The sequence below is a fragment of the Mobula birostris genome, chromosome 3, assembly GCF_030028105.1.
Source record: "Mobula birostris isolate sMobBir1 chromosome 3, sMobBir1.hap1, whole genome shotgun sequence".
Lineage (NCBI taxonomy): Eukaryota > Metazoa > Chordata > Chondrichthyes > Myliobatiformes > Myliobatidae > Mobula > Mobula birostris.
In genome coordinates, this window is record NC_092372.1 from 41192740 (window position 1) to 41769455 (window position 576716).

Below are 576716 nucleotides of genomic sequence, written 5' to 3' on the forward strand. Positions count from 1 at the left end.
CAACTTTGCCATTTCTTTAGAGTTTGTCTGTTTTATGAGGCCGAGTTGATAGCTCGACACTCAACCCAGTATGGATGGAAAGCTTGCAAGGAGCCAGCCGTATTCGAACATGGGACCACTCGCCCCGAAGCCCGGTGCGGATACCACCACACTATCAGCCAGCCAATGGAATTAGAGCCTCAATTGTTAATGAGAAAAAACATCTGCACAACAAAGGTCCTCCACCATCCTTTCCCAAGTGCCTTTTGGTTACTTTACCAGTATGTCCTACCAAACTGACACCATCAGGTCCCTTGTTCTTAATGAGTTACGCAACTTATCATAGCATGTTATAGAATATTACTGAGGATTACTTATATTGTCTATTGCAGTTTTATCACATCTGCAAGCAAGCTAATTTTATCTTTAGTTGAGGCAAAATGGGTTATATTTATCATAACCCATCTGCTAATGGCCTCATCCATGTAAGCTGCCTGTTACGGAGATACCAAAAAGCTGATTTCGGTTTTCGTTGTGTTGCTGTGTAGCCTGAAGACTGCCACATTGGATTGGTGTTGATAGTAAACCATGTGAAAGTCATCATTCAGCAACCTGCTCTTCCTTTGAGTTTTCAATCCGAATATCATTTGCAATCATATTGCTTCAGTCTTTTTTTAGATAGTTGCTTTCATTATGCAAAAAAATCTCACCCATGAACAATGTAAGGGTTGGTAGAAAAATGTACCTTCAAATGGAGAATTGCAAAAAAAAGTCACCCTCTTCAGTGTGTCATACACAAAATAAAGGAATCACGTGCAAGTAAGAAAACAAGAATGCAAAAGCAAGTAGGGGCAGCGTAGTCTCCAAGGCCCTTCAAGCCTTCCCCGCCATTCAATGTCATCATTGCCATTTTAGCTGGGCTCAATACCTCCTCTTTATTGGTTCAATATAGCCTATTTTTACTTATTTACCTTTATCTTAAATGTTTCCAATGATCTTGTCAGTACCTGCGGCCCATAAATCCAAAAATTTAACACCCTCCGAAAGAAGAAAGTTTTACCATCCGTTTTAAATGACTGGACCCTTATTGTAACTAAGATTTAAACTCAACGTCCAATTCATGGATCACATTAAGATTCACCCTAATTCCATTGTGAGGTGTGCATGTAAATGCTTAGGTTTAGTAAAACAAAACCGTGGAAGAATTTCCTTCTCGCCCGTGAAACTGATCAGTAAATCTTGAAATACCGTGCTCAGTTTCCGCGTTCTCTTGCCCAGAAGTTCTCACCCATACCTAAATGTACAAATGTGACTCAAACTATTTCAGCAATGTGTCCCAGGAACTGATGGGAGCGTTAATCTCGTTGCATACTTATTCAAATCTTTGCTTCAGAAAACGCCCTACTAACTCGCCTGTCAAACTCGTCAGAGTTTCGTTAGTTTGGCAGGGTGCGGCATCGCAGAGAGAGAAAGGGCAGATTCCAATTCGATTAGCATCAAAAGCTCGCCGCTGAACCACAGTAATGATGCCAGCCTGGAAGATATCCTGATCCCAACAGGAGGAAGTCATGGAAAAATGCTTAGCTGCCGTGCTCTGAGAAGATTGTGGCGCTTTTCAATTGAATCTCCACTTAATGGTTGTAGTTAATATACCTTGGTGTTATAACTTATCAAGTCCTGCCCAAAATAAAAATAAAGATGCAGTTATACTGCAGGTTCTGAATCAATGCGAAGCAATTTCAGATGCATGGAAACGTGAAAATGTGATATAGCCTGGAATGGGGTTTCCAATCCGATAAACATTTGGTAAAACAGCATACTCGGTAGTCAACCTGGTGCAGTGCTGCTGAAATATGGGAAGTGGCTGCTGATCATGAAGCTCTTTCCACGTAGGTCCAAATGGACGCATGCAGATCTTATCGTTACATGCTTAATTGGAATCCCGTGTAAAGTTCATTCTCACGAAGTTCCATGCGAGGTGCCGCTGGCAATACGTCTAGTCTGCCATCCAAACATTGCACGCTATAGATACCAGTCTGAGACTGATATTTACTGTATCATTGCATTACAAGTCTCTGCTCATTTAGTTCTGATATTTAATGCTAGTAATAACGTGGGAAAAATCACATTCGCAAATTTTCCCGGAGATTTGCATATTTAGTACTTGCTGTCAACAATTCATATTTCTATGAACTGAAAAAAAAGTTGACCCGACAATGATGCATATGTTGTAAAGCGGGTTATTTTCAAGGGCACATTCCTACCCCGCAGCAGTTTCGAAGAATTGTCCGAAATTGTTTCGCGTGGCCGTAACATTAAACGGTAAAAGGAAACATGTTTCAGCGTATTTCAGCCGAATATATTTACAATTTCAGTCTGTCACAAAAAGATATTTCTGTTGTCAAGCACATTTGTCTCAGTAGTGAATGATTTCCATATTTCCATCCTTTCAGCTGTTTTAATTCTCCATACCGCAACAATCTTTGCAAAAGAGATACTAACTGTCCATCTGCAAAAGTAACATTTAAGTTACTTTTTTGTTATTTGTTAATTTCGCTTGTTGCTTTCACCTGTTTACTTAATGACCAGTTTTAAAGCAACAAATTTATTTGTGTAAAGAATAATCAGTTAAGAGAACGAAAAAGCGCATCAAACCGCCCTATTATAATTACATTCGACCTTAACTTTTTCAGGTAATGATTCTTGGTGGTGTCTGTGTCTCATAATGTAACGGTCTGGAATGGTTTCCTTTAAGGGTGATTGGTGTGTGAATAAATGAATTTTCGTTTAGCAGTTTGGGTTTGAAGTGTCATTAGTCTACCTGTTAACATAAATGGCTAGAAGTGATTGTAATTTGGTCAGATTCTTGTGAAACGCGTATTGTTGAGCCGAAGAGTGGAGGTGACAGATACATAAAACCTCCAAAAAGGTTCTCACGAAGAAGAAAAAAACTAACACAAGCATGCGTGGCATGCTGCTTAATTTGAGTTCAGATCTGTTCAAAGGATCAAGGTTTTTATTTGATGGTTCGCCTTCCTCCTGTTCTCAGGGTAAATCGACCAGCAAACCCCCCTCCAGGGAGTAGAGGCATGCACTCGCTCGTTTTCCGCTACTTACGCTGTCTTGTTTTCTTTCAGTCCCACTTTATATCATTCTCCCTTTAGCCCCACACTTGTTTTAAAATATTGGTTCTGGACAATGGCTGCTGCTTGCTTAGGTTCAGCAGGCCGCGTGGTCCCCTGTGCTGTAAGACTCTGTGTGAAGCCCGCAGTTCACCTGAGACAATAAAATGCTAGGCACCCTTGTTAAAAGAACAGTAGCACTGAAAGCTAATAAAAATGAGGTGTGGGCGGATAAAATGCCGGCTTTGCGGAGAAACTCTCCGCAACTCTCCTTGACTACTTGAAGGAGATCGGACTTGGCAGAATTGAAAAGCAAGATTAATGGATTGAAGGCAAACTCTGACAGCCTTTCGCTGGTTTCAGTACTTGTTGGGTGGGCTATGTGATCTGGGATGTCACTTGCTACTTAATCTTGTGTATCTGAAACATTCTGACGTGCTTGGGAGACCCAGGCTAGGTCGGTATAGACATCAATTGATAAGACAGATAAAAGGAAACCGCGCTGAATCACCGGTTAATGCTTCTATAGTCCTCCAAAGCTACAAAATAATTAGTACCCCATCAAATTTGGCCCTCAGCTTTTTCGTTTCCTTCTTTTAAAACACAAAATGCCTTGCTTGTAACGCACATCTTTTGTGTTCCTACTCAAATACCCAAGCCATCGGCATCGACAATAAAATAACACATGAGGAGACAGGGACTTCTGGTCCGCCTCTGTAAAACAAAACTTAATGCATTGCGTTCTCTATTATAACTTGATGCTGAATAGGAGTCTCTGACCTCAGGATCCTGGAAAATCGGGCCATTAATTCTAAGTAAGATCCACTAATTAGACTTCCGTAGTCTCACTAACCGGAGGAACCTCCCTCGTTTCCCACATTTGTCCACGAAATACACAATTGTTGTACTTAATGGAGGGCCTATACCATTGTTTATTAATCCGGAAGTTTTTTTAATATAATGTTTATATCGGATTCTGCTGGACGTTAAACCTCTTGGATGGTTTCTTCGCATCATACCCAGCAGAGAAGGGTGCTGATTGTGAAAACAGGAAGCTGTCCCCGGCGTGTTGAAATTGCTCATGTTGATCCTCAGGTGTGACACTGTGAGGCAAGAAAGAAGGCTGTTTAAACCATTTAAGAAATGCAAAACCACACGAACTTCATGTTGCAGACAGATTATTATATAAACGTGTATTATAAACATATTTCAGAATGTGTCCTTTCAAAGAAATATTAAGGACAATTTCTGCGCTCATATATAAATTTCATGTGATGGAGTATTACAACTATGCGATATCAGGATGTTTCGTTTCGGAAAGTTAGGCTTGAAAGTTGTGCTCTCTTATAATATGTTTAGAATGCGCTGCTGTTCTAAATCGCCACTTCTCTCGCTAATTGATGTGAGATTAAGGCATGTTGCAATTCTCACACGCAGGGTGGCTGGTCTCCCTTCCCTAATTAATCCACAAATATGAGGCTTTGAAATGTTTATATTTTTCAGTAAAACAAAGCTTCCTAATGACGTCATTACCCCGCCTGCCCAAGACTTTCCCAAACACAGCGAGCGAAAGAAAGGTCTACTCTAAGAGCTTGGTCTCAGAGGGACTGATGCTCCGGGGAAACCTGGAGCTGGTTTCACACATCCATCCAACAGAAACATCAGAATTATACACAGAAGGATTTTTACACGACTAAATAAACATGGTTATCTCGGTCGTATTACTCGAATAAACTGTACTGTAAACATATAAACTGGTTCCGTTCAATTTAATTCAGATGGCTTACTGATGTTTTTTCACAGTAGAGCAATTGATGAAAAGCGTATGCGGGTTAAAACCGCGCCAGCTGTATATGACAGGACGCCAACATACAGGTGAGTTTTGGAAGCGACACATTGGCTGTGGCCTTTCAGGGGAATGAGAGACTTCCAAGTATCTTAAATTGAAACTACATAAAGTCAAAAGTAGTTGTTTCCTCTCCGTTTGGAAGATCTCAACTGGTCCTTTTATCTTGCATTAAAACGAACGTATTCGGGTTGAGGAAGACGCTTGGTAAAATCCCAAGGATGTAGTTGACATGCTGCCTAACAGTGTGCCCAATTGCTGGCGAACAGACCAAACAGCCGATTGTTTTGCATAAGCACATTACTCATCAGTAGCTCAGCGCTGACAAGTTATGGCTGTCTGAACCAGAGAAAGTCAAATTAATGTTGGCAGTCTGTTTGTCAGGTAAAGCTGCGGCCAGATGTAATTAGTTTCAAGATATATAGTTATCCATTTGTAGCAGGTTTTTATGGCTTTTATATGTGACACTGTAACCGAAAACCACTGGTATTCTGTTATGGGGGTTAAATTGTGTATTTAGGAACAGGAAGGAGAGCCAGATTCCAGCCCTAACATTAGAGTCTAACAAAATAGAGGTGTTAGGGCAATGAAGTCCATTTGTTTAGCAAATGTGAGCTTGTCAAGGTTATTGGAAGTTAATAGAAAATGGTCTTTTGTGTAAATTCAAACCAGATTTTACAATAAATGTAATTACAGCATTAAAAAAAACTTGTTTGAACAGTACTGAAAAACTCGCACCGAAATAAACACAGCACATATTTGACACCGTTGTAGTAAGTTGCACGCAAGGTCAGTTGGTTCAATTTTAATAGATATCGATATCTTAAGAAAGGCAGTGAAGTGTCAGGATAAGTACACAGAAAATATGGTATTACAAGTGGAGTTTAGAAGAGTGAGAATTTAGGAGGCTGACAGGAAAGATGTTTTCACTAGTGGGAGAGTCTCAAGTGGAGGGAATAAAAGGTTGGGGATGCTCATTTGAAAGTTAAACGATTAGAAACTTTTTCTGGCGGAGGTGGTGAATCTTTGTAATTTGCTAAACCAGTGGGATGTGGAGGTCAGATTACTAGAGCCATTTACAGAGGAAGTTGAAACATTTATGAAAAATCAGCAAATTGAGCACTCTGGAGAACTTGTACAGGACAGAAGAGGCCTGGGGCAGATCACCTGGTATATATGGAATGGTGGTGCAGTGAAGAACGAGAGGGGTTCTCACTGAAACCTGTTTAATATCAAAAGGCTTAGATAGACTGGATGTGGAGAGGATGATTCCTATCGTGGGAGATCTGGGGCCAGAAGCCTCAGGGCATCCCTTTAGAACAGAGGCGAGGAGGAAGTTCTTTAGCCAGAGGGTGGAGAATCTGTGCGGAATTCATTGCCACAGGTGACTGTGGAGGCCAAGTCATTGGGTATATTTAAAGCGGAGGTTGATAGGCTCTTGAGGGTGTCAAAGTACGGGAAGAAGGCAGGAGAATGGGGTTGAAAGGGATAATATATCAACCAGTGGAATAGTGGAACAGACTCAATGGGCCAAATGGCCTAATTCTGCTTCTATGCCTTATGTAGGCTTGAGATGATGTGACATATTCCTCCTCCTAACTTTGTATGCTCTTTCTTCCTTTGTACAATTTAAATGTGAAAGATAACTGGAATAGATACATAAATGGTAAAATGACAATATCTACAAGTTTTGTGCTTCAATATGTAAAAATTAAAGTTACTGCTTTCATCCTTATCTCTCACAGTTGCTCGTGTCTAGAATTGCGTCTCTAGACACGAGCCAATAGATATGACTGTTTTTCAATGTTCTTTAGAATTCCAAGGCATAAATAAATGCATTGCAAAGTGAACTGAAATCAAAAACAATAAATATGATAGAGAAGGAATGATCAGACTAGGTTTGATCTCACAGATCTGGTGAAGAGACAACCTCCAGTGATCATAAGATCATTATAAGATAGTATCATGGCACTACGTTAGTGTAGCAGTTAGCGTGACAATACTACAGCTCGCGGCTTCAGATTTCAGAGTTCAATTGCAATGCAGTCTGTAAGGAATTTGTATAATCCTTCCCATGAACGCATGGGTTTACTCCGGATGCTCCAGTTTCCTCACACATTTCAAAGACATAATGGTTGGTAGGTTAATTGGTTATTGTAAACTGTCTTGTAATTAGGATAGGGTTAAATAGGTGTGTTGCTAGGCAATGCAGCTTGTCAGGCCGGAAGGGCCTGTTGCATGCTTTATCTTCAAATAAATATTATCATTTCATTATATTGTTTTAACTCTACCCCCATTCCTGTCTGTATTCTGCAGACTCTAATCACCATTTCAAACCCTCATCTCCCACATGATCATGCTGACTTAAAATGACATTTTAAGAAGGTGTATTCAAGGTAACACTGAACCTTCTGAACCAGAAGCACAGGAGAGTCCAGGATCAACAGCAGAACCAGTACTTTGCCTCTCAAACTACACTCTGCCCAGCCCAGTCCCACCTGTGGCAGAGCCTGCATCTCTCCTATTGACCATATCAGAACCCACAGAACTGGAGTCATTCATTGATTTGAGAAGATTTAATTTCAAAATTCCTAGATGATTTGTTGATTTGAATAATTCCAAGAAACTCTGTGGTTAAAAGCAACCAGATAGACTGCAGCACTAAGAAATGGGTGTGTTACTTCGATCAAAAAAATTGTTGCGGAGTCTCTCAGTAAAATTTAGTTTACCAGCATCAATATGTGTACAGTGTACTTCTAACAGCTTCTCAGGAATCAGATTGGACTGTGCAATATCACCTGAAATATTTGCAAAGGCTTTTGGAATTTTGGACCTATATTGTACACTAGCTGATTCAATTGATGTCGCAAGTACTTTTTGAGTAGAGGTGGAATTAGAAGGCAAGTAAATAATGTGAGCAAAGACACATTAACATAGATACTTAGCAATAGTTTCATAGCAAAGAACACATAGTTCTACAATGGTGCATTAGTTTTGTTGTCTAATAGTTCCATTCACAATATAAAAACTGTTTTTGGAGAAATGGAACTTGCCTTTCCTATCTACTGACTGGTAATGAGTATTAGCCAAATGAAGTGTACAACATCCGTATGGTGGCTTGACAGAGTAGATGTGATGATTTTGTTTCCCCTGGGTGGAGTGTCTGGAAGTAGGGGTCACAGACTCGAAATAAGAGGTCAGCCTTTCAGGACAGAGAGGAAAAGAAATTCCTTTATCCCGATGAATCTCAGGAACAGCATACCAAGGAGGGCTGTGCAGGACAATGGCTGAGTTTATTTAAGTCAGTGATTGATTGATTTTCGGATATTTAGGGAATCAAAGGCACAGGATTGGTGCAGCAAAATAGCAATGAGGTAAATAATCAGCTATGAGTTATTGAATGGAGTAGGATGGCTTTCTCTGTTCCTGTTTTGTATGTCCTTGTCCTTTGTAGTAAATGGTATGTTTGGAGGGCAATTTTGTTAACAGCGTATTTGAGTGAGAGATTAATTTATTGATGTAACTCTTGAAGTAATCACCCTTTTTACTGTAAAATGGTATATGAAGGCTAAACTTTTGGACTTGATGCAACCTAATATTGTAATATAAGGGCTAAGTAGAAAGGAAACTAGAATATTCTTGAAGTAGTTTAAAAGGCTGGCACAACATCATGGGCTGAAGGTGCTGTACTGTGCTGTATTGTTCTAGGTTCTGCATTCTATGTGATATAGTTTGGCAGTAAAATATGTTCTTAGAATCGTCTCTAATCACCCTGAATGACTCCAGCGCACCATGGTCTTTAAGGAAAGTAGTGTAGCATATGTTTTTGTTGTAATGCCAACAAGAATAATTGCCAATACACTTTGTAAAGTTTGTTAGCAATTTAATTACTTAGCAAGGCTACTATTTATTGCTAGTACATCATTACAGTTTTACATGCAACCTAGTTTATATCATGATGTCTATTGAAACAATTTTGTAACATTAGCTGGATAAAGTTGAAAGTGTACGTTAACAATGAGACCACCCAAAAGTAGCTGGCTCTTCTGAAAGTGATCTTGGGAAAAACATCCTACAAACCTATTTCATATCATGATCAGATATTTTGTTATTTTCTATATCATTTCAAAATGTTTTTATATTAAATGTTGAACCATATGATTCTAATAACAGCACATATTGCTTAAAGCATGTGCTTAAATCTACCAGATGGACTAACGTGAACCAAATTAAATCCATTTAAGAAAGTACTTCTGCATATTATTGTGTTACACAACAATAGCCTAAATTGGAATAGAAATTTACTAATTTCTGTGTAACTATGGTGCTAGTCTGTCACCAATATGATTTCAAATAGATTTAAGTGAAATGGATTTAAGTATAATTTCTCTGATTCATTTAGAGTACCATGACAAAACATAGATATCGATCTTTTAAAAACTAAGTTAAGACCAAAGTTAAGGTTATTAAAACTATTCTGCTGGTGCTTGGCATCAACATAGTCTCCATTATTTTTGGCAGGCTAACTTTATGCATAAACTTTATGAAAGAGCACAAAATAACACAATCGGTGGCCATTTTATTAGATACCTCATGTACCTAGTAAAGTGGTCACTGTGTATATGTTCATGGTCTTCTGCTGCTGTAGCCCATCCACTTCAAGGTTTGACATGTGCTGTTTTCAGAGATGCTCTTCTGCATACCACTGTTGTAATGCATGGTTATTTGAGTTACTGTTGCCTTCCTGTCAGCTTGAACAATTCTGGTCATTCCTCCTCTGACCTCTCCCATTCTCCCATTAACAAGATGTTTTTGCCCACAGAACTGGCACTGGATTTGTTTTTTTTTTGGTTTGTATTTTTGCACCATTCTCTGTAAACCTGAGAGACTGTTGAATGTGTAAGTCCCAGGGGATCCGAAGTTTCAGGGATAAACAAGACACCCCGTCTGGCACCAACAATCATTCCGTGGATCACATTTCTTCCCATTTTAATGTCTGGTCTGGACAACAACTGAAGTTCTTAATCATGTCTGCCTGCTTGTATGCATTGAATGCTGCTGCATGATTGGCTGATTAGATATTCATATTAACATGGTGTACAGATGTACCTCAGAAAGTGGCCACTGAGTGTAATTCCAAATATTCTGGGTGGCATGAAGCTTCTACAGGAAAGAGAATTTAAGTATCTATATCTCAGTATTCAGATAGCATAGCAGTAACTGTAGGAGATTAAATACTTATTACAGATTCACCATAAAATTTTTCAACAACTGGATTTTGGTCAGGCTTAGAATCTGGGAAGTAGAAAGTGAAAAGGAAGATTCTGTCATGTTCCAAGATCAGATGGAGGCACAGGAAAAACGACAAGCTTGATTAGGCTTCTTATCATCCAAGCTGAAGGGAAATCCTCAGCAGAGTCAAAGGAAAACTTCACTGAAGTAATGGAGTGAAAATGCACCTTCAGGAAGATGTGACAACAAGTCATATGCCATAGGGATCATAAACCAAAAGATGTAGAGGTAATTTTCTGAGTTGGCTTCCAGGTTCTGCAATATTTGGACTCATAATTCAAATGATGGTTATCGATGACATTGGTTTTGATAATACAGAGCTCTACAATTTTAAAACAATTAAGGGGAGAGAGAAACTGACATTAAAACTATTGAAAAGAAAGAAGAGAGAGAGGAACAAACTCAGAAATCATTGTGATAGACAGAACTTGGTTGACACTGACTGAAAGTGGATTATTGAGGACAAGAAAAGGATAGTATGAATATGGCCAGGGTATGACTGGAAGGGTTTATGGGCTCATAATTGTATAAAAGCAAATAAGCTAGGAAATACTTTGACCTATAAATGTTGTGCAAACTTTCAGTTTCATTGTAAATAAAAAATAAACACAAATATTTTTGTTATGCATCAAATTAAATGTAGATCTGGAATGAGCTGGTTCCGCTGAACAGCAAGGTTTAAAGGATATGAAGAACTCTGTGTCACATAGTACAGTATAGCTCATAAAGAAGCAAGACAAGAGGATAGAATATTAACGATGATCATTTCACTAAATAGACCATGACATAGGAGCAGAACCAGGCCATTCAGCCCATTGAGTCTGTTCCACCATTCCATCATGGCTGATTTTTTTTATCCCTCTCAACCCCATTCTCCTGCCTTCTCCCCATAAACTTTGGCACTCCTAATCAAAAACCTATCAACCTTCACTTTAAATATACCTAATGACTTTACATCCACAGCCATCTGTGACAATGAATTCCACAGATTCACCACCCACTGCCTAAAGAATTTCCTCGTTTCCTCTGTTCTAAAGGGATGTCCTTATATTCTGAGGCTGGGCCTGGAAATCTTAGATTCCTCCACTATTAGAAACACTTCTCATACATTAACTGTTTCATTCCTGGGATCATTGTCGTGAACCTCTTCTGAACCCTCTCCAATGCCAGCACATCTTTTCTTAGATAAGAGGCCCAAAACTGCTCACAATACCCCAAGTGCAGTCTGACCAATGCCTTATAAAGCCTCAGCATTACATCTTTGCTCTTATATTCTAGTCCTCTCGAAATGATTGCTAACATTGCGTTTGCCTTACCACCGACTCAACCTCAGCTACAGGAATTTACCTTTGACCCTGGATAGATACGTGGATACATGGAATTTATCTTTGACCCTGGATAGATACATTGATAAACAAGTTTAAGTGCCCAGAGGAGCAGCAACATGCTAAACAATTCTGCCATTTTATCAGATCAGTGCTAACCTACTTCTCAAACTTCTTCACCACCGTTTCTCCATACCTTATGATTCTGGGAAAGCATGAAGTTAAGACACACTTAAATAAATGATTAATGTTAATACATCAAGAAGCAAACATTGAAAATGTCCTTAAAGAAGACATACAAAGATGAAAAATACAGGTTTTGGAATGTTCCTTTGAATATTACCTGCAAGGCAGAGAATAGAACCCTATCACTGAGCTGATACAGTGCCAATGTTTTCCAAATCATCCCCTACTACTACAAGAAGGAATATTTTATATTTTGAACTAGGTTGGATATAGTTGGTGAGACGAAAGATGAAGGGTAGTTGTGGTTCAACACTGAAGAATCTCAGAATGATAGAACAAGTTTATCCAGACACTAATTTCTTCCTTGATTATTAGCAGACAAAGGCAGAGTATAAAGCTTAATCCTTGCGATTCAATCAACTAAAAAACATGCATTCAAGATCAGAATAAAAGGGGCCCTGCAGCTGTGTAAAGGAGGATGGATCACTTCCTCATCAAATGGAAATCCAAATAAAGAATTCCATTAATTAAAGGTTTTGCAAAAGTATTTTTTATCAGCTTAAAAGATAATATTCAGGAAGACTCTCCAGCAGAGCAGATCCACTATTCGCAAGAGAAACAAAGCCTAAATGCAAACTACACTCATTTGATATTTAAAGGAATGTCATTATTTCCCAGATTTTAGAACTGTGGAGCTCCGTAATATCCGTACTCTTCATCACCCTTGCAATCTACAAGGATTAAAATCCCAACCTAGTGTGATTATATCCCTGTTCCTCAATTTCCTTGATCACATCTTCAACTCTTTTTAACTTTCTTGGTGACTTGTACACTGAGCTTGGACTTTTTAGAATATAAAAGCACAGTACAGGCCCTTCGGCCCACAATGTTGTGCCAACCTACTGTACCATCAATCTAACCATTCCATCCTACATAGCCCACCATTTTCTATCAGCCGTGTGCCTATCGAAGAGTTTCTTGAATACCCCTAATGTATCTGCCTTTATCATCACACCTGCCACCACCCTTGTGTAGAAAAAGGTCCTCCTATATTTTCTCCCAAGCTTGCTCAAACTATCCTCATATGCTTGTCTACAATAAAAATGCTGAAGGTATCAAGAAGAAGAGAGAAAAAATAACCTTGTGTTGAATCCTAAGATATGCATCTCCAGACTAGAGGAAGTGCTTCACCATTTCATGCCTTTCTAATAACATAAAAAGAGAGGGGATATTAGATGGCTCTGAAGAACAGAAGTGACAGCGCAATGTTGTCATAGGCTACTATGTAGTTTTATATTATGCTTATACATTAAGGAGATTGGAATTCTTATTTAAAGAAATTAAATAAGAAAATTACATTGCAGGTCATGTATGTCCTATTGGTCAAAGTTGCTGGTGAACGCAGCAGGCCAGGCAGCATCTCCAGGAAGAGGTACAGTCGACATTTCAGGCCGAGACCCTTCGTCAGGCCCTTAATCCTGACGAAGGGTCTCGGCCTGAATCGTTGACTGTACCTCTTCCTAGAGATTCTGCCTAGTCCTGACGAAAGGTCTCAGCCTGAAATGTCAACTGTACCTCTTCCTAGAGATGCTGCCTGGCCTGCTGCATTCACCAGCAACTTTGATGTGTGTTGCTTGAATTTCCAGCATCTGCAGTATTCCTGTTGTTTATGTCCTATTGGTGTAAGCTTCCTCACAAAAAGAAGATAGGAATAATCGAAAATGAAGATAAATGTAAGTTTGCGTGATAGTGTTCAATATCATCAGTTCTATTGAGTGCTTCCCCAGAGACTGGACTTGCATATCTTCTCCGGTAGTTAATTTAATGGGAGAGAAATGTCAGTGAGGACTGGGCAAGGAAGACCGACTGTTAGGGAGGATGGTGAGCAGTGATCAGAGGGGTCAGGGTTCTGAGGGAGGATTGCTAACAGTAGCCCGTGTGGTTTTAATGTTGTGCCAGGAAGAATACTCCTCTTCCTACTGACACCACTGTGAAGTCAGTACATTTTATTATCCTTATTGTAATAGATTGCAGCTGTTTCTTTCCCAGAATAAAGCTGCTATTCTAACAACACAATGCAGGCATCAAAGTAACCTAGGGCCTTTTGCATTAGTTTCCTTAATTTGCCCAGCCAGTGTAGGGAATGGCAGGAGAGGGATGTTAACGTATCTCTGGCCCACGCTAAATTTGCACGACCACCTACAGGTATCATGTTGGAAGCTTTAAACCAGGAGAGAAGCTGACCCTCATAATTACATTTCTATCCCTCAAGAAAACAAAACAAAGTTCTTAAGTCCTAATTATGTAGTAGTAGCCTATTCTTTGCATGGGTGCATTATTTTTCATAAGCGCCTGTTCCAGGACCTGCTCCTGTCCAAAAATTCCTCTAATTTTTCTCATTCCGCACACTGTGTTCTAATGGAACAACTCTGCTCCTTGAATCATCTGCGTTAGCCAAAAGACTGATAAATAGTCAACTAGAGAGAAGAAAATCCATAAATACAGAAAGTTGTATAGCAAATATTACAAAGGACATGAGGGCAATTCTATAAAGTCAGAGGTGCAAAGGAAGGCAATATTAAGATGATAACTAATGCTAGCCTAATCTAATAGATAAGAAAGTATCTCAGTGGCCCCCGAGAGAATTAAATAATTCACTCTCATAAATGTGAAATTTAATCTTATTACTCAATCTAGTTCAAGTTTAAAGTGTATTTAGACTTAAATGGATGTGGAATTTCCGCTTCATTGCCATATCATTAAATCTGACTCCAGTACAAAGAAATTTGTATTCCCTGGTATTTTCATATCACTTTGATATTACATGGGATTAGGATGAAGAGGCAAAACATGTTTAGACAGAAGGAATTTCTCTTTCTCTGCTATCTAAACATTTTAACTGCCAGAGTAAATGTACCAATTCCCTCATAGGCATGAGAATCACTAATGCGTTCAGGTCCAATATATTTGAACAATGCAGCAGACACATGATGCCACATGCTTTTTCATACACTGGACCAAAGGTTAACTTCAATCACCATGAGGATGACTTGCTTTCATTCCGTTTCTCTGGGTTCTGAGGTGACTGAGAAATCAATGTAGAACCCAAAGATTTTGTCATGGGGGAAGAGGTACTGATAGTTCAGGAGGTGGTATGTTCCTTCCACTATTTTCCATGGACTTCAATGTGTTCCTAACACATGGACTGAAGGTCTCTCACTACATTTATCAATGCTCCTTATCATTTTGAGTGGATTTGAACCAGGGGTTCCCACATCAGTGGGGGTATCGTGCTTTCTCATGGAGGCTATGAGGACATCCTTAAATCTTTTCCTCCATCCAACTGGTAATCTTTTCCTGTGACTAAACTTGGAACAGAGCATCTGCTTCAGTGCTCTACTGTTGAGCATGCAAGGAATGTGATCTGCACAGTGAAGCTGACTGAGTGGAATTATAGCCTATTTACTGGGGATGTTGGCTCCCATATCCCACCAGTGAATTAGAGGTCTTTGTAGCAACTGTGTTGGTGGTTTTTGCTGTCGTGAACTGAGATGCCAGATGCCTGAGCTTCATAGGTTCATAGAGCAGTACAGTACAGAAACAGTACCTTCAGCCCATCTAGTCAGTGCTAACCTGGACTTTTGGCTAGACCCATCTACCTACACTTGGGCCATGACCCTCAAATCCCCTCTCATCCATGTACCTATTCAAACTTCTCTTAAGTGTTGCAATTGATCCCACATCCACCACTTCTTCTGGCCGCTTGTTCCACATTCTGAGTGAAGAAGCTAACGTTCAGGTTCCCCTTAAATATTTAACCTTTCACCCTAAACCTATGACCTCTACTCTGAGAGGAAAAAGCATGCCTATAGCCCCTATAATTTTATATCCCACTGTATAATCTTCCCTCATTCTTCTGCACTCCAGACAATAAAGTTATAACTTGTTCAAGCATTCTAGTTCCTCAAGTCCTGGCAAACATCCTTGCCAGATTTGAGATCTTAATCTTTAAACACCTTTTGATCTCAGATGACCGAATCTAGTGTTGGTCCTCTGAGGACCACAGTGCATTTCATCATCAATGTCTGTATTTTCTACGTGGTAGCTGCAAGATAGAGAAGATGAGCACGTTTTCCAGTATTGTAGAAAGAAACTTTACTGTTAGAGAACAGTGTTGTGCAGTGTGAGAAGATGTGGTGAGTGCACATTGAAATTCCACAATAATGAAGTGCACTGCTGTGCAGACTATTCTCGACATCCATGACTTTCAGCACACAACCTCTCTTAGCCCCCTCCTCCTCATTAGGACTTACCTACTGAGACAGCAGCTTTATATTCAATCTCTGCCTCCGGATCTGCTGCGTGCTCACCATTAGTACTGGTGTGAATAATACACTTAACATCTGCAAGACAAATATTGTCTTCCTTGAGCGCTGTCTGTGTGGAGTTTGCATGTGTATTTCACTGCATGCCTCCTCTGAAAGCTGAGGTTTCCCTCCCACATCCCAAAGATGTATAGCTGAGTAGGTGAATTTCCCCTGTCAATTGACTGGGGAGTTACTGATGAGAATGTGAACTAAATAAAGGGAATGTCGGATTAATGCGAGTGAGTACATGGGAGACATAGAGTGAAAGGTCTGCTTTCATGCTATGAACCATGGGTACGATAGCAAGCTCCCACTAACATTAACACCTGATACCTGTATTTCTGAGTGATGTCAGCCAGGAAAGTCAAAATAAGTCTGTCCCTGCTTTTCTCTGCAACCATGTCCTGGATATTTTACTCACTTGAACAGACAAAGCCTTTGTTAAGCATCACAGTTCAGTTTCCATGTGGATTGCCAGAATTGTCTCTGAAGAGCGAGAGGCATCCAGCTGTCAGCCACACTACTAGCAAAAATCAGGTTCGGGATTTCATGCCCAGAAATAGTCTACGTTATACTAATTGTACATTATAAACATGATGAAATACAAGCCATTCTCCATCCCTTGAACAAGCCAGTGAAAACAAAGCTACTACCTAAACCTGCTGAGTAGTTGCTGCATCTTCTGATAAGATTTGAGGCTTCCAGCATCTGCAATCATTAGTTATCTCCGCTCTGGGAAAAAGTCTCTGGCTGTCCAGCCGGTCTATGCCTTTTATCATATGCAGCAAGAGTAATGGCTGGGTTGTGCTTCACCTTGCCCACAGCTGGTGTTTGACCACAGCAGTACCCCAGTGTTTTCATCAACTGCAATTGGCAACTGTGCCTAAGGACAGACACTGCCCCCAGACTTAACTGGTACAGTCCAGACAGACTACCTAGAAGGAAGACAAACTAAGCTACATGTCTTCTGATCCCAATGTTGTCTCATAATGATTTGGTATTCTAACTTGGCTTCATTACATGGGGCCAGGTAGATGTTTTTTCTGATGTCAGAATTTGCTGGATGTTTTGCCATTCACTGATGGTTCTGGACATTACAGACCTCATGGTCTGGGTGTACTTTCAACACCAACTCCTCTCAGTTTTACACCAGAACTATCTGATATACAATTGGGTTGCTAACTTCCTCCTTTTATATTAATGTGTCTGATTAATACACTCAGTGGCCACATTGTTAGGTATACTGTTCATTGATGCAAGTATCTAATCAACCAATCATGTGGCAGTGACTCAGTCCATAAAAGCATGTAGATGTGGTCAAGAGGTTCAGTTGTTGTTCAGACCAAATGTCAGAATGGTGAAGAAATGAGATCTAAGTGACTGTGGAATGATTGTTAGTGCCAGATGGGTTGGTTGGAGTAGATCAGAAACTGCTGATCTGCAAGGGTTTTCATGCTTAACGGTCTCTAGGGTTTACAGATAACGGTGAAACATCCAGAGACCAGCAGTCCTGAGGGTGAAACACCTTGTTAATGAGAGAGGTCAGAGGAGAATAGCCAGACTAGTTCAAGCTGACAGGAAGGTGACAGTAACTTAAATAAACACGCATTACAACAGTGGTGTGCAGAAGAGCAACATTGAATGAACAGCATGTTGAACCTTGAAGTGGACGGGCTAGAGGAGTAGAGGTCTGTGAATATACACTTAGTTGCCACTTTATTATGTACAGGAGGTACCTAATGAAGTGCCACTGCGTGTGTCTGGACTGTACCAGTTAAGTCTGGGGGCAGTTTCTGTCCTTAGGCACAGTTGCCAATTGCAGTTGATGAAAACACTGGGGTACTGCTGTGGTCAAACACCAGCTGTGGGCAAGGTGAAGCACAACCCAGCCATTACTCTCGCTGCATATAATAAAAGGCATAGACCGGGTGGACAGCCAGAGACTTTTTCCCAGAGCGGAGATAACTAATACAAGGGGGCATAATTTGAAGGTGATTGGAGAAAAGCACAGGAATAATTCTTTACACAGAGAGTGGCGGGTTCATGGACTGCCCTGCCAGTAGGGGTGGTGGTAGAGGCAGATACTTTAGCAACATTTGAAAGACCTAGATAGGCCAATGAATGATAGAAAAATGGAGGGGTATTTGGGAGGGGAGGGTTAGATTGATCTTAGAGTAGGTTAACAGGTTGGTAAAAGGGCTGAAGGGCCTGTACTATGCTGTAATGTTCTACGTACTATGCAAAATGTGAACTAATACGAGTGAAATTAGCTGCATACGTGAAATTAGAGTGGGGCGAGATGATGCTGTTAATTATATGTTATGGTTTTCTTACCAGGCGGTTTTCAACCCATAATTCTGTTCTACAAATTATTTAGACATGTTGAGCAAGCAAGTACACCGGAACCTGCGGGTCAAATTGTAGGTCTCTAAACCTGGTGAGAGCATCAACAGCAACGAAGGTACAAAAATCTGCAGGTGTTGGTATCTGGGATGAAAGACAAAGCACTGGTGGAACTCAGGTGGTCAGGCAGCATCGGCTGAGGCAAAGGGGTGGTCAATGTATTGGGGCTCAGAAACAAGGCGTTTCCTCACAAACACTGATGACAAATTGCTGCCATCCTGTGCGATAAGTTTTAAGGTCACTTTTCTATTGTGTCTCAAAGGAGTGAAAATTGGCTGAAGTCCAACATGACGTAAGTGATGTTCCCAGCCAGCTTATGAATGCAGGATAATTGGTGGCTTAAATAAATTCCACAGTATTTACAAAAATAAGGAGAAATACTCGATAACAAGAAATGCAACTTATAGAACACTGAACATAGAACAGTACAGCACAGTATAGGCCCTTCGACCCATAATGTTGTGTTTACCTTGTACCACACTCCAAGATCATTTCTAACCCTTCCCTCCCAAATTGTCCTCCATTTTTCTATCATCCATTTGCCTATCTAACAGCCTTTTAAAAGTCCCTAATGTATCCACCACTGGCAGTGCATTCCATGCACCCACTAATCTCTGTGTAAAATACTTACCTCTGACATCTCCTCTATAGTTTCCTCCAATCACCTTAAAATGATGCCCTGTCATATTAGCTACTGCCACCCTGGGAAAAAGGCATTGGCTGTCCACTCTATCATCCTATACACCTCTATCAAATCACCTCTCATCCTCCTTTGCACTAAAGGGAAACTGTCCCAAAAGCTTTTATTTCAGCTGCAATTTACTTCATATAATTTTGGCTTCTAGAAAACGAGTAAGTTTATTGCAAATTACAGTTTGTAACGAGATTACTTTCACTTTTGCACTCTGCAAAGCATCTTCAGAATTGCCTGTGCATGAGAAAGACGACCAATTCAGTTGCTTCTCTCTTAACCTAACCGTTATAGAACTCTTCTGGTTCATATATCACTGAAATCTACAGAATGAATATTGGACTAACTTTTTAACCGGCAGCCAAGCATCCAAATGATGAAGATTGAAACCACTCCACAATGTCACTGAAGTTCCAAAACGGAAGGAAGCTATTAGCCCTCCGAGCCTTTCAAATTATAGGGATTGACTCTGCTTTTTCCTTTCACATCTTCCAATTGTTTTCCTTCCTTGTTGCATAGACTGCTTCAACAGCTACTTTTATTGAACATAGAACAGTACAGCACAGAAGCTTCAAATAATCCCTTGTGCTGGAAATAAATCTCCATTATGATTCTGAAAATAAACTCTTGCTACTTGTTTGCCAACAAATTAAGTTAAGTAAAGCCTCACATTTATCCTCCCAAAAGGATTGATGTTTTTCAAAGAATCTTTCAGGAATTTGTTGTGTTGTAGTGTCTAAGGGAGAAAACTAGTTCGTAGTCATGGTCCATGAAGAAAATAGTTTCCCCAGGAGCATCGGCCTGCTTTTGTAATTGTGATAATCTATGGCTCAAATCTGAATTAAGTGGCTGAAAGAGTGCCGGGGAATTTAGTAAAGCATCCAAAACTAATGACTGGTTTAGTAAAGTCCTGACGAATTTAAACTTATAATTTTCGTTTCCATTTACTGTTTGGAAGCCATTATTGATGATCATAGTGGGAAAGCTCCAGCATTCCCCTGCAGTGGGCAGAGAGGGAAGAAGGCACCAAGCTTTGACCTGAAGTATTGTTGAAGCATTCATACAATGAGACCTCTGTCAGTCAGGGTCAATGATGGATGCTGCATTCTAGCTGTCTAGATATGCAAGCCTGAGAAGTACAATATGGAGAGCAAGCTGTTGCCCATGTTGCAAGCTGCCCCTCTCCGCGCATCTGAGGAAACCAAAGGTACGCCAGAGACTGATACAGTTTGGCACCAGCAGCATCACAGGAGTTGCCGGTCAGCATTGTATTCAATGTAAGACTGCCTTGGGGACTCCATCTCCAAATTTTTCCCTCAGGGTTTACTCCTGAAGCCTTCCCCATGGGTGGGTATAGTTGCTAGGTATTGGCGGTTTGAGATCAGAGTTTTCCTTCTCCTAGATGAGCTGCCAACCACAGCTAACAAGCCCCATCTACCCAAAGCAACTGGTTTTAAGGCATCAGCGTCCCACCTTTTCCCATTCCCCTGTCAGTAGAAATGGTTCTGCAGCGCTTAATAGCTAAGCCACATGTGACGGCCAGGAGCTGGTCTTGGTTGTCAAAGGCTATTTGAGTTATACGCCATTGGGAGCATTTAATAGATAGTGGGAGCTTGTCCCCATTACCACCCCTGGCTATATCAACATCAGGAACTAAGCATTCATACAAGCGTAGAATGGTTCTAGCACTGAAGGAGGACATTCACTCCATTTTGTCCCCTCCAGCTCTTCAGCAGTCAAAGTCAAGTTTATTGTCATGTACACAAGTACAGCAAGATACAGCTACAATGAAAAACTTGTATGCAACAGGCGCTTTGGTTCAGACAATCACAGAACAGACATAAATTACACAAGAGTGTGTAGAACAAAAGACTGCAAAATAAGACATTAATGCAAAAGAATAATACCAGAAGAGGTGAAAAAATCAGTATTTATCACTCTTCCTAAGAAAGCTGAAGCAATAGAATGTGAATTACATAGGACCATAAGTTTAATGAGTCATATCACCAAGATACTTCTAAGAATTTTGATGACAAGAGGTAAAAGTAAGATACAAGCTGAAATAGGCAAAGATCAATATGGTTTTGTGAAAGATAAAGGTACAAGAAACACAATATTGATGTTAAGGATACCATCAGAACAAGCTATTCAAGTGCAAAAAGATCCGTTTGTTTTATCGACTATGCAAAAGCATTTCATAAAGTGAAGCACAATAAGTTATTTGAACTCTAGATTTAGATTCGAAAGACCTCCGCCTAATCAGAAATCTGTACTGGGAACAAACTGCCGCTGTAAGAATAGATGGAGCAGTGTGTCAGTTTATGAAAATCAAGAGAGGCATTAGACAAGGGTGTGTTTTCTCCCCTGATTTGTTTAATGTGTACAGTGAAACAATATTACAAAAAATAAGAGACATCTTGGGAATCAAAGTTGGCGGTGAAAACATCAATAATTTCAGATATGCAGATGACACTGTGTTAATTGCAAGTACGGAGGAAGAACTACAAAACTTAATTGATATAATTGTTGAAGAAAGTGCAAAATTGGGTCTATCTATCAATTGCAAAAAGACAGAATGTATGGTGATATCCAAAAAGCAGGAGAATCCTATCTGCAGGCTGAGAATAAACGGGGAAGACATAAAACAAGTACAGAAATTTTGCTACTTAGGAAGCTGGGTGACATCAGATGGCAGGTGCGACTTGGACATCAAAAGAAGAATAGGGATGGCAAAAGACACTTTTACGAGAACGAAGAGTATACTGACCAATACTAAACTAGGCATGACAACCCGTCTCAAAGTATTGAAATGTTATGTTTATCCAGTTATGTTATATGGCTCAGAATGTTGGACAATATCTAGTAACATGAGGAAACGAATTGTAGCAGCAGAGATGTGGTTTTTGAGGAGGATGCAAAGAATATCATGGACAAAACAAATATCTAATGAGGATGTCATGAACAGAGCAAGCACAAAAAGAGAAATAATGTATGAGATCATGAAAAGGCAACGTAACTTCATTGGACATGTGATTAGGAAAGAGGAGTTAGAATGCACAGTAATTATGGGAAAGATTGAAGGGAAGAAAGCAAGAGGAAGACAAAGACAAATGATGATGGAGACAGCAGCCAGAGAACTGGAAATGAATACCAATGAATTGATCCACTTGACCTGAATCAGGAGTGTGTGGGCCATGGCAGTCAAAGCTCAAAATGGGCATGGCACCTGATGATGATGATGAATGCAAAAGAAATGCAGTCAGAGACAAGTTTATAGAAATGCAAGAGGTTGTGACATTCCAATACTGAAGTGGTATTAAGATTGAGCAGGTCAATTCAAGAATATGATACAGATGTTGTAGGAAAATGGCTGAACGTGGTGGTGCAGGATTTCAGGCTTTTGATCTCCTGTCTGATGGTATCTAGAGGAAGAGAATATGGCCTGAATAGTGGGGATCCTTGATGATCGATGGCACTTTCTTGAGACAATCCTCCTGTAGAAGCTGTCAATATGGTCTTGATGGAAGAGGCTTTATTCCCTATCCCCTACATTCACATACCTATGCACTGGAATTGCCCTGAGAGGCTGTGATTCAAGCAGTCAGGTAGCTAGGATTCTTTCAACAGTGCATCTGTGGAAGCTTGTTAGAGTACTTGTGACATGCCAAATTGCCTTAAGCTTCGAAAAAAGTAGAAGTGCTGGCATATCTTCATTGTGGTTTCACTCCAAGCTCTTTCTCTGCAATCTTTCAAGCTTTTCCCCCATTGTATATTGACCAAATCTAGAAGGCCATAAAGGGACCGATCTCCACAACATGTAGTGCATACACTTAAGATTCCAGCCTTATGCAGTGTCAACAATTGAGACATTAGATTCTAAAGAAGGCATTCAAATAGGGTGTATAAGTTTACAACAGGCCAAGACAGAATAGTCAAAAATAACTTTCACTCTGTAGCGGGGAGATTAATAACAAGACAATAATTTTGAGGTACTTGGTAGAAGAATTAGAAGGGAATAAAAAGAGATTGTTTTCCTTCCAGATGATAGTGAATGCCCCGAACTCATTACCTGAATGATGCAGGATCTCTTGTGTTTTAGATACATTTTGTAATGATGAGGAGTCAGGAGGCAGGATGAAGCTCATCAGCTCTTCTTTTGATGGCACAGACAGGAGAAGCAAGTTCCTGTGACTGGGTGCCAACAGTCCAGAAGCTGCGCATGCAGTGGGGTGGGAACTTCACCTCACAGCTTCTCATTTTTTGCATTACATGGTTTAGGTTTCTTTCTGGCCCGTTCCTCTTCACACTTTTCCAGCAGATGTGATTCCTTCCTTGCTGTAGCTGCTACCATGGTTCCTTCCTCTCAAGCCACACTCCAAGTAATGAACTAAACTGATCACCCACTGTCCAGCATTGAAGGAAAGGAAAGCCTTAAAAGCGTGCAGTGCTTCTCTGAGTTCAATGCAATAGCAGTCAAAAATAACCAAGATGATGTTAGGCAGCCTCTCAAGTTGAAATGGAGGCTTCTCCTACAAGAGGTGAATACTTCTTCAAAAAGGGTTTCTGCAGTGGGCTACCATATAACAAAGGTGATTTGCGCCTGGCCAAATTCAAGGCTCAGCAAATCAAATCCCACAAGCTAATTTAGAAAACATGTGAAGGTTTCTCTTTTCAATATTATACCAGTGTCATGGCCCTAACATAAATCTCAAGATTAATTGAAGTTCTGCTCCAGTGAGTGCTGTCACATTACTGTCATAAATGCATCTCTCTTACATCCGAAAATGGATGCATCCACTCAGAATTAAGACCATACATTGCACATAATTATTCCTACTTCCATAATAATTTTTTATGCTATGTTCTTGTTCATAACATTTTCTATATTACAGCAGCTATTCTAATTAAACTCTATTGCAATAACTAAACGTTTTGGTAAATGCTGAATGGAATGTGTTGCCTGCTTTATAGAAGGTTTTTTAAAAATTAACTGTTTTTTTTCTTAATTTTTGTTCAAACTTAACGTTAAACAATTGCCAATAAACCATCACATTACATATCTCATCACTTTAGTTGTGGTTACATTTTCGAAATGAAACCAGTTATCATACTGATTTATATCTTAACAACTTCTGTAATCTCAGCCTGGACTGTAAAGATATCCATTTACTTGCTATCAACATCTTGAAGGAAAATTAGAGCATATTTACTATTGCACTGTTATTAATAGCAATAACGATCTAATGAAAGAAAGCAAACTTTGATCAACTTGAAATAATACTAAAACAACATAGCACATAATAATTCATTGACTATACAATCCTAATTTACTGAATTTAACAAACATGAAACAGATGATAATCTGGAGTATATGTAAACATGTACTCATATGTACTCATTATTTCAAAAGCATTTAGCTCAAACTTGATCCAAGACATAGTTTCATGTTAAATTAAAATGAACATGATAGGTACAATCCAAGTTTGTGTTGGAACAAGATCATAAAAATAATCTGAATGGGAAAAGGAACAGTAATTATACATTTTTAATATTTGTACATTTATACTAACAGTAATTATAATTATTCTCATATAAAACCAGAAATGCTGGAAACACTGAGCTGGTCAAGCAGCATCTGTGGAAAAAGAGAGTCAACATTTTTGGTCCACAATCTTTCTTCAGGACAGTTTTGATTAATGGTCTCAGGCTTAAAATGTTATTGTGAAGGGAATTTATGGATAAAAGTGAGTTTACAGGTTAAAGAGGAAATCTATCACAATAGACAATAGACAATAGATAATAGATACAGGAGTAGGCCATTCAGCCCTTCGAGCCAGCACCGCCATTCACTGTGATCATGGCTGATCATCCACAATCAGTACTCTTTTCCTGCCTTCTCCCCATATCCCTTCACTCCGCTATCTTTAAGAGCTCTGTCTAACTCTTTCTTGAAAGAATCCAGAGAATTGGCCTCCACTGCCTTCTGAGGCAGAGCATTCAGAACCACAACCCTCTGTGTGAAAAAGTTTTTCCTCAACTCGGTTCTAAATTCTCTACCACTTATTCTTAAACTGTGGCCTCTGGTTCTGGACTCCCCCAACATCGGGAACATGTTTCCTGCCTCTAGCGTGTCCAATCCCGTAATACTAGATAGATATACTTTATTAATCCCAAGAGAAATTTGGTTTTGTTAAAGCCGCACCAACTAAGAATAGAGCGTAAATATAGCAATACAAAAATCCCCAACAATCAAACAACAAAATGCAAACTATGCCAGATGGAAAATAAGTCCAGGACCAGCCTATTGGCTCAGGGTGTCTGACCCTCCACGGGAGGAGCTGCACGTTTGATGGCCACAGGCAGGAACGACCTCCCGTGCCGCCAAGTGTTGTATCACGGTGGAATGTGGCCGAAGTCCAACAGTAAAAAGTTCAATATCCAGTCTGCAAACACGTTCATCGATCGTAATATACCCCGGATTGCACCATCTGTTGTAAACCAGATCAGTAAGCACGCAACTCCTTTACGCTTACTGCTCTCGGTGCACTTCCGGTCAGCCGGAACAGTACTACTCACCGAATTCCTCTTCTCCAAAAGTCTCTGTTGTCTTGACCCGGTCCTCTTTCCTCGGCTTTGTGATCCCCCTCTGTATCCTCTGTGTGTTTTCCTCCGGATTTCAGCAGGGGTGTCCGCCACTCTGTTAGCTAAGCCGGCCGGGATTTGCTGGTCCGTGGAATACACAATGCGACCTTGCTTCTGTCTGGCGTGTCATTTCCAGCACTAAAGAAAACCCAAATAAAACTCTCTCTACCAGCATGTTAGAGAGGGTGCAGCTTTGACGTGTTACCGTGAGAAAAAAAATACAAAAAATAATGTAAACTAAAAAGTAAGAAGAAGAAAGTAAAAGAATAGATCGGAACGGCTGTACCAGGCTGCACGCACGACCGGCGCATGTGCACTAATCTTATATGTTTCAATCAGATCCCCTCTCATCCTTCCAAATTCCAGTGTATACAAGCCCAGTCGCTCCAATCTTTCAACATATGACAGTCCCGCCATCCCGGGAATTAACCTCGTGAACCCACGCTGCACTCCCTCAATAGCTAGAATATTCTTCCTCAGATTTGAAGACCAGCACATTTGATTGGTATTTATCTGAATTCACTGGTATGAAACCTACCCTTTACTCACGATAATCTGTTGAACTTTTGAGTTTGTTGGACATGGATTGATCAATTTTCCATTTGTTCAATAGCAGGAAGGTTGCTAAAGGTGACAAGCTCCAGCAACCTTCCTGCAATTGAACAAATGGGAAATAGTGCAGGTTGCTTCAGGTAAGTCTACATCATCACCCTAAAACTTTTATTAATCTTCCTTGTGTCACCATGATTTGACCTGTTGTGAATATGTAGGTTAGGATCATAGCTCATAACCCATGAAGTGCACAGGAGATGAAGATGATTTTCAATGGTCGACAAATTTGATGATCACTCTTGATTCATGAAGTGAAAAGTTTTGCTCTGACCAAAAGGACCATGGTTAGTAGTTGGTGCAGTCTCCTACATCTCTCTTTACTGCAATATATCTAGGACCGTTTTGATGAAACAGTCCAGAAGCTAAACAATCACAAAAGCAAGGCAATCTTGGATCAAAGTCTTCATCATCCTTCAAGGGCCATGAAACAGCTCAATGGGCGTCCACAAAAACTCAAGCCCAGCAGAAAAATAAATGACCTAAAGAACAAACAGTGAGAGCAATGAGAGCAAGAGATCCAGCAACTTGTGGATGGCCAGGATGTACTCAGATCCCTCAGTGCAGCAAAGACCCAAGGCTCCACCACAGTGAGAGCCAAAAATGAACACAGAACATACGTCCAGCACAAGAATACAAAGCTATTCCAAGCTAATTTAATTAGGAATTAAAAGCCTAACTAAACTAATCTTTTCTGCCTACACACGTCCATATCTCTCCATTCTCTGCATAGTCATGTTCTTACCCAGGAGCCTCCTGAATACTTCCATCATAGTTGCCTTCAGCTCCACCCCTGGCATCAAATTCCATGCCCCTACCACTTACTGTGTAAAAAAATTACCCTGTTCATCTCCTGTGACAGCAAACTTGTCAAGAACAGGGAATCAATTAATGTCTGCTGGAAGGAAGACTACAAAGAATTCATCAACCATCACTACGTCTATGACATGGGAGATCTTAACTCCATCCCACAGCAACTGATCACATTTTGCCCTACTGCTACCTTATCCAACAAGAAGTCGGAATGGTCTTATACCAGCTGAGAAGAGACAAGATCTCAGGAGTGAATGGTGCCCCTGCAGACGTTCTAGAACTTGGTATGGTGGAACTTCAGTTACAAATGCAAAACCTTACCTCTTAGGTTTGGGAATAAGACGACAAACCAGGTTATATAGAGATGTCATGGCCATGACCAACAAGAAGGCAAATGTACTGTTGTTACAGAGCAGTTATCCTGCTGTCTATTAAAATATTCATCCTCAGCTACCTCCACTCAGTAGCTGAAATGCTCAGAGTCAGAATCAGGTTGAATATCAGTGATAAATACCATTTTTTTTTGTTTTATGGCAGCAGTATATTGCAATACATAACCATAAAAAGCTATAAATGACAATAATTTTAGATATATACACACACATATTGTATATATAAAAATTAAATAAAATAAGTATTGCAAAAAGACAGGAAAGAAAAAAACAGTGAGGTAGTGTTCATGGATTCATTGTCCACTCAGAAATCTGATAATCTGATGGTGGACAGGAAGAAGCTGTTCTTGAAATATTGAGTGTGTGCTTTCAGGCTCCTGTACCTCCTCCCGGATGGTAGTAATGAGAAGAGGGCTTGTCCTGGCTACATTTTTGAGACATCGCCTTTTGAAGGAGTCCTTGAAGCTGAGGAGGCTAGTGCCCATGATGGAGCTGGCTGAGTTTACAACTTTCTGCAGGTTTTTCTAGTCCTGTGCAATGGCCCCTCCATACCAGATGATGACACAACCAGTTAGACTGCTCTCCATGGTAAATCTGTGAAATTTGCGAATGTCTTTGGTGACATACCAGTCTCCTCAAACTCTCAATGAAGTATGACTGCTGTTGTGCCTTCTTTGTAATTGCATTAGTGTGTTGGGCTCAGGATCGATCTTCAGCTACGTTTACACCCAGAAACTTGAAACTTTCCACTGCTGATCCCTCGAGGAGGACTGGTGTGTGTTCCCTCAACTTCCCCTTCCTGAAGTCCAGAATCAGTTCCTTGGTCTGACTGACATTGAGTGCATGGTCTTTGTTGCAGCACCACTCAACCAGCTGATCTATCTTGCTCCTGTACGCCTCCTTGTCACCATCTGGAATTCTGCTAACAATAGTTGTATCATCTGCAAATTTATAATTGGCATTTGAGCTGTGCTTATCTACCCTGCCATGGGTGTGGAGAGAGTAGAGCAGTGGGCTAAGCACACATCCTTGAGGTATATCAGTGTTGATTATCAGCAAGGAACAGATGTTATTTCTGGTCTGCATAGACTGTGGTCTGGTAAAATAGAAACATAGAAATCTACAGCATATTACAGGCCCTTCAGCCCACAATGTTGTGCTGACCATGTAACCTACTCTAGAAATTGCCTAGAATTTCCCTTCCACATAGCCCTCTATTTTTCTAAGCTCCATGTACCTATCTAAGAATCTCTTAAAAGACCCTACTGTACCCACCTCTACCACCTTCCCTGGCAGTGCATTCCATGAACCCACCACACTCTGTGTGAAAAACTTACTTCTGACGTCCCCTTTGTACCTACTTCCAAGCACCTTAAATCTGTGCCCCCTTGTGTTAGCCATTTCAGCTCTGGGAAAAAGCCTCCAACTATTCAGTTAATTATTTTAATTTAAAATGGATTTTTTACCATGTGATAAAGTAAAATTTTAAATCCCTTTGGTTCACCAATAATAACATTATTCAATCCAAGTATTCAGCTGTGAGCTGATTCCAGGGAAGTGCTTCAATATATCTTTAAAGCTGCTTCAACAAGATTTAATAGTCATTCTATGAAAATCTACCCAAATATCTACAGATATTATTCTGGTTGCTTCCAAAAAAAAATCTGATCTTTTCCTTGTCCTTTCATTTCTCCTTGATCACACTGCCAGTCCAATTTCTGAAAGCTTATCAAAATGAGTATAAATATAAAACCAACCAATGGAAATACACAGTCAATTTTTCATTCTCGTTCATGACTGTTTCTGTAATAATCTGGTTCCACAGATTATCAAACTACCATTGGAGATTTTGTATCTCTAGTGGTAAGATGCATCACATCAGGCGGATATAATAGAGCCAGCACAGGAATGGCCCATTCGTCCACTACTCCCAAGGCAAGCTTTGACAGTCCATCCATACTAATCCCATTTGCCATTATTAGATAAGTATCACAAGACTATAAGGCCATAAGATATAGGAGCAGAATTAGGCTATTTGGCATTTAGAGAATCATGGTCTGATCAGGGGCAGTCAGCATAGCTTCGTGAAGGGCAGATCGTGTCTAACAAGCCTGATAGAGTTCTTTGAGGAGGTGACCAGGCATATAGATGAGGGTAGTGCAGTGGATGTGATCTATATGGATTTTAGTAAGGCATTTGACAAGGTTCCACGCGGTAGTCTTATTCAGAAAGTCAGACGGCATGGGATCCAGGGAAGTTTGGCCAGGTGGATTCAGAATTGGCTTGCCTGCAGAAAGCAGAGGGTTGTGGTGGAGGGAGTACATTCAGATTGGAGGATTGTGACTAGTGGTGTCCCACAAGGATCGGTTCGGGGACCTCTACTTTTCGTGATTTTTATCAACGACCTGGATGTGGGGGTAGAAGGGTGGGTTGGCAGGTTTGCAGATGACACAAAGATTGGTAGTGTTGTAGATAGTGTAGAGGATTGGTGGTCGCCTCACTATAGGAAGGATACGGAAGCATTGGAAAGGGTACAGAAGAGATTTACCAGGATGCTGCCTGGTTTAGAGGGTATGGATTATGATCAGAGATTAAGGGAGCTAGGGCTATACTCTTTGGAGAGAAGGAGGATGAGAGGAGACATGATAGAGGTATACAAGATATTAAGAGGAATAGATAGAGTGGATAGCCAGCGCCTCTTCCCCAGGGCACCACTGCTCAATACAAGGGGACATGGCTTTAAGGTAAGGGGTGGGAAGTTCAAGGGGGATATTAGAGGAAGATTTTTTTACTCAGAGAGTGGTTGGTGCGTGGAATGCACTGCCTGAGTCAGTGGTGGAGGCAGATACACTAATGAAGTTTAAGAGACTACTAGACAGGTATATGGAGGATTTTAAGGTGGGGAATTATATGGGAGGCAGGGTTTGAGGGTTGGCACAACAATGTGGGCTGAAGGGCCTGTACTGTGCTGTACTATTCTATGTTCTATGTTCTATCCACATGATCAATGCCTCTATCAGGTCACCTCTCATCCTTTGCCACTCCAAGGAGAAAACCTATTCTCAACCTATTCTCATAAGGCATGCTCTCCAATCCAGGCAACATCCTTGTAAATCTCCTCTGCACTCTCTCTGTAGTGGGAATGTGGCCAAGTGGTTAAGGCATTGGACTAGCGACTTAAAGGTCGTGAGTTCGAGCCCCAGCCGAGGCAATGTGTTGTGTCCTTGAGCAAAGCACTTAATCACACGTTGCTCTGCAATGACACTGGTGCCAAGGTGTATGGGTCCTAATGCCCTTCCCTTGGACAACATTGGTCCAATGTTGTCCAAGGGAAGGGCATTAGGACCCATACACCTTGGCACCAGTGTCGTGGAGAGGGGAGACTTGCAGCATGGGCAACTGCTGGTCTTCCATACAACCTTGCCCAGGCCTGCACCCTGGAGAGTGAAGACTTTCCAGGCACAGATCCATGGTCTCGTAAGACTAATGGATGCCTTTACTTACTTTACTTTACTTACTCGCTCTCTATAGTATCCACATGCTTCCCGTAATGAGGTGATCAGAACTGAACACAGTACTCCAAGTGGGGTCTAACTAAGGCCTTATATAGCTGTAACATTACCTCATGGTAGGAAGTCAAGGATCCAGTTGCAGAGGGAGGTACAGAGGCCTGGGATTTGGAGCTTGCTGATTAGAACTGAGGGTGTAATTGTGTTGAATGCTGAGCTTCAATCAATAAACAGTAGCCTGTCATAGGTAATACTATTGTCCAGGTGACCTAGGCCAAGTGGAGAGCCAATGAGTTTGGGTCTGCTGTAGACCCATTGTAGAGATAAGCAAATTGCAGCGAGTCCAGGTACTTGCTTAGGCAGGAGTTGATTTTAGCCACGGCCAAACTCTCAAAGCACTTCATCACAGATGATGTGAATGTCATTGGTTGATACTTGTTGAGGCGGCTCACTCTGCTCGTCTTGGGCATTGGGATGATTGTTGCCCTTTTGAAGTCAGTGGGAACCTCTGACTGCAGCAGGGAGAGGATTGAAGATGTCCTCGAGCACTACTGCCAGTGGATTAGCACAGGTTTTCAGAGACCTGTCAGGTACACCATCAGGATCTGATACCTCTCGAGGGTTCACCCTCTTGGAGGGTTTTCTAACATTGGCCTCCAAGACAGAGATCACAAGGTTACCCGATGCTGCGGGGATTCCCACATATGTAGTTTTATTTTCACTTTCAAAGTCTGCATAAAAGGCGTTGAGCTCATCTGTGAGTGAAGCATCACAGCTATTGATGATGTTAGGTTTTGCTTTCTAGGAAGTAATGGTCTGCAAACCCTGCCAAAGCTGAAGTGCATCCAATTCCATCTTTAACCTCAATTGGAATTGTTTTCTTACCCTTAAAATTGCCTTCCATAGGTCGCACCTGGACCTCGTGTAGTTCTGGTTAACCAGTCTTGAATGCCACAGACCTGGCCCTCAGCAGATTATGAATCTCCTAGTTCATCCTTGGCCTTTGGTTTGGGTATGTCTGGGATGTTCACAAAGGCATGCACTCATCCACACAGGTTCTGATGAAGCCACAGTGACAACTGTGGCATATTCATTCAGAATTGAAGATGAATCCCTGAACATTGTTCAGTCCACTCACTCAATGGAGTCTAGTAAGCACTTCTCCACCTGCCATGAGTATACCTTCTTGTTCCTCATGACTGGAGCTGCATTCCTTAGTCTCTGCCTATATGCTGTGAGTACAAGTACAGCCAGGTGATCAGACTTTGACACTGTAAATGTTCCTGATGGTGGTATAACAGTGTTCAAGTGTTTTGGCTCCTCTGGTTTCACAGATGATAGGTTCTTCAGAGACTACTTCAAGCTAGCCTGGTTGAAACCCCCACACAATGGCATCAGGATGTGCTGGTTCATGCCTACCGATTACGATGCTCAGCTACTCCAGTTCTTGGCTGACATTGGCCTGAGGTGGAACGTAAACCACTACTAGGATGATAGTGGAAAGTTCCCTTGGCAGATAAAAAGGATGATATTTGATTGCTAGATGTTCCAGGCCAGATAGCGGAACTGAAACAGAACTGTCATGTCTGTGCACCATGATGAATTTAATCATAAAGTACACTCCACCTCCTCTACCTAAAATTGAAGCCTTTGGACTGCAGTGCTGCATCCAAAATGGGAAAGGATAGCCATGTTTCCATGAAGCAAAGTACACAGCAGTTCCTGATGTCCCTCTCACAAATCACAGGATGGATTCCATCCACATAGAGACATAGTGGACATGGTCTTCAACTGCACCCACAGTTTTTGCAAAAGTCTGTTAAACAGTTATCTTCCTTAAGATCTTTGCATTTTGGATTTAGGCCTGTTCAGCAAATGCGGTTTTGATGGAGACTGCCCCACAGATAATTGTGACTTATTGATTTTTACATGCTTCAATCCTGTCATGTGTTTCCCAATTCTAAATTTCTAGTAATTGTAATGTATTCTAATCCTTCTCTAACTTTGGTGGATGCTTTGTGGCTCTTTCCCAAGCTTTGCATTGCCTCCTTTAATTAGATTTACATTTTTTTATGTCCTAATGGTATTGTCTCACCAAAACAAGCTTTACATATCATTTATCCACTAACAATTTCACTTATCTTGAATAGTGAACTGTTCTGGAGGTTGACTTCCAGCCAATCTCTTTTCCCTTTCCACTTCCCTCCCATTAAGAAAATCTCTCATCCCTTGGCATGCTGGCCTTCATAACAAGGGGAATTGAGTATAAGAGCAAAGAGGTCCTTCTGCAGCTGTACAGGACCCTGGTGAGACCACACCTGGAGTACTGTGTGCAGTTTTGGTCTCCAAATTTGAGGAAGGACATTCTTGCTATTGAGAGAGTGCAGCGTAGGTTCACAAGGTTAATTCCCGGGATGGCGGGACTGTCATATGTCAAAAGATTGGAGCGACTGGGCTTGTATACTCTGGAATTTAGAAGGCTGAGAGGGGATCTTATTGAAACATATAAGATTATTAAGGGATTGGACATGCTGGAGGCAGGAAGCATGTTCCCGCTGATGGGTGAGTCCAGAACCAGAGGCCACAGTTTAAGAATAAGGGGTAGGCCATTTAGAACGGAGTTGAGGAAAAACTTTTTCACCCACCCAGAGAGTGATGGATGTATGGAATGCTCTGCACGAGAAGGCTGTGGAGGCCAAGTCTCTGGATGCTTTCAAGAAAGAGATGGATAGAGCTCTTAAAGATAGCGGAATCAAAGGTTATGGGGATAAGGCAGGAACTGGATACTGATTGTGGATGATCAGCCATGATCACAGTGAATGGTGGTGCTGGCTCGAAGGGCTGAATGGCCTACTCCTGCACCTATTGTCTATTGTCTATTATCATTTAGTCTTCAGCTCCAATGAAAGTTTGGTATGCAAAATTCTAAGTAAGTTTTCTTCTTTATTAGATTTTGGCAATGTGTCATTTTAACAGCTTCTGTTTCTCCAAACCTTCAGCCAGCGCAGATAGCTTTGAATAAACCTTCTTTTTTGTACTAAACAGTCAACTCTGACAGAAAGGTTACTGCATTTGTAATATTCTCCCAGGCCATCTTTCACTGTCATGAGCTTTATTGGGAAGCACGAAGGTTACGATGATTGCTTATCATACTGTGAAATGCACTTTTACATATCCAGACATTCTATGGTGCATCATCTGTTGTAACTGACTCTATGCCATGCATGCAAGTCCTGCACATTCCACAAAATGAAGATGTCACTTCGTCTTGTTCTGTCGTGTAATGGAAATGGGAACAGGGTTTCAATGAACTGCTGACCATTGAAAAAGTATACAACCACACAAAGCTGAGCAGTGTCAGGAACATCCGTAGAATCATCTCTTGTGGGGCAGTTTATTCACACTTCCCTGGGTGTGACAGCAGCTGGCTACAACCCCGACATTTCAGGCTGATGCACAGACGGCAGCAGTTGTGAGTGCAAATGAAATACTACATTGTCTGACATTACAGTTTGACATGTTTCTGCTAGCATCTCATCATTCATGCCAGTGACTTTCTTATCACATACATTGGTGATTTTATGGGCCAAATGTTCTGACCCTTTCCCTCACGAAACTCCCAATTGCCATATTCTAAAGCTAATTAAAAGGCGCAATTTCACTGGGAGAACTTTATGGAAATGACAATGGAGACAAGCTGTGTTGGCGATTACCTTCCACACAATCAAGTAACCTTATCTCATATACTCTCACTCTGTTTCTTGTTCTTTTCCACACCTGATGCTGAAGGATGGCATTATTTCTGACCTAGTCAGTAATCCTGGATTTTTCTTCCTTTAAATCGCACTTTATAATCCCCTCATTGTGTTTGGTAATCCAAGTTGCTCTAATGATAAAACAACACATCTTTGAATTCTGACATATCTCAACATATCAGATTACATACCAATGAACATGAATATTAATACATGCTTACTCAAAAGTTTGAAGCCTAATCCTGCATAAAGTTCACGTAGAGTTTGTTTTTATTAATATTTTGATGATAAAATCGAGCTTTTTTTCATCCTTTATAAACCAATGACGTTCTCGTTAATGGCCTGTGGGTTACAACGTCTTTGTTTAGAATTATATTGGTGCCTCTCTGTTTAATGGGTAGAGAATCTCAGAGATGTGAATGGAAGCAGAGGACTATTCCTGACTTCCTGCCTTAACCTCAGCCAGTTAGCTACCAAGGATGATTGCAGGAACGAGGAGTGAGTCTAAGGTCGGACAGTGATGATACTAACTCATCAGAACTGCTGCTGCACACCTGTCTTGCCTTGGAGGAGCTTACCCAACCAGTGGTCAGGCTGTGCTGAGAGAACCCTGGACTCTGTTTCAGTCAGGAAATTGTAAACATAATCAGGATTAAACAGAGGCAGAACACTATGGATTTCTTTTCATTGCTGGAGAGAGCACAGGGAAATCAGACAACAATATCCGTAGGAGTGGAATTGCTTGGCTCTTCTACCTCAACAGGTATCAGCCTCACATTTTCATCCGACACAGAAGAACTGGGCCAGCATTTGGAAAAGTGGGTTACCAGCCAGCTTGTTCAAGAATAGCTAGTTACTGAGGGATCCTAATGGATAACTAACAGCTACAACAAATGAGAAATAGAACAGTTTAAGAAGAGGCAGAAAGCATTGCAAATTTCTGAAAAGAAACTTCATGAATTCATGTAGAGGCAAATGCAATATTGAAGTCCCAGCACATAATTTACAGCCCTTTTGTTCTGTTTTCTGAGGCATGGCAGGTCGTTGTTTTTCTTTTCCTCACATCCCTTCAATATTCTGACGCTCATAATTCTGTTCTACACCTATATATGACCTTTTTCCTTTTTTTAGCTTTTATTTAGTGTGCTCCCCGGTTCTCTACCTTTTATTGTTTATTTAACACCATTTTTTCATCTCTTTTTCAATCCTTTTACTTTTTTCTTCTAATTTTATTCTTCCTATTTTATACCTTTCACTGTTCACATTTTTAAAAATTTCCTACCTTATCTTTCGTATTGGAATGTGCTTTTTTCCAAGAAATAAAGAGAACATTAACAGAGAACTTTTTTCCTCTCTTTTCATTCAGTGTCCGAGCTAGCTCTTTTGTCTCTCTCCAAATTTTGTCTTTATTCTGTTTACAAGTTCTCCTAAGATAGAGCTATGGTGGATATAATGCCCTTTTATGTGACACTGGTCTCTGCTTCCCAGAGACTCAAAACAACTCAGTTTGCATGGGAGAAGAAAGGCAGACAGAGAACAAAGAGAGTTAATCTGAGACGTGGAGACACGGAGGACGGCAGAGATCAAACAATGAGAGTAAAGGCCTGAGATTTCAGGAATGTCAGGCAGATGTGGTTCATGTAGAACCAGTGAACAGGAGCATGGAATAGAGTTAATATGAGTGTGAGCAGCATCAGATACAAGACCCAGTCAAGTAGCAGGACAACTGGTCCAGTTATGAAACCAGGCCAGTATCATTATCTGCCCAGCCTCAGAACGCCCCAATGACGTCATTTTATTTTGAAGTCCATCACTGTGATAATAAAGTAAATGCAGCATCCAGTTTAAGTGCAGTAATGTCACATGAACAGTATTGTGATAATGGAAAATTACCTACATTGGTGATGTCTGATGAAGCATAAATATTGGAGCATTAGATGCACAGTAAACATTTAAAAGCTACTTACTCAAATGGTCAGTAAATCACACACAAAGTTCCTTCACTTCTACTCCATAGTATTGCTCTTCTTCTCCACATCTCCAGCTATTTGCCATCTAATGGCCTAGTAAATGCCCAGGACTCTGCCGGCTGGGTCCTAACACACATCATCACGTTGATTGCGCCTTCTAACCTGCCCAGCTTGGCTGTTCTTATTTTAAAATTATCATTCTATCTTTCATCTGTCCATGTCTCTGTAATCTCCTCCAGGCCCACAATCAGCAGAATTATCTGCACTCTCCATGTGTACACTTGCTTTTCGTACCGGCTGGGCCTAGAGAGATCTGAAATTCCTACGCAAACCTCTCTCCACAATTTGCTTCTGGTCATTTAAGACACGCCTTAAAACAAATCCTTTAGCTGAGATTTTGGTGCTAATACACAGTGTTCCCAGTCAATGGCAGCGTTCTGTTTTTGCAAACGTCCATGAGTTGATTTTGTCCATTAGTCGGAAAATACACAAAAATAAAGAGGTGACAATGCCCTGACAGTACTTTAATGAAATGCAACAAAAACAAATAAGGTTGATATGAACAATTACTAAAAACAGAGAAAGTGAGAGAGGAACCTAGTTCTGCTCTTCATAGGAGCAAACACATGCACATATGCCGGACTTCTGAATAATATCATGGGAGATCATACAAGTGTGCAGGTGTCCTCAAGTCAGACATTAATAATCCAGGAACTGCCTATCTCTCTTTGAGGCCGAATATCAAACCATGTTTGAATATGGACTCTGGGTATGTTAAACATGCAAAATAAATAAAAACAGCTTTTGGACAGCGGGTGAGGTTCCTTTATCAAGTGTACAGTCAAAACATTGCCTCTGGTTTTCCAGCCTGCTATACAAATGGTGTCAAAGGGTTTGATACAGACTGCATGTGGGTGATTGCCCAAGGCAATAGTCTGAAATACATTAAACCTTCGGACTCTTAAACGTACCTATTTGTATTTCCTGTTTACTAATCTGTTCATTATGAAGAGAACTTTTTTTTTAAAAGATAACTTCAAAATTATTCTAAATTTGCCTTAAAAAAACAAGAAGTAAAATCTGAATTTTTGAAGATTCCTGATGTTCTAAAGGATTACAAACACTAAATAAACAATGATTACAGTCTGGCATGTTTAATCCCTAAGAGATTATTTCCCAAAATGTGGCATCATGCTCTAAGCAAACGATAGTGTTGTCACTAAATGATCGAAAATATTGTTACTATTGATGCTAACAACAATCAAAACTCAATATAACTTCATTTCAGCCTTGTATTTTAGCATAACAGAGAAGCTTTCTGTGAGCTCAAGTATTTTATTATGTGCATAACTCCTGCATTCTTCCAAGATTTAATTAGTTGAACAAAGTCCTTCTTAAACTGTGACTCAAAATTATATATACTAGTTCATCAAAATGTCTTTATTTACAAAGTGTAAACCTATCCTGTTCCTTTAAATTATCGGAGCAGGTGTGTGGGGGCTGGGAGTGGGGGGTGGGGAAGGGAGCAAGGGGATAGTTTCTTGATCAGTGTTGAAGGCGCTGATCACCAACTAGCCAGAGCAGACAGGGCCAATTAGGATGAGAGGTCAGCCTTGGGTCAAGCAGAGAGGAGAACTGTCTGGATGGTGGTAAAATGTAGAATAGGCTGCGGCTAATGAGGAGACAGGAAGAACACTTAAAGCAAGCACCAGAAATAGACGTTTTTGTAAAAAAAGAGCATAGAGTAATGAAAGAAAAGGGGGGAAAAGTATTGAAACATTAGTGAAAAGAATGAAAAGCTGCAAATTGTGCACAATCAGACAGCGGGTCAGAGTGCTGGTGGCTCAGGGCTCACAGGCGAGAGAATGTGAAAGAGTGAAAGACTACAAGAAAGGAGAGGGATACAGGGTGCAGAGACCTGACCAGGGTAAGAGGCAGCAGGCAGCCTGTCACTGGTACCCGAGCATCTGAAATGACACGACTTACCAGCAGCAACCAGGCATGGCTGAGGCGGCTCTAAAGAGAATTGTCGTTGAATCTGGCCTCAGTCTACTGCGTGACGAAAGGCTCCGAGATAGAGATATCATATTCAATGATTACTTTCATTCCTGCCTTGGAGAAGTAGAACATGGGAGCAGACAGAAGGGCAGTCACTCTTTTCCAGCAGTTTGAAAAACTTCTTGCACACAAGGTCAAAGCCATAGGGAAGTCCATAAAGTCTGCATTCCTGGCATTTCTCCTGCAGCTGCCTGAAGGAGGTCACACTGAACGCTCTGTTCAGAAGCTGCACACTGTCTCGGAGTAGTCTCTGCAAAAACACATGCAATGTATTTGTCAGTGACAACAAGCAAAGCGAACCACAGCAGTTACTCATAAACACAAGAGATTCAGCAGATGCTGGAAATCTTGAGGAACACACACTAAGTGCTCGAGGAACCCAGCAGGTCAGGCAGCATTTGAGGAGGGGAATAAACAGTTCTGGAGAAAAAAACAGGTCCTGATGAAGGGTCTCTGCCCAAAACATCTACTGTTTATTCCTCTCCATAAATGCTGACTGACCTGCTGATCTCCCCAAGCACTCGGTGTGTCTTTCCACAGCAGTTCCTGCCGCCTTTTCAGTCACCTTTCTTTTTATATTATGTATTCAGTCAGAAGAGACAGCATCAGTACCTATTTCATGACATATTCTAAATCGAACTTGGAAGGATGTCCCAGAGCACAGATGGACCTCTAGAAGGTATAAACTGTTTGGGTCTGGATGGTTTGGACACATGCACCAGATTAACAAAGGGAAAATTCTCAGGAAATGAAAACTAGCCTTAAGGTAAGTTGTCAATTGTGTGCTTTCACCTCTAATTCAAAGATCTCAGTAAGAGGGACTTTAAAGTGATGGATATTAATATGAAAAATGAGAAACCTCAATCTCTTAGACATCCGAAGAAGCTAAAAGCAGCAAAAACTACATTCAGGGTTAAAAGCAAAACAATGCAAGGGAATTGACAGCAGGTAGAGATAGTTAAGTCCAGCTCCAGTTGCAACTCACTGTGGAGATCTTTACAACTATGTAGGTCAGAATCATTATTATCCCCGGCATGTGATGTAAAATTTGTTAACTTAGCAGCAGCAGTTCAATGCAATACATAATCTAGCAGAGAGAAAAAAATATAAAATAAAAAAAATAATAATAAATAAACAAGTAAATCAATTACGTATATTGAATAGATTTTTTAAAACGTGCAAAAACAGAAAGAATGAAAAAAAAATTAAGGTAGTGTCCAAGGATTCAATGTCCATTTAGGAATTGGATGGCAGAGAGGAAGAAGCTGTTCCTGAATCGCTGAGTCTGAGCCTTCAGGCTTCCGTACCTCCTACCTGATGGTAACAGTGAGAAAAGGGCATGCCCTGGGTGTTGGAGGTCCTTAATAATGGACACTGCCTTTCTGAGACACTGCTCCCTAAAGTTGTCCTGGGTACTTTGTAGGCTAGTACCCAAGATGGAGCTGACTAGATTTACAATCTTCTGCGGATTCTTTTGGTCCAGACAGTGATGCAGCCTGTCAGAGTGCTCTCCACGGTACAACTATAGAAGGTTTTGAGTGTATTTGTTGTCATGCCAAATCTCTTCAAACTCCTAATGAAGTATAGCCACTATCTTGTCTTCTTTATAACTACATTGATATGTTGGGACCGGGTTAGATCCTCAGCGATCTTGACACCCAGGAACTTGAAGCTGCTCACTCCCTCCACTTCTGATCCCTCTATGAGGATTGGCATGTGTTCCTTCGGCTTACCGTTCCTGAAGACCACAATCAGCTCTTTCAACTTACTGACACTGAGTGCCAGGTTGTTGCTGCGGCACCACTCCACTAGTTGGCATATCTCACTCCCGTACGCCCTCTCGTCACCAACTGAGATTCTCCCAACAATGGTTGAATGGAATGGAAGTTCAAACTATGTCAAGTCTGTACGATTCACAGTGGTGAATGTCACACAGGGTATAAGAGAGGGAATGAAAGGCAGGAAATGAGAGACTAAAATTCATGTTTCATTTTTAAATGCATTTGACTGAGTCCAGACCTGCAAATGTAAATATCCATATAGGTCATTTGACATTATGACATTATGATTGTGACTAATATTCACTGACTCATGATGGACCATTTTAAAATTATTTTGGTGGGCTTACAGTGGCATGCAAAATTTTGGGCACCCCGGACAAAATTTCTGTTACTGTGAATAGCTAAGCGAGTAAAAGATGAACTGATTTCCAAAAGGCATAAAGTTAACATTGACACATTTCTTTAATATTTTAAGCAAGATTACTTTTTTTATTTCCATCTTTTACAGTTTCAAAATAACAAAAAAGGAAAAGGGCCCAAAGCAAAAGTTTGGCACGCTGTATGGGCAGTACTTAGTAACATCCCGTTTGGCAAGTATCACAGCTTGTAAATGCTTTCTGTAGCCAGCTATCAGTCTTTCAGTTCTTGTTTGGGGGATTTTCGCCCATTCTTCCGTGCAAAAGGCTTCTTGTTCTGTGAGATTCTTGGGCCGTCTTACATGCACTGCTCTTTTGAGGTCTACCCACAGATTTTTGATGATGTTTAGGTCGGGGGACTGGAGGACCATGGCAAAACCTTCAACTTGCACCTCTTGAGGTAGTCCATTGTGGATTTTGAGGTGTATTTAGGATCATTATCCTGTTATAGAAGCCATCCTCTTTTCATCTTCAAGCTTTTTTACATGTACATGTGTGATGTTTGCTTCCAGAATTTGCTGGTATTTAATTGAATTTATTCTTCTCTCTACCAGTGAAATGTTCCCCATGCCACTGGCTGCAACACAAGCCCAAAACATGATCGATCCACCCCCGTGCTTAACAGTTGGAGAGGTGTTCTTTTCATGAAATTCTGCACCCTTTTTTCTCCCAATATACCTTTGCGTATTGCAGCCAAGAAGTTCTATTTTAACTTCATCAGTCCACAGGACTTGTTACCAAAATGCATCAGGCATGTTTAGATGTTCCTTTGCAAACTTCTGACGCTGAATTTTGTGGTGAGGATGAACGAAAGGTTTTCTTCTGATGACTCTTCCATGAAGGTCATATTTGTGCAGGTGTTGCTGCACAGTAGAACAGTGCACCACCACTCCAGAGTATGCTAAACCTTCCTGAAGGTCTCTTGCAGTCAACCGGGGATTTTGATTTGCTTTTCTAGCAATCCTACAAGCAGTTCTCTCAGAAAGTTTTCTTGGTCTTCCAGACCTCAACTTGACCTCCACTGTTCCTGTTAACTGCCATTTCTTAATTACATTATGAACTGAGGAAACGGCTACCTGAAAACACTTTGCTATCTTCTTATAGCCTTCTCCTGCTTTGTGGGCATCATTTATTTTAATTTTCAGAGTGCTAAGCAGCTGCTTAGAGGAGCCCACGGCTGCTGATTGTTGGGACAAGGTTTGAGGAGTCAGGGTATTTATAAGGCTTTGAAATTTGCATCACCTGGCCTTTCCTAACCATGACTGTGAACAAGCCATGGCCCTAACAAGCTAATTAAGGTCTGAGACCTTGGTAAAAGTTATCTGAGAGCTCAAATCTCTTGAGGTGCCCAAACTTCTGCATGGTGCTCCTTTCCTTTTTTTTTCACTCTAAAATTGTACAAAACAAAAATCATACACTAATCTTGCTTAAAATGTTGAAAAGAATGCTTCATCTTTGATTATGGTCTGATCAGGGACAGTCAGCATAGCTTTGTGAAGGGCAGATTATGTCTAACAAGCCTGATAGAGTTCTTTGAGGAGGTGACCAGGCATATAGTTGAGCATAGTGCAGTGGATGTGATATGCATGGATTTTAGTAAGGCATTTGACAAGGTTCCACACGGTAGGCCTATTCAGAAAGTCAGAAGGCATGAGATCCAGGGAAGTTTGGACAGTCGATGTTAAGATCAGAGGTGAGGGCCATGGCAAAACCTTCAGCTTGCGCCTCTTGAGGTAGTCCATTGTGGATTTTGAGGTGTGTTTAGGATCATTATCCTGTTATAGAAGCCATCCTCTTTTCATCTTTGGCTTTTTTACGGATGGTGTGATGTTTGTTTCCAGAACTTGCTGGTATTTAATTGAATTCATTCTTCCCTCTACCTATAAATACTCCCCGTGCCACTGGCTGCAACACAAGCCCAAAGTATGATCGATCCACCCCCGTGCTTAACAGTTGGAGAGGTGTTCTTTTCATGAAATTCTGCACCTTTTTTTCTCCAAACATACCTTTGCTCATTGCAGCCAGAAACTTCTATTTTAACTTCATCAGTCCGCAGGACCTGTTTCCAAAATGCACTAAGCTTGTTTAGATGTTCCTTTGAACCTTTTGAATAGAACTTTTGGCCGCTACAAGGCTTACAAGCTGTGATACTTGCCAAAGGGGGTGTTACTAAGTACTGAACAGGCAGGGTGCCCAAACTCTTGCTTCGGGCCCTTTTCCTGTTTTGTTATTTTGAAACTGTAAAAGATGGAGATAAAAAAGTTTTCTTGCTTAAAATATTAAAGAAATGTGTCAACTTTAACCTTTTGCCTTTTGGAAATCAGTTCATCTTTTACTCGCTTAGCTATTCACAGTAACAGAAATTTTGATCAGGGGTGCCCAAACTTTTGCACGCCACTGTAGTTGGTGCCCATGGCATTAAGTCCTTCAATTTCACAAACTCCTGCTTCAAAATGTATACAAAAGAAAATCCAATAAAAATTCCAAGGAATTGCATGAGGTGTTCATTTAAATAATTACACCTCTTAAATCTGAGGCCAGTGTATGGGTGTGAAATGCTACAGTTCACTAATAACCAAACTATAAATGCAGCATTGAAAGAAAATGGCGCAGAATCCCCTCTCCCAATTCCCTACTTCTCCTGCAATGGTAGTGCATCTGGCTTCCCCATAGATTTCTTTAAAATCTGATTTCAAATTCAACCCAGATTTCTAGTGTAAGAGACGTTAATCCAAAGACGCAAATCCTACTGGGTGCAAGGCCACGGCACAAACTGCCCATAATTCAGCTCTAATTGACACTAAGTTTAATGGTCACAAGTCATAAACATGTCTACAAACATTCTTGCCCGAGGACTGGGCTCTCATGTTCTGTTTTCCACAGTCCATAACTGCATAAGAAAGGCCCCAGTTGCAATCCCAATTGTATTGTGGAAAAAAAAGTCTTTTTTTTTCCAAGCAGTGAATCACTTGAATAGGCCAACAATCTTAGTCAAAATAAAAATAACCAATAAAATAGTAATATGTCTTTTTTGACCTTTCTGAGGACAAGGCATGAGAGCACCATTTAGGAGCTCTAACAAATACATACAATCAAAAATATTTAATGCATATTGTTGTTTCTCGAAACTGTTATATTCACATTTATGGAGACTTAAATGTTTTTAGAGGGAAGGTTTCATTTACTGTAAATACAAGTATATTACATTCATGTGAGAAGTTAATATCCCGAAGAATTGCAGTCATGCTCATCTGCACTCTGTACCTTTAGGACATTGATGGGTTTGTTGAATCATTGTAACATCCGTGAATGTAATAGAATCATACAAGATGGAAACAGGATCTTCAGTCATGAAGTCCGCACCAGCCATTAAGCACCCATTGACAATAACTCTATTTTAATCCCTTCATATTCCCATCAGATCCCTCTACATTCTATCATTCTCTTATATAAAAAACAATAATTTCCAGTAGTTAGTCACCTTCTAAGTCACAAGGAGATGTTAGGAGAAACCAGAGAATCTATGAGAAAGACATGTGGTCACATGGAGAATGTGTGAACTTCACAAGATAGCATCAGAGGTCAGGATTGAACATCTGTCACCAGTACTTGTCAGGCCTGCACAAGCATGCACCTCCCAGTCTCCAACCAGCTAACAGGAGTCACCTGCCACTCATTTCCAACTCAGCTCCTGCAGCCTATTTAAACCCAGTCTCATCTACAGCCCTTTGTTCACTCATACAAACCAGTCAGCTTCAACCAGTTGTTACTAGTTTTCTGTACCTTGTTGAGTTAAGCATCTGTTCTCTCTTGTTTTGTGGTCCCTTGTGGCAGTTCTGGTCTCCATACTTGAGGAAGGATATACTGGCTTTGGAGGCAATGCAGAGGAGGTTCACCAGGTTGATTCCAGGGATAAAGGGGTTAACCTATGAGGAGAGATTGAGTCACCTGTGTCTATACTCTCTGGAGTTCAGAAGAATGAGAGGGGATCTTATAGAAACATACAAAATTTAGAAAGGGATAGATAAGATAGAAGTCAGAAAATTGTTTTCATTGGTAGTTGAGACTAGAACTAGGGGACATTGCCTCAAGATTCAGGGGAGAAGATTTAGAACAGAGATGAGGAGAAACTGTTTTTCCCAGGGAGTGGTGAATCTGTGGAATTCTCTGCCCAGGGAAGCAGTTGAGGCTTCATCACTAAATATATTTTTAAAAAAAACAGTTAGATAGGTTTTTACATAGTAAAGGAATTAAGGGTTATGGGGAAAAGGCAGGTAGATGGAGCTGAGTTTACGGACAGATCAGCCATGATCTTATTGAATGGCGGGGCAGGCTCGATGGGCCGGACGGCCTACTCCTGCTCCTATTTCTTATGTTCTTATTAGTAAAATATTGCTTGTTGCTAAATTTTGTCAGCTGCACTGCTTTCCTCTGCATTACCTAACAGGATGACTGAGTCTATGATTGACTCAGCAGAGTGTGCTCACCGAAAGGACATTGTTCATTGACTGGAGCACACGATCCTGAAGCAGCAGGAAACCATTGACCCTGGGCTCAGCACTATCAACCAACTCTCTGTCTTAATATAGTAACCCCACCCTGGTCAATCGCCTCTCTCAGAGGCCTGAATTCTGGTGACTGTACACTTTGACGGATCCCAGTCCAATGCAGCAACTCCTTCCCAGTGCATCTTGCACTTTTGAGTTCCAGCCATCGCTGTATTTTATGGACTGAGACAAAATTGCTTTTGTCACCTCTCTCCCGTCTGGGAGAGTGCTGACCTGGGACAAAAAAAAAATCACCATTTGCAATGATTATGTGGAATTCACCACTGAGATGTGCCGGGTTTTCAACCATCCGGGAAACGGAAGGGGCAGCGGATCGAATATTTCACCTGCGCCAAGACTCGCACTCAGTGCTGGATTATACCCTAGAATTCAGGACCCTCACGGTGGAGTGTGGCTGGAATGCAGACATGCTGCTGGCCCATTACCATCACAGCCTCTTGGAGTGTTTGAAAGGTGAAATGATTACCCGGGAATGCCCACCGACCCCAAAAGCCTCATATTGGCCCTTAATTGACAAGTGTCTTATGGAAAAACCCTCCGGATCATCAGCCAGAACCCCAGTTCTGTTCCCAGAACCACTTCAGGCTGCAGGGGCCTCGTTAACAACACCTCCCGAAACCTTACAGCTAAGGAGAGCTCACTTAAACCCCACAACCGTGTGAGCTTTGGTGAAGGAACAACTTGTGCACTTCCGGCAGAGCCACCTACTACCCACACATCAAATGCCCCGTGTCCATGAAAACAGCAGCACCAGGGTGGATGAGGGACCTTCTATCTGGTAAGCTCCCATGGCCTATCATTCCAGCACCTTAACCTGACTCACTCTCTCAGTCTTCCGGCACACCCTGACAGCTGTATGCTCACAGGAGGCTCTGGTGGATTCTGGGCCAGCAGCTAAGTTACTGGACTGGATATTGTGTCTGCAGTTTGGACTCCCTACCGAGCCTATCTCTCACCTCTACTGTATCACAGCCATCGATGGACGTCCCTTGAGGCCTAGGATGGTCTGAGTGTGTACACGGCCTATGCACATGAGCATCGAGGAGCACTGAGTCAATCCAGTTCCTCCTTATGAACTCACCCAACACTTCCTTCTTCTTCAGTCACCCCTGACTCTCTACTAATGACCCTCACTTTGCCTGGTCATCCAGTGCACTGCTGAGTTGGGGCCCACCAGCCAGACCTCCTACCTGCAACCTCAGTTGACTTTATCCCATAAGTCCGTGGAGATGAAGGAAAGTTTCAACCTCACCAAACTCCCACAAGAATACTACAGACTTAATCCTCGCTTTCAGCAAAAACAAGGCCAGCGCCCTGCAGCCTCACAGAGCACACGACTGCGCGATCGACCTCCACCCAGGTACCACCCTTCACTGAGGTCATCTCTTCTCCCTCTCTGCTCCTGAGACCCAAGCTATGAATAACTACAATATCAAAGTGCTCTGGCACGGTTTCATTCGACCATCCCAGTCACCAGCCACTGCAGGATTCTTCTTTGTCAAGAAGGGTCTTCATCCCTCTATTGACGACTGTGAGCTCAAAAAAAAAACTGCTAGCTTCTTCCCTTGATGGGTTGTGCATTCGAAACACTCTGCAGGGTCCTGATCTTCACCAAACAGGATCTAAGGAGCTCGTACAAATTGATCCATATCCGCCATGTAGTCAAACATGTAGTTCGCCTCCACAGCTTCACCCAGGACATTGTGTCGGACTGATTCCCACTTATGCTCCCTCCTCCACACCTCAGTGAGTTTGTCATCTGTCTACCATCTGTCAATCAGAAAGAGCCAATCAGCAAGGGAAGAAGTTTCTGCAATGCCTCTAACACTTCCACATGGTGGGTGGGGTTCTATCAGAGACCCTGACCTACAGTTTCACTCAATCTTCGCTTCTTTGCGCTGGTGGGACCCGCTCCCGGGGGCTCAGGACCGGCCGTTTCTCAATATCCCAAAGATGGGGCCTAGAGGAGGACTGCGCCTTCAGGGATCCAAGGCCTCGTGACCCCATGGTCGAGCTGAATCAATGCCAGTGACGCTGACTGCAGCATTGTGGGAGAAAACGGAATATCGGGAACAACGGATCAGCTGTCAGAAAGCTCTGTACTTGGATCAGTCTCTCTCTCGTTGGTTGGGGAGAGTTTATGGGCTGATTTTCGAGTTGGAGAACTTGGGGTGGGCCGGGGGGAGGTGATGCAGCAGATCATAAATCAGTGAGTTGTTCTGTTCATGTCTCCCCTCTTGCCGTGAAAGGGTGACACCTCTTTGTCCCTTTACTGGGGAGTGAGAGAGCCTGTGGTATGTTGAATTGTTGGGGTGGATGATTAGTTTTTGTTGTACTGTAGATCACTGTTGTCCTTGGGGGCTTTGCTATTGCTTGCTTGTTGGGTGGAGGGTACTGATACCTTTTTTTGCTGACGTATTAGGGGAGGGAGAAGGTCGTTCCTTTGCACTGCTTGTGTGTGGGGGAGGGGGTAGGCGGACTTGGGGGCTTTAATGTTTTTACTGTCTCTCACTCTTTGGGGCACTCTTCTGTTTTTGTGGATGCCTGTGAAAAACAAGATTTTCAGGTTGTATATTTCTCTGATATTAAATGGAACTATTGAAACCTATTGAAACCGCGGAGATCGTGCTTGCCAGGGACCTGGTTTTGCTAATGCTGGAATACTTGAAAGAGGGCATGGAGGGCCATCCTTGCTGACAACTACACTTTCTGCCACCAAGCTAACCACCACCAGCGGCCCAGCCAGACCACTCTGGCCTGGGAACCAGGTCTGGCTGTCCACCTGAAATCTACCCCTGCGCATTGACTCTTGCAAGCTCTCATCCTGGTTCATAAGCCCCAGCTTCAGTTCCTGACTGACTCGGTCAAGGAACTGGGGCTTGAGCTGGATATACTCAGGAGGCTGAAAACTTCGCAGATGAGTCTTTTACTGAGGTGGTCACATCCAGAGTGCAGGCTGCAGAGAGTAGGTGGGTGACCAGCAGGAGAAGTAAGGGGAGTAAGGTGCAGGGTTCCCCTGTAGCCATTCCCCTCAGCAGCAGACATATCCCTTTAGATACTGCTGGGGGTTACACCTATCAGCAGCAACCATGCCAGTGGCACTGTGGCCAGCTCCCAGGCTTTGCAGGGAAGGGTGGAGCTAGGCAGAGTGGTAGAGATAGTTAGGGGGAATGGACAAGAGTTTCTGTGGCCATGAAAGAGAAGCAATGGTGGTGTGTTGCCTCCCAGGTGCTTGGGTCCAGTAAGTCTCAGAGCGGCTGCAGAGGATCCTCAAGAGGGAAGGTGAGCAGTCAGAGGTCGTAGTGCACTCTGGCACTAATGACATGGGTAGAATGGGGGAAGAGGTCCTGCACAGTGAGTACAGGGAGTTGAGAAAAAGGCTGAAGAACAGGACCTCCAGGGCAGTAATCTCTGAATTATTCCTAGTGCCTAGTGCTAGTGTGGGCAGGAATAGATGTGCTGGCATTGGAGAGGTTCCAGAGGAGGTTCACAAGAATGATTCCAAGAAAGAAAGGGTTAATTGTATGAGAAGCATTGGATGGCTCTAGTTCTGTACTCGCTGGAGCTTAGAAGAATGAGGGTGGATCTTACAGAAACCTATCGAATATTGAAAGGCCTGGATAGAGTGGATGTGGAGAGGATGATTCCTGTAGAGGGTGAGTCTAGGAGAAGGCACAACCTCAGAATAGAGGGACATCCATTTGGGACAGAGATGAAGAATTTCTTGAGCCAGAGGGTGGTGAATCTGTGAAACTCCTTCCCTTGGGCAGCTACGGAGGCCAAGTCATTGAATATATTTAACACAGGGGTTGATGGGCTCTTGGTTAGTCATGGAGTCAAAGGTTATGGGGGCAGAAGGCAGGAGAATGGAGCTGAGAGGCGTAATAAATCTGCCGTGATGGAATGGCGGAGCAGAAATGATGGGTCGAAAGGCCTGATTCTGTTCTGATGTCTTATGGTCTTAAGATTATCCATTCCATCAACGCAGTCACTTTCCATCTCCCGCTGCCAATGGATCACACCTACCTTCCACGTGTCCCACCTCCAGCCTGTTTTCACCTGAGCCTGCGGATGGTGGAAGGTGGTCCAGTTACATGGTTGATAGATTCGTGTCGCCGTGGAAGGGTTGTGCAGTACCTAGTTAAGTGGGAAGGGTACAGCCTGAAGGGGAGGTCTAGAGTGCTGCCATTTTCAATCTGGATCCATTGCTCATCAAAGCATTCCACTGGACCCATCTGAATCATCTTGGGCCATCAGGTGCCACCTGAGGGAAGGGATTCCCATCAGGCCTACACAGGCAGGCTAACAGGAGTCACCTGCCCCATGTTCCCAGCTCATCACTTGCAGCTTATTTAAACCCAGCTCCCATCCTCAGCCAAGAGAAAATCTGCAGATGCTGGAAATCAAAGAACACACACAAAACACTGGAGGAACTCAGCAAGACAGACAGCATCGAGGAAAAAGAGTAGACAGCCAACATTTTGGGCTGAAAACCCTTCATCAGGACCCAATGAAGGGTTTCGGCCTGAAACATTGACTGTTTACTGCTTTCCATTGATGCTGCCTGGCCTGCTGAGTTCTTCCAGCGTTTTGTGTGTGCTGCTCTCATCCACAGCCCTTTGATCTCTATTAAACTAGCCAGCCTCAACTAGTTGAGCCTAGCCTTCAGTTACCTTGGTGCCTTGTCATGTTAAGTATCTGTTCCCTCATTCTGTGCCCCTCATGGCCTGTTATTTAGCAGTTTATTACTAAAATATTGTTTACTGCAAAATTGTCTCTGTTTTTTAGTCAAGTCCCCTTTACATTTCCTGTTAGTACTGTGAGCAGCTCTACTAACTTCACCAATGTTCCATTCCATAAAGATATTAATTGCCAACACTGCTCAGCACGACATCAAGATTAAATGTCATATTACTCTTGTAAAACTACAGCGATCAGTAGAAACAATTACTCTGCAGGAGGCTAATTATGTAATTACAGTGCGATTCTACATACAAAACTTATCGTGAAAGTTTGGCACAAGGGTTTTCCTCCCTTAGGATTTCAATAATTATTTACAAGCACGAGTTTTCATGAGGACTTGAAGACAGCAGCCTTAATCAGTTCAGTGATTCAGAACATAATTTGTAATTTTATTTAATGATATCCTGTCCTAAAATCATTTATAGGATGGAGTAACATGGAACATTAGTGAATCTTCTTTTGTGTTAGGGAGACCAAGCATTAGAGTCAAATCTTCTTTGCTGTATTCTAGTAAGAGCAATTTCCATCCATGTTGGGAAGACTACTCATCAGGTATCACACTCATTTTTCTAACTTTTTTGTTATCAGAATGTCCTCTTAAATGTATTTATAATTTGATATAACATGTGTCCTTACAGGTAGTCTCTAGGTTATGGAAGGCTTTTGTTCTGGAGAACTGTCTGAAAACTGATTTTTCCATAAGTTATTGCAGGGCGAGTAAAGAATTGATTGGCAAATGAGAATTTGCTCTGTTGGGATTGGAGGGCAGGGTTTTGGTTTATCTCAATCCTATAGCAAATGCTGTATTTATACTATATTTAATGGTATAAAATGTCCCTGGATGTTCAGTACATACAGTGGCATGCAAAAGTTTGGGCACCCCAGTCAAAATTTCTGTTACTGTGAATAGCTAAGCGAGTAAAAGATGAACTGATTTCCAAAAGGTATGAAGTTAAAGATGACACCTTTCTTTAATATTTTAAGCACGATTACTTTTTTATTTCCATCTTTTACAGTTCCAAAATAACAAAAAAGAAAAAGGGCCTGAAGCAAAAGTTTGGGCACCCTGCATGGTCAGTACTTAGTAACACTCCCTTTGGCAAGTATCACAGCTTGTAAACGCTTTCTGTAGCCAGCTAAGAGTCTTTCAATTCTTGTTCGGGGGATTTTCACCCATTCTTCCTTGCAAAAGGCTTCTAGTTCTGTGAGATTCTTGGGCCGTCTTGCATACACTGCTCTTTTGAGGTCTACCCACAGATTTTTGATGATGTGTAGGTCGGGGGACTGTGAGGGCCATGGCAAAACCTTCAGCTTACGCCTCTTGAGGTAGTCCATTGTGGATTTTGAGGTGTATTTAGGATCATTATCCTGTTATAGAAGACATCCTCTTTTCATCTTCAAGCTTTTTTACATGTATATGTGTGATGTTTGCTTCCAGAATTTGCTGGTATTTAATTGAATTTATTCTTCCCTCTACCAGTGAAATGTTCCCCCTGCCACTGGCTGCAACACAAGCCCAAAGCATGATCGATCCACCCCTGTGCTCAACAGTTGGAGAGGTGTTCTTTTCATGAAATTCTGCACCCTTTTTTCTCCCAATATACCTTTGCGCATTGCAGCCAAAAAGTTCTATTTTTTCTTCATCAGTCCACAGGACTTGTTACCAAAATGCATCAGGCATGTTTAGATGTTCCTTTGCAAACTTCTGACGCTGAATTTTGTGGTGAGGATGAACGAAAGGTTTTCTTCTGATGACTCTTCCATGAAGGTCATATTTGTGCAGGTGTTGCTGCACAGTAGAACAGTACACCACTACTCCAGAGTCTGCTAAATCTTCCTGAAGGTCTGTTGCAGTCAACCGGGGATTTTGATTTGCTCTTCTAGCAATCTTACAAGCAGTTCTCTCAGAAAGTTTTCTTGGTCTTCCAGACCTCAACTTGACCTCCACTGTTCCTGTTAACTGCCATTTCTTAATTACATTATGAACTGAGGAAACGGCTACCTGAAAATGCTTTGCTATCTTCTTATAGCCTTCTCCTGCTTTGTGGGCATCATTTATTTTAATTTTCAGAGTGCTAAGCAGCTGCTTAGAGGAGCCCACGGCTGCTGATTGTTGGGACAAGATTTGAGGAGTCAGGGTATTTATAAGGCTTTGAAATTTGCATCACCTGGCCTTTCCTAACCATGACTGTGAACAAGCCATGGCCCTAACAAGCTAATTAAGGTCTGAGACCTTGGTAAAAGTTATCTGAGAGCTCAAATCTCTTGAGGTGCCCAAACTTTTGCATGGTGCTCCTTTCCTTTTTTTTTCACTCTAAAATTGTACAAAACAAAAATCATACACTAATCTTGCTTAAAATGTTGAAAAGAATGCTTCATCTTTGATTATGGTCTGATCAGGGACAGTCAGCATAGCTTTGTGAAGGGCAGATTATGTCTAACAAGCCTGATAGAGTTCTTTGAGGAGGTGACCAGGCATATAGTTGAGCATAGTGCAGTGGATGTGATATGCATGGATTTTAGTAAGGCATTTGACAAAGTTCCACACGGTAGGCTTATTCAGAAAGTCAGAAGGCATGGGATCCAGGGAAGTTTGGCCAGGTGGATTCAGAATTGGCTTGCCTGCAGAAGGCAGAGGGTCGTGGTGGAGGGAGTACATTCAGATTGGAGGGTTGTGACTAGTGGTGTCCCGCAAGAATCGGTTCTGGGACCTATACTTTTCGTGATTTTTATTAACGACCTGGCTGTAAGGGTAGAAGGCTGGGTTGGCAAGTTTGCAGACGACACAAAGGTTGGTGGTGTTGTAGATAGTGTAGAAGATTGTCGAAGATTGCAGAGAGACATTGATAGGATGCAGAAGTGGGCTGAGAAGTGGCAGCCGGAGTTCAACACGGAGAAGTGTGAGGTGGTACACTTTGGAAGGACAAACTCCAAGGCAGAGTACAAAGTAAATGGCAGGATACTTGGTAGTGTGGAGGAGCAGAGGGATCTTGTGGTACATGTCCACAGATCCCTGAAAGTTGCCTCACAGGTGGATAGGGTAGTTAAGAAAGCTTATGGGGTGTTAGCTTTCATAAGTCGAGGGATAGGGTTTAAGAGTCATGATGTAATGATGCAGCTGTATAAAACTCTGGTTAGGCCACACTTGGAGTACTGTGTCCAGTTCTGGTCGCCTCACTATAGGAAGGATGTGGAAGCATTGGAAAGCTTACAGAGATTTACCAGGATGCTGCCTGGTTTATGGAGTATGCATTATGATCAGAGATTAAGGGAGCTAGGGCTTTACTCTTTGGAGAGGAGGAGGATGAGAGGAGACATGATAGAGGTGCACAAGATAATAAGAGGAATAGATAGAGTGGATAGCCAGCGCCTCTTCCCCAGGGCACACCTGCTCAATACAAGAGGACATGGCTTTAAGGTAAGGGGGAAGTTCAAGGGGGATATTAGAGGAAGGTTTTTTACTCAGCGAGTGGTTGGTGCGTGGAATGCACTGCCTGAGTCAGTGGTGGAGGCAGATACACTAGTGAAGTTTAATAGACTACTAGACAGGTATATGGAGGAATTTAAGGTGGGGGGTTATATGGGAGGCAGGATTTGAGGGTCGGCACAACATTGTGGGCCGAAGGGCCTGTACTGTGCTGTACTATTCGATGTTCTATGTTCTATCTTTAACTTCATGACTTTTGGAGATCAGTTCATCTTCTACTCACTTAACTATTCACAGTAACAGAAATTTTGACCGGGGTGCCCAAACATTTGCATGTCACTGTAGCTACTGTCCTTCAATGCATTCAAAAAGGAACTGTTATGTATATTAATGAGATGGATTTCTACAAGCCCATCCAATAATTCACCCATTGTGCTGCTTGCACAGAAATCTAATTAAATAGGATTGGGAACTGGATACTATTATCAGAATAAAAGTGCTCCCTAACTGTTGAATAAAATACATAACTACCTATATTATATCATGATACATTCATTAACCATATTCTTTTATTTAATAGAATACCTTCCACATACATGCTAAACAAACAATAGTTAACTAATACAATGTATGTTGTACCCCACTATTAATGAGTATGTTTGTAACCAATTTTCTTCTAAAAAATCTTCAATTTGTTTCTTGGAAGAATTTGCACAAAGTTGCGGTTCTGAAAGTTAGGTCTACTATAGCCTGTGGAATCCTGTGTAGGTATAGTGCTCACAATGTTGCTACTTTGCTGGGAAAAAAATGCCATTGGAATAAATAAACACAAAGTATTTTTCACCATTCGATATAGTTTTTTTATCATTCGTCAACACACAAGTGTAAAGGAGAATGAAATGATTTTTACTCCCAGTCTGATGCAGCATAAGAAAACACAATAAGCATAAGAATACAATAAAAAACAATGAATACAGTTAGATAAGATTAGCTTAGATAGATCGACTGAGCGTATGTACATAAAGTGACACTAGTTACAGGAGTATCTGTACATAAGGTGACTCCGACATAAGTCAGAAGAACAATAGCTAATCTTGCAGCCAGTTGTAATGAAAATATTTTAAAGTTCATTCTGTGTCCTTTCTGATTCAGCAGGACATGGTATTTACAAATTGAGGAGGCACTGTACACATGTTAAACCACAAGAAAGCACTTTATTAGCGTTATATAAACCATACAATACAGAAGAAAAGACAAGTGATTAATGAGGTAGTAGTACAAATAAATCAAAATAATACTCATCATCCACTTAATGAGCTGATCTGTACAATGCCGGGGGGATCCACAGATCTGACAACTTTCATGCAGCCGCTTTCTCTCTCTCTCTCTTACACTCTTGACGTCCTTGGTTCTATCTCCAACTCTTAGCACTAAGCACTAATCATCACCTAGCCCAAGAGAAGATTCCCCCTTGTACAAAGAAATTACCCCTTTTTATACCCTTCAGGCCCCTCTTTATCTCTCACAACCTTCAGCCTAGACACACATAACTTAGAAATTGAGACAGCAGGTGTTTGAGCAGAAAAACATTCTTCACCAGGATCTAATCTCAACAATGTGCTTTCAAAATAGCGACAAAACACTGGTCTGTAAGGGGAAGAACAGGCCATTACCACATTCCAAGGTGACACCATTTTGTCTTTCAAACTTCCATTTTATTTTAGCACATACCAAGGAGGAACCAAATTTAACTCTTTCCTTACACTGTTGAAACTCAGACTTAAATTCAATAACTTAAGGTATAACCAGCCTTTCCTGTTGGTTTCAGAACTTGATGCAATGCCACCCATCTGTAACATTTGCTTACATTTTCTCTCTGCACAGATGCTCCCTACATTTCTTCAAAGCAGTGGCACAAGAATGCTCACATTCCCCAAAGATGTTACGCACTTTAACACTTCCCTGAAACAGTCGAAATCAGTGCTGCACTGGAATATTAGACAAGAGGTTTCTGCACAAACTTCTGGAGGAGGTTGACAAAGTATCATCTGCCATATCTGAAAAATTTCTGGCACAGAAACAAAATACATCATTTTATTCTCTTTCTTCCAAATCAAGAATACTTACAGACTGGTTACACAGAAACATGTATTTTCCTCACACTTAACATCCACAAATTCTTTCTGGTTAGCTTATCCATTATCAGTAACAATAGAAAATCTGCAGCTGAGTAAGATTTATGTGACTTCACCAAAGTGCTATCAGCCAAATCTTGAATGACTCATTCTCATATCAAATACGAGTACCTCTATTAATTAGTATTTTACTGAGGACTGTTCCTAGTATAAAATTACTTATAATTTAAGTGGAATACAGGTTATTGGATTTCCCAGATGAATTGCCATGTGAATTGTAAAGAGAAAGGCTGAATAATTTTTTCTCAGGGAGTCTCCAGTAGAGCCTATTATCAGATTCAGAATTATTCTCCAGATACAATGACTGCCCGCCTTCTGCTAGTTCTCAACTTAACCCAATATCAGTGGGACCCCTACCTATATCACACTTGATTTGGTATCTTAAAAATTTACGTTGGGGTCTGTTGTACAAATTTTAGCAATATTATTTTTTTTACTTCAATCAAATAACTTTGTGGATTGTGGTCCAAGAAATCTATTCTATAGACTATGATTCAGAGCAAATGAGCCTTAGTTTTTGAAGTACTTTTGCTCGTGTTATGAGCTATCATGTTCCTAATAGATTCCTTCAGATTTCTTAAAGTAGTGCTTTGACAGGACACGGGAATAGTAGACTCTTAGTCCTGTCTCTCAGCTCTAAACCTCTTCTTTTCAGCACCCAATTAGATGCTTTCCTTGTGTCTCTGGATATTTCCTCAGACAACCAATCACTTTCACTCTGTCATATTCTTGGATATGGACTCCGACTAGCCATTCCACAGCTCTCACGGCAGTTTAATCTTTTGACCACAACTGTTTCCCGTATCTCTCTTTTCCAATTAAGACACAATTGACACACATAGCCAGTATAGAGTGCCTCTGCTCATTAGACTAATTTCGCTAATAATACGGAAGAGGAGTGTGGATAGCTAGCATTTATATTCAGGTTTTTATTTGCAGTTAATTTGTCTAAGTAGCTGGAACAGTAATTGTGGTGTGTAAAGTTGATGAATGAGCCACTGACAGCAGGCAAGAGAACACTTGCTCACCTCCCCCAAATAGCCAGGAAGCAGATGATCGTACCAACAGTCACGCACCAGGTTCACAGACTTTGCAAAAAGCAGAAAATTCTTCATTTCATTTGTTTCTAGTTCTAGGACTCCTGGAGCATCCCTTTTAGCACAGCCCCTTTCAGATGTGACAAATACATCACCTGCTACTTGCACAGGGTATCATGGCAGCTAATCTGAGCACAGCAAGGTACTAGGAATAATAAACCAAGTAAAAATTTTAAACAATGTTCGCTGACATTGGCTAGGAAGTAAAAGATTTGGCAATGTCAATAAATGTAAATTTAAGCATTACAGCACTTGGAGTTAGTATGTTCAGTGGGATAGATACCATGTGTGCATTCTTAAGAAAGACCATAATCTAATTTATAGGTGCCCAACCAGTTCTCTGTTGTCTGTGAATTGTAAGCTTCGGGGGCCTAAGAACATAAAAACAGCTAGAACAGAAAAACAAAAATGAGAACGACGAATGGCTGCTTGTAGAACATCAAAGAAATGAAGAACAGATGCAAGGATATTATTCTGCATCCCTGTGTACCTCAGTATTGTTTAATTTTGGAAACCACACTTAATGATAGCTGCTAGGTTTTTGAGAGAATGAAGAGGAGATACAAGAGAATGATATCTGGGATGGAAGATTTAATTTTCATAGAGACTGGACAAATGGCAGTTGTTTTTCATAGAGGAGATTCAACAGTGGTATATAAATTACAAAAACTTGTGATTGAGTAAATATAGGAAAACCTTTCGGTGACATAAGAATCAGTAAAATGAAGGGCACAGAACTAAATTTAGATTAGAGACACAGAGACAGCAAGATGCTGGAAACTGGATAAACACAGAAAAAGCTGGAGTAGTACCTATGGAGGGAAATAGATATTCGACATTTCAGGTTGAGACCCTTCATCTGGGTCTAATCTGGTTAGATTCGTTTCTTCTTTTCCAATTTTTAAAATTGATTTCTATATAGAAGAATACAGAGTTCAATACATATTACAAAACAAAAGAAAAAATATAATAATACCAGATACAGTATATTGAATAACATTAATGAACTCCTTACTCTATATTCATATGGATTAGATTAAATCGTATATTAGAATACAAACAATTTTATAAAAATAAAAGGATCTACACCCACTACCAAAGTCTAAGCTGTTTGGGAAAAAAAAGGAAAAAAAAATTATCAGATAATAAAAATACCATTAACCAACTTCTGTACTTTAACAAGAAGTCAAAGATTATGAAAATAATTTAAAAACGGCCCCCACAGATTTTGAGATTGGTTTATTGCCATACACACCAGGGTGCAATGACGTTCTTTGCTTGTGTGAAGTTCAAGAGTAAACAACATAAGGTACATAGTAATAATAAATAGAATAGCAAGCACAAAACAGTGAATGGTCCAGACTATGGAAGTGCAAACAGAAGATGACTAATGTACTAAAGTGGATGATTGAGGAAAGAGGATCCAGAAGGAAACATTTTTCTGTACAGTAGTTGTTACCATCTGGAAAACATTGCCCAAAGAGGATTGAAATAATCATTGTTAGGGGAAAAATACAGAAGTATGATGAAATAAATTGGGGAATAGGATTGACTGTATGGCTCCACCAAAATGCTGGCACAGGTATAATTTGGTCTAAATAGACTCCTCCTGTGCGGAGTCACTGAATACCACAATCTTTCCAAATTTTTAGTTGATACAACTCAAACCTCATCGGCTGCATTACAGAAGTTACCGCACCCCATCAGGAACCACAATATCTAATGGTCTGGTGACTTGTAATCTCACCACCTGGTCTCACAATCAGCAAGAGCTGATGAACTAAGACCTGTCATAGCACTTCAGGTAACTAGCCCTGACGGATCCATTAAGCCCATTTTTACTATTAAACAGTGAAGGTCTTAACAAATAACCCTTAAGCACTTATCAACAGAATAATGGAATGTTTTATTTGAGCTGTGTGATAAATGAAGTTCTCATCCTCAGATTCACACATATTTATGGCACAGAAGGCCGTTACTGGGACTGGAATTCATGCTTGTTGAGGAATTGTTTTCCATCCTAATACCACTTGCTAGCTCCCAAACCCTCACTAAATTCTCATACAAACACTTTCTAGACGCACTGAGAGTTTCTGCTGCCACCACTCATTCAGGTTAGTCTGCTCCAGATCCCTCAGCTCTACCTTCCCAGAGGCTGAGCATTGTATCATTCAAAGTTTTATGATTGTCAGATGATCTGCTCCAGAGTCTGCAATAAAGACATTGTTTTTTTAAAAGATTATGTGTCATAACATGAGCAATTGGCCTTCAATCAATGTGCAGAAGTATAAAACAAGGAAAGTTCACCACACTATACTGCACCACAACTGTCAGTAAACGGAGCAATATATCAGGCTGGTCACCACAGGGTCCCAGCAGGGACTCACTACAAAGAAACTTACCTCACACAATTCTCAATTCTTACTGCTATTCACAATACACATTTCAATAAAACATGACAAATTCGCTTTGCAATGTTGAATGCTAGTAGTTTGATACAAACACGTGGTTATTGGTATGAGATTTTGCAGCGTAGCAATGCAGTGTGGTGCACATGGCACTCATTCATGCATTAGCAGAATCAGTAACAGAATGCTTCCTATCCTGCTGGAGAGAGAGAATTGTTACCAATTAACACTGATACTTCACTTGGTTCTATCTTCTGCTTCTCTCTCTATTGCCCAGGTGTCAGGCTAATTCTATTTGTTCAGGATGTGGAGATTAACACATATGAACAGAGCTGGATACTTAGTCCCTCAATTCTGGTTCTGCTACTGGAGATCATGACAAACATGTGGACCTGCTCCAGTGACTGTCTTTGCTCAATATCCCTGTGTCTCTTTAGTTAGCAAAGATCTACCACTCAGGTAACAACACAGTCAGCATCATTTGATGTTTGCAAAATTCCTAATCTCCTGCACCTTCTGCATGAAGAGTTATTTCCTAATGGCCTGATTCTAATCTTTATATATTTCCTTTCGTCTGAGATTCAGAAGCCATTAGAAGTAGCTCATATCCATCTAACCCGACAATTTCTCTTGAAAACTTTGATCAAATCATTCTATCTCCTTTTAAATCAAGGGGATGATACTCTTGTGTTATTTTCCTTCATAATTTAACCCTTGCAATTCTGATATTGTTTTTGAATATCTTAGACTATGGTACAGACTGTATCAATGAGCTCAGACCTACTGTAAATGTTAAGAGTAGTAAAAACACCCAAATTTTCTTTTCTGATAATAATTCACATACTTATTCATCTTCTATATATGCCATTTCTCAATCTATGATTTAATATTTACTGGCGCCCTATCACCCTCTTTCATCCAATTGCATCACACTTGTCATTTAATCATTCCTGACCTCGATCCACCACAGAACTTCCCTTTCGTTTTCTCTTCACTCCATTTTAAAGTTAATCTCTCTCACCTTCTGAAGAAAAATCATGAAATCTTATCTCTGTTCCTCTCCATAAGTACTGCTCAGTAGTTTCGGTATTTCTTGCTTTGTCGTAGCTCCATCGGGATATTTTGTACTGTTACAAAGTACTGAATAGTTTTTGAGAATTTTTTATGGCCAGAAGTTCAGGACAATTCTACATTTTTTATGTTGAAAGTTACCTTGGAACTTTGCTCTTATCCCCTGCATCATCCTCAGTTACTCTATTTGTAATTAGCACCTATGAAGAAATTCTTGCCATTTCTACCAAGAACCTCCAGGATAGGTTTGGCAAGAATGACAAAAGGACTAAGAGGCTAATTAAATGTAAATTTAAAGTGTAGCTGGATTGGAAGTTTCACCTCAAGGAAAAAGAATGGCAGAGTTCCATTAAAAAGACTATGACTTAAAGAGCAAGTGGAAAGCATGCAGGAATCTCACTAATTTATCCACATGCATGGCATGCATGGGTTCTTCAGTACGTCAAAGCCATTAACAGACTGAATGCCCAATACCCCACCCAGTGAGAACCAAAAACGAAGCACATTTTTCACAGACTGATGGCAGAGAGACTATGCCTCCTCAGATAATGCAGGGTAGTTTCAGAATTTCCTGATTTATTTCAGCTCCATTTGGATCTGTTCAACAGTATCAAAATAGAGAATAGTTTTAGAAAATGATTTGTGGCACAAAAATGTCAGGAGCAGTGCCTTTTTTGCGGGCTTAGTTGATATCACAAAAACTTTTGACTCCAAGTGGAAAGGTCTGTGGAGTATCCTTCCTTAAATTTAACTGTCCACAGAACCATCATGATGGTGTGCAAACCATGATCTTAATAAAGGAGCTAATCTTCAGAACAAATGGAAAGCAATTCAATCAAACTTCAGAACTAGGGGCCACTCAAAACACACAGAAATTGAGCAACAGTCAGCAGCTGGTGCCAGGGAATGAACCAGCATTAACTGTAGCATACAAGAAGATGGGTCTTACACTCACCATTAAGACAAAAGCCTCTATTCACTGCACAATACTGCCCTCCAATTCTACAGGTTCAAGCTGAGACTTTGGGACTTAAGGACCAATCTCTATATCTCAGAAGCTACATTTTAATGAAGACAGACATTGATAACAAAATTCACCATAGCCTCCAACGTGCCAGCATAACCTTTGGTCAATTGTGGAATAAAGGCTTTAAGAGCTGAAACTTGGTATAAAACCTCCCAGTCGACAAGACAAAACTGATCCCTGCCCTTTGTACATAGCTTTTTAGAGCAATTTGTCGCCGAGCCTACTAGGGGATCAGCTATTCTGGATTAGGTGTTATGTAATGAACCGGAGGTGATTAGGGAGCTTAAGGTAAAAGAACCATTAGGAACCAGTGATCACAATATGATTGTGTTCAACTTGAAACTTGATAGAGAGAAAGTAAAGTCTGATGTAGCAGTATTGGAGCAGCTGAGGGCAATACAGAGGGACCTGAAAGCCAGGATCAGGGAGGCTAAAGACAGGTACAGGAGGAAGGTTGAGTGGAAACTCCAGCAGACCAACATGAGAGAGATCTGGAGGGGGATGAGGACCATCACTGGGTTTCGGCAAACTAGCAACAGAGGAGCTGAGGGCAGTGTGGACAGGGCCAACGAACTTAACCTGTTCTTTAACAGGTTTGACATTGTGACCCCTGCCTATCCCCCACATGAGCCATCTGTTGTCAGCCCTCAACCAACACGTATTGCACACTCCCCTCCTACCCCACCTCACAGTCCCCCACCCTGCTCTCATGACTATACCCCTCCCCCACATGAAACCACCATGGTGGGCTTCACAGCTGAACAGGTGAGAAAACAGCTAAAACATCTCAACCCAAGCAAGGCTGCAGGACCGGATGGTGTCAGTACCAGGGTGCTCAAAGCCTGTGCCCCTCAGCTATGTGGAGTACTTCGCCATGTATTCAACATGAGCCTGAGGCTTTGGAGGGTTCCTGTACTGTGGAAGACGTCCTTCCTCATCCCTGTGCCGAAGACGCCGCGCCCCAGCGGCCTCAATGACCACAGACCGGTGGCATTGACCTCCCACATCATGAAGACCCTGGAGGGACTTGTTCTGGAGCTGCTCTGGCCTATGGTCAGGTCACATTTAGATCCCCTCCAGTTCGCCTACCAGCCCCGACTATGAGTTGAGGATGCCATCGTCTACCTGCTGAACCGTGTCTATGCGCACCTGGACAAGCCAGCGAGCACCGTGAGGGTCATGTTTTTTGACTTCTCCAGCGCGTTCAACACCATCCGCCCTGCTCTGCTGGGGGAGAAGCTGAAAGCGATGCATGTGGATGCTTCCCTGGTGTCATGGATTCTTGATTACCTGACTGGCAGACCACAGTACGTGTGCTTGCAACACCGTGTGTCTGACAGAGTGATCAGCAGCACTGGGGCTCCACAGGGGACTGTCTTGTCTCCCTTTCTCTTCACCATTTACACCTCGGACTTCAACTACTGCACAGAGTCTTGTCATCTTCAGAAGTTTTCGGATGATTCTGCCATAGTTGGATGCATCAGCAAGGGAGATGAGGCTGAGTACAGGGCTACGGTAGGAAACTTTGTCACATGGTGTGAGCAGAATTATCTGCAGCTTAATGTGAAAAAGACTAAGGAGCTGGTGGTAGACCTGAGGAGAGCTAAGGTACTGCTGACCCCTGTTTCCATCCAGGGGGTCAGTGTGGACATGGTGGAGGATTACAAATACCTGGGGATATGAATTGACAATAAACTGGACTGGTCAAAGAACACTGAGGCTGTCTACAAGAAGGGTCAGAGCTGTCTCTATTTCCTGAGGAGACTGAGGTCCTTTAACATCCGCCGGACGATGCTGAGGATGTTCTATGAGTCTGTGGTGGCCAGTGCTATCATGTTTGCTGTTGTGTGCTGGGGCAGCAGGCTGAGGGTAGCAGACACCAACAGAATCAACAAACTCATCCGTAAGGCCAGTGATGTTGTGGGGATGGAACTGGACTCTCTCACCGTGGTGTCTGAAAAGAGGATGCTGTCTAAGTTGCATGCCATCTTGGTCAATGTCTCCCATCCACTACAGAATGTACTGGTTGGGCACAGGAGTACATTCAGCCAGAGACTCATTCCACTGAGATGCAACACTGAGCGTCATAGGAAGTCATTCCTGCCTGTGGCCATCAAACTTTACAACTCTTCCCTTGGAGGGTCAGACACCCTGAGCCGATAGGCTGGTCCTGGACTTATTTCATAATTTACTGGCATAATTTACATATTACTATTTAACTATTTATGGTTCTATTACTATTTATTATTTATGGTGCAACTGTAACGAAAACCAATTTCCCCCGGGATCAATAAAGTATGACTATGACTATGACTATTTCAGTGGAGTAAAGGAAGTTACAGTGGTTTGAGAGAGGAGTTGGCCAAAGTAAACTGGAAGGAGCTGCTGGCAGGGATGTCCGCAGAGCAGCAATGGCGTGTGTTTCTGGGAAAAATGAAGGAAGGTGCAGGACATGTGTATTCCAAAAATGAAGAAATACTCAAATGGCAAAATAGTACAACCGTGGCTGACAAGGGAAGTCAAGGCAAATGTAAAAACAAAAGAGAGGGCATACAACAGAGCAAAAATTAATGGGAAGATAGGGGATTGGGAAGTTTTTAAACACCTACAGAGAGCAACTAAAAGAATAATTAGAAGGGAAAAGATGAAATATGAAAGCAAGCCAGCAAATAATATCAAAGTGGATAGTAAAAGCTTTTTCAAGTATGTAAAAAATAAAAGGGAAATGAGAGTGGATATAAGACCACTAGAAAATGAGGCAGGAGAAATAATAACAAGGACAAGGAGATGGCAAATGAACTAAATGAGTATTTTGCATGAGTATTCACTGTGGAGGACACTAGCTGTATGCCTGATGTTGTAGTGTGCGAAGGAAGCGAAGTGGGTACAGTTACAATTACAGGAGAGAAGGTGCTCAAAAAGCTGAAAGACCTGAAAGTACTTAAGTCACCCGGACCTGATGAACTTCACCCTAGGGTTATGAAAGAGGTAGCGTTAGAGATTATGGTGGCATTAGCAATGATCTTTCAAAAATCATTGGACTCTGGCATGGTGCCAGAGGACTGGAAAATTGCAAATGCTACTCCACTTTTCATGAAAGGAGGTAGGCGGCAGAATGAAAATTATAGACCAGTTAGCCTGACCTCAGTGGTTGGGAAGATGTTAGAGTCAATTGTTAAGGATGAGGTGATCGAGTACTTGGTGACACAGGACAAGATAGGACAAAGTCAGCATGGTTCCCTTCAGGGAAAATCCTGTCTGATGAACCTGTTGGAATTCTTTGAGGAGATTACAAGTAGGATAGAAAAAAGGGATGCAGTGGACGTTGTATATTTGTACTTTCAGAAGGCCTTTGACAAGGTGTTACACATGAGACTGCTTATCAAGTTAAGAGCCAGTGGTATTACTAGTAAGTTACTGACATGGTTAGAGCATTGGCTGATTGGAAGAAGGCTGCGAGTAGGAATAAAAGGATCCTTCTCCAGTTGGCTGCCAGTAACTAGTAGTGTTCCGCAGGTGTCGGTGTTGGGACCACTTCTTTTTATGCTGTCCATAAATGATTTAGATTATGAAATAGATGGCTTTTTTTGCCAAGTTTGCAGATGATATGAAGATTAGTGGAGGGGCAGCTAGTGTTGAGGAAACGGGTAGGATGCAGAAGGACTTAGACAGATTAGGAGAAAGGGCAAGAAAATGGCAAATGAAATATAATGTTGGAAAATGCATGGTCATGCACTTTGGTAGTAGAAATAAATGTGTGGACTATTTTCTAAATGGGGAGAAAATCCAAAAATCTGAGATGCAAAGGGACTTGGGAGTCCTTGTGCAGAACACCTTAAAGGTTAACTTGCAGGTAGAGTCAGTGGTGAGGAAGGCAAACGCAATGTTAGCATTCATTTCAAGAGGTCTAGGATATAAGAGCAAGGATGTGATGCTGAGGCTTTATAAGGCACTGGTGAGGCCTCACCTTGAGTGTTGTGTACAGTTTTGGGCTCCTCATCTTAGAAAAGATGTGCTGGCATTGGAAAGGGCCCAGAGGAGGTTAGCTAGGATGATTCTAGGAACGCTTGGTAGCTCTGGGTCTGTACTCACTGGAATTCAGAAGGATGGGGAGGGGGTGATTTCATTGAAACCTTTCAAATGTTGAAAGGCCTAGACAGAGTAGATGTGGTAAGGATATTTCCCATGGTGGGGAAGTCTAGGACAAGAGGGCACAACCTCAGGATAGAGGGACGTTCATTCAAAACAGAATTGCAGAGAAATTTCTTTAGCCAGAGAGTGGTGAATTAATGGAATTTGTTGCCACACGCAGCTGTGGAGGCCAGGTCACTGGGAGTATTTAATGTCACGTGATCGGCAACAATGAATATATCAAGTCAGGATTTATAAACAAACAAACATTTATTAAACCCTTATAAACAATAAAGAAAAATGAAAACCCTAACAGGAAGTAAATGGCTATATAGCCATTCAGTAAACCGCTACTCAGTACTAGTTCTTAAAGCGATAAATTCAAACACAGTTCTTCTTATGGTAAATTTTAAAGTCCAAGAGATTTATATGTTCAATTAGGAGACACTTCCATGAAGTAACGAATTCCTTGAAGACACGACGTCACTGCCACTCCCAGTCAGATCCTGCCTCGTCCACAGGATTCACGATCATGGAAATAAAATGGTTTTAAAAGGCACTGACCTTCCTCCTCCGTAGAATAGATCCTGCACAGCCTTTTGCACTTCCTTTTTAGCAGACGCTATCTCATGCAGATCACTTTCTGGAACGAATTCAAGAATGGTCAATCCTTTCCAAACCCGTCGAACTTCTCCTTCAGGGTCCCGTCTTCACTCTTCAATGTTACTGATAAGATACATTAACAAACCTGGCAGCGATTGGTCAAACTGCCGGCTCAGACTTCTGTACCTTACATTAGAACATAAAACTCCGTTTAAAATCAAAACTGTGTCATAATGCAAATAAGCAGCAGAGCGGAGTATCCCATTGACGTTCTAACTGGAAAACTAACTGCGTCACCGGGGGGGTCTTCCCTTTTATACCCGTGGTGAACATATCATCACGTGACCTCACATCGGTGGGAAAATTACATCAGGTGACCTCCAAAATGATTACATCATTCTCACAGCAGTCACAAGATCTCCTTGAGGTATGTAACATTAATGCAGAGATTGATAGGTTCTTGATTGGTCGTGGCATCAAAGGTTCAAAGGTTACTGGGAAAAGGCCCGGGGACTGGGGTTGAGGAGGAGATAAAATGGATCAGCCATGATTGAATGGTGGAGCAGACTCAATAGGCCTAATTCTGCTCCTATGTCTTATGGTCTTACTCTGCACAGTGATTATTAGGGGCATGAAGCTGGTGTATGAAGGATCCTATCTACAGATCTCCCCAACATCCCCTGGTTAATATTTTCCTATAGCTGCCACCCAATAGTAATGCAGTGTGGTGGGAGAGATTAATCTGTGGAAATTTGTTATATAACTTCTCAACTTTTATTTAAATAGAATCTGGGTAAATACATCAGGAAGAAAGGAACAGAAGGTTAATGTGAAATCCTGTTTGTAACAGGAAACTCACAGACTGATAACAAACTACCTCCCATCCTGGGGGCAGAAGTAACATTAACAGATGCAAAGGGAGAAATGGATGGACACATGGAAAGAAGGGAGGTTTTGGTGGAATGTGGGAAATGAGGTGGTGGGGAGCGTGAAAATATGGATAGAAATAAACAGTCTCGTGGTAGGGAGTGAGCCAGAGAGGATGGGAGAGAAAGTGAAAAAGAGAAACATGGAAAGAGTGTATCCATGACAGCTTGAGGGAATGGACATGATTTTCTATTTTCCAATTTGCACCAAATCTCATTTATCAGTCCCCTCTATGCTGAGAAGATTCTTATCTTGGTTTTCAGTCCCCTCCGTGGTCTTGTCCATCTCCTCCGTCCACTGGCTGTTATACTTAGTGTACTCTATGGATATACTTTTTCTAATTTTCCCTCTTCATCTATTCAAACGAACAGGATAAATTGGGTGACTGTAATGGGAAGTTAATGGGATGGGGCTGATAAAGAGAGGTGAATTTAGGCGGTGCAGGGTTTTGACTGAAAACATTGGCATATCATCCCAGCACTACTCCCACCACCACAGATACTGCTTGACCTGCTCATCCAGTCAGGTATTGCCTGCCCCTTGAATTAAAGAATTCAAGTGTTTCAGGACCGTGAACAATATGACCTTCTGAATGGAGCTGAGCAGACGTAATTCAGATCCCTGTGCTGATGATGTTGGCTGGGAGAGAACACTAAAATGCACTTGCTTATTCTTCCTGTGCATTTGCTGCTTCCACTTTCATCTCATTAGTCATGTCAGAATCGGAGTAGAGACAAGTTAGCTTTGATCCTGAGGGAATGCCGAAGAAGAAAGGTACACTTTTGTCAAATGCTTAAAACTTGAAATGTTGGGAAAATGAAACTCCCCACTCCTGAGCAGAACTTGCAGTCTATCAAGCTACATCATTACTAGGGCAGCCAAAACAAACAGCTGGAGGAACTCAAGGGGCCAGACAGTGTCTGGACCCGAAACGTTGACCATACTTCTGCCTCCATAGATGTTGTCTGACTCACTGAGTGCCTCCAGCAGTTTGCTTTTTGATCCAGATCTTAGCATCTGCAGTCCGTTGTGTCTAAATTACAGAGATAACCCATTTCCAGCTGACATTATCACTGCCTCAGCTCACCTGTTACTGAAACCTTCAACTCATGGATTTACTTAATTATTTCGTCACATTCCTGGCAAAATCCCGCATTTTAGCCCCCATAAAGCTTGAAATCAAGATATATTAGCTCCTTGTAAATATTCAAATTCGGAAGTGGTTTTCAATTCTGAATCCTCATTGGCTGCCATTTGCAATGATATTTAAAACCTTTGAGTAAATCTTCGAATAAACAGCTTCAATATTTTGTCAGCTATTAATGAAAGGTTAATGTGCTTGTGGTTGTCTGAGTTTACTTCATTACTTTATTTTGACTATCAAATACTTCTTTGACCACTTCAGACTACGTGACCTCGTAACTCTTCAGTAGTTATTGACTAAATACTTAATTTTTCTAACGTCATCAAGCATGACGTCACAGACATTCCCTTGAATTGCTCTGGGGTTTCACAATCTCTTATATTTTCAATTTAAAAAATGGAAACAGTACAAATGATCATTTTCCTGACTTGCTGCAGCTAAAGTGAGAAGTTAGGAAATCTCCATAGATATTCTAACAACATTTCATTTGTAGAACATACTAAAATATGCCATTATTATCCTCTACCAAATACCCAATTGGGTGTGTTAACTGTTCATTTGTGTTTGTCTACTTGGAATGAGAAGGACTTTGTAATGTAGATGTCATTGATTTATTACAAATAACAGTAAACATCCAGATATCAGCAACTGATTGTCTTTCTAACTAAGAGCACCTTTGGTGTGAATTCAAACCAATATGCTGCAAAATCTACATATAATTTACAGATTTCTCCCATAAAGGGCAGTGAACACAAAATTTATCAAATTATCTAGCAAGTTTCCATAGACACCATCTCCATTATATTCCATAATAGAAATACATTATCAACTACATATTTCCTCTATTTTAAAGGAATTAAATCACAGTAGCTGATTTGTTAAGTGCCATATCAGTTTGCAGTTGACTCAGAAAACAAATTCCTTGAAATCTTTTCAACTGTCAGGGACTTCCACTATTAGACAAAGCTTTTTATTTCAGGCTCGCCACTGTTAATAAATACTGAGTAATCAGAGTCAAAACAACGAAATTCTCATGCGTGTCCAAAGTCTTTTTTTCTTAATTTTTGCAATAACATTGCTATTTATGTACTACCAACCTAATCTTACTTGGTCTTTGTTTGGCAAATGAACTTACATACAAATAAATTTTGTTTAAAAGGAAATCATGTGCATTTTGAAGTTATGGGTGAATTTAACTGCCAGGATACCTCATATCCAATTAAAACACCTCTTTTCAAATATAAAATACTGTATAATTTTCTATACATCATTGCATATAACATTTCATATTTTTTATGAGTTTGGAAGATCATAACTGCTTTTGAAGCACACTAGTACAGGGATCCTTACGGTTGTTATAGCCAGGGCTGGTAATGGGGACAAGCTTCCACTATTAAATGCTCCCAATGGCATGCGCCCAAATAGCCTCTGACAACCAAGTCCAGCTCCTGGCTTTCACATGTGGCTTAGCTCCTAAGCCTAGTGGAATCATTTCTATCGACAGGAGAAGGGGCAAAGGTGGATTACTGGTGCCTTAAAACTAGTCGCTTCGGGCAGATGGGGCTCATTGGCTGTGGTTGACAGCTTATCTAGAAGGAAAACTCTGTTCTCAAAACTCTGCTGCCTTGTGGCAATACCCGCCCATGAGGAAGGCTTTGGGAGTAAACTCTGAGGGAAAAATCCAGAGCTGGAGTCCCTAAGGTTGTCCTACATTGAGTTCAATGCTGACCAGCAACTCCTGAGACACTGCTGGTACAAGCTGTACTGGTCTCTGCCGTTCCTTTGTGTTCATCAGATGTATGGAGAGAGGGAGCTCGCTCTCCATATTGTATTGTCTGGGCTTGCATATCTAGACAACCAGGATGCAATATCCATGGTCAAACTCTGACCGATGGAGGCCCTCAATACAGGGAGATCTTAGAAATAATTAAGATCCTTCAAACTTATCGAGAAAAGCACAATTTCAATGACCATTTCGGCAATAGCTTTGTAAACTCAGTATTATTGCCAACGACCATAATGACATCTATTATTAAATTAGATTAGTTTTATTTGTCATATGTACATCAAAACATGCAGTGAAATGCAGCATTTGTTTCAAATCAAATCAGTGAGAATTGTACTGGGCAGCCCACAAATGTTGCCACACTTCCAGCGCCAACATAGTATGCCCACATCTCAGTAACTCTAACCTACATCCTTGGAATATGGGAGGAAACTGGAGCACCTGGAGGAAACTTATGCGACCACGGGGTGAATACATAAAACCCTTACAGATAGCAGTGGGAATCAGACCCTGATCTTACAGCCGGTGGCTGTAAGGCATTGTGCTAACATTGATACTGAACTTGTAGAAATTTCCATTAAAGACATTTGGGTTATAAAGGGTGTGCACCCAAAGTCTACTCCAAGATCAATTGTTCTTCAATATTAAAGGAATTTATTCAGGAATTACTTGATCAATGACAACCTGTATGTATTCAGTCCATTTAGAGGAAGTTCTTAACAGAAGACATGCTATACCAAAGATATTTGTAACTTGCACATCAGAACCATTGTCAATTTTTTCCAGTGTGATAGTGGATGTTTTGAAAGGTCATAGATTGCGCTCATCTGCACAGGCAAGCATTTCTTGCTTAACATTGGAAGTAGTTCAGTTGCATTGAAGGATGTCATTCTAGCAAATAGTATTAAAAGACTTTTTATCCATATTTATTCTCTGAATCTGGGAAATGCCAGTAATACATCTACTATTTATTCCTGGTTTCCTCAAGAAGTAGACAAGTCTTAAGAGTTAGCCATATAACTCAAATAATATGGACCATACCATGTACACTTACTGGCTTTTGTTATCCAAGGGCTTTAATAAGCAAGTTGGGTTTTTACAACTATCACAATAATTTTCCATGAGATTACAATTCACAATCTTGTCAATGTCCGTTCAACAACATATAAACTGACCTTGATTAACCTTAGCTAGAGGACAAATTCCAACCAGAATGAGATCAAAATAAACTGCACACAATTAACAATCATGCAATAGCAGAGCAAGTGATATCAATATCCAATGTGTATTTGGATATAACCATAAAGTACTTTTGGAATCTTACATTTGGGCCTTTGCTAATGTATGGACACAAGAGCCAGTGGAAATATAACAAAGTGAGGATGGTTGGCAATGAAAGATTAAATAGGATTTTGACCTTGCATAAACTGGGATTGGAATTGGTTTTCTATTGTGACATGTACAAAGAGGAAGTCAATAGCTTTTGGTTGCGTGACATCCAGACAGACCATTTTATATTAAGTACATCAAGGTTTCTATAGGTAAATAGAATGAAGAATATAGTGTTACGTTTACAGAGAATGTGCTGTGCAGGTAGACAAAGAAAGTGAAAGGGTCATAATATATAAGAATGAAGTCTTAAGCATTATTTTTTAACCTATGTCCATTCAAAAGCTTGAGAGTGGGATAGTAATTGTCCTTGAGCTCATGGTAATAGAAATTCCTACAAAAAGTAGTGTATACAGCCCAGTCCAACATAGGTAAAGCCCTCCCCACCATTGTGCACAACTACACAGAATGCTGTCTTAGGAACATAATCTTCATGGAACCCTACCGCCCAGGCTATGCTTTCTTCTTACTGCTGCCATCAGGAAGGTACAGGAGTCTCAGGACCCACACCACCAACTGTTCAGGAAAAACTATTACCCCTGAACCATCAGGCTCTTGAACCAGAGGGATAACTTCACTTGTCCCATCATTGACCTGTTCCCTCAGCCTATGGACTCTCTTTCAAGTACTCTTCATCCCATGTTCTTAATATTTATTGCTTGTTTATTTATTATTATTTGTATTTGCGGAGTTTGCACATTGGTTGTTTGTCCATCCTGTTAGGTATGGTCTTTCATTGATTCTGTTGTGTTTCTTGGATTTACTGTGTATGCCTGCAAGAAAATGAATCTCAGGGTTTTATATGGTGACATACATGTACTCTGATAATAAATTTATTTTGAATTTGAACTTTGTGCTCTCAAGCTTTTGCATCTCCTACTTAATGGGAAGGGGAAGACAACATCTGGGGTGGTCCTTGACTACACTGACAGCTTTTCTGAGGCAGCAGAATACTTAAACCAAGTCAATGAAGAGAGGATGTTTGCATCATAGACTAGGTTGCGTTGACAACTCTTTGCAATTTCTTGTGGTCTTAGGGAAGAAATGCATACAAAGCTGTGATGCATATGTAAACACTTGTGACCATGATAGGGGACATGCTGAATTCCATAGCCTTCTGATGAAGGAGAGTGCTTTCTTGGCCAATATAAAAACTGAATTTTCTGCATTGCTAGTTAAGAACAATTGGGAAATTGAAATTAAAAGCTTATTTACATGTTAACCATCAAGAGTATTTTCCTTAAGGCACAGTAGAATAGACATGATCCAGAAAAAGACAAAGTGTACATTTCATTACCTAAAAGTGTAATCTGGGAAGTCAAATAGTGATGGAGCATACACTATACAGCCACTGGCAGGACAATGAGGAATGCTGATAGAGGGGCCTTAGGGTTTAAGTTCGTAGCTCCTTGAAAGTGGCAACATAGATAAATAGACTGCTGATGAATGCACATGGCATATGCTTGTCTTTATAGATGGAAGCATAGAAAATGGACACTATATTGCAACATTATAAAACACTGACTAGATGCCACTTAAGGTACTGTGTGTATTTCTGGTCATCACATCGTTGGAAGGATGTGGTTGCACTGGAGAGACTGCAGAGAAGATTCACTCGGATTAGAAGATTTTAGTTATAGGTAGAGACCTTGTATACGCTGGGCTAATTTTCCTTAAGACACCCCATGGGTGACCTGACGGAAGTATATAAAATTATAAAGGGGCTTACATAGAGTAGAGAGACAGAATCTTTCTCCCCACAATAGGGGTATCAAAGACAAGAGGGCATAGGTTTAGGTGAAAGGAAGAAACTTTAAATAGGAATTAAGAAGTAAGTTTTTTTAAAAAGAGTGACTTGAATCTGGCCTGAGGTGTCAATGTGATTAGGTATGAACACTAAGATTAAGAAGCATTCAAACAGGCATAAAAACAGGCTTGATGTGAGCAAATCAGATAAGCGGAGCTGGGCTAAAAGGTTGGCACAGAAGTGCTGTGCAACTCTACATTACTTTTAAAGGGACACAAATTAGAATCATGAATGGCAAACATTACACTGTTTTTTATTAAAAACTTTCTTTTAAAAATGAGGATAGAAGTAACACATCAGGCATTTATCAAGCAGGCCCTCAATGCAATATTCCTATGTTGGCATTGGGGAAAGATATTTCCTTTACAGAGTTATATAAAAGGTATAATCACAAATTATCAACAATTTCACATTGATAAGCAATAATAATCCACTATATTTTGAATACTATGAAGTTAGTATGACTTGACTCTTTTGAATAAAGATATTTACCTCTCATTCACATCTGGAAAGGCAATAAGCAGCATCTATTCAAAGCAAAATGTTTAACAACAAAGACACAACTAGTTAACTATTCAAAATAGCTGATCCCTCTCTCATCTTCTATACAACTTAAGATAACATGTTTCTTTGTCAATTCTTACAAAAGGGTCCTTTACTTGAAATGTTAACTGAAATATATACAGAGAATGAAAATTAAAATGAACTGACCTAAAATTCTGAAATAAAAATAGTAAATGCTTAAAATACTCAGCAAGTTAGGCAGTTTTTCAAAGCATTTGCTGCTTTTAATCATTGTGGAAAGCAAAACAATTGATGTTTTTAGGTGTCTGGCACACCTCATCTGAAAAGAGGAACAAGTTAGCTTAGGCGGTAGAGAAGATGGAGAAAGGAGATGAATAAACAGAAGTGAACATATCTTATTTGGGTGAAACACAATGACCTAATATAGCTGTTAAAACAGCAGGTAACCAGAAGTTCAGAGTCAAAAACTCTTTGCAGGTGAAACAGTAATTCAATTGCATTTCTTCCAATCTACTATATTGCATTGTGTTCATAATGGGGCTTTCTCTATATGGAGAAACCAAATGCAGATTGTGAGATCACTTTGCGAAGAACCTAAGCGGAGTCCATAGTAGTGACCCTGTGCTCCCAGTTGCCTGTGACTTTCATTCACCATTCCACAGCCAACCTGGACTCTGCCTGTGGGATTCTGTACTAAGTTTCAACGCAAGCCTGATGAAAAAATCCTCAAGTTCCACCTGGCTGCATTGCAACCTACAGGACTCAGTATCAAATTCTATAACTTTAGCTAATTCTCACTGTTTGTAGAACTGGCTATTTCGCCAGCTGGCCTTGTTTTTTTCTTCAAAATAGTCTGGCCTACCAAATCAACCAGACTACAAAATTACCCAGAACATACAACATTAGCAGCAAGTTACACAGACGAAGCGGTTTAATCTGATCCTAACTGCCCTTACCTGCTATGTTAGGTCACTGCACTTACACTTCCTTCCTCACCACCATCCACGGACTCAAACAGTCTTTCCAGGTGAGGTAACACTTCACTTGCAAGTCTTTTGGGGTCATCTATTGTATCCAGTGCAGCCTCTTCTACTTTGGTGAGACCTGACATAGAATGGGGGGGGGGGGGGGCTGCTTCATTGACCTTCACTCTGCCTGCTGCAAAAGGCAGGATCTCCCATTCGCTATACATTTAAATTCCACTTCCCATTCCTATTCTGACACATCTGTTCTGTTGCCTCCTTTACTGCCATAAGGCCAAACGCAGGTTGGAGAACCACCACCAGCCCTTCGAGCTTGGTAGCCTCCAACCCAATGGTATGAATCAATTTCTCTAACTTCCAGTAATTTCTCCCTCCTTCCTCATTCTTTTCCATTCCCCATTCTAGTTACCCTCTTACTCCTTTTCTCTCCTGTCCATCACTTCCATCTGGTTCCTCACCACCTTGCCCTTCTTCCATGGTCGACTGACAGCTCCTGTTATACTCCTTTTCTTCAGTCTTTTACCACTTCTATCTATCACCCCCTGACTTTCCATCCCACCTTCTCCCTCACCTATCTGCTGCCAGCAACTCCTGTCCCCACATTATTCTGGCATCTGTTCCCTTCTTTTCCAGTTGCGACGTTTTGGGCTGAGCCTCTTCATTGACTATTCCTCTCCACAGAACTGTCTGACCTGCTGTTCCTTCAGCATTGTGTGTGTGTAACATTAGGTCACTGGTCTCACATGTTAGAAAATTGCCTTTGTTCCACCCTAACCTCCTCCACCTTCTCTTCTACCTGAACTACCTTGTGTCTCTCTTTCCCAGCTCTGATAATACTCCAGGATTTGAAATACTAACTAGGACTCTTTTTACATATGCTGCTAACTTGCTGATTGTTTTGAGCATTTTCTGATTTTCTTTCTGAATTGCATCCTGAATTTCATTGATTTTCAATCAAAGGCACCCACTAACATTCAGCACCATGGAATAGCTTGTATTTTCAAAGGGTGTATATTTTCCATAGTAGCTGAGGTTAGCAGATCATCGAAAATATTCATTACTTTTAAACATGTTTTGTCATTATTTGTTTTTTAAACTCTCAAATGAAACACAAAATCCATTTGCAGTATTTGAAAATTATCAGAAATTTACAGCAAATTCAAGTGTGATAAGTACTACGTTTTTCCCCTTCAAGTAGGCCTCAAACAAATTTTTGAGGTCAAAGATGAGTGGAAACCCCTTTCTACCAGACAGGGTGGACATGAAAACTATTCCCACCAATTTTGGCCTTGTGCTACTAGTTGTTATGTACATATGTACTTTAGTGATTTTTATTTTTCCTTTCTCCCTTTATCTCAATTTTCCGACAGTGATACAATGGAAATCATGAACATGATGCTGTTGTATTAAAATGCATTCTGGGATCTCTCTCACATGTTTCAATGATCAAGATGGCAGACAATCAAGTTGTTCGCATGGCACTGTCAATTTGCACTCTTGATGGTTATGATGTGTGAAAGACAGCACATATGGACAGATCTTGGACCTTATTTTTCATTTAACCATAACCTAGGAAATTAGTGTGATAAAGTCCAAGACAAGGATCTGCTTCTAACAAAGTATTGCTGTAACTAGCACATTCAAACAGGAGACCGACCTTTATGATATTTTCTGTTCCATTTTTAAAAGAATTTTATATGTGGCAAATATTTATTAAAATTGAAAATTATTTTCAGTTAAATAAAAGCCTAGCAGTCAATGGATAATAAAAGCAAAACCATTTCATTATAAAGCTACTCTTTTTGCCACTTACATAACATTTTAATCCATGAAAATCACCTCATATAGAAAGAAACATTGTAATGGAAACACTAATGATTCATGTTGCACATTTACTATTGATTTGGAAAGTTAAACACCGTCCTTTTCTTGGAGATTAATTGAAACCAGGCAATTCCATTCAGCAGTAACCTTTATTGTTATTGATGAATAATGGATATTAGAGAATAACCTCCCATTTATTTGGCTATACTGTTCAGTTACTGGCTAAATATAGTAGCTGTATATTTGGTACAAAGATTATATGCTAGTTGAACTAGCAATACATATTGTCAATAATAAAAGGTAAAAAGTTTTAGTAATATGAATGATTTTACTCATTAAAAAAATTGCAGTGTACTGATGTATAAAAAAATACCAAAGTTTCTATAAATACAATGAATTACAGAAAGGCTACTATAAAATAGAAACATACATACCACAGAAATTGACCAGCTTTATAATATGCTCAACAAGATACTGTATATGACAAACACTGGAAAGGAGATCTGAAAATACAAATTTCAGCAGAAGAATCTGAGAACACGATCTCAAATTCTTAAACTGGAAGCAAAAAGAGAATGCAAATGTGAATGGTTGGACAGAGTATGGTGGTAGTAGACGGGGAGGGAATCATGCCGACAGTTGGAAGGCATTAGGCGTCAGACAGAGGCTTGTCAGGAACAGCTGCTGGTGAGTATTGATTGATTGTGTTTTCATTCAGCTTACTGATGAGTTGCAGACACTCTCAGGTTTGAGAAGAAGTGCAAGGCTGGTGCACACATACATTAAACACACACACATACACACAAAAAGGGTCATTTGACAGATGGTTCGAGCAACATCTACTACAGTGTCGTCAATACTGAAAATGTTTTAAAGCTAAAGCCTTGTATGATTATAATATATTAAATAATTTTGAAATTAAGACAAAATTGGTACTATTGGTTTTTTAGCTAAAACGTTGGATTTTATATTCCTCATGATATCACAAAACAAATAATTTTGATCCATAGTAAACAAACAAAAGACTTGAGACCAAAATTTTTGTCAAAAACATCCTTAATTCAATTCAAACAGTTGCTTGGTATTCTGTCAATGGATTGGATTTGTCTAACGATGCTGTGTTATCAAATCCATTCTTTTTCAAGAACAGCACAGAATGTGCAGAGCAACGTAAAAAAATATTTCTGCAAATCACATTAGTTTGTTTCCCATCTTTATACAGAATTTCTGAACCTGCCTGGCACAATTTCAAAAACCTGATAGCAGTTAACATCTCACAGCATCAATACTAATCAATAAAGATGAATAGAATATTAAAATGCTGAGATATTCCATTCTTTCAGAAAGAATTACAAGTGCACATTCACAATGCATACTGTTCAGTCACTTCACATTTTGTGAATGCTAATATACAGAAATAATTAGAAGCAAAGTGCCATATTCACGGATCAATGCAGACCAATACCAATAGTGCTTAGCTCTTCTGAACTGCTATCACTGATCATGTTCAAATTTCCAATCACTAAGGTAGTACAAATAATCACATACCAAAATATCATGCAACTACAGTAAAATGGAAGTAGTAGAAAACAGGAAGTAAACAAGTCCAGTACTGTTGGTGATTCCATCTTAAATTAAATTTGTATTTCAGTTCATTTGGGATATTTTAGTTTTGTTTAAAATCTGATTTAACAATGATGATATGCAGGAAGTGGATCATATAAAACATTTCAAATGAACATTCAGTAAAGTTATTCTATTAAAGTTTACAGTACAGTGTGTAAGATTCAGAGAAAGGTTCCATTCCAATTTTCAAATGGCAGTCAGTGCATTTGTCATAATCTTCCTGGAGTGTGCCCTTAATCAATCTCTTCAAGCAAGTTAATAAACTGATTGAAACCTTCTTTTACAGCATCCATGTTTTCTACAGAGCAAGGCTGAAGGATCCATCGTTGCCCTCTTGCAAGTGGTTCCAGTTCAAAGTATTTCTTAATCTGAAAGAAAACAACACATTTTAAGAAAATTGATAATTGCCTGGTGAAATTGTAATTGCATAGTTTTCCAATGACACAGAATGGTAGCGGAATAAAAATGGTAATCAAGCATAGATATGGATTTCACTGCAGATTCTTGGTTCATTCACTCTTCTGTATTTATTATTTACTGTACAAAGTGATACACCAGAGAAATACTCAAGGAAAGACTAACTTAAAAGACTTTCTATATTACAACTGGCCCTCTGACTCCAAAGCATACAAATGTTACCATTAACATTTCCTGTATCTTGCTTAACTGTTAAGACTAGAAACTTCAAGGCTTGTAGTTCACAGCTGTGTATTGTGTGTTATGAAGATCACTTTACAAAGTTAGTCTTCAGAACAGAGCACAACCCTGGAAGTCTTACTGACTTAAAGTAAAGCTCAGTTGCAGATGATTTGTAAAGTTTATCACATTTTAGAATTTCTGATAATGAAATTCAAAAACAACCATGAAAGGGGATAAATGCAATTAAGAACTAGGTAAATTTAAGAAAGCTTCAGCGCATCTCGAGTGTTTCAAACATTAGAAATGTCAAGTTAATCAGTTAACAGCTTAAGTTTGGCTCACTATTTCAACTAAAAGCCAATAAAATGTAAAAGAGAGTGTTCATAATTCATTGCAAACATATTCCACTGGGCCTCATGCTCCTTGAGGGTAATTTGACTTCTTCCTCATGTCTGACAATACCTTCCTTTGACTACTGAGTGACAAGATTGCATCAATGATAGATTAGTATGGGAAGGAGCTGGTTAATACATTACACAGTGAAAACTCAATTATTTTACATCTCTTTTTATAGGGGGGAAAGAAAACAAGATTCTTTAAAGGCTTCCAACCTTCATATCTTAATAAGGTTCTTGAGATTGTAGCTCCAACAAAATATTTTTTCACACCATCTTGACAAGATAGTTTTTTTAAAAAATATATTAACTGGTTGTTACCAGATAGCAACACTATATTCTCTATCTCCGTTGTTCCTACAATCATTTCCTAATTCTATCATTCATTGCTAGGTTTTGATTCATTAATTGGAACTAATAAAAATTGGAGGGTTATGGACCGTTTAGGAGGGAAGGGTTAGATTGATACTGGAATAGATTTATAACTGGTCAGCGCAACGTCGTGGGCCGAAGGGCACAGACTGTGCCGTTCTATGTTGTCTTATGCAAGTACACAGCTCTAATCTTAAAGTATCATTTATAAAGCTGCCAGATTAAAAACACTAATATTACACAGAGTGTCTGTCTTTCTTTTCTTACTAAAGCACTATCCCATTTTAAATTAAGGAAATGTAAATGTACATATCATGTTTCTGCTAGTATCAGAAGTATTAGGGTTTTCCTTTAATTCCAATGTTATACAGTACCATAAAGTCATAGAAAGAGTCCTCTTAAATTATGCAATCTGTGCCAGCTATTTTTATATCTATCCACATGACCTGCTTCTTTGCTTTTTCCCTATTTTTATCACAAGTATTTATTCAAATTTTCCTTTGAATATCTCTGAATCTGGTCACACTACCTTTGCAGACACTCTAGCTAAATTATGACCATTCACTTTTTAACATTGTTTCCTGATATGGTGCTGGCTCTCTGATCAACCGTATTACTGGTAGCATAGCAGTTAGTGCAACGCTTTATAGCACCAGCTGTACGATTGGAGTTGATTACCACTGCTGTAAGGAAATTTGTATGTTCTCCCCGTGACTGTATGGGTTTCCTTCCACATGCCAAAGATGCATGGTTCAGGTTAGTGAATTGTGGGCATGCTATGTTGGCACTGGAAGCCAGGTAACATTGGTGGACTGTCCAGCACATTCCTTGCTGATTTGATTCGACAGAATGATGCATTTCATTTTCACTTAGAGATACAGCACACAGCAGGCCCTTCTGTGCATCCCAGTACACTCATGAGAACAGTTAACCTACTAACCCAAGTCAGTTCAAAGTGGGAGGAAACCCACATGGTTACAGGGCAGAACTTAGAAATTCCTTACAGACAGAATCAGGTTTATTATCAACGGCATTTGTTAACTTAGCAGCAGCAGTTCAATGCAATACATAATATAGAAGAAAAATAAATAAATAAATTACAGTATATGTATAGTTTAAAAATAGTGCAAAAACAGAAATATATATTAAAAAAGTGAGGTAGTGTTCATGGGTTTGATGTCCATTTAGGAATCGGATGGCAGAGGGGAAGAAGGTGTCTCTGAGTCACTGAGTGTGCGTCTTCAGGCTTCTGTACCTCCTGTCTGATTCAACAGTGAGAAAAGGCCATGGCCTGGGTGCTGGGGGTCCTTAATAATGGACGCTGCCTTTCTGAGACACCATTCCCTAAAGATGTTCTGGGTACTTTGTAGGCTAGTTCCTAAGACGGAGCCAACTAAAGTTACGACCCTCTGCAGCTTCTTTTGGTCCTGTGCAGTAGCCAACCCCCTCCCCCAAACTGGTGATGCAGTCTGTCAGGATACTATCCACAGTACATCTATAGAAGTTTTTGAACGTTTTTGTTGACATACCAAATCTCTTCAAAACTCCTAATGAAGTATAGTCACTGTCTTGCCTTCTTCTTAGCTGCATTGATATGTTGGGACCAGGTTAGGTCCTCAGAGATCTTGACACCCAGGAACTTGAAACTGCTCATTCTCCACTTCTGATCCCTCTATGAGGATTGGTACGTGTTCCTTCGTCTGACCCTTCCTGAAATCCACAATCAGCTCTTTCATCTTACTGATGTTGAGTACCAGGTTGTTGCTGTGACATCACTCCACTAGTTGGTATACGTCACTCCTGTACGCCCTCTCGTCTCCATCTGAGATTCTACTAACAATGTTTGTACCATCAACAAATTTATAAATGGTATTTGAGCTAGGCCTAGCCACACAGTCACGAATATAGAGAGAGTAGAGCAGTGGGCTAAGCACACACCCCTGAGGTGCACCAGTGTTGATCGTCAGTGAGGAGGAGACATTATCACCAATCCGCACATATTGTGGTTTTCCGGTTAGGAAGTCAAGGACCCAATTGCAGAGGGAGGTATAGAGGCCCACGTTCTGTACTTTATCAATCAGGATTGTGGGAATGATGGTGTTAGTGGCGGGAATTGAACTTGGGTCACTGCTGCTGTAATAGTGTTATGCTAACAACTATGCTACCGTGTCGCCCTTTTCACTGTATCTTTCAATGTACAGTACACGAGGGAAATAAAGCATAAACACGAGGAATTCTGCAGATGCTGGAAATTCAAGCACACACATCAAAGCTGTTCGTGAACGCAGCAGGCCAGGCAGCATCGCTAAGAAGAGGTATAGTCGACGTTTCAGGCCGAGATCCTTCGTCAGGACTCAAGGGAAATAAAACTGATTTAATCTCTGTATGCTGAATTCTCAGCCCTTCTACTGCAGATAACAGTTTTTCTTTACTTACACTCATTCTACTCTGTAGAATCCAAGACAAGGGGTGTCCATCATTAAGAACCCCCACCATCTAGGCCGTGCCTTCTTCTCATTGTTACTGTTAGAAAGAAGGTACAGAAGCCTGAAAGCACACGTTCAGCGATTCAGGAACAGCTTCTTCCCCGCTGCCATCCGATTTCTAAATGGACACTGAACCCATGGACACTACCTCACTACTTCTTATTTGTTTTTGCACTACTTAATTTAACTATTTAATATATATTTACCGTAATTCAGTTTTTTCTATATTCATCATGTATTGCATTATACCGCTGTCGCAAAGTTAACAAATTTCACGACATATGCTGATGATATTAAACCTGAATATGACTCTGATTCTAATCCTAATTTAGAACATACTTTTCACATCACTCTTTATTCTTACCTGCTCTAAAGACTACATAATGAAGTTGTTTTATACCAGTGGTAACCTTCATCCAGGTACCATGACATTTAAATATTGAGCTGATAAACAGCAAAACATCTCAACCAACAAACAGATATTAATGTTATGGCTGCTGCAACAAACTTGTGCAACACGTGTTTTGTGTTATCTGCATATTTTGTTTCTAATTGAAAAATCAGAAAGGTCAGTTCACCATCTGGGAAGTATACATGGAAAATAAACAGCTGGCAGTGGGTTACAAATCTGTAACATACTTGAGGGATTTGGATGACGTCAAATAGTTTACAAAGTAATCTGATCCCAAGATTGTAGTACAGCCATGATACACCCCCAGTCATCACTTAAAACATATTCAACGAGTTTTTATTTGTTCAGCCCATTTCTATTGCAGGTATACCATTGAAGTTTGACTTTTCTGTTAGCATTGCTAACTGCAAAGTTTTCACCCAACTTTCAGTGAAAGAACAGGAAACGCACTAAGACTACAATTGGTAATGGACAAACCATGGTTCCACCTTAGACAATGTTTACAGATGTTGCAGAAGAGATCAAGATTTTTCCCAATTTACTTTACACCATTTACTCTGGGCTGAATTTTTAGTGAGCAAGCTTGCAGTGAATTGCTAGGCTATCCTCCTTAAGTGAGTACGTAAAATACAACTCATTTGCTGTCCACTTCAATAAAAATCTTTGAGATTTTGAGATGCCTAAGATGTAGATGAATACCTCCAATACAAAAAAAATCACATAGCAATTAATATGTAGTTTTATTTCATTAGCATATGAATAAAATGGGTGTGAAGTCATGGCATTTCAAAACGCTGCATTCCAATGTGATTACTAGCTATTTATGTGTTTGAAGCATGTACAGTGTAAACCTGGATATAAAGAAATCCTGTAGTCTCCCTCAGATGATCTTAATCCAAGACATCTGAGACCACCTGCTCAATGCTTCAAATTTCCTTTCTGGGCTGCCACCTTGTACTGCATTAAAGATCATAAGGTGTTGAGGTGCCAAAAAAAAAAAGCAGCCCAAAATGAATGCCTCAGTAGCAAAGCAGGCAGATAGGCAACTGCTGTGATGGTAAGTAACACTTGCAATGGGAAAGGAATCCTCAATCATCTTGGACTTTTTGGCTCTGGATACAGATGCCTATCTTGCCAAGTAGTTTGTGGCTACTTGTGTGCAATGGATTCCCCACATTAAAGTACAAGAAGACCCACACTTGCCTATTATAACTTTGGGCAGTGAAGTGAACACTTTCTGTAACTGGCAAAATTACTTATGGAACAGTCACAAGTAGAACTTCTTTCCCCCAAGTGCTCAATACAAAAGTTCAAATGAGGACCGAACTAAACAAAATGATGGGTGGACCAAAATCAGAATTAGGTTTAATATCACTGGGATATGTCATGAAATTTGTTAACTTTATATAATAGAGAAAAAACAGAATTACTGTAAATATGTATATATAAATAATGGTTAAATTAAGTAAGTAGTGCAAAAAAAGGCAGTAAAAAAAGAGGTGAGGTAGTGTTTATGGGTTCAATGTCCAATCACAAGAAATCCAAATGCTCACTGTCACTCATGAAATGCATCATCTTTTTCTGTAAAGACCAACCTTGTGTGATTCTCACAATGCAGAGAAGGAAATAGGGTGGTACCCTTCCAAACAATTATGAATCCTTTAAAGAGTAATGGAAGAAACAATTCTGAAAGTTTCTAAATATTGAATTGATTATGATCAACACCATTGTCTATTCCTTAGCATTGGGTATGAGAAACTCTTGCCAATTTAGCAAAATTTGAAGAGGTCTGACTATTCGTCTGACAAAATGAAGAAATATCAAACATTGATCTGCTCCTTATGATAGATCTGTTGAAATATTGACACCAGGACAAGGATTACTTGTATAAAAAAAATTGTATCTCCCTTAAATTTGGTGGATGGAAGAAATTCCCACAGACTTGTGCAATGCTACCAGCAATTCTTTTTTTAAAAAAGGGAAGACAATACCAAATCGTCACCTTTCTCTTCATTGCTGAGAAGGTTCTTACTAAATTATCAGCTCTCGCTTGCAGAGGTGGTATCTCAAGAGTATCAATGTGTCTTCAGACAAACACAAGACAGTTTTGACATTTTTCCACAGCCAAGTAGAACCAGGTTAATGCTCAAAAATAAGCTGTACATAGCCTTCACTGATGAAAGCCTTTGTCTCTCATTAAACTGATTTTCCTACAGAATCTCATGATTAGGTTTAGATACCCAAACAACTTTACCACTGTCATAAGACTTCTTCAAAATCAGATAACTGCTTCCAGCTATACAGTGGATGATCTCTGAACCCTTTACTATCTATATTGGTATAACACAGTAACTGTGCACTTGTTCCACTTTTTTTTAAAAAACAGCTATGAAAATGACAATTTTGAACAATGCACCAAGTTCAAAAATCAGATTGTAGCCAATTTTGTCAAACTTTTCTCATCTCTGCTAGAATGAAAGTTAACATCACAATAAATATTAAATTCCAGTTCTCAGATGATTGTGTTGTAGCTTTACATTCAGAGAAGAGCCCACAATCAGCGCTTAACCACTTCTCTTAAATTTATAAGAGTTTAGAGCTAGCTCTGAATGTCGGCAAAATATTCCCACTAATCTACTCCAGTTAGTGAAAGATCTGGCAAAATAGTTTTGCATCAATGGAAAAGAAATGCAGGAGTACCTTGCCCACCCCTGGAAAATGGTAAAGGTGTCGAGATTCAAGTACAAATCAATTGGGCTAGCTGGCCTTCCTTTTGGCAGGCAGGGTGTGAAATAAACACAAAAAATGTATCAAACAGTCTGCGAAGCCATAGTAACCGCCGTCTTTTCTGTGGCTACAGGGTTTGGATGAACTGCATAAAATATTGGAAGATCCTGTAACGCCATTGTAAGCATTTTATTCGGATGATCTTCAACATAACCTGGAAAAATTGCAACACAACCTTCAGTGCTGAGATCCTGATTATTTAGAATCAACTTAAGTGGGGAAGGCACTATGTGTAATACACATCTAACAAAGCAATTTCTTACATCAAGTCTATAAAAAGAGAACGGAAAAGTAGAAATGCTTTAAAAGAAAGCCCAAAATGATTGAAGAGAATTTGGATCAACACCACACACTGGGGCGATGCCCTAGAACAAGACTACCTGGATTTCTTTTTCCAACAATGGAGTGACGCCATTTGAGTAAATTAGTCTCACTCTTGTGCAGATAAACACAAGTACAGACAGCTCCTTCATGGCTATGCAGCCTAGCACCGCTTTTAAAGACTACCTGAAATACCTGCCAAAATTTCTTTGATCCCAAGACCAGGTTCTTTAGTCATCCACAAACCATAAGAAAATTTCTGAAACAGTTTTGAGGGATTACTTGTGATTCATTCCAAGTATGCAATCCTACTCAATATTCAGAAGGACTAACTCTCTTATTTGTCCTCAGTAAACAATGTACATCTACAGGGGAGTTGAAATGGTTCCATCTGCCAATTATCTCATTGAGATCCATCTAAAAGGTAGTGTTCATGATCTCCTAAAACATGTGAGGCTAGCAATGTCCCAATCCAAAACGCATCATAAATTGAGAATAAATTATTTATGGAAAAAAATGTTGAATGGCAGACCTATTCTGAACAAATTAAATGTGGTTTTTCTCACAGATTACAACACATCCTTCTTTGGTTATCTTTGAAGCACAAAGTTCCATTGAGCACACACAATACTTTAGTGACTGGAGGCTGCGGCAAAGAAATGCACAATTTGGCCAATGTGTATAAAGTAACATCATATACATCCCTCAAATTAATTGGGGACACACAACTGAAAAGGCACAATATAGTATGGTTATTAGCCTTCAGCTTCACTGCCAGCTTGCAAATGGTAACCAAGCATACACAAGTTACTCAATAGTTCCACAATTACTAACCAGGCAGTAATTCCACAAATGTTGCATAGGAGCATAGCAGAATTAAAATGATCAACTTTCATAGAAGATTCGCTGAAGATCACTGCAGGTTAAATTTTCGGTATTACATCAACATACCTACTAATTTCATAACAATACACTGCTAAAACAATGATCTACATGCAGAAAACCTAGTTGCAACTGTATTTTATTATTCTTCATCCCACATTAACACAAATGGCTTCATAACTTTTAAACAAGAAAACAATCATGCCTTAACAAGAATGTTATTCATGATAACATAATAGTATAAACATTTCTACTCTGCTGTTTATACAAACATAAGCCAGCAAATCATGAGATATAATTACTGACCTTTAGCAATTCACTGAACTGCTTATCAACCTTTAATTTCTAAGTACGCACCTCAGGTTTTATTTCACATGCTTGGTTCCGTTATGAGTAAGTCGCCATTTTTCAGACGGCAGTTCAACTGCAAGAACCATCACTGATTAAACTTACCTTGTTAGCACTTGGAAAACATACTTTCAGAATAAATAACAACACAAAACAAGCGCAAAGATGAAGAGATTAATTATTCTTTTGATCCTGGGGTGCATTGTCTTTGCATGCAGCACAACACCCGTTTCATTAAGATGGCGAGGATCAGTTAACTCAACACAGGCCAGAGACTGAACCCAACACTCCTGGTATAACTCTGCTACTTAATAGTTTATATAGATAAGCCTTCAGGGAGGTACAACTGGTTAAAGCTTTCAAACTGAACAAGAACCTGTCAACTCCCTGTAAAAAGTTTAAACACAAGGTTCTCAGGCAGTGCAACTGACTGTCTGGGAACTTTTCAAAATTTTCTTTGCACCAACTGCAATAATACTAATGATAACCTTGCAGTGTTTGACAGAACTTGATCTCATGACCATTTTCAAATTGTAGTATACCATCTAGGTTGAGGCAAAGCAGAAACTCCTCTGAAATATCTTGCCAAGTTGTTTGGTGACAACTTTATTTTTCACTTTGATCTTCTATTTTGTTGGTATCATTTAATCGTCATTCGAAGCTATGTCCCACAGCTATGCTATGTGCCCGATTATTAAAGTGGTTCATGATTCCAGAGCACTGCAGCAGTATCATGCTGGACACCTCAGGAAACCAAAACTGCAATGACCCAAGGGATTACTACTATCAACATGAAACCCGGGTCTCACTTTACATTCCAAAATGTGTTACGGATGTCTTTGGAATGCCTCAAGGCTGCAGTATAAAATGTTCCATATACTTCTATTTCATACAATGGCAAATAAATTACTATTATTTAAAAGATCAACCAACTTTCACTGATGCTCCAGGCATATTTTCATTCCATGTTTTAAAGATAAGAAAATAACTGTCTTCAAACATCAGATCTACATATACCTTTCATCCTTGCAATTTGCATTTCTAGTTCTTGCTTTATGCATCACAGTTCTCAATTTCCTTTTCCACTCTCGTGTTTCTACATTTCTCATATATTGACAAATTTTAGTTTCATGCCAACTGTTGCTCAACTTTATATTTTAACATAATGTACTGTTTTCCTTCAAACCCAAGAATTTACTACAAAGATGCCCTCAAAATTGTTGCATTTATTAAATTGTCAAGAAAACTATGAGTCAGCTGTTCTTTAACATGCATTTTTAAGATGTACCAGGATGCAGTAATCCTCCAAGAAGACCACAACCTTGTTGTTGGGTTTGGAGGCTTGTGTGTCTCAATGACCCAGAGAACTAAGTTGGCTGGAGTCAGGCTTTATGCTTTGGCTCTTGGTAGGATCACTCATGCCAAACAGTACAGGCTAGACTAAGAGTGGTCCACCGGTCCCCTAGACTTCAGGGTTCAGCTTAGGGCTAACAACCCTGAATGGTAAAACAAAATTGTTACGGAAACAGAATCCTTCTACATCTGAGTGTGACAGTATTCCTGAGTCTCCACCCAGGACTTGTGTGACTGACAGTAGTGAATACTGAAAGGAAGCCACTGACATGATGAAGGAAGCCCTGAATATCCTCAGAGATGGAGGACCTTCATTGCTGCAACAGGCAGTAAGTAAGGATGCAGTACTCACAAATCATAATCAAATACAAGTTACAGCAAAAGACAATATAGCAAGGCATGTAGAAAAATTCAAAGTCACCTGGCAGTCAATAGGAAATGGATCATCCTTGGGTTTGCAAGGTGCAACAAGCAGTGTGCCATGGGGATTGATGTTACTCCTCCTTTTTATGTAAATTAACTGACTTTTTAATATCTACCACCTTTTCACTGTCCATTTCCTGCTTCAAAGCCCTTTAATTTATAGTTGGTTTCTAAAATACACCACTGTGTGAAGATCAAAATGAAATACTGTGATGATGACACTCTTTTGTACATTGAAATTCTTACCATATACATAAGTACAATACTAAGCAAATTCATCTGGTGTACCTAAATTATTCCCTTTCTTTTCATATAGTGTTCCTTTCACAGAAACCACTATTTACACAAATATGGACATTTACATGCATTGTGTGAAAAATCACCCAGAAAATTATAATGTGTATTTATCAAAACCACTGGGTTTGCTACTGAAATGCATCAGTACAATGATGAACATTTTAAACTGATTACACAGATTTACTATGTGCAATAAAGGTAAGTGCTATGTACTGATTCTCAGGTTAAACAATGTGAATCCATCAACTTTGCTTGTGATCTTTAAAACAGATGAACTATTTGGCATTGCATTTTTTAAAAGCCTTGCATTATTAAGTGACTGCTTCAGGATAAAGCTCCACAGACTAATTGTCTTCAGTTTCCATCTTGTTTTTGCTTGCTTTGGATCTTCACAACTACCCAGATTACACCATCACTGTAAGTGAGAGTAAGGCTTGGCAAACTATTCTGGGGGCCACCCTCCATGTCAAAAGTTAGATGGCATATAACTTAAGTAGCTTACATTTCCACAAATTGTTGTGGAAATGTTATAAGCTTACTTTAGCCCTCAGTTCCAAACACTATTCTCCTTATCCGTCCAGCTGTTCAAGGTTTTGATACCAGTAGAGTGGACAGAGAGTAAGGTTCGTCCATCATCATCAATGAAGACCTCGACACTCAACCCGGCACAGATGGAAAGCGTGCCCGGGAGCGGCCCAACTGGATTCAACCTTGGGAACCTTCGTTCCGGAGTCCGGCGCTGATGTCACTGCGCCACCAGTCGGCTTGATGGTGCCGAGACTAGCGCTTGATTTGGATTTAAGTGAGGGAGAGTTGCACAGCATCAGCCTCACTCTCTCTTCCCAATTCCCATCTGAATCCAGTGGCAAGACAAGAGTCGAGACGGCTGGAGATGGGACTAGGCGCAATGGATGACCAGGACATCTTCTGTGTCTTGTCGTGCTTTACAAGTTCCATGACGCTTGCAGAGACCACCTTCTTGATCATTGCACATTCCACTGGTCTCGTCTGCTCAATCCGCCGGAGTCTGTCTTCACATGCTGGGAGTGTATGGAGTGTCAGGGAGGAGTAGCACCTCTGGTGGGGGACCATGTCGCATCCTTTTCAAGGCGGTTTGTCCACCTTTAGTCTCCACCTGGAACTCAGCTCTCACCTGTGGCTCCTTGTAGCTGTTTGCATGCGACAGCGGCCACACCCCGGGCAACGGCTTCAACAAGCTGGCTAAACCAAGTGAGGGTAGCCGATGGGTCTCAAACCCTCGTGAGAAAGGGAGTTGTCTATCCCAGCATGTGAAAGACAGAGAGTAATCTGCAGACAAAAACATTTGTTTTGATATTCAACCAAACAGCAACATCTACTTCACTGCAACATTTAACAAAAATTGATTTCCCCAGAATGTGGAACGTGACAATGACAGTTTGGTAGATAAACCACTGATACAACAGAAACCTGACTGGGTTCTTAGTGCGGTGCCTGCATGATTAGCTGGTTTTAGATACAGACAATGATGCAATTCCTAGCACAACACAGAGCTGAGGGTGAAGTCAGGCAACAAGTGTGGAATGAGAACTGAATTAATGTTTCAGGTTGGAGAAAACTCTCATATTTCCTGCCTCTCTGACAAATTTTGTATTGCCCAACTTGGAATTGCAAGACTCCTGTCAAAGTACTTGTACACCAGTTCTTCTGAGCCTTTGTCGAAGCTCATGACCACTTCTCAAGTTCCCAAACCTTAACAATCATACCTGACCCACTACCTCCAGTTGCTCATCTCATAACCCAGCTCTGGAGTGCCATGCTTATGCACCTCCCTCACATCAGCGATTGGCATCCAGTACACCTCCTTCATCCCAACAATCCTTCAAATCCTCACCATCAGATCTCATTCATGTGACCTAGTGGGTGCTACGTATTTGGACCTGGCACTAACTCTATCAGCTTTACAGCACAATGTCCTTTCCTGGTGGGAGATCAATTGAGCAGTGTTAGTGTCTTGATATTCAAGCACCTAGGTTTTCATGCAATAGTCTACAAACAACTAGCCAGTGGCACCAGTTAAAGCACTTTAGGAGGTGACGAATGTCTGGGCACTCACATTTCACCATCCAGAAATGCAGAAGAGAAGGCTCTTCTACTAAGGTTTGTCTTGAATAGCCCAAATGTTTTCTTCCAAGGAGAATGCAGCTGTTTAACTACAAATAACTGCTGCAAATTTATCTGGAGTGTTACTTTAATTCCAGTGGACATTGTAATAGTGTTTAGCAAAAATAACAATTAAATCAAAACCAATTAAATAGAAAACACTGAATTAGTGTAAACCATATTTTCAAACAGATTTTGCATCTGGACTCTAAGAACCTACTCTTGCTCTTTTAAATGTCAAGACTGAATTTACAGCTTTGAATTCACACAGAAAGAAAAAAGGAAATGGGAACTGTCAGCTTATGTAAAGACAGACCAGACTTTCATCTATTGTTTTGTTTTGCCGCAAGGGACAGTCCAATTTAATGTGGCTGTCTGTTAAAAATGTACTTGACCAAAAGAACTATTGTAAATACTGAATTCTTCCTCGGGGCAAGCATTAGGTTAGTACACATAACGGACCAGACTACAAGGCAATTATTCAATATATCCATTAGAAATCAGATTTTCTTTTTATTTAATCAAATTGAACTATAAGGGGAGTGTAAGCTAGAAAATTTGTATTCCCATTTATCAAGAAATTTAGAAGCAGACGTTCTTGTCTGCAACAGTTGAACCACATCAAATCAAAATGACTGCATCCATTAATCTGAATATTGCTCAATCTTGGTGTGAAGGGTCTAGACTTTAAACCATTATCTTTTTTTTCTAATTATTCAAAATCTTATTAACCAATAATTGATATATAAGATTTATATCCAAATAAAACATAATTGTCTGACCATTCTCTAAAGTAATTGAAGATTCGTCTTTATATCCGTTTACTTCATTAACTGTCTGCCATTCTCCATTTTGATTACATTTTTGTTGTAAACTCATACATATGCCTTCAGTCTAGTATCTCAATTTAAGAGCCAGGATTAACAAAACCAAGAGATATGATTATGCCCTGCAATTGGTAAATTTTACATTAAAAGTCTGCTCTTATAAAATTGACTTTGAACTTTTAATACAAATCAAATTAAACACAATTCTGAATTGCATGTATCCAGGACTAACCACTCATAATATATTTATTATTCAATATCAGGAGAGGAGCTTGGTACTTTATGGCCTTTGGATTAGTCTATAGTGAGACTTGCCAACTGTTAACTACTTTCACACGAACAGCTGATGAAAAACTTATTTCATCAATATTAAGCTTGCTATCACAGCAAAAAAAAAGATTTCAATGTGGCACACTCATCTACTATTAAACTAAGCAATTAAACAATCGTAGAAGAGAGGTTGCCTTTAGTTACATCGGATTTCAGCTAGCAACATTAAACAAATTGCAGCCACGAAGTAATGTCAAAATAGCACAGAGCAAAATTTGCAAATACTGAGATGAGCAATTGTGATGTCTGAAAATCTTGTTTAAAGTCAGCACTTGCAAAATAGTCTAGCAGAAAATTTTGAAAATTAAAATGCTTACAAAGAAAAAAAGTTACATGTAAAATAGTTTCATTAATACCTTGGGTGTCTTTACAATTCCAAATCATGCAACTACAAATTGAAAAAAACTGTCATTGTAGTCATTTGCCTTTTCATGAGCTAGAGTTCAGATGGAAAAATTAAGTGTTTAAATAAAAAATATTTTGAACACAAATTAGAGTATTTAAGAATTTAACAAAGAAGCTCACTAATCAAAAATATGCAGTGTATATCACCTTTGGATATATTAATATCCTTATGAATCAGAAAAATTCTGAGGCAGAAGGCAGCCTTTCAGTGCATTTCATTAGTACTAGTAATACCATTCTGAAGTATTTAAGGTTAAGCATCCACCTTCTAAATGTTACTTTGGATCAGTATATCATAATGCATTTTGTTAATCTAAAAATTAGAACAATGGAGCAATGCCATTTGTCTATGCATAAGAGCAGCAAAAAATAAGCTGCAGTAAATAACTGATCATTTGGTGACATCAAGTTTATCCACCACCAAAGACTCAACTCATCTAGGACATGCCCTCTTCCCATTACTATCTTTGGAGAGGAGGTACACGAATCTGAAAGCCCACACTCAATGATTTAGGACAGCGTCTTCCTCTCTGCCATCAGAGTTATGAACTGTCTATTGCTGCTTTTAAAGTGATGAGAAATTTGTAAAGTAAAAGTAATCCTCTATTTTTACAAAGTATTAACTTAAAAACCATAAGGCAGTAAGTTAAGAATAAGATAAATACAAGGAAATCTTCAAAGATTAACAAAACTGGATTCAGAGTAAGAAAGCAAAATAGACTGAAATCCAAAAAGCTGATGAGCCAAAGAACTTTGCTCAGTTCAGTCATGATGTGTCAAAACAAAAAATAGCAACAGCCAACTATTCATATGTATCTGCATGGTTTACTTGTGGTTCTGTATGGGTCAGCACATAGCTCACTCCTCTCTGAGTAAAAAGATTATAAGATTTAACGCCGTATCACACTGATATCACATGATAAGTTATGGTCCTCTGTTGAAAAGCACCATGGTTCCAATTGGCAGTTTCCTGTAAGCTTATGGATATTATATTCAAAACTAGAGCAGGTTCTTGTGGTGTTCCACTGAACATTCTTTCAGATCACCCAAATCTTCACGCTGTTAGGATGTTGCAATAACTATTTGCTTCAACAAGTTACTGTAGTTATAAAAGCATGAAATAGTTTTCACATTAAAATTGCTATATAATTGTTAGCAATACTTGAAATTGAACACAATGTAGCAATAGAAAATGATTCATCACTACAATTATATTTAACCTAACAAAAGAAAATGAAACTTCTGTTCTGCATACACAGAATCTGAAAAAAGACAATGAAGAAAGATGGGAAAGTGAATTATACCAATTGGAAGAAACTGCTTTGGCAAGAAATAGAATTGCTGCTCAACAGGCAGTAGTGGAGCAAATAATATCCATTTAAAGAAAGTTGCATTTATTACCTCAATATGGAGATTATTTACAGAAGAAAAGTTTGCAAAGATACTCTAGGCTTCATTTCATGATGCACTCAATGGCCAGTATACAATAAAACAAATATAGAAGAGATTTTGAGAGTAATTGTAGTACTGTTTGAGAGAGCAGGGAAAGGGGGAGACAATTTTGCAACAGAGTGATAACTTCTTAGTCAAAATATCCACCACCTTAACTTGTTTAAAAAAAATACCTCATCACCTCCAGAGATCTCCCTTCTACAACTTCTTACCTTATTGTTCCCCATCTCCCTCCCCGCTGCCCATTTCTACCTCCTACTCAAGGGTCACAAACCAGGCTGCCCTGGCAAGCCCATTGTTTCTGCCTGCTCCTGCATTACTAAACTTCTATCCTTGTATCTTCGACTCCCTCTTCCTTCCTTCCAGTCCTTTATCACTGATATTCATAATACCACACATGTCCTCTACCACTTCAACAACTTTCAATTCCCTGATGCCCACGGATGACCAGACCCCTGTAAAGCATCTGTCCCCCATCTGGAAGGTTTCAAGGGTTTCCATTTCTTTGTGAAAAACAGAGCCAACAAGCTCCCCCACTATTTCTGGCAGAACGGATCCTTGGTCTCAACAACTTCTCTTTCTGCTCCTCCCACTTACTCCAGACTGAAGGTGCAGCCAAGGGCACTTGTATGGCGCCCAGATATGCCTGCTTTTGCTGGCTACATGGAGTAATCTATGTTTCAAACCTATACCAACAATGCTCCCAATCATCCTTTCCATAACACCAATAACTGAATTCATGCCACTTCTTGCACACGTGCAGAGTTCATCAATTTCATCACTAACAACTTCCACTTTGCCATCAAATTCACTTGACTTGTCTCTGACATCTCTCTGTCCTTTCTTAATGTTTCCATCTCCACCTCAGGAGACAGATTATGTACTGACATCTTCTACAAACCCACTGACTCCTTCAGTACCTTGACTATATTCTTCCCACCCTATTGTTTGCAAGGACATGATTCCCTCTTCTGCGTCTGTTCTCATGATGAGGCTTAACACTCCAGAATTTTTTTTCAGAAAACTGAGTGTGCCCCCACACAGCTATCAATGTAGCTCGCTTCTACTTCTCATATGTCTGCCCTTGTTCTATCCCCAGCACCTCAACCTTAAACATAACATGGACAGAGCTCCCCTAGAATTCACCTACCATCCAGTGGGGTTATGCATCCAATATATCATTCTGCACTATTTCTGCAATCTCCAACAGGATCCCACCTCCCTCTCTCCCATCTTCCTCTAAGCACTTATCCCCACAAATGCACTAGATATTAGATTTACCCATACACCTCATACTTCACCATCCTTCAGGGCCCGAATCAGTCTTTACAAGTAAAGCAGTCCTTCACACATAATTTCATATAGTGTTATTTAATGCATCAACCCTGCCAATATGGCCTCCTCTTCATTGGTAGAGACCAAACACAGACTGGAAAATTGCTTCATTGAACATCTATGCTTGTTCAGCATACCAGCCAAGGAAATTGCATTTTCCATTTCCACGCCAACATGTTTGTCTACTGCCTCTCTCACTGCCAAAAATGCAGATTAGAGGAACAGTACCTCACATTACACCTTGGCTGTCTCCAACCTGGACACTTGAACATAAAGTTCTCTAACTTCCAGTACCTCCTTCCCCTAATTTCTTCCCGGTCACACTAGCCCCTACTAACCCCTTCCCCCTTCAGCAAGCACCCTCTTCAACTGCCCATAATCCACACATTCCTTCAGCTGGTTCCTCTCCCCACCTCCTTCCTTTCGCTCCATGATCAGATCTCCCATCAGACTCCATCTTCTTCAGCCTTTTGTCATTTTCATCTGTCACTCCCCAACATTTTACATCATTTCAACTCTCTTCTCATCCTCAGTTGCCAATCAACTCATCCCTGGATCCACCTATCACCCACCAACTTTTGTCCCCACTTTTTTATACTGGTCATCTTTCTTTCTTTCTTTCCAGTCCTAATGAAACATATTGACCCAAAACCATCAGTTTTCCTTTTCCCTCCAAAGATACTGAGTTCTTCCAGCTCTTGTGTGTTGTAAATGGTGGACAAGTTTCTTTTTCTGCCTTCAAGCATAAAGAATTATAATTGGCATTGTAAGAAAATATCATCCTTTTGAGCTCCAGGACTGAACAAAGATTTGAGCTATTAATCAGAAGAATACTGATAGACCAGAATTCTAATATTTGTTTAAACTTCCTCCTTTGACAACAGTTTGAGGGAATTCATCAAGGAAGAAATTCGAGATTTCAAAACATTTTTTTTCCAGAGCCTTAAAATGGATTGCACACATTGCATTGCTTCAAACCAGAATAATCTACCTTTGTGCACGATCTACATAAAACTGACTTGTTTCATACTAAGCCTGCTTTCGAGACAGAATCTTTTCCATGACAAGATAACAGTGGCACAAATCCACACAAAAAAAATACTTGGCACAAATTGGACAGTCCTCAGTTGATGACAATGATAACAAGTGGCACAATTCTCTCCAGAGAAAATGGACTAAAAATTGAAGTGTAAGAAAATGAAATTCTTCATGTTCTAAATCTTTAGTGGATTTGAGAATTAGCTAACTGAAATAAATTAGTCAACAGTTTAAAAACAAACTCCAAGAATGTGTGAATCAAGAGAGATCATACTGCAACCTGGAGAAAGGAGACAGACAGTCAGGCTGATAAAGATACGACATGTGCTACACAAAATTCAAGATGGTTTAATGTGATTTCCAGTACACAAATGTTAAGCAGAACAAAATAATTGCTACTCCAGATCTGGTGCAGCACAAAAAAAACACAAGAATATTAAAAAAAAACAATACAGGTGACCCCGCTTTTCGAACGTTCGCTTTACGAAACCTCACTGTTACGAAAGACCTACATTAGTACCCTGTTTTTGCTTTCAAAAGGTGTTTTCACTGTTACGAAAAAAAAATCAGCGCGCGATAAAAGGCAGAGCGTACCCCGAGCAGCCGCTCTCCCCCGGATTCGGAACGGCATTGCTTAAACACGTTGCATTGAGCAGCCGTCAGCAAGAGAAGTTCTAAGGTGTCAGAAAAGCCAGAAAGAGCTCGTAAGGGTGTTACACTTAGCGTAAAACTAGACATAATTAAGCGTTTTGATCGTGTGAACGAAGTAAGGACAACGTGAGTTTGGCTTGTGGAAGCTGACGAAGGTGATATTGAAGAGGTTTTGGCATCCCATGACCAAGAACTTACAGATGAAGAGCTGATGCAATTGGAAGAGGAAAGGATAACAATCGAAACCGAATGAGTAATGATAAAGTATGACTTTAATTTTGAAAGGGTATGTCGGTTTAGGGGATATTTGCAGGATGGTTTGAGTCCTTACAAAGAACTGTATGATAGAAAAATGCGCGAGGCTCAGCAGTCAAGCAAGCCTTCCACATCAGCCGACGAACCTCGACCTTCGACATTGGGGTGGGCAGAGATAGAAGATGAGCTGCCTGCTCTAATGGAAACACACGATGACGAGATGACACCCCAGTGTCCCACCACGCCAACTCCCAGCCACGGACAGATACCGATTTGTGGAGAATGCAACAGTAGCCAGTAGGCACACAGCACATCTTTAAGAAAAAAGCCGAAATAAACATGCGAATTAATTAGGTGCTGCCGACACGTAATTATCGGCCCAGATCAAAGACGATGCAATCAGAAATCGGCACTGATCTGGGCCGACAATTACGTGCCAGGCGGCACCTCATTAATTAGCATGTTTATTTCGGCTTTTTTCTTAAAGATGTGCTGTGTGCCTCCCGGCTACCGCTGCATTCCTGCATGCTTCGCGGCAATGTATCGCTTGGTGGCCTGGAGGGTGGGGGCCACTGCACCACCCAAACTCCGATGACTCAGTCTAACAAACCACCATCAGTGTGCTCTGCGCTTTCCCAATTCCAGTAAGTGATAATACACTGTACATACATTATTTCTACTTTATATCGGCTGTGTATTTATACGTGTTACTTGGTATGATTTGGCAGCTTCATAGCTTAAAGTTTACTGGAGAACGCTTGCGCCATGTTTTTGCCAACAGTGCTTGCGTGAGATTTTCGCTACGGAGAACAGTTCAGTAATGATTGTGGAAAAGTATTTCTACTTTATATAGGCTGTGTATTTAGCATATCATTCCTGCTTTTACTATATGTTACTGTTATTTTAGGTTTTATGTGTTATTTGGCATGATTTGGTAGGTTATCTTTGGGTCTGCGAACGCTCACAAAATTTTCCCATATAAATAAATGATAATTGCTTCTTCGCTTTACGACATTTCGGCTTACGAACCATTTCATAGGAATGCTCTACCTTCAGATGGCGGGGGAAACCTGTAAATAGAAATACATGAGATAGCTTATAAACTGTACATAAATTGATTTTATGTCCATAAAGTGATGCTAGGCACAGGAGTGTTTGTACATCAGATGGCTGCCAGGCAATGAGTGAGTATTTCTGAGATAGGTTAGCAAATGTTGTTCCATTGTTCAAAACAGTTAATAGGGATAATCCTGGGAATTGTAGACTAGTGAGTCTTACATAAGTGGTGGGCAAATTATTGGAGAGGATTCTTAGAGACAAAATTTATGAGCATCTGGAGAAGCATAGTTTGATTAAGGATGGCCAGCATGGCTTTGTGGTAGATAGGTCATACCTCAGGAGCCTGATTGAATTTTTTTCAGGAAGTAAATAGACAAATCAAGGAAGGTATAACAGTAGATATGATGCCTATGGATTTCAGTAAGGAGTTTGACAAGGTTCTCTATGATTGACTCGACCAGAAAATCATGAAACACGGGATTCAGGGAAACTTGGCTGAAGGTAGTAATAGATAGAGTGTATTCTGCCTGAAGATCTGTAACTAGTGGTGTTCCCCAGAGCTCTGTTCAGAGCCCCCTGCTCTTTGTGATTTTTTTTAACATAAATGACTTGGAGGGCAAAGGTGGGCACAGAAATGGCAGCTGGAGTTCGAAGGTCGAACTTGAAAGCAGAGTACAACATTAACAGCAGAACTCTTAGCAACGTGGAGAAACAAGTGGATCCTGGGGTCCAAGTCCATAGATCACTCAAAGCTGTTGTGCATATCCATAGGATAGTTAGAAGGCATATAGTATGTTGATCTTCAATAGTTAGGAAACTGTATTCAAGAACTGCTAAGTAAGGATACAACTCTAAACTCTGCTCTCCGTAAGATGTTTTTATGGTCTCCCCATGACAGCATACGTTTCCTCTGAAGGTTCTGGTTTCCTCCCACATTCCAATGACTTGCAGTTAGGCCTAGTGAGGTGTGGGCATACTTTTTTGGTGCTGGATGTGTGCCGATACTTGCCCAGCACAATCCTTGCTGACTTGACAAATGAAGCTAACTTTAATCCTAACTCCTGTTGGACCATCATCATCATCACGTGTCGTGCTGTTAAGACGATAGCAATCATGGTTTATTACCATGACTGTTTTTGGCAAATTTTTTGACAGAAATGGTTTGCCATTACCTTCTTTTGGGCTGTGTCTTTACAAGACAGGTGACCCCAGTCATTATCAATACTCTTTAGAGGCTTTCTAGCATCAGCTGCTCATATGACCACCAATTGCTCCCATGGTTTCATGTGACCCTGTTGGAGACTAAGCAGGTGCTACAGCTCACCCAAGGGTGACTTGTAGGCTAGCGGAGGGAAGGAGTGCCTTACACCGCCTTTGGTAGAGACATATCTCCACCCTGTCACCCACCTGTTAAACCACATACGGAGTATTGTGTTCACTTCTGGTCACCCCATTATTTGAATGATATCGAAGCTTTAGAGAGGGTGCAGAGGTAGTATACCAGGATGGTGTCCTGGATTAGAGAATTTGTCTTATGAGGAAAAGCTGAGCAAGCTTGGACATTTTTCCTACTGAGCAATGGCAGATTAGAGACAACAAAGTAGAAAAAAGTTTAGGGAAGATATCAGAGGTTGAACACTACCAAGATGGTGATAGAGGCTTATACAATAGGGACATTTAAAACCCTTAAGTAGGCACATAGATGCAAATGAAAATCAAACATTATAGGTTGGTAAAAGAGAAGGGTTAAATTGATCATGCGTTGAGTCGTAGCTCAGATTTAGTTGTGTTTTAGTTGTTTTTTTAAGTTTCATAGAAAATGGTTTTGGGTATAAGAGGTGAGTTAGAGATCAGGTTAAGGTTTAGAGACAGGGATGGGGAATTAGAAATCAGGCCCAGGTCTCAGTCAATGCTCCACTTTGAAGACCAGCAATGGATGCGGTCTGGAAGTCACCCCAGGGTCAGTGAGTTGTTGGTGGGTACCAAAGTTAGAGTTCCATTTGGGCAAGAAGAATGCGGTTCTTTGAACCCCTGGGTTTGGGAATTGGTGAGACCAGAGTTTGAGGCCTAGTGGTCAGTGATTGGTGGATCCTTGGGTTTGAGGACGAGGATTGAGACCCAGAGGTCGAATTGGAAGTTCAGACATTGTGGCCCATTGGCCAGAGTACCAAGGCTGCGAATCTCTGAGTCCATTGGGGAAGTTGAAGTCCAATGTCAGTGAGCCTGAGGCTGCTGGAGGCTGGAGGCCCACGAAGCCAGCCTCTGCTAGGGTTAGATGATTGTGAATGTGCATTGGGGAGAGGGAGGATGTTGTTATCTTTTTGCTTATTGTGTTCTGTGTTGTTCTGCCAAGCATTGTAGGTTTGCAATGCTGGCACCAGAATGTGTGGTGACGCTTGCAGGCTGCCTTGTGCACACCACTGGGTGTGTTGGTTGTTAACACAAATGATGCAGTTCACTGTATGCTTTTATGTACATGTAATAAGTAAACTTGAATTTTGAGGTCAGCACAGGATTGTAGGCTGAAGGGCCCGCACTGTGCTGTACTGTTCTAAGATCCCAATTGCCTATATATGACATCTGCCTCTCTTTCCTGATCAGAGTCTTATCAGTATCGAGGATTTCTTAATCTTAAAGGCCTTGCCCTTCTTCTAAAAAGAACATGCTAGTCGTGAAATCTTCTCTCTCTTTTAAAAACCTCCTTTTACCTGCAAACATCCTCTCCCGATCAACCTTTACTAGTTCTTATTTAATAGTATCAAAATTAATCGTGCCTCACTTAGGACTGTGGACAAGAACTATTTTTTCATATCTAATTTAAAATTAATATAATTATGGTCACTGGTCCCAAAGTACCATAACAATTTTACCTTAATTTCTCAATCAGAGGTCATGTTGTCCCCTCCCTAGTACTGCCATCCACATAATGCATAAGAAAACTTTCCTGGAGACACTTAATAAATTCCACTCCATCCAAGCTCTTAGCACTATGGCAGTACCAGGGAAGTTAAAATCATCTACTGTTTAGAATCTCATTTGAAGCACCTACCATATGAAACTAAAATGTTCAGTCAGTTAAGATACTACCTAGGTTTCATCTATAACAAGAACTGTGTGAATTATTCTGCATCAAGATTCACAATTTGGGTGGGGACACTATTCTAACATTTTTTTTTAAAAGCACTCAGAGAATGGTTTTGGGGACATAGAGTTGAGGGAGAACTATATCTACCCTTAGTGATATCCTATCCTGACTTTTTGAACACTGTCTTAAGATGATAACTTCCAAGTCCTTCCTGTAAATGGGATATTAAAGCACACTATTCCAACTTTATTTCCAAATCAAAATATTTTACAACACAAGCTAAATTGGATATTAGTCCTTATAAAAATACAAATAATCTACTTTAATATTTAACAAAAGTTTAGTTTCAATCATTTTTAACACAACAAAAAAAATGGATACCGACTTAATGGATCTTGACTATTGTGCTGTTTCTGGATTGTGATTGTGACATCAGGAAGTTATAGAAGCCAAAGCATTCATTTGTATGAACCACAATGAAAACCGGAGACCTTTTAAAATTGCACTTGTACCTTTTAAAATTAATATTACTCTGATGTATTTTAGTTCTTCTCATTTTCCTTCAGGTCCCCCACATCACTTATTATTTCACAGATGAAAGGACAGAAATACATTTCAAGGTTTCTGAATATGACATCAACCATACTTTATGCATCTGAGGCCACACATAGTTGGATCATTCAATAATCTTTCCTAGAAGATTGAAGAGGCACTTTGTTAATCATAACAGATGGAAATACACAGAAAAATATTTAACTTTGGAAAGACACAAATAGCTTTTACATGGAACATAACATCATATGATGAAGGCTCACTCCTGAAACATTAACCTTTTCAACACTGATTACTCCATAGTATGCTTGCAATAGCTGCTTTTATCTGCAGCATATGCAATTTTATTAGTTTCTACAAGAATTGGTTAAGTTCTGTGCCTTCAGAATTTTAAAAAAATTAAATTTAATTGTTGCAAAAGAGGTGTTTTGGCGTGCTCTGGTAGAATAAAAGATTTGAGGGTTTAGTTTCCTGTTAGAAACTGGTTGCTCAGTTATACGATCAAATGCACCTTAATGAAGTACTTCAAGATGAAGGAACAGATTTCACTTAATTTATGACAAGGAAGAAAATCACTATACTATCTTTAGTTAAGGTATCTGCATTATTCAACATTATCAGCTAACCAGTGCAGTTATTGAAGCAATTCTGCAGAGTTTCAGGAGATATTTGGAGCAGATGGTCCAGGGGACTTACATATGCTTAAAATTCAGTCATCATCACGATGATGCAAAACAGAGATGAGAATGCAATTTTAAGTGAATGTCAAATAAAAGTTTTAGTCTTCTTGTTTGTATGTTTTGCCAATTAAAGTCTCTTAAAATAAATAACTAAATGCAAAGCACCCTCTAGAAATAGCTTTAAAAATAACTAATGAAGTTTGTTTTTTGCCGGTGATGTTAAACCTGATTCTGATTCTCAAAATTCAAATGGCTGATTGAAACATGTCTTTGATTTATACAGCAGGGCAAGATTGTCAAGAGCAGGGGTCCCCCAACCTTTTTGCACCGTGGACCAGCTGACCGGGCGGGGGAGGGGGGGGGTGTTAATCACGACCAGATTATAGGTGATAAGTCAACAATAAGTCACTTATCAGTGGCTAATACACGCAATTTTGTTTCTAAAAGGGTTTATCTAATGAATTTAATATTAAACACAGCGCATAATTTCCTCGCATGAATATAGTGATGTCAATTATGTCAAAAGGAGGTTTCTTACGTCCAGTCTATTCTGCAATTTAGTTTTCATTGCATTCATTGCAGAAAACTCGGCTTCGCAGAGACATGATGTTGGAAATGAAAGCAACGTTTTCAGTGCTTTCATGGCTATCTCAGGATACTCAGCCTTGACATTGATCCAGAATGCCGGCAGAGATGTTATGTCAAACATACTTTTCAGCCCATTGTCATTTGCAAGCTCGAGGAGTTGATCTCCTTCCTGCGCTGATATGGATGATTCACCAGGGACATTCACAAACGGGTCACGGACCCATTCCTTTGCACGTCTTGGGTCATTTGCAGTTAGGAAGTAATGCTCAAATTCTGTCGACAGCAAAAATAGGTGATCGTTCACCAGCTGTGAGAAGGACGGTGCAGCCTCAGTCTCTCCCAAAATCCCAGCTAATGTTGGGAACATGTCAAATATGCCCCTGTCCACTCACCGTCCCCACAGTTCCAGTTTGGCTATGAAAGCAGACACTTTATCTGCCAACTTGAAGACAGTTGTCATTCTCCCCTGAAGTGACAAATTGAGTTCATTGAGCAGGTTGAAGATGTCACACAGATAAGCGAGTTTTGCTATGTACTCCTCGTCACTGAAGTGTGCTGCCAGTGGTGACTTTATTCCTGAAAGAAATCTCTGTAGCAACTCTCTTAACTCGAAAACCCTGGCCAGGGCTCTCCCCCTTGATAGCTACCTGACTTCAGTGTGTAAGAGAAGGTGTTTGTGCTCTGCATCCATTTCCTCGCAAAGCTGCTCAAACAGACGTGAGTTAAGGGCTTTTGCTTTGATGTGATCGATAACTTCAATAACATCACTCAATATACTGTTAAGATCAGGTGACATTTTTTAGGCTAGCCAGCATTTCCCTGTGTGTGACAGAGTGTGTAGACTGGCATTCAGGAGCAACTTCTTTGATTCGGGTAGTGAAATCAGACTCGTTAAGCCATTCCAACAGCTGTGCTTCGATGTCCTCCGCTATGTCATCGATTCTCCTTGAAATTGTGGTAGCTGAAAGAGAAACCTGTGCCATCTTGTTAGCTGGTGAATGCAGCAGGCCAGGCAGCATCTCTAGGAAGAGGTACAGTCGACATTTCGGGCAGAGACTAACTGAAGGAAGAGCTAGTAAGAGATTTGAAAGTGGGAGGGGGAGGGGGAGGGAGAGATCCAAAAAGATATGAGGGGGAGGGATGGAGCCAAAAGCTGGACAGGTGAATGGTAAAAGGGATATGAGAGGATCATGGGACAGGAGGCCCAGGGAGAAGGAAAAGGGGGAGGAGGGGGGAAAAACCCAGAAGATGCAGAAGATGGGCAAGGGGTATAGTGAGAGGGACAGAAGGAGAAAAAGGACAGAGAGAGAAAGAATGTGTGTATATAAATAAATAACGGATGGGGTACGAGGGGGAGGTGGGGCATTAGCGGAGGTTTGAGAAGTCAATGTTCATGCCATCAGGTTGGAAGCTACCCAGACGGAATACAAGGTGTTGTTCCTCCAGCCTCAGTGTGGCTTCATCTTTACAGTAGAGGAGGCCGTGGATAGACATATCAGAATGGGAATGGGACGTGGAATTAAAATGTGTGGCCACTGGGAGATCCTCCAGAGGCATTTGTTTTTTACTCATCCAGTAGTTGTAGGTTAATGACAACTGATGTCCTCGCGTGAGTAATGACCTCGCGTGTGTTCAAGTTCAACAGTGGGTGTGACAGGGTATGAGGAAAGGTGCAGTTGACTCATATCGTTTCCTCGTGGCCCGGTAGCACATGCTTTGCGGCCCAGTACAGGTCCGTGGCCCGGTGGTTGGGACCACAGATCAAGAGCATACTCTTGACTTCTGCTTCACATCCTGTGACAGGAGGACCGGACTTCACATTTCATGAAAAACCTACATTTCCAACATCCATCACATGACAATTCTGTTGTCGACAATCACATTAGAACTTTTCAAATACACCAGTGGGTCAATTTCATAGACAAAAAAAACCAAAAAACATTATACGCCACATTCCTCCACATTTTTTTCTACTTGTTAAGGCTTACAATCTCAAAATGTATCACTAGAGATTCCAGGAAAGACTACGCATTGCTAGTACCAAGAAAGTAAGTACCACCTGGCTAACCATAATCAAAAACAGCATCCAGAAACAGGAAAATAGCTTCCACACACCAGCTTATGAGATGGTGGATTTTTGCTTAAAGTCTACAATTCAAATGCTCAAGTGCAAGGGCATGGAAAAATTTCCACTGAAAGATGCTGCAAAATATCCCTATGCTGAACTGAAAATTTAATCAGTTACAATTGCAGGTCATCTGCTAATCAACTATCAAAGACCTGATAATTCAGCAAAACAAGGTCCTGAAATTCTCACATAAATGTATGTACTCATATAACTACTGTCAGAACTGTATGTGCAGAAGGTTGTAGATGACATGGTCCAATCACAAACAAGAGAAAATCTGCAGATGTTGTAAATACAAAAAACACACGCAAAATGCTGGAGGAACTCAGCAGGCCAGGTAGCTTCTATGGAAAAGAGTAAACAGTCAACGTTTCGGGTTGAGACGCTTCATCAGGACTGGAGAAAAAAGATGAGAAGTCAGAGTAAGAAGATGAGATGCGGGGAGGAAGGAATGAAGTAAAGAGCTGGGAAGTGGATTGGTGAAAGAGATAAAGAGCTGGAGAAGGGAGAATCTGATGATCGAAGTCCATGGAAAGGAATGGGGAATGGTGAAGGGGGGGGGGGTGTACATTACTGGAAGTTTGAGAAATCAACGTTAATGCCATCAGAGTGGAGACTACCCAGACAGAATACAAGGTGTTGCTCATCGTGGCAGTGTAGAAGGCCATGGACTAACATGTTGGAACAGAAATGGGAAGTGGGATTAAAATGGGTGGCCACTGGGATATCCTGCTTTTTCTGGTGGATGGAGCATAGGTTTTCAGTGAAGCAAAGACATGATCACAGATATCTGGATTTGGGGAATGAGTCTGGCTGGTAATCTGTGTACTAGCATTGTGCAATCAAAATATTGCTGACACTTGGTTTGAGATGAAAATAATACAATTCAAAAACTAGGAACTTTTACATGAATCGTGGAGAAAATAAGACGCAGAAAGAAAAGGCCACATTGCACAAATGTAAGGAGAAACTAATGCTCAGGTTTAAAGTGACTGAGGACCATTAAGTCACCTCTCAATGCTAAACAACACAGTTAAAACAAGGGCAGAATAGAATCTGTAGAATCAAACACAGCCATGAGATGCTGTATCAGGAGGGATCTTAATAAAATAATACACTGATATATTTTTTATTTTACTAAACTGCATTTTATGCTTTGATGGACAATAGCAATGATTTTCAATGATCTGGCTTAAAAACATTTCCATTTCAAACAAAATAACAGATGTTTAATATTTGCTTGGAAACTGTAATGGAATTATTTTTTTAAAGTAAATCTCTATTTGGAATAAAGTCAATATGTCAACCAATAAGTACTACTCCAAACATGCAGTTCTTTTTGTGACTACAGAGGAAAGTTACTATAAGATTCATTCCATGACATGTTTTGAGCTAAGGAAAAGTTCTTCATTATTTCATAGCAAAACTATGTAAATAAGCATCAATTTCCAACATTATTTAATTGTACTATTTAAAATAAATCATTAATGTGGTAACTAGTTGTTGCTAAATTGACTGATTTCTAACTAAAAAAACTTGAATCTAATGAAAAAAGCATGATACACAATCTTAATACCTATATGTAAGCAGAATTGCCTGATTCACTTGTGCTGATTGATGCTGTAGCATTAGGATAATTATTGTAAGCACATACAACTCATATTAAGAGAATCACTGCTTAGGCCAATATTTTACCAAATCGCTTCAGAATTGCTGGCTATTATTTTCGTAGCTAATACTGAAAAAAAGGCTTCACTACTAAAAAGTCACTATCATTGCAGGACTGCGATGGAAGAGATTGTGTCCCCGTTTATGAATCAAGACCCAGAGATCCTGTTGGCTGATATTAGGGGCCAGAGGTTGAGCATAAAGCACCAATCAATACAAGAGGCAAGTGCCAGGAAGATGGTGGACAAGGTGTAAAATACAGACAATAACAGAAACATGACCTAGCAAGATATGTCAAGGTGAGAGATCCAATATTTGTACCTGCTCCTCAATGGTCCTGCAATATTCAAATTCCTCAGATGTACTTACAAACATATCCCCTTATTCAAAGGTGGGCAGACTGCACATACATAATACCTCATGTAATGTTTTGTATAGTTTTAACATGACCTTTCTGGTCTTCTGTTCTATTCCGTAGCCTACTAAAAATATCCAGTATGCTTTCTTAACCATCTTAACTACCTGTTCCAGACATTCATTTTCATGAATCTCTGATCTTTTACAATTTTTGTTATCTTTCTTTTGTGTATACCTGTATTGTTATCTATCACCAAATACATTACCTCACCGCTTTGAATTTCATTTACTATTTTCTGCTCATTCAACAAGTCCCTTGAAATGTTGTTTAGTTCCATGGCTTTCCTCCTCTGAATCAACCACACAGTCAGATTGTAAGACGGAGACACAAGACAGTCCAGATGCAGGAAACCTGGTACAATACACAGCTTGAGGAACTCAAAGGGTGAGACAGCACCTATAGAGGGAAATGGACATTATTAAGACTGGAAAGAAAGAAGGAAAATGGCCAGTATACAAAGTGAGTGTGTTGGGGGTGGGGGGGGGGCGCAGGTGGTAGGAAGGCTGGCGGGTGACACGTGGATCCAGGAGAGAGGAACTGATATGAGGTTAGGGACGGGGGTTGGGGGGTTGGAAATGATGTAAGAAGCTGCAAAATGATAGCTGAAAGTGACACAAAAGCTGAGAAAATGAAATTAGATTGGAGAGGACAATAGACCATGGAATAAAGGGAAAAAGGTGAGGAGGGGAAACTGACAGGAAGACTGCATGGGCAGGTAAAAAGGGAGTGGAAAGAGAAAGGTGAAGAGGCTAATAGGATAATGGAGAAAGAGGGAGGTGGGGGAAGAGAATTGGTTCCCAGAAAATACAGAAATCAAAATCATACGCTTAGGTTGCAGACTTCAACAGGAGAATAGAATAGAGGTCCTCCTCTAATCCACGTTTAAATTCACCTCAGCTGTAGAGAAGACTGAACAGACATGTCAGTGTGGAAGTGGAAATGGAAATGGAATTAAAATACTTGGCCAATAGGACCAAAGGTGCTGAATGAAGCAAGTCCCAAATCTGCGTCAGGTTTCACCAATGTGAATCCATTGGTATCATCATTGCATCTGGTTCTCCATGGAGGTTGCATGGGAAGCACTGTATACAACAAATGGCTCTGTTGGATTTACATGTGAAGGGCTATTTCACCTGGAAGGATAGTTTAAGGTCCTGAATGGTCGTGAGGGAGGTAGTGTAGGGACAGGTGTAACATTTAGTGTGGGAGCATGATTGGTGGGGAGGAACAAGCAAATAAGGGAGTCACAGACTTTGGAAAGCAGCGAGTGAAGGAGAGGGTTAGATGTGCCTGTTGCTGGGATTGAATTTAATTGAATTCTTTATTATTGTCACATGCATTTAGATATAACAAAAAGCTCGTCTTGGATATTGTTTGTACAGACTTTTTTTTTTGCAGTGCCTAGAGGTAAAACAATAACAGAATGCAGAATAAAGTTTAACAGCTGCAAAGAAAGTATAGTGCAGCCAAACAATAAGGTGCAAAATGTATTTCCAGAACACCTTCAGTCTCACTGCCAATATATTGTTGGTTCCAATTGCCATTGTTATATCTTTTGCATATGATTAGCTCTCACAAGACTCATTACATTCCCTGCTTAAATCCCTGGCTTTTTTGTTTGACCTTTCATTGCTTTGCACCATTGACTATACCTCTGGTTATTTTGATTTGTGAAAATATTCCACATCACTTTTCTCATTTTATACTCTATCCAAATCCCTCCGCCCCATTGCTACTAAAAGATCTGTTTGGCCTGACATCCATTCTATTTTCTTCCTTGAGGTACGCTTCCATCAAAAATTCAACATTGAAATGGTAGTCTGTTGCAGTGGGTTAGGAATTATTTGCACAGAAAATTACTGTAATATGACCTGAACCATTCTGGATAAATAATTGACTCAGAAGGTGATTTCAGGACAAAACTTGGTAGTGGAATTATTCTTGGGTTGCTCTAGCCAAGAGTAAACATAGTCAGCCAAATGGCTTACCTCTTTGCTGCAAAACTCTGAAGTGCTGGTGACAACATTGCTAAGCCATATAGTTTGAAAGCTGTATCAAAATAATAAAAATTGTTTACATGGAAAGTATACGATATGTACATACAACCACTAGTCTTTTCCATGAAATTCATTTTAATTCTCATCTTTTAATTAGCATTATTGCTAGTCTGGCCAATTTTCATTTTCTCTTATTATTGAGCAACTGTATATTTCCATAAGAGTATCTGACATTCATTTCTCAATTTACCAATCAATTGTTGATGTTGAACAACCCATTTGGCAACATTTTGACAGCCTTATTCATATTATATTTTTTAATAATTGAAGCAATCATCTTAATTACTCTATATTTTAAAACCTGACAAAAGAGAGTTAAATTATAAGTAATAAGTCTGAGCTACTTAACACTGATACTTTCCTATTTGTTTGCAGTCATATTTCTGAAACTTCAATGACGTTCTAGTTCTGCACTTCAAATTAAAATTTGGAAATCACCACCAGCACGGGATCCACATGTCCAGTTATTTTAGCTGTGATTTTAGACTTGCAAGGCCAAGAACACTGTTTATTAAAAATAATATTCTGCAGTAATAATGTTAATTTTTGAAATAGTTGAGGATTTAAAACAAAATACCTCAACATCAATGACATTCAAAAGCAATCGGAAAACTTAGCAGTTTTGACAGATAGTGAAGCTGAGGTTGAAGCTTTGCCATCAAATATTTTCCAGCAATTTCTTGGGTAGGGATAATTCTGGTACCCCTATGTATAATTAAGTTGTGTTAGACACTGGTGCTATGGAAAGCTTGTTGATGATATTTGTAGGGTAATGTAATGGGTGACAGATGACACATATTATTCATAATAGAAACTGTTTCACAAAATTCCACATTGGTGACCCTGGCATTCTTGGATTATTCCAGTTAGCCAATGACATGTTGACCAACACAGTTGCTTTGAATCTGCCAGAGTCTTGGGAGCAGCAAGCTACCACGCGGTTTGCACAGACAGAAGGAAGCCCAACTTGCTTAGCAAAAATTCACCACAGACAATACCAAATTTTACTATATTGTTGCATTGCTAAGTAGCACCACTGCAGCCAGAATGATGAGTGTATTAGAGGACCTGCCTGCACATGATAAATATGTCACTGTGAACACTGACCTATTATAGACTTCTGGACTGACTGAGTTCAAGTGTGCCAAATAATTACTTTTCTAGCCTGGCCTAGGTGATGTTAACCATATAACAATTACAGCACGGAAACAGGCCATCTCGGCTCTTCTAGTCCGTGCCGAACTCTTACTCTCACCTAGTCCCACGGACCTGCACTCAGCCCATAACTCTCCATTCCTTTCCTGTCCATATAGCTATCCAATTTAACTTGAAATGACAACATCGAACCTGCCTCAACCACTTCTGCTGGAAGCTCATTCTACACAGCTACCACTCTCTGAGTAAAGAAGTTCCCCTCATGTTACCCCTAAACTTTTGCCCTTTAACTCTCAACTCATGTCCTCTTGTTTGAATCTCCCCCACTCTCAATGGAAAAAGCCTATCCACGTCAACTCTGTCTATCCCCCTCATAATTTTAAATACCTCTATCAAGTCCCCCCTCAACCTTCTACGCTCCAAAGAATAAAGACCCAACTTGTTCAACCTTTCTCTGTAACTTAGGTGATGAAGCCCAGGTAACATTCTAGTAAATCTTCTCTGTACTCTCTCAATTTTGTTGACATCTTTCCTATAGTTCGGGGACCAGAACTATATACAATACTCCAAATTTGGCCTTACCAATGCCTTGTACAATTTCAACATTACATCCCAACTCCTACACACAATACTCTGGTTTATAAAGGCCAGCATATCAAAAGCTTTCTTCACCACCCTATCCACATGAGATTCCACCTTCAGGGAACTATGAACCATTATTCCTAGATCCCTCTCTTCTACTGCATTCTTCAATGCCGTACCATTTACCATGTATGTCCTATTTTGATTAGTCCTACCAAAATGTAGCACCTCACATTTATCAGCATTAAACTCCATCTGCCATCTTCTTCTAACTGGCCTAAATCTCTCTGCAAGCTTTGAAAACCTACTTCATTATCCACAACTCCACCTAACTTAGTATCATCTGCATACTCACTAATCCAATTTACCACCCCATCATCCAGATCATTAATATACATGACAAACAACATTGGACCCAGTACAGATCCCTGAGGCACACCACTAGATACCAGCCTCCAATCTGACAAACAGTTATCCACCACTACTCTCTGGCGTCTCCCATCCAGCCACTGCTGAATCTATTTTACTACTTCAATATTAATACCTAACAATTGAACCTTCCTAACTAACCTTCCGTGTGGAACCTTGTCAAAGGCCTTATTGAAGTCCATATAGACAACATCCACCACTTTACCTCGTCAACTTTCCTAGTAACCTCTTCATAAAATTCAATAAGATTTGTCAAACATGACCATTCACGCAGAAATCCATGCTGACGGTTCCTAATCAGACTCTGTCTATCCAGATAATTATATATACCATCTCTAAGAATACTTTCCATCAATTTACCCACAACTGACATCAAAAACTCACAGGCCGATAATTGCTAAGTTTACTCTTAGAACCCTTTTTAAACAATGGAACAACATGAGCAATACACCAATCCTCTGGCACCATCCCCGTTTCTAATGACATTTGAAATATTTCTGTCAGAGCCCCTGCTATTTCCACACTAACTTCCCTCAAGGTCCGAGGGAGTATCCTATCAGGACCCGGAGACTTATCCACTTTTATATTCCTAAAAAGCACTAGTACTTCCTCTTCTTTAATCATCATAGTTTCCATAACTACCCTACTTGTTTCCCTTACCTTACACAATTCAATATCCTTCTCCTTAGTGAATACCAAAGAAAATAAATTGTTCAAAATCTCTTTTGGCTCTGCACATAGCCATCCACTCTGATTCTCTAAGGGACCAATTTTATCCCTCACTATCCTTTTGCTATTAATATAACTATAGAAACCCATTGGATTTATTTTCACCTTACTTGCCAAAGCAACCTCATATTTTCTTTTAGCTTTTCTAACTTTTTTCTTAAGATTCTTTTTACATTCTTTATATTCCTTGAGCACCTCATTTACTCCAAGCTGCCTTTATTTATTGTAGATCTCTCTCTTTTTCCGAACCAAGTTTTCAATATCCCTTGCAAACCATGGCTCTCTCAAACTTTTAACCTTTCCTTTCAATTTAACAGGACCATAAAGATCCTGTACCCTCAAAATTTCACCTTTAAATGACCCCCATTTCTCTATTACATCCTTCCTATAAAACAAATTGTTCCAATTCACTCCTTCTAAATCCTTTCGCATCTCCTCAAAGTTAGCCTTTCTCCAATCAAAAATCTCAACCCTGGGTCCAGTACTATCCTTCTCCATTATACTGAAACTAATGGCATTGTGATCACTGGACCCGAAGTGCTCCCCAACACATACCTCCGTCACCTGACCTATCTCATTCCGTAACAGGAGATCCAACACTGCCCCTTCTCTAGTTGGTACCTCTATGTATTGCTGCAAAAAACCATCTTGCACACATTTTACAAACTCCAAACCATCCAGCTCTTTTGCAGAATGGGTTTCCCAGTCTATGTGTAGAAAATTAAAATCTCCCGCAATCACAAACTTGTGCTTACTACAAATATCTGCTATCTCCTTACAAATTTGCTCCTCCAATTCTCGCTCCCCATTAGGTGGTCTATAATACACCCTATAAGCGTTACTACACCTTTCCCATTCCTCAGTTCCACCCAAATAGCCTCCCTAGACGAGTCCTCTAACCTATCCTGCCAAAGCAGTGCTGTAATATTTTCTCTGACAAGCAATGCAACACCTCCCCTTCTTGCCCCTTCAATTCTATGCCAATGCACGTAAACTGGTCTCAGCTGGCCAGCACGAAGGCTGAGTTTGCTAACATGGAAATATGCCTGGCATTGTATGCAGGGCAACTAGCCCTTGGACTCCAACCCTCCACATGGTCCGCAAGTCCAAAGGTGGTTGCTGTTCATGTGGTGATTACCACCACCTTATTGAGGCCACCAACCCCAATCATTAACTGGACCCACATATTCAAAACTTTTCTGCACATTTAGCTGGAAAGTGGTCTTAGTCAGAGGTTACCATCAGGTGCCTATGTGCATCAAGGACATTCTCAAAACTGCTATTAAAAGCCCATTAAGCCTACTTGAGTTTCTGCGCATGCTGTTGGGCTGAAAAATGCTTTCCAGTGACGAATGGACTCTGTGTTAAAAGACTTACATTTTCTTTTTGTTTATCTGGACGACATACTTATCACCAGCATATCCAAAGGCAAAAACTTATCACATCTCTGCATACTTATCAAGTGCTTAAGCCAACATGGAACAATAACTAACCCTACTAAATGCCAGCTCAGTTTGCCTACTATTGACTTTCTTCGCCACAGCATCTCCACAGAAGCTGCAATACCCCTTCCATTGAAAGTCGCTGCTATTGTGGACTTAGGGAGTTCTTTTTATTTAAAAAGGTATGGTGAAGTTCTATTATCATTTAATTTTGTGAGCTGCTGAACTTATGCTCCTCATATATTGTGCCCTTGAATGCAGTGCCCCGATTGTATTCTTGACTGGTCAGTACTTTCTTGACTTTCACCTCAGACTGTTGAGGAAGTTTGGTAGGGGCCCCTAAATCCTAAGTACTTTCTACAGGGGCCCAATTGAGAGCATCCTGACTGGCTGCATCACTGCATGGTATGGGAACTGCACGGGACTCTGCAGAGAGTGGTGGGGCCAGCTCAGGGCATCTGTAATTGTGAACTTCCCATGATCCAGGACATTTACAAGGACAGGTGTGTAGAAAGGGCCCGTAGGATCACTGGGGACCCAAGCCATCCTAACCACAATCTATTCCAGCTGCTACCATCTGGGAAGAGGTACCACAGCATAAAAGCCAGGACCAACAGGCTCCAGGACAGCTTCTTCCACTAGGCCATCAGACTGATGAATTCCCGCTGATTTGAGTGTACTCTATACTACATTGACTGTTCTATTTATTATAAATTACTGTGATTGCACATGGCACATTTAGATGGAGACGTAAAGATTTTCACTTGTGTATGTGAAGGATGTAAGAAATAAAGTCAATTCAATTCAATGCATGACCAGAGCATTTGATGACACTAAATGAGCTCTTTTGAACATGACCCTACTGGTGCCCCGCTCCCCCAACACATCTATAGCTATCACTGTTGACACCTTAGACTATCCTGTGGGTGCTGTGCACAGACAGTTGGTTGGTAGCATATGCTAGCTGCTTGCTACCTTCAGCAGGCAGCTTCGCCTCCATCCCCCTTCCCCACCCTGAGAAGAATTACTGGTTACAGCACGCTTGATCGTGAGCTTCTTGGTGTCTATCTGGCCGTCTGCCATTTTCATTTTCCACAATGGTTGATATTTCACAGTATTCATTGGCCACAAACCCTCAAGCAAGTGATAGCCAAAGCATCAGACCCTAGGTCTGCACAGCAATGCCATGTGGCCTACATTTAGGGATTCATGACCGACATACAGCACATTGAAGGGAAAAATAATGCTGTAGCTGGTTCACTCTCATGGTCCGCTGCTGATGCCATACACATCGTGGTTCGCTATGGTGTGGCAGACGACCAAGCTACTGAATTAGAGGTCCAGACTTGCAGGACAGCAATCATGGGCCTGTGATTGGCTGACATCAAGTTTGGGGACAAAGGGATTTCTCAACTGGTTGCCCTTGCCCCATAGTGCCTGTAAACTGAAAGCATATTGTTTTTAAACTCTATTCACAGCCTCTCACATCTGGGCGGGAAGGCTTCACAGAAACTGGTTGCTTTGAAGTTTGCACAGCACAGCCTTAGGAAGGACGTGGGAGACTGGAGTGCAGCCTGTGTTGTGCATCAGCTTATGAAAATTAACCATCATGTTCAAGTGCCATTGGCACCTTTTGAGATCCCTGAGCAAAGGTTTGACTACGTCAATGTGGACCTGGTTGGTCCTCTCCTCCTTCCCGCAGTAATTTTATGTGCTTAACAAAAGCCCTTTACTTCCATTACGAACAGACCAAAAGTAGTTGCCTTACACTGACTTCATTACGTCAGACATCATCTCTTAAAGTGGAGGCAACTCAATAACTGTGTTTGTGAATTATTTAGAACAGTTTACAATAGACAATAGGTGCAGCAGTAGGCCATTCGGCCCTTTGAGCCAGCACCACCATTCACTGTGATCATGGCTGATCATCCACAATCAGTATCCTGTTCCTGCCTTCTCCCCATATCCCTTGACTCCGCTATCTTTAAGAGCTCTATCTAACTCTTTCTTGAAAGCATCCAGAGAATTGGCCTCCACTGCCCTCCGAGGCAGAGCATTCCTATTATGAATAATATCCATAATCTGTTACCAATTATATTACCCTACAAGATCTTGGAACCTTTTAGCTAACAAATGCTGTCTTATAAGTATTAGTAGGTAAACATAGGAGAACTTAGAATCTAAAAGATAAGTGCCATGTGGTAAAACATAGGCCTCTGACACACCTAACTATAATTATCCTGCTTCATGCTACATGTTAACCACCGAAAGTGATCAAAGCTATCAGTTTGGCTGTCTGGTTTCCTCATTAACTGGACTTCCACATTTCTTAGCTTCTTTTCTCACAACATAACTCATATGCACTATCACTTAACCTAATTTAACATCTGTTGAAATTGAGGCTACCTGTCTATTTGTCACACTAGTTTACCAGGTGGACAATATTCGACACAAATCAAAGGATGCTGGAAGTCAATTGAAACAAAACTACTTTTGAAAGCTGCATGCTCTTGTTGATTTATTTTGGATGTGTGTATCTTAACAACCACGTATGTAGTACTTTGAGGAGTATCTGGTATCTTGTAATTTCTAATGACTTAAGAGTTATTATGGGCCCTTTTATTACATAATGCTGCCAACTGCTATTTTTCTTTGTATTGCAAAAGATTGCATTTGCCGTATTACCAGAAAGAACTTTTCTCCTCAATGTTGGACAAATATTTTGAAATAGACTACTTATAGGGGATCAGTTGATTAGATTTAAATGACAAGGCTTTGAAAAAAATATCCTATACAGTGATATTTTTTGTTGATGCACATCTCCGGCCCTGAATTCCATCTGTAGTCTGGCCTCCTCAGCTCCTTCTCAGCTTGGCCATATTCAGATGACATAACTTGCTGTCCCAAACCACTCATACCACCACCAAAGCCTGAACAATAGCAAGTAACATTTATGTATTTGGTATGCTCAGTTGTATACAATCTAATAATTTACAGGCATCATATCAAAAAAACATACAGCAAATTGTCATTTTTAAATGTCAGGACCCAAACTACCATGTTCATAACAGTTATTACCTCTCAACCATCTAGCTCTTGAACCAGAAGGGATAACTTCACTCACTCCAACACTGAACTGCTCCCACAACCTATGGACTCACTTTCAAGGACTCCATCACATATTCTCAATACTTATTGCTTATTTAATTCTTTTTCTGTAACCTTCAGGTTCGGCCAGCATGTGCTTGTCTAGGGGAGGACAGCCTCTGGCCCAGCCAAACTGAAAAATCTCATTTGTGTGGACGTTGTGTGATGTGTTGCCTGGTTACAAATCTGAACCACAAAATATCATACGGTACACTGTATGCAATTAAATGATTGAACTTTATAAATCTTAATCTGACTATAGGGTTAGTAAAGAAAATTAAAAGGGCCCAATTTAATGAAACAGTCTAACGTGCACGTTGGAGCTCACAGATTCGTCTATTCGTACCCTATCGGCCTCCTCCGAGTATCGCCGACCGTCGGACCCTCGCTCCAAGTCCACTCCATCCGGCGGTCTACCAACTCTTTCCATTTGCGCCTTCTCTCTTCATCTCTTGCCGACAAAAGACTGCGGAATCCCTGCTCCCAGCCCCACAAGAACGAACAACCACCTCTCATTGGATAACTCACATTCCAAAGCCCCCATTATCTCTAGTCAGAACCCAAACACTGCTGCTACAGAGAAGCCATTACCTTAGCAGTGAAACCTTACGGAGAGGCCATTACCTTAGCAGTGAAACCTTACGGGGAGGCCACTACATTAGCAGTGCAACCTTACAGCGCGTTACATTTATATTTACACATAAATTGTCTGTCCATATTGTGTGTGTTTTTCATTGATTTAATGGCATTTCTTTATTATATCTACAGTGAATGCCTGTTGGAAAATCAATCTCAGGGCTGTATATGGTGACATATATACACATTGATAATACATTTACTTTGAGCTTTATTGATGCTCAGCAAACTTAAGCTAAAATCCACTGACTGAAACAAGCTGACCTCAAAAAATAACTCCAAATGTTACAGATGTTCATTTCTGCAAACCCCAAGCATGAGATAGATGACAATTTAAAATATATTATTCACCAATAGTTACATTGCAAACAGGATTTCTCACAGAAAAGATTACAACTTTATAAATAAAGTATGATACAAATCACTTCAAAGCAAATTATCCATATTCCCAGGTTGCACCACATCAACCAATTTCACGAGACAATTCTTGAACCACTAATTTAGACATTCCCAAATTTCAAGCAATCTGTGGATGGACTGGGTGTGCATATAAATCACTGATGCAAGATTTTGGTTTTGAAACATGTCATAATTAGATGTTACATCAACATAAATAATAAAGTTTCCTCAAGTTTCCCACCAGAAAACTGCTCACCTATTGCTGCCAGCAATACTTTCCCAAATAATTCATCAGTATTAAAACAGCTTTCGGATTAAATATCTATAATTACTCATAACTTATAATATATTTAGGATCAATTATGAAGACAGATTTCTCAGAAAAAGCTCTTAAAAGCTGTGTACACTACTGTGTAAAAGTTTTAGGCACTCTAGGTTTTTTAAATATAAATTTTGTTTCAGATGTTTATTTTTTTATCATCTGCAATAGTGTGACACCAGAAAAAAAATTTAGATTTCCGAACATTCATTTTCCAAAAAACTAAATGTTAGAGAATCTTTTGTATTTCATTAGAGAAAGTAACAGATCACTTTTTAAATAAGAACTTGATTACTTTGTAGGTATATAGCCCTGTGCATGATTAAGCAAAGATAACAAACAGGTGCTAATAATCAATGGCATAATGATTTGAATGAACTAAAGTTATTAACTGAAACCGAAATGGGTGTAGAAGGAATTAAATTGGGCAAAGGACAACCAAACTAAAAGGTGAGAGTGTGGCAGATGTGACAGTTTAACTTTCAAATCATCAACAAGACACAAAGTGGTCATCCTGCATCAGTAAGGTCTTTGCCAAGCAGGAATCTGGTGGGCAGACAGGAACTCCAAGACTTGCTATTCAAGCTTTTCTGAAGAAATACAAAGAAATGGACAAGATTGAGGACCAGAAACAAGGTGTTTGCAGGCAAGAGATACATCAAACTGACATCTGTTCTAAATTGGAAGTCATCCAGCACAGTCATTAGCTCTGAACTCACAGAAACTATTGGAACCCAAGTATACCCCTCTACAGTCTGGAGAAGTCTGGTCAGAAGTGGTCACCTTTGTCTTGCATTCTCATGCGAGATAACAATCTGCATCATATTTGCCAGTAACAACAACAACATGATCCTGATTTCCCCATCTCTTTTCTTAAATATACTTTACGATATAAATTTTGAAATTTTTGCAAGCAACTCTTCCACACAAAAACCTAATCAGATAGCAACTCTTTCTTAATAAAAGCATCCTTTCTACATTACGGTCAGCTATGCTAATGATTACAGATACAAAAAGCTTGCAATTGTTCATCACTGAAGAATCCAGTTGGTCAATTAGAAGTATTCAGGACACGTGCAGGAGAGGGTTAGCTAGAGATTTGATGAAGGAGAAACTATATAAAGCCTGTGTTTTACCTGATATCAATACCAGAGAGGCTGATCAAAGACTACATCTGCAGCACGTTACCACCCACACCGGACCCCCTACAATTTGCCTACTGACACAATGATCGACAGATGACGCAATAGCCACAGCTCTACACACCGTCCTTACACACCTGAAGAAGAGGGATGCTTATGTGAAAATGCTGTTACATAGAAACATAGAAAACCTACAGCACAATACAGACCCTTTGGCCCACAAAGCTGTGCTGAACATATCCTTACCTTAGAAATTACCTAGGGTTACCCATAGCCCTCTATTTTTCTGAGCTCTGTGTACCTGTCCAAGGGTCTCTTAAAAGACCGTATTGTATCTGCCTCCATCACCGGCAGCCCATTCCACGCACTCACCACTCTCTGCGTAAAAAACTTAACCGACATCTCCTCTGTACCCATTTCCAAGCACCTTAAAACTATGCCCTCTTGTGCTAGCCATTTCAGCCCTGGGAAAAAGCCTCTGACTATCCACATGATCAATACCTTTCATCATCTTATATATTTCTATCAGGTCACCTCTCATCCTCCGTGGCTCCAAGGAAAAAAAGGCCAAGTTCACTCAACCTATTCTCATAAGGCATGCTCCCCAATCCAGGCAACATCCTTGTAAATCTTTGCACCCTTTCTACGGTTTCCACATCTTTCCTTTAGTGAGGGGACCAGAACTGAGCGCAGCACTCCAAGTGAGGTCTGATCAGGGTCCTATAGAGCCGCAACATTACCTCTCGGCTACTAAACTCAATCCCATGATTGATGAAGGCCAATGCACTGTATGTTTTCTTAACCACAGAGTCAACCTGCACAGTGGCTATTGACTCGGACCCCAAGATCCCTCTGATCCTCCACACTGCCAAGAGTCTTATCATTAATACTATACTCTGCCATCATATTTGAGCTACCAAAATGAACCACCTCACACTTACCTGGGTTGAACTTCATCTGCCACTTCTCAGCCCAGTTTTGCATCTTATCAATGTCCCGCTGTAACCTCAGACAACCCTCCACAGGGGTACCTTGTCAAATGCCTTGCTGAAATCCATGTACACTACATCTACTGACCTACCCTCATCAATGTGTTTGGTCACATTCTCAAAAAATTCAAAAGGCACGACCTGCCTTTGACAAAGCCATGCTGACTATTCCTAATCATATTATGCCTCTCCAAATGTTCATAAATCCTGCCTCTCAGGATTTTCCCCCACCAAGTACTGATCCATGCTCTAAGCTCATCCGCTTTGTTCATAATCCTCTTTGCATTAGAATAGGCACATCTCAAACCATTAGTCTGAGCATGTCCCTTCTCCATCACCTGCCTATCCTCCCTCTCGCACTCACTGTGTTTTCTCTATTTGTGAGCCAACCGCCTCTTCCTCCGTCTCTTTAGTTTGGTTCCCACCACCGCCCCTCCCCCCCCAGCAATCCTAGTTTAAACTCTCCCCAACAGCCTTAGCAAACCTCTCCACCAGGATATTGGTCTCCCTGGGATTCAAGTCCTTTTTGTACAGGTCACTCCTGCCCCAAAAGAGGTCCCAATGATCCAGAATTCTGAATCCCTGCCCTTGCTCCAATCCCTCAGCCATGCATTTATCCTCCACCTCACTCTATTTCCTATACAGTACTCACTGTCACGTGACACAGGCAGTAATCCCGAGATTACTACCTTTGTGGTCCTGCTTCTCAACTTCCTTCCAAACTCCCTGTAGTCTGCTTTCAGGACTTCCTTCCTTTTCCTATCTATGTTGTTGGTACCAATATGTACCACAACCTCCAGCTGTTCTTCCCGCTTCAGGATATTGTGGATGCATTCAGAAACATCCTGGACCCTGGTACCTGGGATGCAAACTACCATCAGAGCTTCTTTCCTGCGTCCACAGAATCGCCTTTCTGACCCCTTAACTGTAGAGTCCCCTATCACTGCTGCCATCCTCTTCCTTTCCCTACCCTTCTGAGCCACAGGGCCAGACTCTGTGCTAGAGGCGCGGCCACTGTTGCTTCCACCAGGTAGGCCATTTCCCCCCAACAGTACTCAAGCAGGAGTACTTATTATCAAGGGGTACAGCCACAGGAGTGCTTTCTAACCCTTCCCTCTATTGACTGTTATCCTCTAATCTGTTCTTGGACAACAGTTCAGCATTTAACACCATTATTCCCTACAGGCTCGACAAGAAGGCCTTCACCCTGCCTTGTGTAGCTGGTTCCTGGACTTCCTGTCAGATCGCCGGCAGGTGGCAAGAATGGGCTCCCTCACCTCTGCCCCTCAACACAGGTGCCCCTCAGCGCTGTGCACTAAGCCCCCTCCTTTACTCTCTATATACTCATGACTGCGTCGCCACCCACAGCTCCAATCTGCTAACTAAATTTGCTGATGACTCTACACTGATTGGCCTAATCTCAAATAATAACGAGGCAGCCTACAGAGAAAAAGTCATCACCCTGACACAGCCTCTCCCTCAATGTCGCAAAAACAAAGGAGCTAGTTGTGGACTGCAGAAGGAATGGAGACAGGCTAACCCCTATTGACATCAATGGATCTGGGGTTGAGAGGGTGAACAGCTTTAAGTTCCTTGGCATAAACATTACTGAGGATCTCATGTAGTCTGTACATACCAGCTGTGTGGTGAAAAAGGAACAACAGCACCTCTTTCACCTCAGATGGTTGAAGAAGTTTGGTGTGGGCCCCTAAATCCTAAGAACTTTCTATAAGGGCACAATTGAGAGCATCCTGACTGGCTGCATCACCGCCTGGTATGGGAACTGTACTTCCCTCAATCGCAGGACTCTGCAGAGAGTGGTGCGGACAGCCCAGCGCATCTGTAGGTGTGAATCTCCCACTATACGGGCCATTTACAAAGACAGCTGTGTAAAAAGGGCCTGAAGGATCACTGGGGACCCGAGTCACCTCAACCACAAACTGTTCCAGCTGCTACCATCCAGGAAAAGGTATCACAGCATAAAAGCCAGGACCAACAGGCTCCGGGACAGCTTCTTCCACCAGGCATTCAGACTGCTTAATTCATGCTGACACAGTTGTATTTCTATGTTATATTGACTATCTTGTTGTACATAATATTATAAATTACACAGTGAACATTTAGACGAAGATGTAACGTAAAGATTTTTACTCATGTATATGAATGACATAATGAAGTCACTTCAATACTTAATGCACCTACAAACTTACCAAAGGTTTGTTACACCAGTTGTGTAATAACTATAACTAGAAATGTAATGTAAGAGTATGAGATGAAAAAATGACCCCAAAAAACCAGCGAAACAGAACGAAAATAATACCTCTTCAAAAGAATATCATGCTAGGTGCTAAAGAAAATAGTAAAAAGAAACCCACAAGCAATTTTCTCAGCAATTGTTAACTGACTCAATGATAAAAATCAATTCCATCAGGAGAAGTTGTGGATTCAATTATTTCTTACAAATTACGCCAATATTAAATAACAATAAGTAAGGCATAACATTTTCCAGCATCTCATATACCGGATATTAAATTAAGGCTCTCACTGGCTATATAGAAAAAAGAACAAATTCCAACAGCACTATCAATCACCACCAATAGATTCATTTTACTGGTTATTCAACTCTTCCTGTGCAGAAGTTTCTACATTTCTTGACAAAAAGTGGTTATGCAAACTATTAATTATATTAAGAAATCCTGAAGTAGTAAAGATACCTGTTCTTGCTAATTATTACGATAATTTTAAGCATTGACGAACTTCAACTTTTGAATCACCAATACATTCATTTAACCCCATCATTCAAATTTCCAGAATCTACAAATGAACTTTATCAAACAATCTCAGGTTCTGGGGCCTCCTCCATGGTGGGTGTAAGAAATGAATCTGGGATTGCAGAAAGTGGTTCTGACAGCTCTGGCCACCTTTCTACTCTAGCAACTGACTCTGCTCTCCTCAACTGATTGATGTTTCACCGCCAGATGACATCAGACACAATCTCCACTGTGTAGGAGAGTATTCCAGTTCTGACCTTAATCTTTCCAAGCACCCACATTTGATCACCTCTGTAGTCCCTCGCCAGGAATTTGAATTGACTTTATTTCTTACATCCTTCCAGAAGTGAAACATTGAACCTCCTTGTTTAAGGAACCCTCAATTTGACTAAGCTGTTTGTCCTGCACGTTCCTTCTGAGATCAGGTTTGAGCAGAGCGAAGTGCGAGCACAAGGGATGACCCAGGAACAGCATAGCTGCTGAGTTGCTGGTTGTGAAGTGTGCTGCATTGCGATATGCAAGGAGGAAACTGGCGAGCTTCTGATTCAATGTTGGTATAGTGTATTCTGCTCACAGTGCATTCTTTAGACTCTGCCAAGCCATTTGTATCCGTGTGGTATGGTGCAGATGTAATATGTCTTATTCTATTCATTTTTAGGAATGATTGAAACTGTGGCCCATTGTCACTGACAAAGTGTTCTGGAACACTAGTCCTTGAGAAGAGGCTTCTCAACACATAGACAGCATGTGAGGCTGCAGTGGAGGTTATTGGCAACACTTCTGCCCACTTTGTAGCTGCATCCACTACTACCAAGACATAAATGCCCATGAAAACATTAACAGCAAAGTAAACATTAATCCTCTGCCAGGGCAAAGCTGGCTATTTCCAGGGATGGATAGGCACTGCTCTTGGCACCTTCTGGACATATTGCATGGCAAAACTGCTTGATATGTTGATCTATCCCAGGCCATTAGACAAAGCTTCAAGCCAATGCTTTCATCTTGATCACTCCTAGACGACTGGGGTGTAGCTCCTCCAACACTTCAGCTCTCAGCTTGGATGGCAAAACAACTCTCAATCCCCACACAAGGGAACCCCCATCAAGGGCAAGTTTATCCTGCTGCTGGTAAAAATAGGGGAGCTGGAATTTATGCTGCATATTTCAGCCGTTTTGGGTGGCCATGTAGACCTGAAACAGCGTGGAGTCTTTTCTGATTTCCTTTTGGATCATCTCTGCTGTAATAGGGAGAATTTTGATTTGCATTAGGGAGAATATGGCAAGATCAGTGTCCTCTTTCGTAAATTTTTTGGCTGGTTTTGTTAAAGCAGCAAGACTTCTCATCAAACTGTGTCACAAACAAGAGAAAATGTGCAGGTGTTGGAAATCCAAGCAGCACACACAAAAAGCTAGAGGAACTCAGCAGGCCAGGCAGCATCTAGGAAAAGAGTAGACAGTTGACGTCTTGGGCTGAGACCTTTCAGCAGGACTGGAGAAAAAAAAGATGAGTAGTCAGAGTAAGAAGGTAGGGGAAGGGGAGGAAGAAATACAAGGTGACAGGTGAAACCAGGAATGGGGGGTGGGGAGGAGGGGAAGTGGTGAAGTAAGAGCTGAGAAGTTGATTGGTGAAAGAGACAAAGGGCTGGAGAAAGGGAAATCTGACCGGAGAGGACAGAAGGCCATGGAAGAAAGGGAAGGGGAGGAGCACCATAAGGAGGTAATGGGGAGATAAGGAGAGAAAGGGAAATAGAGAATGGTGAAAACTGGGGGGGGGGGGGGGGGGTGGCACGGCATTAACCGAAGTTTGAGAAGTCAATGTTCATGCCATCACGCTGGAGGATACCCAGACAGAATATAAGCTGTTGCTCCTCTATCCAGAGTGTGGCTTCATCGCGGCAGTAGAGGTCACGGACCGACATGTTGGAATGGGAATGGGAAGTGGAATTAAAATTGGTTGCCACTGCTTTTTCTGGTCATAGGAGCACAGGTGCTCGGCAAAGCGGTCTCCCTATCTACATTGGGTCTCACAGATATACAGAGGGCAACACTGGGAGCACCGGTTTAGTAGATGACCCCAACAGACTCACAGGTGAAATGTCACCTCACCTGGAAGGACCAGTTGGGCCCCTGAATAGTAGTGAGTGAGGAGGTGGAAGGGCAGGTGTAAAATTTGTTCCACTTGCAAGGATAAATGCTAGGAAGAAGATCAGTGCGGAAGGATAAATGAACAAGGGATTTGCGTAGGGAGCAATCCCTGCAGAAAGCAGGAAGTTGGTGGGGGGTAGAGAAGATAAGATGTGCTTGGTCATGGGAACTTGTTGGAGATGGCGGAAGTTATGGAGAATTATGTGCTGGATGTGGAGGCTGGTGGGTGGTAGGTGAGGACAAGAGGAATCCTATTCCTAGAGGGGTGGTGGGAGGATGGGGTGAGGGCAGACATGCAGAAAATGGAAGAAATGCAGCTGAGGGCAGCGTTGATGGTGAAGGAAGGGAAGCCCCTTTCTTTGAAGGAGGAGGACATCCCTTTAGTTCTGGAATGAAAAGCCTCATCTTGACAGCTGATGCGGCGGATATGGAGGAATTGAGAGAAGGGGATAGTATTTTTACATGAAACAGGCTGGGAGGAGGTATAGTCCAGGTAGCTGTGAGAGTCAGTGGATAAAAGTCATCTGTGGATAAGCTTGTCTTCAGAAATAGAGACTGCAAGATTGAGAAAGAGGAGGGAGGTGTCAGAAATGGACCAGGTAAATTTGAGGGCAAGGTGGAAGTTGGAGGCAAAGGTAAAGTGGATGAGCTCTGCATAGATTCAAGAAGCAACACCAACGCAGTTGTCGATGTAGTGTAGAGAAACTTGGTGAGTGATACCAGTGTAGGCTTGGAACATAGACTGTCCCACATAGCTGACAAAAAGGCTGCACAATTGGGACCCATGTGAGTATACATGGCTATACTTTTTGTTTGAAGGAAATGGGAGGACTTGAAGAAGAAATTATTGAGAGTGAGGACCAATTCTGCCAGAAGGAGGAAGGTGGTGGTGGAGGGAAACTGGTTGGGTCTGGTGTCCAGCAAGAAAAAGAGAGGTCTGAGGCCTTCCTGGTGGGGTTGGAGGGGTATAGGAACTGGACATCAATAGTGAAAATAAGATTATCAGGGCCAGGGAATTTGAGATCATTGAAAAGATCAAGAGCGTTGGAAGTGTCACGGATGTAGGTAGGAAGGGACTGAACCAAAGGATAAAACTGAGTAGAGGTATGCAGATACAAGTTTAATGGGACAGGAACAAGCAGAAACAATGGGTCTACCTAGACAGGCAGATTTGTGGATCCTGTGTTGGAGGTAGATATGGGAGGTGTGAGGGTGACAGAACTATGAGGTTGGTGGCAGTGGATGGGAGATCTCCACAGTTAATAAGGTCGGTGATGGTGTGGGAGACAATGGCCTGTTGCTCCTCTGCTCTTCCACCAATTACAATCTACAAAACTGGCACTTGTTTCTCATTAGATATTCTATTTGCTTTAAAATACTGCTCAATTCATTCAGCACACATCAACTAGTCATAGTCATACTTTATTGATCCCGGGGAAGTTGGTTTTTGTTACAGTTGCACCATAAATAATAAATAGTAATATGTAAATTATGCCAGTAAATTATGAAATAAGTCCAGGACCAGCCTATAGGCTCGGGGTGTCTGACCCTCCAAGGGAGGAGTTGTAAAGTTTGATGGCCACAGGCAGGAATGACTTCCTATGATGCTCTGCGCTGCATCTCGGTGGAATGAGTCTCTGGCTGAATGTACTCCTGTGCCCACCCAGTACATTATGTAGTGGATGGGAAACATTGACCAAGATGGCATGCAACTTAGACAGCATCCTCTTTTCAGACACCACAGTGAGAGAGTCCAGTTCCATCCCCACAACATCACTGGCCTTACTGGATGAGTTTGTTGATTCTGTTGGTGTCTGCTACCCTCAGCCTGCTGCCCCAGCACACAACAGCAAACATGATAGCACTGGCCACCACAGACTCGTAGAACACCCTCAGCATCGTCCGGCAGATGTTGAAGGACCTCAGTCTCCTCAGAAAATAGAGACAGCTCTGACCCTCCTTGTAGACAGCCACAGTGTTCTTTGACCAGTCCAGTTCATTGTCAATTCGTATCCCCAGGTATTTGTAATCCTCCATGTCCACACTGACCCCCTGGATGGAAACAGGGGTCACCGGTACCTTAGCTCTCCTGAGGTCTACCACCAGCTCCTTAGTCTTTTTCACGTTAAGCTGCAGATAATTCAGCTCACACCATGTGACAAAGTTTCCTACTGTAGCCCTGTACTCAGCCTCATCTCCCTTGCTGATGCATCCAACTAGTTATCTCTTGAGCAACTGAATTTCAATGAAGCGAGCCATTTCTCCATTTTAAAGAAAATCATTATTATTGTCACCTGGTACTATTTATGAACACACAAATTTCTTCTATTCCCCCCCCCCCATTTAAAATTAAAGTTGAACGTCTCTCTTCCCTCGCGAAGAAACACGGGATGCGCGCTTTTCTTTAAAACTCTAATGTCTCTCCTCTTTCGGGAAAAAAACTTGCAGTGCTTCAACAGGTAGGTAGTCATCTCGAGTTCATTTTAATACTTCCTCATTGCCATTATCATGTTATGTGACTCCAAAACATAAAGCTACTAGAAAGAACATGGAAGCCAGGGATAACTTCTGTACATTTAGTTTTACTTTAGTGAGGCATGCATTTATGATGTGGTGGTGCCACGATGCATGCCATTTATGTATTCTTAAATACCAGTAATGAATTATGTAAACAACAAAGAATGCTTAATGAAACAAGATATTTACAATATTACTCAAATATTACTGAAATATTAAATACACTGCATTCTGGCCCTATTATGCAGCTGCTCTAATTAGCCAAAGTTACATGGAAATAGTTAAAATTATATAAAAAAGACAAAACTACCATTTTACTAAAAATTTACGTATTTAAATAAAACAAATTAGAAAACTACCAATACAGTACTATAAAACTATGTATTAGTTCCTACTAGTTATCATCGGAGGAATTCATCCAGTGTACACTGCCGTGTTCTTTTGATTGAATTTAACCATATAACAATTACAGCACGGAAACAGGTCATCTCGGTCCTTCTAGTCCGTGCCGAACTCTTACTCTCACCTAGTCCCACCGACCTGCACTCAGCCCATAACCCACCATTCCTTTCCTGTCCATATATCTATCCAATTTAACTTGAAATGACAACATTGAACCTGCCTCAACCACTTATGCTGGAAGCTCGTTCCACACAGCTACCACTCTGAGTAAAGAAGGTCCCCCTCATGTTACGCCTTAACTTTTGCCCTTTAACTCTCAACTCACGTCCTCTGTTTGAATCTCCCCCATTCTCAATGGAAAAAGCCTATCCACGTCAACTCTATCTATCCTCCTCATAATTTTAAATACCTCTATCAAGTCCCCCCTCAACCTTTTACACTCCAAAGAATAAAGACCCAACTTGTTCAACCTTTCTCTGTAACTTAGGTGATGAAACCCAGGTAACATTCTAGTAAATCTTCTCTATACTCTCTCTATTTTGTTGACATCTTTCCTATAATTCGGTGACCAAAACTGTAAACAATACTCCAAATTTGGCCTCACCAATGCCTTGTACAATTTCAACATTACATCCCAACTCCTATACTCAACGCCCTGATTTATAAAGGCCAGCATACCAAAAGCTTTCTTCACCACCCTATCCACATGAGATTCCACCTTCAGGAAACTATGCACCATTATTCCTAGATCCTCTGTTCTACTGCATTCTTCAATGCCCTACCATTTACCATGTATGTCCTACTTTGATTAGTCCTACCAAAATGTAGCATCTCACATTTATCAGCATTAAACTCCATCTGCCATCTTTCAGCCCACTCTTCTAACTGGCCTAAATCTCTCTGCAAGCTTTGAAAACCTACTTCATTGTCTACAACTCCACCTATCTTAGTATCATTTGCATACTTACTAATGCAATTTACCACCCCATCATCCAGATCTTAATGTAAATGAAATAAATCAGACATCCAGTGCACATAATGGACTGCCTTCATTCAATGTTTTCAACAATTGTATCCTCCAAATCTTTATTTTTAATTCAACTTTCAAGATGATTGTTGATAACTTCAAATTCTTTGTAGTCCCTAACTTGTTGAAATAGTTTCATTTCACTCCTGGCCATTTCTGGCATCTCCAAGCCCGATTATTTGACACCGCAGTGAACTGAACAGTTGTGAATGATCTTACTGTTATTTCTCGCCAACTATCAGTGACAAAAATCACTGCTTTTTAAACACAACCATATATGACTGACAATATTTTAAAAATGTTCACCCAAAGCTTGGTGTATTGCTCATGGCTGACCCTAGTTAGAAACTGTTTAACAAGTTTCCAGTCCCAATTAGGTGGCATAGTGTCCCAAATAAACGAACGGAATCCCTGCTATTTTCTTGATTAGTTTTTGTTCTTTAAAAGTTGTCCCAAATAAGTGCTGCCTCAATTAATCGATGGCTTAATTGACCAAAATCCACTGTACTTGCAGACAATTACAAATTCACATTTTCAATATTATGGACAACTAACATAAAAATAAATGGCATGCTTATACAATTCACATTTATGTGAAACTAACCTGAATATTCCTTTCCGGCATTTTAAAGCTCATCAATAAAGTTATTAATCCCATTTGATCCATCTGTGTGAAAAGTATATCATTTGAGCTCTTCCATTCACTTGGCACTTAGGTCAAACCTAGAAAGGCGCTCATTAAACAGGATGGTGTCAGTTCTGGTGAAGGATCCTACCCAAAAAGAATGTTCTGGATTTTGCAATTATAATGTTAATGACACCTAAAGCTCTTTCTAAAGTACGCATATGCACCAGGAGTTCCTCAAGTTGGCATCAGTAACTCCCTGCTTCTCCAAGTAATGCATTATTTTGTTAACCACTCCTCAGGAATAAATTTCAAACTAGTGATCCAACAAGGTTTTAAGGTTAAATATGGACTATTGTTGCCATTAGAAAGGAAACACAAAAGCATGGCACATGGTTGCACAAAATTTGTGCTTTTAACAGGCATGCAATATAGCTTGCAGCTTTTTTAGCTCTGAAGTAAATGAAACACCATTCCATTGTAGAAATGTTTCAAATATAAAGGCTTAACAGAGATAATTTTCAAAAACCTCACACAATGTTATTTTCTAGTTTAATTGTTGGTGTATTTGCTAAAGTTCATTTCACATTTTATAAGATATTTTAAATATTTGCTTGTAATCTTTTTGTTTAAACTTCCTGTTTAGCTGTCTAAAAATACTTTCAATCCGACAGGCTGATTAGTTTGATTATATCACTGTTATTGGTGGTCAAGGATCCCCAGCACAATGCATTATGGAAACCAGCAGTGGTAAAGAGGAAATGTTTGAATCAGAGGTCATGTTTCTTTCTGGCAGCTTTACTCGAGTATAGGAGTATCATAGCTTTCAAGGTAACCACAAAATCTTCTGCTTCAAATACTGATCAATTTCTAACATATGTTCAACATACAGTTGGTAGCACAGCTTATACAGCTGCTTCATCACATCTCTAACAACCCGTGTGTGATCCTGACCTCAAGCTATTTAAGTGGATTTTGTGGGCTCTCCATGGAATCATGTAGGTGTCCAGTGGGAGCTCTCACTTCCTTCCACAACCCAAATATGTATGGGCATTGGTAAATTGCCCTGATGTATAGACAAGTAGTAGATTTTGTGGGGAAGAGGGCAAGAGTTCATAGGAATGAGGGGAGAATAAAAAGAACAACATTAATGCAGAATTCACATGGGCGCTTGATAGTAGGCTGATGGTTCAAGCTGACACAATGGGCAATGGGCCCACTAATATTGTAGTGCTAATGACCATATATATTTTATTCTTGGTTTTCTGAACCACTCATTAATGATATTACAAAGAATAGTTCTAACTTTCCAATTATATTTTTGCAACTGATATCATGCTCACTACATACAATTTTGGTGGTTGACTCACTACCAATTGTTTGGCAATAGCATTCTGAATCAGCCAGGAGTGGTCACAACAGGAGAGCAAATTGATGAGCTCTCTCTGTGAGACAAGTTTAAGTGTTGAGAAAAGCTATACTTGGTCTTGTCTAAACTGGCCTGAAATATTTGGAGCACTGAATTCTTTAGGATGTTATTTGAACTTCTATAATGATATTCAGGTGCAACCCCTTGGGCACTATCAAATTTGACTTGTATTTAAGTGTCTGCCAAAGGTGGATTAATTAACTACACTTATTCTAAACTCTCATCAATGGATTATAGTCATAGATGTCTACAGCAAGAATTTTTATAATTAACATCCTTTGGCTAGTATCTCGAATATAAGTATCCAACAAATTAACTGAAAGGCTGATTTAAAAAGATTGCTGATCATAGGTAACATTTCCTGCTTTTACCATTTTCCCACATACAGGTGTCCACCCGCTTTTCGAACGTTCGCTTTTTAACCTCACTGTTACGAAAGACCTACATTAGTTACCTGTTTTCGCTAACAGAAGGTGTTTTCACTGTTACGAAAAAAGGCAGTGCGTGCCCCGAGCAGCCAAGCTCCTCCCCCGGAACTGCATTCTAGCCGGCACTGCTTAAACACGTGCCTGTGAGCAGCCGTTAGCAAGATGAGTTCTAAGGTATCGGAAAAGCCTGAAAGAGCTCGTAAGGGTGTTACACTTAGCGTAAAACTAGACATAATTGAGTGTTTCGATCATGGTGAATGAAGTAAGGGCAAAGTGAGTTTGGCTTGTGGAAGTTGACGAAGATGATGTTGAAGAGGTTTTGGCATCTCATGACCAAGAACTGATAGATGAAGAGCTGATGCAATTGGAAGAGGAAAGGATAACAATCGAAACGGAATGCAGTAGCAAACAGACTGCAAGTTAAGTCGTCCAGGAACTGAACGTGAAGCAACTGCGTGAGATTTTCTCTGCAATGATAGAGTACGACCTTAATTTTGAAAGGGTACGTCGGTTTAGGGCATATTTGCAAGATGGTTTGAGTGCTTACAAAGAACTGTATGATCTAAAAATGCACGAGGCTAAGCAGTCAAGCAAGCCTTCCACATCAGCCACAGCAGATGACGAACCTTGACCTTCGACATCGAGGCAGGCAGACATAGAAGAAGATGACCTGCCTGCCCTGATGGAAATAGACGACACCTCAGTGTCCCACCACCCCAACCGGGCCGCGGACAGATACCGATCCACGAAGAATGCAGCGGTAGCTGGGACGCACACAGCACATCTTTAAGAAAAAAAGCCGAAATAAACAAGCTAATAAATTAGCTTCGCCTCTGATCTGGGCCGACATTTACGTGCCGGGTGGCACCTAATTAATTAGCTTGTTTGTTTCGGCTTTTTTCTTAAAGATGTGCTGAGTGTGTTCCAGCTACCGCTGTACCCCTGCATGCTTCGCGGATCGGTATCGGTTTGCTGCCCGGAGGGTGGGGGCCACTGCGTCACCCCAACCTCCGACGACTCAGCCTAACATACCATCATCAGTGTGCTCGGCGCCGTCCCAATTCCAGTAAGTGATACTACACTGTACATACATTATTTCTACTTTATATCGGCTGTGTATTTTTACGTGTTATTTGGTATGATTTGGCAGCTTCATAGCTTGAAGGTTACTGGAGAGCACTTGCACCATGTTTCTGCCAACAGCGCTTGTGTCGTGTTTCTGCCGAGAGCGCTTGTGTGAGATTTTCACTACGGAGAACAGTGCGGCAATGATTGTGGAAAAGTATTTCTACTTTATACAGGCTGTGTATTCATCATATCATTCCTGCTTTTACTATATGTTACCATTATTTTAGGTTTTATGTTTTACTTGGCATGATTTGGTAGGTTATTTTTGGGTCTGCGAACGCTCACAAATTTTTCCCATATAAATTAATGGTAATTGCTTCTTCGCTTTACGACATTCCGGCTTACGAACCGTTTCATAGGAACGCTCTACCTTCGGATGGCGGGGGAAACCTGTAGTAAAATACTTAGCCTTAATAATTTTGATATATTTGAAGCTGTCCATTTATCACATGTTTACACCCTTAGCAGTTGACAATGTCTCAGAATTCACGGATTTGATAGGTAATTATTGATACCTAATTGGTACATTAATCCATTTACAGAGACAAAGCACTGATGCTCTCACTAGCTACCTTAAAACTCATGCTGATATACAAATCAGACTCTTACTTCAAACCACGTCTTTCAATTACTATATAAAATTTTAAAAAAAGTTCAATGTATCAGAATACAGGAAAGCCTCAATTCAGAAGGATATTTCCCAGGATCCCAAAATTCATTAATGTCTGCCTTCAAAGTTAAACTTCTTCAAAATGAAATTATTTGGGCATAAAATATGCTTATCGGCAATGAATGATTTTATCTTGAAATTTCATATGATTGTTTTCATCGAAGGAAATAAACCAAGGTTTTGATAGTTATGGAACAAATACTTTGATTGGTTGTCCCTTGGATGACAACTTAAAACTAATGATGTTGCCTACCATCAGTATTAACATGTAACATTCAGGCCACCTGGAGAATTACAGTTTTGTTTCTCACTTAGTTAAATATCTCAAGTTATAAACAAAGAATAGAATAGATTTACTGAGAATATTAAATTAAGGAGGATAGGAAGAGGTACAAAGTTGGGACAAATAACCAGTTCTATGTTCTATGTAATTTTCTGTACTCTTGCACTGATGGGCTCACCTTGGTTATTCAATATACAAAAATATCAGAGATAAGTATACTTCTGAATGTGCCTCAAAGCTGAGCCAATTATATGTCTTCTTAATTTGGAATATTTTAAGAAAAGCAACAGAACCAGACACATTTTTCTTTGCAGCCTCAACCTGAAACCAGATCACTGGGCTGAATTTAGCATTCAGATGTTCTAGTCAATCAGGTGATTCAGAGCAGCAGCATAGTGCTTTCAAAAGATCCCAATGGAATGTTGCATACAACCCACTAATTAAATTGTTACATATGTCCTCCAGAAAGTTTGTAATTTCAAAAGTCAGTTCAAATACCTTTCTTCAAATATCGCATTTAGTTAACAATATACCTTGCTTATCCATAACAATCAAAGCAGAGGTGCCCATCAACTGACTAGGGTGTCTGTGCTATGCAATTAATAGTTAATGAGTCACACTAAAAAGAATTTGCTATAAAATTGATTCATAAGACATAATCTCATCTCTAAAATAAATACAAATCCATTTTCTATTTGCGATATTAAAGCAGTTAAAATCCGCAGCTCTAAGATAGCATCTGCACAGTGGGGAGAAAAAAGAACGCTAATATCTGGGTCAGTGGCTTTTATAAGAAACTTTCTCTTTCAATGCTACCTGACAAGCTAGGACTTACAGTATTTTCTAATTATTTCAGGGTTTCCACTGTCCTGCCTCCAGAGGCAGTGTTCATTTTGAACAAACATCACTTCCTGTTCATAAGCTGTTTTCTTCTACATCATTTCCTACATGGATTAATTCAGATTTTGACTTGAAGCATACATGGTAGAAAGACATCCATCTCCATTCACTCTATTTTCCCTTGAAACAGCAATATCTGTGAGTCTTAAGGTTTCTTAATATTGGTAAACATTCAGTAGATGTACTTTGAAGGAAGTATTATGTTTATCATTCTTTACTATTAAGCTATCATCATGCTACGAGTTTGTTCTAGTCCACTTCACAGCTATAGAATGTTGCATGGGTACATTTTGTTTAACACTGATTGTGAGAATAATTGATAATATTGTATATTGAGATGCAGACATCCCACCTCTCCCGGAAGGTTCGGGAGTCTCCCACAAATTAATAGTGGCTCCTCGATGCCTGCAAATTATATACAATGTCCCAGAAATTGATTTTTTTTGAGAGCGAGCGTGAGAGAGCACGCGAGACAGCAAGCGCAAGAGCGAGAAAGCGAGTGCGAGAGCGACCATGAGACAGCGCGAGAGCGAGCGAGAAAGCAAGCGAGAGAGAGCAAGAGCGAGAGAGTACCAAAAAAGTCAGAGTGGCAGAGTGTTCCAAAAAAGAAAATATAAAACATATGTCACCCCAGACTACCCTATAGTGTACCCCTGCCTAGTAGGGGTCAAAAATAATGACACTGTTGCTCGCTGCACTGTTTGCAACAGTGACTTTTCTATTGCCCATGGTGGGTTAAAATGTAAAAGACGTGTTGAGGTCAGTTTAACAGGTCTCATTCATTCATTAGCATAGCTAACATTATTTAAACTAGCTGGCTAGCTGCTAAGGAGCTACTCTATTTCAGACATCCCACCTCTCCTGGAAATCTCCCGCAAATTGATGGTGCTACCTCCCTGAAATGAGTTTTTGCAGGGTGGGATGTCTGCAGAAGTGTGCTGATTCTGTATTGAATCGAATACAGGTTTCAGTCTCATTAAAAACCCTGAAGAAAGTTTTCAGCTTGGGTGACTTTTGAGAATGTGTTTAATTCCCTGGCAATGCACTGTGAGGACAGCAGAGTGAAAAGATAACTCATCTTCAAAAGCCATCGCCTGTGGACTGGTGACGTGCCTGAATGACGTACACTACAATGTCATCTTCTGACCCTAGCAACGTCAATCAGCAAGCCTGGCAGTCAGGTCAGAATGTGGAACATTGATTGCTTCTTTGCAATGCTCAAGCAAAACTATGATTAGCATAGCTGCAGCAAGAGCCTGCATCAGAGCTTAAGCGCCAAGAATGAGAGCAGCGTTAGCCAAGCGTGAAGTTGAACTGCTAATGCAAAAAGCTTTTATAAAACAGGGAGAAAACAGGTACAGACATGGAGAAAGCTCGTGCAGAGGCTACATTGAGAGCGCTCAAAGAGGAGCACAAAGCTCAGGCTGCTTTAACAGAGGCAAAAGTGTATGAAGCAGCAGCTGACTTAGACAGTGGTGGTCATCTCTCTAGGAAGGTGACTGAAGAGCTTAGTATTGGTGGAAGCCTTCTAATATGACATGATTGCTCAATAAAGGATGAAATCAAAGCAAACAAAGATCGGAACCCAGTTTCCTGTCATATTTCACACCAAACTTTTACCCAGTCCTCCTCCTGAATTCTACTTCAGATTCAACTAAAAGAAAGATGAATCCTCATTTAAGGTGGAAAGTGAGAAGTGTGCAAGGTCACCCAACTTGTAAACACATGGGTGCACACAACAGCAGAACAGCGCACCAAATGCATCAGTGGCTCAACGGATGCTACCGCAGAACCAGCTACACAGCCCTCACTCACTGCACCAGGCTGTGGTGACAAATCATCGGAAAATGGCTTAAGTGAGATGCTGGGTCCAGCCAGAGAAGCCCTGTGTCAGAATCAGTCTGAATGTGGACAAGACAGTCATCCAGAGAGTGATGAAGAAGGGGAGGGTAGCAAGGAGAAATGGAGAAGCTGTAATGATACATTGCAGAACACGGATGGACACACGGTGCAGCAAGCACCAGTGGTCTCCAGGAAACTGAGCCAAGAACCTCGTGACACTTTAAATTCAGGGCCAATACCTTGGGCTTCTGGTTCCAGCACACCCACAGCAAAGCACAGTAGGGAACCAGCTGAGCATCCATCAGATGTAGCTACCTCCCTGGACATTCTAAATAATGTATATGTTCTGGAACATCAGGAGTTAGAACTGGTGAATTTGTTGCAGATTCAATAGGAGGGGTCTGCTTAACCCTTCCAACTCTCATTGATTGTGACCATATTCCCAACAAAAGGGATGAAATCCCAACTCCTGAAGCTGCCCACGGTTGGTAACACCCTAAGGCCACAGCTGGCAAGATCCCCCCAACTTGACTCTTCTAAGACTCTCCTGTTCCTTGCTAGAGACACCATCTGTGCACATAAGGTATGTCTAGAGCATGGTGGTTGGCAGGATGGACCTTGTACCCAATGGCTAGTCCTGGATTGGATCACAGGGGGTGAGATCTGCCTCCATGGTGCTCATCAGCCCATTGACAGCATATTTAAGACTAATATCCCAGAGAATGGGTGCCGAAGTCTTTTCAGACTCTGTGAGAAAAGTACCTATATGAACAAGAAGATTGTAGAGGTAGCCAAAGACAGCCTTTGCAGTGGTTGGCACTTTTGTGGGCATCCTCTCAGCACACAGCAACTGAATTGGGCAAAGTTTAGAATCCTTCTTGGTGTTCAAAGGCAGTGTATGTAGAGGAAGTGAAGTCCATTACAAAGCAGGAACTTCTCCCAATTCAAAGTTACCCTAGTAGACTGTCCCTTTCTTGACCCTGACAGATTCTTGCAAGTTGCAGGATGTATTAAGACAGCACAACTCACCCAATTTTCATTGTGCGTGAGCAGCATGTTGCCACTCTGCTCATAAGACACTACCACGAGCAAGCATATCATCAAGGTTGACATTTTCAAAGGAAGAACGGTAGAAGGCTCTGCAGCAAGACTGTCTCAAGACTAGTCTCTGAGACTGTCCATTCTTTTCCCAAAGATGTAATGAAATCCTCATTTGTCTTTTAATTTCAGTAGTTAAGTTTGACATCATAGATGCCTCTAGAGACGCTACTCGTTTTGTATGCAGCTCATTTTGTACAAACATCATTTCCTGTTTGTAAGCTTTTTTTAAAAACATCATTTCCTGCACAAGTTAATTTGGATTTTGACTGAAGCACACACAGTAGAAAGACATCCATCTTCATCCACTCCATTTGCTCTTGAAGTAGCTTGGGTAATTTTCAAGGTTTTTAACTCCCTGACTCACTTTGAACACAGCGCACTGCAAGGGCAGTGGACTCACTATCATATTCATTGGCCACTCTCTGCAGTTCACAGTGAAGGCATAAATTCCTGTTACTGTAGAGTAACCACTGGCGTTCTTTGACATATTGGCACTATTGTCATTTTATTTTGACCAACGAATTCTTCATTTCTAAATTCTTCTATAAATATATTTACATGGTGTGTATATTTATGCATTATAGGTAAATCAAATTGATTTTCTCAATCCAAAGAACCTTTTTATTACACTTGAAATTAGTTAAAAATTTCACGCCAAAAGAACTAAGCCATTCATTTCATATTTCCTCCAAAGTTACAACTGGAAAATCCATCTTAAAATAACTTATTTAATTTATGGTATCCATAGACCGATTTATTGCCTGTGCCAAAACAAAATTGAGCTAATAAATCATGTCAGAATTCAAAATAATAAGCTGATGGCAACTATCTCATTTCAAATAAATAGTCAAAGTTCAAAGTAAATCTATTATCAAAGTGTATATACGGTGACATACATACACACACACATAGTATATATCTTCTTCGGTTGTCCATCGAAATCCGATGACGACGTCCACTCCTTTAACGGTGAGATCTTTGATGACTATACAGTCCTATCCTGGACCCACAAGCTCTATTGCAGGTGGGACATGTATATGTAGTAGTGGTGGCAACCATGGCTGCATTTTTCCTGGCTCTCTTCTGCTGTCTTCTGGTTGTTCTTTCCATCTCCAGAATACGAACCCCGTCCCTACACAGCTGTCACCAAGTGGTACGGTCAGCAGCAACATCCTCCAGGTCCTCGGGTCTGATCTTGCACTTCCTTAAAACATTCTTCATCTGATCCTTACAGCGCTTCTTCGGCCCTCCAGCTGAACGTCGACCATGATGTAGCTGGCCGTATAACACTCTGCAGGGTAGCTGACATGGGGTCATCCTTATCATGTACCCCAGCCACTGCAGCTGACGCTGGGTTATCATGGCCTCAATACTTCTGCAGTTGGTCTTTACAAGTATTTCAGTGTGAGGCACCCGCTCACGCCAGGTGATTCCCAGGATACGCTGGAGACAGCTTACATGGAAGTGCTCCAAGGACTTGATGTGACGGCTGTAGGTTACCCAAGCTTCACAGCTATAAAGGACGGTGGTGACACAGACCACTTGGTATACAGCAACCTTTGTGGAGGGACGAAGGCTCCTGTTCTGAAAGACTCTACGCTGAAGTCTCCCAGAGGCAGCTGATGCCTGTTTAATGTGGCTCTGGATGTCGTTGTCAATGCCGCTATCCTCAGAGAGAATGCTCCCCAGGTATTTGAAAGATGGCATTACTGACTATATATATATGTATATACACACACACACACACACATATATATATATACACACACACACATACACACACACACATATATACATACATATATATATATATATATATATACACACACACACACACATACACACACACACATATATACATATATATATATATACACACACACACATATATATATACACACACACACACATATATATACACACACACACACATATATACACACACACACATATACATATATATATATATATATATATACACACACACACACACATACATATACATACACACATATACATATACATGTCATCATATATAGTCGGTCCTCCTTATCGGCAAGGGATTGGTTCTGGGATCCCTTGCAGATACCAAAAAATGCAGATGCTCAAGTCCCTTATTCAAGCTGTCTCAATGCAGTGGACCTTAGGACCCAGTGGAACCCCGGACCTTATTTAACCTGTCACAGTGTGGTGGACATTAGGACCCAGCAGCGGAGCTCTAAATCCGCAGCGTTTCCGTTCACGAAAATAATCACGATTGAAAATAAAGTAGAAATAATAAAAGCGATCTGAAAGAGGTGAAACGCCACGTCATTGGAAAAGCGTTAGGCTACAGTCGGTCAACGATCAGAACAATTTTAAAGGATAAAGTGAGAAAGGCCCTGCCCTGATGAAAGCTACAACTATTACTAAGCAACGCAGTGATTTAATTATTGGGTTTGGGGTTTTTGATCCTCCACATCAACCCGGCACGGATGGAGAGCGCGCTCAGTAGCGATCTGTCACTGGATCAAACTCCGGAATTTCCGATCCCGAGCCCAGCGCTGAAACGTACGTTTCTTAAGTGTTTTAAATGCACAGAAAGGTAAAATATATATACTATATACTAAGACAAATGTTTGACTAACTGACGCTAAATAATATCGAATGTACCTGTTCTGACTTACATAGTAAGGGAACTTCCGGGTTTTTTTTCGATCCCGATCCATAACCTACGCACATCCACCCGTATACTTTAAATCATCTCTAGATTACTTATAATACCTAATACAATGTAAAATAGTTGTTATACTGCATTGTTTAGGGAATAATGACAAGAAAAAAAGTTGCTTGAACAACAAGTGCTGGAAGAGCACTTCCGGGTTTTCTCGATTGGCGGTTGGTTGGATTTGTGCATGCGGAACTCGCGGATAAGGAGGGCCGACTGTACAACCCTGAGATTCATTTTCTTGTGGGCATACTCAACAAATCTATAAAATAGCAACTATAACAGGCTGTATGATCAACCAGAGTGCAGCAAGCAACAAACTGTGCAAATGTAAATATAAATAAATACCAAAATTAGCTCAATTGTTTGCATGCCCATATTAATTTAAAATGAAGCCAAGTTTTGAGATTTAAAAAAATCACTAATCTTATGTTTCAGAACCTGGGTCAGCAACAACCAGCTCAGTTCTTTCCAATCCATGCAATTATCTTTGATAATAGCTATGCTGATAAATAAAATAATGTTGAAAGCCAATTGTTGCCTTCCCATTTGGAGGCCTTCCTGATATTTTAAATCTGTACAATGTCAGACATTGTTAAGCAACTTTGTGCAATTGTTCAGTTATCTTTTCACCTTTGAGTGTGCTAGTTTTTGAGCTGCATATTCCCAGGAATTTCCTCTATTTCAAGTACATAAGTATGAGCTCTTTGAAACACGGAACAGTACCATCCATCTTTGTAAACTTTAGAAACTTTATTAATGGTGCCGAATTTTAAAACTCAAGTATTTTTACTCCCTATACTGCAAAACTTTATTCAACAGATTCCTTATTGCTATTGACTATTTTGAAAAATTTGACCAACCCATATTTTGAATTATCATGCAAATTCTGAGACCAACCATTTTACACAAAGTACAAGAAAACTTTCATTCCTAATTATTACTTTTTCTCATTCATTATCAAAAACTTTAAGCCAAAATCAAAGTAAGTTTATTATCTATGTATATGTCACCATATACTGTCTAGAGATCATCTCCTTGCAGGCATTTGTAGGAAAATAAAGAAATACAATTTATGAATACATAAACAAAAACTGACTAACAACTAATGTGCAAAAGATGACAAATCATACAGGTAATAGAAAAAACTACATAAATAACACCAAGAAAATGAGATGCAGTGTCCTTGGAAGATAGTCTAAGTTGTGGAGTCAGTTCAGCATTGAGAAGAGTGAAGTTATCTATGATTCAGAAGGTTCTAGTCTAATAACTGTTCCTGAACCTGGTGTTGTGGGATGTAAGGCTCCTGTAGCTTCCTCCTGATGGTAGTAGTGGGAAGACCAATGATAGGGGCTCTTGATGATGAATGCTGCCTTTTTGTGGCAGTGCTCCATACCAATGATGGGAAGGGCTTTGCACGTGATGGATTGGGCTGTATCCACCATTTTTCATAGTCTTTTCCAGTCCTGGGCATTGGTGGTTCCATACCAGGCTGTGATGTAACCAGTCAGGGTACACTCCACGTGCATCCATAGAAGTTTGTCAAAATTTTAGATGACATGCCTAATCTACAAAAGCCTCTAAGAAATTAATGGCTCTGTCATGACTTCTTTGACACTTATGTGCTGGGCCCAGGAGGGATCGTCTGATCATGCCAAGAAATTTAAAATTACTGACCTTCTCCACTTATAATCCCCTAATGAAGACAAGTTCAAGGACTTCTGTCTTCTTCCCTTGGAAGTCAGTAAGAAGCTGTTTGATTTTGCTGTTGACATTTGGCTTGTGACAGTTCCAGTCTGTGCCTCCATCATAAACAGTGAGTGGTACAAGCCAAAAAGATTTATGAAATAGCACTTTGCTGAATGGAAGGGTTAAGACATACGACCCAAGAGCAAAATTAGGCCATTCAGCCCATTGAGTCTGCTCCGACATTTGATCACGGCTGACTTATTTTCCCTGTCAACACCAACCCACCTTCTTCCCATAACCTTTGATGCCCTTACTAATTAAGAACCTATCAACCTCCACTTTAAATATACCCAATGACTTGGCTTCCACAGCTATCTGTGGCAATGAATTCTGCAGATTCACCACCCTCTGGCTAAAGAAACTTCTCCTGATTTCTGTTCTCAAGAAACACTTTCTCTTCTGAAGTTGTGCCCTTTGGTCCGAGACGCCCTCACTACTAGAGCCATCCTCTTCAAGTCCACTCTATCCAGGCCTTTCAATATTTGGTAGTTCAATGAGATTCTTCCCCCCACCCCATCCCAGCCATTCTTCAGAACTCTGGCAGTACAAGCCCAGAGGTAGCAAATGCTTCTCATTCCTGGAATCCTTCTCATAAGCCTCCTCTGGATACTCTCGAATGTCAGCACATTCATTCTTAGATATTGAACCCAAAAGAGGTCACATTGCTCTCCTTCCACTTGCTCACTTATTTTCCTGTAAATTATTACTCAATCATACCCATTAAGTACCTTGATTCTCCCAAAGACATAATAAAGGTGTAACTTACAGCAGCCAATTCAGCTACCAACTAGTGCATTGCTTTGATGTTCACTGATGACTACCCAATATGCTGTACCGTTCACAATTCCTCAGATTTCTTTATACTTTATTGTCGCCAAACAATTGATACTAGAACGTACAATCATCACAGCGATACTTGATTCTGCGCTTCGCGCTCCCTGGAGTACAAATCGATAGTAAATATTAAAAATTTAGATTATAAATCATAAATAGAAAATGGAAAGTAAGGTAGTGCAAAAAAACCAAGAGGCAGGTCCACATATTTGGAGGGTACGGCCCAGATCTGGGTCAGGATCCGTTCAGCAGTCTTATCACAGTTGAAAAGAAGCTGTTCCCAAATCTGGCCGTACGAGCCTTCAAGCTCCTGAGCCTTCTCCCGGAGGGAAGAGGGACAAAAAGTGTGTTGGCTGGATGGGGTCGTGTCTTTGATTATCCTAGCAGCACTGCTCCGACAGTGTGCGGCGTAAAGCGAGTCCAAGGACGGAAGATTGGTTTGTGTGATTTGCTGGGCCGTGTTCACGATCTTCTGCAACTTCTTCCGGTCTTGGACAGGACAACTTCCATACCAGGTTGTGATGCACCCCAGAAGAATGCTTTCTACGGTGCATCTCTAAAAATTAGTGAGGGTTTTAGGGGACAGGCCAAATTTCTTTAGTTTTCTCAGGAAGTAAAGGCGCTAGTGGGCCTTCTTGGCAGTGGACTCTGCTTGGTTGGACTAAGTCACGTCATTTGTGATACTGACCCCGAGGAACTTAAAGCTTTTGACCTGTTCCACTTGCGCGCCACCTATGTAAATGGGGTTGTGCAGTCCACTACTCCTTCTGAAGTCAGCAACCAATTCCTTCGTCTTGCTGACGTTGAGGGATAGGTTTTACTTGGTGATACTTACCAAGATCTGGGTAATATATCCAGGCCTGGGATTATTAGTAGCAAGCAACAGTTATGGCACACATGTGCCAGGCAACATTAATATCCTACAAGAGAAAAAAAATCAGCTTTGACATTCAATGATGTTACCATCACTGAATCCTCTACTATAAATATCCTCAGGGTTATCAATGACTAGAAATGGAACTGGAGTCACCATAGGATCAGATGGGTCTATTGAGGAATATAGGGAAGCAAGAAAGGAGCTTAAGAAGGGGCTGAGAAGAGCAAGAAGAGGGCATGAGAAGGCCTTGGCGAGTAGGGTAAAGGAAAACCCCAAGGCATTCTTCAATTATGTGAAGAACAAAAGGATGACAGGAGTGAAGTTAGGACCGGTTAGAGATAAAGGTGGGAAGATGTGCCTGGAGGCTGTGGAAGTGAGCGAGGTCCTCAATGAATACTTCTCTTCGGTATTCACCAATGAGAGGGAACTTGATGATGGTGAGAACAAGATGAGTGAGGTTGATGTTCTGGAGCATGTTGATATTAAGGGAGATGAGGTGTTGGAGTTGATAAAATATATTAGGACGGATAAGTCTCCGGGGCCTGACGGAATATTCCCCAGGCTGCTCCACGAGGCGAGGGAAGAGATTGCTGAGCCTCTGGCTAGGATCTTTATGTCCTCGTTGTCCACGGGAATGGTACCGGAGGATTGGAGGGAGGCGAATGTTGTCCCCTTGTTCAAAAAAGGTAGTAGGGATAGTCCGGGTAATTATAGACCAGTGAGCCTTACGTCTGTGGTGGGAAAGCTGTTGGAAAAGATTCTTAAAGATAGGATCTATGGGCATTTAGAGATTCTTGGTCTGATCAGGGACAGTCAGCATGGCTTTGTGAAGGGCAGATCGTGTCTAACAAGCCTGATAGAGTTCTTTGAGGAGGTGACCAGGCATATAGATGAGGGTAGTGCAGTGGATGTGATCTGTATGAATTTTAGTAAGGCATTTGACAAGGTTCCACACGGTAGGCTTATTCAGAAAGTCAGAAGGCATGGGATCCAGGGAAGTTTGGTCAGGTGGATTCAGAATTGGCTTGCCTGCAGAAGGCACAGGGTCGTGGTGGAGAGAGTACATTCAGATTGGAGGATTGTGACCTGTGGTGTCCCACAAGGATCTGCTCTGGGACCTCTACTTTCCGTGATTTTTATTAACGACCTGGATGTGGGGGTAGAGGGGTGGGTTGGCAAGTTTGCAGATGACACAAAGGTTGGTGGTGTTGTAGATAGTGTAGAGGATTGTCGAAGATTGCAGAGAGACATTGATAGGATGCAGAAGTGGGCTGAGAAGTGGCAGATAGAGTTCAACCCGGAGAAGTGTGAGGTGGTACACTTTGGAAGGACAAATTCCAAGGCAGAGTACAAAGTAAATGGCAGAATACTTGGTAGTGTGGAGGAGCGGAGGGATCTGGGGTACATGTTCACAGATTCCTGAAAGTTGCCTCACAAGTGGATAGGGTAGTTAAGAAAGCTTATGGGGTGTTAGCTTTCATAAGTCGAGGGATGAAGTTGAAGAGTCGCGATGTAATGATGCAGTTGTATAAAACTCTGGTTAGGCCACACTTGGAGTACCGTGTCCAGTTCTGGTCGCCTCACTATAGGAAGGATGTGGAAGCACTGGAAAGGGTACAGAGGAGATTTACCAGGATGCTGCCTGGTTTAGAGGGTATGCATGATGATCAGAGATTAAGGGAGCTAGGGCTTTACTCTTTGGAGAGGAGGATGATGAGAGAAGACATGATAGAGGTGTACAAGGTGTATAAGAGGAATAGATAGAGTGGATAGCCAGCGCCTCTTCCCCAGGGCACCACTACTCAATACAAGAGGACATGGCTTTAAGGTAAGGGGTAGGAAGTTCAAGGGGGATATTAAAGGAAGGTTTTTTACTCAGAGAGTGGTTGGTGCGTGGAATGCACTGCCTGAGTCAGTAGTGGAGGCAGATACACTCGTGAAGTTTAAGAGGCTACTAGATAGGTATATGGAGGAATTTAAGGTGGGGGTTCATATGGGAGGCAGGGTTTGAGGGTCAGCATAACATTGTGGGCCGAAAGGCCTGTAATGCGCCGTACTATTCTATGTTTCATGTTCTACATGCACAATAGGGCTGCAGGAGCAGGTCAGAGACTAGAAATCCTACGCTGAGTAATTCCCTAAGGCTTGCTCATCATTTACAAGTTAGCAGTGTGATGGAATACTCTCCATTTGCCTGATGAGAGGAGCTTTAACAACACCCAAGAAGCTCCACACCAGATATAGCAAACCCCATTTGCAACCGTTCACTCTATCAAAATGCTTACAGTGGCGGGACTTTGCACCATGTAGAGAATGCATTGCAGCAACTCACCACGACTCTTTGGCTTGCGCCCTCCAACTCCTCAGACAAAATTCTCCACCTCAACTGACAAGGGCAGCAAAGTATGGGAACTCTATCACCTAGAAAATTCCATCATGGACAGTCCCAAGACCACCTGTGGAAGGAGGAGGGTTGGGTATCGGGCAAGCAAGCCCATCCTGTAAAATCCCACAGCTACAGAAACAACATTCTGGATATATACACACCTCAAACAGTCAGAAAGAAGGCAACTTGCCACCACCTTTTCAAAGGCATTAGGATAACCACTTAAGTGTTCGCTCAGCCACTGAAGTCCACATCTCTTGAATGGATATAAAAAAAAATGAGAACCCGTAAACTCCATAGGGACAGCACCAGATATCAAGATCAAATCCAAGTCACAGTAGCTGCGAGACCACCAGTTCTATAATTATGCCACCCTAATATTAATTTGTTTTAGGTTCACATGGTAGGGTTTTAATACTTGGTTACTTAGCTGGTTTCTCACTCAATGTATCGAAACCCTTCCCCATGGTGACCACCTTAACTTTGCTGATGCCTACAAAATCTGGGTAAATAGTATGTTTTTATTTAATAGAAACCCTCAAAATAATTTTGTAAGATATTAGGAAGAAAGCCAAGGAATTAGTTCCACATATTAGTGAATTAATTTCACCTGCACCCAGCCAGGTGATACAGTTTAAAGAGAAAAACACTGAATCTGTCAATGGCTTCTTAATTGGAGAAAAAGGTATTAATCTACACTTTGTTTCCTGTGCAGTAAACTAATCTTTGAACAGAACAAATAATTACTTGATACACATAACCCATATCAGAATACAATTAGTACTATGCATACTATACAAACCATCTGTTTGGCCTTTCTCATTATTAGCCAAGACACAATAGCTGCATCTTCTTTCAAAATCTCCAATAATATTTGGGAACAAATTTTGTGAGTTGGCACGGGAATGTGTGGCAAGATTTGTGGGTTACCCCCAGCACATCCTTTGGTTGTTACGAAAATGACATATTCATTGTATGGTTTGATGTACATGGATAAATAAATCAGAATTGAATTCTGAGTCTGGTCCAATTAATGGCAAGATTAATCGCACTCGCCAATATTTTTCCACAAATTTTAGTCATTTTAGGCCAGGATGAGTTACTCAGTTAAATTGATAAGTTGCAACTCTCTCTCATTTGCTTTGTGAACGCTAAATCTGATCGTCTTCTGTGCTATTTGCTATTTTAGTTACACGCATACTATTAAAATGAGGCATAATTACAAATAATTAACTTTTTTTGGCACTGAAAATTTACTATTTATTAATCATATTCCTTCAGATATTAACTGTTCTGAAATTTTAAATGAATATTGTTTTGTTTTTAAATGTCAGTCTTTTTCCCTCTCTATTCAAAATTTCATGTGCTGTTTATTTCCCTTTCTACACCAGGATCTGTCATTCCACATGTCTCACTGTAAGTTATAGTTCTTTTTTCACTCCTGGTGCTGTTCAATTCATGACCATTCAGTCTGAATGGCTTGAGAAACATGTACCTGCCTGCTTGGTTTATTCAGATTTCAAAAGCTTGATTCCCTTACTGATATTAACTTGAGGAAGCTATTACAAAAAAAATTACAAAACTGTAGATTTCCAAGCTAACAGTAGAGTTCATCAGATGTTCTCTTAATTGGATGTTGCTGCACTCCAGGGATCCTTTCTAGATTAAGAGATTGAAAAATCCTTTGGAAAGTACCACCTATAGTATATAATGGCAGAACAGAATTCCACTGCACTGCTCTCTTGAAGCATGCAGCATCTGAGACATCCAAGTAATTTTTATTTCATGTGACTCTACTAGATGGGATTCACTGAATGAAGGGTTTGTGCACTCTCGATTTCTATACAGTCAAATATAGCACGGATAGTGCGCCAGTGATAGAACAAAATAAAGTACAAAAACTTGAAGTGAACTAACCTGAGATTTTGTCGTGCTGACAAAAGGACCTGGGGATCAACCATAGAGCTGTATAACATGTACTACTGCAGTCATGATTGCAAACTCAACTGATGGATGTCAGTGACATCCCAAGGCTGGAATGGTGACACATAGCCAAGCATACAGAACGTGTATACTGACCAGATTTGCATCACAAAACAGTTCACTGATGAATGATCTACATCATGTTGGTGGCTCACTCAAGACAGCAAACTGCAGTTCACCATGAGGCACTCTATTTCCTCCCTGAAATATACTGCCCAAGTTGTCACCTATCCATACTATTGAAAACTTTTTGTAACATGTTTTATCTTCAATATAGAGTCCAGAACACAACAGCTTGAAGAAAGGCATCAGAATTATGCACATTTGCTTATTGTTAAAATTGGTGGACTACAGTATAAAATTGTTATTTTTCTTTTAGTTTAACTTTTATGCACGTTTCTAATTTTTTATATAATCACCTCTATGAATGTAATTGTTCAGTGTACTTTCCAGTAATTTTAATATGCGGATTCTGTATTTATCTAGAAGTTTATGTTTTTCTGCAGCAAGTGTCATGCTATTTGAATCTGGCTATTTTAAAGGTTATTTGTTATCATGAAATATTTAATTAAAAACTTAAATTAGAAAGATAGTGTAAGAAGACAACTTTTTGTTCTTCTATTTTGTTTTCTTCTTCATTCTTATATCTCTAGGAAACAATATATTCTTTTAGGATTATGTACAATTAGATCAAAAATATAAATGCACCAAAATGTGGTGTGTAGTGGTAGCAAGCTGCCTATTTCATACAAGTAGTGTGATTTTCAGGAAACAGAATAATTTGAATATTTTAGAAAGAAGACCAGATACATTTCTCCCCTCCTCTCCCTTCTTGCTCCAACTTCATTTTTTTCCAGTCCTGTTGAAGGGTCTCAGCTCGAAATGTCGACTCTCTACTCTTTTGCATAGATGCTGCTTGGATTACCAGCGTCTGCAGATTTTCTCATCAGATATTTTTCTATCTTGGTTTACATGATGCTCACTCATTCTTGAAGCAGTTCATGTCTTTTCATGCAAAGACCCATTTCTTCAAAAAATCTAATCTAAACTAGAAATTCAAAATAAAAGATGAAGATGAAGCCAAACTCAGGTTGGAGGAAAGATGAAGCTACACTCAGGTTGGAGGAAAGATGAAGCCACACTCAGGTTGGAGGAAAGATGAAGCCATACTCAGGTTGGAGGAACAACACCTTATATTCCGCCTGGGCAGCCTCCAACCTGATGGCATGAACATCGACTTCTCTAACTTCCGCTAATGCCCCACCTCCCCCTCGTACCCCATCCATTATTTATTTATATACACACATTCTTTCTCCCTCTCTCCTTTTTCTTCCTCTGTCCTTCTGACTATACCCCTTGCCCATCATCTGGGTTTTCCCCCCCATCCCTTTTCCTTCTCCCTGGGCATCCTGTCCCATGATCCTCTCATATCCCTTTTGCCAATCAACTGTCCAGCTCTTAGCTCCATCCCTCCCCCTCCTGTCTTCTCCTATCATTTTGGATCCCCCCCTCCCCCTCCCACTTTCAAATCTCTTACTAGTTCTTCCTTCAGTTAGTCCTGACGAAGGGTCTCGGCCTCAAACGTCGACTGTACCTCTTCCTACAGATGCTGCCTGGCCTGCTGCGTTCACCAGCAACTTTCATGTGTGTTGCTTGAATTTCCAGCATCTGCAGAATTCCACGTGTTTGCGTTTTTAAATTCAGAATAAAACTTCACCAATAGATTCTAACCAGGTCCCAATTAAATTAAGCAAGCAATAACTATTGGTTACTTGTATTAAGTATTCTTCAAACACTTTGGATGGGCACAATATTTGGATGAAGTAGTAAACAAAATCTGCAGCAAAATTAATGTTTAGTTTTACTGAATTGAATAACAGGATTCAATACATGCTGTAAACATTTCTTGTTGAGAAATTAGTTTACAAGTCTTAACTTTGACTGTATAATACCCTGGAGCATAATGAGGAAAGCTCTACATGAACAAATTTATACTGATTGCCCAATGGCACTGGAAAGAGGAAAAAATAAACATAAAAGTCCATGATAAAGTGGAAGACAGAAGTGATTAAATGACAAGAGAAGGCACACATCAGAAGAGAATGCAATTTGAAATGATGAGAAAAATACAGAAAGATTTATCTAATATATTTTAGAATTGAAGGACCTATGTTGAGTAACTCACCAATATACACGCATCATACTTAATGCAAGCACAGCAATAAATATGCACACAGCAAACTCCTATCTGCAAATGTGATAATGTCATTTTTTTCTTTTGTAGTTAGTGGGGTTTTTTTTTTTAAGTCAGTTGGGGTTTTCTTTTTTCTTTCTTTTTCTTCTACAATTTTTTTTCATTAGCATAAGTTTTTTTTCAGCTTTATTAATTATATACACTAATTTGTTGAACTTTTGTATTTTATAGCTGTAGAAGATTATATATCAATAAAAAGATTTTAAAAATGAAAATAAAATGTCTTGTTTAACTGTACTTAATGAAGTCAATTGATAAATTTTGGATAAGCAATGAATATAGTGTTTTCTATAAAGCTACCTCAGAAATTAGATCGTCATTTTGCAACATCTGGACAACTGGTCAGATATTGAGAGAAAAGACCTGTTTCCTGTAATCTCCTCTGGATCCACTTAGAACATCCGAAAGCAGAGAGCCAATCTTGGTGGCCTCAAAAGCAGAAAACATCAGTAGCAAAATCTGAGAGGACCAAGGATCTCCAAAAAAACAACACAAGTACCACGCTCAAAATTTTCCTGAAGCTTCAACAGCTGGCAAAAACCCACACAACATTTACCATCAGTCAAAATTAAGAGGTTTTATAGTTTACTCAGTTAATCAGCGTCAATATGATAACCTGGAATTTACCCATTTAGTCCCTGCGACAGCATTCCGTATCAATGTGCTCAACGGTGGGGAGGGTTTTACTTGTGATAAGCATATAGTTCTTGCAAAGTTTTTTTTCCTCATATATTCACTGATTACTTAATGCACCATTAATAGGTGCTGGCCTCAAGTGTTGGCACAATGACTTATGTGTTACTTGCAACTAGAATGTGACAGTTTAGTGTTCAGTTGATGTGATAGAAAGCCTATTAAGACCTATCAATGTGGTCATGGCTGATATTTTCAAAGCATGTAGAATTCACTAATTTAAAATTGTATCTGGAAAAACTCCAATCTTCTCATTTAGAAACTGCTGTTACTCTGTTCTTATCTAACCTTAATGTAAATGGAAAAATTATTACTCCACACCTAAATAATATGCCCAATGAAAAGAACTGGAGTTCAGATTACAAATATATGAATCTAAATCTGAAATATGCTTGAAGCTGGCTTAATCAACATTCCATGAGCAATGTTCCATGTGCAGGAATAGTTAATACCCTACAACCATCAGGTTTCTGAACAGACATGGACAACTTCATTCGCCACGACTCTGAAGTGATCTTACAATCTTACGGACTCACTTTCAACGACTCTTTACAACTAATATATTCTTAGTATTTTTTATTTGCAATTGTTTGCCTTTGTTTACGTATAGGTTTTTTTTCTGGGTATACAACTAACTGAAGTTGTACAAGTACCGTCAACCAGTTATAATCTTTGAGGCTTCACTGCTGTGTTTGAAATGATTTGCCCTCTAGCTCAGCCTTTTAACTTCTGTTCTGAATGATGATAAAGCTGAAGCATCTGAACATTATTGTCAAGAACCTCATTTGAACTTTTGATATTTACTTTAACATTCTTTTAGTGTTCTATTTCACAGGCTTCAATATTTTCCCCCCAAGTAAAAACTCTCATAATTACCCATACAGTTAACAGGTAATCCAGGGCACTTCTGCTCATAACTAAGTGGGTAAATCCCAAGTTAGCATATTGATGCTGATTAAAGTAATTGAGTAAAGCCATAAAGCCTCTTAATTTTGACTGATGGTTAATATTGTGTGGGTCTTTGCCAGCTGTTGAAGCTTCAGGAACATTTTGAGGGTGGTACTTGTGTTTTCTTTTGAGATCCTCAGTCCTCTCGATTTTGCTACTGATGTTTTCTGCTCTTGAGGCAACCAAGATCGGCTCTCTGCTTTCGGACGTTCTAAGTGGATCCAGAGGAGATTACAGGAAAGTTCACTTTCTTATGTTTTTAACAAAATTGCAGCTATAACTGATATAAATAAGAGGGCAATTGAAGCTTTAACAAATGTTTAACAGGCTGACAGCCAGCTGGTTTCTTCCTGCTTGTCAAGTTTGTATGATTGTAGTGGTGAAAGATGCATTGAGAAGTCCCAAATAGACTCAAACAGAGCAAGAAGTGCTGAGGGCACTAGTCAAAACACTACTGTTTTGTTGCTCCAATAGCATTATGAAGAAAATAATTTGGTTCCTGTGATTGAAAATTAAATTGTAATACGATGAAGATTTTTTAAATACACAAAAGCTCAATGAACAAGGTCTCTGAAAACCAGTGACCACCTAAAAGTAGGCAACTGTGGAGATTTTGCAGAACTCTTTTCTTAGCTCTACTGATGTCATTAGAACCTATGTGGACTGCAACAAGCACTCACTCCACATTCCTCTCCACCTTGAAGGAGATTGGGTTGAGGAAGTCTTTTTTTCTACTCCAGTCTGGCGTGCTTCTGAGGCAAATTACGTTTAGCAAATGATCCATTCTCTTACAGATGTCAGCGAGTTGTTCACGATGACATGAAACATGGCTTCTAAATCTGCACATATACAAGTGCCTTCTGTTTATTGCAATTTAATGACAAAGGATGGGGATGGTAAAATAGAACTATTCTCCTTTTGTTTTACAGATTAGTTCCATTCGAACAGGAAATACATTTGATGGAGGCCCAGTATTCTGGTAAAATCTATCCTGTATTGAGGCAGTGAAATAGCCTTGTTTGGCACAATTCTGCAATGGGATTAGATCAATTGTAAACCAGCAAATTATTCACAGTATGCACACAAACCCCATAGAAGAATTTCTGAGGGCAGCATACTGATGGAAAAGTTCAAATACTCCCCGCTTTACTCCCTCGTCATGACTTTTTTTCCAGGGGTATTTGGTGATATGCAATAAATGCTGGCCAGGCCTCACAAGTTGAATGAACTAAAAAGGTAAATGTAGCTCTCAATAAAGCGTGAACACGGATGAGTAGTGATTCATTACCTTGGCTAGTAAGAAATGTAAAAAGGCAGCAATAGCTTCTGAGAGTAAATAAGAAGGAAGAGCGTGGTTCATGTATATATTATCATGAGACTGGCACTAAAAACTAATTGAACAAAAAATGGCCTTAACTTTTATAAAGATATATTGTATTTGCCTGCTCATGTTGGATAAGGAATAATATGGGGAAATTTCAGATAAATATAGCAAAGAACATAGAGATCAATAATATACCTTCTTGATGCTTCAACATATTTTAACTACTACAGACAATATCCAAGACTTTTGGAAATTAACCTAAGTCTTGATACAATTACACAAGCTTTCACTAATATATTTGCAGTTCTTAATCCACATTTTGAAAATCTGCATAATCTCTATCATTCAATTCTGTCATTTACACCAGTGACCCAGCATCTTCAGTGAGGCTAGAAAGCTTGTGAACCCTGCCGAAATTTCTATTTCTGCATAAATATGACCTAAAATGTGTTCAGATCTTCACGCAAGTCCTAAAACTAGTTAAAGAGAACCCAATTAAATAAATAACACAAAACCCATTATTCTTGTTCATTTATTTATTGAGAAAAATGATCCAATATTACAGATATTTGTTGGGAAAAGTACGTGAAGCACAAAACGGCTTCAATTATGGGAACAACAGGAATTCTGCAGATGCTGGAAATTCAAGCAACACACATCAAAGTTGCTGGTGAACGCAGCAGGCCAGGCAGCATCTGTAGGAAGAGGTGCAGTCGACGTTTCAGGCCGAGACCCTTCGTCAGGACTAACTGACGGAAGAGTGAGTAAGGGATTTGAAAGTTAGAGGGGGAGGGGGAGATCCAAAATGATAGGAGAAGACAGGAGGGGAAGGGATAGAGCCAAGAGCTGGACAGGTGATAGGCAATTATGGGATCAATTATGGGATGTTGGTAAGCTTCCTTGCACAAACTGTTTGCACATTTGTTGTTCCACAACATTTCTATAGGATTAAGGTTAAGACTTTGACTCAGCCATTCCAAAACACAAGTTTTCTTCTTTTTAAACTCTTCTTTTGTTGATTTACTCTTGTCTTTTGGATCAATATCTCATCCAACTTGTATTAAGCTTCAGATAATAGACCACTACTCTGACATCCTCCTGTAAAATGTCTTAGCACAATTTTTAATTCATTGTTCCCTCAATGATTGAAAGCTATCCTGGCCCAGAGTCAGCAAAGCAGCCCCAAACCATGATGCTCATTCCACCTTGCTTCACAATTGGGATGAGGTTTCGGTGTTGGTGTCAGTGCCCTTTTTTCTTCAGACATAGTGATTTGCATTTCTACCAAAAAGTTCAACTCTTGTCTCATCTGTGCACAGAACATTGTCCCAGAAACATTGTAGAACATCCAGGTAGTCTTAGGCAAACTTGAGACAAGCAGCAATGTTTTTTTTGGAGAGCAGTAGTTTCCTCTGTGGTGTCCTTCCATGAACATCATTCTTGTTCAGTGTTTTTCTTATAGTGGACACAGGAACAGAGAATTGAGCAAATTCTAGAGATTTCTGCAGGTCTTTTGATGCTACTATTGAGTTCTTTTTCACCTCCTTCAGCATTGCATGTTGTGCTCTGGGTGTGATCTTTGCAGGATATCCACTCCTAGCGAGAGTAGCAACAGTACTGAGTTTCCCTCATTTGTAGACAATTTCTCTTGCTGTGGACTGATGAACACTCGGGTCTTTAGAAATGCTTTTCTAGCCTTTTCCAACTTAACGTATCTCTGTAATTTTTCTTCTAACGTCCTCTGAAAGCTGTTTTGATCAAGGCATGGTGCATATAACCAGATCTTAGTTGAGGAGAACAGGCTCTGTCAGTAACTTGACTTCTTGTGTCTTTTTTTAAAAAATAGGGTAGGGCAGCTCTACAACCCACGCCTCTAATCTCATCTCATTGATTGGAACACCCGATTCCAAATAGCTTTGGTAGAAGGCATTTCCTCAGAGGTTCATATATTTTTTTTCCAACAAATACATCTAATATTGGAGCATTTTTCTCAATAAATAAACAAACCAATATCACACACAAAATACTGGAGGAACTCAGCAGGCCAGGCGGCATCTATGGAAAAAGTACAGTTGATGTTTCGGGCTGAAACCCTTCGGCAGGATTCAAGAAAAAAAATTTGAGGAGTAAATTTGAAAGGTGGAGGGAGGGGAGAGAAAGAAGCCCCAGGTGATTGGTGAGACTTGGAGGCAGAGGGATGAAGCAAAGAGCTAGGAAGTTGATTGATGTGATTGAAAGAAACAGCAAGACCATAGAAGAAAGAAAAAAAAAGGGGGGGGGAAGGAGCACCAGAGGGAGGCGATGGCCAGGCAAGAAGGTAACATGAGAGAGGGACAGGGGATGGGAAATGGTGAAGCGGGGGGGGGGGGGGGGGGAGGGGTTAGGGAGAAGAGGCATTACTGGAAGTTTGAGAAATCGATGTTTATGCCATCAGGTTGAAGGCTACCCAAACTGAATACAAGGTGTTGTTTCTCCAACCTAAGTGTGGCCTTATCCTGACAGTGGAGGAGGCCATGGATGGACATATCAGAACAAGATTTTTTTTGTGTTATTTATTTCATTGGGTTCTCTTTATTTAGGATTTGCATGAAGATCTGATCACATTTTAGGTCATATTTATGCAGACAGCAAATTCTACAGGGCTCACAAGCTTTCTAGCACTACTGCATACACACCACAAATGTTTTTGTCAAATTCACTTGCGCAGATGTAATGGTAACCATATAGAAACTAAATTACAATCACCTGTTATTTTACACACACTCAATTATTTTTAAAGCTTTGGACTAAGAAAACTAAAATTTTAAATATTGAATGAATTCAAATTGTACAAACAAGCCCTCATGAAACATTTGACAATCACATAATCGAGTGAGTCTGACCTGAAATCAGTTTTTAAATAACTCCTTAAAGTCAAAAATCAGATGTTACTATCTTGACAGTACTATGATCTCCAGCTGCAATGACTGCTTCCATTTCTTTGAAAGCACCCTTTTTTATGCAAGATAAATCATTCATGTGGGAAAATAATGTCTGGGACTGAAGGTTTGCCTTTTAAGTTGTTTTGCAAGGAACAGAGTGTGAACTTTTTCTTTAAAAATGTTCAATACCAATTCATTGGAACACTAACAAGTTTTGATATCAAGTTACGTAAAGCAAACTGCAAGACTTCAACCAATGCGGTACATTTTAAGGAAGAAGGATAATAAAGATGCAAAGATTCAGAGAGGAATTGCTTAAGTCCTTGACAGCTGAAAACAGTTAAATTAGAGCGAAGAGAAATTTGAAAATTCAAAAATAAAGATTTGTAATATGAAGGTATGAACCTGGAACAAATGAAGACAAGAGGTAATGAGCAAATAGGATTAGATGCAAGTTAACACAAAGTAGGCCACTTGGAGTGAACATGATTAGGATACCATGAAGACACCTGAAGTTCAGCTGACTTTGCAAAGTCACTCTCAGAATTATTTGTGGAATGGTGTTTAAACAAGAAACAGTCTGACAAAGCTGTATTCAAAGAACATTAGCAAAGGGACAGAATGCTGTGTCCAGGGGAACTTCACAAATCTGTCATCAATATTGGCCTTATAGCATTCTCCATTGTTTAATCATCCCTAATAACTCTAAGCAATGATTTAGATTATGAAGACACACAGTCCTCTTTTATTGTCATTTAGTAATGCATGCATTAAGAAATGATACAATATTTCCTCCGGTGTGGTATCACAAAAACACAGGACAGACCAAGACTGAAAAAAAACTAACAAAACCACATAATTATAACATATAGTTACAACAGCGCAACAATACCATAACTTGATGAAGTCCATGAGCACAGTAAAAGTTCAGAGTCTCTCAAATGCCCCACATCTCACGCAGACGGGAGAAGGAAGAAGGAAGAAGGAAGAAAAACTCTCCCTGCCATGTCCGACCACAGTCCAACTCTGAGTTATCCAAAAACCTCGAGCCTCCGATTAGCTCTCTGACACCGAGTACTGAGCGCCATCTCTATCCGAACGATTCAACCTCAATCTCGGTCGCCAACAGCAGGCAATGCCGGGGATTTTGAGGCCTTCCCTCCGAAACATTCCCAATCGCGCAGTAACAACAGCAGTGAACTGGCGTTTCAGAAATTTCTCCAGATGTTCCTCTGTGCTTTCACGTCTGTCTCCATCAAATCAGAATTGTCCACAGCCCCTATTTAACGGATACGATATCATTTTTCACCGGAGGGCTACGCACTCGCAGCGCGCTGCTCTCTCTCCTCCTACCATTTTCACACTATTATTTCTATAACAAAGTCTGGGTCATAGTCAGCATGTTACAAGGTGAATGACAGGGATCAGGGGGTTTGAGAATACAATAAATAGGTATTCAGGTAGAAAATAGTATGATTAGAGGCATAGAAACATTCTTAACATTTAATTGCCTGATCAGCAAGCTGAAAGAAGATTCACAGACACTCTTAAGTTAGAAAAGGGATAATGCATCCTGCTCAGATGGGCTACCTTGCCTAGTAATAAAGACCTGTGTTGATCAACTGGCTGGAGTATTCACTGAGATCTTTAACCTCTAGCTTTGGCAGACTGAGGTACCCACTTGCTTCAAGCAGGCTTCAATTATCCCAGTGCCCAAGAAGAACACGGCAATCAGTCTCAATGACTATCATCCCACTGGATGATAAAGTGTTTTGAGTGGCTGGTCATGAAAGCTACTAATTCTTGCCTGAGAAGGGACTTGCAACCACTCCAATTTGCCTTCTGTCATAATAGGTCAATAGCTATTGACATTTCATTGGCTCTTCATTCAGCCCTGCAGCATCTGGGCAGTGAAGATGCACAACTCAAGGTGCTCTTCTTTGACTGCAGCTCGGCATTCAATACTATCACCACCTCAAAACTAATCAACCAAGCTTCAAGACCTAAGCCTCTATATGTCCTTGTGCAACTGGATCCTGTATTTCTTCACCTGCAAACCCCAGTCAGATCGGAATGGCAACGGCATCTCCTCCACAATCAACATCAGCAAAGGTGCACCACAAACCCTCTGCTCTACTTACTTTATACTTATTACTGTGAGGCTAAGCACAGCTCCAATGCCATGTTCAATTTGCTGACAACACCACTGTTATTGGCCGAATCAGCATAAACAATACTGTGCAATGTGCTCAAGAATTTTTTATAGTACTGTAATTTTATGTATTGCACTGTACAACTGCCACAAAAAAAATCATGATGTGACAGTTTCATGAGTGATGATAAAAATAATTCTGATATGGCTGTCTAAGGTGGACTGAGAGTAGAAAACAAGGAAGGGAGAGGGGAGGGAGCAGGAAGCACCAGAGAGACTCTGCAATGATCAATAATCCAATTTTTTTGGAATTAAATTACTTGCCTGGTGCCTCAGGGCTGCACATGTGCCAAATCCCACCCCGGCGCTTCTCCTCAACCTGTCCTACATCCTCCTGTGGTGCTCCACCCTTGCCACAACAACAACCTCTCATTCAGTGTCAGTGAGGCCAAGGGGCTAATTATTACCTTAGGAGGAGGAAACCAGAACTCCATGAGCAGGTCCTCATCAGGGATCACAGTCAGCAATTTTAAATTCCATAGTGTAATCATGTCAAGAGGATCTGTTTTGGGTCCAGCATGCAAGCGCCCTTATGAAGAAAATGCAACAGTACCTCTACTCTCCTCGAAGTTTGCAAAAATTACGCATATCATCTAAAACTTGGCAAAGTTCTACAGATGTGGGGTGGAGAATATATTGACTGGTTGCATCACAGCCTGGTATGGAAACATCAATGTCCTTGAACAGAAAAGCTTACAAATGTAGTGGATGCAGCCCAGTCCGTCATAGGTAAAGCCCTCCCCACCACTGAGTACATCTACATGGGGCACTGCCGCAGGAATGCAGCATCCACAATCAAGTACACGCCCCACCATCCAGGCCACGCTCTCTTCTTGCGGCTGCCTTCAGGAAAAAGATACAAGAGCCTTAGGGCCCACACTACTAGATTCAGAAACAGCTATTACCCTTCAACCATCAGGCTCTTGAACCAGAGGGATAACTTCACTCGCTCCATCGCTGAACTGTTCCCACAATCTATGGACTCACTTTCAAGGACTCTACATCTCACATTCTCAATATTTATTGCTTATTATTTCTTTACATATTTGCACAACTTGTTGAGGCGGAGCGGAGTGATGATGGCGCTAAACGGCAACTCCTTTGCTTGCATCTTCGGAAACAGTTCTATTTCCAACATTAATATCTGTATTTTGCCCTTTTAGGGTTCTTTTGAAGACCCTGATCTGGAATTACACACTGACTACGGTTCTTTACGAGAATGGAATCCGCGCTCTGGGTTTCATAACTGCCTGTTGCTTGGCACGCCAAGGGCTCAGCCTAAGAGTCCAGCTCGGCTTTGGAGGCCAAGGAACTTGGGGCTCTGGAATCAGGCAGATGAAAGATCGGTGCCATGGCAGGAGACCCATGTATCATCGGGGAAGTCAGAATATCTCCGGCTGTGGGCCCAGTGACTTGAGATCTTTGGACATAGAGCTTGAATACAGCGACGTAATGGACTTTTAACATCGTAAACCAGTGATCCCTGTTCGCAGTGAAAACAGAGACAGAGAGAGAGAGAGAGAGAGAGAGAGAGAGAGAGAGAGAGAGAGAGAGAGAGAGAGAGAGACAGAGAGAGAGAGAGAGACAGACAGAGAGACAGAGAGAGACAGAGACCCCGACCCTGTGGTATGTCGAATGCCAAGTGAACAATGTAGTCTTTGATGTAACTGCAAGTCTGTGTCTTTACTGTTACTTTGCTCACACGAGTGCTCGGTGACGGGTGCCAATGCCTTTTTTTTTGGCCGGGATTGTCACTTGCTGCCGCTTATATGTGTACATTGCTCATTCGATTATGGCACATTTCACTCAAAGTTGATATGTCTATGAAGATTCTCAGTCATCCAAACCACTGTACATCACACAGCAGGTTTTCATTATATTGCCAAGGCCAACAGTAGTAAATCAAGGCAACTGGACTTGCTGTATTGTCTGGATGTTTCACTACTCATCTGAGAGGTTTCTTCCAAGTCTCGGCTGTATATCTACACCTAAAGGACAAGGGACACTCCTTTGATGATAACAATGTGCACACTTTAGAAAGAGGACAGGTGGCTTGAAAGGAGGGTTAAAGGAGCCATTTTTGTCAAACTGGAAAACCCATCTCTGAGCAGAGGGGGTGGGGTACGACATCACCTAACAGCTACTTATAGCTCAGATGTAACAGCTACTTATAGCTCAGTTATAACATCTCTACCCTGACGTCTCCACAACAGTTTACACTTGCAGTCATACAAAGATAAGACTAATGACCCTCTCATTGCCTCTTGGACTCTTAACGACCCTCAGGTGATTGCTATACCTTTAAACAACTCAGATTTTAAAAGCCAGAAAACTACCCACCATATATCTGAACCGAAAAGTCTCTTGAAATGTCACCTAGACGACCAAGTCACAGAAAGCTACCGCACAGAAACAAGCCCTTCAGCCCATCAAGTCCATGCTGAACAATTTAAACTGTCTTGTCCCATCAACCTGCACCCGGACCATAGCCGTCCATCTCTCCCATCCATGTACCAACCAAACTTCTCTTACAAGTCCAGTTGCCTTGACTTACTACCGCTTGACACTCAAAATTGAGTTCATTGTCACATGCACAGCATGTATGGATGAAATGAAAAACACTTGCAGCAGCATCACAACCACATAACATCAGATAAAACTGATTTCACAAATTATCATAGAAACATAGAAAACCTACAGCACAATGCAGGCTCTTATACAGGCAACATGTACTTATCCATACTTTTTACATTAAAGCACACAATTAAAGCATTAATTTTAATGCAAAGTGACCAAAATAATCATAGTGCTGCTTTACTGTAGTGATTAGGACTGGTTCAAGAGTCAAATGGTTGAAGGGAAGTAGCTGTTACTTAAGCTGGTGGATTGCAACTTCAAGTTTTTGTAACTCCTGCCCAATGCAAGTTGCAAGAAGATGGCATAGCCAAATAATGAGAATTTTTGATGATGTATGTTTCCTTTTTGAGGCAGTGCTTCTGATGCTAGGAAGGGATGACCCATGATACAAAGTTCAAGTCTATCGAACCATCACTCGTACAGTTTATTTTGGCCAATCTTCACACGTTGACCAAGTGAAGTTGGATATATGACGCACATCATCAGCTTAATAAAAAAAAATGTGCTGAAGTGCTCAGATTCTTTTGAGCTTGAAAATAGTTTGCAGACCAACGCACATTTATTTCAGGCTGCTGGGATCCAGCAGCATTTGGAAAAAACTAGGGCTTCGAAATAAAACATGCAGATTTGGCAGAAGGAATATGCAAATCCTGTTACTTTGTCAAGAATAATAACAGCTAGATGGGACTCGACTTGTATGCCCAAAAGTAATCCTTGTCTATTTTAATTCTACACAACGGTTATGCATTCAAAAATGTCATTTTAATCCTACACTATCTTGTATATTTCCATATTAACAGTCAAATCTCTGTATTGTGATCTAAATTTCTCTTCTTCATTAAATATTTGTATCCTTCACACAGAAAAATGTGGTTTTGTTATTTTAGTTCCCACTTTCATATTATGCAAGCCAACCAAATCCAATCCTCAAGGACATAATGTAAAACATTTCTGATAAAATTTGGTCATAATCACAAGACTCATCTTCCTTTTCCATGTTTCTTTGGCAAATGTCAAATATCTTAAAAAAATTAAGACATTTAAATGCATACAATGTAAAAGAATATACACAATGTTACAGGAGATTAACTCCTGAAAAAGAATTACTAATACATCTTATTCAATAGAATGTTTAGTCATGTTTATTTCTGTTTTTTATCATTAAATATAAAAATGACGGTATGGGCAGATATTGCACAGGCCATAACACAACCTCTAGAGATGCCTGTAGTTGGATTTACTTCTGTTAACTGATTTATTTTTTCCAAATCTTTAACTCAATTGTAGCAGACAACATAAACTGCCCCTTAGCATTAAAAGGGTGTAGGTCCAGACAGTTCCACAAATCTTTCCATTTGCAGGTATGTTCTTGAGGTGGATTATTTTGCTTTTGGTTCTGGATCAACTTCAAATATGTGACAAAAGGAAATCAAATGCTTAATTGGTAAGCATATCCTCTGATGACAGTGTAATTTTATGCAGCCTAAAGCAATGTCTAGCACTCCATACAGACAAGCAATGTTTCATATATTGTCAGTGTTTTAAGAAAAGGTCGTTTCGATCAGCCATGCATACTTTTTCTTCATTTTAAGTGATATAAAAGAGACAATAAGAACAAATGACTAATTGATTCTTATGGGTTACAGCAAATAAGGAAAAGTGCATTTTTTTGTGCATCTCTAGCACTGCTCAATTTTATTTACTTGCAGGAATTATTTCAGTGCGCAGGATACAATAAATGCACAGAACTATTATGCTTTTTTTGCTCATCATAATCCAAAATTGAACTGCATTTTTCTTTCCCTTTAAAATTTGATTAAATACAAGAATGAACTGTTATTTTATAAAGAGCACAGATTCACTATAAAATTTTGAGGTGCATACATAGGATTAATGCAAACATGCTCTCCCCCCCCCCACCCCGAGCTTGAGTGAGTGAGACTATAACTAGGGGTTTGTAGATTAAGAATGAAAGGGAAGCTGAGGGGGAACTACTTCACTCAAAGGGAGGGAGGTAGGTGTGGAACCAGCTGCCAGCAGAAATGGCAGATATGGTTCAGTTGCAACATTTTACAAAAATTTAGTTAAGTTCACAAATGGGATGGGTATGGAGGGCTATGGTAGATGGGTTTAGGCAGATTAACAGTTCGACACAGACTAGATGGGATAGAGACTCTTTTTTGTGCCGTAGTGCTCTATGACTTTTTAAGAAAGTCAAATACTACAAATAAATGAAGTACAAAAATTAATTTTGAACATTTCATAACTAGACAGACTGCAGATGCTGAAATGGAACAACACACATAAAAAACGCCAGACAAACTCCAGCAGGTCAGGCAGCATCTATGCAGGGAAATGAACAGTCAAACAAGAATTAATATTAGAAATATTTATGCTGTTTGCAGGCTAAACAACTGCTTCCAAGGTCAGTTACAGTCAACGAAGATGTCTTAATGCAGTTAAATGAACTATCGCTGCTTAAAACTGACAGAAACAATACTGATTGTGGGCAGATGCATCCTCGTAGGATTTCACAGAGGAAGCATGGCTACAGATCAGTGATACAAGTGAGTTTAAGGAAATGAGGTTTAAACTCCCAATGACAACTATCTTGCTGGCAAACATGCAATCTCTGGTGAATAAAATCGATGATCTCAGAGCTAGGATGGTGAATCAGAGGGACATTAGGACTGCGTATGTCCTTTGTTTCATGGAATCTTGATAAACCCTTCTGTACTGGATGCAGCAATCAGATTGACAGGTTTACTATACATCGCCAGGATAGATCTATAGAGTCTCTCAAAAGCAGAGGTGGAGGAGTATGCCTCATGATCAACTCTTCTTGGTGCACAAATACATCAGTGCTGTTCCAACTCTGCTCACCAGACCTGGAATATCTAGCAGGTAAGTGCAGTCCCTTTTACCTACAGTGGGAGTTCTCCAGGATCATTTTAGTAGCAGTATACATTTCACCTCAGGCCAATGTCAATCAGGCTTTAGATGATCTGAGCAATGGGATCAACATGCACGAAACAGCGCATCCTAATGCCTTCACCATCGTTTTGGGAGATTTTAACCAGGCCAGTCTAAAAATAATCACTAAGCAATTACCATCAACAGATCACTTGCAATACTAGAGGAAAAAACACAATGGACCATTGTTACACCATCATCAAGAATGCCTACCGTGCTATTCCAAACCCTCACTTCAGGAAATCTGATCACCTGGCTGTACTTCTACTCCCTGAGTATAGGCACAGACTGAAGACTTCGGCAACAGTAGTGAGGACCAAGAAGGTATGGACAAGGGAAGCACACAAGCACTTACATGACTGCTTTGAATCGGTGGACTGGACCATATTCAGGGATTCATCTTGGAACCTGGATTAGTATGCTGCAGTTGTTACTGACTTCATTAAAACCTGTGTGCATGCAAAGACTTGCTGTACATTCCCAAACCAAAAGCTGTGGATGAACCAGGAGGTATACCGTCTGCTGAAGGCTAGATCTGTGGCATTCAAGTCTGCCGATCCAGCCCTGTACCAGAAAATCAGGTATGATTTGAGGACGGCTATTTCAAGGGCAAAGAGACAATTTCAAACAATGTTGGAGGTGACATCAGATGAACGACAAATCCAGCAGGGTTTGTAAGACATTACTTCCAACAAAGCAAATCCCAATAGCATGAATGGCAGTGATACTTCACTACCAGATGAACTCAAGACCTTCTATGCCCAATTCAAAAGGGAGAATATAACTACAGCTGTGAAGATCCCTGCTACACCAATGACCATGTGATCTCCATCTCAGAGGCTGATGTTAGGCTGTCTTTAAAGACAGTGAACCCTTGCAAGGTAGAACGTCCTGATGGAGTACCTGGTAAGACTCTGAAAACCTGTGCCAACCAACTGGCAGGAGTATTCAAGGCCATTTTCACCCTCTTACTGCTATGGGTGGAAGTTCCCACTTGCTTCAAAAAGGCAACAATTATACCAGTGCCTAAGAATGTGAGCTGCCTTAATGACAATCACCTGGTAGCACTCACACCTACAGTGATGAAATGCTTTGAGAGGTTGGTCATGAATATATCGAACTCCTGCAAGGACCTGGACCCATTGCAATTTGCCTATCGCTACAATAGGTCAATGGCAGATGCAATCTCAATGGCTCTTCACACGGCTTTAGACCACCTGGACAACACAAATACCAATGTCAGGATGCTGTTCATCGACTATAGCTCAGCTTTTAATACCATCACTCCCACAATCCTGACTGAGAAGTTGTAGAACCTGGTCCTCTGTACCTCCCTCTGCAATTGGATCCTCAACTTCCTAACTGGAAGATCAGAATCTGTGTGGATTGGTGATAATATCTCCTCTACACTACACTGGTACACCTCAGGGGTGTGTGTTTGGCCCACTGCTCTACTCTCTATATACCCAATAGCTCCAACACTATCTATAAATTTGCTGATGATACAACCATAGAATCTCAGGTGGTGACGAGAGGGCGTACAGGAGTGAGATATGCCAACTAGTGGAGTGGTATCGCTGCAGATACCTGGCACTCAACATCAGTAAGATGAAAGAGCTGATTGTGGATTTCCAGAAGGATGTGACGAAGGAACACATACCAATCCTCATAGAGGGATCAGAAGTGGAAAGAGTGAGCAGTTTCAAGTTCCTGGGTGGCAAGATCTCTGAGGATCTAACCTGATCCCAACATATCAATGCAGTTATAAAGAAGGCAAAACAGCGACTATACCTCATTAGGAGTTTGAAGAGATATGGTATGTCAACAAAAACATTCAAAAACTTCTACAGATGTACCTTGGAGAACATTCTGACAGGCTGCATCACTGTCTGGTATGGGGTGAAGGGCTACTGCACAGGACCGAAAGAAGCTGCAGAGGGTTGTAAATTTAGTTGGCTCCATCTTGGGTACTAGCCTACAAAGTACCCTGGACATCTTCATGGGGCAGTGGTCTCAGAAAGGCAGCGTCCATTATTAAGGACCTCCAGCACCCAGGGCATGCCCTTTCCTCACTGTTACCATCAGGTTGGAGGTACAGAAGCCAGAAGGCACACACTCAGTGATTCAGGAGCAGCCTTTTCCCCCCTCTGCCATCTGATTCCTAAACTGACATTGAACCCTTGGACACTACCTCAACCTCACTTTTTAAATATATATTATTTGTTTTTTGCACGATTTTTAATCTAGTCAATATATGTATACTGTAATTTATTTATTATTGTTTTATTTTGTTTTCTTCTTCTATATTATGTATTGTATTGTACTGCTGCTACTAAGTTAACAAATTTCGCGACACATACCGGTGATAATAAACCTGATTCTGAACATTTAAGGTTTTAAAATCGCAGAATTTTAAATTTTTGGGTCTATTTTCTGCAAATTAAGTTGGTTCCAAGTATGTGCAATTAATGACTCACACTAATTTCCAAGTTACCAATCACAGGCAGTACAACTTCCATGTTTTCCACTTATAATCCATACAAAGACTGGCCTACTATCATTCATGTCCAATCAAACAACCTCACCTCCTTCATTGGTTTCACACCAAAAAAACCTCAATGCATCTTTCTCCATTCATAGTCCCCATATATAAGGTGTCTGAACAATGAGTCCAAATGTTTGGAATCATTGTATTTTTGGACTGGAACTACAGCACACTAACACACAAGCTTTAACCTTAAATAGTTCAGACTGCACTAAGATTAATAATATTTAATGCAGGTTCATGTGATTCCCAATACAGAAATTTGTTTTTTTAAAATGCATGACATCCTCAGTTTTTAAACACATTATGTGAATGATCAAATTTATGCTCAGTATATCATATTTGCATATAGATAATTTAAATTATATCCCCAAAAGCCCAAAGAAATCATGCTTCACAGTTTTACTGGCAGATGTTAACTGGAGTCGAATTGGTTTGTCTGTACAACAAAGTGTTAATCTAAATAGGCTACAACACAAAGTGGACAAAGCTCCCATTAGCAGGCCACCTTACTGGTAGACCTTCCTGCTCCTGGGTCAGTAGACTTGATAATTACTAGCAAGGCCTTGACACTGAGTAAAACCCCTGCTTTCATCTATTACAGATGATCTCTTGAAAGCCTCATTATAACATTTACTTGTACTAATTATCAGAGATCAGAGTCAATTAGCTTTTAGCAAGCTGCCCATCACACCACATGGCACCCATTTTTAAATAATGTTCCACGACAGCATCCTAGATAAATTGACATGAATGACCCAAACAAATTTATCTCAAATTATAGCTTCAAAGATCACGTGAAGTACAAGGGAAAAATCTTAAGTACTAATTAGGCATAACAGATACAAATGTTCTTAAAAAAGAGACTTTGAACAATTAATCAACTTGCAGAACTGTCTTGTATCTACTGTTGACATTTATTAGGACAATAAAATAATTCATCAAAAAAAAGAATATTTTGAGTACCCTTTGACTTAGCAGGATAGAAAATGAATAGTAAGAACTTGGAGAATGTCTAACTAGCATTTAAAAATGTTCAGAAAACACAGAAGACAGCCAACTTAAATGCAAATGAGCTCCTAAAACTCTGCAGCTTGGTAGTTATATCATGTTCAAGCGGATGCTTGCATGTACTGGGCTTCTGCCTATACTTGTTGTTTAAAGAGTTTTTCAAATTCCAAATAATGAATGCAGAATAGCTGAAAAAAAACTAGGCCTTCTTTCTAAATATATACAATACTTAGTTAAAATATACATGGCAAATAGAACACCGTATTGAAGAGTGCTAATTTGGTTCGATATTGCCATAGCGGGAATATTAATCACCGATTCTTTTTTTTGAAGAATTTTAGTAATTACCAATGTTTAAAATCTTACCATGAGGAGCATGCAATTCATAATTTAATTTGATATTTTGTGAATAATTGCAGACTTGAGATTAAGGTGAAAGTATATTTTAACAATCTCATTATTGCCAAAAGTAAAGCAGTCAGTATAATTTCTTCTGATTCAACAGAAATTGGTAAGTACATCATTGTTGACTATTTTATATTCATTAGTGATTTGAATGTACAAGTAGGAGACATGTTTCTTCTTACCATCAACTATCGTTAACAGTAAAGAAGAAAGTTCTGGGTTATGGTTTGATATTGACCAGTCAGCAATGGAAAATGGTTAGACATTTGTGAGGACTAATAAGAGCAGGGCACATTATGAATGATTAAAAGTATTTTGGAAAGAGGAACTTTAATACCCCCCAAGGATCTACAAATTCAAGGTTCTTTGAAGATAGCAGCACAAATAGAAAAGCTAGTTATGAAGGCATCAGTGAAACTTATTTTAATTAGCCAAACTACAGAACACAAAGGCAGCAAGGTCATCGTTCTTTATGCCCACAGAATAGGAATCTCAGGGTTGTATGTGATGATATGTATGTACTCTAATAATAATAAATTTTACTTGGAGCTGTATAAAATATGGATTCCAGTTCTGAACATCACATATTGGAGAAGATGGCGAGAGACCAAGGAGTATCATTAAGGGATTAGGAAATAAAGTTTTTGTTGCTACAAATGGGGAAAGCTCAGGAGGTTCTTTTCTTTGGAGAATACAAGTTTAAATGTAAATAAGACTATTTGACTGTAGCATAGAAGCCAAGTCTGAGCAATCTAAACTTTACCCAAGGTGATGGAGGAAGGTACTCTCACAATACAGTAGCAGCATCCAGATGAACATCTGAATCAGCAAGACCCTATGTACCAAGTACTAGGAAACAGAGTTCGTATAGATAGGTAGAGACACAAGCGACTGCAGATACTAGAACATGGAGCACCATACAAAAAGCTGGACCCAAAATGACTGCCCACTTCCATCCATAGATACTGTTTGACCTGCAGCTTCCTCCTTCAAATTCTGTATGTTGCCTTGCATAGACAGGCACTTTATGATCAGAAAAGAAGTGCTGGATAGCTTTGTGACCATAATCAAACTTCGCTGTCTGTCTCCATCGTCTTTTCATTTTCTCCTCATTCTAGAAAGTTTAAAAAAAAATTTAAATCCTTCTTCGAAGTTTTCTTAGCTGTTCCCAGTGTTGGCATTCTTCCATCTCTACTGCTGTGATTAAATTATACATACTTCTTTTAGTTTAATGCCCTTTCCAGAATGGAGAAAATATAAAACCACATATGGACCTCCATCTATGGCTTGATTAATGCTTGGTACAAATTAATTACTTATTTCCCTTATTTTACTGACCACTTTCAAATATGTATCAATAAATTTCCTCAAATCTTGACCTGACTGCAGTTTGTGTTATTTTTCAAGAGTGCATCTATTTTTGGAATCCAGCAGCAAATCAAAAAGTTGTGGCAATTCACTAGTACAGGTCGACCTTCACTAATCCAGCACCATTGGGACCTGAGGAGTGCCGGATGAGTGAAAATGCCAAATTACAGAAGAATCACATTAAGCAATAGCTAACTTTCACTAATCCGGCATCATTGGGACCTGAGGAGTGTCGGATTAGTGAAAATGCCGAATTACAGAAGGATCACATTAAGCATAATCAGTGCCAGATTATCGAAGGAACCAGATTACAGGCAGTCAGATTAGTGAAGGTCGACCTGTACTTTTACTGGAGAATCTACCAGAGTATCTGTACTGTAATAGACCTGGCACTCCTGCATTTGAATGGAAAGAAATGCCTGTGAGGGACAGTTATATTTAGTTTACATTTAAAATCAATTAAATTAAGGTTTGAAGTATTTTTATTATTTTAGTTATTGTTTAGTACTTTGTACTTAAGCATTTTGTTTAAGTTTAGCAAGTTAAAATGAGATCAGTTATTAGCAATTACATTTTTGTTAAAATTCTATGTTGTAGCACACAAAGTGGTTGCAGTACATGATTCTATGCCCTTTCACATTTCCATGAATAAAAGACTGACGTCTCTTAAAAGAAAGCAGTATTAGCTTGGATTGGATTTTAATCCAGATTTTCCTTGCAGGTCCACAATCACTCTTCAGGCAACACTTGGCCTGGCATCCCATCAGCCCTGTTCACCTCTTCTCTCCAAGATCCCTTCCATAAAGCTAGATTACTGCCATTTGAACTGGCTGAAGTTAGGGTAATTAATTCAGAAAGGCCCAAATTTATTCATACCAGCTGAAGCAATCAATCAATTACTATAAGGAACCAGTCTTCGGGGACAAAATAGCCAAAATGTTTGCTCCAATTTCTCCTAATTCTGATTAAATGTCATCATCCAGAAATACTAACTCAATATCCCCCCTCCAGAAGTGCTGCCTTGTCTGGTCAGCATTTATATCCTTTCCCATTTTCGTTCCAAGAAATAATGTGCTGAATTCTTCCTCCTCTTCCTGCTTATGCAGGCTCCGGATTCAATGGTTAGCCAACGTGACCATTCATCGGCTCCCTTTGAATAATGTGTGCTTCAGTTTAAAACTGAATCATCAGGTGTTATAGTGAACTATCTAGGAAACATTCAAAACTCAATTGGACTTGGCACAAAGACCAAAGGCTTCAGACAATTTCCTTCTGTCTAACACAATTTGACTTAAGGGTCAGATTGCAGATCGAACTCTCAGGTTACAACACTGTTTTTCTGGTGCCCGTGTACAATCAAAAGAGCTTTGTATAAATGCAAACCAGCAGTGCAAAGCTAGTACAAAAGTCATATTAATTTATTATTTTAATATTAAGATAGCACACGTTTCTCAAAAAGGTTTTAAAAGTAGCTCAGGAATAGCTTCTATAATAAACTTTTATAAGTACTTTAATAAACTTATGAAAATTCACATCTCTCTCCAGTGTCTGAAGTCCTTTCTTTTCTTAACTCCACTAATCTCTATGTGGGGTTCTCAAAATAAAAATCAGTATAAAAAGCTCATGAAAGAAGCAAATCTACAATCTGGTGAATGACTTGCCATTATATTTTTCTCCATACAATTTCTTCTTGTTTCCCAAACTTAAATAAGTTTCCGTTTGAGGGGAAACATCTTGTGCCAAAGATGGCACCATGATTTCACAGTGTCACAACTTAATGAATATAGACAGCATAGAATTGGATAATTAGAATGTTTACTCATTTACAATAACCAAAGGTGTTAATTGATTACAATGTTAGTAAATAAGTCAAATAATGAGAGCCAATTCTACTTTAGGCAACTTAGCTTTGAGTTAACATAAAGGTAATGTACAAACGTTTGTACTTAGAGTTTAATAATATTCATCATCTTGTGGAATTACATAATGTGAGTAGAACATTATCTGGGAGCTCTTGCATACCCTAAGAATATTTGTTTTGAGAATACAGGAGAACAAATGTCTCATTACACAATTCGACTCTTCAAAGCTTTCTTCATAATGAGCGCCAAACAATGAACAGCAATCCAATGAAAATATTCAGGCTGAAATTTTCCCCTGCCTTTAGGAACTTTTGACTTTAGAATGAGCATATTAAAGGCATTACGCTAGATTACTTTGGACATTACACACCACTTAAAACTATTCTTGAAATCAAGAACTTTTGACACCCATAACATAAAATCTCTACCCAAAGAACTCTCCACCCAAAGAAAATTGTAAACCTTGTCCAGCAAATGCCTTTCTTCCCCCCCGCCCCCCCAGTTGTCACCTTCCACGATGCTGCTCCTTACAAATTTGGATTTGATCATTTGCCCATCAAGAGTCTCCACTGATTCATGTGATAGGCATCACTGGTGGTGGATTGAAGGAATGACTTCAAAGCTTCAGGTTTTGACAACATTACGATAGAGAATTGTTCCCATTCAAGAAGGATTCTAAAACAGACCATGAGCATTTGTGAAGATGTCAAAAACATGCATAATCTGACACGGCATTGCACCATGCAGTTAAGAACAGAAGAGTTCAAAAGTGTTCCAAACAATCATTTCCACAAATTAATATTGACCAATTCCTGATTGGCCCACCTTATTGGCGAGGAAGTTGATGCATAGCCCTCTATGACAATAGTGACTCAGATTTTCACAATAATACTTAACCATCTGTACATTTTGGATGTTGAGATTATGAAAGTTGTGCTTTTATTTTAAATTGTCAACTTGAATGGGGAGGATCAAGACATGAAAAATAATTTGGCATTTCATACTATGAGGGGTTATAAGTTTGTGGCCTAAGGTAGAAGGAGATGAGTTATTAACTTCAAACTTTCTGCATAATCACCTAACCTGCGGAACTGCACCTGCATGTAACAAGAGCTGTATAACTCACCTCCGTCTATCTTAGGCCACGAACTGATCAATCACCCCTGCTGTGGACACTTTCCGGAGGTCCAAGATCTGCATACTCCGACTGCTGGACTAAGTGTGTAAATGTAGGAGGGGACTATGTTGAAAAATAAATGTGCTAGGTTTTCTAAAATTGATTCCTTCTACCCTAGGCCACGAACTTATCAATGTGTGGTAAACTTCAATAAAAGGAGCAAAAAATTGGCATATGGCAATTATTAATACACCAGAATGTAGCTGAATTCCAGAAAGATAGATACTTTATTGATCCCAAAGGAAATTACAGTGTCACAGTAAAATTTACAAGTGCACAGATATACAAAGAGTAGAAGAGAAGTAGAAAGAATAAAAAGATAAGTTACCTCAAACAGCCTAAGAGGGGGGGATCATCACTTCCCCAGCTATAGGTTGACTCAATATAGAGCCTAATGGCCAAGGGTAAGAATGACCTCATATAGCACTCTTTGGAGAGGCACAGTTGTCTTAGTCTATTACTAAAAGTGCTCCTCTGTTCAGCCAAGGTGGCACGCAGAGGGGTGAGAAACATTGCCCAGAATTGCCAGGATTTTCTATGGGGATCTTTGTTCTACCACAGCCTCCAGTGTGTCCAGTTTGACTCCTATAACAGAGCCAGCCTTTCTAAACAGTCTACTGAGCCTGTTGGCATCACCTGTGTTGATGCCATTGCCCTGGCACACCACTGCATAGAAGATTGAGCTGGTGATAACAGACTGGTAGAACATGCAAATGAGTGGCCTGCATAATCCAAAACACCTCAAGTCTCCTCGGGAAGTAGAGGCGACTCTGGCCCTTCTTGTACACAGCCTTTGTGTTGGTACTCCATTCAGGTCTGTCAACCAGGTGCACCACCAAGTACTTGTAGGTCAGATGATTAGATCAACTGAATTTGTTGCCCAAAGAGACCACTTAGAGTAATTGGTCTTTTATCATTTCACTCACACACTTTAACTATTTCAAAGAAAATCGCATTTGCTTCTTCAATCACCATGCACATTGATTTTACTCTAAATATGTTTTATCCCTTATCAATATAGTGGTAATTTACTTTGAAACAGAACATATTGTAGTTTCTTGAAGTAATAGCAGCAAAAGCATGGTCACTAAGTCCAAGCTTCTTATTAGTTAAACTTATGGGACAATCCTAACAACAAACTTATTGCTGCAGGAATGAAGAACTGCAAATCATGCTTGGATTCGATATATAGTTCTATGTTATGCATGTCCTTTGGGAAAAAAAATAAACAAAATTTGGCTGTACATCTTCCTCAATACACTCAACCATTCAATGCGATTTGTCATTTGGAAAATGTTAAAATCCATTAGTGACAACTTTATCATGAATTTTTCTAGTTGTTCTGAGATAATCAGGCAAAGTCAAAGTACACCAGCACAGTGGTTCAGTAGCTTGCTCAACTCTCTCACAGTTCTAGGAACATGGTCCTCTAATTCTGTGCAGAGTTCGCACATGCTCCCCTGGACTGTGATTTTCCTGATTGGTCTGGTTTTCTTCTAAATATATTAGCTACTGTATATTGCCCCAAGGTATGTGAGTAGTTGAATCAGAATGGATTTGAAGGCTACTTGAGGGAAAAGTTACTAGGGAAGTAGGATTGATGTGATTCCTGACAGCTGGCATGAACTCGAGAAGTTGAAATGCCTCCAGTCATGAGAAATACAAATATTGACTTGACTTTGTAAAACAGATGTCCTGTTTGACCAACTCATTGGAGTTCTTTTAAGTGGTAATGGGCTACTGAAGGGGAACTTGTGGACATTCAGAATTAGAATAAGGTTTAATATCATCAGAATATGTCATGAAATTTATTAAATTAGCTGCAGTACAATGGAATACATGATAATATAGAAAAAATAAGTAAACCAATTTCGAACGAGGTTAGAGGCAACATCGGATAGACGGAATTCTGGCAGGGTCTGCAAGACATTACTTCCTACAGAGTGAAACTGAATAGCATGAATGGCAGTGATGCTTCAACACCAGATGAACTCAATGCTTTCTATGCACACTTTGAAAGGGAGAACACAACTACAACTGTGAAGATCCCTGCTGCACCTGATGACCCTGTGATCTCCGTCTCAGAGGCCGATGTTAGGCTATCTTTAAAGAGAGTGCACCCTCGCAAGGCGGAACGTCCCGATGGAGTACCTGGTAAGGCTCTGAAAACCTGTTCCAACCAACAGGCACGTGTATTCAAGGACATTTTCAACCTCTCACTGCCACGGGTGGAAGTTCGCACTTGCTTCAAAAAGGCAACAATTATATCAGTGCCCAAGAAGAATAATGTGGGCTGCATTAATGACCATCACCCGGTAGCACTCACATCGACAGTAATGAAACGCTTTGAGAGGTTGGTCATGACTAAACTGAACTCCTGCCTCAGCAAGGACCTGGACCTATTGTAATTTGCCTATCGCCACAACAGGTCAACGGCGGGGAGGTCACATGATGTTGTGCCATTGAACGGGCGCTTCTCTGAACAATTCCTACAAAAACCTTTTTACATCCTGTTTATAAGGCTCTCATATAACCTTAATAAAAGCAATGGTTAAAAGGAGAAATCGTGGAAATCATACTGGCGCTGTCGCTGCCAGCCTTGCACTCCCAGGACTGTCTGGAGTTGAGGGACGCGGGAGAAATAGAGATGAGGCCTGCTCGTCGGATAGCTCCTCTGAGCCTGCGGAGGGTCCAAGGACGGTGGCGGCGCGGCACGATGACGGCTTGGGTAGTGACCTCGCAGCCGTGATTCATGAGTTGGCCGATGCAGTCTGGACTTTAACCGGTAGGATGGACAAATTCGAGAGTCATTTAGATCTTATCATGCAAGAATCTAAGGAAATGAAGCAGACTTTGGAATCTTTAAATTTGCAAACTCAGGATTTAAGAAAATAATACGAGGATGTTGTGAATAGATTACAAAGCCTGGAAAAAGAAAAAGATTCCTGGAGGACTGAGAAAGTAAAAATAATGGATAAACTGAACTCCCTTGAAAACTATAGCAGAAGAAATATCAAAATAGTGGGTTTAAAAGAGGGATTAGAAGGAAGAGATGCAGTAACTTTCTTTCAAGAATGGACCCCCAAAGTTCTGGGGAAAAAGCATTTTGACAAAGAATTATAGAGAGAGCCCATAGGACTTTAATCCCCCCCAACCACCTCCAGAGCAAAGACCGTGCTCTATATTTGTATGTTTTTTTGAAGTAACAAGATAAACAAAAAGTATTACGAGCTGCTGCAATAGAGGCCAGAGAGAGTAATGGCCTACTAGAGTTTGAAAGAGGAAAGATATTCCTCTTTCCAGATATTAGTGTGGCCTTGTTAAGAAAAAGGAAAGACTTTGACTTTACAAGGAGGTTATTAAAGAATAAAGGTCTTCAATATTCTTTATGATATCCAGCAAAGCTGAGAATTACTCTGTCAGATGGAGGGAGGAAATTTTTTTTTACTAACCCCCAGGAGGCGATAAACTTTATTCAAAAAATATCTGAGACATCATGATTCAGAATGTTCTTCTGGAACAAGAGCCCTAAAAGGATGTATTTTGGACAAAATATATGAAGGAAATTATTTGATTTTCTTTATTAATATAGATTAATTTTAACAACATTATAATCTTGAACTTCAAATCTATATGATTATGGATGAAGACTATTATGACAAAATATTGATTATGGATGGTCTTTTTGAATTATACTTCTTAGGAACTATACAGTTCATCTAATTTTGTTATAACTAGTATAAATAGCTTTGATTATATAGATGACATCTCTTGATATGTTTAATTTTTGGTATGCTGGATATGTATTAAGTTGCAATATTTAGGGTTATATTTAGTAAGTTTTTTTGAATTCTCTTCTTTATTCAGATATATTGCTTTATTAATGATATTTACTTTCAATATTATAGATTATGTTAGATATTTAGTAAAAACTGGTGTGGAATATAAATTATTTTTACAGATGTTTAATTAAGGAGTTACTGGGGGAGTGGATAATTTTCTCCTCTCTTTTTTTAAAAAAAGATTAATTACGTTATATGTTAAAGAATGTCCATCTTTAGTGCGATATTTATCGGACCCCACAGTAAGAGGGATTAAGGTGCCATGGACTTGGAGCGCCAGTTGAGAGGGCTTTTCTCCCTTTCTTTTTCTTATTTTTATTTTTTTTCTTTTATTTTCTTTCCTCTTTGGTTTTCTATATTGAGAATGGCACCAAATATCTCAGAGTCGCTCAAAGAAGTGGGATTAATTTATACTCTTTTTGTGGGCAGGATTTATCAACCAATACAATCTGATAACTATGAATACAGCAATTAAATTTTTAAGTCTTAATCTTAATGGGATAAATGGACCAATAAAAAGGAAAAAGGTCCTGACATATCTTTAAAAAAATTATGTTGATATTACCTTTCTTCAAGAAACTCATCTTACAGTGACAGAACATAACAAATTAAAGAGAGGATGGGTTGGTCAAGTAATAGCGTCCTCCTTTAATTCTCAAGCCAGAGCAGTATTGATAGGGAAGAATTCGCTAGTAAAGGTGGAGGGTACTATCAGAGATCCGGCCGGGAGATTTGTTATGGTCAATTCTCAAATATATTCAGAATCCTGGACACTTTTGAATTTATATGCCCCCAATTATGATGATGAGAAATTTATCCAAAATATTTTTTTGAAAGTTGTTCAAGGACATGAAAATATCTTAATTGGAGGGGATTTCAATTTTGTCTGGATCCAATTTTAGATAGATCAGTTAAAAGTCGTGAAGGTCAGGGCAGCAAAAACCACCCTGGCCTTCATGAATATAATAGATGCTTGGAGATGGCAGCATCCAAGGGAAAGAGACTACTCTTTCTATTCAAAACAATATGATTCCTACTCTGGAATTGACTTATTTCTAATATCAGCTAAATTAGAAAGTAGGATCATTGAAGCAGAATATGCCGCTAGACTATTATCAGACCATTCACCTTTAATTTTATCAACTGAAATGCCTGGTAAACAAAAAACATTATATAGATAGCGGTTTAATCCTTTGCTGTTGAAAAGAGCAGAGTTTGGCAGTTTTATTAGAGCTCAAATAGAATTGTTCTGTGAGACGAACTCACCCTCTACTGCCAATAATTTCTTATTATGGGACACATTAAAAGCATACTTAAGAGGACAGATAATTGGATATGTTAAGGGTATAAAAATAAATATGTAACAGAATTAAATGAATTGGAGAAAGAAATAACACAATTAGAAAAAGATTGTCAGAATTTAACAATGGAGGAAAATTATAAAAAAATTAATAAATAAAAATTAGAGTATAACACAAAACAAACCTATAGAATAGAAAAAAATGATACTAAAATCAAAACAACAATATTATGAATTAGGAGAAAGAACCCATAAAGTACTATCATGGCAATTGAGGGTGGAAGAAACCTCCAGAACAATAAATGTGATTCAAACAGGGGAAGGTAAGATTTCATATAAGCCAAAAGAAGTAAATGATACTTTTAAGCAAGTTCTATTCGGAAGCATACAAATCAGAATCAGTAGGTGACTCACTGAAAACTGATGACTTCTTGTCTAATTTACAACTTCCCAAATTGAGTCAACAAGATCAGGAAGAATTGAATGCCCCTTTTTCTAGGGATGAAACTGAAAGAGCCTTAGGCATATTACAGACTAATAAATCACTGGGAGATAATGGTTTCCCCCCAGAATTTTATAGAGAATTTAAGGATCAATTAATGCCCCTTTTTATGAGGGTTGTGACTCAGGCTGAGGAGACCCATACTCTACTGGAATCCTTTTCAACAGCAATTATAACGTTAATTCTTTAGAAGGATAAGGATCCGCTAAAACCAGCATCTTATAGGCCTATCTCACTTTTAAATGCGGACTATAAAATTATAGTAAAGGCATTGGCTAATAGGTTAGCTTGATATCTGCCAAAATTGATTAAATCCGATCAAATAGGAATTATTAAAAATAGACAATTATCTGATAATATTGGCAGACTATTGACTATATTACATTTAGCTAGGATGAAGGTGGACCCGACTGTTGCAGTGGCTTTAGATGCTGAAAAGGCCTTTGATAGACTGGAATGGGATTTTTTATTTAAAACAATGGAAAAATTTGGTCTAGGCCAAATATTCATAAATTGGATAAGAGCACTTTACCATCAGTCTAAGGCCAAAATAATTAAGAACGGGTAGATCTCATCAGTTTTCTCTCTACATAGATCTAGTAGACAAAGTTCCCCACTATCTCCAGCTCTGTTTGCTCTGGCAATAGAGCCATTGGCTGAGGCTGAGGGATCCAGACATAAAGGGGTTTAAAGTGGCCCAGGAAGAATATAAAATTAATTTATTTGATGATGACATTTTAGTATGTTTGGCTGACCCGGCCGGCTCTTTGGTAACAATTATGCCTTGCTGGACAATTATGGTATAGTCTCAGGATATAAAATAAATTGGAATAAAAGTGAAATTTTACCTTTAGGTACAGGAGACTATGCCCAATATCAATATGGCACTCAGTTTAGATGGGTTAAGGTCAACATAAAATATCTGGGGATTAAGTTTAATCGTAATTTGGAAGACCTTTATAAACAATTATCTCCCCTTGCTGTGGAATGTCGAGGAGGACCTACGTAGGTGGATAAACCTTCCCATCACACTGATGGGCAGGGTAACCTGTATAAAAATGAAGATAATGCTAAGACTTCAGTATTTTTTTTTCAGTTTTTACCTATCCCATTATCCAATAATTTTTTAAAAGATTCTCAATGGACATATTCGTCTATTTTTATGGTCGGGTAAAATATCTAGTATCTCCATGGAAAAATTGACCTGGGACTATAAATTGGGAGGCTTAAAATTACCAGATTTTAAAAAATATTATTTAGCTGCACAAGAACATTTTATTGCTTCTTTTTTTGATGAGACAACTATTCCTTCTTGGGTTACGACTGGCTTACATATAGTAGGAGAAGAGATGGCAGAACAATTTGTATATAAATGGGACCCCAAATTAATTAAAATGAAAACAAACAATCCTCTACTGAGACATGTAATTTATATCTGGGAAAAAATTAAACAATTTATGGGCCTAAAGAAAGGAATATCCTCAAAGACGCCTCTATCTCAGAACAGATTAATACCCATCACTCTGGGTAATAAATTTCTAGTCACCTGGTATCAACACGGTATCAGGCACAATGAAGGTTGTTATAATCAGCGGAAGCAATTTATGTCTTTTGAAGGACTTAAAAATAAATATAATTTATCTAATAACACATTCTTCTGCTATCTCCAATTACAATCTTTCTTGAGGGACTGTTTGGGTCCATCACTGGCCCTACCAAGGTGCTCAGACATGGAGATTCTAATTCGAAAGGGGAATACAACTAAATTTATTTCTAATATGTATTCTTTATTGCAGGACCAATGCCCAAAGCTTGGTATATATAGATGCCTACTCTTCTTTTTCCTTTTCTTTTTTCTTCTCTCCTTTCTTTCCTCTGTCTTACTTTTTTTTTCTCCCTCCTTTTTTCTAAATGCAGGGAGATGGTGTTGGGATAGGTGTTCTTTTTTCCCTCTTGGACTTATTAAGGTATTTGAATTAATTTTTTTCAATATGTATTAATTGAGTCCTTATATTTCTTCTTTAAAGATTAAATAAAATATTAAAGAACAACAATAGGTCAATGGCAGATGCAATCTCAACACCCCTCCACATCACTTTAGACCACCTGGACAACGCAAACACCTCTGTCAGGATGCTGTTCATCAACAATAGCTCAGAATTCAATACCATCATTCGTACAATTTTGATTGAGAAGTTACAGAACCTGGGCCTCTGTATCTCCCTCTGCAATTGGATCCTCAACTTCCTAACCGGAAGACCACAATCTGTGCGGATTTGTGTTAACATATCCTCCTCGCTGACACTTAACACCGGCGAACCTCAGGGGTGTGTGCTTAGCCCACTGCTCTGCTCTCTATATACACATGACTGTGTGGCTAGCATAGCTCAAACACCTTCTACAAACGTTTGTATAAATTTGTTGACGATACAACCATTGTTGGTAGAATCTCAGGTGGTGATGAGAGGGTGTACAGGAGTGAGATATGCCAACTACAGCCAGATGGTCTGCATCCCAGAGTGCTTAAGGAAGTAGCCCAAGAAATAGTGGATGCATTAGTGATAATTTTTCAAAACTCTTCAGATTCTGGACTAGTTCCTGAGGATTGGAGGGTGGCTAATGTAACCCCACTTTTTAAAAAAAGGAGGGAGAGAGAAACCAGGGAATTATAGACTGGTTAGCCTAACGTTGGTGGTGGGGAAACTGCTGGAGTCAGTTATCAAAGATGTGATAACAGCACATTTGGAAAGTGGTGATATCATCGGACAAAGTCCGCATGGATTTGTGAAAGGAAAATCATGTCTGACGAATCTCATAGAATTTTTTGAGGATGTAACTAGTAGAGTGGATAGGGGAGAACCAGTGGATGTGGTATATTTGGATTTTCAAAAGGCTTTTGACAAGGTCCCACACAGGAGATTAGTGTGCAAACTTAAAGCACACGGTATTGGGGGTAAGGTATTGATGTGGATAGAGAGTTGGTTGGCAGACAGGAAGCAAAGAGTGGGAATAAACAGGACCTTTTCAGAATGGCAGGCGGTGACTAGTGGGGTACCGCAAGGCTCAGTGCTGGGACCCCAGTTGTTTACAATATATATTAATGACTTGGATGAGGGAATTAAATGCAGCATCTCCAAGTTTGCAAATGACACGAAGCTGGGCGGTGAAAAAGGCGAATGGTATGTTGGCATTTATAGCAAGAGGATTCGAGTACAGGAGCAGGGAGGTACTACTGCAGTTGTACAAGGCCTTGGTGAGACCACACCTGGAGTACTGTGTGCAGTTTTGGTCCCCTAATCTGAGGAAAGACATCCTTGCCATAGAGGGAGTACAAAGAAGGTTCACCAGATTGATTCCTGGGATGGCAGGACTTTCATCTGATGAAAGACTGTATGAACTAGGCTTATACTTGTTGGAATTTAAAAGATTGAGGGGGGATCTGATTGAAACATATAAAATCCTAAGGGGATTGGACAGGCTAGATGCAGGAAGATTGTTCCTGATGTTGGGGAAGTCCAGCACGAGGGGTCACAGTTTGAGGATAAAGGGGAAGCCTTTTAGGACCGAGATTAGGAAAAACTTCTTCACACAGAGAGTGGTGAATCTGTGGAATTCTCTGCCACAGGAAACAGTTGAGGCCAGTTCACTGGCTATATTTAAGAGGGAGTTAGATATGGCCCTTGTGGCTAAAGGGATCAGGAGGTATGGAGGGAAGGCTGGTGCAGGGTTCTGAGTTGGATGATCAGCCATGATCATACTGAATGGCAGTGCAGGCTTGAAGGGCCGAATGGCCTACTCCTGCACCTATTTTCTATGTTTCCATGTTTAACTAGTGGAGTAGTGCTGCAGCAGCAACCTGGCACTCAATGTCAGTAAGACAAAAGAACTGATTGTGGACTTCAGGAAGGGCAAAATGAAAGAACACATACCAATCCTCATTGAGGGATCAGAAGTGGAGAGAGTGAGCAGCTTCAAGTTCCTGGGTGTCAAGATCTCTGAGGATCTAACCTGGTCCCAACATATCAATGTAGTTATAAAGAAGGCAAGACAGCGGCTATACTTTATTAGGAGTTTGAAGAGATTTGGCATGTCAACAAATACACTCAACAACTTCTATAGTTGTACCGTGCAGAGCATTCTGACAGGCTGCATCACTGTCTGGTATGGAGGGGCTACTGCACAGGACCAAAAGAAGCTGAAAAAGGTTGTAAATCTAGTTAGCTCCACTTTGGGCACTAGCCTACAAAGTACCCAGGACATCTTCAGGGTGGGTGTCTCAGAAAGGTAGCATCCATTATTAAGGACCACCAGCATCCAGAGCATGCCCTTTTCTCACTGTTACCATCAGGTAGGAGATACAGAAGCCTGAAGGCACACACTCAGTTATTCAGGAACAGCTTCTTCCCCTCTGCCATCCGATTCCTAAATGGACATTGACTCTTTGGACACTACTCACCCTTTTGTTTTAAATATACAGTATTTCTGTTTTTTGCATGTTCTTTAAAAAACCTATTCAATATACATAATTGATTTACTTGTTTATATATTATTTTATTTTTTGCTCTCTGCTAGATTATGTATTGCATTGGACTGCTGCTGCTACGTTAACAAATTTCACATCACATGCCAGTGATAATAAACCTGATTCCGAAATCAGTTAAAGTATATGCATATTAAATAGTTAAATTAAAAACATTGCCAAAACAAATAATAGAAGGGAGGTAGTACTCATAGGCTGAATAAACATTTAGGAATTAGATGGCAGAGGGAAGAAGCTATTCCTGAATTGCTGAGTGTGCCTTCAGGCTTCTGTACCTCCTTCCTGAAGTTAACAATGGGAAGAGGGCAATTCCCGGGGATGGGGGTCCTTAACTATGGATGCTGCCTTTCTGAGGCACTGCTTCTTGAAGATGTCTTGGATACTATGGAGGCTAGTACCCAAAATGGAGTTGAGTAATTTTACAACTTTCTGTAGCATCTTTCGATCCTGTGCAGAAGCCCCTCCATACCAGACAGTGATGCAGCTTGTCAGAATGCCCTCCATGGTACAACTGTAGAAGTTTGAGTGATTCAGGTGACAAACCAAATTTCCTCAAACTCCTAATGAAATATAGTCACTGTCTTGTCTTCTTTATAGCCGATATCGATATGTTGGGACCAGGTTAGATCCTCCGAGATCTTAACATGGTAACTTGAAATTGCTCACTCTCTCCACTTCTGATCCCTCATCTTGAAGTCCAGAATTAGCTCTTTGGTCTTACTGACATTGAGTGAAGGTTGTTGCTGCGACACCACTGAACAAGCTGGTATATCTCGCTCCTGTACGCCCTTTTGTCTCCATCTGAGATTCTGCCAACAATGGTTGTATCATCAGCAGGTTTATAGATGGCACATTTCTAAATGGCGCTTGATAAAGCAAATCACAAACTAAAAGTTATAGGACATAATATTTTGGTGTGGGTAACATTGACTAATGAAAAGAAAAAATAAATCTAAATGAGTTTTTTTAAATCTTTAATTCAGCAATGCTCAATAAGATTGATCCTGGAGTCTCCACATTTTAATTTACATAAATATGTAGGATAAAGACACAGAAGCACTGAGCTTGTTTACAACACAAGTAGCAAGAAATTAAAATGAAAAGGGCATTAGAAAGCTACAAATATGATGACAGTAGTAAGTTATTCAAAAAAGCTAAGGGAAAGGATCAATGTACACTTGAACAGGCAGAGATTAACCAGGGTACAGTCAGAATAGATTCAGGCATGAAACCGTAGGGCTAATTTGATCAGCTTTTTAAAACATAAAACATTTCAAAGGCTGCAATATTTACATGAACTTCAGTAAGAATATGGTTGCAGGCCACGTTATTCCTTGGATGCAAAGCTGGGTTGATAATAAGAGATAGGGGATGTTGGTACATGAATGTCTTTGTGATTATGACAAGGGCTGGACACAAGAACTAGTGCTAGGACTCTTATTTGTCAGTGATAATTTGGATAGGAATGTAGGGGAAACTAGTGAGTTTGCTGATGATAAAAATGATCAAGGATATAATTAGGTTACAAAATGATATTGATCAGTTGATAAATTGGATGAAGTAATAGCAGGTGGAATGTAGTCATGATAAGAAAAAGTATATTTTGGAAAAAGTAAGGATAATACATACACTATGAACAGTAGGAGCCAAGGAAGTATTAAAGAACAGAGCTTCCTTGGTGTCCAAGCCGACAGATGTCCAAATGTGGGAACATAAATCTTTTCTTACAAATCATTGCAGGAATCAAGCTGCTGTACATTTTCTGTACTGTCCCTCCTTAAAACTATGTAGTACCCCAGATTTGGTCTCACCAAAGCCTTGCAGAAATACAAAAAAATCAAGTAGTGCCTGATCTACTTATAATTAAAACACATGACACTGAATTATCCAATAATTCAAATGTACATGAAGTTGTATAATATAATGTCATGCAAAAGCAATATATAAGGGCAGGTTTTTTTAAAAAAAACAGTTCAAGTCATATTTGAAACAAGTACCAATCACATGCTTGTAAAAAAAGCTATCAAATGTCAGTTTTCAGTTCTGCTGTAGTTCTTTTTAATTTTAGAGGTACAGTGCAGAACAGGCCCTTCTGGCCCACCAAGCCACATGAACCATCAACCTCCTGGTTTAACTGTAGCCTAATCACAGGACAATTTACAATGATCAATTAACCTCCTAACTAGTATGTCTCTGGACTGTGGGAGGAAACTACAGCACCTGGTGGAACCCCATATGTTCACAGGAAGAACGTACAAACTCCTTACAGAGGATGCTGGAACTGAATTCCCAGTGCTGATGCCCTGAGCGCTGTAACAACATTGTACTAACTGCTACATCACCATGGTGCTCCTACAAATGGACAGCTGCAATTGTATTTTAATACCAAGTGACAGAAAATAGTATCTTCACTAAATTTTTGAGACAGAATAATCAGGTCCTCTCAATCCCAGCATTAAATAATCAAGAGGATTTCATTTTACATCCAAGATATAATGTTTTCATTACTGAATTAGAGAAGGTACATGTAATTTTGAAATAAAATTGGGCCCCATTTTCACTTGGGCCAGTCAGTTGCTGGAGGAAGAAATCTATTGGCGCTTTTAAATTCACCCACTTAAGCAAAAAGTGAGTTCTTTGCTATTTTGCATTATAAATATCTGGCCCTTTTGCCAATGATCAAGGCCATCTATATTGAGCAAGTATATTGGTGTTGGACAGTGAAAATATCCAACAGACCTTCTCTTCTCTTCATGATACACATATTATTGAAAGAATAATGAGCAGTTTAATGGCAATGATATTATCTGTGTCTGATATTCATGTGCTAAATAAATCTCTGCCTGCGTTGAACAGCTGTCCTTGCCACCTGTAGTGAAAACTCCATCAAGTCAGGTGGCTGACCTGGTGGAATTTCACTAAACACCATTTTCTGACTGAAAAAATGGGTTAAAAATCTCTTTGTTTATTAAGAAAATTCCACAAGACTATCAAACACCAAAATCACTAAGACTATCCAAGAACATCTGCCATAGCCATACTGATTAAAAACACCCTGCTAAGCCAGAAATTGAGATGCAACTATTTTTACTTACATGGAGGAAGGTAATGAGAACAAGATTTGCAACTACCATGCGAAAATAAATTCTATCAATTTACCATTTAATAAAGGATTGTCCTAATATTCTGGTATGCATTTAAACAAATTATCCAACACTTATTTCATGAGAGTAGTGCTTGGTGCATTGGACTATAAAGTAAGGGTTGCAAAAAAAAATTGAAACCTTATGCTTTAGGACTTATTTACTACGTTTACATCAAGAACAAATTCATATCCTAAATTCTGCAAGACAAGTCAGACAAAATATGAACTGTGACGGCCCTTACAGATGTTTCACAGCCGGTCTGCAAGAGACGGCACAGCAGGCTTTTGTTTAATATGCAAACCTAGTTGGACAAAAAAGGCAACACAACAGCAGCTAGCACAGTCTAGTCGGAAGTAACTCACAATCCTATTGTACTCAGCTATTAACGACGAATCTGCTGTACAGCTGAAAAATTACTAACCACATATTCAACACATCATTTACTTATTGCTATCTTTAACTCTATGATTTTGTAATTTATTACAGTATGTGGTTAATTATTGCATTGTTTTTTTAACAACAGCATTTTATTTACAAATCTGTACACTTCACCAGTTTCTGTTATGTTTTATTCAGTTAAATGATTTGCAATATTACCACATTCATGTCTTACACGTATTAGGAATACACACTTTCAATTTGTTAGAAACTTAATTTGGAAGTGTGTAAACACTGTGGCTTACTTATCTCCTTTATATATAAATAATATTTGGGAACATAAATTCAGGTCTTAAAATTACAATTATTAGGAACTGTCAAAGTTTACACAGATCTCCAATATGAACTCTAAAGTAAGCAGCTTAAGAGGAGAAATTAGTAAAGATAGAAGCCCTATTAGTACAATAATTTGTTCTGCCAGCTTGTACATCACCAACTTAACAATAAGAATCTTTTCATCCACTTGGTGGCAGAACAATCAAGATTAATCTGTTAATAATGATTGCCACAATCTAGCAGATACAAGTTTTACAAGGGAATCGGAAAAAAGGGGAACAATGCAAGATCAGAGGAATGAAGAATGGCATCGTCTATCCAAGAAAACTAAAGTCCTCAGGAATTAACAATGAATTCAACGATTTCAGATAACCAGCCTTTCTAGATTTTATCAGAACAAGCCATTTCTGATAGATGCTGAAGGAATAATATTAACTGTTTTCTTCTCCTCAAATGTTGGCAATTTTCAGTATTTTCATTTCAGATTTATATCAAATCTGATGTTTTATATCCTAGTTTTATATCTTATAGTTCCAGCATTGTGTTTCTTCTCTTTGCCACCCTCATTAACTTTTCTTAGTGCTTCGCCTCCAGATAGTTGGTTCAGCTGCAATCAGTAAGACGTAATCACCATCTCTTAGCCACATTACGTGTAACTCTTGTGGTCTCCTCACCATCATATCATTGACATTCCCCTTGTTCCCTCATCCTACTCCCTTCTCTGTGACTTAAAACAGGATTTCTAACTTTTCCCTTAGCTCCATAAAGCATCAGAGTCAGATTTGTAATCACTAACAGACAAGGAATCTGTTGCTTTGTGACAGCAGCATAGTGCGAAGTCAAAAATCTCTAAATTACAAAATAAATAAATAGTGTAAAAAAACAATGAGATAGTGTTCATGTATGATTCAGAAATTAATAGCCTGGCATTAACTCAGTTTCTTTCTTCACTGATACTCTTTGACTCGCCAAGCATCTAAACCTGGCCTCTATTTACTTCTGTAACTAGATCCCAAATCTCTTCATTTGGAGACCACAGTCAGTATATTGATATCACCATCTCCTTGCAGACAACCAAAAAAAACACACCTCAATGTTGTGTGCTCAGCCCACCACCCTATTCTCTCTCTCCCCACATGACTGTTGGGTTAAGTACAGCTCAAATGTCATTTATAAATACATTTGCACATGACCCTACCATTGCTAATATCTTAGAAGACAACAAGGCTGCATATAGGATTGAGATAGACCAGCTTGTTCAGTGGCTTAGCAACAATAACCTCACTCTCAACATCAACAAGACCAAAGAATTGACTGTGAACTTAAGGAAGGGGAAAGTCAGAATAATAGGCATCAGTCCTTATTGAGAGGTCAACAGTGAAAACGGTGATCAGCTTCAGATTCCTGGATGTCAGCATCTCAGAGGATTTGTCCTGGGCCCAACATATTGAAGCAATCACAAGGAAAGAATGCCAGCTGCTCTACTTTGTTGAGAATTTGAGGAGATCTGGTGCGTCAACAAAGAGCCTTGCAAATGCCAATAGATGTAGGGTAGAGAGCACTCTGACTGGTTGCATCGCAGACTGGTATGGAAGCTCCAACACAGAGGATCGCAAAGGCTGCAGAAAGTTGTAGACTCAATTAGCTCTATCAAGGACACAACCCTGCCCACCATCAAGGATATTTTCAAGGGGCAATACTTCAAGAAGATGGCATTCATCATTAAAGACCCTCACAATCCAGAACATGCCCTCTATTAGTACTATTAGGGAGGTGGTACAGCAGCCTGAAGGCCCACATTCAACAATTCAGGAACATCTTCTCCTACATCATTCATATTTCTAAACACTTCATGATCATTACTTATTAACTGTTCTTTTGCATTATTTAGTTTTGCAAATTGTAGTAATTTTATGCCTTTGCACAGTACTGCTGCAGCAAAACAAAAAATTTACAACATACAAGCCTGATTCTGGGCACTTCTGGCATTTTCTGTTTTTATTTTAAAACTCAAGTTTTGTTATCGGTCCTGCCTTTTCCTGATGGGTAAATTAACATTCTTAAGCACAAATTAGAAAAAAAAAGGGGTAAGTTAATGAAAAACAGGATAAATCTTAAAACAAAAGCATTCTGCAATAAGCATCTAGCTTTCAAAGAGAGAGACGAGGAGTACATGAGAACTACTGGCACTGGTGAGCTGGTGAGATGGTGGTTGGGGTGTTAGAGGGTGACAGAAAAGGAAAAAGGTGAATTTTAGGTCGGTGGCTTAAAAGAAAAGCCTCATGGATTTATGGGAAATTCCAACTATGGAGACCAAGTGCCTGAACAGAATCACAAGGGCTGGAGTAGTATTCACCGGAAGTTAGGGCCAAAGGGTAGCCTGCAGATTCCAAGGCCACAAACTTCTAGTGAAGTAGAATTAAATAATCTAAGATGCAGCATTATAGGCACAGGAAGGGCTCTAGTGAAAATTACAGCCCATCCAATACTGATAAGACAAGAAGACTGGCAAAAGAAAGATAATTGAGAGGTGAAATGTCTGGCATACAAGTGAAAGGCAATTCTATGTGCTTTTTTTTGAAATGTTGAATAATTGTGAAGCACATCAGATATAGAGAGGACACACTGGAGTTAAGAAAAAAGGCAATGCTACATAGGTAAGAAGCAACAACTGAGGGACTGAAAGCAAATGTAAGCCAGAGAAAATATAGATGCTGATGAGCAGGGTTTGCTCACAACAAAGGTTAAAGAATGAAGATTTGCAGAAACTATCATCTGAAGGGGAAGGAAGTCAACTAGTAGAATTTCTTATAAATTGAACGTCTTGCAGGTTTCAGTGGAAAGAGATACAAAGCTAATTACTGACTTCAGGAGGAGGAAACCGTAGGCCCCTGAGCCAGTCCTCAGAGGTGGAGTCAGTTAGCAACTTTAAATTCCTCAGTGTTAGCACTTCAGAGGATCTGTCTTGGTCCATAAATGCAATTACGAAGAAAGCCTCAACTTACTTACAAGTTTGTAAAGATTTGGTACGATATGTAAAACTCTGTCAAACTTCTATAGGTGTGTAGTGGAGTGCATCACTGGCTGGTATGGAAACACCAAAGCGCTTGAACGGAAAATCTTATGTAAAGTAGTGGATACACCCCAGTCTATCATGGCTAGAGCTATCCTCACCACTGAGCACACGTACATGGAGTATTGTCACAGGAAAGCAGCATTCGTCAGCGGGGGACCCCCACCACGCAGGTCATGATTTCTTCTCACTGCTGCAATCAGGAAGGTGGTATAGCAGCTTCAAGACTTTCACCAACAGGTTCAGGAACAGTTATTACCACCAGGGTCTTGAAACAGAGGGGATAACCACTCAGCTTCCTATGCTCCATCACTGAACTGTTCCCACAACCTATGAACTCACTTTCAACAACTACATAATCTCATGTACTCAATATTTATTGCAAACTTGTTTATTTTTTTTCTTTTGTATTTACGCAGTTTGTTATCTTTTGCACACTTGTTGCCCACAATGTTGGGCATGATCTTCCATTGATTCCGTTGTGGTTACTGGATTTACTGAGTATACCCACAAGAAAATGAATCTCAAGGTCATACAAGGTGACATATATGTACTTTGATAATAAATTTACTTTGAAAGCAGGCAAAGATAAACGTCTGGAATGGAAAGATCATGAAATGTACATTGCGTGGAAGACCCTAGCATTAATTTCAGCTCATCTAAAACCAAGCATCAGACAAACAGCATGAAATAAAATCAGAATGTGCTGGAAGTATGCAATAAGTTGGGTAGCATCTGAGAAAAGTAAAAAGGAGCTGATATTTCAAGTCAAAGACCCTTTGCCTGATCCATCTGACAATTAACAAAGGGAATAACGCTAACCAAGTGGATAAACGAGAGACAATGGGGTGGCACCTTTTGGAATAGAAATCATGTGAGAATATGGGATAGAGGTAAGTCATCCCTGGGCAATGTGTAGCACCTGCTTAGCTATCCCCTCCCTCCATCTGCCTGATCAGGTTCACATGAAGCCATGGGAGCAGATGGTGGATGGTCAGCTGGTAAATTTCACATGTCCTGGTTATGCGACCACTGATGCCACACAGACAATCTTGGAAGAATATCGATAACAGTTAGGTCACCCTGCATGTAAGAGCACTACCCAGAAGGTGACAATGGCAAACTACTTCTATAGAATTTGCCAAGGACAATCATGTTCATAGGTGATCACCCACATCATATGACATGGCATGCAATGACTGAAGATTCAAGTATGTTTGTCATTAAACAATGTACAAATTATACAACCCTGAGATTTGCTTGCTCACAGGTAGCCGTAAAGCAAGAAACTTGGAAGAACCCAATTAAGGAACAAAGAATAAAAATAAAAGACCAACACTTGATGCACAAGAGAAAGCGGAAAAAAAAATCATGGAAACAACTGAAGCAAACAACAGCATTCCGAACCAAAAAGGAGTTCTGTGGTCCGAACCCCAAAGCAGCCCAGAGTAGGCCTAAAGTCTCGCTCATCAGATCATCATATTAACGGGCATGGAGCACAGCAGCTGGGGCAGCCTTCAAAGTCTCAGTGCCATTGAAATGACCATCGTGGAGACAAGTGAAATTGTCTCTCGTCCCGACTGATGCCCTGTTTTTTCAATCTATCTGGGCCAGCATTTAAATTGACTGATAAACATAACAGCAAAAGGCTCCGCACCCTGGAGAGAGGAGTGAAGATCACAGAACGAGTGAAATTGGCTCTCGCCTCCAATCTTGACAGGCGTTTAAATTGTCTAAGCAGCGTATTGTACCTCGCACAAGGACCCAGGCATTGCTGCTGCAAAAGGCTCCAGGACGAGACCAAGCCGCCCAGCGACTCACTACAGGTCCAGATTCCATAGCCGCTCTCAAGCTCTTCAAATCAACTCAGCGCCCAGAGCAATCCAACCTCCAAGACCAGTTGAAAGAGCATCAGAACTTCTCTGCCCGGGCCCCGACTTCTCCTTTCGGCACTCAGAGCGATTCAACCTCGCTCCTGGGCCAGCTGTATAGACTTCAAAACTCCACCTCCAACAATTCTGCAATACACCATCTCAACCCATCCCCCAAGCTCTCTTCACCACTACTTGCCCTTCACTGGTTGCAGCAAAAATTTAGCACAATTTACTTCAGAAACTGTATTTTTAGTGATGTTTTTAGTCAATTTCTTAGCTTTAACAATGATGAAGAACAATCTTTCCAACTCCTCCCCCAATTCAGATGAAGGTGTTGTTGCGTGAATGAAATCGCCTGAGAGAGTGTTACTGGTAGATACAAAACAGCTTCTTTATTCGACGAAACAAGGTACAGCAGCAGGCATCATATGGAGATGCTTTTGGTGGAAAGGTCTGCTGCCCAACCTGGGTCTCGATATTCATTTGCTACACACACACACACACACACACACACACACACACACACACACACAGGAAAATTCCATATTTACAAAGCATAGACAATGCTTTCTTTTGAAGTTACATACAAACTTCACACCTCCCGATTACATCCATACCACCGGTGCCAACAGCATCAGGACTGGTATTCAGGAATCCCTTGTTCCAAACTGAATCCACAATACTTTTATTTGGTATCTTACGTGCTTAACATGAAGGACAATCCATATTTACAAAGTATAGATAATGCTGCCTTTGAAACTGCATGCAAACCTCACACCTTCTCAACAGCAGTGTCTGGACTGGTATTCCGGTATTCACAGCTTTTAGGAAATGCATTGTCAAAACATAGAACATAGAAGAGTACAGCACAGTACAGGCCCTGCAGCCCACAATGTTGTGCTGACCCTCAAACCCTGCCTCCCATATAAGCCCCCACCTTAAATTCCTCCATATACCTGTCTAGTAGTCTCTTAGACTTCACTAGTCTATCTGCCTCCACCACTGACTCAGGCAGTGCATTCCACGCACCAACCACTCTCTGAGTCAAGGAACAGAAGACTGGTGGCTGACCTAAACCCAAAAATTACTCTAACAGAAGAATGACCTGAAAGGTCAACTGTCTATTTGCCTCTCTAAACCCACTAAATTTCTCTAGATTTTGTTTCCTGCTCTAAATTCCAATATCTGCAGTCTTTCATGTTTCTATACAGTTTATTCATTTCCTTATTTTAGAAATCTTGAGAAGACCCAAGTTTAATTTCAAACTCCACTTTCATTTAAGTGGCGTTTTCAGTGAATCATCTCAAGGAGCTGTTAACCTATTAATTAAAGATGAAAATCACCTTAGAGTTTAATTAAAGATGAAACCACTTCGAAGTTCAATAAAAATATACAAAAGCAAATAGACAATGTAGATCTTAAAGTAGATATGCAAAATACAAGAATAATCCAAATGTGAAAGAAAAAGCTACAGATCATGAAAATCTGTAACAAAGAGAGACAATGATACAAGAACTCAGCAGTTCAGACTCAGCATCTGTGGAAAGAGAAAAGGTCACTGTTCGAGATCTACAACCCTTCATCAGAATATCATTAAGCATCAAAGAAAGATTCTATACAAATTTCAAAACAACATGATGGACACTTGCATACATTTTAGCAAGCCTATGATTCTCAAACTTCATTCAATTTTACCCTGAATTTTTAGTCGGACAAAGTTACAACATGACAATTATAATTTAAGAGATCTTGTAGAACTACATCTATGAAGGTACAAACATAGTTAAGACAATGGCTAATCACCACATCTTTTAGGGTGGTGCATATGCTGCAGCACTAGAGGAGTTTGAAATTACTCCTTAAAAACAAAAATTCTGTCAATCACTACCGAGGAGGAAAAAAAAGCACAAGTAGCTAATTTAAATAAGACAGTGGTATAATTTAATGACATGCTTAGCAGGTACGTGGATGCAGAACAGGTACACAACATTGGGAAATAAGCCACAGACATATTTGACATCAAATTCCTTTTTTTCTCCCATTCTGTATAGCATATCAGCAGAGGAAAACATTCAATACATCACTGACTTTAAAGTGCGATGAAAAATATACATTTCTGAGCTATTAGTGGAACTTTAAGATCCACTTGCTTTTCATTATAATAAATTATGAAAATATTTTTGTTCAGTTTTCACTTAGTACAGATGCCACCAAATAAGTTACTCTATGCAAGTTAACATTAAAAGCAGACCATTTATTTCCCTTTCAAAACAGTGGAACATTCTCCCACACAGAAATCCTCAAACAATCAGGCTGATGGTCAGTAAAAGATCATTTCAGAATAGTATACTATACAAAAGACAAAACTGTATTGAGTTTTTGTGGGGAGTGCTTGGGGGTGGGGGGGGGGAGTGTACAGGGAAGAAGAGAACCAGAGACCACTTCAGCTGGACCATCACAGCCTGTACCTATCACATTTTCAAAGCAAATGCACATTATGATATCCTGTCCTAAGATATAAAAGATTAAAAAGTATTTTCCCAACTATGACAGCTATGGCAGGCATGCACCTTTTTATATAGGCACGGACAGTACATGATAAATCATCACTATTTTTTCATTTTGGGACCAAAATTAGCAGCCTGGATCAAACATTATTGGCAAGATATAATGAGGTCATGCAGTGAACATCCAATTTCAATGTTAGCATGAGCCTCATCATTAAGGTCTCATATTTGGAAGCCTCACTTAATCATAAGCCCAAACAAAATTAGATGCGACATCTGTTTCTCGTGTATAAATAAACACCAGAATCAGGGGTGCTACAGGCAATTTTGTGATTTTTTTTTGCAATTTTATAGAAAATGCCTTGCATCAATATCACTACAGGAACACTGGTGAAATACCTGGTAACATACAAACCTAGTCTTGTATTTTCTTTTATCCAAGTATGTTATCACATTTGATTGAGAATTGAATTTCTTGGAAGCTGCAAAGTAGCAGAAACCATGCTGTTTTCTCTTTGATTTGTGGAAAGTTGAAAGCATTTCCAATTACACTGAACTGAGGACTGCTTGGAGATTTTATTGAAAAAGGATAGACTGCTTTCCTGGCGTAAATGATATATAAACTCTTAATGGGTTTCCAGCTGGGTTCAGGTGTCGATTTTAACTGACGTTTCGAAGAACATCAAGGATGATGCCAAGGCACATCTATCCAGTGGTATATATACACTCTCAAATCCCGTTGTCCATCCCCGATTGGTTAGTCCTCAAGCCACTGAAATAAGACTAGAGAAAAAGAATCAAAGGCGAAGGTCTCACTCTAAGTAAGACCTGCAATACGATTTAAAACAAGGTGGGATAACAGAAACCTGATTGGTTGAGGACTAACCAATCAGCAGGGACGGATAACTGGCGCAGAGTACAAAAATATACCATCGGACTAGACACGCCTAGGCATTATATCCGATGAAGATGGCAGAGTTTGTCATTGAAACATCTGTTAAAATTGACACCTGGACCTGGCTGGAAACCTGAGAAGAGTTTGTGCATAGAGATTTTATTGATCCACTGAACAACAGAAGGTAATCTTCAATTAATTGTTAACTCTGAATTATTGGCTATTCAGCACACAAAGAATAGTTTGGCAAGACTCAAAAGTCAGGATGTTTATTTTTAAATGGCTATCAACTTTACAAAGAACAAAATGCCATTAGAGGGTTTTAGCACAAGTCTGCAAAGGAGGCTTTAATTTTTACACATACTATATTTCCACCCAACAATCAGTCCTGAATTGTTTTATTTTTCCTGATCGTAACTTAGGATTTTTTTTTCCTCCTTGAATGACAAAATAACACCAAAGAACTCAGTGTGAAAAGAAAACGATTACTCTCTTGATTAGTTAAATCAACATCTTGTGAAATATCAACACAAGTAGGTATAAATGAGCATAAAAGACTACATCTCAAAAAGTAGATTGTTGATATTTAAAAAGCAAAAAAAAACTGTAGATGTTGGAAATCTGAAAATCACCAATTTGAAACATTTTCCCGAAGTGTACAACCTGAGCAGCCGAATATTCCAGCACATTCCATCAAGTACTGGCTAAGCTTGTTTAGAGCTGCCTTTCACTTTCCATTCTCCAAAATGATCAGTGAGGCAAAATGCACTTCTGCTGTGCCTGTGTGCCATTCCTTCAAGATTCCACATTGTTTTGGATGGCCAAGCACTGCAGATGTTAGCATAATGCTATTATAACACCGGTGACTGGGGTTCATTTCCCCCACTGCATGCAAGGAGTTTGTAGGTTCTTCCTGTGACTGAATGTGTTTTCTCTAGGTGCTCTGGTTTTTTTTCCCCCCATGTGTTAATTGGTCACATGGGTGCAATTAGGCTGCAGACCTCTTGTATCATTACAGCCTTTAACCATTCTAAATAAATAAATAATCAGCAATGCTATGACTCATTAATATCCACCGTCTACTACTGGATAACCTCACCATTTCTAACCAAGATTCCCAACAGCATTGATAGTTTTCTATGGACATGGATAATATCCCAAAGAAACTTTTTCCAGTCACGCCAAGTCTCTGCAATATCAGACTACATCTCATATTCATGAATACACATAACACAATTTTCAGTGAATTATTACAATAATCATTTTTAGCTCGGGCAGTTAGCAGAACCTTTTATCGTTTAAGATCAGGGTTGATTTCCACTGCTATCTGTAAGGAGTTGCATGTTCTCTTTGTGACAGTGTGAATTTCCTCTGGGTGCTCCAGTTTCCTCCCACATTCCAAAGACATATGGTTAGGGTTAGTGAGTTGTGTGCATACTACGTTGGTGCTGGAAGCATTACAATTCTTGCAGGCTGCCCAGCACAATCCTCACAGATTTGATTTGATGTCAATGACACATATCACTGTATGCTTCAATGTACATGGGACAAAAAGCTAATCTTATCTTAAACTCCATCATTCAGCAATCTTATCGATTCTAGCTGCTGTTCAAAGCTAAATTTTAATGCTCCCAATCTCATAATCCTTTTCAAGACTGAGTGAAACCTACTACACATCATAAAGACACTCAGACTAATCTCTGAAGTTGTTATTCGTATCTGCTTAACTTCAGATTTAATGTTTTAATTTTTTTTTGTCTCTTACCTCAAAAGACACCCAAGATTTTCTGGCTACATTCAAATCAGTTGATATCCTAACTTTATCCCTTAAACTATGCACAAACATCTTTTACCTCTGTGACCAATATAGCATTTGGTTTCTTGACTGAACATTTGGATCCTAATTATGATTATCACAGTTCTTTGTGGTTTTTCTCATCATTATCCCTGTAATTTCTTCTGGCTCTTCTATGTTTCTTCTCCAGTTTTCAAAACTTTCTTTCCTCTGCTTGTAGCCTTGAATGAAATCAACCTACATTTAGGAACATTGTTCAAATTTAATTGTCATTGATCTGTGCATGAATACCCATGAATTCAGCCAAACAAAATAGCATTACTGCAGCGGCAAGATGCCAAATGCAGTACTAACAGTCATACACAGTACAAGGCATGTTAGCATGTACGATTACAGTAAAATAGTCACAGGAAAAAAAACTCCAAATCCCCAAGTCCATGAATGCTGCAGTAGTCTGCAGTCGACACAGCTTGACCCTCACTGAACAAATACTTAAGGCTGATTTATACTTGTGCGTCAAATGTATGCCATAGGTACGGCGTAGCCACGTACCCTACGCTGTACTCTATGCAAACCCTGTGCCGTAGCCTAATGTGCACCTCTCCCAAAATGTAACTATGCGTCGTGGCAACGCAGACCGAAACAACTGTGATTGGTCCGCCTGGTAGCATCGCATTTCCTCCTACGCTGCAATAGCTTCCCATTGGGCAACTGAAGGGCAGGGAAGGAATTCTGGCTGCAATGCTTTCCATAAAGCTTTACAGACCTCCAAAATTAAGGAGGACCCTGTGCTTGACCCCAGCTTGTAGCTAGCTGCTACAGTCTGTTGACTTCCACCTGAAGCTAAAACTTGAATGGTGATTGCCAGTCTCTGAATAGCAGGTGACCCTGCTTTCCGAACGTTCTCTTTACGACATTTCGCTTTTACGAAAGACCTACATTAGTATCTACTTTCGTAACTGAAAGAGGATTGTCACTTTTACAAAAAAGACGCTCGCTTTAAACTTGTGTTTACCCTGAGAAAGGCTACCATGACCATGAAGACTTGCGTGGGCAGGTGTGTGCGCATGTGTGACGTGCGTGTACATGCGAGTGCGTGATGGGCACATGCATGTACGTGCCAATTTTTTTCAACAAATCAATTTTGGCTCAAACTTTCCGATTCTGTTGTGAAACCACACTGTACATACAGAAAATTCACCCTCCTTCAGGTTCAGTCGCCATTGTTTGAAGTTTGAGTTTCTTCGTGTTGAGTTTCAGCATGAAGAAAGTCAACACAGCGGCACAGAAACCCCACCACCAACTAGCGTTTTGGCTGTGAATTGCAGAGCGACGCAGATACACCAACACACAAGTATACACAAGTATAAATCAGTCTTTAAGGTTGCTCTGACTCCAACATTCCACCTGCCCCCTGTCCCCTCCCCCCGCCACCAGGATGGTCACAAACAGGTGACAAGGTAGTCTGAATCCTAATCCTCGCTATGACTGAGGACCCACAGCTTATTTGCCATCCTCATCTGCCATTCGCCAGTAAAGCAGTGAACTGGACTGGGAGCAATTCAGAATCAGAATCAGATTTATTATCACCTGCATGTATTGTGAAATTTGTTAACTTAGCAGCAGCACTTCAATGCAATATATAATATAGAAGAAAGAAAGAAAAATAAGTAAATCAATTATAGGTTACATATATTGAATAGATTAAAAATAGTGCAATAAACAGAAATAATATGTATTAAAAAGTGAGATAGTGTTCAAGGGTTCAATATCCATTTAGGAATTGGATGGCAGAGGGATGATGCTGTTCCTGAATCACTGAGTGTGTGACTTCGGGCTTCTGTACCTCCTACCTGATGGTAACAGTGAGAAAAGGTACTGGTACTGGAAGTCCTTAATAATGGACACTGCCTTTCTTAGACACCGCTCTTTGAAAATGTCCTGGGGACTTTGTAGGCTAGTACCCAAGATGGAGCTGACTAAATTTACAACCTCCTGCAGCTTCTTCCAGTCCTGAGCAGTGCCCCACCCCCATACCAGACAGTGATGCAGCCTGTCAGAATGCTTTCCATGGTACATCTATAGAAGTTTTTGAGTGTAGCTGTTGACATACCAAATCTCTTCAGACTCCTAATGATGTATAGCCACTGTCTTGCCTTCTTTATAACTGCATCAATATGTTGGGACCAGGTTAGATGCTCAGAGATCTTGACACCCAGGAACTTGAAACTGTTCACTCTCTCCACTTCTGATCTCTCTATGAGGATTGGCATGTATTCCCTCATCTTACCCTTCCTGAAGTCCACAATCAACTCTTTCGTCTTACTGATGTTGAGTGCCGGATTGTTGCTGCGACACCACTCCACTAGTTGGCATATCTCGCTCCTGTACGCCCCCTTGTCACCATTTTAGATTCTACCAACAATGATTGTATGATCAAATTTAGATGGTATTTGAGCTATGCCTAGCCACACAGTCATGTGTATACAGAGAGTGAAGCAGTGGGCTAAGTACATACCCCTGAGGTGCACCAGCATTGTTCGTCAGCAAGGAGGAGATGTTATCATCAATCCACACAGACTGTGGTCTTCTGGTTAGGAAGTCAAGGATCCAATTTCAGAGGGAGGTACAGAGGCCCATGTTCTGTAACTTCGCAATCAGAATTGTGGGAATGATGGTATTAAATGCTCAGTTATAGCTGATGAACAGCAGATAATTCAGATAATCAATGTCCGACAGGGTCCTGCGATCGTGAGAAAAGCAACCAAGATCATTACTCGCTGTTTGACTGCACAGTCTTTGTGCACCCACTTCAACACCTGCAGTACTTTAAGTTCTTAATGTTCAGCAGGGTCTCGCAAACATAAAAAGAAACACCATATTTGGTTGGCCCCAAGAAGCTGTCGAGTTTGAGCAGACTGCCATCTTACCAGAAATTAAGTGCTTAGACAGCACAATATAGAAATTATACCTTTTGCTTTTTAAAAGGGTTCGCTTAAAACTCAACATCTTGCTAAAATTTTGGCTGTCCTACCCCTTACTTTGGTTATTTTTCTCACGCCTCTATAGCACTTGGATTGCATCCCTGTATCAGATGTATAAGCATTCTGTACTTCCTTGCTTATCTTCCAAATTCTCTAAATAAAAGATCAGACACACTGCATCCTCTCTTTTGAAAAGAAGACATGCCAGATGAACACTTTGGTTTAATGCAACAAAGATTTTGCAATAAATAAGATTTGTTTCCCAGTAGATCTAAAATATGAAAGCAGTGGAAACAAAACTGCTGTTTTATCACACAAAATTATGAAGGCAACACTTGAAAAACAGTTTAAGTAGAAATCTGTTCTCACCTGCATACATTAGAAGATGAAGAGAGCGCTTTACACCCTGCTTCCAAAATATGGATTCTATTAAAATAAATACACCTTAATTTTGGAACAAGGGTAGCATGCACAAATTGTTATAGAAAACATTTAGCTCATGCAGCAGAGAATGAACCCAGACCCTATTTTTCATACCTTTTGATGATTACACTAATAACAGTGAAATAATAATAATAGTGGAAAGCAATTGAGACATTGGGAAAGTTAGATGGATTAAACACACACATTCCATGACATCTTGGAACATCCCAAAGTGCTTTCAGCAAATGAACAGTACATATGTTAGTAAATGCCAAAGCCCATTAGGTTCAACTTAAGAAAAAAGGATCCTGCCTTGCTAATTGCTTTTTATATCAGTTGGGTGATAAATTGAATACAGGGAATGTCCTGCACTTTTCCAGAAAGGATAGTTTGCATGATATTACATGTTTTACATCTCTGAGTGGTGAAAACAGGGCCTTGACTTAATGTGTGATCCAAAAAGCAGCATGTTTGCCAATGCAAAAACTCCCAAGTACTGCAAGTGATCTGTCATCTCACACCTATGTCATGGAAAGCACCAGTAAGCCAAAACTAATAATTATGAACATGACCATAAATCATTCAAATTAACTGTTTTGTCACCATTTTGAATACAGCCTCAAGGCTGTTTATATTGATCTGGATGCAACCTAAAATAACCACTAAATGTAAAAACCCACACAATTAAAGCCTTGTATTTTATCCCTGCTGCTTTATGTTATCAATATTTATGTTTGGTAAAAATAAATCAATACATCATGCACAATAAAATTATAAAAGCACTGGATAATCAAACATCACACATCACTTGTACATTCTGGTAATTAGTTTCATTTTAGCAAATCTACTTTAATTTCTACACTACAATAAATGGAAATCATAAATTAATTTGTCAATAAATCAAGATTAAAATATAACAAATTAAAATACATTTAGTGGTTATTTTTGGTTGCATCCTGCCATTTCCTTTGAGTCCTCTGGCTCTGCTTCACCCACTTCCATTTCCATATTCCCATCTGCTGTCCGAGGTATTCTCCTAGCAGGTTGTCCTTCAGAGCCATCTTCCTGACATAAGGATGTTTCGAATTTCTTCCAGGACTGCAGCCTTGACACTTCCAAGTCCCCGTCCTTCTTTATTCCAGAGGGAGAACAGTCGCTCGAGGTTGGACTGTAGACGGAATCCTCCATTTACTGTTCATTGTTTCTCGGTTTTGATGTCAGTGGCTTCCAGTTTATTACTTGGCTAGCATACAATTGCAGCTGGCTATCAGATGACTGGTAGGGCAAATGTGTCGATGGCTCTAATGTTGTTCTTCCCGTTCAGCTGGCTTTTCAGGACTGGTCTCCCTCTTTGAGGTAGTTGGATGCTGCAGCCTTCCTTGTGTCCTCATAGTGGCTTCATATGTGCCTGCAGAATCCCCAGGTATATGTAGCTGCCCTGAACATCTGGTACCTGGACTTCAGGTAACTCGAGTCCTTCAGTCTTGATGAGTTTGCTTCTTTTCACTATCATCCAGCTGCATTTTTCTGTCCAAATAACACCTCAATGTCTCTGCTGTACACCCTTGTCAGGTGGATTAGTAAGTCAATGTCTCTTTCATTTCTGGCATACAGCTTGAAGTCATCCATGTTCAGGAGGTGACTGATGCCTACTCCACTCTTGAACCTGTACCCATATCCACTGTGAGATGATCTGGCTGAGGCGGGGGGGGGTTAAGCCTATGCAGAACAGCAGTGGGGATAGTGCATCACCCTGGTATATTCTATATCTGATGGTCACTTGTGAGCTTTGAGTTGATGAAGGCCCTTAGTGTCTTGTTGAGCTTGTATAGAGACTGCCATTCCAGGATCCATCTGTGGGGCACTGAGTGATATGCTTTCTGGCAGTCGATCCAGGCTGTGCTTAGGTTGGGTTGCATGGTCTTGGAGTCTCGCATGACTGCTTTGTCTATCAGTCGTTGGTGCTTGGAGCCTGGTTCCATTACCAATCCCCCTCAGGGCAGGGCTCAGGAATTTATTTGTATTTATTTAGGAACAGTTATTACCTTACAATCATCAAGCTCTTGAACTAGCTCAGATTCCAGTAACTCATGTTCTCAGTATTATTTTTATTTGCACAGTTTGTCTTTTTTTTTGGTGACTGGTGTTTGTCAGTCTTTAACCAAGTATGGTCTTCTGTAAAATTCTATTATAATATTATTTTCCTGTGAATGCCTACAAGAAAATGAATCTCAAGGTAGTATGTGGTAACATATATGTACTTTATAACAAATTTATTTTGAACTTTTGAACCCTCTTCAGGACTTTTTCCAGTGTTTCAGTCCAAAATGTTGACTGTTCATTTCCTTCCATAGATACTGACTTCCCTGCTGAGTTTCTCCAGCATTTTATGTACAGTGGTGAAGTTTTCCAGCATCTGCAAAATGTTGTGTTTAGTTTCAACAGAAGTGTCATGACAAAAGTTTAGATTCACTACATAACACCAACCAATATCTTTAGGAACAAGTTGATAGATGTGCATAATGAGGGAAAATGTGAAGTTAACTAGCAAGGATAAAAACATCAAATTTAAGATTACAAGAATTACAGTTACAGGGTTCTGACAACTTGAAGCATGTAAGAACAGCAAGTAATGGAATGTTGATGTTTCTTGCAAAGGATATGACTGGGGAAGTTTTCCTGAGTTACGAATCTTTGAAATTTTTACCCAGTGGGCTGTGAAGTTGATAGTCATTGAATATATTTAGAGACAGACTGATTTTTAGATTCCAAGACTGTGTCAAAGCTACAAGACAGCAGGAATGTTCAGGCCAAAAATTTGATTAGCTATAATCTCAGAATGATGGAATAGGTTCTAACAGGTCTATTCCTATTCGCTATGCGCTTACATATTAAAAAAAACATGCTGCAGTAAATAATTAGATCATCTTTGGAGAGAGATCTCTTGCCATCTTGAAGCAGGCTTCCTCTACAAAGGGATTTGTCTCTTAACTTATTCACCTTCAGTAATTTCAGCTTCCCTTCATACTTATGATAAGATGCTGATAAAATCATCTCCACAATTACATCTTTCCTTTGCAAACGCCTTTAGTTCTGGTGTGCAGTTCTGCTCACCTAACTATAGGAAGGATATCAGTAAGATTGAAAGAGTGCAGAGAAGATTTACTAGGATGTTGCCGGGTCTTCAGGAGTTGAGTTACAGGGTAAGATTGAACAGGTTAGGACTTTTTCCTTGGAGTGTAGAAGAATGAGGGGGGATTTGATAGAGGTCTACAAGACTATGAGGGGTATAGACAGAGTAAATACAAGTAGGCTCTTTCCACTTAGATTAGGAGAGATAAATATGACAGGACATGGCTTTAGGGTGAAAGGGGAAAGGTTTTGGGGGAACATTGGGGGAACTTCTTCACTCAGAGTGGTGGGAGTGTGGAGCAAGCTGCCATCTGACATGGTAAATGCGGGCTCACTCTTAAGTTTTAAGAATAAATTGGATAAATACATGGATGGGAGAGGTCTGGAGGGTTATGGACTGGATGCAGGTCAATGGGACTAGTGGAATAATGTTTCGGCACAGACTAGAAGGACCAAATGGCCTGTTTTCTGCACTGTAGTGTTCTATAGTTCTCACATACCCCATGTGTAATCCAACAAAAAGACCACTTCCACATTAGAACTATATTTTTAACCGTCAGAACTTTAATAACTGTTCCCACATTTGACCACCAATCTTTAAAAATACAACTTAACCACTACAAGCATCATGAAATTGCAAATGCAAAATAGACACCAACTCTTGCACTTAAACCTACGCCACATAACGTGCAGTCCTAGAAGATTATTAATGAAATTTATTCAGCAAACATTGGAGTGAAGATACATGTCTTAATCTCAATACCTTTTGTGTTGTACACAAAATACTGGGGGGAATAAAGAGTCTGTTTATTCCCTTCCGTGGATACTGCTCGACTTGTCAAGTTCCTCCAGCCTTTCTGTTTGTGCTGCTCAAGATTTCCAGCCCTGCAGAATCTCGTGTTGTGTGTTTACCTATTGTATCTTACCTGGAATTATGTACAAGTAATAACTATAAAAGCCTTGACAGAAAATTATCCCAGAAAACAACTTATTGATAGTAAATTACAGTGAACAGGCAGAGTTTCTCAAGCATACATTAAAAAAAAATCTGCAGCGGAAGTACACTGTTTCCTATACAGCACAGGAGGTATGAATGCTACCGAGCAATTTTCTCTTTTGGGAAATGCATTAAGAAAACTTTCACAATGCACTTATTAACACATAATAATTTGTGGTCATGGATCATTAATGCTTTTTCAGCACCTGTGCATGGTTTATAAAACTTTATGAAGTAACTATATATGTTATCCAATCCTTCCTGTAATCAGGATTCGATCTAAGTAGAGTTATACATGTTACAAACTAACCACATAGACTTCCGTTAGGGGTACCAGTTTTTCCATTTTCCTTCACTGGATAATATAACTAAGCAGAACCAATTACACACATCATAAAGTTTACGTTAATTTATGATAGTCTCAAGAGCAAGTGCAACAGGAAATTCAACAGCCTACACTGTATGAATACACATTCATCTGCTTTGCTAGCTTCCTGCAAAATAAATCTGAGAGAGTTTCAGGAGAACATCAATAAAAATATCACACACGGCTTTATACATTAATAGCTCGAGGCAGGCAATGGATTTATTTCTACCACAACTATCTTAAAAATGATGCCAAAAATATTGTGGGTAGCCTGCTTACATATTTTAATCAAACTCTAATCTCCAAAGCACAATAACAGCGTGCTCTTAAATTTTAAATGCAAGCAACATATTAAAAACAAAATTAAAAAATAGATGGGAAATACTTATTTGCATGCCACTCTATTTCCAAGTCTATTAAGTTCAATAGGAAATCAAGATTCCTTTTCAACAAGTGCAGGAGAGATGTCTAGGACTACCTCTAAACAACTGCCCTGTGTGAGAAAGTAATATGCTCACAATTCTGAGTTATGGTCATATGCTACCATGCATTAATACAAAGTCCTCATTTCTTCTAAATTTGTACATAAATAATGGAGTGAGACTGACAGATCAGGTCTTTCAAAGTGCTGACAGATACAACTGGCTACAGTCCAGTCTTGCATGTCAAAAGAAAACCTAACCCATAAAATAACAACAAATAACCATAGAGATACTAATTGCTTTAAACAAAAATTCTGAAAATGACCAAAAGCAAACAGCTTTGATTCCTCACATAACATTGTCTGTTCTTTAGCTTTTTTGATAAAGTAAACACAGCAGGAAAAATGACAGATTAAGGAATGAAGGCACTTGGGATGTTTAGAGTGAAGGAGGAAATGTTGCTGAAAATAGATCAGTTGTTAGAGAAGATTCTGAGCTTAAGAGTACAGGAAAATTTGAAATCTCAGCTCAGAACAAACAGAACATTAAAGAAGCCACTTTCATCATATTACTTCTTGCATTACTTTTATGCTCACGGTTTCATGTATGCAATTTTAAATATATTTAAAACCAATGGCAAAAATCGGAAACTAAAGATCATTTACCCATATTTAACAGCTTGTCATAAATTTGCACATGCTACATCAATTTTTATTGCTAAAAGTATGTGGTGTAATGGGTAAGAATAGTATGCACAGCAATACTGCGTTAAGTAGAAATCATGCATGTGATTAATACCTCCATAATCAATAAATCGTTGCCTCAATCACCTCTAGGCTATTTTTAGTGGCTGGGCTACATACAACTGTAGTAACTAACACACACACACACACACACACACACACACACACACACAAAAAACAATAATAATGTTTGTTCAGAATGGACTTTCCTACCAGGCTGAACCTATTCTGTTAACTCCTCCTGAAAATAAAATTCTATCCCAGATGCCACTTCTCTCTTTGGTTACTGATTTTATGTCAACTCATTTTCTTGATGTTTTGTTTGATCCTGATTTGAATGACAAATTACTCCATGATCCAAATCAGATTTATCTTTGTAATACCTTGGAGCCCAATGTGCTGAGCACTATTTGGCATCCTGAACCTAGGCCTGCACAGCAATTTCCCTTCCTCCAAAGTTCAAAGTAAATTTATTATGAAAGTACATGTTCAATACTAAGAATACCTTGAGATTCATTTTCTTGAAGGAACTTATAGGAAAAAATACAATTGAATTTACAAAAACTATACATACACAGACTGACAAAAGGGCAATACACAAAAGACAAGCTATGCAAATAAAAAAAAATTAACACTGAGAACAAAAGATGTAAAGCATCCTTGGAAGGGAGTCCATACTTCATAGAGTCAGTTCATAGTGGTGATTGAAGTTATTCACACCAGTTCAGAAACCTAATGGCTGTAGGATAATAACTGTTCTGGAAACTGGTGGTGTGGGACCACGGCTCATCTACTTCCTGCCCATCATTTTGTCACTGAACACCAGAGAAGCAGTTTTCTAAATTCATACTTTCAACAGAAAGCTTCCCTCAATCAGAGCTTGAAATGGAAAATACTCATGGACTATGAATAATTTCCTTTTTATTAAGGACCACAGCTGGAGTGTACACAATGAGACCCTAGTAATTCATCTGACTGCTAACAAAATTTGAGTAAATTAATGCCATTGTGCACGCCAAAAGAAGGAGCCATATCTTTGGTGGATGAACAAGAGAAGACATATAGCTCTTTCAAAAACCAAAATAATTTTACATTTGTACTTTGCAAGTCAAGTTCATTTGTGCCAGAAGAAAACGTTGCAGCTATATTTAGTTTTGGCAAAAATAGAAACAAAGGCACATTTTCATCCTTCTGGAACAGTCAATGGAATGAAACTTTAGATCAAAATGGACAATATTACAAACTGTCATACTGCTTCATGTTATCAAAAACGAGCTCTTGTTTTCCTGCATGATGATAGAATTTGATCCCAGCACAAATTCTTAGTAATATATAGCCAGCTACTAGTCTTAATGAGATAGCAACAACATTGCCAAATGTAGACATCCAGCCTCTTTCCACAAATACGAAAAAGTTAGATAATCGCACAATTGCATGGTACAAAACCATACTGATTCTGCTATTTAAAAATTGTCATGAAAAACAACTGGCATGTCTTCTGGAAAATTCTGGCCAAAATTTCATTCCTATTTTTTCACAAACAATAGATTCCAGTTAATTGGGCCATCGGCTTACTTGAGACATCTGTTAAAGAGCAAAACTAATCAAGAAAATAACCAGGATTCCCTTCATTTATTTGGGACACAGTGCTGCTTACATGGGACAGGAGACGTTTGCCGAACGGTTTCTAACTAGCGTCAGTCGCATGCAGTTGTGTGGTCATTAGACACTACACCATGCTTAAGAGTGAACAGCTTTTAAATAGCATCAGTTGTGTGTGTTTGTGCTTAAAAAAAAAAATGGTGATTTTTGTCACTGATAGTTGATGACAAACAAGCAGTACGACAATTCAGAACCGTTTTGCTCACTGTGGTTTCAAGCATTCGGGCTTGGAGATGCCAGAAACAGCCAGGAGTGAAAATGAAATGATTTCACTACTTCAAGTTACGAACTATGAACAATTTGAAGACATCAACAATTATCTTGAAAGTTACAATGGAACTTATAATGGAATTACAATTTGGAAGAATGAACCAACAAAAGCATTGTCTGAAGGCAGTTCATTATCTGCACTGATTTTGTACATTCATAAGAACATGGCAGTGAATGTGAATTCCTCTGTTGATAGCTATTAGGAACTAATACAGTTTTATAGTATTACTGTAAAATTGGTAGTGCTCCAATTTGTTTTGTGTTCCATTTAAATACATAATTTGTTACCCAGTTTGTCTTTATATACCATTATGACTACTTACATGAAACTTTGGCTGACTGGGGCAAAATCTATTAGACCTGTGTTCCAATTAACCATAATCTACTGTACTTATTTCATAATGTAAAAAAAAGGGAATAGTGCCATTTGTGCGAAGTTCTCAGGACAAATGAAAAGCAAAGTCACAGCGAGAGGCTACAATGGTCAGAATGAGTGGAGTACAGGGTAAGTTTAACAGATACATAGATCAAGAACAAAAATTTTGTCTAAAAGATATGGATGGAGGAAAAAAGATCAGTAGTACAACACTATCCTTATAAAATGAAAGCTTTAAGAAACTAAAGATTGCTGTCCTCAGACGAATTTTGTCAAAGCAATCATTTTCCATATCTGTACAATATATGTAACAAAAAAATTGCCATTTACTGTGTTCGTTGACTTGAGAATTATCATTCTGAAACCAGACAGATCCTGTCATTAATTTGAAACTCAATCATATTAGACACAAAGATACATTTTTGGAAAGTGTCACCAAGTTAGTATTTTTTTCCTCATCCCGTGATTGAACAACTTATCTGATCCGTGTTTGAGTCCACTTATAATATTGCCAAATTAATAACTCACATTTCTTATGACTATTATTGGTCATACCTCTTGTAAAGAACGAGCTGCTGGTTTGTCTTGATGATTGGCTAATATTAAAAATGGCAAAGTGCATAGTTGTGGATGTTGAAGAGCCGAATGTAGCTCATTTCTCGCCGTCTCTAGATCATCTTCAGAAGATGCGCTGTCTAGAACAAATACAACCCCTTGAGATCCTTGATAGTATCGACTCCAGTATTTTCGTATATTGTCTGCTCCTTAGGAGAATTAAAGATATATTTTATTAAAATATATTCACCCGCAAAATAAAATCATTACTGTTTCTTGAAAACAAGGTATTATGAAAATTAGGACAGACAAGAGATTGCAGATGCTGGAAAGCAGGAGCAACACAGAGCTGAAGCAACTCAGTGGGTCAGGCAGCATCTGCTGACAAAAATGGACAAAGTTGCAGGTCAAGACACTTCAACACAACTATTTCAAAATTAGGTCAATTTAAGTGAATATTGGTATTTCCACACAAAAAGGGTTTTGGAAAATGAGAAACAAAAGACACCACAGATGCTAGAAATCTAGAGCAGCAACATAAAATGCTGGAGGAACTCAGCAGGTCAGGCAACATCTATAGAGGGAAATGAACAGTAAACAATTTGGGTTAAGACCATTCATTATAACTAGTTCAAAGTTCAGTTAATTTGAATAAATATTGGCATTTCCACAAAGTAGTTTTTGGATAAAGAGAAACTATTTTGCTATTAGATTCAGAGTTAACCTTTCCCATATGATAAGCTATGTATGATCTATTATTGAATTAGATGATTTTATTTTTCATACCTTGAAAGTTCTGCCTCTTATTTCTTATGCATTTGAAATTTTCTCTTAATGCTGCATTTGGAAATTTTAACACACAATTCTTTCACTTTTAAATTTCAAAATCCTGTATCTACATGTTCAACGATTATCATAATAAGAAAAACATTGGATAACTGTTCTTTTCTCAAAGCATTTAACCTCTTGCAATGTTTCTACTTGTCTAATGTTTTCATGGCTGAGTACTAAAACAAAGTCCTTAATTTTCTACAATAATAAAATGTTTCTCCTAAGGAATCAAGGAATATTTATTCAATAAAAATTTTAGGATGTGAACATGAATTGAAACAAAACCAAGATCAAGTCAAAGCCTGTTTTCCACATTGCTTACTTCTTGATTTTGTTATTCACCAATATTATGCAAACTGTAGCTCCCTAATTAAAATTCTGCATGATATTCATTATGAAAATGTATCAACCTAGAGATTACAAACTCAGATCTCTTAATGGCAAAGGGCCATGCAATTCGGTAAGTCTTAATTAAAATAAGTGACCATGGCTGAATCTGTAGCAATACAAGAGGACACCGTCCAACGACACCTGCTATTCATACATGGAAATTAAGATTCCTAATTTTAAATGACCTCATTATTAAGTTAAGCCACATAAAGCAGTGGTTTATCAACTCAGAATAACCAATTATTAAGAAACATGCCACTATTACTCTGCATTCCAAGCAGATTTGAAAAAGCTGGATGTTTAAGTCACTTTAAAACAGAGGAAACTGAAAAAAAACCCAAGTAATATGAGATGTACTATTCGTAGGAATTCATTAGTTATAGAATTTTCCCCAATAGTGATAGTCATATTCAATAAGATTTCAATAAAACTGCTGATGTTTAGGTAGAGATACAACCTACTGGCTTGGAGCTGTATCTACAAAATGGACAAAATTTAACATGCTTTATCTTTTCAAAATAGTAACAGTGATCTGGGCAATGCTCACAGCAGATTGTTTGGTTTAGGTTTATTCCAACTGAAGACAATACAGAGAAAAATCAAACAAATTCACTGAACATTTCTTAATCAGTCTTTTGTACTTCAGGTGGCATAGAGTTCAAACTCAAGTTGTCTGTGTCACTAATTGCATTTCCTGCAAGATGGTAGTGCACTCGGATGTAGTGGATCCAGTCAAAGGGGCAGTTCCTCATCTTGTCCATTTTTTTTTAAAAAAACAACTGCCAGTCACTGCTGAACATTAAACACTGCAGGACTATCCCATCAGCGAGTAACTCGATAATGATGGAGTTTGACTTATTGTGTACCACTGTTGTGCTGTCGCCTTGATACATTATGTACTATTGGACAGTGCGGCTGATTGTCTCGGATGTTTTTATTGTGATTGCAAGACCCTGTGATAATGGGAGCCACTGCAAGTCTGGGTCACTGATTTATTGACAAGACTGACGGCAAGCCAGCTGCATTGCCTCAGTGGTGGCCAGGACTAAGTCTAGGCTGCTGAGACGCCTGCAGCAGTTGCATAGGCAAGGAGACACTGAGCATTGTGCAAGAGGCATCTGTGGGTGCATTGGAATATGTTATGGGTTGGGAGCTGCCCCCTCCAGTGCTCGCTCGGTGGAAGAGCAAGCTGGATGCTCAGGAACTTGGGCTACTCCTTTCTCGTTTGTGATTGTATGTTTTTGTGAAATTGTAACCATACGTGCTATTTGTGATATGTGCTGTGGGTAGTGTGCTGAGTGCATTTGGGGAAGTGTTTTGCACCTTGGCTCAAAAGGAATGCTGTTTCATTTGGCTGTATTCATGTATGTATGGTTGAATACTAACTAAACTTGAGCTTGATGTGCCACAACCAACAAACCAGTAATTGTTTCTTTTATTTCCCCCCCCCGAAAAAAAAGCCTCTTAACAAACGGATATCCTGTATCCTAGATGCCAGAGATCAGACACTAAAATTTATTGGTCAATTAATTGCAATTAAACTTTGCGGTAGATTATCTTGGTTGAATGTAGTTCACACTCTTACTGGAAAACAAAATACTTTTTTCCTGTATACATCTCCTCGACCCATTTTCTATTCATACATTTGTATAGACTGATAGTTAAAATTCTAAGTTTAGCAGTACAAGATGGGATTTGCACAAAAGACATTTATCTATGCAGTTTAAAATCAATTTGCTGACACATATGTACAGTATATTAGTTCATTTCAAGCAGCCAAACTAATTAGCATATACATTATATCTGAATTCTATCTGGTAATTGTCTCCAGGTGACTTTTACTTGGTAAGGTTGAAAAAGATTGGAAAGCTTGGTGAGTGATCTCATGCACTGTTAAACATGCTGGATGAGCCATGGAGCATTAGCCAATTGTGCTAAGCTTCGAGCAGCTTCATCTTTTAATTGGTTTTGACTATCACACAGTATATAGGTAAGAGGAAAAACAAAAACCATTCACGGTTCTCAATTTTAGAATTGTCAGACTCAAAATTAACGATTTCCTTGTACAACCTAACACTTCAAAGAAAGTAATCAACACAGGCGAAATATCAGAACTATTGTCTAACACAATCAAAATAAAGTGATATACAGACAGATGGGCAAGGTTTAGGTTAGCAGTGAATCCTTTCAGGTCTCATGAGAAACTGGCAGACTGGCAACCCATTGTCAAGCAATGCAGTTGTGATCTTTGTAAATTATGAAAAGAACTGCATGGAAATGTGTCAAACAGTTGATTAGCAGCATGGGGCATCATATCAAATTTGATTTATTAATTTTGACACCAGGCAGAGAATGGTAATTATAACATTATTTCTCTGGGCATGACATACACTTCCTGCCTTCTCCACCTGCATACCTTTGTATGTTTAACTTTTCAAATGCTGCAACACTAATATAATCCTCCATCCTTCTTTGTTGTTTAACAGGTTCTGACTGTTTTCACACATGTTCAAATTAAAAATATCAACTCCTTACTGCACACATTGGGACAATGCATGTGTAACATTCCAAGGTGTTTTAAATAACTAACTCTACTGTGGGTATGCATCTTTCCAAGGATAACTTATTCTCCTTGCCATGTTGCTTTCTTCCATATATCAATGGCAAGGTTAACAAATTAGTAAACTAGACATAGGAATGAATAAAAATCCAACAGTTCAAGAACATAAATTTATATTTAAGGATTAGGTTAATTTGGCATTATGCTCAGCACTGACATTGTGTGCTGAAAGGCTGTACTGTTTAATGTTCACTATAGCAGCTGTTCTAATAAATTCAGTTCAATAAACTAGAAAGTAAATAAAGTCTTAGCAAGGATGATCAAGATACTAAGGAACTGTTACTAATCTAGTTCACTAGCATCCTTCAGGGGAATCAATCTTCTATCCTTAACACAATTTGGCCTATCTGTGACTCCAGAACCACTGCAATGTGTCCCATTCTTAACTGCCTTTTGAAATGGCCAAAGCAAGCCATTCAAAACCATTACATTATAGAAGTTGCTTTTAGTTCAGCCAATACTTAAAGTCCTCATGTCTAAAGTGAAAGAGCTGCCCTGAACTGGTCAATAGTGCCTTACCTTTCAGACTTCATCACAATCCTTGGGTGACTCATCCTACAAATAAGAATCACCCATCGAAGGGGCAGCAGAGTTGTATGAGGCAAGTAGGAGTAAGCATTGGAGTGTTATTACTACCTACTCAACCTTCGTCAGCTCATAAATCTATGCTGCATGCTGAATGACACTTGGAAGCGATGGCAACAGTAGCAACTGAAAAAACTTGGGTGGGGGGAGGAGGCTTTAAAGTCCAACACCATTAGGCAGTGAGGTAGTGAAGTGGTTAGTGTAATGCGAACCAGGTTCAATTCCCGCTGCTGTCTGTAAGGAATCTGCGTTCTCCATGTGAAAGCGCTAATTTCCTCTGGGTGCTCCAGTTTCCTCCCACTTTCCAAAGACATACACATTGGTAGGTGCTGGATCTGACTGTTCAATTGTTATTTTCTTTGCATTTTAACAATTAATTGTCTGCTTCTATCTTAAGTAGCTCTTATATAAATATATCAGTTTATTATGCTTCCTAGTGGCTATAGAATGTATATGCAGGTTAAGAGTCCTCCCTAGTATTTAATGAATCTGGAAGCTTCTCTCAGTACTGCATTATTTGAATGAATTTTCTGATTGGTTGACCCTTAGTGACAAAATTGAATAAAATTTCCTTATCTTTGAGTATAAAATAGCTGAAAATAATGTTAGTTCTTAGATCGTTTGACTCTCCACTTAGTGGAGTTTTATCAGTCTGTAGGAGCCATGTACCTATTTATTGAATTGACTTTATTTCTGACATCTTTCGCATACGAGGAGTAAAAAAAATCTTTACATTACGTCTCTGTCTAAATGTGCACTGTTCAATTTATAGTAATTTGTAATAAATAGTATGTACAACAGGACAGTCAATATAGTGTAGAAATACAATTGTATCAGTGTGAGTTAATCAGTCTGATGGCGGGGTGGAAGAAGCTATCCTGGGGCCTGTCGGTCCTGGCTTTTATGCTGTGGTACCATTTCCCAGATGGTAGCAGCTGTAACAGTTTGTGGTTGGGGTGACTCGGGCCCCCAATGATCCTTTGCGCCATTTTTATGTACCTGTTGCTGTAAGTGTCCTGAATAGTGGGAAATTCATATCTACAGAAGCGCAAGGCTGTCTGCTCAACTCTCTGCAGAGTCCTGCAATTGAAGGAAGTACAGTTCCCATACCAGGCAGTGATGCAGCCAGTCAGGATGCTCTCAATTGTGCCCCTGTAGAAAGTCCTTAGGATTTGGGGATTTATGCCAAACTTCTTCAACTGTCTGAGGTGAGAGAGGCTCTGTTGTGCCTTTTCCACCACACAGCTGGTATATACAGACCACATGAGATCCTCGGTGATGTGTATGCTGAGGAACATAAAGCTGTTCACCCTTTCAACCCCAGATCCATTGATGTCAATAGGGCTTAGCCTCTCTCCATTCCTCCTGTACACAATTAGCTCCTTTGTTTTCATGACATTGGGGGAGAGGCTGTTTTCTTGATACCACTGTGTCAGGATGATGACTTCTTCTCCGTAGGCTGCCTCGTTATTATTTGAGATAAGGCCAATCAATGTATTGTCAGCAAATTTAATTAGCAGATTGGAGCTGTGGGTGGCAACACAGTCACCAGTATACAGAGAGTAAAGGAGAGGGTTTAGGACACAGCCCTGAGGGGCTCCTGTGTTAAGGGTCAGAGGGGCAGAAGTGAGGGAGCCCACTCTTACCACCTGCCAACGATCTGACAGGAAGTCCAGGATCCAGCTGCACAAGGTAGGGTGAAGGCCGAGGTCTTTGAGCTTCTTGTCGAGCCTGGAAGGAATTATGGTGTTGAATGCTGAACTGTAGTCTAAGAACAGCATTCTCACATAAGCATCCTTCTTCTCTAGATGTGCAAGGATGGTATATAGAGCTGTGGCTATCGTGTCATCTGTTGATCGGTTGTACTGGTAGGTGAGCTGTATCCTCACTTTGTGTTTGGGTGGTAGCTAGCGCTGTTGGGTGGCAGTTAAAAACAAAACCAATATAATTACCTGTTCACCTTTTTGGTGAACAGGTGAGAAGGGGTGAGTAGGGAATGCACATTTTTCGCTGACTACTTGTCCTTTTGATCAAATTACTTTTACATGAATTATGGAAGAGTTGAATAATTTTATTGTTGGTTTGTAATATAGGATTAAAATGTCCTTTTTTGACTTGGAATTCAGTTAGTTGGAAGTGCATCATACAATGCAATTATCCCTCACTTAACCTCTCAGTGACTTTTAGTTTGTTTTCAAGTAGTTGCTACAGTTTGTCAATGAATTATTTTTAATATACTAAACAAACACCAGTTTATGGGAAAGCCATCACCACAGATTATTTCGCACAACATTTCACATTCTGGACAAAAAGGATTGCTTGGACCTGTTTGCAGAAAAAGAATTCCAACACAAAGGAATGTAAAGAAAGTCCAGCCAGTTCTCTGAGATAACTATTATCACAACACTAAGAAGGCACAGTAGCAACACGAGCAGCTTAAGTGGCAGACCTACCTATGGCTGTGAGCTGATACATGCTGTGTATTTATGGACAGTTTGAGTAGTCAGAGTTGCCTATCCACTGGGGAATGTTGCTCCATTGTGTAGTGTTTGCCTGAAGTCTCATTGTTCTGTTTTATTGAAGTGCTCAAAGCACTGGTTTGTTGGATCGTGTGTGACGTTTGTGAGTGCTGAATAATTGTCCCAGTTACTGACATTGAAATTGAATACTGTTTGTTTGGTTAATGCACTGTGGATGCACAAGTAATTTGTTTGTTGCCTCAGTGGAATACCACCAGTGCATTTTGTGAACATTTGAGTGGATCAAAGGGTGGGACTGATGAAAGTGGCTCAGAAATGGAGGCTAGCAAGAAAGAGGTTACATTTACTACTAAAGCTTTGGTGAATAAAATTAAGTCTTCAAAAGAAGCATAAAACAGATGTGAACAAAATTAAACATTTAATACTAGTAGCTAAGGATTTTAAGAAAAAATAAGGAAAATGCCTCACAGGTACAATCTCAGTTTGGGAACTTGTCTAACCTTTGTGAAGCTGCCACTAAGCAACATTATACAGTGACTCCTTTAGTTCCCAAGGATGAACAGGAAAAACAAATCGAATGGTGTACAAGCACTGATAAACACAGTAGTACATTCAAAGAGGATGTGAAACAATGGTTGGCACAAACATTTCTCACTGATAGCGATGATCTATCTGATGCTGCTGCAATAAATGAAGACATGGCTCACCTTCCAACAGATGATGTTTTTCAAGTTCCAATATATGTTATGACTCCAGATACGACAGATGACTTGCAAGATTATGTAAAACCAAGTGACAGTGTGTCAAGTGTTGAAAGCAGAAGAACTAGCTTTTCTTCCTCTGCTGAAGGAAGAAAATCTTCTGTATCAACTACCTCCACTGCACGCACTAAAAAGAGGCTGATTTTACTTCATTAATGGCACGTTAACAACTATTGAATGACAAACATGCACTGGAAGAGCAAAAGGAACAGTTATGGAAAAGGCAGGAACAGCTAAAGTTGGAAGAAATTGCCGCACATATGGTTAAAGTTAGTGTGCTCATGATTTCAAGTGTGTCAAGTGGTAAAAGTACTTCAGCAGGACAATCCAACGGCATGGGTTCCTATACTGAAAAGGCACCAAGAAAAACAAAAACACACAATGTCAATGTTGATTTATTTGTTCCCCAAGTGTCTGGGAAATATGAACAAGAGGCTGTTCAGGGCGTTTTCTCTCAGTTTGCACTATTGAGGCACTCTGAATCTGTCACATCCAACAGCTCAAAATGCTCATGGGGGCATGCACTTATAGCATTGAACAATTTTTGTTTTCAGACGATACAGATCAAAACATTATTTCTGATACTATGAGGAAGAAAAGTGAAATAAAAATCTTACTGGCACAACTTCTTTCATCTTTGCCTGAAAGAGAGATTCAAATCTTCAATGGCAACCCATTACAGGATCATATATTCATGAAGGCCTTTGAAAACAGTGTTAAAAGCAAGACTGACAGCCATAGTGGCTGCCCCTATTTCCTTAAACAGTAGACTAAGGGTCGCCCTCGGAAATTTGTTAGAAGTTGCCAGCAAGCTAACCCCAACAGAGGATATGTCAAGGCCAAGGCTTTACTACAGGAACATTTTGGTTGGATAGAAAACTGTATCCACCTACATGGAAAAGGCTCTTTCAAGGGTACCCATCAAATCTGAAGATGTGAAAGCTCTTCAAGAGTACAGTCTTTTCTTACAGGCTGTTGTAATGCCATGGAAGAAGAGCAGTACATATGTGAGCTGGATATGCCTGGCAACCTCACAGGAAAAAGGACATGCATTCCCTTATGCACTGTAGGGTCAAGAGTAGGTCTTGAGTAGTTACATCGCTACAGGATTGAAAGTGGCCAGCGGAAATTATGAAAATTATTGTAAACTACCTAATATCTATACACAGGAAAGTATGCCTGTCCCTAGAGGGAACATTCCATGACAGAGGAATCTCCAGGGATGGTCTCAACTGAAATTTGTCCATTCACCAGAGATCGATTCAGAAATTGAGGCTGATGGGGACAAAATTGCCTAAAGCATCGGAGCCATTGCAAGTGATTCACAGTGCTAATGATGGACCCTATGCAATTAGAACAATGTTTAGTTGAATTATGAATGGACCACTGAAAGGAGACAATGGTGATGGACGAGACTGTGCACAACCAGAACTAATAGTTAACACGATCTCAGTTTTGAACTTGGATGAGCTTTGGCAGCAGTTTTAGACAGACTTTCCCTGAATACCGTTAGGATGAACATCTCTTGACAAACCAGGAAGACCACAAGTTCATGGAAAGTTCATTGTAAACTCTGCAAAACTGGTGGATGGCCGCGACCTCAACAATTTACCTTTAAGGAAGGAGTTGGTTAACATGTCAAATAATAGGAAGACTGCAGAACATGTCTGCATGAACTCTGCAAGCAATTTCCAGGCAGCCACTAAGTAAAGCAATTGACTGGCATGCGATTCGAATTACTTGAAAGGCATGATGATGCCAACAAGATGTATAAAGGAGTTATTACAAGATGATCCAAAAAGCACCGCAGCATGGAAGCTTAAGATTGCCATTCTCAAAGCCCAAGGGAAAGTCACTGAAGCTATCAGGGAGCTGAACAAGTATCTGGAACATTTTGTTGGAGATCTGGAAGCATGGCACAAAATAGCAGAGCTTTATATCAATGAACACGATTATGGAAAAGCAGCATTATACAGAGGTAAAATAAACTGAAGGTGGATTTGAAAACATTGAAATCTCTTGCAAATTCTTTTTCCAAGCACAACGAGTTCTGAGTATGTGGAGTACCCACAGGCACTATCTAGCCTGATAGACTTTAGCCTGTTATCTAGCCTGAGGAAGAGGGGTGCATGTACTATTTCTAGAACCAACAAGACCATAACGCCACATAGATTTCAGGAGACATTGTACTTATAGTTGAAGACACAGGACCTCACAACTGATGAATCATAGGAATAATCACTCAAACCTTTCCAGAAAGAACATGTGTGGTAGGTGCACATCAAGAACAAGACCAAGCCTATAACAAAGATCAATACAAGGGGTAGCGGTTTGAGAAGCTACAGAAGCTTTAGTTGCTTGATTTCATGGCATTAACTTGACTTGTTGAATTGACAGAGAATGGTGGTAGAGATCACTCTGTACTGAGCTCAGTTCTAGTAACCTCTTAGCCTAGGTGACTGTTACATGACTTGGTTTAAAGAAGAAAGATGACATTTGCAAGAATGTTAAAACGTGTTGATAAAATGTGAATGCTTTTCCTTGAAGATTTCATGTCTCCTATTTTGTGATATGTAATTGTAATTATTATAGTGTTAAAATAATTAGGGACTGGAATGTAGTAGCCATGTATCTACTTAGTGTCTGTATTTCATTTGTTGGGTTAAGGTAATTTGTCAGATGGATTTGGGCAACAGTTAGCAGGTGGTGCACAGTGTTAGGTGGCAGATAAAATAAAATGTATGTAGTCACCTGTTGATCTTTTTGGCAGCCCAGAGAGGGAGTGAGTAGGGAGTACATATCTTTCATGGACTGCGTGTCTTTGTTTGAATTTGATCCAATTACTTCTGTATGAATTACGGAAGAGTCAAATGATTTTATTGTTGGTTTATAATGAAGGATTAAAATGTACTTTTCCATTTGGAATTCAGTTAGTTGGAAGTGCATCATGCAGTGCAATTATCGCTCAGTTAGCCCCTCAGAGACTTTTAGTTTGTTTTCAAGTAGTTGCTACACTGTCATTTCCGATTTCTCTTTGATCTATTAGGTTCAATATAACTATTGTGAAGCAACAAGCTTTATGCCTCTTTCCTGACTGTTGATATGCCACCCCAGAACACCCTAAAGGACTGACATTCTCCTCTGTCAAAGAATTTTAAGCTATTTTTAAACTTGTGATCACTATTTTAAAATCTAATCAAACAGATAAAAATACTAAAAGAAACTTAAGATTTTAAAATTAAAACATTTAACATTAGGTAAAATTAACTAGTTTAAGTACTTATCTGTACTTCTTCACCCCACTACAGTGACACTTATATTCAAATATTTGGGGCAGCTATCAATATACCATGGATGAAGGGGCAGCACAGAAAGTACTTCAGGATTCCTCTTCTGCAGATCAGTGTTCCATCACTAACTCAATAGGCAGCCTAGCAGTGAAGTTTTGGACTTCAGCATATAGCTAAACATGAATACATCTGAAGAAGAGCTAAACCGCAAGCAGCTAGCCATGGGCCTGAAGTGTCAGTCATCCCAATTTGCCCTGTAAGGTTAGAAAGCAGTTGGAACATATCCTCCGTAAGTCAGAAAAGTTTATAGTCCATAAAAAGCAGGCCATTAAAACACACTAAATGGCTCCTGCAAATTTCAGGAGCTCCTAGGAAAAGTGCACAAAGGAAAACATCTGGAGGTGAAGAGAAGGCTGAGGTTCAATTGAGACATTCATGGGAGAAGACAGTCAGGGTGTGGGAAAGTTCAATTCAGCCAATGGAAGTAGAGTGCCAGCTGTGAGCAAAAACTCATCAACGGTAACACAAGAGATTCTGCAGATGCTGGAAATCCAGAGCAACACACAAAACACTGGAGGAATTCAGCAGGTCAAGCAGCATCTATGGAAATGAACGAACATTCAATATTTCAGGCTGAGACCCTTCATCAGAAGTGGAAAGGAGGGGGGAAGAATCCAGAATAAAAAGGTCGGGGGAGGGTAAGTAGTACAAGCTAAAAGGTGGTGGGATGGGGGAGTGGGGGATGAAGTGAGAAGCTGAAAGTGAAAGGGGAAAAAGGTAAAGTGCTGGAGAAAAGGAATCTGATAGGAAAGGAGGGTAGAAAGAGAAGGAAAAGAGGCACTGAGGGAGGTTATTTGCAGCGAGGAGATTTAAGAAAGGAGCCAGTGTGTGGAATTGAAGAGAGAAGAGGGGGAATAATTACCAGAAGCTAGAAAAATTAATACTCATCAACAGTGACTTGGGGATTGTGGCCTGTTTCACAGTTACAGTAACATACTGATTTATTCCAGATTATTTAATGAACTTAAATTAATTTCTTCAGCGGCTGTGGTGAAATTTCAAGTAGCAGCCATTATCCAGGTCATTGAATTACTAGTTCAATAACATAACAAATATTGTACAGTACTGTAAAGCATTCACTGCATCAAATCGTTTTCCTTTTTTAAAATCAGTAACTGGCGGGAATGTTCAAGGACATATTCAATCTGTCATTGCTGCAGTCAGAGCTTCCCACTTCCTTCAAAAGGACGACAATCGTACCAGTGCTCATGAAGAGCAGAGCGAGGTGACTCAACGACTATCGCCAGTTCCACTCACACTTATTGTAATGAAGTGCTTTGCGAGGTTGGTCAGGGCCAGAATCAACTTTGCCTAAGCAAGGTCCCAGACTCACTGCAAATTGCCTATCACCACAATAGGTCTGCAGTGGATGCAATCTCACTATCTCTCCACTTGGCATTGGATCACCTGGGCAAGACTGATGCCAGCCTGCTGTTAAGTGGTTACAGCTCAACATTCAACACAATCATGCCCTCAGTTCTAATTAACAAGCCCCAAAACATGGGCCTCTAATCTCCCTCTGCAACTGGATCCTTAACTTTCTCATTGGAAGACTACAGTCAGTGTGGATCTGAAATAACATCTCCTCAATGACAGTCAACACCAGCACATCTCAAGGATGTGTGCTTCATCCAATGCTCTACTCTCGCTACACCCACAACTGTGTGGCTGGTGATACAACTATAGTTGCCAGAATTTCAGATGATGACAAGGCAGCACACAGGAGCAAAATAGATCGGTTGGTTGAGTGGTTTCACAATAACTTTGCACTCAACATCAGTAAGACCAAGGAGTTGATTGCAAACTTCAGGAAGGAGATGTCGAAGGGACACTCATCGAGGGATCAGCAGTGGGAAGAGTAGGCAGTTTCAAGTTCCTGCGCGTCACCACTTCTAAAGATCTATCCTGAGCCCAACATATTGATATAAATACAACGGCGGCAAGACAGCAGCTATATTTCATTGAGAGTTTGAGAAGAATTGGTAACTTCTACAGTCGTACCGTGAAAAACATTCTAACCGTCTGGTATGGAGGGGCCATTGCACAGGATTGGAAAAAGGTGCAGAAAGTTGTACATCAGCAAGCTCCATAAATGGGCACTAACCGCCCCCCCCCAGCACTGAAGACACCTTTTAAAAGCAAGGCCTCAAGAAGGCAGCATCTATCATAAAGGACCCCCATCCTCCAGGACACACCCTCTTCTCACTGCTACCAAAGAGGAGGTACAGAAGGTGAAGTCATACATTCAACGTTTCAGAAGCAGCTTCTTCCCCTCCGCCATCGTATTTCTGAATGGACAATGAACCCATGAACTCATGATATTTTTTGCTTTTTTTTTTGCACAACTTACTTATTCTTTTTATAAATACTTTTATTTTAACTTGTAATTAAATTACTATGAATTGCTGCTACAACACAAACTTCAAGACATATGGCAACGATATTAAACCTGATTCTGATTAAGTAGTGAATACGGCAAAAACTCATTTTACCATCTCCTACTGGAACTTTATTTTTGTATTAGTCTTCAAAACAACCCGAATCATGGGTTAAGCAGAGCCTGCTATCTCATTAACATGAATCTTCATGGAACAGGACAGTACAGCACTGGACAGACCATTCCACACATGTGCCAATTTCGATACCAATTCATTATAAATGTATTCCTCCTGTGTATCATCGATATCCCTCAATTCCCATCATATTTCTGTGCCTATCTAAAAGCCTTTTAAATTTCACCAGACTACCTGATTCCACTGCTAAACTTGATAACCTATTCCAGGAACTTACCACTCAGAATAAAAGTAAAACCCCTCCTGGCAACCTTAAAACCCTGTCCTCTGGTGTTTGAAATTTCTACCCTGAGAAAAGATTCTGATTTTCAATCCTATCTCTACTTTTCACTTAAAAAAGTTATTAGATCTTCCCTTAGCCTCCAGTGCTCAAGGGAAAACTGGCCAAGTTTGTCTAATGTTTCCTTACAGCTTGTCTCCTTTAATCCATCTATGAGGTCCTGTACTATGTAGCATGGTTCATTATTATAAAATGAATTTATCATAAAATAAATCTGTCGTTAAATGATTTTGTGAAGCACTCTGCAACTAGAGGAAATGAGGGTAAATATATTTCTCACATAGAGCAAACCGATTTATTGCAACTACACCGGCTAGTTCCTCTGTTCATCACAGGATATCCCTGACAGCTTTAGTCTTCACTCGCCATGCCTCTGTAATTCCCTTTACTCCACTGTAATACTGATACATTTTGACTTTAGCTTCTCCTTCTCTCTCAAATTGCAGCGTGGAATTCTATCCTATTATGATCACTGTCTCCGAATAGTTTCTTTATCTTGAGCTTCCTAATCAAATCTGGTTTATTACACAGCACATAATCTAAAATTACCTTTCCCCCAGTGGGTTCAACCACAAACTGCTCTAAAAAGCCATCTAACAGGTATTCTACAAATTCCATCTCTTGTGATCTACCACCAACCTGATTTTTTCCAATATACCAACATATTGCAATCCCCATGACTATCATCATACTTTTCTTTTTACATGCTTTTTCTATCTCCCATTGCAATTTGTATCCCACATCCTGGCTGCTGTTGTTGAGGAGAACGGCCACAGAGGTACTTTGCACTAGCTGTCTATCCCCTTTGTATCTAATAAACAAAAAGAATGCTTGAAATGCTCAGCAGGTCAGGCAGTATTTGTGGAGAGACAACTGAAGGCCAGGTTGATGACCTTTCATCAGACCATATGTTAAATGAGGATCTAGAATGATCTTCAGGCCCAAATGGGCAATAATTTTCTTCTTTGGCGAATGTTAGTGAGCCACATGAGTCTTAAGTCAATCTGGTGGCTTCATGGGCACCAGTTCTATTAATGAGTAAAAAATTCTGTAATACAAATCAAGTTAACAAATACTCCTCTTCTATCATAAGCATTCAATGCGTAGTTCTAATACATTATGACTTCAGTATCACAATGATTACACTCCCACTTTCCAAACTGTTATTTAATAAGGACTTTTTCTTAAAAACAATTAAAATGGAGACAAATATCTATTCTTAAGGTGACTTTTCAAGATGAAAATCTCAGATACATATACTACAATACAGCTTTAAGTATATTAATTATTTTAGAAACTACACATACCTCCTAGTTCTTTCACATTGAGGATTGCATTCTGGAATGGGACAGCTTTAATTCTAAAACCTAAAGTCCAGGTGGGGAACAGGAAAGAAAACAAATATTGCAACTTATTATGACCAAAAAGCAGACAATAAAACATGACATTAGCTTCAAAGATGAGAATAATATTGCTTGCTACAAATTTGTGGTGGGAAAGTAAACCATTCTACTCTTTATACTGAGTATCAGTGGTTTGTTTAGCCTTAACTTCCTATGAGGTACGAAATTCAACACCTCAAAAAAAAAACGGCTTGCAGATCCCGAAGAGGAAACCACGAGGAAAGAAAAGTTCAACGAAAACACAAAATACTTAATTTAGTCTCAAATCAATTTCAGTCTAATTTTACAGGACATTGGCTATTTGACAAGAAAACAGACTCTCAAACTAATGGATAGTCTGAAATGCAAATACTCCCTCTTTGCTGGGCCCCCTTACACGTTGAGCTTTCCAATACAACAGTTTAAGCCATCATGTGCTTTCACATTCTGGACTCCAGCTGACATTTCTTCACTGTTAACATCCTCAAGGGGGTATGCTATGTGCTGCAAGCAAATAATAATGTGACTCCTCTAGATACGATATGTTAACGTGCATGCATTTCAGTTTCGATCCAATTCGGCTGGCACTACATGGCATGGAGAAATATTAACGCTCAGTCAGCACATGCTGCAATCAGTTGAACATATACTTCAGACTTATATCTCCAAACATCTTCCACAGTGCACAATCTCCAAAACTGAAACATTCCTAAATAATTGCCCCATTTCTATAAAACAGATTAAGTAGTCAGCCATAATCCCAGGAAGAAATTGAAGCTCAAAGAACAAGCTTACATTTATATAATATCTTTCACAGTCTTAGGACATCGCAATAAAGGTACATTGACTAGCAATAAATATAAGAAGTGTGACTATTTTATTCCTCTTTACAAATTGAAAACAAACAAGACCACAATGGCTCAGAGTTCAAAGACAAAAACATTGCAATATTTTAAATGAATAAATAATAGCATTACATATGGATATTAAGCCTAAAAAGGTCATAGAATCAGAAAGTACAGACACTGATTTTTTTGTCTTGCTATGTCCATACATTAAGTACCCACAAAATGAATTATATATTCTAGCACTTGGCCTCTGGTGCTATGTCTTAGGTGATTCAAATACTAGTTTACATACTTAAGTGTGAGAGACCCATCTCCACCATATCCTCAGTGTGCTCCAAATTCTAAAAATCCCTTTGCAGAGCTCTACTACGGGAAGATATTAATACTACCTCCCTTATCTGTGCCTATTGAATCTACATACCTCAGATTCCTTCTCTGTCTCCTCCATTGCAAGGGCAAGGAAAACAAATCCATCCTCTCCAGATTCTCCCCATAACTGAAAATGTTCAATCATGATCAACTTCCTCTGCATCCTATCCAGTGGAATCACACCTCCTATAGTACGCCAACGAGGACTGAAACAATGGTCAATTGTTTCAGCATTCACATGCCTTTATCAATGATTTGCAAACTTGTCCTACATGCTAAATGATACAAAATTATATCATTGAGTGGTATAACTATTATTTGTTGGTTTTATTTCCATGCAGTTTGACTTCCCTACCAGATGAAATTATTTCTCTATATCAAGATAATTTAACAGGTCATAATGTTGTCATTTACTATCCAAAGAATGCACACACTATCAATGCCCAGATACTGGGTTATAGCACTTCAGCAGCATGGCCACAGATTCATCAGATCTCATCTGCAACTGCAGAAAATGTGTCTGTGAATGTTTACATTTAGGGTATGGTTTCTGTTTTACTTTTGTCATTTTGGCAGTGATAATATAAACTAAATGGCAAAATTTACAAAACAGATTGACAAAGATGTTGCCCAGACTGAAAATTTGAAGCTATGAGCAATGATTGGATTACATAATGTTGTTTCCTTTGGAACAAAATAGAAGAGGACACAATTGAGATATATAGACTTAATGGATAGAATAAGTAAGAAATAATAATTTCTTGGTTCAAAAACTAAGATACATAGATTTAAAATAATGAACAGAAGAATCAAGAGATGTGAAAAGACTTTCTCATACAAATGTTAGGGGTCAAGAATTTATTCCTGGAATAGGAATAAAGGAACTTTCATAACACAGCAACTCTCAGAACACTTAATTCTTTCTGAAGAGATGTCCTCGGTGGGCCAGAGACATGGTGGAAGATGGGATTAGATTGGGGAGCTATTTATCAACCGGTACTAATACAATAGGTTGAACTCAAAGTAAAAAAAAAAATTACAATGCTGTGATTCAATTTAGTTTAAGGGCTATGACGTATGTTGCAGATAATCAAAATATCAGTCAGGCCATACTTGGCGTACTACTAGGTATGGTTCTGGTTGCTACACTACAGGAAGATTGTGGCATAATTAGGAAGAGTGTGGGAGAGATTCACCTCAACTCTGGTTGGAATGGAAGCTTAAGTAATATGGAGACGAACTGAGATGGATTGACTGGGTTTATTCTTACTGGAACATGGGGAGGCTGATGTGGTATTTTAATAAAATCTTGAGATATAAATAGGGTAAAATGGTCTCTCCCCCCCCCCCACCCCAAATGAGTCTGAAGATGGAGGTCATAGGTTTGAGGCCAGAAGGGAGAAATTTAAAACTACATTCAAGAGCAAGATTTTCCATCTTTTGAAACACTAAATTTGTCTTATACATCACCTACAGGATTAGCAGATTCAGAAAGAATTTACCTCAAAGGAAAAGTAGTAGATCATTTGGTTTTTGACACCTGATCTGTAGAGGCAATGTTTCAAGTCAAAACCTTGTACCAGGACTATTATCGCCTTTCCTTTTCACTGCTACAATGGAAACATTATGAAAGTAATGTTAACAGATAACAGGAGGAATTCAGTTGAACCCAAAAATCTGAAATAAAATTATAACATTTTGGGAACAGTGAATCTCTAATAGGATGGGGGTCAGGATTAGCTTGCTGAAAAGCTGCTGGTGAAGCTACGCGTTTCATAATAGTAATGAGGGTAGCTAGGAGGGATAAAAACAAATGAGAAGTGCACATCTATAAAATGCAGGTCAGAGTGGTAAAAAAAAATATGTCCAGCCAATAAGGCCACTTTTCTTTCCCTAATTACACAGTTAATTACACAATTAACCTAGAATTATGGTATAACAAAACTAAAATAATAATATCTCCTTTCTGCTATCTTTCCCTCCCCTATATTTTCTCTGACTTAAAAGTAATTCGTTTTCTTACTTTCCAACTTCTGAAAGACCTTCCTTCAAGGTGAAATACTAAAATGTTTTTCTTTCCACAGATGCTGCCCAAGCTGCTGAGCATTTCCAGACGCAAACACGAGGAATTCTGCAGATGCTGGAAATTCAAGCAACACACATCAAAGTTGCTGGTGAACGCAGCAGGTCAGGCAGCATCTGCATTGTTTTCATTCAGGTCTCCAATATCTCCAGTTTTGTTTTTTCATTTCTGAAGACAATGGAACTCTGTCTGGGGATCTTGACTATTCTGATTATTTTAGCCTGCACTCACCAAGATGTCATTTTTTTTGCATGATTGAAAGTGAATACTTATAAAGTTAATGAAAATGAATAACATCTTTGACTCAACAACTAAGCAAACATCACACCCTGGACATCACCTGTTCCAACTCCTTCCTTCTGGTAGGCGCTTTAGATCACTGTATGCCAGGACAAATAGGTACAGTTTATTTCCGTATGCCATCTGAACACTTGAATTTTAGTCTATTCTAAACCAAGTGCTCCTGTACATACACAGGTATACCTCATTGTATATAGTTCACAATTATTTGCACTATTGTTTTGTTTGCTTTTTGATTCTGTACAGCGAGAGCTCAGGGAAACTGGCATCAAATTCCCTGTATGTGTCCACATACTTGGCGATAATAAAGGATTCTGAGTCTGATTCTGATTCTGAAAGTAGCTGAGCCATCTTGTGTGAAGCTATAGTTAAGAATGCTGGACCTTTTCCCAATAAGAACATCTCAGAAGTTGAAAACAATCCAAACTATATGTCCACAAAAGATCAGAATTTTTTTGATAGGAGGGATCGTAAATCAAATCCTGTATCAGAAGATAAATATAAAACTCATTGGGAAATAGGAAGAAGTGCTCTTTATGACGCCCCAATAGTCCAATGCTGGACAACTGAAGGAAAGGGCAAAAGGGAGACATGGTAAAAAGCAGTACAGAAAGATAAAAGTCATGCACTGCATCAGCTATCAAAAAAAATTACTGATCTGTATTAATACTGCACTCTTGAAGGAAGCTATTTGAGGTACAGATGATTTGGTGAAGGAATCACCTCCTTAGTCATTTGCCGCCAGTATTTAAAAATGACACTATAGGCACTGCTCTCATACAATTAAAATTTATTTTTGCTCATCAGACTTCAGTTTACACATTTCTACAGCTATGTATTTTATACATAATAGAACAATTAGTGAGTTTCTTACCTGTTGTGGGTATAATACTGTCTGTACTTTCACTACAGAGCTGTGTAAGCAAACTTGACTTGCCAGATCCGGTAAGACCAACGCAAACGACATCATATTCTGTTCGTGGTGAAGGCGGCCCTTTGCAGCACAAGGTTCGAAAACACTTTGGAAAAGGAGAACATCTTTAAAAATATATTGTTTTGAAAAGCTGGATTCCAACAGATTAAATTTAGCAATCATGAAAAACTTACGATCTGGAGAGAAAATAATTCCATCATTTTTTAATCATCCTATGAATTCAACATATCCGTTTCCCTTTATGATACTTAGATTTACATCATCCGTTTTTATTGATTCCTGTACTCCAAACAAAACCATCTCCTGTTTTCCCAATTTCCTTCTGTTCTCTTGACTCAGTAAGTAAAAAGTTACACTGATGTTTTGAAGGATTTATCTGTATTTACCATATATAAATACTGCATTGTAGTCTAATTTTGCTTTAATTCTCCAGCTTAATCAACTGACTTTTGCTATTCGACTCTTTAGGTGACTATCTCCATTCTGACTTAACTGGCCTCATTTGTTTACTGTCTCAATATTGATTTGCACTAAACAAAACCTTCCTGTATTGTAAAATTATCTGTTTCAGAAGAATTAACTCAATTTGGCACCAAGCCACCAAAGTGCAGGAAGCTGAATATGTGATAAAGATGTATGAGAAAACATCTTAAAAGACAGAAGAGGAGATGTGGTCAAAATCTAAGGAATGATTCCAGAGTTTGGGGCTTTGGGGCTGAGTAACCTGAAAACATGACTACCATTGGTATTACAATTAATGGGGGGGGGGGGGGGGGGGAGAATAAGAACTGAGAAAGTACAGCAACCTAGAGGATTTATTGAGTAACATGTTAGGGATCTGTTTCTAATCCAGATTTCCAGCCTCTTTCCTAGTTCTGATGAAGGATCACAGACATGCAATATTGATAGATTCTCTTTCCACTGATGTTGCCTTCTATACTATCTTTAATTTCAGACTGCCAGCTTCCGCAGTGGTATTTTTTTTTAAATTTTCAGCCTCCAAAGAATAGTCTACATAAATTTCTGGCAGATGCGACATCAATCTGAGCCCCAAGGCAGCCAAAAGAAAGCACCTGGCAATATTTTGAAGAGAAGAGGAATTGTCCCATTTACCCACACCAATGTTACTAAAACTACATAATTACAGCAACTATACTTTATAAACTATTAGGCCACTAAGTACTGTGAAACATCCTATAGTTATGCAAGTGAGTTTTTTTTAATACTTCAATTGATTCAGCACCAATATCCATTCTTGAATACTACAAACCAGCCCACAAGAGAAATTCTCTCTCTCTCCTCCCCATGGAGTTATATAACAAAGCCAATTAAAAAATATTTTATTGGACTAAAACTGTTCTCCTGTTCCCTGGAAGAGTAGCCCAAATGTCTATAAGTGGGTTTGTCTTACCCACGGACATCGATTTAACTGTCACTTTCACATCATCAATAGAGTGTTCACTATGTTTTCTACAGGACATAAAGAACAAAATTTGATTTGAGAAAACAGGACCTTTATGCATCATCAATTTTGACATATAAATTTCAAGAGCATCTTGAAATGGATAACTTAGATTTATTAGTCCCTTTCTAGATCAAATCAAATTTTGCATAGTCATGTGGAAAAAGATAAAAGTTACTCTTTTCAACATTTTATAATACTAGTGTACAATACAAAATCATTTGGAAACGGGTAAATAACTGAAGGAGATGTCCTATTAAACTACAATAGTTAGTGCAAGTAACATAAAACTTGGAATACAGCAAACATTCCATTGGTACGAGCTCAGTCATACCATGAATTTGTTCATCCTTTTTAGCTACCAAAACTTAGGAAATCTTCCTTATTTAATGCATAGTATTCATAATTGCAATCCTTGCAGTTGCTTAGGTCCCCAACACGTTTAACCTACCAAAAGTCTGACTAGTTTGGCTGATTTGTAATCCCAACTAAATCCCAATTATATTTACCTGTGGTTGGCCCTTCACACTTCCCAAATGCAGATTCCTTGGTTTAAATAAGCCAAGAGTTCTGGTATGAGTTTAAATGTCTTGCCAAAAAAAGACAAGTCACCTCATTGTGTATGCATTCAATGAATCAGATACCTTAGTATTTTAAACTGTACATTTAGTAAGTCCCAAGTTACATTTCCATTTTCCCTTGGATAAAATGGTAGAAATCTTAGATCAAGCATTGAAGTTGATTAAAATAAAGTAGATATTTTGAATGAGACAGTTAATCTGACATCACCTGCTTTGTGAACATGATGTTTGAAGTTCTATTCGAAGTAAATTATCTGAGTATATTATGTACTTCTAAAGGATATATATGTTACCACATACTACCTTCAGATTCATTTCCCAGCAGGCAAAAAAAATAAACAATAGAATTTAATGAAAAACTACACAAGAACAGACTAAGATTGACAACCAAAGTGCAAAAGAAGGCAACTGCAAATAAAAATAATACTGAAAACACAAGTTGTAATGAGTCCTTAGGTCATAGAATCAGTTCAAGTAGTGCTGAATTAAATTATCCATGCCAGCACAGGACCCTGATGGTTGTAGGGCAATAACTGTTCCTGAACCTGGTGGTGAGGGACCAGATTCCGTAGCTCCTGCTTCATGGTAGTAGTGAGAAGATGACATGGCCTTGGATAGTGGAGGTCTTTGATGATGAATGCTACTTTCTTGTGATAAAGTTTAAGGGATTGGGGGATTCTCGGATTCCTGTAAACAATGGATTCAGTACCGACTATGTCTGTGACTGCGGTGTGTTTGAATAATGTCTCACAGCTGCTTTCTTTGGAGCAAGATAAGGGTTAAAGTTCACCCAGATCCACATAAGATGTCTCTGGGCTTCCCACACCTTTTGATTTTGACAAAAAGCAGTACCTGATGGAAATTAGACAGAACATTCAGTTCTTAATTAAAGCACAAATTTGACAGCAGTTCTCATCTTTGTCAGTAAGTTGTGGCTCCAGCAAACCAGGTAGGACATTCCTTTCTTTCATTAAGGTGGCTGGAGTGTCTGACAAATTGATTGTTCTCTGTATCAATAGTCCATTGACTTGACCCAAATAGTTATCAAACTGATTGTTCTTTTGTATCGGTGGCCTTATAACTTCTGACAATTCTGACATCAGGCAGTGAACTTGTAGGACCGCCGGGGAGATGAGAAAGGTTCTCTCCCTGATGTCGGATCCAAGTTCACTCGCCGGCTGAGCTCGAAAAAATAAACAGGTGAAAAGATAAGTAACGATCTTTTTGTGCTGTCGTTATTTGATCCAGCAAAGTTACATTTACACTTGTGCCAGCACTCCATGTAAATGTGGTTAGGGAAGAGCTTTGGCTGTGACGGACTATGTTGTATCCACCACTTTCTGTAGCTTTTTCTTGTTCCTGGGAACTGGTGTTTCCATAAAAGTCCATGATGCAACCAGTTAGGAAACTCTCTAATGTGCATCTACTGACGTTTATCAAAGTGTCTGATGACATACCAAATGCATGTAAACTTCCGGTGCATTTAACTGGCCTATCTCCTTCCAAACTAAAACAAACAATAATATGGAGTATAAGTGAATGGAATGGGCACTTAAGAAATAAATTTCACTTCAAGTCTCAACATACTGTATAATTCTCAGCACCACATTCAATGATAAATTTGAAGCTATAAAATTGCAATTACATAGACAAGCCTGAAACTGGACTATTTAAGTCAGTGAAATCATTTCCAGAGGCTGAATAGTCAATGAGTAAACATGTGATTGACAAATAAATCACCAATAATATTACAGCAAGAGATTTGGGATATATTGATAGATGGTAGATACAGTTTGAAATACAGTCTTCATAACCGAATCAAAGAAACAATAAGACATGGGAGCAGAATTAGGCCACTCAGCCCATCCGAGTCCACTCTGCCATTTCATCACAGCTGATCCTGGATCCCATTCAACCCCATTCACCTGCCTTCTCACCACATCCATTAATGCCCCAAACAATCAGGGTTCTATCAACTTCTGCTTTAAATATACCATCGGACTTGGCCTCAACCGCTGTCTGTGGCAGAGCACTCCACAGATTCACAACTCGCTGGCTAAAAAAATTCCTCCTCACCTCTGTTCTAAGAGATTGCCCCTCAATTTTGAGGCTGTGCCGTCTAGTTCTGGGTGCCTCCACCAGAGGAAACATTCTCTCCACATCCAATTTATCTAGTCCTTTCAACATTTGATGGGTTTCAATGAGATCCCCCACATTCTTTTTAATTCCAGTGAGTACAGGCACAAAGCTGCCAAACGCTCCTCATATGTTAACCCCTTCATTCCTGAAATCATCCCCGTGAGCCTCCTCTGAACTCTCTCCAATGACAATACATGCTTTCTGAGATAAGGAGCCTAAAACTGTTGACAATACTCCAACGGTATCCTAACTAGTGTCCTATAAAGCTTTAGCATTACCTCTTTGTTTTTATATTCTATTCTCCTTGAAACAAATGCTAACATTGCATTTGCCTTCTTTACCACACTCAACCTGTGAATTAACCTTTTGATGTCCTGCACAAGGACTCCCAAGTCCTTTTGCACCTCTGATGCTTGAATTTTCTCTCCACTTATACATCTTCAACACTCTATTTCATCTGCCGCTTTTTTGCCCATTCCTCCAATTTATCTAAGTCCTTTTGCAATCACATTGCTTCCTTGGAACTACCAACCCCTCTGCCTATCTTTGTATCATCTGCAAACTTTGCAACAAAGACATCAATTTCATTATCTAAATAATTGACAAACAATGTGAAAAGTAGCAGTCTCAATACTGACCCCCTGAGGAACACCACTAGTCACTGGCAGCCAATCAGAAAAGGCCCCCTTTATTGCCACTCGCTGCCTCCTGCCTATCAGCCATACCTCTATCAATGCCAGTATCTTTCCTGGAATGCCATGGTATTTTATGCTGTTTAGCAGCCTCATGTGTCGCACCTTATCAAATGCCTTCTAAAAATCCAAGTAAATAACATCCCTGCCTCTCCTTTGCCCACCTTGCTTGTTACTTCTGCGAAGAATTCCAAAAGATTTGTCAGACAAGATTTCCTTTTACTGAAACCATGCTGACCGACTTATTTTAGCACCAGTCTCCAAGTACTCTGAAACCTCATCCTTAATAATGGACTCCAACACTCTCCCAACCACTGAGGTTAGGCTAACTGACCTATAATTTCCTCACTTTTGTCTTCCTCCCTTCTCAGAGTCACAATACAGCAATATTTTGGGGTTTGAGCAAAGTGCAAGGGAGTAGTATGCATGTCCTTCAAATTGCTGGCTCGGAGTTGTTGCAGCGACTGGCCTCCAGAGCTGAACGATTGTAAATTCCAAGGTCTTGCAAAGGTTAGGTCAGTGACAAAATTAGTGGATGCGGGTTGTTTCTTAAATAATTTCCATGGACTTGATAGACTAGGTTGAGATTGAAGACAGTTTATTAAGTTGGCTAGCAAAATAGCCACTCACAGGAGATAGAAAGTAGGAGTAACTGGCAGTCACTCAAATAGGCAGGTTGGGACTAGCGGGATATGATTGCAGCCACAACTTCACATCACATTTATAAATGATTCACATTCTGGGGTAGAAAAATAATTTATCAATGGTACATTTCAGAATCTGGCCTTGGGAGCATCAAATTAATTACTCATGATTGAAAGAAATAATAAACTAGATGGCATATTGAACTTTGTATCTAGCTAGTATTTAATAACCAAAAGTCAAGGAGTTGAATTTTCCTACATGTTTCTTGATTTCCTTTTGTAAATCAATCCTAGCAATCTCCTAGTTAAGTGGAACTAAAAAGGCTGGGCAAAATGCAAAAAGGGTATTTCAGTAAATGGTAGTCCCATGGGCAAAGTTTCACATGACTGCTGCTGTAACACAAGAGTTTTATACATAGAGGATGCATACTCCTGTCAAGAATTCATAAAATAAATATCTAAATTGAGGAATAGCTGTACAGCTATATATAGCCTTGTTTAGATCACATCTACTGGTGTACCAGTTTCTTCCAGAATTAGGGGAGAATAAAACGTGGGATTAGTTTAGACGTATAACGGTTGGCATTGGCCTGGTGGACCAAAGAGTGAGTTGCCACATGACAAGTATATCCTTAAGGCGATATGAAAAAGTTAAAAGTTCAAAGTACACATTTATGGTGACAGATGGGAGAGTCACAATAGATACAAAGAAACAACAGAATCAAAAGCTACAGAGACAAATAACATGCAAAAAAAATGACAAATTGTGCAATAATAAGTAATAACTAGCATCGTGAACACAAGTTGTAGAGTCCCTGAAAATGAGTTCATAGGTTGTCACAGAATCAGTTCAGTGTTGAGGTGAGTGAAGTTATCCACCCCGGTTCAGGAGCTTGATGGCTGAAAGGCAGTAACTGTTCCTGAACTTGGTAGTGTGGGACCCAAGGCTCCAGTAACTCTTTCCCAACGGCAGCAGCGAGAAAAGAGCATGGCCTAGATGATCCATAAGACATATGGGGGGGGAGGGTCCTTGATGATGGATGCTGCTTTCCTGTGATAGTGCTCCTTGTAGATGTGCTTAATGATGAGGGAGGTCTTTTCTTACGATAAACTGCACCCACTACCTTTTGTAGACTTTCCAGTCATGGGCATTGGTGATCCATACAAGACGCAACCAGTCAGGAGAAGTTTGTCAAAGCCTCAGGTGACATACTGAATCTTCACAAACTTCTAAGTAGGGTGCTGTCATGCTTTTTCTTTGTAACAGCACTTACAGTACATTATGGTTGCAGGACAGATCCTCTGAAATAAGTACACTGAGGAACTTGAAGTTACTGACCCTGTCCAACTCTGATCACCTGATGAGGACTGGCTCATTGACCTCTGGTTTCCTCTTCCTATAGACGATCATCAGTTCATTGGTTTTGCAGCTGTTGATTGAGAGATTGAAAATCCAGCTGAATGATGCCAGAAAAGCAATCTCCCTCCTATATGCAGATTCATCACCAGTTTTAATTTGTTTAACAACAGTAGTGTTGTCAGCAAACTGCATGTGAGGAAATTGAGGATCCAGTTACACAAGGTGGAATTGAGGCCTAGGTCTCAATACCTGTACACACCAATTGTTTTTGAGCTCTCACCAGGGCTCAATTTCTTGAGTACCAATGTTGAACAATACTTTTCAACACTGGTACTCAAAACTTCCTACAAAACAAGGACATATAATTTGCCTTTCTAACTGCTTGCTGAACCTAAAAGTAACTTCAGTGATGTCTTCAAGTATAATTATGCATCTCTGAAACACAAACTACTTTCTATTTAAAAAGTACTCAGCTTCTCTATTAACATAGATGTTCACATATTTTTCCACATTATGTTAAAGTTCCAAATTTACTGATGACAGAGCTAGGTGATGAAATGCATGGGCACATCCCTAAACATTCTCTATACTTGAACCTTTTATCTCTTTCATCAATACAAATTGAGCAGCTGGACATCCATCACTAATCCATGTAGTACCTCACTAGCCACAGTTTCCCTATCCAAAAATGACCAACTCCTCTCATTTCTGATCAAGAACATAAGAAACAGGAGCAGGATAGGCCATCTGGCCCGTCGAGCCTGCTCCACCATTCAATAAGATCATGGCTGATCTGGCCACAGTCTCATCTCCACCTACCTGCCTTTTCCCCATAACCCTCAATTTCCCTACTATGCAAAAATCTATCCAACCTTGTCTTAAATATACTGAGGTAGAATCCACTGCTTCATGGGGCAGAGAATGCCACAGATTCACCGCTCTCTGGGAAAAGCAGTTCCTCACCTCCATCCTAAATCTACTCCCCTGAACCTTCAGGCTGTTAATCATTCTTCAATAACGAATATTGCTGTCAATATCGAGCACTTTAATTTTGTTAAATAATTTCATGTGGCACCTAACTGCAGCCCTTCTCAAAGCCCAAAAGCACTACCTCAACTGATTTGCCCTAACCTAGCCAAAAACTGCATCTGACCAGTCAAAAATGCTGTTTTCATCAATCCATCTTCATTGTCCTAATGAATATAGCAAAATGAAACAGTGTTCCTCTAGGGCCAAGGTGCAAAACACATTACCAACAGCACACAGCACACATGGTTACAATGGCAGAGAAACAAAATCACAAAGAAAAAAAACAACCCAAGTGCCCAAGTGGCATAACTGTAGAATGCAGACGCAAGAGGTACTGCAGATGCTGAAAATCTAGAGCAATACACACACACAATGTGCTGGAGGAACTCAGCAGATCAGACAGTATTTATGGATGGGAATAAAACAGTTGATGTTTTGGGTGGGACCCTTCATCAGGAGTGAAAAGGAAAGGGGGAGAAGTCAGAAGAAGCTGGTGGGTAGAGGTGTGAGGGGAGGAAGTAGTACAATGTGGCAGGTGACAGGTGAATCCAGGGGAGGGGGATGGAGTGAAGTAAAGAGCTGGAAGTTGATTTGTGGAAGAGATGAAGGGCTAGAGGAAAGGGAATTTGAGAGGAGAGGACAGAAGACCACGGAAGAAAGGAAATGGGAAAGAAACACTGGAGGGATAATGGGCAGGTAAGTAGAGGAAAATAAGAATGGGGAATGGAGAAAGGGGGAAAGAAGGGTTGACAGCAATTACCAGATGTTCAAGAAATCGATGTTCATGCCATCAGGTTGGTGTCTATCCAAACAGAATATAAGCTACTGCTCCTCCAACCTGAGCGTAGCCTCATCGTAGCAGTACAGGCAGCCATGGACTTCAGAATGGGAAGGGGAAGTAGAATTGAAATAGGTGGCCTCTGGAAAATCCCACTTTTTGTGATGAACATAGTGAAGATGCTCAAAATGGTTCCACAATCTAGGTCAAGTTTCTCTTATATACAGGAGCCCACATCGAGAGCACGGGATACAGTAAATGAACCAACAGATTTGCAGATGAAGTGTTGCCTCACCTGGAAGAACTGTTGGGGCCCTGAATGGTAGTGAGGGAGGTATAGGGGCAGGTGTGGCACTTGTTCTGCTTGCAAGGTTATGCGCCAGAAGGAGATCAGTGGGGAGGAATGAGTGGACAAGGGAGTCATATGCAGAGCGATCCCAGGGAAAAATGGAGTGGGGTGGGGGGAGGGAAGGATGTGCTTGGTGGTGGGATCCCATTGGAGATGGCTGAAGTTATAGAGAATTATGTGCCGACGTGGAAGTTTGTGGGATGATGGGTAAGGACAAGAGGAACCCTATCCCTGGTGGGATGGCAAGAGGATGGGGTGAGGGCAGAAGTGCGCAAAATGAAAGAGATGGGGCTGAGGGCAGCACCCCTCTTTGAAGGAGGACATCGGAAATGAAAAACCTTACCCTGAGAGCAATTGTGGCAGAGAAGGGTGGAAATAAGAAAAGGGAATGGCATTTTCATGGGTGAGAAGAGGTATAGTCCAGATAGCTGTGAAAATCAGTGGGCTTATAAAAGATAACAGTAGATACACTGTATCTGGAGATAGAAACAAGAGATCAAGAAAGGGGAGAGAAGTGTCAGAAACGGACCAAGTTTTTTGATCGAGGAACGACTGAACAGGCGCGTGGACGTCAGTGAGTTAGACTGGTGGGAAGAGTTTAAAAAAAAGTTTTATACAGCAGGCAACAGTGTAGAGGGAGACAGAGTAGGAGGGCTTTGGCGATAATGGGTGGAGGCAAGGTAGATTACCTGTGAAGAATAGAAACAGGAAGTATGTCTGTCAGGCCGGTGTTCTGTGCTAGTTTCAGATGTGGGAAGTCCAGGAGACTCCAAGCCTCCCGGAGGGCCACATGTGTGCCAGGTACGTCGAACTGCAGCTTCTTAGGGACTAGGTTAGGGAACTGGAGCTGCAGCTCGTTGACCTTCGTCTGGTCAGGGAAAGTGAGGAGGTGACAGAGAGGAGCTATAGGCAAGTAGTCACACCGGGGCATCAGGAGACAGATAAGTGGGTAACAGTCAGGAAAGGGAAGCAAAGAATCAGATACTGGAGAGTACCCCTGTGGCTGTCCCCCCAAGAATAAGTACTTTTGTTTGAGTTCTGCTGGGGGGAGGGGGGGGCAGAGAATGGCCTACCCAGGGGAAGAACAGCTGCTGCGACTCTGGCACAGGGTCTGGCCCTGTGGCTCAGAAGGGTAGGGAAAGGAAGAGGATGGCAGCAGTAATAGAGGACTCTATAGTTAAGGGGTCAGACAGGCAATTATGTGGACACAGGAAAGAAACACAGATGGTAGTTTGTCTCCCAGGTGCCAGGGTCCGGGATATTTCTGATCGCGTCCATGATATCCTGAAGTGGGAAGGAGATCAGCCAGAGGTTGTGGTACATATTGGTACCAACGACATAGGTAGGAAAAGGGAGGAGGTCCTGAAAACAGATTACAGGTAGTTGGGAAGGAAGTTGAAAAGCAGGACCTCGAAAGGTAGTAATCTCAGGATTACTGCCTGTGCCACGTGACAGTGAGTATAGGAATCCTGTAGAGTGAAGTGGAGGATAAATGTGTGGCTGAGGGATTGGAGCAGGGGGCAGGGATTCAGATTTCTGGATCATTGGGACCTCTTCTGGGGCAGGCATGACCTGTACAAAAAGGACAGGTTGCACCTGAATCCAAGGGGGACCAACATCCAGGCAGGGAGGTTTGCTAAGGCTATTGGGGAGAGTTTAAAGTAGAATTGCTGGGGGTGGGAACCGGACTGAAGACACGGAGGAAGAGGCGGTCGGTTCACAAATAGAGAAAGCTTGGAGACAGTGTGAGAGGGAGGATAGGCAGGTGATAGAGAAGGGATGCGCTCAGACTGATTGTTTGATATGTGTCCATTTTAATACAAGAAGCATCATGAGCAAAGTGGATGAGCTTAGAGTGTGGATCAGTACTTGGAGCCATGATGTTGTGGCCATTACAGAGACCTGGATGGCTCAGGGCAGGAATGGCCACTTAGAGTGCCAGGCTCCAGATGTTTTAGAAAAGGCAGGGAGGGAGGCAAGCAGGCAAAAGAAGTGGGGGCTTAGCACTGCTGTTCAAAGATAGTGTCACGGCTGCAAAAAAGGAAGAAGTCATGGACTGTCTGTGTGTGGAAGTTAGGAACAGGAAGGAGTCAATAACTCTACTTGGTGTTTTTTTTAAAATATATAGACCACCCAACAGTAACAGGGCAAATAGGGAGACAGATTCTGGAAAGGTGGATCTTTTTAAAGTTAACTTTTTACTGTTAATTGATCATGTTAAACAGCTGCTTACTAAATGGTCCCCATTGTCCTTATCATTGATTGGTCGAATTAATGCCATTAAGATGATTATTTTACCTAAATTTCTGTATCTATTTCAGGCAGTACCAATCTTCACCTCTAAAATTTCCCCCAGTGCTTAGGTCAGTGGTACGAATTTGATGGCAATCCAGCTATCTGATGGAATTGTGAAAAATAGGTTACAGATTACAGCCATTAGTGGGGAACTGGGATTGTTCTATGAGGCTTGATGGACTGAAATAAACCCCTGGCCTCCTATATGCTAAAGATAGACAAAACATTTAACTTGGGGATGAAATGGAAAAACATCAAGAAGTGAATTTGATTGAAACAAATATAAAAAATGAGATAATTCATGAATCTAAAATAGACAAATGATTGTTAAAACTCTATTCTAAAATCCGTCTACCCAAAAACCGTGTTAAGACTTCAGTTCAATATAAAGAATGCACTCCACTATCAGGATGTCAATTTTCCACATGAAATGTAAAACACATATATTCTCTGTATCCTCATTGATTTGGTCTATGGTATATTTTCTGAAGGGAATTGAAATCTTTATGGTGAACTGGTCAATATTTATTCCTCGACTCCAAACAGCAGCATCACATTTGCAGAAATTTGCTGTGTACAAACTGGCTGTTGTACTTCCAACACTGCAACAACAACTAAGCCTGTTACCCACCTTTATTCTGGAAAAATATTCAGAAACCAAATCCACGTCTAAATTACTGCACTGTCATGAAAATATGCTGGTGCAATATGTTTCACCACAAAACAAAAAATGCTTGAAGTAGTCAGCACATCACATACTTAATATTTCAAGCTGGCAACATACCTCTTAAACTTCATGCTCTACTAGCGTAATAAGAATGAACAAAACTTGATCATACGTTGAAGATTCCCATTTTAAAGTGATCAAGTCTGGCACATTTACCAGCGATTATTTAAGTGAGAACTAATTAATTTTGATAACTTACTGATAAGAAAGCTTTCAGAAAACAAAGGTGCCACATCCTTTACAATTAGTGAGCCAATGTATTGATCCAGAATCATTGAATAATGCAGTGAAGTCTTAATATTAGGACTAAATATGTCAGTGCAGGAGAGAAGAATCTGCATAAGCTATACAAATGACCTTTTACAAGATACCAGCAGTCTTTCATCAAAATAGTTCAAAGCAGTTCTTAATAGTCTACTGCAATTTATTTTATTACCAATCAATAAATCAGTTATTTTTCTAAATATATAAAGATTTTAGATACTGCAGAATGAAAACTTGAATGTAATGTCAGCACTTAAATTACTATATTAAAGGTTTCAAATACTTATACAGCCTACAATATTTCTAAAATGGTAGTTGCAGGTGTAGATGTTGTAGGAAACACTAGGTTGCTTAAAATGGCAAGTAAGCAAAACAAAGACCACTGCATCTTCTCAACCAACACTGGATTAACTATTAAGGGCCATAGTATAAAAATGCAGAATCCAAGGAAGAGTGCAGATAAATAGAATCCATTTCAGATTGTTCGAGCAAAATGCTGCCACCAAATTGATAGACCAGGTGGCAACCTCTTTTGTCGTTCATGGTAAAGAGTGAAGTCATGAGAGTCTACGTAATTTTCAAGTTATTGATATAACAGAAATAAACCTATTATGCCACATACATTAAAACCCATTTCTTTATGATGTAAAATGGACTTCTGAGAGCACCAAAACATGAAAACCTTCAGCTGAAAAATCCCAGCTACACCTCATCCCTGGTCTACATTCATGCCTTCCAATTTTTTTCCTTCACACCCTCAGATTACCTGGTGTGCAACTGAAATTTGCAGATTGGGCATGGTAGGTGGAGTCTCAGGGTAAAGATGAATGCACTGCACCCATCCTAGCTAATGGTAAATAAAAATAACTCATTCTTGTGATTTTTTTTTTTAAACATCTGGCAGAGAAATTATACAGTTTACACCTTGATTTTACATCTCAACAGCTCTTCAGCCACATCTTCAAAATATGCTTTCTGTAAACAATGGACAAAATTAATTCATTATGCTTAACTAACAGTAGAGCAATTTTAATATACTTTCATAAATTCCAGTTGGCTGTGTTTTAAAGCTTTAGAGGACAAATGTTCAGAACTAGTTTTATTTTATTATTTCTAATGGCCAGGACGTGGCCAAGAGCAAACTTGACCTTATATACCCTGTCAGTAACTGGCAATGTGCCTCCAGAACTTGATTAATAAATTCTTACTCTGGCAACTATAGCTACAGGAAACTTCCAAATATGCTTTTCACCTTTTCCAGCATTTGGAAGAAAGGCAACTAAAACATTAAAAGCCTCATCCAAAATAAATAGTCCATATGTGTAATCCATTTAGCAGACCATGTTGTGAATTATAAACATTTTTTTAAAAATGTTATTTGAAGAACACAGAATGAAGTGTTAGAAAAACATAATCACACATAGCAAGCGTAAGTTTTTAAATTGAAGATTGCTGTTATTGGTCAATTGAGGAATAGCAGCAGAGCAAAAGGTTAGAGATCCACACAGCTGACCTCCAAACCTTTTCAAATCTCCCAGTTACAGTGCATAGATGGGGAGGGGGCTGAAATGCACTGCCAGGCACTCTGCAGCTAGTTGATTTTCTTACAGGCCTACTGGGTAGTCATTAGCACGCTCCAGACCATATCAATGAAAACAACATGTAGAAACTAAAGCCAATTTGCCCAAATAGTTCCAGCAATTTGTTTTGCTTATAATGTTGTACTGATTATACCCAGGATCTCTAATCCTTAAATGAACTGATGATATCTTTTAATGTGCATCTGCAGCAAACTTAATTGTGGATCCCAGTTTATATGGCATGCTGTTTTAAAACAAATTGGCACAATACACCAGCATTTTTCTAATTCTTGACAAGTTAACTTTCAAATTTTTTTTAAAAAGGTTTATACACAAAACAGCTACTCTTTCCTCCTGATTTCTTGGAATATGTTATTCATGTGAGCAGATGTGCAGAACATGAGTTAAAAGTATTCTAAAGTAGTAAACACCAAGGAGCGCAGCAAAAGCCTCCAGGAGTATGTAGATGGGCAAAGTTAGCCAAGAAGTGCGAATCAAGATTTACTACAGCTTAATAGTCTCCAGTTCTGTTCAAGAAATATTAGAAGCATAGTAGGCAGTTACTGGAATGGTACCAGGTTGAAAGCCTTTAATTATATTTAGAAATTCAAGCAGTTCAAGTTTTGCTCAGTTTATAGCAGAGTTGTTAAGGGAAGACTTTACAGGAGGTGTGGAACAGAAATGTTTTAATAAATAAGGAGAAGCAGGACTGGCAACCAAATAAAATAGATTTACAATGACTGGCAAAAGACAGAAGTGATATGAGAAAGTTACAAATATATGAAAATGCGGCAGTATGGAATTCGCTGCTGAACAGATGGTGGAAGCTTCCAAATATAAAACTTTAAAAGGAGAAAATGCACTGGTATGAAAAAAAGAGCAGGAACTGGACAAATCCTTCAAAGTACCAGCACATGCCATCCTCTGTTGCATATTCTAATAATTCCAAACTGTTCTAATAGTTGCCAATTCAAGAACACTGGATAACTTAAAGCTCATCTGTTTCATCAGCAATATAATTAAATGGCATCTAAGTCCGGCCATTCAATCTTCAATGGAATTCAATTTCATCTACTGGCAGAATATCTCAAGAAACATTAAATAGTCTGAAATTTTGTTTTCACTCATCCTTTTCTTTTGCAGTTCAGTAGCAGCTTCAAGTGCTCACAGATGCAGGCAGAAATCTGGAAATTACTATTCCATTTTGTCTAGTTTCTCCACAATTTTCAATCGTGAAATATAGAAAAAGGAGCAAGTTATGCTATTTTTCTTTGAAAAGCTAACAAATACTTTTGAGAAATATCCATTCAAGTGACATAAAACTTAAGGTTTGGGTTACCAGTATATCTCCATTCTGACACAAAATCCATTTCTACAAGCATTCCCAACTTCAATAAATTAATGAAAGGAGCATTCATTTCTTTCAGTTTTATCTTCCCCTCTTTACTACCGCCTTGTCTTTGAATTTTTTCTTGGCATGGAAGTTTCTGACACGGCATATTTCAGCAGTTTGACTGGTTGAAGTGATGCACTTGGTTTCAAAATAGGACAAACTACAGATCCCCTGTAGAGGGCAATACACTATGACTGCAAGTTTCAGCACCAAGAATGTGGAAATAAATTTATGGATACTTGCAAGCAAAAGTGCAATATCCCATAATTCGGTCAACCAAATAATAGATGCAGTGGCCTGATAATGCATCCCACTTCTGTCAACAGCAAACCTCGAACTCTAGAACTCTAAAGAGTCCAAAGGACAGAGAAAGAAAACAGCCTTTAGCATGGTTAGATTTAAAATGCAAGAATACAGGTGATAGAAAAAAAACCTGTTTGATTGGAAGCTAATTTTGTATCAGGAATAATGCAGGAAGAAATTATAGTGGCAAATAAAATTCATATTAGTGCCTTTCTTCGTAAGTGAGTATGTTGCAATTTATTTGCTGTTGCTTGAATAACTGATGGATATGCTTAGATACCAAGCAACAGGCAACCAATGCATTACATGCTGCAATACTAGAAATCCATACTGCCCATTTGTCAAGAAATGCAAATTGAAAATACGCCCCCCCATTCCCTGAGAGCAAATTTTAATCAAATTTTATTCAGTACTCTAAATTTTGGGTATTGATTTGTGAGTTCTGTAAGGCAAATTCCCATTTCCCAAATGGCCATAACAGAGAGGTCAGCTGCATTTAGCTGCACAATTGACAAGTTGGAATAATAGCTCACTGCTGACACTTTAGGATTTCTCGCCCAACCCCCAACTCTCTACTGTCTATGCTTAAGAGCAAGATTCTTCTGGTAATAGATACTAAATATTAGTAGCATTCACTTCAAGTTTACTCCAGAAGGAAATTTCAAAACTGACAGCTAGTCTTTAGCAAAAATCAGGTTATATTGCTCAAATTTAAAAAAAAACTTTGCAAGCATTCAAGTTTCACACCATAGCATATCTAGCATCCATGGAGTGGTAGTGCTCAAAGGTCATATAAATGTAAATATATTATCATATTTAGTAGTTAGGGAACAAGTTAACAGAAATAAAAACAAAAAATAAACCTATAAAACTCAGGTCAAGCAGCAACTGTGGGGAAAAAAGGTCAACATTTCAGGTTTAAAACCCTTTGCTACAATGTTGAATGTTTCTCTTTCAATAAATGCTGCTTAACACACTTTCCCCCCAAAATTTTCCCCATTTTTCTTTCTGATTTCCAGCATCTACAGGTTTTTTCCCTCCATGATATAAACACAGGGAATGTAATAAAACATTTGCTAGAGTATATGCTGAAAAACTCACAGCACAGTACAGACAAGGGGGGCACAGCCTTTAAACATTAAGGCAATGATCATTTAAGAGTGTAATCAGGAATAACACTCCCATACAACAGTGAAGGAAATCTGGAATACCTTCCCCAAAAGACTATAGATGTTCTGTCAGTTGAAATTTTCGGAACAGACATCGATGGATGTACGCTAAATACACAGTATAAAGGCAATATTGAGCAAAAGGCAGACAAAATGAATGAAGGTGCAGAAACACCATGAACAGGGTGAATGAGCAGGCACACTACCAGGTTTACTAATGGTTCAGAGAACTTGCATCAACAATTATGCAGCTTTTAAATAAGCCTGTGCTGATTAATGGTACTTGTCTGGGAATAACTGTCAAATAATATTAAATTTCTTTTTATGAATTAACTTGAAAACAGCTTCTTAAATCAATATGAAGCTCAGCTTTGTATTTTAACTCCCTTCAGTGATTTCCAGTGGTTATTTCATTGTTTCAAATACAATGATACAATATATTTAAATGATTTACCTAAATATCAGCATTCTTGTTGGAACATATATACAGCGATCCCAGAAGTGCTGTATTTGGGACTGATTGCTTTGTTATTTAATAATCACTCATACTCCCCAGGAGCAACCATCAGCTCCTTGCCTAACTCAGTTGCTCCAACAATAAATTTGAGACTGAAGGATCAAAGAAGATCTGGGCAGACTTGGAAAAACATTTCTGCTGAGAATGGACGAACTGCCTGTCAAAAGGTGATTCCCACTGAGTAGGGGGAAAGGCTCAAATTACTTCAGTGTACCAACATGAAAGTGCAAAATTCAGCCATAGTAATCCACATACATGTTTTTCTTTCCAGAAGGGGACAAATGGGAGACAGGGACATTGTTATAACTAAACTGATCTAGTCATTATCACATTAGGGATTTGAATTGCTTTAAAAAAAAATGTATGGTTTAGCGAAGGTAATATGCCATTGTTCAAGTTCCAAGTACACTTTAAAAAATAATTAAAGTCAACTAAATAAAATGAACATTTAATGGAACATCATCTAGAAAAACTCTGGAACATAAATCTTTGTGTCAGTGACAGGAAGGCTTTTGCCAACCATTACCATAAATCTGACAAACACTAATTTGATGGGAGCCTATATCTGTCTCCTGTGAGGCCAGTCTAGACAGTCTATTGAGAAATCCTACAACACAACTGTTTGTTTCCAGTAACACCATCTGGATATAGCAATCAGAGACTAATAGTTGTTCACACATGGATCAAAGAATGCACTAATTTCACAGGGTAATACTTGTGAAATATAGTTTAATACAATTTTTATCATCTGCAAGCAAGCAAAACAGAGAAAAGGCATACCAAATGAGGCTGCTTGTTGAAAAGCATTTTGACCACCCACTGTATCAAAAATGCTTATGTCACACTAGTCAAAGGGCTCCATCAAAGTGTTTCTTTATCAACTGATCACGAGGTTTGTATAAAATTAGAAAATTATTCTGGAGAAATCATGGAACACGCATCAAGGTAGACAGGCTCTGCCTATATTCATTGTACAAAAATAGACAGAATATTGCAAGCTTAAATCCTCAGATTTGCACATGACATAAAAAGGTCCTTTTGCATATGATGTGGAAGATCAAAGCCTAGAGGGACCCCTATTGTGCTTTAATGAAGACTGCAATCTTATGTGCACAACAGAACAAAACTGGGGACATGATTGGTATGCTGCACAAAATACCAACTTCTCTTTCATTTGTAGTTTTATTTCCCTTAATCAATTGTATTCACGACTCATTTCAGCTGAAATTTTAATACCAATATTTCTAAAACTGAAAGCACCTAATGCATATTTCAAAATCAGTGGCATGAATGTTCCCTTTTCAAATTCTACTAATTTTACATAAATTGTGTATGACTATGAATGAATTTACTGCAGAAGTCCACTGATCAAACATCGGAAGGTTGATAAAGAAACCAACGTACTAGAATAACATTTAATGTAAACTGCAGGGCATTTGTGACATATTCAATTTGTAATGGGACAAATGTTTAACAAAATATGCAAAATGTCATACTGAATTTAAAAATAAGGCAAGATGGATACATGTTATATTAAACACTTTAAAGACAATTTGATACTGCTCCAAAGGAAAGCAACCATTTCATAGAAAAGAAATAACAGTAACATTATTAGGGGATGCAGTAAAGCAAGTTGACCTTGAAATATCTGAACACAAAACGAACTATTATAAACAGAATACCTAACAATACAAGTTTTTTTTAAAAATCCACTACTTACGTACAAATCCACTACTTAAACTCCATAGACCATATTTCATGTGGCAATACGTCCTATATTTCACAACACTTCTCCCATTTTCCACAACATTCAATAGATGATCACCTATTCATTCCTTGTATATTAAAAATCATCAGTTTTATCCAAGAATTTTACTTTATTGTTCTCATGAACTGGATCTCATAGTAAGTGGTTTTTAGACTATTGTTCATGATGTTAAATGAAGCAGGTAATAGGTCTCAGGGAATGGTGTCAGAGGCCAAAAGAACAATAGCTCCAATGCCACACACAAAGGTCTGTGACCTACTTTAACTTGTTAAAAATAATATTTACGCAGAACTATAATCACTCCTTTAGTTTGCAGACACAGTACTACAACAACACTTGGCCAAAGTTCTGAAAATATACAATCAATATTTTAAAATTATCACAAAATGAGTCAGAATTGCAACATCTCCATTGACTTAGGGTACAAGATCTGTCAACATCAATTCACCTCATTCTTTCCTTCTCAACTTCAACAACTAGAAGCCATCAAAAAGTACTATAAAGATCACAACCATTGGCAAGCAAATTTGACTTCCCAAAATCATGGCTACAGGTTGTGAGTGTCAAGTTAAAGTAAAAAAAAAAGCAGAAAACAATTTCAAAGGAAGAATACAAGCTAAAGTTTATGGTCAAAAGTCAGATGCTTTTTAAAAAAAAAGTTTAAAAATGTAAGTTGAAGAACATGCAGAAACCAGGAAAATGATTAAAAGGTGAAAATGCAGTCTGGCAAATCAGACTTGGAGAAAGCAACAACTAGAAAAAAAACTCATGGAAAAAAAATGGGATACCAGGCTGAAAAATGCATCAATAATGGAGTATGCTGCAAGATAATAGGTAAATGGTCTTGCCCTTACTTTCAGCAGTGAAAGATTTTCTGCAAGCAATTGATGGCTTTAGTGTTTTTACAAAACACACAATGTGCTTTTCAGAGTCACGTCTGGCATGTCTGAGACAGTTTATCTTGAATACATAAATATCTGGAAAGACAAACCCAATCGTGTGACTTATTATACAGAGGACATTTATGATTGCTGAGGCTGTTATTATCCACAGTGATTCCTAACAAGACTGTCTGGAAAGACCAGCATCAAGTGGGAAGGACGGAATTTCTACATGCCGACTTTATGTTGTGATATAAAGATGGTGTGAAAATTAACAGCTGTTTTGTACTTACCTAATAGATTAGTTTCAATTTCCTATTTAAAAAAGGGGACTTGTAAGGGATAAAGTTTAAAAAATTTAAAAAGTTAAACCACAAACCTTAAATACAAGGTAATAGCTTGTTTATGGGCAATACTCAAATCTCTCAATTAAAATATAATATTAGTATTACTACATACCCTGCCAAATAAAGCCAAAAAGTTACACAAAAATATTGCCTTTTCCCAGCATTTAATTCTTAAAATGAGAAAAATTTTCTCAAATTATCAATCAGGAACATTTGACAAAAACCAGTAGTGTCCATGTTACTGAGGCTGTGAAACTAATTTACAGAATGCATCAGCCCCTATGCAGAATGTGCAGATGTAAACAGAATCATGCATAATTTTAGAAAGAAAATATTGCCGCTAATGAGTGAATTCATCAAACCACCATTTGGTTTTCTCTTCTCCCCATTTCCCCCCCCCCCAGTACATTTCCCCAGATTAAAACCCTTTTCTCCCCCCCCCCAAGGTTTTGCCTACTCACTTAACCTGCATCTCTTTCTACAGAACTTTCATTCTACCTATATCTAGTATCACTAGCACGTATGACAATAACTTCATCCATGTCATGAATAAAAATTGGGAAAAATCAAGACTCCAAAACAGATCCATAAATTATTTGGCTAGTTAATCTTTCCAACTTGAAAATTAGTTTATCTGCACTCTTACTTGGGAATTGTCCAGTTCTCTATGCTGATATACATTACCTTAGACCACAAGTACTTCTGTAGTTACCATTTTTCTGATACTTTAATCAAATAACTTGGTGGGGGGGGGGGGGAATTAAAGACAACACAGTTATAGCCCCCCTCCTGCTTTACCTTCAATTTTCTAATACTCAAAAAACTCAAATAAACTTCCAAACTATCTCCTTTTCACAAAAAGCTCATCTCTGCTCGATGCCTCACTCCGACTTCTTTATAAACTGATACTAGCTTGTTCCCCAGTGACAGATGAAATTAGCTATAAAGGGACTTGTTAGTCTTCAGCCCTGTTATTTATCCTAATTCCTTTTCACTAGTGATGGAGTTTGCCCAGTTCCTCCCTACCAGTTGCCCTCAGAATTCCATTAAATAGCTTCCAGCTTTTACAATGCAAAGGAAGATTGTATTCTCCTTCTTAAACCTTACTAAATCTTTGCACACATTTCTAAAAATGCATACAATCCTTAACTGCTACAGTTATTCATAGATTACTCTTCTAAAATAGCATATTCCCAGATAGTTCTTAGAATAATGTAGAACCAGTCTGGAACTTGTTCTTACAGTTACCTCACTCTATCTGAGATGTCCAATCAATAAAAATATTAAAATCACCCACAATCATTACAGAACACTTTGCTAAAATCTTGCTTTCTCTTGACTTATATTCTGCTCTACAGTGCAACCTTTAAACGGTCCACAACTATTCTTGACCAGTACTATTAGAAATATGGCATCTTGAATTACATATCCTGTAAAACTGAATACACAAGGTTAGAGATGTGCTACCCGAATAACATGCCAATACAATAAAACTGTACATTACATTTTGTACCGGTAAATATTCGTGCTGCTGTAGTGATGAGAAAGTCACAGTACAACCTATGAACCATAAAGATGGAATTAGATTCTATGTTCAGGGAAAAATGCCCCCAATTTACAAGCCTAATACAACTGGACTGGAACTTGGATGAAGATAACGGTGCACATCATTAGCTTTGTAAAAACATGTTAATAAGTTACATGACAAAATTGTCTATCAATGTCTTAAGTTATACATTACCTTGTTAACTCCTTATTTCGGTATTAGAGTACAGTAACCAAACATCAGGATACTACCAAACATTTGCGGCAAAATGCGTATTCGGCCCTAAAAATTCCAACAAAAATAGAGAACAAAACACAGTACTTTTAGCCTAAAACCACTAAATACAGATGCGAGAGTCAAAAAGTACACAAAACACAAAAGCAACATCCAACTGGAATAACTATGATCAGATATCCAGTAACACTTTTCTCGATGACACATCTCCTTCAACTACAGGAGATGTTAGCCTTTTCCTGGAAAAACATCGTCGCTTTTATTGTCATTTCAACCATAACTGTTTGTACAGTACACAGTAAAAATGAAACAACGTTCCTCCAGGACCAAGGTGCTACATGAAACAACACAAAGCTACACTAAACTACCTGAAACACAAAACTACACTAGATAGACTGCAGACCTACATGGGACTACATAAAGTGCACAAAACAGTGCAAGACAGTACAATAATTAATAATTAAGACAATAGGCGCAGTAAAGGACAAATTACAATATAATAATAAATGATGTAAATGTAAACAATGTTTTAGCAGGAATTGAGAAAGAAATGAGCAAAAATTGCAAAGGGAGTGGAGAAGATTCACTAGAATGATTCCGGGAATGAGAGGGTTAACATATGAGGAACGTTTGTCCGCTCTTGGACTGTATTCCTTGGAGTTTAGAAGAATGAGGGGAGACCTCATAGAAACATTTCAAATGTTAAAAGGCATGGACAGAGTGGATGTGGCAAAGTTGTTTCCCATGATGGGGGAGTCTAGTACGAGAGGGCATGACTTCAGGATTGAAGGGCGCCCTTTCAGAACAGAAATGCGAAAAAATTTTTTTAGTCAGAGGGTGGTGAATCTATGGAATTTGTTGCCACGGGCAGCAGTGGAGGCCAAGTCATTGGGTATATTTAAGGCAGAGATTGATAGGTATCTGAGTAGCCAGAGCATCAAAGGTTATGGTGAGAAGGCGGGGCAGTGGGACTAAATAGGATAAAATGGATCAGCTCATGATAAAATGGCAGAGCAGACTGGGCCGAATGGCCTACTTCTGCTTCTTTGTCTTATGGTCTTATAGTGTTCGGGTTTGTGTGTCCCTGTGTTTCTGTGTGTCAGACTAGACTCTGGGAGTTGAGGAGTCTGATGGCTTGGGGGAATAAACTGTTACACAGTCTGGTCATGAGAGCCTGAATACTTCGGTGCCTTTCGCCAGATGGCAAGAGGGAGAAGAATTTGTATGAGGGGTGCATGGGGTCCTTCATAATGCTGTTTGCTTTACGGATGCAGCGTGTGGTGTAAATGTCTGTAACGGTGGGAAGAGAGACCCCGATGATCCCTTCAGCTGACCTCACTACCCACTGCAGGTTCTTGCAATCTGAGACTGTGCAATTTCCAAACCAGGCAGTGATGCAGCTGCTCAGGATACTCTTGATACATCCTCTGTAGAATGTGGTGAGGATAGGGGGTGGAAGATGGACTCTCAGCCTTCGCAGAAAGTAGAGACGCTGCTGGGCTTTCTTTGCTATGGAGCTGGTGTTGAGGGACCACATGAGATTCTCCGCCAGGTGAACACCAAGAAATTTGCTGCTCTTAACGATCTCTACAGATGAGCCGATGATCAGCGGAGAGTGGTCGCTCCGTGCTCTCCTGAAGTCAACAACCATATCTTTTGTTTAGATCACATTCAGGTCTCGGCCCAAAACGTCGACTGTACCTCTTCCTAGCGATGCTGCCTGGCCTGCTGTGCTCACCAGCAACTTTTATGTTTGTTGCTTCAAGTACAGGTTGTTGGCTCTGTACCAGTCCATTAGCCACTGCACCTCTTCTCTGTATGCTGACTTGTCGTTCAGGTACCACATGCCCACAACCATCAATGAAATTACAAGAAATAATAGCAAAGAAGCCCTTAGCAATTACAATATCAAACCAAAATTCATTAATGGAATTTTATATACAATATAGGTCAGACTGCAACAATCCCATTAACAGCAAAGACAGTGACTATTTGTCATTATGGAGGAACAGTGCCACCTGTTGGCAACATTCATTTCCAGCACAACCATTGTACCAGTGACTATAACTATTTATATTGGAAATATGTTGCAACTTGTGCAGTACAGTCAGGCATAGGTTGCCACAGGCACATGTATACTGTTCCATGCTTTAGCTTGCATACAAAGGTATGAAGATTTTGAACTGCATTATCAGTCTAATTTGGAATTATGTAAGTATTAGAAAAATGTGATTATGTCATTGTAATGCACGAATTCCAGATCAGGATTACATTCCTTTTATGATGACTTTGTATAGATTTCAAACATAATAAATAACTACGTTATGTGAAATACTGCAGAAAATGTTGAAATTACTGAAAGGAAATTAGTTGGTTTACTTCATCTCTTCTTATGGCTATGCTTCAATTAGACTGACCTAATGCATCCCCAATGAGTTTTATTTTTTCCTCTTTTTGCAAAGGTCAACCTTTTAAATGCAATTATCATTCTTTCAGTGGCTTTCCACATCCACACGTCATTCCTATCATTAATAATCTTTTACTGACATTCAGTAATTACAGCCTCATTTTCCACCTTACTTCTTAGATTACAAATCACTATTTACCTTGTCAAAACATTTAGAATTCAGAACTTGTATTAGGTATTTCAGACTTCCCCATTCCAACAAAAATATTCTCAGCCTCTCTCTTCGCATATATATCTTAATCCTGTCATCACCGAAATGACTCTAGTACACAAGTTTATTGTCATAGTAAAATACGATACTCAAAACTGCAAGCCACTGTTTATCATATGGTAGTTTAACTGGTATTTAGGTTTATCATAATGCAATATAAAAATTAATCTTTAATAAATAGACGTTACTTTCACCTTGGGAACAAAAGATTCTCCCAAACCACCATCCCCCAATATAAATTATTAGAATTAAAAATCAGACAATTTTTGAATGGAGTAGATAGCCCAAGAGGCCAACCTTGTTTATTTCAAAATTAATTTTCCTGCTGGATAAGTGAATTATCAAATAAACAATGATATATAACAATATAGACATCCTATCTGCTTTAAATTATTTGATCACCTGCCCAGATGTACAAAGTCTGCAAACACAGCTGGAATTACTCAGCACATCAGACAGAAGAGAGAAAATGTAGAGAGAGAAAATGAGCTAATGTTTCAATTCAATGATCTTACCTCAAAAACATTAATACTCAGACTAGTTAAGATTTATTTCAGATTTTCAGAATCTGCAGTTTCCTTTCCAATTCAAAATACAGTGGAATCTTGAAAACTCAAATGGATCTCTGGTAGTTCAAAAGCTATTTTCTACAAATTTATCATTATCATTATTTTGTTTCTGTATTCAATGCACTTTGACACAAAAACAAAATTTTAAAAATGTAATGACTTAAACGCCAAAGATTTAACAAAGTACACCTCTCAATTGCTGATTTTTATCTAGTACTTCTCTTCCAATCTACAGTATACTTTGCAATTTCTGCTCCAAACTTACTTCTTCATACTTTTCCAAATTATAACTAAAATTACCCACACAATTTGTTAATCCTACCATGCATTACTACAATCTTGCAGTTTGCCATTGTCTTGACACTAGGAGGAATATTCTTTTAATAATCAGTTCAAAACGGCAACACATTTCACAATACAGACCCCTTGGACACAGTTAACGATAAATTCTCCAAACTATCCATATATGCTAAGTACCTTGGTGATGTTCACAAACGTTATGCATCATAGTATTTAAGCCTATTGAAATTCATTAAGGTACAATTTTCATTCCACGTTCATTCCAATAAATTGATATTTAAGCCAACTTTTTCAAATAAGATGAAGGCACAAAAGACTGTAAATGCTGGAATCTAGAGCAAGTGCTAGTGGAGGAAAATAGACAGTTGATGTTTCAGTGCAAGACCCTTCATCTCGACTGAAAGATGGAGAAATAGCCAATATAAAGAGGTGAGGAGAAGATGTGGAACGAGACTTGGCAAGTGATAGGTGGATCCAGGTGATCAGGCAGATGGAGTAGGGTGGGCGGGGGGGGGAAGAGAGGGTGTCCACCAACTGCACAATCCACCTCCCTTATTTAATGCCATGCTTGAACTTTCTTTCCTATCAGATTGTCTTCAGAGGCCCTTTGTTACCCCTCACCTATCATCTCCTAGTCTTAGTCATTATTCCCATTCTTCCCTCCACCAAAAAACAGAAAAACAAGTTAATCTGACTGTTTTGACTTACTGAATTCAATGACAAAGACATTGTCAGTTCTCTATGGGTAGTATTTCCCTGCAATTATGACATAGGGGAGACAGATGTTCAGAGACCTAAACTATCTCTTGAAAGAAGAGATGGTTGAGAGAGGCCATTTGAAAGCTTTTTTCACACATTCAAATTTGCTGTCTATGAGCAAGATCCTGCAGAACCTCAGCCACAATCAAGTAGAACAGAGCAGCCAACTTGGAGAAAAAAAATACAACATCCAGAAACTGCCAGATATTTCCCCACAAAGGAGTCTTTTACACATGTCATTCTGCTGTTCCTCTTCTGTATTTAGCTCTGGCTTCCTTTTCAATGATACTGACAAAAATATCCAGAAAATCTTGCAGTCCCAGCCATAAGTCATGGTATCACACTAGTTTATCCATTCAGACTAGAGTCAAATGATGCATTGTCCAGTACACAGTAGATATGATTGGTGTCTTCTCGGACAGCTGCTTACTGTATATACCTGCAACTTTGCTGCATCTCCCTTTGGAATGCGTACAAAAAAAATCAAATTTCCAAGTTTGTGATCTCTGCTTGAACAAGGTTGCATTTTACTCAGAAAAACCATAAACTTAAAATGATAAAATCTCATTTGACAATACATTTCAAAAGGATCACACTTCAAAATAAGATAGAAGGAAAATTATACAATTGGTTGCAAAAGTGAAAAGTTAATCTCTATACTGTATAAACAAAGACAGAAGTTCTATTAAAATTCTATAGTTTGTAGGCTGGACAATATTTAAGAATTCTCGTCTTCATTCAAGCTTCCAAGAGCAGGAGGCAGTTATTCAAGCCCCCATCAAGATAACATGAAACCAAGAAAAGACCACACAGTTCCTTTGAATGAAGAAATTATCTCCGCATTTCAGTCCTAAATGGACAATACCTATTCTGATGCTATGCTCCGGGGAAATGCTCTCACGGCATCCAGCCTGTCAATCTCTCTCAGTTTCTTAAATGCTTCAATGAGATTTCCTTTATCTTCTCAACTCCAGTGGGTATAGACTTACCCTTCTCATTCTCTTCTTGTAGGACAATTCCTTCATTGCAAGATGCAATCAAAGTTAACCTTCGTGGCACACCTCCAAGGGAAGAATAAAATTTCTTAGTTTAAGAAAAAAATGTCAAACAGCTCATCTTGTGTGGTCCTGCCAAATCCCTTTACAACTGCAGCATGACTTCCATAATCAAGAACTCTCATCCCTTTGTAACAAAAGCCCAACATCCCATTTGCCTTCCTGACTGCTAACTGTAGCATGTTGACTTTGTGATTTTGGTTCAAATGCCTCTTCAAAACAAAATTAAGTAGCTTCTCACTACTTTAAAATTACATTCAATGCCGTTCTTTGATACGAGTCTTAATGGATGCAAAAGGAGCCAGTACAGATCCTTGCAATACCTCAACATTAACAGTTTTCCAACCTGAAAATGGATCAGTTAAATGCTATTTGTCACACCAACCTTTAACTAATCCTTTATCTGTACTATTGGAGCATCCCAAGCCCAGAGAGCCTTTATTATATTTAACTAAATGCTATAGTCTGGTTCTGTCCTTCAAATGCTAAATTATATTTTAAACCTCATTTATTTAGCTCCTATTTAATCTTTCAAAGATCTTACCAATTTTATATTTATATCTGTTATCTACTTTTGCAGCAGTGTACTCTGAACTGCCACTTAGCGTAGCATGAACAAATCTGCCCATCTTCTCTTTTATTCGATCATACTAATAACCAGGTGATAATCACTTTCCTAGGTACCCCATCAAATGGGCTTTCATGAGTTAATTTTAAGATGTGGTGCTAAGAAATATTCAGAGAATCACAAACTCATCTTAACTGTGGATTGGTGTAACCGTGGCAAAACTACATCTCCAGTACATAAGCTCTGCACCATTTTAGTGATGGATCAATTTATTTTTGATTTGATCTAACACAAGCCTATGCTGAAATCTATGTATTGCTTATGATTCATTTCCTATTTTTACATATCCACAAACATTATGTTCCATATCAATCCAAGTCAATGCCAACTACAGTTCTACCAATAAATCCAAGTAATAGCATTTAAAACCTTAGCAATTTATGCTTGTGATATACCAGTTTGTTGCTTCAGAATAAAGTACAAACCATTAACACAACTGTCACCCAGCCAATGGCTCTAGCTAGACCAGCAACAATCTCTACAAATCAAGGAGAATAGCATTTAAGAGGAAGCTGAATCAAGTTCAAAAGGAAGAAAGGTAAAGAAAGATAAAGAAAGATAAACAAATGGAATAAGATGAGCAAACAACAGGAATTCTGCAGATGCTGGAAATTCAAGCAACACACATCAAAGTTGCTGGTGAACGCAGCAGGCCAGGCAGCATCTGTAGGAAGAGGTGCAGTCGACGTTTCAGGCCGAGACCCTTCGTCAGGACTAACTGAAGGAAGAGTGAGTAAGGGATTTGAAAGTGGGAGGGGGAGGGGGAGATCCAAAATGATAGGAGAAGACAGGAGGGGGAGGGATAGAGCCAAGAGCTGGACAGGTGATAGGCAAAAGGGGATACGAGAGGATCATGGAACAGGAGGTACGAGAAGAAAGACGGGGGGGGGGGGGGACCCAGAGGATGGGCAAGAGGTATATTCAGAGGGACAGAGGGAGAAAAAGGAGAGTGAGAGAAAGAATGTGTGCATAAAAATAAGTAACAGATGGGGTACGAGGGGGAGGTGGTACCTTAGCGGAAGTTAGAGAAGTCAATGTTCATGCCATCAGCTTGGAGGCTACCCAGACGGAATATAAGGTGTTGTTCCTCCAACCTGAGTGTGGCTTCATCTTTACAGTAGAGGAGGCTGTCAGAATGGGAATGGGATGTGGAATTAAAATGTGTGGCCACTGGGAGATCCTGTTTTCTCTGGCAGACAGAGCGTAGATGTTCAGCAAAGCAGTCTCCCAGTCTGTGTCGGGTCTCGCCAATATATAAAAGGCCACATCGGGAGCACCGGACGCAGTATATCACCCCAGTCGACTCACAGGTGAAGTGTTGCCTCACCTGGAAGGACTGTTTGGGGCCCTGAATGGTGGTAAGGGAGGAAGTGTAAGGGCATGTGTAGCACTTGTTCCGCTTACACGGATAAGTGCCAGGAGGGAGATCAGTGGGGAGGGATGGGGGGGTACGAATGGACAAGGGAGTTGTGTAGGGAGCGATCCCTGCGGAATGCAGAGAGAGGGGGGGAGGGAAAGATGTGCTTAGTGGTGGGATCCCGTTGGAGGTGGCGGAAGTTACGGAGAATAATATGTTGGACCCGGAGGCTGGTGGGGTGGTAGGTGAGGACCAGGGAAACCCTATTCCTAGTGGGGTGAACTCTGCTCTTAAACGCATCTCCCCCATTTCACGTACATCTGCTCTCACTCCATCTTCCCGCCACCCCACCAGGAATAGGGTTCCCCTGGTCCTCACCTACCACCCCACCAGCTTCCGGGTCCAACATATTATTCTCCGTAACTTCCGCCACCTCCAACGGGATCCCACCACTAAGCACATCTTTCCCTCCCCCCCTCTCTCTGCATTCCGCAGGGATCGCTCCCTACACAACTCCCTTGTCCATTCGTCCCCCCCATCCCTCCCCACTGATCTCCCTCCTGGCACTTATCCGTGTAAGCGGAACAAGTGCTACACATGCCCTTACACTTCCTCCCTTACCACCATTCAGGGCCCCAAACAGTCCTTCCAGGTGAGGCAACACCTCACCTGTGAGTCGACTGGGGTGATATACTGCGTTCGGTGCTCCCGATGTGGCCTTTTATATATTGGCGAGACCCGACGCAGACTGGGAGACCGCTTTGCTGAACATCTACGCTCTGTCCGCCAGAGAAAGCAGGATCTCCCAGTGGCCACACATTTTAATTCCACATCCCATTCCCATTCTGACATGTCTATCCACGGCCTCCTCTACTGTAAAGATGAAGCCACACTCAGGTTGGAGGAACAACACCTTATATTCCGTCTGGGTAGCCTCCAACCTGATGGCATGAACATCGACTTCTCTAACTTCCGCTAAGGCCCCACTTCCCCCTCGTACCCCATCTGTTACATATTTTTATGCACACATTCTTTCTCTCACTCTCCTTTTTCTCCCTCTGTCCCTCTGAATATACCTCTTGCCCATCCTCTGGGTTCCCCCCCCCTTGTCTTTCTTCCCGGACCTCCTGTCCCATGATCCTCTCGTATCCCCTTTTGCCTATCACCTGTCCAGCTCTTGGCTCTATCCCTCCCCTTCCTGTCTTCTTCTATCATTTTGGATCTCCCCCTCCCCTCCAACTTTCAAATCCCTTACTCACTCTTCCTTCAGTTAGTCCTGACGAAGGGTCTCGGCCTGAAACGTCGACTGCACCTCTTCCTACAGATGCTGCTTGGCCTGCTGCGTTCACCAGCAACTTTGATGTGTGTTGCTGGAATAAGATGAGATTCCTCACACACCACCTTATTCATCTGCAGTATAAACTCCAATTAGTAAATACTGTTTAGTTCTACTTAACTTAACCTATCCTATCAAGGTCAATTGACCAAAAGCAGTTCTATTCAGTAAGGGCACAAGCTTCTGCTTAAAAATAAACAAAAAACAACAACTATCAAATTGCTTATTTCTCCAAGAATAACTGCAAATTTTTCGCTGCAATTTCTTTTAGAACAAAGAAAGAACTTAGAAAACCTACAGCACAATACAGGCCCTTTGACCCACAATGCTGTGCCGAACATGTACTTACTATAGAAATTACCTAGGGTTATCCACAAACCTCTATTTTTCTAAGCTCCATGTACCTATCCAAAAGTCTCTTAAAAGACCCTATCGTATCCACCTCCACCACCGTTGCCGCCAGCCCATTCCACGCACTTACCACTCTGAGTTTAAAAAAAACAACTTACCCTTGACATCTCCTCTATATCTACTTCCAAGCACCTTAACACTGTGCCCTCTCATGTCAGCCATTTCAGCCCTGGGAAAAAGCTTCTGACTATCCACACGAACAATGCCTCTCATCATCGTACGCACCTCTATTAGATCACCTCTCCACCTCCGCCGCTCCAAGGAGAAAAGGCCGAGTTCACTCAACCTATTCTTATAAGGCATGATGCCCAATCCAGGCAACGTCCTTGTAAATCTCCTCTACACCCTTTCTATAGTTTCCACATCTTCCTGTAGTGAGGTGACTAGAACTAAGTGCAGTACTCTAAGTGGGGTCTGACCAGGGTCTTATATAGCAGTAACATTACCTCTCGGCTCTTAAACTCAATTCCACCGTTGATGAAGGCCAATGCACCATATGCTTTCTTAACCATAGAGTGAACCTGCACAGCAGCTTTGAGTATCCTATGGACTTGGACCCCAAGATCCCTCTGATCCTCCACACTTCCAAGAGCCTTACCATTAATACTATATTCTGCCATCATATTTGACCCACCAAAATGAACCACCTCACACTTATCTGGGTTGAACTCCATCTGCCACTTCTCAGCCCAGTTTTGCATCCTATCAATGTCCCGCTGTAAACCCTGACAGCCCTCCACACTACCCACAACACTCCCAACATTTGTGTGATCAGCAAATTTACTAACCCATCCCTCCACTTCCTCATCCAGGTCACTTATAAAAATCATGAAGAGTAAGGTTCCCAGAACAGATCCCTGAGGCACACCACTGGTCACCGACCTCCATACAGAATATGACCCGTCTACAACCACTCTCTGCCTTCTGTGAGCAAGCCAGTTCTGGATCCACAAAGCAAAGTCTCCTTGTATCCCATATCAAATGCCTTGCTGAAATCCATATACTCTACATCTATGTTCCATCTTCATCAATGTGTTTAGTCACATCCTCAAAAAATTCAATCAGGCTTGTAAGGCACGACCTGCCCTCGACAAAGCCATGCTGACTATTCCTAATCACACTATGCTTCTCCAAATGTTCATAAATCCTGCCTCTCAGGATCTTTTCCATCAATTTACCAACCACTGAAGTAAGACTCACTGGTCTATAATTTCCTGGGTTATCTCTACTCCCTTTCCTGAATAAGGGAACAACATCTGCAACCCTCCAATCCCCCAGAACCTCTCCTGTCTCCAATGATGATGCAAAGATCACCGCCAGAGGCTCAGTAATCTCCTCTCTCGCCTCTCACAGTATCCTGGGGTACATCTCATCTGGTCCCAGAGACTTATACAACTTGATGCTTTCCAAAAGCTTCAGCACATCCTCTTTCTTAATGTCTATATGCTCAAGCTCTTCAATCCACTGTAAGTCACCCCTAAAATTGCCAGGATCCTTTTCCGTAGTGAATACTGAAGCAAAGTATTCATTAAGTACCTCTGCTATCTCCTCTGGTTCCATACACACTTTTCCACTGTCACACTTGATTGGTCCTATTCTCTCGTGTCTTATCCTCTTGCGCTTCACATACTTTAGAATGCCTTGTGGTTTTCCTTAATCCTGCTCACCAAGGCCTTCTCATGGCCCCTTCTGGCTCTCCTAATTTCATTCTTAAACTCCTTCCTGCTAGCCTTATAATCTTCTAGATCCCCACCTCATCTAATCTCCAGAGATTACTACCTTTGAGGTAGATTACTACCTTTTGTGGCAGTGATATCCTAAAAAGATATTCAAAGACTAAGTGCAATAATGAAATCATGATTAACCTCAAAGCTTTAACTTATACTAAACTTACCTTAAAGCTTTAACTTAAGTCTACATTCCTGTGGATAAGGTCTCTAATACTTGATTTTCTCATCAATATTTCCTAGCATATTTTCACACATTTGTGGGCATCCCAAATTCCAATTTCGATATTTAGTCTAAATCTTACTGTGCATTGTCTTGATAATAATATTAAATCATACTATTTCAGATATTTTCACATTTCAGACTGTAATGTTTTACACTAATGCAGATCAACATACAGCACATAGCTAGTTAATTCAGCAATGAAACTCAAACATTTTTGTAACTAGCACCTATGAATGCCATCAATAAAAGTTCATTTGCTTTAAAGTCAGATAAAAACTTTAAACTCAGTTTCCAAACCCTGACATCTATCCTGGGCTCAATTTTATATTCCTGTTCCCTAGAATAATGTACATAACTATAATATAAATAATGAACAATATTACAGACAATGCTACAGCTCAAATGATAATCTAAAATGACAATATTTAACAATTTAAATGTAGTAACCCCAATTTAGCTGAGTGTCAGTGCACAATACTGATCTTGCTGACAGTCAGTCAACAGAGAGAGAGTCATCTTTGCTGCAGACAACTTAGACCTGTAGAAAGTCTGGCCATCAGTCAGCTCAATTCTGCTTATTGTTGGTTTATTAGAGCACATGAAAGATGCATGCAGCAGGCAAACAAACTTCCTCCCATTTGTAGAAATGTCATGGAGTTAGAGTCATACAACATGGGAAAAGGCTCTCTGGTTCATTATTCCATATCAACTAGCAAGGGCCCATCACACAAATAAACTGTTAGAGACAAGAGTAAATCTGGGACATTACAGGACGGTGATTCAGATTCAGGGCAGCAAGAGTAATGCAGACAGACAGCTGTTGCCTCACATCTCCAGTGACACAGTACAATTCAGACCCCCTATGTTGTTGGAATGGAGTTTGCATGTTCTTGTGTCTACAGCCTTGCACACACCTTTTGAAAAGCAGCCTGTGTTGCAAAGACCACTTCACAGCCAAAATTCTTAAACATGCCCAGCATTTCTACAGAACAGCTCACTGCCTTATTTAAATCACACATGATCTACAAATGTGGAGAACAGTTTTATGCCCTTCATCCAGTATAATTTGAGAACACTTGATTTAAATTATGAGTATTTGGTTTGTGGTCCTTAATGCAGAGTAAGCTCACTGTTGGAACCACTTTTTCTTGCCATGGATCGTTTGATATTCATTTAGAGATAGAACATGGAACAGGCCCTTTCTGGCCGAAGCAGCCACACTGCCAGGCAACCAACTTATTTATCCCAGCCTAATGACAGGACAATTTACAATGACATTAACCTACTAACCAATAAAGACTGAAGCACCCAAAAGTAACCCGTGCATCCATGGGAAAGACGTACAAGCCTTTTAGACATGGTACCCGAATTAAAGTCTGATGCCGAGCTGTAATAGAACTGCACTAACCGCCACGCTACTGCGGTGCTCCAATTAGTTCAGGTGAGAGTACTGTTTGATTAGATACGCTCAGGGGCCACTTTAGTAGATACCTCCTCTACCTAATAAAGTGGCCACTGAATGCATGTTCAAGGTTTTCTGCTGTAGCCTATTTTCAAGGTTCAACGTGATGTGCATTCAGAGATGCTCTTCTGCACAGCACTGTCGTAACATATGGTTATAACATGAGAACATAGAATAGTACAGCACAGTACAGGCCCTTCAGCCCACAATGTTGTGCCGACCCTCAAACCCTGCCTCCCATACAAGCCCCAACCTTGAATTCCTCCATATACTTGTCTAGTAGTCTCTTAAACTTCACTAGTGTATCTGCCTCCACCACTGACTCAGGCAGTGCATTCCATGCACCAACCACTCTCTGAGTAAAAAACCTTCCTCTAATATCCTCCTTGAACTTCCCACCCCTTACCTTAAAGCCATGTCCTCTCGTATTCAGCAGTGGTGCCCTGGGGAAGAGGCGCTGGCTATCCGCTCTTTCTATTCCTCTTATTATCTTGTACACCTCTATCATGTCTCCTCTCATCCTCCTTCTCTCCAAAGAGTAAAGCCCTAGCTCCCTTAATCTTTGATCATAATGCATACTCTCTAAACCAGGCAGCATCCTGGTAAATCTCCTCTGTACCCTTTCCAATGCTTCCACATCCGTTCTATACTGAGGCCACCAGAACTGGACACAGCACTCCAAGTGTGGCCTAACCAGAGTTTTATACAGCTGCATCATTACATCACGACTCAAACTCTATCCCTCGACTTATGAAAGCTAACACCCCATAAGCTTTCTTAACTACCCTATCCACCTGTGAGGCAACTTTCAGGGATCTGTGAACATGTACCCCAGATCCCTCTGCTCCTCCACACTACCAAGTATCCTGCCATTTACTTTGTACTCTGCCTTGGAGTTTGTCCTTCCAAAGTGTACCACCTCACACTTCTCCGGGTTGAACTCCATCTGCCACTTCTCAGCCCACGTCTGCATCCTATCAATGTCTCTCTGCAATCTTTGACAATCCTGTACACTGTCTACAACACCACTAACCTTTGTGTCGTCTGCAAACTTGCCAACCCACCTTTCTTTCTTTTTCAATCTTTTTATTAATTTCGAAGTATAGAAACAAAACATAGCAATAATACAAATAGTAGGAGAAATATTGTTACACTTAGGAAAAGTAATTGTAAAATCAAATAGAGTAAATTAACAAAGCTCCCAATCATGTAGGAATGACAACGGATAATACAAATAAAAAAAAACTGAAAAAAAATCATGAAAAAGAAAAAAAAACAAACCCCATCCCCAAAGAAAAACAGAATTAATCAACTAAACTAAAAGACTTGGGCAAAACTAACAACTTAAAAATGGAAAAGAAGAAAACCTTAGTGTCGACGACTCCATTCCCCTCCAACAACAGTACAGAGAGATAAAACAAGTTTGGAAATGATCAAATTACATCAAGTGAAAATGCTGAATGAATGGCCTCCAAGTTTTTTCAAACGTAATGGAAGGGTCATAAAGTACACTTCTAATTTTCTCCAAATTCAAACACACCATAGCTTGTGAAAACCAATGAAATACCTTAGGAGGGTTAATCTCTTTCCAATTCAACAAAATGGACCTTCTAGCCATTAAAGTAAGAAATGCAATCATCCTTCGTGATGAAGAGGTTAAATTATTTAAGTCTATCATTGGTAGTCCAAAGATAGCAGTAATTGGATGAGGTTGTAAGTCTATGTTTAGGACCGTTGAAATAATATCAAAAATATCTTTCCAATATTTCTCCAACAAGGGACATGACCAAAACATGTGGGTTAAAGAAGCTATCTCGAAATGACATCTGTCACATATTGGATTAATAAAACAGTAATAACGAGATAGTTTATCTTTGGACATATGAGCCCTGTACACTACTTTAAACTGTATCAACCTGCGCTTAGCACATACAGAGGATGAATTCACCAACTGAAGAATTTTTTCCCATTTCTCAGTCGGTATATTAATCTCAAGTTCTCTTTCCCAGTCATTTTATTTAATTTTATTTGAAGCATCAGGACATAAATTCATAATTATATTATATATAATTGCTACTACACTTTTCTGAGAGAGATTTAAATCTAAGATTTTTTCCAAAATATCCATTGGATATGGGTGTGGAAAATTAGGGGAAACAGTAATTAAAAAGTTTCTAATCTGTAAACATCTAAAAAAGTGAGATCTGGGTAAATTATATTTATTAGAGAGTTGATCAAAAGACATAAAACCATTATCCAAAAATAAATCGCGAAAAGATATTATACCTTTGGTTTTCCAATCAAAGTAAGCTTGATCCATCGTGGAAGGTTGAAAAGGAAAATTTGATATAATGGGACTTGCTAGAATAAATTGATTAAACCCAAAAAATCTTCGGAATTGAAACCATATACGTAAAGTATGCTTAACTATTGGGTTATTCATTTGTTTATATAATCTAAAAGAAGTAAAAGGAAGTGAAGTTCCTAAAACTGAACCCAAGGAAAACCCTTGTAATGAATTAGATTCAAGATTTACCCAATGAGGGTTTACAGATATGTCCAAATCTCGTAACCAAAATTTTAAATATCGAATATTAATTGCCCAGTAATAAAATCTAAAATTCGGGAGGGCGAGACCCCCCTCCTTTTTAGATTTCTGTAGATACCTTTTACCTAACCTAGGATTTTTATTCTGCCAAGTATATGAGGAAATTTTTGAATCTACGCTATCAAAAAAAGATTTTGGGATGAAAATTGGAACCGATTGAAATATATACAAAAATTTGGGCAAAATGATCATCTTAATAGCATTAATCCGACCAATCAAAGACAAAGAGATTGGCGACCATTTGGTAAATAAAAGTTTAATCTGATCAATTAAAGATAAAAAATTAGCTTTAAATAAATCTTTATATTTTTTCATAATTGTTATCCCTAAATATATAAGTGAATCAGTAACCAATTTAAATGGTAAACGTCCATAAGTAGGTACATGCTTATTTAAAGGGAATAATTCACTCTTATTAAGATTCAATTTGTAACCAGAGAAGTTACTAAATTGAGCTAACAGATCTAAGATAGCAGGAATTGACTTTTCCGGGTTGGAGATGTATAACAACAAATCATCCGCATATAATAATAATTTATGTATTTCGTTTCCACGGGTAATACCAACAATATTTGGCGAGTCACGAATAGCAATTGCTAAAGGTTCAAGAGCAATATTGAATAGTAAAGAACTAAGAGGGCAACCTTGCTTAGTGCCACGAAAAAGACGAAAAAAAGGAGATCTATAATTATTTGTACAAACCGAGGCTACCGGGGAGTAATATAACAATTTAATCCAAGATATAAATGTCAAATTAAAATTAAATTTCTCAAGAACATTAAATTAGTAAGGCCATTCAACTCTGTCAAAGGCTTTCTCAGCATCTAAAGAGATAATACATTCTGGGGTAATAAATGAGGGGGTATAAACAATATTCATTAACCTCCTAATATTAAAGGATGAATAGCGATCATCCCTTGTCGACGAACAGTCTGGAGAAGTTGTTCTTTAACATTGACATAATGGAAACGAAGAGTAACTGGTCTGGGTTTGGAAACAGCCGCTGCCGACTTTATCCACGGTATACGATGGGCGCGGTCGAGTAATGGAGGATCGTTGGGAAAATCTGAACCGAACGAATCCTTTAAAAGTTGAGCAAAGAATATTGCAGGGTCTCCAACCTCAACATCCTCGGGTAAGCCAATTAAACGTAAGTTTTGTCTTCTCGATCGATTCTCAAGATCAATAACTTCGGATTTAAGTTGTTGGAGTTGTTTAGTAGTCGAAGCTAGATTCTTCTCTAAGATCTCAACTTTTGTGTCCGTCTTCTGAGATTTAGTGTCCAGTTCAGAAATTTTTGCATCGTGTTTTTGAACATCAGAATCCAGAAATTTCAAAGAGTCCGTGATTGATTTTAAATCTTCATTGAGGCTTTGACAATGTTGTTCAAATTGAGCAGTTAAACTTTCAGATGGTTTTATCCGATGCTGCTCAAGCATTCCTCCATAACTTTGTAAGTTAATTCCGTCTGTTTGGAATCGCCTTTCTTCTTTCCTCCATTCCCATCAGTGTCTTTCCCATCTTTAGTTCTAGATCTCGTACTCATTTCTCTAAGCTCGAGAGTTACAGTTGACAAAAGGAAATCAATTAATCAGTAAATCAAGAAGATAAAGTAAATCTTCTGGTGTACTTAAAGTTGATTAGATCAAGGAGATCATAGGTTTAAAAAAAAGGATAACGGGAATGGAGCGAAGCCAAAGAGACGACCTCACTCCATGAGCACTCCCTGCAGAATCCCCCAACCCATCTTTCTATCCCCACATCCAGGTCATTAATAAATTTCACGAAAAGTAGAGGTCCCAGAACAGATCCTTGTGGGACACCACTAGTCACAATCCTCCAATCTGAATGTACTCCCTCCACCACAACCCTCTGCCTTCTGCAGGCAAGCCAATTCTGAATCCACCTGGCCAAACTTCCCTGGATGCCATGCCTTCTGACTTTCTGAACAAGCCTACCGTGTGGAACCTTGTCAAATGCCTTACTAAAATCCATATAGATCACATCCACTGCACTACCCTCATCTATATGCCTGGTCACCTCCTCAAAGAACTCTATCAGGCTTGTTAGACATGATCTGCCCTTCACAAAGCCATGTTGACTGTCCCTGATCAGACCAAGAATCTCTAAATGCCCATAGATCCTATCTTTAAGAATCTTTTCCAACAGCTTTCCCACCACAGACGTAAGGCTCACTGGTCTATAATTACCCGGACTATCCCTACTACCTTTTTTGAACAAGGGGACAACATTCGCCTCCCTCCAATCCTCCAGTACCATTCCCGTGGACAACGAGGACATAAAGATCCTAGCCAGAGGCTCAGCAATCTCTTCCCTCGCCTCGTGGAGCAGCCCGGGGAATATTCCGTCAGGCCCCAGGGACTCATCTGGCCTAATGTATTTTAACAACTCCAACACCTCCTCTCCCTTAATATCAACATGCTCCAGAACATCAACCTCATTCATATTGTCCTCACCATCAAGTTCCCTCTCATTGGTGAATACCGAAGAGAAGTATTCATTGAGGACCTCGCTCACTTCCACAGCCTCCAGGCACATCTTCCCACCTTTATCTCTAATCTGTCCTACCTTCACTCCTGTCATCCTTTTGTTCTTCAAATAATTGAAGAATGCCTTGGGGTTTTCCTTTACCCTACTCGCCAAGGCCTTCTCATGCCCCCTTCTTGCTCTTCTCAGCCCTTTCTTAAGCTCCTTTCTTACTTTCCTATATTCCTCAATAGACCCATCTGATCCCTGCTTCCAAAACCTTCTTCCATCTGACTAGATTTTCCACCTCACTTGTCACCCATGGTTCCTTCACCCTACCATTCTTTATCTTCCTCACCGGGACAAATTTATCCCTAACATCCTGCAAGAGATCTCTAAACATCGACCACATGTCCATAGTACATTTCCCTCCAAAAACATCATCCCAATTCACACCCGCAAGTTCTAGCCTTATAGCCTCATAATTTGCCCTTTCCCAATTAAAAATTTTCCTGTCCTCTCTGGTTCTATCCTTTTCCATGATAATGCTAAAGGCCAGGGAGCGGTGGTCACTGTCCCCCAGATGCTCACCCATTGAGAGATCTGTGGCCTGACCCTGTTCATTACCTAGTACTAGATCTAGTATGGCATTCTCCCTAGTCGGCCTGTCCACAAACTGTGACAGGAATCCGTCCTAGACACACTTAACGAACTCTGCCCCATCTAAACCCTTGGAACTAATCAGGTGCCAATCAATATTAGGGAAGTTAAAGTCACCCTTGATAACAACCCTGTTATTTTTGCACCTTTCCAAACTCTGCCTCCCAATCTGCTCCTCTGTATCTCTACTACTACCAGGGGGCCTGTAGAATACTCCCAATAGAGTAACTGCTCCTTTCCTGTTCCTGACTTCCACCCATACTGACTCAAAAGAGGATCCTGCTACATTACCCACCCTTTCTGTAGCTGTAATAGTATCCCTGACCAGTAATGCCTCCCCTCCTCCCCTTTCCCCCCCCTCTCTATCCCTTTTAAAGCACTGAAATCCAGGAATATTGAGAATTCATCCCTGCCCTGGTGCCAGCCAAGTCTCTGTAATGAGAGTTACTGTTGCCTTCCCATTAGCTTGAAGCAGTCGGGCCATTCTCCTCTGACCTCTCTCATTAACAAGGCGTTTACTGAACTATTTTATTGTTTTTCACATCATTCTTTGTAAAGTCTCAGGAGTGTTGTGCACGACAATTCCAGGAGATCAGCAATTTCTTAGATACTCAAAACATCTATTTGGCACCAACATAATTCCAAAGTAATTTAGATCATATTTCTTCCCCATTTTGATGTTTGGTCTGACCAACAATTGAAACTCTCGACTATTCTGCATGTTTCTATGCATTGAGTTGCTGCCACGATTGGTGATTAGATATTTCTGTTAACAAGCAGGTGTGCCTAATAAAGTAACACACACAAAATGCTGGAGGAACTCAGCAGGCCAGGCAGCATCTATGGAAAAGAATAAACAGTCAATATTTCAAGCTGAGACCTTTCATCAGGACTCAAGGAGGATCTCAGCTCGAAACGTCAACTGTTTACTCTTTTCCATAGACGCTGCCTGGCCTGCTGAGTTCCTCCAGAATTTTGTGCGTGTTGCTTGGATTTCCAGTATCTGCAGATTTTCTCTTGTTTGTACCTAATAAAGTGGCAAATGAGTGCATTAATCAATAAGTTTTGGTTGTCCTGTAACTGAAAGATGTGATTAAACAGCAGAGAGTACAGAAAATGTTTACAAGACTTTTCCTAGACTAGAAGGCCTGAGTTACAGGGAGATGTCAGTCAGGCTAGGTCTTTATTCCTCAGAGTGTAGGAGAAAAGAGTCAGAATCAGGTTTATTATCACCGGCATGTGACGTGAAATTTGTTAACTTCGCAGCAGCAGTTCAATGCAATACATAAAAGAAAAAAATCCAGAATAAAATAATAATAAAAAATAAGTAAATCAATTACAGTATACATGTGTTGAATAGATTGAAAATCGTGCAAAAAACATAAATATATATTTAAAAAAGTGAGGTAGCGTCTAAGGATTCAATGTCCATCCAGGAATTGGATGGCAGAGGGAAAGAGGTGAGTGTGTGCCTTCAGGCTTCTGTATCTCCTACCTGATGGTAACAGTGAGAAAAGGGCATGCCCTGGGTACTGGAGATCTTTAATAATGGACACAGCCTTTCTCAGACACCGCTCCTTGAAGATTTCCTGGGTACTTTGTAGGCTAGTGCTCAAGATGGAGCTGACTAAATTTACAACCCTCTGCAGCTTCTTTTGGTCCTGTGCCGTAGCGCACCCCCACCCCTACCACCCAACCAGCCTGTCAGAATGCTCTCCACTGTACATCTGAGGAAATTTTTGAGTGTATTTGTTGACATACCAAATCTCCTCAAGCTCCTAATGAAGTATAGCAACTGTCTTGCCTTCTTTGTAACTGCATCGATATATTGGGACCAAGTTACCAGGTTAGATCCTCAGAGATCTTGACACCCAGGAATTTGAAACTGCTCACTCTCTCCACTTCTGATCCTTCTATGAGGATTGGTATGTGTAACTTCGTCTTACCCTTCTGGAAGTCCACAATCAGCTCTTTCATCTTACTGGTGTGGAGTGACAGGTTGTTGCAGCAACACCACTCCACTTGTTGGCGTATCTCACTCCTGTACGCCCTCTCGTCACCACCTGAGATTCTATGGTTGTATCATTAGCAAATGTAAAGATCGTACTTGAGCTATGACTAGCCACACAGTCATAGGCACAGAGAGAGTAGAGCAGTGGGCTAAGCGCACACCCCCGAGGTGCACCAGTGTTGATCATCAGCGAGGAGGATATGTTATCACCAATCCGCACAGATTGTGGTCTTCCGGTTAGGACGTCGAGGATCCAATTGCAGAGGGAGGTACAGAGGCCCAGGTTCTGCAACTTCTCAATCAGGATTGTGGGAATGATGGTATTAAATGCTGAGCTATAGGTGATGAACAACATCCTGACTAGGTGGTGTTTGTATTGTCCAGGTGGTCTAAAGCCGTGTGAAGAGCCATTGAGAGTGCATGTGCCATTGACCTGTTGTGGCGACAGGTCCTTGCTGAGGCAGGAGTTCAGTCTAGTCATGACCCACCTCTCAAAGCATTCCATCACTGTAGATATGAGTGTTACCGGGCGATAGTCGTTAAGGCAGCTCACATTATCCTTCTTAGGCTCTGGTATAATTGTTGCCTTTTTGAAGCAAGTGGGAACTTCCGCCTGTAGCAGTGAGATTGAAAATGTACTTGAATACTACCGCTACTTAATTGGCACAGGTTTTCAGAGCGTTACCTGGTACTCCATTTGAACCTTCCACCTTGCGAAGGTTCATTCTCTTTAAAGACAGCCTAATATCGGCCTCTGAGACAGAGATCACAGGGTCATCAGGTGCAGCAGGGATCTTCACAGCTGTAGTTGTGTTCTCCCTTTTGAAAGCAGGCGTAGAAGGTGTCGAGTTCATCTGGTAGTGAAGCATTGCTGCCATTCATGCTATTGGGTTTTGCTTTGTTGGAAGTAATGCCTTGCAAACCCTGCTAGAGTTGTCATACAGCTGATGTTGATCCAACCTTATTCAGAGCTGTCTCTTCGCCCTTGAAATAGCCCTCCACAAATCATATCTGGTTTTCTGGTACAGGCCTGGGTCACCAGACTTGAATGCCACAGATCTAGCCTTCAGCGGACGACATACCCCCTGGTTCATCCACAGCTTTTGGTTTGGGAATGTACCGCAAGTCTTCGTAGGCACACACTCATCCACACAGGTTGTAATGAAGTCAGGAACACCTGCAGCACACTCATCCAGGTTCCAAAATGAATCCCTGAATACAGTCCAGTCCCCCGATTCAAAGCAGTCCTGTAGGTGTTCCTGTGCTTCCTTCCATACCTTCTTGATCCTCACTACTAGTGCAGCAGTCTTCAGTCTCTGTCTATACTCAGGGAGTAGAAGTACAGCCAAGTGATCAGACTTCCCGAAGTGAGGACATGGAATAGCACGGTAAGCATTCTTGATGATGGTGTAGCAATGGTCCAGTGTATTTTTTCATCTAGTACTGCAAGTGACCTGTTGATGGTAGTTGCTTAGTGATTTTTTCAGACTGGCCTGGTTAAAATCCTCCCAAAACGATGGTGAAGGCATTAGGATGTGCTATTTCGTGCATGTTGATCCCATTGCTCAGATCATCTAAAGCCTGAGTGACATTGGCCTGAGGTGGAATGTAAACTGCTACCAAAATGATGCCAGGGAACTCCCGCTTGGTAAAAAGGATGGCACTTAACTGCTAGATATTCCAAGTCTGGTGAGCAGAATTGGGACAGCACTGATATATTTGTGCGCCAAGAAGAGTTGATCATGAGGCATACTCCTCCACCTCTGCTTTTGAGAGACTCTATAGATCTATCCTGGCGATGTATAGTAAACCCGTTGATCTGAATCGTTGCATCCGGTATGGAAGGGGTTAACCAGAAATCCGTGAAACAACAGACACACACCGTTCTAACGTCCTTCTGATTCAGGACTCTAACCCTGAGATCATCGATTTTATTCAGGGACTGCACATTTGCCAGCAAGGTGGTTGGTACTGGGAGTTTAAAACCCCGTTTCCTTAAATGCACTTGTATCCCTGATCTACAGCCACGCTTCCTCTGTGGACACTTCTGTCCACGATCAGTGTTGTTTTCGTCCGTTTTAAGCAACGATAGTCAGAAGGTCTTTATTGCTGTAAGACTTTTATAAACTACACAATTGCAGAGACCACTAGTGCAGACAATTAACATCACCAGGAACCCAGAAGACCCAAATACTTAACCTGGAAACTCAGAATGGTGAAACTGTTATGTTGACTGATAACAATAGATAACCAATGAAAAGTCCAATCCAAATCTATAAGAAACTTTGATTCAATCAATTTTCAGTGTTGAGAATTAGCATGAAGTATTAACAGTAGTAAAAACATTAAAATTCCTATTTTCAGAAAGGATTTTTAAAAAATATTCTTGGAAAATGATCTGCAATGCCTTTAATATACCACATGAGGTCACTATAGCTCACAAAACCCAAGCCTTTATTGGGATGGGGAAGCAGCTTCAGATGAGGCATATTGTGAATGACCCTGACGCCACCGAAATAGATCTCCAAGTATGCGAGCAAAGATATAATTTGGGTAGCTGCAGTCACCATTTAAGTTGTTCCTTATCTTCCAATTTCCTCTGGCCTGTGAGTCATGAATTGAAGATTTTCCACATTTTTGTTATAAGATTAAATCCAGGAACATTTTCAGGTCAGTTACCAACTTAGGACAGGTAATGTTTGCAGTCATTTGAGACTAGGTCATTCATTATTCTTCAATGTTTGGAGTGTGTTCAAATAGGAGCTGTGGAATTGCAAACTAATGCACATGATAGCTTAAAATAGGTCTTTTTTTTTACCAATGGTAGTGCTTCATTCACAGTCAGCTGGTTATGTCCTTTCAAGAGGACATCTTCCCTGTCAAAAATCAAGCAGCTCAAGAAAAGCAAATCTGCCAATGGTGGAATATGCCAAAATAGAAATATTGGAAGAACTCAGCCAGTCAAGTAGTATCTGAGGACAGAGAAACCAATCAACATTTCAGGTCAAAGATCTTTCATCAAAAGGTCCAACTTAGCATAGGAATCCTCTCACATTGGTTACAATGCTTCAGAGATCTTCCTCATGGTTTCCCAAAGTCAGTTATCTGACATTTGTATGTCTGTCAAGCCAGACTGAAAAGTATTCCACCACTGTTAACTAGGACTAGGGCAGGTGCTGTGTGATGTGCTGTGTGATATACTGCCTCAATAATTCAGCAGTTTACCACTTAAGGTAAGATTCACTATTGAAAAGGATGAACTTAGCAGGGGTAGTGCATCACACCACTGCTCATCCTTAGATGCAACGTTCTGATGCAGTGCTAGCTGGGCATACTGGAGTTTTGGTGTTCAGTGATGAATGAATGAAGCTACAGAATAAAATTCCATCGTGCCTTCCAATTTGTTCAAATTGAAAGCTGAAAGGCAACCATTTAGTCAAAGAAGATAAAGATTACCTTTATTTGTCAAGTATACATTGAAACAATGAAATATGTTGTTTTTGTGTCAGCAATCAACAGGCAAGGATTGTGCAGTTGTGTCAACAGGAAAGAGCCACTTGACAAAGTGTGGAAACCAATCACTATATTTATATAGACAACCACTGGTTCTTTATGGTCCACAAATACAATGGTTAAAGGAAAAAAGATAGAGCCTGTGACCTACTTCACAAGTATACAGATTCACAAATGGCAAATAACAGGAACTACTGTAATTTAATATTTCTGCACTTTTTATTCTGATTTTCAATTTCAACCCACTATTACAGACATCCACTCTGAAGTTTCAATACAACTGCATCTAAATTCTGAAGAAACAAGCTATCACAATTGGACCTAAACTTGCAACAAAAACAATGGGTCAAGATTTTTCTTCAAATCATTACTATTTTAACTGCTTTTATCTGTAGCTGTAAGTCTTGCACTGCACATTGATAAATAAAGTTTTCCAAATTAAAAAAGACACTACGAAACTCCCCCAAAGTGAGTGTTGCAGATTTCAGAAAAGACTACTGCTTCAGTATCAGTGAAATCCCTATTGATAGGCTTTTCACACAGGAACATTGTTCCAAATGTCGAAAAAGACAGAATCTACTAGCATTTGGAAAGGCAGGGACTGATTAGAGATAGGACAGCTTTACTTTACTTCATTGTCGCCAAACAATCATCATAGCGATATGTGATTCTGCGCTTCGCCATACAAAATCATGTTTCACAAATTTGATGAATTCTTTTTTGAAGAGATAACAAAGAAGATTGACAATGGGGTGGCAGAAGTTATCAGATTAACTTTACCAAGGCCTTTGACATGATTCTGCAACGTAGGGTGGCCTAGAGTGTTAAATCACATGGGATCCAGAGCAAATTAGCCAAATACGATCGAAAATTGGCTTGGTGGAGGGCTGTTTGTCAGATTGGAGGCCTGTGACTAATGACATGCCATAGGGATTGGTATCGCCCACTGTTATTTCTCATCATTATTAATGATTTGGATGAAAATGTAGTTGAAATGGCTTCCAAATTTTTGAATGATAGCAAAATTAGTGGTATAGTGGACAGTGAAACTCATCTTAGATTACAGCAACTGGGAAAATTGGCCAAGGAACTGCAAATTTTAACTCACACAAGGCAAAATGCTGCATTATAACAAGTTAAGCCAGGGCAGGACTTGGTAGTAAATGACAAGACTTTGAAGACTGTTGCAAAATATTGAGCCTAGGAATACAAATATGTACATAGCTCTCAGAATTAGCAACAGAGTAAGAGTGTGGTGAAGGTAACATTTGAAATGTTTGCTTTCAGTCAAGGCTGAAGAGGTTGTTGCACATATTGGTACACAAAGCACAGGTTGGAGGGACGAGGTCCTGCAGAATGAGCAATGAGTTAGGCAAGTTAAGAAGCAGGACCTCAATGGTAGTGATCTCTGGATTATACCCAATGCCATGTGCTAGCAAAGTTATAAGTAGAAGGATAGGTCAGATGAATTTGAAACCAAGGAGCTGATGCAGAGGGCAGAGAATCAGGTTCTTGGACCATCTGGATCGCCTCTGGGGTAGAGGCAACCTGTACAAGAGGGACAGGCTACACCTGAAACAGAAAGGGTTCAATATCCTTGCAGGGATATTTGATAATGCTACAGGGAAGGGCTTAACCTAGACTGGCATGGCAGGTGGGATTCTGAGTAGGAGCAAGGCACGGATAAAGCAGTAGCTAGCTAGAGCAAGTTTAGCTAGGGGCACAGTAAAAACAGGGAAAAGAAAAATTAGTTAACTGCACTTATTTCAATTCACAAGGTTTAACAAGCAAGGCAGATGAACTCAGAACGTGAATTGGCTCTGAGGACTGGGATATTATAACCATAACAGAAACATGGCTGAGAGAAGGGCATGGCTGGCAATTAATATTCCAAGATACAAATGCTTCAGCCGTTAGAGATACAGGTAAACAAACAGGTGGTGTTGCTTTTTTGAAAATGAGGATATTACAGCAATATTTAGAGATGACATTCTTGGGAGATTATCCAGTGAGACCATAATGGCAGAACTTAGAAACATGAGACGGGTCAACCTAGTCAGTGAACTAGAACCCCAGTAGTTAGTAAGAACAGCATGTCTTTCACCTCAGATGGTTGAAGAGTTCGGTGTGGGCCCCCAAATCCTAAGAACTTTCTACAGGGGCACAATTGAGAGCAACCAGACTGGCTGCATCACTGCCTGGTATGGGAACTGTACTTCCCTCAATCGCAAGAGTCTGCAGAGAGTGGTGCGGACAGCTCAGCGCATCTGTGGATGTGAACTTCCCATGATTCAGGACATTTACAAGGACAGGTGTGTAAAAAGGGCCCAAATGATTATTGGTGACCTGAGTAACCCCAACCACAAACCGTTCCAGCTACTACCATCCAGGAAACAGTACTGCAGCATAAAAGCCAGGACCAACAGGCTCTGGGACAGCTTTTTTCACCAGGCCAGCAGACTGCTTAACTCATGCTGACACAACTGTATTTCTGTGTTATTTTCACTATCCTATTGTATATACCATTTAAATTACCATAAATTGCAAATTTCAACAGAAACGGAACATAAAGATTTTTACTCCTCATGTACTTGAAGGATGCAAGTAATAAAGACAATTCAACTCAACTGAGCAGCAGACAAATTGCTTATCGTTGCAAGAATAAAAGGGTTACATTAGTGAAAGATTTTTATATTAACTGGGTCACTCAAAGTGTTAGGTGTATGGACAGGATAGAATTTGTGAAATTTGTGAAAATGTCTGAGAAAGCTTCCTCAGTAGATGCAGAGGGCCCCACTGAGCAAAGTACAATATTAGACACTCTCTTGGGAAAGGAGGCAGGGAAAGTACTAGAAGTTGAGGACAGGGAGGGTTTTGGCTTTAGTGGCCTTAATTCTTTTAGCTTTAAGATAGTGATGGCCCACAGATCAGGGCCAATTTTGAGGGAACAGGGCCACCTAACTTGAGTTGCACAAACTGAGTGGGATTTTTAAATGAATATAAGTGGAGACATTTTCAAGGATCTAGCACAAGCTGATTGTGGGAACCCATTTGAAAGGAATAGAAAGTGGGAGGCATTTAAGAATATGGTATCAACAGCCATGGAGCAGCATATTCCGGTTATGGTAAAAGGTAAACTTGTCAAGTTTAGTAAACCTAGGTTAATGAGAGATAGAGGGTCTGGTCAAGAAAAAGAAGGAAGCATACATTGGATTTAGGAGGTCAGGGAGGAGTGGATCCTCAGATTATAAAAAGATTCAGAATACTCAAGGCAAAGAGATAAAGCTGCCAGAAAAAGTTAAGGAAAAGTACGAGGTTCCATTTAACCTACCCGGTATGTCTTTGGACTGTGGTGTTTTTTTTTTAAATAAAAAAGGTGCAGGTGCTTTTCCCTATATTAATGAAATGTTTTAAATTGAACAGTAACAGCATTATCTTCATATACTTGTAGTTCTTTTCTGGATGACAATTCAGTGCCAGGTTGTCTCCCATCCACTACATAATGTACTGGGTGGGTACAGGAGTACATTCAGCCAGAGACTCACTCCACCGAGATGCAGCACAGAGCGTCATAGGAAGTCATTCCTGCCTGTGGCCATCAAACTTTACAACTCCTCCCTTGGAGGGTCAGACACCCTGAGCCAATAGGTTGGTCCTGGACTTATTTCCTAGCATAATTTACATATTACTATTTAACTATTTATGGTTCTATTACTATTATCTATGGTGCAACTGTAACGAAAACCAATTTCCCCCGGGATCAATAAAGTATGACTATGACTACTATCATAGAGTACCATAATATAAATGGCTCAACTTCAACTTCTGCTTAGTTATTTTAATTATGAAGCTTTACAAGATAAAATATTTTTTGTAGTTTATGGAATGTGTTCTTTGGACTTGGGCTTAGAAACAAAACATGAAAAGGCTAATCATAATTCAGTTCTATTCTCCCCTGTCACCAACAGTTGAATTATCAGAGGGAAACTAACCAAAAATATTAAACACAAAGTTGGAAGAACACACTCAGTTTTTGGGACACTGCTGCTTGCAAATGTTGAAGAAATCATAATTAACAATTCAAGTACATCAGATATGAAACATTGCCTTTTCTACTTCCCCAAGTAGTTAAGTAATAGATTTTGTTTAAGAAGTCATGAAAAATGCTTTTTGAAACTCCTCCTGTTGGATAAGTATTTGCATCCGTTTAGTTAGGTGGAAGGAATCACCTGCCATTACATTATTTAGATTCTTTGTATTTAACTTTAAGACAAATATTTATATCTACCTGAAAAGGAGTTAACCTCCACTCATATCCTGTAATTCACAGCTTTTACACTGCAAGGAATAAAGAAAAGCATCTTTTTTTTTGCCCAAACAATCTAATGTAATATGTGCATATACAATCAGAGGTGTGGTAGGCACACTTGTTGAGGGTCACCAGCTGGGGGAAAAAAAAGAGATGGCAAGCCACAACAGCATATTAATGCAAGGGGCTTTATTTAGTCAAAAGTCAAAGAACACTGAGGCTGTCTACAAGAAGGGTCAGAGCTGTCTCTATTTCCTGAGGAGACTGAGGTCCTTTAACATCTGCTAGATGATGCTGAGGATGTTCTACGAGTCTGTGGTGGCCAGTGCTATCATGTTTGCTGTTGTGTGCTGGGGCAGCAGGCTGAGGGTAGCAGACACCAACAGAATCAACAAACTCATTCGTAAGGCCAGTGATGTTGTGGGGATGGAACTAGACTCTCTGACAGTGGTGTCTGAAAAGAGGATGCTGTCTAAGTTGCATGCCATCTTGGACAATGTCTCCCATCCACTATATAATGTACTGGGTGGGCACAGGAGTACATTCAGCCAGAGACTCATTCCACTGAGATGCAACACAGAGCATCATAGGAAGTCATTCCTGCCTATGGCCATCAAACTTTACAACTCCTCCCTTGGAGGGCAAGTCACCCTGAGCCAATAGGCCGGTCCTGGCCTTATTTCCTGGCATAATTTACATATTACTATTTAACTATTTATGGTTTTATTACTATTTATTATTTATGGTGCAACTGTAATGAAAACCAATTTCCCCCGGGATCAATAAAGTATGACTATGACTAGTGCCAGGTGGAGGAAAAAAAGTAAAAGCTGCCCAAAGTCATGGAGGGAAAAAGTATTTAAAAACAGACAAATGAAAACAAACATGTACAAAAATCCACAAATATACAGAGGCTTTCTCCATGACACACTTTTTCATTAGCTTTCCACACCTTCAAAGTCAAACTGAGAGACTAAATCTGCCTGTGTAGGGTATAGTGCACCTGCTCTCACTTACCCAGGCATTATTTTAGGACGCCCCAAACAGTTACTTGGGTCTTTGGGGTCGTTCTGCTCTCTACAAACCAATGTAATGGTGGGAGTGAAAATAAATGAAACTGTTTGGAATGTCTGAGTCTAGAATCCTTATAAGTTATACACCAGTAGAGCAGGTTAACTAAAAGGATTGTCTTGATTAGCTAAGCTAGCAATTATTTTGCTGTTGGTGTGTAAATGGTGAACTCCCAAGAACAGCAGAATGTGAGGGCAAAGTGTGCGAGCTACTGGGGAAACTAGACCAGGGACAGAATGAGGAGGAGTGACTAACAGGGCAAAGGAGCAAGGCTAGAGGGAGAATTAGCATTGCCAACTTGTTCTGTCACAGTACAAAATATACTTAATTACATTATCTTTTTAAATGTTTTCACCATTACATCAGTCTAATCTAATCCACAAAGAAAATTACAGCACAGAAACAGACCATACAGTCCATGCCAAATTATTAAACTGCCTTATCAACACCCACCCAGTCCACAGCCCTCCATCCATGTACCTACCCAAATTTCTGTTAAATGTTCCAATTGAACCTGCATCCACCTCTTCTGGCAGTTTGTTCCACACTCTCACCACCCTCTGAGTTATCCTCAGTTCAAGAATGTCTGATCAAAGTGCAAAGAATTCTCTGCCTTTTATTCTAAATTTCTTGTAAAAACAAAACTGCCTCCAATTATTATAGAAAATTACACAAAGCAGACTATTATTCTGTGCATAATGTCCATGATCAGCTGGCTGGTGGTATAGTGGCATCCACACCAGACTTCAAGCCTAGTGGTTCCGGGTTCAAATCCGGATGGCTGTCTGCACACTTTCCATCCATGCTGGATTAAGTGTCGAGCTAGCAACTTGACCTCAAAAAAAAAAATAGAAATGCTAAAGAAACCAATGAAACGACAAGATTGCCGCCCAATGCGCAAAAAGGAACAACACCGTTCATGATCATCTAAAATGAAGATGATCAATCAACCTTTAGACATTAGTCTGTCGCTTTATGTTCTAAAACAACTTTTAATGCTAGCTTTTAAAGCCTTCAGCTTCTCACCCTCTTACATACTTTTAAATATATTCCAAATTCAACTATAGCCTGCAAAACCTTATTTAAAAAAAAGTCACTTCCAGATTTTCTTTATACTTTGTATTTATATCCCCACAGACAAAGTAGCTGTTAAGTGAATCTACACGTTGCTTTCGGTGAAGCTGCATAGTTCATAAATAGAAATGCCCGTAATTGGAGGGTAGCAATGTTATTTATGGGTGCTGCTGGCAAAGCCTGTTTATTGCTCATCCCTAGCTAACTTTTTTTTAAACTGCTACAGTCTTTCTGATAAAGATACTCCCATAGTGCTATTAGGTAGGGAGCTCCAGATTTCGACCGAGCAACAATGAAGGACTGTTGAGATGTTTCTCCAGGCTGGATAGTGTACAATAGGAGATTTTTCTGGTAGCAGTGTTCTTATGTGCCTGCATTATTGTCTTTTGTCGAGGTTGTGGATTTGTCAGGTGTTTTCCGAATAGTCATGCAAAGAAATGCACTTGCAGATAATGCACAATGCAACCACTGGGCACTGATGACAGAAGGAATGAATGCTCAAGACCTTCCCTCTTAGCAATTAAACAGATTGCTTTGCTCTGGTAAGTTCTGAGCTACTTGAGGTGCCGCTCTCATTCCATCAATTCTTGATTTGTGCTTTGTCGATGGTGGATAAGCCTTTGGATACCAGGAAGCAAATTACACGACATCCTGCTCTTGCAGCGCAATATTTGTGTGGCTTTTGATTTGAGTTTCCAGTCAATAGTGGGGTCTCGGTGATGGGTACACCATTCAATGTCAATGGCAGGTGCTTAGATATACTTCTTGGAAATCATCCTTGATGGCATGATTATTACTTGCCATTTATCAAACCATGCCTGAACACACTGTCAAGATCCTGGGCTGTCTGAAATTAGAGAATTTGGTAAGAGTTTAAAATGTGTTCAAACACAAGAGGACTATTGTTCCTCAAGTCTGTATTGGGCCTCATTGTAACAGTGGGGGCAACTGTGTGCAGAGAGGTCAGAGAGTGGGTTGCAGAATGCAAGTGGCAGGTAACTGAAAGCACTGAATTGCTCCTGCTGACTGAACTCAGATAATCTTTTTAGTGATCACCCAATCTGCAATTTTCCCCCCTAATGTACAGAAGACAGCATTATGAAGACTGAATGTTGTACCAGTGATCTCAGCATTATAACAATCCAGGAAATGGAAATCAAAAATGATTACTAAAATTTCTAAGATACAGAAAAAATTGCTCTTGAATTTTATATCAAAAAAGCAAACAACTAAACACTAATTTAGTTCAGCTTACATTTCTCGGCACACGTGCAGATGTGATTACATGCAATGGAAAATAACAATACACTTTCTAGGAAACTACCAAAGCACACCTCCAATAATTACAGGAGTCTTACAGTCTAGTGTACTGAAGAAGTGCTGGTGAACCATAACTTCACCCAAAACAACCTTGTGCATCCCTGAATAGTGGGGGGAAAAAAAAAAGGTGAAATGGCAGGTGTTGCAAGTCCTGTAGTTGCATGAGAAAATGCTTTTAGATGGGGAGTGACTTGTAGAGACAAAAGTTACTCCTGGATCACGGAATTACAAAAGGAATGGTCTTTCAAACTACTGAAAGCCGAGGCAAGCAGAGGTGAAATCTTATTAGATCCGGCAGAATTTCCAAAGAATCGTCCACTGAGCAGAGATCAACTGGAACTGCAGCTCTATGACCTTTGGCTCATATGGGAGAATGAGGAGGCGATAGATGGGAGCTACTTTGGAGGTAGTCATCCCCAAGTTACAGGAGGCAGGTACCTGGGTGACTGTCAGAAGAGGGATAGCCAGCCAGTGTAGAGCACCCGTAGCCATTCCCCTCTATAATAAGTATACCACTTTGTATACTGTTGAAGGGGGTGACACACCAGGAGGAAGCACTGACTCTGGCTCTGTGGCTCAGAAGAAAAGGGAGAGAAGAAGAATGCAATAGTGAAAGGGGGTTCCATACTTAGAGAAGTGAGATTATGTGGATGTGAAAGAAACATCTGGACAGTATGTTGCCTCCCAGGTGTCAGGGTTAGAGATAACTTGGACAGGTAGAAAGTTGAAAAGCAGGACCTTCAGGGTAGTAATCTCTGGATTGCTGTCACATCTATGCGCCAGTGTATACATCTGTGAGCAAGGATAGGCAGATACTAGGGCAAAATTGCAGTCAGTAGGATGATTTGAAGTATAACATAGTGGCAAAATTGAAAAAGAGTGATGAATACAGAACTGAAGGTGTTATATTAGAATTCACACAGTACATGGAAAAAGGTAGATGATCTTGTAGTGCATTTAGAGATTGGAAGATATGATGTTGTCAGCATCACTGAAAGAAGATCATAGTTGGGAGTTTAACATCTAATAAATACATTGCATTAAAAAGGAGAGGTAGATAGGCTGAGGGGGTGGGGTGTCTCAGTTTAAGAAAAATCAGATCCTTAGTAAAAGGTGACATGGGATCACAAAATGCCAAATCCTTGAGGATATAGTCAAGAAACTGCAGGGGCAAAGAAAAACCCAACGGGAATTATTTACAGGCCTCTGAACACCAGCCAGGATGTGGGATACAAATTGCACTGGGAGGTAGAAAAGACATCTAAAGTAGGCAATGTTACAATAGTCATGGAGCATTTCAATATGTAGGTACATTGGGAAAATCAAGTCAATACCAGAACCCAAGAGAGGGAATTTGCAGAATGCCTACTAGATAGCTTTTTATTTTAAGAGCAGCTTGTGGTTGAGTCCACTAGGAGATTAGGTGCTATGTAATGAACCAGATCTGATTAGGGAATTTGCAGTAAAGGAACCCTTAGGAGGGAGTGCTAATAATATAATAGAATTCACCCTGCAGTTTACAAGGGAGAAGATAAGGTCAGATGCATCAGTATTACAGTGAAGTAAAGGGAATTACAGAGGCAGGAGACAGAAGTTGGTCAAAGTTAGTTGGAAGGGGACACTAGCAGGGATGATGGCAGAACAGCAATAGCTGAAGTTTCTGGAGGCAATTCGGAAGGTACAGGGTAGATACATTTCAAAAGATAAAGTAGCATTCTAGAGGGAGGACAACTCATCACCTCTGTTGACATGGGAAGTCAAAGATAACATAAAGAGAGATAGAGCATATAATATAGCAAAAATTAGCAGGATGCTAAGAGGATTGGGGAGCTTTTAAAAAACTAACAGAAGGCAACCAAAAAACCTCAAAGAGAGAAAAGATGAAACATGAAACATGAAGGTCAGCTAGCAAATAATATGAAAGAAGATACCAAAAGGTTTTTCAGATATTTAAAGAGTAAAAGAAAGACAAAAGGGGATATCAGACTGATGGAAACTGACGCTGAAGAGGTAGTAATGGGGATCAAGAAACAGCAGATGAACAAAGTATTTTGTGTCAGTCTTCATTGTGGAAGATACTAGTAGTATGTGAGAAATTCAAGAATGTCAGGTCAGATGCTACTACTAAGGAGAAGGTACCTACGATGCTGAAAGGTCTGAAGGTAGATAAGTACATGGATCAGATGAACAACACCCCAGTGTTCTGAAAGAAGTAGCTGAGGAGATTATGGAGGTATTAGTAATGATCATTCAAGAGCGACTAGATTCCAGAATGGTTCCAGAAGACAGGCAAATAACAAATGTCACTTTACTCTTTAAGAAGAGGGGCGCAGGAAATTGTAGGCCAGGTAGCCTGACTTCAGTGGTTGGGAAGATGCTGAAGTCCATTCTCAAGGTTGAGGTTTCAGGGTACATGGAGACACATGATAAAGTAGGCCAAGGTCAGCAAATCTGTTGGAATTGTTTGGGGAAATAGCTGCCGGGATAAACATAGGAGAATCAATAGATATTATTTACTTGGATTTTCAGAAGGCCTTTGACATGGTGCCACACATGAGGCTGCTTACAAGGCAAGAGCCCATGGTATTATAAGAAAGATACTGGCAAGTGGCAAAGAGTGGGAATAAAGAGGGCTGTTTCTGGTTGACTGCTAGTGATTAGTGGTATTTCAGAGGGGTCATTGTTGAGACTAAGCTTTCACTTCCCACTGATCTCCCTCCCAGCACTTACCCTTGTAAGCGGAACCCGATGCAGCCTTCTATATATTGGTGAGACCCGACACAGGCTGAGAGATCATTTGGCTTAACACCTATGCTCTGTCCGCCGGAGAAAGCAGGATCTCCTAGTGGCCACACATATTAATTCCACGTCCCATTCTCATTCTGACATGACTATCCACAGCCTCCTCTACTGTCAAGATGAAGCCACACTCAGGTTGGAGGAACAACAGCTTATATTCCGTCTGGGTAGCCTCCAACCTGATGGCATGAACATTGACTTCTCTAACTTGCGTTAATGCCCCTCCTCCCCTTCTTACCCCATCCCTTAATTATTTATTCCCCCCCCTTTTCCTCTTTTTTGTCCCTCTCACTATAACTCCTTGCCTGCTCTCCATCTTCCTCTGGGCTCCCCTCCCCCTTTCTTTCTCCCTGGGCTTCCCATCCCATGATCTTCTCCCTTCTCCAGCCTTGTATTCTTTTTGCCAATCAACTTTCCTCCTGTCTTCTCCTATCATTTTGGATCTCCCCCTCCCAAATCTCTTACTATCTCTTCTTTCAGTTAGTCCTGATGAGGGTCTCAGCCCGAAACCTCGACTGTACTTCTTCCAATAGATGCTGCCTGGCCTGCTGCGTTCCACCAGCATTTTGGGTATGTTGCTTACCTTTAACATTGAAGTGTTTTGTCACATTCCAAGATAATAAAAGTGCAAAAATATTAATTTATTTAAAAATAATTGAGTACAACGAACAAGATTCACAGCTTTGCTTTCATTCTTCATATCAAGTACCAGACTAAAGATTATATACAGTCATTATAGGTGAACAAAATCCCAATGTTCAGGGATATTGCAATCATTGTAGGAAGATTTAAAATGAGTCTTAAGTAATGGCAGGATTAACCAGTTCAATGCATTGTAATAGGCAACACAAACAACAGGAAATGTGCATTTGTCCAAGATATTTCTAAGAGTAGAGAAAGTCTAAAAATATAATGATCTACTTGAGGTAATTCCTGTTTGGAATGCATAAATACTAGGTGGATACTACATCTGGTAAATTCCAACTTGAATGCCAAGTAATTGCGGCCAGCTTTTAACATTCAAGGATCTCAACTTGGAATATAAAACCTCACCCACAAAAAAATGTCCTCGAATTCAAAAGCATTACATTCTCAGCTGTCACAAGGTTATGAAGCTAATTTACTGCCTCGGATATGAATTCACATTGGAGCCTAATTACCTCAACCTGCCCCTCCCAAAAATGCATTGTGACTGGAACAGTGGCATTGCCATCACCAAGTGGGAACAATATGTTGATGCTTAGAGAAGAATGAAAAAAGAAAAATATCTTTATCTAAAGGGGTTAGGCCGCCCCACAGATGTATTCTTAATTAACAGTGACAGCACATAGCTGTAGAGATCAATGCTAAGTAAGCCCCAAGGATACAGAACTACAAAAATATTAATGCCATTAGTCAAGATCAGTGAATGCATCTCCAAATACCATATCACACCAGCAACACCACTAACCTCATTACTGTCTATTTGTTCCCTCTAATATGTACATTAAACAGACAAACCACAGTTCACAACACAAATAAACAATGTCAGGCAGGCAAAACAACTGACAGGCACAATGGCAAAGATAGAATGCTTTGACTAGACAGCATCAAGGTTTAGTGCACCGGCAGTTTATTAACACAATGAGCTTCCATTCTGTGTCTATTGTTGCAATTTATAACAGCTTTGTAAACATTGAAACTTGAAACATTGACAATGTACTATACTTTGAAGTACTTTAGAGCTTCAATATATTTAAAGGTTGTGGTTTTTATTTATAAAAGTCATGGATTACGTTAACACATTACAGGGTATTACACAATTATGTTAGCACAATTTTAAAATTATATAAAAGAAAATTCTAGCTGCATGACAAAAACTATGTGCACAGGAGCATTTCAGTAACTCCACGGCCACACACTTGTGCAGCTTAGAGGGAACAGTGTGCCTATTTCACCACCACTCACTGAATAAATACTCTCTGTCAATCAGAATGCATGTAATATTAGTGTCCTTGTCTTTTAAGTGGATGACAGATGAAATCAAAAATCTAATGGAAGAAAGGAGATGGAAGAAAGCAAATCCTATAAGTCCTTAGATAAAAAAGTTAAAAGCTTATGTCAAAAAGCCAAAGAAGAATGGTTAAACCAGGAATGTGAGCAAATAGAAAGAATCCCATTACTGATCCAAAAAGGTCACATCAACAAATCAAGAATATCACTGGTAAAAAGCTCCTCTGTTCTTCAGGTGGATGTTTGAAAGCAAGGACGGTACCATTAACATGGAAAAAGATGAGATTATGAACAGATGGACTGAGTATATTCAGGAATTGTTTGAAGACAATCGAGGCAAAAAAACAGAAATTAAGAAAAACATTGAAGGTCCAAGTATTTTAAAATCTGAAGTTCGTAATGCAATAAGATGAAGAAAGGAGAGGCAGCAGGTCCTGATGAATTAGTAATAGAAAAAAATTATTGCCCTTGAAGATTATGCAATTGAAAAACTTACTGATTTAACAGCCTGTTCATGTAGTTGGCATGGTTATTGAAACACTTCTCGGGGATCAACAATCAGAAGCCCCAGTGCTGCACAGGACCCTCACCAATGAAGTTCGTATTAGCTTCTGGAAAAAAGTTCAAGCTGTTGAAATCTGCTCAAGGCAAGAGCAGGTCAGTGGATACATGAATAGTTTAAAACTCCAAGAAATATTAGAGCCCTTTTCTCCTCCCCAAATTAGTACCTTCAACAAATGAACTCTGAAGGTTCAGCTTATATATTCACAATACGGAGTTCAAATTGTAGGCACCTTCTGACACAAAGATTGTTATTAAGGCAAATAAACCATACCTCCCGTTAATCATTATGGGGAGCGCAAGATCGCTAGCAAATAAAATGGAGGAACCAACAGTACTCACGAGAACATGGAATGAATGTCGGGAAAGCAATGTTATGTGTTTCACCAAGACACAATTACATTAGCAAATCCCGGATTCCGGCTCTAATACGAATGGGTTTACAACGATACAAACAGACAGAGTTAATCTACAGTGTGGTAAGAGGAAGGGAAGGGAGGGAGGCTTGCTGGACTTGTGAACAACTGATGGTGTAATCACGGTCACATTTCTGCAAAAGAACAAATCTGTAGTTGGGACATTGAACTGCTTGCTGCGACTTTGTGTCTGTTTTATCTACTGGGTGAGTTCAGCCACGCCATTTTGCTCATTGTCTACATTCTGCCTTCCCGATGCAGCGTGTAACATCTTACACACTATCATTGCAAGACACCAGACTCAACACCCTAATGCATTCATTGCAGTATCAGGAAACTTCAACCAAGTTTCCCTCTCGACAACCCTACCCATCTTCAATCAGTTTGTCAAGTGTCATACAAGAAAAAATAAAACCCTGGATCTCTTGTATGCAAGTGTAAAAGGTACATATAGATCTACAGCTCTCCCTGCACTAGCAACAGCTAGCTACCAATACGATAGTAAAGAAATGGTTTCCAGAGGCTATCGAGGCCTTAAAGGGCTGCTTTGTGGTTCATGACAGGAATGTGCTTTGTGAACCATATGGGGAGGACATTAATGTACTTACTGGTTACATCACTGACTACATCAACTACTGTGTGGACACTAATACCATCAAGGACTGTTCGCTTCATCCCTAAGAACAAACCATGGGTCACCAGTGATCGAAAGGCTCTACTCAACCATACAAAAAAAAAAGTGCCTTTGGTTCAGGAGACAGGGAGGAATTCAAACACGTGCAGAAGGTGCTAAAAGAGAAGATCCAGGTGGCTAAAGACGAATACAGGAGAGAGCTGGAGAACAAGCTTGGGCAGAGTAGCACATGGGACGTGTGATGAAGCATGAAGAATATCACTGGGTTCAATCAGCGTAGCTGTAGAGCCTCTGAATGCAGCTGTGAACGGGCTAATGAGTTAATTGCCCTCCTATTCACACCCCCCCCCCCCACCTAAGCTCACCAGTGCAGGTACAGAGGCACCCAATGCTCCTTCAGCACCAATGCCTCGCTTCCTCTTCCCTCCAATTCAACATGTAGATCAACACAGGGTACCACTGTCTACATCCCTTCCTTGGCCTGCACCTACCATTCACACCTCCACATACCAACCACTATTATTCTAACCTCAACTCCCCCAGGACCTACCTTCCATCAACTCTCCAGTCGCCGTGGACTCACCTTCACTACTGAGCAGGTGAGAAGGGCTCTAGGGAAACTCAGACACGACAAAGCATTGGGATCAGATGATGTCAACCCCAGGTTCTGAAGGAGTGTGCTAAGCAGTCATGTAGAATTCTCTAGCACATTTTCAATCTGAATCTCAGCCTCGAAAGGGTCCTGACTGTGTGGGACACATCACATGTGGTCCCAGTACCCAAGAAAGGCCCATCAAAAGTCTTGAATGACTACTATCTAGTGGCCTTGACCTCACACATCAAGACCCTACAGGGGCTGGTACTGGCTCACCTCTGACCCCTGTTCAGATCAGCCCTCGATCCTCTGCAGTTTGCCTACCAGGAGCACACTGGAGCCGACAATGCTAACATCTACCTGCTGAACAAAGCCTACTCCCATTTGGATAACAAGGGAGGCACTGTTGAGGATCATGTTCTTCGATTTCTCAAGTGCCATCAATAACATACAACCCTCATTGCTGGGGGGAAAAGCACCGGTCAATGCTTTTAGTACTTCCATTGCATTCTGGATAATGGAGTACCTGACTGGCAGACCACAGTTTGTGCTGCTTCAGAGCTGTGCGCCAGACATACAAGCAGCACTGGGGCCCCAAAGGGGTCAGTACTGGCCCTCTTCCTCTTTACCCTGTATACCTCAGCCTTACTGGGTCATGTCATCTGCAGACATTTTCTGATGACTCAGCAACATTTGGGTGTATAAAGAGAGGACGGGAGAATGAACACAGGGCCCTGGTGGAGGACTTCATCAAATGATGCAAACTGAATCATCTGCAGCTCAACATTAGTAAGACAAAGACGATGATGGTGGACTTTAGGAAGACTAAGCTTGCATTGCTTCATGTTAGTATTGATGGCAAGGATCTGGATGTGGTACCTGGAGGTGCACCTGGGTGAGACTTGAGTGGAGCACCAACACAGGAGGCAGTGTACAAGAAGGGCCAGAGTCGCCTCTACTTCCTGAGGAGACTGGGGTCCTTTGGAGTATGCTGGCCTCTCCTTCACATGATCTACCAGTCTGTTGTCACCAATATAATATTCTTTGCAGTGGTGTGCTGGGGCAATGGCATCAACAAGAGTAATGCCAACAGGCTCAATAAACTGATCAGAAAGGCTGGCTCTGTTATAGGAGTCAAACTGGACACTAAAGGCTGTGGTAAGACTAAAGATCCTATGGAAAATCCTGGCAGTTTTGGACAATGTTTATTATCCTCTGTATGCTACCTTGACTGAACAGAGAAATCCTTTTAACAATAGACTAAGACAACAGAGCTGCTCCAAAGAGCACTATATGAGATCATTCTACCTTTGGCCATTAGGTTCTATTATGAGTCAACCTATAGCCAAGGAAGTGATGACCCCACGCCCCAGCCTCCTGTTAGACTGTGGTAACTTATTTTCTTTTATTCTCTCTGCTTCTCTTCTAATATTTATATCTGTGCACTTGTAATGCTACTATGACACTGTAATTTCCTTTTGGATCAATAATCTAAATGTGAAAGACCATAAGACATAGGAGCAGAATTATACCATTTGAGTCTGCTCTGCCATTTCATCATGGCTGATCCAATTTTCCTCTCAGCCCCAGTCTCCTTTCTTTTCCCCGTATTCCTTCATGTCCTGACCAACCAATCTATCAACCTCTGCCTTAAAAATACTTAAAAGACTTGGCCTTTGCCACAGGAAGCTGGAGAATTCCAAAGATTCACCACTCTCTGGCTAAGGAAATTCCTCATGCTATGCAGAACATACAGTAACATATAGAAGATGTAGTAATTTTGTTAATAAACTATTCACCCATACTTTGTTTAAAAAAAAATCTTAAGAAAGCTAGCAAAAGTACAAACCCCATTTCCAGAAAAGTTGGGATAGTTTCCAAAATGCAATAAAAACAAAAATCTGTGATATGTTAATTCACGTGAACCTTTATTTAATTGACAAAAGTACAAAGAAAAGATTTTCAATAGTTTTACGGACCAACTTAATTGTATTTTGTAAACATACACAAATTTAGAATTTGATGGCTGCAAAACACTCAACAAAAGTTGGGACAGAGTTAAAATAAGATTGAAAAGTGCACAGAATATTCAAGTAACACCAGTTTGGAAGACTCCACATTAAGCAGGCTAATTGATAGCAGGTGATGTGGTCAAGAGGTTCAGTTGTTGTTCATACCAAACATCAGAATGGGGAAGAAATGTGATACAAGTGACTTTTACCATGGTGTCTGAGTGTGATTTGAGTATCTCAGAAACTGCTGATCTCATAGGGTTTTCGCGCATAAGTTTCTAGAGTGTACAGAGAATAGTGTGAAAAATTTTTAAAAATCCAGTGAGCAACAGTTCTGTGGGAGAAAATGCCTTGTTTATGAGAGAGGCCAGAGGAGAATGACTAGACTGGTTCAAGCTGAAAGGAAGGGGGGGGGGGACATCACATGATAACGTGGGATTGAGATGTGTAAATCCAGCTCTCTCGTAAAAAAAAATCAGCAAAGTATCGTTTAAACGAAGCAAAGTTAATAAATACTTTCCGAAAACTACTTATAAACTTCTCAAGACTATTTTATGATATGCCTCGTAAACCGCAACAAAAGAAGTCCGTTGTTGTGAAGTCGCCACAAGATGGGAAGAAAAAAGGGTCTACTGCAGCGATGGAACCTCGGGCTCAGGTCGGATCTCCTTCGGAGGAGACACACTTCATCTCTGGCGTAGAAGAACAGGGAGCAATGGCGGCGGTAGTAGTCCCTGGGAAGAAGATGCTGGAATTACGCATGCACAAAGTAGGCATGCGCAAATCGATACAATTCAAACTACAAGAACCGACGGCCACTGCAAGTGAAAGTGACTCAGTGTCAGAATTGGATTCTGCAGAGAACACAGATGAAGAGGAGGAGGAAGAAGAACTGGAAGAGACTAGAAGTAAAGGATATCATGGAGACATAAAAGAGGCTTTATTGCAAGTAATGATTGAATTAAAAGGATTAAAAATAGAGCTTAGAGACATGAAGATGAGGTACGATAAAGCTATGAAAAGACAGGAAAAAATGGATAAGAAACTTCAAAAGTTGGAAAGAATAATGGAGCATATTAACGATAGAGTGGAAAAAACAGAAAATGATATGCTTGTCTGGATAATGGAAAGAAATCGACTGTTGGAAAAAGTGGACGTGCTGGAAGATTTTAGTAGACGAAATAATATTAAGATTGTTGGTCTTAAAGAAGGTATAGAGGGAGACAATCCAATAGAATTTTTTCAAAGATGGATCCCGGAAACTTTGCAAATGGAAGAGGGAGACCGATCAATTGGAATTGAGTGGGCACATAGAGCTCTAAGACCAAAACCACTAGATGACCAATATCCACGATCAATTTTAATAAAATGTTTAAGATTTCAAGACAAAAAGGATTCTACAGGCGGCTGCTCAAGCTGCCAAGAATAGAAAAGGGCTATTGATGATAGAAGGGAACAAAATTTTTTTCTACCCATGAACTTTTGAAGAGAAGGAAGAAATTTAATCCAGTGAAAAAAGTCCTACGGGATCACGGTTATCAATTTATATTGCGTTATCCTGCAACCTTGATTTTTTTGGCTAACGGAGAAAAAAGATTTTTTGACGATTACCGGAAAGCGGAGGAGTTTGTGCGAGATTCTTTTGAAGATACAAGAACAAACCCAGGGGAGCGAGATGGATTAAAGATGAAGATTGGGTCAAGGAATAGACTTGGTGGATTTTTAAAGGCGGAAGAATATATAAACATATTACTAATTATATGATAGAGGGGAAGAAAGGTTAAAGTTTGAGGAATATTAGTTGGGAATAGTGACATTACACACACACACACACACATACATACACACAATTTTTTTGTTACGGGGAAGCTGGAAGAAATACTGACCATTCGCTACGAAATTCACATGTGCAAGCGTGGCAATAGCCACAACCCGCAAAATTGAGGGGGGTAGTGTTGTGTTTTTTTCCCCATTCACAACGTTAGTAGGGGGGGGTATTTTGTTATTTTTCTTTTTGTATCATATCTATCTTTTATTTCTTTCTTTTTGCCTGGATGATTGGGAGGGAAACACATAGCAACATGGTGAAGTTTAAAGAGATTCCCCAAAGAACTATGAGAGTTGAGATGTTAAATAATGTTTTAGATTGGAGTAACTTTGTTAAGAATAATGACTAATTTATTGAATTTTTTGAGTTTTAATGTTAATGGGCTTAATGGACCAGTGAAAAGAAAAAGAATCTTAACACATATTAAGAAAATGAAGGTAGATTTAGCCTTCTTGCAGGAAACGCATTTAACAGAAACAGAACATCAGAAATTAAAGAGAGATTGGGTGGGTAGTGTTGTTGCAGCTTCATTTAATTCAAAAGCGAGGGGAGTAGCAATTTTGATCAATAAAACGTTACCAATTAGAATACAAAATGTAATAACCAATTCTGCAGGGAGATATGTGATTATACACTGTCAACTTTTCTCCAAATTATGGACTCTCATGAATATTTATGCACTAAATGAAAATGATGTAAAATTTATAAAAGAAGCTTTTTTGAATTTGGCTGATGCACATGAAAAAATATTAATAGGCAGAGATTTTAGTTCTTGCCTAGACCCAGTCTTAGATAGATCAACTAAGGCTGTTACAAAATTGAAGGTAGTAAAACTAACTTTATCACTAATGAAAGATTTAAATTTGATTGATATATGGAGAAGAATCAATCCCAAAGAAAGAGACTATTCATTCTATACTAATAGACACAAAACTTACTCAAGGATAGATTTTTTCCTATTATCAATGAATATTCAACACAGAGTGAAAAATATGGAATATAAAACAAGAATATTGTCAGATCACTCTCCTTTATTAATGACAATAATAATGACTGATGAGGCAGAAGTGACTTATAGATGGAGATTTAATTCAACCTTATTAAAACGTCAAGATTTTTGTGATGTTATGAAAAAACAGATCCAATTTTTTTTGGATACAAACTCTCATTCAGTGGATGATAAATTTACACTATGGGATGCAATGAAAGCATATTTGAGGGGTCAGATAATAAGTTATACGTCTAAAATTAAGAATATATTGCAGAACTAGATCAGTTGGAAAAAGATTACAAAATTAGAAAAAGAATCTCAAAGACATATGACAGAAAAAAATCGAAGACAACTTGTCAATAAGTTACAAAATAATATGCTTCAGACATATAGAATGGAAAAAGCAATCATGAGAACTAAGCAAAGGTATTATGAGTTAGGTGAGAGCACACAAAATTCTTGCTTGGCAGTTGAAAACAGAACAGGCTTCCAAAACGATAAATGCAATTAGAACAACTGTAAATAAAATTACTTATAAACCTTTAGAAATTAATGAAACCTTCAAAAGTTTCTATTCTGAATTATATCAATCGGAATCACAACATGATGTTAATGAGATAGAAAGGTTTTTATCACAAGTAACTCTTCCAAAATTGAATTCGGACAAACAGAAGGGATTAGATATGCCTTTTACATTAAAAGAGGTTGAAGAAGCTTTAGGATCACTTCAAAGTAATAAATTTCCAGGAGAGGATGGTTTTCCACCTGAATTTTATATAAAGTTTAAAGATTTATTATTTCCTCCTTTTATGGAGTTAATACATCAAGCGGAAAAAATACATAAACTCCCAGAATCTTTCTCAACAGCGATTATAATAGTATTGCCAAAAAAAGATAGAGATCCTTTAAAACCAGCATCATATAGGCCTATTTCTTTGTTGAACACAGATTATAAAATAATAGCAAAAATTTTAATCGAATAGATTATCTAAATATTTACCAAAATTAATACATATGGATCAAACAGGATTTATTAAAAACAGACAATTGGCAGATCATGTAACTTGGCTACTCAGTATAATTCATTTGGCACAAAAAGGGAGGAGATGAGTATAGTAATAGCCTTGGGATGCAGAAAAAGTATTTGATAAATTGGAATGGGATTTTTTATTTAAAGTATTAGAAAAATATGGGTTAGGAAAACCTTTTATAAACTGGATTAAAACTTTAAATACTAACCCTAATGCTAAAGTAGGGACAAATAGTCAAATTTCAACACCATTCCAGTTGAAAAGGTCAACTAGACAAGGTTGTCCATTATCACCTGCTTTATTTGTATTGGTAATAGAACCATTAGCAGAACTAATTAGAATTGATTCAGATATTAAGGGTTTTAGAGTTAATCAGGAGGAATACAAAATTAATCTATTTGCTGATGATGTTTTGATTTACTTAACAAACCCACAGCATTCATTTTGTAAATTATTTTCTAGATTGGATGAATATGGGAAAGTATCAGTGTATAAAATAAATTGGGATAAAAGTGAAATTTTACCTCTTACTAAAGGAGACTATAGCCAATGTCGATTAGCAACCCAATTTAGATGGCCGGTAAATGGTATAAAGTACTTAGGTATAAGACTTGACAATGATGTAAAAAATTTATATAAATTTAATTATTTACCACTATTGAAAAAAATTCAAGATGATCTTGACAAATGGATGATACTACCAATAACATTAGTGGGTAGAGCCAATGTTGTAAAAATGAATATATTTCCTAGATTACAGTATTTGTTTCAAACATTACCAATACAATTGCCACAGAAATTTTTTCAAGAGTTAAATAAATGCGTGAGAAAATTTCTTTGGAAAGGTAAGATGTCAAGAATATCATTGGAAAAATTGACATGGAAATTTGAGTTAGGAGGGTTAAAACTTCCAAACTTTAAGAATTATTGCATCTTTCTTTGACGAACGAAAACCAGCATGGATTAGAATAGAATTAGATAAGATAGGAGAAAATACACCCGAAGATTTTATATATAAATGGGAATCTAAATGGATACGGGAAAAGAAAGAATCTCCTATATTAAAACATTTGATTGATCTATGGAATAAGATAAGCGTTGATAATGAAAGAAATCTTTATTAGCAAGGAGACCTTTGCTCCAAAACAGACTTATTCCTTTTACAATGGATAATCAACTTTTATATAATTGGTACCAAAAAGGGATTAGATCTATAGGAGACTGTTATGAACGAGGTATATTGATGTCATTTGAACAACTAAAGAATAAATATAAAATATCAAATAACACTTTCTTTTGTTACCTTCAATTAAGGGCTTATTTAAAAGGCAAACTGGGTAAAACAATGTTTTTGCCAAAACACAATGAAATTGAAATTTTAATTCAAAAAGGAAAAATTAAAAAATTTATTTCTTTTATGTATAATTTGATTCAAAAACAGACAAGTAAACAAGGAATCCACAAGTCAAAACAAAAATGGGAAACGGATCTGAATATTAATATTGATGAAACAAATTGGTCAAGACTGTGTCTTGACAGTATGACAAATACAATAAACGTTTGACTTAGATTAGTACAATATAATTTTTTTTTACACCAATTATATATTACACTGCAAAAAATAAATAGATTAAATTCAAACTTATCTGATTAATGCTTTCAGTGTAATCAAGAAATTGGTACTTTCTTATATTCTACTTGGCCTTGTTCGAAAATTCAACCTTTTTGGATAAATTTAAGAGTTTTATTGGAACAAATTACCAGAACTCAACTTCCACATAACCCTATATTATTTCTATTAGGTGATATTGAAGGGATAAAACAGAAACTTAAACTGAATAAATATCAGAAAGAATTTATAGAAATTGCATTGGCAGTAGCCAAGAAGGCTATAGCAGTTACTTGGAAATTGGATTCGTATTTACGTATGAATCGTTGGAATAATGAAATCTCTAGTTGTATTCCACTCGAAAAATTACTTATAATTTAAGAGATAAATATGATACATTTTTGAATATTTGGCACCCTTATTTACAAAAGATAGGATGGCATATTTAGTTGCTCCAATGATAAAGATGTTGGCCCCTTGGGGAAAGTTATAAATAAATATACTAAATTTATTTTGAATCCCATGGAGCATGTGGAAACCTTCCAATATCCAGGCAGTTCTTATTTCTTTTTCTTTCTTTTCCTTTTTTTTATATAGGTAGGGGTATATATCAGGGGGAAGGGTTAAGGGGAGGGGGGAAGAGTAGATATTATCATTCTATGTAATCACTTTCAAAACTCAATAAAAATTATATTTTAAAAAAAGCTGAAAGGAAGGTGACAGTAACTCAAATAACCGTGGTGCACAGAGATCTAATAAATAAAATGGAGGAGGCGGGGGAGTGATAATTGATTTTTTTTTAAGACTAGTTAGCTAAACATATATAGCATTCAAAATCCCATCCAAGTATAGGAACATGTAAGTCAGGCTTACAAACTGAACAGGTGAATCACAAAAATAAACCTATGCAGTAAAATAAGGAAGGTGGTTTGTTTTGGTATGAGAAAATTGCTTACATTGTAAAAAGCAATAAAGTAACTGGGTGAAAGAGCAGGAAAATCTGGAATACAGATAGGTTTTTTGATCTTTAGTGATTTACACAAATTCATAAGACTATGAGGAATGCAAATAAAATAGTGTTTACTTTGAGGATTTGAGTACAAAATGTTATTTGAAATGTTGTCACTTTTCTGATTTATATGCCACTAAAAAGATAATGAAGTACTAAGCAATTGTGGGTGGCACAATGAAGAAAGATCAAGTACAGTGCCACAAATGTGAAAATCTCTGTCATAATAGAACAGGTGAAGCATTAATGCAAATAAGGTAGGGCTAGTTAGAGAAATAAAGGAACAGAGAGAAATGGAAGGAAGGTAATTCAAAACTAACTAGAACTGTAAGATTGTAAAAGGTATACTTCCTTGTTGCTAACTTCTACTTTAATCTCCATACTGCACTTATTATTTTTATTCCACATATTACACTTGGGGAAAATATTACAGAAGTACAGGTTTCCCCCGCCAGAGGGTAGAGCGTTCCTATGAAACGGTTCGTAAGCCGGAATGTCGTAAAGCAAAGAAGCAATTACCGTTTATTTATATGGGAAAAATTTGTGACCGTTCGCAGACCCAAAAACAACCTACCAAATCAGGCCAAATAACACATAAAATCTAAAATAACAGTAACATATAGTAAAAGCAGGAATGATATGATAAATACACAGCCTATATAAAATAAAAATACTTCTCTACAATCACTGCCGCACTGTTCTCCGTAGCAAAAATCTCATGCAAGCGCCCCCAGCAGAAACACTCTCTCCAGTAACCTTTAAGCTATGAAGCTGCCAAATCATACCAAATAACACAAAAATACACAGCCTATATAAAGTAGAAATAATGTATGTACTTACTGGAATTGGGAAGACAGCACTGAGCACACTGATGATGGTGTGTTAGGCTGAGTCGGAGGTTGAGGTGGTGCAGTGGTCCCCACCCTCCGGGCAGCAAACTGATACCGATCTGCGAAGCATGCTGTAAATGTCCGCCCAGATCAGACGCGACGCAAGGCAATCGCCTCTGATCTGGGCTGACACTTATGTGCTGGGCGGCACCTAATTAATTAGCTTGTTTATTTCAGCTTTTTTCTTAAAGATGTGCTGGGTGCGTCCTGGCTACCGCTGCATTCTCCGTGGCTCAGGGGTAGGGGTGGTTTGTTTCCATCAGGGCAGGCAGTTCATCTTCTTCGATGTCTGCCTGCCTCGATGTCGAAGGTCAAGGTTCGTCATCTGCTGCGGCTGATGTGGAAGGCTTGCTTGACGGCTTAGACTCGCCCATTTTTCTATCATACAGTTCTTTGTAAGGACTCAAACCATCTTGCAAATATGCCCTAAACCGACATACCCTTTCAAAATTGAAATCGTACTTTATAATTGCAGCGAAAATCTCACTCAGTTGCTTCACGTCCAGTTCCTGGACAACTTCACTTTCGGTCTGTTCACTACTGCATTTGGTTTTGATTGTTATCCTTTCCTCTTCTAATTGCATCAGTTCTTCATCCATCAGTTCTTGGTTATGGGATGCTAAAACCTCTTCAACATCATCTTCGTCAACTTCCACAAGCCAAACTCACTTTGTCCTTGTTTCGTTCACCATAATTGAAACGCTTAATTATGTCTAGTTTTACGCTAAAGTGTAACACCCTTATGAGCTCTTTTAGGCTTTTCCGATACCTTAGAACTCATCTTGGAAACGGCTGCTCACAGGCAGGTGTTTAAGCAATGCTGGCTAGAAAGTAGTTCAGAATCCGGGGGAGGAGTGGCTGCTCGGGGCGCGCGCTGCCTTTTTTCGTATCAGTGAAAACACCTTCGGTTAGCGAAAGCAGGGAACTAATGTAGGTCTTTCGTAACAGTGTTGTTTCGTAAATCGAATGTTCGAAAAACGGGGGACACCTGTACATCTGAAAGTATGGACATTTTTCTTAATCCAAATTTTGAAATTAGCAAATACATATGGTGATTTTCAAACTCCCATGTGGAAAACTATGCCACAAAATAGTTATAATTCTAACTGTTTGCCAAATACACTACTCCTTCATATCCAAGTCAAATGTTAATGATACATGATGCACAATACTGATGCCCTATCTATATAAAACACACTTCAGTTGTGCATCAACATCCTTGCAACACAAGATTACTTTTTCCCCTCTCTTGATGCCCCTACAGACCTCCAATATCTGTCCCCTCTCCCGCAAACTCTGCCCCAGCCCCACACCTTTGTCTCCCTCCTGTTTCAATCCACCCCCTACATAGTCCACTCACTCTAGTTTCAATCGCCATTCAACTCTCCCTAATGGTTCCCATTTTCTCCTCTGTTTATCTCAGTCCAGCAACGGCAGCCCTTTGTATTCTTTAATCATCTCCTTCCAGCAACTGTGTCCAGTCTTCAGCATGCCCTTCCTCCATCTATCATTTACCTGTCACTTCATCCCAGCTCCACTTCTGCTCCCCTCCCCTAACTGACACTACCACTCACTTCCAATCACTTCAAGCACCTGTCTCACTACTCCCCTTCTCTTTATACTGGCCACATCACCTCTCCACTCTTGTTTATGATAGAGCTTCAACCCAAAACAATTCCTTTCCTCCCACAGATGCTGCTCGGCCTACTGAGTTCCTCCAGCAGATTGTTTGCTGCAAAGTTAATGAGCAGAGGCTTTTAAATTGCATGTAGCAAAACCTGGACTATTAAAGACTGAATTATAAAATGTATCTAATTTAGCTGACCAAAAGTTATGTCACAAGACCATAAGATATCGGAATAGAATTAGGCCATTTGGCCCATTGAGCCTGCGTCGCCATTCAATCATGGCTGATTCTTTTCTCCCCTCCTACAAAACCACAAGATGTATCATGATACAAGATCAGTCTTCAACTTTATACAATGCACAAGTTAGGCTCTCTTTATCGAACTGTTCAGAGTGCATCAAAATCAGGTTTCAGGGCTCCCATTTCAAAACCATTCACAGAAGATCTGAATCATATTCCATTTCTCCTCAAGATACACTTACTACTAATCAATTAGACTTCAGAAATGATTATTGGAAAAGCATCAACCATCAACACGACACCAAGATATCTTAAATCTTCAAAATAAGAAGAGAGAGTGTTACGCAAATCCATGCTCGTATTTGAATTGTTCACAAAAAAAAACAAATAGAAAATGTATTTTCAAAATCAGTTTGGAGCTGTATTTGATACAATATTGAGATGGCAAAGAGAGAAAGAAAGATTGTGAAGTCATAGCTATTAATTAACATACAAACACAAGTCACAGCAATGACAGGAAAACAGTTAAAAAATATATAACAGGCAATAAAGTAAATTTCAAAAGAGGACACAAAATTATGGAAATTAACAAGGAACATTAGCAAGGAAACAAGAGAAGAATCCAGAGAGGGTAACATATCCCCATCTGGTGCATCCAACAATGAAGAGATGGCCAATTAGTTCTTCCACTCAAACCTTGCCATCAAGTTTCAAAAGTCTGTGTCCCATAGTTAGCGATGAAATTGCTTCCACTGCTTTTTTCCAAGTGCTGCATTCCAGAAGACAACCTAGTGGCCTGAGTCACAATACCAAAACTCACACATTCTTTATGTCTAAATGTCAATACAACTTAAGTTATAATAGTGCCCTATTCTTTGCTTCTTGCCAGCCCCCATGTCTTCTATAAAAATCCCTCAAAATTAACTATCAAATCTCTTTTCAGACAAACCTCCATGCCCCAAAGGAGGAAAAATCCAGTTGTTTTGGCCTCTCTGCAATAGAAGTCCTTTGAACATTTACCCTGCTAAACCTACTCACTCTCCAAGAATGTGCCACCCTTCGCATAATATTGTACCCAGTTACAGCCTAACTGGTCAAAGTTTAGTGTTATTGCCTGTCTTTGGTAGTCAATATCACTATTTGCCAAGTCAAGCATGCATTATGCTACTTTAATGGAATTAACACCTTATATTCCCTCTGGGTAACCTCCAACCTGATGGCATGAAAATTGACTTCTCTAACTTCCGTTAATGCCCCACCTCCCCTTCGTACCCCATCCGTTATTTATCTTTTATTATTAATTTTTTCCCTCTCTCTCCTTTTTCTCACTCTGTCCCTCTCACTGTACTCCTTGCCCATCCCCCTTTCTTTCTCCCTAGGCCTCCCATCCCATGATCCTCTCATATCCCTTTTGCCAATCAACTTTCCAGCTCTCAGCTCCATCCCTTCCCCCTCCTGTCTTCTCCTATCATTTTGGATCTCCCCCTCCCACTTTCAAATCTCTTACCATCTCTTCTTTCAGTTAGTCCTGACGAAGGGTCTCGGCCTGAATCGTCGACTGTACCTCTTCCTATAGATGCTGCCTGGCCTGCTGCGTTCACCAGCAATTTTTATGTGTGTTGCTTGGAATTGCTGCATCTGCAGATTTCGGGTTTGCATTTTTAAAAAAAAACAACTCATTCTGCCTGCTTCAAAGGTGTGCATTTATTAATTCATTTATCCCACTACTTGCATAACGTGAAATTCTACTGTTTATTTTGCCTCTTCATATTTTTTCACCTACAGTTCCATACTTTTGTGTTCTATGCGAATACCAAATTTTGCCTCATATACATAGGTTCACATTATCTATAAAATAATCCGTCTGACTGGATCACACTGCAAGTATCACTACTGAGAAAATTCAAAGATACTTGTAGAGGTGGCAAATGAAATATGGTAGGATAAAAACATAACAGCTTCACCAAAAAAAAATAAACTGAAGAACGAAGTTCATACTATTCATAAACATGTTAAGCACAGTAATGCTGCCTTTCAGCCCACCTTGGTCATGCCAATTGTGATGCCCACCTATGCCAATCCCATTTACTAGCATTAGGCCCAAGTCTCTCTATTCCTTTCCCATACCAGCACCTGTCCAAATGCCTTTAAAAGTTGTAATTGTAGCTGTCCCCACCACCTCCTCTAGCAGCTTGATCTGGTATATTCACCATTCACTATGTGAAAAATTTAACCCTCTGGTCTTTAAATTTCTTCCCTCTCACCATACACCCAATAGCCTCTCATTTTGGATTCCTTTTGCATAGGAAAAGAACTCTAACCACCACAGAATATAAACAGTATAGCACATTACAGGCCCTTACGCCCATAATTTTGTGCCTACCTTTTAACCTAGTCCAAGAATTAGTCTAATGTGTCCCCCCTGCATAGCTCTCCATTTTTCTATCATCCAGATGCTTGTCTGAGTGTCTTAAATGCCTCTAATCTATCTGCCTCTAGCTGCACACCTGATAACGTGTTCCACACCCACCACTGTGTTAAAAAAAACATACCTTAACATCCCAAACAATAGGAATTCTGCAGATGCTGGAAATTCAAGCAACACACATCAAAGTTGCTGGTGAACGCAGCAGGCCAAGCAGCATCTGTAGGAAGAGGTGCAGTCGACGTTTCAGGCCGAGACCCTTTGTCAGGACTAACTGAAGGAAGAGTGAGTAAGGGATTTGAAAGTTGGAGGGGGAGGGAGAGTTCCAAAATGATAGGAGAAGACAGGAGGGGGAGGGATAGAGCCAAGAGCCGGACAGGTGATAGGCAAAAGGGGATACGAGAGGATCATGGGACAGGAGGTCTGGGAAGAAAGACAAGGGGGGGGGAGACCCAGAGGATGGACAAGAGGTATATTCAGAGGGACAGAGGGAGAAAAAGGAGAGTGAGAGAAAGAATGTGTGCATAAAAATGAGTAACAGATGGGGTACGAGGGGGAGGTGGGGCCTTAGCGGAAGTTAGAGAAGTCGATGTTCATGCCATCAGGTTGGAGGCTACCCAGACGGAATATAAGGTGTTGTTCCTCCAACCTGAGTGTGGCTTCATCTTTACAGTAGAGGAGGCCGTGGATAGACATGTCAGAATGGGAATGGGATGTGGAATTAAAATGTGTGGCCACTGGGAGATCCTGCTTTCTCTGGCGGACAGAGCGTAGATGTTCAGCAAAGTGGTCTCCCAGTCTGCGTCCGGTCTCACCAATATATAAAAGGCCACATCGGGAGCACCGGACGCAGTATATCACCCCAGTCGACTCACAGGTGAGGTGTTGCCTTACCTGGAAGGACTGTTTGGGGCCCTGAATGGTGGTAAGGGAGGAAGTGTAAGGGCATGTGTAGCACTTGTTCCGCTTACATGGATAAGTGCCAGGAGGGAGATCCGTGGGGAGGGATGGGGGGGACGAATGGACAAGGGAGTAGTGTAGGGAACGACCTCTGCGGAATGCAGAGATAGGGGGGTAGGGAAAGATGTGCTTAGTGGTGGGATCCCGTTGGAGGTGGCGGAAGTTATGGAGAATAATATGTTGGACCCGGAGGCTGGTGGGGTGGTAGGTGAGGACCACAGGAACCCTATTCTTAGTGGGGTGGCGGGAGGATGGAGTGAGAGCAGATGTACGTGAAATGGGGGAGATGCGTTTAAGAGCAGAGTTGATAGTGGAGGAAGGGAAGCCCCTTTCTTTAAAAAAGGAAGACATCTCCCTCGTCCTAGAATGAAAAGCCTCATCCTGAGAGCAGATGCGGCGGAGACGGAGGAATTGCGAGAAGGGGATGGCGTTTTTGCAAGAGACAGGGTGAGAAGAGGAATAGTCCAGATAGCTGTGAGAGTCAGTACACTTATAGTAGACATCAATGGATAAGCTGTCTCCAGAGACAGAGACAGAAAGATCTAGAAAGGGGAGGGAGGTGTCGGAAATGGACCAGGTAAACTTGAGGGCAGGGTGAAAGTTGGAGGCAAAGTTAATAAAGTCAACGAGCTCTGCATGCGTGCAGGAAGCAGCGTCAATGCAGTCATCGATGTAGCGAAGGAAAAGTGGGGCACAGATACCAGAATAGGCACGGAACATAGATTGTTCCACAAAGCCAACAAAAAGGCAGGCATAGCTAGGACCCATACGGGTGCCCACAGCTACACCTTTAGTTTGGAGGAAGTGGGAGGAGCCAAAGGAGAAATTATTAACAGTAAGGACTAATTCCGCTAGACGGAGCAGAGTGGTGGTAGAGGGGAACTGATTAGGTCTGGAATCCAAAAAGAAGCGTAGAGCTTTGAGACCTTCCTGATGGGGGATGGAAGTATATAAGGACTAGACATCCATGGTGAAAATAAAGCGGTGGGGGCCAGGGAACTTAAAATCATCGAAAAGTTTAAGAGCGTGAGAAGTGTCACGTACATAGGTCGGAAGGGATTGAACAAGGGGTGATAAAACAGTGTCGAGGTATGCAGAAATGAGTTCGGTGGGGCAGGAGCAAGCTGAGACAATAGGTCGGCCAGGACAGGCAGGTTTGTGGATCTTAGGTAGGAGGTAGAAACGGGAAGTGCAGGGTGTGGGAACTATAAGGTTGGTAGCAGTGGATGGGAGATCCCCTGAATGGATAAAGTCGGTGATGGTGTAGGAGACAATGGCCTGGTGCTCCTTAGTGGGGTCACGATCGAGGGGTAAATAAGAGGAGGTATCCGCGAGTTGTCGCTGTGCCTCGGCAAGGTAGAGGTCAGTACGGCAGACTACAACAGCACCCCCCTTATCGGCGGGTTTAATAATAAGGTTAGGATTAGTGCAGAGGGAGTGGAGAGCAGAGCGTTCCGAAGGAGTGAGGTTGGAATGGGGACAAGGTGTGGTGAAGTCGAGACGGTTGATGTTCCGTCGGCAGTTAGCGATAAAGAGATCCAGAGCAGGCAGAAGACCAGAGCGGAGTGTCCATGAAGAAGAGGAGGGTTGAAGACGGGAGAAGGGGTCATCGGTGGGGGTGGAAGAGTCCTTGCCGAAGAAGTAGGCTCGGAGACGGAGACGGTGGAAGAAAAGTTCCGCATCGTGGCGAACACGGAACTCGCTGAGGTGTGGGCGAAGGGGGACAAAGGTGAGGCCCTTACTGAGAATAGAGCGTTCTGCCTCCGACAGTTGAAGGTTGGAGGGGATGGTAAAGACCCGGCACGGATGAGAGCTGGGATCAGAGGGGGGAGGGGGGAGGCTGGGGGTGTCAATGGAGAGGGGAGGGTTGGGGTGAGAGGAAGATGGAGCCTCTGAGGGCCCAGGAGTTGACGGTGGGATCTGAGGAAGACGGGGCTGTGGAGTGGTGGTGGGGGAAGGGGAGACGGGAGTTTCCTTAACATCCCAGCATACTTTGCTCCAATCACCTTAAAATTATATCTCTTGTATTATTCATTTCCGCTCTGGCCATCAATTGTCAATGTATCTTACCATCTTGTACTCCTCTATCTAGTCACTTTCCATCCTTCTTTTCTCCATGGACAAAAGCACTTGCTTGCTCAACCTTTCCTTGTATGACATACTCTCTAATCCATGCAGCATCCTGGTAAGTCTCCTTTGCACCCTCTCTGAAGCTTCTGCATCCTTCCTCTAATGACATTGATAAAGTTTAAGGGAATGGGGAATTCTCAGATTCCTGTAAACAATGGATTCAGTACCGACTATGTCTGTGACTGCAGTGTGTTTGAATAATGTCTCACAGCTGCTTTCTTTGGAGCAAGATAAGGGTTAAAGTTTGCCCAGTTCCACATGGGCTTTTCACACCTCTTGATGTTGACAAAAAGCAGTACCTGACAGAAATTAGACAGAATATTTCTTTTTATTTAAAGCACAAATTTGATGGATGTTCTTATCTTTGTAATTAAGTTGTGGCTCCAGCAAACCAGGTAGGACATTCCTTTCTTTAACTAAGGTGGCTGGAGTGTCTAACAAATTGATTGTTCTCTGTATCAATTGTCCACTGACCTGGCCGGAACGGCTATCAAACTGATTGTTCTTTTGTATCGGTGGCCTTATAACTTCTGACAATTCTGACATCAGGCAGTGAACTTGTAGGACCGCCGAGAAGATGAGAAAGGTTCTCTCCCTGATGTCGGATCCAAGTTCACTCTCCAGCTGAGCGTGAAGAAACAAACGGGTGAAAAGATAAGTAACTATCTTTTTGTGCTGTCGTTGTTTGATCCAGCAAAGTTACGTTTACAAGGTGACCAAAACTGCACATAATATTCCAAGTGTGGAATAAACTCTTCTCAGGCTTCCAGCCAGGTACAGCTATCAATTTTAACCAACGTTTCAATAACAAACTCCACCATCTTCATCAGGGATAATGCCTAGGCATGTTTCGCCCAATGGTGTATATAACCCCGTCATCCGTCCCTTCTGATTGGTTACTCCTCAACCAATCAGGTTTCCACTGTTCCACCTTGTTTACAATCTAATTCCAGTTCTTACTTCAAGCAAGACCTTCAAATTTCAATGGCTTCCTTCACCAGGCAGTCATTAAAGCCATTGGTGCGACACAGTAGTTTTGTGCCAAAATAAATAATCGCATGTCCATTGCCTATGCAATGTTCTGCAACCGCCAATTTCTCCAGGTAATTCAGATGGATATACCTCCTATGCTCCTTGGTGCAAGGTTCCACCGTGCATCCTGTCTGGCTAATATACACTGCTCTGCATTCACAAGGAATCCTGTAAATGCCAGCCATCCGGAGTCAGGTCAAAATTGTTGGTTTTGAGTTGTTCACAGCTGGTGTAATTCCCTGCCTTCTGAAAAGACTGGGTTTTCAGGTTTCGTCAGATCTGAACCAGAGTTAGAACAATCTTAAATGTTTGCAGCACAAAAGCACAGTATGAATCTATTTTTCCAATTGTAAAATTTGCATTTCTGCTCAAGTTTGCTCCCTATACAGGTCAAAGACGACCTGGGACTCAGGGCAGCTGGCGCTGCATTCTATCAATGTTTTGCTGTAACCTGCGAGAACCTTCTACACAACACAACCAAGGAAATTTATTAACCCACTTCCTCATCCAAGTCACATACAGAAAGGGTTTCCAGATCCCTGTAGAACATTACTGGTCACAGATGTTCCACCTACTACCGCTCTCTCCATTCCGTGGGAAAGCAAATTCTGAATCCACACAGTCCAGTTTCCTTGCATCTCATGCCTCCTGACTTTCTGAATAAGCCTACATGGTGAACCTTATCAAATGCTATACCAAAATCCATATACAGTATACCACATCTACCACTCTACTTTCATTGATTTGTTTTGTCACATTTTCATAGAAGTCAAAGGCATGGTCTGCCCCTCACAAAGTCATGCTACTTAACCCTAATCAACCTATGCTTCTCTAAATTCTCATAAATCCTTTCTCTAAGAATCTCCTCCAATTGTTTGCCCACTGCTGACATACCGCTCACTGGTCTAATCCCCAGGATTATCCCTATTACTTTTCTTGGATGAAGGAAAGGGCAATTGACACCCTCTAATCCTCTGTTACTACTCCTGTGGCCAGTATGGATGCTAAGATAACTGCCAAAGGTCCAGCAATCTCTTTCCTTGCTTTTTGTAGTAACCCAGGATGCAGTATATCTCACCCTGGGGACTTATCTATCCTAATGTTTTACAAAGTTCTAGCATATTTTCTTTCTTAACATTGATATGTTCCAGCACATTAGCCTGTTCTATACTGTCGTTAGAGTCAAGGTCCCTCTCACTGGTGAATAATGCAGCAAAGTATTATTAAGGACCTCATCTACCTCTGACTCCAGGCATATTTCTTCTTTTACCCTTGGTCCATCCTACCTTCATTCTCCTGTTCTTCACATGTGTAGAACACTGAGGTTTTCCTCAACTTTACTCAAGGCCTTCTCATGTCCCCTTCTAGCTCTCCTACATCCCTTCTTGACTACCTTACATCTCCAGAGCACTGTCTGAAAGAAGTATGCTTCTTTCTTCTTCTTGACTAAATATTCCACATCTTTTGTGGTTCCTTCACCCTACCATCCTTTCCCTACCTCAATGGGACAAACTGATCCAGAACCCCATGAAAGACCTCAACAACCCCCACATTTCCGTTGTGTATTTCCCGTGAGGACATCTGTTCACAATTTTTCTTCCCAAATTCTTACCTAATAGCATAATAATTTGCCTTCCTCCTATTAAATACTTCTCCATGGTGCGCATGCGCCGGTCGTGCATGCAGCCTGGTACAGCCGTTCCGATCTATTCTTACTTTCTTCTTCTTACTTTTTAACTTACGTTATTTTTTGTACTTTTTTTCCCTCATGGTAACACGTTGAAGCTGCACCCTCTCTAACATGCTGGTAGAGAGTGTTTTATTTGTTTTTTTTTATTAAAAGCGCTGGAAATAGATATATCCCCACACGCAGGACAGAAGCAAGGTCGCATTGTGTATTCCAGGGACCAGCTAATGCCGGCCAGTTTAGCAAGCAGAGCGGCGGACACCCCTGTTGAAATCCAGAGGAAAACACACAGAGGATGCAGAGGGGAATCACAAAGTCGAGGAAAGAGGACCGGGTCGAGACAACAGAGACTTATGGAGAAGAGGAGTTTGGTGGGTAGTACCGTTCCGGCTGACCGGAAGTGCACTGAGAGCGGTAAGCGTAAAGGAGTTGGGCGCTTACTGATCTGGTTTACAACAGATGGTGCAATCCGGGTCACATTACGATCGAGGAACGTGTTTGTAGACCAGATATTGAACTTTCTACCGTTGGACTTCGGCCACATTCCACTGTGATACAACATTTGGCGGCACGGGAGGTCATTCCTGCCTGTGGCCATCAAACGTGCAGCTCCTCCCATGGAGGGTCAGACACCCTGAGCCAATAGACTGGTCCTGGACTTATTTTCCATCTGGCATAGTTTGCATTTTGTTGTTTGATTTTTTGCGGTTTTTGTATTGCTATACTTACGCTCTATTCTTGGTTGGTGCGGCTGTAACAAAACCAAATTTCCCTCGGAATTAATAAAGTATATCTATCTACCTAGCTATCTGCTCCTATTCCCACACAAAAACTGGCAAAGATCTAGGAACTGTGGTCACCATCATTGAGCTGATCATCCACCAACAGATCTGTCAACTAACCAGGGTCATTGCCTTGTACCAGCTCCAGTAATCAGTTTATCTACATATTGTGTCAGGAATCCTTCCTGGACACACCTAACAAATTCCGCCCAATTATGCATTAAGGAGGTGCCAAACATTAGGGAAGTTGAAGTCACTCACCCTATTATTTTGGCACCCTTCCAAAATCCAACTTCTGATCTGCTTGTCAGTGTCTATTGTCATATGGACTATTAAATGTAATTAGAATACTCCCAAGTAAAGCCATGACACCCTTCCTGTTTGTAACTTTCACCCATACTGACTCAGTAGATGATCTCTGCAGAACATCCCCCCTTTCCGTAGCTGTGATACCGTCCCTGATTAGCAATCTAATCACCTGCACCTCTTTCAACCACTCCCCCTGGCCTTTTTGAAGCATCTAATCATCAGAACATCAGCAGTTATTTCTACCCTTGTGACAGCCAAGCCTCTTGAATGGATGCAACATCATAGTTCTTATGTACTATACCCCTCATAATTTTATAAACCTTTATGAGGTAACCTCTTAGCTATATTCTGATGAGAATAAATATAGAATCCAACAAAAGTAAACATAGTATTTCAATTAGGCTCCACATAGGAGAGGAACGCAAACCTGGACTCTTCAAAACATGGAAAAACATTCATAAAAATTATACCAGTTCTGAAACATTACTGCTGTGAGCATAAAAATTGAGCAAGATAGAATTTGTCCCCTTTGAGAAAGCAAATGCAACATAGAGATCTTTTCAAATTGTGTGTGGATTGGACAGAACAAGAACATATTAACAGTCATTCGGAAAATCCACAAATAGCGCTAACCAAACAAGACAAATTATGAATAAATCTGGAATGAAACAGAAAAATCTTACTTGAGCTGGTTAGAATGCAAAGTTCTTTTTTCACAAATAATGAAAACTACAGATGTCATACAATTGGAAAATTTAATGCAGTTATTAAAATCAAATCAATGAGTTGCCAAAACACACTAGAATAACCGTATCCTTTCTTCTAGTTCAAAGGAAAATCTATTGCCTTCTCAACATCGTAAATGGTACAGAACTACAACAATAAAATTCCTGCAGATTTGCTCCTTCTTTATTTTAACCTCTAGCCCTACTATATTCAGATCTCTGAATTTCTCGAATTCCAACCTGATTCTTCACAGATTTCCTTCATCTTACCAGTACAACATTATGATCCGTTACCAAATAACAGTGTGTAAACTTAGCAAGTGTAACCTACAACTCAAACAGATGACATTTCTGCTAAAATCTTAAGACTCACTGGTGAAGAGCTTCAGTCATGGATCCATCATTTTATCCACCAAATCTGGGAGAGAACAATCAGATACAGGTTTCCTCCGCTATCCGGGATGTCGAGCGTTCCTATGAAACCGTTCATATGCCAAAACAGCATAAAGCGAAGAAGCAATTACTATTAATTTATATGGGAAAAATCTGAGCGTTCCCAGACCCAAAAATAACCTACCAAATCATACCAAATAGCACATAAAACCTAAAATAACACTAACATATAGTAAAAGCAGGAATAATCTGATAAATACAGTCTATATAAAGTAGAAATAATGTATGTAACAGTGCCGTTTTGTTTAACAGAATCGGGAAGTTTGAGCCAAAATCGATTTTCGGGAAAAAAAAATCGGCACATACACACACGTCATGCACGCACATGTACACGCATTTACACGTCATGCATGAGCACACACCTGCCTGCGCAAGGCTTCATGGTCATGGTAGCCTTTCTCGGGGTAAACACAAGTTTAAAGCGAGTGTCTTTTTTCGTAAAAGCGAAATGTTGTAAAGAGAACATTCGGAAAGCGGGGGGACACCGGTACAGTAAGCCTGCCCACCACCAAGAAAGTCTGATGACAGTTACCACCAAAGGTTCTCCCACTTGCCCGCCACAAGGAACATCACAACTAGCACCTTCTCCAGATCCTCTTCCCAGTGGACAAACTACTGTCCATCAAATCACAGTATGAATTTTGTTCATCGAGTTTCACAATGTACTTCATCTTCAGCAGCCCACCAGCCCACCCACCCCCCAACCATCCCAGTGAAATTGCCCAGCATGCTGCTGTCTAGTGCTACTGGTTAGCAACCATAGAAGACAAATTCCTCAGGAGGGCAGCAAGCTGTATTGAGAACAAAGCAGTTTATGGACTTCAATGACTAAATTCAATGAGTTCATAGACTAAACGGACATCAATGAGGCTTTTGACAAGATTCAACATGAGAGAGTTATCCAATAGGTTACAGTCCATGAAATCTAGGACAATTTGTATCCAAAATTGGCATAGTAATAAGAGACAGGGTGTGGAGGACAGTTTTTTTTTAAAAATGATTGGAAGACTGTGACACAAAAATAACAGGGATTGATACTGTTTGTTCCAGTTAACAGCTTGGATACAGCGAAGGCATAGACCATAAGACCATAAGACAAAGGAGCAGAAGTAGGCCATTCGGCCCACCGAGTCTGCTCTGCCATTTTATCATGAGCTGATCCATTTTATCCTATTTAGTCCCACTGCCCCGCCTTCTCACCATAACCTTTGATGCCCTGGCTACACAGATACCTATCAATCTCTGCCTTAAAGACACCCAATGACTTGGCCTTCACTGCTGCCTGTGGCAACAAATTCCATAGATTCACCACCCTCTGACTAAAAAATTTCTTTGTATTTCTGTTCTGAAAGGGCGCCCTTCAATCCTGAAGTCATGCCCTCTCGTACCAGACTCCCCCATCATGGGAAGCAACTTTGCCACATCCACTCTGTCCAGGCCTTTTAACATTCGAAATGTTTCTGAGGTCTCCTCTCATTCTTCTAAGCTCCAAGGAATACAGTCCAAGAGCGGACAAACGTTCCTCATATGTTAACCCTCTCATTCCCGGCATGATTTGTAAGTGTAGATCACACAAAAAGCAGTAGTGTCAATAGTGAAAATAGTCACAGACTAGAGAATGTCATTGATCAGTGGCAAAGATGGGCAGAGCAATGACAGATGCAATTTAATACTGCCAAGTGCAAGGTGATGCACTTCACGAGGGCAAACTCCAAAGTAATGGAAGCACTGTCATCAAGTATCTTCAAGAAGGACAGAAAACTGTTTCTGCTATTAAGGGAATCAAGGTCACACTAACGTAAAGAATCAGTAACTCTTGTTGAATGACAAAGCCAGTGCAGGCCTACCCCGCTACTTCTGTCTGTTTTGCACACGAATGTCGATTCAAATGAAAAGAATCTCAAACCCAAAGCTGATTGTAGTTTACAATGCTCAAGATCCTCAGTAAGACATGGCCTGCACTTTCCGATATACCAGCATGCAAAGTAGTACATCTGGGACTTCACTCCGTGAGTGACTGAATACTAACTGCTTGACATGATCGCCATCATCTTCTACTGTTCTGATAGGGGAAAAAAAAAGGAATGGAGTAGCCTTCCCATACAACAAGATGGATTCATAATTGGGAGATGGTGCACTGTTAGATGTTGATTTACAACTAACCAAGAAGTAGAAATGAAATCTAGGAACAGAGACACATGCAAACAATTTGAGGCAGAGGTATGTGAAATTCTGGGAGGGTAAAGGTGATGAAAAGTTGTATGTTGCATGACTGCAGACAAGGGTGCTAACATAGTCATTACAGTACTTGAAGAAAAGTAAGTGAGGAAACAGACCAAATAGGACACGAATAAAAAAGCTCTACATAAACAGCTTCTGTAGAGAAATTTGCTAGCAACAATCATGGTCAAAGACCATAATTACCTACATCATATGACACAGCACATAATGATGATGATGACTATGACGACAAACAGCAACAAAGTCAGAAAAGGATTATTTTTAAGAGTTCTCACAGCAGTCCCAGTGATTTAGAGGAAGTGTAGCATCAGAATTTTATATTCATTTCAGTGGTGGGGTTGAATGTAGAAAAGCAGTCGACCCACAGGCCTCCTTGATGGGGAGTGAAGATGTATGGCAATTGGATGTCAATGGTTAGAATGAGAAGGATGAGGTGGCAAGAGATTGGACAGTGATAAAGCGGTGATAAGCACGTCCTTCAGTTTAATAACACGCAAACTTCATAAAACATTAATGCTGGTTATTTAACTAGTAAGGCATGCAACAATGTTTCCAACTCAAAGCTTCCCATAATGTTACTGCGCCAAGTGTATAATATTAAAAAAATCTAAATCTATCTTCAATGAGCTGTCATATCATCTAAAATTCAAAACTTATTCAGTTTACCTTTTATTAAGTATTCACATCTACAAACAGGTTTTACACGTCACATTTTAGAGGAATCTCAAGCTAGTCAAGCCAATGTTACTCTTCAACACGACTAACAAAATTACCTGTTTTTGTTCAAAGTACACAGAAAATTTGAATATAATGCTCTGCTAACAACCTGACCTACACATTTTAATGTGCCCAACTGTAAATGACAAAGATAGTTAAATGTAAATATTTATAGGCAAATTATGTTTATTTGTACACACTTTGGTATAGCTGTGTTTATTTCAAAAGCCAACAATTCTACCACAATGTTTATATGCCATAGGCATATTATTAGTTTTAAACAGCAGGATCAGGATTCAACTGAAAAAGGGCTAATCAGATTGATAGAGAAGACGTATCTGTGTGGAAGTTTCAGAGGGAGTGGGAAAATTAGAATAAAAGAATGTTATGGGGGGGGGAGGTGGGTGGAATGGGAGAAATAACGACAAGGTAGACCAAAGGGCCTGAATTCCACACTGTATAACTACACGGTGGTTGGGGACAGGCAAAAGGTAGCGGTGTGGTGCGAAGGCGGAATCAGGACAAGAGGCGAGTTAGTGGCGTGGTGTGGGGAAGGGGAGTTAAAAGCTGGCAGTGCCTTGTGGGTAGAGGAACAGGGAAGAAGGGACAAGGGGCGCTTGTAGGGTACGGGACGGACAAGCAGCATCGGTCATGGAGAGGGGAGGGATGGACAAGAGACAGCGGAGGTGCAGGAAACAGGGACAAGGAGCAGTGATGGACAAGAAGCAGTGGTGGCGGTGGAGGGAGGGACAAGGAGTAGCGCTGTTGGGGTGGTGTGGGGGAAGGGGGATAAGGGGGCTACGTTGCCGTTCGGAAGGGGGCGGGGTGCAGCGGCGTAAACAGGAGGAATCTGGGCCAGGCCTACCCTGCGGCCGGTCGTTCGCTGTTGCTCCCCAGCACCCGGCAGGAACACGCCAGTGGGACCCACAAACCAACCAACGGTAAAGACGCGTGGAAACCATCACCCCCCACTCCCTCCCTCCCCTCCGTCTCGCCGCTTCCCCGATCCCGGTACGCAGTGCAGTCCGCCCCCAGCCCGGAGTAACCCCTACCGAGTAGACGCCGATTCGGCACACGGCGGCCGACAACTCCAAGCACTGGCCCATGGCTGCGAACAGTGGCGCCACCTCCCAGAAAGCAGCGGCCGCGGCCCAAGCTCCGGTGGGGGAGCGCGCCGCCGGCGGAACGGGGCGGGGTCACGGCGCGCGGGCACGAGCGCCACCCAGCACCACAGCAAGTCTCTCTTCGGGAAGAACCGGCTCGTCACCCCGCAACCTACGAAAGTGTGAGCAGCTCCCTCCGCCGGACGATGCCGTCTACGTCTATGTGACGGGAAAAGAGCGATGATACCAGGCAGGTTTCCCCACTAGGAGTTAGCAAAGACCATTCCAGTGCAACTATATGACATTATGGGTAAAATGGTCACCCGGCTATGAGATTCTATGATTGTCAACGTTAATGGAATTGTTATCCTGAAGCTGAATGAAGAATTATTTTCAAGTTAAAACCACTGACGCTAGAAATCTGAAATAGTGGGAATATATTGTCACATACACAAGTATATATACTGTATGTATGCACAAGTGCGATGAAAAACTTGCAACAGCATCACAGGCGGATAACATCAGATAAGCAGCATTTCCAAGAAAACCAAGTTATACACAAGAATGCAATTAGAATAAAAACATTATAGTGCAAAGTAATCAAAGTGGTCAGATTGGTGCTAAACTGTAGTGATTAGTTTTCACCAAATGGTTAAGGGAAGTTACTATTCTTGAACCTGGTGGTGTGGGTTTCAGGCTGCCGTCTGCCTCATGGCAGTTGCAAAAAGATAGCTGAAATGGTGGAGATTTTGACGACAGATGTTGCCTTTTTATGTGATAATCTGAACCTCCTTAACTTCCTAAGCAAAGACACAAACAGAAAATGCTGTAGCTGAACAGATCAGACCACACTAGTGGAAAGAGAAATGGAATTATTGTTTCATATGCATGCCAGTCCAGACAATAGTGTTAATTTTACATTGCAGACAAGGTGTCACAGAATGCATGGGGAAAACGCACGAATATATGATTAGCGAGACCAGGTCAAATGGGCAGGTAGGTGGAGGCTCAGTATGCTCACCCCCCACCAAAGAAATTACAACAGAGACAGGACCTGGGAGGCATGCCAACAAAATGAAATTCACCAGCAATTTCAATATATCTGCTCCATTCATTGGCCATTTAAGGGAAAGGGTAAGAATATTTGAAGTTCAAAATCTCAAACATGCCACACAACTCATGGCCAATTGTGTAGCAGTGATCCCAGCCCTCCAATATGCTTCTGAAACAGCAGCCCATTAAAGGGCACCAGAAAAACTCCGGTTTTCATTCTTCACAACATCCTCCAAACCTATTGAAAGGATAAGCCAAACATCCCCAGCTACACCTAGCTCTGTTGGGTGGGCTATTGTTCACTCACAACACACTGGAGGAACTCAGCAGGTCGGTCAGTATCCGTGGAAAAGATCGGTCGATGTTTCGGGCTGGAACCCTTCGTCGGGAAGGCTTTGTGAGTGGGCTATTGTTCACGTGCCCAATAGCAGAATCTTAAAATAGACACTATTTTAAACTCTTGTGATGGGAAGCAATCATGATATGGACAGAGGAAAGATTCAAGGATGTGCTCAAATCATCCTTGAAGAATTGCAGTATCTCCAACTCCAAGGAAAATGGCACAAGGAGCATTTGAAAGGACAGAGAGCCTCAAGGCTATGCATCAGGAGAGCAATGATGAAAAAAGATTAGCTCTCCAACTATCTACCTGTCTGACAGCATTTGCCCCACTCATGAAAAAGTCTTGTTCTATCAGGTACCTCCAAACTTTTCAAAACTGGAATCCTTGCACCTGAGAGGCTGCTTAAGAAGCAAAAGAAAATCTGCATCAGTAATAATATTGTGAGATGTATAAATGCTGGTCGAAACACCAGGCTCAAATTCAAAGTAGGACCAGAGATCTTGTACAAAGGATTGTATTCGTGATACATGATACAATACACATTTTTCTCAGCACGATGCAAGACCTGTGACTAGAACATTCATGAATATACAAAGCCTTGCATATTTGGACAATCTGTAAGCAGTAGCACAAAATACCAGTATATACCAAAGTTAGAATGAAGGTTAATGGAATATGACTAAATAGAAATTTTCCAGTAGATATAGGCTGCAATATATGGAAGGAAGAATATATTATGAACTGCAGCAGGATTGAGACAAGAACAAAGGAAACTTGTGTAAGTCAGAAGGCTGGGGCAAATGAGGAATGTGTTATTAAAGCTGACATTCTGTATCAAGTCAAGAGAGCAAGTTTGGTGCTTACAACATTTAACAGTGAAGCATAGTGTGACGACAAACCAAATTATCAGAAGATTTGATGCTAATGAGAGAGAGAGAGAGATAAGGGAGACAATGGAGAAACATTCAAAATGCTAATAAGAGAGAAGAGAGATCAATGAGAAAGAAACACAATTCAGATATTGACAGACCATTTGCTTTGAACCTGAACTGTTTGAAGTTTGATAGACAGGCGATACCCCAGCAGGGGGATAAAAAGAACAGATTCGCTAAGGCACGACACACACCACGAGATAACGAGACCCTGGAAGAGCAGTGTGCCCCCACAAGTTGGTGGGAGTTGGAGATCCAGTTCGGGGGAACCGACCATAGACTCACAGGGTGAAAAGGGACGATCGGCGGGAACCTGGTGTGTGTATCCGCCCTTGCCTGGGTGCCGGGTTCACCGCGGAAGAACGGTCGTATCTGGAACGGAGGGGTCACAGTCGGTGACAACAGCAGGATAGAAGACATAAAAGGGTCCGCCCGAAAGCCAACTGCGAAGAACATCAAAGGTCTGCTTGAATCAAAATTTGCATCTCTCTCTCTCCAACAGCAATTACTGCGAACTGTACATAGCTGAACTGAACTCTGCGTCATTTGAGACTGATCATTTTACCCCTAGACTGCGATAGAGCTTGGTTGATTCTCATTACCCTAGTTCTGTGTATATATGTTTTATCTTTGCTAACCTGTTGCATTTATATCCTTACAGTTACAGTACTGTGTTACTCATTTCTTTAATAAAACTTTATTAGCTTCCAGTAAACCAGACTCCAACTAGTGGTCCATTTCTGCTGGTTTGGAAACCCGGTTACGGGGTATGTAACAATAGCAACAGGCCCTTGGAGGCATACAGATAGAAACATAGAAATGTACAGCACAGAAACATGCCCTTCAACCCATCTAGTCTGAACCAAGCCATTTAAACTGCCAACTCCCATTGTACTGCACTGGGACTATAGCCCTCCATAACCCTACCATGCATGTACCTATGCAAACTTCTCAAACATTGAATTCAAGCTCGCATGCACCACTTGTACTGGCAACTCGTTCCACACTCTCACGACCTTCTGAGTGAAGCAGCTTCTCCTCATGTTCCCCTCAATCTTTGCACCTTTCCTCCTTAACCCATGACTTCTAGTTGTAGTGGAAAGAGCCTGCTTGCATTTACCTTATCTATACCTTATTTACCCATTTGACAGGTTAATCAGCGGCAGGAACAGACCACAGCGACGAGGTTTCTTGCAGGTCAGTGACACTTGTTTAAAAGAGAGCTTTGTGGGTGTTCCGGGTCATTCCAATAGCCCAATCAGCAGCAGGAGCAGGCCACAGCAATGAGGTTTCTCACAGGTCAGTGATGCTTGTTTGAAGGTACAAAAGGGCCAAGTGGGGTGACCATTGTTGTGAATAGGCCAACGGTGAGAGGAGGAGTGTCGGGGTTGGCTCAAAAGAGGCATTGGCTTTGGGTAAGCTTCTGTTAAGGTTCCCTCCCGCCGATTACTGTACCTAGTGTTCTTCATTCCGGATGTTGGAGTTCTGGGAGACCCAGAGCCTCCAAGGGAACTATATCTGCATGAAGTGCATCCTTGAAGACCATGTTAGGCATCTGGAGCAGCAACTGAATGAACTTCAGCTTGTATGGGAGAGTGAGGAGATAATCTAGCAGAGTTACAGGGAGGTAGTCACCCCTAAGTTGCAGGACGTGAGTAGTTGGGTCAGGAGAAACAGAAATGTGAATACGCTGTTAGTGTAGAGCACCCCCGTGGCCAGTCCACTCAATAATAAGTATACCACTTCGGATACTGTTGCCATGGAGACTGGGTTGCTGGCACAGATCATAGGTCCGTGCTGCAGATGGGAAGAGTGTTAAGGGACACCCTTAATAGTCAGGGAAACAGATAGGAGGTTGTGTAGATGTGAACGGGACACCCAAATGCTATGTTGCCTCCCTGGTGTCAGAGTCAGGGATGTCTCTGATCGCATCCACAGCATTTTGAAGAGAGAGGGAGAGCAGCCAGATACCTTGATACATATTGGTACCAATGACATAGGAAGGAAAAGCAGAGGTCCCGAAAAGAGAATTTAGAGAACAAAAACTGAGAAGCAGGTCCTCCAGGGTAATAATTTCTGGATTGCTGCCTGTGCCATGTGCCAATGAGGGTAGAAACAGAATGATTTCGAGGATAAACACGTGGCTGAGAAGCTGGTGCAGGGGGCAGGACTTTAGGTTCTTCTGTAGGAAGTATGAACTATTCAAAAGTGATGGGTTGCACCTGAGCCAAAGGGGGACCAATATTCTTGCGGGCAGGTTTGTTAGAGCTGTTGAGGAGGGTTTAAAACTAATTTGGCGAGGGGATGGGAACCAAAGTGAAAGGACTCAGTATAGGACGGATAGGAAGAAGGCAAAGACAGCGTGCAGTCAGACTGACAGGAAGGGCAGTCAAATGATAGGACAAAAATTGTAGACAGCAGAGTGAGAATCAAAAAGAGTAGCAAATACAGTATTCAAAGTGTTATATCTCAATGCATGGAGCATAAGAAATAAGGTGGATGATCTTGATGCAGTATTACAGATTGCTGAGTATGACATTGTAGCCATCACTGAATCATGGTTGAAAGATGGTTGTAGTTGGAAGCTAAATGTCCAAGGTTACGTGTTGTATTGGAAGGATAGGAAGGTAGGCAGAATGGGGTGGCTGGGCTCTGCTGGTAAAGAATGGCATCAGATCAGTAGAAAGTTGTGACATTGGATTGGAAGGTGTTGAATCCTCTTGGGTTAAGAAACTGCAAGGGTAAAAGGACCCTGATGGCAGTTATATACAGGCCTTCCAACATAGCTGGGATGTGGGCTACAGATTACAACTGGAAATAGGAAAAGCATATCAAAAGGACAATGTTATGATAGCCATGGAAGATTTCAACATGCATGTTGATTGGGAAAAATCAGATTGGTAATGGATCTCAAGAGAGTTTGTTGAATGCCTATGAGATCGCTTTTTAGAGCAGTTTGTCATTGAGCCTACTGGGAGATCAACCACACTGGATTGGGTGTTATGTAATGAACCAGGGGTGTTTAGGGAGCTTCAGGTAAAAGAACCCTTAGGAGGCAGTGACCACAATATAATTTGAGTTCAACTTGAAATTTAATAGGGAGCAAGTCTGACGTAGCAGTATTTTGGTAGTACAAGAGAGGAGTTGGCCATAGTAAGCTGGAATGAGATGCCAGCAGGGATGACAGCAGAGTAGCAATGGTGTGAGTTTATGGGAAAAATGATGACGGTGCAGAATAGATGTATTCCAACAACAAAGAAATACTCAAATGGCAAAATAGTACAATAGTGGCTGACAAGGGAAGTCAAAGCTGATGTAAAAGCAAAAGAGAGGATTACAACAAAGCAAAAATTAGCGAGGAGACAGGATTGGGAAGCTTTTAAAAACCTACAGAGAGCAACTAAGAGTCATTAGGAGGGAAAAGATGAAATATGAAAGCAAGCTAGCAAACAATATCAAGGTGGATAACAAGCTTTCTCCAGAATGTAAAAAAAATAAAAAAGATGAGAGTGGATATAGGACCACTAGAAAATGAGGCTGGAGAAATAATAATGGGGTAAAGGAGATGGCAGATGAACTAAATGAGTATTTTGCATCAGTCTTCACTGTGGAAGACACCAGCAGTGTGCCAAATATTGAACAGTGTGAGGGAAGAGAAGGGAGTGCAGTTACTATTACAAGGGAGAAGGTTCTCAAAAAGCTGAAAGACCCAATTCACCTGGGCCAGATGAACTGCACCCTAGGGTTCTGAAAGAGGTAGTGTTTGAGATTGTGGAGGCAGTAGTAACGATCTTTCAAAAATCATTGGATTATGACATGATGCCAGAGGACTGGATAATTTAAGAACTCCACTCTTTAAGAAAGGAGGAAGGCAACAGAAAGGAAATTATACACCAGTTATCCGGACCTCAGTGGTTGGGAAGATGTTGGAGTCAATTGTTAAGGATGAGGTTATGGAGTACTTGGTGATACAGGACAAGATAGGACAAAGTCATCATGGTTTCCTTAAGGGAAAATCTTGCCTGACAAACCTGTTGGAGTTCTTTCAGAAGATTACAAGTCAGATAGATAAAGGGGATGCAGTGGATATTGTGTATATGGACTTTCAGAAGGCCTTTGACAAGGTGCCACACTTGAGGCTGCTTAGCAAGTTAAGAGCCCATGGTATTACAGGAAATTTACTGGCATGGTTAGAGCATTGGCTAATTGGTAAGAGGCAGCAAGTGAGAGTAAAAGGATCCTTTTCTGGTTGGCTGCCAGTGACTAGTGGACTTCCACAGGAGTCGGTGTTGAGACCACTTCTTTTTATGCTGTATACCAATGATTTAGATGATGGAGTAGATGGCTTTGTTACCAAGTTTGCAGATAATACAAAGATTGGTGGAGGGACAGGTCGTGTTGAGAAACAGGCGGCAGAAGGACTTAAGACAGATTAGAGAATGAGCAAGAAAGTGGCAAATGAAATACAACGTTGGAAAATGTATGGTCATGCAATTTGGTAGTTGAAATAAATGTACAGACTATTTTCTAAACGGGGAAAAAAAATCCAAAAATCTGAGACGCAGGGGGAATCGTTGTGCAGAAAACCTAAAGGTTAACTTGTAGGTAGAGTCAGTGGTGAGGAAGCCACATGCAATGTTAGCATTCATTTCCAGAGGTCTACAGTACAAGAGCAGGGATGTGGTGCTGAGGCTATATATGCCCCTGCTGAGGCCTCACCTTGAGTATCGTGAACAGTTGTGGGCTCCTCATCTATGAAGTGGTGACATTGGAGAGGGTCCAAAGGAGGTTCACAAGGATGATTCCAAGAATGAAAGGGTCATCACATGAGGAATGTTTGATAGCTCTGGGTCTGTACTCGCCAGAATTTAGGATGGGGGGCAATCTCACTGAAACCTTTCAAAAGTTGAAAGGCCTAAACAGAGTAGATGTGGAAAGGATCTTTCCCGTGGTGGGGGAGTCTAGAAAAAGAGAGCACAGCCTCAGCATAGAGGAGCGTCCATTTAGAGTGGAGATGCACAGAAATTACTTTAGCCACAGTGTGGTGAATTTGTGGAGTTTATTACCACAGGCAGCTGTAGAGGCCAGTTTTTTGGGTGTATTTAAGGCAGAGCTTGATATGCTCTTGATTGGACACTGCATCAAAGGCTATGGGGAGAAGGCCAGGGAATGGGGCTGAGGAGAGGGAAAAAAAAAAGGATCAGCCATGATTGAATGGCAGAGCAAACTCGATGAGCCAAATGGCCTAATCTCTGCTCCTATGTCTCATGGTTTTATATCCCACATAAATTTGCATACCTCTACCTCATCTTAATCTTCTAAATTCCAAGGAATAAAGTCCTAATCCTTTCAATCTTTATTTATAACTCAGGTCCTCCAGTCCCGGCAAGATCCTAGTAAATTTTCTCTATACTCTTTCAACCTTATTTACATCTTTCCTGTAGGTAGGTGGCCAAAACTGTGCACAATACTCCAAATTAGGCCTCACCAATGACTTGGACAAACTCAACATAACATCTTATCTCCTATACTAATACTTTGATTTATGAAGGCCAATGTGCCGAAAGTTTTTTTTTATGACCCTATCTACCTTTGACGCCACTTTCAATGAATTATGGACCTGTATTCTCAGATCCCTTTGTTCTTCCACAATCCTCAGCACCCTACTGTTCACTGTGTAAAACCTGCCCTGGTTGGTCTTACCAAAGTACAACACTATGGACTTGTTTCCATTAAGTACCACCTGCCATTCTTCAGCACACTTTACTAGCTGGTCCAGATCCAGCTGCAAGCCATAATAGCCTTCCTTGCTACCCACTACACCCCCAATATCGTTGTCTTCCACATATCTGTAGATCCAGTTAACCACATTATTATCCAGATCATTGATATAATGATAAATAACAACAGACCCAGCACCGATCCCTGTGGCACTCCACTAGTTACAGGCCTCTAGTCAAAGAAGCAACCATCTACTACCACTCTCTGGATTCTCCCATAAAGCCAGCGTCTAATCCAACTGACTACCTCACCTTGAATGCTGAGTGACTGAACCTTCTTGACCAACCTCCCATGCAGGACCTTGTCAACTGCCTTGCTAAAGTCCATGTAGACAACATCCACTACCTTACCTTCATCAGCTTCCCAGGCAACATTCTCTTAAAAACTCTATACTGTTGGTTGGACATGACCTACCACACAGAAAGCCATGCTGGTTATTCGTAATCAGTCCATGTCTATCCAATACTCTAGTCCCTTAGAATACCTTTAAAGAACTTTCCCACTACAGTACTGATGTCAGGGTCACCACCCTACAATTTCCTGGTTTATTCTTAGAACCTTTTTTTTATATAAAAGTAGCAGAACAACATTAACTATCCTTCAATCCTCTGGTATCTCACCTGTCACTAAGAGTCAAATATCTCTGCTCGGGACCCAGCAATATCCGCACATGCCACCCAGAGGGTCAAAGTTGACACCACTTTGCCTCATTTCCATAGAATCTGTGTCCATCTCCAGCGTAAATACAGATTTAAAAAAAATACAGATCCCCATCTCTTTTAACTCCATGCATGGATTACCATTCTGATCCTCTGGAGGACTAATTTTGTCCCTTGCAATCCTCTTGCTGTTAATGTATTTAGAATCCCTTAGGATTTTCCTTCACCTTGTTTGCTAGGGTAATCTCATGCCTTTTTTTTTAAAAAACAGAAAGCCCTCCTGATTTCTTTAAGTGTTCTCTTGCATTTCTTGTACTCCATAAGCACCTCATTTATTCCTTCCTGCCATGGATCTCTTTTTTTCTGTTAACTAGGGCCTCAATCTCTTTTGAAAACCAAGGTTCCTTAAACCTGTTATCGTTACCTTTTATTCTGACAGGCACATACAAGCTTTCTGCTTTCAAAATTTCATTTTTGAAGGCTTCCCATTTGCCAAGTACATCTTTGCCAGAAAACAGCCTGTTTCAATCCACACCTGCCAGATCCTTTCTGATACCACCTCAACCCAGGAACCAGACCCATTTTTTTTTCAGATTTACTTTGAAACTCATGGCATAGTGATCACTATATATAAAGTATTCCCTTACACAAACTTCTGTCACCTGCCATCTCATTTCCTAATAGCAGAGCCATTATCACATGCTCCCATTGGAACTTCAACGTACTGATTAAGGAAACTGTCCTGAACACATTTAATAAACTCTATCCTTTTACAGAATGGAATCCAGTCAAAGTGGAAAGTTAAAATCACCTACTATAACAACCTTGTGTTTCTTGCAACATCTGTGATCTCTCTCTAAGTGTCTTCCTCCAAATCCCTCAGACTGTCGGGTGCTCTATGATATAGCCCCATTAAGACCATAAGATAAAGGAGCAGAATTAGCCATTTGGCCCATCAAGTCTGCTCTGTCATTTCATCACGGATGATCCAATTTTCCTCACAGCACAAATCTCTTGCCTTCTCCCCATATCCCTTTGTGCACGGACCAATCAAGAATCTTTCAAACTCTTGCTTTAAATATACATAAAGCCCTGGCCTCCACAACTGCCTGTGACAAAGAATTCCACAGATTCACTACTCCCTGGCTAAAGAAACACCGTCTCATCTCCATTCTAAAAGGACATCCCTCTATTCTAAGGTTGTGCCTTCTGGTCTTAGACTCTCCCACAATAGGAAACATCCCCTCCATATCCACTCTATCAAGGCCTTTCACCATTCGATAGGTTTCAGTTAGGTCACCATTCACTCTGGCACAGAGCCATCAAAAGCTCTTCATATGACAAGCCATTCAAACCTCGAAATCATTTTCATGAACCTCCTTTGAACACTGTCCAGTTTCGGCACCACCTTTCTAAGGGGCCAAAAACTGCTCACAATACTCCAAGTGAGGCCTCAGCAGCACTTTATAAAAGCAAGTATGTAACGTTGTGACTTTATATTCTAGTCCTCCTGAATTGTATGCCAACAGCACATTTGCCTTTTTCCACCACAGCCTTAACCTGCAAATTAACCTTTAGAGAATCCTGCACAAGGACTCCCAAGACCCTTTGTGCCTCAGATTTTTTTTGTATTTTATCTCCATTTAAAAATAGTCAACCCTTTCATTTCTTCTTCCAATGTGCATGACCATACATGTCCCAGCACTGTATTATATCTGCCATTACTTTGCTCTGGAGCTTTTTAAGTAGCCTCATGTGTGGCCCCTTGTCAAAGGGCTTCTGAAATTCTAAGTACACATGATCAACCAAATTCTCCTTTGTTTATCCTGCTCATTATTTTTTCAAAGAATTCCAACAGATTTGTCAGGCAAGATTTTCCCTCGAGGAAACCATGCCAACTATGGCCTATTTTATCATTGTCTCCAAGTACCTTGAGACATCATCCTTAATAAATGACTCCAACATCTTCACAACCAAAGAGGTGAGACTAACTGGCCTGCAATTTCCTTTCTCCTGCCCCTCTCCCTTCTTGAAGACTGGACTCACATTTGCAAGGTTCCAGTCTTCTGGAACCATGCCAGAATCTAGTGATTCTTGAAAGATCATTACTAATGCCTCCATGATCTCGTCAGTCACCCCTTTCAGAACTCTGGGGCATGCACCATCTGGTTCGGGTGACTTATCTAATTTTGAACTCTCAGTTTCCCAAGAACCTTCTTTCTAGTAATGGTAACCACACACACTTAATGATCCCTGGAACTTCCACCATACTTCCAGTGTCTTCCACAGTGAACACTGATGCAAAATACTTATTCAGTTTGTCTGCCATTTCCTCGTCCCCCATTACTATCTCTCCAGTATAGTTTTCCAGTGGTTTGATATCCACTCTCATCTCTCTTTTACACTTTATGTATCTGAAGAAATATTTGGTATCCTCTTTAACATGACTGGCTAGCTTACCTTTGTATTCGATCTTTACTTTCTTAATGACTTTCTTAAGTTGCCTTTTTTTTTTATAAAAGCTTTATCGGTTTGGGAATCCCATTTATTTTTGCTGTATTAGATGCACTCTCTTTGGCTTTTATGTCGGTTTGACCTCTCTTGTTAGCTACAGTTGTGTCATCTTGCCTTTAGAATACTTCTTCCTCTTTGAGATGTATGCCTTCCGAATTGCTTCCAGAAATTCTGGCCATTGCTGCTCTGCTACTAAAGTGTTCTTTTCCAGTCAATTCTGTCAACTCTTCCCTCTTGCCTCTGTAATTCCCTTTACTCCACTGTAATATTGATACACTTGACTTTAGTTTCTCCAGCTCAAATTTAAGGGTGAATTTGATTATATTATGATCAATTTCCACCGAGGATTTTTTAAAATCTTAATCTCTCTAGTCAATTCTGGTTCATTGCACATCACCCAATCCAGAATAGTTGATCCCCTGGAGGGCTCAACTATGAGCTGCTCCAAAAAGCCATTTCATAGGTCCTCTAGAAATCCCCGCTCTGGGATTCCAGCATCAACCTGATTTTCCCAATCTACCTGCATATAGAAATCCTCCATGATTACTGTAACATTACCCAATAACGTGGTCTTACCTTTCTTATTCCTCAGTTCTACCCATAACACCTGACTTGACGAGCTCTCCAGTCTGTCCTGACTGTGCACTGCAGTGACATTTTCCCTGACTACTATTGCCACCCCTCCTTTAATCCCTCCTGCTCGGTCAAATTTAAAACAATGGAACCCCAGAATACTGAGCTGCCAATCCTGCCATTCCTGCAACCAAGTCTCACCAGTGGTTACAATATCATAATTCCAGGTATTAATCCATGCCCTGAGCTTAACTGCCTTTCCTATGATACTTCTTGCATTGAAATATATGTAGCTCAGGATATTAGTTTCACCTTTAGACTCCAGACCTTGTCTGAGGTCTGAACAACATGTCTCCACAACCTTTCCATTTTCTGTTCTGGCACTCAGGTTCACCCCCACCCCACCCCATTCCCTGTGCAGCGCTAGCAAATCTTCCCCTTCCAGTTCTGGTGCAAACAGTCTCTTCTGTACAGTTCCCACCTTCCCTGGAAGAGAGCCCAATGATCCGAAAATCTTATGCCCTCCCTCCTACATCAATTCCTTAGCCACATGTTAAGCTATATAATCTCCCCATTTCTGGCCTCCCTAGCACATGGCACGGGTAGCAAGCCTAACACAACCCTGCAGGTCCTGCCCTTTGACTTAGCACCCAACTCCCTGTACTCACTGCACAGTATCACGTCACTCTTCCTACCCATGTCATTGGTACCTACATGGACCATGACCTCAGGCTGTTAACCCTCCCACTTAAGAATGCTGAGGACTTCATTCAAGATATCCTGGACCCTGGCACCCAGGAGGCAACATACCATCTAGGAATCTTGTTCTCGTCCACAGAACCTCTTCTGTTCCCCTAACTAATGAATCCCCCATCAACACAGCTCGCCTCTTCTCTGCTCTTCCCTTCTGAGTCAGAGCCAGTGACCTGACCACTGTGACTTTCTTCTGTTAGGTCACCCAGCCTCCCCACCCCCAAACAGTATCCAAAGTGGTATACCTATTGTTGAGGGGGATGGCCACAGGGGTACCCTGCAATTTACACTCCCTGTCACCCAGTTTCCTGTGTCCTGCATCTTGGGTGTAACTACCCCGAGATAGATAGATAGATATCTATATCTATCCTATCTATCACCCCCACTCCAAGCTGCTGAATGATCCAGAGTTCGGCCAGCTCCAACTCCTTAATGCAGTATTAGAAGCTGCAGCTGGATGCACTTCTTGCAGTTGTAGTCATCAGGGATACTGGAGGTCTCCCTGCCTTCCCACATCAAGAAAGAGGAGTTTTGCTCTATCCTGCCTGGCATCTCAACTGTTCTAACTGAGCAAATGTAAAGCGGGAAGAAACATTAACTGGGGGCGGAGCTCTATCTAGCTTTTTTCTCTTCTCTGACTGAAGCCTTGTAGAGCTAAAGCCTAAAAATCTCCACTCTAACTCTGACCACTCTGATGACGATCTTTCCGAAATTGAGCGCTCTGCTTGCCTCGCCTTACTTTAATTTGTTCTTGCCAATTAATCCCGAACACTGATTGGCCGCTGCTCAAAGCGCCAAACTGCCACAAGTTGCAGCCTTTTCTACTCAATCAGCAAACTTATGTGAGCTACATCTTCTCAGGCTTCCCATCTCTCATTTGCCGTTAGCCTTCAGCACACAATTTTAAAAAATTTGATATCACACAGATCAGGCTCTCATGATTAGTATTATACAAGTGAAAGGTTAACACCTGAAAGTTTGGTTTATTTCAATTATATTCTTATACATCTTTAGAGAATAATTTTACAGCATCATGGTAGCATCAACAGAACCTTCTGATGTACAACACCAACTATAGGAGTTAGTAACAATAGACAATAGGTGCAGTAGGCCATTCAGCCCTTCGAGCCAGCATCACCATTCACTGTGATCTTGGCTGATCATCCACAATCAGTACCCTTTTCCTGCCTTCTCCCCATATCCCTTCACTCCGCTATCTTTAAGAGCTCTATCTAACTCTTTTTTGAAAGAATCCAGAGAATTGACCTCCACCGCCTTCTGAGGCAGAGTATTCCACAGAACCACAACCCTCTGTGTGAAAAAGTTTTTCCTTAACTCCGTTCTAAATTGTCTACCCCTTATTCTTCAACTGTGGCCTCTGGTTCTGGACTCCCCCCAACATCGGGAACATGTTTCCTGCCTCCAGCGTGTCCAATCCCTTAATAATCTTATGTTTCAATCAGATCCCCTCTCATCCTTCTAAATTCCAGTGTATACAACCCCAGTCGCTCCATTTTTCAACATATGACAGTCCTGCCATCCCGGGAATTAATCTCGTGAACCAAAGCTGCACTCCCTCAATAGCTAGAATGTCCTTTCTCAAATCTGGAGACCAAAACTGCACACAATACTCCAGGTGTGGCCTCACCAGGGCCCTGTACAACTGCAAGAAGGACCTCTTTGCTCCTATACTCAATTCCCCGTTATGAAAGCCAGCATGCCATTAGCTTTCATCACTGCCTGCTGTACCTGCGTGCTTATATCTTAACATCGTAACCTTAATAACAGATAAAAATCACCAGCTTCTCATATCTCCAGTATCCCAAAGTTTCTCATCAGAAGCAAGGGGCAATATCGCAGCCTCTGATCATCATTTTTCACCTCTCTGGCTATACAAGTAAAAACTGCCAAAGTGGCACCATTATTTAAAAAAAAAGGGGGAAAGGGATAGATTAAGTCATTAAGTATCAATTGGCCAATGATTAACCAAAAATTTGATAATATATTGAATACATCATTTTTGAAAACACAGATTAATCAAACACGAGTACAAAGTGCGGAACACAGCAACATGTCCTAATAAAGGGTTTCAGCCTGAGATGTCAAATGTTTATTTCTCTCCATAGATACTGCCTGACTTGCTGAGTTCCTCCAGCACTCTGTATTCAAGATTTCCAGCATCTGCATTATCTTGTGTTTAAATTAATCAAGCATACAGTTCACATGGTTCTTCGCTGTGTTTAACAAGGTTCTATTTGCCAAACTAATTAGAGGCAGCCTACCAAATCAAATGGGAATGCAATAAAATCCATCTGAACAGGCTTGACAGCAGAAAGTGAAAGTAAAGGTGTTTGAGAGATTGGAGAACTGACAAGCCACACCAAATGCTGAAAAGAATGATTACTGACAATAAGCAATAAAAAAAAGGGTGAGAAAGAGCACAAGCCGGATAAAAGGAGTTTACCTGAAGTACCTGATTCATTTTAACCCATCCCCATATATATGGCTTTGTCGTGCACCTTACTCCTCCCTGAACTCTGCTCCCAAAGTGTTAAACCTTTCACTTTCTCCAGTTCTGGGGGGCGGTTGCTGATCTAGACATTGATGGATCTCTTTTTTAACAGATGGTGTTTGACTGGCTTGAGTTCTTCCTTCATTTCTGTTTCAGAATCCAGTGCCTGCTGTTTTATTTGCTTCCCAACTTATTTTCCAATAAACATATGTTGTACTCTTTAATTGACCTTCAATATTTCTGAACAAATTTGGTCATTAGCTTCATGACAATGCAAATGAGGGTCTTGCTTAGCCTCAAGATTATATACTTTATGCAATACAACACTGCTGCTGTCAGCACATCATGCCTTGTCCTTTTAAAGTGTTACAAAAACTCCAATTACCAACAATCACATAATCACAATACAGCAGAGAAGCTCTCACTTCAAAAAACTCTCCTTTACTACCATACTGACATCAAGATCAGAGTTTAAATTCCTTGTCACAAACCACTTTCCATAAAATTTTAAAAAGCCTTTGAACAAATCTACATTTGAAGAACATTCTAAATCTAAATATACCAATGAATATATTTGAGTCTCAGTGTTATTCTTCTCAAGTGCTACTGTGGGAATCAATCATTTTCCATTTCAAACAGCACTTCAGTTTCCTATAATACATGTATTTAACAATATAAGGGAGAGCACAAAAAAGAAAAACAGGATGCACATTCTACTCTAAATTTATCTGACAGAACAGATATCAGTTGGCACTAATTATGCCGAAAGTCATACAAAATAATCTACCTACATATTAAATGGTTACAAAATATCAAATGGTTCATCTTTGGAAAATACTGGGAGAGAGGAAAAAAAAACAAAAAAAATTATTTAATGGAAATAACAGATTTGCCCAATACTTTAATGTAACTCCAGAAATCTGTGATAAGTGAATTGTCTACAACTCCTGTGAATAAAAGACATTTAAAACTGATGCTAAATAAAAGACATTACATTTAATAAGCCCAAAAGAGATCAATTTATTGTATTTTTCAAGATATTTAAACATTAATTTGAAAAAGTAAACAATTTTATATGCTTTGAGTTTCTATAACATCAGGATGATCTTCAGCACTTTGTCACATGTGAATGTAATTAATGAGCACCAAGTGATAATGTAAATAACAAATTGTAAACAGAGACTCAAGATGCTGCAGATGTTGGGTTCTGGAGCAACAATCTGCTGGGAGGAATTCACAGGTAGAGCAACATCTGTAGGGCAGAGCGGGTTTACATGTTTCAAGTCAAATCCTTGCATCAGGGCTTTTAAGTATCCAAAGAACTTATTCTAATGTTCAAAAATAACTAAAAGTCAGTAGACAAAACTGTTTGGTATCATTGAAATGTTAAAAAATTGGGAAAAGATGAAACAAAAGAGATCTGGGTAACCTCATCACAAACAAGAGAATATCTGCAGATGCTAGAAATCCAAGTAACACATATAAAATGCTGGAGAAACTCAGCAGGCCTGGCAGCATCTATAGAAAAGAGAACAGTCGATGTTTCAGACTAAGACCCTTCAACAGGATCTTTGTACACCAGTCACTGAAAGTAAACGTACAAGATAGAAAGCACATAAGGTGGCAAAAAGGGTGTATGGTCAATGTTACTCTCTTCTGCTCGGACTCACAGTCGGTTCACAGATAATGTGGGGTCAGAGTCAATTATCACAACGTGAAGCCATGTTCTTTAGCAACCAACCTGACTGAGCCTTTGTTCCATTCACCATCAGGCCTACCATACTGAGGTGCTGGGAATCTGACTTAGAGGAGTCATAACATCAGGCTGGATAGCAAAGGTGAATGAGAGATTGGGAATCTGAGAGCTGCACTCCCTCTCATTGGCAGGTAAGAATCTGGTCATCAGTTGCAAGGTCCTACTGGTGTTGCTGTAGGTGGTTCATACCCCATTGTGCTGCTATGCTAATCACCCAAGGCATCTTCCATTTCATTTGGAGATCCCAAACACTGTGTTCATTACATCATAATGTGTGAGAAAGGGGTGAAAAATAAAAACTCAACTTAGTCTTAATGTCACATTTGTTAGTGGCTGGGTAGAGCCAGAGTATGGATAAAAAAAATGTTACTTAAGTGCTGACATTTTTAAACTATTTCCAGTATTGGAAGCAAAAGCCCTGGTTTTGTCCCTGTGTAAGGTTCCATTCAGTTGGACCTTGCTGCAGTACTTGTCCATATAGAGAAATTTCTGGAGAGAAATGCCTTTGTCCATAGGTCCATTAGGCAGGCAGTGGTCAGCACAGAATGGCCTGAAGGCCCCATGGCAAAACTGTGGTTCCTGCGAGGCAATTTCCCAACCAGGCCTACATGGTTATTTGGCAAGACAACCAGCTGCCAGAATTCACAAACACACACCAAGATCTTGCTACATCGGCAGTGAGAGGGATGCTTTCCATTATATTGATCCCGGTAGATAATTCTCGTTCTGACCACACGCTACCCTTGAAATCGCTGCTATGCAGTTTCTTGTGGACTCTACATTTGCTAAGGTCTGGAATACCTCAAGCAGATGGGAAACAGAAGACACCGATCTATGCCATTCCCACTTACATGTACTAAGACAAACATTAACCAATGCTGAATGAACAACTTAGTGAAAATGCACCTTTGGTTTGCCCAGTGTAAGCAAATTTCTGCAACTGATAACCACTGACTGGCAAATTTTGAGGTGCAGGAGTACGTGCTGAGGGAAGCACTGACTCTTGCTGCAGATTTTGTGGAGAAGTACCTAAAGGTCCTACTGCCACTAAACAGAGGCTTTGTAGCAGCCTCTTAAAGCCTTCACACATGCATTGTTTAATGAAGCAACACAAGTGATACTGATGCACTGCAGAGTGAATTAAATTGATGAGTACAATAAACTCTAGGAAGTGTAATGACTGCATCTATGCATATTTTTGAAATAAAATAAAAATGGCTAGTCTTCAGTTGAAAAGTTTTTTCTCTACAGGAATATGAATGTCCCGTGGCAATGAATTAGAGCCTTGGCAAGATGTGTCCTGGAGTACTGTTGCAATGTCTGTCCCCTTACTCAATTTTAGAGGGAAATGTAGCTAAAGGTACAATATATTAACTTCTGGTATGGCAGGACTATTCTATGAGATATTGGGCAAATAGTATATTAACTACAATTTTGGAAAATCAAGAGGGAATCTCATTGAAATGTACAAAATTGAGTGTTTTTTTAAAAAAAATTATTCATTCAAGAGATGTAGACTTCCTGAGCTGAGCCAGACTTTAGAGGCCTATCCCAGGTTGCCCTTTGAGAAGGTGATGTTGAATCATCTTCTTGAACACCTGCAGTCTTTGAAAGATAGGTATATTACCATGCTGTTCAAAAAGGAACATGGAAAGTATAGCATACCATGTTGTGCATACTCTCCATTTTAACCTACTCTAAGGTCAATCTAAATGTTCCCTCTTACATTGCCCTCCATTTTTCTAACATCCATCTTTTGATCTGAGAGTTCCAGGATTATGATACAATGACAATGGAGGAATGACAATACAATTTTCCAAGTCATTATGGTGTACATTTTGGAGGACGACATTAATGATCTGGAAGAGGGGACCGTGTTTAGTATATTCAAGTTTGTTGATGACACTAAATTGAGTGGAAAAGCAAATTGTGCAGAGAGTATGGAAAATCTGCAGAGAGATATAGATAGGTTAAGTGAGTACAATGAGTACAATGTTGGCAAATGTAAGGTCATCCACTTTGGAAGGAAACTGGAAGAACAGATTATTATTCAAATAGTAAAAGGTTGCTTGTGCATGAATCACAAAAGGTTGGTTTGCAGGTGCAGCAGGCCATCAAGAAGGCAAATGGAATGTTGGTCTTCATTGCTAGAGGGATTGAATTCAAGAGCAGGGAGGTTATGCTGCAACTGTACAGGGTAGGCCACATCTGGAGAACTGCATGCAGTTCTGATTGCGTCACTCAAGGAAGAATATACTGGATTTGGAGGCAGTGCAGAGGAGGTTCACTAGTTTGATTCTAGAGATGGCGAGTGGTTAGACCATGAGGAGAGATTGAGTCACTTGGGACTGTACTCACTGGAATTCAGAAGAATGAGAGGAGATCTTATAGAAACATACAAAACAATGAAAGAAATAGATAAAATAGAAGCAGGAAAGTTGTTTCCACCAGTAAGTGAGATTAGAACTAAGGGACATAGCCTCAAGATTTGGGAGAGTAAATTTAGGACGGAGATGAGGAGGAACTGTTTTCCCCGGAGTGTTGAATATGTGGAATTCTCTGCCCAATGAAGCAGTGGAGACTACCTCAGTAAATATACTTAAGACAAGGTTGGATAGATTTTTGCATTGTAGGGGAATTAAGGGTTGTGCGGAAAAGGCAGGTAGGTGGAGATGAGTCCACGGCCAGATCAACCATGATCTTATCGATGATGGAGCGGGTTCGACGGGCCAGATGACCGACTCCTGCTCCTATAGGAGGTGGTGTTCCCATGTTTTTGCCAACGTATCCTCATAGTTGGTGGAGGCAGTGGATTTGGAAGAAGCTGTTTAGGGAGGCTTGGTCAGTTGCTGCAGCACATTGTACAAACTGCTGCTACCATGAGTCAATTGTGGAGCAAGTTATTGGCATGGATTGGGTGCCTATGTGGGCCGATATGTTGAACTTGTTGAAGGTGCACCTGTCCAGGCAAGTGGAGATTTCCCATCACACTCCTATGAAATGGTGTTAACATGGTGCAATCAGCAAACATTCCTACTTCTGGACTTCCAATTGAAGGGTTATCAATGAAGCATCTGAAAATGGCTGGGCCTGGGACACTACCCTGAGGAACTCTTGCAGGAGATGTTTTGTCACAGAGATGACAGACTTCCAAACGGCACGATCATTCTCCTTTGTATTTCATATAATTGTAACCATTAGTTGGAGTATTTGCCCATTCATGTACAAGTTTTTGTAAAAATCTACTTTTATTTTTCTCCTGTAAATGCCTGCAAGAAAATTAACCTCAAGATAGTATATGGCAACATCAGTATTTGTGTGTAGTTTTTCATTGATTTTATTGTATTTCTTTGTTCCACTGTGAGTACCTGCAAGAAAACTAATTTCAGGATATTATATGGTGCTATGTACAGTATTGTCAACGTGGAGTAGAGAGCAAGTTTGTAAATCTTGCAGGAGCAGAAGATGTTGGGAATGGTGAGGGTGGAGTGCTGCAGGAGGGATGTAGGACAGGTGGCAGAGTGCCAGGGGCAGGAGGTGGCACGGGTGCAGACTCACCAGCCCAGAGACACCAGGCATGGACATTTGATTACCAGCAATTGGTTTGTTGATTACAGAATGTAAATCTCCTCGAATTCCTAATGAAATTTAGCCGCTGTCATGCATCCTTTGTAACTGCATTGATATGTTGGGCCCAAGATAGATTCACAGAAATGCTAACACCCAGCAACTTGAAACTGGTCACCCTTTCCACTTCTGATCCCTCAGTGAGGAGTGGTATATGTGCCCTCGTCTTACCCTTTCTGAAGTGCACAATCAATTCTTTGGTCTTCCTGATGTTCAGTGTAAGGTCATTGCTACGGCACCACTCAACCAGCTGACCTGGCTTGTTCCTGCCCACCTTCTCGTCACCATCTGAAACTCTGCCAACAAAAGTTGTGCCATTGGCATATTTATACATGGCATTTGAACTGTGCCTAGTCACACAGTGGGCCAAGCACAAAACATTGAGGTGCACCACATTAATTATCAGCGAGGTGGTGATGTCATTTCTGATCCACATAGACTGTGCTCCTCCGGTGAAGTTGTTGAGGATCCGGTTGCAAACAGGGGTTAGGAGGCCCAACCCTTCGAGCTGTTTGATCAGAACTGTATGAATTATTGTGTTAAACACTGTTTACTGTTTTAGTCAGTGAACAGCACCCTGCCATAAGCATTAGTATTATTCAGGTGATCCACGGCCATATGAAGAACCAATGAGATCACACCTACTGAGGACATGTTGTGGCGTTAGGCAAATTGCAGTGGGTCTGGTCCTTGCTTAGGCAGGAGTTGATTCTAGCTATAACCAACCTCTCAAAGCACTTCACCACCATAGATGTGAATGCTGCTGGGCAACAGATTTTAAGCCAGTTCACTGTGCTCTTCTTCGGCACTGATACAATTGCTGCTCTTTGAATTAGGTGGGAACTTCTGACAGCCATGAGAATTTGAAAATGCCTTTGGGGACATTTACTATGCAAATCCTGCACTGATTTAATTTACCAAAGCACAGCTACTTGCATTCATCCTGCTTCTTCTCAGTGGGATGAAACAGGGAAATTTCCCACATCATCAGCCAGGCGCCACATTTGATGCTGTTGACACGAGCTAGATAGACTGGATGTGATGAGGCGGTTTATCCCGTGATAAAGCATCACGGTTTCAAGATATTGAGTAAAATTGGATGAAATTTCTTCACTCCAAAGACAGAATTCCCAGTTTTGCTTTCTCCAGAAGGAAAGACGGGCAGCCAGGACTATTGAATATATTTGAATAGATATATAAATTTATACTTCATAATTTATTGTCGCCAAACAATTGACACCAGAGCGTACAATCATCACAGCGATATTTGATTCTGCGCTTCCTGCTCCCTGGATTACAAATCGATAGTAAATTTTAAAAATTTAAATTATAAATCATAAATAGAAAATAGAAAAATGGAAAGTAAGGTAGTGCAAAAAAACCGAGATGCAGGTCCGGATATTTGGAGGGTACGGCCCAGATCCGGGTAAGGATCCGTTCAGCAGTCTTACCACAGTTGGAAAGAAGCTGTTCCCAAATCTGGCCATACGAGTCTATAGAAGGATATGGGGAGAAAGCAGGTATATTGTATTAAAATAGAGGATCAGCTCTAATTGTATTGAATCACAGTTGAAAGGGCTGTTCCTGCTCCTGTGTGTTTCTAAATCAGAATCAAATATTTATTCGGCATGGATCTCAGCAACCTGTTCTTCTGCTGCTGAAGAAAGCCTATCAGTATCTTATAGATCTCACACTGGAGAAAATACATTTGAGTAGCTAGTGCTTTTTCATTATGGATACACCTGTAGCTTAAATTACAATTACCATTTACTTAACATGACTCATTTTTATTGGTGTTTTTTTTTTTAAAAAAGATTCAAAAATCTATACAGGTTAGAGAATGCAAATTCATCAAAATTAAAATGCATACATCATTCACAATGGTTGGGTGATAAATTGATAACTTTTCATGATTATTTGAAACTTTCCTAGAATAACACAGAAACAAGTTATAATTTTTTTTTTTAGTTATAGTAATTTTTACACAGCATTTTATTAAACTGAAATGTACCAGGCTTCAGTTCAAAATCATGCCATATAACCAAATAACAAGTTGTCTCAAACTTTACAGAAGTCAGTCATTTCTCATAGCATTTTTATTAATACAGAGTTCAATTTACATTCTGTAATTTCCAGTACAAGATGATGCCCAGTGACTACTTATTGGTGGCAAAAATAAAACAAAACTACTAAATACTTTACTAATAACACTTCATTAATCAACAATTCATTAATAACGATCAATGCCAACAATCGAGAGGCGAGTGGTGGAGGCAGAGGCAGAAGTGGAGGTGCCGAGGAAAGCAAAGGCCGGGTCGAAGAAGAGTCGTGACATCCCTGAGAGCGAGGAACGTCCCAAAGTCTGGGTTCAGTGCACCAAGTTCCTGGGAGTTCACATCACGGACGATCTCACTTCATCCCTTAATATCTCCTCCCTGTACAAGGAGGCACAACAGCGCCTCCACTTCCCAAGAAGATTGAAGCAAGCAAGCAAGACTGTTTCATACCCCCCGCACCCCCCCCCACACAACCGTAACTGCATTTTACAGGAGCACCATTGAGAACGTCCAGAAAAGTTGCATCTCCATCTGGTATGGAGCAATCGGGCATCGGACTAGAAGTCCCTACAAAAGACTGAGAACCGATGGGAGGATCATAGGGATATTTATCAGGAGTGCTGCATACCGCAGGGCCCTTAGCATTATTAAGGACCTCACCCATCCATCCAGCATCCATTTTGACTTTCTACCATCAGGCAGGAGACTATGATTCATAAAAACAAGAATGGTCAGGAAGAGAAACAGTTTCATCCCCCAGACCTCTGAACTCCCTGCCACATCATATTCAAAGTGTCACTGTTCTGTACCCTACAATGTTTAATATTAAGGCACTTTAGTTTGTTATTTATGTGTGATTCATCTGTAGATTTTATCCTCACCTTCATTTGTGTGTTATGTGTATTACGTGTAAGTACTGCGCTTTATACACTGGATTGGAGAAAGCTTGTCTCATTTCTTTATACATCAGATGGTTATTTCTATATAGTTAAATGACAGTAAACTTAACTTAACTTGACTTGATTTAAGTGCTGGGCCAAACTAGAAAGGTTGGGTGTGTGCCGAATCGTGGTGGTGCGGTTCAGGCCCCAGAGTGGTCCAGGAGCAAGGAACGACCTGATATCTGGACGATTTAAGGGCTAGGCCAGATTAAAAAGATTGGGTGTCAGAACCGGAGGCGAGGCAAGGGCAGGTTCAGCCCGGTCTGCTCACTGTTCCACGATGTTTACGGAGCTGCACACTAAACAGAGGCTGTGCCTGCTCCAGCTGCGGTGATGCCTGGCATTGAACCAGGTGGTCTCGCAGCGTTTACTTGGCCTTTGGAGGAACTGAGATTGGGGCCTGCTCCAGCTGCAGTGACGTGTGGCTTCACGTTTGCATAATACTTCAGTTCTGAAGCCACTTGCTTACTTTTGTTTGCACAATTTAAAAAAACATTCAAGACAGAATATATAACACCACCAATGTTTATATTTTCCAGATGCTGCATTATGGACCCATCTTGTTTTCTCAGATGGATGCAAGAGATCTCATAACCATCCTATCGCAAGGAGCGTGGAAGCTAATCCTGTTCTCCTGCCCAATACTTGTCCTTCAAAAATACCATAATTCAGTCACTATCACACAATTGTCTGTGGGAGGTTTGTGTGCAAGATAGCTGTAGTCACTGTTACAACGTAGGGAATGTGACAAACATGTTTAAAAACATTTTTATCACTGTAAAGTTCATTGAAATGTCCTAAAAAGGGACACAAAAGCAGTCTATCAATGCTAGGGCATCTTTCGTTCTGCTTGCTTCAGAATTGGATTGAATGCCACCTTAAGGGAGTTGGACAATTCCAGTTTATTTTTGGAAATTCTGCAAATGAAAGACACTGACACTAGTACAAAAACAAAGTGACAATGAAGTTGTTGGGTCTTAAAAGTCAAGATTTAGGGAATGAAACCTGCTGTTTTCTAATTACCTAAAGTCAACACATTGGCAGGCTCCCTGGGCAACAGCAATATACTGTACATTGCCCTTGCCAGCATTCATGGAATGAATACAAAATTATCTTTCTTAAAACAAGGGCAAATAGGGCCACAGTAAATCAATGACAAACAGAGCCACAAAGCCAAAATTCCAAAAACTATTCCAAATTAGATAAGTTCCAAGTAATACATCTAAACCCAAGTACAACCGCCTTGTCATACTAGGTTTTCTTTCTCTGGAGAAATGCAACGAAGTTAACACCAACATTTCAAAGGGTTTTTAATAATGTGGATGCACAAAGAATGTTTCCACTTGTGGGTGGAGTGCATGATCAGAGGAGATTATTACAAAACAGTTAACAAGTTGAACAGGGATTTCAGAAGAGAATTCAATACCAAAAGGGTGTTGAGAAGGGGCCAAGGTTTAAGGGAGATGTTGCACAAGGCACGTTGTTTTTTTTATGCGGAGGTTGGTAGGTGTTTAAGACAGGCTAAAGGTGGAGACACATACAATAGTAGCATTTAGAAAGGTTTTTTGATAGATATGTGACTATGCAGGAAATGGAAGGGTCATGGATCCCTCCATCAAGCAACAGAGATTTAGTTTAAATTGGCATTGCGTTCAGCACAGACATTGTAGACTGAAGGACCTACTCCTGAATTGTACAGTTCACTGTAATCAGGGAGAACAACTCACAGTAACAAATAAGATAAATACATTAAAAATGGAGGTGGACAAATATGAGGAAGAGGAGAATATAGATTATACTAATATGCAAAACATGGAGGAAGTTCAAATAAAAAATAAATGAAATTTAGCCAGAGGGTGGTAAATCTGTGGAATTCATTGCTACAACGACTGTGGAGGCCAAGTCATTAAATATATTTAAAACAAAGGTTGATAAGTTCTTGAATAGTAATGTTATGGGAAGAAGGCAGGAGAATGGGGTTGAGAGGGATAATAAGTCAGCCATGACTGAATGGCAGAACAGATTCTGACTGGCCAGATTGACTAATTCTGCTCCTATGTTTTATATTCTTATGGAAACAGGTTTGACTGCTTAGAACAAAAGGGCTTTTTTTAAAGTGCTAAGTGATACATATACTGCAATAATCAAATCAGTATTTTAGTACTTTAGTTCATTAAAATTGCAATTCCTGTAACCGATGCTAGGCACACCCAGCAGCAGTCTTTGTAGTACACATGCCAGACTAGTGCTTTAGGCATATTTTCAGACCTTCAGCTTCCCTTTGCAGTAGGAGTTTCTTTGTACGGGAAGGTGCAAAATATTTTAACACTACACCAATGACAGATACCGTATATGATTCTTTGTAAATTATAAGTTTATTATTTCAAATTCAGCACAAGGTTGCAACAAACATTATGTTATTGTTGTGTGACATAAATAAAAATTTGCAAATCCTCTTTAAATGGCTCACTAAACTTCTTGGTACAACATTGTGCCAGGAAATAAAGAAGTTGAAATTAGATGAAGTCAAGGAGAGAAAACCCACATTATTTAGAAACATCAGGTTTGTTGGACCAAATGATCACTTTTTTCAATAAAAATGTTAAGTATACAGAATAGATTAAGCAAATAAATACATTATACTTTAGCTAAAGAGCCAATAGCATAGTTTATTTAAAACACTTGACGCTCACCATAAATACACTAAATAATTTATGATTGTATACATTGCAACTATGTATGTATGTGTGCAGGCACAATTCAAGTACTGTAAAGACAGTTACATTTTATAATATCATTGCAAAATAATAGCTATTGCATAAAGATTAGAAGGCAAGTAATTGGATTGAAAATGACCATTGTGCTGTTAATAAAGGGAAATGTGTCTTGCAGCTAGATTAACATGGTTATTAAATGGCAATAAAATGGAAAGTGTCCATCCACAGAATATAAACAAGGTAAATTCCTATGCTCTATCCCTCAGAAATTAGATCCAGAAATACTTATTTTTATTTTTCTCCAATGTAGTATCATGGATTCATAGTGGAATTAATACCACCACCACCAATCCAGATTCAGCAATGACCCTACATACTACAGTTACAAGAAATGTATTTTTTCATGTTAATAAATCAAACTGGAAATAACTAACCAGAGAAGGCAGTTTAGAAACTACAAAATTAATTATGCAAAGGACAAGCAAACATACATAATACCACAGACATTAGAACTCCACAAGTTGGTGAATCACTCAGTGATAAAGATAAATAACTACAATCAATCACTGTGTTCAACACTGCAAACTATGAGTCAATGTCAACAGAATGCTACAGACTATGGCACTGTCATCTTGATAGTGGACGAGTCAGGTCACAGAACGACTGTGGAATTTTGATTCTACTGCACATGACACCAGGCAAATGTTTAAGTCATAAAGACCAGTCCCTAGCATTAGTGGTCAGGAGCTGGGAGTGTCCAGCTGAAGAAACAATCTTTCCCTTCGTTATCCAGTTTCAATGGATATGTCTGCAACCACGGTACAGTGTGCTTCTGAGGCAGATTGACGTGATCAATGGAAGATGCTTTGGAATAGTTTCTTCAGCTTAGTTTAAGCAAGATTCCCAACTTACTTACTCTTGTCCGTAAAAAGCCATTCTTAATACACAAGCAGTGGAATTTGCTAGCACCGAATGGTTAAAGGCAGGGTCAACCATGATCATATTGAGTGGCGCAGTAGGCTAAAAAACCAAATGGCCTACACCTGCTTCTCTAGATTTCTGTGTTACTCCAAATTTAATGCTATACTAAGTCATTGTCTTTTATGATTAAAAAAAAACAAGCGTCTATAAAAAGTGGACTTTTTACACAAGATGACAAGGTCAAAGCAAGAAACATTTTCACTTACTTTGAAGCAACCACCTGTAAATGCACAGCAAAGTTAATAAGATACAGTGAAATATTTCATTTATAGTTCAATCTCATCTTTGAACATATTCAATAACTTTATCTTCAGTTTTCTGGAGTAGAGAATTCCCAAGAGGCACAACCCTCAGAATTCTTACAATTTCCATCTACAATGGATGAGCCCTTTGCTCTGATATTATGCTCCCAAATTCTAGAAATCCTCACCCAGAAAGTAACCTTTCAGTACCCACTCTATCAATCTTCCTTAGAATCTTGTGCTTTAGTAAGAGCATATCTCCTTCTTCAAATTTGGGATCCAAGGCAATATGCAGTTTCTTTCCATGTTCTCTGCATTTTCCCAGCAGTTCCCTCAAGATCTGATCAGAAGCTAAAATTCAGGCAACACACATCAAAGTTGCTGGTGAACGCAGCAGGCCAGGCAGCATCTGTAGGAAGAGGTGCAGTCGACGTTTCAGGCCGAGACCCTTCGTCAGGGTCTCGGCCTGAAACGTCGACTGCACCTCTTCCTACAGATGCTGCCTGGCCTGCTGCGTTCACCAGCAACTTTGATGTGTGTTGCTTGAATTTCCAGCATCTGCAGAATTCCTGTTGTTTGAGCTAAAATTCAGAGCAACTCTCACCAAGGATGTGATGCAGAGCAAAGATGCCGCAGTTACTCCAGTCAATACTGCTTCTCACATGAGGGACTCCATTGTTGTTACATTAACTTATGGGAATGCACCTTTCTTTCAGCACAAGGAAAGCAGCTAATGTATATCATTAGAAGAGGAATTCATATATTTAGTGGCTTGAGGTGGAATTCCATCTTTTCCATAGATTTTCCATTTGCTCAGCCATTAAATGGCTTAGACCATTCTTACAGAAACGTCTGCATGATGCAAGGATCTGTTTCATTTGCAAGGACTCTGAGACCATAAGATATAGCAGCAGATCTTGGTCATTCGGCTCAGCTTTGCTGAGTGTTGACTGTATACTGTCATGCTTTCACAAGACTAATACGCTGTGTGGCAATCTAGTTAGGTCAGAGATGGGTCTCTTTGGAGCACAACTCTGAGCAATGATCTACCTACAGCTTCATTTGCTTTGGCTATGCAAGTGCACTTTCCATTGTGGACTGATTTCGAGGAAAACACGTTGTGCCAAGTTAGTCCCAATACCTTCTAGATAACCTCATACATGTGTCTAGTGTTGCCTGTATTTGATGATACCTGCGCATAAAGGCAACTAATAATCACTGGTGTAGTGGTTGAACTTCAAGCTGTCACAGCTGGTTGAGCTTTCTTTTTACAGATAGGCTTGTGGTGATTATAGACAACGTACAGTGGACTTGGTTAATTCGGCCATCAGTTAATCAGGACAGCCTCTTATTTGGCACAACTTAAAGAACAAAAACTATATCAAGAAAATAGCCAGGATTCCCTTCGTTTAATTGGGACACTACCACTTATTTGGTGCAGGAGACGATTGCCAAGCAGTTTCTAAATAGCGTCACTTGCGTGCACTTGTGCAACCTTTAGACACACCATGCTTACAGTGACCTTTTTTTTAAAAAAAAAGAGCATGTTGCATGTGTTTATGTTCAAAAATTTGCAATTTTTGTCACTGCTGGTTGGAGAGAATTCACAACTGTTTTGCTCACTACCGTTTCCAATTTGGCGCTGCTGGAAACAGCCAGGAGTGAAAATAAAATAAAACAATTTCACTACTTCAGCAATTTAGAAACTATAAAGAAATTGAAGGCATCAGCAATCGTATTGAATATTACAATAAAATGAAGATTTGGATGATGCAATCATTGATAGCATTGTATGAAGGCAATCATTATTTGCTTGAATTTCCAGCATCTGCGGAACTCCTGTTGTTTGCGTTTAAATTCACTACTGCGAAGCCTCTTCCGGTGATGCCTACACCGAAGAAGTTTAGATCCTCTCTTCGACGGGAGTTCAGTGAAACCATCTCTCACTGCTCCCCATCTGTAATTTCTTCGGCTCTTCAACTTTTCGACCACACTTTGACTCAGACTCGCTATCACAGCCATATATCCTTTCTCGGAACGTGCCTCCGTCACCAACTTACTCCAGTTGGCTTTAGGATTCGTTTCCAAGCCTCTCAATTTGGACCTTCTGAGGATCCCAGGTACTCACATCTTATTGACTCTGCCTCTCGCCACTTCTCCCGTCAAGCTCTGAAGGCCCTTTTGCCTATCACCTGTCCAGCTCTTGGCTCCATCCCTCCCCCTCCTGTCTTCTATCATTTTGGATCTCCCCCTCTCCCTCCAACTTTCAAATCCCTTACTCACTCTTCCTTCAGTTAGTCCTGACGAAGGGTCTCGGCCTGAAACGTCGACTGTACTTCTTCCTAGAGATGCTGCCTGGCCTGCTGCGTTCACCAGCAACTTTGATGTGTGTTGCTTGAATTTCCAGCATCTGCAGAATTCCTGTTGTTTGCATTACCTACACTAGGTGTCTCTGCTGATTTTGTTCATTTATAACCAAGAGAACATGGCAGTGTACGCTGGACGAATCAATACTGTTTTATATTACTGTAGTAGTATTCAGTGTTCTAGTTTGTTATGCATTTAATTTAAATACATAACTTGTTATTCAGTTAAACTGTAGTTTGTCTTTATTATACCTTTTTAGCTATTCCCATGAAACTTTGGCATCCACTTCAATTGGGCCTAAAATGTACTGGTCTGCATGTGTCCTAATTAACTAATTCCCTGTGTTGTCAAAGTTGGGAAAAAACTAAGTGCAGACATCCCACCTCTCCCGGAAGGTCCGGGAGTCTCCCGCTAATTAATAATGGCTCCCTGATGCCCGCAAATTATATACAATGCTCCGGAAATTGATTTTTTCTACGAGAGAGATAGAGATAGAGATAGAGATAGAGATAGAGATAGAGATAGAGATAGAGATAGAGATAGAGATAGAGATAGAGATAGAGATAGAGATAGAGATAGAGATAGAGATAGAGATAGAGATAGAGATAGAGATAGAGATAGAGATAGAGATAGAGATAGAGATAGAGATAGAGATAGAGATAGAGATAGAGATAGAGATAGAGATAGAGATAGAGATAGAGATAGAGATAGAGATAGAGATCCAAAAAAAAGTCAGAGTGGCAGAGTGTTCCAAAAACAGAAAATATAAAACGTACATCACCCCAGACTACACTAGAGTGTACCCCTGCCTAATAGCGGTCAGCACATTATTGAAGGTAGTAACTATTGACTAAACAGCAGTGTCAGGTATGACAAGGTACCAGAATTATATTACATAATTTATCTAGTTCATGATGTGTACAATTTCCAATTTGCCAATTATACATACTATACCTACAAATACTAAACATTTTCAACAGAATTGAGTCATCCACTCAATATTTCCTTTCTCCCTCTACAGACACTAACCAGACCTGTTAAGCATCTCCTGTACACAATTCCATTTAGCATCTGTAATTCAGCTCAAAATTACGCAGGAAGTCACAATGGCTGCTTGTGCTTAAAACGCAAGTCCAGCTAGCTAAAACCTCACTCACCCAGTGCTCCCAGGAACCAGGCACCGCAGAAGCAATATTACATCCTCTGAGGGACAGCCCAGGCTGACACCTTATCTTTCAACATAATGAAGTGGCATCTGTCCAGTCCAATACATGCCAGGTAAGAGGGTTTTGCTGTTTATTAAATTTCTAAAACAATACAACATCAAGACATTGATAGGAATATTAGAAAAACTGACTTAGAACAAACTACTGGCAAATGGACATGAGAATCAGTGAAGAATCAATTGAGCAGAGAGATGCAGTGACTAGTGGGGTACCGCAAAGCTCAGTGCTGGGACCCCAGTTGTTTACAATATATATTAATGACTTAGATGAGGGAAGTAAATGCAGCATCTCCAAGTTTGTGGATGACGTGAAGCTGGGCGGCAATGTTAGCTGCGAGGAGGATGCTAAGAGGATGCAGGGTGACTTGGATAGGTTAGGTGAGTGAGCAAATTCATGGCAGATGAAATTTAATGTGGATAAATGTGAGGTTATCCACTTTGGTGGCAAAAACAGGAAAACAGATTATGATCTGAATGGTGGCCGATTAGGAAAAAGGGAGGTGCAACAAGACCTGGATGTCATTATACACCAGTCATTGAAAGTGGGCATGCAGGTACAGCAGGCGGTGAAAAAGGCGAATGGTATGCTGGCATTCATAGCAAGAGGATTCACATACAGGAGCAGGGCGGTACTACTGCAGTTGTACAAGGCCTTGGTGAGACCACACCTGGAGTATTGTGTGCAGTTTTGGTCCCCTAATCTGAGGAAGGACATCCTTGCCATAGAGGGAGTACAAAGAAGGTTCATCAGGTTGATTCCTGGGATGTCAGGACTTTCATATGATGAAAGACTGGATCGACTAGACTTATACTCTCTGGAATTTAGAAGCTTGAGGGGGGATCTTATTGAATCGAATAAAATCCTAAAGGGATTGGACAGGCTAGATGCAGGAAGATTGTTCGCGATGTTGGGGAAGTCTAGAACGAGGGGTCACGGTTTGAGGATAAAGATGAAGCCTTTCAGGATCGAGATAAGGAAAAACTTCTTCACATAGAGAGTGGTGAATCTGTGGAATTCTCTGCCACAGGAAACAGTTGAAGCCAGTTCATTGGCTATATTTAAGAGGGAGTTAGATATGGCCCTTGTGGCTAAAGGGATCAGGGGGTATGGAGAGAAGGCAGGTACAGGGTTGTGAGTTGGATGATCGGCCATGATCATACTGAATGGTGGTGCAGGCTCGAAGGACCAAATGGCCTACTCCTGCACTTATTTTCTATGTTTCTATCACAGCAATGATATTTGACTGGGAAAACTGCAACTTTTGGAATTAAACCCCAAAGAAACTGAGTACAGAATCAATGAAGAGCTAAGTGTCTGAACAGTGTATCATTGCCCTAAAATTAAATTTTGACATCACCTAGGAAAACATTGTAGGAAGAGATAGCCATGTAGAAAACATTGATAGCTTGCAGAGGTAACAACACAGGTACATAAAAACAGAATATATTGAAATGTGATGCTGCAATTAAAGAGGCAAAAAGAACCAAATGAAACCTACACATAACAGGATTCTGGGGGTGATGTATGAGAGGTTGTGTATTTGAACGTGTAAAAGTAAGATGTTAACCTTGAAACAACAGCCTGCCTTTTAGCCTATTGAATTTGCTAACCAGGCCAATTCACTAACCGCTAATTAATAGTGAACATAATTCACTAACCAGGCTAATTTTTACTCATTTATGACCTTTTCAGTTGCATGCAGGGATGGATAACAGATAAAAGATTTAATTTTAATTCAGAAGAAAACAGGTGCCCTTATAACCCTTCATTTACTTCACTATTTAAAAAGATGAAGGTTCTGATTTAATCTTAACCTCAGTTCCACTGCAGACCAAAAATCCACTTTATCTCAGCCCAGAACACAGGTGACAGGTGACTTGGCCTCTGTTGAGTTGAAGTATAACATTCTAAAGACTCAAGACTTCCATAAATTCCTCATTTCCAATTTGGATAGGTGATCCCCTGTTCAGAATGTCTGCTCCCAACTCTCAATTCCAACCCCCCACCCCCAAACAAACTGTAAACATCAAGTCTTCTTATAATCTTACGTGACAACTCTAGGTGTTCTGGTTTCATCCCACATCCAAAGACATACTGATTGTCAGGTTAGTTACGACTGTCAATTATCCCTCGTGCAGATAGTGAGTGCAAAAATAAAGATATCAGATGGTAGGAAACTAATGAGCACATGTAGAAGGAGGATTTGAATTGTTCCGTGAGCCAGAACAAACTCCATGGGGGACAGTAAATGTTTTAATGTAATTATCTTATTCTTCTAAAACTCACTGAGTAAAGCTCCAATCTTTCCTAATAAGTAAACCTCCTAATCTGAAGAATTAACATACTGAACTTATTGCAAACTGCCTCTAATGCAGATACATTCATCGTTAAAAATATTCCAGAACTATGCAGTTTTCCATGTGCATTCTTAGCATTGTCATATACTTACAACACAAATTTATCCTCTTTCCAATAAACAATGTTCCCATTTGCCATGCGAACAGCTTGCACACAGCACGCAGATTGAGCATTTCCTTTGTATCAAAAAATTCTGTTATCAGTCAGCATTTAAACAATATTCTGCTTTTCCTATCCAGGCAGATACCTCAATTTGTTACATTATATACTTCAGCTGCAACTTTTTGCCTAGTTACTGAGCTTTTTTTCACAACATGATTTCTCTTGTGGTATTCCAGCCTGCAATTTCTAGAAAGATGGGTATTGAGGAACAATGCTTTCAAATGGCATTGTGTTTAAAGCGAGACCTTTAGTGTGTAATTACAGAGATCATGAATTGGATTTTAATTGAATTGACTTTATTTCTTACATCCTTCACATACGTGAGTAAGAATCTCTGTTACATCTCCATCTGAATGTGCAATCATAGAAATTTATAATAATTTATAATAAATAGTCAACATAATATAGAGTACACTCAAATCAGCATGAGTTCATCAGTCTGATGGCCTGGTGGAAGAAGCTGTCCAGGAGCTTGATGATCCTGGCTTGTATGCTGCGGTACCTCTTCCCAAATGGTAGCAGCTGGAATAGATTGTGGTTGGGATGGCTTAGGTCCCCAGTGATCCTTTTTACACACCTGTCCTTACGTCCTGAATCATGGGAAGTTCACAACTATAGATGCACTGGGCTGTCCACACCACTCTCTACAGACTCCTGCGATTGAGGGAAGTACAGTTCCCATACCAGGCAGTGATGCAGCCAGTCTGGATGCTCTCAATTGTGCCCCTGTAGAAAGTTTTTAGGATTTGGGGGCCCCATACCAAACTTCCTCACATCTGGTGTGTGCAGACCACGCAAGGTCCTCGGTGATGTGGATGCCGAGGAACAATAGTAATCTTGAAAAGGATGATGATGAGGATGGTATCCGAGAAACATTTACAATACCATGATGAGGCCAAACTCAAGTTGAAAGATCAACACCTCATGTTCCTTCTGGGTAGCTTTCAACCTGATGGCATGAACCTCAATTTTTCTCACTTCCAGTAATTTCTCCCCAACCCTCCTTCTCTTTTCTCATTCCCTGTTCTGGTTATGGTCTCACAGTTTCTCTTCTCACCAGCCTATTATCTCCCTCTAGTTCCTCTCCTCTGCCTTTCTTCCATGATCCACTGTCTTTTCCCATTAAATTCCTTCTTCAGCCCTTTACTTCCTCCATTTATCACTTCCCACCTTCAGAATCAGGTTTTATATCACCGGCATAAGTCACGAAGTATGTTGTTTTGCAGTAGCAGTACACAATAGACTATACATTACAAGAAAAAAAAAGTATTACAAAATTAGCAAAATAATGAGGTAGTGTATGTGGGTTCACTGCCCATTCAGGAATTGATGACAAAATGGCACTGATAAGTGGCAACTCTTTGCGTGCACCCTTTTATCTTTTTACTTCAATCTCTAACAGACCACCCCCAACCAGGTCTAACCTGTTACCTGCCAGTTTGTACTCCTTCCCCTTCTCCCAACCTTCTTATTCTGGTTTCTTCCCCATTTCCTTCCAGTCCTAATGAAGGGCCGAGACCTGAAGCATCAACTGTTTATGTTGCTTCATTGATGCTGCCTGACTTGCTGAGTTCCTCCAAAATTTAGTGTGATCATAAGACCAGAATTAGGCTACTTGGCCCATTGAGTCTGCTCTACCATTTCATCATGGCTGATCTATTTTTCCTCTCAGCCAGCCCTAATCTCCTGCCTTTTCCCCATAGCTCCTTATGCCCTGACCAATCAAGAATCTATCACATTCTGCCTTAAACATAAAGACTTGAACTCCACAGCTGCCTGTGGCAAAAAATTCCACAAATTCACCACTCTCTGCCTAAAGAGATTCCTCCTCACCATTCTACAAGATCACCCCTCTATTCTGAGGCTGTGTCCTGTGGTCTTAGACTCTCCCCACCATAGGAAACATTCTTTCCATATCCACTATCAAGGCCTTTCACCATTTGATAGGTTTCAATGAGGTCACCCCTCATTCTTATGAATTCCAGTGAATAAAGCCCAGATCCATCAAACGCTCTTCATATGATAACTCATTATACCTTGGAATCATGTTCGTGAACCTCCTTGGAATCTTTTCCAGTTTCAGTACATCCTTTCAAAGATAATTGCCCAAACCTGCTCACAATACTCCAACTGAGTCCTCACCAGTGCTTTATAAAGTCTCAACATAACATCCTTGCTTTTATATTCTGGTCCTCTTGAAATGAATGCTAACATTGTATTTGCCTTCCTCACCACAGACGCTACCTGCAAATTAACCTTTAGGGAATCTTGCACAAGGACTCCCAAGTCACTTTTTAAATCTCATTTTTTTTTTGTATTTTCTCTCCATTTAGAAAACAGTTAACCCTTTCATTTCTTGTACCAAAGTGCATGATCATACACTTCCCAACACTATTCCATTTGCCATTTCTTTGTCCCTTCTCCTAATTTAAGTCCTTCTGTAGCCTACTTCCTGAAAATTACCTGCCCCCCAACACCTACCTTCATATCATCTGCAAACTCTGCAGCAAAGCTATCAGTTCCATTATCAAAATCATTGACATACAAGAGAAAAAAAAGAATCGGTCTCAACACAGACCCCTGTGGAACACCACCAGTCACTGGTAGCCAGCCAGAAACTGCCCCTTTATTCCCACTCCTTGCCACTTGCCAACCAGCCACTATTTTATTCATGCTAGGATCTTTCCTGTAATACCATGGGCTCATAGCTTGTTAAGCAGCCTCATGTGTGGCACCTTGTCAAATGCCTTCTGAGAATCCAGTTACACAACATTAACCAATTCTCCTTTCTCTATCCTGCCACCTCATCCTTAATAAAGGACTCCAACATCTTCCCAACCACTGAGGCCAGACTAACAAGCCTATAATTTCCTTTCTTCTACCCCTCTCCCTTCTTGAAGAGTAGAATGACATTTACAATTTTCCAGTCATCCAGAGTCATGCCAGAATCTAGTAATTCTTTAAAAATCATTACTAATGCCTCCACTATCTCTTCAGCCACCTCTTACAGAACTCTGACGTGTACACCATCTGGTCCAGGTGACTTATCTACATTCAGACCTTATGGTTTCTCAAAGAACCTTTTCTCAAATTTTGGTAACTGCACACACTTCATGACCCCTGACACCTGGAATTTCCACCATACTACTAGTGTCTTCCACAGTGAAGACAGATGCAAAATACTTATTCAGTTCATCTGCCATTTCATTGGCCCCCTCTAGCATCATCTTCCAGTAGTCCAATATCTACTCTTGCCTCTCATTTACACTATGAATCTGAAGAAACTCTTTAATATTATTGGCTGGCTTACTTTTGGATTCCATCTTCACCTTCTCAGTTGTCTTCAGTTGGTTTTTAAAAGCTTCCCAATCCTCTAACTTCCCACTAATTTTTGCTCTATTATATGCCCTCTCTTTGGCCTTGACTTCTCTTGCTAGCCACAGTTATGTCATCTTTCCTTTGGAATACTTCCTCTTTGGAATGCACATATACTGCACCTTCTAAATTGCTTCCAGAAATTCCAGCCATTGCTGCACTGCCATCATCCCTGCCACAGTTCTCTTCCAATCAATTCTGGCCAACTCCTCTCTCTTGTACCTCTGTAATTCTCTTTACTCCATGTGACGTCAGTCTTGGAGCTTTTTAAGCAGAGCACCAGGAATTATCATTTCAAATCTACACTAGCATCTCAGGTCACTCCTAATTCTACCCCTTCAGGAAAATATTGCTATTAACTTGATTGTTTTACTCAACTATCATGAATTGGAATTACCCAGATTAACTTTGGTACTAACATAATATAGGATCTTGCACAAATTATGCCATTTATGATGATACACTAAATGGCAATGAAGACTTAACTAGCACATTTTCTCAAATTACAAAAATTCTTTTAAATTAATCTCTCTTCCACCATACAGAATAAAACACAAGCATGTTAGGGCATATTTTGAAGATAGGTTTCTGCGTCCTTTAATACATCTCAGAACAGATAGCCTACAAAATCTTCCAAATCAAGCACATGCAGAAGATGGTTTATCAGATAAGAATTTTCAAAGCAAAGGCATTTTTCCCCCCATAAGCTCTAGCAGCATTTATTTCTGTCTGTGTGTTTGTATTTTTAAATGGCATCTTGGTTTCAATTAGTTTCAACTTTTATTAATATGATATCATAGTCTTACGATTGCCAGTGAAAATCACAGCTATGCATGTTCTAATCCTTTAAAAAAACTTCGACCCAGTTGCTGGGGCAAAAAAAAAACCTTTTTTTCTGTTCGTTTTCACATTTATTTCAAAACAATCATTTAAAAAAGGCTTATTGTGTCAAGATCCTGTTTGTTTTGTGTGTTTTTATTGAAGATAGCCATAAATCAAAAACTACACATAACACTATGCCAAGTGCATTAACAAATGTTTTATTTTCATAGCGCTTAACGACTCGCCAGCTTTGCTCGTCCTAGGTACTTCCGACTACTTGTGAGCTACCTTATTGCGAATGGCAACCGACGAAACCAGTGAAAACCTCGAGGTCAGGCTGCCAATGACTTCGTGCCTAAATAAATATGCTCGACATAATCACGATTCATCTTCCACTGATCCTGTCTTATTCATATGGACAGTTAGTTTTAAAGAGAATCAGAACAACGAATAGAACAATGCAGTGCCGTTTCGATTTTATTTTTTATCCAGATAATTTAAGGTGTCAGCGCATAACTAATTGCAAGCTCAAAATGAAATGCAGCTTGATATTCAAGTGAAATACGTTTACGATCCTCAATCTTTCACTTCTCAAACAGCAATTGGTATCATTCTAGCAATAACATATGTTAGTACTGTGTACGAAAACCGCAGTTTTGATGGAACCTCGGTTTAGGTCTGCTTTAAATCGTTAGAAAGCTCATTATAATGAAACCAGCAAAGCACCGCCGCAATTTAAACCAATGATTCGTTAAATGACCGAAAATTAATTTGTCACAACAAGTGAATTCTCATTCATTCACACCACTTACTGCTGGCTACAACAGCCAGACAACTTATACCAAAAGATTAGCTGCAGCTTTCAACTGCGGAGATTGATGACAGACTGAACAAGCTGGAAGCAAAGAAACATACCAGAAAATCCATCTGGGCTCCCGACTTCGAAGTCCGAACTACTGCTGTCTTCCTTTTTTGTGTGTATCTGATATATGAATTATGCTGTACGCAAAGTTCTGCTCACAGCTCCCGGAGGTAGAACAGACAGCTGCTGGGATCTGCCTGCAAAACTCGTTCCCCTTGCCTGCGCACAGACACCACAGATTTCCTCGACTGTAGTTTATCCCTAGTGGCTGAAATGTTGAAGTTAACCCTTCAAAAGCCACGCCCTTATTACGTAAAGTGGTCAGCTGATCGCAGCCGTAAACCTGTTTTCTTCAACAACGCCGGAAGTCTGGCGCGAACCCTGTAAATTAGTGAAACCACGTGCTCTGAGGAGTGGTGAGGAAATCGGCTTTGCGATGCTCTTTACACCGGGGGACATTTATAAATGCCTGTGGGAATTGCATTACAGATGTTTAAAAATTCTGTTTGGAAAAAAGTACTGCAGACGCTGGAAATATGACATTTAAAACTTAAAATGCTGGAAGAACTCCATAGGTCAGGCTGTATCTGTGGAAAGGGTAGCAGAGTTAATGGATCCATCTGAACAGTGGAAGTGATTGATGCGGGGACAATAACCATTTAAAAGACTTGGAATGTTACATTGATAGGAAAGGTTTATGGGCCAAAAGGGACAAATTGAACTCACGTAGATGGGTATTCTGGTTGGTATGAACGTGCTGGGTGGAAAGATCTGATTGTGATTAAAGACCCTCTGACTAAATTATGCCTTGCAATTATTAAAGACAGTGTTGCATGGCTTTGATGCTGTAGTGTAGTAGATTCCAGTCAATTGAAGCACATCAGGACCTGTACATTTTTGCCTGATAAAGCAGCTGGCCCAATTAGTTAAAGTTTCATGGAAATAGTTTTAAAAAGGTATAAAAAGAGCCAAACCATGTAACAAATTATGTATTTAAATGAAATACAGAACAAATTAGAACATAAACAGTAGTACTACAGTGGTATAAAACTGCGTATTAGCTCCTAATAGTTATCGACAGAGGAATTCATCCTGTGTACACATAAACAAAGTAAAAAATCAGCATGGTCACCTGGAGCAGATAATGGACTGCCTTCATACACTGCTAAAACAATTGCATCCTCCAAATCTTCATTTTCATTGTAATATCCAAGAAGATTGTTGATACCTTCAACTTCTTCATAGTTCCTAATCATTAAATTTTCACTCCCGGCTGTTTCTGGCATCTCCAAGCCTGGATGCTTGGAAGCGCAATGAACAAAAATTATGAATTCTCTCACTGCTTATTCCTTGCCAACTATCAGTGACAAAAATCACCACTTTTTGAAAACAAACACACGCAACTGAAGCTGTTTTTAAAAAACTGATCACTCTTAAGAATGGTGTAGTATCTAAAAGCCACACTATTGTGCGCAACTGATGCTAGTTGGAACCTGTTCGGTAACAGTCACCTGTCCAATTAAGTGGCATAATGTCCCAAATAAACAAAATGAATCCAGGCTATTTTCTCGATTAGTTTTTTGATCTTTAAAAGTTGTCCCAAATAAGGAGTTGCCCCAAATTAACTGATGGGCCAATTTACCAGAATCCATTGTACTTGATTTAATGCATTGGACAGATCTTCTATTAGAAGTGTATCAGTATGATTATTACTGTATCCCAAAAACATTAATATTTTAAAGCAAACACGAGGAATTCTGCAGATGCTGGAAATTCAAGCAACACACATCAAAGTTGCTGGTGAACGCAGCAGGTCAGGCAGCATCTCTAGGAAGAGGTACAGTCGACGTTTCAGGCCGAGACCCTTCATCATATTTTAAAGCAGTCATGCACTTGAAACATTATAGCTGACTTATCTCCAAAATATTTGCATAACTTGCTGAGGATTGCTGGCATTTTCTGTTTTTGTAAGCATGTAATTACAGTATGTTACTTCATTTGGTTGGTTCTTAGATGGTGCACTAGATTGAGGTTATGCATCATGGGCTATTTTCAAGGAAAAAGACAATGCAGCAGAAACTTCAGAACTGGCTGGAGAGGTAAACAAACAATATTTTTTATGATTATGTCACTTAAAAATAAAGCAATACGACAAGACAACTGGCTAAATGTTTGGGCCAATTATGTTGCTAATGTAAACTAAACATCTGCTTGCATATGGTCCCAATTCCCACAATTCCTTCCTGTTCATGTGCCTATCAGTGCCTCTAAACACTGCAGTCATACGTTTCCACTACTTCCTCTGGCAGCATGTTTTAAACTTGAGTTTTTACAGAAGTGACCAATAAGATTCTTAGGGGCAGACAATGGATGTTGTATCGATGGACATTTGACAATGTCCCTTACGGTAGGCTAAACTGGAAGATACAAGCACAATGGATCCATGGAGACAACCTACCCACTCTGTGTAGGAAAGTAAATTGCCTCAGAAATCTCCTTTAAATTTTTCCCTTCTCTCCTTTATCACTATACCCTCAATTATTTGGTATTTCTACACGAGAAAAGGTTACCTACACATTTCATAATTTTCAATATAGTTCCATCGGGTTGCACCTCAGCCCCTGTCGCTCCAAAGAAAACAATCCAAGTTTATCATCCATGTCACTAATACACTCTAATGCAGGCAACATCCTGATGAACCTCTCCTGCACTCTCTCCCCTAACCCCCACATCCTTCTTGTAAGGCAGTCAGCAGTACTGCACATAATACTCCAATTCAACCAAAGTTTTATACGTCTGCACGAGACACACAAAACGCTGGAGGAACTCAGCAGGCCAGGCAGCATCTATGGAAAAAGTACAGTCGACATTTTGGGCCAAGACCTTTTGGCAGGACTGGAGTGAAAAAAGGTGAGGAGTGGATTTAAAAGGTGGGGAGGGGAGAGAGAAACACAAGGCAATAGGTGAAACTGGGAGGGGTAGGGATGAAGTAAAGAGCTGGGAAGTTGATTGGTGAAAAAGATAGAGACCTGGAGAAGGGGGAGCTTGATAGGAGAGGACAGAAGTCCATGGAAGACAAAAAGGGGAGAGGAGCATGGGATGGAGGCAATGGGCAGGGAAGGAGATAAGGTGAGATAGAGAAAAGGGGATGGGGAATGGTGAGAGGGGGCATTATCAGAGGTTCGAGAATCAATGTTCATGGCATCAGTTTGGAAGCTACTCAGATGGAATATAAGAAATAGGGTGGAATTAAAATGGGTGTCCACTGGGTGTCCACTTCTTCTGGCAGACAGAATGTAGGTGCTCAGTGAATCTGTCTCCCAATCTATGATGGGTGTCACCAATATACAGAAATTCCACTTCCCATTCTGATATGTCAATCCATGGCCTCCTCTACTGGCGTGATGAAGCCACACTCAAGTTGGAGGAACAACACCTTATATTCCCTCTGGGTAGCCTCCAACCTGATGGCATGAACATCAATTTCTTGATGTTCCGGTAATGCCCCCTTCTCCATTCCCTGTCCCCTTTTCCCTCTCTCATCTCATTGCCTCCCTTTGGTGCTCCTCCCTCCTCTTCTTTCTTCCATGGCCTTCTGTCTTCTCCTATTAGATTCCTCCTTCTCCAGCCCTCTATCTCTTTCACCAATCAACATCCCAGCTCTTTACTTCATCCCTCCCCCTCCCGGTTTCACCTATTACCTTGTGTTTCTCTCTTCCCTTTCCCCACCTTTTAAACCTACTCCTCATCTTTTCTTCTCCAGTCCTGCCGAGGGGTCAAGGCCCGAAATGTGAAATGTTGACTGTACTTCTTTCCACAGGTGCTGCCTGACCTGCTGAGTTCCTCCTTTATTTTGTGTGTGTTGCTTGGATTTCCAGCATCTACAGATTTTGTCTTGTTTGTGATTTTATAGATCTACAGTATGACTTCCCAACTTTTATTCTCAAACCCATGATTGGTGAGAGCAAGCATGACATATGCCTTCATTACCACCCTATCTATTTGTGATGCTACGTTTAAGAATCTTTGGGCTTGCACCCCAAGATACTTGTACATCAAAAGACCTGCCATTTACTGTGTACTTTTCTCTTGCATTTGACTTTCTGAAATGCAACACCTCACATTTGTTCAGATTAAGCACCAGCAGCTATTTTTCTTCCCACATTTCAATTGGTCTAAAACCTACTGAATTTATTGACAATCTTCTTCACTCCATTGACAACTCCACCAAACATTGTATCATCTGCAAACTTACTAATCACCCTGCCTGCATTTCCATCCAAAATAATTTGTATATATTAGCTTACCATGATGGACTTTGACCACCCGGACCCTGGCCTCAATACCTCTTTGTGCAATTGGATTCGTGATCTTCTCACTTTCAGAACCAACTCCACTTAGATTGGCAACAACACCTCCATCAGCACAGTTGCAACAAAAGGCTGTGTGCTTATTTTCCTGCTATACTTGCTTTACACATGACTGTGTGGGTAAGCACAGCTCCAATGCCATTTTCAAGTTTGCTGATGACACCACTGTTGTGGGCCAAATCAAAGGTGGTGATGAATCAGCATATAGGAGGGAGATTGAAAATCTGGCTGTATGGCGCCACGACAACTTCTTATACAATGTCAGCGAGACCAATGAGCTGATTATTGACATCAGAAGAAGGAAACCAGAAGTCTATGAGCCAGTCCTCATCAGAGGATCAGAGAGCAGGGTGAGCAGCTTTAAATTCTTCAGTGTTATTATCTTAGATGACCTATCCTGGTCCCTGCACACAAGTGCAGTTATGAGAAAAGCACAGCAGCACATCTACTTCCTTAGGAGTTTGCATACATTCAACATGGCATCTAAAACTTTGACAAATTTCTGTAGATGGGTAGTGGGCAGTATACTGACAGGCTACATAACAGCCTGGTATGAAAACACCATTGCCCTTGAATGGAAAATACTAAGAAGGCTCGTGAATATGACCCAGACCATCACGGGTAAAACGTTCCCCGCCATTGAAACACTGTCGCCGGAAATCCGCATCGATCATCAAGGACCCCCACCACCCAGGACAGGCTCCCTTCCTGCTGCTGCCATCAGAAAGAAGGTACAGGAGCCTCAGGACTCAGATCACCAGGTTCAGGAATATTCACTACCCCTCAACCAACAGGCTCTTGAACCAAAGGTGATAACTTTACTCAACTTTACTCACCCATCATTGAAATGCTCCCACAACCAATGGACTCACATTCAGGGACTCTTCATCTTATATTCTCGATATTTATTGCTTATTTATTTATTATTATTATTTCTTTCTTTTTGTATTTGCACAGTTTGTTGTCTTTTGCACATGGTTGAACATCCAAGTTGGTGCAGTCTTTCATTGATTCTGTTATAGTTATTATTCTATAGATTTAATGAGTATGCCTACAAGAAAATCAATCTCAGGGTTGTAAGGTGACATATATGTACTTTGATAATAAGTTTACTTTGAACTTTGAAAGTTGTCGAAAGTTTTACTCTAGTCAATGTACATAACACCCACTACCCAACATCCAAGAATTATCTTGGTCACTTCTGTAAAAACTCAATCAATTTTATAAGCTATGACATCCCTCGCAAAAGTATAGGAATGGGTGATTCAAAGATTTAAGACACTATATGAAACAAGTATGGTGAAGCTTCAAAAATCTAATATAATGAGCATGTCATAAGAGTAAGAATGTCTCCCGAATATGCATAATGACCATTTCCATTTGCCAATGGATTATATTCCAAAATACTTTTCTGCTTCTCAACATTGTACTTCAAAACATTTTTTTCCTCTAGAAAGGTGACACATTTTTATAAAACAAATTTTGCTGCATGTAGCAGACTGTCATGAATTTTGAAAACTTAATCAGCAACATTGTAGCACTCTTAGATATGTTGGGTGATACATTGGTACAGTTAGTAGAGCCACTGACTGCCTAGGAGCCAGGTTCATTCCTGATCTTCAGTTATGTCTCTGCGGAGTTTGCATATTTTTTCTATGGCTTTGTGGATTTTCTCCATCTGGTCTCATTTCATTCAACATAGCAACGATGTTGTTTGGTAGATCAATTGGCTGCTGTATACTGTCCTTAGTGTGAAGTGTGAAATGTAGAATCTGGGGGAAGTTCATGAGAACGGGTGGAATATATTAAATAAAAATGGAATTTATATAGGACTAGTGAAAATACGTGGTTGATGGTCAGCATAGATTCAGTGGGTGAAAGGGCCTGTTTCTGTGCCTATGATTCTATGACTTATGTCATCTGATACATTGTTTGAACTCTTCATTGGAACTTTGTATGATTATTCTGGTGTTTTCCAGAATTTTATTTTAACTGGGTTGAAAACCTGTCTGGGATAGTGTTTTCAGATGGTATTGCAAATAACCTTGAATGTCAAGAGCCCTACCAGAGATTTGCTTTCAGGGAATGAAATACTAGTGGGACCATGAATTTTATTGAAATTATTATGAATTTTTTGGCCTATGCATAAAAAATATTGGAAATATTCAACAGGTCATCTATGATACGAGAAAGAGAATTAATGTTTTGGGCTGATGATTTTTCATCAGGATGACTTGGAAAAATCAAAAGACCTAAGGCGCCACGGTGGTGTAGTGGTAGGTGCTGCTCTATTGCAGCTCGGGGCATCGGGGTTCAGAGTTCAATTCCAGCACCATCTGGAAGAAGTTTGTATGTTCTCCCTGTGACCGACTGGATTTCCTCTGGGTGCTTCAGTTTCCTCCCCCAGTCCAAAGATGTGCCAGTTAGTAGGTTAGTTGGTCATTGTCAATTGCCCTGTTACTAAGCTAGGATTAAAAAGATGGGGAGTGAGGCAACTCATTGGTCCGGATTGACCTGTTAATGCACTGTATCATTTAAATAAATAAATAGGTGCAGCTTGAACCTTTGCAGAACTACTTGCAGCACTTCGTTCTTATTTCAGCTTACCTATGTCATCAATTACTTCTAAAGTGAATTTTGAACTTTTTCCACCCAAACCTTCATTGCTTAATAATTTATTAGATTAGATTTATGACAAAGTTGTCAGTACCTTGTGCATTTCTTGACTTTTCTCCTTCCTGAGATTTGAAAATTACTTTGGCTAGCCCCTTATGAGCCTTTATCAATCAAACCACAAGCCAAACTCAAGTACAGTTTCAGTAATTCTTGCAACATGTTTAATTTGATCGAACATGAAGTCCAAGATGCTGTATCTCGGTATGTGACTTCCTTCGTAATACAAACCACTTGACCTTGACCATCAGTTCCCAGAATATGATTACTGAGAACTCGAAATCCCTTTGGCCTAATCCAGTGGAAAGTTTAGTTGAGTGAAGTTCTATTTAACCTATGATCTCTAATTTGTAAATAATTAACTATATAAAAACACACTTAAATTAGATCAGGCCATTCTGCATATTAATATTGCACCCAAACTCCACTGGTGTAGAGCATGCTGGTAGTTCCATTTACTGCCAGCATGCCTGGACAGAGGACAGGTGGTTGTTGGTGGGTGGACCAACAACCACCTATTTTGTCAAGCTTTAAGGGAAGGTCTTATGTAATCAGATGGAAGTAGATTACTCAAACCTCATAATTTCATTAATCTTCTTAAAGTTGGAACAGGCACTGTTTTGCCTCCTCATCATTCATTTAAACCATGTTCCATTGCCTTTCACTATCCCAGCTTATTGGCTTTAAGATTTCAACGTTTCCTTAGTTTTCAGTGCTCCTAACATCTGCAGTCTGTTCTTCTCCTCTGTGCATATGGGCCACAGGCTTAGCATGAACAAACAAATATCAAATTAGAAATAAAGTAATGAACCTCCAGGCCAGATCAGATTGTATTTAAACCCCACGTTCCCATCTACTTCCAGTAACCTTTCACCTTATTTCTTACCTATCCTCCACTGCTTTAAAAATATTTAAACATTCTGCATCCTTTCGAGCTTTTAATGGTGTGAGATCTAATGAGCCACTAGCCTTTGAGGGAAGAAATTGCATAACACCTCGGAATTAAATTTATGACCACAATATTTTTTTTAAACAGTGACCCCTAACTGTAGGTTCTTCCAAGTTCATCCTTTCTACATCCAACCTATCAGGAACCCTTCTGCTCTTTTAAAGACAACAAAGAGGTGTTCACTGGAGGTAGAGGAGCAGCAATGGAACCGCGTTGATTGGGCAGAATGGGCCATATTCAAAGACTCATCAAAGGACATCAATGAATATGCCACCGTTGTCATAGACTTTACGAAGGGAATCTTGACAAGTGTGTCCCCACAAAATCGTTCAGAGCCTTCTCCAATCAGAAGCCCTGGGTGAACCAAGATATTTGAAATCTGCTGAGGTGTAGATCAGTGGTACTCCGGGCTGGCAATCCAATAAAGTACAAGAATCCTTCTCGCATGAAAAGTGGCAATTCCTGACTGACTAAAACTGAGACACAGAGCGATGCTCAACAACTGTGGCAGGGCTTGAATACCATCACTTCTTACAAAACCAAACACCATAAATGAAAGAAAGGTTTCACTCCCAGAGGAGCTCAACGCCTTTTAAACTCTCTTTGACTGACGGATATAAAGGCACCTTCACAAACCCCCACAAGCCCTTGACTACCCTGTGATTTCAGTCCCTGAAGGTGATGTGAGAGCTTCCCTCAGGATGGTGAACCACAGAATGCATTTGGTCTAGATTGCACACATGGCTGAGCCTGAAAGCATCTGGCCTAGATTGTGAATCTGGCTGAGTCTGAACACCTATGCTAATCAACTGGCTGGAGTGTCTAAGGACATCTTAAATCTCTCATTTTGGAAACATAAGGTACCTGCCCACTTCTAGCAGGCTTCAATCATACCGGTACCCAAAAATGCATGTTAACCTGCCTTAATGACGATCGTCCAGTAGCACTTACTTCCGCCATGATGAATTGCTTCGAGAGGTTGGTCTTTTAGCATATAACACTCTGTCTGAGGAGGATCCTGGTGTTAACCTCTCAAAGGTTCTGTCCTGGTATCAGTACATAAGTGTCGTCACAAAGAACGCACGACAGTGCCTCTACTTTCTTAGAAGTGTGTGTAAATTTGGAACGTCACCAAAAACTCTGACAAACTTCCATAGACGCTCAGTGGCGAGTATCCTAACTGGTTGCATCACAGTGTGGTAATGAAAACACCAATACCCGGGACTGCAGAAAGTGGTGGATACAGCTCAGTCCATCACAGGCAAAGCCCTCCGCTCAGTTGAATATATCTACATGGAACACTGCCACAAGAATACAGCAACCATCATCAAAGACCACTTCCCCCCAACCACACTGTGCACTCTTCCCACTACTACCATTGGGCAGGAGGTAGAGAAGCCTTGGGTCACACACTACCAGGTTCAGGAATATATTACCCTAGAACCATGAGGTTGTTGCTACGATGGCACATTTCACTCCATGTTTCCATGTACATGTGGCAAAGCTAATCTTTTATCTTTAATCTGATCTGAACTTGCATGGATAATTTCGCTCACAACAACCCTGAATTGATTGTATGAACCTACTGACTCACTTTCAAGGACTCTTTACAAGTCACTTCTCAGTATTATTTTTATATTTGCAACACATCTTCTTTTGCACATTGGTTGTTTGTCAGTCTTTGTTTATGTATAATTTTATGTAAATTTTACTGTATTTCTTTATTGTTCCTGTAAATGCTGACAAGAAAATAATCTCAAGGTAGAATTTGGTAACATATATGTACTTAGATTTACTTTGAAATTTGAACATGGTACCGTAGTGGTTAACACAACACTTTACAGTATAGTTCAATTCCTGTCGCTGCCTGTAAGGAGTTTGTATGCTTTCCCCGTGACAACGTGGGTTTCCTCTGGGTCCTTTGGTTTCTTCCCACAGTCCAAAGGTATACCAGTTGGTAGGTTAATTGGTACATAAAATCATATAAGCAGCATTCACAATAAAACATAAGTTAGACATAAATTATGCACAATTTTTACATGAAAGAATACAATTAGAACAAAATAAGTCCATTTTAGTGCAAAGTGATTAAAATGGCCATAGTGTTGCTATTCTGTAATGACTAGGGTTGCACCAGTTGGTCCAAGAAGCAAATGGTTGAAGGGAAGTACCTGCTCTTCAACCTGATGGTGTGGGTCTTCAGACTTCTGCCTGATGGTAGCTGTGATGGCAAATGTTGCCACCTTGAGGCAGCACCTCAGTAAAGCCCCCACTCAGTCACCCTCCCAAATTCTGGCAAATGCATGCGTAGTCTGTTTGAACTTTACCATCTGCCCACTCCAGGTATTCGTGTAGTAAGCCCTTTCTGAGTTGCTTCCAATCTTTTGAGCATATTTCCTTCAATAGGAAGAATAAGACTGTACACAATACTGAATATGAGATCTCGACAATGCCTGTACAAAGGAAGGATATCTTCCCTGCTTTTGAATTAAGTTCCCCTTTCAGTATAAGGTAGAAATTTGTTAGCATAATTACTTGCTGCATAGTGCCTGCATACTGTAGATTTGCAAATCATGTGTTAGGACATCCAGATTCTTCTGAATCTCTGAGCTCAGCCATCTCTCACCGTTTATTTATTTATTTAGCAATACAGCCTGGAGTTGGCCCTTCTGGACCTTTGAGGCACGCCACCCCATAACCTCCATTAACCTTAACCTATCTGCAAATTTAATAACCAGACCTTGGAATCTTTCATCCTAGTCATTTACTGTATATAAATTGTAATTCAGTTATATAAATTGGAACAAATTTAGCATTGCCCCCTGTAACACATCATCATGAAGATGTGAACCAGAAAAAAGACCAATTTATGTTCACTTTCTTTTTCCTGTTAACCAATCTTCTATTCATGCCATTATCCACCAATACCTCAGAACGTTTAATTGTCATTCACTCACTGAGAATGATATTCTTTAAATGCATGAGAATGATCTTGCTGTTATTTGCATTTACATATGCAATCAAAAGCATTTTCTTCACTGTGGAGTATGCAAGTTCCATTGATCTTTAGCCGACTTAAGTTAGGTTAAAGTTTAAAGTCCCTCTGCTTGCTCTTACTCAGACTTAACAGGATGGTAAATAATTACTAACAGTGATTTCAATCACCAATTTAGCAATTTCTTAAATGGTAACTCAACCAAACAAACTCAGGATATTGTACTATTGATACAATTGGTCACAGATGGATAAAGTCTTCCAACTCATAAGCAAGTGAGAAGTGATTTAAATTGTACACACTCCTTCATTTCAAGATGCCCTGAAGTATTTTACAGTCAATAAAAAATCTGGAGTTTTCTTAGTGTTATCCAAGTTTGGAAAGACTGCTTCTCATCCTGGTAAATCTCCTCAGAAGATTTTCTTGTGTAGCATGCAGTCACTGAGTTATACAGAACAGACACAAGCCTGCAACACAACTTGTCCTTGCCAACCTGAGCTATTCTGACTTGTCCTATGAACTTTTCCTATACATGTAGTTGTGTAAGTGCCTAATAAATGTTGTTATCATAGCTGCCTCAACTACATTTTTTCTGGCTACTCATTATATAGGCACACCACCCTCTGTGTGAACAAGTTGCTCTCGAGTCCCTTTTAAATTAAAAAAGTAAGGAGAGAAAAGATGAAATATGAAGGTAAGCTAGCCAATAACATAAAATCTTGTGTTTTTTTCTCCCTCTCTTTCCCTCTGTGCAGTGGTTTTTGGTCATTTTTAAAATTGGGTTATTCATGTTCCTCCCTTTGTGGCTGCCTATAAGCAGACAAATTTCAAGGTATATTATTTATACATTCTTTGATAATAAAGTGCTTTGAATCTTTGAAAGTGGCAATGGAAAGGTGGTTATGTAGTTGGCGAAGGGAGAGGAAGCAGGGAAGAAGGGTGAAGAAGTGGAACCCTTAATTCAGAACTTGGGAACTTATACTGTGCTTCTACAGTGATTCAGTACCGGGGATTTTGTTTTTCAGAGGTGTGATGAACAGGCTTAAATTCAGGTTTTGTGGTTGACAAAAAGCATGGAACTGCAGTAACAATGGGAAGTGCTAATGAATAAAATGGACAAACAAGGTGAAATAATTTAATACATTGATAAATAATCATCATCTTTGGAGAGTGAGGAGAATGAATATAAGCTGAAGATATTATTAAAGTTGAGGATGGCAACAAAGAAACCTGCAACAAACAATTGTTCCCTCCACTGCCAGTGTAATGTAATAGCAGTTTGTGCATCTACTGGAAGTCATCAAGGCTTCTTCAGCCTCCCAAACTTGTTTCATCTATCATCTTATAGGACAGGGACAATGTAGAAACATGAAAAAATAGTGGCAAGATCCCCTAAAGCCTGCTCTTGCATTCTTTAAGATCGTGGCTGATCTGATCTTTTGTCATCACTCTGTTTTCCAAGGCCCTTGACTCCCCTTTGGGACAAATTTTTATCTTTTGTGTTTATGTAACACCATTTCCCTGGGCTAGATAACTTCAGTGGTTCACAATCTGCTGATGGAATAAATTGTTCATTTCATATAGGTATATGGAGGAATTTAAGGTGGGGGAGGGTTATATGGGAGGCAGGGTTTAAGGGTCAGCACAACATTGTTGGCCGAAGGGCCTGTACTGTGCTATACTGTTCTATGTTCTATGTTCAGCCTTAAGTGCTAACCTTTCATTAGTGATACCACATCCCCTAGTTCAAAAATCACTCCAGCTCTAAATCAGGCATATAGTAACATCTCCACCTGCAAATTTCCCTCCGAGCCACTTTCCTGACTATATTACCATGCCTTTACCATTGCCGGTTTCAAATATTTGATCAATATCTGACAAACAGCAAACAGACTGCAATGGTTCAGGAAGGCAACTTCTCAATTCACAGCAATGCACAAAGAGTTTCAAAATCAAGGAGGTATTCTGCATAAAGGCGACAGGTCAAATCGCGAGAACAATAAGTGCTATGTGGAAATCCTGAGCTTTGTAAATAGAGACATAAAGCATAAAAGAAAGGAAGTAATGTAATAAACTTACAGAACAATAGAGTTTTTTGTCCAATTGTAGACATCAGACTGTAAAAAGAATTTCGAGGCCCTAGAGAGAAAGCATATGACATTTATTTGAATGTCATGAACCATGTAAAACTTTAATATGTTGGAAACACTAAATCCACTCAGGACTTTTCCTGGGACAGGGAAGATTATAGGAAGATTTGACCAATGTGTTAGAACATTTGAAGGGGTATGTTTTCGAATTGGTAGTAAATTAACCAAAGGATGAAGATATAATTTCACTATTCTTTGATATTTCTGGCATCTGCACCATACTATTATTCACGACAATCAGCAGAATAGCAATTTACCTTGTTAGAAGTTTCGGAGCAACATTTGCTAATCACAGTGCGAACGTTGCACTGGAGATCTCACTGCAGACTGAGTAACTACTTTGTGGAACACCTCTGTCTTATCCAACAAAATGAATTCTTCACCTCTAGCCCCCTTTCCATTTGACAAACTAGTTGGTAGCTTTGTGCATTCAACCTCAAAAACAATTTCAATTAACAATTTTGCAGCACCTGCTTTCACCTTTTTAAAAACATCTTTCAGTTTACTTGCATTCCAACACCACACCCTCTGACTTTGTACAAGCACTTGCTTCACCATCTATTTAAACCTGCCTTCACCCTAGAACACAACTTAGCTTTTGATTTTTCCTCTTCTTCCACTTGTTATAGATCAGATGTCTATGAACCAGTCCTCATTGGAGGATCAGTTGGAGACGGTCAGCAACTTTGAATTCCTTGGTGTTATTATTTTGGAGGACTTGTCTTGGGCCCAGCACACAAGTACAATTACGAAGAAGGCATGGCAGCACCTCTACTTCTTTTGGAGTTTGCAAAGATTCAGCATGACATCTAAAATGTTGACAAACTTCTATAGATGTGCAGTGTAGAGTATATTGACTGGCTGCATCACAGCCTAGTGTGGAAACACCAATGCCCTTGAGCAGGAAATTACAGAAAGTAGTGGATATGGCCCAATCCATCATGGGTAAAGCCCCCTCCACACTGAGCACAGCTACATGGAGTGTTGTCACAGGAAAGCAGCATCCATCATCAGGGACCCCCACCACTCAGGTCATGCTTTCTTCTCACTGCTGTCTTCAGGCAGAAGGTACAGGAGCCTCAGGGCTCACACCACCAGATTCAGGAACAGTTATTACCCCTCAACCATCAGGCTTTTGAACCAATGGTTCAATGGTATCTTCACTCAACTTCTCTTGCCCTATCATTTAAATATTTCCATAACCTATGGATCCACTCTCAAAGACTCTTCATCTCATGTTCTTGATATTTATTGGTTAGTTAGTTAAATATTTTTTTTGGTATTTGCACACTTTATTGTCTTTTGCACATTGATTGAATGCCCAAGTTGGTGCGGTCTTTCATTGATTCTGTTATGGTTATTATTCTATTATGGACTTATGTATACCCACAAGACAACGAATCTCAGGGTTTTCTGTGGTGATGTATATGTACTTCGAAAATAAATTTACTTTGAATTTTGAACCCTATCTTCCACTCACTTTCATATCCACTATTTAATTTACCTGCAGTTTTTTTTTAGAATTTTTTGAATGAATGGTGTTGGAATTATGAGAAAATCCTTTCAAAGCTGCCACAAAGGCACAGTGTGTGAAATGAGCAACTTTAGTGCTAAATCATCAACAAATAAATGGAGTCAGCCATGTTGCCTTTCAAACCTACTCTAGCATTCATTAACGTGGTTAATCTGATTTTGATTTCAGTTCCTCCTTCTGCTTGTTCCCCTTACCCCTGACTTCTAAACTCTCTAACTTAACCATGAATATGTTCAATGTCTCCATCCTGAAGCCTAATAGAACAGAGAATTCCAACAAGAAAATCTCCATCTCTGTCTTGTATTTCCTTCACAGACAAGGTGGGTGGGGGTTAATTTCCTCTCAAAATCTTATGTATCAATAAGACTGCATCTCATTTCTTCTGAATTATAATGAGAAAAGAACCAACCTGCTTAGCCTCTCTTCATGGCAACTCCTCTTCATCTCAGAATCAACTTTGTGAACCTTCTCTGAACTATGTCCAGTCTAGGTGTATACCTTTTCAAATAAGGAGAGCAAAGCTGATCAGAGAGCTTGTTACACTTTTTAAGTACACTTTTGAAAAAAGAGATTCCTTCCTTGTCCCCTGGGATTTACAGGCCTTCATTTCGATTTCCCACATCGTCAATGTTGCCATGTCCATTCTTAATTTTTCAGATTTCTGTCAGACACCTCCTCCTAATTAACCCTCGAATAGCATCCCACTAAGGAGCACCAGGTCATTGTCTCCCACACCATCACCGACCTGATTAGCTCTGGGGATCTCCCATCCACTGGCACCAACCTCATTGTTCCTGCACCCCGCATCTCTCGTTTCTATCTCTTACCCAAGATCCACAAGCCCACTTGTCCAGGGAGACCCATTGTTTCAGCTTGTTCCTGCCCCACTGAACTCATATCTGCATACCTTTACTCTGTTTTATGCCACCTGGTTCAGTCCCTTCCGATCTACATCCATGACACTTCACATGCTCTGGATCTTTTCAATGATTTCAAGTACCCTGGCCCCCATCATCTTACTTTCACTATGGATGTCCAGTCCATATACACCTCCATACCCCTCCAGGAAGGCCTCAAAGCTCTCTGATTCTTTCTGGACTCCAGACCCAACCATTTACCCTCCACCACCACTCTCCTCCATCTGGCAGAACTTGTACTCACTCTTAATAATTTTTCTTTCGGCTCTTTTCACTTCCTTCAAACAAAAGGTGTAGCCATGGGCACTTGCATAGGTCTCAGCTGTATCTGCCTTTTTGTCAGCTACGTGGAACAGTCTATGTTCCAAGCCTACATCGGCGGTGGTCCCCCACATCTCCACACCACATCGACAACTGCATTGGTGCTACAATACCTGGACTGTACCTCTTCCCACCCAGTTACTTGGTAGAAACGCCATCCCCTTTCCTCAATTCCTCTGGCTCCACCGTAACTGCTCTCAGGATGAGGATTTTCATTCCATAATGAAGGAGATGTCCTCTTTTGTCAAAGGAAGAGGCTTTCCTTCCTTCACCATCAACACTGCCCTCAACCGCATCTCTTACATTTCTTACCCTGTCCTCTTGCCACCCTGCCAAGGATAAGTTTCCTCTTGTCCTCACCTACCACCACCAGCCTCCGCGTTCAGCACATAATTGCCCGGAACTTCCACCAGCTCTGATGGGATCGCACCCCCAAGCACATCTTTCCTCCGCCCCGACTTTCTGCTTTTTGCAGGATCACTTCTAAGCGACTCCCTTATCTATTCATCTCTCCCCACTGATCTCCCTCCTGGCATTTATCCTTGCAAACGGAACAAGTGCTACACCTGCCCCTACATCTCCTCCATCACTACCATTCAGGGCCCCAAACAGTCCTTCCAGGTGAGGCGATGCTTCACCTGTGAATCTGTTGGGGTCATTTACTGTGACCAGTGCTCCTGGTTTGGTCTCCTCAGTGAGACCCAATGTAGATCGGGAGACCGCTTCACCGAGCTCCTACACTCCATCTGCTGGAAGAAGCAGGATCTCCCAGTGGCTACCCATTTTAATTCCACTCCCATTCCCATTCCGATATGTTGGTTCATGGCCTCCTCTATTGTTACAATGAGGCCACACTCAGGTTGGAGGAACAACACCTTATATTCTGTCTGCTTAGCCTCCAACCTAATGGCATGAACATTGATTTCTCTAACTTCTGGTAATACCGCCCACCCCCTTCATCATTCCTCATCCCCTTTTCCTTCTCTCACCTTATCTCCTTGCCTGCCCATTTCCTCCCTCTGGTGCTCCGCCTCCCCCTTTTATTTCTTCCATCTCCTTCTGTCCTCTCCTATCAGACCTCCCCTTCTCCAGCCCTGTATGTCTTTCACCAATCAACTTCCCAACTCTTTACTTCATTCCTCCCCCTGCCGGTTTCACTTAACACCTTGTGTTTCTCCCTTGCATCCCCCACCTTTTAAATGTACTGCTCATCTTTTTTTCTTCAGTCCTACCAAAGGGTTTCGGCCCGAAACGTCGACTATACTTTTTTCCATCGATGCTGCCTGGCCTGCTGAGTTCCTCCAGCATTTTGTGCGTGTTGCTCGGATTTCCAGCCTCCACGGATTTTCTCTTGTTTGTGTCAGGTGACCTTTGAGCCTTTCATCTAAAGAGCCTAATATTTTCTAATCTCTCAGTTTATGTACTATCTTATAAATCTCTTTTTCATCTTTTCTAGTTCTTCCCCGAATTTAATATCGAGACCACTGCTGGAATGAATCAGCTTACATGGAGCTTTTGAATGCTGTACCACAAGAGAAAAAAAATTCTTCATGCTTTGTTTTTTCCCTTTATTTGGTTTGGCATCCTGTGATGTGTTTCAAAACAAATTGTTCATCTGCAACCCAGGATTCCAATGCCCAATGCCCTCTGCAATAAAGGTGGCATATTATGGTGGAATGGAGGATAAAGGGCTGATGCAATTGAAATCCCACCACAGCAGGTGGAGAAATTATTTCAAATTATTACAAACATTCAGAATTAATACACCGAGATGATGCAACTATGATGTTCAAAAAGCTAATCTGTTTCACTAATATCATCAAAAAAATCAATCTGCCATCATGGCCTGGTCTGGCCTATCTGTGCCTCCAGACATACCAGTCAAGATGACTCTGAAATAACTTAGCAAACTATTCATTTTTGAGAACAACTTGGAACAATAATAACTGCCACCCTTGCCATCAACAGCCACACCCCATAAAGGCATAAATAATAAGTAAATTCAGTTCCTTGCTTTAAATTACTTGTTTCATTCGATGAAGAGTATTTATTTCTGTGCTCTCCTCTGTTGTTTGACCATTTCCATGTACTGATTGCTTGAACTAACCTGAGTATGAACACTCTTTGGGTTGTTTCACTTGTTATACTTCCACCCTGAAATTACTTTTTAATTATTTTTGCTTTCTAGCTGACAAATCTGAAAGGGAAATTGAAATTTTAATTGATAATTAAAATCATGGAAAATAAAAATTAAAAGGAAAATGTAATGTTTAGTCAAAGCAATAAGTGACTTGGTGTGGCAAGATCAGTATCTTGCAGTCTGAGTGATGATTGACTGGGTTTCATTCACTTTTTATGAACTGAAGCACTGGGGTGTTGCAGTCAGGACTAATAAGAAGTGAACGCTGTCAGGTGGTGGAGACGTCACTCTTTAACTGCTGAGTAAATGTAGAATTTTTTGTTTTACTTTTAGAACGTAAGAATCTATAGTTTGATTTTGAGTTATTGTTTTAACTATAATTGCACAAGAATGAACTAGTTCATGGTCCAAAGTATTTATAATTTTATTTCCTTATTTCCTTCTTTTGATTTTGGCTACACAATCACTGCTGTGAACATATCGCTCCCGTACCCTGGTGGCTGTACTGATGATGAACTTTTAAAATGGCTTTTGTGTGATCATGTCATTGCCAGCTGCTCTTATCAAAAATTGTCCATTTTATACAGGGACCTACTGTTTGTCTTTTCTTAGAGAACCTGTTTAGAAAGAATAAACTGATTTACCCACAGTGAACTGAAGAACACCTTTCAGTCATATTCCTTTCGTAAACTGAAAGCTGTGATATCTACTATAATCAAGTTTTACATTTTGCTGATTGGATTTGCATCTGCTGCTCATTTTCTGCGTAAGAATCTAGCTGTTATTTGAACAGGATAAAATAGATTGGAACTATGATAAAATTGCCTAACTGAAACACAATTTCAAGCAAACTTAAGAACTTCTGTACAGCAATTCACACCTAGGTGGGAGTAGTGAGAAAAGGGCCAGAAAACTCATGCAGGTGGAGAGGGATATTGTGCATGTTGAAGACTGTAAAAATGTTAACATAGAATATGGGCACTATATGTCCAAATGCTAGTTGGCCATATATGGTTGCAATCCTTGGGCACAGTGCCATCTACAGGCAGAATAGATATTGTAGTTACCAAATCAAAAGCTGACATTTTAATACAGTAAAAATGTACTGGGACTTTACACAGGAGTAGAGGTGAACTGTATTTGACACTGAGCTAAGCCACATCAGAACATATTAGGACATATACAGAAATCTCTAATTAATGAGGAATGATTTAAATAGGATCGTAGCAGAGAAAAGAGAGGCATGGAAGTTTAGAGGAGTTCCAGAGCCTGGGAGCTTGGAAAGTTCAAAGTAAATTTGTTATCAAAGTATGTATATGTCGCCATACACTACCTGAGGTTCATTTTTTGAAGTCATTCACAGTAGAACAAAGAAACACAATAGAATCAGCATAAAGACTGGCAAACAATCAATTGCAAAAGAAAACAAACTGTACAAATACAAAAAATAGTAAATGAACAATATTGAGAACATGAGTTGTGGAGTCTTTGAAGGTTGTGAAATCAGTTCGGGGTTGGGGTGAGTGAAGTTATCCACATTGGTTCAGGAATTTGATGGTTGAAAGATAATAACTGTCCCTGAACCAGGTGGTGTGGGACCTAAGGCTCCTGTATCCCCTTCCCTTCCCTTAGACATAGCCAACGGTAGCTGTTCAATTAAATGTACGAATGATCAAGCGGCCAGATTTGGAAGAATTCAGATATCCCAGAGGATTGAAGAGTTGAAAAATATTAGGAGTATGAGAAGGGATAAGGGTAAGAAGATTTCTGAGACGAAGATAATTTAAAAGCTGAGGTGCTGTTAATCAGGAACAAATACAGGCTTGTAGGCACCAGGGTCATGAGTAAAACAGGACTGAGTGATAGGCAGCACATAGGCAGAGAAGTTTTGGAAGAGATTGGATTTATAGAAAGGGAAAGGAGAAAAAACTGGGCAGGAGGGTATTGGAGTCATCATATTTGGAAAGGAATGATTTCACCAGAGAACAGACTGGTTGGAAAATAAAAGTAATGGCTTTGATGTTCTCAGTATTAAGTTGGAGGATATTTCTGTTCCAAATCTGAAGACCAAAAAGAGAGAGATGGGCAGGGACATGTAAGATGGCAGCATGTTTGTAGGATCTGAAAAGGAAGCAGAAGAGATCAGAGACAAAATCACAAGTAGCAAGTGGGCCTCAGCCAGCTTACCCAGAGGGCTTGTTCCCTGACTCCCATGATGATCTTTCAAGAGCTCACCACTATCAAAAGGCCTTTGACCTACTTTCAGAAGTTGGGATACTTAAAGATAGTTCAAAAGATTTTCATTTAATTGAAACTAAAAATTGAGAAGTTACTTAAAGAATGTTGTTATTTAAGTGATAGAAATTAAGTAAAAACATTAAGTGACTTAAAAAAGACAGTTTTTCAATCTAACCCAGCCAGCTGTGTTGTAAAGCTGAGGAACAGATGTAAAGACACCCAGCTCCTCCGCTCATGATGTTTCTGCTTTGCCCTTGGTCTACACACATCTGTCTAATGCCAGCTTCTTCCCTACCTGCATGTTGCCAAGTGCAGGTATGGAATACAGCTGGTGGTTACAGCCTCAAAGTCAGCATGAATCAATCCAGTACTTTCAGAGGCGGGAGTTGACACTGACCCGACTGCCTTCAGCAAAGTGTTATTGAGTCTTCAAATAAGAGTTAGGTAGGTTTTTGACAGCGTAGGTTATTATGGGTCAGAGCCTCTCTCTCAAATGAACAATTCACAAAATACCAAGCTCCCCTACCACATTCCTCATGACATGTCACTGTCATCTGCACCTATATCGCGCAGCACTAATGGAAACAAACTCTGGTTCCACATTAACCTAGGGTGCATGGTAATGATCTAAGGCTGCACCCCAAGTCACTGTGGAACTAGTGGGTGGCAAATTCATCCTGCTGAGAGATCTTGGGGGATATAGCAGTAACTGGAAAACTGTGTTGGGGAACAGACAACAGCAACAAACTTTGTGAAAAAGACCCCACATCATGAAAAATAATATGCTGCTGTGGTCAGTGAGTGAGATCACTTGAGTAGATTGTTTATTTAGATTGTTCCAGAGAATTATTCCTTCTGTCTTAAGTGTGTATAGCAGCAAAATTTTTTTAAAAAACATACGCAGAAATGCACATCGTGCTATTTTAATGTAGTTACTTTACTTCGCTTTATATAAAAGTCAACTTATTACATCAAACTCAACTATGCTTACAATTGGAAAGGAAGCCAGGCATGGAAGTAGACTTCACCTACCTCCCCATGAGTGTCCGCATCCAATACTTCATTCTCTGCAACTTCTGCCATCTTCAACTGCTCAGTTTGCTCAGTATACAATATCCAGTTATCCCTCATGCAATCAAAAGCATCCATCTTTCTGAAGTAGCCAGCGATTTCTGCTCTTTAAAAAAAATATTATTATTGCATGGTACCCACTGTTTATAAATCAATAATTTTTGTCTATTTTCTGCCTTTTTTCAACTCAACTGTCTTTCCCTCTTGTGAAGAAAAAAGAAACATGCTGTGCTTTTTTTTGCAGGAAGGTAGTCATTTTGGGTTCATTTAAAACTTACTCATCACCACTGTTATGGTTTATAACGCTAGAAACTAACTGAAAGAAAAACATTTTGTGATGAAGTTATCTGCTTTGTTTTCACTGTAGTAAGGCATGCATATAGAGTATGACATATGCTGTTACGTATAACCCGTAATGATTTATGTAAATCAATAAACAATGTTTAATCAAACAATGCTGTATATTTACAATTTTACTCAAATATTACTGGAATATTAAACACACAAGTTTAGTTTTATTGGACAGTTTACAACCATGGAATTTGTGAAGACTCCAGCCAAAGTTCAAGAAGTCTTATAAATGCCTGAACTTAAAGAAACTGTAGAAATCCGGTGTTTGTTGAGACATGTCCAATATCTTGATGTTTATTTATCCCTCATGTATTAAATGTGACCAAGCTGCTCAGATTAAATAAGGGATGGCATAATGGTTTTGGGAAGAATCCCAAGAGGTAACGCTTAAAATGCTTAAGGGGTGGTTACTCAGATTCAGATTCAGGTTCATGTTTATTTATTTATTTTTTATCACATGTACAGTACATCAAAACATACAAGGAAATGCTTTGTTTGTGTTAACAACCAACACAACCTAAGGATATGCTGGGGGGCAGCTGCAAGTGTCTCCACTCATTCCATTGCCAACATAGCTTACCCACAATGGTCAGCAGAACAACACAAGTAACAACAAAAATAACAACACAACAACCAAACAAATCAACAACAGCAAAGCAAGCCCTTTTCCCATCCTCCTATTCACCCACCCACTCATACACAGATAGGCCTCCAACCCTTCGATAAGCCACCTCCAAGCTTCTGACTTCTCAGACTTGCAGATATTGTGCTCCAACTTCCAGTCCCTGGCCTGGGCTGGCAGAAATACAGACCTCCAACCTTTTGAAATAGCTCAGGCCTCGACCTCTGGACTCATTGGTGCTTGGACTTCAACTTCTGGCCTTGACCAGAAAAAAAAGGATCAGCCATAATTAAGTGGCAGAGCAGACTCAATGGGCCAAATGGTCTAATTCTACTCCTATATCTTAATGCCTTATGATCTCTGGACTTCAGTGACCTCTAGATAACAACCCCAGGACTCACCAATCATGGGACTTTGACATTTGGTCCTCTACCTTTGGACTTGCATAGACATCTGACCCTGGGACTTGCTGGGGTGGGGGGAGGGTGTAGTCACTCTCCCCTGTGTGTCATGCCCGCATTGACCCCAAACCCAGAACTTGCCAACCGGGAAGGGGGGGTGTTGGGGGTCACCAGCAGTCGTTTTCAAGGCCCACTGACTTTGCTCATTGACATTGGGGAATCATTAGTCTTCATCCTCAGTGCTTCCTGATCTGTCTTCCATCCATGGGGATTGCTGGCCTTTGACCATGGACTCCGATCATTGGCTTCTGCCCTGACTCTTCATTAATTACCATTGGCCTCTAACTCTACTTCATTCCTGTCCCTAAACACTAACCTGACTCTTATTTCCTTGCACTGCCCCAAAAGCTATCCCTACAAACCTAAAAAAAACATCAAAGTCTGAGCCACAATCTAGAAGGGCACCACAGCTTAGCACCATCTTGAGTAACACACAAGTTCTTAGATATTATAACCTTAAGATAGAGGTAACTTTAAAATTGATGTAGCTTTGTCTGGATGGAGCCACAGTGAAGCAGAATGGACAGAGATGAATGCTTTAAGGGCATAAGCAGTAGCAGAGGTGAGATACGTACAATTTGAGAAGGAGCTTTTGACAGATGTTTGTGAAATATTGGACCATATATATCAATGGAACACAGTGTATGTTTAAATGCATCATCGACCATTGTCTGAGACTATTAAACAATCCATCTATATTTGAGAGGATACTGCTGAGATGATATAGGATTTCTTTGAATATGGAGACACAAGGCTATTGATGCTGAAATCTGGAGGGGGGAACGATAGGTGGATGTGGAAAGGTTTGAAGGGACTTTAGAAAGAGGGGCTGGTATGTGATAGGTGGAATCGGACAATAAAATTAAAGATGGTACCAGGTTAGCAGAGGGAGTGGAGGGGTAAAATGGAGACAGAGACTAAAAGAGGATGTGGAACCAGATAAGGGAGGGTTGATGGCAGCTGGAACCCCTTGGTGGAGGGGCTGGGGAGGTTGAGCCAAAGAAGCAAGAATCCAGGTAGATAGTTGAGTGGGTGATGGGCAAATAGAAATGGGAATGTTAACCAAAGGAAGAGAGAATCTTCGAGAATTGTTAGGAGTGGGAAAAGAACATAGGAGCATCGGTTATCTGAAATTGGAAAATTCAATGTTCATATTCTATAAAAAATGGGAAAAGATAGTATTGACAGATAGATGAGAAGAGCTTACCTTCTGGAGGATACTGCCTGTATTTCTGCATGTGACCTGGGGAAAAACTGATCACTGTCAAATAATTCCAGTTGGGGAAGCACATAGAACAGTCCAATCTTGTGACTACAGATTGTTTGTCTCAGAAGCAACCGTGGGTCATCATTCGGCAAGGTTGTCTGGAGTATTAGGTAAAAGGCCAGAGTGCTTCCAGCCTTCCTTTTCAATTCTTGGAATGAATTAAATGTATTTGGAAATCTAATATTCAAGAGACAACAGTGTGGTGACTGCTATGTTCTATACAGAGCTCATGTCAGTGTCTCACTCAGTACTGTGGTATGGAGGGTTGTATTCATGAGACATTTTCCAGTGGTTGACCATAACATCTAAAAGTAAGCAAAATGTTTGAAAGTGTACAATTTCTTTGTCATGTCGAAGATCAGCAGGGAAGGAGCATTCTCTGTCAACAGAACTTCATAGCTCAGCCAGGGGCAAAGACCGGTGATCAGCTGTGTGCTACCTGGCAATACACTCCTTGTTCTATGAGATCATTACAGTAATTTTATCTGTGCCCAGTTTGAGGTCTTAATCTTTAAATACTCTTTTGCTTACATAGATAAGGTCAGTGCTTATTTTACTTGCCTCTTGCTCTCCTTAATGCTTTTGAGACACGGGTTATCTACCATTGCCTCTGCAAAATTCTCCAAGTGCACTAGTAGAATGAGCAGGCCAATAGCAGCATCCTCTCCCAGCCCAGAATTAAGGCACTTATTACAATTTGTTGCCCCTGATGGGTAGGCTAAATAAGATGCATGTCCAATACCAGATATCCAAAGCAGTTTATTCCAAGCTCTGACAAAACAAAGAATCGCTGAGTGGAAAGGTTCACTAATGTTCTGAAGGCCTTCTGGCAAAAAGCATGACATTCTCAGCAGTGTGTGTGAATCCTTGAACCATGACCTCCAAAATGGAGGTGGGATGGTGGGTGCGCACTTGGAGTCCGTGCATCAGGGACACACAAAAGTGCAGCATAAACAAAGGGAGGAGAGCACCTCTTCAGGCTATTTACATGCCGCCTTGTGGCCACATGCACCTGATGGTCCCACATCAGTCACCCTACAACCCACAGAAATGATACGAATCAGTCAATCTCAGTCATAAGAGATTGCCTAATAAGAATAAAGAGGAAAATAATTTTACTGAAATATCTAGACTTCTTTCAAAACACTAGCCATAATATTTGAAGTAACTTCGGATAATGTTTGCTTGATCGAAATACCAGATACCAATAATGAACCACAACTTGTAGAATATACAATGTGTATTAGAATATGGAGATTTCAACACATTGCTTTTATTTCTGAAGTCAAATGGAAAGACTGTGAGAGCTATCAAAATTATTTTCACATAATACAATAAGTCCAGTAAATCTAAATTTTTAACTTGGTCAGAATGAGAACTACAGAGATACATTGGGTTATAGTTGCACTACCCACTGCTGATACCTGATTGCCTCTTCAAGGAAGACATGCACTACTAGACATGAAAGAGCATCAAGAGTTTTATTGTAACTACTTATTTATAATAAACTTGATCCAGAAATACATGTTGAGGAAGAGATTCCCTAAGTGCATAGCATCATAATAACATGGTGTAACAAAAACATATCACGGCCATCATCTCCTCTCCCCCACTCCAAGCCCATCCATAAATATTGGAGCCATAGTCTACAGGTCTAAGTTAATACTTCTGTTTAACTTCATCAATCATTTAAGAAATTTGCATATGTAATTCCCATAGGATGTGGTCTAAGTGGATGCATCCGGAGGCCAATGAGAAGCTAATATAGGTTAGTAGCTTATTTGTAAGCGTTTTCAGGGAGAATGCCAGATTCCAGATTCTCGAGGTTAGAGAAACTGGATAAGTCAGTTCATTTTTTAAAAGATAGCTGTTGATATGAAGTGTGGCAGAGGCACAGCATGAACAAGACTTCAATAGGTAGAGATTAGTAACACTATAGCAGTAACTTAAAGAGTCACTGAGCAGTTTCTCCTCCAACTTGTTTGCAGCAGGAGTTATTTATTTGCCTAGGAAGGACAAATCGTATGTGTAGATTAGTTACTTATCCAGTGTCCATAGGAGCCAAATGTTTGAAATGGCCTACATTCTTTCCAGAGCATTAACAGGAAATTTGAGTCTCAAGTACAAAAATATTTTGTCTGGAGATAGTGCCCAAAATACCCTTTCTATAAAAGGAAGATTGACTACTTCAAATGAGAAGCTGGAGCATAGAAGCAGCTGCTTAAAGGCTGGCTCAGCTCACGCTTTGCCTTTTTAATAAAAGGTAAAGTCTAAAATTAAAAGTTTTCTTGTTGTAACATTTAGAACAATGGAAGAAGGAATTGTAAGGCACTGGACTGCTACGCCTGTTCGCTACCAGCACGAGTTGACAGGACGAGATCTCACAGAATGCAAACTAGATCACTGGCTATTTGCCCTACCAGGCCCAGCAATAAGGACAGGGAGAGAGAATGAACTTTCTGTCAGAGAAAAGCCAAAGTCAGTGGAATCCACGGAGGCTGCACAGCTATTTCAAATCATGTTGGATGTCGTTCAGTTCCGTCCTGAAGATATCATCATTCAAGTGTTTGAAGGGTGGCTTATCATCAGGGCCCAGCATGGACGAAGAATGGATGAACATGGTTTTATTTCAAGGAGTTTTACAAGGCAGTATCTGCTGCCTGATGGTGTGCAGTCAAAAGATCTTTCTGCTATGTTATGTCATGATGGCATTTTGGTAGTGGAAACAAAATCTTAGTTTCTGAAGTATTATAATGTTTTGGAAGCTGTTCATGTTCAATTAGTTCATATATTTTATAAAATTTAAAAAGCTTAGTAAGTATACGATTGTAATAATAAGATATTGTGACAAATTATGTAGCCTCATTTAGAGAGAGACTGATAATGATTAAAAACAATGAAAATGTAATTTACAGTATGATTTGTTATATTAAGGTTATGTTACCGTAAACAGTATTTCAGAGAATGAACCTAGAGGACATCTCGTTTTACAGTGTAGGGAGATATTTATGTATAGATATAAGCATTTGGAATGATTGCTCTGTACTTTGAAAATATGGATAATCTCAATTTATCAGTAATGGTTTTACTGAATGGTAATGGTGTAACAAGTATACGAGAAATGTTTATCGCTTTAGCAGCTCCTTGTGATGTCACAACTGTTCTATAAATATATAGAGGGCTTATTGAATGTCAAGTTAATGCATAATCTAATACCAAAGTGGTATTGAAATATTAACTGTTGGTCTCTTTAGAGTGCACATGTGTATAGATAAAAGATTATGAATTGTCTGCAAAGCTGAAAAAAATAGATTCTTCTAATATATTACTGAGAATTGTGCTCTAGTTGACATCTCTGACTATTTATTTAAAATTATAATTTTCTCTGTGATCATTCATTGGCACGTAGAAGGTGGATACACTCCAATTATTAGAACAGTTCATTAATTTGTTTTCAAAGTGATCGTTATTGATGGTGGTTAGGCTTGGGAAAGTACACCCCATGATCGCCTGGGTTTCCTCCGGGTGCTCCAGGGTCCTCCCACATCCCAAAGACTGTATGGGTTAGTAGGCTAATTGGTAACATGGGTGTAGTTGGATGATGCAGGCTCATTAGGCCAGAAGGGCCTGTTACCGTGCTGTATCTCGAAATAAAATAAATAAATGGAAACCTTGTCAATTAAGGTACTTACTGTTTATAGTATCTCACATCGTACTTTTCTCAAAGCACTTTACACAATGTATTATTAATTGTAGTGAGGAACGAGCTCTTTGCACTGGAAGAACAATTAGAATGATGAATTCTCAATGCGTCACATTTTCTCCATGTCAGCGTTAAGGTATTTTTTCCACTAGGAAAGGAAAGAAAGATAATGGCCAAAACTCTGCAGAGGTTTTGAATTCACAGCTGGGTAAGGATGACAGATTACCTTCCCTGAAATATACTAATAAATCATTTTGCATTTTATTGGCAATCCAGTTCATTGACATGTTACTGGAACAAGATTCTTTTTCACTTTGGTAAAATTGAACTCCTATGATAGGATTTATAATGTCTCGATTATAAGTCTAGGTCTCAAGGAAATTGCTCCAGTAAGTTAATAACCTATCATCTTCTGAAGGTATGGAGAATACATTTATACAAAGAGGATAAAGAAAAGCACAAATAAGACAATGCACTAAATAGTTGTAAATTTACAACGATCCTACCACGAGGTAAATAACAGAGCACTGCTCACATAAAGACTGAATGCCAATAATACAGCACAAATAACATTTCCCTCTTTGAAATACTGTTTTGCAATCTCAAAGGAAACAGTTTACACAATATAACCTTTATAAATGGGAGTTGGTTTGGGTAAATGTTGCTAAATTTTAAAAAATCACTTCTTAAACAATTGTCATTTTAGTTATGTTGAATTATCAACAACATTTAAAATAATATAGCTGATATCAGAAGCCACTTATTATGTAAGTGTTAGTTGGTATTAGATGCCACTTATCGGTGTCGTCTTCAAAAATGGTGCCGATAAGTGGTGACTCTTTTCGTGCAGCTCCAATTGGAATAATCAAATATTCCTGTTTAAGACTACTACAGCTGAAATCCACAATCAAAGCCATGGTTACTTTGGTAAGCTACATCATTTTAAGATGTCTAAAAAACTCTATTGATCCTCAAGATCGATGGATCCTGGATGGCAGACCTAGGTAGCAAGTACAATTCCCTTTTAAGACATTGAAGTGAGGAAGGTGCACTGGTCTACAGGTATAATCAAAATGAAGAGGCCTTAGACCCTTACTCCTGACTATCCTGCTGGCAAATGTACAGTCTCTGGAAAATAAAACTGAACACCTCAGAGCAAGGCTATCGTACTGGAGGGACATTGTGGACTACTGTGTATTTCGCTTTATAGAAACATGGCCCACCTCTGCCATTTCAGATGCAGCACTGCAGCCTGATTGCTTCACCATTCTCCAAAAAGACAGGGTGGCTTAGCCTCTTAAAAGTAGAGGAAGTTGAGTATACTTCATGATTAACTCATCGTGGTGCACAGACATGATGGTTCCGTCTCAGTCCTTCTCACCTGACCTGGAACATCTAGTGGTCAAGTGTCATCCACTTTATCTGCCAAGGGAGGTTTCCGCCATCATCCTGGTAGCGGTGTACATTCCACCTGAGGGCAACATCAGACAGACACTGGAGAAACTGAGCACTGTAATCAAGAGTCACAAAACTGCGTTCCTGGGTGCCTTCCCTATCATTGCAGGAGATTTCATCCAGGCCAGCTTGAAGAAGTCTCTGAACAACCACCGTCAACAGATCACCTGTGGAACCAGAGGAACCAACATACCACTCACCACTGTTATACCAACAGCAAGAATGCTTACGGTGCCATCCCATGCCCACCCTTTGGAAAGTCAGATCACCTGGCTATACTTCTGCTCCCAGCGTTTAGGTGTGGACCAAGAAGGTATGGTCAAGGGAGGTGGAGGAGTGCTTACAGAACCGGTTTAAGCTGGTGGACTGGACAACGTTCAGGGATTCATCTTTGGATCTGGATGAATATGCCTCAGTTGCCACCAACTTCATCAAGATCTCTGTGGAATAACGTATGCCTTTGAGAACATACCAAACCAAAAGCTGTGGATGAACCAGGAGATCTGTAGTCTGCTAAGAGGTAGATCTATGGCACTCAAGATCGGTGATCCAGAACTTTACAAGAAGTTCAGGTAAGGTGTATAGAAGACTATTTTTCAGAGTGAGAAAACAATTCTGATTGAAGTTTAAGACAGAACCAGATCCACGTGAGCTTTGGCAGGATTTGCAAGCCATTAGTTCCTATAACGCAAAGCCCAAATTGTGAATGGCTGTGATGCTTCACTCCAAGATGAGCTCAAAACCTTTTATGCACACTTTGAAAGGGGGAATAAAATTACACCTTGTGCTAACCCCCTGTAGTATCTGTTGACCCTGTAATATCAGTCTCGGAGGCCGACATCAAAACAGCTCTCATGAGTGTGAACCATAGCAAGGCATCAGGCCATGATGGTATATCTGGTAAGGCTCTGAAAACTTGTGCCAATCAACTGGTGGGAGTGTTCAAGGACATCTTCAAACTCTCACTGCTGCAGTCGGAGGTTTCCACCTACCTCAGAAGAGTGACTATCGTACCAGTGCCAAAGAAAAGCAGGGTGAGCTGCCTCAATGATTATCATGCAGTGGCACTCACATCTACTGTGATGAGGTGCTTTGAAAGTTTAGTCACGGCCAGAATCAACTCATGCCTTAGTGAGGACCTGGACCTGATGCAATTTGCCTATTGCCATGATACATCTATAGCAGATGAAATCTCACTGGCTATCCACTTGGCTTTGGATCACCTGAACAATAGTAATACCTACATAAAGCTGCTTTTTATCAATTACAGCTCAGTGTTGAACACCACCACACCCCTATTAATAATCTACAAGCTCCAACCTGAGCCTTGGTACCTCTTTCTGCAACTGGATCCTAACTGGATCTGTTGAGATGTAGATCGGAAGTATCATCTCCCCATCGCTGACATTCAACACTGGCGTGATTAGCCCACTGCTCTACTCTCTGTACGCCCACGATTGTGTGGCTAGACACGCGCAAACACCATCCATGTATTTTCTGATGACTCAATTATTGAAAAAGGATCTAGTGCTTTCCTGGTACATCTGATGAATAAACTCTTCTTGGGCTTTCAGCTGGGTATGGGTATTGATTTTAACCGATGATTTGATGACAAACTCCGCCATCTTCATCGAGGATGATGGCTAGGCATGTTTATCGCCAGACTAGATGTGCCTAGGCATCATTCCTCATGAAGATGGCAGAGGGTGTCATCAAAACATCGATTAAAATTGATACCAGTACCCAGCTGGAAGCCTGAGAAGCATTTATTCAACACAACCATTGTTGGCAGAATTTCAGGTGGTGAAGAGGAGGCGTACAAGTGTGTGATAGATCAGCTGGTTGAGTAGTGTTGCAACAACTTCACACTCATTGTGAGTAAAATCAAGGGTTGATTGTGGGCTTCAGGAAGGAGAATTTGAAGCAACACACACCAGTCCCTATTGAGGGATTAAAAGTGGAATGGTGAGAAGTTTCAAGTTCCCGGGTGTCAACATCTCTGAGGATCAACATATCAATGCAGTTACAAAGAAGGCATAACAGTGGGTATACTTCATTAGGGGCTTGAGGAGATTTGGTAGTTGCCAAAGACGCTCCAAATGTATACAGATGTATTGTGGAGAGCATTCAAATTGGGTGCATCACCATCTGATATAGAGGGGCCACTGCACAGGGTCTGAAAAAGCTGAAGAAAGTGGAGAAGTCAGCCATCTCCATCATGGGCACCAGCCTCCCCAGCATCGAGGACATCATCAAAACATAATGCCGTGAAAATGCAGCATCCATCATTAAGGACCCCCATCAGCCAGGACATACCCTCTTCTCATTGCTACCATCAAGGAGGAGGTACAGGAGCCTGGAGACTCAACAGGTCATGAACAGCTTCTTCCCCTCTGCCCATCAGATTTCCGAATGGACAATGAACCTATGTACACTACCTCAGTTTTTTTTCCAATTTTTTTTGCACTACTCATCTAGTTTAATTTTTTAATATATATATATTTCTTACAGTACTTAATATAATTGATAGTTTTTAAAATTATATCTTGCAATGTACTTCTGCATCAAACCAACATATCTCACAACACATGGCAGAGATATTAAACCTGATTCTGATTCTGAGTGGAGTTTTGTTGATAGGGATCTGTTGGTTGTACACTAGACGGCGCTCTTCACAGGGATGACCTGCACAATATCAAAGGCAAGGAAAGTTGTAAGTGCATTATCCTCCATCAGACACATTTACTTCCACCAAAGCTTGTAAATGACATGTAAAAGCTCCAGAGATGTATTTGGTCACGGTAATCTATTGAATTAACCTGTGAAATAATTGTCTTTAGCATCTGACATTTTAGGAATACCTTTACAAGTGATTGTGAATTAGAGAATGAATTATAATCACTAACATAAAGGATGCTTCACCAGCTGAAAGATAATTTTCTGCACGTTTTTGCTGCTCACACAATGTCAGTCATTTTAATGGTGCCTTGTTGAACAGATGAGGGAAATTAACATAGAAAATGGAACAGTACAGCACAGTACAGGGCAGTACAGGCCCTTCAGCCTACAATGTTGTGCTGACCTTTTAGTCTGCTCCAAGATCAATTTAATGCTTCTCTCTCACATGACCCTCCATTTTTCTTTCACCCATGTGACTATCTAAAGGTGTCTTAAATGCCCCTAATTTTCCGGACACCTATCACTCTGCGTAAAAAAAAAACTACCTCTGACATCCTTTATATTTTCTTCCAATCAACTTAAAATTATGCCCTCTCATATTTAACTTTGTCACCCTGAAAAATAGCACTGGTTGTCCACTCTACCTACGCCTTTTCTCATTTGACTCAACTATATCAGGTCACCCCTCATCCTCCTTTGCTCCAAAGATAAAAGCCCTAGCTTGCTCTACTTTTTCTCATAAGGTATGATCTCTAATCCAGGCAGCACCCTGATAAATCTCCCCTGCACCCTCCCATCTCCACTGCATCCACACTAATCATCTGTATCAAGTACTTTTTTTCAACCTCATCAACTCCCATTTCCCACTCCTAATTCCCCTGTTACCCACCTAACAAGGGATAGTTTAGGGTTAGGGTTTATCTCTTTCACCAATTAAGTTCCCAGCTCTTTACTTCACCCCCTCTCCTTCTCCAGGTTTCAGCTATCACCTACCACTTTGTACTTCTTCCTCCTCTCCCCTCCATCTTCTTACTCTGACTTTTCCTCTTCCTTTCCAGTCCTGATGAAGGGTCTCAGCCCAAAATGTCGACTGTCTACTCTTTTCCATAGATGTTGCCTGGCCTGCTGAGTTCCTCCAGCGGTTTGTGTGTGTGGCTTTAAGTTTTGAGTAAGTTTTCTGTTGGTACATAGCTAGTACTCTGTAAATGGGTCTAGAGGTAGTGATATGTGCTTTGTGTGAGATATGGGAACTTCCAGTCTCCCTGGTAACCACATCTGTACAAAGTGCGTCGAGCTGCAGATGCATAGAGACCATTTTTAAGGAACTGGAGCTGCATCTCAATGACCTTTTCCTCATACAGGAAAATGAGTAGGTGATAGATAGGAGCCACAGGGAGATAGTCACCTCTATGTTGTAGTAGGCAGGTACCTGTCAGGTGAGTGTCAGGGTGACGGTCAGGAGAGGGAAAGAGAAAAGGCAGCCAATGCAGAGTAAGACCATAAGATATAGGAGCAGAAGTAGGCCATTCAGCCCATCAAGTCTGCTCCACCATCCAATCATGGGCTGATCTAATTTTTCCAATCATCCCCACTCCTCTGCCTTCTCCCCATACCCTTTGATGCCCTGGCTAATCAAGAACCTGTCTATCTCTGCCTTAAATGCACCCAATGACTTAGCCTCCACACCCACTCATGGCAACAAATTCCACAAATTTACCACCCTCTGACGAAAGTAATTTCTCTACATTTCAGTTCTAAAAGGATGTCCTTCAATCCTGAAGTCATACATTCTTGTCTTAGAATTCCCTATCATGGGAAATAACTTTGCCATATTTAATCTGTTCTGGCTCTTTAACATTTGGAATGTTTCTAAGAGATCTCCCCTCATTCTCCTGAACTCCAGGGAATACAGCCCAAGAGCTGCCAGATGTTCCTCATATGGTAACCCTTTCATTCCTGGAATCATTCTCATGAATCTTCTCTGAACCCTCTCCAATATCCTTTCTAAAATAAGGAGCCCAAAACTGCAAGTGTGGTCTCATGAGTGCCTTATAGACCTCAACATCACATCCCTGCTCTTATATTCTACACCTCTAGACATGCCAACATTGCATTTGCCTTCTTCACCACCAACTCAGCCTGGAGGTTAACCTTTAGGGTATCCTGCACAAGGACTCCCAAGTCCCTTTACATCTCTGCACTTTGAATTCTCTCCCATCTAAAAAATAGTCTGCCCATTTATTTCTTCCACCAAAGTGCATGACCATACACTTTCCAATGTTGTATTTCATTTGTCACTTCTTTGCCAGTTCCCCTGAACTATCTAAGTCTCTCTGCAGGCTCTCTGTTTCTGCAACACTACCCGCTCCTCCACCTATCATCAGCAAATTTAGCCACAAATCCATTAATCCCATAGTCTAAATCATTGACATACTTCATACTCCACTGGTAACTGGCAGCCAGCCAGAATAGGATCCCTTTATTCCCACTCTCTGTTTTCTGCCGATTGGCCGATGCTCCACCTATGCTTGTAACTTCCCTGTAATTCCATGGGCTCTTATCTTGCTGAGCAGCCTCATGTGCGGCACCTTGTCAAAGGCCTTCTGAAAATCCAAGTACACCACATCTACTGCATCTCTTTTGCTTACCCTGCTTGTAATTTCCTCAAAAAATTGCAGTAGGTTAGTCAGGCAGAATTTTCCTTTCAGGAAATCATACTGCCTTTGGCCTATCTTGTCATGTGCCTCCAGGTATTCTGTAATCTCATCCTTAACAATCGATTCCAACAACTTCCCAACCACTGATTTCAGGCTAACAGGTCTATAGTTTCCTTTCTGCTGCCTCCTGCCCTTCTTAAATAGTGGAGTAACACTTGTGATTTTCTAGTCATCTGGTACAATGCTAGAATCTATCGATGCTTGAAAGATCATTGTTAATGGCTTCACAATCTCTCCAGCTACTTCCTTCAGAACCCGAGGGTGCATTCCATCAGCTCCAGGGGATTTATCCACCCTCAGACCAGTAAGCTTCCTGAGCACCTTCTCAGTTATGATTTTCACTGCACAAACTTCACTTCCCTGACACTCTTGAATGTCCCCTGTGGCCGTTCCCCTCAATAATAAGTATAGTGCTTTGGATGCTGTTGGGGGGTGGGTGTGGGGGAAACGATCTACCTGGGGAAGCTGCAGTGACCAGGTGCCTGAGAAGGGAAGGGGGGAGAAGAGAAGTGAAAGGAGATACCATAATTAGAGGAGCAGAAAGCGGGTTCTGTGGATGTGACAGAGACACCCAGATGATGTATTGCCTCCCAGGTGCCAGGGTCTGGGCTGTCTTGGATTGGGTCCACGACGTTCTAAAGGGAGAAGGTGTATAGCCAGAGGTCATGGTATATATGGATATCAAAGATGTAGGTAGGAAGAGGGAGGAAGTCCTGAAGAGATGTCTCGGATAGGCAGAAAACTGAAAAGCAGGACCTCCAGGGAAGTAATCACATGCCAGTGAGGGTAAGAATAGGATGATTTGGCAGATGAATGTACGACTGAAGAATTGGTGCAGTGGGCAGGGTTTCAGATTTCTTGGTCATTGGGATCTCTTCTAGGGAAGGTATGACCTATACAAAAAGGATAGATTACACCTGAATCTGAGGGGGATCAAGTCCTTGTGGGCAGATTTGCTAGAGCTGCTGGAGAGGGTTTAAACTATTTTGGCAGAGGAGTGGGAACTGGAGTGATAGGGGTGAGGATGGAACAAGTAGATGCAGTATGGAGTGAGACTGTAAGGAAGGGCAGGCAGATGATAGGGAAGTACTGCAGTCAATGGGATGTTAAAATGTAATAGGGGGCCAAAATCAAAAAAGTGATGAACACAGGTGTTAAGCATGAGAAAGTCTGCAGATGCTGGAAATCCAAAGCAACACACACAAAGTGCTGAAGGAACTCAGCAGGCCAGGCAGAATTCATGGAAATGAACAAACTGTCAAAGTTTCATGCAGAGACCCTTCTTCAGAACTGGAAAGGAAAGGGGAAGACACCAGAATAAAAAGATGAGGGGAATGGAAGGAGGATAGTTAGAAGGCGATAGGTGAAGCCAGGTGGGTAGGAAGGATAAAGGACTAGAGAGGAAAGAATCTAATAGGAGAGGAAAGTGGACCATCAGGGAAAGGGATGGAGGAAGGGTACCAGTGGGAGGTGATAGGCAGCTTGTGGTTGAGCCCACTAGGGAAATAGCCATTCTGGATTATGTATTCTGTAATGAACCAAATTTGATCAGGGAACTCAAAGCCAGTGATCATAGCATCATAGAATTCACCCTGCAGTTTGAGAAGAAAGGTAAAATCAGATGTATCAGTATTACAGGAATAAAGGGAATTACAGAGGCATGAGAAAGGAGCTGGCAAAGTTGATTGGAAGGGTTTACTAGCAGGGATGATGGTAGAACAGCAATGGCGGGAGTTTCTGGGGGAAATTTGGAAGGCACGGGAAAGGTACATCACAAAGATGAAGAAGTGTTCTAAACTTCCTGAGGAGACTCCAGTCACTCAACATCTGCACAACTATGCTACAGATGTTCTATGACCCATGGTGGCCAACATTCTATTCTGCGCTGTAGTCTGCTGGGGACAGCAGGGTGAGAGAGCAGCTGACACCAAGAAGGTCGATAAGCTCATCAGGAAAGCAGGTTTTGTTCTGGGGGTGGAACTGGACTCCCCGGTGGTTGTATCAGAGGAGGATGCTGCAGAAGTTACGGAGTATTATGGATGACCTCTCTCACCACTCCATGGCATACTGGACAAACAGGAGCGCCTTTAGTAACAGACAGACTGATTCCATTGAGGTGACCCACTGAATGCCACAGGAGATCCTTTCTCCCTGTGACTACTGGACTCTACAACTCCTCCATAGAAACCATAGAAACCATAGAAACTACAGCACAGAAACAGGCCTTTTGGCCCTTCTTGGCTGTGCTGAACCATTTTCTGCCTAGTCCCACTGACCTGCACATGGACCACATCCCTCCATACACCTCCCATCCATGTATCTGTCCAATTTATTCTTAAATGTTAAAAAAGAACCCGCATTTACCACCTCGTCTGGCAGCTCATTCCACACTCCCAACACTCTCTGTGTGAAGAAGCCCCCCCTAATGTTCCCTTTAAACTTTTCCCCCCTCACCCTAAACCCATGTCCTCTGGTTTTTTTCTCCCCTTGCCTCAGTGGAAAAAGCCTGCTTGCATTCACTCTATCTATACCCATCATAATCTTATATACCTCTATCAAATCTCCCCTCATTCTTCTACGCTCCAGGGAATAAAGTCCTAACCTATTCAACCTTTCTCTGTAACTGAGTTTCTCAAGTCCCGGCAACATCCTTGTAAACCTTCTCTGCACTCTTTCAACCTTATTTATATCCTTCCTGTAATTTGGTGACCAAAACTGAACACAATACTCCAGATTCGGCCTCACCAATGCCACCTCGTCAATGCCATCCTCCTCCTTAAGTATATAAGTATGTGGTTTCATTGCACATTTGTATGTTGCATTATTACTTTTTAATGCACATTTTGTATTCTGTTTCATACCTCAAAGCTTACATTTTGTATTTTAATGTATATATTTCTGACTGAGCAACATTGCAACAATAATTTCCTTTGGGATAAATAAAGTTTTATCTTATCTTCCTCATCTTAATTTAAAGGGAGGAAGAGACAATCATGACTGATAAGGGAGTCAATGAAGGAATAAAAGTGAAAGACAAGGCTCATAACGCAGCAAAAATCAGTGAGAAGGTAGAGGAGTGGGGAGTTTTTAAAAACCAACAGAAGGCAACTAGAAAGGCCATAAAGAGAGAAACGATGAAATTTGAAGGTTAGAAATAAAAGAGGATACCTAAAGTTTTTCAAATATATAAAGAGTAAAAGAGAGATGGGAGTGGATATTGGACCGGTGGAAGATAACACTGGAGAGGTAGTAATGGGGACAAAGAAATGGCAGATGAACTGAATAAATACTTTGTGTCAGTCTTCACTCTAGAAGACACTGGCAGAATACCAGAAATACAAGAGTGTCAGGGGACAGAAGTGAGCGTTGCTATTACTAAGGAGAGGGTGTTTGAGAAGCTGAAAGGTCTGAAGGTAGATAAGTTACCTGGACCAGATGGACTACACCCCCGGGTTCTGAAGAAGGTACATAGCTGAAGTGATTGTGGAGGCATTAGCAATGATCTTTCAAAAATCACTGGATTCTGGAATGGTTCCTGAGGACTGGAAAATTGCCAATATCAGTCCTCTCTTTAATAAGGGAGGAGAGGCAGAAGAAAGGAAATTATAGGCCAGTTAGCCTGAATTCAGTGGTTGAAATGATGTTGCAATTTATTATTAAGGATGAGGTTTTGGAGTACTTGGAGGCACATGATAAAATAGGCCAAAGTCAACATGGTTTTCAAAAGAGGAATTCTTGCCTGAAAAAAACTGTTGGAATTCTCTGAAAAAATAACAAGCAAGGTGGGCAAAGGAGAGTAGTTGAATGATGTTTATTTTGGATTTTCAAAAGGGCTTGGACAAGGTGCTGTACATGAGGCTGCTAAAAATAAGAGCCCATGACATCACAGGAAGGATACTAGCATGAATAGAAGATTGGCTGACTGGCAATAGGCAAAGAGTAAAAATAACTAGGGCTTTTTCAAGTTGGCTGCCAGTGACTAGTCGTGGTCTGCAGGGTGTTGTTGTTGAGACAAATTCTTTTCACGTTAAGTGTCAATGATTTGGATAAAGGAATTGATGGCTTTGTGGCAAAGTTTGCAGACGATATGAAAATAGGTGGAGGGGCAGGTAATCTTGAGGAAACAGGGTGTCTGCAGAGGGAGTTAGACAGATTGGGGGAATGGGCAAAGAAGTGGCAGATGGAATATAGTATAGGGAAGTGCATGGTCCTGCACTTTGGCAGAAGGTTAACTTGCAGATTGGGATGGTGGTAAGAAAGGCAAATGCAATGTTAACATTCATTTTGAGACGACTAGAATACAAAAGCAAGGATTGTAATGCTGAGGCTTTATAAGGCATTGGTGAGAGCGCACGGAGCATTGTGAGCTGTTTTGGGCCCCTTACCCAAGGAAAGATGTGCTGGCATTGGAGGGGGTCCAGGGGAGGTTTATGAGAATGATCCCAAGAGGAGATAACATATGAGGAGCACGATAGCTCTTAGCCTGTACTTGCTGGAGTTTAGAGGAATGGGGGGTGGGGGACAAGGATATCATTGAAACTTATTGAATATTGAAAGGCCTAGATAGTGTGGATATGGAAAAGATATAGTGGGGAAGTCGAGGTCCAGAGGGCACAGCCTCAGAATTGAGCAAAGTCCATCTGGAACAGAGATGTAGAAAAATTTCTTTAGGCAGACGGTGGTGAATCTGTGGAATTTATCGCCAAAGATGGCTGCACAGGCCAAATCATTGGGTATATTTAAGGCAAAGGTTGATAGGTTCTTAAATAATAGGGGTTACGGGACGAAGGCAGGAGAATGGGGTTGAAAAGGATAATGTTAGTCATGATGGAGTAACAGAGCAGGTGGGCCCAATGGCCAAATTCTTCTCCTATATCTTATATGCTTGTGATGCTGCTGCAAGTAAGTTTTTCTTTGCACCTGTGCCTCTATGTACTTGTACATATGACAATAAACTTGACTTTGATTTTGATTCTTAAGTCCTCTCATATTCTTTAGTTCTCCCTTCTTCAACCACCTTTTGAATGTAGTTTTAAATAGTCAAATGGCCTCTGCTTAAACTGAACTTTGGTACTACATTCTACAACCTCTCGTATTCTCAGTATGCATTAAAAAAGGTTCTTCTCACTCCAAGGACTAATGCTTTACATTTAATCTTATGTCTATGCCTCTCAACTGTGATCCACTTCGTTATAATCTTTCAACATCGAGAGACTCTAATCATGTTCTCGCTGCCCCTCACCCATTACAGTCCCTCACTCATCTCTGAAACCATTCAAGTGCGTTCTTTGTAAGGATAGGTGTCTAAAACTAATGGCAAATTGTTGGTGTTTGGAAGGGTGAAAAAGGATTTGATTGAAGCATATAAGATCCACAAGAGTCCTGGCAGGATGGATATGGAAAGAATGTTACTTCTTGTGGGAGAAATAAGAATTAGAGGACATTTTTAAAAAATGAAATAGCACCAATTTAAGATTGAGATGAAGCAAACTTAAATCACACGGAAGTTCTAGGTCTTTGGAGCTCTCCTGAAAGTGTGGTGGGACAGAAGTATTTGAATATATTTAATGCTGGGGCAGGTAAATTGTTGGTGTGGCAAGGTGATGAGGGATGACTAGAGGAAATTGTGGGGTTGAGATAACAATCACATCAGCTTTGTCTTTATTGAATAGCAGAGCAAGATTGAACAGCAAAGTGGCTTATTCCTTCTCCTGATTCAAACTTTCATCTCTCCATATCATTGTACTCTCTGGAACCAACCTAACCATTGGTTTAATGGAGTTATCCCTTTTGTCTACTGCACTCTTAAAACTTTTTAATATTCAAATTGTCTTATAGATAGATGCATGATGAGGTAATTTCAAATACTTAAGGAAGGACGACTGTCTTAATAATCTTAACTATTCCGTTACTTTTATGATAAGGATCAATAGTGATTTGATTTAATAATAACGTTGCCGGTTGGTGGTGTAGTGGGATCAGCGCCAGACTTTGGAGTGAAGGCTCCCGAGTTCGAATCTAGCCAGCTCCCCTGCACACTTTCCATCCGTGCGGGGTTGAGTGTCGAGCTAGCAACTCAGCCTCGTAAAAATAAGGAAGCCTGCTAAAAAAAAACGCTGTCATGCCGGTGTCTCGATGACTCCACTTGGAGTTAAGGGCTTCCTAAAATAATTCTTCTAATAATAATGTTATTTGATAAATGTTTAAATTGTACAAGTACCAATTAAAATTATACCTGTGCATAAATAGCATATGGATAGGTTAATAGGTAATTTCTCGTAATGACAATGTATATGTGTGTATACATGCTAACAGTTAATTGTTATTATGTATGATATCAGTTGATTATATTTTACAACTTTAGTGTCACATACATGACATTATGCAGAACATTACAGCACAGTACAGGCCCTTCAGCCCATGATATTGTGCTAACCTATTAATCTACTCTAAGATCAATCCAGCCCTTCCCTTATCCATAACACTCCATTTTACATTATCCATGTGTCTATAGAAGAGTTTGCTCATGTGAACTTACATGACCTATTATACACTTAATATACAACTTTTCTCATGCAAAAGGAGTTTACCTAATTAAGCATGTTTCAAAAATAAAGCGCCACAGGTTATTGCCCTTTCAATATCAGGATATCATCTACTTGGTAACTCATTGGAGCAGCAGAGATCCAAAGAGGCATTCTTTTTAATTACTGACTGGCTGGAAGGTGCAGAGAGGAACAAATTATGCTATGTGCTTATGATTGATTTGTGCTAGTTCCAGATTTCCTGTGAGGCCTGAACTGGGGAACAAAAGGTTCCTACTAATCCATGGCTCAAGTCGAATAATTGGGGTTTCTTGGGGGCATGAGTGTCTAATCCACTGACACTATTTCATTGCTTCCTGACAATCTGGAGTCCAGCCACCAGAGGAAGTTAAAGCATCACGATGTTTAAGTTTATTAACATTTTTGCTTGTTCTCTACTTTGACAGGTTGCTTTTCCTTTTCAGGAGTTATTCCGTTTCATTTGGAAATGGGACATTAATGGGAGTGTCTTAAGCTTTACAATTTGTTTCCCCACTGCAAACAAGTCAACTACTTTGTTGGGCTGCAGTGACTCCAGCAGTGCATCTAGTTGGGTATTCATTCCGCTGGCATGTCCTAATGTCCTGAGCAGGGGAAAAGGCATACAGTACTTTCTTGCATTGTAGACATGCACGTATTCTTCTCTCCTGGGCTTAGCTTTGCAGGCTAAGACAAAACTTTATAGGATTAACAGAGAAGTTATACACAGCAGCCACTTTATTAGGTACACATGTACACCTACTCATTTATGCAGATATCTAATCAGCCAATCATGTGACAGCAACTCAATGCATAAAATCAGAATCAGAATCAGGTTTATTATCACCGGCATGTGATGTGAAATTTGTTAACTTAGCAGCAGCAGTTCAATGCAATACATAATCTAGCAGAGAAAAAAATAAAAATAAATCAGAATAAAACATAATAGTAAATAAACAAGTATGTTGAATAGATTTTTAAAAATGTACAAAAACAGAAATACTGTATATTAAAAAAGTGAGGTAGTGTCCAAAGCTTCAATGTCCATTTAGGAATCGGATGGCAGAGGGGAAGAAGCTGTTCCTGAATCGCTGAGCGTGTGCCAGCGGTTCAGGAACAGCTTCTTCCCCTCTACCTCCTGTCTGATGGTAACAGTGAGAAAAGGGCATGCCCTGGGTGCCAGAGGTCCTTAATAATAGACACTGCCTTTCTGAGACACAGCTCCCTAAAGATGTCCTGAGTACTTTGTAGGCTAGTGCTCAAGATGGAGCCAACCAGATTTACAACCCTCTGTAGCTTCTTTTGGTCCTGTGCAGTAGCCCTTCCATACCAGACAGTGATGCAGCCTGTCAGAATACTCTCCACAGTACAACTATAGAAGTTTTTGAGTGTATTCGTTGACATACCAAATCTCTTCAAACTCCTAATAAAGTATAGCCGCTGTCTTGCCTTCTTTATAACTATGTCGAATGTTGGGTTCAGGTTAGATCCTCAGAGATCTTGACACCCAGGAACTTGAAGCTGCTCACTCTCTCCACTTCTGATCCCTCTATGAGGATTGGTATGTGTTCCTTCGTCTTACCCTTCCTGAAGTCCACAATCAGCTCTTTCATCTTACTGACGTTGAGTGACAGGTTGTTGCCGCGGCACAATTCTACTAGTTGGCATATCTCATTCCTGTACGCCCTCTCGTCACCACCTGAGATTCTACCAACAATAGTTGTATCGTCAACAAATTTACAGATGGTATTTGAGCTATGCCTAGCCACACAGTCATGTGTATATAGAGTAGAGCAGTGGGCTAAGCACACACCTCTGAGGTGCGCCAGTGTGGATCGTCAGCGAGGAGGATATGTTATCACCAATCCACACAGACTGTGGTCTTCCGGTTAGGAAGTCGAGGATCCAGTTGCAGAGGGAGGTACAGAGGCCCAGGTTCTGCAACTTCTCAATCAGGATTGTAGGAATGATGGTATTAAACGCTGAGCTATAGTTGGTGAACAGCATCCTGACGTAGGTGGCGATAGGCAAATTGCAGTGCTGACATGATCAAAAGGTTCAGTTGTTGTTCAGATCAAACATCAGAATGGGGAATAAATGTGATCTAAGTGACCTTGACCACTGAATTATTGTTGGTGCCAGAAGGGGTGATTTCAACGTTCAAAGCAAAATTTATTATCAGAGTACATACATGTCACCACATACAACCCTGAGATCATTTTTCCTGCGGGCAAACTTAGCAAATCTATAAAACAGTAATTTTAAACAGGACTAATATAACTAAATAGTAACAAAAAAGGAGAGCATGAAATAAAAAGATAGAGTCCTTAAAGTGAGACCATTGGTTGTGGGAACACCAGAAATAAAATGAGTGTGGTTATACCCTTTTGTTCAAGAGCCTGATGGTTGTCAACGTTTCATGTAGATGTGCTCAATAGTTGGTAGGGTACATGGCCAAATCCACTACCTTTTGTAGGATTTTCCGCTCAAAGACATTGGTTTTTCCATACCAGGCCATAATGCAGCCGATCTGTACACTTTCCCCCATTCTTCTAAAGAACTTTCTCAAGGTTTTCGATGACATGCTGAATCTCCAGGGACTCCTGAGGAAGTAGAGACCCTGTCGTGTTTTCTTTACAATTAATTATATTTATATGATGTGTCCAGGACAGGTCCTGGGAATTTTAATTTACTGACCCTCTTCACCTCTTATCCTCAGATGAATACCGGCTCATGGACCTCTGGTTTCCCTCTACAATCAGTTCCTTGGTTTTGTTGACATTGAGTGAGAGGTTGTTCTTATTACAACACTCAGCCAAATTTTCAATCTTCCTCCTGTATGCTGATTTATCACCACCTTTGACTTGAGTATTTCATAAACTGCTGATCTCCTGGGATTTTCACACAAAACAGTCTCCGGAGTTTACAAAGATTGGTGAGCGAAACAAGGAATGTCTTCTTAGTGGTAGCTGTATGGGTGAAAATGCCTTGTTAATGAGAGAGGACCAAGGAGAATGACCAGACTGGTTCAAGCTGACAGGAAGAAACGGTAACTTAAGTAACCATGCATTATAACAGTGGTGTGCAGAAGAGCATCTCTGAATGCACAACATGTCAAACCTTGAAGTGAGTTAGTCACAGCAGCAGAAGACCACACCAGGGTCTTCATCCAAGCACTTCTTTCCACAAAGTTTATTTTCTATAGAGCTTTGTACAGGTCGAAAACCAAAACATGTAATTTAATCGAGAACTGAAGTGAGTCCAGCATTAACCTCTGAAGGACACCACTTCCAATTTTTCTCTAATTCACCTTTGATTGGCCAAGCAACATTCATTCTGCTACACTACAATCTCACACTTCACAGCTTCCAAAATTCCAGATGGATGATCTCTATGGAATTCATTTCTTTGTAAAAATAGATAATCAATCTTTTATACTTGTTAATTATTAGTTCCCTTTAACTAAGCTGTAATGCCTATGCTTGCTGCATCTCAGCATTCAGCAGTTTAATCTCAAACTATATAGACTGTAGGATCAAATGAGAGACCACCCAGACAAACTGCTTCAAGAATTCTGCTGTTGATAAAGTACGCTAGATTTTAGGATTTTGCAGGAGTGACCAATGATGCCAGAATTTTGCAACTTCTTTGCACTCCTTAATCATTAGGTCTGTAATGTGTACTTTCCATTGAATGAAACTTGAAATTTGCTAAAGTTGATGAATAATGATGAATAATCCACACATGAATAAATGTTTTGATGTGCTGTAGCTTATAGGGCTCTGGCCTGAGAGTTGTAAAGTAGAATTAGTCTGAAAAACTTTTTTTATTTTGCCCAGGATGTGCATAATAGGCATCTGGCATATTTCTGTCCCGTAAGATTCTATGATTCCATTAAAGGGGTATCATTATTTTTAACCCATGAAACGAGTTTCATGATCATATAGTACAAAAATTCTTTCTTTCATCAAGTTTGTATCTGCTCTCTTTCCATCAGACTTTTCCTTAGCAGGCATTTAATCCATCATATCCTGCCCAAGTCATAACACAAGCAGATGATTCAACAGTAGATGGCATCAGAGCCAAATACAGTCTTGTCCTTTGCAGACATCAAAGGCACTTTCAGCTCCCTGAAAAAAAAACAAAATAATCTAATTTTCCTGTTACCCAATACAGAGATATTGAAACTTGTGACTGCTAACTAGGCATAGACCAAGGACTGAATGTGGAACCAGCTTTGGCACAATTAAAGAAGCACATGTGAAGCCAGCACAAGACTATAAGTCATAGGAGCAGACTTAGGTCACTCAGCTCATTGAGTCTGCTCCGCCATTCCATCATGTCTGATTTATTATCCCTCGCAACCCCATTCTCCTGCCTTCTCCCTTTGATTCATGTGGAGCGAAGGGACACTCAAAAGTAACACATATTGATAACACAATGACAAGTTTCAGCACAATTGGTAGAATCAAAGGTCCACCTTCTTAGTAGTTGTATTTCCAATTTCTAGCTTTCTAGAGTATGAGATTTCTAGCACCTTTTTTGGGGTTCTTCTGGGAGTAGCTATGTGTACCATCAAGATAATGCTCTTACTTAAGAAAATATGGGGAAAGAATAGACCACACAGCCACTTGGCCAGCTCCTCCATTTAGGTTTAGTGAAACTATGCCTCGACTGCTCTGCGGCCTCAATTCCATATTCCTGCCTTCAGGCAGCATTCATACATGTGGCTCAAAGATCTCTCTGTTTCAGTCCTGTATCAAATTAATGTCTCAGCACCCACAGCTTTCTGGGGTAAACAGTTTCAAAGATCCAAAATCCTCATCTTAGTATAAAATGCTGAATTTGAGTCAGAGGCAATATTAGAATTGTACAGCACAGAAAGAGGCCCTGCAGCCCAACCAGTCCATGCTGACCAAGATGTTCAATGAAGCTAGTCCCATTTTCTCTTATTTCACCCATCTCTCTCTCTACAATTCCCATCCAAATCCCCTGCTTTAAGGCTATGGTCTCTAGTTCTAAATTCTCTCACCAGGTGAAACAACATCTATTATTTCATCTTATGCTTCATTGTTTGAAACCAGGTATTGCCATCAGAAAAGTCACAAACCCACCTATCCATTCTTTCATCCAGATATGTGAGATGTGCTGGGGGGAAAGACTCTGAATGCTTTATCCTGAGCTTTCAGTCGCTTGTCACTTTAACCTTTCATCACTCAGTCACACTCTCGTTGATCCCTAATATTCTTCAACAAAACTTGAGGACCAGCACCTCCTTTTCAGAAGGCCTTGGACAAGATGCCACACATGACACTACTAAATAAGATAAGAGTTTATGGTATTACAGGAAAGACGAGCATAGGCAGAGGATTGGCTGACTGGCAGAAGGCAAAGCGTAGAAATAAAGAGGGCCTTTTCCACTTGGCTGCTAGTGTTCCACGGGGGTGGGTGTTGGTTCCGTTACTCTCCATGTTCTGGGTGATGGAATTGATGGCTTTGTGGTCAAGTTTGTGGGTGATACAAAGCTAAGTTCAGGGGCAGAAGGTGTTGAGGAAGCAGGGAATGCTCAGAAGGTCCTGGACAGATTAAAAGAATGGGCAAAGAAGTGGCAGGTGGAAATCAGGGTAGGGAAGTGTGTGGTCCTGCACCTTGGTAGAAGGAACAAAGGCATAGACTATTTTCTAAATGGGGAGCAAATTTAGAAATTGGAGGTGAAAAGGGACTTGGGAGCTCTTGTGCAGACTTTCCTAAAGGTTAACTTGCAGGCTGAGTCAATAGTATGGAAGGCAAATGCAATAAGAACATTCATTTCTGGAGAACCAGAATATTAAAGCAAGAATGTAATTACTAAGGCTTTACAACACAAGGCATTGGTCAGCACATTTGGAGTATTGTGAGCAGTTTTGGGCCCTGTATCCAAGAAATAATGTGCTGGCATTGGAGAAGACCCAGAGGAGGTTTACGAGAATGATCCCGGGAATGAGGAGCACTTAATAGCCCTGGGCCCGTACTCACTGGAGTTTAGAAGAATTGGCGGGTCTTTTTGAAACCTATTGAATACTGAAAGGCCTTGATGGAGAAGAGGTGGAGAGGATGTTTCCTGTAGTGGGGAAGTCTAGGACCAAAGAGCACAGCCTCGGAATACAAGGATGTCCCTTTAGAATAGAGATGAGTAATATCTTTAGCTAGAGGGTGGTAAATCTGTGGAATTCATTACTGCAGATGGCTGTGGATACATTGGGTACATTTAAAGCAGAGGCTGATAGGTTCCTGATTAGTAAGAATGTCAAAGATTAAGAGGAGAATACAGGAGACTGGGGTCGAGAGGGAAAATAAAGCAGTCATGTTTGAATGGCGGAGCGGACTCAATTGTGCTCCAATGTCTTATGGCCTTATGGTCTCATCTTCTGACCAGGACTCAACATTGGCATTTCAGATAATTTCTGATTCCCTTGGTAAATGCATTTAACCTCTGGTAGGCACCTGTTACCTACACCTTCGCTCTTCTTGTCATTTAACCGAACCTATATTCCACCTTATGACTGATCACATTTTTGGTTCTCTTTTCCACACTGTCTTTTTACTCCACCTTATAAACTAATCACCTTTAACTATTTCTGGTTCTGGTTGACTGGTGGTGTAGCGGCAACAGCACCGGACTGCAAGGCGAATGACCCGGGGTTTCAATCCAGCGCCTCCTAACCCATTTCCCATCCTTGCTGGGTTGAGTGTCGAGCTAGCAACTTAGCCTTGTAGAAAACAGACAAAAAATGTAAAGTAAAAGTAAGGTTGCTGCCCAATGCATCACAAGACATGGAGAGGAATAACTAATTTCTGGTTCTGTTGAATGATCAGTAATGTGAAATGCAACTCTTTTTCCCTATCCACAGATATTGTTTGACCTGCTGAGTATTTCTAATGATTTCTGTTTTTGGTTTCAGATTTCCAACATCCAAAATAGTTGTTTTTTGTAACCTACTTTTAGATGTTAGCTCAAGGATAAATATTGGCAAGGACACTGGTAGAACAAGTTTTCTTTGTACGTTGTCATAAGATCTATTATGTTCACCTGAGAGGGCAGACAGGACACTGCTTTCATATCTAATCTACTTACATTAACATTACCTGAATAAATTAAGAGGTGCATTATCAATTATCAAACAAAAACAGTGCACCTTTCAATTTTATCCTTAAAATTTTTTACCGTGCATAAAAGATTACAATATACAAATACATTTTTTTTAATAAAACACTTTGATTCTGAAAATAATTCCAAAAGGAAGAATGCTGCTTCAGCACATAGGACAAGTTCCATGACAGCAAATAGTGAGTTTGTGGATTGTATATAACTAAAATAGAGAAAAAAATCTGCACATCATTTTTCATTCTATCACCAAGGGAGGAAAAAAATACAATGCAACATTGAATAGATAACCTTGAAATGAGAAATATCCATACATCCAATCATAATTCACTGAAAGTATGTGAAAGTAAAAGGCAAAAAAATGTTGAAATCACTCAGCAGGCTTCTGCGGAATGTGAAATTAAGTATTTTCATCAAAACCAAGTAAAAGTTTAAAATTTTAAGTTGCAAAGGAGGGAGGACATAAATAAGGGAATGCCTGTCTGTGGTAGGATGGAGACTAAGAGAAATTGAATGAAGTGGATGATATTAGTCCTGGTCATAGAGTTTAGTAAAGGAAAATTACAGCAAATCTGTCCAGAGCAGCGGTTGACAACCTTTTTTATGCCACGGACCAATGGCATTCAGCAAGGGTTCCATAGACCCCAGGTTGGGAACCCCTGTTCTAGAGGACCTGAATGAGAAGAGAAGAGAGAAATCCATAAAGAATGGAACTGTGAGAGACACTGAGGTACCTGGGAATATGAAATGTTAAAAAGTAATGTTGAGATAAAAACTGAAGGTAAGACAGCATTGGCAGAGAGGGGTAAACTATTTTGATATGACAAACTGATGGTTTTACATCAAAACTAGGTAGTAACCTCAAGTAACAGAAACTCTGCAGATGCTGGAAGTTCAAGCAACACACATCAAAGTTGCTGGTGAATGCAGCAGGCCAGGCAGCATCTCTAGGAAGAGGTACAGACGATGTTTCAGGCCGAGACCCTTCGTCAGGACTTCCTTCAGTTAGTCGACTGTACCTCTTCCTAGAGATGCTGCCTGGCCTGCTGCGTTCACCAGCAACTTTGATGTGTGTTGCAGTAACCTCAAGTTGTTTTTTTTTCAGTTTTGAGTCTTGAGTCTAAATGAAAGATGAGATGTCATTTCTCAAGTAGGCTTCATTTAAGCAGTCTCAGAGGTCAAGGCCAGAGAGATTACAGTGGGCACAGGATGGAGAAGTACACTGGAAGCCTGTGGTGATGATTGTGGACTGATTAGAGATACTCTGCAAAGTGGACGGCTATATAGTATACGGTTTCTCTAATGTAGAGGAGACGTAAATGTATCAGATTAGAAGTGCAAGTGATACATTGCTTCACCTGGAACGATTGTAGAGTCTCTGAATGATGGAAAGGGAATTTGTAAAATGGCAGCCGCTGCATCTCTTATGGTTGCACGGGAAGTTTCTCCTAAACCATGAACATTTTCTGAGGTAGACATCATGAAATTGTTTTGTGTCGTGCAATGCTGGTGCCCCTTTGTGATAGGTTTTCACTGAAAAATCATTCACATAGTGCAATCCAGGAACTTAACCTGCAGTCCACAGAGTCTAAAATTTTCTTTTGTACAGACAGAGTAAGATTTATTCTTGAAAATCAAAAAAAGTCAATGCTAGAAATGTTAAATAAAAATAGGAAATGCTGGGAAAATCTCTTACTTCAACTTAACTCTAAATTTAAAACAGGTGCTGTTTCTTTTATCACAGATTCAGCATGACTTGCTGAGTTTTTTCAGCATTTTCTGTTTTTGTGAAAGATTTTTTTTCTCATGTGCAATAGCATTCAAGAGTTTGTGTAATATCTGTATGCCACTCCCATGCTTTTTTTCCTTGTGTCTTTCTGGAAAGTTCTCACGCAGAAATAAACCTTTACAGTCCATTAGCCTTGCATATCATAATTTCAAGGCGATCTATCTGAGGGGGTTCTAAGTCATTATGTGTGGTACTGCAAGCTGGGTTTAGGTGGTTCCGCTCCAAAGACTATTACTTGGATGGCATTCCCTCAAGGTACCTAACAGCTCTACCTTAATGTCTTGACCCTCACCAAAACAACCTCATCATAGCCCTGACCCTTCAACCCAACCATGATCTGAATTCCTTTCCCTGAAGGAGCTGAGAAACTTCTTTCGGCATTCAAGCTGACTCTGAATTTGATCTCTTTCATAGCTTATGGTATCATCACTACACCCTTGCCATACCTGGTGACCCACTGCCTGAACCTTCCCTAAACTTTGACCCCCCTCCCAACCAAGCATCTCTCACCGGCAATATAGAACCTGAATTTACAACTTACCCGTTTTCCCCAGACAATTCACAATGGCAAAGTGAGTAGAGGGAAAATATTGAGTGTGTCTTTATAAGGTTCGATAGTGTATTAGATGGCATTTGCCATAGAGTTTTTCAGCAGAGGTACTCAAGTAAACACTTATTAGCCCATTGTTCACCATCCAATTAACATGGCTTTCCATGCATAAAGAGTTCTTTGTTTTTTTTCTGTCAAATTGCAGTTAAACCTGCACAGCTCATGATGTGATAATGCGTATAGATTGGGAATCGCACCCACGGGGAAAGCAGATTTAGGCATTCGAATTATACATAGACATTTAGTAAATGTGAAGAATTTATCTCAGGATGGCAATCACAAATCAATTGAGGCAAAAGGAATGGATTCTGCAAGTACTTACTCAACTAGAATTTATTCAGGTTTGTCATGGAAATATATAATTTATTCAAAAAGCTTTGCAAATCTATGGCCATCAATAAACTGCAATCACAAAATAATATCTTCAATTAAAATTTAAAAAATAGGAGTTTAAAAAATTTGCATGCTTTCAGTTACTGCATAACCATTCAATCTAAAGAAGATCTAAGCTGTTAATTTTTATGGGTAATATTTAATAATAATATATAAAATCTAATTAAACTCATCATTTCTCATGTGGGTCCTTAAGATTGTTTTCAGAAGAGATGTCATTACATGTGTTCACTTTTCCATGTTATATCAGAGGAGAACATCAAGGGATAAGATGTGAATAATAAACAAATATTTAGACCACCTTTGAAGCCAAATTACATCTTTCCAGTGCTAGAAAAATATTGCTGACATATATAAAATATTTCATCCTTTTATTTTCTTTCCTTGTCAGATATTTGAGATTCTGTGCAGCTCTTACATTTATTATTCTTCCTGCACCAAAAGCAGAGTTTCCTTCACAGCCAAACTGTGCCCATCTCTCCAAGTTCTAATAGCCATGATTTAAAATTCTATGCAACTGCCAATCTCATTTTGTGTTGTGCTGTCCGCCAACATTTTTTGTATTTCAGCCACTTTTTGAAGATGTTTGTTAATCTCCCTCTGACAACTGAGAGAATTCCATCAGAAGTTCAATCGTTGGAACTTTATTAGAATTAGGAGATCCAGTGTGCTTAGATTCGGCATTGATGACAGAACTTGAATTTTTTCACATCACAAGTTCAGACTTTAGTTTTTGATCCTTCCTTCGTTCTGTAATACCTATATTTTTAGTCCTTTTTAAACACGTGCTTAGGGTGTCACGGTAGTGTGGCAGTTAGCGCAATGCTTTACAGCCCCAGTGATATCTGATTGGGGTCCATGCACTGTCTATAAAGAATTTGTACATTCTCCCCGTGACCATGTGGGTTTCCTCCAGGTACTCTGGTTTCCTTCCACATTCCAAAGACATACAGTTAGAGTTAGAGTTATTGATTTGTGGGTATATTATGTTGGCGCCGAAAGATTGGTGACCCTTGTGAGCTACCCTTAGTACTATCCTTGGACTGTGTTGGTTGTTGACACAAACAGCACATTTCACTGTATGTTTCAATTTTTCAGTGTACATGTGACAAAGCTAATCATCGTCAATCTTTATCTTTCCATACTGCACAACCTTGGCATACTACCATTAACAAGTTAGCTTCTTTAACTAATTGCCCATTCCTGCCATCCAGCCCCCCACCCCGCCTCAGTTTTAGTTCATCCACGCAATAACCTTGTTACTTCTAAACAGAGCTTTTACAATGTGCAGTTGAGCTTTCTACCCCTAGTGTAGTTAAACTTAGACAAAACCATACTGTTTTCACACCAACTCAGATCTAGCCCTGTTCTCCAGGTCTCTCTTAGCCTACTGGATATTGGCTCCCAATCTGCATACTATCCATGGGATGAATTTCTCCAAGACTCCCTTGACTGCTTACTAATCCACTTCCAAGTATGTATCCCTGCAAGTGCGTGAAGTTTTAACCATGCTACTCCTACATCTCCTCCCTCAAAAGCAATGAGGGCCCTAAACAGTCCTCCAGTCCTCCAGTCGAGGTAGTTCTTCACATGTGACTCCATCAACGTCATTTATTGTGTTAGGGGCTTCTGGTATGGCCTCCTCCACATTGGTGACACCCAGCTCAGATTGGTAGGTGGGTGGGGGGGGGGGTCGCTTTGTTGAGCATCTTTGCTTCATCTACCATACAAGTTGGCATCTTCCAGTGGCCATCCATTTTAATTCCTCTTTTCATTCCCACACCAATATGTCTGTCCACAGCCAAGTTGAGGCTAGACACAGATTGGAGGAACAGTACCTCATATTCCAGCTTGGTAGTCTCCAACCTGATGGTGTGAACATCAAATTCTCTATCTTACAGTATCTCTGTTCTTTTTTCCCCTTTTCCCACCACCCCTTATCACCCCAGTTCCATCATCTCTCCTTCCCTTTTGATCTTTCCATCAGCCACACTTAATTCCCACTGATTCCTTCCTCTCCTCTTTCCATGATTTTATAATCTGCAGCAAGTTCAGCAATAACTTTCAGGACCAAGGAAGAAGAACAGTTCCGAAGAGACTCTTCCCTTTATTACTGGTTGTCTCTTCCATCATCACCATCCACTTCCCTTCTCATGACTATTTCCCATGCAACACAGGCAATACAACACCTACTTTTTCATCTCCCCTCTTCCCACCGTCCAAGGATCTAACACATGAAGTATCAATTCACTTTGTCCATCTTCACGTATTGTATTCTTTGCTCATGATTTTCTTGCATCGGCATTTGGTTTCAGAGCAATACAGCTCTTTCAGTTCACTGGGCCGAAACTCTGCTTCCAATTGCCAGTCATTTTACTTCACAGCTTGTAAATTTCCTATTTTAATTTCAAATCTATTCCCTGGATTCAACTAAGGGCAACTTATAATAGGGGAGTAACTTAAAAACCAGTGCATTTTTGTGTTGTGCAAGGAAGCAGGAGAACCTAGAGGAAACCCATGAGGCCACAGGGAGAATTTGCAAACCTCACGCAGACAGCACTGGAAGTCAGAGTTGTGAGGCAGCAGCCCTGTACCACTGCCAGTATGGAGAAGCTTAACATAAATAGGTATTTGACAATTTTTGAAGACTGTGGGCTTACTTCTGAATTTTAAGACTGTATGACTATGACAGTAATGATCTGAAATTGTTTAATTTAGTGTGGACTCTGGAAAGTTTACAAAGCTTTTTTCCTCCAGCTCTTGTTGAGTGTCTTTGGAATAGTTTAGAAGATCAAGACAGAGTTTGAAGTGGGGGTAGAGAATTAAAGTGACGGGGCAGTCAGAAGCAGAGGAAAAAGGTTGTGGAGGGATCAGCAAAGTGACTAAAGAATAAAGATTAGCTTTGTTTGTCACATGTACATTGAAACATTGAAGCATAATGTGAAATGGAGGAGAGGAGAGAGAGCAGCACGCCACGCGTGTGCAGCCCTCCGATGAAAATGATATCATATCCGTTAAATAGGGGCCGTGTACAATTCTGATTTGATGGAGACAGACGTGAAAGCACAGAGGAACATCTGGAGAAATTTCTGAAATGCAGATTGGCTGCTGTTGTTACTGCGCGATCCAGAATCTTCCAGAGGGAAGGCCTTAAAATCCCCAGCTTTGCTTGCTGCTGGTGACCGAGATTGAGGTCGAATCATCTGGACAGAGATGGTGCTCGGTACTCGGTGTCGGAGAGCTGATCGGAGGCTCGAAGTTTTCAGACAACTCAGAGTCAGACTGTGGTCGGGCATGGCAGGGAGAGATTTTCTTCCTTCTCCTGTCTGTGTGAGATGTGGGACATTTGAGAGACTTTGAACTTACTGTGCTCATGGACTTCTTCATCAAGTTATGGTATTGTTGCACTGTTGTAACTATATGTTATAATTATGTGGTTTTGTTAGTTTTTTCAGTCTTGGTCTGTCCTGTGTTTTTGTGATATCACACTGGAGGAAATATTGTATCATTTCTTAATGCATGCATTACTAAATGACAATAAAAGAGAACTGCGTGTCTTCATAATCTGAAAAAAAATGTGTCGTTTGCATCAGTGACCAGTACAACCCAAAGATGGGCTATGCTTCCGGTGCCAATGTAGCCTGCGACAACTTTGGTCTCACTATCAGCACCAAAAAGACCGAGGTTGTGTGCCGGCCTGCCCCAGGAAAGCCATACCAGGAGCCGCGCATCACGGTGAAGGGCCAGAACCTCCAGGCAGTCGACAACTTCACCTACCTGGGCAGCATGCTCTCTCGCGCAGTGAATATAGATGCTGAGGTCAACAATAGGATTGCCAAAGCCAGTGCCGCCTTTGGGAGACTCCGTGAGAACGTCTGGGAGCGGAATGGACTCAGCCTTACCACCAAGCTGAAGGTCTACTGTGCAGTGGTCCTTACCACCCTCCTTTACACCAGCGAGACCTGGACTGTCTACAGCAGACATGCCAAACAGCTCAACCACTTTCACCTGAGCTGTCTCCGCAGACTCCTCCACATCAGGTGGCAGGACAAAGTCCCCGACACGGAAATCCTGGAATGAGCTGGGCTCTGCAGCGTCTACCCCCTCCTGCTGAAAGCCCAAGCCAGGTGGGCTGGACATGTGGTCAGAATGCCAGACAGCCGCTTGCCTAAGCAGCTGCTATACAGAGAACTGTGTCAGGGCAAGCGCTCAGTCGGGGGGCAGAAGAAATGTTACAAAGACTGCCTCAAGGCGTCCCTCAAAGGCCTGGGTGTCGACATCAACACGTGGGAGACGCTTGCCCTCGACCGTCCAGCTTGGCGCAGCAAGATCACCACAGGAGCCCGTGCAGCTGAAGTCAGGCGCATCATCGAGGCGTAACGAAAGCGTGCTGTGAGCAAGGCCCAAGCAGCATCCACTGCCACGACAGCACCCACCCACTTGTGTCCCACATGTGGGCGAGCCTTCAGGGCCCGGATTGGCCTCATCAGTCGCCTCCGGACCCACAGCCACCAATCTCCCATTTGACTGTGAAGCCATGGTCATCTTCGACTACGAAGGACGAACAACAACAACAACAGCATGCACACAACTAACCTGTATGTCTTTTGGACTGTGGGAGGAGGCTGGAGCACCCAGAGGAAACGCATGCAGTCACGGGGGGAATGTATTCCGTATTTTTTCTTCCCTGAATATCAATGTGAGCAGTAGATTTAAAGGAATGCAATTAATTTGCTAATTCAGCTGGAAAGACTTTTTTGTGCCCCTGGATATTAGAATGTGGGAAGGTCAAAGGAAAGGTATTGTATCTACAGTTGCAGGAAAAGGTGCTAGGAGGAGGGCATTGTATTTTCGGGATAGATATTAATCAATGATCTAGGACATTGCGAAAGTAATGGTCCCTTGTGATGCAGAAAGGGGCAAGACAGGAAAATGTATTTAACGATGGCATTAGAGTGGAGGGAGCAGAAATTTGAATGGGGAGGCTGGGGAGGCTGGGGAGGTGGAGTTGAAGAACAAGAAGTTCCCTTCTGAGGGGTGCAAGGAGGGTGGGCAGGGATGTGGATATGTGGACCCTACAAACCAAAGTGATGGAGGCATAAATATGATATATCAGAGGCATTAGAGTGGAACAAAGAAATTACAGAAAAACAGGGTGACTACAGGAATCAGAGTAGGTGGAAGTGTAGTTATAATTCTGCATCAGAATTAATTGAATCTGCTCCAATTTGCCTACTGAAGAAGATACCATCTCATTGGCTCTTCACTCAACCAAGGAACATCTAGACTGCAAAGATGCATACATCAGGATGCTCTTTGTCAACTTCAGCTGAGCATTATATACCACCATACCTTCAAAACTAATCAATAAGTTTCAAGACTTTGACCTCAATATCTCCTTGTACAAATTAATTCTCTATTTTCTCACGCACAGACCCCAGTCAGTTTGGATTGGCAACATCTTCTCCGGAATCTCCATCAGTACATAACAACACAAGGCTGTACACTTAGCCCTCTGCTCTACTCGCTTTATACTTATGACTGTGAGGCTAAGCATAGCTCCAATGCCATATTCAAGTTTGCTGATGACAACACTATCATTGGCCAAAACAAAGGTAGTGACGAATCAGTATATTAGATTATGAGGAAACTCAGTCCTCGTTTATTGTCATTTAGTAATGTATGTATTAAGAAATGATACAATGTTCCTCCAGTATGATATCACAGAAACACAAGACAGACCAAGACTAAAACTGACAAAAACCACATAATTACAGTATAACATATAGTTACAACAGTGCAAAGCAATATCTTAATTTGATAAAGAGCAGACCATGGGCACAGTAAAAAAAAAGCCTCAAAGTCCCGATAGCCCTATCATCTCACGCAGACAGTAGAAGGAAGAAAAACTCTCCCTGCCATGAACCTCCAGCACCGCAAACTTGCCGATTCAGCACCCTGGAAGCACCCGACCATAGCTGACTCTTGAGTCCATCCGAAAACTTCGAGCTTCCGACACTGAGCACCATCTCTGCCGAGTGCTTCAAACCCATCCTCGGCCGCCGGCAACAGGCAAAGCCAAGGATTCGGAGCCTTCCCCTCCGGAGATTCTGGATCGCACAGTAGCAGCGGCAGCAAAACAGGCATTTCAGAAGTTTCACCAGATGTTCCTCCATGCTCTCACATCTATCTCCATCAAATCAGGATTGTGCATCGCATCCTACTTGACAGATTACAGATATTCATTCCGGAGTGGCCGCTGTGCGCTGCGTTGCGCCGCCATCTTCTCTTGCGGAGGAGGAAGATTGAAAATCTGGCCAAGTGATGCCACAACAACAACCTCTCACTCAGACAACACAAACACAAAATGCTAGAGGAACTCTGCCAGCCAGGCAGCATCTATGGAAAAGAGTAAACAGTTGACTTTTCAGGCAGAAACCCTTCATCATGAGTCCTGATGTAGAGTCTTGGCCTGAAACGTCGACTCTTTCCCATAGATGCTGCCTGGCCTGCTGAGGTCCTCTAGCATTCTGTGTGTGTTGCTTGGATTTCCAGCATCTGCAGATTTTCTCTTGTTTGTGATTGAACCTCATACTCAATGTCAGCAAGACCTAGGAACTGATTATTGACATCAGGAGGGGGAAACCAGATGCCTGTGAGCCAGTCCTTGCTGGAGGGTCAGAGGTGGAGAGGATCAGTAACTTTAAATTCTTCAGTGCTATCATTCCTGGGCCCAACTTGTAAGTGCAATTACGAAGAAAACTTGGCTGCGCCTCTACTTAAGAGTTTTCAAAGACTTGGTATGACATCTAAAATTTTGACAAACTTCTGCAGATGTGTGGTGAAAAGAATACTGACTGGCTACATCACAGCTTGGTATGGAAACACAAATGCACTTGAGTGGAAAATCTTACAAAAAGTTGTGGATATGGCCCAGTCCATCATGGGTAAAGCCCTCTCCACCACTGAGCACATCTACATGCAACATTGTCACAGGAAAGCAGCATCCATTATCAGAGACCCCTACCAGCCTCATCATGCTCTCTTCTTGCTGCGGCCATCAGAAAGGAGGTGCTGAAGCCTTAGGACTCACACCACCAGGTTCAGGAAGTTATTACCCCTCAACCATCAGGCTCTAGAACCAAAGGGGATTTTCACTTGCCCCATCACTGAAATGTTCCCATAACCTTTGGACTTAATTTCAAGGGTTCTTCATCTCATATTCTCGATATTTATTTCTTATTTCTTTCTTTTTGTATTTGCAGTTTGTTGTCTTTTGCACACTGGTTTAACACCCAAGTTGGTGCAGTCATTCACTGGTTCTCTTATGGATTTATTGAATATGCCCGCAAGAAAATGAATCTCAGGATTGTATATGGTGACATATGTAGTTTGATGATAAATTTACTTTGAACTCTGAATATCTCTTTAAGAATGTTTACTCTGTAATTTGTGTGGCTTGGAAACTGAAAATTCTTCATACATCAAATAGGGAGTGTCTGTGGAAAGAATTAATGCTTCAGGATGATACTCTTCAACAAAAAAAAAGCGATGAGCTTGCTCCTCAAACAATATGTCAGTTTCAAAATTCAAATAGATTCCATGCAAATAGAGTTAATTTGCTATCTTGCAAATCAACCTATTTGGATACTTAATTGTTATGACTTAATGTATCCAGGAGATCTTTGCATTCATGGGAAAAGTCAGTGCTAAGAAATAGCAATGGAGACGTTGAGAGAGTAGAGCTGGAGTTTGACTATGTGAAAATGGAAATTTAGAGGAAGTGATTCCTTAAAGCTGTACTGAGAAAAAGTGTGGTTATTACACACACTGCCACTCCTGAGGTTTTTAAGAGATGAATATAAATAATTAAGGAGGTCTTATAAGGGAAGCTTATTTAGGCTTTTAACTGTTTCCCCTAAAGGATATTTTCAGAATTAATTATACCTCAAGAACACTTGACTGTAACAGTTTTTACTAGCTAAGGTTAACAGAAATGAGCTATGGTGTTGTTCCACCAGCTGTAATCTGACCTGATGATAAGCAATTATAGATGGTGCTTTTGGAATCAGTCAAGGTCACCGCTGACCTCAGATTTTAGGCCCTCAGCTCTTTCCAAGTTGCTGGAGTAATTATTAGTAATATCAGTCAGTATACAGTGCACAGATATATCAAACAGATCAGAATACTTTCATTGTCAATAACATAAAATTAACAGAGAACTTGAACAATGTTGACTGGAGTCAGGACTAAAGTTGTAAAAACAATACCTTAATTAATATTTATTTAAAGGTTATGTTTATCCCAAGGGCAAAAAGAAATCATATGATAAAACAAAGTCACATGTGCAAGAATTCACATAAAGAAAGTAGTTCACAGAGAAGCAGTAGAAATTCCATTTTTTTTTTATTCCTAGACATTTTCCCATATGAGTACAAGGCATTATTTACAATGGAGAATATGTCTTTCAAAAGAAATGCATAAATATGCAAATGAACTCCTAGTCAGGCTTTCGCAAGGTGATTGCGATGTGCTGTTAGTGACTCACATTGACAACGTTTCTTATGCGCCTGGCACCTCTTACAAGCAGTGTTGGATGCATGTTCCTTAGAACCACATTGGTCTTTCTAACACCAGATTCCTACACCTATCCTGCCATTATTTGTCGAAATCAGTTTCAGAGAAGGAGAGAGTTGAAGAGGGAAAAAAAGGAATGCCAGCTATAGGATGCATTCTAAGCCTTCAAGATAAAACATACTTTGGAAAGAAGGTGGAGTCAGAAAATGAAAAGAAATAAACCAAAACAGAATGACAAAGACATGCCCTGGAGAGAAAAAAAAGTGGTTAACTAAACTGGTTAAATTTGTTGTTAAGCCTCGAGACTTCAATATACTCAGGGGGACGATGAGATGATATTCTTTGAGCTTCCACTGGATATCACTACACTAAGCTTATGCTGGAGCAATGTTGGAAGGTAAAGTCGGATAACTCAAAGTAGGAATGGGTCAGAGAAATACAGTGAGGGGCAACTGAAAGCTCAGGGTTACCCTGTGGAAAATTAGGGTGCTCTGCAGATGGCATAGACAGTCTTCATTTGGTTTCTTCATTAGAAAGGAGACAACATTCTGAGCACTGAATGCCAGGCACTGGTATTCAGCTCGGCATAATAACATGGAGCACAGGACTTCTATAGAGCTCCTCATTTAACATTTGCAAGTAGTTACACCTGAACACTAAAAAAGACATTACCTGGGACTGTGTGATCACCCCTCCCTGCTGCTGTGCTGAGACCTGGGAGCTGGGATCCTGGTGTCAATAACTGTCCTCCCTCAGCAATGAATCATGCCATAGTTTTGGTGGAGGCTGCCTGTGAGAACTGGGATTAGATTGGATGGGGCAGGCAGTATAGGTGCTCAGCACTGTGATGTGGGGCTCTGAGTTGCCCCACAGAGAGTACGGATGGTGCGGAGGATTGGCAATGGCTGCTTCAGGTGTTGGCAGACCAGCAAGATTCTATGCCTCCCTGTTGGAAGTTGTTATCTCCCCATCTCTTTGTTTAACAGAACATCTCACCCTTGCCCAGAGGCTTCTCTTGGTAACATATTCTCCTATGTCAACACTGCAAATTTGAACATTTTGAGGAACATTCCTACAATTCATTTAGTTTCCCATAAGGCATATTTTTCATTGATTTTCCTACCATATCACCTTACCATGTGGCTATTACATAATTCCATTATAGTCTTAGGACCCACAATATTGAATCTTCCAGCAATTTCTCATGCGTGCAATTTTGGAAGCAATGATTGAACATCTGGCTTCCCTAATGTGAGGAATTAAAATTTTTTTCCTGTGTAAAAGTGAATTCTCCATTGGACTCTACACAGGACAAATCTCACTTCCTTCTGGAGTGTATGTTTAATTATACATAACAACAGACACAATATATTACATACAGTTTTAACCATCAGTTATAACCCCTAATTTTATCACAGACCCAGGACTCCCATTAACATCTGGAGTATTCTCAACTGAACCATGCATCCAAAGTATTTCAGAATATCACAAACCCAATGATAACAATTTCTAAGTTGGATTTTATTGAGTGGCTCCCAACTTCTTTACACACATCCTGTTTCACATCATGATTTTTTGTGGCTCCCAGTGGATACTATTCTTTTCCTTTCCCCTGGTGAACCTTTTGAAGTTATGAAATCAGTGCTCCTGATCTTTCCTCTGTAAATGGTTTACAGTGTATGATTCTCAGATATGATATTACTGAGCCAAAATCAGTACACCCCAATCTGAGGTAACATCAAGGACAGGAAATTCTATTTTTTTTTGCTGTGGCAATGCAGTCCTCTTTTCCAGCTCTGTCTGAGCTTGGTTGCGTCATTTAGCAATCAACAGCAGAAATCTCAAGGATACCAAGTTCTTTTGCAATACCTTCACACTTCCTGACACCACAAGCAGACCCATCCAACTTGATAGAAATGGCTTTGCCACAATACGCAACATCCAGGTTCTCGTATTCCATCATCCCAGTATTTCCTTCCATTTTCCATAGGTTTGCTACACTGCTGTGCTCTGTATTGCTCCCACAAGGCCTTAATTATAACATTTGCTCTTGAGAATATCTCCACCCATTTTATGTCTAGAACAAATAAATGCTACATTTATCATCTGCCATCTTAACAGAGACCTAGGGAGCTCAGTTCTCTCTTACCTCATGTTTGATTATTGCCTCCCTTCTTTCTTAGTGTGAAGAACACGCAGAGCAAAGATGTCTTGGCTGATTTCAGTGACAACCCAGGCCCACTTAGTCTACAAATTTGGGGAAACAAATATAATTCTACTTATCAGAGACATCCTCCCTTACACTTTACATGTGTGTTCACTTTGTCAGTAAGTGCACACCGACAACAGATAGAAGGTGGAGAGCACACAAGGGTAGTGCTTCTAGCCCTGAGATTGGGAGGAGCTAATAGCATCAGCTTTCCTTGCTCTCTGTGCTGTCATCACCAATCAGATATGATATGGCATCTTCAAACGTAGTCAGAGTTGAGAAATTCCTGGGTATTCCTCCAGTTCAAGATTGTTCCTTTCTTCTATAAAGTATTGGACTTGAAATGTAATTTAAACTTTAAGGTCATAGTAGTTTTCCACTTAGGGCAATAGAACACATACAATAATTTCAATATAACCTCACAATAAGAAATAGTAAAATTAAATTCTTAAAATTGCTTGTAGTTATACAATATGTAACCCCAAAACACTAATTTACTTTTGGGACCAGGGACTTGACACATAATCTCATCCGGCTTTCATGTGGCTCATATTTCAGATTCCTGCTTGTCTCTTTGTGTCCTCATGGCACTAAGGGGTGCACAATAAATTCCAGGAGAGGAAGCTGGAGAATAGTGGTGCAAGTTTAACTCCAAACTATTCATTTCTCCAACATTTTAAATGAAAGTCAGATGGGGTGATTGCTCAGCCAGATTGTGCCCTTGAAACTGACGGCATACATTAATTTTTACCAACTTGTAAAATATTTTTGCAAGTATTGATTCATTTCTTAAAATTATATTCAATAATTTAAAAATCTTTATAATTTAGAAAATCTCATTGATCACCTTGAAGTTTCCTCTTTTTGACTCTGGAACAAGTGAATCTGCTTAATTCTTTTTCCTATTGCATAATATCTATTTGCTATCCAGTGCTTTAGCCTCTCAAGTTTCTTTACATATTATTTATAACTATAGTATGGTAATTGTAGCCCCTATATGGTACCCCTTATTAGTTTCTATAGCAATTGGACAATTCATTTCGAAGGATTTTTATTTTGGTTCCTTGTTCTTTCACTAATTGTATCAAATTCATCATACTCAAAACTTGCTGAGTGAAAAAGTTAGCAGTCACAAGTAGTCTGTGAGTGGTGCTTGCAATAATATTGGAAGTTATAAATGCCTCTGCAGAGTTGTAAATCTTGAAACATAGTTCCACAGTAGGTAACAATATGTTGAATGCATTATGCCTTGGTTTATTTGCCAAATATTTAAAAAAAGAGACAAATTAATGATTCTTCAGAGATTATCTACCAGAGGAAAATGTCTTCTTTCTTCCTCCTAAGCAAATGAATGAATCCAACAAGAACTGATAGCTTTATGTAGCTTTTTAACATATATTGTATCTATTGTCTGTCATGCAACACTTATAAAAGTAATTTACTGGAAGTCAATTAATTTGCAACCTTAAAAAATCCTTTATTTTAGTCCCTTATTCCTTCACTAATTCTTTCAAATTCATCATACGTAATTTGCCTCTTGGATCATAGGGCAAATTTTAAAAAATGTGAAGTAAAAGGTATGTTCTACAAAAAATATTTGGCATTATAACATGTTCGGTTTAATACAAATTCATTAGCATCAACTTATTGTATTCACTTATAATTATGGGTTTATGTTTAAATAGCAGATGGAATAAATTTAGAAATGCTCAAGCTATTTGGAAATAGGAGAACATTAAATCTATAAGAACTCCTATAACACAAGATTGGGAAAAAAAAAACAATTCAATAAATGTCTCTAAAAATCTCTGTGGAATGTAGAAGGGAACATTACCATCAGTCAATGTTGCATTGAAATGTGCATATGAGTGGAGACTTGAGTATTTCCTTGACATTCCCCAGTGATATGACTGTCTTCCACTGTAGGCAAATTAGAGGTCTTTAGGAAACTGAACTGCTGTAGCACTGTCCCTTATTGTTTATATAAATGAGGCCAGTCAGGGCACTGTATGTGGGTAGGAGGCAGGGAAAATTCAAGAGATCAGTTGCAGAGGAATTTGAGAAGAGTTAAATTAGGAAACCTATGTAAGTGGGATCCCCTGTCTACTGAAATCTACACAGAGAGTGAAATGGAAACGTGGTTGGTCTGGAAATGCCCAATGACAAGTGACTTTAGCACAATGTAACCTAACTTTCAATGCAACATGTTGCATTGGGAATTTCATCATTCCATGAATGTCTGTACAGAATTAAATCATGCATGCAAGTATGAATCACAACAGAAGATGCCCAGTCAAACTTCCCATGTTATAATTATTCTTGCAAACTTTGGCAATAATATTCCATGCCGGAAGTAGCTGATTTCCATATGTACAGCACTAAACAAAAATCTACACATACAAGTTTCAGCTCGTCTCAAATATCAAATGCTAAAAATATCAGTATCATTTTAGTACCAACTTTTATAATCTCTATAATTTAACTACTGCACAGAGTCTTGCCATCTTCAGAAGTTTTCTGATGACTCTGCCATAGTTGGATGCATCAGCAAGGGAGATGAAGCTGAGTACAGGGCTACGGTAGGAAACTTTGTCACATGGTGTGAGCAGAATTATCTGCAGCTTAATGTGAAAAAGACTAAGGAGCTGGTGGTGGACCTGAGGAGGGCTAAGGGTGACCCCTGTTTCCATCCAGGGATTCAGTGTGGACATGGTGGAGTATTTCAAATACCTGGGGATACAAATTGACAATAAACTGGACTGGTCAAAGAACACTGAGGCTGTCTACAAGAAGGGTCAGAGCCATCTCTATTTCCTGAGGAGACTGAGGTCCTCTAACATCTGTCCTACAATGCTGAGGATGTCCTATGAGTCTGTGGTGGCCAGTGCTATCATGTTTGCTGTTGTGTGCTGGGGCAGCAGGCTGAGGGTAGCAGACAGCAACAGAATCAACAAACCCATTCGTAAGGCCCGTGATGTTGTGGGGATGGAACTGAACTCTCTGACGGTGGTGTCTGAAAAGAGGATGCTGTCCAAGTTGCATGCCATCTTGGACAATGTCTCCCATCCACTACATAATGTACTGGTTGGGCACAGGAGTACATTCAGCCAGAGACTTATTCCACTGAGATGCAACACTGAGCGTCATAGGAAGTCATTCCTGCCTGAGGCCATCAAACTTTACAACTCCTCCCTTGGAGGGTCAGACACCCTGAGCCAATAAGCTGGTCCTGGACTTAATTCCTGGCATAATTTACATAATATTATTATTTAATTATTTATGGTTTTATATTGCTATATTTATACTCTATTCTTGGTTGGTGCAACTGTAACGAAACCCAATTTCCCATGGAATCAATAAAGTATGACTATGACTAAATATTGAAGTAAATTGCAAATCTAGACTAAAGTGAAGTAAGTCTACAAATCTAGACAGATTCCTTCTGAATTTATTCAGAAATTCTCATAAGTAAAATATTCATGAAAGCTTGCTCCATTTTCTGCTCGTGATGGTGATTAAATTATGGAACCATTTATAAGACCACAGGCACAGGAGCAGAACGAGCCCATCGAGTCTGCTCTGCCATTCGATCATGTCTGATTTATTTCCTTTCTCAATCCCATTCTCCCACTTTCTCCCCATAACCTTACTAATCAAGAACATATTTCCCCTGGGATCAATAAAGTATGACTATGACTATATCAACCTCCGCTTTAAATATACCCAGTGATTTGGCCTCCACAGCTGTCTGTGGTAATGAATTACACAGTTTCACGACCCTCTGGCTAAAGACATATCCTCCTTATCTCTGTTCAAAAGGGACATCTTTCTATTCTGAGGCTGTACCCTCTGGTCTTAGATTCTTCCACTATTAGAAACACCCTCTCCACATCCACTCTATCTAGGCCTTTCAGTTATCAATGGAAAGCAAGCTATTTTTTATGCTAATTCTTGACTATTTATAAAAATAATTGCCCTCCACAAAACTCATGCCTTTTCAAGTCAAAGAAAATAGTTTGATTCATGACCTGTTACTTTAAATGAGGGATGGTTTTTATAGCAGCTGCGGCTAATTTAAAGCAAAAGTGATGGGGATCAACCTTAGAGGTAACCAGGCAAAAACAGGACTTTAGTGATTGGTCTGCTCAGACATTACTGTACTTTTATGCTTTTTGGAACAACAGTTTCGATTGTTCAGTAAAATGAAAGCACTTAAGCGTTGCAGTAACTCTTCTTTACTTACATCCCTGCACATTCAGCTATTCCAAAACCATGCATTTGTCTAGTTCAAGTTTAATGGTCATTCAACCAAATACATGAAAACAGCCAAACAAAACAGCGCTTCTCTGGGGCCAAGATGCAAAACATATTACCAACAGTAACACACAGCACGTATCATTATGATAGTAGAGAAATACAGTTTCAAAAAAAAAATAGCCGAAGTCCCTGAGTGTCATGACTTATGGTGCATTGATATTGTCCTGAAGGAATGTTTCTGCTAGAACAGCCTGCAATAGTTCCTCCTCTCATGCGAGTGCAGCCGCAGATGAATGGAATCCAGCTTGTTTTATACCAAGTGAACACTGGAGGGCAGCACTGACTGGAGGGGCCAGCTCCCCCAACCCAGTAAGGAATTCAGCGGCACACAGCCAGTTCCAGTGGTCGCTGCAACAGGTGACTCCAACCCAAGGGGTGAAAGCCTAGTTACTGATCTAATTTTTTTTCTGATCTGGATCTGATGTCCATCTTCAATGGGAATAAGATCAAGTCAAGTTTATTGTCATTTCGACCATAAACTGCTGGTACAGTACACAGTAAAAACAAAACGTTTCTCCAGGACCCTGGTGCTACATGAAACAATGCAAAACTACACTAGACTATGTGAGACAGCACAAGGCTACACTAGACTACGTAAAACAACATAAAAACTGCACTAGACTACAGACCTGCACAGGACTACATAAAGTGCACAAAACAGTGCAGGGCAATACAATAATTAATAAACAAGACAATAGGCACAGTGAAGGACAAATTACAATATAATAATAAATGATGTAGATGTCAGTCTAGACTCTGAGTGTTGAGGAGTCTGATGGCTTGGGGGAAGAAACTGTTGCATAGTCTGGTCGTGAGATCCCGAATGCTTCGGTACCTTTTGCCAGATGGCAGGAGGGAGAAGAGTTTGTGTGAGGGGTGCGTGGGGTCCTTCACAGTGCTGTTAGCTTTGTGGGTGCAGCGTGTGGTGTAAATATCTATAATAGCAGGAAGAGAGACCCCGACGATCTTCTCAGCTGACCTCACTATCTGCTACAGGGTCTTGCGATCCGAGACGGTGCAATTCCCGAACCAACATTTTCCCTTCTCAGGTCAGAGAATATTCTGAAATATACTAGATGCAGCATCTAATAGCTTCTGATATAAGATTGGACAATTTACTTCATGTGGATAATTCACTCATAAAGTATGTAAAGATCAGTTTTATGAAAGAGCAGTATTGGGATGGCCTGACCCCACTTTGTATCAGGAAATATGTCTGTGCTTTTTAATGGAAATTAACAAATTGCACTAATTTGGCTTGTTGATATGCAATTACAGTGGGTAAAGCTCCTTGCAGTAAGCACAAAATCAGATCCTTTCCCCAATGAAAAATGAATAAAGCTAATGATTTCTCTGATCGTTCTGCTGGTAAATGAAATATTTCATTGTGAAAATTTGCCACACAAATCAAGAAGTCTTCGGGATCAGTTTTCAGTTTCTGTGTAGTTAGCTGAAATCAGCAGAAGCAGCAAAAACTGGATAAAAGTCAAGAAAAGGAAAAGACTGTGAAAAATGTGTGCTCAAACGAAGGACTGTGAAAAAAGTGTGATCAAACGACTCCCCCAACCCCCCCCCCCCTTCCCCATTGTAGTATCTGGTTGCATTTTAAAGTTTAGTCTTCAGGGAAAACAAAACAAAAAAAATGGCAGAGCCTCTGCTCCTTATTTCTATAAATCTGTTTATTTTGAATGGAGACAATACTAGATGAGCAGGTTTGCAGTTATTGACTAATTCCTACAGTCATACAGTCCATTAATAATTAATTAACACACAAAAAATGCTGGAGGACTCAGCAGGTCAGACAGCATCTATGGAAATGAATAAACAGTTGATGTTTCAGGCCAAGACACTTCTTCAGGACTCATTATTCAAGGACTAATTATTTGAGTACTGTATTAGGAAGCAAGTATTTAGGATGGTAATTTGAATGAGGTACTGAACTCTGCTTGGCACATACACAACTCCACCTGGCAAAACTTGCTACTTGCAGAAGAGAAGCGGAGACTGGATACATATTCTGCTTAGATGATACCAGGGCTTGATATTCTTTCTTAATTTACATTTGCTGTGAGATTTAATGATGAATTCTGGTTTAAGATGGTGCTGCTGAAGGCAAGAATCAACTTAATGGCAGTTACAAAACAAGAAATACAGCTACTTTATTAATAACACCTTTCTATTAAAAATTTATGGTAAGTAGTCACCGCAAACAATAAAGAGGATAGTGAAGGCGAGGCCGAGTCCAGGGTTGAAGCGTATGAGTGGTTTTGAAGTCGGAGTGAGGTCAAGGCACGTTCGAGAGGAAGACGAGACGAAGTTGAGCCATATTCGATGCAAAGTCGGGGCAAGCGGAGCAGAGCAAGATAGGAGTGGAGGAGTGGCAGATTCAGGGCCCGTCCACCTAAACCGAGAGTGAGGTTTGAGCAATCTAAGCGCTGGGCTGATTTGGAAAGGTCGGGTACAGGCCGAAACATGGCAGCCGGATGCAGGCCCAAAGCATATTGATGTGACAGGGCTCAGGTCTTAGAACGAGGAACAACCTGATGTTTGGATGATTTAAACACCAGGTCAGATGGATTGCAAAGGCAGTGTACTGGGACCAGAGGCGAGCGTCGGGCTGGCTCTGCTCTTCACTGAACTGAGGCTGAGGCCTGCTCCAGGCTTCGTGTCTGAGGACTCACTTTCCTTTTAAATGCTATTTGCTTACTTTTGTTGTTTGCACAATTTGCTTTTTTTTTCTTCACTCACAGCATATTGAGTGTTTGTTGCTCTTTTTTATGGGTTCTTGTGGGTTTCGTTTTCTGGCTGTCTGTAAGGAGATGAATCTCAAAATTGTATAATGTATACATACCCCGAAAATAAATATACTTCAAACTTTGAATCCAGAGAACTTTGTTTTACCACATCTAGTTGCCCACTCAATTAGCTTGTTTATATCACCTTGAAGCCTCTGTACAAAGTCTGCAATGGAGCTCACATTCTTTCAACTTGGAAATGTTATATATAGTCCTTTCAGTCCAACAGTTAATGCAGATTCTGATTAACTAGAGTAAACACCAGGTATTGCTGTATCCTGCCAGTGACAGTCTTTTATAAAATGCATTTTTGTGATTAGGGTGCTATTATCACTAATTACAATCGTCATAGAGTAATATACCATGGAACCAGGCCCATCAGCCCAATGTGTTCTTGCTAACCATATTGGATGAATAATTGTGTATTTTGTAAGTAGTACATCCTGCAGCCACTGTGTATTTACCTGGTGGAGGGAATAAATGTTTCTTAGTGTTTTGTCTAGGATGGAAACAAGCTTTTTGAACAATGTACTTATCCAGGCAAATGGAAAGTATTTGTCATACTTGGGACTTGCAGCTTGTTGATGATACAATAGACTTGGGTTATCAAAAGATGACTCACTCACTGTTGGATACCCTACCTCTGACCAGTATTTGCAACCACTGAATTTTCTGAGGCTGGTTAGTCTGAGTTTCTGCTTAATGGCAATGCTCAGTATATTGGCGATGAGGTACTTAGCAATGGTAATGCCAAGGGCAGATGGTGATATGCCCCATTATTTGAGGTGGTCACTTCCTACCACTTCTATGGTGTGAATCGTACTTTCAATTTACCAGCCTATGCCGGAATATTGCTCAGCTCTTTGCTTTACAAGCATGAACTGCTTCTTTCCTGGAGTTATGAAAAGAATTGAACACTGCACCATCAGCAATGAATAACTCCTCTTCTGAGCTTTATGGCGGAAGATTATTATTGAAAGAGCTGAAGGTTGTTTGTCTGTGTGTGTGTGTGTGTGTGTGTGTGTATGTGTGTGTGTTGTTTTTTTCATTAATTTTATTGTACTTCTTTGTTCTACAATGAATGTCTGCAAGAAAATGAATCTCAGGGTAGTATATGGGGATATATACGTACTTTGATAATACACTTACTTTGAAGTTTGAAGGTTGTTGAGCCTTCTGCCACTGCTGCAAGGGACATCCAACATGATGTTCCAGAGCTGAGGTCATTGACCTACGGGAACCACAACCGTTTTCCTTGTGTGATGTACAACTCCAGGTACTGAAATATTTTCCCTTTGATGCACTCTGATCTCAGTTTTACCAAGGTGTCTTCATGCAATACTTGCCTTCTTAAAAGGATAAGCATTCTCACTTCACATCTGGAATTAAGACCTTTGGCTGAAGCTCTAATAAGTTTTAAAGTTGAGTGTTGTCAGTAAAACCCAAACTGGTATTAGGGAGTGGGTTACTACAGAGCAACACACACAAAACACACCGTCAAAGGCATCTTGCTGATGATTGAGAATTGACTTTGATGCAATTAGCCAGATTAGATATATCCTGCTTTTTGTGATTGAGACATACCTGGAAAGTTTTCCACATTATCAGGTAGATGACAGTGTTGTAATTCTGGAACAGCTGTTTAGGTACGAGGAGTTTGTGGAGTGTGAGTCTTCTGTATTATAGCTGGGATTTTGGCTGTTCTTTGGTCTTTACTGCATCTAGTGTTCTCAGTCAATCTTTTACATAATCAGCTGGATGCGGAGGATGTGGATAAGGTCCTTAGTAAGTAGTCTACTTCAGTATTTACCAAGGAGAAGGATGTGCTGGATAAGAAGATCAATACCGAGAGTATTAATATGCAAGGGCATTCCAAGGTAAAGGAGGAGGTAGTGTTGGGCCTCTTAAAGACCATTAAGGTGGATGAGTCCCCAAGGCCTGATAGAATGTTCCCATACATTATTGAGAAAGGCAAGATAAGAGATTGCTGGGGACCGGCAAGTAGCAAATGTTATTCCATTATTCAAGAAGGGAAACAGGGATATATTTGTACACTATAGACACCGGTGAGCGTCATGTCAGTGTCATTGTTGGGGCAAGTCATGTCTTAATAACTTGATTGAGTTTTTTTGACGAGGTGATGACGGTGATTAATGAAGGTAGAGCGGTAGGCATTGTCTACTTGGATTTCAGTAAGTCATTTGACAAGATCCCTCATGGGAGGCTCACTCTGAAGATTGCGATGCATGGATCAATGGTGACTTAACTGTTCGGATTCAGAACTGGCTTGCCCATAGAAGACAGAGGGGGGTGGTCAATGGGACTTATTCTAGCTGGAGATCTGTGCTTAATCTTGTTCCACAGCATTTTGTACTGGGACCTCTGCTGTTTGTGATGACATGGATAAAAATACGGATGATATGACGATTGGTGGTGTTGTGGATAGTGTAGAAGACTGGCAAAGAACACAAAGGGATATAGACCAGCTGCAGATATAGGATGGAGAAATGGTAGATGGGGTTTAACCAAGCCAAAAGTGAAGTAGGTCAAATGCAAAGAGGCAGTACACTGTTGAGGGCAAGATCCTTAACAGTGTTGATCAGAGGGATCTTGGGGTCCAAGTTCATAACTCCCTGAAAGTGACTACACAGGTTGATAGGGTCGTTAAGAAGGCATATAGTATGCTTGCCTTTATTAGTTGAGGCATTGAGTTTAAAGGTCAGAAAGTTATATTGCAGTGTTATAAAACTCTAGTTTGGCTGCACCTGGAGTATTGCACACAGTTTTGGTTGCCCCATTATAAGGCTTTGGAGAGGGTACAGAAGAGATTTACCAGGATGCTGCCGGATTAGAGAGCATAACGTGCTATAACGAGAGGTTGTTTTCTCTGGACTGGTGGAAGCTGAGGGGAGATCTAATGGAGATTTACAAGATTATGAAAGGCATAGATCGACAATATATTTTTCCAAGGCTTGAAATGTCTGATACCAGAGGGCATGTATTTAAGGTGAAAGGGATAATTTCAAAGGAAATCTGAGGGGGCAGGTTTGTTTGTTTTACACACAGAGAGTGGTGGGTACCTGGAATGCACTGCGGTAGAGGGAGAAACATTAGAGACTTTTAAGGGACATTTAGCTAGGGACATGAATTTGCAGAAAATGAAAGGATATGGGCATTGTGCATGCAGAAGAGATTAGTCTAGTTAGCCATTTGATTACTAATTCAATTGGTTTGGCACAACATTGTGGGCCAAAGGGCCTGTTCCTGTACTGTACTGTATGTAATGTATGGAATTGTGGACATTGGTAACCTAACCATCTACTATCTCTATAGACATACTGCATCTTTCAAAACTCTTTGAATGTAGATCTTTGGGATTATCAGGTTTGTAGTTTTTACACTGATATGTTCTTTATTATAAGTGGACCCTTGATTCTTCTGATCCTGATAATCTGTTGACAAAATGGGGAAAAATTGCTCCTCAACTTAAAGATTTTGTCCCAAGTAATGAAGTGAGCAAGTAGAAGTAGCACAGAAGTGGTGAGTGAAGTAGAGAAATTCTGTTGTAATTCTGAAGCTCGTGACACAGAACCTACAGAATTTTACAGCCACATGGCTTTGGGCTAGTGTGATGGCACAAGCGATAGGTCAACTATCCCACAGCTCCATGACCCCAGTTTGACCCCGACTTTATCAGTGTGGTGTTTGCATTCCTCTCTGTGATTCATGTGGGTTTCCTTGGGTGCTCTGGATTCCTCACATATTCCAAAAGCAAGAAACTTCAGAATACAACATACCAATAAAAGTTAATTAACATTTTCATTTGATATTCACCTTAACTAACAAATGATTTACTTATAATTAATGTGTAATTCTGTACAACAAAATAACATTCAGATTACACACTCTTAACAAGTCTTAACAACCATGTGATACAGGAAGTCTTCACTAATAAATTGGCATAATATCTCAGATAAATTGGGATCTAAATTGGAAAACTCCAGAAATGAGCGTAATCAATGCAATGCCTTGTTAATCTTTTCCCACTGACTTTTTTGGGATGGCACCAACGGCTGCTGCTGGCTCATTTATGATTGTTATAGAGCTTGAGCTGCGTTCATTGACTTTTTGCTTCAGTAGGGAACCTGATTTCATTAGTAGCTAAAATAACTGAAACTAGCCTACAGTGGTTAAAACCAGCTAGCACCTCTCCTGGTGAAGTATATTGTGGTTGCAGGAGGTGCTGGCCTGTGTTCTGGTACCAATTCTGCCTCAGAAGGGGGTCAAGAATTTGCATCACAATTCCATGTTTTCCAAACGCTGCTGTGGAAAATGCTGAAGGAAGTTGAGAGAATGAGAAATGTCCTGACTTCACAGTGGCTAGACAGCGGGGGTTAAATTTGCTCACAGGCAAATTTAAGATTTATGCAAGTTCCTAAAATGCCATTTTCCATGATCGATGTCACAAACTATACACATTACTCAAGGAATCACACCCTTGTGGTCATTCACCTGCAACTATCTCAATTAATCAGGACTCATACCCAACATATGTTCTAATGAAATCGTGTACAATGCTACCCCCCTTAAATGTACATTGCACAACTGACACACACTGTCAGCTATTCAAGAATAACATGCATTTTACCTAACTGCCCACATAAAGCAGGAGTTCACAGGACTAGATGCCATGATGTTGAAATCAATTACATGGGTCCAGGTGCCACAGGGCACTCATGCCACTAATCCACTGAGCCCAAAAGGGAAATTAGGGAATTAGTAAAATGCATGCTAAATCTTCATTGCTCTCCAGGATACAGCATTCCAGATATTCATGATACTCTCCAAGGAAATGTTCCCGCATCTCAGTTCTAAGATTGCCCCTAATCTTGTAACTGTGGCCCTTGCGAAAAATTCTCTCACTGGTGGAAACGCCTAAAAATCTGCCTGCTTGGAATCATCTTGGTTTCAATAAGATCACCTGTCATTCTTCCAAACTTCAAAGAATGTATATCTAATTTGAATAGTCAAATTTCAATAAGTCAAATAAATCCCTTTTGGGCTGCCTCTAATACCAGCATATCCTTTCTTAAAGATAGTAAGACCATGTACAGTAATCAAGATATAGCCTCACCATTATCCTGTAATAATACAGCAATGGTTCCCTATTTCTAAACGCCAGTCCTCTAGTTAAAAGGCCAATATGCTCCTCATCTTCCTAAACACCTGTTGCATGTGTCTACTAACCCTTGCGTTTTGTGCACCAGAAAACTCAGATCCCTCAGTATTTTGCTCAGCCACGGCCTTTTGCCATTTAGTCTGCCTTTAAAAGTGTATGACCTCACACTTACCCACATTTATTGGAATGGTAAGGTTGCCCTTGAGGAAAGGATAACTACGAGATTGTATTCACTGAAGCTGACAAGAGTGTGGCAAAGTAGTGGGGCAGGTCATAGAATGATACAACACACAATCAGGTCCTTCAGACCAACTGGTCCATGCTGACCACAATGCTTCACCCAAGTTAATCTCATTTACTAGTGTTTGGCCCATAATTTTCTAAACATTTCCCATATATGTTCCTATCCAACTATGTTTTTGGAACGCAGACGAAGGGTCTCGGCCTGAAACGTCGACTGTACCTCTTCCTAGAGATGCTGCCTGGCCTGCTGCGTTCACCAGCAACTTTGATGTGTGTTCCATGTTTTTGAAAGTTATTATTGCACCTGCCTCAACCACATTCTCTGGCAGCTCATTCCCCCCTTTGTAATTTATTCCTCAAGTTCCTATTAAATCTTTTCCCTCCCACCTTAAACCTACATTCTCTAGTTTTGCAACACAATACCCCCAGTGTGGCCTCACCAGTGTCTTGCACAGCTGCACCATGACTTCCCAGCTTTTATACTTATTGCCCTGTCGGCCAGTGTGCCAAAAGGCTTCTTCACCACTCTACCCGTGACTCCATTTTGAATCCAAAACTAGAGAAACAGTTCGAAAGGAAGGACAATTTTGGAGCAAGGTGGAAAAATGAAGTCTTTGTTCAGAGATTTGTAATTCTTTGAAATTTATTATATATTGGAAATTTATGAAGGTTCAATGACTTTCAGGGGATATTTTATTTCACTGGATATGAGGATCATACAGGAAAATAGACCTTCCTCTTCATCTAAAATTCTGTTAGCTGTATCCTAACTCACATTAAGTCCTATTCAGCTGTTACACCAAATCTCACTGATTTATAATTATTTTCTTATCTGCTTTCAAATGTCCACATAGCTCACTGGTTCCATTTCTTCTACTATCCTCCAGTTACACAAGACTCTGAGTTAACTGAGCTCCTCCAGTTCTAGATTTTTGAGAATCCATAATTATAATTCTTCTTTTAATAGTTGCTCAGGGTCCTAAGCTTTACAATGCTCTCTTTAAACCTTTCTGGCTCATTTTTCTTCTTTAATGCATTCATGAAGGTTTCTCCTTCACCTCATTTTGTTCCACTCTCTGGCTGTCTCTATCTACTATTCACCTGCCTCTCCCTTCCCCTCCCTACCTGGCACAGACTGCCTCTCATCTTTCACCATTCCTCAATCCACTAATCTCCTCTGGCCAACTCCCCCTTCAACCTGCAGTCCTGATGCAGGGCTCGGACCCAAGGCATCAATAATTACTCCCCCCCCCCCCCCCCCCCCACACACACACACACACACACACACACAGAGCTGCTGCTGAACCACTGATTTCCTCCGCCAGATTACTCCACTATTTTATACAGGCTGTCTCCCCTGTATTTTTCAGTGTAGATGAAGGGTTTCAACCTGAAACATCAACTGTCCATTTCCCTCCATAATCGTCAGGCTGACCTGCTGAGTTCTTTCAGCATTTTGTGTGTTTCTCCAGATTTCAGCATCTGCAGACTCCTGACATTCATTAAAACTTGATACTTTGATCAAGCTCTGGGTCTTCCTTTTTAATACCTCCTTATGTGCTCCAGTATAAAGCCATCCTTAAAATCATAAGCTCTCCTCTTAACATACTGTGTTGCTATCTATTGCTGCCGGTGTTATAATTAAGTATATGTGTATACAAGCATTTCAACAATTAAAATAATGAATTATTACTAATCACATATTTACTTACTTTGAAATAATGACAGCACTTCAAATCCCTTTATAATGAAGCCAAGGGGAAACTTCCACTAATATGAGAATAAGTTATACCGAAGTAGGAAGAAACATATTAAATATATAGCCATATTAAGTAACACGTGGGGACTAAAATTGTGCATTAATTAGTGCGCTCTGTGATGAATGGGTTGGTGCTCGTTACGTTGTGCCTAACCTACTGAGGGAGTTGCTCTCTTGCCCTGCCCCTGCTGTCGGAGCTCGCTTACACAGACTGGTTACGTGTGTTTTTTCTCTGACTGGGGTAGTCAGTCACTCACTCACACAGACGAGCGGCTCCCGAGGTTTGCAGTTGGAAGTTTACTGCAAAAAGAAAATATCCCCGGGGTTCCTGGTTAATTTTCGCCGTCGGGACTTCTCTTTTGGTACCCCGAATCCATCTGGTACTCGTTTCTTTGCTTGACTCGCAGGATTTATGTGAGTCTGTGACTAAAGCAACAGCTTGCTGGAGAGAAAAAACAAATCGGCGAACAGCGGGGGGAAAAAGTGCAAGCCGCCCCACGCAGCCTCTCCGCCCGAAGCTCCAGTGAGGGAGAGGGCGAGAGTGGGGCGTGGGTAAGCCAAGGGTCCGGGATAAAGAGGAGGGAGGGCGCTTCCCGCGGGACTGTTGAAGGGAGGCTACTGAGCCGGGTGTCGGCGGAGGGCGATGGCGCTCCAGGCTCGGGCTCTGTACGATTTCCAGAGCGAGAATGTGGGCGAGATCTCCGTGCGGGAGGATGAGGTGCTGACCGTCTACAGCGAGCACGACATCGAGGGCTGGTTGGAAGGAGCCAACAGTCGCGGCGAGCGGGGCCTCTTCCCGGCCTCGTACGTGCAGATCCTGCGGGGTGGCGGCGACGCCGAGCCTCCCGCCTCCCGTTACGCTAACGTGCCCGGCGGCGGCGGCTATGATCCTCCGGCAGTAATGGTGGTGCCGCCCCAGGCCCAGCCCCCCAGCAGTTTCCAGCTGCCCGCCTGCCCGGTCGTCAGCACCTTCTGCCCGTCACCGCTGGTGCAGCCGGGGGTCGGGGCCGGCGGCCTCGGGGGGCTTCAGCACCAGCCATCGGGCAGCGGGGACGATGACGATTGGGACGATGACTGGGACGATAACTCGACGGTGGCGGATGAGCCGCTGTCGGCGGTCGGGATGGGGGGCGGCGGTGGAGGAGGCGGTGGCGGCTACTCTGATTTCGATGGGACCGGCCGCTATAAAGTGAGCGTGGGGTCGGGTGGCCGGGCCGCCTCGGGCTCCGTCTCGTCGACTGCCTCCTCTAAGAGTACGGCCACAGTCGGCAGGAACCTCAACCGCTTTTCCACCTTCGTCAAGTCGGGCGGCGAGGCGTTCATCCTGGGGGAGGCGGCTGGCTTCGTCAAGGACGGCGACAAGATCTGCGTGGTGCTGGGCTCGCACGGCCCCGAGTGGCAGGAGAACCCCTACCCGTTCTCCTGCTCCATCGACGAGCCTACCAAGCAGACCAAGTTCAAGGGCATCAAGAGCTACATCTCTTACCGTCTGGTACCCAGCCACACCCAGAGCCAGGTTAACCGTCGCTACAAGCACTTCGACTGGCTGTACGGGCGCTTGGTGGAGAAGTTCCCCGTCATCTCGGTGCCTCACATCCCTGAGAAGCAAGCCACGGGCCGCTTCGAGGAAGACTTCATCTCCAAGCGCAAGAAGGGATTGATCCTGTGGATGAACCACATGACGAGCCACCCGGTGCTCGCACGCTGCGACGTCTTCCAGCACTTCCTCACCTGTAAAGACGAGAAAGCTTGGAAGCAGGGCAAGCGCAAAGCCGAAAAGGATGACATGGTGGGCGCCAACTTCTTCCTGACTCTCAGCACCCCGCCCACCCCTCTGGACCTGCAGGAGGTGGAGAGCAGGGTGGATGGTTTCAAAGCGTTCACCAAGAGAATGGACGAGAGCGTGTTCCAGCTCAGTCACACTGCCAACGAATTTGCCAGGAAGCAGGTAGTGGGCTTCAAAAAAGAATACCAGAAGGTCGGCACCTCTTTCCGATTACTCAGCCAGGCTTTCGAGATGGACCAGCAATCCTTCTCGATTGGACTCAATCGTGCCATCGCATTTACAGGAGACGTGTACGATGCTATAGGAGAGCTTTTTGCAGAGCAGCCTAAACAAGATATCGACCCCATTGTGGACTTATTAACGCTTTACCAGGGACATCTGACCAACTTTCCTGATATTATCCACGTACAGAAAGGTATGTGCACAATTTTCGTTTTGCACATCACACATTGTTAGCGTAACCCCTTTTCCAATATATTGACTTGTATTCAGGTTTATGTGATTATACTAATGTAAGTGGTACCAAGTTAGTCAATGTTGTAAATATATCACTACTTCGAGCCCTTGTAGAATATGGTATATCATGTTCCATGTGTATACAATTCTCTTTGTACACTTGAGCATGTTGATCAACTGTCAGCTCAAATTGGTGGTTGCACTTATTCCAGTGAAACGTGTGTTGAAGTTTTGCAACTTCTGAGCAAGTGATTTTTTTTATGCTAAGGTGCTAACATTTCAAGATCTGGTTTTTGTGGTTTGTAGAGCTTTGGGCATATCGTCTGTGATGGGTGATCTTAAGGCAGAGAGATCATTGAGTTCCTTAGGCCATTGAGTTCTGATATTATAAATATTCTCTTAACATGCTGTAAAAAGATATCAAATTCAGTTGTCTTGTCAGCCTAGAATCTACTCAAGGTTCATTGCAATGTGAAAATCATTCCTTTACAAAGGAACTTTTGGATCTTTTAATAGCTGTGTTGTGTAATAACTTGTCAAATGACTGCCTTATTTGTCCATGTCGGTGGTTATACGGGTATGTTTTCCTTTGAGATGCCCTCTATTTTAATACAGTAAAGGGTGGTACTTGGTACTATTGTTATGGTTGTATAATTTTCCACAGGGCCACTGTTTGTGATGTATATGAGCAATCTGAATGGGCGAGTTAGTAAGTTTTCAGATGATATGAAGATTGGTGGTGTAGAAAATTGCCAAATGATACAGCAAGGAAAAGATTGGTTGCAGAAATGGCAGATGAAGTTTAACCCAGCCAAATGTGAGGTGTTGCATTTTGGGAGATCAGATGTAAAGAGAGAGTACCCTATTAATGGCTAGATCCTTAACAATGTTGATGAGCAGAGGGATCTTGGGGACCATGTTCATACCTCCCTGAAAGTAGCTACACAGGTTGACAGGGTGGTAAAGAAAGCATATGCCTTTCGTCAAGAAACGGAATTGACGAGTTATGCTGCAGCTTTGCAAAAGTAGTTAGGCTGCCTCTAGATTATTGGATTTAGTGCTGCTTGCCCCATTATTGAAAGGATGTTGAGGCTTTGGACTGTATGCAGAAGAGATTTATCTGCCCAAAATAGAGGGCATGTGCTCTGTTGAGAGGTTGGACAAATTTGAGTTATTTCCTTTGGGGGAGGTTTCATCGAGGTTGTGAGAGGCGTAGATAGAGTAGACTGCCATTATATTTTTTCCTGGGGCTGAAACACCTAATACCAGAAGGCAGCATGTATTTTAGGTGAAAGGGTTAAGTTCAAAGAAAATAAGCTGGGCAGTTTTTTTTAAAACAGTGTAGGTGCCTGGAAAGCACTGCCAGGTACAGTGGTGGATGCAAAAGTGATAGGGGTGTTCAAGAGACTTGTCATAGGCACATGAATGTACATGACATGGAAGAAATTCTCTAGGCAGAAGGGATTAGTTTAGTGGGAGTTTGATTACTAATACCAGTAAGTTGGCACAACATTGTGGGCTGAAGGGCCTGCTCCTGTGTACTATTCCATGTATGTATTGGAATATTTTCAATCAAAGGGACTATGTAAATACAGGTTTAGGAGAAGTTTGGAGATATAGCTGCAAGCTAATGTTTTTGTAAAGTGAAATGTTTTTAGGGATGTTAACAAGAGTAAGATTCAGTAAAGCTCGAAGCCAGTACTACTAAGGTGCCAGAAAAAGCCGCTGGATTATCTTGCTGTATTTTAGAATTTGGTAAACTGCATAGAGACTTAAAATCAATATTTCAGATGAAACTTTGGAGAGGAGAATGGGTAGAATTACTATTCCTAGATGTTTGAATCAGGATCATTAAGCTGCATTGTACTATTTTTATGAAGTCCTTTCATTATTTTTTTTTAAAAACCTGCCATTATTGCTAAGTGGGCAAGTCTAGGAGATAAATGATGAGCAATTGCTTTTTATTTTTCCATCATCTGCTTAACATCAATAAATAGTTTAATTCTGACAATAAAAGTTCTGTACCCTAATATCCTAAGAGATCCAGAGATAACAAGGCAAACATTTTGAATTGAATTTATTTCTTGCATCTTCACACACATGGGTAAAAATATTTGTTACATCTGTCTAAATGTGCAATCATAGTAATTTATAATAAATAGACAGTCAGTGTAACATCGAAATACACTCAAATCAGCGTGAGTTAATCAGTCTGATGGCCTGGTGGAAGAAGCTGTCCTGGAGCCTGTTGGTCCTGGCTTTTATGCTGCGGTAGCATATCCCAGATGGAAGTAGCTGGAATAGATTGTGGTTGGGGTGACTCGCGTCCCCAATGATCCTTCGGGTCCTTTTTTTCACATCTGTCTTTGTAAATGTCCTGAATAGTGGGAAGTTCACAACTACAGATGCATTGGGCCGTCCACATCACTCTCTGCAGAATCCTGTGATTAAGGAAGGTGCAGTTCCCATACCAGGCAGTGATGCAGCCAGTCAGGATGCTCTCAATTGTGCCGCTGCAGAGAGTTCTTAGGATTTGGGGGGCCCATACCAAACTTCCTCAAGCGTCCAAAGTGAAAGAGGTGCTGTTGTGTCTTCAGCACACAGCTGATGTGTACGGACCATGTGAGGTCCTCGGTGATGTGGATCCTGAGGAACTTAAAGCTATTTTTAAGCAATATCAGAACCATCATTGACATGTGCTGTGAAATTTGTTAGTCCGTGGTAGCAGTACAGTGAAAGATTGGGAAAAAAAAAATCCCTTAAGTTACAATTAAAAAAAATAGCACAGAACATGTTCATGGACTGTTCAGAAATCTGATGGCAGAAGGGAAGAAACTGAAAATCTACAAGGAGCACTGCCACAAGAAAGCAGCATCCAACGTCAAGGACCCCCACAATCCAAGCCATGCTGTCTTCTTCCTACTGCCATTGGGAAGGAGGTACAGAAGCCTTGGGTCCCACACTATCAGGTTCAGGAACAATTGTTACCTTTCAGCCATCGGACTCCTAAACTAGCGTGGATAACCTCAACGCTGAATGATTCCATAACCTATGGACATACTTTCAATGACTCTATAGCTCATGTTTTCAGTATTATTTATTATTATTATCATTATTTGTATTTGCCCATTTTTATCTTATTGAACATTGTCAGTTTTTGTAGTTTTTCATTGATTCTATTGTATTTCTTTGTTCCACTGTGAATGACTGCAAGAAAATGAATCTCAGGGCAGTATATGGTGACATATGTACTTTGTTAATAAATTTAATTTAAACTTTGAAAACATTGAATGTGCATCTTCAGGTTCCTGCATCAGCTCCCTGATGGCAGTACTGAGAAGGAGGCATGGTGAGAGTCCTTGATGATAGATGCTGCCTCCCTGAGAAAGATGTCCTTGATGTTGGGAAGGGTTGTACCTATGATGGATTTGGCTGAGTCTTTGATCATACGTTGAAGCCTTCATTCCAGAGGTGATGCAACCAGTAAGAATGTTTCACAATCCTACAGTCTCGCCACCCTGCTCATGCATACAGTGACACAGTCATACTCTCCACAGTACATCTGTAGAAATTTGCTAGAGTCTTTGGTGGCAACCAATTGGAAGTTTCCAAAAAAACATATTTTAAAGTTATTTGGATTACTGGACCATCTTTAAAACTAAGAGTAAAGATGAAATTTCAGAATGATTCTGCAGATTTTTAAAATTTACTTTTTCTTGATCAGGATGCTCTCATTCTCCAAAATATATTGCCGTTCCCTTTCGAAAGGATGGATTTTATTTTATTGATTTTTGTTGTTTTCTTATTCATGATCTAATGCCAAGCAAGTGTGTATGTGTTGGAGTAAGCTGTAGAGTGGCAGGTCATAAAAGATTTTGACTGGTCCTAGTGAATTTAAAAGCATCAGACTACAGGCCATTTTATTTGAGTTGCAGGTGTAGCTGTTTTGGGACATCTGAAATTTGACATTAAAGTGAGTTTCATGTGTTAAGCCATGGGTAATAGAGAAAATTCTGATACAGTATCATAACTTTGATTCTTGGTCATTAAATTTAATCTGTGGAAAGAAGCCAGTAAACTTGTACTTTATATTACACAAATAATCCATGCAAACCAAAACTGAAATTGGCTGATCTATTGCTGTAAACTGCTGAGTCAGACGGCTGACATAGATCTTCTAAATGCTTACATTGTTTGTTTAGTTTGGATAACTGAGCTGCTGTGAGCCATGTAAAAGATGATCACCTCCTCTTGGCCTGTAAACCTTGCATGAATTCACATCTTTCGCATGCAAAGGAAACTCCCTCACCCCACCCCACCCCACCACTTGCCCAAAACATTTTTTTTAATGTGTCTATCTAAAACTGTTGTTTCTGAAGTTAGGCATAACCATTGTGATCTAATGTTCTGGACCAAAATATGTGCATTTGGAAAATGTAAACAGCATGCTATTTACTTAAGGGCTTTAGTTAGGAGGGGAAGAAAGTCAATTATAGCAGATGGGAAGGCACTGCTGCAAAATAGAAATGAGATTGGAAATGACATCACAATTTGGAACAGATGGCATGGTGAAGGGGGGGAGGGGGAGTTTTGCCATAATCTCAGAGGAGTTCAGTGTGTACCAGTTAACTAATTGTGAAGTTTTTTTAAAAAAAAATCTCCTAATCTAGCTAATGTAAACAATCTCAGTGATTTACACCCTACTGATTGCTAGTGTTGTCAATTGTGCCATTGGCTTTATTGTGAAATGTAAAGCTTTATTGTGAAATGTAAAGCATAGCCTTTCCTTTTTAATATTCTTAAAACCTCTTTTGGATCATTAGGATGCAAATAAAATCTTGATCGAAACAGCTGATTCAAACAAACTCCCACAATATGTATCCTTAAATATTGCAAATCACTTGTAGCAGAGAGATTAATCTGCTATCTGTCATGTAGTCACCTTTAGTTTCAACAATTGCTCTTTATACACTCAAAGGATCATTTTTAGCTTCTGTTTTTGAGGTTGCCACTGCTGTTGCAGGCATTATCACTTTAAAGTAAGAACAGAATATCGATGGGCCTTCAGCAATAATTCAGCTGATTTAAAACTTAAGTTTTTTCTTGTACTGGCAAAGATGAAGGTGACAAGAAGGAATTCATGTTAGAGTTACCAACTGTGTCTATTGCTGCAAATATGTGAAAGTAAGCAGTATGGTGGTCACTAGGCAACAACAGGCTAAGAGATCTTGTTTCTGGCTCCTTTGGGATCTCTGACTAGATTTAAGCAAATTCGTAAGTATATAGGTTTATCTTGGTTAATAGAATTGTCTGAAATGAAGGCAAATCCCAATGTTGCTATAATTTGATATTTTCTATGTAAAAAGATCCTAACAAAATTAATTATATAAAATTTTGTTACATTCTTTTTACATAGAAAATATCAAAGGAGTTTCCTTTGCATGCTAAGGATATGAATTCATGCAAGGTTTACAGGCCAAGAGGAGGTGATCATCTTTTACATGGCTCACAGCAACTCAGTTATCCAAATTGAACAAACAATGTAAGCATTTAGAAGATCTAGTGATCTATACAGTCTTAGCACTGTCATTCTGATCAGTTTGCATCCAAACTTGTGACTAATTGGGGAAAATTTGCGTGCCTAAGAACATCTAGAGAATAGAAAACTATGTACATTATGACTTAGTTACAGCTTGGTCATCCATATACAGTATTTTTATGTGTGGTGTTTTGGGGAAACAGTACTGAAATAAATAGTTCAGATTTTGCACACAACTTTGAAATGTATTCAATTTGCTTCCAGCATGTCATCTTGCCGACCCCCGTCCTGATCCATTTGATCTGATTAAGGAACGTTCTATGCTGCAGACTTTTCTGATGGTAAATAATTAGAGATTATGTATCAATAGGGCTGGTGGACTATTCAAATGCTGTTGACTGAATCAGAGTTGTGAGAACCATGTATTTAACTATCCAACTGAATCCTTGCAGTCTATTTCCTGCAGCCTTTCTCTATTTCCTTCCCTGTACATATCAGCACAGTGCCTTGTTTTCCCACACCATTTTCCTGTTCTTTACAAAATGAAATTGCCAAAGCATCTTTAAGATCCTTTCTCTTATGCCAGTAACTAAGATGCATAATTTTCGATCTAATGTTGTAACATAGGTAGTAATATCTTGTACTTCCTTTTATCTTTCTACTTAAGACCTTCTTAACCTATTTTTTTTTCCCCTGTATGGCTTACCCAATTCAACATGTTATAACACACTTTGAGAACTGCCACTCTAGTTCATTTCTGGGTATGCTCGTATAGTGGTCATGGTTACTGGAGTGAAAATACATAGCAACCTTTTCAGTGCTTTGGTGAATTTGGAACAGCTTCCATTTATTAACTCACAACAATGTCCTAAGGCATTTAACAGATGGACTGAATTGAAAAGCTATTTTGCTAAAGCTTGCTAGAATCCTTTAGAGATAATTTTACTGAAATGTTTTTGTTATTGTATCAGCAGTGGTAATATTTTTAAACCTGACAAGTACAACCATGTATAGTCAATAAAGATATGACTATCAGTTTTCCATTGTTCAACTATTTGTTTAACTTTAAGATTTAAGTTACAAGAATTTAATTTATATAATCATTCACAACATAAGGGTGTTTTGACAGGAGGAATACTTGTGACCATTCCCAGTTCCTAACCTGAGACACATTTGGAACTCGCTTTTGCAGTTGGCGGTTCTGGAATTTGGAGGGGGAAGAAAAAACTTTGTGATCCTGTCTTTCTTCTGACATTGGTCTACCGCAAGGCATTGGAAAATACTAACAATACCATCTCTCAAATGCTCCATGTTAACTGGAAGGCAAAGTAACCAATGTCAGTGTTCACTTGCTGGGTCAGCATTAATTCCCTGGTCAGTTGGTAGGTCATGCCATTTACACGTGTAACTCTAGAAACGTACACTGAGCTCTATCATGGGAAGATTACTTGGTGGGGTGAAGAGAAGATTTGAGGCGAAAGTGGAACATGCCCACTGGCTCTTGTGAATCTCTAGCATGTGATTGCTTGAAGTGAAAGAGTATTTGGGATGGTGTTGGGAATCTGTAGTGTGTGTATCAGGAAGACACAGTAGAATGATGGAAGAACTGCAGCTCCTCACAAACAAACTGCCTGTCCTACAGTTGCCATGTCAACAACAGAAGTGGAAGCAGTCAACCTCAATCTCAAGAATATGAAAAATCAGAAGTTATAAACGTGTCATAATATGTAGTGTAGAGAGTGGTTTTGAATGCTGGAACATTGATCATGTACTCTGCTAGCTCATTGGAACAAAGCAATTTTTTTTGTCTAGGCTGAGTCATTGTTACACCAGTCAGTAAATTAGATTGAACATAGGCTTAGTGAGAAGCCAGGGAGTAGTAGTAGATAGTCATGTGTGCTGCAGCAATCAGTGCTGAGTCCTTTGTTTATCATCTATATTAATGATTTAGGTAATGTACACTAGATCAGCTATTTTGTAGATAGCACCAAGATTTGAGTAGTTAACAGCAAGGACGGCTATCAAAGTTTGCAGTGGGATCTGGACCAGCTGGAAAAGTAGGCTAAAAAAAATAGTAGATGGAATTTACTGCAGACAAGTATGATGAAAAACAAGGGTATGACTTGCTCAGTGAACAGTAGGATACTGAGGAGTGTGGTAGAACGGAAGGGTCTGGGACTGTGGATCCATAATGCCTTGAAAATGGCTTTAAAATTAAGGCAATAAAAAGACTTAATACATTGGAGTATATAAATCAAAGTATTCAATACAGGAGGTGAAGTTGTATATGATGGTGAGTCTGAATTTGGAGTATTGTGTGCAGTTCTGGTTAACTACAATATCAATGAGATAGATAGAGCACGGAGAAAACTTTAAGGATGTTACTGGGACTTCAGGACCTGAGTTTTAGGCAAAAGTTGAGTAGGGTTAGGATTTTTTTTCCCCTGAATTGTAGGAGAATGAGGGAAAGATCAGTCAACTCTAATTTTGCCTGCTACCTCCTTTAGGATCTTGATAACTTCATCGTGATCTTTGGGACCCACACACTTTGACATACCAATATTAAGACCACCAGTGATTTAAATTTCTAATTAAACAAATTAACTTAAGTTTTGATGTAGAATGGAAGATCTGGTACTAGACCTGAAGGTGCGTGTTTGGATCAAGAGAATTTATAGTTTAACATAACCTTCTCTACAATGATGGTTTTTCTCTTAAGACCATAAGAAACAAAAACAGGAGGTGATCATTTGCCCCTTGTGCCTGCTCTCATCCAGTAAGATCTGGCTCATTTTTATATTGGTGTCACTTTCTTGCATTAACCTGTTTTCTCTTAATATCTTAAAAAGTTTATTTTGAATATACTCAGTGACTAAGCATTCATAGTCAAATTTGAGAAGGAATTTCTACAATGCACTGTTCTAAAGGTGAACAAATTTTCTTTCATTTCTTGAATGGCTGACCTTTATTTTGAGGTTGTGACTCATTCTTCAAGGCGCCTCGGCTGGGGGAAACGTCAACCCTTGTATCTACTCTGTCAACCTCCTGAAGAATTCTATACCTTTTTAATTAATCACTTCATTCTTCTAAACTTCCACCCTGCCCTCAAATTTACCTGGTCCGTTTCCAACACCTCTTATCCCCCCCCCACCCACCCACTCCCTTCTCGATCTCTGTCTCTCTGGAGACAGCTTATCTATTGATATTTATTATCAACTCACGGATTCTCATAGCTACCTGGAGAATACCTCTTTCCATCCTGTTACTTGTAAAAATGCGATCCCCTTCTCTCAATTCCTCCAATCTGCCACATCTGCTCTCAGGATGAGGCTTTTCATTCCAGAACGAAGGAGATGTCCTTTTTTTTTAAAGAAAGGGGCTTCCTTTCTTCCACCATCAACGCCGTCCTCAACCACATCTCTTCCATTTCATGCACGTCTACTCTCACCCCATCCTCCTGCCACCCTACCATGTATAGGGTTCCTCTTGTCCTCATCATCCACCCCAACAGTTTCTGCATCTAGCACATAATTTTCTGGAACTTCAGCCACTCTAACGGGATCCCATCACCAAGCACATCTTTCGCTCTCCCCTGCTTTCCACAGGGATCGCTTCCTATGTGACTCCCTTGTCCATTCGTCCCTCCCCACGGATCTCCCTCCTGGCACTTATCCTTGCAAGTAGAACAAGTACCACATCTGCCCCTACATCACCTCCCTCACTGCCATTCAGGTTCTAAAACAGTCCTTCCAGGTGAGGCAGCACTTCACCTGTGAGTCTGTTGGAGTCAAATACTGTGTCTAGTGCTCCCATATCAGTGAGACCCAATGTAGATTGGGAGACTGCTTAGCTGAGTACCTGCGCTCTGTCTGCCAGAAGAAGCGGGATCTCACAGTGGCCACCATTTTAATTCCATTTCCCATTTCGATATGTCAATCCATGGCCGCCTCTACTGTCACGATGAGGCCACGCTCAGGTTAGAAGAACAGCATCTGGGTAGCCTCCAACCTAATGGCACGAACATCGATTTCTCAAACTTCTGATATGTCCCCACCCCTCCCCTCACCATTCCTTTTCCCTCGCTCACCTTATCTCCTTGCCTGCACATCGCCTTCCTCTGGTGCTTCTCCCCCTTTTCTTTCTTCTGTGGCCTTCTATCCCCACATACCAGCTTCGCCCTTCTGCAGCCCTGGATCTATCAATCAACAATCAACTTCCCAGCTCTTTACTTCATCCCTCCCCCTCCAGGTTTCACCTATCAGCTCGTTTCTCTTCTCTTCCCCCTCCTCCCCCCCCCCACACACACACCTTTTAAATTTACTTTTCATCTTTTTTTTTTCAGTCCTGGCTTGGCCTGAAACATAAACTGTACTTTTTTCCATAGAGGCTGCCTGGCCTGCTGAGTTCCTCCAGTGTTTTGTATGTGTAGCCTAAAGTAGGACTCAGATCTTAAGGTAATTATTGCAGTGAAATGATCAGCGAAACTAGGCACAATCATCCCTGTTAGCTTGAGCCTGGCAGACTGCCAAAAAGCTATTCTTGGCAAGGGTTTTTGTTAGTTTTGGAAAATTGGGGTGCATGTCATAATGTTCAGAATTGGGCCCTCTATTCAAGAATAAACTTTACAAAGTTGGAGCACTTGTCAAAATTTAGAATTACTGGCATCCATCAAAAACTTTGGTACTTTGTGCCAGGCAGTACAGTTAAAACATCCAAAAAATCATAGAGGTTCCATTGGTAGAATAATAGTTATGTTGCAACATAATTTCAGCAGCAGCTTGGAATACAGCCGCCTCCAGAATCTTGATGTTTTGAAGCGGGAAGTGCAAGTTTGTTGCTTCTCCTGAGGACAGGATATGATGACAAATACACTGCTCTTTTAATTCTTGACACGTACTTACTACTTCAGCTTTTGCATCTGATGAGGTGGAAAAGTCCCCTTGAAGTCCATTTACTTAATTTTTGCACATTCAACAAGGTCATTTCTTTACTTCAGTTTGATCACATGTTTAGGGGTCTCGTCTTGCTGTAGCTTAATTTCCCATTTGATTTGTCTTTATATCTAATTTATTTGATTTGGTGGAATGTCACTTGCCTTCAGAAATCTTTTTGTCTTGTGACTTGAGATTACATTTTTGTTTAGCAGTAGTGCGCCATGTGTGTTTGTATTGCACCAAGGTAACCATAATGACCGTAATTTCGAGGTTATAAGTTGCATAGACATTGTGGAAATAACTGTTTCTTTTTAGAAATGTTATTAAAGCCAAAATGAACAATCATCCAGTCAAGTTGTAAAATTTTGTAATACCAAAAGAATGAAATATTGAAGATCCTTAAATGTCTAAGGTATAATTTCATTGGAAAATATGAAATTCATGCAACTTTTAAAGTTTTATAATGGACTTAATGCAAGAGAAAATTTGAGAGAATAATGTAAAATAATCTTTTTATCTTTGTTAATTTGCCCCCCCCCCCCAATTATGGGCTAAATAGAAAACTGCTGAAAATAATTTTGTTGAAGATGTGGACCTGCATGCAAAAGTTGTATGCAAATTTTGTAAGAGTTTTTCTTTGGGTTTTAATCTACCACTTTTCCTATACCTTCTCTCTACATATTCCATGGGATTGTTTAAGTAATAGGTATGACAAGATATGTTTCATTTGGAAAAAAAAAATCTCTTTAATCTGACTAATGAACTAAGTTCCACTTGTGGCATTGGCATTGCAAACAGTAGATAGATTTGTGAAAATTTATTTTTAAAATCTCCTGCAATAATCAGGTTAAATATCACTGCCATATGTTGTGAAATTTATTGTTTTGCAGTAGCAGTACATTGCAATACATAATTCTGTAAAATCTATAAATGACAACAAGAAATTAAGGAGTGCAAACAGAAACTAACAAGATACAAAGGTAGTGTTAATGGATTCACTGACCATTTAGAAGTTTGGCAGAAGGGAAGAAACTGTTGCTGAAACACGTGTGTGCCTTCAGGCTCCTGTGCATCCTCGATGGTAGCAATGAGAAGAGGGCATGTCTTGGGTGACGGGGTCCTTAACAATGCATGCCGCCTTTTTGAGGCAAATCCTTTTGGAAGTGTCCTTGATGCTGAGGAGGCCAGTACCCATGATGGAGCCAACTGAGTTTACAACCTTCTGCAGCTTTTTCTTTCTGACCCTATGCAGTGGCCCCTCGGTACCAGACAACCTGTTAGAATGGTCTTTATGGTACACCTGTAGAAATGAGTGCCTTTGGTGACATAACAAATCTCCTCAAACTCTTAAAGAATTATACCCACTGTTGTGTCTTTGTAATTGCATCAATATGTTGGGCCCAGGATAGATCTTCAGAGATGTTGACATCCAGGAACTTGAAACTGCTCACCCTTTCCACTGCTGATCCCTCTAGGACTGGTGTGTGCTCCCTCAACTTCCCCTTCCTGAAGTCCACAATCAATTCCTTGGTCTTACTGATCTTGAGTGCAAGGTTGTTGCAACACCACTTGACTGCTGATCTACCTTGCTCAAATTCACCTCCTTGTCACCATCTGAAATTCTGTCAAATGTAGTTGTCATCAGAAAATTTATAGTTGGCGTTGAGTTGTGCCTAGCCACTAAAAGAATAGAGCAGCTGGATAAACACACACCTTTGAGGTGTGCCAGTACTGATTTTCAGCGAGGAGATGTTATTTCCAATCTGCACTGACTGCACTCTCCCAGTGAGGTAGTCAAGGATCTAGTTGTAAAGCGTGGTTCAGAGGCCTTTGTTTTGGAGTTTGTTTACTAGAACCTGAGGTTATGATTGTTTTGAGTGCTGAACTGTAATCAATAAACAGCAGCCTTGAATAGGTATTGCTATTGTCCAGTCGATCTGAGGCAGGGTGGAGAGCCAGTGAGATTATATCTACTGTAGACCTATCGTGGCATAGGCTATTGCAGTGGGTCCAAGTCCTTGCTTGGACGGGAGTTGGTTCTGGCCTTAAACCTCTCAAAGCACCTCATCACAGTAGATGTGAGTACAACTGGGTGATAGTTGTTGAGGCAGCTCCCCCTGCTCCTCTTGGACATTAGGATGATTGTTACCCTTTTGAAGTAGATGGGAACCTTTGAAAGATTGAAGATGTCTTTGAACACTGCTGCCATAATTAAGAAGGCACAAGACTCTACACTTTAACCAGCTGCTAATGCCAGATGTTTTAATGGTTTAAGAATAATAACACTACTATAAATCAGTTTCTATTAGAAGGAATAAGAAAGAAATTCTGAGTTGAATTGAGTACAGATTTGGGCATTTTGGCCTAACTGGTTCATTCTGAGCCAACGTTAAGACTGAAGTGTTTTTCCTTTTTCCAGGCCGGATAGAAGCAAGGGGACGCTCTAGGGTGCAATACTGTCCTATAGAATAGCAATGTTGGTGGTCATGCTGGAAAATAAAAGGCAACATAACCCTTTCTTTCCACACTTAATTGAAAAAGAAATGCCACCTATTGTTTTTATTTTTTGTAATTTAGATGCCATAAATTATTGTAACCAGCAGTTTTGTTTTTGATAAGAACATGGTCCTTACTATAGAACAGAAAAATGAGCATTCTTGAGTAGCCTCTGATCTTGAAACAAACCCTTGCCAATTGCAACGCAGTGAAAATATTTGATTCATCATTGAGATCAGATTTTTTTTTTGATAGTATGTGCTTTTGTTGCATGGCTTTTTACTGATGCTGTATTTTCTTTCCAGCAATCAGAAATACCTTTTAAATATTGGAGCAGTTTTATAAGATGGTAGCACTTAAAAGTTTTAATACCGTTCTGCTTGTGTACAACAGGCATTCTCAATTGATCATGTCTGTTATAGTCACATATCACCTTTAAGAGCAAGGTCATAACAACAGCTGGATTTTCAGTTACAGGTAATGTGTTACAGAGCTGTTTTTTTTTGTTTCTGTCCTTTTTCATTACTTTCGGACAGTTACAGTTTGGCTAGGCACATCTATTTTTGTACCTGCATTTAACACCAATACCATCGTCAAATCCGCAGATGACACAACAGTGATCGGGTTGATCTCCAACAGAGACGAATCAGCGTACAGAGTGGAGATACAGAACGTAGTGAGCTGGTGCTCAGAGATCAACCCGTCTCTTGATACAGCAAAGACTAAGGATCTAATTATCAACTTTGGAAAATCATGGGATGACGAGTATGCTCCAGTCTACATTAACGGAGACGTAGTGAAGAGGGTGTCCGGTTTCAGGTTTCTGGGAATACACATCTCAGAAGACAGAAGTGGTTGAGGCAGGTTCGATGTTGTCGTTTAAAGTTAAATTGGACAGCTATATGGACGGGAAAGGAATGGAGGGTTATGGGCTGAGTGCAGCTCGGTGGGACTAGGTGAGAGTAAGAGTTTGGCACGGACTAGAAGGGTCGAGATGGCCTGTTTCCGTGCTGTAATTGTTATATGGTTATATATAAGACCTTACATGGTCTGCTAACACCACAACAATAGTTAAGAAAGCACAGCAACGCTTGTTTTTCCTCAGGACACTGAAGAAAGCTGGTCTACCTGAACAGATGCTGGTGACTTTTTACCGCTGCACCATAGAGAGCACCTTAACATACTGCATCTCTGTGTGGTATCTCAGTTGTACAGCAGCTGATAGGAAAGCACTTTAGCGGGTTGCCTCTAGTGCACAGAAGATCATCGGGACACAGCTCCCAGCCCTGGAGGACACCTACAGCTCACGCTGCCCAAGGACAGCTACAAGCATCTGTAAGGACAATACACAACCATACAATCATTTGTTTGAACTTCCTCCATCTGGCAGAGGTTATAAGATTTTCTATGCCCGCACTTCTGGAGTGAAAAATAGCTTTTTTCCCCCAGAGCTAGAATTGCTCTGAACCAATTGATCAAGCATCATCCATAAATTGTTGTACAGGTTTCCCCCACCATTCGAAGGTAGAGCGTTCCTATGAAACGGTTCGTAAGCTGGAATGTTGTAAAGTGAAGAAGCAATTACCATTTATTTATATAGGAAAATTTTGTGAGAGTTCGCAGACCCAAAAATAACCTACCAAATCATGCCAAATAACAGTAACATATAGTAAAAGCAGGAATGATATGATAAATACACAGCTTATATAAAGTAGAAATACTTTTCCACAATCATTGCCTGAACTGTTCTCTGTAGCGAAAATCTCACGCAAGCACTCTCTAGTAACCTTTAAGCTATGAAGCTGCCAAATCATACCAAATAACACGTAAAAATACACAGCCTATATAAAGTAGAAATAATGTATGTACAGTGTAGTATCACTTACCGGAATTGGGAAAGCACGGAGCACACTGGTGATGTGTTAGACTGAGTTGTCGGAGTTTGGGTGGTGCAGTGGTCCCCACCCTCCGGGCAGTGAACCAATACCGATCCGTGAAGCATGCAGTGGTCGTCGGGAGGCACACAGCACATCTTTAAGAAAAAAGCCGAAATAAACATGCTAATTAATTAGGTGCCACTCGGCACGTAATTGTCGGCCCAGATCAGTGCGATTGCCGATTGCATGACGTCTGATCTGGGTCGACAGTTACGTGTTGGGCGGCACCTAATTAGCAGGTTTATTTCATCTTTTTTCTTAAAGATGTGTTGTGTGTCTCCCGGCTACTGCTGCATTCTCCACGAATCGGTATCTGTCCGCGGCCTGGGTGTTGGGGTGGTGGGACACTGGGGTGTCATCTCGTTGTCTGTTTCCATTAGAGCAGGTAGCTCATCTTCTCCTATGACTGCCCGCTTCGATGTCGAAGGTTGAGGTTTGTCGTCTGCTGTGGCTGATGTGGAAGGCTTGCTTGACTGCTGAGCCTCGCGCATTTTTCTATCATACGGTTCTTTGTAAGCACTCAAACCATCCTGCAAATATCCCCTAAACCGACGTTCCCTTTCAAAATTAAAGTCATACTTTATCATTACTCATTCGATTTCGATTGTTATCCTTTCCTCTTCCAATTGCATCAGCTCTTCATCTATCAGTTCTTGGTCATGGGATGCCAAAACCTCTTCAACATCATCTTCGTCAACTTCCACAAGGCAAACTCACTTAGTCCTTTGTTCACCACGATTGAAACGCTTAATTATGTCTAGTTTTACGCTAAGTGTAACACCCTTATGAGCTCTTTTAGGCTTTTCCGATACCTTAGAACCCACCTTGCTCACAGGCATGTGTTTAAGCAATGCTGGCGAGAATGCAGTTTCGAATCTGGGGGAGAGTGGCTGCTTGGGGTGTGTGCTGACTTTTATCATGCGCTAATTTTTTTTCGCGTGCTGCCTTTTTTCGTAACAGTGAAAACACCTGTTAGCAAAACAGGGTACTAATGTAGGTCTTTCGTAACAGTGAGGTTTTGTAAAGCGAACATTCGAAAAGTGGGGGACACCTGTATTGCTACTTTTAATACTGGTTTTATGGCTGTCATGCATCTGAGTTGTGCCTTTGTACTGCTGGAAATTGCTTGTACTGGCTGGTTACTTGATTTTATTTATTTGTTTTATAGCATTGAGTACGAGAGTTGCAAACTCATTTTTGCTCTGGTGCATGACAAATTGTACTATGCAATGACAATAAAGATATTTCAAACTCATATTTGGAAGCACTTTTGAGAATGGTCAAATTTGAGAATTCTCTTTAGAATTTCAATGGGATTTTTGTACTTTCATGTTAAGGGTCATGGAATATTGCACAGAAACAGACCCTTCAGACTGTCTTGTCCATTCCAAGCTGTTCTCCTTGGTCCCAGCGACCTGCACCAGAGGCTCCTATTCCTCTCCCATCTGTGTATTTATCCAAGCTTCTCTTAAATGTATCAAACCTGCATCCACCACTTCTGCTGACAGCTTGTTCCATACTTGCACCACCCTCTGAGTGAAGAAGTTCCCCGAGGCTCACCTTAAATATTTCATCTTTTACCCTTAATCTATGACCTCTAGTTTAGGCTCACCTGACCTCAGTAGGGAAAAAGCCTGCTTGCACATATCTGTACCCTTCAAAATGTTGTGTAACTCTATCAAATCTCCCCTCATTCCACTACGTCCAGGGAATAAAGTCCAAACCATTCAATCACTCCCTGTATCTCAGGTCCTCAAGTCCTGGCAACATCCCAGTAAATTTTCAATGCACTCTTTCAACTTTATTGATATTTTTCCTGTAGGTAGGTGACCAGAACTGCACACAAATATCTAAATTTGGCCTCACCAGTCTTGTACAACTTCAACACAACATCCCAACTCCTGCATTCTATACTTAGACTTATGAGGATCGTTGTGCCTGAAGCTTTCTATGACCCTATCTACCCATGACCCCCCCCCTTCAAAGAATTGTAGATCTGTATATTCAAATTCCTTTGTTCTACTAAACTCTGCCCTACTGCTCACTAAGTCTTCACAGGTTTGTCCTTATAAAGTGCAACACTTCACACTTGCCTGCATTAAATTCCTTCCGCCTTTTTTTCAGCTCATTTTTCCAGCTGGTCCAAATCCTGCTGCAAGCTTTGATAGTCTTCCTGACTGTCCAGTACACCCTGATCTTGGTGCCATCTGTATTTGGAGTGCCTTTTTCGATCTATGATTGGTGCTTAGTTTATAATAAAATTCAAAGTGCAGCCTGTAATGTAAATGTATTTGAAACAAAATCAAAATCTAAAGTGGCACCTGGACTGGACCTGCGTGGGCTTGCGTACTTTGCAAGGTGAATATGCTCAGATCTGTGTAAGTTATACTTTGAGGTGAAACTTAAAGATACCAGGGATGTTCTATAAAATTTTGGGAAGAAGATTTTTTAAAAATAAGGCACCATAAATTTCTGGAAGTAAACCAGTAAATAGTGTTGGGTGACTGCCACTAAACAGCCCATGAAGCAACAGGTGAGATGCATCTGTAGAGGTGTACTAGTGTGTTGACATAGATAACGTAAAAGGAAGAGGGTAATCAAATTGCTACAAGACATTGTTGTCCTGGGTATGACTCTAAACAGCAACTGATGATGAGGCTCTGATTGGGGACTTTGAGAACTTAGGGGAAAGTGGAGTTCCCCTTAGTCATTCATTGCTCCCAGGGCCGCTCTGACCTGGAACGGTAGCACCTGCAAGAGTTCCTGCTCAGGATATGAGCGGCCAACAGCAGACCTGGCAGATTCAGTAACTGAGCTTATGACGGAGAAGGCGTTTGAGCTATGACCTCAAATGACAACAGCAATAGTACAGGCGGATGAACATTTGGGAAGAGAAATGGTGATTTCTTCAGTTCGCCCGATGGAAGGCAATAGCAAACCACCGTTGCTAGATACTAGGTTTCCTAGAATCTATTTGCTAAGAAAACCATGGTCAAAATCACAATATATCGCAGAACAACAGCGTCAAGAGGATCTTCAAGGCAATTCTGAGGATGCTTCGCTCCGTAGGGTTGATTCTGGTCAGCAGGGGAACCCCAATCATCATCAAGCTACTGCTCATAAAATTCAAGTAGCACAAAAGAAAATTATTGCCACTTGGAATGTAAGAATCCTATATCAAGCAGGAAAATTGGACAATGTGATAAATGACGCAAACACGAGGAAATCTGCAGATGCTGGAAATTCAAGCAACACACACAAAATGCTGGTGGAATGCAGCAGGCCAGACAGCATCCATAGGACGTTTTGAGCTGAGACCCTTCGTCAGGACTAACTGAAAGAAGAGATAGTAAGAGATTTGAAAGGGGGAGGGGGAGATCCGAAATGATAGGAGAAGACAGGAGGGGGAGGGATGGAGCTAAGAGCTGGACAGGTGATTGGCAAAAGGGATACAAGGCTGGAGAAGGGAGAGGATCATGGGACGGGAGGCCTGGGGAGAAAGAAAGGGGGAGGGGAGCGCCAAAGCAAAATGGAGAGCAGGCAAGGAGTTATTGTGAGAGGGACAGAGTGGGGAAAAAAAAAGGAAAAGATAATAAATAAATTGATAAGTAAGGCATGGGGTAAGAAGGGGATGAGGGATATTAACAGAAGTTAGAGAAGTCAGTGTTCATGCCATCAGGTTGGAGGCTACCCAGACGGAATATGAGGTGTTGTTCCTCCAACCTGAGTGTGGCTTCATCTTTACAGTAGAGGAGGCCATGGATAGACATATCAGAATGGGACGTGGAATTAAAATGTGTGGCCACTGGGAGATCCTGCTTTCTCTGGCAGGATTCCTTCTGACCTTCAACTCTCTGAGGCAGAGCGCTCTGTCCCCAGTAAGGGCCTTACCTTTGTCCCCTTCACCCTCACCTCAGCGAGTTCAACGTGTGCCATGACAGTGAACTCTTCTTCTGCCAGCTCCGTCTTCGAGCCTACTTCTTCGGCAAGGACTCTGCCATACCCCCACCAATGACCCCCTTCTCCCGTCTTCAACCCTCCTCCTCTTCATGGATAGCCCGCTCTGGTCTTCTGCCTGTTGTGGATCTCTTTATTGCTAGCTGCTGACAAGACATCAACCGTCTCAACTTCACCACACCTTGTTCCAATTCCTACCTCACAACATCCGAATGCTGTGCTCTCCACTCCCTCTGCACCCATCCTAACCTTGCTATTAAACCCTCTGAGAAGGGGGGGGGTGCTGTTGTCTTGCATACTGAGGCACACCCGACAACTCGCTGATACCTCCTCTTATTTACCCCTTGATCATGACCCCACCAAGGAGCACCAGGCCATTGTCTCCCACACATCACCAATCTTATCAGCTCTGGGGATCTCCCATCCACTGCCACCAACCTCATAATTCCCACACCCCACACTTCCAGTTTCTACCTCCTACCCAAGATCCACAAACCTGCCTGTCCAGGTAGACCCATTGTCTCAGCTTGCTCCTGCCCCACTGAACTCATTTCTGTATACCTCGACACCATTTTACCCCCACCCCCCTTGTTCAATCCCTTCCCACCTATGTTTGTGGCACTTCTCATGCTTTGGATTTTTTCAATGAGTTTAAGTTCCCTGGCCCCCACCACCTTATTTTCACCATGGATGTCCAGTTCCTATATACCTCCACTCCCCACCAGGAAGGTCTCAAAGGTCTCCGCTTCTTTTTGGATTCCAGACCTAACCAGTTCCCCTCTACCACCACTCTCCTCCGTCTAGCGGAATTAGTCCTTACTCTTAATAATTTCTCCTTTGGCTCCTCCCACTTCCTCCAAACTAAAGGTGTAGCCATGGGCACCCGTATGGGTCCCAGCTATGCCTGCCTTTTTGTTGGCTTTGTGGAACAGTCCATGTTCCAAGCCTATACTGGTATCCATCCCCCACTTTTCCTTCGCTACATCAACTGCATTGGTGCTGCTTCCTGCACGCATGCTGAGCTCATTGACTTCATTAACTTTGCCTCCAACTTTCACCCTGCCCTCAAATTTACCTGGTCCATTTCCACCACCTCTCTCCCCTTCCTTGATCTTTCTGTCTCTATCTCTGGAACAGAATATCTATTGATGTCTACTATAAGCCTACTGACTCTCACAGCTATCTGGACTATTCCTCTTCCCACCCTGTCTCTTGCAAAAATGCCATCCCCTTCTCGCAATTCCTCCGTCTCTGCGGCATCTGCTCTCAGAATGAGGCCTTTCATTTCAGGACGAAGGAGGTGTCTTCCTTTTTTAAAGAATGGGGCTTCCCTTCCTCCACCATCAACGCTGCTCTCAAACGCATCTCTCCCATTTCACGCACATCTGCTCTCACCCCACCCTCCCGCCACCCCACTAGGGATAGGGTTCCCCTTGTCCTCACCTACCACCCCACCAGCCTCTGGGTCCAGCATATAATACTCCGTAACTTCCACCACCTCTAATGGGATCCCACCACCAAGCACATCTTTCCCTCTCCCCCCCCCCTTCTGCTTTCCACAGGGAACGCTCCCTACATGACTCCCTTGTCCATTCGTTCCCCCCCCCTCCGCCCCACATCCCTTCCCACTGATCTCCCTTCTGGCACTTATCCGTGTAAGCGGAACAAGTGCTACAGGTGACCTTACACTTCCTCCCTCACCACCATTCAGGGCCCCAGACAGTCCTTCCAGGTGAGGCGACACTTCACCTGAGAGTCGGCTGGGGTGATATACTGCGTCTGGTGCTCCCGATGTGGCCTTTTATATATATTGGCGAGACCCGACGCAGACTGGGAGGCTGTTCTGCTGAATGCCTACGCTCTGTCCGCCAGAGGAAGCAGGATCTCTCAGTGGCCACACATTTTAATTCCACGTCCCAGTCCCATTCTGACATGTCTATCCATGGCCTCCTCCACTGTCAAGATGAAGCCACACTCAGGTTGGAGGGACAACACCTTGTATTCCATCTGGGTAGCCTCCAACCTGATGGCATGAACATTGACTTCTCTAACTTCTGTTAATGCCCCTCGTCCCATTCTTACCCCATCTCATTTATTTATTTATTTATTTATTTATTTTTCCCTTTTTTTTCCCTCTTTTTTTCTCTGTCTGTCCCTCTCACAATAACTGCTTGCCTGCTCTCCATCTTCCTCTGGCGCTCCCCTCCCCAGCCCTCCCGTCCCATGATCTTCTCCTTTCTCCAGCCTTGTATCCCTTTTGCCAATCAACTTTCTAGCTCTCAGCTCTATCCCTCCCCCTCCTGTCTTCTCCTATGATTTTTGGATCTCCTCCTCTCCCTCCCACTTTCAAATCTCTTACTATCTCTTCTTTCAGTTAGTCCTGACGAAGGGTCTTGGCCCAAAACGTCAACTGTGCTGCTTTCTATGGATGCTGTCTGGCCTGCTGCGTTCCACCTGCATTTTGTGTGTGTTGCTTGATTGTGATAAATGAAATGGAAAGACTAAAAATTAACATCAGGGGAATTAGCGAAGTTCGTTGGACAGGTGCTGGAACATGTCAGAATAGAAATAAAACACTAATTTATTCTTGTGGAACATCCCTACTAATGGAGTAGGAATTCTTATGGATGAAAACATGGCAAAAAGTGTTTTAGGACGTTGGGCAATATCAGAAAGAGAGCTCCTTGTTAGATTCAGAGGACAACCATTTGATTTATCAATTATACAGGTACAGTGGCATGCAAAAGTTTGGGCACACTTAGTCAAAATTTCTGTTACTGTGAATAGCTAAGCAAGTAAGAGATGAACTGATTTCCAAAAGGCATAAAGTTAAAGATGACACATTTCTTTAATATTTTAAGGAAGGAAACTTCCTTATTTCCATCTTTTACAGTTTCAAAATAAAGGAAAAGGGCCCGCAGCTTCTAGTTCTGTGCGATTCTTGGGCTGTCTTGCATACACTGCTCTTTTGAGTTCTATTCAAAAGGTTCAAAGGAACGTTGAAACAAGCCTGATGCATTTTGGAAACAAGTCCTGTGAACTGATGAAGTTAAAATAGAACTTTTGGCCGCAATGAGCAAAGGTATGTTTGGAGGAAAAAGGGTGCAGAATTTCATGAAAAGAACCCCTCTCCAACTGTTAAGCACGGGGGTGGATCAATCATGTTTTGGGCTTGTGTTGCAGCCAGTGGCACGGGGAACATTTCACTGGTAGAAGGAAGAATGAATTCAATTAAATACTAGCAAATTCTGGAAGCAAACATCACAATGTATTTTTTTTTAAAAAAAGCTGAAGATGAAAAGAGGATGGCTTCTACAACAGGATAATGATCCTAAACACACCTCAAAATCCACAATGGAGTACCTCAAGAGGCACAAGCTGAAGGTTTTGCCATGGGCCTCACAGTCCCCTGACCTAAACATCATCGAAAATCTGTGGATAGACCTCAAAAGAGCAGTGCATACACGACGGCCCAAGAATCTCACAGAACTAGAAGCCTTTTGCAAGGAAGAATGAGTGAAAATCCCCCAAACAAGAATTGAAAGACTCTTAGCTGGCTACAGAAAGCGTTTACAAGCTGTGATACTTGCCAAAAGGGGTGTTACTAAGTACTGACCATACAGGGTGCTCAAACTTTTGCTTCGGGCCCTTTTCCTTTTTTGTTATTTTGAAACTGTAAAAATGGAAATAAAATTTTCTTTAAAATATTAAAGAGATGTCATCTTTAACTTTATGTCTTTTGGAAATCAGGTCATCTTTTACTCGCTTGGCTATTCACAAGAATAGAAATTTTGATCGGGGTGCCCAAACTTTTGCATGCCACTGTATATGCACCAACAACAGATGGAACAAATGAGGATATAGATAAATTCCATGAAGAGCTTGAACAAGCAAGGAATGGATGCAAATCTCAAGATATGGTTATTGTCATGGGAGATCTAAATGCTAAAGTAGGACAAGGTGCTGATGGAAACACCATAGGAAAATTTGGACTGGGGAAAGAGATGAAAGTGGGTAGAATGATGCAAGATAAATAATCAGGTCATTATGAATAGCTACTTTAAAAACCATCCAAGATGCTTGTGGACCTGTAAAAGTCCAGGTGATAACACTAGAAATCAAATTGACTTTATTACTATAAACCAAAGATTTAGAAACTCAGTGACTCAATGCAAAACATATCTCGGTGCAGACTGTAATAGTGACCGTAATCCAGTAATATGACATGTAAAAGTAAAACTTAAAAAAAAAACTAAAGAAGCAAAATCCTGAACAATCCCTTGACTACTTGCAATTAATTTAAAAAGGAAACTTAAGACAAAAATTTACAATTGAAGTAAGGAATAGATTTCAAAGTTTAGAAATAGAATCTGTTGACGATGATAGCAATCATGCAGAAATGAAGTTTAACTCTCTGAAAGATGTCTTGATAGAATCAGCAAAGTCAGTGATTCCTAAAAAAGAAAAAAGCACAAAGGATAAGTGGATGACAGATGAAATCAAAAATCTAATGGAGGAAAGGAGACAGAAGAAAGCAAATTCTATAGAATACAGGTCCTTAGATAAAAAAAAAAGTTAAAAGCCTATGTCAAAAAGCCAAAGAAGAATGGTTAAACCAGGAATGTGAGCAGATAGAAAGAATCCCTATTACTGATCCAAAAAGATTACATCAACAAATCAAGAATATTACTGGTTAAAAAGCTCCTCTGTTCTTCAGGTGGACGTTTGAAAGCAAAGGACGGTACCATTATCATGGAAAAAGATGAGGTTATGAACAGATGGACTGAGTATATTCAGGAATTGTTTGAAGATGATCGGGGTGAAAAACCAGAAATTAAGAAGAACATTGAAGGTCCAAGTATTTTAAAATCTGAAGTTTGAAATGCAGTAAATAAGATGAAGAAAGGAAAGGCAGCAGGTCCTGATGAATTAGTAATAGAACAAATTATCGCCCTTGAAGATTGTGGAATTGAAAAACTTACTGATTTAATCAATGACATTTATGAGACTGGAATAATACCAGAAGAGAAGAAAAAATCAGTATTTATCACTCTTCCTAAGAAACCTGGAGCAATAGAATGTGAATTACATAGGACCTAAGTTTAATGAGTCATATCACTACGATACTTAAGAATTTTGATGACAAGAACTAAAAGTAAGATACAAGCTGAATTAGGTAAAGAACAATGTGGTTTTGTGAAAGACAAAGGTACAAGAAATGCGATATTGATGTTAAGGATACTATCAACGAGCTATTCAAGTGCAAAGAGGTTTGTTTGTTTTATCGACTACACAAAAGCATTTGAAAAAGTGAGGCACAATAAGTTATTTGAATATTACAGGAAACTCTAGATCTAGATTTGAAAGACCTCCGCCTAATCAGAAATCTATACTGGGAACAAACTGCCGCTGTAAGAATAGATGGAGAAGTGAGTCAGTTTACAAAAATCAAGAGAGGCGTTAGACAAGGGTGTGCTTTCTCCCTATTTGTTTAATGTGTACAGTGAAACAATATTATAAAAAATAAGAGACGTTGGGAATCAAAGTTGGTGAAAACATCAATAATTTTAGATATGCGAATGACACTGCTAATTGCAAGTACAGAGGAAGAACTACAAAACTTAATTGATATAGTTGTTGAAGAAAGTGCAAAAATGTGTCTATCTATCAATTACAAAAAGACAATGTATGGTGATATCCAAAAAGGAGGAGAATCCTATCTGCAGGCTGAGAATATACAGGGAAGACCTAAAACAAGTGCAGAACTTTTGCTACTTAGGATGCTGGGTGACATCAGATGGCAGGTGCGACTTGGATATCAAAAGAAGAATAGGGATGGCAAAAGACACCTTTACGAGAATGAGTATAATGACCTACACTAAACTGGGCATGACAACCTGCCTCAGAGTACTGAAATGTTACGTTTATCCAGTTATGTTATATGGCTCAGAATGTTGGACAATATCCAGTAACATGAGGAAATGAGTTGAAGCAGCAGAGATGTAGTTTTTGGGGAGGATGCAAAGAATATCATGGAAGAAGCGAATATCTAACGAGGATGTCATGAACAGAGCAAACACAAAAAGAGAAATAATGCATGAGATCATGAAAAGGCAATGTAACTTCATTGGACATGTGATTAGGAAAGAGGAGTTAGAATGCACAGTAATTATGGGAAAGGAAAGGAAAAAAGCAACAGGAAGGCAAAGACAAATGATGATGGAGCCAACAGCCAGAGAACTGGAAATGAGCACCAATTAATTGATCCACAGGAGTGTGTGGGCCATGGCAGTGAAAGCTCAAACTGGGCATGATGGTGATAATGACAAGACATTGAGAAGCAAGAATACATCAAACAGGGAAATAGAGTAGCAATAAAGAATGGTAATTGGTGTCTGTAACTGGGAAGGTTTTTGTAGGAATGACCCTGATTGATAAATTACTGAAGTTACCAAAATTCAAGTCATCAGAGCACATGCAAAGTATTTTTGATAAGCAGCTAGAGATGATTCTTTGAGGTTTATAAAAGAACTAATAGCATGGATTGGAATAGATTTGAAGCTGTGTCAGTGGATTTTCTAGGGATATAAGAATGGATGTTAAAATCTTTAGAAATCTATGTTGTACTTTGAACTTGCTCTGTCATTCGACAGCAGAATTTTGAATGACCAGTCTCATGGGGACAATGAGGGATGTAAGGAAGAAATGTGATGTAGTCACTCTAAAGGTCATAGAAAGGCATCGGGAAAACAAGGAGCTGGGGAAGTGTTGGATGATCTATAAGTAGGCTATTTTGCTGGTGGTGCTCGTCTGCTTGTGGAAGTTGTGAAATATTTGGCTCAGATACAGATGGATGAAGCTGGCAGATGGAGAATGATGTTTGTGTTGCCTTTGTTTTTTCCTGCTAGTGTGTATGATTGGAGTAAATTGCTGTTCACTTGTACTGGTACAAACTGTCAATTAAAGTCCAAGGATGGAGATGGGTGTGAACACTGTACCTCTAGAAAGTGTTTTGGATAAAGTTACTCATGAGTTGCATCCTTGGAAGGGTGATAACCATAGAGGGATATCTGTGGATAAAGAAACCACTGCCCATGGAGGTACTGCTCTATGGGTGAAAATGGAGCGAAGTTGATCCATAGGAGAATGGTTGTCAACGGATGTCGAACAATGATGTTGGAATCAATAATTTCAAAAAGAGTGCGAATAAATCTTCAATGGATAAGGAGGTACTACTGCAGTTGTACAAGGCCTTGGTGAGACCACACCTGGAGTATTGTGTGCAGTTTTGGTCCCCTAATCTGAGGAAAGACATCCTTGCCATAGAGGGACTACAAAGAAGGTTCACTAGATTGATTCCTGGGATGGCAGGACTTTCATATGATGAAAGACTGGATGAACTAGGCTTATACTCGTTGGAATTTAGAAGATTGAGGGGGGATCTGATTGAAACGTATAAAATCCTAAAGGGATTGGACAGGCTAGATGCAGGAAGATTGTTCCCGATGTTGGAGAAGTCGAGAACGAGGGGTCGCAGTTTGAGGATAAAAGGGAAGCCTTTTAGGACCGAGATTAGGAAAAACTTCTTCACACAGAGAGTGGTGAATCTGTGGAATTCTCTGCCACAGGAAACAGTTGAGGCCAGTTCATTGGCTATATTTAAGAGAGAGTTAGATATGGCCTTGTGGCTAAAGGGATCAGGGGGTATGGAGGGAAGGCTGGTACAGGTTTCTGAGTTGGATGATCAGCCATGGTCATACTGAATGGCGGTGCAGGCTCGAAGGGCCGAATGGCCTACTCCTGCACCTATTTTCTATTGTACATGCATTGCATAGAAATCGTTAAGGGAGTTCAGGAAGTGTGTGTGTATGTAAATTTGGAGAGGTGCAGTGTCTTTTTGGAGAGGCTGACTTTGAGATGGGGTAATAGTTGGAAAAAGGATGTACTCTGAGTTTTTCCCTTGAGGATTGATGGTGAAAATAGGGATAGTATCCCGAAGGAGAATTAGTAAATATCAGCTATTATAGGAACCATAACTTTAAGTCATGTGGCCGTCTAAATTGGAGTGAGCACATTCCTTTGCATTGGGAGGAGCTTCATACTAGTTTGTATGGGATTTAAAAAATGCTCAGGGTATGTTGGCATATGGACATAATTATCCAAATGAGGGTTTGACTGTATGCATATTCAAGGGACAATGTAATCATTGCAGAGACATGCCTAAGTAAACTAAATTGTGCATTATTGGTTATAACAGTTTTGGTGTCAAAGGACATGATGTCATCATTTGAAACAAATTTCAATTACCATGATCAGGGATGGAAGTATTATAGGTAGAATTTAAAGAACAACTTGAATCTGATATGACTTGATTGTATAATATATTGTGTTTTGGCTGCTAGAGGTGCTGTTCATTTTGTTGACTGTTTTGTATGAACATCGCTTCCTGTTCATAAGCCTTTTTTTTTTACATCATTTCCTGCACAGATTAATTTGGATTTTGACTTGCAGCACACATGGTAGAAAGACATGCATCTCCATCCACTTATTTGCCCTCTCCATCCACTTAAAACAGCAATATCTTTTAGTCTTAAGCTTTCTTAGTATCAGTAAACATTTAATAAATGTACTTTGTAGGAAGTATTATGTGGCATAACGATGGTTTAATACAGATGAACAAGTTCACTCTGGCCTACACGATGTAATTATGAAATGTATATGTAACACTGATCATGAGAATAACAGATCGTATTAGTATATTCAGGTGTGCAATGATTCTGTATTGAATATAATAATGTACTTTCTGCAGTTTTGCAAGTTTCCTTATTGAAAACCCTGAAGTAGTCTTCCGGCTTGGGTGATTTTTGAGAAGCTGTTTAACTCCATACCTAGCTTTGTACTCCCACACTGCAAGGGCAGTAGATACTGACTCTGCATGTACTTGAGGACATGAAAATATGCTGCCAGACTAGTATGGCAGAAGTGAGGTTTTAATTGTAATAAAAAAGATAGTAGGAGAGGTTAAGTAGGGAACATCAGTTATACAATTGAATATTATACTAAATGGAAGGTAGCATTGCAATCCAGCACTTAAAGTTCAAGACAAACTCTTAACTGGATAAAGAAGAAAACTAAAAGACAGCGCTGGAAAAATCTTCAGTGAGCTTGAGATATAGAGAACAATCATGTCTGTTTTTCTGCTGTGTTTGTTTTTTCTTTATTTGTGTTTGGCATTAATGTTGTTTGTTGTCTGGATTCGGAAGCATTTAACTTTCTTTCTCTCCTGCACAGATGCTGCTGATCTGCTGAGTAGTTGTCATATCTTCTGTTTCTCTTTCAGATTTCCAGCATCTATTATTTGCTTTTGGCATTGATATAAACTTGTATGCTGCATTTAATTTAGAAATAAATACAGAATGGAAGAACTCAGCAGGCCAGTTAGCATCTATGGAAAAGAGTAAGCTGTCGATGTTTTGGGTCGAGACCCTTCATCCTCCAACATTTTGTGTATTAGTTTGATTTCCAATAACTGCAGATTTTCTCTAATCTAGGAACAGGTTTGAGAGTATTTGGTTGGACTGCGAAATATCCACCATTGGTGCAGTCCTAAAATTAGACCCAATTCCTGATGCTCTCCAATCTTAATTAAGAATACTGTTGATTGGGCTTAAATTTTAAAAAGGCAAGGAAAGTGTAGAATATGCTGTGTACTTTTTATCAACTTTTTTTGACCATGATTTGTGCATATTAAGTATTCTTGATTAGAATCAGGTTTATTATCATAGGCATGTTTCGTGAAATTTGTTAACTTAGCAGCAGCAGTACAATGCAATATGATATATAAAAACATAAATAAGTTAATTGCAGTAAGTGTGTGTATGTATAAAAATGGTGCAAAAATAATATATTTAAGAAGTGAGGTCGTGTTTATGGGTTCAATGTCCATTTAGGAGTTGTATGGCAGAGGGGAAGAAATTGAAGATTTGCCATACTTGGGATATCTTTTACTTGTGCCATTAAAAATGCATTAAACAGGTGTACTTCTAGCCTTACTTGAGGACCTGTTGATGGATTAGTTAACCAAAGTTACTAAGAATCGTAGTTTTAAAAGCCATTGAGAAATTATTATACAGGTTGCCCCCGTTTTCCGAACGTTCGCTTTACGACACCTCGCTGTTACGAAAGACCTACATTAGTTACCTGTTTTCACTAACGGAAGGTGTTTTCACTGTTATGAAAAAAGGCAGCATGTGGAAAAAAGGCAGTGCGTGAGAAAAGGCAGCATGTGCCTGAACAGCCAAGCTCCTCCCCCGGAACTGCATTCTAGCTGGCATTGCTTAAACACATGCTTTATCTTGATTTATTTTGTGCATCTGTTAGCAAGATGAGTGCTAAGGTATTAGAAAAGCCTAAGAGAGCTCGTTAGGGTGTTACACTTAGCATAAAACTAGACATTAAGCGTTTCGATTGTGGTGAACGAAGTAAGGACACTGTCTGCGCATTGAACTTGCCTATGTCCACCATTCGCACTATTTACACGCAGAGAGAAAGAATTTTGAAAGCTGCCGATGTTACTGTTGGTTCTGCTCGTAGCAAAGTGGCCTCTCTTAGTCGGCATCCAATAATGGATAAAATAGAAAGTCTATTGCTTGAGTGGATTGATGGGTATACAAAGCGTGGTGTTCCATTAAGTTTTCTTTTACTTAAGGAGAAATCAGTCAGTCTTTTTAATGAGCTGAAACAGAGAACACTGGACGATGGTGATGAAAGTGTTGCGAAAGTGGAATTTAAAGGTAGTCATGGGTGGTTTGATTGGTTTCTGAGGCGAGGGCAGCTTCTTAGTTTAAGCAGAGGTCCCCAACCTCCGGCCCACGAAGAATGCAGTGGTGCAGCGGTAGTTGAGACGCACACAGCACATCTTTAAGAACAAAGCTGAAATAAACAAGCTAATTAATTAGGTGCCACCCGGCACGTAAATGTTGGCCCAGATCAGAGGCGATTGCCAATTGCATTAGGTGGTTCTCTGTATAAGCAAGTGTTTAACTGTGATGAAACTGCAATTTATTGGAGTCTTCCCGGTTCCGGTAAGTGAAACTATACTGTACATACATTATTTCTACTTTATATAGGCTGTGTATTTTGTGTTATTTGGTATGATTTGGTAGCTTCATAGCTTAAAGGTTACTGGAGAGAGTGTTTCTGCCGAGAGCGCTTCCGTGAGATTTTCGCTGTGCTAGACGGTGCTGCAGAAAAGTATTTCTACTTTATATATGGCTGTGTATTTATCATATCATTCCTGCTTTTACTATATGTTACTGTTATTTTAGGTTTTATGTTATTTGGCATGATTTAGTAGTTTTTTTTTGGGTCTGGGAATGCTCAAAAAAAATTTTCCCATATTAATAAATGGTAATTTCTTATTCACTTTACAACATTCCGGCTTAAGAACCGTTTCATAGGAACGCTCTACCTTCGGATAGCAGGGGAAACTTGTATTCTATACATCAGGGCAGCAGTTTTATTAGGACACGAATCCAGACACAATGATCAATAAGCAGTTCTGACCTAAAGTTATTGACTGGAGATTTCAGTTCTGTTTTTCTCCTCTCAAATGCTGTTTGACCTGATGAGGCTTCTGTTTTTCTTTCAGATTTGCAACATCCTATATTTTGCTCATGAACTGATTTAACCTTGTACTTGTGCAGTTAGCTAGCACCCAAAATTATACGTTTGCTATGGTTACATGATTAATACCACAGTTATGAATGATAGTGGGCAAAGCAGAAGGAGGTCAAGACCCATTTCCCATGGAGCTTGCCTTCAAATGTAGAATTAAATTGCTAATTTTTGCTTAAAGGCAACTTTTCTTATAATGGATGCACAATGTCCACAAGATGAAAGTTTGGGTTGTTTATATTGTAGAGTGCTGTCATCAAAGAGAGCAGGTTTACATCTGTGCTCTGCCACATCTGTTTTGTTAAAAGTCAAATTGAGTTCTAGTATGATCCCTCAATGACTGCCATGGTAGCAATATAAAGAGGGCATAAAGGGCCTGTTTACAAACCCCATTTCCAGAAAAGTTGGGATATTTTCCAAAATGCAATAAAAACAAAAATCTGTGATATGTTAATTCACGTGAACCTTTATTTAACTGACAAAAGTACAAAGAAAAGATTTTCAATAGTTTTACTGACCAACTTAATTGTATTTTGTAAACATACACAAATTTAGAATTTGATGGCTGAAAACCACTCAACAAAAGTTGGGACAGAGGCATGTTTACCATTGTGCTACATCACCTTTCCTTTTAATAACACTTTTTAATCATTTTGGAACTGAGGATACTAATTGCAGTAGATTTGCGATTGGAAATTTTGTCCATTCTTACTTGATACAAGACTTCAGCTGCTCAACAGTCCATGGTCTCCGTTGTCTGATTCTCCTCTTCATGATGCACCATACGTTTTCAATAGGAGATAGATCTGGACTGGCAGCAGGCCAGTCAAGCACACGCACTCTGTGTCTACAAAGCCACGCTGTTGTAACCCGTGCAGAATGTGGTCTGGCATTGTCCTGCTGAAATAAGCATGGACGTTCCGGGAAGAGACGTCACCTTGATGGCAACATATGTCTCTCTAAAATCCTAATATACGCCTCAGAGTCAATGGTACCTTCACATACATGCAACTCACCCATGCCGTGGGCACTGATGCACCCCCATACCATCACAGATGCTGGCTTTTGCACCTTTCGCTGATAACAATCTGGATGGCCGTTTTCATCTTTGGCACGGAGAACTCGACTAGCTGAAATGTGGACTCATCTGACCACAGCACACGGTTCCACAGTCTTTCGGTCCATCTGAGAAGAGCTCGGGCCCCGAGAGCTCGCTGGCGTTTCTGCATAGAGTTGATGTATGGCTTCCTCCTTGCGTAATACAGTGTCAAGTTGCATTTCTGGATGCAGCGACGGACTGTGTTGAGTGACAATGGTTTTCCGAAGTACTCCCGAGCCCAGGTGGCTATAATTGTCACAGTAGCATGACGGTTTCTTAGGCAGTGCCGCCTGAGGGCTCAAAGATCACGCGCATTCAACAGTGGTTTCCGACCTTGCCCTTTACGCACTGAGATGTCTCTGAATCTTTTCACAATATTATGTACAGTAGATGTTGAAAGACCTAAATTCTCTGCAATCTTGCGTTGAGAAATGTTCCTTTTGAACTGATACTTGAATATTCTGTGAACTTTTCAATCTTATTTTAACTCTCTCCTAACTTTTGTTGAGTGGTGTTCAGCCATCAAATTCTAAATTTGTGTATGTTTACAAAATACAATTAAGTTGGTCAGTGAAGCTATTGAAAATCTTTTCTTTGTACTTTTGTCAGTTAAATAAAGGTTTACGTGAATTAACATATCACAGATTTTTGTTTTTATTGCATTTTGGAAAATATCCCAACTTTTCTGGAAATGGGGTTTGTACATGCATAATGGACCATAAGTAACAATAGAAAATCAAATTGATTCTAGCTTGATCAAATGCCAGAATAAATTTGTTATCACTGACAAACATTTGTTCTGCTGCAGCAGTATAGTGCAATGTCAATTATCATAAATTACAAAAAAATAATGAAACCAAAAGATACTTGGACCATTCAAAAATCTGATGGCTGAGAGAAGCTTGTTTCTGAATCAGAGTGTGGTTATTCAGGTTCCTAGAAGACTCTAATCATAATACTAATAACAATAAGAGCTGGATAAAACATTTGTATAGCTTTTAAGCACAGTTACAGTTTTAACCAAAAAACAATTTGTATTATAAGCTTATCTTAACTACTATTATGTTTTGGGTTGAATTTTATTTTACCAAAAAAAATGGTTGGTTTGTGTCATCAAATGATTGAGTTTTTTTTTAATATCAGGTCATTGGAAAGCTCTTGATGCCAGAACTTTGTGAGTTTTATTACTTTAAGAACTTGCACAGTTCTCATGAGTTCTTCATAAAGTGGATTTTCCAAAAGTGACCTTCTGCTGACAGTACTTGTTGACTTGACCCATGCTGCATGTTGATCCCTGGTTCTTCAATCTGGTCACTATATATAGGTTTCTACCATTGCTATTAAATAAGACTGCCAAAGTCATAATTTAAGCTGTGATCATACTCTTGATTTGTTATTGTTGGTAAGTGCCATACATATTGCAGGATTTTGTGGTAAAGGCTTAAAAAAAATTATTTTTGGCCAGGTGAGCTTACTTCCAGTATTGGTTGATGAAAGCTGTTCACTTTGCAAGCAAATGTTGTGATTTTTAGTATTTGCAAAAAATTGTCATTTCAATCTTAATTGCACATTTTTATTTATTCTGTAGCTACGCATTCTAGTTCTGGGTTACCTCACCAGGAGAAATTACCTCCTAACTACCCTGTCATGATGCTTCCTTTTCACACGTGTACATTTTTAAAATATACTGCTTAGAAAAATAACAAGTAACACTAATTGTGTCTCCTGTGTGAGCTCTTCATTAACCTGAAAAGGAGACCATTGTTGGATGAAGCTGAAATATCAGATTTAAAACCTTCTACTAAGTATCTACCTTGCCTGCCTTCCAGCTTCCAGCAAACAATGGGGGGTGGGGGAGATGAATTAGGCAGTTTCTGAATAGAGTACATGTATGATTTGTACTTCTGGTGAATTGAAGGAAAGGGCAATACACTTAAGAATGGGGAGATGTATGGCAGGCATTTTAGCATTTTCTTGCTTAACCTTTCATACAAATAATTTGAATCACTTTAAGTAATGAGGGCATGTCAACTATGATAGAATAGAAGTAGGGCTAGCAGCAAGGATTCTGGACCATAACCTAGACACATTTTTGGATTCCTGAACAGCAGCTGGGGAACGTAAAATTGCTGTAATCAAATAAACCTGGAACTAAAAAAGAGTGCTATTCTTGGAAATATTGACCATGAAATATTGAAGCAAATTCATTCCTTGCATAGTCTGGCTAATGTGCAATTCTCGATGTACCATTGTAATTGACTCATAACCATCACCTCAGTTCAAGGAGAATTATGGATGTTCAGTAAGATCTAACATTACCAGCAGTGACCAATGCATAAAGAATAAGAAAAAAAAGCTTCATTCATGAGAATTCACCAAATTGATAAATCAATGGAAAACTCAAGCCAATTTTTCAAATAAACTGGCATTCTGTATGTACTTCTATTCATGCAGAAATTTTACCCATAGCACCTGCAAGTAATATTCACACAGGAATGTGTAATAGTGTATTAGATGACTGTTGTATTTATGTTTAATTCAAGTTTATTTTTGGAAGCAACTTGGAAGCATTCAACGTGCATTCAATGTGCATTCAACGTTTGCCTATGGATAACCCTGAGAGAAGGGAGCAAAATTAATTCTAATTGTGAAATAAACTATTTTCACTTGTATTGTAACGTGAATTTCCATTTCTTACAAGATTTGCTATGATCTTGGAATGCTCTAGTTAATGTTTCCTGGTATTGTCATTGGTTCTCTGTGGTGCTCTGTTAAGGAATAAATCATAGAACATAGAATAGTACAGCACATTACAGGCCCTTCGGCCCACAATGTTGTGCCGACCCTCAAACCCTGCCTCCCATATAACCCCCCGCCTTAAATTCCTCCATATACCTGTCTAGTAGTCTCTTAAACTTCGCTAGTGTATCTGCCTCCACCACTGACTCAGGCAGTGTATTCCACGCACCAACCACTCTCTGAGTAAAAAAACCTTCCTCTAATATCCCCCTTGAACTTCCCACCCCTTACCTTAAAGCCATGTCCTCTTGTATTGAGCAGTGGTGCCCTGGGGACGAGGCGCTGGCTGTCCACTCTATCTATTCTTATTATCTTGTACACCTCTATCATTTTCTTTTCATCCTCCTTCTCTCCAAAGAGTAAAGCCCTAGCTCCCTTAATGTCTGATCATAATGCATACTCTCTAAACCAGGCAGCATCCTGGTTTCCAATGCTTCCACATCCTTCCTTAATGTCTGATCATAATGCATACTCTCTTAACCAGGCAGCATCCTGGTTTCCAATGCTTCCACATCCTTCCTATAGTGAGGCGACCAGAACTGGACACAGTACTCCAAGTGTGGCCTAACCAGAGTTTTATAGAGCTGCATCATTATATCGCGACTCTTAAACTCTATCCCTCGACTTATGAAAGCTAACACCCCATAAGCTTTCTTAACTACCCTATCCACCTTTGAGGCAACTTTCAGGGATCTGTGGACATGTACCCCCAGATCCCTGTGCTCCTCCACACTACCAAGTATCCTGCCATTTACTTTGTACTCTGCCTTGGAGTTTGTCCTTCCAAAGTGTACCACCTCACACTTCTCCGGGTTGAACTCTATCTGCCACTTCTCAGCCCACTTCTGCATCCTATCAATGTGTCTCTGCAATCTTTGACAATCCTCTACACTATCTACAACACCACCAACCTTTGTGTTGTCTGCAAACTTGCCAACCCACCCTTCTACCCCCACATCCAGGTCGTTAATAAAAATCACAAAGTAGAGGTCCCAGAACAGATCCTTGTGGGACACCACTCGTCACAATCCTCCACTCTGAATGTACTCTCTCCACCACGACCCTGTGCCTTCTGCAGGCAAGTCAATTCTGACTCCACCTGACCAAACTTCCCTGGATCCCATGCCTTCTGACTTTCTGAATAAGCCTACCGTGTGGAACCTTGTCAAATGCCTTACTAAAATCCATATAGATCACATCCACTGCACTACTCTCATCTATATGCCTGGTCACCTCCTCAAAGTATTCTATCAGGCTTGTTAGGCATGATCTGCCCTTCACAAAACCATGCTGACTGTCCCTGATCAGACCATGATTCCCTAAATGCCCATTTAGATGTTAACTAAAACAACTTGATTGCTTAATGGAAGTCAGTTTTGCAAACATTCTTCAATTATTGTACCTTTTTATAGCAAAAAATGCTTAGTTTACTTAAAGGGTTGTATGAATAAGTATACTGTGGGACTTTAATTGCAGCATTTCATAGTCCTGTGTACCTACCTCCTATGCACTGGCAATGTTAAGCAGGTGAAAAGAAGCTATTTTATATGTTGAATAAGTCTATCAGAATTTGATACACTTTGTAATGTTAATAAGTTACATGATGCTACTTTGCATTAAACCATTTGTTACCTGAATAAAATATTCACCTATTGGGTATTTACAGCAGTTTGTTATTGTTACTCTGGTTTTCTAGAGTTACTCTTGGTTTTGTATTATGCTATGCAAGGAGCAACCAGGTTCTTAAAATTGTGGAAACTTGCATTTTTATTGTTTAATTATATTCGATGAATAGTTAGTTCAGTGTATTCTTCAATATTTTCCTTATGTCAATTTTAAAGATCAGCTGTTTAATTTATTTATTTAGGTTTTTAAGAATCATCATGGTACTTAAGTTTTCCCATTTCACTGACTAGTTTCTGTTTACAACAGGTGCTCTTACCAAAGTAAAGGAGAGTAACCGACATGTGGAAGAAGGGAAGATGGAGCTACATCAGGCAGATGGGGTCCGTGAACGTTGTGACACTATTTCCTTCGCCACATTAGCCGAAATTCACCATTTTCACACTATTCGTGTATCAGACTTCAAGACACAAATGCAGCAGTTTCTTAAGCAGCAGATTCTTTTTTACCAGAAGGTGACTCAAAAATTGGAGGAGGCCTTGCAGAAGTATGATGATGTTTAACTTCTGAAGATCTGATCTTTTTTTTTGTGGCCTTTCACACTGAACTAATGCAGGTGACCTTCAGATGGTCAAATTATTCTTGGATTAGCCTTGATGTTTATTACATTGAGCTTCCAGGTTGGGTGATCGAGCATCAAAATTTGTTGAGCAGTCTTTTGTATAAACAAAACACACGAAGTTTGCTACATAAATTACTCCAAATTGTGTCAGGAAAGGGACTGGGAAGAAGACTATTTAAATGTAATGTACTATATGCTAACACTACCATACTAACTTTATTCTGCAATATGCAGTATGTGTATACTATCTAAATTTTTGCTTTATTTAACAAGGTTATCCTGGGGACATTATTAGACTCAAAATCCTGTGTCATCTTAAAGTAATAGGCAGGTGGATGGATGCATCAAATGTATATTCTCCACACGTCTTGCTCTGAATGCTGAGGAAGCCAATAGACTTTAGTTTGTTCTGTAACAAATGAAACGCAAGGGTTAAAACATGTTTATGGATTCCAGCCACAGCAGCTATGTTACTCATGTGCCTTTTGAGTCCCTTGTCTTCATAGTTTTATTAAATGCGTTTGTTAAAGGCGGAGGATATCATGAGTTTCCTCTACTTAAATTGCACCAGGGAGTGATTTTTGAGCTCTGACACATCAGGGAAGGAAGACTATATAGCTCTCTGGGTTGGTGGCAATCACAGTAAATATGAATGAAATTACACTCAGGAAATCAGGGGATGCTATTATAAACACAACCATTATGCTGGCAGGAATGACAGGTTTCAGAGTGACTATTCCATGTTAGTTGGAAATAAAGTTATCAAAATTTAGGGGAAACATTATTTAAATCTTGTAAGAATGTGGAACCACTTTCCTCAGTAGCTTAAGGCTGTGTATGTATTGAGTTAACTTGAATATTTGTCTAAAACATTTTAAATTGAAGGATATTTCATAATGAATTAAAAACAGAAAAATGTGCAAATCACCAGCTGATCTCCTAAATGAGAATTAATGAAGATGAAATTTCTGTGTACTTCAAAAACTACATTGCAATTCCTGTTTTTGACAAATCATTGATAACAATCCATTCTGCATTATCTGGCTGACTTTTGCACCCACCTTCCCACTCTAACTCTGGGTTGTACTACAATGCCTTGTCTGTAGAACATATATATTCTGACATTACATAAAATGTGTTGCTTGGTGGGAGTTGTTGCAATCCATTGTATCCTTTGAATACAGTAACTGACAAGGAGTTATTGTTAGCTGTCCTGGGCACGACAACCAAAGAACTGGCTGTTTTTTAGGCTTTTTCATCTGAAAATGAAAGTATTATATTTCATAACAGTACATTGAAATGATCAAATCGTAAAAGGTTTGAGATTTAACTGAAATAAATTTTAATTTAGCAATCAACTGCACTGGAATAGTCTGCCATTACTGGGCAATGTACAGTTATTGCTGTCATTAAAGGAAAACTTGCTGAATTTTTTTGCCACTAGTTAAAATGTCACATTGTGTAATGGTGCTGTGAGCAAAAGTAACTGGTCTTCGCGGCAGCCTACACTAAATAGCCATAAAGTGTTTTTACAGAGGGTATTTGTGGGAAACCAGAAAGATATGAAGATGTTTACAGCTTTTTGTATTACTTGTCATGGTTCCTGATCTGCAACAATTTGATAACCAGGATTTGTGGAATAAAATGACTGTTCATTCATAAGACTTGTATCAAAACCGTCAGACTTTCTGTGAAAGTGCTCTTTATATGAATCATCAGCACAGTTAAGTGATTTCATTGTATGCAACATAATAGATTAAAAATACTATAAGTGAATTCACTGGGCATTATTTACTTGTGTGGGTAAACTTTTTTTTAAACATAGCATTACTATGGCTTTATATATCTAAAGTGTTGACAAATATACTTGATCCAAATGGTGTATATTTAAACTGCAGGGTGGAAACCTTTTTTAAAAACCAGTGTCCCTCACTACTTCACCCTGCATGGTGAACAACTTTCTCTCTCCAATTTTTATCTGCCTGGACATTTTTTGGTTTGTTGCCCTTTAAGATCTTCATCATGTTCTGCTGCTGTGGCATTGGCTGTTTATTTTGTCCAATTCACTGAGTTTGCAGAATTTTATCAATAAGGACTAACCCCAGTATTCACTAAACCTGCAGACAAAGTTTTGACAGACATCTCACTTTCATGTTGAATGTTAACTCTGATACCTTTTTATTCTTCCCAAAGTTGTTTGCTATGTTGCTACTATGTATTAGCTTATCACCAAGATCTCCAAGTCTTGCTCAATGGACCCAGCATTTCAACCTGTCATCTCTTGGCCTTTTCTCTTTTCCACTTTATTGACCTTTCTGCTGTTCCACCTCAGTTATATCTGCAACATTTCTGACACCTTCCCACAGAATTTTTTCCAGGTTCTCATTCTTGTACATATTTTCACTGAGGGCAGCCAAATCCTTCACACCATTTTTACTCACACCCCCAACCCTCCAAACGCAAATAGGACGGTTTATGCAGCCTATTTGGTGCTTCAGTCTAGACGATCCCTCTTCATCAGCATCTGCCTTTGTCTGGATGAGCTTTATTCTCATAGTTGTTATTCTTTAAAATGTGAAATTTTCTCCAAATAAAAAACTTTGAAATTGGAGCAGAGGGCATTTTCTTACTCTGCCTGTCAGTGGTTTTATGTGAAGCATTCTTTTTCAACATTCTCACTTTATGATATTACTGTCTTCTGCTCCAACTCTGAATAAGAACATTTAATCATCATGTTAATGTTCATTTAAGAACACTTAGCCAAGGCGAGAATCAACTCCTGTCTAAGCAAGGACCTGGACATTGCGGAAATAACCTCTCCTCCTCACTGACAATCAACACTGGTGCTCTTCAAGGAAGTGAGGCTGCTCTACTCTACACCTATGATTGTGTGGCTAGGGATAGCTCAATTGCCATCTTGTGCTGTTGGCAGAATTTCAGACAGTGACAAGGAGGTATACAGGAAAGAGATCTGCTGGTTGAGTGGTTTTGTAACAGCAACATTGAACTCAATGTCACCAAGGCCAAGGAATTGATCGTGCACTTCAGGCAGGGGAAGTTGGGGGAATGCAGGACAGTCCTCACTGAGGGGTCAGCAGTGGAAAGGGTGACAGTATCTCTGAGGATCTATCCTGGGCCCAACGCATTGATGCAGTTACAAAAAAGGCATAGCAGTCTCTGTATTTCATTAAGAGTTTGTTCATTGGTATGTCGCCAAAGACACTGGCAAATTTCTACTGATGTACTGTAGAGAGCATTCTAACTGGCTTTACCACTGGTGTGGAGGGGCCACTGCACAGAATTGAAAGAACGGCAGAAACTTGTAAATTCAGCCAACTCCAACATGCACACTGTCTCTCCCCCTCAATGTTGAGGACACCTTTGAAAGATGATGCCATCACCCAGGTCATGCTCTCTTCTCATTGCTACCATCAAGGGCAGACACTCAATGTTTCAGAAACAGCTTCTCCCCTCCCCCTCCCCCCCCCCACCATCAATGGACAAAGAACTTCTGAATACTTTTTTTCTTGAACTATGTAAGATTTTTATATATACTTAAAAACTATGAATTTCAATATATTAATGTACTGCTGCCACAAATCAATAAATTTGATGACATATGTCAGTGATATTAAACCTAATTCTCATTCTTTCACTCACAAAATGCTGGTGGACTGCAGCAGGCTAGGCAGCATCCATAGGAAGAAGCACAGTGGACGTTTCAGGCCGAGACCCTTTGTCAGGACTAAATGAAAGAAGAGATAGAGCGTCTGCAGATTTCCTCGTGTTTGCTCATTCTTTCACTGCCAGTTTCTGCTCTGTTCTAGTCTATTGACTGTCTGTTCCTTTTCTAGCCTTTTATCTCCATTTCCTTTCATAGATTTGTAACCTGTGTTTAGAAAAAGTGTCCGTTAATTGCACAGTTGTGTGAGCAATTTCACCTTGCTTAGCGAATTGTAAAAGATGCTTTTTTCCTTACATTGCATCAACTATAATGATTTTTTTTTTTGCTAGCACTATGTCTTCATTGTAGTTCTGCTGCTATCACAATACAGTCATAAACTGGAACCATCTTCAATGATGTACCACTTCTCATCATTCCCAAAGCCAGGATGCTTTACCTTCACTTTTGTTGTACCTAGCCTTGAAGTTCATCTGCAATTGCTAACACCTCCAATATTGTAGAACTGCCAGAAGCATTTCATCTACCCTTTTATTTCAACTATTCTGAAGGCATCATTCACACCAGCATCTTCCCCCAATCTCCATCGTTCCTTGCTGTCTAACTACAACAGATGAAATATCTGACCTTTATTTCATCACAGGTCAGGACCTTATCATCATTTTTATGCAAATGAGTAATTTACTTATAATTTAGTTTGCTGATGAAAACAGGTGGGAAACATGCTGCAATGAGGATATTTGCTCAACCTATTTAAATAGCATGGAAATGAGCCATTTGATCCAGCTCGTCCATATTGGCAATGTCTGTCCACATCACTCCCACTTGCTTGTGTTAGGCCCATATCTTTATTGTGCCTTTCCTATGCAAGTATGTGTCTGGATGCCTTTTAAATATTGTAATTGTATCTACTCCCATGGATAGGCAATTCTGTGGACGCAAAAAAGAAACTAGGATGGTATTTGCCTCCCAGGTGCCAGGGTTTGTAATGTTTCTGAGTGCGTCCACAATATCCTGAAATGGGAGGGTGAGGAGCCAGAGGTGGTGGTACATGTTGGTACTAATGTCATAGGTAGAAAAAGGGTGGAGGTCCTGAAAGCAGAATACAGGGAATTAGGAAGGAAGCTGAGAAGCAGGACCTCAAAGGCAGTAATCTTGGGATCACTGCCTGTGCCGCATGATAGTGAGTATAGGAATAGAATGAGGTCGAGGATAAATACATGGCTGAAGGATTGGAGCAGCCAGCAGGGATTCAGATTTTTGGATCAATGGGACCTCTTTTGAGGCAGGTGGCCTATACAAAAAGGACAGATTGCACTTGAATCTGAGGGGGACCAATATCCTGGTGGGGAGGTTTGCTAATGCTATTGGGGAAGGTTTAAACTAGATTTTGCAGGGGATGGGAACTGAAGTGAAGAGGCAAGGGATGGCGAGGTTGAGCACAAATAGAGACAGCTTATAGGGAGCTTGTGAGGAAGGATAGGCAGATGTTAGAGCAAAGGTTCACTTAGCCTGAGGTTTGAGAGGTGTATGTTTTAATACAAGGAGTATCATAAACAAGGTGGATGAACTTAGAGCATGGATCAATTCGTGGAACAATGGCATTGTGGCCATTACAGAGACTTTGATGTCTCAGGAGCAGGAATGGCTGCTGAGTGTGCCAGGCTTTAGATGTTTCAAAAGAACAGGGAGGGAGGCAAAACAGGTGTGTTTGTGGCTTTGCTAATTAGTGGCAGAGCATTTTGGAGGTAGTGACCACAACTCTGTCTCCTTCACCATAGTGCTGGAGAAGGATAGGAGCAGACAATTTGGGAAAACATTTAATTGGGGTAGGGGGAAATATGATGCTATTAGGCAGGAACTTGGGAAAAGATGTTCTCAGGGAAATGTACAGCAGAAATGTGGCAAATGTTCAGGGAATATTTGCATGGAGTTCTGCAAAGATATATTCCATTGAGACAGGGAAAGGATGGTAGGGTTAAAGAACCATGGTGTACAAAGTATGTAGAAGGCCTAGTTAAGAAGAAAAGAAAAGCTTATGAAAGGTTCAAGAAACCAGGTACTGTTAGAGCTCTAAAAAATTACAAGGTTGCTAAGAGGGAGCTTAAGAATGAAATTAGGAGAGCCAGAAGGGGCCATGAAAAGGCCTTAGTGAGCAGGATTAAGGGAAAACCCTGAGGTATTCTGGAAGCATGTGAAGAGCAAGAGGATGAGCTGTGTGAGAATAGGACCATTCGGGTGTGATAGTGGAAATGTGTGCATGGAGTCGGAGGAGATAGCGGAGGTACTTAATACTTTGCTTCAGTATTTACCAGGGAAAAAGACCTTGGTAATTGTGGGTATGACTTGCAGTGGACTGAAACACTTGAGCATATAGACATTAAGAAGGGATGTGCTGGAGCTTTTGAAAAACAGTAAGTTAGATAAGTCACTGGGACTGGATGAGATATACCCCAGACTACTGTAGAAAGGGAGGGAGAATATTGATGAGCCTCTTGCAATGATCTTTGTGTCATCAATACAGATGGGAGAAGTACTGGAGTTTTGGAGGGTTGCAAATGTTGTTCCCTTGTTCAAGAAAGAGAGTAGCGATAACCCAGGAAATTATAAACCAGTAAGTCTGACTTCACTGGTGGGCAAGTTGTTGGAGAAGATCCTGAAAGGCAGGATTAATGAGCATTTGGAGAGATGTAATCTGATTAGGGATAGTCAGCATAGCTTTCTCAAGGGCAGGTTGTGCCTTACGAGCCTGATTAAATTCTTTGAGGAAGTAACAAAACACACTGATGAAGATAGAGCAGTGGATGTAGTGTATATGGATTTCAGTAACACACTTGATAAGGTTTCCCTGTGCAAGGCTCCTTCAGTAAGTAAGGAACATTAGGATCCAAGGGGACCTTGCCTTGTGGATCTAGAATTGGGTTGCTCACAGAAGGCAAAGGTGGTTGTAGATAGTTCGTATTCTACTGGAGGTTGGTGACCAGTGGTGTTCTGCAGGGATCTGTTCTGGGATCCCTCCCCTTTGTGATCTTTATAAATGACCTGGATGAAGAAGTAGAAGGGTGAGTGAGTAAGTTTGCTGATGACACAAAGGTTGTGGGTGTTGTGGATAGTCTGGAGGGTTGTCAGAGGTTACAGCAGGACATTGATAGGATGCAGAACTGGCCTGAGAAGTGGCAGGTGGACTTCAACCCAGATAAGTGTGAAGTGCTTCATTTTGGTAGGTCAAATTTGAAGACAGAATATAATATTAATGGTAAGATGCAAACAACAGGAATTCTGCAGATGCTGGAAATTCAAGCAACACACATCAAAGTTGCTGGTGAACGCAGCAGGCCAGGCAGCATCTGTAGGAAGAGGTGCAGTCGATGTTTCAGGCCGAGACCCTTCGTCAAATGCTGCCTGGCCTGCTGCGTTCACCAGCAACTTTGATGTGTGTTGCTTAATGGTAAGACTCTTGGCAGTGTGGAGCCTCTGAGAGATCTTGGGATCCATATCTATAGGACACTCAAAGGTGTTGCACAGGTTGACAGTGTTGTTATGAAGGTGTATGGTGTGTTGGCATTCATCAATCATGGGATTGAATTCAAGAGCCGTGAGGTAATGTTACAGATATATAAGACCTTGGTCAGATCCCACTTGTAGTACTATGTTCATTTCTGGTCACCTCACTACAGGGAGGATGAAGATACTATAGAGAGAGTGCAGAGGAGATTTACAAGGATGTTTCCTGGATTGGGGAGCATGCCTTATGAGAATAGGTTGAGTGAACTCGGCCTTTTTTCCATGAAGCGACGGAGGATGAGAGGTGACCTGATAGAGGTGTATAACATGATGAGGGGCATTGATCATGTGGATAGCCAGAGGCTTTTTCCCAGGGATAAAATGGCTAACATGGGGGCATTGTTTTAAGGTGCTTGGAAATAGGTACCGAGAAGATGTCAGGGGTAAGTCTCTCACATGGAGTGGTGGGTACATGGAATGCACTGCCAGCGACGATGGTGGAACCGGATACAACAGGGTCTTTTGAGAGCCTCTTAGATAGGTACATGGAGCTTAGCAAAACAGAGGGCTATGGGCTAGGGAAATTCTAGGTAGTTTCTAGAGTAGGGTACAAGATTGGCACAACACTGTGGGCTGAAGGGTCTGTAATGTGCTGTAGGTTTCTATGTTCTATAACCACATCTGGAAACTTGTTCCAGATAGCCACTGTGTGGAAGAAGAAAAATCTTGAAAACAATTCTATTTGACTTTATCTATGCCCATTATAATTCTGTGAACCTCTAAAAGCTCACCTGTTGGCTTCCCACATTCTATTGAGAATAAGCCCTAGCCTATTCAATCTTACCTTATAAAATAGAACGTAAAACAGTACAGCACAGTATGGACCCTTTGGCTCATTATGTTGTGCTGACCTATAAAAGCTTACTCCCTGATCAATTAATTGAACCCTTCCCTTCTACACAGCCGATAATTTCTCATTTTTTGAAATATCCATGTGTCTATCTAAGAGACACTTGAATGTCCCTACTGTATCAGCCTCTACCACCACCCCAAGCAGTGCACTCCAGGCCCCCACTACTCTATATAATTTTTTAAATCTACCGACATCTCCCCTAATCTTTCCTCCACTCTTATTAAACTAACATCCTCTGATATTGGTCATTGCTACCCTGGGAAAAAGTTGCTGACTGTTCACTCTATATATGACTCTCATTATCTATGCAGCTCTATCAAATCGCCTTCATCCTCCATTGCTCCAAAGATAAAAACCCTAGCTTGCTTGACCTTGCCTCAAAAGACATGTTCTCTATTCTGGGTAAATCTCCTCTGCACTCTCTAAAACTTCCACATTCTTTCTCTACTGAGGCATCAAGAACTGAACTGAACTTAATACTCTAAATGTGGTCTAACCAGAATTTTGTAGAGGTGCATCGTTACCTCATGATCTTGAACTCAATCACCTATAACTTTTTTAGGCAACATCTGGGTGAATCTCTTCAGCACTCTCTCCATTGCTACCACATCCTTCCAGTAGTATTGTGATCAGATCCATACGCATAGTTGAATTGTGATCTAACCAGTGGTTTGTACAGCTGCAACATAACGTCACAACCCATGCTCAATATACTGGCCTTTGAAGGCGAACACACCAACTGAGGGCCGATCTTACCAAACTTAAACGCTGTTAAGATGGAATGTGACATTTCTAACCAGCTGAAGTGATTATTTAAAATTAAGATGCATGAGAATTTCTTATTGCAGAGTTTAGTGAAACTTTGAAATGCTCTACCCTGAAGGACTATGGAGGATAGATACTGGAGGTATTTAAAAAGGAGGTAGGTGTTCTTTTTAAGAAATTGCAGAACTAAGGAATGTGTGGAACTGGCACAGAAGCTTAGAGCAGATCATCCAGCATCATGTTGAATGTTAGGGCAGATTTAAAGGGTCTGGTGTCTTACTATTCACATTTTCTTGTGTTCTTTTAGTCAGTGCACTTGTTTCAGTTGTCTGTACATCAGGAAATGCAGACTGGGTTACTGCTATGTAGGACCAAGTTTCCACTCATTTTAATTCTTGATCCCAATCCACTATTCCAACATTTCTCCTACATCATTCCAACGAACCTCACTTTGAGGTCATGAGGCAATATCTCGATTTTATACCCCTAGGGACTCGACATTAAGCAAATGGCATTTCTGGAATTCTTAATTGAGAGTTTCAGCATACAGTTAACATTCCTATAGTAACTTCAATTAATCCTACATCTGACTGACCATTTTTTCCCTATCCATTCACTTTTAAGCTTGCCTGCCTTTCACTCAGAACCTTAAGTAACACTGCAGTCTTCTTTTTGTCTCTAAACTTCCCAGTTCTGATAAAAGCACATCATATAACTTGTTTTCCTTCCTTGTGCTTGACCTACTGAGTAGCGTATTTCTGTTATTTAATACAGCTTTAAAAAGATATCCATATATGTAACTTCATCCACTCATCCAGTTACTGTATATAAATAAAGTCATCAATTTGTTCCATAATATTATAGTAATTGCTTTCATTCCTATAACTCTTAGTGGTAATATCTATAGGATAACGCTATCAAATCCAGAACTAATGTTATCAATTAGTTCCAGAACTGGGCTGTGGCTAGTGGTTCATAATACATGTGTACTTACTGTGATGTATGATTAACTGTGTTAATAAAGCACAACATATATACAGACAGAAGTGCTTGCAATTAGTTTTGAGATCATCTCTTTATATCCCATTTTTGAGCACGTTTCTCAGAGAGAACATAAGACCATAAAATATGGGAGAAGTAGGCCATTCGGCCCATCGAGTCTGCTCTGCCATTCATCATGGGCTGATCCAATTCTCCCAGTCATCCTCACTCCCCTGCCTTCACCCCATACCCTTTGATGCCCTGGCTAATCAATAACCTATGTATCTCTGCCTTAAATACACACAATGACTTCATCTCCACAGCTGCTCATGGCAACATATTCCACAGATTTACCATCCTCTAACCAAAGTAATTTCTCCGCATCTCAGTTCTAAATGGATGTCCTTCAATCCTGAAGATGTGCATCTTGTCCTAGAATCCCCTACCATTGGAAATAACTTTGCCATATCTAATCAGGCCTTTTAACATTCGGAGTGTTTCTATGAGATACCTTATTCTCCTGAACTCCAGGGAATACAGCCCAAGAGCCACCAGACAGTCCTCATATGGTAACCCTTTCATTCCTGGAATCATTCTCATGGTTCTTCTCTGAACCCTCTGCAATGTCAGTACATACTTTCTAAAATACGGAGCCCAAAACTGCACACAATACCCCAAGTGCATCTCACAAGTACCTTATAGAGCCTCAACATCACATCCCTGCTCGAGTATTCTATACCTCTAGAAGTGAATGCGAACATTGCATTCGCCTTCTTCCCAACTGACTCAACCTGGAGGTTAACCTTTAGGGTATCTTGCACAAGGACTCCCAAGTCCCTTTGTAACTCTGCATTTTGAATTCTCTCCCCATCTAAATAATAGTCTGCCTGTTTATTTCTTCCACCAAAATGCATGACCGCACACTTTCCAACATTGTATTTCATTTGTCACTTCTTTGCCCATTCCCCTAAACTATCTAAGTCTCTCTGCAGGCTCTCTGTTTCCTCAACACTACCCGCTCCTCCACCTATCTTTGTATCATCGGCAAATTTAGCCGCAAATCCATTAATTTCATAGTCCAAATCATTGACATACATCGTAAAAAGCAGCGGTCCCAACACCGACCCCTGTGGAACTTCACTGGTAACCCAAACCAGCCAGAATAAGATCCCTCTAGTCCCAGTCTGTTTTCTGCTGACCTGTCAATGCTCCACCCATGCTAGTAACTTTCCTGTAATTCCATGGGCTCTTATATTGCTAAGTAGCCTCATGTGCGGCACCTTATCAAAGGCCTTCTGAAAATCCAAGTACATCATGTCTACTGCTTTTCCTTTGTCTACCCTGCTTGTAATTTCCTCAAAGAATCACAGTAGGTTTGTCAGGCAGGATTTTCCTTTCAGGAAACCATGCTGGCTTTGGCCTATCTTGTCATGTGCCTCCAGGTACTCCGTAATCTCATCCCTAATAATTGATTCCAACAACTTCCCAACCACTTCTCAACCACTGATGTCAGACTAACAGGTCTATAGTTTCCTTTCTGCTGCCCCCCACCCTTCTTAAATAGCGCAGTAACATTTGCAATTTTCCAGTCATCTGGGACAATGCCAGGATCGATCAATTCTTGAAAGATCATCGTTAATGTCTCTGCAATCTCTCCAGCTACTTCCTTCAGAACCCGAGGGTGCATTCCATCAGGTCCAGGAGATTCATCTGCCCTCAGATCATTAAACTTCCTGAGCACCTTCTCAGTCGTAATATTCACTGCACAAATTTCACTTCCCTGACACTCTTGCATGTCTGGTATACTGCAGACGTCTTCCACTGTGAAGACTCATGAAAAATATGCATTCAGTTCCTGTGCCATCTCTGCATCTCTCATTACAATATCTCAGCGTCATTTTGTATTGGTCCTATATCTACCCTTCACTCTCTTTTAAACTTTATATACTTAAAAAAACTTCTAGTATCTTCTTTGATATTAGTTGCCAGCTTCCTTTCATAATTCATATTTTCCTTCTAATGACCTTCTTAGTTTCCTTCTGCAGGTTTTTAAAAGCTTCCAAATGCTCTATCTTCCCACTAGCTTGGCTTTTGTTGTATGCCCTCTCTTTTGCTTTTACTTTGGCTCTGATTTCACTTGTCAGCCATGGTACTGTTCTTCTTCCCTTTGAAAATTTCTTCTTATTTGAAATATATCTGTCTTGCATTTCCCTCATTTTTTTTGCAACTCCAGCCGTTGCTGCTCTGACAATTATGAGTTGAATTCAGTGTAATCTCTGCCATGATATTTGACTTGCGCAGATGCATTCTTGCAACAGCTGGCTCTTTTTCTGCTGTACTCCACGTATTAATGGTCTGAGACAGCCATAATCAATGAACTATTTATGCTTTATTGAGTTTATGATGTTAATGTAGAAGTTTGATGACAACATATAAATTTATATTAAGTAAAAGATTTGAATTAGGACAAAGCTGCCGTGGATGGTTAATTTCTTTGCATGTGATAGCTGGGGCAATGTCACAAATTTAAATAAGGAACCAATCACTATTTTGCTTTCTATTTCCAACTTTTGAATTGCATACTTTTTAATCTTTACAAACTGAAAATCTGTTACTCCAGCTGATTAACATTTATAATTAATTTTTAAACTTGAGCCTTTAGATACCAGGTATTTTAACATCTAAAGATATTAATTCAAATTGGTAAAGATTGTTAAAATTCAAAATTGCCAGCAGCCTCTATATCTCTGTGGGAACACAGAAAATTTTGTCTTTATGCTTTAAAAAATAACTGACAAATTTTCAATTTTGAAGAGTATTTAACTATCACAATGCAGAGCAGGCAAAAAATAATAAAACATCCTACAGAACTACATAGAATTACATCACTGTCTTTGGTCAGACACCTTTTATAATTAAAATAATGAACACTTCTGGGGAAATACATTTTTATATTGATGTAATAGAGGAAAAACTTTGGAAATGTTTTAAGAGATATAGGTTAAAGACAAAACTCTTTCAAACTGAAGTAGGAGAATAGTGACAACTTCTTCCATTTCTCTAACCACTGAGATATGAACAAACTGGTAGAATGGGCAGATGGACAACAAATTAAATTTAATGCTGAGAAGTGTGAATTGTTGCCTTTTGGTATGAAGTAGGGAGGTACTATAGAGGACAGAATCTTAAAATGGGTTAACCCATGTATAGTTTATTGAAGGTTAAATGGCAGTTTGAGAAAGTGGTTCAAAGGGCATATAGTATCCTGGGTTGTAGGAAAAGAGGCATTTAGTATAAGAGCAAATAAGCCTGGTGGATGATGGATGATGAGACTCTCTGTTGCTCAGGGTTGACCATGGATATTATATCCTAGCTGTCTTATGTTCAATATAATAGCCAGGATAATACAATATGGAATGTAAGCTGTTCCCCATGCAGCAGTCTCCTCCTCTACGCCTAGCTGATGAATCCAAAGGATCGCCAGAGATTGATACAGTTTGGCACCAGCAGTTCAACTCAACATTGGTCTGCCTTAGGGACTCCAGCTCCATATCTTCCCTCGGTTTAGTCCTGAAACCTTCCCCATGAGAGGGTATAGACACAAGGCAGCAGAAGTTTGAGATCAGAGATTTCCTTCTAAATGAGCTGCCAACCAAGCTGATGAGCACCACTTGTCCAAAACAACTTTTTAAGGTGCTGGTAACCCATATTTATCTCTTCTCCTGCCAGTAGAAACTGTTCCGCTGGGCTCTAGCAGCTAAGCCACACCTGGAGGCCAGGAGCTGGACGTGGTTGTCAGAGGCAATTTGAGATGCACACCAATGGGAGTATTTAATAGGTAGTGAGAGCTTATCTCCACTACACCTCTTCCCAGCTATGGCGATCGTAAGGAACCAGGGCATGGCGAGTCTTTCTAAAACTTAGGGACAAAAACAAATCCATTGGAGGAATCTTTGAGTTTATTAATCCAGATTCCAGCATCTGCAGTCTCTCGTGACTTCTTTATAGAAGACTGATTTGGCTGCAGCTGGAATATTGAGTATATTTGTGAGTGCACACTAAAGAAGGTACAGTATAGGGAGCTTTTTCAAAATAATTCCAGGGATGATGTATTTCTGTGGGTGACTGGAGAAACCAGAATTTTTTTTTTTGGAAGAGAAATAATTGTGATTTGACAGAGGCATTTAAAATCACGAATTGCACATTGTAAAGAGACACCATTCCCATTGGTGGAAGGATCAAGAGGAGTCAGAGTGAAGATGATCGGCTAAGCCACCAAAATATACATGAAAAACTTGTTTTACATTGTCAGTAGTCAGGGTATGAATGTGCTGCCAAGATCAATGTAGATTCAATAGTTGTGGTTATAGGAGAATCAGATTAGTATCTGAAAGGAAAGGAGTGAGCAAGAGAGTAGGATTAGATGCCTTTCTTTTGAATGGACATGACAGTGGAAATATGCACCTTCAATGCTCTCTCTGTAATCCTATGATTCCGATTCTAAATGGAAAAGTAATTGAGTAAAAGAAAACTTTAGGTTACTGGAATTATTGTTTGTGTGATTTTTAGAATATGCTAGCTATAAATATTTAAGTGTTTACAACATTCAGTTTCAACATCCATCTTTTAAGAAATGTTAGCTGTGTAATTGTTTGACTTTAGTATCAGTGCTGTCTTTTCTTGTTAACTGAACTAAAAGGTTAGTTAATCTTTGCAAACACGAGGAAATCTGCAGATGCTGGAATTTCACGCAACACACACAAAATGCTGGTGGAATGCAGCAGGCCGAGCAGCATCTGTAAGAAGAAATACAGTCCACATTTTGGGCCGAGACCCTTTGTCAGGACTAAGTGAAAGAAGAGGTAGCAAGAGATTGTCTACATCTTGTGTGTGTTAGTTAATCTTTGATTATGATTGTTATCTTTCTATAGGTGTGTGTTGCTTAACGTTTGTTTTTTAACAATATACTTAGAAACTGCTCCCTAGCACTTGCATTAATTTAAATCTCAAACAGGCTCATCCCATTTAAACTTTTTGCCACAATGTTGCTACTGGTATGATTCAGCTTGTGCTGTTTTGCCTGTCCTGCCAGCTTGTTGTATACTAATGGTCAAAGTTGATCTATAATGGTGAAGTGATTAAGCTGTGGCAAGCAAGAGCTGAATTGTTACAATTGCTCAGTAGTAGTTAATTGTTATTAAATTGACATAGGGAGCATTGATATGATCGGGTAGGGTTCAGAAAGTAGGCTGCATGTTTTTCAGAAGTGATGGAGATGTATAATGGTGTGTATGAGAGACTGTATCTGGTGAACAGAAACTTGGGAAGGTGGTAAACAGGAGGTAAGTAGCAGACTTCAAGAGGACACAGACTAATAAGGTGGGTAGGCACAGTTATGTAACTGATGGTACATTGTTAAAGAGGGCAGAACCATATTGGGAAAGCAGGTTCTTGTACTTTTTGTAAATAGGGAAGCTAGGTACAGGCAGAGAGTAGTTATACTGTGGTAGCGTTACGTACAGCTCCAATACCATATACAAATTTGCTGATGACACCACTGTTGTGGGCCATATTAAAGGTGGTGATGAATCAGCATACAGGAGAGAGAATGAAAATTTGGCTGAGTGGTGTCATAAGAAAACCTCTCATTCAGTGTCAACAAGACCTAGGAACTGATTGTAGACTTCAGAAGAGACAAACCAGAGGTTCATGAGCCAGTTGGAGGGTCAGTAACTTTAAATTCCTGGGCATCACAATCTCAGTGGACCTGTCCTGGACTCATCATATAAACATTATTGCAAAGAAAGCACGACAGTGTCTCTATTTCCTCAGGAGTCTGCGGAGATTCAGCATGTTATCAAAAACCATGACAAACTTCTAAAGCTGTGTGGTGGAAAGTGTATTGAAGGCTGTATTACAGTCTGGTATGGGAACACCAATGTCTTTGTGTGGAAAGTCCCACAGAAGGTAATGGATTCGGCACAGTACATCACGGGGAAAGCCCTCCCAACTACTGAGCACATCTACATGAAACTCTGTCATAGAAAAGCAGTACCCAGCCCATGAAAAAGATCCTCACCACCCAGCCATGCTCTTTTCTTGCTGCTGCCATCAGGTAGAAGGTACAAGTGCCTCAGGATTTGCACCACCAGATTCAAGAACAGTTACTACCCTCAACCACCAGGCTCTTGAACAAAAGGGGATAACTACAATAATTCTATTTCTGGTGTTCCCACAACTGATGGTTTCACTGTAAGGACTCTTTGTCTTGTTATTTCATACTTGTTATTTATTGCTATTTATTTATATTTGCATTTGCACAGTCTGTTGTTCAATGATCCTGTTTACAGTTATTGTTCTCTAGGTTTGCTAAGTATGCCCACTAGAAAAAGAATCTCAGGGTTTTAAGTGGTGACATATACGAGGGGTGATTGATAAGTTCATGGCCTAAGGTAGAAGGAGTCAATTTACCTAGCACATTTATTTTTCCTACATTTACACACTTAGTCCAGCGGTCATGGAGCATACGTATCCCTTCTTTGTAGAAGTTGGTGTCTTGGACCTCCAGAAGTGGTCCACAGCAGGGGTGATTGATATGTTTGTGGCCTAAGGTAGAAGGAGATGTTATTAAACCACGTAGAAGATGTTATTAACTTCAAACTTTCTGCATATTCACTGAAAGAGTTGAACTTCACGTGCATGAAACGAGAGCTGGATAACTCATCTCCTTCTACCTTAGGCCACAAATTTATCAATCACCCCTGCTGTGTACCACCTGGAGGTCCAAGACATTCTCGTTACATGCACATGAAGTTCAACTCTTTGAGTGATAATGCAGAAAGTTTGAAGTTAATAACTCATCTCCTTCTACCTTAGGCCACGAATTTATCAATCACCCCTGCTGTGGACCACTTCTACAAAGAAGGGACGCATATGCTCCACGACCGCTGGACTAAGTGTGTACATGTAGGAGGGGACTATGCTGAAAAATAAATGTGCTAGGTTTTCTAAAATTGACTCCGTCTACCTTAAGCCACAAACTTATCAATCGCCCCTCGTATGTGTTCTGATAATAAGTTTTATTTTGAACTTTAGTAAATAATGTAATCATAAAGCACTCATTGGTCTTATTCTGGGAATGACAGCATAGAAGTTTGATGATTCTTTAGAAAGGATGGAATAAGAATGAATAGGTTGGTAACTGATATGAGGGACGTATTGTATGGGGTACCTGCAATTGTTCAACAGCAGAAAGGTGCTAAAAGGCAAATGGCTTTAATGAAATAAATGAGAGAACTGCTATACTCTAAGATTTAAGCTACTTGGGAAATGAAGTGGAGATTACTTTTTTAAAAAATGCATTTAATTAGTGTGATCTGGAAAAAATGCAGCCTTCAAAGCAGGGAGAATTGGATTAAATAATAACACTTCAATGAGATTTTGGTAAGTACAAGAGAGGGTAAAATGACAAGACATTGGAAAAGAGTGTAACGGTGGGACTAATTAGATTGCTCTTTTAAAATATGGGCACTGGCATGATGGGCTGAAAGTCTTCTTTGCTGTGTGATTCTATAATAGAGTCAGAAAAGTACAGCACAGAAACAGGCCCTTCAGCCCATCTAGTCCATGCCAAAATCATTACTGAAGCGTTTTTTAAACAAAAAAAGCTGAGATTGAAATTCTATCTTTATAAAGTTCTTAATAAAATTATCTCCTTGATCAAGCTTTTGAACATGTGTTCTAATATTACCTCTCTAATCAGTGTAAAACTTGACTGATAATATACTTGTGAAGCAGCTTGCTATGTTAAGAATGTTATATATTCAACCGTGAATGATTAGTGGATGGTTTAAATAGCATTTTATCATGAGGTTTGTTTTCGTGATATCATCAAAATAGCAAAATAACAACTATTAAAATTGAAGAGTGATAAATAGAGTGTGTCTGCCTGCAAGCAGACAAACCTCAAGGTGTATGATTTATATATTCTTTCCAAATAAATGTACTTTGAATCTTGAATACTTACTTCAGATGGTATCTCTTAACATTTACATTTATTGCACTGTACTTCAGGATGAAATTACACCTTTAGTGCAGACAAATTTGGCAAGCCTTTGCAATGTCTCCTTACAGTTTTAATAAAGATTTTATCTTTTTAATTTTAACAGTGTACAATAGCATTATCTTACCCTGCAATATTATAAAAGTCACTAAATACTATTTTTGATTAATGCATTAATCACTGAACAAATAATGTGTTATCAAATACTGGGCTGTGCCTAATATGATTTATATAGGTCCCATCTGCATTTTCAGTTTATTGCTTTAGAATAGAGCAAGTACCATTTCTGTTTACTAATTGGATATTTATAACTTTTGCCAGAGTAAGTTAACTATCTCAAATATTTCACTGTTAGTAAATACTAGCTAAAGAATGACTGAGGTTCTTTAGTTAAGGATTGCTGCCAAACACCAAACTCCACTGAATCTGCTTTCCAGACAGTGTGAAAGGGCAAAATGTTTTATTCACTTTTAGGATGACAAAGAATTCCGAAAACCTCTTTACCTTTCTTATTCATTGTTGATTAGATAAAGAGATGCAAAAAAATTATTCTTTCTAGTGTTTAATCAGGTTACACCTTGAATGTGCTTTATTCTTGGTTTTGCAGTTCATTTCCATATAAGCTAAAGTTTCTTTTCTCAAGAGACCTCAAGGCAAAAGATAAGCAATAAAACTGGAGTACTCTGAAACTCCGGAGTTTTAGAAAAAGCACTCTCCCTAATTTTGCTTCTACATTTGGTGTCCTAACCAGCATTACCGTTGCTTCTAAATGGTATACTCAAGGTCAGAAGGCTTACAAACTACAAGACTAAGTGTGATTGCAGATATCTCACAGGTCTTCTGTATCAGTATGGAACCTCATTCTGGGTTAAAAATTTCCAACTTGAATTGCTATAGTTTTTTTCAGAATGTAGAAACAGAAGTTATTTCATTTCAAATATTCGTAGCTAATTCAAGTGTGATTTTAAACCAGTAAGTAAATACTTGTGAAGGCAGTTCTGTTTGATGAGCTTCTCAGGCAGGTTGGAATGAGCCTGGTTTGAATGAACAGAGAAAGAGACTGTCTGTTTAATATTGCCTGTGTGGGTTCTTTGAATGAATTACACCCACTTCACCAGTTCCTTCGACATTATCCCACATATTTGTCCTCCCAGTGCATATCCTTCTATCTTCTGAAACATTGAATGGAGTCTGATTTCAATGTCCTTTCAACTGCAGAATTCCCTATCTCACTTATTAGCTGTATTGAGAAAGTAATTCATAAACACAAGAGATTCTGCAGATCCAGAGCAAGTGTTGGAGGAACTCAGTAGGTCAGGCAGCATCTATGGAAATGAATAAACAATCAACATTTCACCTGAGACCCATCATCAGGACTGGAAAGGGAGAGAATAAGAAGTTGCCAGACTAAGAAGGTGGGGGGGGGGGTGGAGGTTAAAGAGTATAAGCTACATAGTGATAGGTGAAACCAGGTGGGTGGGAGATGAGGATGAAATAAGAAACTGGGAGCTGCTAGGTGGAAAAGGTAGGGTTGGAGTAGAAGGAATTTGATAGAAGAGTGGACTATGGGAGAAATGGAAGGAGAACGAGCACCAGCGGGAGGTGACAGGCAGGTGAGGAGAAGAGAAGAGGTAAGAGGGGGACAAGAGTGAGGAATTGAAGAAGAGGGAAGGGAAGGGAAGGGGAAAAATGACCAGAAGTTGGAGATATTGACATTCATCAATCAGGTTGGAGGCTTTGCAGATCAAATATGAGATTTTGCTTCTCCAACCTGAGAGGCAATAGAGGAAGCCATGGACTGACATGTTAGAAAGAGAATGGGGATTGGAATTAAAATGGTTGGCCATCGGGTAATCCTGCCTTTTGTGGATGGAGCAAAAATGCTTGACAAAACAGTCCCTCAATCTACATTGGGTCTCACTAATGTAGAAGTGGCTCCATCGGGTGCAGTAGATGACTCCAACAGAATTGCAAGTTGAATTGAATTGAACAGAATTGAATTGCAAGTTGCCTCAATTCAAAAGTAATTCATCTGGCAATTGTTTTACATTTATTGGTTACTGACCTTTATGTCAACAGAAAGTGTTTTTCCTTACTTACTGCACCAGAATGGCCAGCTGTCCCGAATTAAAAGGGGGGTCCCAAATTTAAAAGGTAAGTACAGCCTGGTGAGTCTTATATCAGTGGTAGAGAAGCTATTGGGAGAGGATTCTGAGGGATAGGATACACTTGGATAGGGGACAATTAGGGACAGTCATGATGGTTTTGAGTGGAGCAAGTCCTGCCTTACAGACTTGAGTATTTTTAATAAGGTGATGAAGGTGATTGATGAGAGTGGGGCAGTGGATGTTGTCTATGTAGACTTGAATAAGAAACTTGACAAGTTCCTTCATGATAGGCTAGTACAGTAGATTAAGATATATGGGATTCACTTTGATTTGGTACTTTGGATTCAAAATTGGCTGGTCTATATAAGAAAGGAACTGAGAAAAAGAATGACCTTTTTACAGGAGGCAGGGTAGGAAGTATAGTCAACATCGCCATGGGAATTGGTAGGTTTCTAAAAGATATCAGTAGAAAGTCTCTAGAGACAGAGAGTTTAAGAAAGGGGAGAGATGAGTCAGAACTGGACCAAGTGAATTTAAGAGCAGAGCGGAAGTTGCCGAAACTGATGAGTTCAGCATGGGTGCATGAAGCAGCACAAATGCAGTCGCCAATTGACCTCTTAGTCCAGATTGACCTCTTTGATACGTCGTCCTCAAGAAACTTGCTGATAAAATTTGTAACAGTGATGACATAGCAATATAGGTTGACTGCTGAGTCCTTGCATATGGATCTGTATACTGACTTGAAGCAGTCATGTAGAATCTCCTCTATTTCTTCAGATCAGCACTGTATGACTTTCTGTAATGGATCTTCATGTAATATTTTGTGGCCACGCTCTGTCCTGCTGTTCAAGATTGAACTTGTATGTATGATGCCTTTAAGCAACTCCTGCTTGTCTCCTCTATTTCTTCAGATCAGCACTGTATGACTTTCTGTAATGGATCTTCATGTAATATTTTGTGGCCACGCTCTGTCCTGCTGTTCAAGATTGAACTTGTATGTATGATGCCTTTAAGCAACTCCTGCTTGTCCCTAGTAATCTGTTTAGTCAGCGCTCAGTCTCTCAACCCATGACCATCTTTAGCTTTGTGTATCCCCCTCTTTCAGTATTCTAACTGGAAATCAATCAGTTTTCCAAGTGCATAATACTTGTTCTGAAGCACTTAAAATTCTTCCGAGCAGTTGACAACACTGTGGTTTTCAAGAACATACAGTCTGCAGTTTCCATAAGGCACAAGGTGTGAAACTGCTGATCTGTGTTTTATTTCCCCTCTGGAGCAATACTTCAGTCAGTTTCACATAGAATAATGGAATCTTATAGCTGCACTATGATTAACAACTGGAAATTCATATTACATAACGTGATTGATTTTTTTTAAACATTCTCAGGCCATTTAAAATGCCTAAAACTGTCAAGTGATTAATTTTTAGGTAGAAAATTTTTGGTGAAGTAAGTATGCTTTTGCTATGGTATTTTCAATGCCATTAAGGTTTTATTTTATTTACAGTTGCAGCATGGTTACAGGGCCTTCTGGTCTAACAGAAAAGGAAAGCATTTGCCAATCATAAACATGAGATTCTGCAGATACTGGAAATCTTCAGGAGCATGTGAAAAGTGCTGCCTGATTTGCTGAGTTCCTCCAACATTCTGAGTGTGTGTGTGTGTGTGTGTGTGTGTGTGTGTGTGTGTGTGTGTGTGTGTGTGTGTGTGTTGCTCAGCTGCCTATCATGCCTGTGCATGCAGACTGATTAAATCTAAAATGCAAATGTTTTATATATTTTTGATGGCTGATTCTTAATTTATCTGCATCTTTTATTTAATTCCACATTTATTTCTTAGTTGTACAACGCCCCCAGATAGCATTATAATGTTATTGTTGTGGTTAGTTATTTGCTTGTTAAAGTATGGTTCACGGTGATTCATTCCAATGTTTGGATTAGTCAGAGCTATGTTTTCAGAGATTTCCGTCCATTTTTCCCATGGGGCTCAAATCCCATTCCTAGATTATTAAATAAAAATTGGCATCTTCAGTGATGTGAGCTAGGCGTTAAATGAAGTAATTCCTGTTGTCACATCAGCTAAGCATTTAATGACTTCATCCACTTCTGTTTCAATACTCTCCCGCTAACATTTCTCCAGTTTGTCTCCAGTTGTTTCACTCCTTTCCTTCCCATGAGCTCCCCAAGTTTTTTCCCTTTTACTTTTTCTTTTTTTAAATCAAACTTTATTCATGATAAAAATATATTTACAAGATTAAACCATGTAATGCTTTTTCACTTTTTATATCCATAGTCAATGCCTTCAGTACTGTTCTATATCATTCCTACACATCAACAGCACTGCTGCCAGTCAGATGGCCCTCTGGGGTGGTACATTACTACGATCATCGAGGGTTTTCCTCACCCAACACTGCTTCTCCCTCTCTAGTAGCAGAAGAACCCTGTACTATGGCCCTTCCCCACCAAGCTTCAGTGAGTCCCTCTGCACATACTCCTGCAGCCTGGAGCGTGCCAGCTGGCAGTATTCCTCCATGGGTATCTCTACGTGCTGGGTGACCAGCAAATTTTGGACATACTGAAGGGTGTCTTTTACTGAGTTGATGGTCTACTAGCAGAACTTCATGATTGTCCACACCTTTTTCGCAAACCCACAGTACACAAAGAGGTGAGCTACCGTCTCTTCCCCATTAGAGTTGACTAAGTTTTAATCATCTCTGCTGCTAACTATGTTTGACTTGAGTTTTAATTCTTGAATTATATTTCCTCCAGCACAACAATACTTCTTCCCAATTTAAATGTGATAAATATAGGCAATTTTTGAGACTTAGTCCAAGTACCATATTCAGAGTGACCTGTTCTTAAGGGAAGCAGACTGCATGTCTCCTTGGACATGTGGGCAATTCCCTTGGGAAGCCTGTGGACACCATGTGCAAATCTTAAGCCTGGCCTCTCCCTTCTGACCAACCAACCGTGTATCCCTCAAGTTAACCTGGTTTTATTTTTTGGGTTTTTTTTTGCATTTTTATAACAGCATGCTCTACATTCACTCCCTTATGCTTCCATTTTCAGTTTGTTAATACAGGAGATCTTGAATCTAGGACTGTCTCCCGGCTTTTGTGCTTATTGTCCTTCATTGTCAAAGATTTGCTGTCATGGACAGTGCTGGTGCACAATTCAAAATGTGTTTAATTTTCACTCTCAGTTGAAGGTGTTGATTCATGCTGAGGTAATTCATGATTACAAGCTGCTGTTTTGTCACAAGACTGCCTGCAAGACTAGAACAGATGGTGATGATTGCAAACATTTTCGTAACTCTTGAAGTGAGAATTCACTTGCACAGGCAGAGTTTATTGTCTGTCCTTGGCGTTCTTTGATTGTGGTTGCTCGATACAACATGTCATTTGCTAAGAAATTTCAAAGGGTTATTATAAATAAGCTAGATTAATGTTTGTTAATTTTTATTGAACACACGCATTATTGACAAGATTAACATTTATTCCCCATGACCATTTGTGATGGTAAGCTGCCTCCATGACTGGCTTAGTGTATGTGTAAGGAAAGTTGCCTGTGTTAAATGATAGAGATATAGGGCACCAATTTTTTCTCAGAGCCAACAGAGACCACAGGGGTGTGCTGGAGAATCACCAGGATAAATGCAATTTCTTCAAAGGAGTGACCAATGACATATTTACCTAGTTTATCTGGAAGACCTGTATAGCATGGTGACTGGAAACAGGGCAAGGAGGCTGTGGCTAGACAAGTAAGAACCCAACTCTTCCCAATGTCTGTCTCATCACAGTGCTCAGTTGACAGTGGCTAAAGGTATGCAGGGCTCATGAAACCAACCTGGACTTGAAGAACAGGCACATGCCAGGATGGGCAGGTGCCTAAATCGCAGGAAATACAATTTCAAAGAGTTTCTTTAAAGAGCTGTTTGTGCTGCCCTCACCCACAGCTCCTCCGCTTCCCGAACATCCGCACTCACCCTATCTTCCCGCCACCTAAAGTGATAGAGTTCCTCTCGTCCTTACCTACTATCCCATCAGCTTCTGCATCCAACATATCATCCTCCACAATTTCCACCTTCTCCAAAGGTATCCTACCATCAAGCATATCTTTACACCCCCCCCTCACTTTCCACAGGGATCGCTACCTCTGTGATTCCCTTATCCATTCATCCTTCTCTACTAACCTCCTTCCCAGCACTTAACCTGCAAGAGGCCTAAGTCCTACATCTTCCCATAGACCTCCTCCTTCATCTCCATTCAAGGCCTCAAACAATTCTTCCAGGTGAGGCAACACTTCATTATGAATTTGCTGGGGTTGTCTATTGTGTCCAGTGCTCTTCTTGCGGCCTCCTCTTCTACACTGGTGAGACCTGTTGTAAATTGGGGAACTGTTTCATCAATGGGACTCTCTCTTCTTGAAGAGTGGAGTGATATTTGCAATTTTCCAGTCTTCCGGGACCATTCCAGAATCCAGTGATTCTTGAAAGATCATTGCTATGTCTCCACGATCTCTTCAGCCACCTCTTTAAGAACACTGGGATGTACACCATCTGGTCCAGGTGACTTATTTACCTTCAGACCTTTCAGTTTCCCCAAGAACCTTCTCACTAGTTATGGTAACTTCACACACTTCATGACTCCTGACACCTGGAACTTCCATCATACTGCTAGGTTCTTTCACAGAGAACACTGATGTGAAATACTTATTCAGTTCATCCACCATTTTGTTGTCCTCCATTACTACCTTTCCAGCATTGTTTGCCAGCAGTCCGATATCTGCTCTGGCCTCCCTTTTACACTGTATATATCTGAAGAAAGTTTTGGTATCCTCTTTAATATTATTGGCTAGCTTACTTTCGTATTCCATCTTTACTTTGTTAATGACATTTTTTTGTTGGCCTTCTGTTGGTTTTTAAAAGTTTCCCAATCCTCTAACTTCCCACTAATTTTTACTGTATTATATGCCCTCTCTTTGGCTTTTATGTTGGCTTTGACTTCTCTTGTTAGCCACGGTTGTATCATGGTTGTGATACTTCTTCCCCTTTGGGATGTAGAAATCCTGTGCCTTCCGAATTGCATCCAGAAATTCCAGCCATTACTGCTCTGCCGCCATCCCTGCCAGTGTTCTTTTCCAATTAGTTCTGTCCAACACCTCTGTCATGCCTCTGTAATTCCCTTTACTCCACTGTGATACTGATACATCTGACTTTAACTACTCCTTCTCGAATTTCAGGATGAATTCAATCATATTATGATCAATATCCCCTAAGGGTTCTTTTACCATAAGCTCTCTAATCAATTCTGGTTCATTGCACAACGCCCAATCCAGAATAGCTAATCCTCTAGTGGGCTCAACCACCAGCTGCTCCAAAAAGCCATCTCATAGGCACACTGGAAATTCCCCTTCCTGTAATGCAGCACCAACCCGATTTTTCTAATCTACCTTCATATTGAAATCCCCCATGACTATTATAACATTGCCCTTTTGGCATGCATTTTCTATCTCCTATTGTAATTTGTAGGCCATATCCTTACTACTGCTTGGGGGTCTGTATACAACTCCCACCAGGGTCTTTTTGCCCTTGCACTTCTTTAGTTCTATCTGCAATGCTTCAACACCTTCCAACTCTATGTCACCTTTTCTTAATGATTTGATTTCATTTTTTATCAACAGAGCAACCCCATCCCCTCTGCCTTCCTGCCTATCCTTTCGATACAATGTGTATCCTTGGACACCAAGCTGCCAGTTACAGGTTTCCCCTGCTATCCTTAAGTAGAGTGTTCCTATGAAACCTTTCGTGAGCCGAAATGGCATAAAGCAAAGAAGCAATTGCCATGAATTTATATGGGAAAAATTTTTGAGCCTTCCCAAACCCAAAAAATAACCTACCAAGATATACCAAATAACACATAAAACCTAAAATAACACTAACATATAGTAAAAGCAGTAATGATATGATAAATACACAGCCTATATAAAGTAGAAATAATGTATGTACAGTGTAGTTTCACTTACCAGAATCGGGAAGACAGTGAGCACACTGGAAGGTTCATGCATTTTTCTATCATACAGTTCTTTGTAAGCACTCAAAACATCGTGCAAACCTGCCCTAAACCTACGTGCCCTTTCAAAATTAAAGTCATACTTTTCTGCAATCATTGCAGCACTGTCAATCGTAGCAAAAATCTCACGCAGTTCAAAGCTATGGCTGCTCGGGGTGAGCAGTGCCTCTATAACGGCTCGCTGCAAAACAAACGCTGAACGCTATTTTCGCTTTTCGCCTTTTAACGTAAAAGCAAAAATCCTCTTCGGATTTCTTTCAGTTAGCGAAAACAGGTACTAATATAGGTCTTTCTTAAAAGCGGAGTGGCGTAAAGCGAACCTTCGAAAAGCGGGGGATGCCTGTGTAATCTTTAAGCCATGATTCCGTGATGCCTACAACATCAAACCTGCCAATCTGCAACTGTGCTGCAACTTCATCTACCTTATGCCATATACTGCACACATTCAGATTCAACACCTTCTGTCCTGTATTCATCCTTTTTGATTTTGTTGCACCATGCTCAACCTTAAGATTCCTGACTTTTTGTCTGAGGTCTTACCAGTATCTGCCTCCACAACCTCTCCACTAACTGTTCTGGCACTCTGGTTCCCATTCCCCTGCAACTCTAGTTTAAACCCCACCGTGCAGCATTAACAAATATTCCTGTAGGATATTAGTCACCATCCAATTCAGGTGCAAACCGTCCCTTTTGTAAAGGTCCCACCTTCCCTGGAAGAGAGCCCAGTGATCCAAAAATCTTGTGCCCTCCCTCCTACATTAACTCCTAAGCCATTTATTAAACTGTATAATTTTCCTAGTCCCAAACTCACAAGCATGTGGCATGTGTAGCAATCCTGTGATTACAACCCTGGAAGTCCTGCCCTTTAACTTTGCACCTAACTCCCTGACCCCTCGTCACTTGTCCTACCCCTGTCATTGGTACCTACATGGACCACAACTTCTGGCTGTTCACCCTCCCACTTAAGAATGCTGAGGACTCGATCTGAAATATCCCAGACCCTGGTACCTGGGAGGCAATATACCTTGAAGGAATCTCGTTCTTGCCCACAGACCCTCCTGTTTGTTCTCCGAACCAACGAATCCCCTACCACCACAGTGTGCCTCTTCTTCCCCCTTCCCGTCTGAGTCACAGAGGCTGACTGAGTGCCAGAGACCCGACCACTGTGACTTTCCTCTGTTAGTTCACGCCCCACCCCCACCAACGGTATCTAAAGTGATATATCTCTTGTTGAGAGGAATCGCCACAGGGGTACTCTGCACTAGCTCCTTAACCCCTTTCCCCTTTCAGACTGTCACCCAGTTTCCTGTGTCCTGCACCTTGGGTGTAACCACCTCTTTCTATCACTCTGTCAGCCTTCCAAATGAGCTGCAGTTCATCCAGTTCCAACTCCAACTCTTTAACGTGGTTTGTTAGAAGCCGCAGCTGGATGCACTTCTTGCCGTTGTAGCAGTCAGAGATCCTGGAGGTGTCCCTGCCTTTCCACATCCCGCAAGAGGAGCATTGCATTACCCTACCTGTCATTTCTACCTGGCTGAGCAGATATAAGGAGGGAAGGGAAAAAAAACTTCAGCTATTCTTTCCTTTACTTTCTCTGAGTGAAGCCTCTCTTTGCAGAAGCTTCGAAGAGCTACGGCATTAAGATCACCACCCTGACTCTTTCCATTCGGACAATCGTCACTGCAATGATGGCCGATCTCTTTAATATCCTTATTGGGATATTGACTAATACTTTCCTCAACCTGCATATTTCTGCATGTATTATTAGCATTTCACTTGCTATTTCATTTAGTTCAGCATACAACTTTTCTTTGAAAAAGATAATTTATCATTTATTCAACCTGCTGATGTATAAAAAACAAATATTGTTTATTCAGTAAATAAAGGCATAGCAAGTATAATTTGATATTTTATGTCCACAACCACAAGGAGCTTGCAAATTTAGTATTAAACCAGGAATTTTCACTCTGTTACCATGATGAAGCCTAATCACATTTTAAATGGTATAGAATCTGCTTTGAAGGAACAATGTCAGTGAACTGGAACATAGCAACAACTCCCCTGCTGATGTTTTCTGTTACAGCTCATTTTCCAGGACAAACTGCAAGCTGGCAACATTTTACAGTAACTACTGAACCTAACCCACTGCGGGTCAGCTTGCTTTCAAAAGGCAGTCGGGATAGAAATTTTAAATGCAGTCAGCTTGTTTTTTTTGTGTCCCCCCCCCCCCCCCCCCGATTTATCCTGCTTCAAACTCTCTGATTCAGTGCTGTGGACAATATAGAATCATTGCTGGCAGTATTGAGGGTAAAGCTCTATTCTTCAGGTATTCTGCATTCTCAGAATGTGTACACTGCCCTTTTCTGTTAACATTTTGTGGAGTGATTGAGTCACACAGAAACAGGCCTTCTGGCCCCACTCATTTATGCCAAGCCAACCAAGATACCCGCCTAAGCCAGTCTCATTTGACTGTTTTCAAACCATATTTCTCGAAACCTTTCTTATCCGTTTATCTGTTCAAATGTCTTTTAAAGGTTGTTAGTGTAACTGCCTCAACTACTTCCTGTGGCAATTTGTTCCAAATATAGTGGATTCTAGTTAATTGAGACACATTGGGAGCAGTATATTTGGCCCAATTAAGTGGCTGTCCCAGTTAGCCAGTTCATGGAGGTAGTTAAGAGCATATTAAAAAGACAAACAACTGTTTAACTGAATAACAAATTATGTATTTAAATGCAATACAAAACAAATTAAAGTACTACCAATACTACTACAGTCTGATAAAAATGTATTAATTCCTAATACTTATTGATTCCACCATGACACGTTCTTTTGACTATAAGTGAACAAAATCAGTGCAGCCACCTCGTACAGATAATGGTCTGCCTTCATACAATGCTGTTGTCGATTGCATCCTCCAAATTTTCATTTTAATTGTAACATTCAAGAGGATTATCATCCCAGTTACCAAGGGTTATTTTGGAGGACCTGTCCTGGGCCCACACTTAAGGGCAATTACAAAGAAAGCACAGCAGTGCCTCTACTTCCTTAGGAGTTTGCAGAGATTTGGCATGACATCTAAAACTTTGACAAACTTCTATAGATATGTGATGGAGAATATATTGATTGGCTGCATCACCACCTGGTATAGAAGCACCAATACCCTTGAATAAAAAATCCTGCAAAAATTAGAGGCTATGGCCCAGTCTACCACAGGTACAGCCCTCCCAACCATTGAGCACGTCTACTTGAAATGCTGTTGCAGGAAAGCAGCATCCATCATCAGAGACCCCCACCACCCAGGTCATCCTCTTTTCTTGCTGCTGCCATCAGGAAAAAGGTACAATAGGCATCCGTTAGTCTCGTGAGACCATGGGTTTGTGCTTTGGAAGGTTTCCAGGGCACAGGCCTGGGCAAGGTTGAATGGAAGACAGGCAGTTGCCCATGATGTAAGTCTCCCCTCTCCACGCCACCGATGTTGTCCAAGGGTAGGGCACTAGGGCCGATACAGTTTGGCACCAGTGTCGTGACAGAGCATTGTGTGGTTAAGAGCCTTGCTCAAGGACACAACACGCTGCCTCAGCTGAGGCTCAAACTAGCAACCTTCAGATCACTAGACCAACACCTTAACCACTTGACCACATGCCAGCACAGGAAAAAGGTACAGGAGCCTCAGGACTCACACCACCTGGTTAAGGAACAGTTATTATACTCAACCATCAGGCTCATGAACCAAAGTGGATAACTTCACACAACTTCACCTGCCCCATCATTGAAATGTTCCCACATCCAATGGATTCACTTTCAATGACTCTTCATCTCATGTTCTCAATATTTATTATTATTTCTTGTTTTTCTTTTTTGCACAGTGAGCCTTTCCAGATGTTGATGAGAAGTTTGCCCCGATTATACTCAGCACAATCTACAGTCATTTGTTACAAAGCCAAAGTTCAGTGGTGAGCAGAAAAAAAATCATTGGAACATAAGCAACAAGCTTGAAAAAAATGTCCAATGTTTTTATCAACTATGTTGCAGTATGAAACTAATCATCAGTTAGAGAAGCCTTCTACATCTCAAGCTTTAAATATTAAAATTAATAACTTAAAGTAGTTTGTCTGTTATGTAGTAAAATAGAAATGCTGCTCGCAGTGAAAAGAAAAGCAAAGTTCTGATGAAGAGCATTCAGTCTGAAGCAGTAACTTTTAATTTCATCAGATGCTGCCATATTATCAACATTGCAGTTTGTTAGATTTCTGGCAGCTGAGATATATTGATTTTTAATGGAAGCTGCAGATATTGAGCAAGTGTATAATCACTTAACCATATGTTTCTTGTTTCTGTTCCATTCTAGGAGAGATTGCTTTAAATTACTATATATAGAAGATTCTTTAATGGCTGCTTTGAATTATTTTTAGCATGAGAACATTTTAAAACTTACTTAATAAGTTTAATATTACAATATAATATTTTATAAATGGCTCATTTTGTCCATCATGAAAAAAGCAGATGGTTTATGTATGAAATAAAAATAAGTTTAATATTACAATACAATATTTTACAAATCACTGATTCCCTCTATTATGAATAAAAAACAGATGTTTTATGTATGAAATAAAAAACAGAAATTGCCGTAAGTACTCAGTATGTCAAGCGTATCAGTAAAGAGGGAATCGGAGTTAATGTTTCAGATTGATTAAGTTTCAAAACTTGGATATGTTGAAATTCAAATGTGTTCAACATTGCAGAGGAGAAGAGTGGGAAGAAGAAAAGGAATGAATGTGATATAATGAAGACTCAGAGGCTGAATGGAGCTAAGGCAATGGGGCCACCTGAGAGAGAACAGTGATGGCTTATTAATTTCTACTGATCTGCCTGGAGGAAGTGTAAATAAAAATGAATGAGAACTGTGGAGAGTTGTATTTAAATTCCCCAGCTACTCTGATGGGATTTGATCTCATATCTCTAGACTGAAGTTCCTTTAACTACTAGTTAAATAAGGTAACTTCCACAGTACCATTTCTAGTGAAATTTCAACTACATCCATTTGGGACCTTGGGGCACATGGAGATAATTTCTTCTATCTTGTCTGTATTGGTTTGCTGTCAGAACAAATCAAAATAAATCTATTCCCTTGTGATCTTCCTGTGCACTTGTTTCTATCTCATGCACCTCCTGTTCTAAAAGAGAGTCTCCATACTCCAATAATCTACTATGTAACAGAATTTCTTCTTGTTTCTGATTTAATGCTTGGTGATAGTTTAAAGGATATGATCTTCTATCTAACCAGTAGATCTTATGCCTGGGTTTTGGAGTATTAAAAGGCCTAGATAGAGTAGATGTGGAGAGGATGTTTCCAATAGTGGAGGCGTCTAGGAGTAGAGGGCACAACCTTAGAGTAGAGGGACGTCCATTTAGAATGGAGATGAGGAGGAATTCTTTTAGCCAGACGGTAGTGAATCTGTGGAAATCCTTACCAAAGGCAGTTGTAGAGGCCAGGTCATTGGGTATATTTAAGGGAGAGGTAGATAGGTTCTTGATTAGTCAGAGCGTGAGAAGTTACAGGGAGAAGGTAGGAGAATGGAGTTGAAAGGGAGAATGGATCAGTCATGATGGAAATGGTGGAGCAGATTTGATGGGCCAAATGGCCTAATGCTGCTCCTATCTCTTATGGTTTTATGCTAATCCGCCAACCACGAACACTACTCCAGACAACAATGACATACTTCTCCATTCCAATCTCTTCTATCTTCTCCAAGATCCTTCATTTCTCTCTATACCCTAGAGCATTCTGATTTGTAGTTAAGTTCTTATCTTTCTTTGCACTCCCTGTTTAAGGTCTTCCACTGGGTTTCTGGCCAATCCGAAGAATCAATACAAATAACAACTTCTGTCGCTTTGACCACTGCCTGTGCTCAAGTCCATAAGACCATAAAATATAGCAGCAGAATTAAGCCGTTTGGCCTATCGTGTCTGCTCTGCCATTTCATCATGACTGATCCATTTTTCTTCTCAATCCCAACCTCCTGCCTTCTCCCAGTATCCCTTTATGCCCTGACTAATCAAGAATCTATCAACTTAAATATACTCAATGGCTTGGTCTCCACAGCCACCTGGCAACAAATTCCACAGATTCACCACTCCCTGGCTAAAGAAATTCCTCCTCACCTCCATTCTAAAAGGATACCCCTCTATTCTGAGGTTGAGTCCTCTAGTCTTAGACACCCCCACCATAGGAAACATCCTCTTCACATCCACTCTTTGAGGCCTTTCAATATTTGATAGATTTCTCTCAGTTCACTCTTCATTCTTCTGAATTCCGGTCAGTAGAGGGCCAGAGATAGCAAACGTTCCTCATATGACAAACTTTTCAATCCCAGAATCATTTTTGTGAACTTTCTTTGAATCCACTTCAGTGTCAGCACAGCCTTTCTTAGATAAGGGGCCCAAAGCTGCTCATAATACTCCAAGTGAAGCCTCAACAGTGCTTTATAAAGTCTCAATGTTACATCCTTACTTTTATATTCTAGTCCTCTCAAAGTGAATGCTAACATCACATTTGCCTCCTCCACCATTGATTCAACCTGCAAATAAATCTTTAGGGATTCTTACACAAGGACTCTCAAGTCCCTTTGCACCTCAGATTTTAAAATTTTTCTCTCCATTTAGAAAATAGTCTACATTTTTATTTCTTCAATGGAAGTGTATAACCATACACTTCCCGACACTCTATTCCATCTACCACTTCTTTTCTCATTCTCCAAATCTATCTAAGTCTTTCTGCAGCCTGTCTACTTCCTCAATACTTCCTGCCCCTCCACCTATTTACAAACTTGGTCACAAACCCATCAATTCCATCATCCAAGTCATTAACGTATAACGTAAAAAGAAGCAGTCACAACACAGATCCCTGTGAAACACCACTAGTCACAGGCAGCCAACCAAAAAGCCTTCCATTATTCCCACTCTTTGCCTCCTTCCAATCAGCCACTGCTCTATCCATGCTAGTATCTTTCCTGTAATACCATGGGCTCTTAATTTGTTAAGCAGCCTCATGTGTGGCACTTTGCAAAAAGCCTTCTGAAAATCCAAGTACACAACATCCAATGATTCTGGTTTGTCTGTCCTGCTAGTTATTTCTTCAAAGAGTTCCAATAAATTTATCAGGATAGATTTTCCCTTAAGGAAACCATGTTGACTATAGCCTATTTATAATGTGACTCTGAGAACCCCAAAACCACATCCTCAACAATCGACTCCAACACCTTCTCAATTAACAACGTCAAACTAACTGGCCTATAAATTCTTTTCTTCCTCCTCTCTCTCTTCTTGAAGAGTAGAGTGACATTTACAATTTTCCATGCCAGTATCAATTGATTCTTGACAAATAATTATTAATTTCTCCACAATCTCATCAGCCACCTTTTTCAGAACCCTGGGGTGTAGGTGGCATGATAGCATAGGGCTAGCACAATGCTTTAGAGTACAGGTGACCTGGGCTCTATTCCTGCTGGTGCCTGTAAGGAGTTTGTATGTTCTCCCCGTGACCGTGTGGGTTGCCTCCTGATACTCTGATTTCCTCCCATATTCCAAAGATGTACTGGTTGGTAGGTGAATTGGTCATTGTAAATTGTTCTGTGATTGTCCCGGATTAAATTGGGGGATTGCTGGGAAGCATGGGTTGAAAGGGCCAGAAGGATCTGCTCCATGCTGTATTTCAATAAATAAAAAAAAAGAATACTATTTGGATCAGGTGACTTATCTTTCAGTTTCCCAAGAGCCCTCTCCCTAGTCATGGCAACTTCACACAATTCTGCCCCCAACACTCCCGAACTGACTGGTACACTGCTGGTGTCTTCTACATTGTAGACTAATGCAAAATACTTTTTCAGTTCATCCACTATTTCTTTGTCCCCCATTACTACCTCTCCAGTATCATTTTCCAGAGGTCTAATATCTATTCTCGACTCTCTTTTATACTTTATGTATCTGAAGAAACTTTTGGTATCTTCTTTAATAGTGTTGGCTAACTTACCTTCGTATTCCATCTTTTCCTTCTTTATGACTTTTTAAGCTGCCTTCTGTTGGTTTTTAAAAGCTTCCCAAATGCAACGTTCCATTTAAGGTGTGTGTGCACACATCTTTTGCTACTAGCGCACAAACTGTGCATAAAGGTTGTCACTCTCTAACTCGTTGGAATGTAAAGTATATTTCAGGTTTGTACACAATCACATTTCCTTTTCTGGTTGATGCAGATGATGTTGACAATGTGGAGTTTGCAATGATTTGTCTGCAGATTTTAGAACTGACTTATTTATACTATTTTAATTGAAGAAATTATTTAGTATGCACATGCTGTTGTCACTGGGCAAAACATTACACAGCACAAGACTTTTGTGCACACTGGTCATTACAAATTAGAGGGAACACTGCCCAATCTAACTTCCCATTAATTTTTGCTCTATTATATGCCCTCTCTTTGACTTTTATTTTGGCTTTGACTTCTCTTGTCAGCCACGATTGTGTCATCCTACCTTTAGAATACTTCTTTCTCTTTGGGATCTATATATCCTGCACTTTCCGAATTGCTCCCAGAATTCCCAGCCATTACTGCTCTGCCATCATCCCTGCTAGTGTTCTCTTCCAATCAATTTTGGTCAGCTCCTTTGTTATGCCTCTGTATTTCCCTTTACTCCACTGTAATACTGATGCCTTTTTCTTTAGGTTTTCCTTCTTAAATTGCAGGGTGAATTCTGTCATATTATGATTACTGGCCCCCAAGGGTTCCTCTACTTTAAGCTGTCTAACAAATTCCAGTTCATTGCACAACACCAAATCAAGAATAGCTGATTCCCTAGTGGATTCAACCACAAGCAGTTCTAGAAAGACATCTTGTAGGCATTCTACAAACTCCCTCTCTTGGGATCCAGCACCAACCTGATTTTCCCAACCTACCTTCATATTGAAATTCCCATGACTATCATAACATTGCCCCTTTTGGCATGCATTTTCTATCTGTCATTGTAATTTGTAGACCACATCTTTACTACTAGACCATAAGACGTAGTAGCAGAATTAGGCCCATGGAGTCTGCTCTGCCATTCAGTCATGGCTGATTCTTTTTCTCCCCTCCTCAGCCCTACTCCATGGCCTTCCCTCTGAAACTGTGTCCAATCAAGAACCTATCAAGCTCTGACTTAAATACACCCTACAACTTGGCCTCCACAGGTGCCTGCGGTAATAAATTCCACAAGTTCACCACCCTCTGGCTAATGAAATTTCTCTGCATCTCTGTTTTAAATGGACGTCCCTCCATCCTGAGGCTGTGCCCTCTTGACCTAATCTCCCCCACCATGGGAAATATCCTTTCTACATCTACCATATTTAGGCCTTTCAACATACTGCTTGGGGGTCTGTTCTAACTCCCATCAGGGTTTTTTTTTATCCTTGCAGTTCCTTAGCTCTGCCCATAATGATTCAATACCTTCGCCTGTATATGGCCTCTTTCTAATGATTTGATTTCAATTTTACCAAACCCTCTGCCTACCTGCCTGTTCCTTCAATACAATGTGTATCCTTGGAGTTTAAGTTCCCAGCTATAATCTTCTTTCAGCCACAATTCAGTAATCCCCACAACATCATACATGTCGATCTTTTACTGTGCTACAAGTTCATTTACCTTATTCCGTATACTGCGCACATTCAAATATCTTTCAAATCTCTTACTATCTCTTCTTTCAGTTAGTCCTGACGAAGGGTCTTGGCCCAAAACATTGACTGTACCTCTTCCTATAGATGCTGCCTGGCCTGCTGCGTTCACCAGCAATCTTTATGGGTGTTGCTTGAAATTCCAGCATCTGCAGATTTCCTCGTGTTTGCGTTTCTAAATAACACCTTCTGTCCTATTTTCACCCTTTTCGATTTTATCCACCTTTTACGTTGCAACTCATCCTGTTGACTGTAATTTTGCCCTATCATCAGCCTCACTACACACTGCCTCTGTCTGAAAACCAACTGCCTCATCCTCAGCACTATCGGTCCGATTGCCATCCCCCTGCCAAGTTAGTTTAAACGCTCCCGGACATCTCCAGCAAACCTGCCTGCAAGGACATTGGTCCCCATTGGATTCAGGTGTACGGGTTGAATCTTCCTCAGAAGAGATGCTAACGATCCATAAATCTGAACCCCTGCCCCCCTGCACCACAGTTCCTCAGTGTTTGATTGTTGGAAAATTGAAATAGGGGCAACCTGTACACTTGTCGATCAGTTAGATTACTGCTGTTATACACTCCAGAGACTGTTGCCTGTGAAAATCCCAGGAGATCAGCAGTTTCTGAGATACTCAAACCAATCTGTCTGGCACCAGCATCATTGATCACTTAGATCACACTTCCTCCTCATTCTGATGTTTGGTTTGAATAGCAAGTGAACCTCTTGACCATGCCTGCATGCTTTTATGTATTGAGTTGTTGCCATATGATTGGCTGATTAGGTATTTGCATTAATGAGCAGGTGTGCAGGTGTATCAAATAAACTGGCCACTGAGTAAATCAACTCATTTTATCCACCATTGCTTCAGATCAGTACACACCATCATCCAACAAAAAGTTATCACCTTTAATCTGGCAATTTTGGGAGAAGTGCACAGATGCAGTCGCTCATCATCGCACAAGACCGCTGAGAAGGTTCCAGATAAAAGGAAGACACTGCCCAGAGGAGCAGCCGTCAGAGTAGTAGGGCTTTGGCTCATTGGGGCTTTGGCGAGGATGGGCCTAGGCGAGGTAAGGAGGTAAGTTACTTTCATACCTCCTTTTTCCTCTAACTTGAGTATAGTGGGTATGACTGCAGAGCCAGCTTTCTGCTCTGGATGTCAGATGTGGGATATCCAAGAGACTTCTAGCCTCACTGTTGGCCACATCTGCACCAGGTGCATCGAGCTGTAGCTCCTTAGAGACTTAAGGAACTGGAGCTGCAGCTCAGTGACCTTTGGCTTGTACGGGAAAGTGAGGAGAAGATCGATAAGAGCTACAGGCAGGTAGTCACACTGGGGCCACAGGAGACAGACAGTTAAGTGGGTGACTGTCAGGAGAGGGAAGGGAGAGCATCATGTAGTGGAGAGCACCCCTATAACTGTCCCCCCATTTTGAGTGCTGTTGGGGGGGAATGACCTACTTGGAGGAACCAACAGTGGCCGTGCCTCTGGCACTGAGTCTGGCGTTGTGGCTCCGAAGGGTAGGAAATAGAAGAGGATCACAGCAGTAATAGGGGACTCCATAGTTAGCGGAACAGATAGGAATTCTGTGGGCATGAAAAAGAAACACAGATGGTAGTTTACCTCCCAGGTGCCAATGACATAGGTAGAAAAGAGGAGTAGGCCTTGAAAGCAGAACACAGGGAGTTAGGAAGGAAGCTGAGAAGCAGGACCTCAAGGGTAATCTTGGGATTGCTGCCTGTACCACGCAACAGTGAGTATAGGAATAGAATGAGGTGGTGGATAAGTGAGCAGCTGAAGGATTGGAGCAGGGGGCAGAGATTCAGATTTCTGGATCATTGGGAGCTCTTCTGGGGCAGGTGTGACCTGTACAAAAAGGACAGTCTGCACTTGAATCCGAGGGGAACCAATATCCTGGCGGGGAGTTTTGCTAATGCTATTGGGGAGCGTTTAAACTAGACTTGCAGCGGCGGTGGGTGGGGGGGGGACTGAAGTGAAGAGGCAGAGGATGGGGCGGTTGGTGCACAAATAGAGAAAGCACGTAGGGTGTTTGTGAAGAAGGATAGGTACATGATACAGCAAAGATACACTCAGCCTGATGGTTTGAGAGGTGTCTATTTTAATGCAAAGAATTTCATAAACAAGGCAGATGAACTTAGAGCATGGATCAATACGTGGAACTATGACATTGTGGCCATTACAGAGACTTGGATGTCTCTGGGGCAGGAATGGCTACTGAGTGTGCCAGGCTTTAAATGTTTCAAAAAGGACACTTTTGATCAGAGATAGTGTCACGACTGCAAAAAAGGAAGAAATCATGGAGGAATTATCTACTGAGTCAGTGTGGGAGGAAGTCAGAAAAAGGAAGAGGGCAATAACTCTACTGGGTGTTTTTTATTGACACTTGCCCCCCTCAATAGTAACAGGGATAATGAGGAGCCAATAGGGAGGCAAATTCTGGAACTATGCAATAATAATAGGCTTGTTATGATGGGAGATTTTAACTTTCTTAATATTAAGAGCAAATGGTTTATATGGAGTGGAGTTTATTTAGTGTGTTCAGGAACGTTTCCTGATGCAATATGTAGATAAGCCAACTAGAGGAGAGGCTGTACTTGATCTGGTATTGGGAAATGAACCTGGTCAGGTGTCTTATCTCTTGGGGGGAGAGCATTTTGGAGGTAGTGATCAGAGCTCTGTCTCCTTTACCATAGTGCTGGAGAGGGATAGGAGCAGACAATTTGGGAAAATATTTAATTGGTGTAGGGGGAAGTGTGATTTCATTAGGCAGGAACTTAGGAGCAGATGTTCTCAGGGAAATGCATGGCAGAAATGTGGCAAATGTTCAGTGAACATTTGCATGGGGTTCCCTGCCTTCCATCGAGGCAGGGAAAGGATGGTAGTGCAAAAGAACCGTGGTGTACAAAGGATGTAGAAAATCTAGTTAAGAAGAAAAGAAAAGCTTACAAAAGGTTCAAGAAACTCCTGAAGTCAATAATCATTTCCTTGGTCTTGCTAATATTGAGTAAGAGGTTGCTGTTGTTGTGTCTTGACGTGAGTTGGCAACAGCACATGATGATTGTCGAGCTCTATAACAACCTACTGATGCTCTCCACTAAAATCAAGGCGAGAAGACTGCAACTAGCGGAGCACTGTCTACGCCAGCTCGAGCTACCTGCCAGCCTAGTCATCATATGGGAGCCCAAGCACGGGAGGATGAACCCTGGGCGCCCTCCCAAGACTATGGTCAACACGCTCCTAGAAGACAGAGGCGCGGCTAATGTAGATGAACTGAACACACTGATGAGGGAGAGGGAGAAGTGGAGAGTCCGTCATCATGCCCGACGCCGGCCCCTAGGCCTGAGTAGACGTAGTAGTAGTAGTTGTTGTGTCACCACTCAGCCATATTTTTGATCTCTTTCCTATACGCTGATTCGTCGCCACCTTTCTGCATGGAGGACGGTGACCAGTGGTGTTCCACAGGGATCTCTCTGCCACCCCTCCATTTTGTGATTTTTATAAATGACCTGGATGAAGAAGTAGAAGGGTGGGTTAGTAAGTTTGCTGATGATACGAAAGTTGGGGGTGTTGTGGATAGTCTGGAGGGTTGTCAGAGGCTACAGCAGGATAGCAATAGGATACAGAATCGGGCTCAAGGAGTGGCAGATGGAGTTCAACCCAGATAAGTGTGAAGTGGTTCATTTCAGCAGGTCAAATTTGAAGACAGAATATTCTATTAATGGTAAGACTCTTGGCAGTGTGGAGGATCAGCAAAATCTGATTTGATGGAGACAGACGTGAGAAGGCACAGAGGAACATCTGGAAATTTCTGAAATGCCCCGTTTGCTGCCGCTGTTACTGTGCGATCGAGAATCTCTGGAGGGAAGGCCCCAAAATCCCCGGCTTTGCCTGCTGCTGGCAACCAAGGCTGAGGTCAACCATTCGGCAGAGATGGCGCTCGGTACTCGGTGTCGGAGGGCTGATCGGAGCTCAAAGTTTTCTGACGTCTCAGAGTTGGACTGTGGTCGGGCATGGCAGGGAGATTTTTCTTCCTTCTCACGTCTGCGTGAGATGTGGGACTTCTGAGAGACTTTGAACTTTTTTACTGTGCCATGGCCTGTTCTTCATCAAATTACGGTATTGTTGCACTGTTGTAACTATATGTTATAATTATGTGGTTTTTGTTAGTTTTTCAGTCTTGGTCTGTCTTGTGTTTCAGTGATATCACACCGGAGGAATATTGTATCATTTCTTAATGCATGCATTACTAAATGACAATAAAAGAGGACTGCGTGGCCTCATAATCTAATCTAATCTTGGGGTTCATTTCCTTAGGATATTCAAAGCTGTACTGAATGCCGAGCTGTTGTCAATAAAGAGCATCCTAACATATGACTGAAGACCTAATGAGATTGCAACTACTGTGGACCTGTTCCTCTGGTAGGTAAATTGGAGAGGATCCAAGTTGCTTCTATGTTTCATCATCGCCCTCCCACAACACCATCATTGTGGCTACTGGATGATAATCATTGAGGCAGGTTATCGCATTCTTCTTAGGCACCAGTATAAGTGAGGTCTGCTTGAAGCAGGTGGGTTCCTCTGACTGGCAAAGCAAGAGGTTAAAGCTTTCAGTGAACACTCCAGCCAGTTGATCAGCACAGGTTTTTAGTACTTGGCCAGGTACTCCTGTCAGGGCCAGATGCTTTTCGTGGGATCACCCTCCTGGAGGCTGCCCATGTGTTGGCCTCTGGGACTGAAATTACAGGATTATTGGGGGCTGCCAAATGATTTGATGGTCAAAGTGAGCATAGAAGGTATTGAGCTCATCTGGAAGTAAAACCCTATGTTGTTTGATTTCACATTGTAGGAGGTGATAGCATTCAAGTCCTGCCACAACTGTCAAGCATCCTTTGTTTATTGAAGTTTAGTCCAGAATTACCACTTCACCCATGAGATAGCTTTCTGGAGATCATACCTGGACCTCTTGTAACTTTCTCAGTCACCAAACCTGAATACCTCCCACCTGCTTTCAAAAGATTGTGGATCTCGTGATTCATCCAGGGCTTATTGTTGGGAAAGACTCTGAATGATTTTGTGGCTACTCACTTGTCTACAACTGTTTTAATAAATTCTGCGACAACCATGGTGCATTAATTCAGATCCACAGATGAGTCCTTGAACACGGCCCAGTCCACTGACTCAAAGCAATCCCGTCGCTGCTCCTCTGCCTCCTGCGAGTACCTCGTTGTTGTCCTGATCACTGGAGCCTTGCTCTTTAGCCACTGCCTGTATGCAGGTAGGAGAAGGGCAGCCATATGATCAAACTTACTGAAGTGTTGCCTCGGCATGGTATCTTGGTGTAACAGTGGTCTAGTGTGTTGGGACCTCTGATGCTATAGGTAATTTGCTAATGGTATTTGGGCAGAGCTTTCTTCAAACAAGCTTGGTTGAAGTTCCCGACTATGATTTGAAGTGTGCCGGGATGGACTGTTTCTCATTCAGAGACAGCATCGAGTGCATGATTATAGATGGCTGCTGGTAGTATGTGAGCTGCAATCAGAAAAATGAAGAAGAAATGGAGAATGGAAAATGGAATCAGATCATAGAGCTAGTGAGGACAGCATCCAGGTCAGACTAATGGCGGGTAGCAGCCTCCAATGCCAGTAGTGGTTACCCACAGATGTATGTACAAGAGATTTATTAGGAGGCCAGCAATGTGATATGTTAGTGGACACCGGGTGATCAGGGTCGATAACAGACCTAACCATGCCCACAACTGGAGAGGCGATTTACATACCTAGTGCAGGGGTGAAACAATGAGGGCAGAGAGAAATGAGTCTCAGGTACTTGAGTTTGAGGGAGTGCAGTTTCCTGCGAATTTTCGGGCATGTCCAAACAATTAGGGTACTATCCTGGGGATGGACTCATTGAGTGGGGCAGGTGCTATCGTAGACTCAGGAAAAGGAGAATTAGCATGGGCAAGACAGGGGCAACAAACATGTGTGATCCCCAGAGCAGCTAATGTGACCCACAGAGAGACAGCAGCCCCAAGCCAGGATCGGAGACAGGACACTGTGTGGGAACCGTGTGTGGAGGTCCTAAAGTTCCAACACAGTCAAGAACTGTTAGAAGCAGTGCAGCTGCCTAGAGATGCTGCAGCAAAGACACCAGAAAGAGGAGAGAAAGGAACTTAAAGGGAACGAGTCTGCAAATCATGGGGCAAAGAGGAAAAATGAACACCAGTCAACAGAAGTTACAAGTACGGAGGAAAAAGCTACTGGGGCCAGTTGAGTAAGTTCATGTGGAGATGTGAAGGACCATTGCAACGAGGTTAACACATTGAGGGACTGAGCAAAACAGCAGCAAGTTATTGCAGATCGGAGAAAGTCGGGGAGCGAAGATAGTTCTCCGATAGCCAGGTAAACTAGTCATGGTAAGGGAGCTGCCTGAAAAGCTAGGCTTTGTTCCAAGGTGGACAGGACTACAGGAGGTGCTTCTGACAAATGACACCCATGTCTGTGTGCAGACCCAGCAGGGCAGCCAGCGGAAACACTGGACTCAGGTTAAGGTGTACAACTCACCTTCTTGTCGCCCTCACAGACAGGACAAGGGATGAAATCTACCTAGAAACAACGTCACTACAGAGAATATAAGTGATGAATAACAGACTGCTTCTTCACATCTGTAACCCCAATAGAAGCAAACTGAGGATTAAAGGAATGGGAAAACAAATGTCGAAAACACAGAGTGAGCACGTCACCAAGCCATGGACAGCATGTTAAAGTAAAGTGGTAACTGTACTTCATAATTTACAATTTGTATTAAGAACTGAAGACTAGTTCTTGCTTGAATAGTATCTGTTATATTCACACAACTCCAGAATATACCCTATCAATTTCATGGTCAAAGTCACATTTCTTTCCCATTTTGATGTTTAGTCTGAACAATAACTGAACCTCTTATTATAACGCTTACTGGCAGTTGGCAGACCAACTGAACCTCTTGACCATGTCTGCCTGCTTTTATTCATTGTGTTGCTGCCACATGATTGGCTGATCAGATGTTTGCATTAATGAGAAGGTGTACAGGTACACATAATAAAGTGACCACTGAGTGTATGTCTTTTCCTTTTCTCTGACCTCTGGAGTTTGACGTTCATCTTCAACGGCAGTGGCGGCAACTAGCATAACTTAGAGAGAAAACTGAAGATCCTGCATTTCTCCATTGCTTAAATTTAAACTTTATTCTGTGAGTTTCTTGTAAGAAGGGAATTTCAATGCAGCCTGATCTATATGTCAATAAACTCCTCTGAATCTGTTACACTACACTGAGGTATTATTCCGACATATCTGTCCAAATACGTGGCTGTCACCTGACCAGACCCGACTCACCCACTGGATGTTCCACCATTGCCCGGTCCCAGTACCACAGCCCAACTCCACCACCAGTAAATGGCACTGACCTGAGACTCTGACTCACTGACCTCAGGTTGATTGACCCTCGCATGCAGTTCTCCACACACTGCCCACCACCGACAGCAGTCACCGGCTTGATGAGTATCCCTCCCTAGCCAAAATATCACAGGCCACATTACTATCCATCCTTGCACTAAGTTCCTCCATCTCCACTCTCTTCCAATGCACGACCTCTACTATCCAAAGTCCCCTATAATCCCCAAATCTGGCCAAAGCCTGGAGTTTGGTTAACCTCCTTTGTATCTTCTGCACTGACAGAGTGTCTGATGTTCAGGCCTTGCTTTGTGAAGGCTAATGGAGGAGTGGGCACTCTGCCTGCCTACAGCTAGTATGAGGAAGGCTCTAGTCGGGGTCAACCTGCACAAAGCTGTGGGGCCTGACAACATACGTAGTTGTGTGCTGAGTGTTTGTGTGGCCCAGCTAGCAGATGTTCTTATGGACATCTTCAGCAACTCTCTGAAACAGTCCACTGTTCCTGCAGGCTTCAAGGTTGCCACCATCATCCCAGTGCTCAAGAGGCTGATGTCAACTGCCTTAGCAACTACCATCTTGTGGCGCTCTCAGTAATAATGAAGTGCTTTGAGGAGCTGGCCATGAAATGGATTAAGTCCTGTTTTCCCACTATATTTCCCTCCTACCATTCTGCAGGTCACCCAAATTGATCTACAGATGATGCAATAGCATCTGCCCTCTACTCTGTTCTGTCCCACCTGGAGAATGGTGTCTCTATGTTCATCAGCTGCAGTTTGGCATTCAATATGATCATTCCTCAGAAGCTAGTTGGTGAACTGTTCTTGCTGGATCTTAACACCTCTCCCTGTAACTGGATCTTAGACTTCCTGATCCAGTCTATGTTGACTGTAACATCTCTAGTTCCATCAGGCTGAGCACTGGCGACCCCTGGTCTGTAGGCTCAGCCCGCTGTTGTTCACAGTGCTGATGCATGAATGTATTACTAGATCTTGCTCTAACTACATCATTTTGTTCGTTGATGAGACAACTGTGGTTGGCTTTGTCATCAACAATGATGAGCCAGTATACAGAGAGGAGGTAGAGCAGCTAGTGGACTGGTGCGAACACAACAACTTGAGTTTCAATGTGAACAAGACTGGAGAGATTATTGTGGACTTCAGGAAGGCGCAAGCTGACATCAATAGCTCCTCCATAGAGAGAGTCAGAAGCACCAAATTTCTTGAAGTGCACATCATGGATGATCTCACCATCCCTCAACATCTCCTCTTTAGTCATGAAAGCACAGCAGTGCCTCCAACTCCTGAAGAGATTGAGGAGAGCAAGGCCCTCCCCACCCCCATTCTAACCACATTCTACTGGAATACCATTGAGAGTGTTCTGACCAACTGTATCACCATCTGGTATGGGGATTATAAAGCATCTGGATTCAAGACCCTGCAACGATTGTGAGGACTGCTGAGAGAATCATCAGCGTTTCTTTCTACCACCTCCCCCCCTCCTGCCCCCACTCCTTTCCAGCACATATACTAGAAGTGCTGTGTTCGCCAAGTCCTCGACAATGACAAGGATCCTTCCCATCTGTCCCACAATCTCTTTGACATCCTACAGTCAGGCAGAAGGTACTGTAGGACTGTTAGGCTGGAAAACTGGCAATGAGACCTCTGAACACTCTGTTACCACCCAGTACTTATTATTTAACATATACACAGTAGAATATTTAACTACATGTTGATTATGCTCTTTATGTCAACTTGGACGTTGGTAGATTTTTTAAAAATGATCTGTTAATATTATTTTGTTAATATTATTTTATGAGCTGTACGTGATAATATGTAATGTGTTTCACACCTTGGTCCTAGAGGAACATTGTTTCGTTTAGCTTTATACATGTGTACAGCTGAATTTTAATAAACTTAAACATGAATTTGATACTCACAGGAAGCCTATGGCTTTAATGATTAAAGCAAAGGTGGTGCCCCTGTGACTTTTTAAGATAATAACATCTGAGGCTTGGTCATGTTCCAAGCAAACAGCACTGGTCAAGGGTCAATGCCAAGAAAGAACTCTCAAGGAGAAACTGAAATATAACCATATAACAATTACAGCACGGAAACAGGCCATCTCGGCCCTTCTAGTCCGTGCTGAACTCTTACACTCACCTAGTCCCATTGAGCTGCACTCACCCCATAAATAAAATATGTGGTTTTTGCATTGATATAAGGTGGCTGGATTTGCAGTTAATAATATATAAAATTTGCATAGAAGGACTGTCCCTTGGATTAAAAAAGCTATCAAAACCTAATGTTTATGTTTTATATCTTTGAACTTCTACATTGTTTGCAGATAATGTGAATATTCTGTCTACATATCTTTAGGTAATAAAACTTCAATTACAGGAGAGAGCAAAGACCATCACTATGTTTACTGCAAATGATGACAATCACAAGTGCACTGATTCACAAGGCCTAATGCTAGAAAGCAATCATTTCAGCCTTTTAGGTTATTTTAATTTTGAATGTAAGTTTCAGAACCTAACCTTTCAGAGAAGCATTGAAACAAAACTTTGTTGTCTTTGCCCACCCTTTCCCAGAAGTTTAATGAGTTGCATCTGAAGCCCTATCACATTTCAACCAGTTCTGATTGTTTTAAAACAAGTTATTTCTTCCTCGTCCTTGGCGCTGGCAGGGACTTAGCCGTGGTTAGCCAATATAAGATTATTTCTGGTAAGTGGAACTGCTCAAATATATCGGTTTTTGTTGAAGGGTAGTCAGAAAATAACTGTAGCATGGGAGGCACTACTTACCAAATTCAACAGAAACAGGGCGTGAAGTAATTTCCTGAAGTTATTACAAAGCTTCCTATGCTCACATTTTTTCTCTTCCTCCTTTTTTTCCGGCTTTAATCTTTTAGTGATGGTTTATGTATATTTAATTACCTCAAGTAGAAGTATTCAGTTGTTAATTTTTAAAAAAATATTTCAAATCAGTAGAGATTTATTAGTCTTTAGATCCAGAAAATATAGTGTTGTTTTGATGTTGTTATGGCTAAACTCCAATGAGAAGTTGGCAATTTTAGAGGTTATCCAAAGAAATGCTTAACTTACTAACACTGTGCAACATGACACAGGAAAGTTCTTTGTCAGTTGTTGACAGAGCCACTCTCGGCAGTATGAATACTTTTCAGATTTCTGGGTTAAGGCATGGATTAGATATAGCAACTATCCTTCCCCCGAATCATGGTTCAACAGTGCATTGAAGAAAGTGGTCAGTAACTAAGGAGAGTATTTGGAAATAGCTGTGATTCACTCCCTGCTATATTCAACTATACTGCTGACACTCACTGTCGCGTTTCAGACGTAAATATTCCCTTGGATAAAGTGCCAGATAATAATCTGTGTGATAAAGTGAGTCACTGTAATGCGGGAATGAGCAAAAAGATCAGGAAATGGAGGATGGCAGAGAGCAGTGGGTTACAGGATTTAAGTAAAGGCACTTCTGCATTTGGCTAACTATGTCTAAGGTCAGAGAGCTGAGTGACAATTAATGACGCACTGTAATGGTCAGAGTTGGAAGACAAATTACTTCTGGCCACTGAATCATGTGTTTCAAAGTTCAAAGTAAATTAATTATCTAAGTACGTATATGTCATCATATACAAACATGAGATTCTTTGATGATCCCACTGGTGATAGCACAGGACAGTTAACATCTTAGCCCAAGTGTATTTTCATTTCAATTCTTCTTGTGGGCCAACTCAGTAAATTCCATTACCATAACAGAATCAATGAAAGACCACATCCAACAGGGTGGACAAACAACCAATGTACAAAAGAAAATAAACTGAGCAAATACAAAAGCAAGAAAAAATAATAATAAAATATGATTAAACAATAAATATCGAGATCATGAGATGAAGAGTTCTTGAAAGTGAGTCCATAGGTTGTGGGAACATTTCAGTGATGGGGCAGGTGAAGTTATCACCACTGGTTCAAGATCCTCAGTCACATATGGCCTAAGTTCTCTTAGGAAACAAAACATAAATCCAGATCTGTTGCTCCAAACTCCTGATCTCCTCTACCATCAAGTCTCAAAACATTTACCCGGCTTTCATTTCTCATGAAGCTAGAAGTTCCTATTAAGTGGTTGCTGGATGGGGATTGGTCAATGTACAGCCAGGCCAGTTTAAATGGGGATGCTGTGATTATCCCTTGTCTGAATGTAGGGTGGTGTAGCTATGTGCTTACATCATTCACATCTGCCCACTGATCAAGATGCTGAACTGCTGCTTTGTTACGCTTTGGCCAAGTCTGTGACATGGAATAATTGACTGAGGAAGTATAAATATTCTTATGCCTCCTGAAAGACCAAAAAATTCCTGCAAATGCTGAAAGTTCAAACTGCTTAGCGAGTGTCTAGAAAAGAATGTCGTTATTTTATATAAAGACTAAGTGGAATTGAAGACGTAATGTGATAATACAGAATGAAATTCAAAGTATTTCCTGATAATATATCTGTGCTATAGGTGTAGTTGTATCAGAAAATGAGTGCTGGCCACTAGGAATTGAAATTTCATAGTATGGTAGCTGGAGTCTTTGTGTGGCAGTCCGATAGCTGGTCTATTTGCTACCCATATCTTCAGCCTTTGGGGAGGTTATCCATTTGGCTGCCTTATTGGCTGAAGTTTACTTGTGGTATGTTTATTAAAAGATGAAGAAGAAAATACACTTCCTGAATAAAAGGAAGCCTCATTTTCAAAATGAGGATCAAGTTGAAGCAGCTGGATAAAGTAGAAAATATATAATTAAAATAGGATATGGTGCTAAGAGGCAGACAAGTCAGTTCTACAGGAGTATTTGGATTTCTCAGGGACAGATAAAGGAATAGGCTTGAAAATATGACAGATAGAAATTCCAGTGTGTGATTGTGTGCGCATGTATGAGATGGTGAGGGACATTTGAGAATTGAAGAGAGGTTTTATGTGGGTGTAAGGGATGAGACAAAATTTCTGACTGCCCACCTACTTCTTGTCTCATGCAACTGGAGGTAGGTACTTGGAGTTTGTTGTACACTGCAATAACTTTGAAGCCACATTTTAAATTAAATAAAATATTGTGATTAAGAGGTGCAATATGGTAAACTTAAATTTATATGTGGAAAAAAGTCAAGAAGAGAACTAACTTCATGACTTCAGTTGCAGTGAAAAATATTTCCAGCAAGCAACTCCAGCTCTCAGTACGCCATAGAAAATGGGTGTTCAGGAGTTAACTTGTACTTTATAATTGTGTGAATGAGTAAGGCTTCAGGGAAGGGCAGCATCTGCCTGGCTGAGTTTGCTCTGGAGTTCTGCGCATCTGTTTCTACATTACTTTGCTAAGCTGTACTATATAACATTGCTTTATATACATATTTAAAAAGGAATAAAAGGATTAAAACCATTGAATGGTGATAGCACAGAAAGACATTTGGTCCATCAGTTCGGTGCTGGCAACTCACCAGAGCAACTCAATAGTTCCACCCATCAGACTTTTCTCATTCTTGCTATTTTTTTCTTTACTAGCTGTTAGTTCTATTCCTTCTTGAAAGCCACAATCAAGCCTGTATCTACCACATTTGCAGACGTAGCATTTTACACCCAACCATAAACTATTAAAAAATAAAAATTTCCTCACATCGCTCTCTTCCCTTTGTTTAGAAGCTGTGACCTGCAGATCCCATCCTCTCTGCTGCTCACTATCCACTTTGTCCAGAGACATCATCATTTGATCTATTTCTATCAAGTCTTCCCTCTTCTTCTTCCTTCCTTCTCCTCCTCCTCCTTTAAAGAAAACATTTCCTGCCTTGGTAATCAGCCCTTGTAACTACAGACCTATATCACAGGAACAATTCCTTTAATTTTTTTCTGGACCATTCAAATACCATTGCATCCTTCCTATACTAATGCTACCAGAATTAAACACGATACTCCTGATACGCCAGACCATGTTTTATGCCGTTTCAGCGTGACTTCTCTATTTTTATATTCTGTGCCTCTATTGAAAATTTACAGAACTGTGCATGCCTTAAAACTGCTTTTTCAGCTTGTGCTGGTAGATTATCTCCCATCTTGTCCTGGTGACTAACTTCAAGTTCAGCTAAATTTTCTAATATCTCTAGGCATTCATTTTTAATGTATCTACTTTTTTGGCTGTTTCTTCCTTTAAAGCGGAAGCACTTTCTTCCCTGGTGAAGACAGATGCAAAGGACTCAATTCATATCCTAGCCTTGCCCTCAGCAATCATGAACAAGTTGCCAGGTTTGGTCTACATAGGCCCTACTCCTCCATTTGAGCCTAGAGAACACTTCTGGATTCCTATTTATGTTGGCAGCAGATCTTTCCTTTTTTATTCCTTGTGCCTCTCATTTTTCTGTTTTCACTTCCTCTTTGACATTTTGAAATTTGCGTGGTTCTCACTGCTATTTACAACCCAGCACTTGCAAACTTGCATCACCCAGGGAGTTTTGGAAATTGTTTTTCATTTGATCCTCAAGGGAGTGTGTCTCAACTATACCTGAACCTTCTCCTCCTTAAAGCCAGTCCGTTGATTTGCTATAGTTGTGTCTGTTAGCTGCGGGTTCTAATCTATCTGGGTCAAATCCATTTTCATTCATTGAAATTAGCCTTCCTCCAAATAATTATTTTAAATCTTGATTACTCTTCCCTTTTTAATAGGTAATCTAAATCCTACTCCCTGAGCTTCATATGGAGAGCAAGGAATTTCATTGCATCCTGCTGTTTATGACTATTCATTAATCTGGCACCCTCCTAAATGTTCCATGACTGAAACTTGGTACATTTGACCCTACTCATTTTCTAGAATCAGGTCCAGCAATGTTTCTCTCTTTGTTAAACCAGAAACAATGCTCCAGAAAATAAATCCTTAATAGCTTCTTAATATTGATACTGTCCCTGTTTATATAGGGATCACTTAAACCCCATTACAATTCCTTATAGTTATAGCATTTCTCTGCAGCTTTGCTGAATGTTTGCTCATTAATTTCTCTTCCAATCTTAGAACATGGAGCATAAAACACAGGCCAGTACAGTACAGAACTGGCCCTTAAGTTGATCATGATGCCAATCCAAATGAATTTCATCTTCCAGTGCATGATTCATATTCCTCTATTCTCTACCTGGCCAGGTGCCTACCTAAGTGTTTTGTAAACATTGTTGTTGTACCTGGTTCTACCACTGCCCTTGGCAGCATATTCTGGGCACCTACATTCCCTTTCAAAAATATATTCCTCTAAATATTCTTTAAACTTTACTGTAGACATAGGAGCAGAATTAGGCCAGTCAGCCCATCTAGATTGCTCCACCATTCAATCATAGCGGATTTATTTTCCTTCTCAGCCCCATTTTCCTGCCTCCTCCCCATAACCTTTGATGCCCTTACTAATCAAGAACCAATCAATTTCCACTTTAAATATACCCAATGACCTGTCCTCAAGCCATCTGTGGCAATAAATTTCACAGATTTACAACCCACTGGCTAAAGAAATTCCTCCTCATTTCTGTTCTAAAGGGATGTCCTTTTGAAGCTGTGGCCTCTGGTCCTAGACTCCCTTCCCACATACCCCCCTCCCCCACACTTTACGAAACATCCGCTCCATGTCCACATCTAGGCCTTTGAATAGGTGTCATTGAGATCCCCACCCACTCAAACATCTAAACTCCAAGGAGTACAGGCCCAGAGCCATCATACGTTAACACTCTCATTTCTGGGATATTTCTTGTGAACCTCCTCTCTCACCTCTCATCTTTATCCCTCTCACATTAAACCAATGCCCTCTAGTATTTATAAATCCACTCTGTGGAAAAGGCTGACTACAACTCTATCTACAAATCTCAATTTTATATACTTCTATCAGATCACCCACAGTCTCCAGAGAAAACAGTCCAAATCTGTGCAAACACTCCTTATAACTAATTTTCTCTAAACCAGGCAACATCCTGAGGAAGTTCTTCTCCTCTCTTTCAAAAGTCTCTGCTTACTTTATTGCAGCAATCAAACTTGCATATAATACTCTGAATGTGGCATAAACAACATTTTATGCGCCTTCAACATAATCTAATGTGAACTGTCTTCGCCATTACGTTTTGCTTTCTTGCCTTTAGTTTAATCTTATCACCTTTCCTGACTCAGTCTGTATTTGCTGGTGTACTGTTACATGTTTGCACTTTGCCCCTTCCTGAAGTACTTCGGCTGTGATTGCTTGTGCCTTCCTGAATACTTCCTCGTCCGGATCCCAAGTTTCTGTTTTCATCTCAACATAATTATAGTAATTCATTTGGCAGATTGATTACTTTGCAATGATTTAAGTGTTTTTTCCCTCAAGATAAATCTTGAACAGCCACATAGAGTACAGTGCAAAATTCTTATGGAATTATCCACTAGACTTTTGCACTATACTGTATGTGGCTGTTATATATACCATAAGACCAAAAGACTATAAGATATAGGAGCAGAATTAGGCCATTTGAGCCATTGAGTTTGTTCCGCCATTTCATCATGGCTGATCCATTTGTTGTCTCAGCTCCAATCCTTACCTTCTCCCCATATCCCTTCATGCCCTGACCAAATAAAAATCTATCAACCTCTGCATTAAATATACATAAAGACTTGGTCTCCACAGCTGCCTGTGGCAAAGAATTCCACAGATTCACCACTCTCTGACTAAAGAAATTCTTCCTCATCTCCGTTCTAAAATGACACCCTCTATTCTGAGGCTGTGTCCTCTGGTCTTAGACACATAGGAAGCATCCACTCCGCAGCCACTCTATTAAGGCCTCTCACCATTGGATAGGTTTCAATGAGGGCACCCCTCATTCTTTTGAATTCCAGTGAATACAGGCCCAGAGCCCTCAAACACTCTTCATATGACAAGCCGTTTAATCCTGGAATCATTTTCAAGAACCTCCTTTGAACCCTCTCCAGTTTCAGCACATCCTTTCTAAGATAAGGGGCTCAAAACTGCTCACAATACTCCAGGCGAGGCTTCACCACTGCTTTATAAAGACTCAACTTTACATCCTTGCTTTTATGTTCTAGTCCTCTTGAAATGAATATTAACATTGCATTTGCCTTCCTCAACATTGCATTTGCCTTCCTCACCACAGACTCAACCTGCAACATAACATTTAGGAAATCCTGTACACAGACTCCCAAGTCCCTTTACACCTCAGATTTTTGTATATTCTCTCCGTTTAGAAAATAGTCAACACTTTTATTTCTTCGACCAAAGTGCATGACCATACACTTGCCAATACTATATTCCATCCGCTCAGGGGATCTCCCATCCACTGCTACCAACCTTATAGTTCCCACACCCCGCACTTCCCGTTTCTACCTCCCACCCAAGATCCACAAACCTGCCTGTCCTGGCCGACCTATTGTCTCAGCTTGCTCCTGCCCCACCGAACTCATTTCTGCATACCTCAACACTGTTTTATCACCTCTTGTTCAATCCCTTCCGACCTATGTTCGTGACACTTCTCACGCTCTTAAACTTTTCGATGATTTTAAGTTCCCTGGCCCCCACCGCTTTATTTTCACCATCGATGTCCAGTCCTTATATACTTCCATCCCCCATCAGGAAGGTCTCAAAGCTCTACGCTTCTTTTTGGATTCCAGACCTAATCAGTTCCCCTCTACCACCACTCTGCTCCGTCTAGCGGAATTAGTCCTTACTTTTAATAATTTCTCCTTTGGCTCCTCCCACTTCCTCCAAACTAAAGGTGTAGCTATGGGCACCCGTATGGGTCCTAGCTATGCCTGCCTTTTTGTTGGCTTTGTGGAACAATCTATGTTCCGTGCCTATTCTGGTATCTGTCCCCCACTTTTCCTTCGCTACATCGACGACTGCATTGGCGCTGCTTCCTGCACGCATGCAGAACTCGTTGACTTTATTAACTTTGCCTCCAACTTTCACCCTGCCCTCAAGTTTACCTGGTCCATTTCCGACACCTCCCTCCCCTTTCTAGATCTTTCTGTCTCTGTCTCTGGAGACAACTTATCCACTGATGTCTACTATAAGCCTACTGACTCTCACAGCTATCTGGACTATTCCTCTTTTCACCCTGTCTCTTGCAAAAACGGCATCCCCTTCTCGCAATTCCTCCGTCTCCGCCGCATCTGCTCTCAGGATGAGGCTTTTCATTCCAGGATGAGGGAGATGTCTTCCTTTTTTAAAGAAAGGGGCTTCCCTTCCTCCACTATCAACTCTGCTCTTAAACGCATCTCCCCCATTTCACGTACATCTGCTCTCACTCCATCCTCCTGTCACCCTGCTGGGAATAGGGTTCCCCTGGTCCTCACCTACCACCCCACCAGCTTCCGGGTCCAACATATTATTCTCCGTAACTTCTGCCACCTCCAACGGGATCCCACCACTAAGCACATCTTTCCCTCCCCCCCCCCTGCATTCCGCAGGGATCGCTCCCTACACAACTCCCTTGTCCATTCGTCCCCCCCATCCCTCCCCACTGATCTCCCTCCTGGCACTTATCCGTGTAACCGGAACAAGTGCTACACATGCCCTTACACTTCCTCCCTTACCACCATTCAGGGCCCCAAACAGTCCTTCCAGGTGAGGCAACACTTCACCTGTGAGTCGGCTGGGGTGATATACTGCGTCCGGTGCTCCCGATGTGGCCTTTTATATATTGGTGAGACCCGACGCAGACTGGGAGACCGCTTTGCTGAACATCTACCCTCTGTCCGCCAGAGAAAGCAGGATCTCCCAGTGGCCACACATTTTAATTCCACATCCCATTCCCATTCTGACATGTCTATCCACGACCTCCTCTACTGTAAAGATGAAGCCACACTCAGGTTGGAGGAACAACACCTTATATTCCGTCTGGGTAGCCTCCAAGCTGATGGCATGAACATCGACTTCTCTAACTTCCGCTAGGCCCCACCTCCCCCTTGTACCCCATCTGTTACTCATTTTTATGCACACATTCTTTCTCTCACTCTCCTTTTTCTCCCTCTGTCCCTCTGAATATACCTCTTGCCCATCCTCTGGGTCACCCCCCCCTTGTCTTTCTTCCCGGACCTCCTGTCCCATGATCCTCTCGTATCCCCTTTTGCCTATCACCTGTCCAGCTCTTGGCTCTATCCCTCCCCCTCCTGTCTTCTCCTATCATTTTGGTTCTCCCCCTCCCCCTCCTACTTTCAAATCCCTTACTCACTCTTCCTTCAGTTAGTCCTGACAAAGGGTCTCGGCCTGAAACGTTGACTGCACCTCTTCCTACAGATGCTGCTTGGCCTGCTGTGTTCACCAGCAACTTTGATGTGTGTGACTATATTCCATCTGCCATTTCTTTGCCCATTCTCAGAATCTAAGTCCTTCTGTAGGCTCTCTACTTCCTCAAAACTACCTACCCCTCCACCTATTTTCATATCGTCTGCAAACTTACCAACAAAGCCATCAATTCCATCATCCAAGTCATTGACATGTAACGTAAAAAGAGTCAGTCCCAACATAGACTCCGGTGGGACACCAGCCACTCTTTGCCTTCTGCCAATCACCCACTGCTTTATCCATGCTAGAATCTTTTCTGTAACTTGTTAAACACCATCGTGTGTGGCACTTTGTCAGAGGCCTTATGAAAATCCAAGTACATGGTTTGTCCTTTGTCTATCCTTCTGGTTATTTCTTCAAAGAATTTCAACAAGATTTTCCCTTGAGGAAACCATACTGACTATGGTCTATTTTATCATTTGCCTCCAAGTACCTGGAAACTATATCCTCAACAATTGATTCCAACTCCTTCCCAACCACTGAGGTCAGACAAACTGACCTATAATTTCCTTTCTTCTGCCTCTCTCCCTTCTTGAAGAGTGGAGTGACATTTGCAATTTTGCAGTCTTCTGGAACCATTCCAGAATCTAGTGTTTCTTAAGGAGGAAGAGAAGATGGAGGCTCGACGCAGTGCGTGCGGCCTCTCCGGTGAATGATATCTGTAATCTGTCAAGTCGGTTACTGTGCACAATTCTGATTTGATGGAGACAGATGTGAGAGTATGGAGGAACATCTGGAGAAACTTCTGAAATGTCTGCTTCGCTGCTGCTGTTACTGTGTTGTCTGGAATCTCGGGAGCAGAAGGCCCCAAATCTTCGGCTTTGCTTGTTTTGGTGGCCAGGGCGAGGTTGAAGGCGCTCGGCAGAGGATGGCGCTCAGGAGGCGGTATCAGAGAGGCTGGTTGGAGGCTCGAAGTTTTTGGAAGGATGGACTCAGTGTCGGCTGTTATCGGGTGCTTCCAATGCATCGGCAGTTGTCGGTGCCTGGAGGTTTATGGCAGGGAGTTTCGCCCTTTTGCCACCTGCTATTAGGGACTCGGGAGTCAATCGAGACTTGAGACTTCTTTTTTACCGTGCCCATGGTCTGTTCTTTATCAAATGATGTTATTGCTTTGCACTGCTGTAACTATATGTTATAATTATGTGGTTCTGTCAGTGTTAGTCTTTGGTTTGTCCTGTTTTTCTGTGATATCACTCTGGAGAAACATTGTATCATTTCTTAATGCATGTATGCATTTCTAAATGACAATAAACGAGGACCAAGTGTTCTCATAATCTAAGTTCATTACTATTGCCTCCACGATCTCTACAGCCACCTTTTTCAGAACTCTGGGCATACACCATCTGGTCCAGGTGACTTATATACCTTTACCTAGGCTAGTAACTATTGGTCGGCCACAGGGGTTATTGTTGAAACTTTGTTATTTATATAAGTTATTTGGATTTGAATGCACAAGTTTGAAAATTTCACAAAAATACAAGGTAGAGTTGATAGTGAAGAAGGTTATCGTAGTTCAAAAGAGGATCATGATCAGTTAGGACCTGGGCCAAGAAGAGGCAAATGAATTTCAGTACAAATATGTGAGATGTAATGCATTTTGGAAAGTGGGAATCAGAATCAGAATCAGGTTTGTTATCACCGGCATGTGTCGAGAAAATTTGTGAACTTAGCAGCAACAGTTCAATGCAATAGCAGCAGCATTATACTATACAGGGTAGGGCACTAGTGATGTGTAATGTTACAGAAGGACTTAGGAGTACTGGTGCATAGTTAGTTGAAAGCAGCATCACAGGTAGAGTGGTGCAAAGAGAATTTATCATGCTGGCCTGGAGGGGCAGGGCTTAGAGGGTCATGGGCAGAATGCAGGAAATTGGGACTAACTGGATGGGCACTGCAGTCAGCATGGATTTATTAGTCCAAAGGGAATGCACCTGTGCTGTGTTGCTCTCTAACCCTGTGATTCTAAACCTTTACCTCGAACCTTAAAACTACCTCCTCTAGTTTTTGACTCCTTAACCCTGATACAACCCTGGCAAAAAGACTGCTCACCCTACTCATGTACTTTATGATTTTATATGCCTATATGAGATCTTCCAGTCTCCTACATTCCAAAGAGTAAAGACCAAGCCTGTCTAATCTCTCCCTATAATTCTGCCCCTTAAGTCATGGCAAAATCCTTGTATATCTTTTTTTGCATTCTTTCCAGCTTACTCACATCCTTCCTGTACAGGATAACCAAAATTGACCAACTTCTTGTGCAATTGCAACATAACTCCCAACATCTACATTCAATGAGAGGATGAGAAGTGACTTGACAGAGGTGTATAAGATGTTAAGAGGCATAGATAGAGTGGACAGCTTGTGCCTTCTTTCCAGGGCAGCAATGGCTTATATGGAGGGCCTAATTTTAAGGTGATTGGAGAATAAAGGGGATGTCAGAGGTAGGTTTTTATAAACAATAGACAATAGGTGCAAGAGTAGGCCATTCGGCCCTTCAAGCCAGCACCGCCATTCACTATGATCATGGCTGATCATCCACAATCAGTACCCCGTTCCTGCCTTCTCCCCATATCCCTTAACTCCGCTATCATTAAGAGCTCTATCTAACTCTTTCTTGAAAGCATCCAGAGAATTGGCCTCCACTGCCTTCTGGGGCAGAGCATTCCACAGAACCACAACTCTCTGGGTGAAAAAGTTTTTTCTCAACTCCGTTCTAAATGGCCTACCCCTTATTCTCAAATTGTGGCCTTTGCTTCTGGACTCCCCCAACATTGGGAACATGTTTCCTGCCTCTAGCGTGTCCAATCCCTTAATAATCTTATATGTTTCAATCAGATCCCCTCTCATCCTTCTAAATTCCAGTGTATACAAGCCCAGTCGCTCCAATTTTTTAACATATGACAGCCCCGCCATCCCGGGAATTAACCTTGTGAACCTGCATTGCACTCCCTCAATAGCAGGAATGTCCTTGGAGACCAAAACTGTACACAATACTCCAGGTGTGGTCTCACCAGGGCCCTGTACAGCTGCAGAAGGACCTCTTTGCTCCTATACTCAACTCCCCTTGTTATGAAGGCCAACACGCCATTAGCTTTCTTCACTGCCTGCTGTACCTGCATGCTTACTTTCAGTGACTGATGGACAAGGACACCTAGATCTCATTGTACTTTCCCTTTTCCTAACTTGACACCATTCAGATAGTAATCTGACTTCCTGTTCTTGCCACCAAAGTGGATAACCTCACACTTATCCACATTAAACTGCATCTGTCATGCATCTGCCCACTCACCCAACCTGTCCAAGTCATCCTGCATTATCACAACATCCTCCGCACATTTCACACTGCCACCCAGCTTTGTGTCATCTGCAAATTTGTTAATGTTACTTTTAATCCCTTCATCCAAATCATTAATGTATATTGTAAATAGCTGCGGTCCCAGCACCAAGCCTTGCGGTACCCCACTAGTCACCGCCTGCCATTCTGAAAGGGACTCGTTAATCCCTACTCTTTGTTTCCTGTCTGCCAAACAATTTTCTATCCATGTCAGTACCCTACCCCCACTTCCAAACAGCGGGAGGTAAGTGCTTGGAGTGCACCGCCAGGGGTGGTGGTAGAGGCAGATACATTGGAGACATTGAAGAGAATTAGATAGGCAAAAGGACGAAAGAAAAATGGGAGCTTTGGGGGAACGAACAGTTAGATTGATCTTGGAGTAGGTCGGTATAATATTGTGGTCAAAGTGCCAGTACTGTGTTGTACTGTTCTATGTTCTATGTTCAATGCCTGACTGAAGACAAAATGCCAAATCCAACATTTGTGCACAATTAAAAGATAACTCAGTAAGAATGAACCCTGTTTATTCCTAAAGTAGCTGAGCAATATAAATACAAAAGGCAGTCTTGTTGTCTCTACTTGAAGGAATTGTTTATACTATTTGTTATTAAACATTGAATGTATTTATGGATTTATACTCTTACAGTCACAACTCAATATCAGCCTGCTGTGCAGGAATTTTGTTCCTTAGTCATCCTTTGCCAGACATGTTAGCATTTGGGTGTGCCAAGATGACTGATAGGCCTCTCAGTCCCTGAACAGTGTTCATAAAAAATGCTTTACCAGGACTTGTTGCTATAAATTTTATTTATTAGCTTTTTCACTACTAAATGATAGAATGTTGAGCACCTCAGCCCCATCCGCAATAATTGGAGTTTTCCAGGTGGCCAACCATTTCAATTGTGGACAGCAACATCTCTAGTCTGATTACGCTGAGAACTGGTGCTCTCCAAAGCTGTGTGTTCAGACCACATCATCAAGTTTGCAGATGATGTGACAATGGTTGGCTTTATCAAAAACAAGGATGAGATGGAGTATAGAGAGGAAGTGGAGCGGCTGCTGGATTGGTATGAGGAGAACTCCAATGACAAAGGAAATCATTGTGGACATCAGGAAGGTGCAGACGGACCTTCCCTTCTGTGAATACATCGCTCCTCCGTATAGAGAGTTAAGTGCACCAAGTTCCTGGGAGTTCACATCACCGATGACCTCACCTGGTCCCTTAATATCACCTCCCTGAACAAGAAGGCACTGCAGCGGCTTCACTTCCGAAGAAGATTGAGGCCAGCAAAGCTCCCTCCTCCCATCCTAACTGTGTTTTACAGGAGCACCATTGAGGGCATCCTGACAAGTTGTATCTCCATCTGTTGTGGGAGCAGCCGAACATTGGACCAGAAGGACTGTGAGAACTGATGAAAGGATCATAGGGCCAGCCATCAGGGGCATTTATCAGGAGTACTACATACCGCAGGGCACTTAGTATTATTAAGGACCCCACCCAGCCATCCAGCATCCTCTTTAACATCAGGCAGGAGAGACAATGATTCATAAAAACAAGAACGGTCAGGTTTCATACCCTGGGCCTCTGAACTCCCTGCCACATCATATTCAAAGTGTCACCAGTTAATCCATTCCATACCTTAAAATATTTAATATTAATGTACTGTAGTTTGTTATTTATGTGTGATTCATCTGTAGATTTTTATCTTTACCTTCAAAAGTTACCAAGTTGTGTGTGTTATGTGTACTACTATGCTTTACACTCTGGTTCTAGAAGCATTGTCTCATTGCTATATAGAAACGTACATTATATGGTTATATACATTATATACATATACCTGTATATAGTTAAATGACAAAAACTTGACATGTTTTGACTATCCCCGTTCCCATTCCGACCTGCCACAATGAGGCCACTCTCAGGTTGGAGGAGCAACTCTTCATATTTCATCAATGTAGCCTCCAACCTGAAAGCATGAACATCGACTTCTCCAACTTCTGGTAATTTTTTTCTCCTTCCCCCCTCAACTTCTTTATTTCCTCACGTTGGCCTCTTACCATTTCTCCTGACCTGCCAATCAGCTCCTCCTGGTGCCCCTTTTCCTTCCCTTTCTCTCATGGTTTACTCTTCTCTCCTATCAGATTTCTTCTTCTCTAGTCTTTTGCCTTTTCCACTTACTACCTCCCAGCACTTTACTTCACCCCCACCCCACCTCCTGCACCCACCTGGCTTCACCTGTCACCTCTTCCCCTCCCCCACCTTCTTATTCTGGCATCGTCCTCCGTCCTTTCCAGTGTTGTTGAAGGGTCTCGACCTAAAACATCAACTGTTTATTCATTTCCATAGATGCTGCCTGACCTGCTGAGTTCCACCAACATTTTGTGTGTGTTGCTTTGGATTTCCAGCATCTGATATACGTGAGGTGAGATCCAGGTCTTCCACTTATCAGGACGATTGATAGTTTTATACTTATTTTTATTAGTAGTAATGTTCTAAAATAGGCTGTGCCTAGAATAATAAATTGTATTTTTGTATGTCTTTATTTTAAGGAGAATTGTACATTGTTCTGCAACAAAGTGTAATGAAAGTTGAAGGGAGTTTAAACTGTTAGTCAGAGGGGTTAGTACTGAGGTAGTTTTTAAAGGTGTAGTGAGATTTCAGAAGGCAGGTGAAAGAGCAGTGAAGGAGAGCTGACATTGTGAAATAAGGAGTGGCACGCAGAAGGCTGATTTGTGAGAAACACTGTAGAAGTGTCAATAAAGGGCGTGGGGTAGAGGCAATGAGCTTGGAGGAATCAATGGATGAGGACTTTTGAACATTATAACAAACGGGTCAACAACTGCATTCTTGATGAGTAGTTGTGACTTTGTACAAATTGAATATATGCTGCAAGATATTGGGACAGGTTGAAAACAGCAAGAAATATTGGATAGAAAGGTGAAGAGGTATTGGTGATAATAGATATTGTGGTGGGATTTAAAAGTAGCATATTGGTGATGAAAGGAATGTGCAATTAAAGCCTGGCTTTAGATAATTTAGGATAACAAAGTGCAAATGGTCTTAAGTTTGAGGTCTGAGGTCCTGTAGAGCTGAGCTGGAATCAGTTACAAAGAAGCAAATGTTATGTTGTAGGCCAACCAACAACAATTTTCTTGAGAAAGTTGGATGTTTTCCATGATTTCCAATCAAGGAAATAAATTCTCACCAGGAGTGCAGCAGGGAACTGAATGAGCTAGAGCTGTATCCTCTCAATATACATGTGAAAGGTAATTCCAATTCCAACTGCAAGAGTATGGTTTGATCCCAAAGGAAAGTGTGGAGAAGGATAAAGAGAGGTTCCCTATTGAAATGCAAATCTGACAGATTTCTTATATTAATATTTTATGCCTGGCGATGTATTCACAGAGGGGAAGGTCTGTCTGCACCTTCCTGATGCCCACAATGATTTCTTTTGTCACTGGAGTTCTCCTCATACCAATCCAGCAGCCGCTCCACTTCCTCGCTATACTCCATCTCATCCTTGTTTTTAATAAAGCCAAGTAAATGTTCTTTGGTTCTCAGAGCATTCCACCACTAGATTTACTCAACCTGGGTGTATTGTAGATGACTAATTTTTCATTGTTAGTTAAGAGCTTTATATTCATTTTATTACATGAGAATTGGTATTGGTAGGATTTTCTACTTTGTGTGGATTTAACAAAACTTGAGTCGCGGTATTGATGAGAGTTTTGAGAAGAAAATAAGGAATCCTCAAAGAAACAGCAAGGAAAAATGCTTGTCAGCATTGAAACGGCTTGGATGGACAGTAGTGGCTGGTTTGAAGGAATAAAGAAATAGCAGGTAGGTGTACAAAATGAGCTTGGTGAAGACTAGAGAACTATACGAATATTTTAGTCTATTACATGTGGTGCTTCAGGGGTGAGTGTGTGAAGACAGTTGCACAGATACCCATAGACTGGCATTCTTGAAGGAGGGAGGGAAGATGGAGGCAAGTTTAAGAAGTCTGAATAATATCCAGAAAGAAAGAATGGTTTATTTTAAAGATGAACTTTAGATAATTGGCGACTTCACAGTTCTGTCATACATATGTAAGCAAGCCAGAAATTGACTTTATTTTAAAATTTCTTTTAAAGATTCTGCAACAGATTCAAAGTGAACCAGGTAAACAGCAACATCTGTAATAGGAAGGCCCGACAAATGGTTCTACCTTCTCAAAGCATTTACCTTATGGGTGACAGCCAGAGATGGCTGTTCCTCACACGACTAGCCGAAACATCCGGGAATAAAGAAAAAACAGTGCAATTGAGCCCCAGACATATTTCACTTTGGTTCCCCCAATACAGCTAGAGGAATCAAATTTCAACAATTCAAAAACTTGCCTCGCAACAACAGATTATGATTTTTTTTTATCCAGAATGCTTTTCCTGGGTAGATGGAACAGAAATTAGCCTTTAAAGAATAATTGATGAATATGTGTGAATAAGGTTTTAAGAAAAGGCAATACAATAGCACAGATGGTAGAGTAATTTCTGAACAATCCATGAACCTCATTATTTGACTTTTGCACTATTTATTTATTTTGTAACTTGCAGTACTTTTTTATGTCTTGCACTGTACTGCTGTAGGAAAGTAGCATCCATCATCAGGGCCCCCCACCACCCACGACAGGCTCTCTTCTCACTGCTGCCATCAGGAAGAAAGTTACCAGAGCTGCAGAACTCACAGCACCAGGTTCAGGAACAGACATTACCCCTCAAGCATCAGGCTCTTGAACCAAAGGGGATAACTTCACTCAACTTCACTTGCTTCGTCATTGAAATGTTTCCACAACCAATAGACTCACTTTCAAGGACTCTTCATCTGTCATCGCTATTATTCTATAGATTTGTCGAGTATGCCCACAAGGAAAATGAATCTCAGTGCTGTATATGGTGACATATATGTACTTTGATTATAAAATTTACTTCGAACTTTGCTACAAAACACCAAATTCCATGACATATACTATATCAGTGATAATAAACTTGATTCTGATGCTCATTCTTCACTGCCCAGTGACTTCCCCTGCTGTCTGCCAGGAGATTGCATGCTCTTCCTGTGTCTGCCCATGTTTCATCTGGGTATACTCAAAGAGAACAGGCCCTTGGGTTGACTGAGACTGCAATGATTATCAACCACTTATTAACACCATTCCTACATTAATGCAGTCACGAGCAAATCTGCAGATGCTGGAAATTCAAGCAACACATACAAAAAATGCTGGTGAACGCAGCAGGCCAGGCAGCATCTATAGGAAGAGGTACAGTCGACATTTCAGGCTGGGACCCTTCGTCATTAATCCCAGTTTTTACTCTTCCCATGTTTTCACCAGCTCTGCCGAAATCTACCACCCATCTAATCAGTAGGGGCAATTTACAGCAACCTACCAACCAACGTATTTTTGAGAAATGGGAGGAAATCAAAAGATCTGTTCACAAGGAAGCAGACAGCACAGGTTTGAAGCTAGGTCTCTGATGCTGTGAGGCAGTGGCTCCAGTAGCTGTGCCTCTGTGCTACCCTACCTCAGAATTGTCCCACCTTCTGAAGACATGAGGGCTGACAGGTTAACTGGCCTCTCGAAATTTCCCCTACCATGTGGATGAGTGGATGAATCAGGGGAAGATGAAGGGAATGTGGAGAGAATAAAATGGGATTAGTAAACAGTGCTTTGATGGAGGTTGTGGTCTTGGTGGGCTGAAAGGTCTGTTTTCATGCTGTATGACTCCATGGCTAAATTGGGAAGTTTTAAATTACAAACGTAAAACGTCAGCTCGGACACTTCGTTTCCATCCAGAGACTTGGAGGCAGGGACATATGCATGCTTAATGTCCCAGGGTTTCGATGTTTAGAAAAGACAGAGAAGGAGGTAAAAGAGGTGGGGGAATGGCACTAATATTCAGGGACAATATCACAGCTACGCTCATAATGAAGGATTTGTCCACTGAGTCTATACGTGTAGAACTCAAATATACGAAGGGTGCCATCATTCTAATGGGATTGTACTACAGACATAACCTCCACCCCCCAAATATCCACTGGGAAATTGAGGAACAGATATGCAGGCATATAAAGGAAAGGTGTAAAAACAATAGGGCAGTTGTAATGGGGGATTCCAACTTCCCTCAAATAAACTGGGATCTTCTGAGTACAAGAGGTTTAGATAGGGCAGAATTTGTTAGGTGCATTCAAGAGGGTTTCTTAAATCAATTTGTATATAGTCCACAAGAGGAAGGGCTGTACTGGGCCTGGTGCAGGGTAATGAGCTTGGCCAAGTGACTGACTTATGGGTGAACAGTTAGGGAACAGTGGCCACAACTCCTTAAGTTTTAAGATTGCTATGGATAAGGATAAGTGTGAGCCTTGCAGGAGAGTGTTAAATTTTTTTTTGAGAGTGTTAAATTAGAGCAGGGCAAATTATGAGAGCATTATGCAGGAACGAGGGAGAGTTATTTGGGAGCAGCTATTTTTGGACAAGTCCACGTCTAATATGTGGAGGGTGTTTAAAGAAAAACCATCTAGAGCCCAGGTGGCCAACCGTTTACATTCCATGCGTCGATTTTTTCACGCACGAGTTCAGATGCGCCATACAACTCTTGTACCCCCATTCAATTCTTGTAAAGATATGTAAATATAGACATATTTAGCATTTTTACATGATATATTGATTTATTGACCAGGGGATAACTCTGCTCTCTATTGCAGGAAAAATCCTCATAAGAGTACTCCCGACAGATTAGTGCTCATCATTGCAGAAGAACATCTCCCAGAGAGCCAGTGTGGCTTCAGAGCCAGCAGGAGCACCACCAACATGGTATTCATTCTCAGGCAGCTCCAAGAGAAATGTAGGGAACAGAATAGCTACATGAAATCAGAGTGGACAAGTCAGACACAACGACCTCTCAGAACCCTTCTCAATAGGCAACGGAATAAAGCAAGGCTGTGTCCTCATGCCGACTCTCTTCATCTTCTTCGGCATGATGCTCGAAAGGGCCACAGAAGACCTAGATGACGAGGACGGTGACTACATCCAATACCGCACCGATGGCAGCCTGTTCAACCTGAGGTGATTACAGTCCCACACCAAGACATTGGAGCAACTCATCTCAGAGCTACTCTTTGCCGACGATGCTGCCTTTGCAGCCCTGCAGCGTATAACATCCTGCTTCACAGAGGCTGCCAAGCTCTTTGGACTGGAAGTCAGCTTGAAGAAGACAGAAGTTCTCCATCAGCCTGCTCCTCAAGAAGAATACCACCCTCTCCACATCACCATCAGTGAGGTAGAGCTGAAGACAGTCCACCAGTTCAGCTACCTGGGGTGCACCATCTCATCAGATGCCAACATCGACAAAGAGATTGACAACAGACTGGCAAAGGCAAACAGTGCATTCGGCAGGCTGTACAAAAGAGTCTGGAACAACAAGCATTTGAAGAAAGGCACAAAGATCAGCATGTACAGAGCTGTTGTATTGACCACCCTCCTGTACAGCCCCGAGTCGTGGGTCACATACCGTCACCACCTATGGCTCCTTGAGCGTTTCCACCAGCGCTGCCTCCGCACCATCCTCAACATCCACTGGAGTGACTTCATCACCAACATCGGAGTCCTCAAACAGACGGAGGTCACCAACATCGAGGCCATGCTGTTGAAGACGGAGCTGGGCTGGGCAGGGCACGTCTCCAGGATAGAGGATCATCGCCTGCCCAAGATTGTGCTGTATGGCGAACTCTTCACTGGCCACCGTGACAGAGGGGCACTGAAGAAGAGGTACAAGGACTCTCTGAAGAAATCCCTTGGTGCCTGTCACGTTGACCATCACCAGTGGTCTAATCTAGCCTCCGATCGCGAGGCCTGGCGACACACCATTCACCAGTCTGTCTCCTCCTTCGAGAATGCACGCTGGGAGAAGAAGAAGGAGGAAGAACCGTGACACAGCAGCACCAAACCCAGAACAGAATTTCCCTTGCAACCACTGTGGCCGGACCTGTCTGTCCCATATTGGCCTCGTCGGCCACCAGCGAGCCTGCATCAGACGTGGGCAGCTCCCTTCCTAAATCTTCGTTCACGAAGCCGAGCCATGATGATGATGATGGTTGATTTAATATAAAAATAAGATAAACATTACTTACCTCAATGAGACTTTTAACAAATATATTTAGTCTTCTTTTGATTTCTTCCTTTTTCTTAATCATATATTCTTTCCGTAACTCAGACCTAAGCACTAGCTTCAGTTTTCCTTCTATTTCAGTCTGATGTTGTGCTTTATAGTGTCTATTAAGATCATGTCTTCTATTATGTGAGAAAGTGTTTTCACAAACAATGCACAACAGTTTCCTGACGGACCCGCTATAAATAAGAACTCATTTTCCCACTGTTCATTGAATTAACGCTTACTATCACTTTCTGCTTTTCCTTTGCTCATTTTCTTTTGCACTGTGATGTGTAACTGAATGTGAAAACAAGGCTTAATTTTCAAAAAAGTACAATACTGGAAATACTCACAAAGGACGAACAAAGCACAACCTTGTAGCGCACGAGTGTCAATTGTAAACTGACTGGCAAAAATCTGCGATGTACCGCTGGTGCAGATGCCTGACGCTTCAGGATTAAACAAGTATCAAACATGTATTGAACAGCTATGGAATGACTGCAGAACAAAAGTCCTTCTTTCCTACAAAGTTTGTAGTTTGACTCATTGAACATTTTTTAAAATTGAAAACAGGTTAATGTGAAAGAAGATAACATTTGCCAAGAGATGTGCGCGAAATAATAAAATCGCTAAAGATAATAGCTAAGTTTTAGATTTATTCTCAGTAAAACCCATTTCTAGCTCTAAACTACCTGAATTCCTGTTATACAATTTTTTTTTCTACAAATCGGTTTTTGGTTAATACTTTTTGCATGAGTAGGCTTACTTTTTCATTATTATCACTGGGGTGCAATGCGCCACTTCTAATCATCTAATGCGCCATAGGTTGGCTATCCCTGATATAGAGTATAGGACAGGTACTCTATGTTCCAGTCAGAAGGAAGGACAAGGATAGCAAGGTAAGCCAGTCTTGGATGTTGAGAGAGGTGATGAATTTAGTCTAGAAGAGAAAAGTATGTAAAGCTTACGAAGTCAGGATCAAACAGAGCCCTTGAAGATTATAAAGAAGTCAGAGAAGAACTCAAGAAGGGAATTAGGAAACCAGGAAGAGCCATGAGAAGTCTTAGGCAAGTGGGATTAAAGAGAATCTCAATGCATTCTCTACATACATCATGAACAAGATGATAACTAGGAAGAGGGTCTGACCACTTGGTGATAAAGGGTAGGACATTTGCTTGGATGGGGAGGATGTGGGTGAGGTCCTAAATGAGTAGTTTATATCAGTGTTTATCAAGGGGAAAGAAGTAGACAATAAAGATATCAGTTCTGAGCATGTTGATATGCTAGGGAATTTCGAGGTAAAGGAGGTAGTTGTGTATTTAATATTTCAGCAAAATTTGAGTATTATTTTAAATATATTGTTTGATTAAGCTTTCTTTGTCTATATAATTCATTATGTGACATATGTAAGGAGTACGTGAATGGTATACAGTACTTCATTACATAACCACGTCGTGTGAGCACATCGCTGGCAAAAGGAAACAGAAAGCAGACAAATATCCCAGCTCCCGGGTTTTACTTCTGATTGGTTTCTGAAGTTACAAAACATAATAGAAAAGCATATAGTTTGCTTAGAAGTTTAACTGCTCCAACCAAACCAGCCAAAATGACCCTTTGCTGTTATTGTGAATATAATGCAGGAATATTTAGGACTGAAACCATTGTTGATTGCAGAATGCTTTAAGAATCAAAAGTGGAAACAAAGGGAAGCAGAGCCCACTTCAGCTTTTATGACTGAATTGAAGAAGTTGTCTGAGTATTGTCAGTTTAGTGACGGGCTTAATGAGGCACAGAGAGATCATTTAGCTTGTGTAATCTTAAAAGGAAGAATTCAAAAATGGCTCCGAACTGAAGCACAACTTACATTTAAAAGAGCATTTGAAATCGCTGTATGAATGGAAACAACAATTGAATTGGAGTCAGGAATGAAAGTGAGTGTAAACAAAATTCTAATGCCTCAGCAGAAACCTGCTTGGCCAAACAAATTGTATTATTGTTGTGCCAGGGGTCACATACGCCAGACCAATAAAGGTTTAAAGGTGAAACTTGCTGAAAATGTATGTATATATGCATTTTAGGACCCATAGAAAGAGCATGTTGGGCAGACAAAAATAAATGAGCTGCATAGAGAAGAGAAAAAGATTGTTCCATTTAACGTTGGAAAAGGAAATAGCTGAACAATTTACAAAAGAAAGGTGTCCAGAACTGTGAGTACCACTTCCTGCTGTCCCAGATTCTACTCTGACAACCACCACAGAGGAGGCCGCAGAAAATGAGATTGTTTCATAGCCACAAGTCTCACCTGCCAGACAGAGTGACCCTCTTGTCAGGAAAGACATTATCCTACAAGAGTAAGAAATCCCCCAAAGTAATTAAATCTTTAGATTTAATCTGAATGGGACAATTAAAATTTAATATGCTGAGAATGTCTATATAATAGTTGTATAGTAAGTTGTATATGTAAGATGACTAGAGAGCAATACTTCACATATTTGAATTGGGGTGCATTCTATATTGAGTTAGAGTTTATAGTTAAGCAGGGAGGAGTGGAGTAAATTTAATATTTCAGTAATATTTGAGTAATATTATAAATGTATTGTTTGATTAAGCATTCTTTGTCTGTCTACATAATGCTCTACCTTCGTAGGTCAAATGCAAAGAGGCAGTGCACTGTAAATGGCAAAATGCTTAACAGTATTGATGAGCAGAGGGATCTCTGTTTAAGTGCATAGCTCCGTGAAGGTGGTTACACAGGTTGATAGGGTGGTTAAGAAGGTCTATGGCATACTTGCCTTTATTAGTGGAGGCATTGTGTTCAAAAGCCAGGAGTTATGTTAAAATTTATAAAACTCTACTTAGGCTGCATCTGGAGTTTTACATTAAATTCTGCTCGTCGCATTATAGGAAGAATGTAGAGGCACTGGAGAGGGTGCAGAAGAGGTTTACCAAGAGGTTTCCTGGATTAGAGGGCATGTGCAATTACGAGGGGTTGGACAAACTCGGGTTGTTTTCTCTGGAGTGGCAGAGGCTGAAGAGAGATCTGATAGAGCTTCATAAGATTATGAGAGGCATAGACAGACAGACAGACAGCATCTCTTTCCCCAGAGTGGAAATGTCTAACACCAGAGGGCATGCACTTTAAGTAAGAGGAGGTAATTTCAAAGGAGATATGAGGGGAAAGCTTTTTTGTACAGAGTGGTGGGTGCCTGGATGGAGAAACAATAGAGACATTCAGATGGGTACGTGAACATGAGGAAAATGGAAGTATATGGACATTGTGTAGGCCAGAGGTGATTAATTAGGTTGGCCATTTGATTACTAATTTAAATGGTTTGGCACAATCTGTGGGTCGTAGAGCCTGTTTCTGTACTGTTCTAAGTTCCAAATTTGCAGGAACTTTTCCTTAACTGTAATGTTTATACTAGTCACGCCTAGCAAGACACATTCCAAAGTGTTGACATACACATATTTAACTTCAATTGTAACCCAATTACACAATGAGTATATGCAGCCTAAATCAGAACCATCATGAGATCCATTTAAATACTTTGTAAGGCAACTAAGTGTTGAAAGTTTAAAGGCAGCAAAATCCTAAAAATTACATCAGCAGCTAATCTAGTTGGTTGTAAGGATCTTATGAAGGTGGTTTTATTGGGTTGGGCTACACACTTCATTGTTATAATTGTACTGTATGTACATAGACTCTGATATTGGGCATTGAGCCAATAATAATTTTCATTGCTGTCGATTCTAGTAATTATAACAAAAGGCATTAACTGTAGAAATATCACTGGATTAGTTCATAGCCAGGAGCTATGGAAATTTCTGCTTTTTTTACAGACAATTTCTTAATCTTTTGTTGGACTGGGATGTGGAGTTGTTATTTTTCTGATTGTGTGAACTTTCCTATGCTTGTATCTGATCATCTATTTACATGTAATTGTTCAAAGAATTTTCCAGTAATCCTATCATAGTTGCTTCTGTATTTTTTCCGAAGCTTCTTAGTCTTTCTGCAGCAGGTCTCATGCCACTTGAAAATGGCTATTTTATTGGTTAATTGTTATCTTTTTAGTTGAAGCTAGTTTTTATATAAGACAACCACAACTACATTGTTCTCGTCATATTAATTTGTTTGTTCTTTGTTATTTATTTATTTAGCGATACAGCAAGGAGTAGGCCATTCTGACCCTTCAAGCCATTCCGCCACAGCAACCCGTGCCAAACCGAATTAAACCTAACCTAATCGCGGGACAATTTACAAAGGCCAATTAACCCACTCGATACGTCTTTGGACTGTTGGAGGAAAGCCCATGTATTCCATGGGACAAACTCCTTACAGATTGAGTTCCAAACTCCAGAAGCACTGAGCTGTAATAGTGTTGCACTAACTGCTACTCTACCTTGGAACCCAATAAAATAGTTGTAACCACCAAATTCTAGGCCTCATTATTGATTTCCAAATCTCTGGATAGTAAAATCAGCAGGATTCAGCACTTCCAGCTCCTCTTTCTTGACCCCAAAGGAATGTATTATTGTTAAGCATCATTCATATAATGTTACTTAGGTGTTTGAGGCATATTTATTCCAAACAAAATAATGTAATGTTTAAGGGAAATGTCTTACAAAAATTAACCTGTCCTGGTTCTCTGGCTGTCACCCACAAGGCAAATGTTTTGAGAACGTAGGGCCAGCTGTGGGGTCTTCCAATTACACTGAACAACACATTTTTTGGAAAGTGTTGCTTTCACAGAAATTTTGTTTTTGTTTATGATAGACTGCTTGAAGCTGAGCGCAGACATAATTTCAGGCTACTTGTATCACGCAGGAATTTTGGAGAAACAAAGAAATTAACTTTTATTGAATATAATGCATTTAATTGCATAATGGTACTGATGCCTTACAGTAGTTTAACAAAGCTAAAAATATTTTGTTGATGATTTTTGTTTGTACCTAGTGTCTGACTTAGGTATCCAACAATAATCAGCCAGTATTGATGGATTCTAGTTGCCTCAATACTGTTTCTCCATGGCTATAACGTTCTGGTGAAACCTTTCATCATGCTCATCACTGACCACACAAAGATTTTCAGGGAAATCTAAATGGGAATGCAGAAATGAATCTTTAGTGACATGTTACACTTCATGGTTTTCTATGCTTGAAGCATGTTGTCAACCAGCTGAATGTAGTTTGGTGCTCTGCAGTTGCCAAGAAAATTTTCAACATCTTTGAATGTCTTCCATGAGATTTTCTCTGGTCTCACTAGAAGTTCTTTGAATTGCCTGTCATTGGTGACCGATTTGATTTGAGGACCAACAAAAATGCGTCACTTAATCTTGGCATCAGTTATTCTGATTTGAATTATGAATTGAAATTACAAATATAGGCGATTTCAAAAAAAAGGTGCGTGATAGGGAAATTTCATGGTGACTTTTATGATCAGCAGCCAAACATACATAAGATACACCAACATGTATTCAGGAGGTAAAATCTTTGTTGTCCACTGTTACCAAATGTTGTTCTCCTGGCTAACTTTGAACCCATTACAGAATGCAAGTCTGATCTTTTGCACCAAGTTTCATTGGGGGCACACAACAATTAAATCTGGGTAGGGAAACTTGACCATAACTTCCTATACTCATTTTCCTATTGACAGATATCCTCCTGTCCAGCTACATAAAGCAGACAGAGAGTGAATTGTCAGCTGTTACAAAAGAGGTGTTTATACCATCCTGCTGTATATGACAAGGAGTCCACCCACTGGCTAAAGCAGGTCAGAGTTATTGTGAAGGGCATTGCCAGCATTATCAGCCTGTCTTGTGTAACGGTCAATATCATAAATAAAAATCTGATTTGATGACGGGTCTCAGATCTGAAACATTAATTGCTTCTCTTCTCATAGAAGCTGCCTGACCTGTTGAATGTTTTCAGCATTTTCTGCTTTTATTTCAGATTTCCAGCATCAGCACTTTTTAAAAAATATTTTCAGTAATAGCCAGCATTGTGGCCCATACATTTGCAAAGTTCTTCATTTATTTTTTTCTTTCTCTTTGTCTTCCTTCCTAGACTTATATTAAGCTGGATATACTTTTTCTTATGTAAGGGGTTTCTTCTTTTGTTACTGCGTAGGCTAATCAAAATGGCTTCTTTGTTATGTTATAATTAAAATGACTTTTCTGAAATAACTGCGAGGTAAGGAGTTCTCTCTCTCTCTCTGCTTGTTTGGGTTATATTATTGATAAGAGAGAAAATGAACCAATTGGGATAGATGTTATTCTTTCTTGTGTGCCTGTTAGCTATTGTGTTGTGCGGGTTTTGGCACAGAAGGCACGATGGGGACAGAGAGAGAGGAGATGCGATGCTGTAAGCTGGCCGACGGGACGGATCCCGAGCAGGAGTCCGAGGCCCAGGGTCTTCGACGAGGAGAGGAGATGAAGACAGACTCGTGTGGAGCCTCAGGTTTACCATCGTGGATAGTCCCAGGCAGCGGGTCGAGGTGGTCGGAGGGGATGGAATGGTGGAAAGAAGACCCCATTACTTAAACTCCAATTGTTGTGCACAAAGTGGTTAAACTTTGATAAGTTTGGCACCTTTTACTTTCCTTTTATATTTTATCTCTATTAATTACATAATTCCAGTAATATCTATAAATTGTAATTGTTTAATCGCATATGGTGTATTGTCTGTTATTTGGTGGGGTGGGGTACATCGCACAGCATCCACACAAACTTGATTACCCAGTTTGGCGGGGCCGAAGGCTGCTCCCCCTAGATGACAGCGAGTTGACCGAGCCTGAGGCTTACCAGGGGGCTACACTCATGATCTATGTCAGTGTTTCATTTTGTTTCAAATATTAAGCTTACATATTTTCTTATCTCTCTGTGGTTTGATTCTAAGTCACAGCTAAACTTTGGAACTGCAACACTTATCTGGAAAATGTAGTCACTAGACGAAAGTGCTTTCAAAGTTTGATTTCCTGCCGGCTGAGTCATTCTTTGGCCAATTGTACAGACGTGAGATAGTCACTTCATATTGAAATAATATTACTCCTGACTATGCAAGTATTTATAGTGATTCCACATATTGGTGCTTAGCCAAGAAATAGATATGGCTGTAAATGTATTCATCATCCTCCCAAAGCCACACTCAGCAAGGCAGTGTAAACGATCGCAACTGTTTTGTTTTCCTACATAATTTATAGGAATCAGTATTGGTTTATTATCACATGAGCTAGAGTGAAAAACTTGTCTTACATTCTGTTCATACAGATCAACTCATTACACAGTGCATTGGCACTGTAAAGGGTAAAGCAATAACAGAATGCAGAATAGAGGGTTACAGACTCAGAGGAAGTCCAGTGCAGGGGAACAGTAAGGTGCAGGATCTCATTGAGGGAGATTGTGAGATCCAGAGTCCATCTTATCATACTATGGAACTGTTCAATAGTCATAACAGTGGGATTGAAGCTGTCCTTCAGTCTGGTGGCAGACGCTTTCAGACTTTTGTGTATTCTACATTATGGAAGAAGGGAGAAGAGAGAATGTGGAGTCTTTGATTATGCTGGCTGCTTTACTGAAACAGTGAGAAATTTTGACAGAATCCACAGAGAGAGGGCTAGTTTCTATGATGTGTTGAGTGGTGCCCGCACCTCTGCAGTTCCTTGTGGTCACGTGCAGTTCAGTAGCCAGACCATTCAGATAGGATGCTTTCCATGGTGCATCAATAAAAGCTGGTAAGGGTTGAGAGGGACACATTAAATTTCTTTAGGAATTAGAGAGATTAGTGACCTTTCTCGGCCAGGGTGTGTATACAGTAGACCAGGTGATGTTCAGGAACCAGAAGCACTCAAAAACCTCTTAACCTCAACACTGCTGATGTAAACAGGAGCCTCTTAACCCTAACCCTCTTTCTCAAAGATGATGGCCAGTTCTTTTGTTTTCTTTACATTGAGGGAAAGATTGTGTCATGGTACCATGTCACCAGATGTTCTGCCTCCTTCCTGCACTCTGACTTAATGTTATTTGAGATGCATCCCACTATGGTGGTACCAGCAAACTTTTGAAAGGAGTTAAGATGCATCCCACTATGGTGGTACCAGCAAACTTTTGAAAGGAGTTAGAACAGAATTTTGCCATTCAGTCATAAGTGAGGGACAGAGGACACAACTTTTAACTTAATAGAGTTTTAAATTCCTTGGTGTTATAATTTCAGAGGATCTGTCCTGGCTCCAGTATGTACTGCAAATATGATTACAAAGAAAGCACGGCAGCACCTCTACTTTCTTAGAAGTCTGCGAAGTTTCAGCACGTCATCTAAAAATCTGACAAACTTCTATAGATGTGTGGTGGAGCATATAGCATATTAAGTGGTTACAATACAACCTGGCACGGAAAACCAATGTCCTTGTCCAGAAAAGCCTACACAATGTAGTGGATATGGCCCAGTCCATCAAGGGTAAAGTCCTCCTAACTACATCCCACCACCCAGGTCATACTCTCCTCTCACTACTGCCATCAGGAAGGAGGTCAGGGAGCCTCAAGACTTGCACCACCAGGTTCAGGATTCAGGAAGTTATTACCCATCAACCATCAGGCTCTTGAAACAGAGAGGTTATCTTCTTCACTTGGCCCGTCACTGAACTGTTCCCACAACTTACTTTCAAGGACTCTTCACCTCATGTTCTTCATATCTATTGCATATTAATTAATTATTATTACTACTTTCCCCCACTTTCATTTTGTATTTCTGTAGTTTGTTGTTTTTGCACATTGGTTGTTTGTCTGTTCTGATGGGTGCAGTCTTTTATTAATTCTATTATGTTTGATATATTTATTGTGATTGCCCACAAGAAAATGAATCTCAGGTTTGTGTATGGTGACATATGTGCTTCCCATGAAGTACAAGTATATTCTCATGAATGGACAGAGCAAAGTTAATAAGGGTGCAACAGACAATATGCCAGATGAATGGGGCAGGTTAGGCAGCATCTGTAAGGAGAAAGAAACTGTTGACGTTTTGAATCAAAACTCCGCCTGAGTACTGATTTCACATGGGCCAATAGGGCTGGACAATAAATTGCTCTAATCATGATGCCAGATTGCTCAAAAGAATCAAAATCTGGGTCTAAATTATTAAGGATCCTGATTGACAAAGTGAACTGAGTGGGTATTAAGGCAACCTCAAAATTTAGGAAATAACATCAAAGTATATAGCTTGTCAGGTTAACTGGACATTGTAAATTGCACCCAGTAAGTAGACGATTAGAGCAAACTGAAGGTAGTTGATGGGAAGGTGGGGAGAATTGAAAACAGCAGATTAATGTAGGATCAATACAAATGAGTAGCTTATGGTCACTACGAACTTGATGGATCAAAGGGCCTGCTCCTGTGCTGGTATCTCTATGATTGTGAGTCTATTCCTCTAAAATTCCCTGTCTGACAATCCTAGGTCACACAAAGGATGTCCATTATATATGACTTGCTCTCCCAAGTCCCTCCCCAGGCTAAAATTCAATCCACAGTTACACCTTCTTGACACTTACGCTAACAAACATAAGCTACAAAAAAAAAAGCAAAGCAAAGCTCCTTTAACTACAATGTTCTATATATTCTATGAAAATCTTGGCAATGTACTGACGGCACTCTTGTTTGCAATAGGTGCCTTTATCTAGCAGTAATGGTCCTCTAAATATACAGTATGTTCTTTTAACAGCTTAGGATATTGCACAAGACTGCAGCTAATACAGCATTCCTTTTGTAGGACCACATACAGAGAATAACAGCAATCATTTTTATATTACCATCCACTCTCCATATGTAACAGAGTAGGAAGAAATGGGAACAATTACTCTTTTCTAATGACAAGCTGATAGAATATTACTTTAAAGATGAAGCAGGTTAAGAATTATTTATCCAATTAATTTTTGCAAATCCCTGCAGCATTTTACATGGTAGCTTGATAATTAAGGACTAAAGTTACTAGAGATGTTGCTGCTAACAATCTGGTAGGTTCACAGAATGGTACAGGACAGAAGGAGATGCAACCTCTCTTGCCTTCTCTAGTTCTTTGATGTATGGTAATGGTAATGTTATTGGTTTATATCTGACACACGTACCAAGACAGTGAAAAGCTTGTCTTGCATTCGGTTTATACAGATCAAATCATTACACGGTGCATTGAGCTAGAGTAAGGTAAATCAGTAGCAATGCAGAATAAAGTGTAAAAGCTACCAAAAGAGTGCAGTGCAGGTAAATGATTAATTACAAAATCGTAATGAGGTCGATCGTGAGGTCCATTCAAGGATCTGGTAACAGTAGAATGGAAGCTATCCTTGAACTTTGTGGCATGTGGCTTCAGGCTTTTGTATCTTCCACCTGATGGGAGAGGGGAGAAGGGAGAATGCCTGGGGTGGGGAATCTTTGATTATGTGAGCTGCTTTCTGAGAAAGCAAGGTTAGGTGAAGCCATAGAGGGGAGTGCTGAACTGGTTCTGCCGACAAGTTTGAAAGGAATACCCCCTTCTCATGCCATGTTGCCATTTTATTCATCAATTTTTGATTCTAATTCACTTGGATCGGCCTTTTCTATTTACATTGATTACGTATATAAATAGATAGACCAGTGATTCCCCACAGGGGCAGCACCCCCCACCCGCCCAAGGGGTTATGTGTCCTAAGGGGGTGTTGGGGAATAGGGGGTAGATTGTGAGGGGGTAAGGAGGGTAAACAGCACCCCAACTTGAGCTACAAGGCCTAACTGACTGGCACTTCAAAAAACAAACAAAACAAAAGATGAGGCACAGGAGCACAGAATGAAGCATAGTTCTGCAGGTGGTGAGGACAAAAGTTATCAACCAGGTCACGCAACGAAACAGCGCTAGCCAGAACCAAAGAGTGAAGTAGAGGTAATCAGTGAACCTGCTAACCCCGAGGAAGCCTTGAATTCTAATCCTGCTAAGAAATAGAACCTACTGAAAGTGCATCAATGCAATGTTACATACCTGGAGCATGGTTTTATTCCAATCCCATCAGATCAGCGGTGAACCATGTTTTATTTGTAATACTGTACTGTTGAATGAAACCATGAAACCATCAAGATTGCAGGAACAATTCTGTAAAAGACATCCTGAAAAGGCGACTTATGGTATTATTCAGTTCCAGAAGATGAAAGCAGCATTTGAAAAGTGTTTTTTAAAAAAACGCAAGTGAAGGGTCTCGGCCTGAAATGTTGACTGTATCTCTTCCTAGAGATGCTGCCTGGCCTGCTGCGTTCACCAGCAACTTTGATGTGTGTTATTTGAAAAGTGTTGCGTGGTTGAATCATTTGCCAAGAAAGCTAAAAGTGACCTTGATAGTGGTCTCATGGCTTCTTATAACATTTCCAAAATGATGGCTATGTGGAAAATCTCATACAATTGCTGGAAGCTTAATCATGCCTGCTGTATCAGAAGTGCTCAGCACTGTTCTCTAACTGGAGTCCAGCATTTTAAAATCAATTCCTCTGAGTAGCGAATTCTCTCAAGCATGACTCTTGTACTATCCACTATCAACAAAAATAAAGCTCATCCATTAAATAGAAGAATATTTTGCCAAGATAATGATGAAGAGTTTGAATGTTTGCTTCTTCACACTGAAGTGCTTTGACTGTCAAAAGGCTGCTGCTTAAAAGATTTCTTTGACCTTTTTGGAACTGTGTTGAATTTTTGCTCAAAGTTGACAAGGGCTTGGGAAACAAGATTGAACTTCTACATAGAGGAGTGGCATGCCTAGCTGATCTGTATGAGAAAATGAACATTCTAAATATGAAACTGCAGGGTGAGAATTTCAATTTAATCCAGGCAAAAAGTGCAATGCCCATTTTAATCAAAAAATTGGAAATATACAGGCAAAACATCGAGAGAAGAATGTTCTCACAGTTTCACTCCATGGGAAGTATAGCACTCTCATTCATAGATGTGTCAGGACACTGGAGCAGGGATCCAATCACAGACACAGTACTGTGCACACAGTGATATTAATTGGGTAACAAATCCCAAGGGTGCAAACAAAGTCAGCATCAAAGTTCAGACAGAGATCAAAACATCCAGAGAAATCCAAAAACAAGAATTGGAAAACAGGCAGAGCTGATATTCCGACAGACAGAGTGCAGATACAAATGCTGGAAAGGTTCAGGAAAACTCACTGGCACAATCTGTCTGTCTGCATCCTGTTTTACGGCGGTTGGCATCCAGCTTAATGGTGCATTACCGCCACCCTCTGCTCCAGAATGTACACTAGACATACATTCTAAATCCCTTCATCCAATCACACACACACACACACACACACATATATATACAAACCTACATTTCACCCTCCCATCTTGGACCATCCTAGTATCCTATTCCTGTTTATTCGTCATATTCTATAAAAAACTCCTGTACCCCTTAAAAACGCTAAAAATACCGACTTGTGCTCTCTCACCCATGCCCAGCAACCCTTTTAGTGTGAATTCCTGCATCCCCAACTCCCTTAATTTATTTCTCATCATCTCTCTCTGTATCCCATACTTCCTGCAACTCAGAACTACATGTTCTACTGACTCCTCTTCCTGACATTCCTCACACAATCCTGTCTGGTGTTTCCCTATCATTTTCAATGTTTTGTTTAATGCACAATGCCCCAGCCTTAACCTAGTCCACACAATTTCCTCTCTTCTGTTTCCATTACCTACCCTAGTAACTGCAACACTCTTTTGTATTTGATATAAATGCCTCCCTTTCCCCTCCCTGTCCCATCTTTCTTGCCACATTCGGTTGACTTTTTCCCAGATTACACACTTAACCTCTGCTTTACTGATACCAATGTGCATTTCCATATTTTCTTTCTTTAACGCCCTCTTTGCCAACTCATCCACCCTCTCATTCCCCTTCACCCCTACATGTGCTGGAACCCATAGAAATTTTACCTGACCTCCCTGATTTGCAATTCTTGTAACTAACTGAAGGACTTCATAAAGTACATCTTGCCGACTGTTTGTGTGAAAAGACCTTAAACTTGCTAGAACTGAGGATGAATCTGAACATATCAATGCTTTGGCTTGTCTGGCTTTCTGCACCCATTGCAACGCAACCAACACTGCCAGCATCTCCACTGTGAACACCCCTAACTTATTAGATGTTCTTCTGCTGATTCCAATTTCTTTTGCTGGTATGACCACCCCAAACCCTGTCACTCCTGTTTCAGGTTCCTTCGCATCATCCATATAGATGTGAGTATAATCACTATACTTTTCCATCACGTAACAGTTAAATGCATTTACCATCTGTTTTATATCTTTCTTTCCTTTTTACCTCTAACAAATGCCAGTCTATGTCAGGCCATACAAGCTTCCATGGAGCTACAACCGGATAAACTACTGAAGGACTTATCCTCAGATCAAACATTCCACATTCTTTCGCGATATCATTCCCTGCCCGACTAAAGGTATCCCTCTGAAACCTCCCATTTTCCCAGCACTCCTGCAACACTCCTTTAGTAGGGTGAGAATCATTGTGCCCCTGCAAGTTAGCCCAGTAGTTTGCCATCAGTTGCATCCTTCTTAGTTCCAAAGGCATTATTCCCATTTCTACCTGTAGTGCTGTCACTGGTGACGTTTTAAAAGCCCCACTGCACACACTCAAGGCCTGAGCCTGAATCACATCCAGTTTCCTTATAAGAGACCAGCTGCTGATCCATATACTATATTTCCATAATCCAATACAGATCTTACTAAAGCCACATACATTCTCTTCAAAGCTGAACAACTTGCTCCCCATTCCCTACCAGTCAAACATCTCATCACATTTATTACTTTTTTACATTTCTCCTCAACTTTCCTGATATGGTCTGCCCATGTTAATCGTGAATCAAATATAACTCCCAGAAACTTAAATGATGCAACCCTTTCTAATTCAACCCCATACATCCTTAACTTCTTCCCTACCTCAACCCTTTTCCTGGTAAAAAAATACAGTTTGAGTTTTATCTACTGAAAATCTACATCCCCAGTCATAACCCCACTCCACCACTTCATCAATTGCTTCTTGTCGTTTCCTGATTATATGGTCCATGTTCCTGCCTTTTATCCACAAGGCCCCATCATCCGCAAACAGTGACCTACCTATATCCACTGGTACCTTTGTGAAGACATCATTGATCATAATGATGAAAAGTAACGGGCTAATCACACTACCTTGAGGTGTGCCATTTTCCACTATGTACTGTTTTGATCATTCTGATCCAATCCGAACTTGAATTTTTCTACCAAACAAAAAATCTTTAATCCAATTAAAAACTCTCCCACCAACCCCCATCTTGTGCAGTTTAATTAATAATCCTTCCTTCCACATCATATCATAGGCTTTTTCAATGTCAAAGAACACTGCCACTACTGACTCTTTATTTGCCTGGGCCTTCCTTATTTCAGTCTCTAACATAATCACTGAGTCCATGGAATTCCTTCCCTTTCTAAAACCACTCTGATAACTTGCCAGCATTCCCCTTTTCTCAAGCTCACATGATAACCTTTCTGTTATCATCCTTTCCATTATCTTACATATACTTGATGTTAATGCAATTGGTCTGTAGCTAGTGGGTTTTGACAGATCCTTACCAGGCTTCCTTATTGGAATTACTACTGCTTCTTTCCATGCACTTGGTAATCTTCCCTCCTCCCACACTCTGTTATAAAAATGCAGCAATTTCAAGAGCGCTCTTTTTCCTAGATTTTTTAGCATCACAGAGCATATCAGATCTTTCCCTGGGGAGGTTGGTCTCAATCTCTTTATTGCTCTCACCATTTCTGCTAATGTAAATGGATCATCAATTATATCATCTGTTCCTTCCCTCCTGCTTAACACACCTGGGTGTTGGCTCATTATTCTTTCCCTTCTTCTTCTCCCTTCTTCAGACAAATTTTCTGAACTGTGTATCAGTACAAATGACTTGGCCATGACCTCAGCCTTATCCCTACTGGAGACTGCAGTTTCCTCCTCAGATATCATTACTGGATATTCCCATTCCCTTCTATCTCCTCCCATCCTCTTAATCATTCCCCATATCTCTCCCACAGGTATTGCTCTTCCTATCTTGTCGCAAAAACTCCTCCAACTTGCCCTTTTAGCTTGACGTATAGTTCTTCTCACCACTGCCTGTGCTTTCTTATATTGAACCAAATGCTGCATATTATGGGTTCTTTTAACTAGCCTGAATGCTCTATTTCTGTTTTTTACAGCCTGACAACATTCCTCTGTCCACCATGGTACCAGTTTTCTATTCATCCTATTTTTACTCCTAGGTATAGATCCTTCTGCTGCCATGATAATTGCTGAAGTCACCTGACTGTTTAATTCATCTACATTTCCAGAAATATCAATCTTTGTCAACCCTTCTTCACTCAATTTCTGGAACTTACCCCAATCAGCTTTTTCAAACACCCACTTTGGGGTTCCGCCACCTGGTCTTACTTCAACTCTCTCACCCACTGAACACAAAACTGGATAGTGATCACTGCCTACTCTTGAAGCAGTCTAAACTCCCCAGTTACTAATGCCAGCCAAGGTATTAGACACTAACGTAATAGCTAACACTGACTCAGTTCCTGTTGTTATATCTATCCTTGTGCCGCTACCATCATTCATACACACCAAATCCCTTTCTTCCATCAAATCTTCAATTACCTTTCCATTTAGATCTGTAATCTGATCCCCCCATATTGTGCTATGAGCATTGAAATCTGCACACCACACTACTTTATGTCTGTTTTGTCCTTGTATCTTTAATAGGCTGTCCAAATCCAACCTTTTACATGGATTGTAGTAGTTAATTATAACCACTCCCTCCCCTCTCTCCCACACTTCCACCACTATGTATTCCTGATCATCTCCTTTTTCCAGTACCCTATATGGTATACCTTGCTTGATTAACATAGCACAACCCCCTCCTCCCCCTAGATTTCTATCTTTCCTTATCATTGTATACCCATATACCACAAAGTCTAAAGTTGGTTTCAACCAAGTTTCCTGAATAGACACTACATCCAGTTTTACAACCATTTCTTTAATAAAGTGCTTGAATTCCTGGCTATTGGCCAGTAAGCTCCTTGCATTCCATTGTAGAAGAATCACCGTAATTAGTATTAACCAACACATGACACTTCTTGGCTTGACTGATTACTGAGGTTCTCCCTCACTTCCTCCTATGTCAGTCCTAGTAACCCTAAATGGTTTACTGCTGCTTTTACCACCAGCTGAATTGTCACTTTCTGACTTTACCTCAGCCGTACTATTAATCACTCCTGCAATGAATGTTACTAGAGCCTTCTTGTCTACATAAATCCTGTCATTTGTTCTTTGTTGCATCTCTCATATCCCTATTGCTCCCTGTTCATTAGGAGCATTATTCTGTTCTCTTGACATTCTTACAGTTTCTGCATAAGTGATCTTTCTTTTCACTCTTATTTCTTGAATTTTGGTTTCCCGTCTGACAACCTCACACCCACTATATGCCACATTATGAGCTCCTCCACAATTGCAGCATTTTGGTTGAACTCCAGTTCCGCACTTTCCATATTCATGATCACCCCCACATCTAGCACATCTCCTCTGCCTTTTACAGTTTTTAGCCACATGTCCAAACCTTTGATAATTACAGCACCTCAGTAGCCTGGCACAATCTGGTGAAAACACAGGACTGAAATACACTGAGCAATAAACAGAAAGGCAGATGATAGGTGGAGCACAATGAGACACAGGTGGCAGCAATACAGCTAATAATGAGAAACAGGTGAGAGATGGAGTACTCAGTAATACTGGGGCCAGAATAGAGCAGAATGGGGACAGGAGCACATGGCAATACAAAACTACAGACTGACATCTAGGGGAAAACACACAAAAAGACAGTTCAACTGGAGGTACTGACCCTCCTCTACGGACAGCTTCTGGTGTCAAGGCAGATAGAGCTGGGCGCTGGCAATGAAAGTCCCTGATGAGAGAGGGGTCCAGGATGTTATGTTATGGGCTGGGGCCCAGCACCTCTCCTCAGGACCGTAGCCCTCCCAGTCCACAAGATACTGGAGGCCATGGCCCCGGCGATGAACGTCCAGCAGTTGACGCATCATGAAGGCCTTTGACTCATCGATGAGCCATGGTTTGGGGACAGAACACAGGGCGGCTCATGAAAGGCTTGATGTGGGACACAAGGAAGGTGGGATGAATGCAGCAGAGAGTGGAGGGGAGCTTGAGACAGACTGCAGCAGGGCTGATGACTTCAGCAATGGGAAAAGGACCAATGAAGCAAGGGGCGAGCTTGCAGGAAACCACCTTGAGGGGCAGGTCTCGGGTTGAAAGCCACACTCACTGTCCCTGGTGGTAATGTGGGGCCTTGGAGCAACAGCGGTCAGCTTGATGCTGGATCCTAGCAGAGGCACGGAGAAGGGCAGTGTGAGTGCGCTTCTACATCCACTGACAACAGCGGATGAATGCCTTGGCAGATGGACCGCCAACCTCCTCCTCCTGGGCAGGAAACCATGGAGGTTGGTAGCCAAGGCAGCATTCGAAAGGGGACAGACCGGTGGACGAGGACGGATAAAAGTTTATGCCGTACTTGGCCCAGGGTAGCTGCTGACTCCACGCAGAGGGGTTCTGGGAGACCAGACACCGCAATGCAGTCTCTAGCTGTTGGTTGGCCTGCTCGGTCTGGCCATTGGTTTGTGGGTGGAATCCTGAAGACAGACTCAGGCACCCAGAAGATTACAGGATGCCCTCCAGAAGTTGGATGGGAATTGAGCCCTATCTGACACAACTGCAGGTAAATCATGTAATTTAAAAACATGCAGTACTAGAAATTTGGCTGTTTCTTTGGCTGAGGGGAGTTTAGGTAAAGGAATGAAGTGTACAGACTTGGAGAAATGATCAACTACTGCGAGAATGGTGCTATTACCATCTGATGGGGGAAGATGGGTGACAAAATCCAGGACAATGTGGGACCAGGGTCTTAGGGATAGATAGGGGTTGTAACAGACCAGCAGGTGACCAGTTAGAGTTTTTGCCTTGAGCACAGACCTAGCAGGCTGAGACAAAGTTGTGGATGTCATCTCCCATGGAGGGCCACCAGAACTGCCAACTGAAGGCCTGAGTACACTTGGTTCTAGGGTGACAGGATAACTGGGAAGAATAACCCCACTGCAATGCCTGTGAGTGGACAGGGCTGGGAATATAAACACGGTTAGTGGGTATTGACTAGGGCTGCCTCGCTCTGTTGAACAGCTTGCACCATGGCTTCAATGTCCCATTGCACTGCACCCACGAGACAATGAGCAGGGAGGATGACATCGGATACCCCATAGGTCTCAGAGGAAGGAAATCTTCAGGAGAGGGCATCAGGTTTTTCATTCTTGGAACCAGGGCAGAAGGACAGTAAAATTGAATCTTGAGAAAAACAGGGACCAACGAGTTTGATGGGAGTTGAGACGCTTGGTCGTATGGATATATTCCAGGTTCTTGTGATTAGTCCAGACTAAGAACGGCCCCTTTATTCCCTCCGGCCAATGCCTCCACTCCTCCAGAGCTAGTTTCACAGCCAGCAGCTCCCAGTTTCCAACATTGTAATTCCACTCTGTGGGAATGAGACAGAGAGAAGGCAGCACAGGAGTGTACCTTCTCATCCTTGGCTGAGTGCTGAGAGAGAACTGCTCCTACACAAATGTCAGACGCATCCACCTCCACAATGAACTGCTGGTTGGTGTCAGGTTGAATCAGGATGGGGACAGAAGTGAAACATTCCTCAGGTCAGAGAATGCTTTTTCAGCAGCAGGGGACCAGGAGAATCTGACAGCTGAGGTAAGAGCAGTGAGTGGTGCAGCCAGTGTAATATAATTTCTGACGAAGCGGTGTTGGAAGTTACTGAAGCCCAAGAAGCATTGCAACTCCTGACGAGTCGAAGGTTGGGGCCATTCGACCACCATCTTGACCTTCTGTTGGTCCATCTGAATGGAACCGCCTGAAATTACATATCCCAGGAAGGAGACGGTATTGCAATGAAACTCACATTTCTCAGCCTTCACAAAGAGCTGGTTCTCCAGAAGGTGCTGGAGAACTCTTCAGCAAGGGACTTAGGAAAAAAAATTAAAAAGTTGTCAAGATACACAAAAACAAATTAGTTCAGCATGTCCCTGAGAATGTCATTCATTGGGGCTTGGAAGACGGCTGGGGCATTGGTGAGACCGAATGGCATGACCAGATACTCGTAATGGCCTGAGGTGGTGTTGAAGGTTGTCTTCCACTCGTCCCCTTCGCGGATGCGGACAAAATGGTAGACATTACGGAGATCAAGCTTGGTGAAAACTGAGGCTCCTTGTAGTAGTTCAAATACCAAGGTCATGATTGGAAGAGGGCAACAGTTCTTAACAGCGACTTCATTCAGTCCCTGGTAATCAATGCATGGACTCAAGGAGCCCTCCTTCTTTTCAACAAAGATAAAAATCAGCACCAGCAGGGGAGGAAGATGGCCAAATGATGTCTGCAGCCAGACACCCTTGGATGTACTTATTCATGACTTCTGTTTCAGGTACAGACAAGGAATATAGGCGGCCCCTTGGGGGAGATGTGCCAGGCAAGAGGTCAATGGCCAATCATATGGACAATGAGGCAGCAGGGATGTGGCCCGGGACTTGCTGAGCACAGCCTTGAGGTCCATGTATTCAGGAGGGATGGCACTAAGGTCTGGAAATTTCTCGGGGGGATCTGGGCATGGCAGAGGCAGTGAGAGTGACAAAATGGGCTCCAGCCTACAATCTTGCGACTGAGTCAATGTGGGGGTTTTGTTTAACTAATCAGGGATGGCCAGGACAATGGGAGCTTGAGAAGAGTCAATAACATAAAGGGTTAACTGTTCATGATGGTTGCTGGATAAACTGAGACTCACCAGGGCCATAACATGGGTGATGTTAGCCAGTTTCTGACCATTCAAGCAAGGCATTGGCCATCAATGGTGACTGGAGAGAAGATGTGGGTAGTCCCCACTGGGCAGCCAAGCCAGAATTGATAAAACACCCCTCTGCACCAGAATCGACCAAGACAGAGACTGCTCACCATTGGACGCTCCACTCCAGAGAGGCAGGTTTGAGTGTGAGTGGCGTCATGGAGGGCTGGACAGGGGTCATGTTCACCAATACTCTTCATCCTACTGGTGAGTGCTTGGCTTTTACTGGGCAGGTGGAGATGAAATGGCCTGGTTGGTCACAGTGCAGACAGGAACAGGTGCGAAGTCTCCTTTGTCTTTCACTCGGCGTCAGGCAGGTACGGTGAACATGCATAGACTTGGGCTCTGGAACAGGAATTGCGGATAGGGGCAAATGGCAGGGCAATATAGACTGAAGAGGAGCTTGGAACTCACCCAGTACCCCCAGGGACCCTCTGGAACCCCTCCCTCTGCGGCACTGCTGAAGGTGAACATCAATACGGATGGCGAAATCCATCAGGGCTTCAAAGGTGGCAGGAAGGTCCTGGGTGACCAGCTCATCTTTGATGTCTTTGGAGAGGCCATTCAGGAAGGTATCATACTGTGCCTCCGAGTTCCAGGGTCTGGAACTCTGTGGTGTGATCTGACACAGATCTGCACCCCTGGTGCATGTGCAGCATTTCACAGTCAGCCCCTCTCCCATGTTTGGACGGATCAAATACTTCCCTTATCTCCTCAGAAAATAACTGAAAACTACTGCAGAAAGGGGAGCCTGCCTCCCAAACAGCTGTTGCCCATTCTCTCACCTGACCGGACAGTTGGGTGATGACATAGGCTATCTTAGCTCAAACAGTCAGAATTGTTGGTTGTAATTCAAAAAAAAAAAATTAGGGTGCGCTGGGAAAGAAAAGAGCAGCAGGTACCAGGCTCACCTGAGTACTTTTCTGGAGGAGGCAGATAGGCTCCTAGACAGGAGGAACATGCAAGGACACAGAGGGCAGGGTGGAAGATGCAGTCACAGAATGTTGATGGACACTCTGGGGCTGCTGGAGTTACTGAGTCTGGGCCCCAAGATTAGCTACATCAGCAGAAAGCAACTCCGCTGCCCTGAACACAGCTGGAGCTGCTTCTTCACCAACATCACTCTCTGTTGTTCCAGGATAGCTCTCAGACGACCAGGGTCTGCTGGATCCATTTTGGCCAGATTGTACTGTCAGGGCACTGGAGCAGGGATCCAATCACAGACCCAGTACTGTGCACACAGTGATATTATCGAGTAACAAATCCCAAGGTGCAAACAAAGTCAGCATCAAAGTTCAGGCAGAGATCAAAACATCCAGAGAAATCCAAAAACTAGAATCAGGAAACAGGCAGAGCCAATATTCAGACAGAAGGAGTACAGATACAAATGCTAGAAAGGCTCAGGAAAACTCACTGGAAGAATCTAGCAACAAACGGCTGAAAACACAGAGCAATAAACAGAGAGGCAGATGATAGGTGGAGCACAATGAGACACAGGTGGCAGCAGTACAGGTAATAATGAGAAACAGATGAGAAATGGATACTCAGTAATACAGGGGCTGGAGTAGAGCAGGAGCAGGGACAGGAGCACATGGTAATACAAAACCACAGACCGACAGCTAGGGGGAAACACACAAAAAGACAGAGTTCAACAGGAGGTACTGACAAGATGGTGATTTACAAGAGTACTGCTTACACCTGCCGTCACTGAAGAAGGATTTTCAGAATTGATTCAAGGATTGAATGATCTGGAAATTCCATACTGGGTAGTTAACCCATTTCTTTGCAAGGTGGAAGATCAGGAAGAGAGCTTGCAAGAAGAAATTTTAAAAATTCAGAATGATGAATAAGCAACATTGTCAAAAGAAATTTCCTGGTCTATGTAGAAGAGCCTAATTACTCTTCATTGCATTTCCATTCTCCTACCTTGTTGAAAGAGGCTTCAATGCAGTGAACCATATACTGACAAATAACAGAAACCACTTGGACATTATTATGTATGGGAATTAAGACATTTGATATTTTAACTCTTGCTAAGAAAAATCAAGCTCAAGGATGGTTGAGCTTGATATTGAAGCTGCTGTACAGTGCACAGGTACTGTGTAAGCTAGGTTTAAAGACAAATAAAAATTTAAAGCAGAATCATTTTTCTCATGTTACTGTATGGTAGAGATGTTTTTGTACTATGGGGTGTGCCAGAAAGTATGTTGTGCCTAAGAGGGGTGTTGGCAAGTATGAAGATGCTTTGGGAGGTGTTGGCAAGTATGAAGGTGCTTTGGGGTGGGGTGTTGGCCAGTATAAAGGTGATTTGGGGGGTGTTGACAAATACGAAGGTGCTTTGGGGGGTGTTGGCAAGTACGAAAGTGCTTGGGGGCAGTATTGGGCTAAAAAAGGTTGGCAAACTCTGAGGTAGATACACCCTTCTGTCCACTTATTGAAATGAATCCTCCTTCTGCTTAGATCATTTCTGGTTCATTTCTTTTCCACAACTACCCTAGGCCTAATTAATGATGTGATCAATTTTTTCCATTGGTTTTTCCTCTGAAACATACTACACTTCATGCAGAGAACTACAGCACTGTATCCTTCCTCTGTAGGCTTCCTTACTGTGCAACTCAGGAATTCTTCTCCCCTTGTGCCCTTTATATCGGTATGTTACTGGTCAACATTCATCATCACTGCTCTATAGTTCATGTGACTTTCTTCCCGTAACTCCCAGCAACACAGAAGGTTTTCTGTTGCTCCATAATTATAACCAACTGTACCTGTACGTTTATCATTCCTTTCCAGTGACCTGCTTCCTTGGACTGCTATGGCCATTCGGGTTACCCACAGAGCTGGTATGTTGGAAGTTCCAGCACTTAGGCTCAGTCAACAAAAGGAAGGAAATACATTTCCAAATTAAGGTGCACAATTTAGAGGGGAATGTGCAAATGATAGTGTTCCTATGTGTCTGTTGCTCTTGTCCTTGCTGGTATAGGTACTGATGGAATGGAAGAGGTAGTTTCGTAAATAGTGCACACTGCAGCCACTATGTGCTGGTGCTGAAAGCAGTGAATGTTTAGTGTTGTCAATGAATTGCCCATCAAGCAAGTTATTTTGACTTGATGCTGTGTTTCTTGAGACTTACTGGAGTTGCACCCATCATCATTTGTTGTCTGGGTTACTCTAACTTGTTTTCCAGAACTTCATTCAGAGTTCACCGAGATTCCTTTATTGGTTGTCTGTGAAGATCTGCTGGGTGCCAGTAGCTCCATGGGAATTAAAAACCCACAACTGGGCTTCCCAGGGAAGGACATACCAATAGGAATAATGGGGAATGTTACAGTATAGAGGGAATACAGCCCATGTCACGCTGAATTTTGCAGATTTTCCCTCTCCTAGTTTCCACTCAGCCCGTCATTTCCCGTCTGTATCTTCTAACATTTGTGCTTTCTGGATGCAGGGAGAGTCTAAGATTTTGTATTACTCAGAACAATGGATAAGAAATAGATATGGGCCCACCTTTTACAACCTTCCTTCATATGACACAATTCATTCATTCCAGAAATCTACTTGGTAAACCTTCACTATGTTGTTTCTAATATAAGTATAATCTTCTTAAATTTGGAAATCAAAACTGTACACAGTTTTCCCAGGTCACTCACTGTCATCAGTATCTTGTAAAATTGCATCAAAATCTTTTTACTTTTATACTTCCTATCAATAAAAGCTAAGATGTCTCAAAAAGGCAGCGTCCATTATTAAGGACCTCCAGCACCCAGGGCATGCCCTTTTCTCACTGTTACCATCAGGCAGGAGATGCAGAAGCCTGAAGGCACACACTCAGCGATTCAAGAACAGCTTCTTCCCCTCTGCCATCTGATTCCTAAATGGACATTAAGTCTTTGGACACTACAGGTGTCCCCCGCTTTTCGAACGTTTGCTTTACGAAGCCTCACTCTTATGAAAGACCTACATTAGTACCGTTTACTTTCAGAAGGTGTTTTCACTGTTACGAAAGAAAAGCAGCGTGCAATAAAAGGCAGCGCGCGCCCCGAGCAGCCACTCTCCCCTGGATTCTTGCCGGCATTATTTAAACACATGCCTGTGAGCAGCCGTTTGCAAGATGAGTTCTATGGTATCGGAAAAGCCTAAAAGAGCTCGTAAGGGTGTTACACTTAGCGTAAAACTAGACATAATTACATGTTTTGATCCTGGTGAACGAAGTAAGGACAATGTGAGTTTGGCTTGTGGAAGCTGACGAACATGATGTTGAAGAGGTTTTGGCATCCCATGACCAAGAACTGATAGATGAAGAGCTGATGCAATTGAAAGGAAAAAGGATAACAATCGAAACTGAATGAGTAATGATAAAGTACAACTTTAATTTTGAAAGGGTACGTTGGTTTAGGGGATATTTACTTTTTTAAAGATGTGCTGTGTGCCTCCTGGCTACCATTGCATTCTCCGCGAATCGGTATCTGTCCGTGGCCTGGGGGTTGGGGTGGTGGGACACTGGGGTGGCATCTCGTCATCGTCTGTTTCCATTAGAGCAGGCAGCTCATCTTCTCCTATGACTGCCCGCCTTGATGTCGCAGGTCAAGGTTCGTTGTCTGCTGTGGCTGATGTGGAAGGCTTGCTTGACTGCTGAGCCTCGCGCATTTTTCTATCACACAGTTCTTTGTAAGGACTCAAACCATCCTGCAAATATCCCCTAAACCGACGTACCCTTTCATAATTAAAGTCGTACGTTATCATCACTCATTCGGTTTCGACTGTTATCTTTTTTTCTTACAATTGCATCAGCTCTTCATCTGTCAGTTCTTGGTCATGGGATGCCAAAACCTCTTCAACATCATATTCATCAGCTTCCACAAGCCAAACTCATTTTGTCCTTACTTCATTCACCACGATCGAAATGCTTAATTTTGTCTAGTTTTACGCTAAGTGTAACACCCTTAAGAGCTCTTTTAGGCTTTTCCGATACCATAGAACTCATCTTGCAAATGACTGCTCACAGGCACGTGCTTAAACAATGCCGGCGAGAATCCGAGGGAGAGCGGCTGCTTGGGGTGCGCGCTGCCTTTTATCGCACGCTGATTTTTTCGCGCGCTGCTTTTTTTCTCGTAACAGTGAAAACACCTTCTGAAAGCGAAAACAGGGTACTAATGTAGGTCTTTCGTAACAGTGAGGTTTCGTAAAGCGAACGTTCGAAAAGCAGGGGACACCTGTACCTCACTTTTTTTAATATACCTTATTTCTGTTTTTGCATGTTTGTAATCTATTCAATGTACATAATTGATTTACTTGTTTCATTATTATTATTATTATTATTTTTATTTGATTTTTTTTTCTCTGCTAGATTATGTATTGCATTGAACTGCTGCTGCTAAGTTAACAAATTTCATGTCACATGCCAGTGATAATAAACCTGATTCTGATTCCTTCCTATCTACTTATCGTCCCCACAAGATTCTCAATGACAATTGAACTCCATATCCCACAGTATTATAACACTTCATAGTCTCACTCCATTTAAATAATAATTTAATTTTTCATTTTTCCTTCCAAAGTGAATAAGCTCATATTTATCCACAGTATACTCTATTTATCTATATCCCTTTGTAACCTACACACAACGTGCTTACTCACCACTCTATGCATTATTAGCAAACTAGGCTACGGTTCATTCAGTCCTTTATCCAAATCATTGTTCTTTGTGGGATGCCATTAGTTACTGATCGACAATCTGAAATAGTCCTATTTACCCTTATTTGGGATTTTCAGTCATTAACCAATCCTCCATCCATATGATTCTCAACCCTGTTGCTCTTACCTAGAGCAACAACTTTTCATATGACATCTTACTGAATGCTATAAAAAATCCAAATAAACTATATTCATTGTTTCCCCTTTATTTAGCCAACGTGTAACATCCTCAAAGAATTCTGTCAGATTTCTAAAAATCTCCCTTTGATAAAACTACGTTGACTTTGTTTGATTGATTTGTGATTTGCTAAGTGTCCTGCTATTACCTGCTTAATAATTGACTGCAGTATTTTGTATTGAGAGATTTTAGGCTGACTAACCTTCTGGTCATCTCTTTTCTTTCTTAGTAACATTATATTTGTTGTTTTCGAAATGTGGAGAACCTCTGAAAGTACAGAGAGTTTGTGGAGTTACGATCAATGAGTCCACTATTTCTGCAGTTTATTTTTTGAGGGCCCTATTGATGGAGCCCATCAAGACCAAGGATATTTTAGTTTCATTCATTTGGCTAGTACCTTATTTTCAGTGATAGAGATTGTTTTAAGTTAATTCCCTGAAATTCCCTCCGTAATCCATTATTATTGCACCGTTTCTCTTTTATTTGTACTCTTTCATCTTCTTTTGTTTACAACACTTCCAGACAGATCAGTTGTGATTGAAATTCTTTCATCACCCGCACTCAGCCAGACCAACAGGCATTCATTTCAACCAATCTCTCTTGGCTTCCATCCAATCACGGCCATTCCCTTTGTACTCTCCTCTCCTCCTCCCCCATAAATAATTTTCTTAGCTCCCATGAAAGGTTATTGATTTGAGAAATTAATTCCACATGTCCTTCCACAGATAGACATAGAGTCATAGAAAAGGTCAGTAGAGAAATAGACCATTTGGCCTATCTAGTCCATGCCAAAACCATTTAAACTGCCTAATCCCACCAACCTGCACCAGGACCATAGCCCCCCATACCCCTACCATCATGTAGCTATTCAAACTTCTCTTAAACGTTGAAATTGAGCTCGCATGCACCACTTGTGCTGGCCGTTCATTCCCCACTCTCACGACCCTCTGAGTGAAGAAGTTTCCCTTCATGTTCCCCTTAAGTTTTTCACCTTTCACCGTAACCCATGGCCTCTATTTGTACTCCCACCCAACCTTAGTGGAAAAAAACATACTTGCAACCTATCTATATCCCTTATAATTTTGCATACCACTACCAAATTTTCTTTCAATCTTCTACGTTCCAAGGAATAAAGTCCCAACCTATTCAATCTTTCCATTGACATAAATAAATAAATATTTGATTTATAAAGGTCAATGTGCCAAAAGCTCTTTTTATGGCCATACCCACAGTTGAAGTCAGAAGTTTACAAACACCTTAGCCAAATACATTTAAACTCAGTTTTTCACAATTCCTGACATTTAATCCTTGAAAACATTCCCTGTCTTAGGTCAGTTAGGATCACTACTTGATTTTAAGAATGTGAAATGTCAGAATAATAGTAGAGAGAATGATTTATTTCAGCTTTTATTTCTTTCATCACTTTCCCAGTGGGACAGAAGTTTATATACACTTTGTTAGTATTTGGTGGCATTACCTTTAAATTGTTTAACTTGGGTCAAATGTTTTGGATCGCCTTCCACAAGCTTCTCACAGTAAGTTGCTGGAATTTTGTTCCATTCCTCCAGACAGAACTGGTGTAACTGAGTCAGGTTTGTAGGCCTCCTTGCTCACACACGCTTTTTCAGTTCTGCCCACAAATTTTCTATTGGATTGAGGTCAGAAAATGATGTCAAGTCTGGTTCATCCTTGGGAGCAATTTCCAAATGCCTGAACGTACCACATTCATCTGTACAAACAATAGTACGCAAGTATAAACACCATGGGACCACGCAGCCATCATAGCGTTCAGGAAGGAGACGCATTCTGTCTCCTAGAAATGAACGTACCTTAGTGCGAAAAGTGCTAAAGTCCATGTAGACAACATGCATTCCTTGCCTTTATCCACTTTCCTGGTAACTTACTCAAAAAACTTTATACGATTCGTTGAACATGACCCACCAGACATGAAGCCATGCTGACCATCCTTAATCAATCCACGTTTATCCAAATACTCATATATCCGACCCCACAGAATACCTTCCAATAACTTTCCCACTATTGATGTCAGACTCACTGGCTTATAATTTCCTGATTTATTTTTAGAATCTTTCTTAAACAGCAGAACAATATTAGCTATCCTCCAATCCTCTGGTACCTCACCTGTTGCTAAGGATGATTTAAATATCTCAACTAGGGCCTCGGAAATTTCTGCACTTGCCTCCCACAGGGTCCTAGGGAACACCATGTCAGGCCCTGGGGATTTATCCACCCTTATTTACTTCGAGACAGCAAAAACCTCCTCCTCTGTAATATTTTCACCACTTTCTCGTTCTTATCCTTATTACAGGAAGGACGTGGAAACCATAGAAAGGGTGTTGCCTGGATTGGAGAACATGCCTTATGAGAATAGGCTGAGTGAACTCGGCCTTTTCTCCTTGGAGCGATGGAGGATGAGAGGTGACCTGATAGAGGTGTACAAGATAATGAGAAGCATTGATCGTGTGGATAGTCAGAGGCTTTTTCCCCAGAGCTGAAATGGCTAGCATGAGAGGGCATAGTTTTAAGGTGCCTGGAGGTAGGTACAGAGGAGATGTCAGGGGTAAGTTTTTTTCGCAGAGTGTGGTGAGTTTGTGGAATGGGCTGCCGGTGACGGTGGTGGAGGCGGATACGATAGGGTCTTTTAAGAGATTCCTGGGTAGGTACATGGAGCTAAGAAAAATAGAGGGCTATGGCTAAGCCTAGGTAATTTCTAAGGTAAGGACATGTTTGGCTTTGTGGACCGAAGGGCCTGTATTGTGCTGTAGGTTTTCTATGTTTCTATGTCTATGTTTATTTTAGATTTCCAGCATCTGCAGTTTGCTGCTTGTTACATTATACTAACATGAAACAGTAATGTTCCAGTAGAGCGCTTGGAGTAATATTGTCCAGACTGTTCTTATATTATTGGCTTGTCTGGTCATCCAGATATTTGCCACTCCTTCACAACATTTAGGTGGAGATTATAGCCATTTCAGAACCCTGTACTTTAAAATGACAATATCAGGAAAAGATCAAGTTGTAGAGAAAATTGTTAGGTGCCACCCCACCCCACCATTGCCTAGTTTCCATTTAAAAAAAAGAGATTAAATTAACAATTAAATGTGATGCAATTGTGACATAAACAACTTGGTGTTTTACTACCCCAAATAATTCCCAGTGTATTTCCTTCTTAAAACTGCATCTAAAAATGCTGCTTCAGTGTATTAGAATCAATAATCATGACTCTGAAGTTGGTATTTTATTCTCCTGCTATGTTTACTCTATGGCAAAACTAATGCCCAGCTACACCAGGCACTGATGCACAACACAAGCTGTGCTTCCTGCTGTCTTGTGCAACATACTGGCTCAGTGTCTGCAAAATTAATTCAAGCTGAGTCGTTCCTCCAGACCTCACAATTCCCAAATGTGGTTTTCCTGCTGCAGGAGGGGGTTAAAGGAATTCTGCTGCATGGATGCAGGAATTTTTGTCAGGTTGCCCCACACGAATAGCAGCTTCCAGAAATATCACTACACTGAGAGCAGCCCCGTTCTCTCCGGCTTGGTGTGTGGACAGCATGGGCAGGGTAACAAGAAGAAATAAGAGGAACTGACACGGAAGGCAAACATTGATATAGAAACATAGAAAGATATAAATCTACAGCACATTACAGACCCTTTAGTCCACAATGTTGTGCCGACCATGTAACCTACTCTAGAAACTACCTAGAATTTCCCTATCACAAAGCCCTATTGTATCCACTTCTACCACCACCGCTGGCAGTGCATTCTACGCACCCACCACCCTCTGTGTGAAAAACTTACCTCTGACATCCCCCTTGTACTTACTTCCAAGCACCTTAAAACTAAGCCCCCTCGTGTTAGGCATTTCAACCCTGGGAAAAAGCCTCTGGCTAGCCACACGATCAATGCCTCTCATCACCTTATACACCTCTATCGGGTCAGCTCTCATCATCCATCACTCCAAGATGAAAAGGCCAAGTTCACTCATCCTATTCTCATAAGGCAAGCTCTCCAATCCAGACAACATCCTTGTAAATCTCCTCTGCACTCTCTCTCTATAGTATCCACATCCTTGCTGTAATGAGGTGACCAGAACTGAACACAGTACTCCAAGTGGGGTCTAACTCAGGTCTTATATAGTTGTAACATTGCCTCATGGTTCTTGAATTCGTTCCCATGGTTGATGAATGCCAACACACCATATACCCTCTTAACAACACTGTCAACCTGCGCAGCAACTTTGAGTGTCCTATGGACACGGATCCCAAGATCTCCACACTGCCAAGAGTCTTACCATTAATATTATATCCTGTCTTCAAATTTGACCCACCGAAATGAACCACTTCACGCTTATTTGGGTTGAACTCCATCTGCCGCTTCTCAGCCCAGTTCTGCATCCTATCAATGTCCCACTGTAACCTCTGACAACCCTCCGGACTATCCACAACACCCACAACCTTTGTGTTATCAGCAACCTTACTAACCCACCCTTCTACTTCCTCATCCAGGTCATTTATAAAAATCACAAAGGGGAGGGGTCCCAGAACAGATCCCTGTGGAACTCCACTGGTCACCAACCTCCATGCAGAATACAAACCACCTACAACCACCATTTGCCTTTTGTGGGCAAGCCAGTTCTGGGTCCACAAAGCAAGGTCTCCTTGGATCCTGTGTCTCATAACTTTCTGAATGAGCCCCACATGGATTACCTTATCAAATGCCTTACTGAAATCCAAATACACTACTTCCACTGCTCTACCTTCATCAATGTGTTTCGTTACTTCCCTCAAAGAATTCAGTCAGGCTCGTAAGGCATGACCTGCCCTTGACAAACCCATGCTGGTTATCCCTAATCAGATTACGTCTCTCCTAATGTTCATTAATCCTGCCTCTCAGGATCTTCTCCAATAACTTGCCCTCCACTGAAATAAGACTACACACATCAAAGTTGCTGGTGAACACAGCAGGCCAGGCAGCATCTCTGAAGAGGTACAGTCGACGTTTCGGGCCGAGACCCTTCATCAGGACGCTGACGAAGGGTCTCGGCCCGAAATGTCAACTGTACCTCTTCCTAGAGATGCTGCCTGGCCTGCTGCGTTCACCAGCAACTTTGATGTGTGTTGCTTGAGTTTCCAGCATCTGCAGAATTCCTCATGTTTGCGTACTGAAATAAGACTCACTGGGCTGTAATTTCCAGGGTTAACTCTACTTCCTTTCTTGACCAGGGGGACAATTTTTCAATCCTCTGGTACTTCTCCCATCCCTATTGATGATACAAAGATCATTGCCAGGGGCTCAGCAATCTCCTCCCTCACTTCCCACTGTAGCCTGGGGTATATCTCATCCGGTCCCGGTGACTTATCTAACTTAATACCTTTCAAAAGCTCCAGCATATCCTCCTTCTTACTATGTCTATACACTCAAGCGTTTCAGTCCACTGTAAGTCATCCCCACAATTTCCAAGGTCCTTTTCACTGATGGATATTGAAGCAAAGTATTCATTAAGTACCTCCACTACCTCCGCCAGCTCCATGCACATGTTTCCACTCTCGCTCCTGATTGGTCCTATTCTCACATGGCTCATCCTCTTACTCTTCACATATTTGTTAATGCCTTAGGGTTTTCCTTAATTTTGCTCACCAAGACCTTCTCATGGCCACTTCCAGCTCTCCTAAATCGTTCTTGAGCTCCTTCCTGACTCCCTTGTAATTTTCCAGAGCTCGAACAGTACCAAGTTACTTGAAACTTTCATAAGCTTTTCTTTTCTTCTTAACTAGATTTTCTACATCCTTTGTATACCATGATTCTCTTACCCCACCATCCTTTCCGTGGAACATACCTCTGTGGAATGCCATGCAAATGTTCCCTGAACATCTGCCACATTTCTTCCGTGCTTTTCCCTGAGAACATCTGCTCCCAATTTATGCTCCCATTCCTGCCTAATAGCATCATATTTCCCCCCACCCCAATTAATTGTTTTCCCAAATTGTCTGCTGCTATCCCTCTCCAGTGCTATGGTAAAGGAGATAGAATTGTGATCACTACCTCCAAAATGCTCTCCCACCATGAGATCTGACACCTGACCAGGTTAATTTCCCAATACCAGATCAAATACAGCCTCTCCTCTAGTTGGCTGATCTACGTATTGTGTCAGGAAACCTTCCTGGATACACCCAACAAACTCAACCCTATCTAAACCCCTTGCTCTAAGGAGATCCTGTCAATATTAGGAAGTTAAAATCACCCATCTCAAAATGGTAGTGGCATCCGTTAGTCTTGCGAGACCATGGATCTGCGCCTGGAAAGTCTTGCTTCAGCCATCTCAACAACCCTCTTATTATAGCACTCTTCCAGAATCAGCCTCCCTATCTGCTCCTCGATGTCCCTGTTACTACTGGGGGGTCTATAAAAAACACCCAGTAGAGTTATTGCTCCCTTCCTGTTTCTGACTTCCACCGATAGTGACTAGGTAAACAATCCCTCCATGACTTTCTCCTTTTCTGCAGCCGTGACTCTATCGCTGATCAGCAGTGCCACTCCCCCACCTCTTTTGCCTCCCTCCCTGTCCTTTGTGAAACATCTAAAGCCCGGCATGCTCAGCAGCCATTCCTGCCTTTGAGACTTCCAAGTCTCTGTAATGGCCACAACGCCATAGCTCCATGTATTGATCCACACTCTAAGTTCATCCGCCTTGTTTATGATACTCCTTGTATTAAAATAGACACATCGCAAACCACCTGGCTGAGTGCTTCTTTGCTTCTATCATCTGCTTATCCTTCCTCACAAACTCTCTACAAGCTGTCTCTACTTGCGTGCTAACTGCCCCGTCCTCTGCCTCTTCACTTCAGTTCCCAACCCACTGCAAATCTAGTTTAAATTATCCCCAATAGCATCAGCAAATCTTCCTTCCAGGATATAGGTTCGCCACCAGTTCAGGTTCAATCCACCCCACTTGTACAGGTCACCACTTCCCTAGAAAAGGTTCCCATGATCCAAGAACTTGAAACCCTGCCCACTGCACCATCTCCTCAGCTGCTTATTCATCTGCGCTGTCTTCCTGTTCCGACCTTCACTAGCTCGTGGCACTGGGAGTAATCCGAAGGTTACCAACTTGGAGGTCCTGCTCTTCTGCCTCCTTCCTAACTCCCTGAACTTACTGCACAGGACCTCTACCCCTCTCCTGCCTAGGTCATTAGTACCAACATTTACCACGACCTCCTGCTGCTCGCCCTCCCATTTAAGAATATTCTGCAACTGCTCAGAGGTATCCTGGACCCTAGCACCCTGGAGACAACAAACCATCCTGGTGTCTCTTTTGCTGCCACAGAATCTCCTATCTGTCCCCCTAACTACCGAGTCCCCTGTGATCATTGCTCCACTTGACTTCACCCTACCCTTCTGATGCTCAGAGCCGCACAGTGCTATTGGTCTGACTGCTGCTGCCTTGCGCAGATAGATCACCCCCTCATCATTACCCTTGGGGTGTACCTGTTGCTGAGGAGAATGTCCATAGGGGGACCCTGCACTGATGTCCTCTTCCTTTACCTCTCTCAGTGTTTACCCATCTTCTCCCTGAATTTTGCACTCTGGGTGTAACAATTGCTCAAAATTTATATCTATCAATTGCTCCGCCTCCCAGATGATCCAACTCCAGGTCCAGCATTTAACGACAAAGAATAAAACTTTACAGGAAAATTAACAACTACGAGTATGTACTTAATTAGCCTCAGAGTGCTGGTAATTGGTTTCTTATTACACATATACTGAGGTACTGTGAAAAACATTTCCTGAAAAGGAATGATGAAGTCCTGACGAAGGGTCTCAGCCTGAAAGGACGACTGTTTATTCCCCTCCACAGATGCTGCCTGGATAGCTGAGCTCAAGATCTCTAGCATCTGCAGAATCTCTTGTTATGAAAAGCTTGTTTACATGCTATCCAGACACATCACCGCATGCATAAGTACATCGAGGTAGCTTCAAAGGAAAGAAATGCAGATTATAATGTTACGGTTGCAGGGAAAATGCAGCGCAGACGAGTTGCAAGCACAGTGACCATGTAGACTGAGAGAACAAGAATTCATTTCCAGTGTATAAGTAGTCTGTTCAAATGTCTTAAAACTGGATAGAAGCTGTTCTTGAGCCGGGTTGTACGTGTTCTCAAGCTTTTCTATATTCTGCCTGATGGAAGAGGGAGAAAATGGTGGGGAGGTGCTCTTGACTATGTTGGCTGCTTTCCTGAGGCAGCACAAAGTGTAGCCAGTCAATGAAGGAGAGTCTGGTTTGTGTGATGGACTGGGTTGTGTTCACAGCTCTTTGCAATTTCTAGTGAGGTATGGCAGAGCAGAAGTTCAAAGTTCAAGGTACATTTTTGTTATCAAAGTATGTATGCATTATGCAATCTTGAGATTTATCTCCTTACAGACAGCCACATAAACAAATAAACCCAAAAGAACCCATGAAAAAAAAGACCATCAAACACCCAGTGTGCAGAGAGGAAAAAAAAAGTTGTGCAAACAGTAAACGTAAGCAAATAGCACTCAGAACAAAAGTGAGTCCATAGTCAGGAAGCTTGGAGCAGCCAGGGCAGGCCACAGCCTGGGCCTCAGTTCAGCGCAGAGCTGGGTAAACATCACAGAGCCCAGAGCAGCTGGAAAAGGCCACAGCCTGGGCCTCAGTTCAGCGCAGAGCTGGGTAAACATCGCAGAGCCCTCAAACACAGAGCTTGGGGCAGCTGGAGAAGGCCACAGCCTCGGCCTCAGTTCAGCTTAGAGGCGACTAAGCTCGTGGAGCAGTGAGCAGAACCAGCCAGGCCTTTGCCTCTTGTCCTGACATGCCGCCTTTTCAAGCCATCTGGCCCAGCATTTAAATTGTCCAATCACTGTGTCATTGTACACACTAGGACCCAGGCCCTGTCACATTGATATGCTCTGGGCTTAACCCTGCCGCCTCATTTCCAACCTTTCCAAATCAGCCTAGTATTTAGATGGATCAAACCTCGCTCTTGGTTTAGGTGGGCAGATCTCAAATCTGCCTCTCCTTCGCTGTACCAAGCTATGATCCATCCAGACAGATGTGGTCCATCTGAAAAAGCTGGTGAGGGTCATTGGGAACATACCGAATTTCCTTAGCCGTCCTAGGAAGTAGAGTTGCTGGTTTGCTCTTTTGGCTATAGCATTCCATGTGGCTGAACCAATACAAATTGGTGCTGATATTTACACCTAGGAAGTTGAAGCTCTCTGCCATCTTCACCTTGGCAGCACTGACACAGACAGGGATATCTACTGCTTACTGATTAGGGTAGCTAAAACTAGAGAAGCTGAGATGGAGGGGATTTAAAGGAGAAGCATTCCTTGGAGCAGGACAAGCTCCTGTCATGTCAAAGGAACCCTTCTGCTAAGGAGAAACAATGGAGACCAAACACAAACAGTGAAGGGGCACACAATGTAGCAAACTACTCACCTGGTCTACTGTTGAGAAGTTCATGCTTCACCTGTGGCAGATTCATATTGGTCCCATTTGCCACAGAGCTGGACTTGACACAAGTCTCCTAAAGGGACCTCCTATGAAGAAACTTATTGAAGTTGGCATAATGATAGAGCTAGATATCTATCTTACGTCCATTAGATAGTAAGTGGTCTAACTCCACACAAGTCATTTTCTAGACAGTGACATCAACAAGAGACCTGTGTTTGTGTCGAAATCTGAAGGCAATAGCTTGGATAGGCTCAATGCTAGTTTTCATTGCCCCAATGTACTCACTTTCCATCTCAGTAGCTGGTCTTGTTGTTTGGGCCCAGCAGTGAGGCCTTTTGCATTGCCGGTATCTCAAATTATGCAACTGGGCGATGTGGCTAGTCCAGAACAAGTTCCACTTACAAACCTCCACCTCTGACAGCTGGCAAAGCCCCAATCCCAGACTGTGATAATATAAACAAAATCTGCAGATGCTGCAAACCTAAAACAAAATGCTCAGCAGGTCAGGTGTTTGGGAGGAGGTGCAGAATCATTTTTTCAGGTCAGAGAACTGGGAATGAGACAAAAAGCTTGTTAAGATGCAGGGAGTGGTGAGAGAGGGTTTGGCTCTGATAGGGTAAAACCAGAGTGACAGTATGGTCAAGGTTATCTGTTCAATGCGTGAAGGGGTGTAGTTAGCAAGCGAGGTCATTGACAAAAGGAAAATCTGTAGACAAATGGATGATGGATTGGCTTGATGCAGAGCAGCAAAGTATGTCCAACAGTTTAGGCTGGCCATGTCCTCTATTTCGTTACTCATGCAGGAGGGCCAGACTTATCCAAACATCACGTGATTCGATGCTGGCAGTTCCTCTCAGAATGGGATTAGTGTAGTTAGTCAGTGTGGACATTCTGGGCCAAAACCAGATTCTGTGCTGTACAACTCTATAATTCTAGACCTGCCAGCAAAGCTCATCATGTTGAGAACCAATGACTTCTATCTTTCCATTATGTAGTTGGGAGAGTATTTAGTTCTAGTTTTGATGTTGGGTAGAATTGTTTGGCTAATTGGAGATGGTGGAATAGTTAAGAGAGATAACAGTGATGTGTTGGTGGATATTACTTAATGTTTGTTGATGGTGTCATATTACAGCAGTTTATTATAAGTGAGATACAGTACCTGTAAAAAGTATTCACCGCCCTTGGAAGTTTTCATGTTTTATTGCTTTACAACATTGAATCACAGTGGATTTATTTTGGCTTTTTTTGTCACTGATTAACGGAAAAAGACTATTTCATGTCAAAATGAAAACAGATCTCTACAAAGTGATTGTAATTAATTACATATATAAAACACAAAATAATTGATTGCTTAAGTAATCACCCCCTTCAAGTCTGTACTTAATAGATACACCTTTGGCACCAATTGCAGCCTTGAGTCTGTGTGGATAGGTCTCTATCAGCTTTGCACATCCAGGCACTGAATTTTTCCCCATTCTTCTTTACAAAACTGCTCAAGTTCTGTCAGATTGCATGGCGTTCATGAGTGAACAGCCCTTTTCAAATCCAGCCACAAATTCTCAATTGGATTGAGGTCTGGACCCTGACTTCTCCACTCCAGGACATTAACTTTTTTGTTTTTAAGCCATTCCTTTGTAGCTTTTGCTTTATGCTTGGGGTCATTGTCTTGCTGGAAAACCATCTTCTCCCAAGTCACAGTTCTCTTGCAGACTGCATCAGGCTTTCCTCCAGGATTTCCCTGTATTTTGCTGCATTCATTTTACCGTCTATATTCAGAAGCTTTCCAGGGCCTGCAGCAGAGAAGCATCCCCACAGCATGATGTAGCCGCCACCATGCTTCACGGTAGGGGGATGGTCTGTTTTTGATGATGTGTGGTGTTTGGCTTATGCCAAGCATAGCATTTAGTCTGAATGCCAAAGAGCTCAGTTTTGGTTTCATCAGACCATAGAATTTCTTCCAGCTGACTTCAGTGTCTCCCACATGCCTTCTGGCAAATTCTAGCTGAGATTTCATGTGCATTTTTTTCAAGAGTGGCTTTCCCTTTGCCACACTCCCATAAAGCTACTGAAGCTTGTAACTCCCCCAGAGTTGTCATAGGTCTCTAGGTGGCCTCCTTCACTCGTCCCCTTCTTGCACAGTCACTCAGTTTTTGAGGACAGCCTCCTCTAGGCAGCTTTACAGCTGTACCATATTGCTTTCATTTCTTGATGATTGACTTAGGTGTACTTCAAGGGATATTTTGTGACTTGGAGATTTTCTTTTATCCATCTCCTGACTTGTGCTTTTCAATAACAGTTTCAGGAAGTTGCATGGAGTATTCTTTTGTCTTCATGGTGTAGTTTTTGCCAGGATACTGACTCTCCAGCAGTTGGACCTTACAGATACAGGTGTATTTTTACTACAATCAACTGAAACACCTTGACTGCACATAGCTCTCCTAAAACAGATCTCCATTTAACTAACATGTGACTTCTGGCTGTACCAGTGATGATTTGGTGTGTCATATAAAAGGGGGAGGGGGGGGTGAATGCTTATGCAATCAATTATTTTGTGTTTTATGTTTGTAACTAATTTAGATCAATTTGTAGAGATCTGTTTTCACTTTGACATGAAAGAGTCTTTTTCTGTTGGTCAGTGTCAAAAAAGCCAAACTAAATACACTGTGATTCAATGCTGTAAAACAATAAAATATGAAAACTTCCAAGGGGGTTGAATACTTCTTGTAGGCATTGTATACCGTAGGAAGGGACCAGTTTACCTTTTTTATCCAGTAATTCTTTTCAGATGTCAAAGATAAATGGGGTAGAAAAAGAAAAAAAGACATTGCAAGTGATTCTCTAGTTTCACTCGATAAATAAAATTGGAACAATAATGAGTACTGTCACAAACTGAGCAGTGAAAAAGAGGTGTGAACAAATGCGTGAAAATTTGCACAGAATCTCTCAGGAAGTGGCCTACAGCATCATCCTGCAGATCAGATAAAAGGGACGGTTGACTGTGGAGAGCAGTAATCATTTGTCAGATGGAAAGTGGCTGCTCAAACACTGTCTAAAACTTTGACAAACTTCTATAGATGGCGGGAGATTGGGGCGAATGAGAAAATTGGATCAGCCATGATGAAATGGCAGAGCAGACTCAATGGGCCAAATGGCCTAATTCTGCTCCTGTATCTTATGGTCTTATACCTTTGAGAAGCAGAATCAAAATTCAAAGTAAATTAGGTTTATTATCACTAACATATATTGTCAGATTTGTAGTGTAATGGCAGAGCTACAGTGAAAGACATAAAAATTACTGTGAGTTGCAAGATAAATAAGTAAATAGTGTGAAAGAAGAATAACGAGGTAGTGTTCATGCGTTCATAGACCATTCACAAATGGACCATTTATAGATGGGAAGAAGCTGTTGCTAAAATATGGAGTGTGTCTGTTCAGGATCCTGTACCTCCTCCCTGATGGTAGTAGTGTGAAGAGGGCATGTCCCAAATGGTGGGGGTCCTTAGTATTGGAAGCCGCTTTCGTGAAGACACAACAATTTGAAGATGTTCTCAATGGTGGGGAAGATTGTGCCCATGCCGTAATTGGTTGACTCCACAGCATCCTGCAGCCTCACTTAATCCTGTGCATTGGAACTACCATGCCTGGTGGTGACACAACCAGTCAGAATGCTCTCCGTGGCACATAGGTAGAAATTTTACATGTTAGTTGACCCAGCCTTTGAGATGTTAGCAGTCCAACAGGAATCTATTAAATAGACCAAACTCCTTAAAAGAAACAGTGCATGACATTATCAGTACTTACAGGGGATCTTGTATTTTACCAGCTGTTAACAAATACAGCTCTCATTTGGACAGATTGTGAAGCATTGGGCTAGATCTTGTGGCATGTTAGTATGGGCTTTTTCACTTTCTAAGGAGTTGTAAATGGAATTACATGTCAGCAAACATTCCCACTGCTGCCCTTGCGATAAAAAGAAGGTCATTAATGAAACAACCAAAGGTGATGGAGCTTGGTATCCTGTCCTGACGAACACCTGCAGTTATGTTTGAAGACTAGGATGATCGGTCACCAAACACATTTTCCTATGTTCTAACTCCAGTCAGGATTAGAATGCTCCTGACTCTGCCACCACTCCGGGCCTCACTCTCCACCTTCTGCCATGGACCTCTCCTACACTTCATTCTCCACCGGATTCACGCCTCCAACCGCCGTTTCTGCTCCTTCCTTGCATCCAAGAAGGACCACAAGCTCGCCTGCCTGGAGCCGATGATGACGACCGGCTCCAGCCTGGACCCCAACCCCTTGGACCTCGACTTCTCAGGCCTCCAGCAGGCCGAAGACCCATCCACCTCTGATTCTGACCCCGACTGGAACCACGGCCTTCCGAACATGGGCACCAGCCCCCGGCGGGCCATAGACTCACTCGCCTCTGACTCCTTCCTCAGTTCTGGGGCCCTGCAGGCTACAGGCTCCACCAGCCCCAGCTCCAGATCCAGCTCGGATCGAGGTGCCGACCCTCTCTGGACTGGGACCGCTCTTACTGCTGCTGGGTCCTACCGCCTGTCTTATTCCCCCAATACCCTCTTTCCTCCTCGTGACTCCCAACCTTCCCTCTACCCCTCATCACCCCTCCATTCCTCTGATCCCTCATCCTCCCCTAACCCCGCTCTCCCTGAATATCCCAACCCCCCTCTCCCTCCTGAGACCTCCCACTCTACCCTCCTCTGACCCCAGCCCCAACCCTTGCCGTGTCTTCACCATCCCCTCTGACCTTCCCCTCTCTGAGGCAGAAAGTTCCGTCCTTAGCAAGGGCCTCACTTTTGTCCCCCTCCATCCACATCTCAGGGAGTTTCGTGCCCGCCATGACGCTGAACTCTTCTTCCATTGCCTACGTCTCCGAGCCTACTTCTTTGGCAAGGATTCCCCTCCCCCTACTGATGACCCCTTCTCCCGTCTCCAACCCTCCTCCTCCTCCTGGACACCTGCCCGGGTCTTCTACCTGCACTTGATCTTTTCATCTCCAACTGTCACCGAGACATCAACCGTCTCAACTTCACCACTCCTCCCTCCTGTTCTAACCTCACTCCCTCTGAACGCACTGCCCTCCACTCTCTCCGCACTAATCCCAACCTCACCATCAAACCCGCTGACAAAGGTGACGCTGTAGTATTCTGGTGGACGGACCTCTACCTCACTGAGGCCAAACAGCAGCTCTCTGACACTTCCTCTTACTTACCCCTGGAACAGGACCCCACCAAAAAAACATCAAACCATTGTCTCCCGTACCATCACCGCCCTTATCAACTCCGGAGACCTTCCATCCTCAGCCACAAAACTCATAATTCCCACAACCCGTACCGCTCGGTTTTACCTCCTCCCCAAGATCCACAAGCCTGACTGTCCCAGTAGACCCATAGTTTCTGCCTGCTCCTGTCCCACCGAACTTGTATCTGCCTACCTGGACTCCATTTTGTCACCCATACTTCAGTCCCTCCCCACCAACATCCGAGATACATCCTATGCCCTCCACCTCTTCAATAACTTCCAGTTTCCTGGTCCCAACCACTTCATTTTCACTATGGATGTCCAATCCTTATACACCACATTCCCCATCAAGAAGGCCTCAAAGCCCTCCGCTACTTTCTGGACAATAGACCTCACCAGTTCCCCACCACCACTACCCTCCTCTAGTTGGCGGAACTGGTACTCACACTTAATAACTTCTCTTTTGGCACTTCCCACTTTCTTCAGACCAAGGGTGTAGCTATGGGCACTCGCATGGGCCCCAGCTATGCCTGCCTCTTCATTGGTGAACAGTCTGTGCTCCAAACCTATTCTGCTACTGCCCCCAACTTTTCCTTCGCTACATTGACGACTACATTGGTGCTATTTCCTGAACCCATGCTGAGCTCGTCAATTTCATCGACTTTACTTCAAACTTCCACCCAGCCCTCAAATTCGCTTGGTCCATCTCGGACACTTCTCCCTGCTTTCTCGATCTCTCGGTCTCCATCTCTGGAGACAGACTGCCCACTGACATCTTCTAGAAGTCCACTTACTCTCATAACTACCTCAACTATACCTCTTCCCACCCTGCCACATGCAAAAATACCATTCCCTATTCCCAGTTCCTCCGTCTCTGCCGCAACTGCTCCTAGGATGAGGCTTTCCATTCCAGGACATCACAAATGTCCTCTTTCTTTAAGAATCCTCTTTCCTCTCCACCCCTCGCCGCTTTTCGCAGGGATCGGTCCCTCCGCAACTCCCTGATCCACACG

General features: G+C 40.7%; 3 protein-coding genes and 1 long non-coding RNA gene across 13 annotated transcripts; 3 read left to right on the forward strand and 1 right to left on the reverse strand.

Moving 5' to 3' along the window:
* Positions 1 to 73536: 73536 nt before the first annotated feature.
* LOC140194989 (ADP-ribosylation factor-like protein 15) lies at positions 73537 to 354115 on the reverse strand. Of its 8 annotated transcripts, XR_011885335.1 has the most exons (7): positions 315196 to 315354; positions 228770 to 228914; positions 224221 to 224280; positions 209044 to 209252; positions 107971 to 108161; positions 90306 to 90460; positions 78742 to 78805 (listed from the first exon to the last, which is right to left on the reverse strand). XR_011885335.1 is itself a non-coding variant. In XM_072252506.1 (5 exons), exons 1-5 carry the CDS (start codon positions 353922 to 353924, stop codon positions 78671 to 78673), a joined length of 561 nt encoding a protein of 186 aa, XP_072108607.1. In that variant the 5' UTR covers positions 353925 to 354115; the 3' UTR covers positions 73543 to 78670. The 8 variants fall into 8 exon arrangements, 4 of the variants coding, with proteins under 4 accessions (XP_072108608.1, XP_072108607.1, XP_072108606.1 ...); XR_011885334.1 differs by lacking the exon at positions 90306 to 90460 and having other exon boundaries at positions 78718 to 78805; XR_011885337.1 differs by lacking the exon at positions 107971 to 108161 and having other exon boundaries at positions 78752 to 78805.
* On the forward strand, positions 314991 to 339574 carry LOC140194990 (uncharacterized). The gene is made up of 4 exons (XR_011885338.1): positions 314991 to 315084; positions 318726 to 318771; positions 332139 to 332253; positions 339287 to 339574. It is a non-coding gene; the product is annotated as an uncharacterized lncRNA (long non-coding RNA).
* A 26002-nt stretch (positions 354116 to 380117) lies between the features above and the next one.
* Positions 380118 to 381581, forward strand: hspb3 (heat shock protein, alpha-crystallin-related, b3). Its single transcript, XM_072251788.1, has one exon. The coding sequence runs from the start codon at positions 380227 to 380229 to the stop codon at positions 380653 to 380655; it is 429 nt and encodes a 142-aa protein (XP_072107889.1). The 5' UTR covers positions 380118 to 380226; the 3' UTR covers positions 380656 to 381581.
* A 48647-nt stretch (positions 381582 to 430228) lies between these two features.
* LOC140194991 (sorting nexin-18-like) lies at positions 430229 to 534026 on the forward strand. Of its 3 annotated transcripts, XR_011885339.1 has the most exons (4): positions 430230 to 432251; positions 498928 to 499014; positions 499804 to 500056; positions 505635 to 505684. XR_011885339.1 is itself a non-coding variant. In XM_072252511.1 (2 exons), exons 1-2 carry the CDS (start codon positions 430694 to 430696, stop codon positions 533669 to 533671), a joined length of 1593 nt encoding a protein of 530 aa, XP_072108612.1. In that variant the 5' UTR covers positions 430229 to 430693; the 3' UTR covers positions 533672 to 534026. The 3 variants fall into 3 exon arrangements, 2 of the variants coding, with proteins under 2 accessions (XP_072108612.1, XP_072108610.1); XM_072252511.1 differs by lacking the exons at positions 498928 to 499014; positions 499804 to 500056; positions 505635 to 505684 and adding an exon at positions 533637 to 534026 and having other exon boundaries at positions 430229 to 432251; XM_072252509.1 differs by lacking the exons at positions 498928 to 499014; positions 499804 to 500056; positions 505635 to 505684 and adding an exon at positions 468662 to 470750 and having other exon boundaries at positions 430233 to 432251.
* Positions 534027 to 576716: the final 42690 nt, after the last annotated feature.

Coding starts and splice junctions, on each gene's coding strand:
- LOC140194989 (XM_072252505.1), bottom strand. CDS start 315,249: ATGGGCCAGTGCTTGGAGTTGTCGGCCGCCGTGTGCCGAATCGGCGTC. Junction 224,281..228,769: donor CAGTATTATACCCACAACAG/GTAAGAAACTCA, acceptor CCTGGACTTTAG/GTTTTAGAATTAAAGCTGTC. Junction 78,806..209,043: donor CAGCTCGTTCTTTACAAGAG/GTATGACCAATA, acceptor GTTTTCTTTCAG/ATTAAGAAATACTTTGAACT.
- hspb3 (XM_072251788.1), top strand. CDS start 380,227: ATGGAAGAAGGAATTGTAAGGCACTGGACTGCTACGCCTGTTCGCTAC.
- LOC140194991 (XM_072252509.1), top strand. CDS start 430,694: ATGGCGCTCCAGGCTCGGGCTCTGTACGATTTCCAGAGCGAGAATGTG. Junction 432,252..468,661: donor TATTATCCACGTACAGAAAG/GTATGTGCACAA, acceptor TGTTTACAACAG/GTGCTCTTACCAAAGTAAAG.